General features: G+C 41.3%; 1 protein-coding gene and 2 long non-coding RNA genes across 6 annotated transcripts; 2 read left to right on the top strand and 1 right to left on the bottom strand.

Moving 5' to 3' along the window:
- Positions 1-20481: 20481 nt before the first annotated feature.
- LOC138756080 (uncharacterized) lies at positions 20482-54622 on the top strand. Its single transcript, XR_011352726.1, has 3 exons — positions 20482-20715; positions 24562-24626; positions 54436-54622. It is a non-coding gene; the product is annotated as an uncharacterized lncRNA (long non-coding RNA).
- A 204883-nt stretch (positions 54623-259505) lies between these two features.
- Positions 259506-576128, bottom strand: LOC138757044 (fibroblast growth factor receptor-like 1). 4 transcript variants are annotated; one of them, XM_069923676.1, is made up of 7 exons: positions 575847-576128; positions 574062-574185; positions 430995-431267; positions 293787-293876; positions 282874-283158; positions 273318-273671; positions 259506-263403 (listed from the first exon to the last, which is right to left on the bottom strand). In XM_069923676.1, exons 2-7 carry the CDS (start codon positions 574123-574125, stop codon positions 262988-262990), a joined length of 1482 nt encoding a protein of 493 aa, XP_069779777.1. In that variant the 5' UTR covers positions 574126-574185; positions 575847-576128; the 3' UTR covers positions 259506-262987. The 4 variants fall into 4 exon arrangements, with proteins under 4 accessions (XP_069779777.1, XP_069779776.1, XP_069779775.1 ...); XM_069923675.1 differs by lacking the exon at positions 575847-576128 and adding an exon at positions 575404-575836; XM_069923674.1 differs by lacking the exon at positions 575847-576128 and adding an exon at positions 574879-575069.
- LOC138756079 (uncharacterized) lies at positions 529520-536193 on the top strand. Its single transcript, XR_011352725.1, has 3 exons — positions 529520-529797; positions 535765-535908; positions 535999-536193. It is a non-coding gene; the product is annotated as an uncharacterized lncRNA (long non-coding RNA).
- Positions 576129-576716: the final 588 nt, after the last annotated feature.

The following is a 576716-nucleotide window of genomic DNA, read 5'->3' as shown; positions in this document are numbered from 1 at the left end:
TGTTCACTTAACCTACCAAGTCTTATGTCTTTGGGATGTGGGAAGAGATGGGGGTATTAGAGGAAACTCAGAGACATAGTGAAAATGTAAAACTTCAAATCAAATATCACCAAAGGTGACAATGAATCTGGGTTGTCCAAGCTGTGATGACCACAACCCCAGAGCACTTTTCTCCAGTGCAATGCAAGCTCAGCAACCATTTTCAATGAGGGCCCTATGCACCCCCACTCCCCTACTCGGGGACCACAGCACCCTTAAGTAAAAGCCGCACGTAACATAAATATTTTTGATGATTTTTAAAAAATGTAATTGGTAAGAGGGGTGTATGGAAAAAAACAAAACTTGACTGCTTCACAGGGAAGGGAGCCCATAAACTTTGAGCAGCCCCTTTGGCTGCTGGCCAAAGAATAACGAGATAAAGAATAAAGATGCCAGCCGTCACCATAAAGGATTCCCATCACCCTGGTCACGACCTCTTCTCCCTGCCTCCTTAGGGCAGAAGATAGAGAAAGCCTGAAAACCAGCACCTCTAGGTCAAGAAAAGTTTATTTCCAACAGGTTCTTGAACCTCCCCTTGTCACACTAATTAGGGACTGCTTCAACGCCACAAAAGGACTCTCTTCACTATTGACGAGTGAGTCCCTTTTGTGGACAAGGATAACTTGAATATTTATTATCTACAATACCTACTCTTTGTGTATTTACTGTCTTTTTTAATTCAATTACTTGGTATGCAGTTGCTTTGAGTTGATTTGTAGCCGTTTTATTATTCAAAGTACCTGTTCAGCTGTGGGAAATAAGAATTCTGGAGCATTTATAATTGCACCATGTACTTCCAATAAATTTGTCATCTTCATTAACATTCCTCTCATAATTCTATTCAGTAACAAGCACACAATGATGCAAATGCCATGTTGAAAGAATTAAATTATTGTTTGCATGCTCACTTTCTGGTAACAAACACCTTGACATGCTGAATTCAGACCCAATGACACCGAATTAACCGACAACACTCGGTACATTTTGAAGGGTGAGAGGAAACCAAAGCCCCCGGAGGAAACCCTCGCAGACCCGGGAAGAACCTACAAACTCCTCACAGATAGCGCAGGATCAAACCATCTCCATCGATCCACTGACAAATAACATTAAGCAGAAACCAAATCATTTTCAAAAAACCTTCCAAACCCCTGGCATAATAATGATCATGTTGCCGTTCATTCGGATGGGTGGAGATGTTTTGATGAGTAGCCCTAGAATCTCAGCAGTGAATGGTACTAGAATGGCATGAGCACAATGGACTGAGTGGCCTCTGTGCTGTAAAATGCCGACGACAGGAGCTGCTGAAAGGGACAACGTTGGGTTGAAAGTTTAAGATGGAAAATAAAGTAAATTGCATTCCTTTGGATAATTCCAGGTTTCTCCCTTTGGCTACTCGAAGATGTGTGGCAGTAACCTGAAGCCCAGAAATTAGTGCTGGCAAAATTAGCAGAGAAGATTTAACACATTTACATGGCAGGCAATTACTCATTTAATTGAAATGGGTCACATCCTCCAGTAAAACATTCCTCTTGAAAAGAGTAGTCCCACATTGACAGAACCATTTATTTTTGTTTGGCTCAATTCCGGGAACACCCAGGTATGTGCTGGGTGATGTGGCTGCTGTTGAGTTAACAGCACCAGGGAAAACCAGGATGTTTAGAGAATGTGCAGGGAAATGTTTCTTGACCGTCTCTATGAATTGTTGTGAAATCAACAGTTCTTAGTCTTCTCTTCATGAACTTACACCATGTTTACAGCTCCACTACACTGGACTGCCTTGCAGTTAGAACCATAGAGCATGGAACATTACAGCACAAAAGACAGACCCTTCAGCCCATCTAGATGGTGGTGAACAATTTATTCCACCCTTAACGCAAACCATATCCCTCCCATCCAAGTACCTATCTGAATTTCGCTTAAATGTTGAAATCAAATCTGCATCCACAACCTGGCAGCTTCTTTCACACTCTCACCACCCTCGGAAAGAAGTTTCCCCTAATGTTCCCCTTAAATATTTCACCCTTCACCTTTAATCCATTTACTCCAGTTCTTGATTCACTCAACCACAGTGGAAAAAACTTTTACCCAGTCTGTACTCCTCATTTAGTTTACCTCTATCAACTCTCCTCTCATTGCTCCTATTCGACCTTTCCCAATAACTCAGCTTCTCAATTCCAGCAATATCCTTGTAAAAATAAGCTCTTCATAATATTCAGACCATTCATCATATGAAACTGGCAGAGAACAACAAAGGGCCAGGCATGACAGCTGAGTACCATCATTTTGACAAGTCATAAGAACCTTGCAGCTGGAGAGAAATAACACATGGAAATTCGACCATTTTCCCATAAATGTGGTTCAGACAGTAGCACTCGCACTTCTAGATTCAAGCTCCTTTCCAGATGCTTCAACACAGTAAAGTCCCCGTTACCCAGAATTCAGGCAACTGGCAACCCCAAGAAAGCAGCAAAAAAATTCTAACTAAATTAAAATTAAAAGAAATAAAAAATTAAATAATAAAAGTTTTAAATTGTAAAAGTAAACATTCTCCGAAGCAACACACAACCCCTTGGTGAAGATAGGAGTAAACATTCAGCTAGAAGAGTGCCCCAGTCATGCCTCACCTACAGCAGCTGTTTGAATAAAGTTGTGTTTGAATAAAATGGTGCTGCCCAGGATGAAGAGTTGGCCGATGCTGTTCGCCTTTGGGATGAGTCTCAAAGTGTCTCCCTATCCCTGCCTAGTTAAGTGCCTTTATGAGTATATTAAGTACCTTAGTAAGGCTCTACCTGTAAACTTGGGGGAGGGGAGATAAATTATGATGGCGACACTATTAGTATAGCAGTTAGTGCATCACCAACGACCGGGGTTCGAATTTAAATTTTAAAAGTTACATGAATTACCTGATTAAAGTGAACTTCACACAATTAAGTACCACAATACTGATTTTTTTCAAGTTACTTTACATTATGCACTGACATTTGATTTTTAAACTGTTCTTAATGCAGGTGGCATTGTAGGACTGTGCCTCAGGCAACCTGCATCCCCATAGGTGTCAGATACCAGGGATCTTACAGTACATAAATCAGGGCTGATATTGCACTGCAATACTGAGGATGAGTTTCACTGTCAGAGACATTATCCTCAAGGCAAGATATCAAAGGCATGAAAAAAATCCAATGGCCTAGTTTCAAAGATGAAGTCCCTTATCCCACATTGGCTCTGTCCGCTGCAATAGCGTGGATCTCTCATCGCCCACCCCTTTCAATTCTCAATACCATTTCCTTGCTGACACGTCTGTCCATGGCCCGACTGAGTCCACCTGCAAATTGGAGGAACAACACCTGATCTTCTGCCTGGGATCTCTCCAACGGATGACATTAACATCGACTTCTCTGATTTCCATTAGACACGCCCACCCCCCATCTTCGTTCCCCTGCCTCCTTTCCTCTAGTTTCCTCTCTCTCTCTCCTTTCACAGAGCCGAAATCAACTCTCACCTTTCCTTTTATATACAATTAATACCTTTTGTTTCTTGGTCTGCATTCCAATCTTTCACCTCTCTCCATCAGTCTTTATTAAGATGCCTGTCTGCTTTTGGCGTATACCATGAAGAAGGGCTCAAGCCCAAAACATCGAGAATATATCTTTATCTCCTATGGATGCTGCAAGAACGGCTGAGTTCCTCCAGCATTTTCTGTGTGTTTTTACAGTCATTATCCCTACACCCAAACAAACATTGATCACTCGACTAACATTATTAAAGCAGTTTAATTAATCGATCAATCTATTATTGAATGAATTGATTGGTCATCAGCGCATTGACAATTGTGAGAGAATGCTGCTTGTGAACGCTGCCATACTTCCTACTCTATGGTAGTGCTACAGACGTATGCTTTCATCTATGTAAAAGTGCTATAATAAACTTCAGGTTTTTCTTTCCAAAGCAGACGACAACTGAGCAGTCCCTCTTTAAAACTTGTGGTTTTATTAGTTATCTTTGTTGCAGTGAGGTTCACAAAAGTGTGTGCAATCTCTTTAAACTGTTGGTCTTTATTACACACGATGGATGACCAGTGGCTGTCAGCCCAGACAGTACTGAATACCCAGGGATGTGCCAGAGCAGCACAGAGCCAGATGATTTTTCATTGCCCCACATGATAATTTCTCTCACTAAAAACCATACTCTGTTTGGTCCAGTATTGACCTGTGATGACTCAGTCGGGTACCTGTACAAACCTGAAGCCATTTGGCAAGAGAACAAAGATCTCGGCTACTTTTGAAAGCATTCAGGTGTGTTTTCAACAGTTGTGTGCAACCTAGTCTGTGGAACTGCACACTGAAGAAATGGAACATGATTGATTTGAAAAGCCTGGTTGTGCTGAATGCCACATATGTCTGTGTAACAATCTCTAATTTAGACACCATACAATTAAGCCCAAGTAGGTTTAAAGGCCTGAAGCTATTTTGAGTGGGAGTAGTTTGCTTCACCATTTATTGTGTGGTCTGTGTGCAGTGATGATGAAAAGGTCCTACAGAATGAACTTAGATCAAAGCTTTTGACCAATATAGAGGATAAATAGTCTTACTTTACTCATTTCCCAGCTCAGACACTAGAGGGAGTGCCACACGCATTTGGGATAGTTTGCACTTTGATAGTTTGCACCGAGCTACTGATGGACATAAAAGTCAAGACACATGTGGTGCGCTGAAGGACTGTAGCAATGCTACTGTATTACTCCATGTTCAGTCCGCTACTGTTCACACAGCTGACTCACGTCTGCACTGCCACATTCATTTCTAACAGAATCATCAAGATTGCAGATGATACAACAGTACTTGGCCTCTTTGGCAACAATGATGAGTCGGCTTGCAGAGAGGAGGTTCTATATAACAATTACAGTACGGAAACAGGCCATATTGGCCCTCTAGTCCACACCGATTTAAGTGAAACTCCACTAATTCGACCTACCTGCTCCCTGCCCATAACCATCAAACCCCCTCAAATCCACGTATTCATCCAATATCCTCTTAAATGACAGAATTGACCCTGCTGCAACTACCTCTTCCGGAAGGTCATTCCAATCAGCCACCACTCTCTGAATGATGAAGCTTCCTCTTGTGTCACTTCTAAAGTTTTGCCCACTAACCCTTAACTTATGACCCCTTGTTCCAATCTCCCCTACCCTCAAGGGAAAGAGCTTATTCACATTTACTCTATCTTTTCACCCCCATAATTTTATATATCTCTATTAAATCCCCTCTCAACCTTCTACACTCCAATGAATAAAGACCCAGTCAACTCAATCTTTCTCCGTATTCTAGATACTGCAATCCTGGCAACATTTTAGTAAATCTTCTCTGTTTGAAGGCTCGTAAACTAGTGTGAGAACAGCAACCTGTGGGCAAAATGAAGGAGAGGATTCTGGACCAGGAGGACAAAGGTCAACCACTCTCCATTACACATGAGACCATAAATTTAAATTTAGACATACATACCCATGGCTCTTACAACCCATGAGCCCATGCCGCCCAATTGCACCCAGTTGACCTATAATTTTGAAAGGTGGGAGGAAAATGGAGCACCCAGAGGACACTCATGCAGAGACAGGGAGAATATACAAAGTCCTTACAGACAATACAGGATTTGAACCCAAGTCCCGATGAATAGCACTGTAACAGTGTTGCGCTAATCGCTATGTAAACCATGCAGCCATAAAACATAATATATAGAAGCAGATGTGGGCCATTTGGCCCATCAAGTCCACTCTGCCATTCCATGATGAGCTGCTTCATTCAGCCCCACTCCGCTGCCTTCTCCCTATAACTGTTGATACCCCGCCTATTCAGATACCCATCAATCACCCAACATCATGGCCTCCACAGCTGCCGATGGTAGTAAAGTCCAAGAGTTGGATACTCTCTGGCTAAAGAAATTCCTTTTCCAATGGGCACCCTTCAATCTTAAAGTTTTGACCTGTTGTTCTAAACTTCCCTATCATGGGAAACAGCTTTACCACAACTTCTCTCTCAATATTCAAAATGCTTCTATGAGGTCCCTCCACGATCTTTTGAACTCCAAGGAGTATAGTCTAAGAGCTGTCAAATATTCATCTGTACTAATCCCTTCATTCCAGGAATCATTCCTGTGAATCTTCTCTGAACCCTCTCCAAAGCCAGCATCCTTTCTTAAATAAGGAGCCCAGGACTGTACTAGGTACTCCAAGTGAGGACTCACCAGTGCCTTATGAAGCCTCAGCATCACATCCCTGCTCTAATATTCTATTTCTCTTGATAAGAATGCCAACATTGCATTTTCTTTCTTCACCACTGACTCAAACTGGAGCTTAACATTTAGGAATCACTGCACGAGGATCTCCAAGTCTCTTTATATCTCCGAATTTTGACTTTTGTCCCCATCCAAATAATAGTCTGCTCTTTCATTCCTTCTACCTAAGTGCATGTGGTAATACTGTTACAGGTTATATTAGTATGGTTATGGATAAATATGTTTTTAAAAGAGATAGATTGTGGAGGTATAGTGTCGGTCACTTCACAGAGTAACTCTACAGAAAAGACATATCATTTAAAATTCAAGAGCTTTGCTGAAGCTAGATGTTAAGGCTTTGAAAAAGCAATGAAGAATGCTGATCTATTGTGTTTGGGGAATAAAGTCCAGGCTCAGAAGTACTGATAAGATTTTTCAGAGATTGGGTTTGGAGCCTTGGGAAAGGTTTTTGGTTTTTACAAGCAGAGAGAGGAAAAAATAAACAGGATTCTTCTTTCTCTCAGAAAGAGAGAGAGAGAGAGAGAGAGAGAGAGAGAGAGAGAGAGAGAGAGAAGTCAGTTCTACAGTTGCAGTTAAGACTGCAAAATGGCAAGCTGGCAGGCTTGTTGAAAGACCCCATTTTGAAGATGGGTTGCGAGTTCTGAGTTCAGCCTGTTAAAACCCCTTGTAGATTTTACAAGAGGAAATGAGTGGCTAGAGTGTTTCTCCTGAAATAAGGGAAACAAGAGGAACTCTGTGGTGACTTGGAAGAAGGGGTTATCATTTGGAAAACCCATGATGGGGCGAGATTTTTTTGCAAGACACTGAAGTGACTGACTGAAGGAAATCAGTTTGTGTGTGTCCAATGAGCAACAAATCTCTCTCTGAAACCATCAAGAACTTTCCTGAGTGGTAATCATTTAACTTGAAGCACCAGAGCCTGGTGAAACTTCATAAATGTAAAATTCTGTGCACAGAATAAGAATTGCCTGATACCTGTGAACTTGGAGGAATGAGAAGTGAGATTGGACTGTGAATCAAAGAACTTGCCTGAACATATACACATTGCATACGAAGGTGCTTAGAATTAGAAGGGGGTTAAGTTAGGTTAAGTTAAGTTAATAGTAATAAGTTAAAGTTTGTTCCTGATTTTTTAAAAACGTTTAAAGAAAATTAAAAGCAATTTTTGTTTAGGTAACCATTGTCTTGGTGAATTTCTGTTGCTGCTGGGTTTTGGAGTCCTCTGGGCTTGTAACAATACAAATATGTGTACATATGACTATCAATGGGTAGCTGGGCCGTCCCCCACTGGTGACTCGCTCCCTGGTAACTCCTCCCCTTGTGACCTGGAATAAAGGTCGACCTCCCTCTCCCTATCCTCAGTTGAGCACTTGGAATCAGGCCAGCTACAAATCTAAAGTGTAATAAAGCCTAACATTCCTCACTCCACAGCTTTGGAGTCATTGATAGAGCCGATCAGTGCCTCACCATACACTCTCCAACATTCTATTTCATTTGCCACTTTTTTGACCATTCTCCTAATCTATTTATGGCTCTCCTTTTCTTTGCCTCTTCATTTCCTCCTCACTACCTGCTCCCCCACCTATCTTCGTACCATGTGCAAACTTAGCCTCAAAGCCATTTATTTTGCAATCCAAATCATTAACGTACGTTTCCTGCCGATCAACCAATGCTCTGCCCATGCTTATATTTTTCATGTAATTTGATGACCTCTCATCTTGTTAAGCAGCCTCATATGTGACACCTTGTCAAAGGCCTTTCAAAAGTCCAAATATACGACATCCACTGCATGTCCTTTGTCTAGTCTGCTTATGGTTTCCTCAAACAATTTCAGTAGGTTTGTGAGGCAAAATTTTCCCTTAAGAAACCATGTTGACTTTGGTCTATCTTGACATGTATCTCCAGGTACTCCACATCCTCATCCTCGACAATCAACATCAATGGTTCAGTTGTAGAGAGAGTGGAAAGCACAAAGTTCCTTGGATAAAAAAGACTCGTTGGTCAGGAAGGGGCAGCAGCACCTACATTTCCTATGGAGGTTGAGGAGGGTAAGGCTGGCAAGGCTACTGGGCCTCCCTCTTGACAATGTTTTAAAGGAGTACAATTGAGAGTGTTCTGTCTGGCTACATCATTAGGTGGTACAGTAGCTGCCAAACATCGGTCAGCAGAGAATTATCCAAAAGGCTGAGAAGGTCACTTTGTTCTCCCTTTCCTCTTCTGAGGTCATTTACAGGGAGCATTGCTTAAATAGTGCTCAAAGAATTATGGAGGACCTTTTCCACCCAGTACAGTTTCTTTGACCTGCTACTATTAAAAAGGGGTGTAAAAGCTTCAAAAATCAGAACCGCTAGGCTGGGAAATAATTTATTCCTGCAGGCTGTGAGGTTGATGTATAACCATGTATTCCCAAAAAATGTTTACATACTCTATATTTATTTTAAATGATATCTTTCTGTATATACACAATTATGATATGCTGCGTATTATGTGTGCACTATATGGTCCAATGAAATGCTACTTCATCTGGTTGTATATAACAGTCAGATGACAATAAACCTGAACATGAAGATGTTACAATACCTGACCCGCTTCCCCATTCCAAGCATAATGTATAGTTTGATCTACTAGCAAAATCTGCGCAGATCTGTGCAGCTGCCCCCTCCACTGGGGCTTGGCCTGGCTGGACAGACTGGGGCTGTGGTGATATGTAATTACACCACTAGCTCACCAGGGGTCATCCAGGTTGACCTTGTATATAAAGCAGTCCAGAGCTACAGTCTAGCCTTCCAGGTTTGTCTTGCAGAGAGACAAGTCCTCTTAGTGTACATATTAGTTTATTAAATTGTACTGACAATAACTACACCAGCAGTGTGAGTATAAGACAGCTTTAATAAATTAATATGTACACTAAGAGGTCTTGTCTCTCTGCAAGATGAATCTGGAAGGCTAGACTGTAGCTCTGGACTGGTTTATATACAAGGTCAACCGGGATGACCCCTGGTGACCTAGTGGTGTAATTACATATCACCACAGGGCCTAGTGGTGTGGTGAGCCATGTCTGGCCTGGCTAGGCTTAGCCTGGCTCGGATTGCCCTGGAGAAGCCTGACCTGGAGGGGCTGGTGGCTGGGACCTGGCCTGGTGGTGGGCTGGGCTGTGCTTGGGCTAGCTGAGGTCTGGTCTGGCAGGCTTAGCCTAGCTTGGCCTCACCTGGAGGGGTCTGGCCTGGTGGCTAGGCCAGGCTTGGCTAGCTGGGGCCTGTCCTGGGCCAGGCTGGGCTGGCCCACCCTGGCCTAGCCTAGCAGGTCTCAACCATTCTCCCCAGTCATGTTGTGCAGGGTCTCAGAGGTTGAACCATTACCTTTGTGCATCTCTCCCCAAATATGCAACCTGACCTGCTTTGTGTTTGCACCATTCTTGTTCCCAGCCTATGAATCAGCAGCAAAATGGCAGGAAGTGTTCATGCTATGAGGAAGTGCAGAAAGGAATTTCCCCAGGCGACACTGCTGACGACTCGAGGCGAGGACCCCTCGGAGCCTGTGGACTGCTGGACCCTGTTGTCGGGAGACTTGCACTGGCTGCGGACTGCTAGAGACTGGCGCAAAACTGGCTGAAGGGGTCCAGGTATCAGAACCGGGATATGAGGGAGAGCCAAAGGTGCTGAAGGTTTCCTGACCGTGTTGGAGGTTAGGATCTGGATCTTGAGTTGCCAACAGTTTGGACTGGTCTTTGTGTGGCTGCGGAGGCTTCGGAAGCACTAGAGGCAAATCTGTGGACATTCTGTGCCTCTAGGGGGGACTCACGTTTGCTTCTTTCTGTTACTGTAAGAGGCACTTCAGGCAATTTCTGCCGATGGTGAATCTGTCTGCCTTACAGCAGACAAAAGCAATTTCATGTAATATGACATTCTTTTATTACAGTGACAATAAATTGAATCTTGAATCTGGAAAATCATTCATGTCAATTAGTTTGAGATCCCTAAAGACATTCTCAAGCCAGGGTGAGAATCTAAACTGTTGTCAATTTCACCAGGCAATAATTCTCTACAAATCTAGCTGACCACAAGAACTGTCACAAACAAGGATTTGGAGAAAACTAAAAGAGATACAGCTGAGAGATTGTACAAAGATCCAAAGATGATCAAAGCAGGTATTTAATATCAAATGACAGTCATTGGGGAACGTGAACATCCAAAATATAATCCGTTAAATCAATAGAAAGTTACAGGCATGCTAAATGAATATCTTGTATTGATTTTCACAGTGGGAGATTTTTAAAAAAAGGCAAATAAAGCTAAAAAATAAGACAATGGGGGATTTGATGGAAATACGTAAATGGCAATTGAAGAAAAAAAATGACAAACTAATCCCCATCATCTTACTACTTCCACCCCAGAGTATTAAAGGAAACAGGTGGGGAACTGCAAATGCATTAGTCATAATTTTCCAAAGCTCACTACATTCAGGAATTTCAGGTCTTTATTTGTGAAATTTCTCTCCCTTATTTCTCAAGGGAGAGAGATAGCAAGCGGGAGAGAGAGAGAGAGAGAAAAACCAGACAACCAGAAGGCTGTCAATTTAACATCAGTTAACGTTACCAGAATGTATCATCAGGAACAGAATGGTTGAGTACTAAAAACATGTGTGACCTCATCAAAAAGAATTAGCATGGATTTGCGCAAGGTACTCATTTCTCAACTTTCATCAGATTTAATAAGATTTATTGACTTTTCTTTAAGGAGGCCACCAGCCTTGCAGATAGGGGACCATGTGTGGATATTGCCCCTATAAACATCAAGAACACATGGAATAAGACTGTGCACAATATTATCCAAAATATGAGCACATGGACAGATAGAATATGATATGGGTTGTAATCTGTCTGTAGAGTAGGAGACAGGGTGCAGACAATAAGGGAATGTATCTTGTTGCTGGGAAAATACATTGGACCTCATATTTTCACCATGAAGGTATACAAAATCAAGAGAGGAATAGATCAGTGTTTTCCTCAGAGTAGGGAAATTGGTAAAAGTTTAAGTGAGGGGGGGGAGAGATTTAATAGGAATGTGAGAGGTAACATTTTCACACAGAGGGTGATGGGTGTATGGAATGGGCTACGGAGGAGGAGGTTGAGGTAGGTACTATTGCAATGTTGATGTAAAAATTGGGCAGATACATGGATGGGATGGGTTTAGAGGGATATGGGTCAAACACAGGAAGATGGGATTAGTGTGGTGGACATTTTGATTGGTGTTGGTAAGTTGGGCTGAAGGACCTGTTTCCACGCTGTATGACTCTATGCTACCATATTCCGCATGAATGAAAGACTGAGAGCTGTACTTTGTAGATGTCATTTAAGTTCAAAAGTTAGACATGTGGAGGAAAGAAGAAAATAAGGGAAGTGGACAGATGGATTGCACCCTCAGGTTCAAATAGAAGTAGCAGTAGAGATTATGGAGGCACTAGTAATGATCTCTCAGTAATCATTAGATTCTGGGGTGCTGCTGGAGGACTGGAAAACTGCAAAAGTCACCCCACTATTCAAGAAGGGAGCGAGGCAGCAGAAAGGAAATGATAGACCCACTAGCCCGACGTCAGTGATTCGAAAGATGTTGGAGTGGATTGTCAAGGATGAGGTTATGGAGTATTTGGAGCACAGGACAGGATAGTCCAAAGCCAGCATGGTTTCCTTTAGGGACTTGACAAACTTATTGGAATTACTTGAAGAAGTGACAACCAGATTAGATAAAGGAAATGGAGTGGATGCTGTGTATTTGAATTTTCAGAAGCCTTTTGGAAGGTATCCCACATAAGGTGTCTTAACAAGATAAGACCCCATGTTATTATAGGAAGCCTCCTAGCATGTGAAGAGTAGTGGTTGATTGGCTGGAAGCAGAGTCAGGGATCATATTCTGATTGGCTTTCAGTTGCTAGCGGTGTTCCATAGGGGTCGGCGTTGGGGCCACTTCTTTTTATGCTGTATGTTAATGATTTAGATGATGGGATGCATGGCTTTGTGGCCAACTTTATAGTTGATACAAAGGTAGGGGGAGTAGCAGGTAATGTTGAGGAAAGAGGGTGGCTGCAGAAATACAGAGAAGTGGCAAATGCAATACAATGTCAGAAAGTGTAAGGTCGTGCACTTTGGGAGAACAAATAAACAGGCAGGTTATTTTCTAAATGGGGAGAAAATGAAAAGACACAAATGGAAGAAGACCTGTGAGTTCTCATGTCGGCTGGCCTGAAAGTAAATTTGCAGGTTGAGTCAGTGGTGAAGAAGGCAAATGCAATGCTGGCCTTCATTTCAAGAGGAATAGAATATAAGAGCAAGGATGTGATGTTGAGCCTTTATAAGGCAGTGGTGAGACCTCATGGAGTATTTTGAGCAGTTTTGGGCTCTTCATTTAAGAAAGAATGTGCTGATGTTGGAGAGTGTTCAGAGGAGTTTCACAAATATAATTCTAGGAATGATAGGGTTATCATTGTGAGGAGCTCTTGGTCTGTACTCATGGGAATTTAAGAGAATGAGGGGGGAGCTCATCGAAACATTTTGAATGTTGAAAGGCTTAGGCAGTGTAACTGTAGTAAGTTTGTTTCCCAAGGTGGGAAAGTCTAGGACCAGAGATGCTTAGAAATTTTTTTAGGAGATGGTGGAATTTGTTGCCACAGGTTATTGTGGAGGTTATTGCGGAGGTGAGATCACTGGGTGTATTTAAGGCAGCGCATCAAAGGTTATGGGGAGAGGGTCAGGCCATAGGGCTGAGTGGGAAAATGGATCAGCTCACGATTGAAAGGTGGGGCAGACTTGATAGGCTGAATAGCCTATTTCTGCTCCTATGTCGCAGGGTCTTTTGTTCTTAGGTGGAGACGAAATCTGTGGGTAACATAATAAAAGGTTGCAAAATCCACTTTAAGCTGGAAAATACAAGGGAGTATATTTTGCAAATGTTGAAGAGCTAGGAACAAAAGCAGCATAGAAATTTTGTGTTGCGATTGAATGTGCTTGAAGCAATGGTAGTTGGCGGCTTTCCTGAATTCCAGAGGATAAAGTGTTCCACAATGCTTCAGAATTTATGTTTTAACAGACTGTTTAAAGCCTGCACTGTGCCATCTGATTTGAGACTGGGCAGTAGGACCCTGTGGAGCAGCGCTGCGTCTCCGCTCCCCCTCTCCCAGCCCTGCACTTGCAGTAATGCTGCTACTTTTTAGTTTCAGAGGGAATAAATATAGTTGTGACTTGGGAAAATTTCAATCCCACTCAATCCCACTACCTGACTTCTCCCCATATTTGATACCCTGCCTATATGTTCAGAGGTACATTTCTTTAACTGCCTTCAGCTAATCTCAACTGGATAGTGGTGGGAAGTGTTATTTGGCCTCACTACTTTGAGGCGGATGTTGTGACACATTGTATAGAAAAGGGTTGGATTTTCACTGTTCAGGGATCATCACCAGAAATCATTCATTTATATTCCTGTTTTCAGAAGAAATGTGTGTGGTGGCCTCTATGGTTAACATTAACAGACAGGACTGACGTCTGAAGTTTGGTGATCTAATGGAGGACAGCCAGTGTAGAGCGCGTCGAAAGAACCAAAGACTTGTTGATCCAAACCAAGGCTTTTATTAACTAAAAGACTGGAGCATATCACATGTAGGTCGACCAGTCCAGAATGACCTGGTCTGGCTAGGAGCTATCCTTTAAGACCTGCCAGTAGGTGTGGCTATGCTCTCAGCCAATCACAGTCATCCTACACTACAATCTGTACATAGACACATTGGTGATTGAATCTGTTCTATCACAGCCAGCTTTCACGGAACTATTGTCAGCACATGTCATTGTCCATGGGAAACTGGGAAAGAAAAAGAAAGCAAATTAAAATGGGAAGAGAGGGGGAAGAAATATATGAGAGTGACAGGACCATCAGGGAAGACTGAGGTCAGGGTGAAAGAAGAGAGGGTGTTGTGTTATTATTTAAGGAGCATGGCCACAACAATGGTCAGAGGTGACATTACCAGCATAAGGCTGAGGAAGAGGAAATGCATGATCACCTTAGCAGAGTGTACCACAATTATTACAAGAGCAAATATGCCAGGAGATTGCTGCCAGCTGTAGGCCAAATAAAGTTGTTACCAGAGGTGATTTGAACTTTCCAAATATTGATTGGGAAAGACATAGTATGAAAGGCTTAGACAGGTTGGAATTGATCAAAAGTGTTCAGGAAAGTTTGCTCCAGTAATAGGTAGAGGGTCCCACAAGGGAGAGTGCAGCACTTAATCTAGTCTTGTGAAATTAGGAAGGACAATTGGATAAAGTGCTTGTGAATGTGCCTTTGGGGGCCAGTGACCATTGCTCTATTTGGTTTAAGATAGTTATGGATAGAGGGAGACAGGGTAGCACCATGAGTTAACATGTGGAGCCTGCACAAGGTTAACTGAAGTTATGAGACAAGATCGAGTTCAAATTAATTGGAACAGATTGTTTGAAGGAAGCTGGACATGAAGAAAATAGGATGTTTGTAAAAGTGTGTTGACAAGAGTCCAAGTTCCTGTTAGAGCAAAATATCAGACATGCAAGTGTAGGGAAGCTGGAATGAGAAGGCAAATTCAGGCTCTGGTCAAGAGCAAGGAAGAGACATCTGGAATTATGCTGGGACCTGGGAGAAGCTTCAGGAACTGAGGAACCAACTAAAAAAAGGAAATTAGGAGGGCAAACAGGGAACAGGAGACAGCTCTGGAAGATAACATTAAGAATAATGCTGAGATTCTTTTAGGTCCATGAAGGGAAAAAAGAGTAACCGCAGATCAAGAAGAGGAGTTACTCAGGAAGCAATATAGTCAACTCTGTGTGGACCTGGGCAAGGTTATCAATGGGCATTTCTCCTCTGTTTTTACTGTGAATAAAGAAACTAGGAAGGGGGAACTTGGGGCAGTCAATGGGAGTGTCTTGAGAACAGACATTTATTACACTTGAGCAGGTTCTGAAGGTCCTGATGCATATGAAGGGAGAAAGGTGTCCTGGGCCTGATCAGGTATGTCTGGGAAGCTAGAAAAGAAACTACATGTGCCCGGGCTGAGAAATTTGAGTCATCATTAAGTATAGGCAAGGGGCCGGAGGACCTGCAGGGTGGAAAATGTTCTATCCCTCCTGCAAGAAAGGATGCGGGGAAAAGCCTAGAGACTTGGCCAAGAGAGCCCAAAGTCTGTGGTTAGTAAGTTATCAGAGTATTCGAAGGCAGAAGATATAGATGCACTCAGATGGACAAAAACTGAGCAACAAAAATAAGCACAGTTTGTCAGTGGGTGGTGATGTTTTACAAACAGATTGTGTTTTTGAAGACGTTGACGAGGGCAGAGCTGTTTACTTTGCACACATATGGATTTCCACAAGGTTCTGCACAGTGGGTTACTCTGGAAAGTCAGGTTGCATGGAATCCATCCAAGATGAGATAGCAGATTGGATAGAAAATTCTCTTCATGGAACAAACTAGAGAGTGATAGTGGAAGGTTGTTTTTCAGGCTGTAAAAAAAAAACAATGCTGGAGAAACTCAGCAAGTCAAGCAGTGAACCTTTATATAGCAAGGATAAAAATACAGAACCAATGTTTCAGGCTTGAGTCCTTCATCAAGGAATGAAAACATTTCGGCAGGCATCTGAATAAAAGGGTAAAGGGGGAGGGGGAGGCATGATCATAAAGTCTGGAGGTAATAAGTGCAGAAGGGAAGGAAGGCACAACCAGTAAGTAAGGGGAGGAGAGATGGCTAGGTAAATAGAGAGGGAAGAGGGTGGAGAGGTGACGGGGAGGGGGGAAAGAGGAGAGCACGAGAGCAGAAAACAGAAAAGTGGATGCGTGCTGGGCCGGTTGCTATTTGTCATCCTTATCAATGATTTAGATGAAAACTTACAAGGCACGGTTGGCAAGTTTAAACATAGCACTAAAGTGTCTGGTATTGTAAATACTGAAGGTGGTTGCCAAATATTGCAGCAGGATCTTGATTGGTTGGGCAAGTGGGAAGTGGAATGGTTGATAGAACTTAATGCAGGGAAATGTGAAGAGTTTCATTTTGGGAGATCTAACGTGGATAGAACCTACACAGTGAATGAAAGGAATCTGGGGAGTGTTGTGGAGCAGAAGGACCTAGTAGTACAGGAACATAATACAATGGTTCCCTCTTATCCATGGTCTCAGTTGCATGTGGTTGACCATGGTCCGACTGCCCTGCCCTCTCCACACAGCCCTGTATCAAGTCCCCATGCTTGCGCCATATCCCCATGTCGAACTCCACAGTGATCCCAATGTCCCGCTCTCTCCCCGCAGCCCGTGTCGGTCCCCACACTGCTCCCATTGCCCCACTCTCTCCCCACAGCCCCATGTCAGTCTCCACATTGATCTCACTGCCCAGCTGTCTCCCCACTGCCCCATGTTGGTCCCCACACTGATCCCTACTTACAAATAAAATGTTTACAGGTACATGACAGAGTCCCATATAGCTTTGCTATGTATATAATATGGTGTTCACACAATGTCCACATCGCATAATGCCCAATTTCACAGAACATATCGTGGATGTTAAGTGGTGCATGCCTTGAAAAAGGATTTGGTACAATCCGCAGTTTCAGGCATCCACTGTGGGTCTTGGAACATATCCCCCTTGTATAATGGGGGAACTACTCCACTTTGAAAGTGTCATCACAGGTAAATAGGGTGATTAAAAAGGCATTCAGCATATTGACCTTCATCAGACTATTGAATATAGAGGTTGGGAGGTCATGATGCAATTGAATGCACAGTACAGGCTCTGCATCCCACAATGTTGTACCGACCAACCTATACATACCTACAAACCTCATGACCCTCTATTTTTCTTTCATCCATGTACCCATCTAAGAGTCTCTGAACTGCCTCTATTGTTTCAGCCTCCTCCACCACCCCTTGGCAATGCATTTCAGTCACCCACCAGTCTCTGTGTAAAACACTTATTTCTCCCCTAAACTTTCCTCTCCTCACTTTGAACAGATGCCCTCTGGTGTTTGCCACTCCTACCCTAGGTAAAAGGGGCTGACTGTCTACTTTATCTATCTTCTAGTGAGGCCCCATTTGGAGTATTGTGTTCAGCTTTGGTCATTGTGCTGCACGAAGGATGTTGTCAAGCTGGAGAGGGTGCAGAGAAGATTTATGAGGATATTTCCAGGACACTGGGAGCTTAAGCTACAGGAAGAAACTTTGCAGGCCGGGGTTTATTCCTTGAGGTGCAGGAGGATGAGGAGTGATCTCAAAATCATGAGAGAATAGAACGCACAAAGTCTTTTGCCCAGAGTTGAGGAATCAGTAACTAGCTGACATAGGTGTAAGGTGAGGGGGGAGAGATTTAACAGTATCCTGAGGGGTAATCTTTTTACACAAAGGGTGTTTAACCTGCCAGAGGAGCAGGTTAAAGGAGGTACTACTGCAATGTTTAAGATAAAATTGATGGATACATGGATAGAATAGAGACAGAGGCATATGGGCCAAGTGTAGGCAGGTGGGACTAGTGTGAGTGGGTCATTTTCTTCGGCATTGGAAAGGTTGGGCCAAAAGGGCAGTTTCCACTCTACGATGAGCCAACTGAGACCAAGTATTACAAACTTCAGAAATAGGTTTCTGTCAGGAAGAAAGTGCAATTCTAGATTCAATGTATGGTATCTAAACTGATTGAAATTAGAAAAATGATGGGAAATGTCCAACAAACCTGTGTAAATGCAGCCATGGCACGGTTGGAAAAAAACAACTGTGGTTCTAAGAAGCTTGCACCACTTACATGTCAGTTTTATTTATCTTGGAAATGATTTATCTCACTCTCTCTAAATCATTTTCTTCCTCATTTATTCAAAAAGAAACTTTTTTAGGGCATAAATCTGAAAAGTTTCATCTGAGCAGAGTTATAGAATTACTCGATGAAAATAATGATGGATGAATAAGATTGAATCACACATACCATTGCTAAAATGTTTCTTTGTCTGGGCTAAATGCCATCAGCTGTTCCCTCTTGATAGGGCAATATAAACATTCTTGCTGTGATCTCTCAGTTCACAGGAGTCTTTCCTACCTTCTGCCGATCATGTAAAACAATTTATTGCCTTCTAAATCACACATTGGTGACTGAAAAGCAAATAACCTAGGGCCAGAAAAATGTTTGCTGTTCAGTCAAAGCATAGTTATTAGGGTTTGGCATTATAAACTTCCTCTCGATATGTTTTATTTGTGTGTGACTAGAGTGTATTCAAGTGGTTGTCTCTTTCTACATATTATTAAATAACCACCACAATTTAGGTGAAATTTTGTGTCATGTCAAAGGATCCCATGTTATGCATAACTCACTCCATTCCATCTCAGATTTGTATATCACATATAACAATTACAGCACAGAAACAGGCCACTTAGGCCCTTCAAGTCCATGCTGAACACCTTCTCCCACTTAGTCCCATTGACCCGCACTGGGACCATAACCCTCCACTCCTCTCTTGTCCATTTACCTATCCAACTTTTCCTTAAATATTGAAATCGAACCCACATTTACCACTTCGACCAGAAGCACATTCCACACTCTCACCATCCCCTGAGTGAAGAAATTCCCCCTCATGTTTCGCCTAAACTTTTCCCCCTTTAATTTCAATCCATGTCCTCTTGTTTGAATCTCCCCCCACTCTCAATGGAAAAAGCCTATCCACATTGACTCTATCTGTCCCCCTCATAATTTTAAATACCTCAATCCAATCACCCCTCAATCTTCTACGCTCCAGGGAATAAAGTCCCAGCCTGCTCAACCTTTCCCTATCACTCAAACCCTGAAACCCAGGTAATATTCTCATAAATCTCCTCTGCATTCTCTCTATACTGTTTATAACCTTCCTATAATTCGGTGACCAAAACTGCACACAATATTCCAATGCCTTATCCACCTTCAACATGACATCCCAACTCCTGTATTCAATAATCTGGTTTATTAAGGCCAACATAGCAAATGCTTCCTTCACCACCCTATCTACGTGTGACTCAACTTTCAGGGAATTATGTACCAGAATTCCTAAATGTCTATCATTTATTGTCATATATTGTACATATTCAAGAAATTTTCACTCCACAGATGTAAAATAGCTGCTGTGTGCTAATATCTACAAAATTCACCCAAGATCCCCTTTCATTTTTCTTAATTTCAATGAAAAACTCCCCACCCAACCTGAGGGTTGGAGAGAATTTACCACATGGAATTCCCGAGGATAACGCACCATTGCAGAATTCATAATGACAAGTTTTTAATGAATGCACTAGAAGCATAACTCACAGTGATATGATGTATATACCATATTATATACTATACACACCAGCATTTGTAGATGTGTTCACAAACTATGCATGTAAACTATTGGATAGGATAAATAAAGTAAAGGAGGAAGTGTCAAAAGGTTTATTGTCTTGAGAGTTTATAAATCAAAAGACTGGGATGAAATATCTCTAAGGCTGTCTGAGAGAAGTAAGAGTGAAAATTGCAGAAGCTCTGATTATCTGCTTATCGAGGTAGCATCAGGGGATTGGAAAACTGCTAATGCTGTACCATTGTTTTAAAAAAGAACTTGGGATTAATTGAGTTATTGCAGCTCAGTTGGTTTAACTTCAGTGGTGGAAAAATTGTTGCAATTAATTTGGATAGACCATACAAAACTTCATTTCAAGAGGTACAAATTAATTCGTAAAGGAAATGACATGCTTAAGTTATTTTGAGAAAGGGACAGGAAGGTTTATGAGTCCAGAGTCTATACATGACAGCCTGGTCAAAATAATAAAAGTTCATGGGGTCCAAAATTAGCTGAATGGTGTGAAGCAAAGGGCAATGGATGATGGGTGTATTTATGAAGAGAATTTCTGTTCGTAGTGGTGTTCTACAGAGCTCATTAAATGGTTCATAATGGTTTGTAATATATATGAACGACTTAGACGTGAAAGAGTGGTGAAGTATCAGTTGATGAAGTAGATGAAGAAGATGTGGTCAAACAATAATCATGGCTTTTATTAGCAGAAACTCATGATGCAATAATGAAAGACAATAGGTGCATATACAGTTATACCCAAGGGGGGGTCTCCTTAACAGTAGAGATAATGCACAGCCATGTTAGTACAGCAAGGCTTGCCAGACAGCTTGGCAGACATTCACCACAGTCTCCCCAGGCAAAAGAAGGGTTAAAATCAAAAGGACAGCTGCAAGGAAAGACTGAAGCAAGCGATACATGGATACCATGTTTGACATTGAGAATACTCTAACAGCCAAAATACGCCAGTATCAAGCAAGCAATTGAAATATAATGAGATGTTTTATGAATATGTCAGCCTATCAAGTTGGTGCTTCTTCTCAAAACAGGTGGCTCCTTTGCAACCTTTGGAACTGGTACAGGTCCTGGGTCTGTAGTGTGGGAAAGACTGGCTTCTGGACCCGCTCCAGAATCACCAGCGTGAGGCAGTGGAGCTTCAGCATGGCTATCTGAAAGCTAACTAGGGGTCTCAGGCTGGGGAGGGGGGAGGGGGTGAGTCTAACCTCTCAGGCTCACTCTTAAGTATGGGTGCGAGGAAGGGGCTAACCAGGTGGGTACAGTGTCAGTACTCCCATCTGGGAATTTAACATGAGCGTAGTTGGGGTTAGTATGCAGTAGCTGAACTGGTTGGACAAGGGGGTTTGTTTTACGCGACTGAACAAGGCTCTTCAGCAGCACGGTTCCAGGCTCAGATAAACAGGCTGGCCAGTCCATCACAGTTCCTGATTTCCTAGGAAAGGCAAACATACGTTCATGAGGTGTTTGATTTGTTGCAGTACACAATAAAGACCGAATAGAATGTAATCCCTCAGGCAGCATCTCCTGCCACCGGGTTACAGGATAACCAAGTGTTTTTAAAGCAAGATTAACAGTCTTCAAGATTGTAGCATTAGCCCTTTCAACCTGCCCATTGCCCTGAGGGATGTAGCTCATGGTATGGCTGGTGGCAACCCCCTTTCGTAGCAGGGCTCGCCGCAGTTCAGCGCTCATGAATGCTGAGCCTCTATTGGTATGAATGTAATTGGGAAAACCAAAAATGCTGAAAATTCTGTCAAGTGACTTAATGATAGATGCTGACGAGATGTCAGGGTAGGGTATCGCAAAGGGAAACCTGGAATATTCGTCAATTACAGTAAGGAAATATACATTATTGTTGTTGGAAGGTAACGGCCCTTTAAAATCTAAGCCAATGCACCTGCCGGGGGGAGACTGAAAAGGGAATGAGCTTTGATTTTTAATGCGGACAGACCGCAGTAACTAGCACGGGGGATGGTAAGTGTGGGTAGTGGCCCATCGAAATTTAACACTACACTGTTCATCTGAGACTGAATATCTAACCACAGTAACACAGGGGTGCAGAGCTCCATAAAGAACCACACATCAGCAAGCCAATGTCCCTGCAAATTTAAAGTAACTTTACACTTGTCCTGTACAGTTTTTGTAAGTTCACTACAAGCCATCAATATCTTTCGGTTCGCTGGATATCTCCGCAAATTTAAGGCTCTGGCAACTTTCTTGTGGATGTAGCTGTCAGTACTCCCTGAGTCTATTAGGCAATCAAAGTCTCACCATTCACCTCCCCCTTCATAGTCGACCGTTCCAGTCCGTAACATCCCCCAAGCTTTGGAGTCAATTGAGCTATCACAGGGGATCTCACCTCACTGTCACTTGAAGTCGATTCAGCCTGCTCTGAAGATTCCCCCTTTTCACAGTTGTCTTCCATTCCTGCAGCTCCAGGGTGCATTTTCTTGGTGCTTTTCTTCTTCTTCTTATCAGTGGGAGTACTTTTCGCCTTGCACGCTTAGCGAAGTGATTGAGTTTCCCACAGTAGCTGCAGGTAGCAAATCGAGCCGGGAACTTCTGTCTGGGGTGCCAGCTCTTATCATAGAAGTAGCATTTTTCAGGGGTTCGCCCTTTTCTTTATTTCGGGGTTCCAGCATTCCTGGATGTGCTTTTCGGTTTCTAGCATTTCACTGGACCGCATGGCACTTCTCAGTGTTTTGGCTAGAGTGACCGCCTGGTCGTAGGTTAAGGGCACTGTCTCCGTCAGTCTCTGTTGGATGTAACATCCGACTAAAGCATCCAGCTTCAAGGCTTCAAGGCATTGCGGTGTTGTTGCATATTGACTGCCTTGACATCACATTCATTTGCCAGTGAGTTGAGAGCCAGTGCATAGGCAGCATCATTTACCCCGGGTCTCTGGCGTCTAGTCAGCAACTGGTGTTGAGCAAGCACCACATTCCGTGGCGCTGCATAGTAAACAGTCAGACGTTCCCGGGCTATAGCCAGAGTGGTAGCTCCTTGCATTACGATGAAAGGGACCTCACCCAGCAGAGAGTTCAGGTGGCCCCATTGTATCGCCTTATCGACCATGATGTTTCGAGCCATGTAGTAATCGAAACAAGCAATCCAGTGGTTGAAAATTTCTCTGGCCCTCGGGGCAGACTGGTCGATTGTCAGCCGCTCTGGCTTGAGTGCTGCATCCATTTCTGCTACTAAAATTGAAGTGCCAGTTGATGAAGTAGACAAAGATGATGTGGTCAAACAATAACCATGGCTTTTATTAGCAGAAACTCATGGTACAATAATGAAAGACAATAGATGCATATACAGTTATACCCAAGGGGAGTGTCCTTAACAGTAGAGATAATGCACAGCCAATGTTAGTACAGCAAGGCTCGCCAGAGAGGAGACAGGCAACTTGGCAAACATTGGCAGACAAATGGTCTATCATATAGAATATTATGAAGAAAATAGCAAAATCCTTTAGGCTACAGAAAGGCACGGTTGGCGTAACAGTTAGTGCAATGACTTTACAGCGCCTGCGATTGGGAACGGTGTTCAAATCCCGAGCTGTCTGTAAGGAGTTTTACGTTATCCCCGTGTCTGTGTGAGTTTTCACCAGGGGCTTTGGTTTCCTCCTACAGTAGGTAAATTGGATGTAAATTGAGTGGCAAGGATTTGTGGGCTGAAATGGTCTGTTACCATACTGTATGTTTAAATTTATGAAATTTAAAATTTAAAAGTGGAGGTGGCCGAGTTATTTGGGTAGAACAGTGGAAAACGGAACATAATCTGGAGGAGGATGAGGTTATACAGTAAAGAGATGACAACTAGATAACGGAATCTACAATAGTTGAGAGGATATTGACTGGAGTGGAGATACAAACTGGCTTAGCATGTACATTCACAGATTGAATAGGTAGCAGCATGGTTTAATAAGGTAGTTAAAAGGCTGTCATAATAATTTCCTTCATGAATCAAGGTGTAGATTTATTCAAAGAACAAAGAACATCACCATTTTGAGATCATGCTGTAATTGAGGACACTATTGCCTGCCATTATCAACAGAAATCCTACAGCCTCCTGGGGGCCCCAGAACATTTAAATAAAAGCCCTGTTTTCTTTTCACCTCATGTGTAGCATTAATATTTTTTCTGCTTTTTATGTAGTCAGTTGGAGATAAATATAGGAGAATCCTAAACTTGACTGCTTCAAGGGGAAGGGGGCTCATAAACTTTGAGCAGATCCTTAGGGGGGGACCATAGCTGAATAAAGGTTGAGAATGGCTGGGTTAGGCCACAGCAAAGGGGTCTGGAATCGTTCTGGTCAGCACATTATTGGTAAGGATACATACAGAACGATATTTCTTGGATTGAAAAGGTTTAGTTGTGAGGGTGGGTTTTAGCCACTAGGAAAGCTTGCATAGGCTGAGGGATTGTTCTATTCGGAGATGCAACCTTCACCAATGAGATCAAAAGCAGGAACAAATTAAGTGATTAATAGGGATATTAGAAAGGAAAATAGAAAACATTATTTTGTTCAAAGGGGATGACTATCTGGAATCCAATACCAAAGAGCCGATGGAGGATGAAACCCCAATCACATTTTAAAAAAACACTTGACGGTGACTTGAAGAGCTATGAGCCATAGGGCTTAGGATCAATGCTGGAGGGTGGTTTTGGGCTGCTTCATTCATTTTGGATCAGCTCTGACATGATAGGCCTTTTTTTTGTTGCAGCAAATACATTTAGCAATTTTAAGGTTGCAGAAGTCCAAGATGGCCACTACTTGTCAATGTAATTAGGAATGGGCAATAAATAATAGCAGTACCAGTGATACATACATACTGCATGAATACTGGCAGAGCCATGAATGCCATTGTGTTTTGATAGGGACTGAAAGAGTTCACCATGATGCTCCTATGAAGATTACAGATGGAAAGGATGCTTCAAAAAAGGTTTGAAATACCAATCTTTACCTCATTTGTACATCATTTGCACTCAGAATAGGATTGTCCTAAAGAGATAAATTCAATGTGCAGTTTGTTTAATGTAAGATTGAATCCCTTCTAACACAGGTACGGTATGACAGTGGGACTAATTGTTGGGTCAAATCAAGGCATCAGATTTGCTGCAGATACAGAATCATAAAATTATCATCTGCAACACAACTGCTTAACATGTTTGCAGCTAATAATTTTCTTAATACGTTCTGTCGTCCATTCACTTGCAAGAGACTGCACTTTGAGCATTGGATATTGATGGTATTGTGGATATGGATAATGTCAATCAGGGAAGAACTAGGAACTCACAGGAAACCAATTGAAGGTTGATTTTTTAATGGTCTAAGGTTTCATGATTTCTGTGTTCCAAACTGTGGACAAAAGAATGACTGAAAATAATGGAAATCATTCATGGCACTTATGGACTTCCAGTCAATGCTACACATTGCTGGGATGGGGTAGAATGGGGCTTGAATTATAAGGTGTGACCAGGTAGGCTGGGACTAATTTTCTTTGGAGCAAAGGAGGATGTGTGATGAACGGATAGATGTTTAGTAAATTGTGATGGGCATAGATAAGCTAGAAGTTCACATTTTTTTCCCCATGGTAGGAAAGGGATTAAGGTGAGAGGGAAATATTTAAAGGAACCCTATGGAAAGTTTTTCACACAAATGCTGATGGGTATATGGGATGAGCTGCCAGAACAAGGTTAGAGGCAGGTTCAACCTCAATGTTTAAGATACATTTGTGCAGGTACATGGATAGGAAGTGTTTGGATATTAACAAAATAGCACATTTGATGGTCTTAACAGAAAAAAAAACAATGACTTAGAATTGAGATTAGTGGGAATGTAATAAACAATACTGTAAAGAATTAACAGGTACATTTAGAAGCATGGAACCATAGAATATTACAGCACAGAAAACAGGCTCTTCGGCCCTTATAGTATGTGCTGAACTTTTAATTTGCCAAGTGTCTCTGACATGCACCCAATTTTGTTTGGCCTGCCAAATCCCTCCTCTCCATGTCCTTGTCCAAATTTTTCAAAAATGTTAAATTTGATTCCACATTCACCACTTAAGCTGGCAGCTCATTCCACATTCCCACCACTCTCTGCGTGAAGAAGTTCCCCACAATGTTCCCCTTAAACTTTTCTTCTTTCACTCTTAACCATCTCCTCTGGTTTGTATCTCACCTACCCTCGGTGGAAAAAGCCTACCTACATTAACTCTGTCTCTAACCTTCATAATTTTGCATACCAAAATCAAATCTCCCATAATTCTTCTAACCTCTACCTGTAACTCAGTTTCTGAAATCCCCGCAACATACTGGTAAATTTAGGTAACATATTTCCATGTAGACTTACGGAACCACAGTACCATTGGATTATCATAATTTATGGCCCATCCATCCATGCTCTTTGCAGGGTAATACAGTTACTGTTCCATTGCTCTGCAAATTATTTTCTCCTAAGTTTCTCTTTAGAAAGCTCTGGTTTACTCCCTCACAAGATCACAAGATAAAGGGACAGAAGTAGGCCATTTGGCCCATTGAGTCTGCTCCACAAATCCACCATGAGCTAAACTGTTCTCACATCTAGTTCCATTTTCCAGCCTTTTCCCCATATCTCTTGATACCCTGACTAATCAGATACCTATCAATCTCCCCCTTAAACTCCCACAATGATCGCGTCTCCTCGACTGTATGTGGCAGCGAAACCACAACCCTCTGGCTAGAGAAATTTCTCCTCATCTCTGTTTTACCTTCTAATTTTAAGACTTTGCCCCTCTTGTCCTGGATTCACCCACCAAAAGAAACCTCTTATTCACATCTACTCTGTCCATTCGTTTCAAGATTCAAAATGTCTCTACAAGATCCCCTCTCTTCTAAATTCTTCTAAATTCCAATGAATACAGTCCAAGAGCTGCTAAACATGCCCTTGCATCCCAGGAATCATCCTGGTAAATCTTCTCTGTACTCTCTCCAACATCCCTTCTAAGATAAGGGGCCCAAAACTGCACTGTTTCCATCACCCCTCCAGGCAATGAGCTCCAGATTATTACAATACCTGCACAACTAAAATGTTTGCCTCTATTTCTAGTTCTGCTAATTTGAGTCCCCTTGGTCATTGAAGCCATATGCTCCCAACAGCAGCTTCCTTCTAAAGACTCTTTCCATGCCTATCAAGACTTTATATACCTCTGTAAAATCTCCTCTTCATCTTCATTGCTCTACAGAGAACAATTCTATTTTCCCCTTGAACATTGTGGCTGGAACAACTGATTGAGTCTTAAATTATTTGATACATTTATGAGAGATCACTTATATGGCAAGTAATGAATTTGGCATTATCCTTAGAACTCCAAGGTCACCAGAAGTGTGGTACTTGCATGCCTGACTAAAATGAGAAGGAAAAATTCATGGGAAAAACAAATAAAGAAATTAGTGAGAACAGGAAGAAAAGCAGTTGTAGGAAGGATTCCATGAAGAGAGGAGAAAACATCTGTTATATGAAGCATTATATCCAGTAACGGCTGATTAGCCAAATAATCTGTTTCTATGCTGGAGAGCTATTGCCAGCATGTGATTTATATAAATCTTCTACTGACGTTTCATCGGGTAATTTTAAAGCAAAGTAACTGTTGAAAAAGTGGGTCAAATGTTGTCAGACATTTTTAATATGGTCGTGGGGTAATTAAACTCAGAAAAACTAGTGAGTTATAAAGCTAGTTCCTACAAAACTTCCCACCTTCATTTAAGACTGCATACAACATTCGGGGAAGATTAAAATCAAAGAATCCTGATGGGTCTCAACAGATTCAATAGTGTATGTGAAGAGAAGCAATGTTGCAGGTCAAGACCTTTCTTGCTCCCGATCTGTTACTTTGTCCAGTTGTGTGAATGTTCGTGCTGACTTGTATAAAAGCTAGCAGAAGGGCTCATCTCACTGTTGCAGGAACAATGACAATATGCTTAAACTTTCATCAGAATGAAGAAAGGATTTTCCAGTTCTGGCAGGAAGTAAGTGACCTGGTGTGTTAACTTAATTGTCCCACTACAGATGCCACCTGTCCTTCTGAGCATCTCCAGTGTTTTTACTTCCAGTTTGCAGCTTCAGAAGTAATTTTGTTTCTTGACCTCCTTATAGAAATGTTAATGTTGCAATTCGGGAGATTTTTGACTGATTTTAAGATTACCATGAAAATGGAAACAAGCTTAGAAACCCTACACATGAAAGTGGAAGTTGATCTCAGTCCTTTCTCCACACCCGCAGCAGCTGTTTTACTGTCTCGTGTTTAACTGTATTCAGGGTACTCATGCAGCGGGTGCCTCATGGATTTCTTACGCACATCAGATGAATGATTCCCAGGAATTTTTCAGCAAGTCCGGCTGTGAAATTGAACAGGCCTACAACGTGCTCAGGATGCCTTTCATTTGCTTTAACACATTTGAAGGTTCCTTTAGTGTGCACGAGACTGAACAGAGTTACCTGCGGGTAGAGCACGTCGAAAGAACCAAAGACTTGTTGATCCAAACCAAGGCTTTTATTAACTAAAAGACTAGAGCATATCACAAGTAGGTCGACCAGTCCAGGATGACCTTGTCCGGCTAGGACCAATCCTTTAAGATCTGCCAGTAGGTCTACGCTCTCAGCCAATCACAGTCATCCTACACTACAATCTGTACATATAGACATTGGTGATAGAATCTGTACTATCACACTGCGCTTGGCAAAATCTTCAGTCACAGTGAAATTTGGACCTTTGCTGAGGCGCAGAGCCTGTGTCAAGCAAACTGAGATGAGGCCTGAGGCGACCAATGTGAGCCATCTACTAGTGGAGTGGCCAGCTCCTACTGCTCTTGCTCTGATGACTTCTGAGCCCTCCTGGCGATAGCTGGAGTTCCTTTGAAGTTGTGATATATTCAGCATGGTGTGCATGACATCGCAGAAATGTGCAGGAAGAAGTGTGTTGTCATGGTATCCTTGAGCTGTGTTGTCGTGCATTACTAGAATTATTGAATTCTTCCATGACTTTCATCAATGCCTTCACACGGCTTTGTGGCAGATAAAATAAATGAATGAATAATGGCAAGAAAAGACTAGTTTAAGCTAATAATTCACATTCATGAAATCATTGAAGCAGCTGTTGTCTTTCGGCAGCAGATATTGAATGAGATCAACAAGTGACTGGAAGCTCACCAACACCCAGCGATGGGAGATGAAGACTAAAGATGTAGGGCTGAGCAACTAGTGTGTCCCTGGTTCTGACAGAATGAATCTCAGGGTACTGAATGAAAGGGCAGAAGTTAACTTATCCTCAAAGTAAATTTGGATGATACTTCAAAGTATTTCAGAGACAGCTTGATCTTGCTGATCAAAGCCCATCTGACTGAAAAAGAATGTGAAATGTTAAAAATTCTCCCCACAAATCTAATCCACGGGCCCAGCTTCTTTTTTTTAAAGATAATATGAGCATTTAACATGGATTTAATTTATATTCTGAGTGAAAAATTAAAGGATCCAAAATTAAAAGGCTCAGAAAGATTCAACATAGGGTGGAATTCGCATCCTGTTTGACTTTGGTGCATCCAAAGTTCCTGTGGGTACACATACATTTAAAATTTCCATGGGTACATACACATCTAAAGTCCTGTGGGTACATATATATCTGAAGTTTCTATGGCTACATACACATCTAAAGTTTCTAAGGGTACAAATACATTTAAAGTTTCTATGGGTTCATATACAACTAGAGCTCCTGTGGGTACACATGCATTTAAGGCCTCTGTGGGTACGTACACATCTAAAGTTTCTATAGGTGCATGTACATGCAAAGCTCCTGTGGGTACACATACATTTAAAATTTCCATGGGTACATACACATCTAAAGTCCTGTGGGTATATATATATCTGAAGTTTCTATGGCTACATACACATCTAAAGTTTCTAAGGGTACAAATACATTTAAAGTTTCTATGGGTTCATATACAACTAGAGCTCCTGTGGGTACACATGCATTTAAGGCTTCTGTGGGTACATACACATCTAAAGTTTTTATGGGTACATACACATTTAAAGCATCTATGAGTCTCGACCCTCTACTAATATTGAACAACAATAAATGGCTTTGGGTGTTAGGGTTAATTCCTTTGTGGGTAAAGAGAAATACAGGAATATCCTGGAAGAGTAGAATTTGGGAAATAAGGTAAAAGAAATCTTGGGCCGAAGGGCTTTTTACTGTGCTGTACAGATGGTGACTGTGCTAGGCAGTATACTATAATTGGCAAGCAGCAGATCAGTGTAGAGCGCCAGAAATGGGGAGAACACCACCCTCACTCCCCACCCCCGTTGAGAAGAAGCATGGGAGACAACCCTATTGAGAAGGTGACCAGTGAAGGGCTCAAGGGCTGAAGGACCCATTCAGGCTGTGGGATATTTGTGTCACAGTCAAAGGACCCACACAGGATTTGGGATGCTGGAGACAATAGACAATAGACAATAGACAATAGACAATAGGAGCTGGAGTAGGCCATTTGGCCTGTCGGGCCAGCACCGCCATTTTAGATCATGGCTTATCATTACCATCAGTACCCCTTTCCAACCTTATCCCCATAACCCTTAACTCCGTTACCCACAAGAGTCTTATCTAACTCTCTTTTGAACATAGTCAGCGAATCCGCCTCTACCACCCTCTGTGGCAGAGCATTCCACAGATTCACACTTCTCTGGGTAAAAAAATGCTTTCTCATCTCTGTCCTAAAGGGCCTACCCTGTATTCTTAAACTATGCCCTCTAGTCCTCGTCTCCCCCATCATTGGGAACAAGTAATCAGACTTCACCTTGTCTATCCCCCTGATGATTTTGTATACCTCAATCATGTCCCCCCTCATCCTTCTAAACTCCAATGGATACAAGTCCAGTTTTTCTAGCCTTGCTGCATATGATAACCCTGCCATCCCTGGAACTAACCTTGTAAATCTGCGCTGCACATCCTCTATAGCTATTATGTCCTTCCTCAAGTTTGGAGACCAGAACTGGACGCAATACTCCAGGTGGGGTCTCACCAGGGCCCTGTATAACTGCAGAAGGGCGTCTCTGTTCCTATACTCCAATCCCCTCTTTATGAAAGCCAACATTCCATTTGCCTTCTTCACAGCTTTCTGAACCTGCAGTGACCGGTGAACAAGTACACCCAGATCCATTTGCACTTCCCCACTCCCTAGCTTGTCTCCATATAAATAATACTCAGCTTTCCTATTACTTCCCCCAAAATGAATAACCTCACGTTTGTTCACATTGAAATTCATCTTCCATTTAGCCGCCCACTCCTCCAGCCTGTCCAAGTCCCTCTGCATTTTCCTTACATCCTCCTCACACCCCACACCGCCACCCAGTTTAGTGTCATCTGCAAATTTGCTCATGTTATTTATAATCCCCTCATCCAAATCATTAACATAAATTACAAACAACTGAGGACCCAACACCGATCCCTGAGGCTCATAGGAGCCAGGTATCGTAACTGGTATTCAAGAGGGTGCTAAGGGTAAGAGGATTCTTGAAGGGCCTCAGGCAATGAAGGCTTCCTGATCACATTGAAGGCTTGGACCTGGAGCTCAGGTTGGCAATGGATAGATCCGGAGTCTGTCCAACTACAAAGGTTGCGGGAGCACAGGAAACAAATCCACGGACCCTCAGCGTCTCTGAAGGGACTCTCTTTAGATTCTCTTTCTCATTGTTAGGGGAGCCAGACAATGCTCATGGTGACTCTTTGCCTCACAGCAGGCAAAAATCGAAGTATACATTTTTATATATTATTATGTGACAATAAAAGGAACCCTGAATCTTGATTGATGATTCTACGCGACTGAAAAAAAAACGCAAACTGCTGGAGGATCTCAGTTGATCAGGCAACATCCATGGATGGAAACAAACAGCAAATGCTTCAGGTCGAAACCCTGTTCAGTCCTGTTGTTTTATGATTACAATTACTGTACAAAGTTCTTCATTCAAAAGATATTTACTTGTGCTTAAATTCTTCATGGTAAGCTTTAAATTCGTATTTCCTGAAGATTTGAGTGTATACCAGAAATCAAGAACTCAGCCTTAGTTCAATACTAACCAGTGAGGCTACACACCTCACTACCAACTATTCTTTTTACTTCCTCTAGATGTACGGATCTGAGGGAAGACTAACATTAAACCCTCATGGGTAAGATTGTTAATAAAAGATATCTTGATGTTCTCAGTCTCAGTTTTCTTTAAGTGAGAGAGTTAATGGCCTCATGAAGTTAGTAATAAGTGAAAGAGGGGTTGGTTTCTCAAAGAAAGGATATTCAGGCCTCCAAAATCTCCGATGACTGCAGTACATAATGTTCACTATATTTTTTCTGCTTTTACTCATTAAACAAGGACTTTTCCTGTTGCTGTGTTTTATTTACATTGCTTACCATGACTGTTGAGCATTTCCACTGGAGTTACTCAACCCGAGCCTTGGATGACACAGTTAATTCAGATAAGTGGAGGCGTGCCTGGACTATTATCCATATTACAAAAGCGTTGTGGTGATACACCACTAGCTTACTGCAGGGGGCGATCTCTGTACCTGCAGGAAGATCACCGGAGGACAGACCACACCTGGCCCATTGTCAATCAGCTGACCTGAATAGACCTAACTCCACCCAGCCAACTATCAATCAACCTCCCAGGATATAATCCTGAGCCGGCCCCTCCTGAGCCAGTCACTCAGGAGTCACCAGTACAGCTACCACTCTAGCTTGTGGTACAGTCTTTCTCGAGTTTTGTGTCTGCTTACTGCTGCAGCCGTGCATCACAAGCATCTTAAAGCATATTAAATGTGGTGGTACACCATCGGACTACTGCAGGGGGCAACCTCTGTACGTGCAGGAGTGTAGGGGGACAGGACAACACCTGGCCGGCTGTCAATCAGTCAGCCTGAATGGATCAAGCCCCACCCGGCCGGGTGTCAATCACCCTCCGGGATATAAGCCTGCGCCGACCTCCCGAGGCCTCACTCAGAGTTGCTGCAGCCACAGCCAGCCTCGCTCTGTGGAAGTCTTTGTAGATTAAAGCCTGTTGTACAGTCTTTATCTTTGTGTGTGTCTGATTCTGGCTAATAGTACACTACATTTTTTTTTAAATTTTTAAATTTTTCACACCATAAACCACATTGACCAAGATACATACATTTTCCTTTTCAAATATATACAGTGTCATTTTCTCCCCCCCCCTCCCATCCAACCCTCCCTACCTTCCCCCCCATTCATTTAAAGTACAGAATCTAAGATACATTAAACCAGTCAAACAATGTTGTCATTCAATAAAAATAAACAAGAAATTCCACTGAGTCAATTCTTTTCATTTCCTTCTCCTTTCGTTATTTTAGGTAGTAGATGTCCCCGGTAGGTTTTCTCTATTGTGTTTCATGTATGGCTCCCATATTTGTTCAAATATTTCAATATTATTTCTTAAATTATATGTTTTTATTTATTCATTTCTATATACCATCGTTGTATTCTCAAGTTATCTTCTAATTTCCAAGTTGACATAATACATTTTTTTGCTACGGCTAGAGCTATCATAACAAATCTTTTTTGTGCACCATCCAAATCAAGTCCAAATTCTTTGTTTTTTATGTTACTTTCATCATTTCATCAGATGCAAGGATCGACAATGAGATAGACAACAGACTCGCCAAGGCAAATAGCGCCTTTGGAAGACTACACAAAAGAGTCTGGAAAAACAACCAACTGAAAAACCTCACAAAAATAAGCGTATACAGAGCCGTTGTCATACCCACACTCCTGTTCGTCTCCGAATCATGGGTCCTCTACCGGCATCACCTACGGCTCCTAGAACGCTTCCACCAGCGTTGTCTCCGCTCCATCCTCAACATCCATTGGAGCGGTTTCATCCCTAACGTCGAAGTACTCGAGATGGCAGAGGTCGACAGCATCGAGTCCACGCTGCTGAAGATCCAGCTGCGCTGGGTGGGTCACATCTCCAGAATGGAGGACCATCGCCTTCCCAAGGTCGTTTTATATGGCGAGCTCTCCACTGGCCACCGTGACAGAGGTGCACCAAAAAAAGGTACAAGGACTGCCTAAAGAAATCTCTTGGTGCCTGCCACATTGACCACCGCCAGTGGGCTGATATCTCTTCAAACCGTGCATCTTGGCACCTCACAGTTTGGCAGGCAGCAACCTCCTTTGAAGAAGACCGCAGAGCCCACCTCACTGACAAAAGGCAAAGGAGGAAAAACCCAACACCCAACCCCAACCAACCAATTTTCCCCTGCAGCCACTGCAACCGTGTCTGCCTGTCCCGCATCGGACTTGTCAGCCATAAACGAGCCTGCAGCTGACGTGAACTTTTACCCCCTCCATAAATCTTCGTCCGCGAAGCCAAGCCAAAGAAAAATGTTACTTAGGAGGAAGATCTCTGGGTTTTTTGGTATATTGTTTTCTGTAATTTTATTTAATATCTGGTTTAGATCTTCCCAAAATATTTCCACTTTCTCACATGTCCAGATTGCATGAATTGTTGTCCCCACTTCTTTTTTACAACAAAAACATCTGTCAGATACTGTTGGGTCCCATTTATTTAACTTTTGAGGTGTAATGTATAGCCTGTGTATCCAGTTATATTGTATCATACGTAACCTCGTGTTTATTATATTTCTCATAGTTCCAGAGCATAACTTCTCCCATGTTTCCTTCTTTATATTTATGTTTAAATCTTGTTCGCATTTTTGTTTAGTTTTACCATTTGTTTCCTCATTCTCCTTTTTTGCAGTTTAATATACATATTTGTTATAATTTTTTTGATTATCATTGTATCTGTAATCACATATTCAAAATTACTTCCCTCTGGTAAACTCAGGCTGCTTCCCAATTTGTCCTTCAAGTAGGATCTCAGTTGGTAGTAGGCCAACACTGTATCTTCAGTTATATTATATTTATCCTTCATTTGTTCAAAGGCTAGTAATCTATTAACTGAAAAACAATTTTCTATTCTTTTGATCCCTTTTTTCTCCCATTCTCTAAAGGAAAGGTTATCTATTGTAAAAGGGATTAACTGATTTTGCGTCAGTATTAGTTTTGGTCATTGGTAATTTGTTTTATTCCTTTCTACATGAATCTTCTTCCAAATATTGAGCAGAAGATGTAATACTGGAGAACTCCTATGTTGTACCAATTTTTCATCCCATTTACATAATATATGTTCAGGTATCTACTCCCCTATTTTATCTAGTTCTAATCTAATCCAATCTGGCTTTTCCCTTGTTTGATAAAAATCTGATAGGTATCTTAATTGTGCGGCTCTATAATAATTTTTAAAGTTTGGCAGTTGTAAGCCTCCTTGTTTATACCATTCTGTTAATTTATCTAGTGCATCCTCGGTTTCCCCCCTTTCCATAAAAATTTCCTTATTTTTTTTTAACTCCTTGAAGAATTTCTCTGTCAAGTGTATTAGCAATGCCTGAAATAGGTATTGTATCCTTGGGAAAATGTTCATTTTAATACAGTTTATCCTTCCTATTAGTGTTAGTGGTAAATCTTTCCAATGCTCTAAATCGTCCTGTAATTTTTTCATTAGTGGATAATAATTGAGTTTATATAGATGGCCGAGGTTTTTATTTATTTGTATACCTAGGTATCTTATTGCTTGCATTTGCCATCTGAATGGTGATTCCTTCTTAAATTTTGAGAAATCTGCATTATTCATTGGCATTGCTTCACTTTTATTTGCGTTAATCTTGTAACCTGAAACTTCTCCATATTCCTTCAATTTCTTATGTAATTCTTTTATTGATAATTCTGGTTCTGTTAAGTATACTATAACATCATCTGCAAATAAACTGATTTTATATTCCTTGTCTTTTATTTTTATCCATTTTATTTTATTTTCTGTTCTTATCAATTCTGCTAGTGGTTCTATAGCTAACGCGAACAATAAGGGTGATAGTGGGCATCCCTGCCTTGCTGATCTGCTTAAATTAAATTTCTTTGATATATATCCATTTACTGTCACTTTCGCCAATGGCCCCTTATATAATGCTTTAATCCAATTAATATACTTCTCTGGTAAATTGAATTTTTGCAATACTTTGAATAAATAATTCCATTCTACTCTGTCAAAGGCCTTCTCTGTGTCTAAAGCAACTGGTACTGTTGGCGCTTTACTCCCTTCTACTGCATGAATTAAGTTAATAAATTTACAAATATTGTCTGTTGTGCGTCTTTTTTTAATAAATCCAATTTGGTCTAGATTTACCATTTTAGGTACATAATCTGCTAATCTGTTTGCTAATAGTTTCGCTATTATCTTATAATCTGTGTTAAGTAATGATATTGGTCTATATGACGCTGGTGCGAGTGGATCTTTCCCTGTCTTTGGTATTACTGTAATTATTGCTGTTTTGCATGAATCTGGTAAGCTTTGTGCTTTGTCAATCTGGTTGATTACTTCCAGGAGGGGAGGAATTAATAAATCTTTAAATGTTTTATAGAATTCTATTGGGAATCCATCCTCTCCTGGTGTTTTATTATTTGGTAGTTTTTTTTATTATCTCTTGTATTTCTACTATTTCAAATGGTTCTGTTAATTTATTTTGTTCCTCTATTTGTAATTTTGGTAGTTCAATTTTAGTTAAAAATTCATCTATTTTGTCTTCTTTCCCTTCGTTTTCAGTTTGGTATAATTGTTCATAGAATTCTCTGAAGTTTTCATTAATCTCCGTTGGATTATATGTGATTTGTTTGTCTTTTTTCCTTGATGCCAATACCATTCTCTTAGCTTGTTCTGTCTTAAGCTGCCATGTTAGAATTTTGTGCGTTTTTTCCCCTAGTTCCTAATATTTCTGTTCTGTCTTCATTATGTTCTTCTCCACCTTATATGTTTGTAGTGTTTCATATTTTATTTTTTTATCTGCCAATTCTCTTCTTTTAGTTGTGTCTTCCTTCATTGCTAATTCTTTTTCTATATTTACTATTTCCCTTTCCAACTGCTCTGTTTCCTGATTGTAGTCCCTCTTCATCTTGGTTACATAACTTATTATTTGCCCTCTGATGAACACTTTCATTGCGTCCCATAGTATAAACTTATCTTTCACTGATTCCATATTTATTTCAAAGTACATTTTAATTTGTCTTTCAATGAATTCTCTAAAATCCTGCCTTTTAAGTAGCATGGAGTTTAATCTCAATCTATACATTCTTGGAGGGATGTCCTCTAACTTTATTGTCAATATCAGGGGTGAATGGTCCGATAATATTCTAGCTTTATATTCTGTTTTTCTTACTCTGTCTTGCATACGAGCTGATAACAAAAATAGGTCTATTCTTGAGTATGTTTTATGTCTAGACGAGTAATATGAATATTCCTTTTCCTTTGGGTGTTGTTTCCTCCATATATCCAAAAGTTGCATTTCTTGCATCGATTTAATTATAAATTTGGTTACTTTGTTCTTTCTGTTAATTTTTTTCCCAGTTTTATCCATATTTGAATCCAAATTAAGGTTGAAATCCCCTCCTATTAATATGTTCCCTTGCGTGTCTGCTATCTTCAAAAAAATATCTTGCATAAACTTTTGATCTTCTTCGTTAGGTGAATATACATTGAGTAGATTCCAAAACTCCAAATATATCTGACATTTTATCATTACATATCTCCCTGCTGGATCTATTATTTCCTCCTCTATTTTAATTGGTACATTTTTACTGATTAATATAGCTACTCCTCTAGCTTTTGAATTATATGACGCTGCTGTTACATGTCCTACCCAATCTCTCTTTAATTTCTTATGCTCCATTTCAGTTAAATGTGTTTCTTGCACGAATGCTATATCAATTTTTTCTTTTTTCAGTAAATTTAGCAGTTTCTTCCTTTTGATTTGGTTATGTATTCCATTAATATTTAAAGTCATATAGTTCAACGTAGCCATTTCATACTTTGTTTATCTTCCCTTTCCGTTTCCTCATCATGGCCTTTCCATCTTATCCATTTCTGATTTCTTGTTTTGAACACTTTATAAGACAACATTTCTAAAACATCAAACATTTCCCTTATTCTCCTATCTAAAACTTCTTTAACCCCATTCTCCCCTCCCCCTCCTGAGTTGCCCTTTATCCCTTGTCGAGCAACCACATCTCCCCTCTCCATTTGGATTTGCGAATTCACTCGCAAGCGTCAACTGATTTTGCAGTGACCGTAACTCCTCCCCACCCAGCCCCCCCCCCCCGGAAAAGATTTCAATTTTCATATATAACAAAGGTCACTCTTTTAATTCCCTCCTTATTTCCTCTGTTCCCTTTCATTCCCTTATTAATTCTTATCTATACTCTATATATTTTCCTCTAAATACGGATACACTCATGTACACACATACATACATACACATCTATATATATATATATATACATATATGTATATTCTTTGGCTTGGCTTCGCGGACGAAGATTTATGGAGGGGGTAAAAAGTCCACGTCAGCTGCAGGCTCGTTTGTGGCTGACCAGTCCGATGCGGGACAGGCAGACACGATTGCAGCGGTTGCAAGGGAAAATTGGTTGGTTGGGGTTGGGTGTTGGGTTTTTCCTCCTTTGCCTTTTGTCAGTGAGGTGGGCTCTGCGGTCTTCTTCAAAGGAGGCTGCTGCCCGCCAAACTGTGAGGCGCCAAGATGCACGGTTTGAGGCGTTATCAGCCCACTGGCGGTGGTCAATGTGGCAGGCACCAAGAGATTTCTTTAGGCAGTCCTTGTACCTTTTCTTTGGTGCACCTCTGTCACGGTGGCCAGTGGAGAGCTCGCCATATAATACGATCTTGGGAAGGCGATGGTCCTCCATTCTGGAGACGTGACCCATCCAGCGCAGCTGGATCTTCAGCAGCGTGGACTCGATGCTGTCGACCTCTGCCATCTCGAGTACCTCGACGTTAGGGGTGTGAGCGCTCCAATGGATGTTGAGGATGGAGCGGAGACAACGCTGGTGGAAGCGTTCTAGGAGCCGTAGGTGGTGCCGGTAGAGGACCCATGATTCGGAGCCGAACAGGAGTGTGGGTATGACAACGGCTCTGTATACGCTTATCTTTGTGAGGTTTTTCAGTTGGTTGTTTTTCCAGACTCTTTTGTGTAGTCTTCCAAAGGCGCTATTTGCCTTGGCGAGTCTGTTGTCTATCTCATTGTCGATCCTTGCATCTGATGAAATGGTGCAGCCGAGATAGGTAAACTGGTTGACCGTTTTGAGTTTTGTGTGCCCGATGGAGATGTGGGGGGGCTGGTAGTCATGGTGGGGAGCTGGCTGATGGAGGACCTCAGTTTTCTTCAGGCTGACTTCCAGGCCAAACATTTTGGCAGTTTCCGCAAAGCAGGACGTCAAGCGCTGAAGAGCTGGCTCTGAATGGGCAACTAAAGCGGCATCATCTGCAAAGAGTAGTTCATGGACAAGTTTCTCTTGTGTCTTGGTGTGAGCTTGCAGGCGCCTCAGATTGAAGAGACTGCCATCCGTGCGGTACCGGATGTAAACAGCGTCTTCATTGTTGGGGTCTTTCATGGCTTGGTTCAGCATCATGCTGAAGAAGATTGAAAAGAGGGTTGGTGCGAGAACACAGCCTTGCTTCACGCCATTGTTAATGGAGAAGGGTTCAGAGAGCTCATTGCTGTATCTGACCCGACCTTGTTGGTTTTCGTGCAGTTGGATAATCATCTTTACAGTACCAACCGCTCAGTCCAAGATTCCGCCCTGCTCCAGCTCCCTCAACAGCCCCTAAGGCTAGAGCTGGATGAGGTTCCCACCCTGGATGAGACATATAAGGCAATCGAACAACTGAAAAGTGGCAAAGCAGCAGGTATGGATGGAATCCCCCCAGAAGTCTGGAAGGCTGGCGGCAAAACTCTGCATGCCAAACTGCATGAGTTTTTCAAGCTTTGTTGGGACCAAGGTAAACTGCCTCAGGATCTTCGTGATGCCACCATCATCACCCTGTACAAAAACAAAGGCGAGAAATCAGACTGCTCAAACTACAGGGGAATCACGTTGCTCTCCATTGCAGGCAAAATCTTCGCTAGGATTCTACTAAATAGAATAATACCTAGTGTCGCTGAGAATATTCTCCCAGAATCACAGTGCGGCTTTCGCGCTAACAGAGGAACCACTGACATGGTCTTTGCCCTCAGACAGCTCCAAGAAAAGTGTAGAGAACAAAACAAAGGACTCTACATCACCTTTGTTGACCTCACCAAAGCCTTCGACACCGTGAGCAGGAAAGGGCTTTGGCAAATACTAGAGCGCATCGGATGTCCCCCAAAGTTCCTCAACATGATTATATGTATATATATATACCAATATACACACATACATATAGTTCGTGGTCATTTTTACTCTCATTACATGTCTTCACCTCTCTGCTTGTTTTGTAGTTGTTCTGCAAATTTTCGTGCTTCCTCCGGATCCGAGAATAGTCTGTTTTGTTGTTTTGTTGCCCTGGAATAACTATTTTTAGTACAGCTGGGTACTTTAACATAAATTTATATCCTTTTTTCCATAGGATCGTTTTTGCTGTATTGAACTCCTTCCTCTTCTTCAGGAGTTCAAAACTTATGTCTGGATAGAAAAAATTTTTTTGACCTTTGTATTCCAGTGGCTTTTTGTCTTCTCTTATTTTCTTCATTGCTTTCTCCAATATATTTTCTCTTGTTGTATATCTTAAGAATTTTACTAAAATGGATCTTGGTTTTTGCTGCGGTTGTGGTTTCGGGGCTAGTGTTCTATGTGCCCTCTCTATTTCCATTTCTTCCTGTAATTCTGGTCTTCCTAGGACCCTGGGGATCCAATCTTTTATAAATTCTCTCATATTCTTGCCTTCTTCATCTTCCTTAAGGCCCACTATCTTTATATTATTTCTTCTATTATAGTTTTCCATTATATCTATCTTCTGAGCTCACAGCTCCTGTGCCTCTTTAACTTTTTTATTAGATTCTTCTAATTTCTCTTTTAAGTCCTCTACTTCCATTTCTATGATTATTTCTCGTTCTTCCACATTATCCACTCTTTTTCCTATCTCTGATATGACCATCTCTATTTTATTCATTTTTTCTTCTGCACTCTTAATTCTTCTTTTTATTTCATTAAATTCTTGTAATTGCCATTCTTTTACTGATTCCATATATTCTTTAAAAAAATATATATCATTCTCCTGCCTTTCCCTTCTTCTTCCATTTCTCTATGTTCTTCTTCTTCTTCTTCCTCTGAGTTGGCCATCTGTTGTTTCCTTGTTTTCTTTTTGCTCTCTTCTTTCTTGTTCTCGTTATTTTCTGTGTTCACTTCCTGTTGCTGTGTTGCAGCTGTCACTCTCAGCTGTGGAGATCGACTCCTCAGCAGTTCCCCCCTCCCGTCAGGAGTCGCGCATGCGCGGTTGTGCACTTTTACTCGGCTCCGCGAGCCATTTTTGTAGTCCCGAGCTCGGGACTTCCACCGACCTTAGGGAGCGGGCTTCTCTCTCCGCGGCGGGCCTCCTCGGACAGGTAAGGCCTTCACCTTCTTCTTCCGACGTTCTTTCTTCTTCTCTTCTTCCCGTTGCTTTTGACTTTTCTCTCTTCGCTGCCATTTTCTTCTCACCTTTACCTTTACTTTGTTTTAATTTTTATTCTTGTACCTTTGTGTTATGTGTATTTTTTTCAACTTTTCCGGAGAGGGCTGGAATTCCCTGACCGGCCACTACTCCATCACGTGACTCCTCTAGTACACTACATTAAGGTAAATAAATACCTAGGGCCAGACCAAGTTTATCTGAGGACATAGGGGGAAGCTTGGGAAGAAAGTACAGAGATCCTGCTTGAGATATTTGCATCAACTTCAGCCATGGGTGAGGTACAACAAACTAGGAAAGTGGCTAATGTCATGCCTTTATTTTAGAAGGGCCACAAGGATAAGCCAGGGAACTACAGGCCAATAAGCATATCAGTCATGAGAAAGTTACAGGAGGGGTTTCTGAGGGGCAGGACCAATTTGTATTTGGAAGGACAAGGGGTGATTTGGGAGAGTCAGCATACCCTTGTTCATGGGATATTGTGTCTCACAAATTTATTTGAGTTTGTTAAAGGGGTGACAAAGAGGATTGAGAAGAGCAGTGTGGTGGGCATTGTTGACATGCCTTTGACAAAATTCTGCATGCCAGGTTTGCCTAGAAAATGAAATCACATGAGGGCTAGGGCAAGCTTGCCAATTAAATCTTTGGAGATGTTCATCTCATTGTCCAAGGTGGGGGAAAGGAGACAGAGGGATAGGGAAAAAGAGAGAGAGACTCAGGGGAATCCCTACCCCTCTTCCTTCCCTCTCTTATCAGAGACCATGTCACGGCTGCCCGCCCATGTGGGCTTGGCCTAAGGTTGCTCGCCTCTGGTGACGCCACGGAGGCGATGTTCAAGAGTGCAAACGTGCATGCACAGGCTGACAATGGGATTAAGGGCAGCGTCACAGTCATCTGTGGGGAAGGAACAAAATTGGCAGTGCAGGGCCGTAGTAGACAGGAGCATGCTGAGAGGTTTTGGTTTGTGGTTGAAAACAGGAGCAAACTTTAACTTATTACTATTAACTTAACTTAACCTAACTTACACCCCTTCTAATTCTAAGTACACATGTATGTAATGTGTGTATAAATTCATAAAAGTTCTTTGATTCACAGTTCAATCTCACTTCTCATTCCTCCAAATTCACCGGTATAAGGCAATTCTTATACTGTGCACAGATTTAACATTTATGAATCTTCACCAGGCTTTGGTGTTTGAAAGGTAAATGGTTACTGCTGAGGAAGGTTCTTGTCAGTTTTCAGAGAAAGACTTGTTGCTCTTTGCACACCCACAACTGATTCCTTCTGATCAGCAACTTCATTGTCTTGCTGAAGAAACTTGCCCCATCAGGGTTTTTGTGATGATAATCTCTTTCTTTCAGGTCACCAGAGGGTTCCTTTTCTGTTTCCCTTATCAGGTGAAATATTATACAGCCAGCCATCTCCTCTTGCATGGACCACAAGGGCTTTGAACAGGCTGAACTAAGAACTCACAACCCATCTTCAAAATGGAGTTTCAAACAAGCTTCTAAAAGCCACCACAGAAAACCAGCATCTCTCTCTATCTCCCTCTCTCTCTCAGAGAAAAAAAACTTGTTTTCTCTCTCTGCTTGCAAAACCACACGACCTTCTTAGAAGAGCAAACTGCATTCAGACAGATTGCGGAACCGGACCCAATCTTCTGAGTCCATTCATCTGTTGTTTTCAAAAACAATAATCCATTACTCCACAAAATGTCCAATTAACACCTACTTGTGAAGTCCTTCAGCAAAGCGATTTCCATTGTCTCTACAAAGGCACTGGGAGCCTGGACTGACTGGCTTGAGCAGAGCTCTGGCATTTTAAATGAGATCTGTGTTGTGAAGTGTTTGTATCTTTTTGTGACCTACACTAAAAAGCCCCCCACAATGTATCTCCTTTAAAACATATCTATATACAATATAAAATATAACATATCACAGCACAGAAAATAAGAGGTGAATAAAAGACCAGGAGATTTTTATTTACACAGCGAGATGTTTTTATGTAAAATGCATAAAGGAATGGTAGAAGCTGATACATTGGTGGCTATCAAATTGTGCTCAGAGCATATCACTATTTATTTTAAATGAAATAAAAAGGAAATTGGATATAAAGTTGAAAAAGATGGAAACTAGTGCATATGCGGGGGAAAAGGTGAAGGGAATGGAACCAATTAGATACCTTGTTCAACATGTTGATGGAGCTTTAAAGGAGGAATGGTTTCTGCCATGACGTTCAGTCTTTCTTCAAGGTCACTGTTTGGCAATAATAGCAGCAGTGCTTGCTATATTAAACTTAATTTGAATGTGTTCTTGTGAACTCACTCTCATTTGTTCATCTGTAGTTGTGCATTCACCATTGCTGAAATGATCACAATCGCAATAGAACAGAAAAACTGCAACATTCCCCCTCCCCCTCCACTTGCTCAACAATTATGAAGGTATCAGTAGGTTCCCATTCAAGCTGCAAGCCATCCTAACATGGAAACACACTGCTGATCCTTCATTATTACTGGATCTAAATCCTAGAATTCTTTCCTACAGTGTCTTCACCCGAAGGACTGCAACAATCTAATACAACAGCTCACCACCGCCTTCTCAAGGGCAATAAGGAATGGGTAATAGATGTTAGTCTTGCGCCTACAGCCGGATCCCAGAAAGTGAATACAAAAAATGATGCAAAAATTATCTACAATTCAGATTTCAGATTTATTGTCAGAGTACATACATGACATCACATACAACCCTGAGATTCTTTTTTCTGCGAACCAGGCAGAATTACCACATATTGGTAGTGCAAAAAAAAAACTTTACACAGTGTGCACATGTAAACAAATAAACAGATGTGCAATAGAGAAAGGGGGGGAAAAAATCAATAAAGTGCAAAAGTAAGAGTTCTTAAATGAGTCCCTGACTGAGTTTGTTGTTGATGAGTCTGATGTTTCCTGAACCTGGTGATGTGAGTCTTGTGGCACCTCTACTTCTATCTTAATGGTAGCAGTGAGAATGGAGTGTGTCCTTGATGTTTGCTGCTGCTCTCTGATGTCAGTGTTCCCTGTAGATGTTCTTGATGGTGGGAAGGGGCTTGCCTGTGATGTCGTGGGCTATGTCCACTACCTTTGTCAGGGCTTTCCACTCAGGAGTATTGGTGAGCCACACCATACTGTGATGCAGAAGGATCACATTCCACCACATATCTCCAAAGTCATACCAAACCTCCGCAAACTCCTGAGGAAGTAGAGGTGCTGACGTACCTTTTCATGATACTATTGGCGAGTTGGGTCCAGGAAAGATCCTCTGAGATAGTGACACCCAAGAACTTAAATTTGCTCATCCTCTCCACCTCTGATTTCCCAATGCTCACTGGATCATACATATCTGGTTTTCCCTTCCTGAAGTCAACAATCAGCTGTTTGGTTTTGCTGGCATTGTGTGTAAGGTTATTGTTGGTGCACCATTCGGCCAAGTATTCAATCTCCCTCCAGTATTGTGATTCAAACCTTGTCCAGCTTCTTTCATGGGTTCCCTGGATAAAAATAAGGCACCTAAAGATGTCTGGAATACCACTCAGTGTTCCTTTTTGTTGCCAAGGGAACAGATGCTCAAGCATCAACGCCAATGGGACAAGGCCAGGCTTCTGAAGAGAAGAAATTGACTCCAAAGAGATTCACGTCAATTGAAGTAGCCTCGGCTTCTGAGACAGCAAAGATTTTATAAGGACGCTTCTGCCGCTCCAAAAATGTTAGAGGCTGAAGAGAAGAAAATCACTGGGCAAACTTTCCATGAAGAGCTGAGGAAGAAATCACATTGGTGACACAAGGGTGAATCACACTGGCACTTTCAGTTTTTTCTATTTTTATTTTAGGTTATTTTATAGCCAGTAATATTCAACAAGAAAGGCTCATTGATATCTGGTTGGCTTTAGGAACAGCAATCTCAATATGATAGAATCTGATTTTTTTTTAAAATCTGCATCATTTAATTGATTTCGAGCCTGGGAACTTGAACCTGACCAAAGAAAATAACAAAGGCACCAGATTGTGAGTTGGTTGTGGTAGAGAGGTAAACAATATTACATTGCATTGAATTTTTTTTAATTGTACGATGAGACCATGCTGTTGTATTAGATTGTTGCAGTCCTTCGGGTGAAGACACTGTAGGAAAGAATTCTAGGATTTAGATCCAGTAATAATGAAGGATCAGCAGTGTGTTTCCATGTTAGGAATGGTCTTAGGAGCTGAATTGAGCCATTTGGGCCAGCAAGTCTGTACCAGTATTTAAATTATAGCTGATGTATTTCCCTATTGACCACACTCTTCTGCCTTCTCCCCATAATCTTTTAAGAGTTTTTAAACTGTAGGTATGTGACAGCACAATCAAGGAACTTTGCCACTACACGGGCAGTCTAAAAAGGAATGCGCAGGAATTTTGAGTCAATTCCTGCACCGCGATTTATCCTGCAGGACCCCTACAACCTTTTGGAGGAAGCCTGCAGTGTAAATCGTACCTGAAAAATTTGTTGATGGTCATTCACTCTACAACATGTCCAACCACTGGGGCTGTTGCACTCAGGTATTTACAGTCTAAAAAGGCGCCCAGTGTGAATGACCACATGGGCAGTAATTACGTTTATTTTTTTCAGCGATTTTCCCGACATTACAGTCTAAAAAACATTTTTGCCGACCTTTTTGATCAGAGTTCTTCAACTTTTGTTTTAAATCTACCTGATGATTTGGCCTCCACAGCTGTCAATACCAAGGAATCCCATAGATTCACCACATTTCACAGTAGTGAAATTTCTCGTCATCTCTGTTCTAAAAAGATGCCCTTTTATTTCACTACTGGAAGCATCTTTTCCAAGTCCACTCTATCCAGTCATTTCAATATTAAGTAGACTTCAAAAGAAGTGCCCCTTCATCCTTCTGAACTCAAGTGAGTATAGGCCCAGAGCTATCAAAGACTCCTCATGTGTTAATTCTCTCATCCCCAAGGTCACATGTACTAAGATACAGTGACAAGCCTTTTTTGTGTGTGTGCTATCCTTCCTAATTAACCCATACAGCAGATATAGAATAATTGTCATGCATGAAAGGAGAAGATCTGCTTGAAGTAGGTCATTTGTTCCAGTACCAGTATTTTTTTAAAGTGAGGAGCAGGATGCAAACACAGACTAAATCCTAATGAATTAATGTCATTGATAGTTAATGTTATCCCCCTCATAAACGCTCAAACAAAAAAAGTTGAATTTTGAATTGAATTGTTCGTAGTTGCATATATTATGAAAAGCTTTGTTTTGCATGCTATCCAGGCAACTTAAACCACAAAGAAGACAGAATAATAATAAAAATTGATGAATACAACAGCAGAGGGAGTAATGTTACAATAAGTCCGATAATGAAGGGAATAGAGAAAAGTACAAAAACATAGTGCAGTGGATAGATAAAAATAAAGTAAAAACAGCGCAAGGCACTATCTCTTGCCAATGAGGGATACATTTAATCCTTTCATTTCCAGGGCAGCACAGTTAGCTTATCAGATAGAGCACCAGCAACTGGAACCAGGGTTTGAATTCCATGCTATCTGTAAGGAGTTTGTACATTCTCTTCATGTCTGCATATTTTTCCCCATGGGCTCTGGTTTACTCCCACCCTTCAAAACCCACCAGGGGCATGTTTTAATTGGGTGTAATTGGGTGGTACATGCTCATGAGCCAAAAGGGCCTGTTACCATGCTCTATGGTTAAATTTGAAATTTAATTTTTTTAAAATTAAAACAAAATTAATAATTTAAGAGAATTAAAGCAAGAAAGATGCTGTCCTTTAATCTGGAGGTTTGAGTTTTCAAGCCCATATATCTCCTGCCTGATGGATGAGGGAGAAGAGAGTACGACCAGATGGGGTGGGTCCTAGGGTATGTCAGCAGCTTTCCGAGACAGCAGGGAGATGTCCAGCTCAAGTTTTCCCATGTAGTTAAAGGTGGCAATAGATCAAATGAAAAGGCTTATAAATTTGCCAAAAAAAAAGCAGTATGCTTTTGTGGAAATATTACAGACTTCAGCAAAGGAAGTGATTCAGTGAGAATTATAAAAACAGTCTATAAACATTCTACAAATTGGTAAAAGAAAAATGGCCTGCTAAACTTAATGTGGGTCTCAGACTGGAGAAATTATTTTGATGAACAAGAAGATGGCAGTCAAATTAAACAATTAATTTTGTTTGTTCTCATAGAATACACAAAGTCCCTTTTGCAAATGTAGGTCTAGAGCGAATGAGGAGCTGAAAGTATTTAGCAATAGTAAAATGTTAGTATTTGAGAAATTAATTGACCCAAAAGGTCAAGACTCGCTGACCTTCAAACTTGGATTTTTGAATGAGGTAGTGAAAGTCTGCAGATGCTGTGATTTGTAGTAAATAAACACAGAAATGCTGGAGGAACTCAGCAGCATCCATGGGAAGTAAAGATATATTACTGACGCTTTGGGCTTGAGTCCTTCTTCAAGGAATAGGCAAGGAACAGTAAGATATCAGAATAAAGACAAGGCTGGCTGGAGCAGGAATTCTGGCCGACAAAAAGTGTTAAATGGATATGATAAGAGGAGAGGTGAGAATTGATTTCAGCTCAGTGAAAGGAGATGGAGGGAAAGGGAAGAGAGACAGACACAGACAGAACTTGGGGAAAGGTGACCAGGGATGAAGAAGGGGAGGTTTTACAGAAGCCAAACAAGTTGAGGTTAATGTCATCCGGTTGTCCAGATGGAAGATGAAGTGATGTTCCTCCAATATGCGGGTGGTCTCAGTCTGGTAGCAAACGTGACCATGGACAGACACGTCAGAAAGGGAATGGGACAGAATTGAAATGGGTGGAAACTGGGACAGAGCCAAGGTACTCAAACATTTTGAAAGGGATTGTTGTGAAGGCAATGAAGGCAACTTCCTTTTCTTTAAAAATATTTTATTGAGTGTAATTTATAAGCATAAATGCAGAATTGAAAATTAAATAATAATTCATTTATATACAGTAAGCAAGCACAAAAAAGCCAAGTAGATAAAACTACATCAATAATTGCTTATAATGCCTCTATCCCCTCCCTCTAATCGCGGTTACCTTCTAAATTCATTTCAAAAATCAATAATGTGGAACCCTCTGGTGACCCCTGGAGAGCAGGCCGGAACATACAGTCATTGTTAATTCTTCCAGTTTTTTAAAAAATTCTAAGAATGGGCCACAGAATTTCATAAATTGAAACTTTCCATCTTTAATATTGTATCAAATTTTCTCTAAAATAGGACATTATATCATATAACCATTGTGTATGAGTAGGGAATAAATCATCTTTCCATTTCAATAAAATTTGAGATGCCAATATGTTTATTTGAATCACGAGAAAAAACAATCAAAGCAATTAACGGGCAAGGTTCCAAATTAATCTTAAGAATCGTTGATAAAGTTTGGAAATTTCTTTCAAGAATCTCTCTAAATGTGGGCACTCCCAAAACAAATGGATCAGGGAAGCTTCAAAAATTTTACATTTCTCACATAGTGGCTCAATATCTGCATAAAAATTAGATAATTTAAGTTTGGACATATGAGTTCTATGTACCATCTTAAATTGTAATAAGCAGTGTCTTGGACAAAATGAGGAATCATTAATCAAGATGAGAGTAGAAAATCAATCTTCATCTGAAAACGTAATTTTGTCTCTTTCTAATAATTATCAGCTAAATTTAATCTTTCCAATAGACACTTTTTTTTTAGATATTTACAAATTTGACATTTTGTTCAGTCTAAACTTTCAGATTTTTCACAAATTTCCAACTCTAATATTCTTGATCTGTTTTTTTTAAATTTACTGTTTTATTTTCATGGTGGATTAACATCAAGTATTTATACTAATTTATTGGGTTTAACTTCAGTTTCCATGGCTGGGATCAAGAGCAATTGGGAATGAGATCTGAACTTAACATGAAGGCAACATCCAAAATTCAAAAAATTCGAGAATGATTGCTGTAGATTGGGAGGCATCTATGTAATCTGACTATTTAAAGAGAAGAATACAGAAAAGGCAGGGAACCTTATACAATTATAAGTTGGTCATTGGAAATTCAGGGCCGATAGAAAATAATAACAGGATTGGGCATGATTTATGAAATCATGGTTTTCCTTGGGGATCAAAGAGATTCACGGAAGGGTTGTCTCAAAGAAAGCTGATGGTAGGTTATAGAAGGAGATAAATGGAGCAGCTGACTATAACCTTGGTCAAAGAGGTACATTTTCCAGAGCATCCTAAAAGAAGATGGAGAATCAGAAAGGTTTAAAAAGGGAATCCCAGTGTTATGTTCTTGAGACTAAGGGTGTTGTTATCAGTGGTGGAGATTGGTGGATTCTAGGGGTGGAAATGAGCTTAATGACTATTATCAGGTTTTTAACATCCTCAAGAAATGTTTCAGAATATATTTAAATCATCCAATGTTCCTCCGTTATAAATAGTTCCAGTGGTAGCAACAAGTTTCCAGTCTAATCAGCAGAATCTGAACAACTGCATACAGTATGAGGCTGATTCAATGTCTTCCATTAATGTCCAGCAATATCCAGGAACACCCATACGCTATTCCTCACTGAGGTTAGAGTTCAACTTAAATCATTAACAAAATGTAGTTAGCCTTTGTCAGGTTGATGCTTTACTTAGGATGCCTGAGAGTTTCCAAAGGTATTGGAGGGGACAGGAAAAAAAAATGGATAATTTCTGGTGATCTAAGATTTATCATGATCCACAACCTTGTTCCTTGTCCATCCTCCAGAACTACAAACACAAAAGAGTAAATAATCAAAATGCTGTTTCCATATTTGGTCTTTGGGAGGAGGGGTGGATATCTGATCATGACGCTGATAATGTGTGATATTGTTATACACATTGTGCAATATACATTGCCACAGAAATCCTTACTTGCTGCAGTTGAACAAGTTCTTTCTTTAAAAAAATAACTACTGTACAATAATATACAGTACATTTCCAATTTACTGAAAAATTATCAACCAAAATTCTCGAATATTCAAAACTTTTTACGGGTGAAACATGACGTTGCAATTTGAAAAAATGTCGAACCTCTTTTTATTCACCGTGCTCAAGTGGGGGTCTGATGAATGGAGCCCTCATGCACTAGTTCAGCTGCAACGTCACAATTTCACCCAACAGCTCAAGCAGGTCTCTGATGCCATTGGAATCAATGGAGCTCTCATGTACTGTTGGAAGATACAGCTGCAAGGGCAAGATTTCACCCAACTGTTCAAGAGGGTCTCTGCATTGGAATCAACAGAGTTCTTGTGTATTGTTGGAAGATACAGCTCTGGTAGGGATCAGTTGTGTTGTTAGAGCCTTTGGAATCAATGGGGCTCTTGTGTACAGTAATTTTGGAAGATACAGTTCTGTTGGGGGTCTGCCGCACTGTTAGCGCCATTTTGAATCACTGGAGCTCTTGTGTACGGTACTTTTGGAAGATACAGTTCTGTTGGGGGTCTGCCGCACTCTTAGCGCCATTTTGAATCACTGGAGCTCTCATGTTCCAACTACTGTTGGAAGATGTACAGTAGCTGCAATGGCAAAAAGGTCTGCAAGTAGCACTGTCGATGTCAGTGAGAAGAAAAGGAGGAAGCATTTATGTCTGACTAGAGAACAGAAAGTCAAGCTGGCTGGCAAAACTGGACAGTGGTGTAAGTGTGAGACGTCTAACAGAGGAGTATGGCGTTGGAACGCCCACAATCTATGACCTGAGGAAACAGAAGGATAAACTGTTGAAGTTCTATTCTGAAACTGAAGAACAGAAGTTAATGAAAGATACTGCGTAAAGGTAAAAATAAAGAACTGAAGCGTGTATTGATGGTGTGGATCAGACAGCGTCACAGTGAACTCATGCCACTTAATGGCAAGCAAAGCTCTTTCATGTTGAACTGAAAATTGAAGAGAAGTGTACATATTCATCAGGATGCTTGAGCAGATTTCAAAAAAGGGCTTTAAAATGTTAAAGATGCGTAGCGCAAAAGCATCTGCTGATCATGAAGCAGCAGGTGACCTGGTGAAAATGTGTGATGGACTTATTGATGGAATAGAGCAGTTCTCATTCATAACAGAGCAAGAAGTCATGTCAAAGGGAGACTGCTAAGTCAATCACCATTGTTAACGAGGCAGATGACACAGGAGGAAACATTCGGGAAAAAAAAACTGGCGCGCAGAAATCCTAATGTTTGTTGCTGCATTTTCTAAGCAGATATCACTTTTTTTGGTAAGAATTCAACATTATTTTGTTATTTGATGCTTGAAAAACCTTCTGTAGCTATTTGTGGTTGTTTACCAGTGGATGCACGTGGTCTGCTGATGCTACTGGTCTGCTTTAGAGAAAATTCTTGATTATCAGAAAAATCCACTCAGCTCCCAAGCATTTTGGATAATTGGAAACGTATTGTACTTAATTGAATTAAAGGGAGACAATACATTTTTAAAATTATAATTATTCATACAGTTAACGTGGCAGTTAGCACAATGCTGTAGCAGTGCCACAGCCGGGGTTCGAATCCCATGCTGTCTGTAAAGAGTTTGCGTCCTCTCCCCGCGTCTGCGTGGGTTTCCTCTGGGTGCTCCGGTTTCCTCCCACCCTTCAAAAATGTTGGGGTTGTATGACAGTTGGGTGTAATTGGGTGACATGGGCTGGAAAGGCCTGTTACTGTCTCTATGTCTAAATTTAAATTTAAAGCTATAGGTGCAAAAAAAATTGACTTAGCAATAAACAGACAGTCCCTTTGTGGTGTCATGATGTACATAACAAAGAGGGGGGGTTTAAGAGTCTGATAGCTGTTAAACCTCCTAAAATCTTGAGGTACTGATTCTTCTGTGTCCCTGGACAGTTGAATTCCCAAAACCTGAATGTGATGCAGCTTTTCAGTATACTTTCCACAGTGCACCTGTCAAAGTTTGCTGAGGTATTTGATGTCATGCCAAACCTCCTCAGACTCCTAAGAAAGTAAAGGCATTGTTGTGTTTTCTCCACGGTTGCATCAATGTGCTGGCTTCAGTAGATGTCTTCTGAATTATGGACTCCCAGAAACTTCAAAGTTCTCTACCTCCTTCCCATTAATGCGGACAAGCGCATGATCCCTGGAGAGTGCGTCGAAAGAACCAAAGACTTGTTGATCCAAACCAAGGCTTTTATTAACTGGAAGACTGGAGCGTATCACATGTTGGTCGACCAGTCCAGAATGACCTGGTCTGGCTAGGAGCAACCCTTTAAGACCTGCCAGTAGGTGTGACTACACTCTCAGCCAATCACAGTCATCCTACACTACTATCTGCACATATATACATTGGTGATAGAATCTGTACTATCACAATCCTTTAGCTTGTCCTTCAAAAAAATCAGCAATAAGTTCCTTCTCATTGGTGATGTTGAGAGCAAGATTATTGTCCTTGCTCTACCCAGCTAGGTTCTTGAGCTCCATCTTGTATTCTGAATCATCATTTCCAGTTATTAATCCAACAATGGTGGTGTCATCAACAAATCTGTAGATTCAGTTGGAGACAAACTTGGCTATGCTGTCATGAGTGTACACAGAGTATAGTGGGGACTAAGGGTGCTACCTTGTTGATGGTCAGCATGGAGGAGGTGATGGGTCTTTCAATGACGAAACTGAGAATGCAATTTAAGAAGGATGAATAGAGTGCGTCATTAAGTTTTGTCATTGGTTTTGCTAGCAGACTGGTAGCAAACACATTCCTGTAGTTAACGGATAATTGGGGATGTAGTAGACTATGGAGGCTTTCAAATCTTGCAGCAAGATCTGGACCAGCTGGAAAAATTGGCTAAAACGTGGCAGATGAAATTTAATGCAGACTAGTGTAAGGTATACTTTGGGAGGACAAACCGGGGTAAGCAGTAAGGCACTTTGGAGCGTTGTCAAACAGAGAGATCTGGGAATACAGACAAATAATTCCTTGCAAGTAGAAAAACATGTAGATAGGGCCATAAAGAGAGATTTTGGCACATTGGTCTTCAGAAACCAAAGTATAGGAGTTGGGGCACTATGTTGAAGTGTATAAGATATTGGTGAGGCTGAATTTGGAGTGTTGTATGCAGTTTTGATCACCTACCTTCAGGAAAGATATCAATACAATTGAAAGAGTGCAGAGAAAATTGGCAAATAAGTTAGGACTTTCTGGAGCATCAGAGGATGGGGAGAGATTTGATAGAGGTACAGAAATAATGACATAAATGGAGTAAATTCAAACACTTATTTCCCTTGAGGTTGGGTAAGACAAGAATTTGACGACATAGGTTAAGGGTCAATGGTGACATATTTAAAGGGAACATTCAGGGGAACTTCTTCACTCAAAGGGTGGAGAGAATGCAGAATGAGCTGCTTGCGGAAGTGGTGGTTGGGGGTTTGATTTCAACATTTAATGGTACATGGATGGGAGGTGTAGGGAGGGTTATGGTCCGGGTGCAGTTCAATGAGAATAATTGTTTGGCATGGATAGGTCAAAGGCCCTGTTGCTGTTCTATGATTCTAATAACCTTATATAGGTCTTCCAGTGGCCCAGGTTATCTAACGGAGTGGAGGGCCATGGAGGTGGCATCTGCCATTGACCTTTGCAATGATAACCAAATTGAATTGAGCTCAGGTCCTCCTTGAGATTGGAGTTGAAGCGCTTCACAAACAAACTCCCAAGGCCCTTCATCACAGTTGAAGTCGGTGCCATCGGCAGATATCTTGATGCACTAAGTATTATGATATGGAAAAATAATGGTCAACTTTATAACAAGGACATAACTTCATGGATAGAGTAATCTATGACAGCTTTTCCTTCCAGACCTTTGCTGAGGGGGAAACATAATGTTGGGTTATTTAATCAGTACAATAGATTGGACATTTTTCCAAGAAGGTGCAGGACAAGCATTTTTTTGTGCCGCGTTCCAGAATTCCTTCCATAAACTTTTCCAGCTCATTTTCTTTTCTTAACACCAACATCTAAGCAGATGTGTTAGGTTAAATTTGTAATAATAGGCAATGGGATACAAAGATCTCTCATCTAAAGATATGCAATATTTCACAGAATATTATGTGCAAACAAAGTGTCTTTGAACTGAAACATCAACTCTATTTTTCTTTCCACAGATGCTGCCTGACCCACTGAGAGTTTCCAGGATTTTTTTGTTTTAATATCAGACTTCCAACATTTGCAGTGTTTTGATTTACTTTTGGCAGAGTATTTGCGATGTCGATTCCTGGAGTCGCGATCATTGTTAGCTACTCAAGCTGAGAACTGCAAGCCAGGATTCAGTTCAGATGTCTCTCACTTGGAGGTCCCAGTTTTCCTTTGATCGCAACATCCAGTAATGAAAATAAAGTAATACTTCTCTTGCACAAAACTACACTCATGCAGTGGTTGCTAGGTAACCTGCTCAATTACCCTTCCCAGCTACAGAGGTGCCCCATTACAGATCAGCAAATGTGGATTAAATCAAAACCCAAGCTTGAGTTAGAGTTTAGTTCAGCGTCACATGTACCGTGATCCAGTGAAAATCGTTGTTTTGTGTGCTATGTGTCCTATCCAGGCATCACAAAAGAAATTGTCACACTGTCTCCATTTAGAAAACACTGTGAAAGCAGTGATAAGATTAATCATAATGATGGTCAAATTGGGTTTCCCACATTTTAACATTAATCAGATTCATTCACAGCAGCTTCCAGCTATTTCTGGAGCTTCTCAGTCATGGAGTGTGGACAGGAATGAAGACAGACAGTCTCTCCATGCCTTCAGTCTCAGTCGTAGCCTCTATGGCTCCAGTAACTGTAATGGCTTTTATTGTCTTGCCCATGGCTCTGTAGACCAAGGCCAGAGAGGAGGTATCAAGGGATGATGACTGGTGAATAGCTTCCCAGTTCCATTCTGATGTTTTCTATTTCAATGAACAAGCAAGATCTCACAACCCATCAACTGTATTAGTTATGTCAGTGAACATCACCACACTTTGTGCCTTGCTCCCCAGCAGAGTGATTGGGTCAGTGAGCATGGGTGCCAGGGTCAAGGATGTCACTGAACAGTTGGAGAACATTCCCAAGTAGGAGGATAAGGGATGAGTAAACTCCTACACAATAAATATATGCAGTGAGGTAAGAGGTTGAGAAGCAGGAACTCTCTGGTTTATCACTGGTGACGTGCTCGTGAGCTCAGAAATAGGAAGATAGGGCAGATGAATATATGGCTGTAGAGTTAGTGCAGGGGCAGGTATTTTTGGATATTTGGAATCACTTCTGGGGGGAGCAGCGACCACTTCAAGAGAGGCAGGTTGCACTTGAACCAGAATCGGACCAACATCCTGGCAGACAGGTTCACTAGTGCTACACAGATTGGCAGGGGGTGGGATTCTATGCAGGACAGGGGCAGGTAAGAGGTTAAAAGTTGGTATGGAGGGTGATAAGAGGACGTTTAGTGGGAACAGAAAGGTGGGGAGCAAGGAAGGACTGTTTGTTTAAATTACACCTATTTTAATTTGAGTGGCTTCTCAGGTAAGGCGGATGAACTTAGGACATGGGAAAACACGTCACTGGGACATGGCAGCCATTATGAAACTAGATTTAGAGATGGCAGATCTGGCAGCTTAATATTCCAACGTATAGGTGTTTTAGGAAATACAGAGGCAGGGGTAAAATATGAAGGGATGTTGCATTATTAGTTAAGAAGAATGTCATGGCAATGGTTGGAGATGACATTACAGATGAGTTGGCTAATGAGGTTTTATGGGTGGAGCTGAGCTGAGGAATAGAAAGGCATGCTCACCTGTTGGGAGTGTACTACAGACCCCCAAATAGTCAATAGGAGTTAGAAGAGAAAACATGCCAAGAGATTACCGTCAGCTGCAGGTCATATAAGGTTGACACAGGAGGAAATTTTAACTTTCCAAATATTAATTGGGCCAAGAAAACTAGAGGAACAAATTTGTAGGGAGATAACGTATATGTGTGAAAGTCATAAGGTAGTGATCATGGGAGATTTTAACTTCCCACACATTGATTGGGATACCCATACGGTTAGAGGGCTGGATGGCTGGAGTTTGTTAAATGTGCTCAGGATTGTTTTCTAAATCAGTTAGTAGAAGAACCGACTCGGGACGGTGTAATACTAGATCTCCTGTTAGGGAATGAGCTAGGTCAGGTATCGGACATTAATGTTGGAGAACCAATTGGGTCTAGTGATCATAATTCTGTTAGTTTTAGGGTAGTTTTAGGGAAGAGCAAGGAGAGGCTTAAAGTTGAGGTTCTGGATTGGAAAAGAGCAAATTTCGAAGGAATAAGAAGGGATTTGGGGAGTATTGAGTGGGACAGGATATTTTCAGGTAAGGATGTTAATGAAAAATGGAGGATATTCAAAAAAGAAATTTTGAGAGTACAGAGTAGTTATGTCCCAGTATGGATCAAAGGAAAGGCTGGAAGTCATAGGGAGGCTTGGTTTTCGAGGAATATTGGAAATTTGGTTAGGAGAAAAAGGGAGGTGTACAAGAGGTATAAAGAGCAGGGAGCTGAGAAGTAGAAGGTGGACTACAGGGAGTGTAGAAGGAATCTTAAGAAATAAATTAGAAAGGCCAAAAAAAGGCATGAAGAGGCTTTGGCTGACAGAGTAAAAATAAATCCAAAGGGTTTCTATAAGTACATTAAAAGTAAAAGATTCTTTGGCTTGGCTTCGCGGACGAAGATTTATGGAGGGGGTAAAAAGTCCACGTCAGCTGCAGGCTCGTTTGTGGCTGACAAGTCCGATGCGGGACAGGCAGACACGATTGCAGCGGTTGCAGGGGAAAATTAGTTGGTTGGGGTTGGGTGTTGGGTTTTTCCTCCTTTGCCTTTTGTCAGTGAGGTGGGCTCTGCGGTCTTCTTCAAAGGAGGTTGCTGCCCGCCAAACTGTGAGGCGCCAAGATGCACGGTTTGAGGCGATATCAGCCCACTGGCGGTGGTCAATGTGGCAGGCACCAAGAGATTTCTTTAGGCAGTCCTTGTACCTTTTCTTTGGTGCACCTCTGTCACGGTGGCCAGTGGAGAGCTCGCCATATAACACGATCTTGGGAAGGCGATGGTCCTCCATTCTGGAGACGTGACCCATCCAGCGCAGCTGGATCTTCAGCAGCGTGGACTCGATGCTGTCGACCTCTGCCATCTCGAGTATTTCGACGTTAGGGATGTAAGCGCTCCAATGGATGTTGAGGATGGAGCGGAGACAACGCTGGTGGAAGCGTTCTAGGAGCCGTAGGTGGTGCCGGTAGAGGACCCATGATTCGGAGCCGAACAGGAGTGTGGGTATGACAACGGCTCTGTATACGCTTATCTTTGTGAGGTTTTTCAGTTGGTTGTTTTTCCAGACTCTTTTGTGTAGTCTTCCAAAGGCGCTATTTGCCTTGGCGAGTCTGTTGTCTATCTTGTTGTCGATCCTTGCATCTGATGAAATGGTGCAGCCGAGATAGGTAAACTGGTTGACCGTTTTGAGTTTTGTGTGCCCGATGGAGATGTGGGGGGGCTGGTAATCATGGTGGGGAGCTGGCTGATGGAGGACCTCAGTTTTCTTCAGGCTGACTTCCAGGCCAAACATTTTGGCAGTTTCCGCAAAGCAGGACGTCAAGCGCTGAAGAGCTGGCTCTGAATGGGCAACTAAAGCGGCATCGTCTGCAAAGAGTAGTTCACGGACAAGTTTCTCTTGTGTCTTGGTGTGAGCTTGCAGGCGCCTCAGATTGAAGAGACTGCCATCCGTGCGGTACCGGATGTAAACAGCGTCTTCATTGTTGGGGTCTTTCATGGCTTGGTTCAGCATCATGCTGAAGAAGATTGAAAAGAGGGTTGGTGCCAGAACACAGCCTTGCTTCACGCCATTGTTAATGGAGAAGGGTTCAGAGAGCTCATTGCTGTATCTGACCCGACCTTGTTGGTTTTCGTGCAGTTGGATAATCATGTTGAGGAACTTTGGGGGACATCCGATGCGCTCTAGTATTTGCCAAAGCCCTTTCCTGCTCACGGTGTCGAAGGCTTTGGTGAGGTCAACAAAGGTGATGTAGAGTCCTTTGTTTTGTTCTCTGCATTTTTCTTGGAGCTGTCTGAGGGCAAAGACCATGTCAGTAGTTCCTCTGTTTGCGCGAAAGCCGCACTGTGATTCTGGGAGAATATTCTCGGCGACACTAGGTATTATTCTATTTAGTAGAATCCTAGCGAAGATTTTGAAATTAAAAGTAAAAGATTAGTGAGAGATAAAATGTCCCTTGTAGATAGCGAGGGTAGGCTGAGTGAGAAGTCTGAGGAAATGGGGGAAATTTTGAATGATTTCTTTGCCTCGGTATTCACTAGGGAAAAAAATGTTGAACCAAATGAAGTAAAGAAAAATAGTGGGGAGGTCATGAAGCATATAAGGATAACCGAGTAGGTAGTGATGGCTGTGTTAAAAAAGATAAAGGTGGATAAATCTCCCGGACTGGACAAAATATTCCCTAGGACATTCAGGGAGGCTAGTGGACAGTTAGTGGGGCCATTAACAGAGATATTTAGGATGTCACTGACCACGGGGGTGGTCCCAAAGGATTGGAGGGTGGCACATGTGGTTCCTCTGTTTAAGAAAGGGTCCAAATGCAAACCTGGGAATTATAGGCCTGTAAGTCTGACGTCTGTGGTGGGCAAGTTGATGGAAAGTGTTCTGAGGGATGCTATTTACAAATTTTTGGAGGTACAGGGATTGATAGGGAGTAATCAGCATGGTTTTGTCAGGGGTAGATCATGCTTGACAAACCTGATTGAGTTCTTCGAGGGGGTTACAAAAAAGGTTGATGAAGGAAAAGCTGTGGATGTTGTCTATTTAGACTTTAGTAAAGCTTTTGACAAAGTTCCCCACAGGAGGTTAGGAAAAAAGGTGCAGGCATTAGGTATAAATAAAGAGGTAGTGAAATGGATTCAGCAGTGGTTGGATGGGAGGTGTCAGAGAGTAGTGGTAGAAAATTGTTTGTCCAATTGGAGGCCGGTGACTAGTGGAGTTCCTCAGGGTTCAATTAAGAAAGGGGGAGATTCAAACTAGAGGACATGGTTTAAGATTGAAAGGGGAAAATTATAAGGGGAACATGAGGGGAAATTTCTTTACGCAGAGGGTGGTGGGGATGTGGAATGAGCTTCCGGCAGACGTGGTCGAGGCGGGATCATTGGTTACATTTAAGGAAAGACTGGATCATTACATGGATAGGAGGGGACTAGAGGGGTATGGACCGGGTGCTGGTCAGTGGGACTAGGAGGGTGGGGATTTGCTACGGCATGGACTAGTAGGGTCAAACTGGTCTGGTCTGTGCTGTAAGTGGTTATATGGTTATATGGTAATTGGGAAAATCATAGTGCAAAAGATTTAGATGGGGTGGAATCTGTCAAATGTGTTCAGGAAAGTTTTCCCCCATAATATGCAGAGGGGCTAACAAGGGCGAGGGCAATGCATGAACCAGTCTTGAGAAACTAGGAACGACGTGGATGAAATATTTGTGGATGACCCTTTGGTGACCAGGGACCATTGTTCTATTAAGTTTAAGACACTTATGAAGAGACAGGATAGAATAGCAGATTAAAAATTGATATTGGGGAAAGGTACAAGACAAGATCAAGCTCAAGTTCATTGGAACAGGTGGTTTAAAGGAAGAAGAAAATTGGATGTTTGTAAAAGTGTGTTGGCGAGTGTCCAAGGCATGCATGTTGCGGTCAGAGCGAAGGATCAGTTATGTAAGTAATGCATTGGGATGCTTGGATAATGAGAGAAATTCAGTCTTTAATCCAGAACAAGAAGGAGGTTGGAGCAGGTATAAACAGCTGGGACCAAGTGTATATAGTACCTGGAAGAGTTTTGGAAACTGAGGAACAAACTAAAAAAGAAGGGCTAAAAAGAGACAGAAGTTAGTTGTGCCAGATACATGAAGAATAACCTTAAAAGATTTTATGGATATATAAAGGAAATAAAGATAACCAGAGGAAGAAATGGGACCCCCTCAGGAATCAATGTGGTCAACTCTTATGTGGAGCTACAGTGTGTACTTCATTGTTTTTACTTAAGATTTGGTTTGGTGCTGGGTTTGGCAATGATTAAGATGAAAACATAAGACAGCATGATCTGCAAGTTTGCAGATGACATTAAAGTGTTTAGTATTGTAGATAGTGAAGACAGTTACTAAAGATTGCAGCAGGATCTTGATCGGTTGGGCAGGTGGGCAGTGGAGTGGTTGATGGGATTCAATATGGAGAAATGTGAGGTGTTGCATGTTGGAAAGTCTAACATGGATAGAGTGAAAGATTGGGTTCTGGAAGAGTTGTAAAGCAGAGAGATTGAGAAATACACGTGCATATTATATTGAAAGTAGAGTCATAGGTAGAAAGGGTGGTCAAAAAGGCTTTTGGCTCATTGGCCTTCTTCAGAGATTGCTTCACTATTCCAACTTACCTTTTATTGATTCCTGTGCTTGATGGGTTGTGATGTAAAAGAGAAGGAAACCAGCATGGTAAATTATCACGTCAATCTGTTAGATCAGTGGTTCCCAACCTTTTTCTTTCCACTCACATACCACTTTAAGTATTCTCTATGCCATTAGTGCTCTGTGGATGAGTAAGGGATTGCTTAAGTCGATATGTAGGTGGAAAGAAAATGTTTGAAATCCAGTTTTAATCATACCTAATTGACTCGTTATGTGCATGGTTTCATAACTCCAAAGGAAATGGGCTAATGACAATTTTTCTCAAGCAAAATACTTCAGTAAAAATTGGGTCGAGAGCAGTGATTCTCACCCTTCCCTTCCCACTCACATCCCACCTTAAGCAATCCCTTGCTAATCACAGAGCACCGCTGGCATAGGGATTACTTAAAGTGGGATGTGAGTGGAAAGAAAAAGGTTGAGAACCACTGTGTAGATGGTGTCAATCTGCTTCTCAGTCTGGTCACTTCCTAGCATGCATATGCCTCTATCAGTAGAGTTCTCATAGCTGGGGCATATTAAAGTTTCATTGCAGGTAGTTGAGTGCAGATGTTTGACCTGACAGTCCAGCAAACTCTGAAGAATGAAATCAAAAGTAAAAGAAGCAACAGTGGAGATACTCAACAGGTCAAGGACCCATGATGGAGAAAGAAACAGAACTAATATTTCAGATCAATCAGCATTCAGCAGAATTGGAAAAAAGAGGAGAGAGGTGGAGAGAACAGACGGAATGTATGTAGCAGGGTGGAAACTAAGATCTCCAGTTGAGACACATATTCTTGGTCTTACCTCGAAGAAGTTTGTTAATCATTGTTAACCTGTCTGGGAGAGGATAAGCAGAGGAATATGAATGGTGGCTACAGAGAAGGGACAGTGCAATAGTGGAATTGTGAGATGAAGAGCAAAGAAGTTGTTGAAAATCTGAAGAGAAGAGAATGCTGAAAATATTCAGCCAATTGGGAAGCATCTATCAGAGAAAAAAACAGTTTGTGTTAAGAGGCCTGGCATAACCAGGAAATACTGGTGATCTGAAATTAAATTTTGAATGAATAAAGAAAAGCTGGAGTGATTCAGGCAGCATCCATGGAGAGAAAGAGTCAAGGTTTCAGACCAGGATCATTTGTTACGATGTTGAGGTGACTTTGCCCTGACCTATTGAGTCCCACCTGCTTCTCTTTGTTCACTCACATTTCCAGCATCTGCAGTTCTTGAGTTTCTTCTGAAATTAAACAGTTTCTGGACAGTAAAAACACAAGCTGGAGAAACTCAGCTGGTAATAGTGCCCTTTACATAGCAGAGATGAAGAAACTGTGCATAGCCAATGTTTCAGGCATGAGCCCTTCATCAAGGCATGGAAAAATGACGGCAGATGCCCAAACAAAATGATAGGATGGGGAGGGAGATGTGGAGGAAAACAGTCTCACAGGCAGGGGGTAATAGGTGGATAAGGGAAGGAGGGCACACCAGCAAGAAAGGGGAGGAGGGATGGCTCTGTGAATGGAGAGGAAAGGGGGTAGAGAGCTGGAGGAAAGAGGACAAAGTAAAAGATAAGGAAGGGAGAATGGAGAGTAGGCTAGCAGAAACAAGGGAAGTCGATGTTAATACAAATCTGGTTGGAGAGTGCCCAGATGGAAAATCAAATGTAATTCCTCCAATGTAGAGCTGGTCTTGGTGGGATAGTACATGAAGCCATGGACAGTCATGTGAGAATGGGAATGGGGAATGGAATTGAAGCGGTTAGCCTCTGGGAAATACCTGTCACTGATGTGGACAGAACTAAATTATCTCCCGGTCTTCGCCCAGTCTCTCCAATGTAGAGAAGGCCCAGTCTCTCCGATGTAGAGAAGCCCAGTATCTCTGAGGTAGAGTTGCCCAGTCTCTCTGATGTAGAGAAGGGCCAGTCTCTCTTATTTTAAATTCTTTATTTTTCACACCATGAACCATATTAACCAAAATACACACAAACATTTCCCTTTTGAATATACACAGTGTCATTTTCTCCCCTTTTTCACCCTCCCTTCCCTCCCTCCTTCCCAACCCCTTCCAAACCCATTAAACATTCAACATATACAATACAATAAACCCATTAAACAATGTCGTCACACAATGAAAATAAACAAGAAAATTGTGTCGTCTACTTTTACACACTGGGTCAATTCATTTCGTCTTTTTTTTCATTCTATCATTTTAGGGGTTGGAGGTCCATGATAAGCCCTCTCTGTTGTGTTCCATGTACGGTTCACAAATTTGTTCAAATAATGTGACTTTATTTTTTTAATTATATGTTATTTTTTCCAATGGAATACATTTATTCATTTCTATGTACCATTGCTGTACTCTTAGGCTCTCTTCTGATTTCCAAATTGACATTAAAATACGTTTCTTTGCTACAGCTAAGATTATCATAAAAAATCTTTTTTGCGCTTCATCCAATTTGAGGCCTAATTCTTTACTTCTTATATTACTTAGAAGAAAGATCTTTGGATTTTTTGGTATGTTGCTTTTTGTGATTTTATTTAATATCTAATTTAGATCTTCCCAAAACTTTTTCACTTTCTCACATGCCCAAATTGAATGTTCCCGTTTCCTTCTTACAGCGAAAACATCTGTCTGATAATGTTGGATCCCATTTATTTAACTTTTGGGGTGCGATATATAGCCTGTGTAACCAATTATATTGTATCATGCATAACCTCATGTTTATTATATTTCTCATAGTTCCGGAGCATAGCTTTTCCCATATTTCATTTTTTATCTTGATATTTAGATCTTGTTCCCATTTTTGTTTGGGTTTACAGCTTGTTTCCTCGTTCTCTTTCTCTTGCAGTTTGATGTACATGTTTGTTACAAATCTTTTAATTATCATTGTGTCTGTAATCACATTTTCAAAGCTGCTTCCTTCTGGTAATCTCAGTCTGTTTCCCAATTTATCCTTTAAGTAGGCTTTCAGTTGGTGGTATGCAAACATTGTACCATGAGTTATTTCATATTTGCACTTCATTTGTTCAAATGATAATAAATTATTTCCCAAAAAGCAATTTTCTATTCTTTTAATCCCTTTTATCTCCCATTCTCTAAAGGAAAGGTTATCTATTGTGAAAGGGGTTAGTTGATTCAATGTAGAGAAGGGCCAATCTCTCTGATGTAGAGAAGGGCCAGTCTCTCTGATTTAGAGAAGCCCAGTCTCACCGATGTAGAGGCCAATAGATGAGATGCTTTTCCCTGAGTTTACTTCAGACTTGGTTAGAACAGCATAGGATGCTAGAGGCAGACAGACCAGAGTGGGACTGGGACTGATGATTAATACTCTACATCAGAGAGGATGGGTGCAGACTGTGAGATCACTTTGTAGAGCACCTCGGCTCTGTCCACCACAATAGTGTGGACCTCCCAATGACCACCCATTTCAATTTTCCCTCCCATTTCTTTGCTGATCTGATTGTCCATGATCTCATGCACTTCCAGACTGAGACCACCAGCAATTTGGAAGAACAACACCTGATCTTCCAACTGGGCAACCTCCAACCGGATAGTATTAATATCGACCTCACTGGCTTTCATTAAAATCCCCCATTCCCCCTCCTAATTTCTTCCCTGTCACCTTCCCCTGGCTGTGTCTCTCCCTTTCTTGTCTCCTTTCGCCCTGACATGATAAATTCTCACTTCTCCCTTATCCTATCCAATTAACTCCTTTTGTTGGTCTGGATTCCTCCCCCAGCCAGCATCGTCTAAATTCTGAGATTTTTTTTGAGATTTCCTCCTTTGTGCTCATTCCTGCTTATTCCTTTCAGAAGGGCTCAGGCCCGAAAGGTCGGCAATATATCTTTTTTTTTATGGATGCTGAAGGACCAGCTGAGTTCCTCCAGCAGTTCGGTGTATTTTTCCTGATGATTAATCTGACAGGTAAATGAAAGGTCAGGATCAAGAATTAATGAAAATTTAATACATAATGTTAAGCAAAAGATCCATCAACATTCTTGGGTAGATATGAAATGTTCTTACTATCCTCTTGAGGGGAAGTTATCATTGCAGTCTTGGCCAATATTTATCCCTTGTGTAAAATTATCAGAACAAATGATCTTGTCTTAATTATGTTGTCTAGATGGTATCCTGCAATACCAAAGCCATTCTACAATGCAAGAGTGATTACATAATAAAAGTGCTTCACTGGTTTTGGAGTATAGATGAAGGGATTTTTAAAGATGCTAGAATTTTACCTGATAGATAAATATCAACACTAGATATTACATTCAAAAGTTATCGTGAGAGGTCCCAGCTCACTGTGATCAAAGAGCTGGAACACCTCATTATATATTGAAGCCAGCCTTTTGGAAACATGATTCTGTTTTCTAATGGAAAAGCTGAATGGAAAAAGGATCAGTTGAATGCATAAGGCAAATGGGGTTTTATAAAACTGCTTGAAAACACAGAGGAATATGAGTGCTCCCTCTGGGCTCTCAAGTAAGCTATTACTGTGAAGAGACCTGGGGAGTATTATGGTACAGAGAAACCAAGGGTCACAGCCACATAGCTTCATTAAAATAGCAATGCAGGTAGTCAGAGTGATGTCGAAGGTTTCCGGCATGACTGCCTTCCCTCTTTCAGGGCATTGAGTACATCTGTACAAGATGTTGGTGAGACCACACTGGAGAAGAGTGTGCTGTTCTGGTTGCTTTAACTGGAATAAGTACAATTTTTTAAAAAATCACAAGGATGTGGTCAGGACTGGAGGGTTTGGTATAAGGAGAAACTGGATAGGCTAGGACCCTTTTCCCTGAAGTGTTGGAAGCTGAGGGGAGCGCTTATAGAGGTATAAATTCATGACGGATATAAATAAAAAGAATAGTCATGATCTTTCTCTCAGGGGGGTGGACTGTAAAACTAAAGGGTTTGGGTTTAAGGTGAGGGGAAAAGACTTAATGGAGACATGAAGGACAACTGTTTTACACGAAGGGTGGTAGGTACATGGACCAAGCTGCCCGAGAATATGGCATAAGGATATGGTTGACTATTGAGTTGAGTATGGATATCTCAATCAGAAACTTTAGAATTTTTCAATTTTAAATTTAGACATGCAGCATGGTGACAGCCCATATCAGCCCATGAGTCTAAGCTGTCCAATTTACACCCAATCAACCTATATCCCCAATATGTTTTCAAACTGCCTGTTTCCATTTTATATACTATGTGAGTTGAGGACTAGACAGCCTAAATATAGATAAGATGCTCCAATGGCTGGAAAGCCTAGATGCAGGGTCACAGCCTCAGAATATAAATATAAGAAATAGGAGCAGGAGTCGGCCATTTGGCTCATCAAGCCTGCTCTGCCATTCATAGGTGATCTGATAATAGGTTTATCTCCACCTTGCTGCCTTTTCGCGATATCCCTTAAATTCCCCTACTATGTCAAAATCTATCCAGCCTTGTCTAAAATATATTTACTGAGGTAGCCTCCACTGCTTCAATGGGCAGCGAATTCCATAGATTCACCATGCTCCGGAAAAAGCAGATCCTCCTCGTCTCTGTCCAAAATCTTCAGGCTATGTTCCTTAGTTCTAGTCTCCCCCACCAATGGAAACATCATACCTGCTTCTATCTTATCTATGTCTTTCATAATTTTATGTTTCTATAAGATCCCCTCTCATTCTTCTAAACTCCAGCAAGTACATGGTGAGGGCAGCACAGTTGGCGTAGCAGGTAGTGTAATTTGTTGCAGAGCCAGTTATCAGAACTGGGGCTCAAATCCTGCGCTGTCTGTAAGGAGTTGGTACATTCTCTCCATATCTGCATGGGTTTCCTCTGGGTGCTCAGGTTTCTTCCCAGCATTCAAATGGATGTAATTGGGCAGCAAGGGCTCATGGACCAAAGATGTCTGTTACTGTGCTGTATGTCTAAATTTTTAAAAATTTTAAAAAATATAATTACAGACCTAGACAATTCAATCTTTCCTCATAGGCTAACCCTCTCATCTCTGGAATCAACCTGGCGAAGCTCTGTTTCCAAAGCCTCAACTAAGGAGACCAGAACTGCACGCAGCATTCCAAATGCGGCCTCATCAGTACCTTGTACTATTTCAGCATGACCTTACTGGTCCTAAATGTAATCCCTCATTTGGAATTGAGATCAAAGGGTGGGAAACAGGGCCATTCTCTGCCACAGAAAACCTCTGTCGACCTCTAGCTTCCTAATTCCTCCAACAGGGCATTAAAGCTGAGCAGAAAATTCTAGTCCATGGTCTGTTCTGACTTTAAACAGCTACCTAAAGCTTGAGGAGACTTGTTCTAAGCAGTGATTGCAATGCTTCCCTTTACATGGTGCAGCCAAGGGCTCAATTCGCATGCGTTAGCTTCAATTGAAGTTAAATGTTCACAGATTTATAATCATAAGTATGCATAAAAACACTGAATGGAACACTTATTTGCAGCTTGAAATGGAAGGATACATTTTTTTCTCAGATTCATAGAATCCAGTGCCAGCAATCAGACCCCCTAACAATCTATCAAATCCCATTTTCCTGCACGAAGCCCCTTGCATTCAATGCATTGAAATTTGTTTACTGTCATATGGTAAAGAGATTTGTTTTGTGTGCGCTTCAGGACAATAAACTCATACAGCAGGAAGGGCAACTGTAACAAGTAACCAACAGTGCAGGGAGGAGTATTGTCAAATAGTGGAAGTTATACAGAACGGTAGAAAACCAGTGCAGGGTGCAAAGAAAAATACAGTTAAAAACCGGGCAAGGGCATCATCTTTTGCCAGTGAGAGATCCATTTAAGAGACGGCTGACAGCTAGAAAGAAACTGTTCTTGAAATTGGAGGTTCATGTTTTCAAGCAAATGTATCTTCAGACCAATGAAAGGGAGGAGCAGAGAGGGTGACTTTTCAAGTTCAAGTGCTCATCTCAGTACTTCTTAAATCTTGCATCACTACGTCCCTCAAGTGCTCCACATTTCAACCAGTCTGCAAGTAAAAAATCTCCTATCCCTTACACCAGCCCCATGCGTTTTGGTTATCGACACCTCTGCTGAGGGGGAAACATTCCTTATCATCCACTCCACGTAAGACCATCATTTTGATAACTTCAGTCAGGTCCTTCCTCGGCCTTCTCAGTTCAAGGAAAACTAATCCAGCCCATCACCTGGCTGTGGGTCAATCACACATTGTGACCACTGTGTATATTTTCCAAGGTATTCCAAATCCACCCCTGCCCACCGCCCCAACCTAATATAAAGTTTTATTAAGTGGTCATGGGGCTTTAGAGAACATGAGGATTTAAAAGTTTAAAAGAACAAAGTTGTGAATGGTGTGTAAATACAACCCTTACATTAGCCTTCAAATGTTGGAGTGTAAATTATCTTGCCAAACCCTGTTTAATTCAAAAGACATCTGGAATTTTCTGAATGAAAAACACAATGTATAGCATTCCTGTGTCAACAGTAATCTCCAAAAATGAAAATTCAACTCTGTTATTTTGAATTTTGTCCTGTTATTTTTTTGAATTCCAGAAAGTTATAGAAATATAGTATATAAGATTCCAGCAGTGATTTAAAAAAAGCAATTTCTCTCTTATTACATGCTACATGTTGGCATTCATCATGCCCAATCTCACCAGATGTTTGATCCAATTGAAAAACAAGTCAAAGAATTCAGATCAGCGGTAGGTAAACCTGAGGAACGCTTCACTGCCAACCCAAAGGACAACCAGCAAGTTCCTTGTTCAGACTTTACACCTTCTCTACTTTTTCCGTTGTGCTGAGTTGCAAAGCCTCTGACTTTGGGTAACCCAGCTCAGTTGATCGGATTAGTGTTGAGCTTCAGATAAACCGCAAAGTATATTTATTGCCGCTTGGTGTAGCTGGAGTCTGAGCATCTGTCAGAGCCCAAAGGCTACATGTGGAAGAAGGAGCCTGTTTAAGAGCCTGCATTCATTTTGTTCCTATTTTATCCTTCATGATGTTGGCTGTCTTCTTGAGCCAGTATGAGGTTTATCATGGACAGAACATCATTTTGTCACAGGAAAATGAATGGGCTTCTATTTTATGTCCCACTGAAGTTATATTAAGCTTATCTGTTTATTTTGTCATTGGCAAACATCCTCTTTGCTAACCTCAATATCTAGTCCAGAATTATTGTTAAATGGTCACCTCTGGAACATAATGGCCCTGAAAGGTGTAATGACGACAACCTTGCGTTCAACGACAACAAAACCAAGGAGATGATTGTGGGCTTTCAAAGGAAGTCTGGGAAACATGGTCCAGTCTTCATCAAAACTCAGTAATGGAGAGGATCAAGAACTTCAAATTCCTGGGCGTTAATATCGCTGAGGATCTGTCTTGGAGCTTCCACGTTGCAATCACAAAGAAGGCTTGCCGACAGCTATACTTTGAAAGGTGTCTGAGGAGATTCAGTATGTCAGTGAAGATTCTCATAAATTTTACAGGTGTACTGTGGAGAGCAATCTGTCTGGTTGCATCGCTGCATGGTCTGGAGGCGCCAACTCTCAGGATAAGAATAAACTCCAGAGGTTTGTTAACTCAGCCTATGACATCATAGGCCCCAGAATTCACTCCATCGAGGATATCTACATGAGGCAGTATCTTAAAAAAAGCAGCCTTTATCATTAAAGACTCCCACCACCCAGGCCACGTCCTCTTCACTCTGCTACATTGGAGCCTAAAGATGAGCACTCAATGGCACAAGGACAGCTTCTTCCCCGCTGCCACCAGATTCCTGAATTATCAATGAACCAAAGACACTGCCTTACTTTTCGCGCACTATTATTTTTATAGTAATGTCATAAGATGGTTATAATATGAAAGTTTGGATAATGATGCTGCACAAAACACCAAATTGTTCATGGCAATAAATTCTGATGCTGAGATTCTGAGTATTAAATATTAAAGTCAGCTGGCTACAAATGAGTTCGATGGTACCTGATTTAGCAGTCATTGCCATAACTGGAAGTGCTTGGGCAATTAACAAGAAAATAGTGCAATTTCTTTTTCTCATTAACAAAGCAAATTGATGTGCCCGTTCAATGGACAGCACTGCACTGTGACCTCTTGATAACTGACAGACAATGCTTTTATGGTACAGGAATGCTACTGAAGAGGGCGGAGCATTGGTAACCAATTGAACTCGTAAAGCTGCCAAGAGAAATGAACAGGAATTAGTGGGTTGCTTAGCCCAACTTCACCAAGCGCCAAAGTTGCTGAACTGAGCTAGTCCCATTTGCTTACATTTGGCTCGTCTGTCTTAACTGTTCCTATTCATGTACCTATCCAAATTTGAAAGTAATGTTCAGAAGGAATTTGCAGTAAAACCCCAAGAATCTGGCACATTTGGGGATTGGTAGATGATAGATAAGTGAATTTTCTGGTTCTTGAAATTGTGTGATTGATTGGCAAACTAATGGCAAGGAGCGACACTTTTACACTTCCATATTTTAACCTATTTATTTTCCCCAATATTTTTCCAGATTCTGGAGGCTGCAAGTTGCTTGAATTCTGTATAACAGATTTAACTGTATTTGGAAGGATTGCGTTTTCAATTTATTTGGATTTCAGATTTCAAATTTATTGTCAGAGCACATACATGACATCACATACAAACCTGAAGTAAATCACAAAATTCTGTACACCCTGTTGTTGAGAAACTCAACAGGTCAAACAGGATCCTTTTATCGCAAAGGTAAAAATACATAACCGACAATTCATATTATAACCATCTTACAACATGACTATAAAATGTAAAAATAATAATGCACAAAAAGTAAGGCAGTGACTTTAGTTCTTTGATTATTCAGGAATCTGATGCCAGAGGGGAAGAAGCTGTCCTTGTGTTATTGAGTGCTCATCTTCTGGGTCCTTATGGTAAACCATTATTATGTATAATTGTCTGGTCAGGCACATTGGCCGGTTGTACCTGTGGTCCCAACCTGCAGGCTCCTGTATAAAGGTGACTGTTCCACAGGCCCCTGCAGCTCAATGCAGGAAAACAGAACAGTAGGGATGTGCTTGTGTTCTTAAGTGAATAAAAACCTATTGGTTTCTCAACAACAATCTTTCAAGTAATTGATGGTGCATCACTCCTGCACCTTTTTCCTGATGGTACCAGAGTGAAGAGGGCATGGCCTGTACGGTGTGGGGCTTTGGGGATAGAGGTTGCTTTTTTAAGACACTCTCTCAAGTAGCTGTCCTCAATGGAGTGAAATTTGGGGCCTGTAATGTCGCACGCCGAATTAACAACCTTCTGGAAAATTATTCTTGTCCTGAGAGTTGGTACCTCTGTACCAGGCAGTGATGCAACCAAACAGAATGCTCTCCACAGTACACCTGTGGAAGTTTTCGAGAGTTTTCAGAGACATACAGAATCTCCTCAGACACCTCACGAAGTACAGCCACTGGTGAGCCTTCTTTCTGATTGCATCAACATGGAGGGTCCAAGACAGATCCTTGGAGATGTTGACACCCACGAATTTGAAGTTCTTGACCCCCTCCACTACTCATTGAGGATTGGGTCATGTCCCCCTGACCTCCTTCAGGTCCTCAATCATCTCCTTGGCTTTGCAGATATTGGGCGCAAGATTGTTGTTGTTAATGAGTTGATTTATCTCTCTCCTGTACACTTCTTCATTGCTGTTTGTGATTCTGCCGACAACTGTGGTGTCATCGGCAAACATGTAAATGGCATTGGAACTGTGCCTGGCCACACAGTCGTGGGTGTATAACAAGTAGAGCTGTGGGCTAAGCTCACATCCTTGGGGTGTGTCTGTGTTGATAATCAAGGAGGAGGGGACATTGTTGCCAATTTCTATTGACTGTGGTCTTTCAATGAGAAAGTCAAGAATCCAGTTGCAGAGTGGGGTACAGAGACCCAGTGTTTGTAGCTTCTTGACCAGCACTGAGGGAATAATGACATTGAAGGCCAGGCTGTAATCATTGAAGAGCAGCTGTATGTATGAATTGTTGTTTTCAAGGTGATCCAGAGCTGAGTGTGGAGCCAGCAATACTGCACCTGCTGTGGAGTGATTGAGATGATAGGCAAATTGTAGTGGGTCCAGACCTTTGCATGTTAATTTTGCCAGGACCAGCATCTCAAAGCATTTCATCGCCAATGAAGTTACTGGGCAGTAGTCATTGAGACAGCTCACACTACTCTTCTTGGCTACCAGGATGATTGATGTGCTTTTGGAGCAGGTGGGAGATTGAAGATGTCCATGAACACTCCTGCTAGTTGGTTGGCACAGATTTTCTGTACCCTGCCATTTATGCCATCAGGGCCTGACACCTTGCGAGGGTTCAGCCTCTTGAATGATGTCCTGATGTTGCCCTCAGAGTCAGATATCATAGGGTCCTCAGGCTTTTTAGGGACTCTAGTAGGTACTGTTTGGTTCTTATTCTCAAAGCGGGCATGGAAGGTATTCAGCTCATCGGGTAGTAAGGCATCACAGCCATTTATAATCTTCACCCTCTCCTTTGAAGGCAGTAATTGCCTGCCATAGCTGGCATGTATCTGTCTCTGTCTCTATCTTCCCCCAGAATTGTAATTTTGCTTCAGATATGACTTTCCACAGGTCATACCTGGACTTCTTGTAAAGATCCCACTCTCTGGCCTTCTTGGTGGGAGAGCAATGAAGAGGGTTATGACTTTCAAGTTCCAGGTTATCCACATGCCAGAAGACTTTCTTGGTTCCAGCACATCAAGGCAACTGTGAAGAAGACACACTAATTCCTTTACTTTTTTGTAGGTCTGAGTAAATTTGATATGCTGTTGAATACACTAATGAACTTCTACAGATATACTGTGTAAAGTATACGGACTAGCTGCTTCAAAGCCAGGTTTGAAAACTTGAGTGTTCAAGTGGAAACTCTATCCAAATCTATCATGGATACCAACTTCCTGTCCCTTGAAGACATTTATGTGAGCTACTGCCTCAAAAAGATAGTTAACATCATGAAGAATTCTGATCACACTGGTTAAAAAAAAACACACACACAAATGCTGGAAGAAGGAGTGGTGAATTGGATAAGTAAGTTTGCAGATGATACGAAGATTGGTGGTATTGTGGACGTGAGGAAGATTACCGTAGCTTAAAAAGAGATATAGGAAAGCGAGAGGAGTGGGCTGAGAAATGGCTGATGGAATTTAATACGGATAAGTGTGAAGTGTTGCATTTTGGAAAGGCAAATCTAAATAGGTCATATACATTGAATGGTAGACAATTGAGGAGTGCAGAGCAACAAAGGGATTTAGGAGTTATGGTAAATAGTACCCTCAAAGTTGATACTCAGGTAGATGGTGTGGTGAAGAAGGCATTTGGAATGTTGGCCTTCATAAATCGGAGTATTGAATTCAAGAGTAGGGAGGTTATGATGAAATTGTACAAGGCATTGGTGAGGCCAAGTTTGGAATATTGTGTGCAGTTTTGGTCACAAAATTATAGGAAGGATATAAACAAAATAGAGAGAGTGCAGGATGTCAGGGTTTGAGTTACAGAGAAAGGTTGAGCAGCCTGGGGCTTTTTTCTCTGGAACGTAGAAGATTGAGAGGGGATTTGATGGAGGTGTTCAAGATTTTAAAAGGGACAGAGAGAGTCAAAGTAGATAGGCTTTTTCAATTAAGAGTGGGGGATATTCAAACCAGAGGCCATGGTTTGAGATGGCAGGGGGAAATTTATAAGGGGAACATGAGGGGAAATTTCTTCACGCAAAGGGTGATTGGGATGTGGAATAAGCTTCCGGCAGAGGAGGTTGAAGCAAGGACGTTATTTACATTTAAGGAAAGACTGGATAATTACATGGAGAGGAGAGGATTGGAGGGGTATGGACCAGGTGCTGGTCAGTGGGACTAGGAGGGTGGGGATTTGTTCCGGCATGGACTAGTAGGGCCAAACTGGCCTGTTCTGTGCTGTATATGGTTATATGGTTATATGGTTAAACTCAGCAAGTCAAACAATGAGACAATGTTGCAAAGGTAAAGATATATCACCAATGTTTCGGGCTTGAGCCCTTCATCAAGGTGTGGGGGAACACATGTGATGTCCGAACTAAAGGGGGAAGGACATCTCTCATCTCCGACATCTCTCATATTCCCCCACACCTTGATGAAGGGCTCAAGCCTGAAATATTGTTGATGTGTATCTTCACCTTTGGTACATAAAGGCACTGTTTGACCTGTTGAGTTTCTCCAGCATTTGTGTGTTTTTTTCACTTAACCAACTTGCCAACAGAATCCTGTGTTTTACATTGGTCATGACCTCTTCCTACTGTTACCTTCAGCAATAAAGCATAAGGTAACACCTCTAAGTTCAAGAACACTTTCTTCCCTAAAGTTGTTGGGCTGTTGAACACCAAAATATCCTAACCAGAAAGTACTACTGGACTATTAAAAGATCTGCCTGCAATAGTGAAACATCACATTGTTTCCACCGACTGCAATTGTGATTTTTTTTATCTATCTTTTCTATTTATCATCTCTTTTTAATTTATTCCAAAGTTATTGATGTATCATACTAATGCTGCAGCACAGAAAAAATTCAATGCATCTGTACATTGTTCTTATGTATATGACAATAAACTCTCAAGTCACATCTCAAATCATATCAAGTTATTGTTGTTAAATCTGGCACTAGCTTGCCACTATTAGAAAACTCTGCGCACTTGACTCCCTGAGCACCAAGCACCTGCAACCATGAGAGAAAGTTCAAAACGATTTCCAAGATGGAAAGAATATGGCTCATGGTGAGAATTGATAATGATCCTATTTATTTGCACTTTCAGGAAAATGTTGACTAGCTTGTTTATAAACCTGAATAAGAAACATGGGATGGGGGAGCAAATTCAGGTTTGTGCTGCTGCAGGTAGAGTCTATTGTGCCACAGGTCATTTGAACTTGGCGAACCTGATTTCTGACTATCTGTGATGAGGCTGGTGTGTGGGACTCCTGCTATTCACGATCCCCAACCAATGCTCCAAAACAAATTGGATCAATAATGGCCTTGAAGTTCATAGACTTCGAGGGTTGCAGGTGGAAAGGAAGAAGCGGATCAGTGCCAGGATACCAAAGTATTAGAATACCTCCCATCCCATCTCCTAAACTCATGCCTTTTTTTTGAAAACTTTATTTATAATTTTAGAATACATATGAAAACAAATAAACAAGACAAACTACAATAAACAAAACCACCCTCCCCCCACCACCCACCCACAACAGACCCCTCAAGGGGAGCAAAAGAAAACATATATCAGTTAATTATTTACATACACTGTGTGATGTATCAAACTTTCAATAATTAAAAAAAAGATATTTCCAAACCTATAAATTCCAAATAAGGTGACCATATTTGAACAAAAAAAGAATAATTATCATGCAAATTATATGTTACTTTCTCCATATAGTTACAAGATCTCAACTCATTGTGCCTGCGGGCTAGATTTAATTCCACATTATCTTTCCATGTAATCACAATACATTTCCGAGCTATCGCTAATGCTAAACGAACAAATGCCATCTGAAAATTGTCCAAATATAAACCACTTAAAGATACAATATAACCCAACAAAAAAATTAATTGATCCAATGGTAATTTAATCTTTAATAATTTTTTCAAAGACTTTAATGTTTTTCCCAAAATGGTTGAATCTTATCACAAAACCAAACTATATGTACAGTATGAAGTCTACACCTAAAGCATAAATCTGAACTACTAAAACCATATCTTTTTAACTTCTCAGGAATCAAGTATAGCTGATGTAAAAAATTATAATTATCTAAACTATATCTTACATTAAGTAATTTAGTCAGACTACTTGACACATAACTTCCCATTCTTCCTGAGATATATCAAAAGATAAATCTTCTTTGGGGGTCGTGGCAAGATGGCGTAGGAAGTAGACGTGTAATTCTACCTGTCCCCAGTTGATTAATTAATACCCAAAATTTAGATTTAAATTTTTTTTTTAGGTAAGTTTTTAAGTGTAGAAAGCTATAATGAAAGGCAGTAAAGGTCAAGCTTCAAAAAAAGTATTGTTTAAAAGAGCAGAAAGTGCTGAAGAACTGAGGCCTACCTCGTCAAAGGATCCACAGAAGTCGATTTTGGAACAGCCGAAGATCCAGAGGATGACCCAGGTGAAGATAATGATGACTCCGGCACCTAGTTCATGCCCAACAACACAAAATGGTGCCTCCACTTCCGGTGACCCGACGGAGTCGGTGAGTTGCGCGTCCGATGTAGATCACACGCTTGGGAAAGGCCCTGCTTTGGAAATCGCTTGCGTGCTCATTGGGCAAGCTACTGATGTGCCGAGCCCAATGGCTGAGGCAAAGGGCCTTCACTACGGAGCCCTTGCCAAACTGGGCCCAGGCTGTCGGGTCAACTCTCTCCCAGCGTGGAGGGCCTGTGTGGGAAGGAATGTTGACATGGAGTCATGGGGCTTGGAAAGCTCTGGTCCGGGAGCTGGAAGAAGAGGAAGAGGAGGAATTGGAAGAACCTGATGAAGAAACTGAAACAATTCTAAGACCAGCTAAAATTCTTCAAGGTAGGCCTCAAAAGTTAAAGAAAGCTTCTAGAGTGAAATCTCCTACTTTGCAGACATTTCAAACAGTGCAAGTGAAAGAAGAAACTACTTTTTCTGTCTCTGAAGAATTTATGTTGCGTATGAATAATATGGCAGCTCAAGTTACTCAGGGTTTTAAAGAAAGTAAGATTCAATGTTTGAGAGCAGTAGATGTAGTTCAGGATGAATTTAAAGATATTAAATGGGCGTTTCATGATTGTACAGATATTGTTGATCGGTATACTAAACGAATAGATTATTTGGAGTATTGTCTTACTGATTGGAATGTTCCAAAGCATGAATTTTTGAAGAAGATTTTCACTGGAAAATTTATTGTTAAAATAGTAGGTTTGCCTGAAAACTTTGAATGTACTGATCTGGTGAAGTTTTTTCAAAAATGGATACCAGAGGTGTTGGGGAAAGATGCTTTTCCAGAGGGATTGGAGTTGGATAGAGCGCATAGAGCAATACGAAGAAAACCTTTCCCTGATCAGCCTCCGCGAGCGGTCCTCATTCTTTGTTTAAGGTATCAAGATCGTGAGGTAATTTTGCGACTTGCTGTTCAGAAGGCTCGGCAAAATCAAGGCCCTATGGTGATACAGGGTAATAGGATTTTTTTGATGCAGATTTAAGTCAAGATGTGATTCAGTGTTGGAAAGAGTTTAACCCAGCTAAGGCTGTGTTATGGAGGAAAGTTACCAATTTGCATTTAGGAGGTATCCTGCTGTATTGAAGGTGTTTTATGGAAATTTTCAGGCTCAGGTTTTTGATGATGAAACCTAGGCTAATTCTTTGCCGAATAATCCACATAGTTCTGAGTTGCAGAAACAACCAAAATCACAGGGTTCTCTGGAGAGGAATGGGAATGGGAGTGGAAATGGCAGGAAGAATGTCAAAGAGCAACATTCGACTTGGAGGGGAGAGGATGACCGGTCTGCTGAATTTGTTGGTGCTATTGGTGTTCAGGATCAATCAGTTGGAGTTTTGGAGTGTAGTTGATTGAATCATCTATATTATTTTGGGGATTTTTAAGATATGTGAATATCAGTTGGGGGGTGAGTGGATGACGCTGAATCTTCTGAAGTCATCTGCCACTCGTAGTTTAGACCACACCCGGTCTATAGAGGGGGGTACCACTTAGGTGTTTTTTTTTTCTTTTTTTCTCTTTTTTTTACATACAGTGTTTAAAGGGAAGGGGGGGTTTCTTTTGTGTTTTTTTAATAGTTTTGTGTTAGAAAAGGGGGGGTTCTCTTTTTGGAGCTTAAATTTGTGTATGGGTTGTTTGTGTTGGGATTTGTTTGTTAAGACACAATGGGTAAATTGAATTTTGTAACATTTAGTGTTAAAGGGATGAATCATTCGATAAAGAGGAAACGTGTGTTGGACTACATTAAGAAGATGAAGGTGGACATTACTTTTTTGCAGGAGACACATTTGATGGAAAAGGAACATTTGAAATTGAAACGAGATTGGGTTGGACATGTTTTGGCATCTTCTTTTAATTCTAAAGCCAGAGGTGTGGCAATTTTGATACATAAAAAGTGCCTTTTATTTTAGAATCTTTTTCTGAGAATGCTGGAAGGGTTTTAAAAGTTAATTGTAAACTGTTTTCAGAAGCTTGGAGTTTATTGAATTTGTATGCACCAAATGAAGATGATGTACAATTTGTTACAGATGCTTTTTTATATTTGAATCAATCAAATGAGAATGTAATAGTGGGAGGAGATTTTAACTGTTGTTTGGATCCACTGTTGGATAAATCTCCAAAAATTGTTAAGAAAACTAAGATGGCAAAAAGGGTAATTGAATTGATGGAAGATTTGAATTTAGTTGAAATATGGTGATGAATTCATCCAACTGAGAAAGATTATTCATTTTATTCTGCTCGCCATGAGTCTTTTTCTAGAATAGATTTTTTTTCTGGTGTTGGCTCAGTTACAGGATAGAGTTGACAGTGTGGAGTATAAGAGTAGAATTTTGTCAGATCATCCCTTGCTGTTGATTTCTTGTGAGGTTGCTGAGAAGGTGGAAACATCTTATCGTTGGAGGTTTAATGAGATGTTGTTAAAAAGACCTGAATTTGTTTCATATTTTAGAAATCAGATTAATTTATTTTTAGAGACGAATGAGGGGTCGGTAGATAGTAAATTTACACTGTGGGATGTTTTGAAAGCATGTTTGAGAGGTCAAATGATTAGTTGAACAGTTAAAGTGGAAAAGCAATATTAAGGCAGAGCTTTCGGAGTTAGAAAAAGAAATTGCAACTCTGGAGAAAAAGTTTCAGGAAAATGCAATGGAAGAGAATAAGATATAGTTATCTAATTTGAAGCTTTGTTATAATACAATTCAAACCTATAATTATGAGAGATTGATTTTGAGATCAAAACAGCATTATAATCAGTTAGAGGAAAGGGTAAATAAGGTATTGGCATGGCAATTGAAGACCGAACAAGTTTCTAGAACAATCAATGGAATACGAGGAAATTCAGGAATCACTTATAAACCACAAGAAATTAATGAAGAATTTTGAGCTTTTTATCAGGACTTGTATCTATCTGAAGGGAATGTAGATGCTGAACGGATTGATTTATTTTTATCTTAAGTTAAATTTTCCTTTATTGGATGAGAATGATATAAATTTATTGGATAATCCATTTACGGATTTTGAACTATGTCAAGTGGAAAGTCACCTGGGGAAGATGGGTTTATGACAGAGTTCTATAAAGAATTTCATGATTTGTTGTTCCAGGTGTATATGGATGTACTTAAGCAGGCTACAGATACAGGTTTATTTCCTGAGTCGTTTTCAAGAGCATTGATAACAGTCATACCAAAAAAAGACAGAGATCCATTGAAAGTGGCATCATATAGACCTATATCTTTATTGAATATAGATTATAAAATTGTAGTAAAAGTTTTAGCCAACAGATTAGCTAATATTTTACCAAAATTGGTACATATAGATCAAACAGGGTTTATTAAGAATAGATATTTGGCAGATAATATTACTAAATTGATTACAATAATTGATGCGTCAAGGCAACAACCCAACCAACCAATGGTACTTGCGCTAGACTCTGAAAAGGCCTTCAATCATGTGGAATGGAAATTTTTATTTAAAGTGCTGGAGAGATTTAAATTTGGTCCACTCTTTATTGGTTGGGTTAAGGCATTATATATTAATCCTTCTGCACAGGTGGTGACGAATGGTCAGGTTTTACAGGTATTTAATTTGTTTAGATCAACTAGACAGAGCTGTCCATTGTCACCAGCCTTATTTGCATTGGTTATAGAACCATTAGCTCAGGCAATATGACAAAATCTAAATATTATGGGAATTAAGGTAGGACAACGGGAGTATAAAATTAATTTATTTGGTGATGGTGTGTTGATATATTTGTCTCAAACTAAAAACTTTTTATTACAAGATTTATTTAAAATTTTATGGATTGATGTCGGGTTATAAGGTGAGTTGGGAAAAGAGTGAGATATTACCTATATCTTGTAGGCAACTTACTAAATTTAAGTGGTCAGATAAGATTAAGTATTTGAGTGTAATTGTGGTTAAGGAATATTAAAATTTATATGATTTAAACTAATTGCCATTGTTAAATAAAATTGTCTAATTTAAATAGATCGAAAGATATACCATTAACATTGATGGGTCGAGTAAATTGCATTAAAATGAAGGTATATCCTCGTATTCAGAATTTGTTTCAATCAATTCCAAGTTCTATACTGGGGAGATTTTTTAAGGAATTAAATAAAGTGATATGTTCTTTTTTGTGGTGGGATAAATTAGCTTGGGTATCGATGGAGAAACTGACGTGGAAGTATGATTTGGGAGGCCTTCAATTGCCACATTTTCAGAATTATTATCAGGCAGCACAGTTGAAATTTATTGGTAGGTTGTTTGATATTGATCAACCACCGATGTGGGCTTATGTGGAAATGGATCAGATACAGGAGAGATCAATACATCATTTTGTATATAAATGGAATTCTTTGTTTTTACAAACATATACCTGTATTGAATCATTTGTTGAAAGTTTGGAGTAAATGGAATCAATCTATAGGTTTGAAAGATATATGTTCAATTAAAACACCGTTATATCAGAATCAATTAATTCTTTTTTCTATGTATAACCCTTATCTGAAAGATTGGGACTCTAAGGGTTTGGTATTGGTAGAAGAATGTTTTGAAGCAGGTTTATTTTTTTCGTTTGACAGACTCGAGGAGAAGTTTGGTATATCACAGAATACTATATTTGTTTATTATCAAGTACTTGATTTTTTAAGGGAGTCATATGGTAGGGAAATAATATTGCTGAGTCAATCAAAGTTTGAGTTGTTATTTATGGATAGGGGAAAGAAGGGGTTTGTTTTGGAAATGTATTTATTATTGCAGGCAAAAATGAAGAAGACAGGCATATTGAAAATGAGAGATAAATGGGAGCAGGAGTTATCTACTTCTTTTTCTGAGGAAGAATGGTCAGGTTTTTGTTTGGAGAGTTTTACAAAAATTAGCTAATGTACGCTATAGTTTAGTTAATTATAATTTTTTACATCAGTCATATTTAACTCCAGAAAAATTAAAGAGATATGGTTCTAGGGATTCAGATATGTGTTTTCGATGTGGTGATCTTTTGTTCATTCAGTGTGGGATTGTGTCAAAGTTAAACCTTTTTGGGAAAAAATAATTAAATTTTTGTGAGATTTATTTCAAATAGAAATATATGTGGATCCATGGTTGTGTTTATTGGGTCATATAAATCTCGAATTGCATTTATTCAATTAAATGTGGCAGTGGCTAGAAAATGTATAGCAGTAACTTGGAAAAATGATGTGGAGTTAAATATGCAAAGATAGCATAATGATATTCAATTAAGTTTGTGCTTAGAGAAAATTACATATAATTTATGAAATAACTGCCCTTTTTTTGAGAAAATGTCGACTCTGTATTTGGAATGTATGAATTTAGATGTTAGGTAATTTTGTCTGTTAGCTTTCGGGGAAGTGATTACTGTAATTCAACCCCCAATGATTTTGTATTTTATATGAATCTTTTTTATATGTAATTTGAGCTCCAAAGATAGGGGAGGGTTGTTAGGGGAGGGATGGGGGTGGGGGTTTATAGGAGGGCTGGTAAATTTTGTTTACTTTCTGTTTGATATTTGTATTTTGTAAAATTTTAAATAAAGTTTACAAAAAAAATATAAACCTAATTCCCATTTAATTCTGGATTTACTTAAATCTGGTTTATTCATCTTATCTTGTAGCAAGGCACACATGTCTGAAATAACTCCCTTTTTTAATGTATCTAAAATCAAATGCTCAAACTTAGTTAATTTAGGTAGTGTCATTTCTCTTCCAAAATTATCTATCACCAAAGCTTGCACTTGATAATATACCACTAGGTATCCCAAATTTTTCTCTAAGTCTAGTCAAAGAAAGAAACTGTCCATCTTCAAAACAATCATCGATCACCCTTACACCTTTAGAGTCCCAACACTACCCTCATGCCTGGAAGGAAGAGCTTTGAAGACAATTGTGAAGTCAAGGAAAACCAGAAAAGTGAACCAGGTCAGCAAAGGGTGAGCAATAGCAACGCTACAATTGGAGGCTTCTGTTGGTCCCACCAAGCTGTTGTGTGAATGTTTTGCTGCTATGGTGGGCTCAGTAGGTGAAGGCCTCATAGCAGGCTGGAGTTGTCAAATGGCTTCTGGGAACTGAGTCCAGGATTCGTGTATGTGTGATGGTGATCCGGCCTCCTGAAAGGCCTTTGGCGCCACCTGCTTCCGAAAGCTTTGGGGATCCAGAAACAGGAGTGGAGGAGATGAGATCTGGATATGGGACCTTGAATTTGGCTTCACCACTGAACAACACCTTATTTAGCTAAAGAGGTTATGGGGCACAGGAAGCAGCGACATCGGCATAGGTGGTAAAACTGCATGAAGATTCTTTTGCTTCTCTTGTGCATTTTAATTATGCTGTTAGATCACTTGGCAACACTTTGTTTACCATTGCAGTGCAAACAAAAAAAAATCTTTGTGTTTCTTGTGTTCATGATTAAATTGAATATTAATCTAAATCAGGAAATGGGCTCATATTTAATCTCACACATTTTAGATAAATGCCATGCATAGAAAAATGGATCGAGAAAGCAGAAAATGTGTTCGCAGAACATGGAAACTGCTCGTCAGATTCCTTCAATGGCCCAGTGACATACAGTAAATAACTCGAGAGGCTGAGACTGAGTCACTGATCTACAGGATTTAATTCACAATGGACAAGGACCTCATCTTGTGGCGTGACCTGGGCTTTTTGGGGAAGGGTCAAAAGAGAGAGGGGCCACAGGTACAGACACAAGACGGGGTACCTTCACCCAGGTAAAGATAGGCTAAATATTTTAAAGATGAAAGAGAAATCTTCTTCTGTAGTGGGAGGGAGGAGGAGTTGAGAACACACCCTGACTCTCCAGTTGTTGGCATCATCTTCTTCAACCTCTTCCAAGCCACTTCTAAAACCTATTCTGGGAATTACTCTACAGTGGGACTCCAGTGAACTGGAATTCACTGTCTGTGTGTTGTTCAGATGGCTGGCTCCTCCCCTGGATCCACCCTCACCTACCCTAATATAAACTCTGGGTTTCCTGCCTTACCTCAGATTCACCTGAGGACTATTATGTCTACTGGCCATTGATTGTAAGCTATTAAAAGCGTGTTTGTAAACTCCTCACTTGTCTCTGAGTACAATCAATCACATTATAGGGACAAGCTAACTAGAGGGTTTAAGATTAAATCAGGACTTAACAGCGAATGACGATTCACAGAATTATGGTGGATGGTGGGAGGAGTTTGTTCTCTGGGCGTCATCCTTTGGGTGTGGGAAGAGGGCGTGAGATGAGAAACATGGCTTTTTTAGTCTTTCATTTAGATTTTAGACATTTCCAGCTACCTATTTAGAGAACAAACTGATTAGATTTAGATTTATTTATGTACTGAGGTAAAGTGGAAAGCTTTCTTTTACAAAGGTCAACAAACAGTTGCTATGCTCTGGAACCATCTTAAAAAAAAAACGAGGGCAGCACGGTTAGCGTGGCATTTAGCCCAATGCTGTTACAGTGCTAGGGACTGAGACCTGCGCTGCCAATAAGGAACGTGTGTGTCCTCCTCCTGTCTACGTGAGTTTCCTCCAGATGCTCTGGTTTCCTCCCACCTTTCAAAATGTACTGGGCTTGTAGATCAATTGGGTGTAATTGGGCAACTCAACTTCTGGGCCGAAAGAGCCTGCTACCATGCTGAATGTCCAAATCTTTTAAAAGAAATTAAAAAAGGAAGATAGAAAGAACCTTCAGAGACAGCGAGTGGCGATGAGTCATACTGCTCTGCTGAACCTGACACGGGTGTGAAGTTTCTCAATGTGCAGTGGGGCCAGATGAACAAACTGCCATGTGCATGCATCAGGGTTCCAGGCGCCCCAGCCACCCGCTCAACCGCCAGAAAGCAGCATCACAGCAGACAGTAAAAATGAACAAGCCTGTACTGTATTATAAACCTCTCCTGTTGTCACTTTTAATGAGCTGAAATTATTTTCTTCATCTTGGGCACATCACAGTCAAGTGGCATCTAAAGGTTGTCCGCTTAAGCGTAATTGGTGGGGAATTGTCTGCAAGGCACAAGGCTTGCTATGTAACCTGTAGAGATCTAAGTTCACAACAGTTGCATTGTTCAGCCTGTGACAGAAAGCAAAAGTGGAGCCTGAAGTTTTCTTCAGTAACTCAAGTTTGATCCAGCTGTTCATGAGAATCATGCTCCATATCCCATCATTTAGCAGAACGTCAATCAAGAGGCTGAAAGGTGAACACACCCTCGAGCTATTATGTTGAACACTGAATTGAGTCCAGAAAGAGAATCAGATCTGGGTTGCGCTAATAGAAAAAGTAAACTTGAAACCACACAAGTGAAAGAAGAACTGAGTCAGAAGCCACAGCACATAATCTGAGAATGGCATCTGGCAGAGTGGCAGTAATGAGGATTATTCTCCATTGCTGAGGCAGGAGGTTCCCAGAACACAGATTTATACCAACACAGGTGCAGCAGGATTAATGGGTTCCGAGAGCAGCCTGTGCTGTGGTACCACTCCCATTCACAATGTTGGCTTTCACTCAGAACATTATCCCCAAAGAGTGTTACTCCTCTTGCTAACAATTGCAAGCAGTAGAACAATCTTGCTCAGAAAAGATATATTGTAGTCAGATAAAATGGTGCATGTTTTCTTAAGGTCACCATTGAAACTAAGAAACTTAATCTGGCAAGATGAATATTTATAATCTCATGGCAGATTGCTGGGTCTGGATTCAGAATTAGTTGATCCATAGAAGATAGAAGATAATAGTGGAAGGGTGAGATCCATAACCAGTGGTGTTGAGACCCCTGATGTTTGTGATATATGACTTATAAAAGATGGATAAAGTAGCCTGTGGGTGGAGTTGGGTGGATCAGTAAATTTGCAGATGACACTAAGATTGGTGGTTTGTGCGGAGGACTATCAAAAATATATAACAGGACATAGATCAGCTATAGACATGGGCAGAAAAAATGGAAGGCAGAGTTTTTAATCCAGACAAGGGTGAGTTTTGCACTTCAGGAGATCAAATGTAAGGGGGAGGTATACAGTAAATGGTAGGGTTCTTAAAAGTATTGGTGTACAGAGGGATACTGGGATCTAGGTCCATAGCCTTTTGAAAGTCGTCGCACAAATAGATAGGGTGGTATACGAGGTATATGGATTGCTTGCCTTCATTGGGCGGGACATCGAGCATAAAAGTCAGAAAGTCAAGTTGCAACAAAGTAAAATTTTGGTGAGACCATGCTTGGAGTTTTGTGTGCAATTCTGGTTACCCCATTATGGAAGAACATGAAGCCTTCGGAAAGACTGCCGAAGTGGACCACCAGGATGCTGCCTGGATTAGAGGGTATAAATTATAGGGAAAGGTTGGAGAAAATGTGGTTGTTTTTCTTTGGATTGTTGGATACTGACAGGCAATGTTCCCTCTAATTTTTAGTAGTCAGTGGACGCAAAAGAACTTACGTTTCGCAATTTTTTTTCTCCCCTGTGGCAAAAGTATGTGTGCGCTGAATGCCTGTGCAAATGTAAACTAAACCATTTCAACATAATTTTGGCTAATAAAACTATATTGGCATGTTTTAACATAATACAAACTTGATTTCATTCTACAAAGTAATGCATTTAATAAAAGAAGAAGAATTATTATTTGCTGCTTTAGTTTTGGTAGCTGGCCTTTTGTGCGCACATTCATTTCCTTGGTGCGCTGATGGCAGCACCTGTCTGCGCGCGCACATACGCCCAGCCTGGAGGGAACAGCACTGATGGGAGACCTAATGGAAATTTATAAAATTATGAGGATAGACAGTCAGAAACTTTTTTTTCCCCCTCGGGCAAAAATGTTGCATGCTAGAGGATATGCATTTAAAGTGAGAGGGGTATGTTTTCAGAGGATGATTGGAGCAGGTTCATTTCATCAGGAATATTAGGCGCTTGAAACATTCCACCAGCGGTAGTGGTGGAAGCAGATATGATGGGAGAGTTTCAGAGGTTTCTAGATAGATACTTGAATAGGGAGGGAATAAAGGGAATGCATCATGTAGGTATCATGTGCAAGCAGCCGAATTTTAGCATCATGTTTGGCACAGAAACATAATCATGAGATTGGAGCAGGATTAGGCCATTCAGCCCATCGATCCTATTCCACCATTCGAATCATGAACCAAATGTAATGCAAAGCCGCTGCACAGGCTAAGACATTTTGCATATGCTTATCTCATGTACTCTTAGATACAAGACAAATGATGTGTAGAATTAGAAATCTGTGCCCACTGCGAACTTCAAAGAACTCATCCACAGTTCTTCAGAACATACCGTATTTATCTCTTGCCCTTGATCTGGATCCAAACTCAGGTTTTAGGATACAAAGTGATTTGAAACATTGAGTATACTTGGCTGTTATATTATAAACATGGTTGCAGATTAGAGAATTCTTTGCCAATAATAGAAATATCTTCATTCAAGCTTACCTTATTTAGGCAATAATGACTGGGAAGCTGTGTGCTTTCATTGATTGTGTGCCAACTGGTTTCTAGTATGTTTTGGTGAAGTGTTTTGATCTATATTTTCCCATATCCTTTGTGTCTTCAGCCTATCCATCAGGTAAAGCTAGGATCGTAAACAAATGCAATACACATTCATAGGAAATAAAGAGTAGCCAATGCTCCTTAATGAATTTGCCCTATACTGATACCAATCTCTCATCTTCTCTCCCCCTTAAATCAGCTGCTGGGAACTAATCCCTATTGTGGAGTTTAATGTCCGATTCACAATATACCTGATGAAGACCCCAGCTGTGAAATGATGGTTGCCCTTTACTTCCCTCTGGATGCTGTGTGACCTGCTTAGTTTCTCCAGCATGTTGATGTATTGCACTTGACCCCAGTGTCTGCAGGCTTTCTTGTTTAACATCATAGGCAAATGACCTGCTCCCAGGTTTCCTCCCAGGTGGTGACGTCTTCCATTTATTCCTTTCCACTTTTCCACTTCGATATAGATAAATCCGAGCTCAGCTGTCTCCACCACTCCTACAGCAGCGAGTCAGAGATTAGATAGTGAGGGGAAAAAGAGAAACATTCCTCGGTCACAATGAACATAAGAAATAGGGGCAGAGATACTCACAGTAACATGGGAAGTGGGGCAGTGTGAGAGAGCTGGATTAGTTTTAGTTGCGGTACAGCCAATAACATGGGGCACTTCAGCGAAAACAGGAAAGCTAGAGGAACTCAGCAGATCTCACAGCATCCACAGGATGCAAAGATATATTAACCACATTTCAAGCCTGAGCCCTTCCCGAGTGTATGAGTGAAAAGAGACAGGCGTCTGAATTAAGGGCTGGGAAAGGAAGGAGGAAAGATGGAAGTGGGGAGTACAGACCAACAGACAAGAGGTGTTAATTGGATATGATGACAGGAAAGGTGAGAATTGATTTTGGCTCTGAGAAAGGAAACAGAGGGAAAATGGAAGAGAGGGAGGGAGGGAGGGAGAGAGAGAGGGAGAGAGAGAGAGAGAGAGAGAGAGAGAGGAGACAGGAGAAACAAATTAGAGCCCTAATAGGGGACTGTGGGGATATATTGATAATAATTAACATAGCTTGCTGTGGAGAGTAGTTATTTGTATTAAGAATGTAGTAGTGATAGTGCCCAGCTTATACTCTGTCAAAAAAATGTTCAGATTTATGTTTATGAAAGGCAAAGAGTGAGGCAGTAGGGAACTGAGGATCAGCTCACCTATTACTGTTCAAATTTTACTGAAAGATTGGGGTGAAGTCACAAGGGAAATGGGAAAACATGGATGATAGTCATCACCAAAGTGGATACAAAATAAATGGCTCTTCTGCTGTGCCAGTGATACTCTTGATTCCCTTAGTTTGAAAAAGCTTACCCATTTTAAAATACTTGATAACTGAAAAGTTGAAACCTACTTAAACAGTAATCTCTCCTCTTTCCAAGTAACATAAGGGAGTCACAGTTAGTGTAGCGGTTAGTGTAACCCTGCTACAGTGCCAGCAACTGGGCTTCAAAACCGCCGCTGTCTGCAAGGAGTTTGTACATTCTCCCCGTATCTATGTGGGCTTCCTCTGGGTGCTCTAGTTTCCTCCCACCGTTAACAATGTACCATGGGTTGCAGGTCAGTTGGGTGTAATTGGGTGGCGCGGGTTCGTGCGCCGAAAGGACCTGTTAACATGCTGTCTGTATAAATTAAATTTCAATTTAAAATGATCCTGGGACTGTGTCGTTTGAGTCAGTCTAGCCTGAGGAAATAGCCCCATCAAATCTTTTCAAAATTGCTAATGTTTCAAGAGCAAATTTTAAATTCCAGTAAACTTTGGCCCATCTGACTTAATCCCTCTTTGGAGGACGACACCTTCATCCAGGGAATAAATCTGGATCTTCATGGACAGTTAGTTCCTACTTCCAAGCCAAGTTTATCTGCTGCCAACAGTACACCCAAGGAGAGTCTCACCTAGGCCCAGTACAATTGGAACAAGCCTTCCTTATCCCTTGGAACAGAGGCCAGCATTCATTTCTTGGAGGCATAGGAGACTGCAGATGTTGAGATCTGAGACAAAAACACAACTCACTCTAGGAATTTGATGGGTTGGAGGAAAGGGAATTTGTTGATGTTTCAGGTCAAAAACCCTTCATCAAGATTCAGTCAAAATGACCTTTCCCCTCCCCCATTGATACTGTCTAATCTCTTGAGTTCTGCCAGAAGCTTGCTTTTTACTCTCAGTTCCTGATGTATATACATGCATGCTATTGAGCCACGTTTCATCCACAGTTACTTCCAAATCCTCTTACCGACCAAAGCATTTCCTCTTTTTCCCAAATAAATAACCTCACTACTTCCAACATTGTGCTCCATCTGCCATCTTCTTACCCACTCACCGGACGCTCTGAAAAGCTGTGTCCGTGTAATTTGCATTAATTGTTATATGTTTATTTATGACTGAATGATCCTACATATTTGGAGATGCCAAGCGAATGTAGCAGTTAAAGATTATGGAAGAGAGTCGTCTGACTTTCTTGGGTTTATCATTGTCTTAGCTTGTTGTGTCTTTTCTAATTACAATGAGAGCGAAGGGAATAAAATCCCATTAAAGTGAAAACCACATGAGTGAAGGCACAAAAGTGCGGGAGAAACTCAGCAGGTTGGTGGCGCTGCCAAAGCTCCTGAAACAGCAGCGCCAGGAGGGCATGGAGCAGAGACACAGCGCTGATCCGCAGGGTCCAACTGTTTGTTTCTGATTCTGATGGCATTAATTGTCCTATTAATGGAGCCAATGGTGTTTTTTACTAAATCCTTCAACTACTACTGTGCCAGTGATGCGCTATCAAGTAGAAAGCAGACACAAAACAGAAAGTCTGTTCACCAGGCTTTATTCTACATAACCTTCCACAGAGCTGGCTGTGAGAGTGCTGTGCAAATCTCTGAGACTGACCTCGAGGGGCCGGATCTAGCTTATATCCCGGAGGGTGATTGGCAGCCAACCGGGTGGGGCTTGGTCCATTCAGGTCAGATGATTGACAGCCGGCCAGGTGTTGCCTTGTCCTCTTGTGCTCTTCTGCAGGTGCACAGATTTCCCCCTGCAGTCTTTGGCTTGGCTTCACGGACGAAGATTTATGGAGGGGGTAAATGTCCACGTCAGCTGCAGGCTCGTTTGTGGCTGACAAGTCCGATGCGGGACAGGCAGACATGGTTGCAGCGGTTGCAGGGGAAAATTGATTGGTTGGGGTTGGGTGTTGGGTTTTTCCTCCTTTGCCTTTTGTCAGTGAGGTGGGCTCTGCGGTCTTCTTCAAAGGAGGTTGCTGCCCGCCGAACTGTGAGGTGCCAAGATGCACAGTTTGAGGCGATATCAGCCCACTGGCAGTGGTCAATATGGCAGGCACCAAGAGATTTCTTTAGGCAGTCCTTGTACCTTTTCTTTGGTGCACCTCTGTCACGGTGGCCAGTGGAGAGCTCGCCATATAACACGATCTTGGGAAGGCGATGGTCCTCCATTCTGGAGACGTGATCCACCCAGCGCAGCTGGATCTTCAGCAGCGTGGACTCGATGCTGTCGACCTCTGCCATCTCGAGTACTTCGACGTTAGGGATGAAAGCGCTCCAATGAATGTTGAGGATGGAGCAGAGACAACGCTGGTGGAAGCGTTCTAGGAGCCGTAGGTGATGCCGGTAGAGGACCCATGATTCGGAGCCGAACAGGAGTGTGGGTATGACAACGGCTCTGTATACGCAGTAGGCTAGTGGTAATACACCACAGTGCCTTAGATGGTACCGCCTGTGCTGGGCAGCCAAAATAAAGTGAAAACTTCCCCTCATTCCCCCCAGCCCCTTCCCCTGCCAAGAAGCAGAAACATAGGAAATGACTCTACAGGACAGTGATCAGGTGACCATTGCAGCGGACCAGCTAGGGGATCAACAGCTGAAGGACCCACGCAGGCTTGTGGGCTGTTGGCAACTAGCAGTCGAAGGACTGACACGGGCTGCTGGCGACTTGTCGTTGTTGGACCCACACAGACTGCAGACTGATGAGGACTGGTTCATGGGAACCAGGTACAAGAAGAGGATGCTCAGATCAAGAAGGGTTCCCGAAGGGACTTGGGCACTGAAGGTTTCCTGATGGTATTAGAGTTTTGGACCTGGAGCTTGGGATGCCAGTGTTTTGAGGTTGAGTCTGTGCCACAGCAGAAGCTGCAAGACACTCGGTGTCTTTGAAGGGACTCTTATTTGCTTCTTTCTCCTATAATTATGGCACTGGGCAATGCTCTTGGTGACTCTGCCTCATGGCAGATAAAAATTGAAATATATCATGTATATTACATTTTTAATGTATTATAATGTAACCATAAAAGAATCCTTTGCAGCTTTGAACCATCCTCCTCTGCCTGGCAGAATTTGTTCTCATCCTCATTAACTTGACCTTTGGTTCATCCCACTTTCTAAAAGTTAAAGGGGAAGCCACAGGTACCCTCAAGCATCCCAGCCATGTCTCCTTTCTGTTGGCTGTGTGGAGCAATCCATGCAACAAGCCTATACTGGCAAGCCTCATCAACGTTTCCTGCACTGCATTGACGGCTACATTAGTGCTTCTTATGCATCCATAATGAGCTCATTAACTTTATCCATTTTGCTGATAACCTTCACCCTAGCCTCAAATTCACTTGGTCCATCTCTGGCAAAATTCTTGCCTTTATCGATCTCTCTCCCTCCATCACGGGAGAGAAACTCTCTACAAAAATTTCCTACAAACATACCAACTCCTAGTTACCTTCATTTTTTCCTCCCTGTCCCCTGAAAGAATTCTATTCCTTTCTCTCAATTCAACTGCCTCCATTTCATCTGCTCCCAGGATGAAGTCTTCCATTTCAGAACATCCTCAAAAATGTGGCTTCTCCTCTACCACCCTTACCCTCAGCCCTTACTGACATCTCTTCTACTTCGTGCACATCTGCCCTGGCCCCCTCTGCCTTGAGAGGCAACAAGGACAGGATTCCCCTTGTCCTCTCCTACCATCCCACCAGCCTTCACATTCAACATGTAACCCTCTGCAATTTCAGTGACCTACAATGAGATCCCCCATTAGACACATCTTTCACTCTCATCCTCTCTATGGTTCCGTCTGGGACTCCCTCATCCACTCACCACTTCCCACTCAACCTTTCCCACTTGTGAATCAGCAGGAGTCATCTACTGTATCCAATACTCCCACTGTGGCCTCCTCTACATCAGAGAGACTGGAAGTTGGGGACATCATTTCGTTGAGCACCTTCACACTGCCCACTGCAATAATAAAGACCTCCCAGTGGCCAATGTGACAGCTTATGTTATATTTTATATTGTATATAGATAATATTTTATAGGAGATAAATTGTGGCAGGTGTTTTTAGTTTAGGTCACGTACAGATACAAACACTTCTAAACAGATTTCATTTAAAATGCTGCAGCTCTGCTGGGGCTCGTCTTTTCGGATTGAAAATTGGAGTTTGGGGATCTTAAACTTTTGGAGTTTTTGTGATTTATTGGTTAATTGGTTTTTCCAAGCTATTTTAAAGCTTGTGTGTGTGGAAAAACATCAGCAATGGATGTGGATACATTTTAGTTACAACCATCACCTGCAGAGCTGCAGAGCAAGAGAAAAGAGAAACTGATGGTTATTTCTAAAGAATTAAAGCTGACTGAAGTCAAGGATTGGATGAGGAAAGTACCAATACAGAGGATTATAGTGAAATATTATATAGGTGAGGGAAAATTTGTTGATAAAGACTTAGAAAATTTTCTTCAGGATAGATCTGTTGAACTGCAATTGGAAATGGAGAAATTGAGGGTGGAAGAAGAAAGAGAGAAACGGAGGATGAAAGAAGAAACATGCCCCATCAAGGTTTTCCAGATGATAACCTCTTTCTTTCAGGTCACCACAGAGTTCCTTTATGCTTTCCTTATTTCAAATGAAACATTATGCAGCCAGTCCTCTCCTCTTGTACGACCACAAGGGCTTTGACCAGATTGAACTAAGAACTCAATACCCAGCTTTAAAATGGGGTTTTTTTCCACAAGTTTGCCAGCTTGTCTTGTTCCAGTCCCAGCTCCTGCTGCTGAACTGTAGAACTGTGGAACTGAAATCTCTCTCTCTCTGTGACTCTCTCTCTCTCACACACACACACACACACACACACACACACACACATACACACACACACACACACACACACACACACACACACACACACACACACACACACACACACTTGGAGAAAACCACATGACCCTCTGAGAACAGCCAACTGCACTCAGTCTGCAACTCCGGAATTAATCTGAGTTTGTTCATCTGTTGCTTTCCAAAACAATAATCGATTAATCCACAGATGTCCAATTAACACCTACTTGTGAAGTCCTTATGGGTGCTCTTCAAAGCTTGTGCAAAGGCACTCGGAGCATGGACTGTCTGGCTTCAGTAGAGCTCCAGCATTTTAAATGAGATCTGTTTTAAAGTGTTTGTATCTGTATGTGACCTAAACTAAAAAAAACCTGCCACAATTTATCTTTTCTATCTATCTGCTGGAAGACATCTCAAAAGACACACACAATGAGTTAAGATCAATGGTCCCACCTAAAATGCTAACTGACCATTTCTATCCATGAATGCAGCCTGACCCATTGAGCCCATCCAGCTCCTCATTGTTTGACACAGCCGCTAAAGCTTCTCTGTGCTACCCTACCTCATATTTCATGAGAATACCTGTCTTGTATATTTGAACCAGTGTTTATGAATTCCATTCCATTCCCTCTCTGGATAAATATATTTCTTTTTAATTCATTACTTGATTTCTTTGTGATTGAATCTTGCATTAATGACCTATTATTTGTCAATGTCCTAGTTGGATATACTTTATCTCTCTCTCTCTCTCTCTCTCTCTCTCTCTCTCTTTCTCTTCATTCAATAAAAAAATTTTATAATTTTAATGATTCCTATCAGACAGAGGAGATTCAGCTTGTTCATCATTTCCTAATCATTCTGGTATCATCTGTTTTTATCAATTTTTGCACATGTTCCAATAACAGCACACATTCCCAGAGTTCTGCAACCTTTAATCCAGGAATGTGAATCCAAATCCCAACTTGAAAATTCAAGCAGCTAATTAAAACTGGAATGTTACTTTTTTTAATTTGTAAATTTTTAAAATTTAGACAGACAGACATACAACTTCCAGACCATTCCCAATTACACTCAATTGTCCTGCAAGCCTAGTACATTTCGAAGGGTGGCAGGAAACTAGAGCACCCAGAGGAAACCCATGCAGACACATACAAACTCCTTATAGATAGCACCAGATTCAAACCTGGGTCATTGGTGTTGTAACAGTATTGCACTAACTGCTGCACTAATCGGGCCATACCTAGAGGGAATCTGGAGAGAAAAAGTCAATAATGGCAACTTTGGAACTATTAGTGAAGAAATTGTGCTGTCCTTAATTGGTTTAAATGTGTCTCTAGAACCGCATGTTTTACCCTTAACCCAGTATGGGAACAATGAGGGGGTGGAGAGTAAATGCTGACCTGGACAGTGGTGTCCACATGCTCTAAGTGAGCTTAATTCAGAATTTTTCAGATAAAATTTAATTCAGTTAAATGCAAGGTATTGCATTTCGGTAAGTCAAACCAAAGCAGGACATTGGTTGGGCCTGAAGAGTGTTATAGGACGGAGAGACTGAGGGGCACAGATATATAATTCCCTGAAAGTGGCAATGATAAAACAAGGCGCACTTGCTTTGTGTCAGGTCAATGATTGTGTCACATCAGTCAGGGCAATGAGTATAGGAGTTGAGACGTCATGTTACAACTCTACAAGCCATTAGTAAGGTGATATTTGGAATACAGAGTGCAGTTCTGATCACTCTTCAATAGGAAAGATGCCAATAAGCACAAGATCCTGATCAAGATTAAATTTCTTGTCACTGTAATAAAACAGTGTCATATTACATGAAATTGCTTTTGCCTGCTGTAAGGCAGACAGATTTGCCATTGGCAGAAATTGCCTGAAGTGCCTCTTACAGTCAGAGAAAAAGAAATAAAAGAGGGTCCTCCCAGAGTCACCGAGTGTCCGTAGATCCACCTCCAGTGCTTCCTTAGCCTTTGCACCCACACAGAGTCCAGTCCAAACCATTGGTAACACGACCTCCACGTGCGAATCTCCGACATGGTCAGGAAACCTTTAGCACCCTCAGCACTCCCTTGCAACTGTTCAGCCAATTTCTAGCCGGTGTCCAGCAATCTGCAGCTTGGCGCGAGTCTCCCGACAGCAGTCTCCAACAGCCCACAGCTTCCATGGGATCTTCACCTCAAGTCGCCAGCAGGTCTGCCACATGCAGAGACCTTTCACTGGTCCGCCGACTTGGTCTCCGTCCTGTGAGTCATCTCCTTTGCTTCTCTTTCTCAGGCGGGGGAAGGTCTCCCCGTTTTCTGGTGCTCAGCGCCAGTCCTCCACTCCCCTGGAGCCTACAATCCCTCTTGACTGCTGCCAATATTAGGCACTGCCATCTTGGGCACAGACCCTGCAGTTGCAGGATTTTAAATAAAACTACCGTCAGCTCCTTTAATGGGCCATTCAAAGCCAGTGCGGAACTGACGGCAGTTGACCGGGCAGTTGGACTACGCGGCAGAGCTGTATCTCTGCTCCTCACTCCCTGTGGGTCCGCATCAGAGGCAATGCTGCCATTTTGGGAGAGGTGTCTGCATCCAGGTGGGGAGATGTCTTTCTCCTAAATAGGGTGCAACACAGGGCGTAGCAAATAGGGTGGAACACAGGTTTACAAGGAGGTTACCACGATAGGGGGGATTGAGTATAGGGATGGACAGGATAGGGAAGGAGTTTTTCACTGGAACAGGAAGGGCATAAATAAGCTAAATAGTCTTTATCCCCAGGGTGGGGGTGGGGTTTCTAAAATGAGAAAGAATTGTTTTAAGGTGAAATGGGAAAAGACCTGAGAGGCAACCTTTTCACATGTAGGAGTTTGAATACATGAAGCAAATTTCCAGAGGAAGTTGTCAAGGTGAGTTCAACTGTTACATTGCAAAAATATATGGATTGGGAAGTTTTGGAAGGATGTGGCGGCATGTTTAGTGTAGCTGTTAGCACAATGCTGTTGCAGCGTCAGTGACCAATGTTCAAATTCGGCACTGTCTGTAAGGAGTTTCTACATTCTCCCCATGTCTACGTGGGCTTCTGCTGGGTGTTCCGGTTTCCTCCAAATCCTTCAAGACGTACTGGGGGTTGCAGGTCAATTGGGTGTAATTGGACGGCATGGGCTCGAGGGCTGGAAAGGCCTGTTACTGCGCTGTATGTATAATTTTTTTTTAAACTAATCTTGGGCAAACACAAGCAAATGGGACCAAGTTCAAATTCAAATTAATTACCAAGTTCAATTTTACTACCATCCAATTCTACAAGTCAGCCCCATGAAACAGCGTTCTCTGGTCCTTGGTGCAAAAGCTTGCAAACACATATGCAGACATACACACATATCAACAAATGATACATGTGCAATAATATCTACAGATATAAAAATAAAATATTGTTTAATAAATAGTAGACTCTTGGAGGGTTTGTATGAGCAGTTCATTCAGACTTTCAACAGTCTCACTGCCCATTGGAAGAAGCTGTTTCTCAGCCTGGTGGTTCACAAACTCAGAAAGGTAATGGTCAGTAAGGACAAGTTGAGCTGAAGAGCCTTTTCCATGCTATAATATTTAAAGTGTGTGATTAAGTATGTGTAACATTCCTCATGCTATCTTTTCCTTCCATTGATTTAAAAAATATCAGCGTAAATGTTTCAAATAAGAATACATTCTTTTGGAGATTGTTTAACTTCATAATTCTCTTCTCTATTTTAAATGGATATATCATTGTTTCTTAGCTCACCTTTTGAAACTATGTCCTCCTGATCATACTAATCACTCAATGAAGAGTCAAATAAGGGCAATAAACTTTGGTGCTCATTTGAAGGGAGAACTGGCTGCAACAACCAGATCCGTGCAGACGTGCACATGCTCACAGTTCCTTTGTTTGAAGAGAAAGTGAAGTAGGTTCATTGATACAAATTTGGTTTTCCCAAAATTAATCTCGGCAAAAAATTTTTTGGATCAACTTGGATTATTCTTCAGCATTTTGTTGAGCTCCAGAATATATTTAATTCATCTAAAAAAATGCCTTTTGGAGCAAAACCAAACCTTCAAAGCACTGTGCTTTTCTCACATGGGTGAAAGATGTCATTGGAGAGATACCAACCACGCCCATCACGTTAGCACTTACCCTGTACTCTTCTGGTTAACTTTTTAACAAAATGACCAAATTGTTAGTCACTTCCTTGTTGAGAAAGACCAAGTCATTCTAGTTCTGTGTTCTGTGAGTGATCTTAATTCAAAATTAAGGTTAACACAAAAATAAATCTTGTCTCTATTTATTTTTGTTCAGGAAGAGCTGGGAGTGTCAAGGATACTGTACAGATGGAGCTTTCATTGGATCTGTGCATTGAAGAATATACCAAGTCACTTAAAGCGTATTAGAACAATTATCTTTACATTGGCTTGTGTACTCCAAACCACAATTTATGCATTCCACAAGCAAAGAATTATTTCATTTCGATCACAAGTCAGCTTCATTTATCACTTAAACTTCTATTTAATTCCCCAAGTATTTCTGCTGACAGCAGGCTCTTGGAGAAGTATAAGCTAACTGAAAATATCCTTCAACCACATTTCTTTAGCAGAAAATTACATAATATTTTAATATTTACCTTCTATAATCACCCACTTAAGTTACAGAATAGGCGATTAATCAAAAAGATCAACTAATGGAAAGTTGACTAAATTTCAAACAGAAGGATTAATCTTGGATATTAAAAAAAATGCTCAAAATCTGAAATAAGAACAAAAATGCTGGAAGTTCAGACAGCATCGGTGGAAACAGGATGACATCTCACATCAAAGACCTTTCTGATCCTTTATTTTGGTGTCAACATTCAGAATCAGGATTTATTCTCATGAACATGTCACAAAATTTGTTGTTTTACTGTTACATTACTGTTCATAAATATTGCAAGAGGCTAGCATAAAGTAGTGTCTGTGGTTTATTGTCCATTCAGAAATCTGATGGCAGAGGGGAAGATGCTGTCCTTGGGCTTTAGGTGCTCGTCTTCCTTTTTCCTGATGGTAGCAATCTGGAGAGGGCATGGCCTGGGTGGTGGGTTGAGGATAGAGGCTGCTTTCTTAAGATACCACCTCTTGTAGATGTCCTCGATGGAGTGAAGAATGGAGCCTGTGATATCGCTGGCCACGTTAACAACTCACTGAAGTATTTTCCTGTCCTCTAAATTGGTATCTCCATACCAGTCAGTGATGCAACCGCTTTTCCCTCTAAGCTGTGCATATGTGCACAGGCACAGCATTTTGCAACCGACCCACAATGTGTGCACAAACTGAACAAAGTAATTCAAAGTATAGAATTAAATCTTAACAAAATGCATTACTTCGTAGAATGCCATCGTACTTGTATTATATTAAAACATGCCAAAACAGTTTTATTAGCCATGAGAGCTAGGCTGTGACAAAATGACCTTGAAACAATTCCAAGTTTACAGTTGCATAAGCATTCAGTGCGCAGACACTTTGGTCACAGTAAAAAGATTTGCACAACATCAGATTTTTGCGCACACTGACTACTGAATATTAGATGGGAACATTGGTTGCAACCAGACAGAATGCTTTCCATGGAACACCTGTAGAAATTTTTGAGAGTCTTTGGTGACGTACCAAATGTCCTCAAACTCCTCATGAAGTATAGCTGCTGGCAAGCCTTCTTCATGATTACATCAACATGGTGGTCCCAGGACAGATGCTCAGAGATTTTGACACCCAGGACCAGGAATTGGAATTTCTTAACCCTTTCCACCACTGACCACTCAATGAAGACTGGATCATGCTCTCCTGATTTCCTTCTGAAGTCCACAATCAGCTCCTTGGTTTTTCTAACTTTAAGTGCAAGCTTGTTGTCACGGCACCACTCAATTAGCTGAACTATCTCCCTCCTTTATGCTTTCTCATTGCCATCTGTTATTCTACAATGACAGTAGTCATTGGAAAATTGTCCCCCCCCCATTGGAATTGTGCCCAGCCACACAATCATGGGTGTAAATTGAGTAGAGCAGTGGCTAAGCACACATCCTTGAGGTGTTCCTATGTTGATCGTCAGTGAGGAGATGCTGTTTCCGATTCGTACTAATTGTGGTCTTCCAAGTGGAAGACTATCTAATTACAGAGCACCAAGATTTTAGAGCTAGTTGACCAGCACGGAGGGAATGACGGTGTTGAAGGCTGAGATGTAGTTAATGAAGAGTAGCCATATGTATGAGTCGCTATTGTCGCAGGCTAGGTTATCCAGAGCAGAGTGGAGAGCCAATGATATTACATCTGCTATGCAGCGATCCATTATGTTTCAGGATTGTTCAAAAGAATGCCAGAAGGTCTTGGTTTGAAACGTTTACTCTATTTCTCTTTCCCCAAATGCTGCTTGACTTGCTAATTGGACCCTCTTTTACTTTCAAAGAGAGAATAATATTGAGAGCACAACATTTTCCTGCTCATTCACAGAACTAAATTTACAAGTTTACTGATGACATAAAGATAGGAGGTGGAGTGGTCAGTGAGGAAGATTTTCAAAGCTGACAGAGGGATCTGGACCAAATGGGAGAATGAGCCAGTAAATGGATGATGGAGTTTAATGCAGACAAGTGTGAGGTATTACATTTTGGAAGAGTAAATGAAGGAAGGACATTCACTGCAAATGATAGGGCACTGAGGAGTGTGGAGGAGTAAAGAGACCTGGGGATACAGGTACATTGTTCCGTGAAGGTGGCATCGTAGGTGGACAAGTTTGTAATGAAAGCATTTTATAAATCAAAGTATTGAATATAGGAGTTAGGATGTTATGTGGAAGTTATATATGACATTGGTGAGGCCAAATTTGGAATAACTGTGTGCACTTTTGGTTGCCTAGCTACAGGAAGGATATCAATAAGATTGAAAGAGTGCAGAGAAGATTTACCAGACTGTTGTCAGGTGTTCAGGAGTTGAGTTACAGAGAAAGATTAAACAGGTTAGAACTTTATTCCTTGGAATGAAGAAGAATAAGGGGAGATTTGATAGAAGATTACAAAATTATGAGGAGTATAGACAGAATAAATGCTAGTAGGCTCTTTCCACTAAGATTAGGAGAGATAAATAGGAGAGGATATAGCTTTAGGGTGAAAGGGGAAAGGTTTAGGGGGAACATTATGGAGAGGTTCTTCACCCAGAAAGTGGTGGGATTGTGGAATGAGCTGCCATCTGATGTGATGTGTGCAGACATAATCTTGAGTTTTAAGAATAAATTGGATCGATACATGGATGGGAGAGATCTGGAGGGTTATGGAATGGGAGCAGGTTTTTGGGACTAGCTGAACAATGGTTGACACAGACTAGAAGGGCTGAATGGCCTGTTTTCTGTACTGTAATGTTCTATGGCTCTAGAATATATGGCTATAACAAGGGATTGCATCTGGCCAGGTGATCAGATTTCCAGTGGGAAAGCATTTCAGGAAAAATAAACATAACTGTAAATTTTCAGAGAGTTGTGGAAAAGGATAAGACTGCATCTCAGAGGAGAGTCCTAAAGTGGGGAAAGACTGATTATAAAAGAGGAGCAGAGGAGAAAAAATCGGCAGCAGTGTTATTGGATATGCCCACATCTGACATGTGGGAGTTGTTTCAAATCCAGTTGGTCAGAATTCAGGATAAACATAAAGAAGAAAGATGAGGATGGCAAAATTTGGCAACCTTGGATCAGAAAAAATGCTGCAAATTTAGTCTTAATGTAAAAGGAAGCATGTGCATGTTTTTAAGAAGCTGAAATCTGATAGTGCCCTCAAGGAATACTTAGGAAGCAGGACATTACTTAAACAGGGAATCAGGTGGGCTAAAAGAGGCCATGAAATGTCCTTGGTGAGTGGGATTAAAGAGAATCCCAAGGCATTTCATACATTAAAAACAAGAGGATAAATAAGGAGAATGTAGGACCACTCAGGACAAAGAAAAGAATTTATGCCTGGAGCTAGGGAAAATGGGCAAAGTACCAAATGAGTATTTTCCATTGGTATTCACTAAGGAGCGGGATAGGGAGGTTAGTGAGATTAGGGAGATGTGTTGATATTTTAGGGCATGTTGCAATCAAGAGGAAGCAATGGCTCATTAAGAATATTAAGGCAGATAAACTTCCAGGAACTAATGGGATCTATCCCATTTTAATGCTGGTGCTTTGCTAGATATTATGTATCCTTTGTTAGCTACAGGGGAAGTCCTGGAGGACTAGAGAGGACTTCCATTGTTCAAGAAGGGCAATAGTGTCTGTCACGGGCCCCAAGGACCCCAAAACCCAGCAGGAATAGAAGTTCACCAAGACAAATGGTTACTTAAACAAAAGTTATTTTTAATTTTCTTTAAACATAAAATAACAGGATCAAACTTTAACTTATTACTATTAACTTAACCTAACTTAATCCCCTTCTTATTCTAAATGCATGTGTATAGGTTCAGGAAAGTTATTTGATTCACTATCCAATCTCACTTCTCCAAGTTCACCAGTATCAGGCAATTCTTATACTGTGCACAGATTTTAACATTTATGAATTTTCACCAAGCACTGGTGCTTAAAATTAAATGGTTACTGCTCAGGAAGATTCTTGTTAATTTCAGTAAGAGATTCATTGCTCGTTGGACACACACAAACTGATTTCCTTCCATCAACCACTTCAGTATCTTGCTGAAGAAACTTGCCCCATTAGGGTTTTACAAATGATAACCTCTTTTTCCAGGTCACCACAGAGTTCCTCTTGTTTCCCTTACTTCAGGTGAAACACACTAGCCAGTCATTTTCTCTTGTAAGGACCACAAGGGTTTTCAACAGGCTGAATCAGAACTCACAACCCATCTTCAAAATGGTGTCTTCAACAAGCTGCCAGCTTGTAAAAAGCCACTGCATAACTGAGTTCTCCCTCTCTCTCTTAGATAAAGCCTGTTTGGTCTTTTCCTCACTCTCTGCTTGCAAAACCACATGAACCCTCTTAAGGCTCTAGACTCAGTCTTTGAAAGATCTTATCAGCTCTTGAGCCTGGACTTTTCCATTTGCACCTGCTTCTGAAAATTCTTTAGCAAAGCATTTCCAAAATAGTTTTATTGTCTTTGCAAAGGGCACTTGGTGCCTCAGTGTCTCATTTCCAGCAAAGCTCTTGCATTTTAAATGAGATCTCTTTTGTGAAGTGTTACCATCTGTTTGGGAAATGATCTGCACTCTAAACCCCTACAATCTATTTCTTTTAAAAACATATTTACATATAATATAAAATATAATGTAACCCGTCATTGGACAAATCAGGAAATTATAACCTGGTGAGTAAGAAATTATTGGAGAAGATTTTAGTGGTCTGAATCTACTGGCATTTATTAGGGAAAGTCAGCATGGTTATGTGTTGGGGAGGTCACGTCCTACAAATGTGATTTTTTTTGAGCAAGTAACAAAGATGATTGATAGGAGTAGGGCAATGGATGTTGTATACATGGACTTAAGTAAACATTTCTTATAAGGTTCCACCTGGTAAACTGATCCAATAGATTAAGGCACAGGGAGACTTGGTAGGTTGGACTTGACATTGGCTTGACCATCATAGACAGAGGGGAGTGGTGGAAGGATGTAATTTGGACTGGAGGTTTATGACCAGTGGTGTTCCGTAGAGATCAATGATGGAACCTCAGTTCTTTATTTGGACAAAGATAGGTCAATTCGTAACTTTGCAGACATCCAAATTCCAATTGAAAAACCCTCCAATGGACTGCTCTGAGCAAGGAAATCCTTTGGTTGCTCCATGGAAGAACAAAAAAAAAATGTTTTACTCAGACTTAAAACATCTGGCAATACTTTATGAACATGAGGACTTGCCGATTCAAGTAGCTGGAAGGAAATTAGTGCAGTAAGGAGATCCTGGAAATTGCGATGTTAGAAGATGAGGTTCAGTGGCAAAAACAATCTACTTCTTCCACAATCTACTTCTTCCACATCTTCCAAATCACTTCACAGCTAATGAAGTACCTTGCAATGTACTGCTATGCTACAAATGTCAAATTCTTATGTTCCCTCAGCCCTTCACAACAACATTAGGCTAGACTTATACATGAGCTTCTGGAATGAAACTTGAGCCTGTAATCCTGCAACACAAGAGACCCGAAGGTCATCTGTTGAACTACAACGGAGACCTTAAACCTCTTTGAATATCCTCCATGGAAAGTCTTCTTTATGCAAATACTGCACTCATATATTTTACAAACAATGTTCACATGTTAGAAGACATGAGCAGAATATTTATCCAAATAAATCATCACTGTCGAACTAGTAACAAAATGGAATTAGAATGGCGCTGATGATGGTAAAGCATCCTGAGTTTAATATGCAGCCTTGAACATAGATGTCCCTTCTGCTTCACAGTATATCATAACATTTGATCAATTGCCTCGTTGTGCCTGAGCTGAGGGAGCTGGATCAATGTGTAATAGATCTTAATGCAAAATCAATAAATTATTGGTTGAGTATGGGAATGAACAGTCAATTTGAAAAAGTCATTAAATGTTAATAGTCACTGAACATAGGTACATGTTGGTCATCCTTCTGTCACTTTCTCATTCTCCTGTAACATTGCACAGGACTTTACTATCAGTTGGACTATTTCCTGGACTATTTTATCACAGCAATAAAATGCTTCTGGGGAAGAGAAGGACATGCAGTTAGAGTTGCAAATCTGAGTGGCATGAATGTTGAATTCACATTTCAAGCAATCTGCAATTCCCTTTCTCTCCTTCTTATCCACTTAGGTCCTCCCACATACACCCTCCTTTGCACCTTGCCCTCAACTCCATTGCACATTTCTTTTCTCTTCGGCAACTTCTCTACTTACCTCCCACAGTAACCTCTCTCCTTCTATTCCCATCAGGCCACCATTTTTCCCTTGTACAGTTCCACCAGTCTCCTTCCTACAACTGCTGCCTCCAGTTTCATCCTCCCGTCTTCCCTCCTGGGGCTATTCAACTCCTTTTTATCCCTTTTTCTGCTTCCACCAATCACTGTCTTCCAGCCCCACTGAGCTCTATCTGCCCATCATCCTTCACCTCTCCTTAGTATGCCTAGCACACAGAGATCCTTCCCCTGTCTTTATTTACTTCCCTCTCCCTTCTCAGTCTTGAAGCAAGGTTTCAATCCAAAACATCAACCGTCCATTTCCACCTGAGACGTTGCCTGACTTGTTGAGTTTCTCCGGCAGTTTGTATTTAGCAAAAGTACTTACTCTGCCTGAGCTATCCTATGTACTTCCTGTCCATCCTGTTGGTATGGTTGAGTATAATATGAAACATCCAACCACTGGGGTGCTTACTTCAATGAACATCCTTGAATCAGGTATCAATGCTGTGCCTCGTAACTTGCAGGTACCCCCTCGTTCCAGTATTCAATTGTTTCCATGTTTGATATGATCTTTGCATCCCTGATTCCCATAAGACTCCTAGGCTATTTTTTCATTGTCTTGTTTAAAGCATAAGAGAGGCGTTCTTCAATTTCAATTCAACTCCTCAATGCACTGAAAGTAGCAAGGAATATTTGAACAATTTTACAATGTATATTAAATAAATAATTCTTTTTGGCTAAGAACATTGAACATACTGTACAGTATAGGCTGTTCAGCCCTGATGCTGTGCTAACCTATATAAACCTACTTCACAATCTATCTTCCAAACTCCCAGCCCATAACCCTCTATTTGAGAACAAAGTTTTTATTGTCTTCAAATCATATGCTCTGCACTACTTCCAGCTCATTGGCTGAATTGTGTTTGAAAACGATACCTTTTTACGTAGTAATATTTTAATCAGAGACAATGCTGCCTTGATTCTTTCCTCCCTTGTTTAACTACTGTGTAGTAGCTTTCCCCTTTTCCCTTTCCCCAATTACAAAATATTATTTTCTAATCTTTTTAAAGTATTTATCTTTAGTTTTTAAATGTTCCATTCCTTTGTTCCATGCAATACTTCCTCCTCAAAGCTCCAAACCCATGCACATCTGGTTTGTTATTTCACAACATAACTTTAATTATAATATCAAATTGAATTGTACAATAACCACTAGGGCCCAAGTGAACATTCGTTTCCAGGTTGCTAATCAACTCCAGTGGATTTCTGAAAATTGAATCCAATTCAATATCTGCTCTAATTTTTTACATATCAAGAACAAATTACTGAGCCCCACAGATGCTGTGAATCCATAATAAACGTAAACTGAGGCCACATGGCCAGAACATCAGTGAATCAGCCATATCTTTGACAAGAAAGCTTTATTTACACTGGTGTGTCCAATATTTATATTGAAAAGCAAAGACCTACCATCTCAATGGATAGTGAAATCATTCATCTCTCATGAACAGCCCATCCTCCTCTCTGAAATATGGTATCCACTTCCCATGACAAGCACCGTTGGATGTTCTTTATTTTTATACACTGACCAGGGAAATGATCCTTCCATGCTATCTTTTGCTGTCTTTGTGAACTCAGATTTGACAACAATGCACAATTTTGTCAATAATTCAGCAGGCCAAAGCTTATAAATTTATAAGGCCCCACATTGGATTTGTACAGACAAGAAGAGCTTGTGCATTGGTCAGTCATTTCAGTTGTAAGGCACATGCGGGAAAGTTCATTCATGAGGGGAGTCTGAATGTTGTCCAGAACCAAGACAATCGTTTTATTAGACTTCCAATTTTAGTTTATGAATGGAGCACAGCAGATAACTATTAACAGACCGAATGATGGAGACTTATTCAGGTCCCAACAGAATTAAGGAAACAGATGTTAAGACTAGTTTAATAAAGAAGACATTACCCCCAGCTGTTTGAAGCAAGCATTCAGTCTAAATTGGTATGGAGGCACGTAACAACTAATAATGTTGCTGAGAAATTCTATTGCATGATAATGTATCTTCTGGGATTTTGCTACTTAAATAGTTTTATTTTCAGTGTAAGATTCAGTAACGAACATTTCAGGGCCATTGTTTGTTACTCCACGAATTCGTGCAGAAAATTAAAGGAACCCGTTACTCTTATCCCTGGCTATAATTTTCATGTCAGGGTCATACAGAATGATGTTGCCCTGTGCAATACTCTTTATTGGAGCATTCCAGCAGGATGTTGACTATGTTGTCCAGGAAGCAACTAATCATTAGGCACTCCTGAGACAATCTAGTCTTACAAATCCAGCACAAGGCTGGAACCTCTGTCATGGATCATTAATGCATCCTTGAGCCCCCCTGCACTGCACTGACCTTTTATCATAGCATGGAATATCACAGGTCTTTCGGCCCATGATGTTGTGGCCACCTGTATATACCTACCCAAAGAAAACTAACCCCTCCCTATATCATAACCCACTCTTTTTGCTTCATCCATGTCCCTTTGTAAGAGTCTCTTAAATGTCCTTATTGTTCTAGCCTCCACCACTACCTTGGCAATGCATTTAAAGCACCACCACTCTTGTGTAAAAAATATTACCCCTTATCTCTCCCCTAAACTTTCCTCCCTTCACTTTCTATCAATATCCTCTGAGATTATGAAGTGTGGTCTCTACCCAGAGATATATAGAGCTGCAACATGACCTCATGCCTCCTGAACTCAATCCCTTGACTAATGAAGCCCAGCATACGATAAGCCTTCTAACTATCCTATTAACCTGCGCAGCAACTTTGAGAGATGTATGGATTTAAACCCCAAGGTTCTCTGTTTTTCCACACTGTTAACTATGTACCATCCAAAACGCATCACTTCATACTTATCTGGATTGAATTCCATCAGTAAAAGCCCAATGCTTGAGAAACATAGCAGGTCACACAGGATACATTATATAGCAATGTTCTCTTTGCTATATAAAGTGCATTGTTTTACCTGCTGAGTTTCTCAAGCATTGGGTTCTTACTTCAACCATGGTGTCTGCAGACTTTCGTGTTTTACTCTTAAATTCCATCAGCCAGTGCATCCTGTCTATATCCTGTAACCTATGACAACCTTCAATATTATCCACAACATCTACAACCTTCGCATCATCTGTAAACTTACCGACCCATCCCTCTACTTCTTCGTCCAGGTCATTTATAAAAATCACAAAGAGCAGGGGTACCAGAACAGAACTCCGCTAGTCACTAGCCTCCAGGCAAAATAAATACTTTCCATCCACTTCTACCTTCAGCTTTCTACAGGCAAGCCAATTCTGAATCCATACAGCCAAGGTTCCATCGAACAAATCTCCCATGCCTTACTGAAATCCATGTACATCACATCTACTGCCCTACCTTCATCAACTTCTTTGGTTACCTCCTCAAAAAACTCATTTAGGCTCGTAAGGCACCATCTTCCCCTCACAAACCCATGAGAAGACTGTACTTCTCTAAATGGTCTTATATCCTGTCCTTAAGAATCCTCTCTCATATTAAGGCCACCACTTATTAAGACTCACTTCCCGGGTTTCTCCTTATTACATTTTTTAGACAAGGGGACTAAATTTGCCGTTTTCAAATCCTTTGGCACCTCCCCTGTAGCTATGGAGGACACAAGATCATTGCCAATGCCCTAGCAAGCTCTTCCCTCCCTTCTCATATCAACCTGGGGCATATCTCACCTGGTCCTGAGGACTTATCAATGCTAAAGCTTTTTAAGATCACAAGATAAAGGAACAGATGATCTAGCAGTTTCTTTTTCTTAATCTCAACCAAAGTCTTTTACTCTGGTGAATACTGAAGCAAAGTATTAATTTATGACTTCCTCAACCTCCTCTGTCTCCAGATTCATGTTGTCTCCTTTATTCTTAAGGCCCCGTACCTTCACTCTTGTCATCTTTCTGTTCTATATGTACACAAAGAATGCTTTAGCATTTTCCTTAATTGTACATCTTGGCGCCTCACAGTTTGGCGGGCAGCAGCCTCCTTTGAAGAAGACCGCAGAGCCCACCTCACTGACAAAAGGCAAAGGAGGAAAAACCCAACACCCAACCCCAACCAACCAATTTTCCCTTGCAACCGCTGCAATCGTGTCTGCCTGTCCCGCATCGGACTTGTCAGCCACAAACGAGCCTGCAGCTGACGTGGACTTTTTACCCCCTCCATAAATCTTCGTCCGCGAAGCAAAGCCAAAGAGAAAAGAACTTATCAAGATCTCTCATGCCCCCTTGTTGCTTGCCTAAATCTTTTCTGAAGTTCCTTCCTGGCTACCATATAATTCTCATGAGCCATTCCTATTTTTTCTTCTTAAATCTAATTTATTCTTCCTTCTTCGTCTTAACCAGCTGCCTCACCTGCTTTGTCAACCATATTTTTTCCTGTTTCAGTGGGGAAATCCTATCCTATACCCAGAACAAGTGGTCTCTAAACATCCTCCACGTTACTTTAATGCTTTCTCTCAAGAATTTCTGTTCCCATTTTACTCTCCCCATTTCCTTCCTCATCCCATCATTATTAGCCCTCCCCAATTAAAATACTTCCCCATTTTATCTGCTGTTATCCTTGTCCATGGCTATGCTGAAGTATGGGGAGTTGTGGTTGTTAACACTGAAATGCACCCCCACCAAGAGGTCTGTTACCTGGCCAGGTTAATTATCCAGTACTAGATACAGTAAGGCCTCTCCTCTAGTCAGCTGTTCAACATATTGTGTCAGGAATCCTTCTTGGACTCACCTGACAAATTCCACCCTCACCCCCCCCCCCCCCACCCCCGCTGCCATCTATCCCTCACAGTAAAGAGGTACCAGTCAATATTTGGGAAGTTGAAGTCTCCCATAACAACAACCCTGTTATTTCTACACCATTCCAAAATCTGCCTACTTATCTGTTCCTCCCTGTCCTGAGGGTTATTTGGGGACCTATAGGCCACAATGATTACTCCCTTCCTATGACTGACTCAGGAGACATTCCCTACACTGTGCCCTCCCTTTCTACAGCTGTGATAACTGTCCCTCTCTAGTAATTCTAGCAACCCCTATTTTACCTCCCATTCTATCTCTTTTAAAACATCTAAACCCCAATACCTGCATCAGCCAATCCTGCCCTTAAGTCAGGCATGTCTTTGTAATGGCCATAACATGGTTGTTCCAGATACTGATCCATGCTCTAAGTTCATCTCCTTTATTCCTAATGCTCCTTGCATTGAAATAGACACATTTCAGACCCTCCATCTGACTACATTTCTGCTTCATTCCCTGCCCGTCCTTCCTCAGAAATTCACAACACATTGCATCATTCTTTTCACCTTCTGCCCTAATCTCTGCCCTCACATTCTGGTTCCCACCCCCCTGCCAAACTAATTTAAACTCTCGCTAACAGATCTAGCGTAAGTCCCTCATTTACAGCATTCCAGTCAGCATGAGTATCTTTGCATTGAAAACCCTTCTTGTTAAATTTCCTTATACAATTTCCCCATTTTCATCTCAATCCCTCATCTCCTCTCCCCTTTAAACAACTGATCCCTAAGGTATAGCTCAGTGGTTTGCAAACTATCCCCCTAAACTCACATACCACCTTAAGCAATCTCTAAGCAATAGATGCTCTGTGATTAGTAAGGGATTGCTAAAGGTGGTGTGTGAGTGGGAAGGGAAGGTTGAGAATCACTGCTCTAGACCCAATTGTTACTGAAATATTTTGCTTGAGAAAAATTGTCATTGGTCCATTTTCTTTGGAGTTATGAAACGATGCACATAACAAGTCAATTAGGTATGATTAAAACAGTGGTTTTCAAACTTTTTCTTTCCACCCACATACCACCTTAACAATCCCTTACAAATCACAGAGCATTTATGGCATAGGGATTGCTTAAGGTGGAATGTGAGTTTGCTGGAGGGGGGTGGGGGTAGTTTGAAAATCACTGATATTGCTTAATGCACAATATACCTGATAAAGGGTTCAGGCCCAAAATGTTGGTATCCATTATTTCCTATGGATGCTGTGTGACCTGTTGAATTTCTCCAGCATGCATGTGTACTGCACTCATCCCCAGCATCTGCAGACTTTCTTGTTTAGCGTCCTAATGTACGGGTTTAAGATATTTCTCTAATGCATTCATGAATGTTGCCAGCACAGAACAAATTTTTCTTTGTTTGACCATCCAGCCTCATTCCATTCAAAATTCTTCTCAATGATAACTGGAACAGATTGCAAAAAAGTCAATCCAAAAGAATTCATTTTGTTACAACCTTCCCCAATCCCTATATTTATATTTCTCTCCCCAGTGCATTTCGATGGGTGGTTCACCTGTTTTTTATTTTTAAAAATTCCTTCACATTATTTAAATGGCTCTTAATCTTTGGCTCTTTTCAGTCCTTTGAGGTCTGGGAAGCTTTCTACATCTTTCTACAGAGAAACTTTCTTTTATGCAGTATGACGAAGCTAATAAAAGGATTCCTGCCTTAGCCCTGAGGCAGGGAGAATGAGGAAAATGGCAGAAAATATGTTCAAAAGTGCATTCCTTTTGACTTCAGAGATTTGGTTTTGACAGAAAGATATAGAAGGCAACCTGCAGAAGTGTTTTTTTTTTGGTCAGTTAAACAAGATTACTGGAGGGAGATGAAAATAAAGTTAAACTGCCGATGCTATAAATCTGAAATAAAAAATGGAAATTCTGAAAACACAACAACTCAGGCAGCAAATGTGGAAAGCTCACTTCTGTAACAGGATATAGGCAGGATACAGATGGGGAACTGGCAGATGGTGTTTAATCTCGAAAAGTGTGAAGTGGTGTACTTTAGAAGGTCAAGCACGGAAGGCCAAGAATGCAGTTAATCGCAGGTTTCTTAAGCTGTGTGGCAGAGCAAAGGGATCTTGGGATCCAAGACCACAAATCCCTGAACATTGCTGCACACATTGATAGGAGGTTAAGAAGGCATATAGTGTGCTGACCTTCATTAGTTGGGGGATTGAATTCAAAGTCATCAGATAATGTTGCAACTCTATAAAACTCTGGTCAGACCAGAGTATTGTGCTCAGTTCTGGTTACCTCATTATAGCTTGCCCAGGACAAACACCTCCCTCTGGGTCCCACGCCACTGAGCCTGGTGGAGTGCAAGGTATGACAGCCAGACTGACGTGGGATTTCCCCGCAGTGGTCTGTTTCATGATCCTGCTCGCTGGCCGTTGTCCTTACGGATCCTTCGCCCACCTAGTTTGCTGCTGTAGACTGTTATGGAAACTGTTTCCCGTGCTCTGTTACAGCTGCCAGCCCCTGCTACCAGACTGACATGGAGGACCAGAGGCAACTTAATTGAGATGTATAAGATTATGAGTGGCATAAGCCAACACCCTTTCCCCAGTGCAGCAATGGCCAATACCAGATGATATCTGTTTAAGATGACTGGAGGAACATTTAGGGAAATTGTCAGAGGTAAATCTTTTACACTAACAGTGGTGGGTGCCTGGAATGCATTGCCCAGAAATGCTGGGAGGAACTCTATAGATCTCACAGCATCTATAGAAGGAAAAGATATTATTACTGACCTTTCATGCCTGAACCCTTCTTCAAGGTATGAGTAAAAAAAGACTGCTCTGAATTTAAAAGGTTGGGGAAATGTGAGATGCCTCTCACCATCTTGAACATCTCCATCATGCTCCATTGTTCCAAGGAGAAAAGACCACATTTACTCAACGTACCCTCATAAAGCATGCTTTTCAATCCAGGCACCATCCTTGTGAATCTCGTTTGCATTCTCTCTATATCTTTCCTGTAGTAAGGTGATGAGAAAAGAACACAATATTCCAAGTAGGGTCTCATTAAGGTCTTATATTGCTGCAACCTTACCTTGTGGCTTTTAAACTTAATCCCATGGATAATGAAGGCCAACATACCATACATCTTCTTGACAACATTATCAACCAGTGCAGCAGTTTTGAGTATCCTATGGACATGAATCCTAAGATCCCTCACTTCACCAACACTGCTCAGAGTCCTCCCATTAACATTATATTCCTCCTTCAAATTTAACTTTCCGAAATGAACCACTTCACACTTTTCTGGGTTAAACTCCATCTGCCACTTCTCAGCCCAGCTCTGCTTCCTTTCCATATCCCTCTGTAACCTCTGGCAACCCTCCACACTATCCACAACACTACCAACCTTCATGTCATCTGCAAAGTTACAAGCCCACCCTTCCATTTCCTCATCCAGGATATTTATAAAAATCACAAAGAGGAAAGATCCCTCCGGTACACCACTGGTCACAGACCTCCATGCAGAGCACAAATCTTCTATAAACACCCTCTGCTTTCTGTGGACAAGCCAATTCTGTATCCACAAAGCTAGGTCTCTTTGGAGTCCATGCCTCCTAACTTTCTGAATGAGCCTTGCATGGGAACCTTCAAATCAATATACACAGCATTCTACCATTTTACCTTTATCAATGTGCTTTGTAACATAGTCAAAGAATTCAGTCAGGCTCATGAGACACAACCTTCCCCTGATGAAGCCATGCTGACTATTCCTGATCAGATTATGCTTCTGTAAATGCTTGTAAACCCTGTCTCTCAGGATCTTCTCCAACAGCTTGCCCGTCACCAAAGTAAGACCCACTGGACTATAATTTTCTGTGTAATCTCTACCTCCCTTTCTCGAACAGGGAAACAACTATTACAACCCTTCAATCTGCAAAGTAGGTTCTGTTTTGCCAGTGCTTCTCAATTTATCATTGACATGGGAGATCAGACTCTGTGGCCAGTGGTGAGGTGGGGGGGGGGGGGGGGGTGGAGGGGGGGGGTGGCGGTGGGATGGAGGAGCACCAGAATGGGAACAACCAACATCAATGTCTCACCGATTGCATCTATGTTCCTACATGTCAAGATGGTGCATTATGCCTGCAATGAGCAGGGCACCAGAGCTTCTGGTGCCCTCCTGTAATCTCATCCCTCATGCCGTGGCACAAGGGGCAGATAGCTGACACATAAGACACATTGAATGCAGATCTTTAGAGGTAAGAAATGGGCAAGAAAGTCATGGTCTCCAGTCTTGGAGAAAGCCTTTTAAATATTGGGGCAGAAGCCTATCAAATCAGACTTTAATTTTATAGGAAGTCTGGAAACAAAAGGTACTGTCCCACATAGAAAAGTTTGAGTAGACCTTTAAGCCTTGAGAACAGGCTAGACTCTGAAAATGGTGGAAACTCTCAAGTCCTCTGTCACCTCTTGAGAAATCAATCGTATTTACTTTTCACGAGCTGCTGAATTATTCCAGATTCTCAGTGGCTCATTTCAGATTTCTAACATCCACAACTCTCTGTTATTTACAAAATCATTGCATTTTTATCACTGATTTATCATAATATTATCTTAACTCATTCTGCCAGACAGCATAAACAGTTAAAACCATCTTTTCCCCATAGAAAAACATCCCTCTACATTTTATAATGATACTAATGCAAGAAATTAGTCATTCTGTACCAGCTGAGAAGCAGCCAAGCGATTCAACTTAAATAGATATCTCGTGTGTTTGGGTGACAGTTTGATTCATGCTGGTAATTTTCTGGGAAATATTTTTCAGCCTCACTGGTTTAAATCATGAAATCTCTCTGAAGCTTTGAGAAAGAGATCATCAAATGAGATAGCATATGGCAACAGTGAGAAGAAAATGGATTGATTGCTGGATTCATGAGCTGGATAAGGCTAAGTGTTATTTTAAACTTAAGGAGACAGCTCAGCTTATAAAGTGGTATAAATCTGGAACCACTAACTCAGTTCACTTACTCTTTTCACATTAGAAGTTGAAGTTAAAGACTCGATCTTCTGGCATGGTAGATGTTAGGGGGAAGTTGAAGCCCGGAGTAAGTGTCCCTCAAACTGCATTATGCTAATGCAGCAGGAAACAGCTTGAGTGGATTGAGTAGGGAAATAAAAACATATTAAAATGTGGCGTTCAACAGGCATTGAGGTCGAGTGCGATGCGCAGAAGTGCTGAGGATACTCAGCAGGGCAGGGGGCGTCTATGGGAAGATCATTTCAGATCTGAGCCCTTCATCAAGGTATGAGCAAAAAAAAGCAGCAGGTGCTTGAAAGACGATGGATAAAGAATTCTTCACTTCTTCCTCAACCCATTAGGACATTCACTATGATCAGAGAGTTCTTACTCCTCTCTTTTATTGTAAAATATTATTTTATTGTTAAATAGTGATCATTTATCAGGTTCCTGGGAGTCCATCAGAGAAGATTGTTCCTGGCGCCAGTACATCGAGGCAACATTGAAGAAGGCACACCAACGCTTCTACTGTCTCCGGACTCTGAGGAGAATTGGAGTGTTGTGAGCTACTCTCAAACTTCCACAGGTGTGCTGTGAGTAGGATTCTGGTTAGTTGCATCACAATTTGGTTTGGCAACTCAATGCAGAAGGCTGCAGAAGGAAGTAACCATCTCCGAACTCCTATCCATCATAGATATCCACATGAGATGCTGCCTCAGGAAGGCAGTCAACATCATAAAAGCCCCCCATATCTCTGGTTGCAACCTCTTCTCTCTGTTACCTTCGGGCAGTTGATGTTTTCGAGATAAGGCTTTCCTTTCCAGGATATCTGAAATGTTCTCCTTTTCCAGGAAATGTGCTTCCCCCACCCACCTCACCACAGTGATTGGTGAAGCTCTTACCTGCATCTCCTCCATTCCCACATTTCTCCTTTCTCCCAGACAGAGCAAAAATAGAATCTCCTCATCCTTTTCACCCCACCAACCTTCACATCCAGCGCATAGTACTTTGACATTTCCACTAGGTTCCACAGTTGCACCTTTCCCTCCCCAACCGTCTCAGCATTTCCAGGTGATTACACTCTCCATGACTCGTTGGTTCACTCAGTCCTCCCCACCCATCTTCCCCTCTCGTAACTGTCACTACATCTCCATCACCTCCATCAAGAGACCTAAATAGCCCTTTGAGAAGATACAAAGATACCCATCCAAACTCATCCACTGAATGTAATGGTCTTGATGTGGCCTTCGCTACTTTCATGACACTGAGCGTAGACTGAGCAACCACTTTTGTCAAGCATCTTTGCTCTATCTGCAGTGCTCATCTGGGGCTATTTGTTGCATAATTTTTCAATCCCTCTTGTCCTTATTCTCCTGCACTGCTAGGATGAGGTCTAATGCAAACCAAAAGAAAAGCACTATGTATATTTTTACTGGGCAGTCTACAACCCATTGGCATGAATATTGAATTCTCCAGTTTTGGAGACCCTTTCCTTCTGTTCGTTTCTCTTTCTCCTCCTGTTCCTCCCAGACCTTCTCACCCATCTACAACTCCCAGCCTCCTGATTTCCATTTTTTTCCCCTCTGCCACCTCCTGTCCTCTATTCACATATTCCTCCCACTAGGCCACCAGTCCCTCCGCCCCCCCTCCCAACCCTGCACCTATCTGCCCACCATCTCTTCCTTATTTGATTAAACTCTTCACATCCATTTTAATAATCCACAGCCCTTTGTTGTCTCTAATTATCATTTCCTCCTTTCCTCCTACACCTGACAATGTGCCAATCGATCCCTCCTCCCCTGGATCCACCCATTACATCAGTACCAGTCTCACTCCTCCCCATCATCTCTTTACACTGAGCTTTCTCCCCTCTACTTCTTCAGTCCAGATAAAGGATCTCAACTCATTTTTTTATAGGAATATATAGGTTGGCATAACCTCAAGGGCTGAAGGGCCTGTACTGTACTGTAGTATACTATGTTATTCTATGTTCAACTTAAAACATTGACTGTCCATTTCCCACTACAGATACTGTCTCACTCTGTGAGATCCTCTAGCAGCTTGATGTTTTGCTCCCGATTCCAGCATCTGTAGCCCCTCGTGTCTCCTTATCCATTCTGTGTTACACAAACCTCCAAGCATTTTCTGACACACTCTGTTCCAAGAACATCCTTACTCACTTTGTAGTTCTTGGAAAACCTGTGCATTGTATAGGAGATTATAAAAGAAGGCTCCAGGTTTTAGTGGAAAGGATTTCCAATTGAAAATGTAAAATGCACAAGTCGTGAATAATTCACAAGCAAAATAATTACTATATTTCCAGCACTGACAACCATTCAAAATATGTAACTAGATCCAAAATGAAGTTTATTCAGTCCTGCTACAACATTATTAGACTTGATCTGTCCTCTGTAATAAATTTGTTTGTTACCTATTTGTATCAAACTGTGTTTATTAAGGAGGCTTTGTGCTTTAGTCAAATTGATGAGATGTGCAACCAGCTCTCGGTCTAAATCAATGGTTATCAAACTTTTTATTTCCATTCACATAGTACCTTAAGTAATCCCTATGCCATAAGTGCTCTGTGATTAGTAAGGGATTGCTTAAGGTGTTATGTGAATGGGAGGGGAAGGTGGAGAATCACTGCTCTAGACTCAATTTTTACTGAAATATTTTGCTTGAGAAAAATTGTCATCGGCCCATTTCCTTTGGAGTTATGAAACTGTGCACATAATGAGTCAATTAGGTCTGATTAAAACAGTGGTTTTCAAACTTTATCTTTCCTCTCACATACCACCTTAAGCAATCCCTTACTAATCACAGAGCACCGATGACATAGGGATTACTTAAGGTGGTATGTGAGTGGAAAGAAAAAATTTGAAAACCACTGGTCTAAATGGTTAACTGTAGAATCGAATTCTCTGGTGACTCACCAGCCAGCTCTTAAAATGTTGGTGATGCTTAAAAATTTACCATTCCAATCTTTGAAATGATCTACTGCTTGTCCACTCCTAAAATCCCCGCTCCTCTTCTATGCTGCTGCTCCATTTAAAAGATTCTACTATATTGTGACATTTCCTTTTGTCAGATGTATTTTGAGAAAGCTTTCGCATCTAGATTTGATTTTGTATCCATTTCATTTATTATCCATTTAGACCCTGCTAAATGAATTTTTAAATCCTATTTTTTAACCTTTGATCAACATTCTCTTCTGCTTTTGAACACATTTTATTCTTCATGTAAAACATTCCTTTGAATCCTTACGTTCTGTATTATTTCTCTTTTTTCCTACTTTGATTTCTTACTTCCTCCGTTGGAGTTCTCAACACAGTGGAATGTGTTTTGCAGTTTCCATTTGGTCCAATTGGCCCGTCTGTTGCATTCTTTCCACAGACCATGTCCAAGCCAATGTGCCACAAAGTCTGCCCAATTCTTTCATTTCCTGAGGAAGCATTTTTCTAATGTTCTCCTTGTTCCTACAAAGGGGCGTGAAGCAAGGCTCTGAAATGGTAATCTAATCTGGTAATATAATCTTGCCTCTTGTGCCACTTTACCTCGTGAGTAATGTTCGCTAGTTCGCCTACTTGGCAAGGTGTGAGCCTTGAAATCAGAAGGGTGGTACAACTCAGGTCCAAAGCCATCAGCCAACCCTGATGTCCATCAATGAGCCTACAAAAGTTTATGGGGTCAGGAGGAAGCTCCACACTTCCATGGTATTCACGGATTTGCTGCACACTCGTGCTCCCCATCCCTCGCACCATTTAAGTGCATTTGAAAATGTTCCAGGCCAGAGAAATAAGGTCCCATCTGAAGAAGCACTGAAACTAAGGTGGCCCAATGAATTTCCCAACCTTTGAAAGAAATCTGACTGAGGAAATAATTGGCAACTCAACAAGACTCATCAATGGATCCCAAATTAAATATACAATCCTCCCTGGCACAGCTGGTACATCTATTCTCACATGAACCTGCGCCTGGGTGGGGCAAAGGCAAAAGTTCTTCTCCCACATGGGAAATACTCAGGTGCCGGTAGGTTCCAGCAAACTGAGTTCCCAATTTAACTTTAGTTATTCTAGCAGGCTCAACAATATCACAAATTGAAATGATATGGCAAATTTATGTGGCAATATTTTGCATGGTCCTTCACAGGGCTATCTTCAAAGCAAAGATAGGTGCTGAACAACATCAAAGACAGAGAACCCAGAATCAGAATTTATTGTCATGAACAAGTCATGAAATTCGGTGTTTTGTGGCAGCGTCACAGTGCAAACGTTCATATTATAGCCATCTTACAACATTACTATATATTTAAAAAATAGTGCCTGAAAAGTAAGACAGTGCTTTTGGTTCATTGATTATTCAGGAATCTGAAGAAGCTGTCCTTTTGCCATTGAGTGCTCGTCTTTAGGCTCCTGTACCTTTTTCCCGATGGTAGCAAAGTGAAGAGGACGTGGCCTGGGTGGTGAGGGTCCTTGAGGATAGAGGCTGCTTTGTTAAGACACCGTCTCACGTAGATGACCTCGATGGAGTGAAGTCTGGTGCCTGTGATGTCACAGGCTGAGCTAACAACCCTCTGGAATTTATTCTTGTCTGGAAAGTTAGTGCCTCCATACCAGGCATTGATGCAACCAGCCAGAATGCTCTCCACGGTACTCCTGCAGAAGTTTTCAAGAGTCTTCGTAGACACACTGAATCTCCTCAGACACCTCACAAAGTATAGCTGCTGGCGAGCCTTCTTTGTGATCAACCAAGCATCTGATTGAGACAGTGTGAAGAAGCATACTGAAAGAAGAGGGAGTGTAAGAAATGTTTTGGGATTGTATTCGAGAGCTCAGGACGTTGATTGCTGAAGACAGATTTGCTAAGAGTGGAGTGATTAAATTAGAGGCTAAGCAAGTTGACAAAGTGTTGTGCTCTTATCAGTAACCACCAAGACTTGGCTGAGGGAATGATAGGCTTTAATGTACAGAAGAACCTTGCTGGCCTGGATCCAGGTATAGGAATGGAGAGAAGGGTGAGGTGACTTGACCTTTATGACCTTTATGGGGGAGGAGTCATAGGGTATGAGTCATCAGTGGGTGTGCCAACTCCATCTATACAGTAACCAACAATAACTATTTACAATGGAGGAAACATATCACCACACAAAGTTAAGGGAGAAAGGTACTAGTTCAAGTAGTTTTATTGTCATATGTATCAAGGTACTGTGAGCAAGTTTATTTTGTAAGTTATCTGGCTACTTTTTAAGTTTTTGAAATCATTTAAACAATGCAGCAACATTAGAGATACTCCAGCCCATGAAACTTGTGCCACACAATTGACCTATCCACCCTGCATGTTCTTTTGGACCAGAGCACCTGGAGAAAACCCACGCAAGTCTTGGGGAGAATGTACAAATCCCTTTGCGAGAGCGTCGGATTCAAACCTGGGTTGCTAATACTATAAGAACATTGTGCCCAATTCTTGGCCCATAAGCAATTAAAAAAAAAAGTAGTGATTTATAGAAAGAGATTAGCTAGATCGGAGCAAAAGCAACTTAATTTTACTACTGTGAGGCTCAAACAAGAGTCTGAAACTGGCAGAAAACTGTCCCACAGATTTCACACTTGTGAAACTTCTTCCCAACAAGGTGAGGTGATATGACCACTAGCCTACTGCAGGGGGCGATCTCTGTACCTGCTGGAAGACCACCTAAGGAGCTGACTCCAGCTGGCCGGCTGTCAATCAGCCTACCCAAATATAGTCCTGAGCTGGCCCCTCCTGAGCCAGTCACACAGGGAGCCAGCAAGGCATGAACTGGTGTTCCGACTTTCACTGGAATAAAGCCTGTTGTACAGTCTTTCGAGTTTTGCTGCTACATCAGTGCACCACACAAGGGGAGGGAGAAGAGTGTGTGGCTGCGTGGTGGGATGTGTCCTTTAGTGTGTGACCTGCTTTTTTAAACCAGTGGGAAGTGTAAATGGAGTCATTGGTGGGGGGGATTGTGTGATGATCTGAACTGTGCTCTCACTTCCCTGCAGTTTCTTGTGGTCTTGGGTGGAGCAGTTCTCTGTACCACACAGTGATGCACCCCGACAGGAAACTTTCAAAGGTGCATCTGTTGAGGTTGTTAAGGGATGCAGGTGACAGGTTTGAGTTTCCTCCAACTTCTGAGGGATGGTGGCATAATGGCAATTACATCAATGAACCTCCAGGCACGTCCTTACTCACTCTGTAATACTTGGAAAATCAATGCATTTTGTTAGGAATTATACAGGTTTTAGTGGAAATGATTCCCAACTGGAAATGTAAACTGCACAAGTGGTGAATAATCCACAGCAAAATAATCACTTAGACAGATTGTTTGAAATGTTTACCCAAAAGAACAGAGCTCTCTACTAGTTACAGAGCCATAGATGAGGACAGGGGAGTGAAACTCCAAATTTTTACTGCAAGTCTGTGACCACATCTTTAGTCTTTCTGACACTGAGGGATTTTTTTTTGATCTGCCACTGAGCCACCAGACCCTCTGTCTCCTTTCTAAATTCTGACTCATCATTGTTTGTGGTTGTGCCCCATGACTGTGGTGACACCTGCAAATTTATAGCTGGAGGTGGAGTGACATTTAGTCACAGAGAGTATCGTGAGGGTCTGAGAACACATCCTTGGGGGGCACTGGTGTTCAGGGTGATAGTGAAGAGGTGCTGTTGCCAATCCTCACTAATTGTAATGTTCAGAACAGGAAGTCATGAATTCAGTTGCAGAGAGGATGTTGAGGCCAAGGTCTTGGAATTGGAAATGAGTACATCTGACACATTAGCGTTCAATGCAGAACTGTAGTCAATGAACAGTAGCTGAGACTAAACAGTAACACCAAAAACCCAAAGAAAATTAGGAAGACAGAGTCATCTGAAAACAAGTGCAAGAATTTTAAAGTTAAATGCCTTCACATCAAATCTAGTTCGAGGAACACTGGTTTGTGGGATAAATATGCCTTTGTCTTTGTTAGCAACTAAATTTCAAATGACCACAACTTTATGGAGCTATACAATCTTAGGAAATCCTAGTGCTGTTGTGGATGGAACTCAACTCGTGGTGAAACACCAAGATGCCAAACAGCCTAATTCAAATGAGATGACTGATTCAGAAGGAAGAGTAAATAGCAGCGAGAGAAATAGAGCTTGCGCCGTGGAGACGAGCAAGAGAATGGAGATGCTGAAATTTGGAACAAAACTCAATCTGCTGGAGGAACACTTGATCTGATTCAAGTCGTTAACAATAATTTTTGTCCCATTAATGCAGTTCAACATGCTGAATTCCTCCAGGAGATCGTATATTACTCCAGAGCTTGTGATCTGATTGCAGACTTTGTCTTCAGTCTTCCCACTATTTAGACTTCATAGACCATTACAGCACTGAAACAGGCCACTTCGGTCCTTCTAGTCTGTGCTGAACTATTTTTCTGCCTAGTCCCACTGACCTACACCCAGTCCATAGCCTTCTCCCATCCATGCACCTCTCCAAATTCTTTTTAAATGCTAAAATTGAGCCCACATTCGTCACTTCAGCTGGCAACTTGTTTCACACCCCCACCTCTCTCTCTGTGAAGGAGATCCCCCTAATGTTCCTCCTAAACTTTTCTCCTTTCACCCTTAACTTGTGTCCTCTGGTTTGTATCTCACCTACCTTCAGTGGAAAAAGCCTACCTACATTTACTCTGTCTGTCTCCCTCATAATTTTAAATACCTCTATCAAAGGCCGGCACAGTTGGCGTAGCAGTTAGCGCAACGCCTTTAAAGCGCCAGCGATCATGACTGGGGTTTTAATCCCATGCTGTCTGTAAGTTCTCCCCATGTCTGTGTGTGTTTACCTCGGGGCCTCCGGTTTCCTCCCACTATTCAAAACATACCAGGGTTGTAGGTTAATTTGATATAAATTGGGTGGGACAGACTTGTGGGCCGAAGTGGCCTGTTACCATATTATATGTCTAAATTTAAATATAAATTTAAGAATTTAAAATTTAAATTTAAAAAAATGTAATTTAAATCTGCTCTCATTCTTCTCCACTCCAGGGAATAAAGTCCTAACCTGCTTACCCTTTCCCTGTAACTCAATTCCTGAAGTCTGGGCAACATCCTAGGAAATCTTCTCCACATTCTTTCTATCTTATTGATATCTTTCCTGTAGTTAGGTGACAAAAACTGCACATAATACTCCAAATTTGGCCTCACAAATGTCTTATGCAACTTTACCATAACATACTGTACTGAATACTTTGATTTATGAAGGCCAATATACCAAAAGCTCTCTTTACAACCCTATCCATCTGGGATGCTACTTTCAGGTAATTATGTATCTGCATTCCCAGTTCCCTCTGTTCTATTACACTCCTCAGTGCCCTACTATTTACCATGTATGCCCTTTCTTGGTTTGTCCTTCCAAAATGCAACACCTCACACTTATCTGCATTAAATTCCATCTGCCATTTTTCAGCCCATTTTTCCAGCTGGTCCAGATCCCTCTGCAAACTTTGAGGAACCTGATGATGTATTTTTAATGAGGAACCTGATGTTGTATTTTTTTGTTAAAAGGCAAAGCATGGTTGAGAAGAGGAAAAGGCAAGGGTAGATGAGTATTTTAAACTTTTGTGTCAGAAGCCAGGGGTTCTTCATGTTTCACAACACTGGATTATCTTCACCTGACATTAACTTTATAATTGTCTTTATGTTTCATATGTAAATATTTATGTTGCTCTTCTATGAATAAATTCACACAATTACTTTGAATTGCTGGAGCTGAATTGACACGAGAAGTTCTACTCAGGAACTTTACTAGCTGATATTTACTTCCTCCACACCTATTAGAATTTAAGATCCTGAATCATAGCTCCCTTCTTTTTGTGAATTAAATGTGAGAGGGCCAGATACCAGTGCAACACTAACTGAATCACAAAAATACCACAAATAGTAAAGAAGAAAATTCACATTTTGAACCTTTCATAGCCTCAGAACACTGCAAATCTCTTTACAGCCAGCAGGGTCAGTTTTGAAATATATGCCCTATATTTATGCAGGAAATACATCAGTTAATTTCTATGCAGAAACTGTATTGTGTCAAATTCAGTTAAATTACCTTTTTAGTAATATTGAGTGAGAGATAAACATTAGCCAGAGCACTCGAGATAACTTTCCTTCTCCATATAATTGCCACAGGATCTTTTGCCTACACTTGTCGATGGTGACCTCTTCAACATATATCAATGTACTTCCCCACCAGCACAGGAAACTGCTGACCATAGGATTTCAGCCTTCAACCTTCATATCTAGAAGTGGAAGTTTCATCCACAGAGCAAGAGGTTCCACAGTGGACTGATAATGTTTAAATGCAGAACTGTGGAGTCCACTGAGATGACTTGAAAGATTAGCATGTGGACAATCTGCCAGGTGTACCTCTAATAGGATACCATGATAGAGGTTTGCTGGCTCAAAATCCTGACGCAAATGTCATCTTCTCCAGGGTAATTGGAAAGGGGCAATAAAAACCAGCTTTGCCAGTTGTACCAATATCATGAGAATGAAGTTTATGAATGTGGTCAACCACAAAAAATCCCTGTCCCAATTGGAATTTGTTAGTGGTCTGAGTTAGGGGAAGAGGCAGATAGGAAAAGTTTCATCCAAAGATTCCTATTTCTTTATCCCCATTATGATCAAGATCAGTGATTCTCAATCTTTATTTGGCTATGCCCCCATCTCCACCCTCCCCTCCCCACCCCCACCACCACCACCCCACAGGACTCTGGCTTCTTCCATACTTCTCTCCTACCAACTACATAAGAAATATTTATGTTACATGAGGTGAGGGGGGAGAGGGGAGGGAGAGGGGGATGGGGGGTTGGTATAGGTCCCCGTTAAGAATGGCTCAACAAGAGAAACAAGAGAACACTTTGCAGAGTTCCCAGGCTATGTATTTATTAATTAACTCATACCTTATATACTCATGTAATAGTTGGTACCATGTATAAGTCAACCCCACCATTTTTGACCCAAAAATCTTGTATTTTTCATAAGCTGGGTGTTAAAGCCGACCCCCCTACTTATGGCTCTGGCACCCCACCGGAGTTCCCGACAACCTGACCACGGACTCTCTCCTCGGCCCCGGCCGCCCACCCATACGAGTTCCCAAGGCCTCAAACGACACTGATGTCAAATGTAGAATGTAGAATAGGTGTAATAGTCCACCCCCTAAATTTTACCCTAAAAATTGGTTCACAAAATTCAACTAGCACACATGGTGCTTGTGTTATTGCAAACAATGGTGAATATTAACAGTAAATTTTAAAAACCCGTCCAAATACATTTTGATTATGATAATGAGTTTATAGTCACACAATGTGCATGATAATCGACTCTTCCAGCATTTCCTATGAAAGCAGAAAGAGAAGATGGAAGATTGTGTGTGTACTGACATGTACCTTTTTCACTGCAGCTCACCCCAAAATGCTTTTTTCATAGTGAGGTCATTTTTGTAATTTAGGGAAATATAACAGCACATTTTCACACAGTCAGGTTCTACAAAGAGTGACATTTTCAAGTATTTTTTTAGGAACTGTTTGAGATGTGAACTAGATTTGTTTTGAAATTATATCAGCAAAATGAGCTGTGGAATTCGAGTTACCTTGGGTTTACAACAATTGTTCTGGAGAGTAAAATCTATAAAATTGTATTCTCCATCATGTAAAGTCAAAGAATCTGATTAAAAAACAATGATGTCCCAGATGCCTCTGTCACCAGCCAATCCCTTAAACACAATGTCAGGACCTGACGCAGATATTGGAGGTTACGATGCCAGAAATTCATTCTATGCTATAAATCCGGTCCTATGACAAATTTTGGAAAGAAGGCAAACATGATTTAAAGGAGCAGAAGCTGCAATGTGACCCTTAAAATTGAGATGGCCATATATTGTGTGGCAGTTGAAAGGTCTTCTTTATATCTCACTCAAGGGCTTAAACAATCCTGTAGTTACACAGATGTTATAATTTTAGCTTCCAATTTCCTGTACATATGTATGACAGCATACTCATGGGAACTTAATTCTTTTTAATGGCCAATTGTCGATTTTCTCTTTTTTTAAACTCTTGGATCAGCCCCAGGCTCATAAAATAACACTTGCAGTATTTATTAAAAAAAAAGCAAAGGAACAGGAATTGCAAAAAAAAAGAAACTTCCCATTTTTTTTCCAATGGAAATCAGAAAGTTTATGACCTGAAAATAAAAGTGACATGTTCCAGCAATGTGGTGTTCAACAGCCCTGAAGGGATAATAAAGTCAGGTTAATGCTACATGTGAGAGGAAAAATGCCATATCTGTCTCGTGGCAGCTGGGCCAAGTGACAGTTGGCCTCCAAGTTAAACAAATCATTGCTGTTCCTTTCGCTGTGGAATGCCATCCACATAATAATGGCTCTGTGGAACCAAAGAGGAATTTGGCCCACAGCTGCTGACCAAGGCAAACTGGCTTTTCCCGATACTGGCCCTGCATCCTGCAACCAGTTTCTGGGTTTGATTTAAAGCTTGTTTGGAGACAAGAATTACAACTCCTGCACAGCTGTATGGCCGCGTTTCCTCACTAGGGGCTTAATTATATTTGTACTGTGATCCCTGTTTCTGTAATGTGGAAAGAGGAATGAGTCTTCTTCCCTCCCAGTAGCTTGGTTGGGTTGTCACGGTACAGATCTCCAAATCCTCAGGGTCTCAAGATGGGAGATTCTAGGGCTACTTCAAATTACCGGCAGCAGGTTGCTTCGTCGAAACCAGCACTAGATTCTTGACAGATGATCTTTGGGAGTTTAGAAAGCAACAGGTTGGATCAAAGCTGAGAATTCGGCCCATTGTGCTGGTGCCAGCACTTTTAAAGGGCTGTTTAATTAGTCCTCCTCCCTATACATCTCTCATATCTCTACCAATGTTTTTCCATTCCATGCATGTACAGAATTCCCTTCTGTAACAGTTGAGTCTGCTTTTAGCACTATTTCCCAATCATTGCAAATTGTCACGAGCTCCCAGTATAGGAATTTATTTTAGTTTCACAATCATGTAGTTTTATTTGATTCCCTCTTGAATGAGTAAGCTCTCTTGAAAAAACAAATTATTTGCATAAATGTAAAATGTCCGATGATTTCAATATGTGAAATAACATAATGATTGCATTGTGGATGTGCAACCAAAGACCAAATATCCATGCCTATAGATCTGGAAATATGCTTTGACATATTTAAATAAATGTCATTAAAATAACTTGGAACTGTGAAACTGCTACGTTATTAAAACGCATATAGCTCACATTATTTTTCAAGGGGAGGAAATCTACCATCCCAACCATGACTCAGCTATAGATAATTCATGCTCAACAATATGATGACATGAAAATTGCATGCACCGTTAGAAGTTAACAGATTGAATGTGGTGGAACTGTCCTCAGGTGCATCTATTTCAATGGAAGGAGTATTATAGGAAAGGCAGGCGAGCTTCAAGCTCGGATTGGCAAGTGGAATTATGATAGGGTGGCCATTAGTCAAACTTGGTTGCAGGAGACGCTCAATGTTTCGGGCTTCCATTGTTTTAGATGCTATAGAATGGGGGGATGAAAGGGGGAGGAGTGACATTGCTCACCAGGGAAAATATCACAGCTGCTCAGGCAGGACAGACCAGAGGACTTGTCTATATGGGTGGAGCTGAGGAACGGGAAAGGTATGACACACTTATGGCTTTGTATTAAAGACTGCCAGTAGTCGGTGAGAATTGGAGTAGCAAATCTGTAGAGAGATAGCAGGCAGTTGAAGGAATCATTAGGGTGTGATAGTAGGAGATTTTAACTTTCCACATATTGACTGGGACTTGCATACTGTAAAAGGGCTGGATGGCTTGGAGTTGGGCAAATATGTTCAGGAAAGTTTTCTAAATCAATATATGTAGGTACCATCGAGAGAGAGTGCAATTCTGGATCTCCTATGAAGGAACGAGACAGGACAGTTGACAGAAGTATGTGCAGGGGAACATTTTGGGTCAAGTGATCATAACGTCATTAGTTTCAAGTTAATTATAGAGAGGTATAGTCTAGGCATCAGCTTGAGATTCTAATTGGAGAAAGGCCAATTCTGAGGAAATGAGAAAGGATCTAGAATGTGTGGATTGGGATAAATTGTTTTCAGCCAAGGATGTGGGAGGTAAATAGAGGACCTTCAAAGGTAAAATTTCGAGCATACAGAGTTTGTAGTTTCCTGTCAGGATCAAAGGCAAGGTTAGCAGGGATAGGGAACCTTGGCTTTCAAGGGATATTGGGGATCCAGCTCAGAAGAAGAGAGAGGTGTATAATAGGTATAGGCAACATGGACCAAATGAGATACTTGAGGAGTATAAAAAAATGAAAGAAAGACTTCAAGAAATAAATTAGGAAGGCTAAAAGAAGACATGAGGTTGTTTTGGCAGATAATATGAAGGAAAATCCTAAGAGTTTCCAAAGACAATAGACTTTAGGTACAGAAGTAGGCCATTTGGCCCTTCAAGCCAGCACTGCCATTCATGGCTAATCATCCACAATCAGTACCCTGTTCCTGCCTTCTCCCTATATCCCTCAACTCTGCTATCTTTAAGAGCTCTATCTAACTCTTTCTTGAAAACACCCAGAGAATTGGCCTCCACTGCTTTCTGACGCAGAGCATTTCACAGATCCACCACTCTCTGGGTGAAAAAGTTTTTCCTCAACACCATTCTAAATGGCCTACCCTTTTTTTCTTAAACTATAGCCTCCAGTTTTGGACTATATTGTCGTGAAATATAAAGTGTTCACAATCACTACTCTGGAGACAAAGTCTTGGAGAACAGGTTCAGCTTTATTTCGGGTCTGCAGAACCGGGTGTCTCTCAGTCCTGAGACACACCAGAGGTCCAGAATCATCACTCTTTTGTACAGTCCCATGCTCAACATCATCACACCATCATTTAGTCTCTTCCAATCGGAATTTAAATACCTTACAACCTTCCCCTTTTCCCTTCCATCACTGCAGATACCTTACACAGTTCCTCCCTCATCATACATCTCATGTTATGCTAATTAGTCCATCCCCTCCTTAGGGGTGTCTAAGTTAATATTCATGTCTTTATTAAGCAAGCGTAGTAGTGGCCATAGGTAACTTAGGTCACCGTGCCAGTCCGAACCAGATTCCTGCATCCTTGAGGCTTCTGATAAGAAGGGGCCCACTAGCTAGTACTGTCTACTCTCAAGCTCTAATCTATATTTTGCATTCCATCACTTTTCACAGAATGGAGTGAGTTTAATCATTTTCAGCCATTTTTCACAATTCCTCCCTTTTTTCTTTACCATGTATTTCTGATTAAACTGCATAATTGTCATTCTTATTGTTGGCTTTTTGTTTCCTCAAATTGTTGGAGCATAAGTTGAATTTGTTGTTACTCATCTGCCACGGGTTTTTAATATCATTTGTCGCGCACCTGTGGCAGAGTAAATTAATCTAGTAATAATACATCATAGAATAGCCAATCCGACAAATAAACCAACCAGAATTATTAAACCATACATGGCAAAGTGAATGAACCATTCCCCCCAAGCTCTGAGACTCCAGTCTCCCCATGTCCAATCACCCCATACATTTTCCTCCCGATATTTGTTTCCAGTCTTTCGGATTCTCTCTCTATATTTATTAATAGGGACAGCCACATCCGAGATATTAGTTGATACATCCGGGATGTATGTGCAATATTCGGAGCCAATTAAAGCACGTCCCCCCTTTTTCTGCCAAAATAAAATTGAGGACCATGCGATTTTGGAGGGCTGTAAGTCGAATGGCTGTCATTTCTGTAGTTACGGCCTGGACGTGGGACTGGTCTTCCCCAAGTGTCAGGTCTGTATCATTTACTAGTTCTTCTAGAGTGGCTGCTAATTCTTGAATCTCCACCCCACCCCGTGCAGTTCCATAGGCCGAGAAAAACGTCCACATGAGGCGGTCACCCTCAGTCACTCTCCTTTTGCTCTGCCCATGTGAAGAAACTGGTACAGTCAGTTGGTCAAGAACACGGACATGGGGAATTAGGTAGGCAAGGTAGCAGCATCCACTCCAACCCTTTAGCTGGTGGGTTAATTTAAAGCCCTTTGACCGATTCCAACATTCCCTTTCCCCGGGTAACCATGAGTAAATCTTACGTCCATATACCCAATATGTGCCATTAACTGGCTGTGGAATTCGCAAGCGGGTGACTGTCCAATTCCGCATGTAATTGGAAATTCCTAATTGGTGTGGGGCAGATTGATTTATATTACAGAGACAGGTCGTGTTTTTAAGTCCCTCCTCAAAAGGAATCCCAGTCTGAGTAGGTGCCGACTTTGCTGGTTTTCGCTGTAAGGACCACCCTTTGAACTTATCCTCAGTGGTTTGATCACAGTTTTTCAGCAGGTTTATATATATCAAATAATTCTTGTAGGGAGAGAGGGACCTCTACTAAGGGGACTCCCGACTTTCCATGGTGTGGTATTTATGCGCATGCCCAACAATCTGTTTGATTTTGGTGTTTAGCATAGCTAGTACACAGAGAGAAAAAAATAATTTTTGAGTTCAACATGCAAAGCTATGATATGTAAAAGTACAAATTGAAATGGAAAACGTAAAATTTTCATTGTTGCGGTTTTTTTTACTCCTCTTTCTTTCCCTCTGCTGGTGGTGGGACCACTGGTCCCTTTACTCTTGAAGCGTATGTCCACCTCTTTTCCTCCGTTCGGACCACTGCTTCTGTGGTTAATAGTACCAAATATGGTCCAGTCCACCGGGGCCGAAGCTTTTCCTCTTTCCACAATTTGATCAGGACCCAGTCACCAGCAATCACAGGGTGGATAGGGAAATCCAAAGGAGGGCTTTCTTCCACTAGTACCGCCATGGCCGCAACCACTTGAATGCATTCTGGCCACCCTCGTGACACTGGGTCCAACATCTTTGAGAGGAATGCCACATGTTGTCTCTGGCCTCCTCCTTTCTGAGCTAGCACTCCCAAAGCTATCCCTTTTTCCACATTTACAAACAAGTGGAAAGGCTGATTAATATCAGGCAAACCCGGGATCGGAGCATTAATCAAGTCTTTCTTCGAGTGATTAAATTCCTGTTGTTCCTCTAGGTTCCACTCCACATTTTCTTTTTCAGTTTCCAGTTTATCATATAAAAATCGAACTTTCTGTGCATATTTATCGATCCACAATCGGCAATACCCGATTAATCCGAGGAACTTCCTTATCTCCTTCTGATTTTTAGGTATAGGCAGACCAGTGATGCCAGCAATTCGTTCTGGTCCGATTCTCTTTTTTCCTTGACTAATCAAATGTCCCAAATACTTTACTTCTTGTTCCACAAATTGTAATTTGTTCCTGGAAACTCTTAATCCTTTCTCTCCCAAGAAGTTTAGTAACTTAATGGTGAACTCACAAACTTCACCTTTTTGAGTCTCCTAAATCAACAGGTCATCTAAATATTGTATTAACTGTGTCTCTGGAGTGCCTGGGTGCTTTTCCAAACTTGCTTTCAAACTTCTCCGAATAGATTGGGAGATTCTGTAAACCCTTGGGGAGGGACTATCCATTGATACTGCTGTTTTCTTCCTGAGTGAGGGTCTTCCCACTCAAATGCAAACAAGTCCCGACTATTCTCATCCAAGGGGCAACTCCAAAAGGCATCTTTCAAATCTACAACACAGAGAAGGGAACCCCTAACACCCCTATTCCTCATTTTCCATCAGTGCATAGGATCAAGTCTCTCTCTTCCATTTTGGGCAGTCTCATCTCAGATGTCCTTCTTCATCACAATAGTAACATCTCAGGGGTCCTGTCCTCCAGACTCCCCCTTTTTCTTGCCCTTTTCTGCCTCCTCTTGTTGTACCTCCCCCCAACCACCCCCCCCCCTCCACTTCTCAGGGTTGTCTGCCTCTCACATTCCCACTTTTTCTCCACAACTTGCTCCACTGCTTTCATCTTCATTCTCGCCTTTCCCTTCTGTTTCTCATCATCTCTCTGGACATACACCTTCTGGGCCTCCTTCAACAATTGATCCAGAGATTTCTCATTCCAATCCTCCATCTTTTCAACTTTCTTTTTAATATCTGGCCAGGATTTTGTAACAAAGTTTGCTCGAAGAAGTTGCTGTCCTGCCTCCGAGTCTGGATTCACATCAGAATATTGCTGCATGTTTTTCTGTAACCTCTGCAGGAAGACTGCAGGTGCTTCCTCTTTTACTTGATGATTTTCAAAGGCTCGTTCGAAATTTTGGCTTTTTGGCACCACTTCTCTAATCCCTTTTATTATCAGATCTCTCAAATCCCGCATGTTCCTCCTCCCCTCTTCCTGCTGCTTGTCCCAGTCTGGCTGAATGATGGGAAATTTAGCATCTGCTGCAGCTCCCTGTTGGTCTCCAGGGAGATGCTCTCTTTCCCAAATCCTCATTTCTGCCTGCCATACTATTTGCCTTTCTTCTGCAGTGAATAAAGTCCCTAATATCAACTGCATTTCACCCCAGATGTAAATGTTAGGTCCCAGGAATTGATCGAACTGTTCAGTAGTACTGTTGCCTTATCAAATCCGATTCATTACACAACACTAAATCAAAAATTGCCTTCTCCCTGATAGGCTCTAGTCCAAGCTGCTCTAAGAATTCATCTCAGAGGCACTCCACAAACTTCCTTTCATGGGGTTCAGAATCAACCTGATTTTCTCAGTCTACCTGAATGTTGAAATCCCCCATAACAACTGTAGCGTTACCTTTGTGACATGCCAATTTTAACTCTTGATTCAATTTGCACCCTATATCCAGGCTACTATTTGGGGGCCTGTAGATAACTCCCTTTAGGGTCTTTTTGCCCTTACGATTTCTCAGTTCTATCCATACTGACTCTACATCTCCTGATTCTATGTTACCCCTCAGAAGGGACTGAATTTCATTCTTCACCAACAGAGCCACCCCACCACCTCTGCCCACCTGTCTTTACATTTCAAAGCCCTGGTGCTCTTGCAGCCATGTCTCTGTTATTTCTACAACAGTTCATGCCAATTTCCAAATGAGCCTCAAGCTCATCAACTTTATTTCTTAAACATTGTGCAAACCTATATAATACTTTCAATCTATTGCTCCCCTCCCCTTTCACGTCGATTCCTATTATACTTGGCCATACTCTCCGATCCCTTCCTGAGCTTTCTGCACCATTAATTCTGTTGGCTTTCTTAACTTTTCTTATTCGCTCTTTCCCTTTGACTACATCCGTATATTTCCAGTTCATCTCCTTCCCCCACTACTTAGTTTAAACACACCCTTGTAGCAGTGGCAGACTTGCCTGCCAGAATGCTGGTTGCGTGTTAAGGTGCAACCCATCCCCCAAGCACAATTCATCCTTACCCCATAACAGATCTCAGAATCAAATCCCTCCTTCACGCACTAGCTCCCCTATCTCCCTGCTCCTGCCCTCACCAGCACGAGGAACTGGAAGCAAACCAGAGATAACCACCCTGGAGGTCATGCCTTTCAGCCGACTTCCGAGTTCTCGGAAGTCACGCTGTAGAATTTCTTTCTTCTTCATCCCGACATCATTTGAGCCAACATGCACAACCACTTCCGGCTGTTCACCTTCACCCTTGAGGATGCCCTTCTATTAGTCCATGAAGTCCTGAATCCTGGCACCAGGTAGACAACACCCTATCGTTAAGTCCCACTTGTTGCCACAGAAACCCTTACCTTTTACTATGGAGTCCCCTACTACCATGGCTCTGCCTGACTTCTGTCTCCTCGCCTTTCCTTCAATGTCAATTTTTAACTTGTAGATCTGTCCATCTCTCAGACTGGCAGTGTCGTCTGTCTTGACAGCTTCCAAGAGGGTGAAACTGTTTTAAGAGGTATATCCCCCCAGGGTCTCCTGTACTCCACCCTGTTGCAAGCCCAGAGGACCCCAAAACCCAGCAGCAAAAGATATTCACCAAGACAAATGGTTACTTAAACAAAAGTTGCTTTTTATTACCTTTAAACATGAAAATAGAATCAAACTTTAACTTATCTCTATTGACTTACTTAACCTAACTTAACCCCCTTCTAATTCTAAGCGCACGTGTGTGTAAGTTCAGAAAAGTTCTTTGGTTCAGAGTTCAATCTCACTTCTCATTTCTTCAAGTTCACTGGTTGCAAACAATTCTTATACTGTGCACAGAATTTAACATTTATAAAGTTCACCAGGCTTTAGTGCTCGAAAGGTAAATGGTTATCACTCAGGAAAGTTCTTGCTGGTTTGCAGAGAGAGATTTTTTGTTCCTTTTTAATCAGTCACTTCAGTGCTTTGCTGACAAAAATTGCCCATTCATGGTTCCCCAAGTGATAACCTCTTTCTTTCAGGTCATCACAGAGTTCCTTTCTCTTCTACTTATTCCAAGTGAAACATTAGACAGCCAGTCCTCTCCTCTTGCTTAATCCACAAGAGCTTTGACCAGGCCATCTTCCAAAATGGGGCTTTCCAAAAGTTTGCCAGCTTGTCCTGTTCAAGTCCCAGCTACTTCTGCTGGATGTAACACTGTACAAATGATCTCTGTCTCTCTCTCTGTCTCTCTGTCTCTCTGTCTCTCTGTCTCTCTCTCTCTCTCTCTCTCTCTCTGAGAGACAGCCTGTTTGACTCTATCTGCTTGCAAAACCACATGACCCTCTTACAACAGCAAGCTCTCTTCCAGACAGCAGCGGCTCTGGCATGTTCTTTCATTTGTTGCCTTTGGTAAACAACAATCCATTAGTGAAGTCACTTGAGTACTCTTCAAAGCACTTGTAAAAGCTGTGGAGCCATTATGTCTAACATGGGACAGAGCTCCAGTATTTCAAATAAGATCTGTTTTGTATGTGACCTACTCAAACAAAGCTTTCCCAATTTATCTCTCAAAAACTATATCTATATACTCTATATACTCTGTCACAACCCACTTTCTCTCTTCTGGTATCTTTGGTGTAACGATCTCGCTAAAGGTAGTTAGTGCAAACAAATGTGATGTTGTAGCGAGGTGCTACTACAGAGCAAGACAAGAATGATACACACACAGGTGTAAGTGAAGTCAAGACTGATTTATTGATCTCCCCAGCCCAGATTCCTGCCACTGAGCCTGGTATTCCCACCGCTGCGGGCAGATATGATGTCACTGATAAGCTGGCCTTTGATTGGCTGTGGTTCCTCCCATGCAGGTTCCTGGCCAGTGAAGCCCATTAATGTGGGCAGGCTTTCCGTGCTCGCTGTGTTAGTCCACCATTTTGAGTGTCGGTTTGCTTGCTCGTTAGCAGGCTGCTACATAAACCTCCCCCACCCCCAGAACCAGTGATGCAGACGCTGTCATCCTTTGCTGTGGCCCACATTTGCTTGGGTGGCCTGCCCCTGCGATGTGGTGGCTGTGTGTTGACCAGTTGGTTTGCATCCAGGTCTATTGGTTTGAGAAGGTCAACAGTGAATGTCTCTTCTTTCCTGCCTATGTCCATCATGCATATTGACCCATTGTACCTGATCACCTTGTATACTCCTTCAAATAGCTGTTGTAATGGTGCCCGGTGTGGTGTTGGACTTTTTTTATCCTCCAGAGCACGTCCACCCACGTCCACCCAGGGGTTGCTGAAGTCCTTATCAGCCAAACAGCAATCAGACATCCTCAGTTGCTCCAGAAAAATCTTCTCAAAGACCAGGCAAGGATTATGCTCCTCGGCCCAAGCCAGCATATGGCTCCTGAGGACGGATGGGGCCCTGTCCCCCAGGCCTTCCAAAATTTTTATCCTCGTTTTTTTTTTTCACCTCTGATAAGTTTCCTGCCGGCTTCCCTTTCTACACCTCTCATAATTTTGTAACCCTCGATCATGTTCCCTTTTAGCCTCTCTAGGGAAAACAGGCAAAATCTCTCCAGTCTCTCCTCATAACTGAAATACTTCATCCCTGGCAATATCCTGCTGTATCCCCTCTGCACTCTCCCTTCACTATCACATCTTTCCTTGACTGTGGTGACTAGAACTGCACGTAGTACACAACATGAAGTCTGACCAATGTTTTATAACACAGAAGCACAACCGCCTGGCTCTCATATTCAAAGCCCTGACTGATGAAGGTTGGTATCTCACCTGCCTTCTTAACCACATTATCTACTCAAGCTGCCATGGATCTTTGGAATGGCATGTCAAGGACCCTCTTTCCCTCAATATTCCCTTGGCCCGAAACCATTTATGATGTATGCCGCAGCCTTATTTGCCCTCCCAAAATGCATCACCTTATTTCTATCAGCTATTTCTCAGTCCATTTCATCAACTCATCAATATCACCCTCAACACATCCACCAATTATGTGTCTTCTGTGAACTCCTACATCCACCTCCAGATTATTAATATGTTTTACAAACAGAAAGGGTCCCAGCACCAATCACTCTGGAATAACACGAGTCACATCCATCTAATCACAAAAACAATCTTCTATAGGATCCTGTTTCCCAATTTGCCATGGATCCCATGGGGCCTAATGTTGAACCAATGTCCCATGCAGGACATTATTGGACTATGACAGAATGGTTAGATAAGTGTAGGCAGTAAATGAGTGTAAACGGGCTTCAGGGAGACAAGTTCTTTCCTGACAAAATTTCTGCATTCCCAATCCACTCTCACCCCAGACTCTTCATCAATATGGGTCATCAATTCTGCCTCTATAACATTTTGTCCTCCAAATCTCTCTTCAGTATCCTTCTAATCATATATTTATCAATGTTACCACTCTGCTTCCTTCCTTACCTCCTATTTTTCTTCTAAAGATATTTTATCTGGATGTTTATTTTCCATTCTTGTCCATTTAACAGTCAGTTGCATCTGTTAATGCCTTGAGGATTAGATCGTCCTGCACAATAATTGTTTCCAGTTCCACCAGTGTATTTCACACACTGTGCAAATTTTCATCATTGTTTGTTTTCCTTTTTCGTATTATTCCTTTCCCATGACTTCTTTGCCCAAGTTACCAACCTCCTTTAGATTTGCCTTTGCTTTATTTTTAATTAATACATTCTCTTTTATTCCTCCATCCCACAGCCCTTTTGCTGAATTGGATGGTCATTACACCTTACCCTCTCTATTTACTAGTCCTGGTTCATTTTCTTTTTCTAATCTTCATTTCGGTCTTATTTAACTACCTTGCCATTTCCCTGTTCATCTTTATGCCTGTGCATCAGCACTCCCTCTGCTTCATTTGCCCTCATTGCCTGAACGGTAATCCACTGTATCAGTCTGTCATCTATTATAAATCCCCCTCAAATCAACATTTAGATTTCAGATTTATTGTCGAAGTACATTCACGATATCACATACAACCCTGAGATTCCTTTTCCTGTGGACGAGGCAGAATGGCCACTTATTGGTGGTGCAAAAACAACTGTACTCAACTTACACATGTGAACTAATAAAAAAATGTGAACAAATTGACTGCAACATAGAAATAATAAAGTGCAAAATTAAGAGTCCTTGGAGATTGAGTGTGTTGAGGAGTCTGATAGTGGAGGGGTAGCAGCTATTGCTGAACCTGGTGGGGTCTGAGTCTTGTGACACCTGTACCTCTTTCCTGATGGTAGCAGTAAGAACAGAGTGTGTGCTGGGTGAAATAGATCCTTGATGATTGCTGCTGCTCTCTGACAGTGGTGTACCCTCTAGATGTCCTCAATGGTGGAGTGGGATTCCTGTGATGTCCTGGGCTGTGACCACTATATTTTTCAGGGCTTTACACTCAGGGGTACCAGACTGTGATGCAGCCAGTCAACACACTTACCACCACATATCTGTAGAAATTTGCCAGGGTTTCCGATGTCGTACCAAACCTCCGCAAACTCTTGAGGAAGTAGAGGCGCTGACATGCTTTCTTCATGATACCATTAGTGTGTTGGGTCTAGGAAAGATCCTCCAATATAGTAACTCCCAAGATCTTAATATTGCTTACCCTTTCAGGATAACCTATTGATTGACTGCCCCAGATTCCAGTGAAAACCCATGCAGTGATTTCCCATTTATCTTGTCTTTCCCCATCCTAGAGATTTGAAAGGGACATAAATGTAGTCCACTTAATGGGAAAACATTGATCACCCTAAACATTCGTTCCCACTGCCACCAAGCAGAGTGTTAGTTAGCAATGATATTGTACTTTTTCAAGAAGGCTTTGAGAATCCTCTCTGAACTGAATGCCACCCACCAAGGAAACATTCAAAAAGAGCACTTTGTCATTAGTTTATTAGTATCCTATAAAGCAATTAGTAGGTTTTAGATACAAGTCTAGACAAGGTTAGGACTATCATTATGACTGATACTGTTTGTTTAGACATGGTGTATTGGTTTTACCTTCTCCAACCCCCAATATACAATAAATCGGTAAATGAAACCTGCAGCTGTTTAGAACAAAAAAAATAATCCAAAGATACAGAAACAAGATGTTTTAATGCAGCCACTTTAAGGTGGTGACTTTTAATACTTAAATTCAGGATTTCTTTTTTGTTAAAAGTTAGTTATCTTTTGATTGGATTTTTTTTAGTGGATGGTGAAGTTGCTGTATCCTCATTTCTAAAGCTGTGTGTCAACAATCCTGAGTTTCTTACTTGGTATGTAAGTCCTACTGAAATATTTGTTAGCTTCATTTCTGGCCCATTCATTCTAGTCAGCCATTTACTGATATACCAAGAATATTAGCATTCTTGCCAATCAAAACATTATTTTTGATATGTCTTGAAATTGTATGCAAAGAAAATCCCACAAAATATTATTTTCCTTATTTTCTACCTTTTCTGCTATGACCTGTTTATTCCTATTAATTTTAGCTGTGTTTATCTGCACTTCCTCTGGTTTCCAAGTTCTTCTCAGTGTTGTTTGATCTGAATTGGGGTACTTCCACAGATGCAGCAACTAAATAACCTTTCATTAACTCAGCTGCCTTTGGGTAAGGTGAACTATCTTTAAAAACCATCTAGTCTTTTTGGTCTATCTTTCTCTCCTTCTGTCAGGCAAAGCAGTGAAATATGTTTTAAATCTTTGCTTTCTTGCTAACTGCATTCTGACTGAAAACTAATTTTACCCAATGGGATTTTTTTTTTGCTGTGAATGAGTCTGGAACTTTGATGAAGACATACACTTCTGCCAAGCTCAATTTCTTGAAAAATGATCATTATATTCTTCCATAAGAGTTTTATTTGGTTAGCAACTCTCCGTAAAAACTGTCTCTTTTTTGCAAAGGGAACAGTGACACTTTGCTTCAGATGCCTTCAAATCAATACACTCAACAAATGAAGATCCCATTTTAGCAAAAAAAGAAAAATATACTGAAAATAAAACTAGTTTGAAGTCCTCTGTTGACCCACTTAATATCGTCAGTGCAGCTGGTTAGACCACCCAAGCTGCAAATGTTTCAGCTTATGGTGGATTATTTTTCATATTCTTTCATTGCTTTTGCTGTTCTACAATTGTGCAGCATTTCTACTTGATTGTTGTGTTAATGCAACATTAAAATATTTGTTCAATGTGGGAGATATTAACCCCATTAACTAATATAAAAGAAAACAATGTTTTGGTAGCTGAAACCTATTGCTAATATATCCCACCTGTAATTTTTATTACTTACCGAACACAACAAGAAGCAAGAAAAGCTGCCTCAAATATTAAAATCCAGTACGAAGGCAGAAAATGCAAAGAAGGTGCTTCATGAGGAAGATTCAGCTGTGGAGATCAGATGAACAGTCAGATGAACAGCACAGTCTTCAAGGATCTGAAGTAACAGCTACACATTGAGCATTTATTGTCTCCCCATTCATTATCTTTTCCCCCTCTCGCTGGTCTTACTGTTTAAGCCCAATGTGTTGGCATGCAACTGTGGAACTCCCACAACTCTGGCCATGAGCCTACCCATCTGCAGAGAAACTCACCAGTTCCAGCATTTGAGGTTTTTGCATTGTCCCTTTATTTCACAGACCTTGTGACATCATTGTGTCCTGAGGTGGTTCAGTAATAACCATATAACCATATAGCAATTATAGTATGGAAACAGGCCATATCAGCCCTTCTAGTCCCCACCGATTTACGAGAAACTCCAACTAGTTTCACCTACTATTCCCTGCCCATAAACACTCCAACCCCCTCACATCCATCTAACCTAAAATGACAGAATTGACCCTGCCGCAACTACCTCTTCCAGAAGGTCATTCCACTCAACCACCACTCTCTGAGTGAAGAAGCATTCTCTTATATTACTAGTAAACTTTTGCCCCCTAACCCTTAACTTGTTCCAATCTCCCCTATCCTCAGGGGAAAGAGCCTATTTGCATCTACTATATCTATTCCCTTCATAATTTTAAATACCTCTATCAAAGCCCCTGTCAAACCTTCTACTCTCCAATGGATAAAGTCCCAGTCTACTCAATTTTTCTCTGTAAACCTGCAAACTCTGTAGATCCTGCAATCCAGGCAACATTTTTGTAAACCTTCTTTGCACCCTCTCTACCTTATTTATATCCTACCTATAATTTGAAGACCAGAACTACACACAATACTCCAAACTTGGTCTCCCCATTGCCTTAAACAGTCTCAACATCACCTCCCAGCTCCTATATTTTATGCTATGATTTATAAAGGCCAGCATAGCAAAAGCCTTCTTCATCAGTAATGATCAGTGGCTCAAAGAGAGATCGTTAAATGTTAGATGGAATTAAGGTTTCCTGTTATTAAAAATTATCAAAATCCCTTCCATTTGCTTGAACAGAATGGATGCAGAGAGGATGTTACCCCTAATGGGAGACAATAGAACCAAGGATCATGAATTAAAATTATGGACCAGTCATTTAAGTCAGAGATAAGTGAGTTTTTGGAACACTCTCAGGTGCATCAAAGACTGCAGAAGTAGCAAACCTAACCAGATCCATCACAGGCTTCAAACTCCCATTCATTGCAGACCTCAAGAAGGCAGCTAACATCATAAAGGACCCTGCTGTCACACTGGCCACAACCCCTTCTCCCTGCTACCTTCAGGCAGAAAGTACAAAAGGCTGAAAATCAGTTTCTTTCAAACAGCCATTGTAGATAGCCACTGCCATCAGCTGCTCTGCACCCACTGCAATCGCATGGCAGCCACCGTACTCACAACAGTGCACTGTGCATGCACGACCACCGCGAGGGCGTGTTAGTTGAATTGAGTACTAGCAGGGAGCAGATGTCATGCTGTGGGCTCTCTCTCTCTCTCCCTACCCTGTTTATCATGTTTGGTTGTGTTCGATAAAGTCTCTGATTTGGTTTACCTCACCCGCCGTCTCGACCCGTTATTAAGCACACAATAACGAACATGGTGTCAGAAGTGGGATCAAGACTGCCGCCAAACCTGAATCTTCCAATAGCATATCAGTTCCAGTGAGTAGCCACAACCATGTTTTACATGGTTGGCATAATGGCAGATGGATTCAGGTGGCCTGACCTACTCATGTTTGATGGAAATGTGGCAAAACATTGGTGTATCTTTGAACAGGAATATGACATATTCATAGTGGCAGCACAAAGTGAAAAGCCTGCCCCAGACCAGGGTGTACCTTCTGTTAAATTTGGCGGGCCCAGATGGGAACCTCGTTACCAGCCATGCTGAGTCGAGGGAGGACCCCAAATGTTTGAAGTGTAAATTCAGAGAAATGTGCAACCCTCAGAGGACACTAGCAAAGGCCAATGCAATGTGCTTACATATGAAACTACTGAGGAAAACAGTAAAAGGCTGGCCTCTCCACAACAAAAGACCACAAGCATCAATGGGATACAGGTGGGACCGGTGAGCTAGCAGTGACTGGATGTTAGAAGGAAGAGCCAGTCAAGCCAGCCAGGCCGTCCCATACCCAGGACAGGATGCAGCAATTGCGGAGGAGACCATATGCCAAGAAGGAAGATGTGTCCAGCGTTTGGTCAGCAGTGCATGAACTGTGCCAAATGGAACCACTTCAGCAGATGCTGCAGATCCAGGCTGCAGACCACCATATGGATCAGACCCAGGGGGACCATCGACCATTTGAAACCAGAGCAGAGAGGGAGTGACCCCAGTGATGTGTATTATGATGACAGGCTCACCACGAGGACGGAAAGTAACCCAGAGGTAACAACGTGGCCTTCATGTCCATGGAAGTCAATGGCAAGATAATCGAGATGAAAGTTGATACTGAGGTCAAATGCAATGTCATGTCACTGAGGACATTCAGCTGACTGAGAAAGATGGAATAAGTCAAACCATACATCAAGGCTATGAGCCTAGTGGCTTATGGAGGCAACAGAATCTCGGCCAGCGGCCCGGCGAGGCTGCGGTGTTTCGTACAAGGACTGCAGCATGTGCTAACCTTCTTGGAGGTCCAAGAGGTCGTCTGTTCCTGCTGGGCCTCAGTACGTGCATGGATATGGGGCTCATTCAGCACAGATAATCCCATCTCAGGACGATTTCTCACAAAATATCTTTTCAGAGAACGGTGAACTTTTCAAAGATGAACTGGGGAGGCTGCCGGTGACGTATTCCATGAGGCTTGACCCGGAGGTAAGGCCCGTAGTCCAGCTGGCGCACAGCATTCCAGTAGCAATGGTTCCTGGGCATGCTGAACTACTTCAAGTTCATCCCTGACAGCCCTGCTCAGACAGTTGATCCATAGAGATGTCGAATGGACATGGCACAAACAAAAGAAAAATGTCTTTGATGCCCTAAAGAAACACATCTTCTCCAGTCCTCATCTACTATGACGTATGTAGACTGGTGATGCTGCCCTGTGATGCCTCACAGTAAAGCTGAGGGGCAGCATGCCTGCAGGATGGTAGAGCAGTGGCGTACACTTCCAGGTCACTTCCAGACATGAAAATGAGGTATGCTCAAATTAAAAAAGAGCTACTGGAGGTGGTTTTTGCCTGCTCAAAATTCAATGATTATGTCTATGGCAGGTTGGTCACCATAGAAACTGACCACTTAACTCCGGTGACCATAATAGACAAGCCAATTCATGCAGCGGCAGTAAGACTGCAGCATACGATGCTCAGGCTCCACATTCCTCTTGTACACAAATGCAACAAGGAAATGCATTTAGCTGATGCCTTATCACAGGCTCCCGGAAAATTCACAGTCCAGCAAGTCGAAGAAGAGGACATTTTCGATGTGATGAGGGTAACCCTTTTATCCTCGGCCCAGCTGGACGAAGTAAGAAAGCACACAGCAGGTGACACAACTCTAAATACCATGGGCACCTGGCACATTAAGGGCAGCTGGCTGGCAGAGCAGCACAGTTTACCACTAACAGCTCTTCTTTCCATACCATGACCGACTGCTTATTAATGAAGGGATGATCATGAAGGGCCTAAGAGCAGTTATCCCTAACACAATACAGTATACTTATGTGGAGATCCTGCACAGAAGGCACCCTGGCGCAGGAGCAATGAAACGCAGAGCGAGGGGCATTGTCTTCTGGCCCGGTATGACAGAGAACATAGATGAAGAGGTACAGTCCTGCTCAGTATGCAACAGGTCCAAGCCACACCAGCAAAAAGAGCCACTGCAGCTACACCCAGTACCTGACCTACCCTGGTCGACCGTGGCTACTGACATCTTTGAATAGTAGAGCCAACAATACATAGTACTAATAGACTCATATTCAAGCTGGTTCGAGATAGACCTGCTCCGAGATGCAACTTCTGCAGCTGTCATCACCAAACTAAAACGGCACACATTACCAGCAGTCCAGAGTACCCACAATCAAATGGGATGGTTGAAAGAGCGGTGAGTCGAGCTAAGCAGCTAATGGAGAAGTCCCACAGAGAGAAAACAGACATCTTCCTCAGTCTACTCAACTAAAGAAACGTCCCTCGCGATACCACCCTGAGCATCCGCTGGCGCAAGAGTTAATGTCAAGGCAGACCAGGGCTACCCTACCAGGGGCAAGGTGACTTCTGGAGCCCCAACCAAAGGACCCGCAAGATGTCAAGGCCCAGCTGCTAAAAAGAAGAAAAGTTATGACAAAACCAGCTGACCACTCGTCCCATTGACCGAAGGACAAGTGGTAAGGATGCAGACTCCACAAAACGGCCCAGGTATAATGGAAATGAGCTGCCAGGAATCCAGATCATACCTGATTCGTTCAAGGGGGAAAATATACAGGAGAAACAGACACCCTCATCTCAAACCAAACCAGTCAAATCGCCATTTTTGGATTGGGAGCATGAGCCTGGGATCGACGTGAGCCCCCTCCCCGGTAACCACAGGAGAAGAGATTGACGATGCCCTTGAGACTATGGATAGTATAAAAATGAGGACAAGGTGGCATCAGTAGAGGACTAGTACAAAACACAAGCTGGGTGTCTCTGTAAGTCAAACTCAAAGTACGGGGCCTGAACTGTATTGAATATTGTTGTATTAGTGAAAGTTTTATATGTTCACTGTATCATGCGGGGGGTAGCTCAAGAAAGGGGATGTAGACAGCCACTGCCATCGGCTGCTCTGTACCCACTACAGTTGCATTGCAGCCACTGTACCCACAACAGCGCACTGCACAAGCGTGAGCATCGTGAGGACGTGTTAGTTGAAATGAGTATTAGCAGGGAGCAGATGCCATACTGTGGCCACTCTCTCTCCTGACCCTGTTTATCATGTTTGGTTGTGTCCAGTAAAATCTTTTATGTGCTGACTCGACTCACTATTAAGTACACAATAATCAACAGCTATCAGACTCTTAACCTACCCCTTTTTTACATAAAATGTCCATTGGGGCTAATTTTTATATGAGGATTACTGTGAATATTTATTTTCTAACTATTTTGTCTGCTTATTGTCTATCATAATTCAGTTACATTTACTGTGATAGTTTTGTTTTATAAATATATGTTCAGAAGTAGCACGTCAATTTTTAGTGCATTTGTATATTGTACAATGTGTATGACAATAAACTCATTATCATCATCGTCTAAGAACAGTGGAAGTTTTGATTATTTTTAAGGCAGAGATAAGCATGAGCTTGAAAGATTATTGCAGATAAACCAGATTGCAGAGTTGAAGTTACAATCAGATCAGCCTTAAGGAGCACATTAGGCATGATGGCCAAGTGACTTAATCGTGTTCCTAACAAATATGTTGGTCTGGGTATTCATAAATATTTCTTCAGGAAATGTCAAAAAGCCATTGTCCAGTGGGTATAGAGTGGCCTTCCTGACCATTGTCAATATCACCTCTTACTCCTCGAATTGCAGAAGTTCAAAGTCTTTAGCATCTTTCATCCTTCCAATTGAATTCCCAGGATCTTCAAAGACTCACCTTCCAGTTGTCCTAATCTTTAATCTGATCCTTTCAGAAATTGTGTGCAAGTTATCTCTTCCCATAGAATCACAAAAAGAGGCAGCTCCACCTATCACATACAAGATGATGAGAAGATAAGGATCATGGCTGATTAGGAAATTGACTCAAGTCCTTCTTCTTTCTTTGTCTTGGCTTCGCGGACGAAGATTTATGGAGGGATAGGTCCATGTCTGCTGTAGGCTCGTTGGTGACTGACAAGTCCGATGCGGGACAGGCAGGCACGGTTGCAGTGGTTGCAAGGGAAAATTGGTTGGTTGGGGTTGGGTGTTGGGTTTTTCCTCCTTTGTCTTTTGTCAGTGGTCTTCTTCAAAGGAGGTTGCTGCCCGCCGAACTGTGAGGCGCCAAGATGCACGGTTGGAGGCGATATCAGCCCACTGGCAGTTGTCAATGTGGCAGGTACCAAGAGATTTCTTTAAGCAGTCCTTGTACCTTTTCTTTGGTGCACCTCTGTCTCGGTGGCCAGTGGAGAGCTCGCCATAGAACACGATCTTGGGAAGGCGATGGTCCTCCATTCTGGAGACGTGACCCACCCAGCGCAGTTGGGTCTTCAGCAGCATGGATTCGATGCTTGCGGACTCTGCCAGCTCGAGTACTTCGATGTTAGTGATGAAGTCATTCCAATGAATGTTGAGGATGGAGCGGAGACAGCGCTGATGGAAGCGTTTTAGGAGCCATAGGTGATGCCAGTAGAGGACCCATGATTCAGAGCGGAACAGGAGCGTGGGTATGACAACGGCTCTGTACACGCTGATCTTTGTGTGTTTCTTCAGGTGGTTATTTTTCCAGACTCTTTTGTGTAGTCTTCCAAAGGCACTATTTGCCTTGGCCTCACCAAAGCCTTTGACACCATGAGCAGGAAAGGGCTTTGGCAAATACTAGAGCGCCTCGGATGCCCCTACAAGTTCCTCAACATGGTTATCCAACTGCACGAAAACCAACAAGGTCGGGTCAGATACAGTAATGAGCTCTCCGAACCCTTCTCCATTGACAACGGCGTGAAGCAAGGCTGCATCCTCGCACCAACCCTCTTTACCATCTTCTTCAGCATGATGCTGAACAGTCCTATTGCTGCCACCGCTGGAGGCCCGAGGTCCTGTTGCTGCCGCCGCCGGAGACCTGAGGTCCTGTTGCTGCTGCCGCCAGAGGCCCGAGGTCCTGTTGCTGCCGCCGTCCAGGGGGCCCGAGGTCCTATTGCTGCCGCCGCCGGAGGCCCGAGGACCCGCTGCCACCCAGGGGGGCCCGAGGTCCTGCCTGAGTCCACCTGAGGTAATGACCGCATCGCGGGGAGAGACAGCCAGCCAAGACCGGGCCTGCCCGCACCACTGCCCGATCACCAAACACAGGCCACCGTCACCAGGCAAACCCCGGCAGCCCGCACAGCCCGACCGTTGGCAGCCGAGCCCTGGGCCGGGAGCGGTCAATGAGAACAGTTTAGTGTATTTCAGAGTTTAATACACACCTCAAAAACCAATAGTCTAAACACTAACAACTGTGAACTCCATTGCAGAGTTCTCTCCAGTCCTAAAAAATTTTCTACTAGAACTTTTCTTTCAGATCCTCAACCAACGCTGCATCCCCTTTACTTGGCCGCGGCAGGAGTAAACGCACGCAGGCCGATTCCAGGGCGCACCACTCCATAACTGTGGACAGCGGTCGTAAATGTCCAGAAATGGTTCGACCTAAAAGTGGGGCAGGCCTCTTCAGCCCAGTTAGGCAATCTGCATAGGAGAAGGTCACTCCGATATAAAACCTACGACCCAAGGACCTCGCTGCCACGTCCCAGCTTGCTTGGCCACGGCACTCAAGTTCACCTACTTGCCCATTCAACATAACCCTTAATTCCCTTTCTAATCAAAAATGGATTTGTACCTTAAATACTGTGTATTTAAAAAGGCAGCCTCTATAGCAGAGAATGCCATAGGTTCACTACTCTTTGGGAGAAGAGTTGCTCCTCATTTCTGCCCAACCACATTCTAAATACTTAGCCCAAAGTTTGAAACATGTCAAATGCTTTCCCAAGTTTTAAAACAGGAAAGAAAATTGGGAATACAAGGCAGACAGGATCTCTAAAAGGAGAAATAAAATTAACATTTTCAGTCTTTCAGCTTTATTCAGAGTTCCTCCACCCTCTAAAACAAAGAGGGTTGGTAGGTTAATTAGGTATAATTGGGCGGCTTCTGCTTCATTATCCATGTCCGTGTTGTAAATAAATGCATTTTAAAATGAATGTAAAAGATAGGGAAGGACAAGAAAGGGGAGAGATGAGGACGGATGTGGGAGGAGAGGGTGGTGGTAGCGATAAAGACTGGAAGAGTGTAGAATCTGATAAGTGGAGCCAGACAAAAGAGGGAGGATGGGTAGATGAAACTAGGTGGGTGAAGGAGAGAGAAAGGAGTGTTGCCAAAGGTCATTGTTTATTTGGGTTGTAGACTATCCAGGCAGAATATGAGGTGCTATCACCCATTAGCAGCAGAAAAGGACAAGGATTGACAGCTCACTGTGAGAATTGGAATGGGAGAAATGCCACGCAACTAGAAGGTCAGGATGGTCATTGAGGTGGCCCACAAAATAGTCGTCTGCTTTACACCTGGTCTCGCCAATACCCCGTCCAAGACGAATTTAATTGAATCATAAAAAATAGGAAGGGGAGAAGGCCATTCAGCCCTTCAAGTTCGCATCACCATTCAGAGAACATAGATCATTAATGTGCAGGTCCTTTGGCCCACGATGTTGTGCCAACTTGTATAGTCCCACAAAACCTTCTCGACCTCATTCATATAACCCTTGATTTTTCTTGCATCCATGTGCCTAAGAATCTTTTAAATATCCTTATTGTAACAGCCTCCACCACCACCCCTGGCAATGCATTCCAGGCACACACTATTCCTTGTGTTAAAAATTTACTTCTGACACCTCCCCTAAACGTTCCTCCCCTCACCTTATACAGATACCCTCTGGTATTTGCTACTGTTGCACTGGGAAAAAGGTGCTTGCTGTCAACCATATCTGTACCTCTCAATTTTGTCAACCTCTATTAAGCCATCTTTCATCCAAAGAGAAAAGCCTTCTCCGTTAACCTTGCCTCATAAGGCATGCTCTTCAATCCAGTCAACATCCTACTAATTTTCTCTGTGCTTTCTCCAAAGTTTCCGTATCTTTCCTGTAATGAGGTGTCCATAATTGAACACAATATTCCAAGTGTGGTTAAACCAGAGTTTGACAGAGCTGCAACATGGCCTCAAGGCTCTTAAACTCAATCCCCTGATCAATGAAGGCCAGGACACCATTAGCCTTCTTAACTACTTTATCAAACTGTGCGGAAACCTTGAGAGATTTAGACCCCAAGATCCCTATGTTTGTTCCACACTGTTAAGAATCCTGCCATTAAACATAAGACCATAAAACAATTAGACATAGGAACTGAAATAGGCTATTCAGTCCATAGAGTCTGCCCCACCATTTGATCATTAGTTGATCCATTCTCCCATTCATCCCCACTGCCTGTCCTTCTCCATATAACATTTATGCCCTAGCTAATCAAGAACCTTTCAATCTCACCAATGACCTGCCCTCCATAACTTCCTATAGCAACAAATTCCACAGATTTATCATGTACTCCACCTTCAACTTTAACCTTCCAAAATGCTTCACTTCACATTTGTTCACATTAAGCTCCATCTGCCACTTCACCCAGCTCTGCATTCAATGCAATCAAGGATGATCATGTGACCTCAGTAACCTGTTCCTGCTTTTCCTTCATACCCCTTTATTCCATGAGCCATAAGGGCTACATTCAAGTCCCTGTTGAATATATCTGATGAACTGGCCTTTACAAGTTTCTGTGGCAGGAAGTTCCACAAGTTTACAACTCTCTGAGTGAAGAAGTTTCTCATCTTCATTATGGCGATGAACATAAAATTGCAAGGGCCTGCATAGACAAAATTCTTTCTTGGCCAACAATAAAATCACACGACACAAAGGCTTTACAAGCATATGCACTCTTTATGAGAGGATGTTGTGATGCAATGGGAAGTAGTGTACATTTGCAAGAGCTGAATTTGCTTACTAGTTTGTCAATTAATGTCAATAAATTACCTTATAAGCTGAGGGATTTATGGAGAACCACGGTTGCGGAGGTTAAGATTCTTCCTGAAAAGGATGCCACTTTTTAGGATGTTGTACAATTTTTGGAATAGGATGTGCATGTTAACACTGTACCAGTATTTGGAAATATTAAGGATACTTCAATATTTCCTGAAGATGTAATGAAGTCTAAATCATCGTTTCGACAGAAACCAAAGAGAAGTACCTTTGTTACTGCTGTGTCAGATACAAGTACAGGAAAGAACAAGGAAACAAAGGAAAAATAAGTTCAGACTATTCAAAAAAGCTGCTTGTATTGCAAAGATAAACATACTCTAGAAAAATATTCACAATTGGAGAAAATGTCGGATGATGAGAAATTAAACTTTTTAAAGAAGAATGGAATTTGTTTCGTTTGCAAGTGTAGAGGACACATTAGTAAAACTTGTAATAAGCAACTCAGTTGTGATATATGCAGATTAAAGCATCCCAAGTTATTGCATACTCAATGAAGTAAAGTTGAGAAAGAAGTCAAACAATCTGAATCCAAGAATAAAGACACAGTCAAAGAGAATGCCTCAACTTCGGTTCAGGCAAACAGTTTTACTGGGACTGGTGACAAAGCTCTCTCAATAGTTCCTGTGCAGGTTAAAGCTAAAAAAGGAAGCTTCATACTGAAGACCTACGCATTTCTTGATCCAAGAATTAGCACATCACTTTGTACTGTTGAATTAATGAATAAATTGATCTTCATGGCAAAAGATCACAAATCTTCTTGAAGACAATAAATGAAGAAAGGAACATTGAAACTAATATAGTTTCATGTTTACAGATTGCTGGATTTTGCAATCTTCCAAGTGTATATACTCAGACGACTATGCCTGTGAATAATGAGAATATTCCCGATCAGGATGGTATTAAATAGTGGGATCATCTAAAAGACATTTGTTTACCCAAGATTGATGCTAAAATTGAGATGTTAATTGGATTAGATGTTCCAAAAGCTCTCAAACCTCTAGAAGTAATAAGGAGTCAAAATGACCTTATGTCATGAGAACATTGCTTGGATTGACAATTAACGGACAATTAGGAAGTAAAATGAATAATGATCAGGAGTCGTCAAAGGTAAATGTTAATAGAATGTCAGTTGTGAAACTTAATGATCTATGGGAACAACAGTTTAAAATTTATTTCCCTGAATGTCTCAAAGATATTCAAGAACCTTCGAAGGAGGATAAACAGTTTCTAGTTTAAGCTTCAAATTCCGTTAAATATGTTGATGGTCATTACCTTTGAAGAAAAGGGAAATTTGTATGCCAGATAACAAAATAATTACAGAATAGTGTATGCTGAATTTCAAGAGAAATTCTTCTTTTCATTTGGAATATACCAATATGATGTTGGACATGATAGCCAAGGGTTATGTGGAAAATATATCTGAAGATATCTTAGAATGCAAAGATGGTAGAAAATGGTATTAACCTCATCATGGAGTTATATATCCACAAAAGGATAAACTATGTGTAGTATTTGATTGTGGAGCATCATTTCAAGGAGTTTCACTGAATTCTCAACTTTTACAAGGTCCAGACTTAACCAGTACTTAACCAGGTGTTCTGATAAGCTTTTGTAAAGAGTCTCTTGTAATTGCTGCAGATACTGAAGTGACACTTCATCTCGTGAAAGTACCATGAGAATATTGTGATTTTGTGTGATTGTTATGGTAGCCTTTCTTTTTTTTCTTTGGCTTGACTTCACGGACGAAGATTTATGGAGGGGGTAAAAAGTCCACGTCAGCTGCAGGCTCGTTTGTGGCTGACAAGTCCGATGCGGGACAGGCAGACACGATTGCAGCGGTTGCAGGGGAAAATTGGTGGGTTGGGGTTGGGTGTTGGGTTTTTCCTCCTTTGCCTTTTGTCAGTGAGGTGGGCTCTGCGGTCTTTTTCAAAGGAGGTTGCTGCCCACCATACTGTGAGGCGCCAAGATGCACGGTTTGAGGCGTTATCAGCCCACTGGCGGTGGTCAATGTGGCAGGCACCAAGAGATTTCTTTAGGCAGTCCTTGTACCTTTTCTTTGGTGCACCTCTGTCACGGTGGCCAGTGGAGAGCTCGCCATATAACACGATCTTGGGAAGGCGATGGTAGCCTAATGGTGATTAAATGACAGTTCATCTGTTTGGAGCAACTTCATCACTGAGTTATGCAAATTTTGCTCTCAGGGAATGTGCTGAAGATGACAAAGAGCAATTTCATTCTCCAGCTACAAACATCATCAGAAATAATTTCTATGTTGATGATTGTCTTACTTTAGTAGTTTCAGAAAAAGAAGCAATAGATCTTTATCATGAGTTAAAAGAGATCTGTAATAAAGGGGGTTTCTTCCTTATGAAATGGATTAGCAACAGTCGAGATGTGTTGGCTGTTATTCCTGAGGCAGAAAGAACAAAGGAAATAAAGCATCTTGACTTGAATTGTGACGTTCTACCTGTCAAAAAAATCCTAGGGGTGCAATTGTGTTTTCAATCTGATGTTTTCAATTTCAAAATTGTTTTGAAAGAATGACCTTTAACAAGAAGAGGTATTCTTTCGATGGTAAGCTCATTATATGATCCCTTGGGAACATTGGCACCAATAGTGTTAAGAGCCAAGAAAATTCTGCAAGAATTGTGCAGAAGAACATTTGGATGGGATGAAACTTTATCAGGTTCCACTGCATAAGATTGGATGAATTGGACTGTAATGGGCACTGTGATAAAAAGAGAATTACAAATGGAGTTAGCAGATTCTATGTTTTAGATTATAGTACATCTGTGCTTAAATACATTAATAACAAAATGTTAGAAAGTTTTGAAGGCAACAGATGTTTTAAACCAACATACTTTTAAATTGCCACATTTGCTCTGTGTCACCACTTTGCTGATGCAAGTGAAGGTTGTTTTGCTACTGTCAGTTATTTAGTACAGGTACACAATCTTTATCAGGAACCCCTGGGGGACAGTATGTTCTGAATTTCAGATTTTTCTGGATTTTGAAAAGCCAGATTTAAGCCCACTCGAATTGTGCTGCTGTATCCACCCCACCCCCTTCCAGTCACGCTGCCATCTCCCCACCACCCAGCCTGCCTGAGTCACGTTGCCGGTCTCCTCCCCTCTCCCGCCCGATTCACGCTGCTGGTCTCGCCCCCACCCCACCATCACCCACCCGACTTGCACTGCTGTTCTCCCCACCCCCAGCCTGCCCGAATCACATTGTTGGTCTCTTGCTCGCCTAACTCGCACTGTCGGTCTCCTCCCCCCCCCACCCACTTGACTCATCCCGCCGGTCTCCTCCGCTCGCCCACCCGACTCGCACTGCTGGTTACACCCCCTTGCCTGCCTGACTCACACTGCCAGTCTCCCCCCTCGCCCACCCGACTCGTGCTGCCATCTCTCTCCCCACTTGCCGGATTTTGGAGCTTTCTAGATTTTAGATGTCCAGATAACAGATTGTGTACCTGTACTGCGAAATAACCAAGAGTGAGTACATTGTGGATTTATAATGGGAAAAGCCAGAATGGCTCCATTAAAGCCAGTCACCGTACCTCATATGGAATTGACTGCTGCTACTATGGCGAGCAAAATGGGCACTGTGGTAAAAAGAGAATTACAGATGGAGTTGGAAAATTCTATGTTTCAGATTGATGGTACATCTGTGCTTAAATACATTAATAACAAAACCATGAGATTTCATTGCTTTGTGACTAACAGAATGAATGAGATTGTGAAGGCTTTGACAAGACAGAGTTTCGACTGAGGAGTCCCCATTTACATACGTGGGAGTTGATTATTTTGTCGTTTGCAAGTAAAAAAAGGAAGGTGTTGAAAAACAGTATGAAGCTATTTTTACTTGTTTGACTATGAGAGCAATTCATATTGAAGTGGCGTAATCGCTTGATACAAATTCCTTTATCAATGTTCTTCGACGTTTTATCGCCAGTCGTGGTCAAGTGAAGGAATTACATTCTGATAATGGATCTAACATTACAGGAACTTAACTAGAGTTACGAAAAGCAATTCAAAATTGTAAACAACATTAAATTCATGAGGAGTCACGTGATGGAGTAGTGGCCGATAGGGGAATACCAGCCCTATCCAGAAAAGAAGAATTGAAGAAAATACAAAGTTCAAGAAATACAAAATATAAGAAATAAAAGATAAAGTTGTAGAGAAAAGAAAGAAAATGGCACCCGAGAAGGAAAAAGTAAAATCAATGGGAAAAAAAGGAAAAAAGATGCTGGAAGAGAAAGGAGAAAGCCTTAACTGCACGAAGAAATAGGGAGCTGTCGTGGAGAAGAGAGCCCATTTTCCAAGGATGGTGATGACCCCGCAGAGTTACAACCCCCTGACCGCTGGACAGCAAAAATGGCTTTCTGAGCCAAACAAAAGTGCGCAGTGCGCTTACTAAAGAGAAGGAGAACACCGACAGGAGGAAGGCTCAGCCGAGGGGCAGGCAAACACAATGCGACCAGCTGAGGGATGCCCAACACCAGGGCTCTCAGCTGGAAGAAAAGGAAAGCTACAGGAAAGGGAGTGAAAGGAAAGAAGAGCAGCAGCAGGAGGCCCAACAGATGAGTAGCCCAGAAGAAGAAGATCAACAGCAAGAAGCCAAGCAAGAAGAAGCCCAGCAAAGTGAGACAAGCAACTCATTGGAAAGTCAGAAGAGACACAGATACAAGGAAGAGAAGAAAACACAAACACAGGTGCAGACACAGAAGAAGAGGAAGAAGATCTGCACAGAGAAATAGAAGGTAAAACAGGTGGCCAGAATATAGATAAAGGTTTTTTTGAAGAACAAATGAGAGCATTAAAATAATGGTTGACATTAGAATTTAGTGAAATGAAAAGAAAAATGAAAAGTACAGAAGATAAAGTGAATAGAATAGAGCTGGTCATGACAGAAATAGGGAAAATATTAGAAAATGTGGAAGAACGAGAAACGACTGTAGAAATGGAAGTGAATGACTTGAGAAGAAAATTGGAAGAAACTGATAAAAAGTTAGAGTCACAAGAATTGTTAGCTCAGAAGATTGAAATAATGGAAAACTATAGTAGGCGAAACAACATAAAGATAGTGGGCTTAAGGAAGATGAAGAAGGCACAAATATGAAGGAATTTATTAAAAAAATGGATCCCAAAGGACCTGGGAATGACAGAAATGCAGGAAGGAATGGAAATAGAAAGGGCACACAGAACACTAGCCCCGAAACCACAGGCACATCAAAAACCAAGATCCATCTTAGTAAAATTTTTTGAGATACACGACAAGAGCATATATACTGGAGCGGGCAAGGAATAAAATTAGAGAAGACAATAAACCATTGGAACACAAAGGTCAAAAAAGATTTTTTTACCCAGACATAAGTTTTGAACTCTTAAAGAAGAGGAAGAAGTTTAATACAGCAAAATCAATCCTATGGAAGAAAGGTTATAAATTTATGTTAACACATCCAGCTATGCTTAAAATATTTATCCCTTTGGAGCAAAACAGACTGTTCTCAGATCCGGAGGAAGCACGAGAATTTGCAGGACAGAAGGAGAGATGAAGAGATGTAACAAGAATGAAGAACGGCGATAAAATATATATAAAGATGTAAAAATAATGTATATGTAAGAACTAAAGAAGGGAAAGAGAAGGGAAGAAAGCAAGTGAGGGGAAAAAAAGAGGGTGAACTTTGTTATATGCGTAAAAAAAGTCTTTTCTGTGGGGGGTTGGGTGGGAGAGAATAACCGTCACTGCGAAATCAGTTGACGCCTGCGAGCGCGTTCACAATCCAAATGGAGAGGGGAGTTGTGGTTGCCCGTCAAGGGACCAGGAGCAAATCAGAGGGGGGGAGGACATTTGGGGCTAAAGGAATATTGGATGTGGGAATTGTTGAAGTATTTTATGTTTTAAATGTGTTGTCATGCATTGAGTTTAAAAAGGGAAAACTGAGAGATGAAAATGGGGAAAAGGGGAATGGTGGTGGTGAGGAAGCGGAAATGAAGTGTAAACAGGATATGAGATGGCCATGTTGAATTATATGACTATAAATATTAATGGAATACATAACCAAATTAAACAGAAGAGGCTATTAAAATAGAGGAGGAAATAATAGATCCAGCAGGGAGGTATGTAATGATAAAGTGTCAGATATATTCAGAATTTTGGAATTTGTTCAATATATATGCACCTAATGAAGAGGATCAAAAGTTTATGCAAGATATTTTTTTGAAGATTGTAGATATACAGGGGAATATATTGATAGATGGGGATTTTAACCTTAATTTGGATCCAACGTTGGATAAAACTGGACAAAAAACTAGCAAAAAGAATAAAGTGGCCAGATTTATGGTTAAATCAATGCAGGAAATGAAACTTATGGATATATGGGGGAGGCAGGACCCAAGGGAGAAGGAATACTCATATTATTCAAGTAGATAAAACATACTCAAGGATTGATATATTTTTGTTGTTGTCCCATATTCAAGGGAGAGTTAGGAAAACTGAATATAAAGCTAGATTGCTATCTGATCATTCACCCCTGTTATTAGCAATAGAACTGGAGGACATCCCACCAAAAACATATAGATGGAGGTTAAACTCCATGCTACTTAAAAGACAGGAATTTAGAGAGTTTATTGAACACCAAATTAAAACGTACTTTGAAATAAATATGGAATCAGTGAAAGACAAATTTATATCATGGGATGCAATGAAAGCCTTCATTAGAGGGCAGATAATAAGTTATGTAACTAAGATTAAAAAGGACTATAATCGGGAAATAGGACAGTTGGGAATGGAGATAGTAAGTACAGAAAAAGAACAAGCAAAAAGGGATAATATAACAAAAAGAAGAGAATTAGTGGACAAAAAAATAAAATACTAAATATTACAAGGTGGAGAAGAAGATAAAGCAAAAGTATTATGAGCTAGGAGAAAAAGCACACAAAACATTAGCCTGGCAACTGAAAACAGAACAAGCTAAAAGAACTGTATTGGCATCAAGGAAAAAGGACAAACAAATTACATATAATCTAATGGAGATTAATGACAACTTTAAGGAATTTTATGAACAATTATACCAAACTGAGAATGAGGGGAAAGATGATAAAAATTTTTTAGCTAAAATTAAACTGCCGAAGTTGCAAGAAGAGGAGCAAAACAAACTGATAAAACCATTTGAAATAGAGAAAGTACAGGATATATTAAAAAAGCTGCCAAACAATAAAACGCCTGGAGAGGATGGACTCCCAATAGAATTCTATAAAACATTTAAAGAATTATTAATTCCTCCTCTCCTGGAAGTAATGAACAAGATAGAAGAAACATAAAACTTGCCAGATTCATGTAAGACAGCAATAATTGCAGAAATAACAAAGACGGGGAAGGATCCACTAACACTAGCATCATATAGACCAATATCTCTACTTAATTCAGATTATAAGACAATAGCAAAATTACTAGTAAACAGATTGGCTGATTTTGTACCAAAAATAGTAAAACAAGATCAAACTGGATTTATTAAGAAAAGACGAACAGTGGATAATGTCTGTAAATTAATTAATTTAATTCATGCAGTTCAAGGAAATAAGATGCCAACAGAGGCTGTTGCTTTAGATGCAGAAAAAGCCTTTGACAGGGTAGAATAGGATTAATTATTCAAAGTATTACAGAGGTTCAATCTACCAGAAAAATATATTAATTGGATTAAAGCACTATATAATGGACCATTGGCAAAGGAAACAGTAAATGGATATGTATTGAACCAATTTAAATGAAGTAGGTCAACTAGGCAGGGATGTCCATTATCTCCCTCACTGTTCGCTTTAGCCATAGAACCATTGGCAGAACTGATAAGAACAGAAAATAAAATAAAATGGATAAAAATAAAGGAGAAGGAGTATAAAATCAGTTTATTTACAGATGACATCATTAGTATACTTAACAGAACCAGAATTATCAATAAAAGAACCACATAAGAAATTGAAGGAGTATGGAGAAATATCGAGGTACAAGATCAATGCAAATAAAAGTGAAGTGATGGCAATGAGTAATGCGGATTATACAGAATTTTAAAAATAATCACCATTTAAATGGCAAACTCAAGCAATCTAGGTATTAGATTAGATAATAATTTAAGCCACTTGTACAAATTAAATTATCAGCCACTAACAAAGAAATTGCAGGAAGACAAAGAATTACCGCTAACATTGATAAGGAGGGTAAATTGCATTAAAATGAATGTCTTCCCAAGGATACAATACTAATTTCAATTGTTACTAATTCTCTTAACAGAGAAATTCTTTAATGAACTAAAGAGAATAATAAGGAAATTTTTGTGGAAATGGGGGAAACCTTGCAGTTACCAAACTTTAAAAATTATTATACAGCAGCACAATTAAGGTATTTATCAGATTTTTATCAGACAAAGGAAAAACCAGATTAGACTAAGATAGAGCTAGATAAAATAGGGGAGAAGGTACCGGAACATATACTTTATAAGTGGAATGAAAAGCTTTTACGATATAAAAGCTCACCAGTATTGCATCATTTACTCAATATATGGAAGATTCACTTAGAAAGAAAAATAACAAATTACCAAATACCAAAATTATTATTGACGCAAAATCAGCTAATCCCTTTCACAATCGATAACCTTTCCTTTAGAGAAGGGGAGAGAAAAGGAATTAAAAGAATAGAAAATTGTTTTTTGGCAAATAATGTATTAACATTTGAACAATTGAAGTACAAATATGGAATAACTCATGGTACAATGTTTGCATACCACCAACTGAAAGCTTACTTAACGGATCAATTGGGAAACAGACTGAGATTACCAGAAGGAAGCAGCTTTGAATATGTGATTACAGACACAATGAAATTAAAAGATTTATAATGAACATGTACATTAAGATGCAAGATAAGGAAAATTATGAAATAAGCTGTAAACCCAAAAAAAAGTGGGAAAAGGATTTAAACATAAAGATAAAAATGAAACATGGGAAAAGTTATGTTCTGGAACTATGAAGAATATAATAAACACAAGGTTATGCATGATACAGTATAATTGGTTACACTGGTTATATATCACACTTCAAAAGTTAAATAAATGGGATCCAACATTATCAGATAGATGTTTTCTCTGTAAGAAGGAAACGGGAACAACAGTACATGCCATTTGGGAATGTGAGAAAGTGAAACAGTTTTGGGAAGATCTAAATCAGATATTAAATAAAATCACAAAAAAACAACATATCAAGAAATCCAGAGATCTTTCTTCTAAGTAATATAAGAAGTAAAGAATTAGGCCTCAAACTGGATGAAGCACAAAAAAGATTCATTATGATAGCCTTAGCTGTAGCAAAAAAATGTATAACGTCAACTTGGAAATCGGAAGAGAGCCTGAGAGTACAGCAATGGTACATAGAAATGAATAATGTATTCTACTGGAAAAAAATAACATATAATTTTAAAAATAAAGTCACATTATTTGAACAAATTTGGGAACCGTACATAAAACATAGGAACTCATGGAACAGAGAGGGCTTGCCTCGGACCTCCTCCCCCTAAAGTGATAAGAAGACAAAATGATTTGATCCAGTATGTAAAAGTAGATGACACAAGTTTCTTGTTTATTGTTTAATGAGTTTATTGTATTGTATATGTTGAATGTTTATTGGTTTTGGAGGGGGTGGGAGGGAAGGTAGAGGGGAAAAAAGAGGAGAAAATGCCACTGTGTATATTTAAGAGGGAAATGTTTGTATGTATTTTGGTTGATATGGTTCACAGTGTGAAAAATCAAAAAATATTAAAAAAACATTAAATTCATGATGCATTACTTCAAAAAGAAATTAATTGGATATTTAATCCACCCACAGGATCACATCATGGAGGTATTTGGGAAAGAAAATTCTTAATTCCATATCCAAATCATGGGTCCTCTACCGGCATCACCTATGGCTCCTAGAACGCTTCCACCAGCGTTGTCTCCGCTCCATCCTCAACATTCATTGGAGCAACTTCATCTTCAACATTGAAGAACTCGAGATGGCAGAGGCCGACAGCATTGAATCCACGCTGCTGAAGATCAAACTGCGCTGGGTAGGTCACGTCTCCAGAATGGAGGACCATCGCCTTCCCAAGATCGTGTTATATGGTGAGCTCTCCACTGGCCACCGTGACAGAGGTGCACCAAAGAAGAGGTACAAGGACTGCCTAAAGAAATCTCTTGGTGCCTGCCACATTGACCACCACTAGTGGGCTGATATCGCCTCAAACTGTGCATCTTGGCGCTTCACAGTTCGGCAGGCAGCAACCTCCTTTGAAGAAGACCGCAGAGCCCACCTCACTGACAAAAGACAAAGGAGGAAAAACCCAATACCCAACCCCAATCAACCAATTTTCCATTGCAACCGCTGCAACTGTGTCTGCCTGTCCCACATCAGACTTGTCAGCCACAAATGAGCCTGCAGCTGACATGGACATTACCCCTCCATAAATCTTCGTCCGCGAAGCCAAGCCAAAGAATCAAATACTAAATGATGATAATCTTCAGACAGTATTGTGTGAAATCAAAGCTATTTTAAATAGTTGTCCAATAACAAAAATTTCTGATGATTCAAGTGACATTGAGGCACTTACATCGAATCATCTCTTACTTCTTAAATCTAAACCTTTATTGTCTCCAGATCAATTTCAGAAAGAAGATGCAGATGGAAACAAGTACAGTTTATTGCAGATTTATTTTGGAAAAGATGGATTAAAGAATACATTCATTATTACAAGAAAGACAAAAATGGTCTAAAGCTAAACGCAATTTTGTATACAGAGACTTTGCAATTATCATGGCCAATTCTACACCAAGAACTTCTAGGTTGCTGGGAAAAATCATGGATACAGTTCCAGACAAAAAAGTTTCATTTGGCAAGGGTCAAGAATGTTTCCGAGTGGCTGGAGGACATTCTGGAAGGGGAGGGTGAACAGCCAGCTGTTGTGGTCCATATTGGTACCAACAATATTGGAAAATAAGGGATGAGGTCCTTCATGATTAATTTAGGGAGTTAGGAAATAAATTAAGGAGTAGGACCTCAAAGGTAATAATAATCTTTGGATTGTTACCGGTGCCACGAGCTCGTCAGAGTAAGAATAACAGGATAGCTAGAATGAATATGTGGCTTGAATGGTGATCTAGGAGGGAAGACTTTAGATTCTTGGAACATTGGAACCGGTTCTGGGGCAGATGGGAGTGGTACAAACAGGACGGTCTGCATCTGAGCAGGGCCGGGACCAATGTCCTTGGGTGTTTGTTTGCTAGCACTGTTGGGGAAGGTTTAAACTAATGTGGCAGGGGGATGGGAACCAGTCCAGAGAGTTAGAGGGGTGTAAAATGAGGATAGAAGCAAAAGATAGCAAGGTGAAAAGCTATAGTGACAGGCAGGTAAGACCGGGGTGAAAATCAAGAAGAGATACTTATTTACATAATGGTAAAAGGGATAAGAGTGTGGCTAAAGTAAGTCTGAAGACCTTGTGTCTCAATGCAAGGAACATTTGTAATAAAGTGAACAAATTGAATGTGGAGATAGCTGTTAATGACTATGATATAGTCAGGATGACAGAGACATGGCTTCAGGGGGAACGTGACTGGGAGCTCAACATTCAGGGTTACTCGACATTCAGGAGGGATAGATAGAATGGAAATGGAGGGTCGTAGCATTGTTGGTTAGGGAAAAGGTGAATGTAATAGAAAGGAAGGACATTAGCTTGGAGGATGTGGAATCGATGTGGGTCAAGCTGCGAAACACAAAGGGGTAGAAGATGCTAGTGGGAGTTGTATAGAAGCCACTTAAAAGTAGCAGTGAGGTTAGGGATGGTATTAGGAAGGAAATTGATATTGCGTGCAACAAAGGGACAGCAGTTATAATGCGTGACTTTAATCTACATGTAGATTGGGTGAACCAAATTGGTAAGGGTAAGGAGGAAGAGGATTTCTTAGAATTTATGCGGGATTGTTTTCTAAATCAGCAAGTCGAGGAACCGATGAGGGAACAAGCCATTCAAGACTGGGAACTGAGTAATGGAGAAGGGTTAATTAACAATCTTGTTGTGAGGAACCCCTTGGGCAAGAGTGACCACAATATGGTGAAATTCTTCATTTGAATGGAAGTTGATTCAGATACAAAGGTTCTGAACTTGAAGAGGGGTAACTTTGATGATATGAGATGTGAAATGGCTAAAATAGATTGCCAAATGGTACTTAGAGAACTAACAGTAGAAATGCAATGGCAATCTTTTAAGGATAGCTTGGAGCATGTACAACAAATATACATCCCAGTTTGTAAAAAGAATAAATCAAGGAGGGTAGCCCATCCGTGGCTAACAAGGGAACTCAGAGAGAGTATCAAATCCAAAGAAGCAGCATATGAATTAGCCAAAAAAAGTAATATTCCTGATGATTGGGAGAAATTCAGAGTTCTGCAGAGGAGGACAAAAGGATTAATTAGGAAAGGTAAAAGGGATTATGAGAGGAAGCTGGCAGGAAACATAAAAAAATAACTGTAAAAGCTTTTATAGATATGTAAAGAGAAATAGGTTAGTTAAGACAAATGAGGGTCCATTGCAGACAGAAATGGGTGAGTTAATCATGGGGAACAAGGGTATGGCAGACTGTTGGAATGATTACTTTAGTTCTGTCTTCACCAAGGAAGACATAACTAATCTTCGTGAAATTGTTGAGGATCAGGGATCTAATGTGAGGGAGGGAATAAAGGAAATAATTGTAAATCGAGAGCTTGTATTAGTTAAATTGTAGGGATTAAAGGCACATAAATCCCCAGGGCCAGATTGTCTTCATCCAAGAGTGCTAAAGGAAGTAGCCCAGGAAATAGTGGATGCATTAGTGATAATTTTTCAAACCTCCTTAGATATGGATTAGTTCCTGAGGATTGGAGGGTGGACAACATCACCCCACTCTTTAAGAAGGGAGGGAGAGAGAAGCAGGGAAACTACAGGCCAGTTAGCCTGACATTGGAAGTAGGGAAGGTGCTAGAATCAGTTATTAAAGATGCAATCACATTACATTTAGAAAGTAGTGAAATCATCGGACAGAGTCAGCATGGTTTTGTGATGGGAAAATCATGTCTGACGTATCTAATAGAATTTTTAGGATGTAACCAGTAGAGTGAATGGGGGGGAATGAGTGGATGTGGTATCTCTGGACTTTAATAAGGCATTTGATAAGGTTCCATACAGACTAGCAGACAAACTTAAAAAGCATGGTATAAGAGGTATGGTACTAAGCTATATAGAGAATTAGTTGATGGACAGGAAGCAAAGAGCAGGAATAAAAGGGTTCTTTTCAGAATGGCAGCCAGTGACTAGTGGGGTACTGCAGGGCTCCATGCTGGGGCCACAATTGTTTACAATATATATCAATGACACAGATGTGGGAAAAGATAGCAATATCTCAAAATTTGCAGATGACACAAGGTTGGGTAGCGTGATTAGCTGTGCAGAGGATGCTAGGAGGATGCAGAGTGATTTAGACAAGTTAGGCGAGTGGACCAAGACATGGCAGATGCAATATAATGTGGATAAATGTGAGGTTATCCACTTTGGAGGTAAGAACAGGAAAGAGGACTATGATCTAAATGGTATCTGTTTAGGGAAAGGGGAGATGCAGAAAGACTTGGGTGTTGCTGTGCATCAGTTATTGAAAATGGGTGTGCAGGTCCAGCAGGCGGTGAAGAAGTGTGATGGAATATTTGGGAATGTTTTTGGGAGATAAATTGGTAAAATTAGAGTTGGTTACATATATACAGTTTAAAACAGATCTTATTTGAAAAACTGGAGAATTCATATTCAGAGACTTTACAGAAATAATGGAGAATGCTATGCACATTTTGCAAGTAGGTGTTAATTGAAATGATGTCATGAAATGAATTGACTATTGTCTTGGGGGAACAACCATTTTGCAAGGCTTTTGACCTCTCTGCAAAGTGTTCACTCAGAGGTCATTGAGAGGTCTGTTTACATAAAACAACAGATGGGAGCAGAAGACCAACTCTTATTGTTTGCTGGAGAAGGTTGGGGGTTTTGGAAGTGTGAGAGAGAGGGACATGCTGCTGGCAGTTTGAATCTCAGACAGAGAGAGAGACAGATGGAAGACTTTGACTGTGTGTGACACAGAAAGCTATAACAAACCAGAATAAGCTTGTTGGAACTGGAACAGAAGTTCCAGAGTGGCAGATCTATCTGTCTGATGTTTCTCTTGGAATAGGTGGAACAGAAAGGAACTCTGTGGTGACCTGAAAGAAAGAGGTTATCATCTGGAGAACCTTGATGGGGCAAGTTTCATCAGCGAGACATTGAGATGACTAATGGTGGTACCTCAGTTGTGGAAATCCTGGAACAACAAATCTCTCTCTGCAAACCTACAAGAATCTTCCTGACCAGTAAATGTTTACCTTTCGAGCACCAAAACCTGGTGAACTTTATACATGTTAAATTCTGTGCACAATATAAGAATTGCCTGCAACCAGTGAACAAGGAAGAATGAGAAGTGAGACTGAACTGTGAAACAAAGAACTTTCTTAAATTTACACACACATTACAAAAACATGCACTTAGAATTAGAAGGGGGTTAAGTTAGGTTAGTTAAATTAATAGTGATAAGTTAAAGTTTGATTCTGTTTTCATGTTTAAAGATAATTAAAAACAACTTTTGTTTAAGTAATTACTTGTTGTGGTGAATATCTATTGCTGCTGAGTTTTGAGGTCCTTTGGGCTCGCAACAGAAGGTAAATGGTAAATAGTGAGAGGATTTGAGTCCAGGAGTAGGGAGATCCTGTTGCAGCTGTACAGGGCCTTGGTGAGACCACACCTGGAGTACTGCATGCAGTTTTGGTTGCCTTATCTGAGGAAGGACATCCTTGCCATGGAGGGGATGCAGAGAAAGTTCACTAGACTGATACCAGGGATCGAAGGACTTGCATATGAAGAAAGGTTGGATAGACTAGGCTTGTATTCTCTGCAATTTAGAAGATTGAGGGGGGATCTTATAAAAACAAATAAAATTCTTAAAGGTTTAGACAGACTATACGCAGGTAGGTTGTTTCCAATGCTGGGAGAAACTAGAACTGGGGACACAGTTTAAAGATAAGGGAGAAGATTTTTAGGGCTGAGATGAGGAAAATTTCTTCTCTCAGAGGGTAGTAGATCTGTGGAATTCTTTGCCACAGGAAGTAGTTGAGGCCAGTTTCTTGTCAATACTTAAGAGTAGGTTAGATTTGGCCCTTCTGGCTAAGGGGATCAGGGGGTATGGGGAGAAGGCAGGAACAGGGTACTGATCAGCCATGATCATATTGAATGGTGGTGTAGATTTAAGGGTCAAATGGCCTACTCCTGCACCTATTTTCTATGTTTCTATGTTTAAAACCAAGACTGGTTACCTAAATTGACCTATTACTAAAATCTATCTCTTACAAGATACAGAAAGTTTTGATTTCTAATCTTACGCTTACCATATTTACTTTTGTATCTGTAATGCTAATTATTATATATTAGTCATTGGCGTGAAGCAAGGCTGTGTTCTCGCACCAATCCTCTTTTCAATCTTCTTCAGCATGATGCTGAACCAAGCCATGAAAGACCTCAACAATGAAGTCGCTGTTTACATCCGGTACCGCACGGATGGCAGTCTCTTCAATCTGAGGCGCCTGCAAGCTCACACCAAGACACAAGAGAAACTTGTCCGTGAACTACTCTTTGCAGACGATGCCGCTTTAGTTGCCCATTCAGAGCCAGCTCTTCAGTGCTTGACGTCCTGTTTTGCGGAAACTGCCAAAATGTTTGGCCTGGAAGTCAGCCTGAAGGAAACTGAGGTCCTCCATCACCCAGCTCCCCACCATGACTACCAGCCCCCCCATATCTCTATCGGGCACACAAAACTCAAAATGGTCAACCAGTTTTCCTATCTCGGCTGCACCATTTCATCAGATGCAAGGATCGACAACGAGATAGACAACAGACTCGCCAAGGCAAATAGCGCCTTTGGAAGACTACACAAAAGAGTCTGGAAAAACAACCAACTGAAAAACCTTACAAAGATAAGCGTATACAGAGCCGTTGTCATACCCACACTCCTGTTCGGCTCCGAATCATGGATCCTCTACCGGCATCACCTACGGCTCCTAGAACGCTTCCACCAGCGTTGTCTCCGCTCCATCCTCAACATTCATTGGAGCGCCTTCATCCCTAATGTCGAAGTACTCGAGATGGCAGAGGCCGACAGCATCGAGTCCACGCTGCTGAAGATCCAGCTGCGCTGGGTGGGTCACGTCTCCAGAATGGAGGACCATCACTTTCCCAAGATTGTGTTATATGGCGAGCTCTCCACTGGCCACCGTGACAGAGGTGCACCAAAGAAGAGGTACAAGGACTGCCTAAAGAAATCTCTTGGTGCCTGCCACATTGACCACCGCCAGTGGGCTGATATCGCCTCAAACCGTGCATCTTGGGGCCTCACAGTTCGGCGGGCAGCAACCTCCTTTGAAGAATATCGCAGAGCCCACCTCACTGACAAAAGACAAAGGAGGAAAAATCCAACACCCAACCCCAACCAACCAATTTTCCCCTGCAACCGCTGCAAACATGTCTGCCTGTCCCGCATCGGACTTGTCAGCCACAAATGAGTCTGCAGCTGACGTGGACATTTACCCCCTCCATAAATCTTCGTCTGCAAAGCCAAGCCAAAGAAAAAAAGAATAACTAGGGGCCAGAATGTTAAGGTTAAAACCTTGTTGTTTTATTCATAGTTAATTTTGTCCTTATCCCTTTAAGAAAATATTTTTTGTAGTGTTACCATGGTGTCTATGATGTCATATATCGTAATATCCGAGCAGACCAAGAGCTTGCATCTCATTCTTCGAAGAATTATGAACTGGACATAAGATCGAGATACTTGTCCAATTTGCTAATTATACAATATACTTTGTTTATTCATCATTATGAAAATCTCAATGCGAAGTTATGGAAAATGTTTATCTGTTTTATCAACAAATTAAAGCTACATAAAGCTGCATCTACAAAGATTGGTTTATTGGATTAATAAGATAGTAATTCAGAATATCATCACTCACGTTCCCTTGAAGATGACACATTTTGAAATTGGGAAATACTAGAACTTGGAAAGTGTCATCTATAGTTGGACCTGCTGAGTTGAGATAGCAATACTTTGCTCAAAATTCTAGCATTTGCAGCTTTTGTGTTTTTCCTGATTGAACTGTTCCTGTTTTTCTTTACAGGGCATACAAGAGTAATGTTCTGCAGTGTGGGTTAGGGGCCTGCATTGTGACTACAATGCAACAACTTGGCCAGAGGCACAGCTAGTTTGGGACCACAAGTAATCATTCCTGCAGCCAGGATGCTATCAGGTCTTTTTAATGCAGACAGTGCTCTCAGTCTTGCTGTCATGAACAGAATTAGGAGAAGACTGATGTATGAGATCCTGGGGCTCTTAGGAGGAAGGTAGAATGGATTATCCACCTCACCTTTCTGCCTGAAGATGGTTACAAGTGCTGCACCATTCCCATAAACACTTATAGGCTGGTCCCTGTCATTGGTGCGGAGATGTTCTTGAACTCTCCCTCTTCCCATTAACTTTTTCATTGTTTACCATCATTCACAACCCGATCTGATGGGGCTGCAGAACTTTAATTGGTTACTTGTGGGATTTTGAGCTCTTGCTGATTAGCATTGCATGTGTTCCTGCATTTCAATTTCGCCAGGTTGCACCGGAGAGATTTAAATTCAACTCTCACTACAACAGGTGGGAAATTCAAATTCATAATTAAGTAAATCTGGAATTAACAAATAGCGTATGTAATGATGACTAAGAAACTTGGAGACTGTGGTAAAATCTTAGCTGGTTCATGGTTGCCATTCATGAAGAGGGGTATCCCAGCTTTATGTGGTCTGCCTTGTATATTTCTCCAGGTTCTCTGAACATATTGATTCATTACTGTCTATGAAATAGCCTATATGCCATTCAGTTCAAGGGGTGGAAAATGAGTGCTTGTCGAATCAACAATCTCCACACCAAATTTGTGAATGAATACATTTTTTAAAGTTATGACCATTCCTAAGACCTCTCAAAAGAGCCATTTAAAAGCCAACTTTATATAACTTTAACGGGATCCTGATGGCAATTGTCCATTTGTCTAACTTTTTTTGGTGGTTGAGTTTTGAAAACTGCTCTGAGAGAGCTGTTTGAGCACCTTCACTCAGTTCACTGCAACAGTTCGGATTTCTCAGTGACCAGACACTTAAATTCCACTTCCATATTGACATGGCTGACTGTATTGTTTGACTGAGGCCACTTGTAAATTGGAGGAACAGCTTAAATTCTATTTTGGGAGTCACTAACCAGGTAATATCACTATGAACTCCAACTTCCAGTAACCTCCCCTCCATTTATCCAAGCCCAACCCCTCCCTGCTTTCCCCATTCCTTCCCCTTTCTTTTCCCCCTTGTTTTCCTCTCTACCTGCCCATAAACCACATCTTCCTTCTTTCACCTCCCTGCCCCCTTGCCTTTCTTCCTCTTCGCAGAGTGCATCATCTTCAGTCCTCTTAGCCTCTTACGTCCTTTTCATTTCTTCCCCTCCCAGCTGTATCCACTGACCCACCCGCCAGCCCATGTTTCACTCATCCCGCCCACCCATTTATTTGAGTTTCTGCTCATGTCTCGCTATTCCCCATGAAGGATTTTGGCCGGAAACGCTGACGTTCTTTTGCCTTCCATGGATGCTGCTGACCTGCTGAGTTCTTCCAGCTCTTTGTGTGTTTTCTGTTGAGAGAATATCTTTGATAACTGCACAAAACAAATAAATAATTCTGTCTTTGTTCTTATGTACATTTGGATGATTAGGACAAAGTTACCCTTCAGCAACATAATTTATGATTCCTTTATTTGAAGGTACACAAAATAAAAATAAAAAAAGTTTTCCTTTGTTTGTATTGTAATGGTACACAAAGCAATGCCAAAAATCCACCACCAATATCCAGCTAGGGGTGGTGGTGGAAGCTGGTTCTCAAGGGACATATAAAAGACTCTTCAAAGAGTACATGGATGTAAGACAAATGGGGTGTTAATGGATTGTGAGGGAGGAAAGACTTAGATTGATGGAATAGGTTTATCTATTCAGCACTCAGTAATGCACTGAAGGGCCTTTACTGAGCTTTTCTGTTTATTAAGGTAAGACAGAGGCAAAAAGGAAAGTCTCCAGAGAGACATCTATGTCTGCAGATCCCACCACCTTCCCTGAAGCCAACGTCCATAACCTTCCTAACTGGGAGACTTCCAATCCATTTCAGTGATGAACCCAAGCCTGAGAGATCCAATCACCCTCCTCAACCCCTTGTTCTGAAGCCCCAGTGGGATAGCTGTCAGTACCCAAGATGCTTGGGAGCCCTGCTCGCTGACAGCACTCTCACAAGGGTGGCGTGATAAGTGGTGGTCAGCATAATGCTGTTATAGCGCCAGCAACCGGGATTCGAATCTGGTGCTGTCTGTAAGGAGTTTGTACATTCTCCTCATGTCTGCATGTTTTTCTTTGGGTGCTCTGGCTTCTCCCTCCCTTCAGAAAACGTACCGCTGGTGTAAATCAATTAGGAGTAATTAGGGCGGCACAGGCTCGTGAGCCGAAAGGGGCTGTTTCATGTCTAAACTCTATTTCATCCATTTGCATCTCTGGGTTTGTAAATGATGCTTTTTACCTTGGCTGCACCGCCGTTGCACTTTATCCAACTTTAATGGTCCAATGTGGGCTGATCCCTTGAGTAGAATTGTTAACAAACATGAAATAATTCAGCCTGTTGAGCTGTGCTCACTGTCAGGCAAGAAACTAATTATGTTATATTTCCATGCTCTCTCTCCACACCCTTGGCTGTCTTTCCTTGCTTATTCATTGGATATCAAATGGTGCTGAGACTTGAACATCCCTGTTAAAAGAATAGTTGTTGAGATTTGTACTTAAGAACAGAAAATTATTCCAAGGAACATTTCCCATGCAATGCAGGTTGTTTAGTCCATTGTGTCTGAGTCAGCTCTTTGTGGGAACTGTTCGGTTTAATAACATCGTTTCCACAGCCTAACAATGTTCCCCTTCAAATATCTATCTACATTCTTTTTGATTGTCTATTTGTGGACTTCTTGAGATTCAAAGTTACATCACATCACAATAAACAGTGTTCCTCCTCCCATTCTTTAAGGACCCCTATCTGCTCCATAAAACACTTACTCATCAGTGTACTCTATCATCTGTGTCAGTTCCTTACCCTTGTTGCTAAAACATTTCATACTTTGGCTACCTGCTATCAGTTCCATTTATTGACATTTAATCAAAAACCTTCATTAAATTCCACAAATGCAGAATCAACCGCATTGTCCTCTTCCATCAAAGAGTTCAGTCAAATATTAAAAATATAATTTTGCATTAATGGACCCATGCTGGTTATCAGTTTATTTTCCAAGAAAATAAGGCGATTGCACCTGATGCTTTCTACACATTGACATTTGTCAGCCTACCTTCATAACACATGGTTTATGCGCCCCCACCCCACCCCCAGTTTGTGAAGAATGGTGCAACATTTGCAGCGTTCCAGTTCTTTGGTGCCACTCCCTCTTTGCAGGGTGGGTCGGAAGGTTGTAGCCGGAGTCCCTGCTCTGTATTTCCATTCCTTTCCTTTGCAAACTAGGACATTTCCCATCCTGGCATTTGCACTTTGCAAACATTGCCAACTCTTGATTTTTTTTTTGATTTCTGTCCTCTTTATCAAAAAAGAAAAATGTGCACACAGACATCCTCAGACAAAGAGAAAGAAGTTTCACTAACATAGTCTGTAGAAAAGTGTTTCGTTTCTCTGTTTCTGATTGGCATATGCTGTGCAGCAGTGATTGTTATTCATTACTTGATTCTAATGTTCATTTTAATTTGCTTTTGACATATGAAGCTCAAAGTCAAGGCTGCATTATTCTTAACCCCAGATGGCGCGAATTGTTGTTGAACTTCATAAGCGTGTTGTCAGTGTACCGCTACTTACCCTTCTCAGCGGTGGAGGCTTCAGGGCAGGAAGCTGCTACTTAAATGATAACAGAGAATGCTGGAAACATTTTGAAGAAGGGTCACAGACCTCAAGCATTAACCTAACCTTTCTCCCATTTGACTTGTTGAGTATTCCCAGCACTTTTTGTTTTCATTTCTAACTTCCAGCTTGGAGTATTTTGTTTCACATTGCTTGCTGCTAAAACCAGCTTGCTGTTCTGGTGTCATACAGATCGCAAATGCATGAATCAGAAATTAAACCATGTGCATCAGGCCCTGTGTTTATTGGGTGAACTGTTTGTCCTTGAGAGTGTTGAACTTACTGCAGCTGTACACAAACACGCAATTTCTATTTATTATTACCACGCTTATAACTGCTTTTTAAAAATTCCAAGTAATGTAAAAAAAATTGTCCATGCTGAAATCTAAAGCAAAAAAATAAATTTTATGTGCTGTTTATTGTGTACACCATGGTCTATAGTTCGTTGATAATAAACTTGAACATGAACTTAAAATGCTGGAAGAACTTGACCGTTCAAACAGCATCAGCGGATGGACAAACCAGTGAATGAATCAGGTTGACAGCCCCTCATTAGATCTTAAATTTCTGGCTATGTCTGTCACTGCCGCTTCAAAATCGACACCTTCACCCTCAGGGATTGGTTACGAAGGAAGCTATCAGCTTCACTGCATCTAATGCAGCCAGGTTGCAGTTTGACATGCTAAGTTGACTGCATGCTAACATTTGTGAGGAGAAAACTGACTGAGATCAGTCATTTGTACATTCAGCAAAATGTGTTTCCAAACCATTCAAGTTCCTTGATTGCTGGTAGGTATTACATGATGAAGTTCTGAAAGAACCCCAGTCTTCTTCTTGGGGATCTGTCCCATGCTTTAGTTACAGTGAAGAACATTTGGGTCTCTGTAAATTTAATTGTTACAATGTCAGGAAATGCTCCACTTGTATCAAAGTTATGCTTGGACATAATCTCCAAACTGCACTGCACAGTTCAGTTACTCATCCACCAATTTAGCCCAGCCAAAAATAACAGTGGCTTTGAAGCTTGGTTATTGGTGAAAAGAATGTGGTAGCCAATTTCTGCATAGCCAGGTTATACGAACAGCAGTAGAAGAATGTTTTGTGGTATTAATTATGGGGTAGATAATAGCCAAAACACCTGGAGCAATTCTCTTGCCCATCTTCAAAGTAGTGGCGTGGAAATTTTAATGTACACTGGAATTAACGTGTCCATCAACTCCCCCTCTTGTCTGCTTTTGTATAATCAAAGTGGCAGCTGTCAGGATCTAGAGCGGAGAAACAGGCCCTTTAGCCCATCACGTACATGTTCACCATTTGTCCCTGGATAAGGACAGCATCCTTTTATGCCCTGTGTATGCCTTTGTAATTGGTTTCCAACTGGTGCAGTTTTCAAGCAATTACTGTGGCTGATGACCAAGTAGAGAAAGCAAACCTAAACTCTTCACCTTTCAATCTAGTGTTTCATGGGAAAAATCGATCAGTTCAATCAACATGGAGATCTCTGCCAGGAAATTACTGTGTAATAGAATGAAACACAAAAGTTTGCAGACACAGTGATTGAAGTAAAAACACACTCAGCAGATCACACAATGTACTTTATATAGCAGAGATAAAAGCCCTTTTCACACAGTGCTTGAAAGTCGGGTTTTATCCCCCTTTCGAGCTTGAAAGTTGGGTTTTATCCTCCTTTCAAGCGCTGTATGAAAGAAATAGATTGGGGGGGGTCTACTCTAGACTTACTGGGCTTCAATCTGCCAAGGCAGGTAGTAACATAGAAGATAGGAGCAGGAATAGGTCATTTGGCCCTTCAAGCCTGCTCTGCCATTCAATGAGATCATGGCTAATCTTAAAAGTTCAGTACCCCGTCCCCGCCTTCTCTCCGTTACCCCTAATTCCCTTATACTGAAGAAATATATCTAATTCACTCTTAAATATATTCAATGAACGTGCCTCTACTGCTCTCTGTGGCAATGAATTCCACAGATTCACCACCCTCTGGGTAAAGAAATTCCTCCTCATCTTGGTTCTAAAATGGTTTGCCTATTATCCTCGAACCATGGCCCCGGATTCTGGACTCCCCCACCATTGGAAACATCCCTTCCGCATCCATTCTGTCCAGTCCTGCCAGAATTTTATATGTCTCTATGAGATCCCCTCTCAATCTTCTAAACTCCAGCGAGTACAATCCCAATTTGCGCAATCTTTCCTCATGAGTCATTCCTGCCATTCCAGGTATCAGCCTGGTGAATCGCCTCTGCACTCCCTCCATTGCAAGAACACCTTCCTCAGATAAGGCAACCAAAACTGCACACAATACTCCAGGTGTGGTCTCACCAAGGCTCTGTACAGCTGCAGTAAGGTATCCTTGTTCCTATACTCAAACACTCTTGATATGAAGGCCAACATACCATTTGCCTTTTTAACCGCCTGCTGTACCTGCATGCTCGCCTTCAGTGACTGGTGCACAAGAACCCCTAGGTCTCTCTGCACTTCCCCATCTCCCAATCTATTGCCATTCAAATAGTAATCTGCCCTCCAGTTTGTATTACCAAAGTGGATAACCTCACATTAATCCACATTGTAGAACATTTGCCATGTATCTGCCCAGTCCCCCAATTTATCCAAATCACACTGGAGCTTCCTGACCCCCTCTTCAGAGCACATAACCCCTCCTAGCTTAGTGTCATCTGCAAATTTGGAAATATTACATCCAATCCCCTCATCTAGATCATTAATGTAAATTATGAACAGCTGGGGTCCCAGTACAGATCCCTGTGGCACCCCACTGGTCACCGCCTGCCACTCAGAAAATGAGCCGTTTATCCCAACTCTGTTTTCTCTCTGCCAACCAGTTCTCAATCCACATCAATACTTTGCCCCTAATCCCATGAGCCTTGATTTTGCATGCCAGTCATCTATGTGGGACCTTATCGAAGGCCTTTTGGAAATCCAGGTACACCACATCCACGGGCTCTCCCCTATCTATTTTACCTGTCACCATCTCAAAGAATTCCAATAGATTTGTCAAGCATGATTTACCTTTTGTAAATCCATGTTGACTCTGTCTGATCCCTTCTCTGCTAGTTATATGCTCTGCTATTACATCCTTAATAATGGATTCCATCATTTTGCCCACTACTGATGTAAGGCTCACCGGCCTATAATTCCCCGCTTTTTCTCTACCCCTATTTTTAAATAGTGGGGTAACATTAGCTACCCTCCAATCCATGGGTACTGATCCTGAGTCTATTGAGTTCTGGAAAATAATTCTTAAAGCATCTGCTATCTGAATGTCCACTTCTTTAAGTACCCTAGGATGTAGATTATCAGGCCCCTAGGATTTATCGGCCTTCAATCCCTTCAATTTCTCCAAGACCATGTCCTTAGAGATACTGATTTCTTTCAGCTCCTCCCTTGCATGATTCCCAACATCCTTGGGAGGTTATTTGTATCCTCTCAGTGGTGGAGCGTATTGGACTCACAGATCTGACTTTTTTTGGTTCTGTGTGAACAAGCAAGCTGGCTTCCAGAGACAGGTCACCCATACAGTAATAATGTGGCTTTTCAGTGTAAAAAGAGCTAAAGATACATAACCAATGTTTCAGGCTTGAGCCCTTCATGAGGGTATGACAAAATGTAAAGAGGTGCTTGAGTGAAATGGTGGGGGCAAGGGCAGAGGAGAAGCCCAGTCCCACAGGCAAGAGGTAATATGTGAATAAGGGAGGGAGGGCACAAGAGAAAAAGGGAAGGGAGATAGCTCTGTGAATAGAGACTGAAGAGGGTGGAGAACTGGAAGAAAGGAGACAGAGGAATAGGGGAGAGGGGGAGAATGGAGAGTGGTCCAGCAGAAACCGGAGTAGTCGAATGTTAATGCCATCCAATTTGAGAGTGAACAGACAAAATATTAGGAATTTGCTCCTCCAATTTAGGGAGGCCTTGGTTTGACAGTGCATGATGCCATGGACAGAAATGTCAGTGCAGGAGTGGGGCACAGAATTGAAATGGTTAGCCACTGGAAGATCCCTGTCATTGATGTGGACAGAGTGAAAGTGCTCAGGGAAGTAATCTCCCTTTCTGCATCCAGTCTCTCCAATGGCCGTCAATGGGAGCTCCGGATGCAGTAGATGATTCTCGCAGATTTACAAGTGAAGTGTTGCTTCACTTGGAAGGACTGTCTTGGGCCCCGGGGTGAGGGAAGAGGTGTAGGTGTCACTTCCTGCAGTCAAGGGGAGGGTGCCAAGGGGGTGATTAGTGGGAAGGGATGAATGGACGAGAGAGTCTTGGAGGGAGCGGTCCTTATGTAAGGTGGAGAGGGGAGGAGAGGGTAAGATGTGTCTGGTGGTGGGATCATGTTGTTGGTGATGGAAATTGTTGAGGAAAATATATTGAATGTGGAGGCTGTTGGGGTGAGGACAAGGGGAATCCTGATCTAGTTGCATCTAGGGGCAGAAGGGCCAGGGCAGTTGTGCAAGAGATGGATGAGATAAAGGTTAAGGGCTGAGATGATGATCACAGAGAACAAGCCATGTTTTTTGAAGACATCTCAGATGATCTGGAATAGAAGACTTCATCATGGCACAGCTGGCATAGCGGTTAGTGCAATGCTGTTACAGCGCCAGTGATCAGGACCGGGGTTTGAATCTCGCACTGTGTGTAAAGAGTTTGCATGTTCTCCCCATTTATACATGGGATTTCCCTGGGGTCTTCACCATTCAAAACATACCAGGGTTGTAGATCATTTGGGTGTAATTGGGCAGCACAGACTCTTGGGCCAAAAGGCCCTGTTACCATGCTGTTTGCATGTTGAAATCTTGGGAGCATATGTGACAGAGATGAAGGAATTGAGAGAAACAGATAGAATCCTTACAGGGACTGGGTGTGAAGAGGTGTAGTCAAGGTAATTGAGGGAGTTGGTAGGTTGGAAAGTTTGTCTCCTGAGATGGAGAAAAAGAGATCAAGAAAGGGGAGAGTGTGGCCTGAGATTGAGCAAGTGAATTTGAGGTAGGGATGAAAGTTAGGAGTAAAATGAATAGGTTAACAAGGCCTTCATGAGTGGATGAGGCAGCACCAATGTAGTTGTCAATGTAACGGAGGAAAATTTGAGGACCCTTGCCTGTGTAGGCTTGTAGCATGGATAGCTCCACATAACCATCAAAAAGGCAGGCATCGTGGTACCTATACAGTTCACCATGGCTATTCCTTTGAGAAAGTGGGATGAGTCAAAGGATAAGTTATTGATGGTGAGAACAAGTTCTGCCAGGCAGAGGAGGATGGTGGTAAAGGGGGACTGATTTGGTCTGTTGTTAAGAAAGAAATAAATGGCTTTGAGACCTTCTGTAATGGCAGATGAAGAGGTAGAGAGAATGGCACCCATAGTGAAAGTGAGGCGGTCAAGTTCAGGCAATTGGAAATTATTAAGAAATGGAGCTATTGTGGATGTAGGTGAGAGGGTTTGGACTGGGTAGACATAATGGAGTCAAGGTAAGATTATACTAGTTTGGTGGGGCAGGAGCATGTGGAAACAGTGTGTCTACTGGGAAAATTGGGTTTGTGTTTCTTGGATAGGAGGTAGAATCGAGTGATATAGGGATGTGAAGCAATGAGGTTAGAAGCCAGGGGAAGGATATGACCAGGTGTTGAGGTTAGAGATGGGACATGAGACGATAGATTGATGTTCTTTGCTGGGATCCTGTTGAAGGGGTAAGAGGAGATGCCTGAGAGCTGTTGTCTAGCCTCGCCCATGTAATGTCATTTATGAAATAAATTGAACTAGCTTTTAACAGCCAACAAGATGAGGTGATGGTGATGGAACAACACCAGCTCCGACAAACTGTCCAGTCACCATGGCTTTACCAGTGTACAGAATGCATCCTTGGGCATCCTTCAGAACCTTATCAGAATTTGATGATGTCACTTACTTCCTTATAAAATCTTAAGTCCATCGAACTATGCTGATGGAAAAAGGCCCTTCAGCCCAAATTCTCCATGCTGACCATCTAAGCTCATTCCAATGACCTTTGCTTGGCTTATAATCCTCTAAACCTTTCTTATCCATGCACCTGTCTAAATGTACATTATATGTCATCATTACCCCCCCCCCATCTCTAATGCTTCCTCTAGCCGCTTGTTCCTTATATGCATCACCTTTTTTGTGAAAAAGTTGCCCCACAGATTCACTTTAATTCTTTTCCCTTTCACTTTAAACTTCTGCCCTTTATTTTTTGTCTCATTGATCCAGGGGAAAAAGCAAGGGTTTTATCTATGCCCTTTATAAAGATTTTAGAAATCACTATAAACTGACCCCTCTGTCTCTTTCACTTCAGGGAATAAAATTCCCAGCCAGTCTAACCACTCCTTAGAGTGAAACATGAAAGTCCACAGATCGTGTGATTGTAGTTAAAACACACCAAAATGCTGAAGGAACTCAGCAGGTCTTTTCAGCGTCATAGGAGACAAAGATATATTGCTGATGTTTCAGGCCTGAGCCCTTCATCAAAGAATAAGCAGAATGAGCCAGAAGCAGGAAGTCTCAGAAAGTCTCAGAATTCAGACAATGCCGTCCAGGGGAGGAATCCAGACCAACAAAAGGAGTTAATTGGCTATGATAAGGGACAAAGTAAGAACTTATCATGTTTGTGTGAAAGGAGAAGGAAAGGAGAAACAGAGCAGGGTGAAGACAATGGAGGAAGAAGTGAGGGCCAGTGTTTAACGAAAGCCAGAGAAGTCAATATTAATGTCATTCGGTTGGAGAGTGCCCAGTCAGAAGATGAGATGTTTTTCCTCTACTTTGCAGTGGTCTCAGTCTGGCAGTGCATGAGACCATGAACAGACATGTCAACAAGGAAACAGGTTGGGGAATTGAAAGGGGTGGCCCCTCGGAGATAAACGCTATTGCCGAGGACAAAGCTGTGTTCAACAAAGCGATTTTCCGGTCTACATCCAGGGCCTCCGATCTAGAGGAGACCACAGCAAGAGCACCAGGTGCAGTAGATGACCCCTGCATATTTACAAGTAAAAATTTCTTTCACTTGGAATCACTGTTTGTGGCCCCAAATGTTGGTGAGGGAGGAAGTGTGGGTGCAACTGGAGCTTCTCCTGCAATCACAGGGGTAGGTAATCTCTCCTTAGAACTCAAAATAAATCTGGTTCAATAGGATCAGCAAAAGCTTGATTCCCTGATGTGTTCATGCTTTCAATGCCAGATTTGATCACCAGAACAAGGAAGAATCACTACGAACTCCCACGTCCCCTGATGATCCTCTATTGTCAGTATCCAAAAGTGATGGTCAGGCTGCCGGCAGGAGATTGAATCCTGTCTGGACTGGGTACCTGGATAAGTAATAAAAATCTGTGCTAACCAACTAGCCAATGTATCCACAGATATCTCCAACATCTCACTCCAACATGGCACAATACCACCCGTTTTAAACAGGCATCAATCGTACCAAGAAGAGGGTGCTAACTTCCTAAATGACAGCCAACCAATGGCACCACATCCAGAGTAATGAAAAGTTTTTAGAGGCTAGTGTTGAAGCATATCAGCTCTTGTCTGAGCAGCAATATGAATCCATTCCAATTTGCCAATTGCAACAATTGGTCTATGACGGATGCCATCTCACTGGCTCTACACAAAACACTGGAACGCATGGACAGTAAAGATACATACATCAAGATGCTACAGTTCAGCATTTAACACCATCATCCCCTCAAAATTAATCAGCAAACTCCAAGACCTGGGACTCAACATCCCATTGTGTAATTCAATCATGGATTTCTTCACCACCTGATCAGTGCGGATTGGCAAGAGCATCTCCTCCACAATCTCCTTAAGCACCGGAGCACTACAGGGCTACGTTCTTAGCCCCCTGTTCTACTTGCTTTACCCCGATGGCTCAGTACAATAACATCATTTACAAATTTGCTGACAATACCACTTTAGTGATGAATCAACATTCAGGAGGGAGATTGAAAACTTGGCTGAATGGTTCAATTATGACAACCTCTAACTCAATTTCACCAAGTCCAAGAAGCTGAGTGTAGACTTTAGGAGGGAAAACTAGAGATGTATGATCCAGTGATCATTGGGGAATCAGAGAGGGTGAGCAAATTAAAATTCCTGGGAATCATTATCTCGGAGAACCTTTCCTGGAACAAACACACTAATGTTATTTTTCAAAAAGTGCCTCTACTTCCTCACAAGTTTGAAGAGGTTTGCTGTGACATCAAAAACCTTGACAAAGTTCTTCAGGTGTGTAATTGAAAGTGTGCTAATTGGCTGCATCATGATTTTGTACGGGGGCACCAGTTCCTCTGAGAGAAAAGCCCTGCAAAAGGTAGTGTACACAGCCCAGGACATCAATGAAAAGCTCTCCAGGATTTAGAAAACCTATATGCAATGTTGCTGTTGGAGAGCAGCAGCAATCATCAAGGATCCACACCATCCAGAACATGCTCTGTTCTTGCTGCTGCCATCAGAAGAGAGATATCGATGCCACAAGATTAACACCACCAGGTACAGGAAAAGTAGCTACCCCTCCACCATCAGACTCCTCAACAACAGACTCAATCAGAGACTTATTTCAGGTTCTGCACATTATTTATTGCTGAATATTTATTGTTCCTGAATTTTACTGTTAATTTATTTGCATTTCTCTCTTTTGAATGCATATCTTTTAAATGAATACAATTTACAGTCACTGATAAGTAGAAATTCTGCCTGGCCCACAGGAAAAAGAATCTCAGAGTATTATGTGAAACTTTTCTAGTCTTGGTAACATCCGCGTGAATCCTTTTTTGGACCTTTTTCAGTTTACAGTTCCTTATGTAATCCTTTGTGACCACACAAACCAGAACAAAAAGAGTCATGATTTCAAGATTGCTACTTCAGGCCTTGCAAGGAGATCCAACCTTTGGGCTTCCCCTTCCATATTCATAGGTCATAAAGATCCTCCCACCCCCTTTTGATTCTGGTGCCTATCTGCATTTTGCTTGATGAAAGGCTCAGGCCCGAAATGTTGGTTTACCCTTTTCTTCTGATAGATGTTGCACAACCTGCTGAGTTTCTCTAGCACCTTTTTGTATTGCAGTACAATCACAGCATCTGCAGAATTTCCTGTTTAAATCCAGCTTGTCTGATGAAGGATTTCCAACCTTATTTGTTAATTCTGTTTCTTTTTTTCTTCAGATGTAAACTGATGAGTGATGCCAACATTTTCTGACCTAAGAACATAAGAAGTAGCTGCAGGAGTAGGCCACCTGACCCTCTGAGCCTTCTCCACCATTCCATAAAATCGTGGCTGATCAGAGAACTTCAGTACCCTCTTCCTGTTTTTGATCCATATTATTGTTCAGTCGTAAGAGCAACATTCAGCTCCTTTTGTGAATATCTTGAAGGAACTAGCCTCAGAATAATTCTGTGACAGTTCTGCAGGTTCACAGCTCACTAAGTGAAGAGGTTTCTCCACAACTCAGTCAAAAATAGCTCATCCTTTATCCTTAGTTAAAGCTCAATGCTGGAGAAACTCAGCAGGTCAAACAACGTACAGTGCAGGTACTCCCCGGCTTACGGCCATCTCCACATATGGCCAAATTAAGAAAAAATATAAAATTTACACAGTTTATGTTGTATTTGATAAATTATAACAGGGATGTAAGAGCCAAAATTTGCGTACTTATCTGGTTATTCGGCATCCTGGGGTCCATTGGCTGGGGGCGGCCATCTTGATTCCTGTGCGCATGCACACATCCCTGGTTAGCACATGTGCAGGAGTTTGGTTGGCGCATGCATGGTGTGTTTGCGTATTGGAGCTCGGTTAGCGCATGCACAAGAGTTAAGGGCGCAAGTTCAATATTGTTTATTTTAATGCAAGGAGTATTGCTAGACGAGCTTAAGGTATAGATTGGGATTATGATATTGTTCCTATTACTGACACTTAGTTGCAGGTTGAGCAGGACTGGCATCTTAATGTTGCGGGGTTCCGTTGTTTCAGATGTGATAGAGGGGAGGAATGGCATTGCTAATCAGGGAAAATATCTCAGTTGCGCGAAGTCAGGTCAGCCAGGAGGACTTGACTACTGAGGCTATATGGATGGAGTTGAGGAACGGGAAAGGTGTGACTACACTGATGGGGTTGTATTATAGACAACCCAATAGTCAGAGAGAATTGGAGGAGCAAACCTGTAGAGAGATAGCAGACCAATGTAAGAAATAGAAAATTGTGATAGTGGGAGATTTTAACTTGCCAAGTATTGATTGGGACTCCCATACTGTAAAAGGGCTGGATGGCTTGGAGTTTATGAAATGTGTTTAAGAAAGTTTTTAAATCAATGCATAGAGATACCAATGAGAGAAGATGCAGTACTTGATCTACTATTAGGGAACAAGATAGATCAGGTGACAGATGTATATGTAGGTGAACATTTTGGGTCTAGTGACCATAATGTCATTAGCTTCAAGTTATTTATGGAAAAGGGTAAGTCTGGACCTCATGTTGGAATTCTAAATTGGAGGAAGGCAAATTTTGTGGAAATTAGAAAGGATCGAGGAAGAGTGGGTTGGGACATGTTGTTTTATGGCAGGGGTGGCCAAACTTGCTTAATGTAAGAGCCACAAACAATAAAGCTCAGATGCTTGAGAGCCGCAGGACAAGGACAAAATTCACACATACGTTTTTATTGTTACATTCACATTTTGTAACAAAAAAATTATATAAATTTTAAGAAATGCATATTAAATGCAATAATATTTATTCATGCCTGCAGTTTTTAAACTGTTAATTTGTATTAGTTTCATTAATCACAGACACAAATATATAAAAAAGTAAACCAAAAAAATGAGGAATATTTTAATCAGATTTCCGCCTTACAAAATTAGTCTTATTATAATCATTTTTTTATGACTAAAGTACAATGTTACAAATATCAGGCTATTAAAGACACGAGTTGGGCAGGTGAGAGGGAGAGACTGGCAGTGCGAGTTGGGCGGGTGAGGGGGAGAGACCGGCAGCGCGAGTCAGGCAGGAGAGGGGGGGAGACCGTGGTGCAGCACGGGCGGGTGATGTGGGGTGACTGGCAGCGAGCCGCATATTAAAGGTCAAAGAGCCGCATGTGGCTCGCCAGCCGCAGTTTGGCCACCCCTGTTTTATGGCAAGGGTGTGATAGGCAAGTGGATGGCCTTCAAGGGAAAAATCTTGAGAGTGCAGAGTTTGCATGTTCCTGTTAGGATTAAAGGCAAAGTTAGCAGGCATAGGGAACCCTGGTTTTCAAAGGATATTGGTAATCTGGTTAAGAGAAAGAGGGAGATGTATAGCAAATATAGGCAACAAGTAACTAATGAGGTACTTGAAAAATATGAAAAATAAACCAAGAAAATACTCAAGAAAGAAATCAGGAAGGAAAAACAATGACATGAAGTTCCTCTGGCAGATAATATGAAGGTTTCTATAAGTATATTAAGATAAAAGGATAGTAAGGGAGAAAATTGGTCCCTGAGAGGATCAGAGTGGTCAACTATATGTGGAGTCTCATGCAAGGGGGGGAGATCATAATTATTTTGCATTAGTAATTACTCAGGAAACTGGCTTAGTTCATAAGGAAGGAAGGGAAACAAACAGAAGAGTCATGGAACAGATGGATATTAAGGAGGAAGAGGTGCTCGCTGCCTTACAGTGGATAAACGTCGATAAACCACCTGGGCCAGATATGTTATTCCCTTGGACCTTGAGTAAGACTTGTGTCAAAATTTCAGGGGCCCTGGATGTTATATTCAAAATCTCCTTGGCCATAGGTGAAGTGTCAGAGGATTAGAGGATTGCTTATTTTGTCTCATTATTTTAAAAAAGGCTCCAAAAATAAACCATGTAATTATAGGCTGGTGAGCCTGATGTCAGTGGTGGGTAAATTGTTGGAGGGAGTTCTGAGAGGCAGGATATATAGGTGCTTGGACAGTCATGGGCTGATTAAGGACAGTCAACATGGCTTTGTACATGATAGATCATGTTTAATTAAACTTATAGAGTTTTTCGAGGAGGTTACCGGAAGGTAGACGAGGGAAGGGCTGTGGATGTTGTCTACATGGACTTTAGTAAATCCTTAGACAAGTTCCCACATGGGAAGCTAGTTCAGAAGGTTCAGACACTGGGTATTCAAGGAGAGGTTATAAACTGGATTTGAAATTAGCTGCATGGGAGAAGACAGAAGGTGGTAATGGATGGTTGCTTCTAAGATTGGAGGCTTGTGTCTTAGAGATCTGTGTTGGGACCATTGTTGTTTGTTGTATATATCAATGATCTGGATGATAATGTGGTGAATTGAATCACCAGGTTTGATGATGGCACAAAGATAGGAGGTAGCAAGGAAGATTTCAAAGCTTGCAAAGGGATCTGGACCAGCTGAGAGAATGGACCAAAAAATGGCAGATGGAGTTTAATGCGGACAAGTGTAAGGTGATGCATTTTGGAAGGGCAAACAAAGGTAGGAGATATACAGTTAATGATAGGGCACTGAGGAGTGCGGAGGGGCAGAGAGAGCTGGGAATGTAAATACATTAGTTCTTGAAGGTCGCATCACATGTGGACAGGATTGTAAAGAAATCTTTTGGTATCTTAGCCTTTATAAATCAAAGTAATGATTATAGTAGTTAGGATGTTGTGTTGAAGTTGTTTAAGACATTGATGAGACCAAATTTGGAAAATTGTGTGCAATTCTGGACACCTAACTACAGGAAGGATATACATAAGATTGAAAGAGTGCAGAGAAGATTTACTAGGATGTTGCTGGGTCTTCAGGAGTTGAGTTACAGGAAAATATTAAACAGGTTAGGACTTGTCTTGGGTAAACTTATACCTCTCATTTTGTTCGTTTTATATTGGTCACAGTGTTTGAGCTACCGAAAGAAAATAGACACACACACACCGAGAGCAGTTCGGTTTATACAAATGTTTATTACAAATTCAAAAGCTGATTTCAATCTATAATATGCAAGCCCTTCCCAACTATACTTATCAACACCTGGACTGGTCCCAACTGCCGAAGCGAGGCAACGACTGCACACTTGTAGTAGGTTGTCAGGGCGCCGGTAGCAGCTTCTCCACCTCCCCCGACCGGGACGTTGGCTGGACTCTAGAAGTTCTTCTTCTTGCTGAGAGATGTTGCCACCTCTCAGAGAGTCTCAAACTTCAGCAGTGGAACCATGGCTTATATTACCCAAAAACTGCTTATCCAAGCACCTATTCCCAACACAGCAAGAAAGATAAGCGAGCAAGCCAGCATGCTAGGCTTCTATCGAATAACATAATTTTCAGCTTATCACTTTGAATACAATGGTTTATTTTGCATCAAGGCTAGGCCTCTGACAGTCTGAGACCAAAACAAGCAGGAAGATTAAATGTTCTTGGTACACAGATGTCCTTTCTTCAGATAACTGCATCTCTGGCCCCTTGGTGGAATTTAGCTTATGTTTGCTGATTCTAAAATACAAGCAGGTTCTCAGCCCTGCAGAAGCAAAGGCTGCAAAAGTAAAAAACACAGTTTAAACCTTCCATAACAGGACTTTATTCCTTGGGGTGAAGAAGAATGAGGGGAGATTTGATAGAGGTTTACAAGATTTTGAGAGTTATAGAAAGAGTGGATGTGAATAGGCTTTTTCCACTTAGAATGGGGGAGATAAATACAAAAGGTCATAGTTTTAAAATGAAGGGCAAAAGGCTTAGTGGAAGATAAGGGGAAGTTCTTCACAGAGAGTTGTGGGAATGTGGAATGACCTACCATCTGATGTGGTGAATGTGGTCTCAATCATGTGTTTTAAGAATAAACTGGATAGTTACATGGGTTGGAAAGGCCGGGAGACTGAATGGCCTGTTTTCTGTGCTTTAGCATTCTATGGTTCTACGATCAGAGCACTTAACTCTCCCGCATGCACCAACCAAACTCCAATACACGAACACACCATGCATGTGCCAACTGAACGGACCCACTGTGCATGTGCCAAGCAAACTAAAATAGGCTAACCCACCGCACATGTGGCAATCAAAGACTAACGTGTACGCACAGGAATTAAAGTGGTCATGCCAGCCTATGGACCCTGGGGTGCTGAATAACAAGGTGAGTACAGTACGCACCTTTTGGCTCTTACATGGCCTGTAGCCCTGTTATAGTTTGTCAAATGCAACATTTGATTAAAAAATTTGCTTTAAGATTGGTACTCCACGCAGGCAAAATTCCAACTTGTGTCCATTCCGAGATACGACCAATCCTTCGGTCCTAATTAAGGTCATAAGTCAGGGATTACCTGTACTTTATATAGCAAGGCTAAAGATACATAACCAATGTTTTGGGCTTGAGCCCTTGATCATACCTCAGGCCTATGGTTATTTATCTTGATCTTTGTTCAACCTGCTGAGTTTTTCAGCATTGTGTTTTTACTTCAATCACGATGTCTGCAGACTTTCGTGTCATACTTCAACCTTTATCCCTATCCTTAGAATGTGACCCTTTGTCCTGGATTTCCCAAATATCAGGAAATTACTTCCTGCATTTAACCTGTATTATCCTGTCAGAATCTTACATGTGTCAATGGGATCCCCTCTCATTCTTCTAAATTCCAATGAGTATAACACTATTCCATCCAGTGTTTTTTCAGATGCAAGTCAGGCCACTCAAGAATCAGTCTGGTGAAACTTAAGTACTCTTTCAGTGATGTGTCCATCCTCAGACTAGGAGACCAAAACTGCACACGATATTCAAGGTATGGCCTCACCAAGGCTCTGTACAACTGCAGTAAGACCTCCCTGCTTCTCTATTCAATACCACTCATAATAATGCCCAAAATGCAATTTGGTTTCTTTATCACTTGAGGTACCAATGACTGATTCACCATGACAAAAAGTCTTGCTGCATCTCTCCTTTTTCTATTTTCTCACTGTTAAGAAATTGCATTCAACATTAGCAAAACCAAGGAGATGATTCTGGACTAGGAAGAAATCAGGAGAACACAAACCAGTCCTCATCGAGGGATGAGCAGTGGAGAGGGTCAAGAACTTCAAATTCCTGGGTGGGTGTCAACATCTTGGATCTGTCCTGGGGTCTCCATGTCCATGCAATCATGAAACACTAGACTTTGTGAGGAGTTTGATGAGATTTGGAATGTCACCAAAGACGCTTGAAAATTTCTACATTTACCGTGGAGAGCATTCTGTCACTGTCTGGTTTCGAGATGCCTATGCACAGGAAAGGAAAATACTCCAGAGAGATGTTAACACTGCCAGCACCATGATGGGAATCAGTCGTCATTCCACAGAGGCAGTGTCTTAAGAAAGCAGCCTCTATCCTCAAGGACCCTCACTACCCAGGCCATGCCCTCTTCACACTTCTACCATTGAGAGAACAGGAAGTACAGGAGCCTAAAGAAGAGTATCTAGCGGCACTAGGACAGTTTCTTTCCCTCTGCCATCAAATTTCTGAATGAACCATGAACCACAGACACTACCTCATTTTCTCCTATTTTCTTGCACTATCTCTTTATTTTCAAAATCTAATTTATAACAATATTTGCACTGTAGTGCAGCAACAAAATGAAAGATTTCATGCTGTGTTCATGACAATAGATTCTAATTCTGATCCTTGAGATAATTATCTTCCCTCCTGTTATTGCAACCAAAGTGGATAACCTCACATTTGCCTCCATTATACATCATCTGCCCATTCTCCTCATCTATCCCAAATCACCCTTTACCCTCCTGGAATCTTCTTCACAGCTTACACTACCATTCAGCTTGGGTAAAAATGGTTAGTCAATATTATAGGTCAAGACTCTTTATGGAGTCTGGGTAATGTCAAGAATATCAAGGTGGAAAGAAGCTGGGGAGCGACTAAGAGGGGATAGGGTACTGGAAATAAGATGGGAGAGATGGAGAGACAAGTAGAGGGAGGGACCATGGGGAGAGAGAAAAGTAAAAACAGGAGTAGGTAAAGAAGAGATAGAAATGGTGGAACATGATAGAGGAGGGGTTCACCTACAGTAACCCTACCATGCTCATGCCATTGGGTTCATGGCTGTCCAGAAAGAGTGTGAAGTGTTATTCCTCAAGTTAATGTTTGACTTCCCCCGACAATGGATGAGGTGAGAACAGATATACCTGTGTGGGAATTTTGCAGGGAATTTGAATACTAAGCTTAAAGGCACAGCATGTAATTGATCTGCAAAATGCCACCCAATCTGTGTTCAGTCTCATCAATGTAAAGGAGTAAACTTAAATTTGAACTTTAGACACAACACATCATATTGCTCTTGGACAATATGGTGCACTGTTAGCCAGAATCAGACACACACAAAGATAAAGACTGTACAACAGGCTTTAATCCACAAAGACTTCCACAGAGCCAGGCTGGCTGTGGCTGCAGCAACTCTGAGTGAGGCCTTGGGAGGCCAGCGCAAGCTTATATCCCAGAGGGTGATTGACACCCGACCGGGTGGGGCTTGATCCATTCAAGCTGACTGATTGACAGCCAGCCAGGTGTTGTCCCATCCCCTTACACTCCTGCAGGTACAGGTGTTGCCCCCTGCAGTAGGCCGGTGGTGTACTACCACAGACAATGGCAAAAACATTTCAAATTTTAGATAACTCCCACCTTGATCTGCTTTCACTGTTTGCCATTACTTCTGTAGCTAGTCCTGTTGTTATTTTCTCTCTAAATTCCCCTCCCTGCCAGTGGTCTCTCTCATTGCCTATCTCTCCACTTTGCCTGCCTTCAGTCCAATACTCTTCACCTTTTAGACCTCCCTGGATTCGGTCTACCATGATATACTTGCAATCACTCCTTCCTACTTCAGTCCCAATAAAGGTTTCTGACCATAAATAACTTAGCACTTCTGCTGGGTAATCCATAGAGATCTTGTTTGTTCAAGATTCCAACATAGTTTTTCTGTTAGTGTACCCTTATTCCTAATTTGTATGTTCACACGATCCTATGCAACAACTTGACCTCTTTCCCTGCATCGTTGTACCTTTAAAGATGCTCTTTAACTGCTTGCCCTCTCGCCTTCAATCAGTTTTCACTTGATTACACTTTGGTAGGTTTCATGAAGGCAAGTTATTGTTGCTCTGGAGCCCAGAGGAGTTGGTCCACAGCCAGCATGGGGAACAGCAAAATAAAATAAACGATTTCCCCAGTTTCTTTTATTTTTCCATTCCCTGATATTCCATGAGTTGAAGACCATGGATCCACTTTCCTGACTTTCACTCATTAATGTTTCTGATGAATTGTAAAAAAGAAAATAAATTTGTGCAAATGTGCCCATTTGGATTGAGAACAAGGGAAACTTCATGTGAGCTGGAGCTCGTAAACAGTATGTAGTCTGGATTTTTGTTATGTTAACAGTACTTATTGAGGAAGTATTTTTTTTTGTTCAAGTGTTTTTCCACTGTTCCTAAACTTGTAGTAAACTATCTTTGGCAAACTTTTTTCTCAATCCTAGAGACAAGTAAAATGCCTCAATTTTCATAATAGGGTTGATCCAAGATGCATTCCAAAGAGATAATCATGGGCTAGCTACTCTGTAGGCCTTGGCATACTCACATGCTCACGAGTCAATTGCTTCAATTCAGTTCCTGTCACCAGATCAAAGCCTTATCATTTTGAGCACCAAGACATGAGCTTCTTATTTTAAATATAGCCAGTCATTGGTTGCATTAACACTGTTCTCATTTGTTATGCCTGATGCTTTAATCTGACCTATGAGAATAGAAGAGCACAAAGATTCAAGATTCCTTTATTGTCATTTAATCATGTAATATTACACAAAATTGCATTCTTCATGCCATAGGCAAAGATAGAGTCATCATTAGTGTTGCCTGGAGCCCCTTACAGTAACAGAGAAAGAGAAGCAAAAGAATGTCTCTTCAGAGTCACTAAATGTCCATGGGTTCATTTCCAGGGCTCCTGCAGCCTCTGCAGCCACATAGATTCATATTCAGTTCATCAGCAAATTGAGATCTACATCCAAACCTCCAACATGATCAGAATGCATTCAAAGCCCAAAGCCGTTTGGGAGCACTTCTTGCCCTCAGCACCATCTTGAATTCAGGCTCCGTCACCTGGTGCCCAGTCTCCAGCAGCCCGCAGCCCATGGGGGTCCCCCAACCCAAAGTCACCCACAGCCTGTGCAGGTCCCTCAGCCACTGAGCCCCTTCGCTCGTCATTGCCATGGTCCCCATCCTGTAGGATGCTCTCCTCTGCTTCTCCTTTACAACAGGGTGTGTTCTTCCCATTTCTGGTGCCCTCTGCTGGTCTGCTTCTCCGTCAGAGTCTGAAATCCCTCAAGGCCGTTGCTGAGCACAGGCACCTCCATCTTAGGCACAGGCCTCCATAGTTGCAGGAATGTAAATAAAACACCATTAGATCCTTTAACAAGCCATTTAAAGCCTATACGGACCACATGAGGACCGGTAGTTGAATCATTCAAAGTAGTGCTGTGTCTCCATTCTACATTCTCCCAGGTCTGCACCAGTGGTAGGACTGCCATTACAGCAGCTCTGGCAGTGAATTGAAACTGCAGCAGGTCACAAGTTCCCCCCAAGCCTGCCCTCCATACAAGACCATCATAATTGTTCTCTGCTGCCCTCAACTCTTCTATGTACCAGTTGTCTGTAATCTTCAATTCTTCAATCTTTCAAATACTTATCTTGATCTGGACTCCACTATTCTTAGGGCAGAGAATTCCTGAGATTCACTACCCTCTGAGAGAGAAATATCTATACATCTCAGCTTTAAATGAGTGAAAGCACCTCAATATCTCTCCTTTCAAGCCCACTTCGAATCTTTTATGTTTGAAGAAGATTACCCCTTGTTTTTCCAAACTCCAAAGCAGTCATCCTAAATTATCTATCCTCTATAGATCAACCAAGTTCAAGTTCAAATTTATTGTCACACCTGCTAAGATCCAGTGATAGAGGTTGCTTTATGAGGAGACCTAGTAGCTGTGGAAGCAAGGTCATTATGTGTACTTAAGACAAAGATTGACAGGTATTTAATTAGTCATGGCATCAAGGCTTATGGGGAGAATGCCAGGGTGTGGAGCTGAGTGGGAGGATGGATCAACTTATAGTAAAATGGCAGAGTCTTCACAAGGGGCCAATTGGCCAACTTCTGTTCTTATACCTTGTGATATTGTGTCATCTGCACCCCATCCACATTAATGGTGCCAAAGTCAAAAGAGCAAATGGCTTTGTGTTGTTGGGAATAAATATCTCTAATGACCTGAGCTGGGATAGATATGTTGATGTTCAAGAAAGCACACTTCTTTGAAGACCAAGGAAGTCTCCCTTGTCAGATATACCATTGAAAGCATACATGCTAGATGCATCACAGTGTAGTATGGAAGCTCCTCTGTTCAAATCAAGTTGATTGTCAACTGATTGCACAAGTACAACCTGATGAAACAGCGTTCTCCAGACCTCGGAGTAAAACATGCAGACACACAACCAGACATAACACACATTCAGATAAACAATACATATGCAGCTGTACAAATAAATAAATATTGTTCTCTACATATGAGAGACTTGGATGATTAATGCGAGAAGTTCTTTTGGTTGTTCAGTTTTCTCATTGCCTGTGGGAAGAAGCTGTTCCTCAGCTTGATGGTTCAAAGTCAGAAGAATCTTCAGAAGATAGTGAATGCAGCTCAGAACAAAATCTTGAGGGACATGGATGAAGTGAATGTGAACAGTTATTTTTTCAATGAGGTAGATGATTTTAGAACTAGAGGACATAGGATGAAGGTGTGAGAGGAAAGATTTAGGAGGAAGCTGAGAAGAATTTTTTTCATTCAAAGAGCCAACTATAGAAGAGAAAACTATAGAAGCAGGCACAATAACAATATTCAAAAGACATTTGGGCAGGTTTATGGATATGAGGGGTTTAGAGGGATATAGACCAAATACAGGTAAGTGCGTCCAATGTGAACCCCAAGGTATTTAATTCTTACATTGAAAACAAGAGGATAATAAGGGAGAGGGTAGGCTCACTCAAGGACAAAGGAGGGAATCTATGCTTGGAGCCAGTGGAAGTGGCAAGGTACTGTATGAGTATTTTGCATCTTTATTTACCAAGGAGAAGGACATGGAGGACAGAGATGATTAACATGATGACAAGAATGCTCAATTGTTAGAACATTTTGAGATCAAGAAACAGTTGGGTCTTTAAAGGAACATTAAAATGGTAAAGTCTACAGAGGCTGATAGGATATATCCCAGGTTATTGAAATAGACAAGTGGAGAGATTGCTGGAGCCTTATCAAAGATCTTTGCATCCTCAGCAGCAACATGGTGAGGTCCCAGAGGACTGGAGAGTAGCAAATGTTCTACTTGTGTTCAAGAAAGGAATAAGAATATACCAGGAAAGTATAGGCCAGTAACCATCACCATCATTGATAGGGAAACTGATGTAAAAGATACTAAGAGATAAGATTAGTGCATATTTTTTGGAAAGTCAAAATGACTTTGTTAGGGACAAGTCATTTCTTATGAATTTCATTGAGTTTTTTGAGGAGTTGACAAAGGTGGTTGAAGAGGGTAGGGCAATGGATGTTGTTTACGTGGACTTTAGTAAAGCATTGGACAACCCCTCGTGGTAGTCTGATTCAGAAGGTGACCATGCATGGAATCCATGGTGAGCTGACAGCTTGGATTTGGAATTGGGTTACCTATAGAAGACAGAGGGTAGTTGTAGAAGGGTATCATTCTAGCTTGATTTCCATGATCAGTGATGTTTTATGGGGATCCGTGCTGAGGCTTCTCTTATTTATGATATATATATAGAAGTGTCTATGTAGGTTGGTAAGTTTGCAGGTGACACTAAGATTGGTGGTGTTGTGAGCAGTGTAGATGCTTATCAAAGAATACTCAAAGCAATGAGGGCAGCATGGTTAGTGTAGTAGTTGGCACCAGCGATCGGGATCAAGGTTCAAATCCTGCGCTGTCTCCCCTTGTCTGTGTGGGTTTCCTCCCACTATTCAAAATGTACTGGGGGATGTAGGTCAATTGGTTTGTAATTGGGCAGAACGGGCTCATGGGTTGAAGAGGACTGTTATCATGCTGTACGTCTAAAAGAAATGACCAGAGATCAATTGCAGGTATGATCTGAGGAATGCCAAATAGTGTTTAATCTGAACAAGTGTGAGATATTGCGCTTTGGGAGGTCAAATGTAAGGGTAATGAAAATACTTACTGTCAAGACTCTTAGAAGTATTGATGTGCAGAGGGATCTTGGGGTCCAGCTCCACAGATCATTGAAAGGGGCCAACAACAAGCTAATAGGGAGGTAAAGAAAGTGTATGTGGTATGCTCTCCTTCTTTGGGTAAGCCAGTGAGTAGAAAAGTCAAGACATCATGTGCAGCTATAAAATCTTGGTTAGACTACACTTGGAATACTGTGTGAAATTCTGGCTGCTCCATTACAAGAAATGATGTGGAGACTTTGGGAAAAGTGTAGAAGAGATTTACCTGCATGTTGTCTGGTTTGAGTTAAGGAGACAGATCAGAATTTTTTTTTTTTTTTCTGGAGCATAGGAAGCTGAGGGCAACCTGATAGAAGTTTAGAAAATCACAAGAAGCACCAATCGTTGGGGCAGTCCAAATCTTTTTCCTGAGATACAAATGTCCCACACTCAGTGTCATGTGTTTAAGGTGAAGGGAAGGAAGCATAAGGGGAAATTTATGACAGGGGTTGTATTGGGTGCCTGGATCAGGCTGCCAGGAGTAGTGGTGGAAGCAAATACATTAGTAATGATTGAGAGGCTTCTAAATACAGTTCTGCGTCGCTTAACGTTCACAATATGTTCTGTGAAATAAGACATTATGTGATTAGAACGTTGTGTAAACACCATATTATATACTTAGCAAAGCTATATGGGATACTGCAGTGCACCTGTATTGACTGAATAGCCAAAATACTGTACACATATAGTACTGTACTTCAGCTAATGTATCCGACGAGGTAATATATGGGTTAAGTAGGTTATTACTGTACAATAGAACTATAGAACCATAGAAAACTACAGCACAGAAAGCAGGCCATTCAGCCCTTCTAGTCTAGCTGAAATACCATTCTGCTAGTCCCACTTTCCTGCACCCATTCCATAACCCTCCAGACGTCTCCCATCCATGTATCTATCCAATTTATTCTTAAAACTGAAGAGTAAGGCCACATTTACCACATCAGATGGCAACTTGTTCCAAACTCCCACCATCCCCCTAATGTTCCTCCAAACATTTCACCTTTCACCCTTCACCCTAAAGCCTTGTCCTCTTGTATTTACCTCTCCTAATCTAAGTGGAAAGAGGCTACACGCATTTATTCTACTGTAAATTTTTATTTTTAAGTAGGGAAAGTTCATATTAAAATAATAGAAAGTCCAGTACATACATAAGCCAGTAACAAAGGCATTTATTATGACTATCAAGACATATGTATTATAGGTTATATATGTACTGAACCATTATACGCCTGGCAACACAATTGCTTTGTATACAAGAGACATGAGATGCATGTGTTGCATACGAAAAGCTGTTGCATTCACTACATTCAGTTTCATCCACTACTTCCCATTCTTCGATCGGGATTTCTGAACTCTATTATAACCTGATGGGACCACGGACATATATGCGGTCAGACTTTGCACGAATGGACATTTGCAGCACAAGATTATACATTAATATGAAGGGGACAGAGGGATATCTATCAATTGCAAACAGCCAAGTTTTAGTTTGACTGACATAATGTTTGGGCTGTAAAAATCTAGGCCTGTACCTGTGGTGTATGCTCACTCTTCGATGTACCCTCTCATCCCAGGAATCAGCCTGATGAATCTCCTTTAGACTGCCTATAACATTGCTCTTTCTTTCGAGATAAGAAACAACAGAAAATCCATGATAAACTTCATATAAACTTCAAAATAGTTGCCAAAGCTTTAGTGAAACTGTCCATCTCATTTTCCTCAATAGAGTGAAAAATATTTCCATTAGTTGCTGGAAGGATGTTTTCCTTGGTTGCAGGACATAAACTTACAAACTTGTTATTTCAAAGGTTGTTCCAGACAAACTACAGGGAATGTTAGAATGTGGAATTTAGGAGAATGAGGGGGGATCTCATTGAAACATTTTGAATGTTGAAAGACATGGGCAGAGTAGATGTGGAAAGGTTGTTTACCATGATGGTAGAGTCTATGACAAGAGGCATAACTTCAGGATTGAAGGGCATCAGCTTAGAATGGAGATGTGGAGGAATTTCTTTAGTCAGAGGGTGGTAAACCTATGGAATGTGTTGCCACAGGCTGTTGTGGAGGCCTGGTCATATGGTGTATTTAAGACAGAGATTGACAGGTTATTGATTAGCCAGGATATCAAAAGTTATGGAGAGAAGGATGGGCAATGAGTCTGAGTGGGAAAATGGATCAGCTCATGATTGAATACTGGAGCAGACTCGATGGGCTAAATAGCCAATTTCTGCTCCTATGTCTTATGGTTAACATAAAACAGTACAACACAGGATCAGGCCATTCAGCCCAGGATGTCTATGCTGAACATGAAGCCAAATTAAATTAAATCTCTTCTGATAGACAGTTATCAAGTCCTACTGCAATGAAATAGACCCAGTGGTCCACCTCCTCCATGCCAATCTCAAATAAATCTGTTTATTATATGCCTCCATTCCCATTCACACTGTAGATTCTAGTTCTCACACATAGATTAATGATCCTTTGGGATATGAGAGAAAACTGGAGCAACTGGAGGGAACTTATGTGTTCATAACAACAATGTGCAAACTCCACCCAGCAGCACTGGAGATCAGAAATGAACCCAGGTCATTTGGAGCACTGGGTCCAGTTCTAGTCACTCAGCCACGGGGAGGAGTCATTAAGTTGGAAGTGGTGCAGAAGAGATTCATCAGGATGTTACTGGCTCTGTGACCCTGAGTTATAAAGAGAAACCATATAGAATGGGACGGTTTTCCTTGAAGAGAAGGGAACTGAGCAGTGATGTTATGGAGTTTATAAATAATCAAAATTGATGGTCAGTCTTTTTTCCCAGGGTAGGGATGGCTAAAACTAGAGGGAACAGATTTAATGCAAAAGGAGAAAGATTTAAAGGGCACATGAGTGGCAAGTGTTAGGCGTAGGAATATAGCTGCCATATAAAACGATAGAATGGTGGTTCTCAACCTTTTTCTTTCCACTCGCATATGCCATAGGTGCCTGTGATTAGTAAGGGATTGCTTAAGGTGGTATTTGGGTGGAAGGAAAAAGTTTGAAAACCACTATTTTAATCGTACCTAATTGACTCGTTATGTGCATGGTTTCATAACTCCAAAGGAAATGGGCCGATGACAATTTTTCTCAAACAAAATATTTCAGTAACAATTGGGTTTAGAGCAGTGATTCTCAACCTTCCCTTCCCACTCACATACCACCTTAAGCAATCACTTACTAATCACAGAGCTCCGATAGCTTAGGGATTACTTAAAGTGGTATGTGAGTGGACCTCTTCAGTGGATTGCAGTACTAGCCCCCCCACATCTCCATCGGGCACACAAAACTCAAAACGGTCAAGCAGTTTACCTATCTCGGCTGCACCATTTTATCGGATGCAAGGATCGACAACGAGATAGACAACAGACTCACCAAGGCAAATAGCACCTTTGGAAGACTACACAAAAGAGTCTGGAAAAACAACCAACTGAAAAACCTCACAAAGATTAGCGTATACAGAGCCATTGTCATACCACACTCCTGTTCGGGTCCGAATCATGGGTCCTCTACCGGCATCACCTACGGCTCCTAGAACGCTTCCACCAGTGTTGTCTCCGCTCCATCTTCAACATTCATTGGAGCGACTTCATCCCTAACATCGAAGTACTCGAGATGGCAGAGGCCGACAGCATCGAATCCATGCTGCTGAAGATCCAACTGCGCTGGGCAGGTCACGTCTCCAGAATGGAGGTCCATCGCCTTCCCAAGATCGTGTTATATGGCAAACTCTCCACTGGCCACCGAGACAGAGGTGCACCAAAGAAGAGGTACAAGGACTGCCTAAAGAAATCTCTTGGTGCCTGCCACATTGACCACCGCCAGTGGGCTGATATCGCCTCAAACCGTGCATCTTGGTGCCTCACAGTTCGGCGGGCAGCAACCTCCTTTGAAGAAGACCGCAGAGCCCACCTCACTGACAAAAGACAAATGAGGAAAATCCCAACACCCAACCCCAACCAACCAATTTTCCCTTGCAACCGTGTATGCCTGTCCTGCATCGGACTTGTCAGCCCCAAACGAGCCTGCAGTTGACGTGGACATTGCCCTTCCATAAATTTTCGTCCACGAAGCCAAGCCAAAGAAGAAGATGTGAGTGGAAAGAAAAAGGTTGAGAACCATTGCGATAGAGTCAGGTACAATTACAGCATTTGGACACATACATGTGGATAATTGAATCCTTGTGAATCTTTTTGGTACTGTCTCAAGCTTAATCACATCCTTCCAACAGTAATGTGACTGGGAGTACACAGACTATTCCAGGTGTAGTCTCATCAACATTTTGGAGATGGGTACTCTCATAACATTAATGAAGTATTTGGATAAGCACTTAAATTTCCAACACATAAAAGATGACATAGATCATGGTTCTCAACCTTTTTCTTTCCGTTCACATACCACCTTAAGTAACCACTTACCAACCACAGAGCACCTATCCCACATTATGTACGGGATTACTTAAGGAGATCTTATACAAACATATCAAATTATGAAAGGGATAGATAAGATAGAGGCAAGAAAATTGTTTTCACTGATAGGTGAAACCAGAACTAGGGGACACAGCCTCAAGATTCAGGGGATCTAACACAGAGATGAGGAAAAACTGTTTTTCCCAGAGAGTAGTGAATTTGTGGAATTCTCTACTCAGGGAAGCAATTGAGGGAACTTCATTAAACATATTTAAGGTTCAGTTGGATAGATTTTTACATTAAAAATGGAATTAAGGGATATGGGGAAAAGGCAGGTAGGTGGAGTTGAGTCAATGATCAGATCAGCCATGATCTCATTGAATGGTGGAACAGGCTTGATGGGCCAGATGGCCTACTCCTGCTCCTATTTCTTATGCTCTTATGTAAGTGAAAAAAAAAGGTATAGATGAAGTACTGGCAGGGGCGCAGAGCTCCTGGAGCTCACTAGAGTACCACTCTGGCACCTCAGGGGGCCACTCAGGGACCTCATGGGGCGTCTCTGGCACCTCCTTGTCACTGTTTTTGGTGAGCTCCAGCACCTAAAAAATGATTACTGCATCCCTGAGTACTGGTGAATAGACTAGTTTGGAATTATAGAGCCACTAAGAGTTTTTCGAACTAAAATAGTAACACAGTTTCTGTCCCCATGCATGAACCCAATTTGTTTCTGTTTTATTGAAGTGACCTTGCTATGCACTAAATATCAATGCCTCTTTTCCAAAACTATGTCAGAATTTGTTCTGCAGAGGATTCTGAAAGCCCATTAGTTTCCTGTGGTCTCTGGTTTTGTTAAATCTTAGTTCAGGTTGGTGCAGATGTGTTCAAACATCTTCAGACATGTTTTGCAATCCATTTTGTACTCTTTTCCTCAAACTGAAAATTCAAGTTGTGTCTGTGTTGGTGGTCACTACAGAGGGGGTGTTAGACACTACATGGCAGGCACTGAGTGTTTTAGGAGTCCCTCAGTTTATGGGTGTCAGTTGTATTTAAGATGTATGTGAAAGGGTAAAGTTAATTGAAAGCTGGAATAACATATGAGGGAGAAAAGTCTCCACTTGGCAACTGTTATCATTGTACATGAGTGTGCAGCCACTTAAAATGCAGTGGTGGCTGATGAATGTGAAATAATGACACACACAGTTGCAGGTAAATCAGAACTTGTTTACTCGAGTCATGTGCGTATTCATTTAAAACACCACCACGCGCAGCATGTCATGACGTTATGATGTCCTGTGCCGGTTCGCTAGACTTCTGGGAGTTGTAGTCTATCTATAGCGCTGTGACATGGCCCCCCTCTCCAGAACCGGCATTATCACCTGGTAGTTTTTTTGGGAGGTCAACCCCTGTTTCGGACTGCTAGCTGTTGAATAGGGGCAGTTTTCTCAACATGGGTAGGTTTGAACCAGTCAATTGTAAATGGCAGAGACTGCCTGGCAATGCCAACATCCATATTGACCTCATTTGTCTTATCACCCTGAATGGTCCCTCGGATGGTGACTGTAAGGGCTGTCCATGTGTTCCTCTACGTATGAACACGTATTCACAGTCCTCCAGTTCATGTGGTACAAAAGAAACATGTTTGCCATGTGATGATGGTGATACAGGGGATAATTTGCCTACTGTATCCCTTAGTCTGCTCAGCAGCTCTTTGGGATCTTCACCTTTACTGGATCTGTGTGGAATGTATTCCCCTGGGACCAAAAAAGGTGCACCGTATACAAGCTCCACAGATGAAGTGTGAAGATCCTCTTTTGGAGTTGTCCTAATGTTGACCAACACCCATGGCAATTTACCTGCCCAGTTGGGACCATCCAAACAGGCCATTAAGGCTGATTTAAGGTGATTATGGAATCGTCCAACCATCCTGTTGGACTTTCGGTGATAGGCACTTGAATGATGAAGCCTAGAGCCATGTGGCTGAGTTAAGACCATCCATAATGAAGATATAAATTGAGGTCCTCTGTCAGAAGTGATGTGCACCAGTAGACTGAAGCGAGCCACCCAGAAGTTAAGGAATGCTCGTGCGCAAGAGTCCATAGAAGCATCCGCCATGGGAAATGCCTCAGGCCATCTCGTAAACCTATCAATCACTGTGATGAGATATCAGTAGCCTTGTGAAACTGGAATGGGTCCCACAATGTCCACATTGACACGGTCAAAGCGGTGAGTTACCGTTGAGAAGGGATGTAGCGGTGCTTTTTTGACTTTTTGACAAGCTACACAAGATCTGGCCATTTGTCTTTTTTCAGACCTTGCCTAACAAATCTGTCTGAAATCAGACAAAGGGTTGATCTGATGGATGGAGGAGAAAGACCATGGACAGAATCAAAAATGTGATGTCTCCACGAAGCTGTAACCACTGGCCTTGGATGTCCTGTTGACACATCGCAAAAGAGCGGCTTGCCATTGGCATCGATTGGCACATCCTTCCATTGTAGGTTGGTTACTGAGGTGCAATATGATTCCATCTCACCTTCATGTGCTTAAGCAGTGGTGAGAGCCATGTGGTCTATAGCTGATAACTCGAGTGCGACTGAGCAGGTAAGTGCATCAGTCACTACATTGACTTTTCCAGAAATGTGCATTATTCTGGTAGAGAATTCCGAAACGAAGGAGAACTGCCACTGCTGTTGAGCTGACCAGGGCTCCAACACCTTCGAAAACCTGAAGGTCAAGGTTTTATGGGTCTGTGAATATGGTGAAGTGTCTGCCTTCCAAAAAGTAATGGTCACCAATTGCAGCCACTGAAAACGCAGTGGTGGCTGATGAATGCAAATTAACGACACACACGGTTACAGGTTAACCAGAACTCGTTTACTCAAGTCATGTGCGTATTCTTTTAAAACACTGAACTACGCACACAACGTCATGATGTCATGACATTTGACATCCTGTGTCAGTTCGTTAGACTTCTGGGAGTTGTAGTCTATCCAGAGCGCCACTCAAGTGGATGCTTCTGGCAAGGCCAGCATGCACTCCCCATTACTAATTGCCTGCGAGCTGAGGAGGTTAGATGGTTGGATCATTTCAAAGGGCAATGAAGAGCCACTTATACCCCTGAAAAGTCACAGAAGGAAGTTGCCCTTCATTTTCTATTTGAGTTTTGACATTATTTTGCACCATCTCTACCTCTGCCTTTTGACTGCTGCAAAAGTTTCCTGTGAACAATGGACCAAGCTGTGGCATTGTTTTTTGATGGGCCACGTTAACAACTCCATCACTGAACTGAATCCTTCTCACCTTCAGCATCATCTATTTTGCCGACCTGATTGCATAAAGAACAATGAGAGTACTACAAGGCCACTATCTCCCACCTCATTGCTGTTGATGCTCCAGCTGCCAGAGAGTTGAACACCTCCTTCAGCCAATGCCGTCAGCCTCCTCTGGAGCTGTCTGGGTTTCCAGGGAGTCCCCACTGCAGTAGGTTCCTGTTGGCAGCCTTAGCCAGCATGCGATCTGGCTCCAAACATCAATTCTGGATGGTCTGGCAGGTATTGCCAACTTGTGGAAGTACAAAAATGCTTGAGACAAAATGGGTGCCACAGACATGGCTCTGAACCTAGTGAAATTTATCCCACTGTTTCCTGCCCACACTCGCTGAAATTAATTTAATTCACAAACCAAATCAGAGCTGTCTCTTTACTGATTGCCACCATGTGTTTACCTTGGCCCCAGATTCTGTTCTGCACTCAGGAGAGGTTAGTAAAAACCACGTTTTACTGCTGTAGGATTCAAAACTATAAAAGCTTAACTTCCATTGCTGCATTCCAATTTTTCTGAATGAACTGCAGGAAGCATGTTTCCTATTTGCTTGGTTTGGCTGTGTCTGACTTGTTTGATTGGAAATGACACTACACAGATTCCTTCATTTGACATTATGAAAGTTTTAAACAGTAATAAATCTTCAGATGTGATATTCACTTCTAACTGATCTGAGTGTGACAGGAACTGCTGTGTGCTCCTTTTGAATCCTGCTTCACTTGGGTATGCAGAAATAATACCTATTGAACAAAGCAGAAGCCATTAAGATCATTAAGTTCTATCTTCAGTAGAAAATATTGACCCATACAGGTGGATGTCTATTCCCACTGAACATCTTTTTGCTTTGAAGAATGAAAGATTTTCATATCTGAAGAAGTTTCAAAGTTTTTTTTCAATTGAGTGCTTTTGAGGAAGGCACATCAGTGCCTCAGGGGTTTGCAAGGGTTTGATATGACATTGAAAACCTTGGCAAATTTCTACGGATGTGTAGTGGAAAGTGTGCTTACCTTCTGCCTCATGTTCTGATAAAACCCTGCAAAAGGTAGTGGACACAGTCCACTACATCACAGGTAACTAAATCTCCCCATCATCATGAACATCTACAGTCAACACTGCTGTCGGAGAGCAGCAGCAATCATCAAGGATTCACACTACCCAGCACATGCTCCGTTTGCACTGCTGCCATCAGGCAAGAGGTATCAGTGCTGTGGGACTTGTACCACCAGGTTCAGGAACAATAGGTTCTCCTCCACCTTCATTAAACAATAGACTCAATCAGAGACTTATGTAAGAACTCTTATTTGCACTCAATTTATAAATGTTGAATATTTATTTTTTCTGTATTTCCAGTCAGTTTGTTTACATTTCTTTCCTTTTAAAATATTTGTATTGAATTTAACATATAAATCATGCATACAAAGTCCTCTAATAAAAGAACAGGTCATGTTATATACATATCACAAATTAAAATAAATGTGAATCATAAAACCTATCTATATTTGTTTATTTAACATTTCTTAAAAATAATTCTCAGTAGAAACCAAGTAAACCACATTAGACAGTCCCTTTGTCTCAACAAAGGGTATGTTCTGTCTAATTTAATGATATAATTTATGACCCATATTAACATGCTAATCTATTAAAAGAAAAAAAAAGAAATAAAAAAGAAAAAAAAATTCTAAAACAAAATCTAATCTCTCCCCCTCCCTCTAATCAAGGTTACTTGGTAGAAAAGGATGTAAAGATATGGATCAAATAGTGACCTTCAGAAATTAGACAGAGAATCACTGGAACATCCAAACATCTTAATTCTTCCAATCTTGATAGTATTCTATGAATAAGCCCCACATCTTTTCAAATTGAAACTTTCTATTTTTAATATTGTATCTAATTTTCTTCAAGCTTAGAAAGGACATTACATCATGTAATCATTGTTTAAGAGTAGATGAAGAGTCATCTTTCCATTTCAATAAAATTGCTTATCTGGATATCAACATGATAAAACTCGAAACATTCTCCTCGGATGTGAACAAAGGCAGATCCGGTTCACGAGAAAAATCAATCAAGGCAATTAAAGGGCATAGTTCTATTTTGATCTTAAAAATCGTTGATGAAGTTGGGAAAGTGTTTTCACAAAAATCTTCCTAATTTGGGGAATTCCCAAAACATATGAATCAAAAATTTTACACTTCTCATAATAATAAGATAATCTGAGCTTGGTATTATATGTACCAACTTAAATTGTAATAAACATTCCCTTGCACGAAATGAGGAATCACTAATCAGCCTAAGAGTAGAGGAGCAATCTTCATCTGAAAATATTATACTCAAATCATGTTCCCAATCATTTTTAATCCTAGCCTTTAAGGTTGATCTAAAATCCAATAAATTGTTTTTTTATCGTTTTTCTCTTGCTAGCCCCATTATAGATAATCATCTTTATCAGCCATTTGCGTTAGACGCAGGCTTTAAGGAATGGTATAGATTAGGTATCAAAAGTTATTAAGATCTTTCTGCTTGAGATAACTTTGTCTCTTTTGAACAATTGTCAGCTAAATTTAATCTTTCTAATAGACATTATTTTAGATATTTACAAGTTAGGCATTTTGTTCAGTCCAAACTTTCTGATTTTCCTCAAATCTTAAATTCTAATATTCTTGATTTATTCTTTAACTTACAGTTCATTCCCAGTGGATTAATATTTCAAAAAAAGGTATCTCTCTCTTAACTGAACATATTTCATCAGCTTTCTATCACTGAGGATTCCACAGATTCACCACTTTGTGGAAGAAGAATCTTCTCCTTATTTTTAATTTTTTTTAAATTTTTGAGACACAGGATGGTCACAGGCCCTTTTAGGCCACAAGCTCATGCTGCCCAAATGCACCAATTAACCTACAAACCCCATATTTTTGTTTTGGAGGGTGGGAAGAAACTGGGACACCCAGAGGTACAAATTCCTTACAGACAACGCCAAGTTTCGAACCTGGGACACTGGTGCTGTAATGGCATTGTGCCGACTGCTATGCTATGCTAACCGTGCCCCCTTACATACTGCAGATCTTAAATTGCTTACCCCTTACGTCTGACCCTTCTCATAAATTCTGCATCATCATATGGGTTGGCACAACATCGAGGGCTGAAGGGTATGTTCTGTGCTGTATTTTTCTATGTTCTATGTTTATCTTCTGACTAAAATTCTGCATGATTCCTCCTCATCCTTCTGCACTCCAGCAAATTAGAACCTACTTTGCTCTCTCTTCATTCATCAGGCCTGCCATCACAGGAATTTGTCAGGCAAACCTTCACTAAACTCCCACCAGAGCAACAACTTCCTTCTCTGGATGAAGCAGAAATGCCACAAAATACTCGAGATGCAGTCTTGCCGAAGTCTTTGACAATTGCTGTGAGACTCCTCGTTCTTGAAATCTTTCTTGATGTGGATTAGCATATCATTTGCACGCTTAATCATCTACAGCACCGACTTGCTTATGTTCAAGAAACTGGTACCCAGGTCTCATTGAATCTTGCCCTTTCCAAGGCTATTGCAACTGAGATAATAATCTAGCTTACCGTAATGCCCACAAAGTGAACAATCTCACATTTACCTACATTCTTTTCAATCTGCCCACTCCTGCAAGATGTCCAAATGTACATGGAGCTTCTCCATGTTCCCCTCAAAGGAAAAGTAAGCCGAGTGCTTTATGTCTTCCACAGAGATATTGCATTTAGTTCCCTCTTCAAAACCACTCATACACCATGAATAGCTGGGTCACAACAATGATTCATTAAGCTTTGATTTCTCTGGATGAAGGGTTTTATGAGCTCAGGGATGCACTTGTGGCCAGCAGATCTAGCTTGTCCAGAGGGTGGGGCTTCCTGGCAGTGACCCTTCCAAAAGCATTTTTCCAGGGTCGCCTACAACACACATCTGGTCTAGACTCTCTCTGGAATCAAATGGCTGGATCTGTGCGAATGCCCAAAAGCTAAGCAAGCTGAGAAAATCCTTTCATAGCTTTAATGATATTGTGCCATGCAATCTGCTTCTGAATGCTGCAAATGGTTTTAAGAAATTATTAACCCCAAGGCTCATTTTAATATTGGTTTACAGGAAATGGCAGTCCTAACTGGTAATTCTTCATGTAGATTAATCTTAGTTTGAATGCAACACTTGGACAAGAGTTTTTTGATGGAGTGCTGGAGGGGCCCCACTGAAATAATATGCTTTGGCAAGAGGGATACACTTCAATATAATCTGCCAAATGGAGAAGCCTTTCTTTACAAAACTGGAATTCAATGGGTTTAATATGAAGCCAGTAAACCCCTTAGACTGACACGTTGCATTTGACTGGTTCTTCTTCCCTATGACCATGGCTAAGCAATGTGAACCCCTCCTCCATTGCCAATGAAGAGGCTAAATAAAGCACTAAGTTTTGTGAACAGTTCAAGGGCTTATTGCAAAAAGAAAGGAGTATGTTTAAAACATCTCAGCCATTTAACAATGTTATCCTCCCTGAGGGTCAGCCCTGACCAGGTCTTCCTGAGCCAGACCATAATTTATAACTTCTCCTCACTACTTCCCTCATTCCTTCCCTTTCTTGACTAAAGCCCCTCTCTGCCTCAGCCAACTTTAAGACAAGAGTGGGGGGGGGGGGGGGGGAGGGACTAAAACCTGTCCAAATCTGTTAAGACTGCTTCCCCTCCTCACGATGCCTCTCATTGAGGGGGATAGAGAGAGTAAATACCACTAGGTTTTTTCCACTGAGGGTAGGTGAGATACACACCAGAGGATATGGGTGAAAGGGGAAATTTTAGGGGGAACTTCTTCACACAGAGAGTAGTGGGAGTGTGGAATGAACTTCCGGCTAAAGAGGTGAATACAGGCTCAATTTGAACATTTGAGAAAAATTTGGACAGGTATGTGGATGGGATGGGCAAGGAGGGATATCAGCTGTGGACAGGTCAGTGGAACAAGGCAAGATAGTTCAGGACAAACTAGAAGGGATGAAAGGCCTGTTTCTGTCCTGCGGTTCTATAGTTCTAATCCTCGGGGTCCAAGCAGGTGAAAAATGACTCCAATGTGATGGTTTATTAACCAATCATCTTCAGTCAATCTGGAGGAAGGCTAAATTTGTGTCCTCAACACATGGAATAGTTCAATGCTACGAGAATGAATAGGATAAATTTCTTTTAGTAACACAGACACTGCATTTGGTTCAGGGAATCTGAATCTTGTGCCGACAAAGTAGGTGCCATTAATGGATGCCGAAATTGAAGAAGTCTCTCATAATCGGTTTTGGGAACAATTCTGTGAGAAACAGAAGTACCTTCACAGATTTCGCTCGAGACAAAAATTGAGAACAAAGAACATTTATTGTACAACAATGCAAAGTTGGGTGCTTCCCCTTACCCTGGGAATACACACACATACTGGGGCTCACCCAACTTTTATACAGTTCATTTCAGTGTAGAGGTACCTTCCCCCCATTAACATTCTTCTGCCTCCTGGATTGGTTTGGCATTTGGTAATTCTGTCTGCCTACGTGCAGTTTCTGTAAACTTGAAAGACCATGGGGTATCCTATCTGGGTCCCATCATGTCATTGTCCTTATTCATGAATCTGCCTTTGTCCTTATTCACATATCTCAACCCTAGGACTTACTAATGCAGAACTTGCTAATTCTTTCTATCACTATAAGATCCTTGCCGTGGCCAAGCGAGCTGGGACGTGGCAGCGAGGTCCTTGGGTCGTAGGTTTTATATTGAGTGGCCTTCTCCTATGCAGGTTTCTTACCCGGGTTGGAGGGGCCTGCCTCCCCTCCTAGGTCGGACTATACCTGGTCGCAATCCAACCTGTCAATGGTGGTTGGGGCCTCCGAACGCCATAAATAGAATCGTACCTAGTGTCGCTGAAAATGTTCTCCCAGAATCACAGTGCGGCTTTCGCGCAAAAAGAGGAACTACTGACATGGTCTTTGCCCTCAGACAGCTCCAAGAAAAGTGCAGAGAACAAAACAAAGGACTCTACATCACCTTTGTTGACCTCACCAAAGCCTTCGACACCGTGAGTAGGAAAGGGCTTTGGCAAATACTAGAGTGCCTTGGATGCCCCCCAAAGTTCCTCAACATGGTTATCCAACTGCACGAAAAGCAACAAGGTCGGTCAGATACAGCAATGAGCTCTCTGAACCCTTCTCCATTAACAATGGTGTGAAGCAAGGCTGCGTCCTCGTCAACCCTATGTCAATATATTATTAGCATGAATTCGTCTGACACTAAAGACACTTTTACTTCCGTTCGACTGATGACAGTAGTCAATAGTTTATCTAAAGGACTGTTAACTTGATGAGCACTGAATGACAACTCTGTATCGAGCACGATGACTAGTGCCCATGGCTGAGGCATGCAGTCATCAGATCAGACTTGACTTACTCTTTACTGGAAGCCGATATGTTTGGGCCCTAGTAGATGCACTCTTCAGATGCGTCTCGTTCAGAGGCGACAATGTGCCTGCATTCTGATGGATGTCCCCGATAAAGTCCTTAGCGCCGTCAACCATGATGACCTACCATCATCGTCGTCATTATGGACAACAATAACGGAACGGTTCAACCAGTTTACCTATCTCGGCGCACCATTTCATCGGGGTGCAAGGTCGACAAAGAGATAGACAACAGACTCTAGGAAATAGCGCTCTTGGAAAAACTACACAAAAGAGTAGGATTATACAGATCTCATTGTTATACAGGGTTTACAAGATTAGTGTATACAGATCATTGTGGTCCTCTCCTGAATCACGGATGGTCACCTACGGAACGGCTCCTAGAACGCTTCCACCAATGTTGACTCCGCTCTCAACATTCATTGGAGCGACTTCATCACCAAAATCGAAGTACTTGAGATGGCAGAGGCCGACAGCATCGAATCCACGCTGTAGCTGCGATCGATCGCTGACTGCGTGGGCTAGGTCAGTTCTCCAGAATGAGGAGGACCATCGCCTTCCAAGATCGTGTTATAGCTGAGCTCTTCCACTGGGCCTCCGTGTGACAGAGAGGTGCACCAAGAAGAGAGTACAAGGTGGCTTAAAGAAATCTCTTGGTGCCTGCCACATTGACCACCGCCAGTGGGCTGATATCGCCTCAAACCGTGCATCTTGGCACCCCACAGTTCGGCGGGCAGCAACCTCCTTTGAAGAAGACCGCAGAGCCCACCTCACTGACAAAAGGCAAATGAGGAAAAACCCAACACCCAACCCCAACCAACAAATTTTCCCCTGCAACCGCTGCAACCGTGTCTGCCTGTCCCGCATCGGACTTGTCAGCCACAAACGAGCCTGCAGCTGACGTGGACATTACCCCTCCATAAATCTTCGTCTGCGAAGCCAAGCCAAAGAAGAAAAAAGATAAGACCCTTATTCTATTATACTTGCGTAACCCTTCCTCACACTCTTATCAGAATTCATCCTTATCGGAATTCATCCCTACTCAGAACTTACTTAACTTCCTCTAATCTAGTCTAATATTCCTTATTTCATTCATACTAACTTTACTTCCTATATTCCGTTATCTCTCACAATTCCAAATTCATATAATATGTGGAATCAACTTCAACCTGTTGCATTATTCAGGGGGAGGTTTCTCAACGATGAAGAGTCCATGCAGGAATAACATTCACTTAGTTTACGCCTGAAAGCCAGAAACTGAAGTTAAAATTCCATAGCATGTTTATCGTTTTAAAAGTACTTCACCTGGCCTATTTTGGTTTGGATGCTTTGGTGGAGCACACACAATGAGCTCTTTAAGTGTAACAGGCCAAGTACACCAGAGGAAAACATCAAGCATTCACAGGTTCTAAAAATATCGTGCTGCAGCAGTTCATTTACATTTTTTGGGGGCATGTTTATCTTCAGTCAAGAGACAGGACAGCAACTGCTCCTGGTCATATTTCCATAGATACATAATTTAACTCATGTCATTGGTGAGGTCTGCCAAAACTGAGAGTAAATCTGTGGTCCATTGGGCTAAACAGTCTGTTGATGTAAAATGTTTCTGGCTTTCCTTTGCAGTTCAGCCCAACACTTGGCTCATGTTTGGATAAGTATTTTCAGACTACAACCTCAGGGCTGTCTGTATTCACCACCACATCATTTGTAATATGGCCACAGTCAGTGATGGACAGCATCCAATTTGCCTGTCAGCCTTCAAACTGCATCTTTTTCTACAGCATTACTTGTCCCCTATCACTTCCTTAATAATGGTCATCAATTAGACAGCACTCAGAGTACAGTAAGCTCTTGGAGAATCCACTGTGAAAAGGATGCAGAAGCGTCAAAAAGAGTGCTGAAAGGAGTTCAAAATATTTGAAAGAACTGAGAGGGAAAATCTGATTTTCTGGAAAATTAGGGCATGAATTGCAACACAGCCCAGGACATCACAGACAAAACCCTCCCCACCATGGAGAAAATCTACAGGGAACATTGCCATTGGAGAGGAGCAGCAATCATCCACACCACCCAACATGCACTCTGTTCTCGCTGCTTCCATCAGGAAAGAGGTACAGGTGCCACAAGACTCGCACCAACAGGTTCAGGAACTGCTGCTACCCCTCCACCATCAGATTCCTCAACAACTGTTACGAGCCCAGATGACTCCAAAAACCAGCTGTAATAAAAATTCACCAAGGCAATGGCTACATAAATAAAAACGATTTTTAATTTTATTTATACATAACAATAACATCAATATTTAACTTATTATTATTAACATAACCCCCCCCCTTCTAATTATAAGCGTGTGTGTATGTAATGTGTATGTGTTCAGGAAAGTTCTTTGTTTCACTGTCTAATCATTCACTTTTCATTTCTCCAAGTTCACTGGTATCAGGCAATCTTCCATACTGTTCACAGAATTTAACATTTATTATCTTCACCAGGCTCTGGTACTACTTCTCTGGAAGGTTCTTATTGGTTTCAGAGAGAGAGATTCATTGTTTGTTGGACACACACATCTTATCTCCTTCAATCAGCCACTTCAGTGTCTTGCTGAAGAAACTTTCCCCCTTGTGAGTTTTTCCAAAAGATAGCATCTTCGTCCAGGTTATGACAAAGAGTTCTTCTATTTCCCTTGTTTCTGGAGAAACACAATATCCAGCTGCATCCTCTTGTAATTGACTATAAAGGTTTAGAATAGACTGAACTCAGAACTCAAAACCCATCTTCAAATGGAGTCTTTACCAAGTCTCCCAATTTTGCAGACTTCACCTTGAACCTGCTTCAGTAAACTGACTCTCTCTCTCTCTATACAAAACCACATGATTCCACTTAGAATAGCAACCTTCAACCAGCAATTTAAACTTCTGGCACCAGTCTTAATAGCAAGAGATTTTCATTTCTTGAGGATGGACACCCATTCAAACATGTTATTCCTTTAAAGACTATAGTCCACTTCAATTCTACAACATCAGTCCAATTAACACCTACTTGTGAAGTCTTCACAGGCACTTTTAATGGTTTCTGTAAAATCACTGTAGACTTGGAGTCGCCAATTAGGCATAGCTCTTGCATTTTTAATGAGATGTCTTTTGTGAAATGTTAATGCCTCTTGTGGAATGTAAACTGAAATGTCTGTGAAGTGTGTGAAGATATATCTCATATCTTTTTAAGATATATTTTATCATAATAATATTAACTTATTCCATATCACAACAAACTCAATCAGAGACTCATTTAGGGACTCTTACTTTTGCAGTTTACTGATTTTTTTTCTCTCAGTATTGCAGTCAGTTTGTTACATTTCTTTATTTGTTTACACATGTATGTATCTTCTTGAACACAGTTTTTTGTACTGCCAATAAGTGGCAATTTCAGCCTCGCCTGCGGGAAAAAGAATCTCGGTGTTGTCTTCTTTGGCTTGGCTTCACGGACGAAGATTTATGGAGGGGGTAAAAAGTCCACGTCAGCTGCAGGCTCGTTTGTGGCTGACAAGTCCGATGCGGGACAGGCAGACACGATTGCAGCGGTTGCAAGGGAAAATTGGTTGGTTGGGGTTGGGTGTTGGGTTTTTCCTCCTTTGCCTTTTGTCAGTGAGGTGGGCTCTGCGGTCTTCTTCAAAGGAGGTTGCTGCCCGCCAAACTGTGAGGCGCCAAGATGCACGGTTTGAGGCGTTATCAGCCCACTGGCGGTGGTCAATGTGGCAGGCACCAAGAGATTTCTTTAGGCAGTCCTTGTACCTTTTCTTTGGTGCACCTCTGTCACGGTGGCCAGTGGAGAGCTCGCCATATAATACGATCTTGGGAAGGCGATGGTCCTCCATTCTGGAGACGTGACCCATCCAGCGCAGCTGGATCTTCATAAGCGTGGACTCGATGCTGTCGACCTCTGCCATCTCGAGTACTTCGACGTTAGGGGTGTAAGCGCTCCAATGGATGTTGAGGATGGAGCGGAGACAACGCTGGTGGAAGCGTTCTAGGAGCCGTAGGTGGTGCCGGTAGAGGACCCATGATTCGGAGCCGAACAGGAGTGTGGGTATGACAACGGCTCTGTATACGCTTATCTTTGTGAGGTTTTTCAGTTGGTTGTTTTTCCATACTCTTTTGTGTAGTCTTCCAAAGGCGCTATTTGCCTTGGCGAGTCTGTTGTCTATCTCATTGTCGATCCTTGCATCTGATGAAATGGTGCAGCCGAGATAGGTAAACTGGTTGACCGTTTTGAGTTTTGTGTGCCCGATGGAGATGTGGGGGGGCTGGTAGTCATGGTGGGGAGCTGGCTGATGGAGGACCCCCGTTTTCTTCAGGCTGACTTCCAGGCCAAACATTTTGGCAGTTTCCGCAAAGCAGGACGTCAAGCGCTGAAGAGCTGGCTCTGAATGGGCAACTAAAGCGGCATCATCTGCAAAGAGTAGTTCACGGACAAGTTTCTCTTGTGTCTTGGTGTGAGCTTGCAGGCGCCTCAGATTGAAGAGACTGCCATCCGTGCGGTACCGGATGTAAACAGCGTCTTCATTGTTGGGGTCTTTCATGGCTTGGTTCAGCATCATGCTGAAGAAGATTGAAAAGAGGGTTGGTGCCAGAACACAGCCTTGCTTCACGCCATTGTTAATGGAGAAGGGTTCAGAGAGCTCATTGCTGTATCTGACCCGACCTTGTTGGTTTTCGTGCAGTTGGATAATCATGTTGAGGAACTTTGGGGGACATCCGATGCGCTCTAGTATTTGCCAAAGCCCTTTCCTGCTCACGGTGTCGAAGGCTTTGGTGAGGTCAACAAAGGTGATGTAGAGTCCTTTGTTTTGTTCTCTGCACTTTTCTTGGAGCTGTCTGAGGGCAAAGACCATGTCAGTGGTTCCTCTGTTTGCGCGAAAGCCGCACTGTGATTCTGGGAGAATATTCTCGGCGATTCTCGGTGTTGTATGTGATGTTATGTATGCAATCTGACAATAAATCTGAGTTTTGAACTTTGATCTAATGTATGACCTGGAGGTTTGAGGGGGGAGAAAATGTATCCACTTCTGTGGGTTTGAGTGGGAGAAAATGTTTCTATTTGTGTGGTGACTTAAGCTCTTAAATAAGAGGGTCACCAATAGAACCAATTTGTAACTCAGGAAGAACTTTAAACAAGGAGAATGATAAGTAATGGAACTCACAACTAGAGGTATCCACCGTTATTGAACAAAAACCCAACTCAGTCAAGACCATTCTGAATTCAGACTCCGTGTGAGTTCTATTGTGCATCGGAAGCAGCATTCCTCAGACATATAAGCAAGTCCAGGCAAATTATAGTGACTTAAAAACAAAACTGAGTGAGGCTAGCTCTCCTCGTGATTATAAGGACCAGTTAAAGTGAATTGCAGAAATCTACAAGAGATGCAGGGGAAAGGAGAGAAAGATACTGATGGAGTGAGATGATGAAGATTAGGGATCAGATGCAAACACTTCCTTATTGCAAGAGAATTCCTTTATTAAATGGGAACTTGACTCTCCCAATCAATATTATTACAGGACAGTCATTGCCCCATATAATTTCCCAACCTGCCACTTTTAAATTTAAATTTAGACATATAGCATGGTAACAGGCCATTTTGGCCCACGAGCTCGTCCCACCAAATTAATCTACAATTGGGATTGTGAATAAACAGTGGGACTTTGGGGTACAAATCCATACATCTCTCAAGGTTGTCGTACAGGTTGATAGGATAGTTAGGAAGTCCTATGAGATGTTGGGATTCATTAATAAGGGGATTGAATTCAGGAATAGATGTGTCATGTTACAACTCTACATATCTTTGGTTGAGATCACACTTCACGTATTGTGTTCAGTTCTGGTTACCTCATTATAGGAAGGATGTGGAAGCTATGTAGATGGTGCAGAGGAGATTTACCAGGATGTTCCCTGAATTGGGAAACAAGTCTTATGTGTAGGCACTTTCAGGTGGTCAAAACCCCCGATTGTAAACTCACATATTATGCCAATATGCAGCTGTCGGGAGGCCACTTGAAAGTGCAGGAGGTGCCTGCGAGGTGAACTTTGTAACCCTTCTCCAGGAGGGATAATTGTCAGAGCACTATGGTCCGCCCAACACATGAAAGCAGCTGCCTGAAAGCAGTTGCTAAGGGGATAACAATCAGCTGGCGAGCACCTGACACCCCCCTCCCCGCTGCCCCTGGCCCTTGGCGCGGGACATCAGGGCAGGGGCAGCCGGCATTGGCTGTCAGTGCGGGGATGACCCGTGCAGGATGTCCCTACACTGAAAGCCCACGCTGGCCGCCCCACAGTGTGGGGACTCATGTCGGGTTGTTGGGAGAGCTGGGCAGCACTGCCCGGCTCTCCTAGCGGCCCGACATGGGTCCCCGTGCCCACTCTCCCGATGGCCCAGCATGGGTCCCCACACCCGCTCTCCTAATGACCTGGCATGGGTCCCTGTGCCCGCTCTCCCAGTGGCCCAGCATGGGTCCCCACACCCGCTCTCCCAGCAGCCCGATGTTAGTCCCCGCATTGTGGGGCATCCGGTGCGGGTGGTCAGTGTGGGGATGTCCCGGCGGCCTGACATGGGTCATCATACTGTCGGGCAGTTGGTGCAGGCTGTCGGTGTGGCGATGTCCCACGCCGACCCCTCTGCGATGTGGGGGCTTGTGTCAGGCTGTTGGGGGGGGCGGGTGTGGGGACTCATGTCGAGCTGTTGGGGGAGTGGGTGTGGGGGCTTGTGTCAGGCTGTTGGGGGGGTGAATGTGGGGACTCATGTCGAGCTGTTGGGGGAGTGGGTGTGGGGGCTTGTGTCGGGATGTTGGGAGAGCTGGGCGGCGGTGTCAGTGTAGGGACATCCCCGTGCTGATAGCCCGCACTGGCTGTCCCAGCTCTGACAGCCAGCCAACCAAACTTGACAGCCCGAAGGGACATGAGCTGGAGTGCGCTCAGAGGCGCATCCAGTGCAGCTGTCCCTCAGGTGGCCAGCTCCGTGCTTTTAGTGCTGGCCACCTGAACGGCAATTCAAAGAGCTGCTTCTGCTTCTGCAGGCCTATTCTTGGCAGAGAATGCACCTGAAGAAGCCTAAGGTTAGCAGAGCTGGGACCTTTCTCTTGGAGCATAGAAGGGTGAGAGGAGACTTGATAGAGGTCTACAAGATTGTGAGAGGCATAGATAAGGTGGACAGTTTCCCAGGGCAGGAGCAACCAACATGAGAGGACATATGTACAAAGTTAAGGGAGTGAAGTTTAGGGGAGACATCAGGTTAAGTTTTTTTTTACACAAAGTGTTGTGGGTGCGTGGAATGCCTTGCTGGGGATGTTGGTGGAAGATGAAACATTGGGGGCATTTAAGACACACTTAGACAGACACATGGATGAAAGAAAAATAGCGGGTTACAGGATTGGGTGGTGTAGTACTTTTTTTTGGCAGGAAATATATGGGGTCAGCACAATATCGAAGGCCAAAAGGCCTCTGCACTGTGAGATATTGTCCTATGATTTATGTTATAACCCCCAGTATGTTTCAAACAGTGGGAGAAAACCAGCCCCAGAGGAAACCCACACAGACATGGGGAGAAGATACAAACACCTTTACAGATAATGCAGGATTTGAACCCCAGTCCCGATCGCTGGTGCTGTAACAGTGTGGCACTAACTGCTGAGATATCCATGCCACCTCTCAACTGCTCCTGACCTGAATGACAGGAATAGAAGCCCAGAATGCGAAGGTCAGTGGCTTGTTCCCTACATTTAAATTAATTAATTAATTAAATTTATTGAACCAACCTTGGAGCACAATCCTACTGGATTAGCCAATCCAAGCTCTGCCCATGACAAGTCTCACCCACAGTCTATCCCTGGTTCTCAACCTTTTTCTTTCCACTCACATCCCATTTTAATACTTAAATGCAGGATTAAGTCAAGCCCATTGTTTCTTCTACAGGCAGTACACCAGCCCTGTACACCAGCTTTAACTTAAATAGACCAGGTAGCTAACTCAGTGGTTCTCAATCTTTTTCTTTCCACTCACATACCACTTTAAGTAATCCCTATGCTCTGTGATTAGTAAGGGGTTGCTTAAGGTGGTATGTGTGAGTGGGAAGGTAAGGTTTAGAATCACTGTTCTAGACACATTGTTTCTGAAATATTTTACTGGACAAAAATTGTCATTGGCCCATTTCCTTTGGAGTTATAAAACCGTGTACATAACAAGTCAATTAGGTCGATTAAAACAGTGGTTTTCAACCTTTTCCTTTCCGCCCACATGCCACCCGAAGCAATCCCTTATTACTCCCAGAGCACCTATGCCATAGGGAATACTTAAATTGGTATGTGAGTGGAAAGAAAAAAGTTTGAGAACGTCTGGTCCATTCTTTTTTTTTTAAAGCTAATATTGCCAGTGGGAGGTTGAGAGGAGTCTTGAATAGAGCACGACATGGATCTGTTGGGCTGAATGGCAATTCAGCCTTATTGTATCATTATACTGTAACATTATTCCCTGCACTTTTGCTTTTATTTTTGCGCTACCTGCTGTATTATGTCTGAGCTGACTTCCCTGGAAAGCACACAAAACAAAGTTTATCCCTGTATCTCAGTACATGTGACAATAAACAGTTCAATTCAAGATTAATTCATGCTTCAAACTTAGCATCACGGAAGATCAACAGAATAGTTCAATCCAGTGGCACACATTTTGAATAGGTATGGCCCTCATACCAGTAGTAGCTGATTGCCTTCGTTACTTTGCAGAGAAGTTGTGAAAAGCAAAGTGGAATTGTATCAACCGACACAAATAGGAGTCTTGAGTAGACTGAACATGTCAAGACAGTCACTGTTAGTCTCCAAGGTGATAGATTGGCAAACAAAGTTTCAATACCTGGACAGGTCTTGGCAAAGTATGTATTACCTCAACAGTAACGCATGCCACCCCGAGACTAAACAAGACTGTAATGCTCAAAATGTGATATAATAACTCCTGTCATTGTGTCAGCAGAACGAATAAAGTGTTAAAGTGCCAAACCTATTTTAATAAATCAGTCTTTCGCGTGTTTTCATTATAAAGGTTCTAAAGTGTCATTAATTATTTCAAATTACAACCAGATAGTTTTCAAAATGTCAAAAGCAATTTCCTCCCATGCAGCCCAGGTAATTTTTTTTTACCTGCTCCAAAATAAAATGGCTTATTTGTATTTGGAAACAAAGCTCCAAAATCACTAAAATATGACTTCCATTTATATTTACAAATGACAGGCAGTAAAACATCCTGAACCAGTTGGGGTATCCCTTGTCATTGAAGAAAATTATTATTTCAAGGCATCAGTCTGGCTGAAGGGTTCTGCTCTGAAATGTTGACCGCTCCTTTGTCATACTTGAAGCTACTTGACTCACTGAGCGCCTCCAGCATGTTATGTGCTGAGGTTAAGAAAGTTGTTGAAGCAGAAGGTATCTGGATGTGCAGAGTTCAAGGACATGGAAGAGATGATGCGCATAGCATCTGGACTACTTAGGAAGCATGCGAAGGGCCATGAAGAGAATGGAAAAGATTTACTCCAAAGCTTCAGGGATGTGGGATCTCAGGGGCAAGGCTATAGAGATGCTGTTAGCTGGTTTGCGTCAGCAAAAAGAAAAGACATGGAATGAAGCGTGCCGTTCAGCTTACAGAGTATGATAGTTCATTACAATTTAACATATCTTCAATATTACTTAGAACATCACAGCATAGAACAGTCCCTTTTGCCCACAATGTTATCCTGACCTACTATATATAAACTGCCCAGCAATCTAAATCTTCCCTACCTCACATCCATAGCCTTCTATTTTTCTTGCATCCATGTGTATTGGTAAGGGTTGTGGCTGTACAGCATTGCCCCCCACCCCACCTAGTCAGAGGACACACCAGCTGCCAATCAAGGTTTGGTTCCACCCCACCCATTAGTGCATACCTTGCTGTTGGCTCCATGTAAATTACTGGACTCTCCAGCCTATCTTTACTTGGTCTTGAGCCACTGGCTGTTGTAATTGAATTAACCATCTTGGCACTGAGTCATTGGTCTCTGATAACAATCTCAGCTGGAACTTCCAGCACTACAAAGGTGCCATGTGCTGTTTGTTCTCTCTCTTTGCGAGCTTGGAACCACCCTACTTCACTCCAGGCTGAGAAATCATTGGGAAGATATGCAGTGTTAAAAGGGTTGGGAGCATCTAATTAGTGTCCCTTGTAGCATAGCACCATAATTTCACTGAGTGGTGGGGCATCGTAGTAATTTTTCCTTGATCACTGTGTACCAGTTCATTGTGTGTGTGTGTGTGTGTGTGTGTGTGTGTGTGTGTGTGTGTGTTTTGTTCCCATGCTATTTTCCCTACATTTATTACTAATTGTCCACTTTTTCTTTCCCATGGCTGCTGTAGTGTGTGTGTTGCATTAGTTACCATTTCCCACATTTGCCTTTGTAAATAAAATCCTTCCCTACCAAAACTGTGTTCAGAGTCCTTGTCTTTGAGACCTACCAAACCTGTTTCCTCACTCACAACAATGTGCCTGTCTTAACAGTCTTTTCAATGGCCCTATTGTACCACACGTGGCAATGCACTCTCTGTATAAAATCTTATTCCTGATGTCTCCACCTCACCTTATACTCTGCTACAGTGCTTATAAATCTACAGCATAGTTACAAGCTCAGCCTCTTTGGCCACAGTAATGTGTCAACCAAGCCAAAATGGTCTTCTTCCATGATCAAGTTCATCAATCATTATTATATCAATGCCATTTTCCACTGATCGAAAGCCTATGGTTACATTCCTTGCAAGCCGCAGCTATCTAGGAAATACTTTGATCCTCTGCTTCAAAGAATTTTCCTATTCATTGCTTTCTTGATCTCCTTTAAAGTCCTTTCCCATCCAGATGGACAGAATAGTTATGGTTCATATCTGAGATTTTGCCACAATCCCTTACCTCTCTCCAATTCAAGCTGCTTGGATTGAAGTGGAGTTAGAGATTTCAATGGGTGCTTAAAATAATCAAGCAAATAGTATTTAATACAAGCAAATAAGAATTTTTTTTCCCCACTGTAGGATCTCAATTTAGCTGATAATCCTTTACTTCTCCCAATTTAATTACATGCTGGGAATTATTATTAAGGCATAAAGACCAAATAGCTTAGTATTTTAAAATAAAAACAAGCATGCTTAATTATAAATATTGTCCCTGTGGGTTTTTTTGTTCTAATTTCTAGTCATATTTTCAAATGGAAACTCATTTACTAGGTTGCAACAATAGAGGTAAAATATTTTGGATAATGCTGTCCTCTTGTCAGCAAACAATTGGAGCTGATCCTGAAGAATAATTCTGCACCAGTACCCGAACCCACTTTGGGATGAAGCCAAAATCTGTTATTCAAGTCGAAATTAAGTTATGACTACAGATCTTGAGGGTCTGGCATGACTCATCCTATGAACCTAACACCTTTTTCTGTCCATTAATAACTTGAGAATTGTACTTTTCTTTAAATATGCAGCGTAGATGGATTTGAGGATGGATTGCAAACTAAAACAGGATAAAAAGCAGTGGTAAGTGTGAGTCTAATGAAGTGACAGCTAACAATGAAATTCAGGAGAAAGGAATACAAGGGCAAATCTTAATCCTAATCTCGGATGATCTCACACTGTGCAGTTTCCACTGTGTTATCAAAGGATCTCGGTTGTTAATTTGTAGGATCAGATTTTGGTTTAAAGATAAAGGTTCCATTATTGTCATGTAATACAAAATTTAGAAAGTAACAGACATGACATTCTTTAACTTTTGTCTACTGTACGGCAGACAGAGTCGCTACTTTGTCTAGCACCCCTCACAGAAACCTACAGCACCTGATGTCCTTAGGTGGCCTCCCCTGCAAGTGCTGACCAGGCCTGAGCCTGCTTAGCTTCTGAGATCCTGCAATGCCAGGCGTATTCAAAACAGTTGTAGGGCCAATAAACCTATACTTTGAGTTCAAAAGTACAGTGTAAATGGTCCATTCTAGATTGATGGCTTTGCTTGCGATCTCTCCTAAATGAAGTAAATGAAGCATAATCCATTGCAGAGAAGGGATCGGACGGAGTCAACATGGATTTACAAAAGGTAAATCGTGCTTGACAAATCTATTGGAATTCTTTGAGATGGTGACAGATAAAATAGATGGGGGAGAGCCAGTGGATGTGGTGTACCTGGACTTCCAAAAGGCCTTCGATAAGGTCCCGCATAAACGACTGGCTTCCAAAATCAAGGCTCATGGGATTGGGGCAAAGTATTGATGTGGATTGAGAACTGGCTGGCAGGTAGAAGACAGAGAGTTGGGATAAATGGCTCATTTTCTGAGTGGCAGGCGGTGACCAGTGGGGTACCACAGGGATCTGTACTGGGACCCCAGCTGTTCACAATTTACATTAATGATCAGGATGAGGGGATTGGATGTAATATCTCCAAATTTGCAGATGACACTAAGCTAGGAGGGGTTGTGTGCACGGAAGCTCCAGTGTGATTTGGATAAATTGAGGGACTGGGCAGATACATGGCAAATGCACTACAATGTGGATAAATGTGAGGTTATCCACTTTGGTAATACAAACCGGAGGGCAGATTACTATTTGAATGGCAATAGATTAAGAGATGGGGAAGTGCATAGAGACCTAGGGGTACTTGTACATCAGTCTCTGAAGGCGAACATGCAGGTACAGCAGGCGGTTAAAAAGGCAAATGGTATGTTGGCCTTCATATCAAGAGGGTTTGAGTTTAGGAACAAGGATACCTTACTGCAGCTGTACAGGGCCTTGGTGAGACCCCACCTGGAGTATTGTGTGCAGTTTTGGTCACCTTATCTAAGGAAGGATGTTCTTGCAATGGAGGAAGTGCAGAGGCGATTCACCAGGCTGATACCTGGAATGGCAGGAATGACTTATGAGGAAAGATTGCGCAAATTGGGATTGTACTCGCTGGAGTTTAGAAGATTGAGAGGGGATCTCATAGAGACATATAAAATTATGGCAGGACTGGACAGAATGCATGCAGATGGGACGTTTCCAATGATGGGAAAATCCAGAACCCGGGGCCATGGTTTGAGGATAATAGGCAAACCATTCAGGACCGAGATGAGGAGGAATTTCTTGACCCAGAGGGTGGTGAATCTGTGGAATTCATTCCCACAGAGGGCAGTAGAGGCAGGTTCATTAAATATTTTTAAGAGGGAATTAGATCTATTTCTTCAGTATAAGGGTATTAAAGGTTACGGAGAGAAGGCGGGGACGGGGTACTGAACTTTAAGATCAGCCATGATCTCGTTGAATGGCGGAGCAGGCTCGAAGGGCCGAATGACCTACTCCTGCTCCTATCTCCTATGTTTCTATGTTAAAGGTTATGGAGAGAAGGCGGGGACGGGGTACTGAACTTTAAGATCAGCCATGATCTCGTTGAATGGCGGAGCAGGCTCGAAGGGTCGAATGACCTACTCCTGCTCCTATCTTCTATGTTTCTATGTTAAAGGTTATGGAGAGAAGGCGGGGACGGGGTACTGAACTTTAAGATCAGCCATGATCTCGTTGAATGGCGGAGCAGGCTCGAAGGGTCGAATGACCTACTCCTGCTCCTATCTTCTATGTTTCTATATTTCTATGAAATAAAAATCACAAGCTGCAAAATTAAAGGCATGAACTCACTATTGCCCTCTCTACATAGTCAAAATCTACCCTAAATGCACTCACAATTCAAGCTAACTATCAGGTGAAAAATAATCTGTACAAATGGTATTTATAAGAAAACAGTTTTAGCATTTCAGAGTGGGCATTTTACCAATCTACATTAACTTTCAGTCAGGTCACTATCTCACAGAGCAATGGAAGCTTTTAATTTGACAAATGACTTTGCTTATGGCAATTGGATTCTAAATACAAGAATTCATGTGATATATCCTTTAAAAGATCAGTTGTGTAACTTATTACCATGTCTCCTGTGTCACTTTAGAGTCATGGCCAAGATGTGTTTGTGCAGTAACATTATTATTGTGACACAATGTCCCCATTTAAACTGGACTTGGACTTGCACACAATAAACTGCAATGAATGAGTTCACAAGCCATCTCACACAATGAGCGTCTGTCGAAATAGAGCCAAAAATATTTTGAAGCATTATTCATCATAGAGCAGCAGAATAAACTCACTGCTACAATTATAATGCATTTCCTATGAATTGACCTCATAATCCATTGCAGCCATAATTATGACCCCACTGATAGAATTTATTGCATGAATTTTCAATCGTACTGAAAGCCATTGTGTGGCTACCCTGCAGTTTTGGATATAGTAGATATTTATAAAGTAGCAGTGTCTGTCATGCTTCATCTACTCACTTTTTATATTCTCAAATGAATATTTTGAGGACCAAAAGCCTGATCTATGTTAAAAATCTTCAACCAGGCATTGACTAAACGTTCAATCCTCTCCCCACCCCCACCCCCCCCCCCATTCCTAGTGGCTTTTCAATATATTTTTCAATGATAATAATACATATTAAATATCCACTTACAACCACAGTCCAAGAAGAACATCATACAGTGAATCTTAAATGTCCCCTTTAGCTACTGAGGACACAGTCCAATGAACATTCTAGGATTTGTGAATACATTTCCACATTAAGGGATGAGGACGAGGCCGACATTTGTTTCATTAGACCTACTGAGAAAAGTCATTTTTGATCATTACAAAACGTAAAAGAAGAGGATGCATAATTTACAAAAGGTGAATATGCAGATACAATATGTAATAAGTGGAGTTAACAGAAAGCTTTCATTTGATTTTAGGAGGATGAATATAGAGAAACTGTGCTTTGAATATAGAGAGCATGGGTGAGACCACATTTGGAAAACAGAATATAGTATTAGGGCTCCTTATGTGGTGAGTGATGTCAATGCATTGGAATTTGGTTTAGAGGGGTTTTACTGGATTAAATATAGACAAACAGCACGGTTACAGGCCCTTTTGGCTCACGAGCCCATGCCACCCAATTACACCCAATTGACCTACAACCCCAGTTGAAGGGCGGGAGAAACCAGAGTCCCCAAGGAAAACCCATGCAGACACGGGGAGAATGAACAGAATCTTTACAGTCAGCGTGCGATTCAAATCCTGGTCCCGCACTGGCACCATAACTGCGCTGGACTAACCGCTACGCCATCCATGCTCCCACATGTGGATTTTCTCCAATATTCCAGTTTCCTCCCACATCCCAAACGTTTTCATGCTGTAAGCCTTCTGTGACACTATAACAATAAATGTTTTCTCCATGATTGGCAAGAGAAATTCCATAGCATTATGTCTTTTATATATTTTATTTAATGTTTTTCCATACACATATTACTATATTAAATCTTGATTTCTACATGTTCCAGAAAGAAAGCAAATTAAAAATTACATAAATTATGGTATTTACCTCCCCCTACCAATCCCCCCTCAAAATAACCAACATAAAAAGTATAATATAGTTAAATAAATTAAAAAAGAAAAAGAAAACGATAATTTTCAAGATTGCACATCGGGATGTCGCCTAACACACGTTTAAAAAAAATTAATTGACATTGTTCACAGGAGATTCTCACAGTTCCAGAGACAAAGGAAGGACAACTTTACAAATTTAAACCTAATATTTGGGTGTAAGGGCACCAAATTTGCAAAAACATAGAATATTTATTCCTCAAACTACATGTAATTTTTACCAAGGCAATACAACTTTGAATTTCTGCGTTCCATCTTACCACAACAAAACATTTATCTGATTTCCAAGTAACTGCAATATATTTCCTCACCACCATTAATGTGACTTTAACAACTTCCAATAGATATATTGATAATTTTAGTTTACGTCTTGTTCCTTCAATATTTCCTAATAAAAATAAATCTGGATTTTGTGGAAATACAACACCTGTAACTTGTTCCAAATAATTCCCTAAATTCACCCAAAAAAGGTCTTACCTTGGGACAAGACCAAGTTGAATGCACCTCAGTTTCTATATGATTCAAGATTCTTTTATTGTCATATAACAAAATAGAAAATGTAATATTACACAAAATTTCCTTTTGTCGACTGTAAGGTTGATAAAGATTTGCCATCAGCAGAAATTGCCTGGCACCCCTTATCTGTGAATTAGACAAGATAAGAATCCCACATAACGCTGAACAGCCCTTTAGAAGTAGAACCACTTGGGCAAAATTCATGAAGCACCTGTGGAATTTATTTAATAAATTGCCATCTTCAAGAGAGTATAAAATCAGAGACGAGAGAAGAAAATCAATGCTTTAGTCATTCAAATTGTTAATTCTTTAATTGAGTTATTGTTGAAAAAAATTTATAATGTGACAATTACCATAATTGTGCAGAAATTAATAGTGCAGTATTACTTCATTAATCACGATACAATAGCGACTTTCAACGGTTTAAGATAGCTGTAAATGTGAAAGTCATGTGAACAGGGTCTGAGGAGTTATAATATTTTTAAGGCCCTAATCTCAGCCAGTTCAGAAGAGAACTATGCTCCATTTCCCTCTCATATACCATGGGAAAGAAAGTACAGAATTTAAAATTTGAAAGTTCTCTCTGTCATTGATCAGAATCTCCTGAAATCACAGGAAGTAATGATACCATAGTAGCCTCATAATCTCTCTGCTGGCTCTCTGAAAGAAATGTCTATTTGCATCTCTCCATATAACCTGATTTTAAATTAAATTTAAATTTATTTACAACCCAGTGGAAGCTGATTCCAGCTATTGAAATGTCTGCTGCCCAATTACACCCAATTAATCACCAACACTTTACCTTTTGAAGGGTGGGTGAAAACTGAATTACCCAGAGAAAACCCATGCAGGTCATTGGGGGAAAGTACAAACTCCTTCCAGACAGCGCTGGGTTCAAACCCAGGCTGCAGGCACAGTATTATCATCGAGCTAACCGTTTTGCTAACTGTGTCATCACTTATGCATGTTTTCTTTTCAGTTATTGATCCAATTGCTTTTTGCCAGTTAGTATTGTTTCAATTATATTCTAAAAATCTCTTCTTTGGCTTGGCTTCGCGGACAAAGATTTATGGAGGGAGTAAAAGTCCACGTCAGCTGCAGGCTCGATTGTGGGACAGGCAGACACCGTTTCAGCGGTTGCAGGGGAAAATTGGTTGGTTGGGGTTGGGTGTTGGGTTTTTCCTCCTTTGTCTTTTGTCAGTGAGGTGGGCTCTGCGGTCTTCTTCAAAGGAGGTTGCTGCCCGCCGAACTGTGAGGTGCCAAGATGCACGGTTTGAGGCAATATCAGCCCATTGGCGGTGGTCAATGTGGCAGGCACCAAGAGATTTCTTTAGGCAGTCCTTGTACCTCTTCTTTGGTGCACCTCTGTCACGGTGGCCAGTGGAGAGCTCGCCATATAACACGATCTTGGGAAGGTGATGGTCCTCCATTCTGGAGACGTGACCCACCCAGCGCAGCTGGTCCTTCAGCAGTGTGGACTCGATGCTGTCGGCCTCTGCCGATGTTAGGGATGAAGTCGCTCCAATGAATTTTGAGGATGGAGCGGAGACAACGCTGGTGGAAGCGTTCTAGGAGCCGTAGGTGATGCCGGTAGAGGACCCATGATTCGGAGCCGAACAGGAGTGTAGGTATGACAACGGCTCTGTATACGCTAATCTTTGTGAGGCTTTTCAGTTGGTTGTTTTTCCAGAATCTTTTGTGTAGTCTTCCAAAGGCACTATTTGCCTTGGAGAGTCTGTTGTCTATCTTGTTGTCGATCCTTGCATCTGATGAAATGGTGCAGCCGAGATAGGTAAACTGGTTGACCGTTTTGAGTTTTGTGTGCCCGATGGAGATGTGGGGGGGCTGGTAGTCATGGTGGGGAGCTGGCTGATGGAGGACCTCCGTTTTCTTCAGGCTGACTTCCAGGCCAAACATTTTGGCAGTTTCCGCAAAACAGGACGTCAGGCGCTGAAGAGCTGGCTCTGAATGGGCAACTAAAGTGGCATCGTCTGCAAAGAGTAGTTCATGGACAAGTTTTTCTTGTGTCTTGGTGTGAGCTTGCAGGCGCCTCAGATTGAAGAGACTGCCATCCGTGCAGTACCGGATGTAAAGAGCGTCTTCACTGTTGAGGTCTTTCATGGCTTGGTTCAGCATCATGCTGAAGAAGATTGAAAAGAGGGTTGGTGCGAGAACACAGCCTTGCTTCACACCATTGTTAATGGAGAAGGGTTCAGAGAGCTCACTGCTGTATCTGACCCGACCTTGTTGGTTTTCGTGCAGTTGGATAACCATGTTGAGGAACTTTGGGGGGCATCCGATGCGCTCTAGTATTTGCCAAAGCAAAGCAGCAGGTATGGATGGAATCCCTCCAGAGGTCTGGAAGGCTGGCGGCAAAACTCTGCATGTCAAACTGCATGGGTTTTTCAAGCTTTGTTGGGACCAAGGAAAACTGCCTCAGGACCTTCGTGATGCCATCATCATCACCCTGTACAAAAACAAAGGCGAGAAATCAGACTGCTCAAACTACAGGGGAATCACGCTGCTCTCCATTGCAGGTAAAATCTTCGCTAGGATTCTCCTAAATAGAATAATACCTAGTGTCGCTGAGAATATTCTCCCAGAATCACAGTGCGGCTTTCGCGCAAACAGAGGAACTACTGACATGGTCTTTGCCCTCAGACAGCTCCAAGAAAAGTGCAGAAAACAAAACAAAGGACTCTACATCACCTTTGTTGACCTCATCAAAGCCTTCGACACCGTGAGCAGGAAAGGGCTTTGGCAAATTCTAAAAATAGCAGTGCAGAAAGCAAACAATGGTTTTCTCTTCACCCATCTTTTCCATTTTAACTCAAACCTGTGACTTCTGATTACCACTCTTCTGCCACTGGAAGTAAGTACTTTTTATTTATCTATTATGTAAAATTGCATGTTGACGAAGCCAAATGCAAAGCTGGCATTCATTTCAAGAAGAATAGCATGTAAGAGAAGGGATGTGATGTTGAGGCTTTATAGGGCACTGGTGAAACCTCTCTTGGAGCAGTGTGAGCAGTTTTTGGCTCCTCATTTAAGAAAAGATGTGCTGATATTTGAGAGGGTTCAGAGGAAGTTCGCCAAGATGATTCCGGGAATGAAAAGATTATCATATGAGGAGGTTTGACAGCCCTTGGCCTGTACTCTTTGGAATTTAGGAGCATGAGGGGGGGATCTCAATGAAACATTTTGAATGTTGATAGGAATGGAGAGAATAGACGTAAAAAGGGTTACTTCCCATGGTGGGAGAGTTGAGGACAAAAGGGCACAACTTCGGATTAAATGGCGTCCGCTTAAAACAGAGATGCGGAGGAATTTCTTTAACCAGAGTGTGGTAAATCTGTGGAATTTGTTGCCACAGGTGGTTGTGGAGGGCAAATTATTGGGTATATTAAAAACAGAGATTGATAGGTTCTTGATTAGTCAGGGCATCAAAGGTTATAGGGAGAAGCCAGGGCAGTGGGGCAGAGTAGGAAAATGGATACGTTCAGGGAATATTCGATGGGCTGAATAGCCTATTCCTGCTCCTATGTCTTATAGTCTCATGGTCTTTTTGGATAGAAGAATGACAAATGAGCCCATAGCCTTGCAAAAGGAGCCATAAGAAAGAGATTACATGCTTTGAGAAGGATTTTGTCTTCATTTTTACATCCACTTTCGTCACGATTGTATCGAATCTATTTTTTTCACTTGTTCAAGTAAAGAGAACAAAGACATTCCATTCAAATTCATTCTTTTCTGTTTTGCAGAAACCCCATTACTTTTAAACCAATCAAGTGCGAAAAAAATCTCAGGCCTTCATTCACCTGCCCTTTAATCAGAATGCTCCAAGCCCTAATTTATGTGATTGGTCTATTGTGAGCTAATGAAGGGGATAAAAGGGTTGCTTGGAATGCAGACATGATGAAGAAATACCAGGTCAGCATCTGGAGACCATCCAAAACTAAACCCATAATCCCACAAGTTGAAGTGTAATGTTGGATACAGCAAACAGAAAGCTTTAAAAGGAAACAAATGACCTCATACTCCTTGCTCTGCGAGAAGGTGTTGAAATAGCAATCACTGAAAGGCGTTATTTTATGAAGAAAGGGTTGTCTGATTGATTGGTTACAGGGATGTGACTCTGAGTTTACTGTCAGAGATTGGCAACAAATGAGCTTCCATGTTTTTAAATGGGTGGTGCAGTAATATATTAGGGCTGTGCATCAGATTTAATGATCCAACTGAATTTCCACTGTAAAGCAGACAAGTTCTGTGAGAGTGCGTAGAAACACGAGCAAGACAAAATGCTTTCAACACGATTAATTTGCTCTGTTCCTGCAAACTTCAGTTGATATCCTATGGCAATTACTTTAAACTGATTTATTGATCAAGCACTGCCTCCTTTCATCAAAGCTCCTGTTGCTTTGATCCCAGAAAAGGTAGAAAAGCAAGATTTCAGATTGGAAAAATATCATAAATCTTTCCCCCTGCCTGCATTATTTTTCCACCCTGTCGAGCACGTGCCATCGATGTCACAGGGTGCAGAGGACAGACAGCTGGGCAGAACATCATCATGGGGCTCACGTTTGGGAAGCATGGTTAGCATAGCGGTTAGCACATCGCTATTACAGTGCCAGTGGTCCAGGCTCGAATCCAGCGCTATCTGTAAGGAGCTTGTACATTCTTCCTGTGTTTGGGTGGGTTTCCTCTGGGTGCTCTGGTTTCCTTCTATCCTTCAAGTGTGTTCGGGGATTGTTGGTAAATTAATGTATTTGTTGAGACATGGGCCAGAAGGGACTATCACCACACTGCATGACTACATTTAAAAAAATGTAATACTGATTCCAGAATTGATGCAAAAAAAAACAAATAACATAGCAATAGAAACACTAAAAGGCACAGAAATTTGTTACAATCACAAATACGTACATGTGAAACCAGCAAGTAGTAAATAATATTTCACTTACCTTGATAAGAGGTATACTGATTAGGGTGAAATGGGAAATTAGGGTGTAAGTTCTTGGGAGTCGCTAACTCAGAAGATCATTTTTGGACCTAACATACTGATGGCATCATGAAGAAAGCATATCAGTGCCTTTACTTCCTCAGGAGTTTGCAGAAGTTTGGTATGACACCAGAATCCCTGACAAATTTCTACAGATCTATGGTGGAATATGTACAGACCGGGTGCATCACAGTCTGGTATAGGGACACCGATACTCCTGATTGTAAAGCCCTCCAAAGGGCTTTACAGCCCAGGACATCACAGGCAAAACACTCCCCACTATCGAGAACATCTATAAGGGACACTGCCGTCAGAGAGCAGCAGCAATCATCAAGGATCCACATCACTCAGTATGCGCTCTGTTCTCGCTGCTGCCATCATATTCCACGAAACTCACACGACCAGATTCACGCCCTCCACCATCAGATTCCTCGACAACAAACTCAATCAGGGACTCATTTAAGGACTCTTACTTGTGCACTTTATTGATTTTTTTAAAAATTCTCTCTGTGTGGCACAGTTTGTTATCTGTTTACAGTTCTTTAATTGTTTATACGTATACGCTGTGTAGCTTTTTATTTGCACTACCAATTAGTGGTAATTTTGCTGCTCCCAGAGGGAAAAGAATCTCAGGGTTGTATGTGATGTCATATATGTAGTCTGACAATAAATCTGAAATGGTTTATTTTGACCCATTCATATATTACATTATTTGAAAGATGTTGAGCTAGTCCAGATGTCTGCTACCAATAAGCCAGGCTTGGCTTTCCGAGGAATGTTAATGAGAGTCTTATTTGCGGCTGGGTCATATACAGTGATTTACATCAAGTTGCATAAAGGTCACACCATAAAATCATCTATTTGGACCAACCAGCCAGTGTCACCATTCACCATATACTTGGGAGAGCAGTTCTAATCAAGTTTACTTACCCAGTCCTCGTATTCCTTCAGCCTCCTTATTCACCTTAGTCAATTTCATCTGGAAACTGAACATCACTCCAGCCTCATCCACTGACCTGGGAAGAGAATTTAACCCCAGCTTTCTGTCAAAAGAGAACTATTGCTCATTGCATTACTGGTGACCATTGTCTCTGGGATTTTCTTTTCTAACCATATGATAAAATCCTCTTGATATTCTGCTGACGCATTTCTCGCTAGGAGTAGATTTTATCGTAACGTCATTGATTATATCAATGATATCCACCTAGAAGTCAGAAAATTTTAAGTTCCTCCCTGTATGAAGTGTTGGTGTCCTTACTATTCAGATTGGGCATTAAACTGAGGCAATGTCTGCCTGTTTAATGCAACAGATTGTGGAGTTAATACTTAAAGAACCATGAATATTTTGGTGTCCTGAACAACATTCTCCCCATCAAAACAAATTACAGTGATCTTAAAACGATCGGAGGATCAAGGGCAAAGCCTGCCTGTATTTCCGATCTGTGCTTTCCATTGACAGATGAGAATCGTTTGACCAGTAAAATTCTTTTAATTGTGATTCATCTTCTTTCCTGTGTATGGACCTTGATTTTTGCATGCAGTTAAGTTTTTAGGATAATTGATATTAAAAAGGAGATATAATCAAAAGTGACGGAATTCTTTGATTCATCTCTCTGATGTTACAAAACGCTGCCCACTTACATTTTAACACATATTGTTACCCTAAATACTTTGTGCTCACATGAACATTTTTCTGCATGTTGTCAACAGTCAGGATTCTGCCTTGCAACTTTTCAGAATATGGGCAGTGCAGTTAGTGCAACGCTATTGCACTAAATCTCTTGGTGCCTGCCACATTGACCACCGCCAGTGGGCTGATATCGCCTCAAACCGTGCATCTTGGCGCCTCACAGTTTGGCGGGCAGCAACCTCCTTTGAAGAAGACCGCAGAGCCCACCTCACTGACAAAAGGCAAAGGAGGAAAAACCCAACACCCAACCCCAACCAACCAATTTTCCCCTGCAGCCGCTGCAACCGTGTCTGCCTGTCCCGCATCGGACTTGTCAGCCACAAACGAGCCTGCAGCTGACGTGGACTTTTACCCCCTCCATAAATCTTCGTCCGCGAAGCCAAGCCAAAGAAGAAGATTGCAGCACCGGAGACTGGGGTTTGAATCTGGCGCTGGCTGTAAGGAGTTTGTGTGTTTTCCCTGTGACCTGCGTGTGCTTCCTCTCACTGCTTTGGTTTCCTCCTAGCCTCCAAATTGGTTGATTGGATGTAATTGGGCAGCACGAGTTTCATTGCCCAAAAGGGCTTTCTACCATGCTGTATCACTAAAATTAGACTTTTAAAATTTGGAAGAATTCTTCCTGTTATCCTGCACAATGGAGCAATACTGGAGCAGGGTGAGAAAAAAAGAGTTGGTGAAACAACTGTACATAATGAATATTACAGGTTAAGTCTATCAGGGGTCTCATCTGCTGTAGTGAGCGACATGGCAATAGTTGGAGCTCTGCCGTTGCCCTGTTAACAATTTGTTGAGGGGTGGGGACAGGTGGGTGATAAAGGAGAGTGATGCTGGTACATCATTGATGACAACAATGACCAGGGGTAGGGAGTGGTCAGCTTCAGGTTCTGGGACCCCTAAGATTGAAGTGGGTGGGTTTGTGGAGAGTCGGTGGTGGTCAGGGAGGCCACTGATAGTGCCAGGTCCTGGATCGAGACACTGTCTTTGCACTGTCAGGGAAGGCAACGTAGGCCTACTTGGAGTTAGTGTGGAGAAGGTGGACCATCTCTACCAGTGGGTCAGTCTAAGATTGCCTGACCTGCTTCCAGAGCAGGTCTGATCCTGGGGAGTTCAGCCAGGTGGGCAGCATAGTCCCTGACGCAGGCTTCTTAGGGATAGAAAACATTCATTCATGAGGCTTATTGTTGGTGGCTGTGCATAAGTGACCAGGTGGAGTGCATTTGGGAGGACTTGCCATTGGGAGATGGTGAGACCCTGTGACCTCAGTGCCAGGAGGATGGTCTTCCAGATTGTGGCATTCTCTCTTTCCACTTGCCAATTGGCCCTAGAATTGGAGCTGGTGGTCCTGCTTGTGGCAATGCCCCTGGCCAGCAGGTACTACTGCAGCTCATTACTCATGAATGATGTGTTTCACCCCACCCCACCCCAAAGAGTGTAAAGATGTTACGGAGGGTCTTGATAATTGTGGCTGTGGTCATGTCCGGATATGGGATGGAAAAGAGGAAAAAGGAGCACTCGTCGATGACAGTAAGTAAATAAACATTCTGATTGGAGGAGGGGAGGGGTCCCTTGAAATCAATGCTGAGGCACTCGAAGGGGCAGGGAGCCTTGATCAAATGCACCTTGTCTTTCCGGTAGAATAGACGTTTGCATTTGGTGCAGACCTGGCAGCTTTTGGTCATTGTCCGGACTTCCGCAATGGAGTATGCTAGATTCCAAGATTTGATAAAGTGGAAAAAATTGGTTACTCCAGGGTGGCAAAGGTTATTGTGGAGACCCTGCAGTTCTGTCCATTTGAATATTAGCACAGGTTCCTCAGGAAAGGGCATCTGAGGGTTCGTTAAGTTTGCTGGGCTGGTAGAGGATGTCATAGTTGTAAGTGGACAGTTCGATTCTCCACCTGAGGATCTTATCATTTTTGATTCTGCCCCTTTGCTTATTAAATGTGATTGCTCGTTGATCTGTGAGAAGGGTGAACCATTTCCTAGTGAGATAGTCCCTCAGTAGCGTACAGCCTCCACGATGGCCTGGGCCTCCTCAATGGAGATGTGGCAAATTTCAGGGCCTTGGAGGGTGCAAATCTTGTCCACATAGTTGGGGATCCATTGATTGTAGTATGAGAAAAAACCGAGTCATCTCTTCAGTGTTTTGAGGGTATGTGGGAGGGGTAGCTCCATCAGCGATGCATGCAGTGTGGGTCAGGGAGATGACACCGTTCTCAACCACACCATGCTGTTGGGAACACACATTTATCCTTTTTATAAGCAAGGTTCATGCATTTTGCTGCCCGGAGGAACTTGCCGAGGTTCACATTGTGATCCTGCAGGTCATGGCCACAGATGGTCACATTATCTTGGTATGAAAAGGTGGCCTGTAGATCATAGTGGTCCACCAAGCAGTCCATCTCCCACTGGAAAAGAGACCCCATCTGTGATGCCAAAGGGGACCCGGAGGAAATGGAAGAGGCAGCCATCTCCATTGAATGCCATATACTGGTGGTCTTCTTGGCAGATTGGGAGCTGGAGATATGCTGACCAGGTCAATCATGGAGAATACTTTACATTGTGCAATCTGGTTGACCATATCAGATATGCGGGGAAAGGCGTAAGCATCAAGCTGTATAAACCGGTTGATGGTCTCACTGTAGACTATGACCATCTGATTCTTATCTCAGTTCTTTACCACGATCACCTGGTCCCCCCCAAGGGTTTATTGCTAGCCTTGATGATGTCCTCACGCAATAACTGCTGAACCTTTGAATTAATGAACGCCCTATCTGCCTCACAGTACTGTCTACTCCTGGTGGCCACTGGCTTGCAATTGAGGGTAAGATTAGCGAACAGTCGGTGGGGGGGGGGGGGGGGGGGGTTGACCTTGAGGGTCGAGGGGCCACACATCACCTGCAGGGGACAGTCTGTGAACGGTTTGTTGCAAACAGTGAGGGGAGGAGGGGTCCATCAAAACGCACAGTGACTTTCTGAAGATAGCACTGGAAATCCAGCCCCAGGAGCAGAGTTGTGGCATGACGAGCAGTCTAAAGTCTTTGTACACTATGCCTCTAACAGTCAGGTTCACTGTGCAGGACCCATGGATGGCTGCCATGTATGATTTGGATGCAAGTGATATCCTCTACTTGGCAGGCCGTACTGAAAGGGACAGTCGTTCAGTGGTATTGGTGTGGATAAAGCTTTCTGTACTCCCACTTTTGGATAAACAGTTGACAAAACATACCCGTTTACCTGGATGTCCATCATGGACCTGGTGCGTGTGAATGGTGCCTCATGGTTCAGGGTGTTGGAGGCCAGTATGGATTCATTTTCTGAGTCTTATGGATGCTTACATTCCTGAGATGGCTGCCCTCAACCCCTTGTGACACTGTATGCCTAGGAAGATAGCATTTGGTGTGCAGTCAAAATTAGCACCCCCACCCCATGACTCGCAAATGGCATCGTTAATGTGCAGGGAATGGCAATTATCTGCACATGGCACTGCTAGATTTTGTTGATGGTTTGGACTGGCAAACTTTGTAGTAATGCCCCTTTTCCTGGCACCTGCAGAACACTGTATCCTAGGCAGGGCAGCCTTTCCTAGGGTGTTTACCCTGTCTGCAGAAATAGCAATTGGGGAGATCACCCGCAATGGCAGCCGAGGTCAGATCATTAGAATAGTGGGATGATGTAGGGGATCAGTCACTCAAGGAGTGGGATGATGCCCAAGATAACAGCAACCAAGTTGCCGAGTAATCATCTGAGTTCTGAAGGGCCACTTCCAGTGTATCTGTAAGTTCAATCTCCCTTTGCAGATCAAGTACCTTTGTTCCAGTAGTTATTGGCGTAGGTACCCGGAGCAGATACCTGCCATGTGCACATCTATGATGAGGTCCTCTGCATTCTGGGTGGCTCACACTCTACACAGGATACAGAGGGTCCTCTGGTACTTGGACCTTGACTCACCAGGTTTCTGTTTTCTGGTGTCCTGGAGGTGCTTGGCGTAGACCTCATTAAACTTCCTGTGTTATTGGATCGTGAAGATCTTCATAGCTGTTTGGTATGAGCTGGCATCGACGGTCATTGCGAACACTTGGGGCCTGACCCACGAGAGGAGTAATCTCAGTCAGTTACTGTCTGTGGTGATGGCATCCGTGGCGGCCACCAGGATGTTTTCAAAGTAGAGTAACCAAAGCTTGAACGTGTTCAAGGCATCTGCCAACCTAAGGTCGATATCATGCTTCTCAGGTTTCTGGTGTTCCAAGCTGTTTTGAAAATCTCTTTTAATAAAATTGATGTAAAATTAATAATCACAAAAGGCTGGGTTGTGAATCTATCAGGCATTTATTAACTAAAGACTGGAACAACCCATCAATCTCATTGACTGATCGAAGCAAAGAGAAAGGGGAACATGCAACGAGCTATTGGTAGCATTGGTCTGAGGAGGCGTGTCCACAGCAGCAGCCAATCATGGCACAATGGGTTTAGGCAACAAGGAGCAAATGAGGTACTTGCAGAATATAGAAAATGTAAGAGAATGCAAAAGTAGGAAATCAGGAAGGCAAAAGGACTTGAGGGTGCTTTGGCAGTTAATGTGAAGGTAAATCTGAAGGGTTTCTACAAGTATGTTAAGAATAAGAGGATAACGAAGGACAAAATTTGTCCCCTAGAGGATCAGAGTGGTCAACTATGTGAAGAGCCTTACAAATTGGAGGGGGGGGAGTTTTAAACCTTTTTTTGCATCAGTATTTATTCAGGAAATTGGCACAGGGCATATGGAAGGAAAGGAAGCAAATAGAAGTGTCATGAAATGTGGAGATTGAGGAGGAGGTGATTGCTGCTTTACAGCGAATAAAGGTAGACAAATCCCCTGGGCTGATTAAGGACAGTCAGCAGGACTTTGTGCATGGTAGGTCATGTTTAACAAATCGTTCAGAGTTTTTCAAGAAAGTTACCAAGAAGGTTGAAAAAGGAAAGGCTGTGGATGTTGTTTACATGGACTTTAGTGAGGCCTTCAATAAGGTCCTACATGGGAGGTTAGTTCAGAAGGTAAAGACACTAGGTATACATAGAGGGGTTGTAAACTAGATTTGAAATTGGCTGTATGTGATTGGTACCAGATGTTTGTTTCTCAGACTGAAGGCCTGTGACAAGTGATGGGCCTCAGGGATCTGTGTTGGGACCATTATTGTTTGTTGTCCATTTCATTGATCTGGATGATAACATAGTTAATTAGATCAGCAAGTTTGCTGATGGCATAAAGATAGGAGGTGGAGTGGACAGTGAGGAAGATGTTCAAAGCTTGCAGAGGGATCTGGACCAACTGAGAGAATGAGCCAGTAAATGGATGATGGGATTTAATGCATTTTAGAAGAGCAAGTCAAGGAAGGACATACACTGTGGTAGGGCATTAAGGTGTGCGGAGGAGCAAAGAGACATGGGAATACAGGTACATTGTTCCCTGAAGCTGGTGTCACAGGTGGACAGGGTTGTAAAGAAAGCTTTTGGCATCTTGGCCTTCATAAATCAAAGTACTGAGTATAAGAGTTGGGATGTTATTAAGTTATATAAGAGATTGGTGAGGCCAAATTTGGAGTATTTTGTGGAGTTCTGGTCGCCTAGCTACAGGAAGGACGTCAATAAGATTGAAAGAGTGCAGAGAAGATTTATTCGGATGTTGCTGGTTCTTCAGGAGTTGAATTGCAGAGAAAGATTAAACTTTATTCCTTAGGGCAAAGAATAACATAAACATAACATAACATAACAATTACAGCACGGAAACAGGCCATTAGGCCCTTCTAGTCCACACCGAACCAAACACCCCTTTCTAATCCCACCTCCCTGCACAATGCCCATAACCCTCCATCTTCTTCTCATCCATATACCTGTCCAACCTTTTCTTAAATAATACAATTGACTCCGCCGCCACTATTTCTCCCGGAAGATCATTCCACACAGCTACCACTCTCTGAGTAAAGAAGTTCCCCCTCATGTTACCTCTAAACCTCTGCCCCTTAATTCTTAACTCATGTCCTCTTGTTTTAAACTTTCCTCCTCTTAACGGAAATAGTCTATCCACATCCATTCTGTCTATCCCTTTCATAATCTTAAATACTTCTATCAAATCCCCTCTCAACCTTCTACGCTCCAAAGAATAAAGACCCAATCTGTCCAATCTCTCCCCATACTCCAGATGCTTAAACCCAGGCAACATTCTGGTAAACCTTCCCTGCACTCTCTCCACTCTGTTTATATCCTTCCTATAATTAGGCGACCAGAACTGCACACAGAACTCCAAATTAGGCCGCACCAACGTCTTATACAATCTCAACATCACCTCCCAACTCCTATATTCCATGCAATGATTGATAAAGGCCAGCATACTAAAAGCCTTCTTCACCACCCTATTCACGTGAGTTTCTACCTTCAGGGAACGATGTACCGTCACTCCTAAATCTTTCTGCTCTTCTGAATTCCTCAATGCTCTCCCATTTACCACATATGTCCTATTCTGATTCTTCTTACCAAAATGAAGCACCTCACACTTATCAGCATTAAATTCCATCTGCCATTTTTCAGCCCACTTTTCTAAACAGCCCAAATCCCTCTGCAATCCTTGAAAACCTTCTTCATTATCCACTATTCCACCTATCTTAGTATCGTCTGCATATTTACTAATCCAATTCACCACCCCATCATCTAGATCATTAATGTATATAACGAACAACAATGGGCCCAATACAGATCCTTGAGGCACACCACTGGTCACCGGCGTCCAACCTGACAGACAATTATCCACTTCCACTCTCTGGCCTCTCCCTTTCAGCCAATGTTCAATCCATTTGACTATCTCAAAATTTATACCTAAAGACTGCACCTTCCTAACTAACCTTCCATGTGGTACCTTATCGAATGCCTTACTGAAGTCCATATAGACAACATCCACTGCGTTACCCTCATCCACATTCCTAGTCACCTCTTCAAAAAATTCAATCAGATTGGTCAAACATGACCTTCCTCCCACAAATCCATGTTGAGTGCTCCTGATCAGACCCTGTCTATCCAGATGTTTATAAGTACTATCTCTAAGAATTTTCTTCATTAATTTACCTACCACAGACGTCAAACTTACAGGCCGATAGTTGCCAGGCTTCCTCCTTGAACCCTTTTTAAATAACGGAACCACATGCGCAATGCGCCAATCCTCCGGCACTATCCCCATATCTAATGACATTTGAAAAATTACCACCAGAGCCTCTGCTATTTCCACCTTCACTTCTCTCAATGTCCTGGGGAAGATCCCGTCTGGTCCCGGAGACTTATCCACCTTTATATTCTTCAAAAGCCTTAAAACTACACCTTTTGTAATCTCTATATTCCCCATATTTACCCAATTTGCTTTTTTTATCCCACATCTCCCAATATCCTTCTCCTTAGTGAATACTGAAGAAAAGAAACTGTTCAATATCTCCCCCATTTCTCTAGGTTCCACACACAGTTTTCCACTCTGATTTTCTAAGGGACCAATTTTGTCTCTAGCTTTCCTCTTACCATTAACATATTTGTAGAACTCTTTTGGATTAGTTTTCACCCTGCTTGCCATAGTTTTCTCGTACCTTCTTTTAGCTTTCCTAATTCCTCTCTTAAGATTCCTCTTACATTCAATGTATCTTTCAAACATCTCCTTAACTCCATGCTTCTTATATCTAATGTACGCCTCCCTTTTTCTTCGAACCAAGTTTCCAATATTCCTTGAAAACCACGGCTCTCTCAAACCTTTTGCCCCTCCTTTTAACCTAACAGGAACATAAAGCTTTTGCACTCTCAAAATCTGATCTTTAAAAGACTTCCATCTCTCTACTACATCCTGCCCATAAAACAAATTGTCCCAATGCACACCCTGCAAGTCCTTTCGCATCTCCTCAAATCTAGCTTTTCCCCAGTCAAAAACCTCAATCCTTGGCCCTGATTTCTCTCTTTCCATAATGACATTGAAGCTGATGGCATTATGATCACTGGACCCGAAGTGCTCGCCAACACTAACCTCCGTCACTTGACCCATCCCATTTGCCAACAGTAGATCTAACACTGCTCCTTCTCTGGTCGGCACCTCTACATATTGTTGTAAAAAACTATCTTGCACACATTTCACAAACTCTAACCCATCCATTCCTTTCACAGAATGTGTTTCCCAATCTATATGTGGAAAATTAAAATCTCCCATAATTACAACCCTGTGCTTATCACAAATATCTACTATCTCCCTACAGATTTGCTCCTCTAGGTCTCGGTCCCCTCCGGGTGGTCTATAATACACCCCTACAAGTGTAACCTCTCCTTTCCTACTCCTCAGTTCCACCCAAATAGCCTCCGTGGATGTGCCCTCTAATCTATCCTTCCTAGGCACCGCTGTAATATTTTCCCTGACAAGCAATGCAACCCCACCTCCTCTTGCCCCTCCGACTCTATCACACCTAAAACAACGAAACCCAGGGATATTCAGTTGCCAATCACATCCCTCCTGTAACCATGTCTCACTAATCGCTACCACATCATACTTCCAAGTATCAATCAATCAGCTCATCCACCTTTTTTACAATACTCCTGGCATTAAAATATATGAATTTCAGGGATTTCCCATTTTTTAATCCCTGTTTTCCCTCATCTTTAAGAACAACATTATTTACTTTTCCTGCCAATTGCCCTTCATCTTCTTCCAGAGCATTTCCCTTCTCTATCACCTGCCCATCCATATTCAAATACTTACTACAATAAGGCGAGATTTGATAGAAGTTTACAAAATTATGACGGGTACAGAGAGTAAATGTGAGTAGGCTCTTTCCACTGAGATTAGGAGAGATAAATACGAGAGGACATGGCTTTAGGGTGAAAGGGGAAAGGTTTAGGGGAAACATTAGTTGGAAGTTCTTCACTCAGAGAGGTGAGAGTGTGGAATTAGCTGCCATCTGATGTGGACTTAATCTTGCGTTTTAAGAATAAATTGGATTGATACATGGATGGGAGCAGTCTGGAGGGTTATGGACGAGCTGAATAATGGTTGCCACAGACTAGAGGTGCTGAATGGCCTGTTTTCTGTGCTGTAGCATATTATGGTTTCATTATGCCTGTATTTCTTAAAGTGAGATGTGCATTGAAACCAACCACAGCTGGAAATTTTCAACCAGCTTAAGAGTGATGGTAGCCTAGCCCAGGAACACTTAATTAATTTCACTGATTCTAATTTTGAGATTCCAGCAAAAACACTAATATTTCAGTAAAAACTCCTTGATATTCAGGAACTAGGAAGATAGTGGTGGTGGATAAAGGGTATATAACAGAAATTGAATGGAGTCACAGCTCACCACCCTTGGGGAGCGGAGTCACAGCTCACCACCGCGCCCCTCCACCCTCCCACATGTTCCAACCACCCAAGTCTGACTGTTGTTTAAGGTTCATTTTACAATCCTACATCTGTGAACTCCGGTCCTAAGATGGTATTGTCTGTGTCCAGCAGCGACCACAGACTCCGGGGAAGCAGAGAACTGGCGCAGGGCACTAGAAAACTTGAAGACCATGCTCCATTTGAGAAGTAGAGATGATGACCCATACGTCAGTGATCATAGTGGCAGACCAGCGAGGGGCTCTGAGACTGAAGAACATGCAGGAGGCTAGCTTCTCGTGACTTGAGGTGAGGAACCTAGCACCCTAGGCTGAGGACTACTGGACACTGGCTTGAGACTACCTGAAGGGGTACCAGTTATTGGAACTGAGATGTGAGAGGGTACCAAGAGCACTGAGAGCTTCCTGATCATGTGAGAGGTTCTGATCTGGAGCTTGGATAGCCAACTGGTTTGGGCTAGAGACTGTGTGGCTATGTAGGCTGCAGGAGGGCTGGAGGTGAATCCAAGGGACACTCAGTAAGGAGGACTCTCTTTTCTCTTTCTCTGACTGAAAGGAGCGCCAGGCAATTTCTGCTGATGGCAAATCTTTAACTGCCTTATGGTCGACTAAGGGAAACTTTGTGTAATATCACATTTTCTGTTATTGCATGGTAATAAAAGAATTTTGAATCTATAGAGAGATCAATGGCAGAATCAATGTCCTGAGACCTTGGCTTAAAATGTTTCATGACTTCACAGATCTAGTTAAAGTCAGTACAATATTTACTAGTCCCAGATGTCAAGAACTGCACTACTGAACTCTCAAACTTGAGTTCAGGTTTCAGATTTATTGTCAGAGTACATACATACATGACATCACATACAATCCTGAGATCCTGTGGGACAGGCAGAATTACCGTTTATTAGTAGTACAGAAAAACTATGCATCGTATACATGTAAACAAATAAAGAATTGTAAACGGATAACGAATGTAAACAAACTGGCTGGGCAATACAGAGAGAATAAAAACAATCAATAAAGTACACAAGTAAGAGTCTTTAAATGAGCCTCTTGCTGAGTTTATCGTTGAAGAGTCGGATGGTGGAGAGGTAGCAGCTGTTCCTAAACCTGGTGGTGTGAATCTTGTGGCACCTATACCTATTTCTTTTATGGCAGCAGTGAGAATAGAGCATGTGCTGTGTGGTGTGGATCCTTGATAATTGCTGCCACTTTCTGAAGGCAGGGTTCCCTGTAGATGTTCTCGATAGTGGGGAGGGTTTTGCCTGTGCTGTTCTGGCTGTGTCTGCTGCCTTTTGGAGAGCTTCACACTCAAGGGTATTGGTGTCCCCATACCAGACTGTGATGCAGCCTGCCAGCACAGTTTCCACCACAGATTGTAGAAACCTTCCAGGGTTTCCAGTGCCTTACCAAATCTCCACAAACTCCTGAAGAAGTAGAGGTGCTGATATGCTTTCTTCACGATGCCATTGGTGTGTTGGTTCCAGAAAAGATCCTCCAAGGTAGTGACTCCCAAGAACTTAAATTTGCTCACCCTCTCTACTTATGATCCCCCAAAGATCACTGGATTGTAGACCTCTGACTTTCCCTTCCTGAAGTCAGCAATCAGCTCCTTAGTTTTGGTGTCATTGAGTGCACCATTCAACCACGTTTTAAATCTCCTGTATGCTGACTCATCACCTTCCTTATACAACCCACTATTGTTGGCAAATTTGTAGATGGTGTTATTATTGTACTGAGCCACACTGTCGTACGTGTACAATAAGTAGAGCAGGAGGCTGAGAATGCAGCCCCGTGGTGCTCCAGGACCGATGGAGATTGTGAAGGAGATATTCTTACCAATCTTCTCTGATTGTGAGGAAATCCATGATTCATTTACGCAGTGGGGTGTTGAGTCCCAGGTCTTGGAGTTTGCTGATCAGTTTTGACGGGATGATGGTGTTAAATGTCGAACTGTAGTTGATGGGGAGCTTCCTGATAAATGCAAACTTACTGTTTAAGTTTCCAGAACTTTGTGTAGAGCCAGTGAGATGGAATCTGCCGTAGACCTGTTGCGATGATAGGCGAACTGAAATGTATCCATATCACTGCTCAGACAGGAGCTGATATGCATCGACACCAGCCTATCAAAGCACTTCATCAGAGTTGATATAAGTGCTCCTGGTGGATTGCACTCTTCTCGAGCACAAGTATGATTTACACCTGTTTGAAACAGGAGGATACCACGCCCTGCTGGAGTGAGATATTGAAGATGGATGTGAATACATTTGTTAATTTGGTCAACACAGATTTTTAAAACTCACCCAGGTACTCCATTCAGGCCAGCTGCTTTCCTCTGATTCACTCTCCTGAAGGCAAGATGCATGTTAACCAGGGCTTCTGGTTGGGGGAAAACCCTGAATGATTTGGTGGGGACACGCTCATCCACAGCTGTTTCAATTAAGTCTGTGACAGCCCTGTTGCAATCGCTCAGATTCTCGGCTGGGTTCTTAAACACTGCCCAATTTGCTGACTCAAGGAAGACCTGTAATCATTCTTCAGCCAACTGTGACTACTTCCTAGCTTTCCTGATCTCTGAAGGGTCTCATTTTAGGCTCTGTCTGTAAAATTTGAGATATAGAGTTTATGTGTTCCTGTCAGGATTAAAGGTTACCAGGCATAGGGAACCTTGATTTCCAAGGGATATTGGAGATTTGAAGAAAAGAGAGGTGCACAGCAAGGAAAGGCAACATGAAGCAAATGAGGTATTTGAGTCATATAAAAAAATGCAATAAAAACCTCAAGAAATAAATCAGGAAGGGTAAAAGAAGACATGAAGTTGCTTGAAATATGACATTGTGACCATTAGTGAAACTTGGTTGCAGGAGGGGCAGGCCTGGCAGCTCACCTTGAGGTGATCCAAAAAGAGCAATTAAAGGGCAAGGTTCCAATTTTAATTAAGAATTACCAATCGCATTTGAAAAATCATCTTTCCAAACTTCTTCTGAGCCAGGGCAGGTCCAGGACATATGAACTAAGGAAGCATTGCCTGTTTTACATTTGTCACAGAGAGGATTTGTGTCTGAATAGAAATGAGACATTTTAACTTTAGACATATGTGCTCCATGGACCACTTTACCTTGCAGTAAATAATGCAGTGCACAAAGGGAAGTAGTGTTAATCAAATTAAAAATGGAGTCCCAAACCTCATTGGACAATGACAGATCCAAATCCTGCTCCCAGGCCTTCTTGATTTTTAACTAGCAGAGCTAGTCTTAGATCAGCCAAATGATCACAAATAAGAGATATTAAGCCCTTATGGGAAGATTGTAGATCAAACAAAGTGTCCAGAACGATCACCTCGGGGATTCTAGGACAATCAGGGATCTGAGATTAAACAAAGTGTCTTATTTGAAAATATTTTTAAAAATGAGTTTGGGGTAAATTAAATTTTACCACCAATTGTTCAAAAGATGCAAAATTTTTGCCAATAAAAAGGTCCTTAAAATATTTAATACCCAATCTGTGCCAGTCATTGAAGGGCAAAGTCTTGTAAAGAAGGTAGAAAAATGTGATTGGATATAATAAGACTAGCAAGAGAAAAACTCTGAAAAGCAAAAAAATATTCTAAATTGTGCCCATGTTCTCAAACAATGTTTAATTATTGGGTTAGCAGTTCATTTTTATAAAAGAAGATAAAGATGACCCTAGAATTGCCAACGGGGAAGTATTTTTAACATTAAGTTCCATTTCTACTTGCATAAGGTGGCCAAGATGAATATCAAATTGTAGCAAAAGAACCATCCAGTAATAAAATCTAAAATTAGGAAATGCCAAACCTCCTTTGTTTTAGTTTTTGAAGATGAACTTTACTTAAGTGGGGGCGTTTTCCTTGCCACATACAAGAAGTTATGTGAATTGCAAAGAAAGCTTTATGAATGGAAATTGGTATAGATTGGAAAAGATACAAAAATGTAGGTAAATTATTCATGTTAAGAGATTTGATAAAGGTAAATAGACAAAGGTGACCATCTCAGTAGGAGTAATTTAACATGATTAAGTAAAATAGAAGATTTTTCTTTAACGATGTTTATAACTCCTAGTAATTGTAATACTAAGGTAAGTAAATTTATCCTTCACAATCTTAAAAGAAAAATTAAAATTCCTTGGTAAAAGATCATTTAAAGGTAAAAGTTAAATTGTATCCTGAAAATTAACTAAATTGAGATAACCAAGAGAATATGCTTGGTAAAGAAACATCAGGATTAAAATCAAAAAGCAAAAGATCATCTGCATATAAGGAAACCTTATCTCCTTTCTGTAAATCCCTGTAAAGTCTCTACATTCCCAAAAGGCAATAAATAATGATTCTAATTCCTAGTCCAAAAGTAATGGACTTTAAGTACAGTTTTGATGAGTATGCTAATGAAGATTAAAATGTTTTGATTCTTGTAGATTAGAAAGAATTGAAGCAGTAGGACAGAAATATAAAAATTCAATCCATTTAATAGAACATGGACCAAAATTAAATTTTTACAGGGTCACAAATAAATAACCCATTCCACCTGATCAAAAGCTTTCCTTGCATCTAAATAAAGAATACATTCAGAGACTGAAATGTGGGATAAATATAAAATTATCAATAAATGGTGTATATTAAAATAAGAATGATTCTTAATAAAGCCAGTTTGATCTTCAGATATGATTGGTAAAATATTCTCTGATCTATCGGCTAATTCTTTAGCTAAAATCATATCAACATTAAATAAAGAAATAGGCCTATAAGAAGAAATTCATGTGGATCTTTTCCCATTTTTCAGAATATGAGAAATACAAGCTTTATTAAAGATTCCTTTGTTTAAATTAGTCATTTAAAATTGCATGAGCAAGTTAGAATGGTTTTTTTTTAATTAAACAGAGTACCTATCAGGTCCTGGAGATTTATCTGATTGTAAAGAAAAAAAAATCACAAAATATTTCCTCTTGGAAATGGGTGCCTCCAGGCTCATGCATTTATTCTGAAAAAGCAGAGGAAAATTTAGGTGATCTTAAAAGTCCATGATTAAGCTATTATCATTACTAGATTCAGAAGTATACAATCTAGAGCAGGGATGTCAAACTCAAATTCACGGAGGGCCAAAATTAAAAACTTGGACTAAGTCGAGGGCCGAACTAAATATTTATTGAAAATTTTCAACAACATCTGCATTTTTACTTTTCTTTCAACATATGTAATGTGAAACTTTAGGATATAACTTTAGGAGGATAATGTTACAGGTCAGGAGTAGGTAGCTCAAGTTCACCCTTTGCTTGACCTGAGGGAAACCTATTTGGTCCCTGTGGAGATGTAGTCAGCATTCACAGGCTGTGTCCATTTTGGCCTGCATCAGGACTCAGCATTTCCTGCTCACTCCTCAGGCTCTAGGCCTCTATTCACCCTCGACCCACCATCCCTCTACCTGACCAGTCCTTTACCCAACCTCTACTCACCCCTCACTCCACTCGCTCTGCCTCTACCCACCCCATCCTATACACGCCCCTCTACTGCCTCTCCCCTCAACCTGTTCCTCCCTCTATCGGTCTCTCACCCTCTAATAACCCCTCCCCTACTCGCCCTGCCCCTCCCCTTTTACCTCTTCCATATCCACCCCTCCTTCTACTCATCCCTCCCTCTAACTGGACCTCGCACTACCATAACTTCCCCTGCCCATTACTCCTAACCTACACCCTCTGCCCACCACTGCTTACCCACCCACTCAGGCCCAGCGCGCTGCCAATCAGCTTTTGCGGACAGCCACCATCTCTCTCTTCACGTGCAGGGCCGAACCAGCCGTCCCTGGGGTCCACGCGGGTGCAAACGCTGAAGACCGTGGCGACCGGGAGAAGTGCGCTCGCGCTGTGGAAGGGCCATCCGGTGCCAGTCGCGCGGGGCTCGCGCTGCCTGGGGGACGTGCGCAGCCTGCCATGTCCGTCGCGCCGACAGGAAATCACAGGCGCTCGCCAATCCGCTCGACAGGTGGGGGAAGTGACTGGTTGTGCGGGGAGCCTTCCAAATGGCTTGCCGGCTGATGACATCGACAGACTTCTCGTGTTACAATTTCTCGTGTTACAATGGGGAAGGATGTGCAATGAAGGGGGAGGATGGTGGGGGTGACATTACCAAAAAACAGCATCGGCTCTCGCTGCAGGGCGGGCCGTCTCTAATACATTTTTGAAATGATCTTGCGGGCCAAATATAATTATATCGCGGGCCAAATTTGGCCCGCGGGCCAGAGTTTGACATGTGTGGTCTAGAGTAAAATTCTCTAAAGGTATCATTTTTTGAATGATCATCCATCTGAATCTTAGTAATTTGTCTCTTAGCAACTATTCCTTTCAATTGGTTGGCCAAAAGCTTACTGGATTTTTCACCATGAATGTAAAATTGACTTTTACCAATCTCCTTAGCCACGGGTGTAGGGCCAAAGGATTGGAAGGTTGCTCACATTGATCTGTTATTTTAAAAAAGGTTCCAAAAATAACCCTGTATATTATACTGATGTCAGTAGGAGGTAAATTATTGGAAGGTGTTCTAAGAGGTTGAATATAAAATTATTTGAATAGCCAGAAACTGATTAGGGATAGTTGGCATGGCTTTGGGCGTGGTAGGTCATGTTTAACCAATCTTATTGAGTTTTTCAAGGAGGTTACCAGGAGAGTTGATGAAGGAAATGCTATGAATGCTGTTCTCATGGACTTTAGAAAGGCCTTTGACAAGGTCTCACATGGGAGTTTAGTCAGGAAAGTGGGGATGCTAGGTATTCATGGTGAAGTAATGAAATGGATTCGACAATGGTGGGAAACGAGAAACTAGAGAGTAGTAGTGGATGATTGCTTCTCAGACTGGAGGCTTGTGACTAGTGTGACCCAGGGATTTGTGCTGGGACCATTGTTGTTTGTCATTTATATCAATGATCTGGATTATAATGTGGTTAATTGGATCAGCAAGTTTGCAGCTGGAAAAATGGGCTGAAAAATGGCAGATGGAATTTAATGCAGACAAGTGTGAGGTGTTGCATTTTGGAAGGACAAACCAGGACAAAACATACACGGTAAGTGGTAGGACACTGTGGAGAGTGATAGAACAGAGGGATCTGCAAATACAGATATATAATTCCCAGAAAGTAAGTGGTCTCAGAGGTAAATAGGATTATAAATAGAGTTTTTGTCATATCAGCCTTCATAAATAAAAGTATTGAGATAGGAGTTGGGATGTTATGTTAAAGTTGTATAAGACAATGGTGAGGCCAAATTTGGAATATTGCATGCAGTTTTGGCCACCTAACTACAGGAAATATATCAGAGAAGCAGAGAAGATTTACTAGGATGTTGCCTAGACTTCAAGAACTGAGTTACAGGGAAATGTTAAACAGGACTTTATTCCCTGGAGTGTAGAAGAATGAGGGGAGATTAGATAGAGGTATGTAAAATGATGAGACTATCAGAGTAAATGTTGATAGTCTTTTCCCACTGAGGATAGATGAGAAACAAACCAGAGGTCATGGATTAAGAGTGAAAGATAAAAAGTTTAGGGAGAACATGAAGGAGAGAGAGATGCAAATCAGAGGTCATGGAATCAGAGTGAAGGGGAAAAAGTTTAGGGAGAACATAAGAGAAGTGGTATGACATCTGAAACCCTGGTAAATTTCTACAGAGGTGTGGTGGAAAGTGTGCTGACCAGCCACATAATGGTCTAGTGTGGGAACACTGATACCCCTGAGCACAAAGCCCTCCAAAAGGTAGTGGATACAGCCAAGGACATAGCAGGCAAAACGCTCCCCCCCCCCCCCCCCTATTGAGTACATCTACAAGGAATGCTGCCATTGAAGAGTAGAAACAATCATCAAAGATTCACACCACCAAGTTCAGGAACAGCTGCTACCCCTCCACCATCAGACTCCTTCATGACAAACTCAATCAGAGACTCATTTAAGGACCATTACTTGTGCATTTTATTGATTTTCTCTGTATTGCACAGTCAGTTTGTTTACATTTGTTATCTGTTTACAGTTCTTTTATTTGTTTACATGTTTATGCTGTGTGTAGTTTATTTTTTGCACTACCATTTGGGGGTAATTTTGCCACACATGCAGGAAAAAGGAATCTCAGGGTTGTATGTAATGTCAGGTATGTACTCTGACAATAAATCTGAAATATAAGCTTTACAGAGTGTGGTGTGGTGGGAGTGTGGAACAAGTTGATAGCTGAAGTGGTGAGTGCAGACTCAATTTTAACATTTAAGAAGAATTTGGACAGGTACATGGATGGGAAAGGCATGGAGTACTTGCAGGTCAGTGGGACTAGGCAAAAAAAAGGGTTGGCACAGACTAGAAGGGCCAAAGGGGCCTGTTTCTATGTTGTAGTGTTTTTGTTTTTAAATTTAGACATTCAGCACTTTAGCAAGCCATTTTGGTCCATGAGTCCTTACACCCCCTGGTATATTTAGAATAGTGGGAGGAAACTGGAGCCCCCGGGGAAACCCCACACAGACATGGGGAGAACGTACAAACTCATTAGAGATGGTGTGGGATTCTAACTGGCGCTCTAAAGGCATTGCGCAAACCATTACACCAACTGTGCCCCCCATGTTCTGTTTCTATGGTTCTACTGAGCTGTAAAGTTCTCTATTCATTAGTGGAACTTTTTCACTGGTTAAAACATTCAGCCCTCATCCCCTATAATCTCAATGAATAGCAAATAACCAATATTCTCATGGAGGCACACACAATTCTGTGAGGGATTTACAGCTTCAACGTTTCCTGTGGTTAGTGTCAGAAATGAAGGACACAGCCTCTCAGGGTAAAGAAGTGGCCATTTTGGAGTGCAGTTGATTTTTTTGGAATTTTCTTCCTCACTGAATTCTCATCTCCTGAACAAATCAGAGTGAGAAGATCTGAATGTTGGATATGAAGAATGGACAGGAAAGGTAACCCCTGATTTTGTTGCCTAGAACAGGATCAAGAGATCAAATGGCCTCTTCTCACTCCCATTTCTTATGATCATACAAGAAAATGTTTAAGGCTCATTTGGCCTGCTTTTGTCTTTTCTGCTCCTCGTGTAATGCTCCTGTTGCATTGCAGTCTAGGGCACTGCAGAATATGGTAGAACAGAGAGATCTGGGAATACAGATGCATAATTCCATGAACGTGGCATCACAGGTAGATAGGGACAGAAAGAGAGGCTTTGGCATATTGGCCTTCATAAATAAAAATATTGAGTACCTTGCAGAAGGGCATAGGCCCAAACATCAGTTATATGTCTTTACCTCACATGGACACTATGAGACCTGCTGAGTTTTTCCAGCATTTTTGTGTTTTTACCACACAATGATAAGTCTGCAGACATTTGTGTTTCATTCTTTGGAGTATTGTGTGCAGTTTTGGTTGCTTACCTGCAGGGAAGCTATCAGTAAGATTTCAACATTTAAGAGAGCTGACAAAATTTACAAGGATGCCATTGGGATTTGAGGAGCTGAGTTATTGGGAAAGGTTGAAAAGGACAGGACTATATTCCCTGGAGTCTTGAAGTATGAGAGTAGATTTGATAGAGGTAAACAAAATTGTGAGGGGGTATAGAGAGGGTAAATGCAAAGAGGCTTTTTCCAGTGAGGTTGGATGAGACATGAGTGAGAGGACATGGGTCAAGGGTAAAAGGTGAAATGTTTAACGGGAATATTCAGGGGAACTTCTTTGCTCATAGGGTGGTGAGAATGTCAGTTAAAGGTCCTTGAAGTGCCAGTGAATGAAGAAACCGAAGGTTATGCAGTTAACCAGAAATCATGGCTTTTATTAGTAGAAACTTAGTAATATAATAATGAATGATAATGGGTGCATACACAGTTATACCCAAGGGGAGTGTCTTTAGTGGGAGAGATAATACACGTCCAATGTCAGGAGAGCAGACTAAGCACAGCAAAAGACTGACAGCATGACACAGATTTATCACAGTCCTGGATGCAGATTCAATTTCAAAATTTAATAGAAATTTGAATAAATACATGGATGGGAAATGTATGGATGGTTATGGTCTGGGTGCAGATTGATGGAACCAGACAGAAAAATAGTTTGGCAAGGACTTGATGAACTGAAGAGCCTGTTTCTGCACTGTTGCATTCTATGGTTCTATATCACTGGACCAGATAGAATTAGGCCAAAATATGAATATTGGACAAGCGCAAAGAATATCTATTAAAAATTCAAGATTAAAATTTATATTGTATTTATTGATTTAGGATCTGGGTATCAGTGTTCGTGCCACCATTTGCCGTTCATTTCTAATTACCATTTTTGATGGTATATAGGACCCATGGGCATATAAGACACTCCAATTGAGCAGGGAATATTAATAATTTTTTTTAGTGTATTTACAAGTGTTATGTCCTAACAAAGGGAATGGGAAATACACCACACAATGGTAAATTCAAATAATGGTTTTTATTAAACTTTTAATATCATCACATTTCTTTCTTATCTCTGAGTTTAAATCTATCTTAAACCCTACTGTGCATGTTCCCGCGTGTGCGAGCATGATTAAATTCAAACCATTACAGTTTAAGCTTGATTCTGAAAAAGTCAATTGTAAACATCTTGTTGAACTTGAGGATCATTTAAATCCCAGTTCAGAAGTAATTATGAAACACTTTTAAACATTGTCTTCAGATCTCTTTAACTCACAAGTCTTTTGATGAGTTGTCTTTCAAAAAGGTATTTCTTCCTCTGAGTGATTTCACAAACTCCCTCTTGCCTAAGAGTTATGGAGTCTGTTTTCCACTGATTTCAAACTTCTTAATGAAATGTGATCATTCCTCTGGACACAAATGAGGCTGCCTCTCTTAAATGAGCAGACAGATTGGCTATTTTCTTTTTAATATACCACTGGGTGTTCCTTTTGTGAATAAGAAGATCACAGTTCTGCTGTGATGTCTTCTAGTGTCGGTGTTGGGTAGTGACCCCTTCTTATTGCTTAGTTTAAGTCTTTAGGATCCAGACATATTCTCATGGCCATTTGGCTTTCCTTTGACCACTGTGGAATTTGCCCAATCACATTGGCTCTGAATTGCAGCCTTTCCATGTCCTTTATTTCTTGCTCCAGCTTCTTCTTAACCTCTAGTGGACCTTTCCTTGGAGCAGGGATGACTGGTTTGCAGTTTGGATCTATGGTGATGTGATATGCAAAGACACCAAAGCATCCAACTGAATCATCAAAGCATTCCGGGTACATGCTCATGAGTTCAGTCTGGTTTGTAACAGTTCTCCAATGGAGTGTCTCTGTTGATCCTTTTGGATATCTTCTTCATCTGGATCTCATAATTGACAGAGATCAATTGCAACTACCAGCAGCTATCTAGACCTAAAATTGCTGGTTCATCTGCATCTACCACGTAGAACGTGCAGAGGATGATCTTTCCCTTATGGCAGCCATTGATCTTTGCTCTCCCTAGCTGCCTGATCATGGGTCCACCATAGGTCATTAATGTGATGTTTGCTGTTTCCAATGCACCATCTTTTGGATACCCTTTTATTATGTTCTCAGGGAACATCTGGTGGTAGAGTCTGAGTGGAAAGAAATTGCTTTGTGATCCAGTATCCAGCCTCACCTTTAGGTTAAATTTCATAGGCTTGTTCTGGATGGTCCTCTGTATTTGGATCCTTGTGTGCAATTTGCTTCCTTCCTTCATCTCACCCGACATCTCGTGAAGGTGTATGGATTCTATGTCCAGTATCTGGGTGTCGGAATCCTCATTGTTGTTTCCTTTTATGTGGTGGATCTTCTTCTTGTCTTCATTCTTCACTGGTATTACTGTTTTCTTTATACCAGACTTGCCCAGTGGTTTTCTTTACTACAGGCTCTACATTCAGAACCATATGCGGGGCATTTATTTCGGTCATCAAAAGGATGTTGTCTTCCACACTTCCTGCAGGTCTTTGGGGTGTGCACTTTTCTGATTGTTTATAGCATCAACCCTTCCTTTCCTGTGGGGGGAGGATCTGAATAGATAGGGATTTCATTTGCATCCTCGTGGCTTTGAAGACTCTGGCTTCAAGCTATTCTTCCCAATAAGAGACTTTTGCACTTCGGGATGGGCACTCACTCCCCCATATTAATTGATCAACTAATCTTTAAATCTGCATTTTGCAGCAACCATTTTTAGTCTAGTGAGGAAGTTATCAACAGTTTCATCAATCTCTTGCATTAAGCCTTGAAATTCATAGCATTTAATTCTATGATTAGACCTGGTTTCAAGGTGAGAAGCAAACTTTGCAAATATCAGCTCTGGATCATTTTTCTCCGCCTCTGTAAGCTCCCAGCTATAAAATAAGTCAAGGCCTCGCTCCCCTGTTCAGAGAAGGATATAACTGACCTCTTACTCTGCTCTTGCAGTTTTAAAATACCTTTTGAATGTTAAATTGCATTTCTGCTGAAACATTTTAAATGATTCAATGTCTTCAGCCTCCCCACCCATCACTGGGTGAACTGTTGTAGTTCCAGCCATTTTTTTTCCGTAATGTTTTTTCTCTTTCCCTTCGTATTTCAGTGACTTACAATCAATTGTATGGCTTTATTCTTGTTCTCTTATACCGTTGCCACCATGTTCTGTCTCTGGAGTTACCTGGGAAGCTTCTTAAATAACTTAGGGTTGCAAGATTTAAATAACAGGAGATGTTTTACATACTGATGCCTTCCACCATCTCAGGAAACTGTTCAAACACACTCATACATAAGCATACGCCCCACAATGGTGCACTACAGCTACTCCAGTGAGAAGGGTGTATTCTTACATAGTTACAGAATAGTTCACATTATCCTGACTATATACCACTGCTGTAATTTACCTTTTTTAACAGTCTATAGCTGTTGTTTTTGCTTTCTCCGTTCTCCTATCAATTTTTCTGTAGGCAGTGCCCAAAAACTCTCACTGCTGTTCTATTATCAGGCTCCTTCGCATAGTTTATCACTTTTAGTTTGTATCCAATAGTATAGCTTAAGCGCTTACCTCGTGTAGCCATCTTGAGGGTAAAATCTTCCACTGCTATCACTGTTCATTTGTATTTCCATTGTTGTTGTTAGGCTAATACTCATTGTACTAAGATGCTTTTATTGTGATAAGTACACAAAATGGCAATGGCTTGTGAGGATGACTAGGGGTTTTTGGTGTGCAAGGATGGATGGCAGTGATGCCAAATGAATCTCAGAACATCCAGCTTTGATTTTATGATAATCTCTTTTTTAAGTTAAGTACCCATAATAATATATTTTTTTTGAGTAAATAATATTACAGTATTATGCTGTTAGGCTATGTACAAGTACAGGTAGTCTATGGCATCCTGGTAAACATTAGCCTACCAGATACCTAAACTTTACATACAAGACCCAGGGGATATTTTGGGGAAAAAAGTGGGTCTTGTATGCCATCTTGTATGCCTGAACTGTGGAAGCAGTTAACAGTCAAACATACTGATGGGTTTTGATTTCTATCATGGTCAAGCAGGTACGAATTACAAATTTGCTTTCCTGAAGGGCATGGTTGATGTGGATGGGGTTTTTATAATCGTCCAGTGATCTCATGGTACCATTATTGAATCTTGTCTTTCTTAACATAAATTTAATGTTCAATTACATGAATTTAAATTCCCAGTTCCTTTGTGGGTTTCCAAATTAATCGTCCAGGATTCTGGGTGACCCTCCGGGAATGTAGCTGTTGCACTAAAAGTTGTTCTAAATGCATTGGTTTTGAGAACTGTTGGGTGTGGAGGCAAAGGTAATATGGAAGTATTGCATTCGAAGAAGGAAAGAAATGAATTGCAAAACACCAGCAACCTGAATGAAGCATTGTTTCATTAAACAATGTGTCATTAAAACTTCCTTACATAATGAATGCCATAATCCATATTTTCTCAGAACCATTAATGATTTATCAAGATCCTGAGAAACAAAGCTTGGGTTAGAAGAGTGAATACAAGAAGACAGCTTTGCGAGTGGGTTTGTGTTGTGTCGTACGTTGTCTCCGCTTCATCCTCAACATTCACTGGAGCGCTTTCATCCCTAACGTCAAAGTACTCGAGATGGCAGAGGTCGACAAAATCGAGTCCACGCTGCTGAAGATCCAGCTGCGCTGGGTGGGTCACGTCTCCAGAATGGAGGACCATCGCCTTCCCAAGATCGTGTTATATGGCGAGCTCTCCACTGGCCACCGTCACAGAGGTGCACCAAAGAAAAGGTACAAGGACTGCCTAAAGAAAGCTCTTGGTGCCTGCCCCATTGACCCCCACCAGTGGGCTGATCTCGCCTCAAACCGTGCATCTTGGCGCCTCACAGTTCGGCGGGCAGCAACCTCCTTTGAAGAAGACCGCAGAGCCCACCTCACTGACAAAAGGCAAAGGAGGAAAAACGCAACACCCAACCCCAACCAACCAATTTTCCCCTGCAACCGCTGCAACCGTGTCTGCCTGTCCCGCATCAGACTTGTCAGCCACAAACAAGCCTGCAGCTGACGTGGACATTTACCCCCTCCATAAATCTTCGTCCGCGAAGCCAAGCCAAAGAAGAGAAAGACATACAGGGATGTCATTGTTGACAGAAAGGTGATGTAATTGTCGATGTTACTAATTAGTACTTCACTCTGAAGATGTGGAGCCAAACTGAGCTGACATATGGAACACAAGAGCTGTATCGATTACTTTCTGTTGTCAGGAAGGATAGACCATCTGCAAACTACATGTAGATAAATGAATATATTAATACTGTATATTGGTTGTACAGAAAATGGTCAACCTCCAAAATTGTATTTGCTCATGGATTGGGAATCTGTAGAAGAAAGGTATTGTGTTCAACCATTTTCAATGGGGGTCCTATGCACCCCCCGCCCGCCTCCATCCCCAGGGGCTAAAGCTTATTTCAGTCCAAGCCTTGTTTTCTTTTCACTTCGCGTAACATAAATCTTTTTTTAAAATGTAGTTGGTAGGAGAAAAGTGCAGAAGAAACCAAAACTTTACTCCTTCACAGGAAAAGGGACCCATAAATTTTGAGCAGAGCCTGGGTTTTTTGGGGGTAGCTGAAGAAAGGATGAGAATGGCTGGACTACATGTTTACAAATGGGTTCTGTAGTTATATAGAAGCTCCATAACCTGATTAAATATGAAGGTAACAATAGTGGATTTATAAACTGAAATGAATTAGTGACAGCTCATGGGCTGTCTTTGGTTAATTAAAATACAAAACTAAGTCTAAACTTCAATATTTTGTTTTTGGACTGCATTCAGTTGTAGTTTGGGCTTCCGCCTGAGTATGTTAATATGCATTATGTAATTTTTTTTAAATTTTAGAGATACAGGAGAGTAACAGGCCCTTCTCAACCACAAGTCCACTCAAATATACTTGTGTGACCAATTAACCTACTAACCCCATGCGTCTTTGGAATATGGGAGGATGCCAGAGCACCAAGAGGAACACTCGCAGACATGTGGAGAATATATAAACTCCTTACAGACAACGCCAGATTCGAACCTGGGTTGCTGGCGCTGTAATAGCCGTGCCGCTATACTAAATGTACCAAAGCATTCCTTTGAAAATCTCATTGCTTCAAATGTTTGTTTTGTTTAATGTGGTTGAAGGATGATATTTTGAGACACTGCCACTAATTCTCCTGTTTCTAGGTCAGCTCTACTTAACTCTTTGATCCAAGGACTTATTTATTTCTCCTTTGCCTTTGTACATGGACTCGGGAGAATTGTGAGCTCTATCCTTGCCTGAATAAATAAAAGCTTATGGTTCATCAATGTGTCAAGGGGTCAATTCAGATCTCTCAGAATACCAAATCTGTATACTTTTTTTATTAATCCTTCTTCAAAGTTCAGGGTGACAGGCTTATTTTTATTTTAGAAATTCAGATAATTTAAAATATTTACATTTCATTAGCTATTCATTTCTTTCTGCGTCATCTGTGGATTTCACTCTCTCCCAGATGTCATCATTAAAATTGAAATTAAAACCAGAGGTAAGCTATATCAATCGATAATCGTTGTTTCCACAGATCAGTAGCAGAGCCTGCAGATTGTACCAGGAAAAGAATGAAGGAGGCCAAATGAAATTGCATGATTTTGATATATTGGGAAAGTCAATGGAAAATGTGTGAGGTGACTTAGTAATGTGATCCTTAACCCATACATCAGTTAGAGGCATTTTCATATGGGAGAGCTGCCTGACATTTGGAGAAACAGCATGCTGTAATTGGGAGTCCATTGATTCAACTCTCTGAGGGTGCAAAAAAGGTAGAAGGAATGATAAATCTTATTTGACGATCGTATGAAGAGGGGCATGAACATCTGTTCATGAACAGGGATCATTTTCTGAGAGTCAAAAGAGAAGAAGAGATCAGATGACACTGGTTTCTACCTGTTCAGAGTTTAAGAAGTCAGGTGGACAGCAGCTTTGGATTGATTTTTATATCATGGAATATCAAAGGTAACAGAGATTTTTTTTAAAGTTTGGTGTTTTTTAAAAAAAGAAAGATCCTACTGAAGCAACATAGTTACTCCCCAACTTGCAACCTATGTATTTTGATCCTACTGAAGCAACACAGGTACTCCCCAACTTGCAACCTATGTATTCGATCCTACTGAAGCAACACAGGTACTCCCCGACTTGCAACCTATGTATTTACATCCATCTGCACATATGACCAAAATTTAAAAACATAAAACTTGTGCGATTATGGTGAAAGTTGAGGCCATCCATGGTGGCTGCCAGGTTTTCTGGTGCCCATCCTCTCACAAGAGCTAGGCTTGGTGGCTGCCATATTGAGATATTTCACTGCATTTAACTCTGTGCCATTTTTCTGATACTGTTGCTCAATGTTCTGACAGTCAGACAGATTTTAGAGGCCACTGGAGTCCGCAGCAAAAGAGAGAATGAGAAAGATTCAGAGATAGAGGGTGGAAGGAAGTCAATGGTTTAACTCTTCAGTATCACAGGTTGGGTAATTCCAACATGCGTCCGTTCCAAGATATGACCAGTCATCCAGAACCGAACATGGATGCATGTCGGGGAGTATGAGCGATGAAAGTACGAGTGAAATGAAGAAAACATATGTTTGGCTGATACTCTAATGTTGTGAATATCAAATCAATGTGATCTTCCAAATCATTCATAATCACAAGCTGAAGACTGTAGGATTGGTAATTTCCTTAACTAAATATATGGAAAACTAGAGGGATCGTAATTGATCTAATGTTCAAATGCTGTTCCTAGATACAATCTCTATCTTCTTCTTTCTTAAATATTTTATTTAAAATTTTGAATGTACCTTATATAACCCCCTCCCCCTCCCCCCACACCCACCCACATCCCACCCCTAAAGACCCCAAAGAAAGAAAAGGGAAAGAAAATTAGGATTTAACATCAAAAATACAATACCACCATGGATCAAATCAATACAACCACAACGAGCTTCAGGGAATTCAAAATTTTAAACCCATATAGTCCAAATAGGGGCTCCATACTTCAGAAAAAAATAATTATCACGTAAATTATACATTATTTTTTCCAAAGGAATACATGACCTCAATTCCATATGTCACCTCTGCAAACCCAAAGCAATCTCATTTTTCCAAGTAATAGCTATACATTTCCTTGCTACTGCCATGGCCAACCTTAAAAACACAATTTGATACTTAGTAAACCTCAAAATCAAACTCAAACTTTTAACAATGTTGGGTCTATTGATAACTGAATCTTTAAAACTTTCTCTAAAAATTCCTTAAGACGTCTCCAAAAAGTTTAACCTTATCACATAACCAAGTCGAATGTAAAAAAGAGCCTACTTCTTTAAAACATCTAAAACATAAACATTAAATTATGTTTCTTTAATTCTGAGGAGTTAAGTACAATTGATGCAAAAATTATAATGAACTAACCTATATTGAACATCAATAATCTTAGACATACTATCCTTACAAATAGATCTCCAATCATCATGGTCGATTGTAATTCCCAAATCCTCTTCCCATTTCAATCTTGATTTATAAATATCTAATTTTGGCATTTTACTTTGTAGCAGTTTATACATTTCAGAAATAAATTTATTTTCACCACTTTCCCTAAGTAAAGTTTCAAAACTTGATTGTCTTGGTAATCTCAAAGTATGCCCAAAATTATCCAATAGCAATGCTTTAACTTGATAACAAAAAAGAGTGTTATTTGGAATATCAAATTTTTATTTCATTCTCTGAAAAGAAATAAAATAACCAGCCTCATAACAATCTTGTACTGTTTTAATTTCTTTCTGATTCCATATTTTCAAAAATTGATTATTAAGAGTAAAAAAGGTTTATTCTGATTCAGAAGCGTTTTTGTTGAAATGTTCTCATCATTTATTTTATTCCATAATTCAATTAAATGTCTCAAATATTTTCCAATTTCAAACTGAATAAGGCCATGTGTATCGTCAGTGTTATATTCAGTCTTGCAATGCATTTGGACAACAGTGTTGGAACCATCTTTAAAACTGCATGATTCCATCTCTTTAACCTTTACATTTTATATGCATTAACGTATGGCATTTGTAGGTTAATTGATGTATTTTGTGCAGATGAGACTATGGGCCGGAATAGCATGTTACTGGGTTGCATCTCTACATGAAACTAAATTAAGAATTAAAATCACTACATTCTATTATTCCTCAAACTCATTGCTACTGGGAATTTCATCCACGTCTTTTAAATCCCTGTCATTAATTATTGCAATTTACTGAAAAGCGATTCATTGTTCACTGTTACCTGTAAAGTTAAAGTTGTCTCAAACTCTCTGCAGGTGTTCTCTCTGGCACTGATTTTCTGACCTACTTTGGCTCCTTATCAAGAAACACCTGTTTTTTATTATAGATTTTAAAAATATATAGACATCTAGCACAGTAGCAGGGCCTCCTGGCCCACGAGCCCATGATGCCCAATTAACCTACAATCCCTGTACATTTAGAAGTGGGGGAGGAAACCGGAGTACCTGAAGGAAGCCCACATGGAACAGAGAGAACGTACAAACTCTTTACAGACAGTGATGGATTTGAACCTTTCGCTGGCACTGAAACATCTTTGCAATCACCACTCCGTTAACCATGCCACCTTAAAGATTCTCATCTTTGTCCTCTGTAAATATTCTTCAACCTTAAGCCTACTGAATATTTGCCCTCCTCTGATTCTTTAGAATCTTTGACTTTAATCATTCTGCCATTTTTAGTTATTGGTCCAGAAATTAAGACCAAGTTCTCAAATTCTTTCTCTGGTCTCTTTTCTCCTGTTCATAAGAATTAAAAACGATCTACATTGAAAATGCCTTTGTTAATCTTCATTTGTGACTCAGTGTCAAATTGTGCCCAAATGAATTTCCAGAAACTTCTTGAAATGTTTTCAGTGCCAGTACATTGAAAGGACTGTTCAATTGCACTTTGTTGCAGTTCAAATTTGAAGGGTTGGAGAAATCAGTGTTCTTAGCAGGGCAGTGAAACTTTGAAGGGCATGACAATTTTATTGAGGAACTAGGATACAAAATGACTATTGTTATGAGGAAGATTAAGAAGTTGTTGTACAAAGAAAGAATACAAGGGATTGGGAGATATTAAAATCCAGTGTAAATTATAATAACCCAAAAACTGGAAAACATTAGTCTTGATGCAGGGTCAATCCAAAACTTCAACCATCTCAGCCGCTCCACAAATACTGCCTCACCCTCTGACTTCCTTGATTTGTTAATTTTTTTGCTCCAGATTACAACACTTGCAGTCTCTTGTCCCTCGAATAGGAAAATGTCTATGTACAATGCTTTTGAAATTGGAGAGGTGAAAGAAAGTAAGCCTTGTTTTGTCCTAATCACGGTCTGTGCTACTGAGATTGAAGAAAAATGGAGTAATAAAATTAAGACTGTTTTAGAGGTTTAAAGAAAGCAAAGATAAACTAACTCTGCAGAAAGAAGGTAGTTTTCAAGTAAGTTTCCTAAATCCTAATGCTTTAGGCTGATTAAATTGCCAGTGTAATAACAGGAAGATACATGAACTAAAGTCTTTGATAAGCAAAGGTGAAGACATCTGCTGCGTACTTAGTCCACTGCTGTTCAATGTGCTGACCCACGACTGTGCAGCCAAACACAGCTCGAACCACATCATCAAGTTCGCTGACGACGTGACAGTGGTTGGTCATCAATAAGAATGAGGAGGCAGCTTACAGAGATGAAGTGCAGACACTAACAAGCTGATGCAAAGCAAGCAACCTGTATCTGAATTGTTTTTTTAAACAACAAAAGAGATGGTTGTCAACTTCAGGAGGGCCTGGGGAGACCATTCTCCCCTGACCATTGTTGGCTCCACCGTTGAGGTCATCAAGAGTATCAGGTTCCTTGGTGTGCACCTGGTAGAGAACCTCACCTCAGCTCCATACCCAAGAAAGCCCAGCAGCGCCTCTACTCTCACCCTCCATCCTCGCTATATTCTACAGAGGATGTATTGAGAGCATCCTATGTAACTGTATCACTGTCTTGATTGGAAGCGGCACCACCTCGGACTGCAAGACCCTGCAGAAGATAGTGAAGTCAGTGGAAAAGATCATTGGGGAACCTCTTCCTAGCATGAAGGGCATCTACTTTGCTCGCTGCAGGTGGAAAGCAATAAACATTGTGAAAGACTACACACATCCCACATGTAAACTGTTCTCCCTTCTGCGATCTGCCAGGAGGTACCAAAGCACTCAGGCCCTTATGTCCAGAGGGGGAAACAGCTTTTTTCCCCCAAGCCATTAGGCTCCTGAACTCCCAGTACAGATGTGCATAATGTGCTGTGAACTTACAGTGTACACATCTTAATATCTTGATATTTTAATGTGTTAACTGCTTTGCTAACTTGTATCTATGCAAATATGCTCCATGGTCCTGGAGAAATGCTATCTTGTCTTTCTGTGCAAGCATAGTATGAACGATAAATAAAGTTGACTCTACTTGAAAAATATCACTAGTTTGCTGGTACGGACAGAAGAGTAAGGGAAGTGAAGTGAACAGCTGGTTCAAGGAAAGGGAACACTAACAGCCCAGTTCATCAATGTGCTGCATCAAACGTTTCTGTTTGACCTCCCTTGAAGGTGCTGGGTTACATTGGACGGTCACCGACATCCCTCTTTCACTTTCTCAGTGTCAGTTCTTTATATTGGTGCCTGGACTTTCACAAGGATCTAAACTGGATAGTTTTATGAAAGATTATTATTTCTGCTCTTCATGAAGTAGAGCAATTCAACAGGATTTTTCCCTTTGAAGATCACATTGGGGTATCTTGAAATAGATGAAAGGAGTTCACACTTGTATTTCTTTTGATTATAGCATTGGTACATTGGCAGTAAAATATTTCACAGTGCAAAGTCATTGAAAATTGCAGACACATTGAAGATGGCCCGAAATAAAAGGTAGAATTAATCCTGCAAAGAAACATGGTCCTATGAAAAACAGGGCTTCGTTATCCAATACAAAACATTGAATTTCATGGAATACCACATAAAAAGCTATTACATTTCTTTTTACCAATCCTCCATGACCTTGCACCTTCCTAGCTCTTTAATTCTCTTCAGCCGAGCTCCTCTGAGATAACCACGTTCCTCCAAATTCCATTTCTTAACTATCCTGAAGTTTAATTAGCGCCACCAAACGGAAGCTGGTCTTCAGTTGCCACCATGTGGAATTTCACTCTTCAACCCCTTTGCCTCCCCGCCCAGCTTTTCCTCTTCAAGACATTCTTTGAAACTTGCCTTTGAGACTGCGATTTCAGTTATTTGCCCTTAACATCAACATCATGTTTGATCACACTTCTGTAAAATACATTTTAATGCATGCATTAGGTAGCCAAATCTGTTTTGTGTGAATTTGTTCTGTTTTTTATTCATTTTCAACATGTGTGCATAGGCCTGCTATTTCCATGACCTTATTTATGGGAAATATGTTTCAGACCTTAGTCCAATACATTATAGAGAAAACTCAGCATTAAAATGTGAGCCATTTTCATCAATTCTCACTACTGATTTTGTTTATACTGTATTAACTGATTTTAGGCGTAAGCAAAATAATTTCTTTCTTTCTATTTGCCACAGATATCATTGCCAGTGAAAGTTAAATTCAAGAGTTGGTTAAGTACCATATGCAGTATTTAATGCCACTACTTACACAGATGAATGCACATACCTTCTTTGAGATTGTAGCAAACATAAAGTGATTTTCACTTCAAATACCTTTTACACTGCCAAAGAGTGGTTTTTCAAGATAAGAAGGGAAGGGTGCTGAAAATGGTGAAGTGACAGACAAGAGATATATCGATGATTGGGAGATTTTGCTTGTTCCCATGTTGTATTGCATTGTGCACACAAGCCTGGCCTACTGATGTGTGATGAAATGCTGAGAAAAATGCTTATACTCAATGCTGCATTTCTAACTATCTGAGCTAACTAGTCCCTCAGATTACACCATTGACAAAAACCAATATAAAGTACTTTATAGTCAACAAATTTAAAACTTCCTCTTATAAAGTTAATTTTTCACTTTAGACACATAGCACGGTAACAGGCCCTTCTGGCCCACGCTACCCAGTTGCACCCAACCCCCATATGCTTTAAAGGGTGGGAGGAAACTGGAGCACCTGGAGGAAACCCACGGAGACACAGGGAGAATGTACAAACTCCTTGCAGACGTTACCTGAGGTGAACCTGGATCTCTGGTGCTGTAATAGTGATGTGTTAACCATTACACGAACCGTGCCACAAAGTAATTGTTTTAATTAAACATGATCAATTTTAAGTTAAAATATACCACAACATGTGACCAGTCATAAGTAGATAACCTACATATTAACATTCGATGGCTTGATCAAAAAATAATGATCATAGCCCTAACTTTCAGAATAAAAGGCAATGGGCATTCGAACACGTACATTGTTTTATTCTACAGATTCGGAAATATTCCACAATTTTAACTGCTGACATGACAAATTATCAAAGGTTTCCTATTAGTGTAAAATATTTTTACCAACAGATTACTGAAACCAGTTTCACCTGGAGACTGCATGATCTTTGATGGAAACACTGATAAATAAAGTGGCCCAGCAGAGAGAAAATGTGGTCTATTTACTGCCTCTGTCTTCATATTATTCTGTTTAGAAATGTTTAATTGATGTTATGAAAGAATGTTTTATTTTTATCTGTTCTGTTATTTGATCAAAGGGAGATTTTCAATTGACAAAGTGGACAAATCTGTTCAATCAAGAAAATCATCAATTCTGTGTTGACATATTGAATGGTACACGGGATTTCTGATATGCTCTCTCTTGTTATGTACATTCTGCATTTGTTTTTAATATTCAATAGGTTTCCAGATTTGTATCAGTTTGAATTTGTCTCACTATCTTGTTCATTTGCCTTGCTCTCCATAGGAACGAATGAAAATAAGCCAGTGAGTGCGAGCCTCATAATGGAAACAGCTCACAGACACATGCATATCTTGAAACAGTGGTCAACAGGCAAATGTCCCCAAGTCCATATGTCTCCACCCTTGCATTTAGCACTGACTTGCTACTTATAAAAACAGTCAAGCATTCTTTGCAACAAGATGATTGATGAGGGCAGGCAGCAAACCTGGAATGGTGTTCACGTTTTCTTGCTACTTTTTACGGTGTCAATGTCGTATCCAGAAAGTAAAGATGCATGGGACCCACTATGAATTGACAGTCTGGATTTGGAATTGGTGGTGCAAGGGTGTTGTTCTGTTTGAAAGTCTATGACCAGTGTTGTTCTGAAGGGATCAATGTGGGGACCTCTGTTATTTGTGGGTGGGTCGATTGGTAATTTAGCCAATGACACACATATTTGTGGAATTATAAACAGTGCAGAGGACTTGCAAAGAATACAACAGGATTCAGATCAGAGAAATGTGTAGAAAAATGGTAGATGGTGTATAATCTGGACAAGTGTAGAGTGTTGCACTTTGTGAAGTCAAATGTAAGGGGTAAGTATACAGTTGATGGCAGTATTCTCAAAAACATTGATATGCAGAGGGATCCGGGGATCTAAGATCTTAGCTCCCTGAAAGTGGCCACTCAAGTAGATAATGTGATAAAGCATACATGCTTTCATTGGTCTCCTAATAGAGTACAGGAGTAAGGAAATCATGTTGAAGCTATATAAAACTTTGATTAGACCAGATTTAGAATACTGTGAGCAATTCTAGTCACCCTTATAGGAAGAACATGGAGGCTTGGGAAAGAAGAAATTTACCAGGATGTTACCTGGATTAGACAGTATGAGCTATGTGGAAAGGAGGGACTAACTTCAGTCACTTTCCCTGGAACATGGGTGGCTGATAAGAGACCTGACGGAAATTTATAAAATTATCAGACGTATAGATAAGATTAGACAGTCCCAGCATAAAAATGTCACATACTTGAAGACGTGGGCATGTATTTAAAGTGGAGTTGTGGAGCTTAAAGGAAATGTGCAAGGCAAATTGTTTCTTTACACAGAGAGTGGTAGGTGCCAGGAGTAGAAGCATTTAAAGAGTGGGTGGAACCAAATATAATAGTTACATTTAAAGAGGTTCTAGATAGACACATGAATATGCAAGGAGTAGAATCAGTAGCGAGATACAAATTATATGCAGGCAACAAAGATTTATTTCCATTTGGCCATCGTATTTGACACAGACCTTGTTGGCTGAAGGGTCTGTTCCTGTGCTGCTCTTCTCTTATGTTCTAAATTCACTTTAGATGGCTTGTAATTTTCTATTGCAATTTAAATTGGATTACTTATGCATTTAAATATTGTTGGTGTAGTGATATTAATCCTTCTATGCCATAGCATCATCTTCCTGACAAAATACTTTTTTTTCTGGAAGTGTTAGAAAAATACAAATGTGTTTAAAAACATGACAAATACAATAAGCTGGTGGTATCAACAGAGCAGACTATACAAGTTTGTCGATATAAAGGTTACTATAATGTTGTCATTTCTGGATTAAAAAGGCTTTGCATAAAAATCCTACACACTCTCTCTCCCTGCACTTACCGAATGATGCCATAAGCCAATTCATGCCGTGTAGGGACTCTTTAAAATCCTACATGGTTGTGTGTAAGAACTCTGCAACGATTCATTTTCGCCTTTGATCAAATATATTTATAGAAACAAGTTTCAGAGGGAAAATATGATACATTTTTTTCTTGCTTAACAAAATAAATTAAATATACATGACTTTCTGTTTAAAATCTATATAGTTTTACAACAAAAAAAAAGGCTGCTTTCTGTGGCTAGTGTCTCTAATCCATATGTGTACTAATGAGATTGCATTTACTCCAATATCATTGTGTGGAACAGATCTCAGGTAAGAGAGGAAACGGATCTCAGTTCACCTGGAAGCCCTTTTGGGAGAGCTGCTGGACTACGATGATTTTATCTTTCCTTACCGAGCTGGCAGATTGCTCAGAGTCCCTTATCTCTTCGGTGAAAGCGAGTAGCACATCATCTGCTTTTCTGTCTCATGGATGAATAAATATTTCATCCTTACCATCTCTGCCAATTTGCACTTGAAGTATTGTTCTGCTGTTCCATTCTCTACAAAGGCAGTGGCCAGATATAATTCAGTTTGCAGGGTTTGTATCAAAGTTCCCACAGTACCCAGTAGCATCCATATTGTAGCGCTATTTAAATCTTAATCAAGTGAGCCAGGAACTTAATGTAGACAGCATCTTTCCTTAAAACACAAAGAATTTAATTTTAAGCTTCTATTGGGCACAGGTTAATTTTGTCTGTGTAATAGCAAATATGATCTTTTTCATTCCTGTTCATATTTCAGATATTTGTAATTATTTTTGAAATATATATAATATATAAATATTATTTGGTTTTGTTGAGGATAAGGTATTTTTGTGTTGGGAATCTAATCGCATAAGCCAACTAGTCTCACAGTATTCAAATATACCTCAAGTAGTTTACAATGTTTTTTTTATATATATCTATAATTTCTCAATACAAAGTTCAGTACTTGCTGCAAAGTTTCAATTAGTTGGACTGTGCGCCAAAGTTAGTTGCATTTCCTAAGATTTTTAAATTGGGATTAATGTGAGATGATGATTGAATTATTGCAGTTTTATTTAAAGCAAGTTACTCATTAAGTCGATCTTTTGCTATGAACCTCTTCTAAAATATCACCTCGAATCGCTCACTGCAAACTGGGTTTCTCTGCATTCAAGTACACTCTCATATCATGGGAATTTAAGAGCAGCTCCATTTTCCGCTTTGTCTCCAAAGTTCTTTGGGAGGCCTTTGCCAGCCAGCCTTCAGTATACTGGCAGTGTGGGCTGACGAGAGAGGTCTGGTAGGAAGATGGAATTAGCTTTGGTCCACCAAGGGCCATGAGCTAGCACTGGTAGTGGATATGTTGATGCTGGTGGACCTTGCCTTCGACGTGAGAGTGTGTGTGAGTGTGGATGTCTGTATAAATCTTCGGGTACATTTTGGGGGCTGGTGATGCACCCAGTGGCTGTCCTTGAGCCAGCAGGTGCTGTTGCTGAGCCACATACTCCTCATAGTTTATCGGTGTGATACATTCCTTGTCCGGGACTTGCGGCACGCAGGTTCGGTCCCTCTGATGTTGCCTGTGGATTGCGGCCACTGTTGCTGCGGGGGTGGAGCATGGCTTCTTCTTGGTTTGGCAGAGCCAGAGCAGGATTGTTCCAAAGATGAAGATGGCACCAGCAGGTATCCCAATGATTACTGGCCAGGGCAGACTGCCAGTTGATGAGGTGGCCACAGGGGCTTTCGGCGGTTTTGGGTCTAGTGCATTTAAAGACATTGGAGAAGATAAAAGGGGAGTGGGGAGGGGTGAAGAGGACAAAGATAAATGAAATTAAGCCCACATGAAGAAATAATCACAAATGACTGCAAAGCCCATCCACTTTCTTTCAATGTTTTCCATTTTTGTCAGGAGCTAATAACATTGCTGACAAAGTGTACACCAGCTATCCAAATGTTTAAAGGTTTCACACTGACCAGAGAACAGGAAACCAATCAGAGACCAGAAACAAATTATGGGATACTTTCCTTATATGCATGAAATCAGATTAAAACACAGGGCTGGAAAGCTGAATAAATTTCACACTTGGCCATCATTTTGTCCACTTTGTGAATATTTAGGGAAGATGTTAGTAAGAGTTTTTTTTTAAACGCCCTGAGAGCGGTGGGTGCCTGAAATGCATTGCTGGGCTTGGTGGTGGGGGTTGGTACAATAGGGACATTCAAAAGATACATGAATGTATGAAAAATGGAGGTGGGGAAAAATTAGAATGTCGTGGAGTAGGTTTACTTAGGTCAGCATAGCATTGTGGTCCTGTACTGCACTGTAATGTTTAATCCTTTTTATGTGAATTGGTCTCAAGATGGACATTATCCAACTATGTAATAGAACATTATTATTAACATTACAGTGGAATTGATGCATTGAATGTTGCCATCCTTATTTGAAGTGGCTCAATGTGTTTCAAATTATTACTAAATTCAGCTGCTTTCTCATTAGAATGGCATCAAGAAACAGCCAAGCTTCTCACTCACTAATCATTGAATCTAATTTGGTTTAATGATGGTAAAGGCACAGCAAAAATAGAAAAAAAATAAGAGACAAGCTTTGATTCTTCATTAGAAGCACTTTAATCTTCAGTATGATATTTATCATCCTGCTCCAAATAAATACCTTTGTGCGTCAGGCAGGTATTTATTTATATTGAGGTACACGTAAAGTGATTCATGTCACTGAAAGACAGGGCATGAGCTCTCTGATATGCACTTTATACAGCTAACTGATAGGAATGGCATATTTTGATGGCAAATAACCTCATTCTCCTCTCCCACAACTCCTACCGAGCAATATCTTATTGAGTCATGTAAAGGGTGAACACTTTGGAAGGAAGAAAGATAAGAGGTGACTAGAGGTAGACAAAATTATGAGAGGCATAGATAGGGTGGACAGCTAGCACCTTTTTTTTCTGGGGCAAGAGGAGCAAATACCAGAGGATATCTGTACAAGGTGAGGGTAGGAAAGCTTACGGGGAGAAGTCAGGGGTAAGTCCATTGCACAGAGAGCAGTGGGTGTCTGGGATGCATTGCCTGGGATGGTGGCTAAGAAACTCTTAGACAGGGACACGGATGCAAGAAAAATAGAGAGGTTTGGATGTGAGGTATGAAAGGTTTAGTTTGTTGGTAGTCCGAATCCTGGACTTAGACTGCCAATGTCACCTGCAAAGCATCACCCTCACCTTCGGGGAGTCCCTACCCCAACTCACGCTCCATAGCGCACTGTCCAACCGGCCCCGGCCAACCTGAGGCCTCTCCATGCTGCGCATTGCCCCTCCTGCCCTGTTCTCACACCTCACACCAAACTGCAAGGTGAAAGCCACCATAAGTAGCCGCTATTGCTCCACGGACAGAGACTTCATCAGGGCAGAGGTGCAGCGAGTTCTGGCAGAAGGTGTCATAGAGCTCAGCAACAGCCCATGGAGAGCCCAATTCCTGACGGTCAAGCTGAGGATGGTCATGGATTGCAGCCAGACCATTAACCAGTAAACCCATCTGGATGCCTACCCCTTACTGAGGATAGCCATCTCCCCATCCACCTGCAGGACAAGACTTACACTGCCTTCGAGGTGGACTGGAGTCTATACCAGTTCCACCGAGTTCCATTTGGGGTCACAAACGGGGTCTCTGTCTTCCAGCGGGAGATAGATCATATAATAGACCGGCACAAACTAAAGGCAACTTTCCCGTACCTGGATAATGTCACCATCTGCGGCCATGACCAGCAGGACCACAATGCAAACCTGGAGAAATTTCTCTGGACGGCCAAGGAGCTGAACCTCACTTACAATAAAGAGAAGTGTGTGTTCAGCTCCACCCGCCTCACCATCCCGAGGTTCATCATGGCACATGGTGTCATTGGCCCAGATCCAGAACAGATGCACCCATTAAAGGAGCTGCCCCATCCCCACACGCTCGAGGCCCTCCGCAGGTGCCTTGGCCTTTTCTCATATTACTCACAGTGGGTTCCTCGCTTCTTGGACAAGGTCTGCCCACTGGTCCAGGCCACAACTTTTCCTCTCCCACCCAAGGCGCAGGTAGCCTTCACACACATCAGGTAGGATATCGCAGACACCAGGATGCATGCCATGGACAAGGAGTCCCCCTTCCAGGTGGAGAGCGATGCCTCCAATGTGGCCCTGTTGCCTTCTTCTCCAGAACCCTCCACGGTTCCGAGCTAAGGCACTCCACCATTGAAAAGGAGGCCCGGGCAATCGTGTAAGCGGTCCACCACTGGCTGCCAATCACCCTCCAGGATATAAGCTACATCTGGTCCATCAAGGTCAGTCTCAGAGTCAGCACAGCTACTCTCACAGCCAGCTCTGTGGATGTTTATGTGGAATAAAGCCTGTTGAACAGAATTTATGTTTTGTGTCTGCTTTTCTGCTCAATAGCGCATCACAAGGACACAACTGCAAACAGAAGAAGGGGGATGGCTCAGTGCATGGAGAGGGATTTTGAAGGCTGCTTTTTTAATCCACTTTCAGGAGTTTGAAAAAAATTCTTGTCTCACTGTTGTCTTATATCACACAGTGGACCTGATTGAGCTGATCCCAACCCAACTTCATGCTAAACTCTTATGTTAGTTCCGTGATTGGATCCAGGTTTTGTGATTTTATGGTTTTCCATACACTGCCGTCAACCCTGCTATGGCCCTTCCATGAGATGCTGCAGATTATGAGCAGCAGTTGTTTTCAAACTGCCCCCCCTCCCCCAAACTCACATATATCACTTTAAGTAATCCCTATGCCATCAGTGCTCTGTGATTAATAAGGGATTGCTTAAGGTGGTACATCGGTGGGAAGGGAAGGTTGAGTATCACAGCTCTAGACCCAATTGTTTCTGAAATATTGTGCTTGAGAACAATTTTCATTGGCCTTTTTCCTTTGGAGTTACGAACCCCCTGCACATAAAGAGTCAATTAGGTGCGATTAAAACAGTGGTTTTCAAACTTTTTCTTTCCACTTACTAATCACAGAGCACTGATGGCATAGGGATCGCTTAAGGTGGAATGTGAGTTTGGGGGGCAGTTTTGAAAACCACTGAACTAGACCAAAGCAGTCAAGCTGCCAAGTTGAGGCCATGCACAAATTGAAGGAACAATACCTTATATTCTGTTTCTGCAGGCAGCATCAATATCAACCTCGAATTTCCAGTAAATACCTCCCCTTATCCCTCTGTTTTGGTCCCTCCTGTTCTCCACCCCTTTCCCTTCATCAGAGAGCTACAGTTCTTAGACCATTGCCCTCTCCCTGTCACTCCTCCCACGAATCCACCTATTATCTCTGACCTGTTTACTTGTGTTCCTCCCCTTCTCCTCTTCCTTTCCCTCCCTCCCTGCCTTTTTATTCAGTCATCTGCCAGATTTTGAGCACTCCACACCAACGGCCTTTTACTTTCTATGAATGCTGCGAGGCCTGCTGAGCTTCTCCAGCACTTTCACAGTGCATTCTGCATTTATAATTATTTTTATTTAGACGTACAGCACGATTACAGGCCCTTTTGTCCCACGAGCCTATGCCGCCCAACTACACCTAAATAACCTATACCCCTGGTACGTTTTGAACCTGAGCAGCCAGAGAAAACACATTCAGGTACAGGGAGCCTGTACAAACTCCTGACAGACAGTGCGAAATTTGAACCCCAGTCCAGGGCACTGGCGCTATAAACAGTGTTGCACTAACTGTGCCATCCAAGATGTGTGTTTCCCAGATGAAGAAATATTCAATGTCTATTCCTACTGAAAAATTTTAATTCAGATTGTAATTAAATGAACTATCAGCTGTATCCAAGGCAGAACCAGTTTGTACTGGCCATGTTTTGCCACAGCTAGGGACCTGTCACTTAGTAATGTGTGGTGATATATGAGCTGGACTCACATTTAGAAATGTGATGAGGAGAAAAGCAGTGAGATTTCACAGCAGGAAGTGAGTCAAGAAAATTAAGTTTATGCCAATACTCTCAAATCTTTCCATGGCTCATTTGTCTTCCAGTGAGAAATTTCATAGGATGGAACACCACTAAGGCCAGAAAAGGTTGACGTGAACTGAAATAAATTAAGATATTTAACTTTGGGAAAAGAAGTTATTTTTCTCAGAAATTCAACCAATGTCGCAGCCCGAGTACAATTCCTTGCTTCTTCTCCCGCCTCTCTCTGACTTTCATGTCGATGGATGGCTATCGCCGTGTCCCTGGCTTTGTTTGAATGTCGAGAACTTTATCCCCAGTCAGCAACACTAAACACACTGCACAATGTCACCAGATGTCTCACCTCTCTCACATAGTCCTCTTTATTTTTACCATAGTTCCTCAATCTTGATGGAGTTTCAGCTCAAAATGTTAACCATTCTTTTTCTCCCACTGGACGGCATGGTGAGCGTAGCAGTTAGCGTAATGCCATTACAGTGCCAGTGGCCCAATTTAAATCTAGAACGGCTTGTAAGGAGTTTGTGCACTCTCCCCAGAACCTGCATGGGTTTTCCTCAGGTGTTCCGGTCTCCTCCCATCCTCCAGAAACATATGGGGTTGGTAGGTTGATTGGGTGTAATTCGGTGGCACGGGATTCAATGGCCAGAATCGGCATTAATATACTGTAAATAAATTTCATTGATGCTGCTTGACCAGCTGAGTTCCTCCAGCAGAGTATTTTGCGCTTCGTTATCCTCTGCAACTGGCAGCTCCCAAAACTTCATTAAATTCATCCCACTGAATCAATGCAATGAATCCAAGGCAGTGTATACTGAGGCAACTGCAGCACAGTTCCAATGGTTTCACCCCGACGTTCTCTGCAACAGCAATTTTTTTTTAAGGAGAAACCATTATCCAATATCCAATCTCTATGAAAGTTTGGCTTGAACGTGTCCATTGCTTGTCTTTAGCAAACTTTGCCTCTGAGGCATGGTAGGGTATGCTGCAATGCTGGCTGCTGCTACAGCAGTGTACCTTATCACTGCACAATCAGTACATCAGTTTCCCCAAATGAAAATAGCATACTGATTTGCATAGATATAAGGTGCAGTGATAGTTTCTTGGGAATTGTTTCTAACAAAGCTACATCAAATTATAGGTTAATGACAAAATCCTAACATATTTCCATTCTGACACAATAATGCCTTTTCTATTTCCTAAGTGGGTTCTGATACTGAATGTGAAGCTGTAGTTTCTCCTGGTGTGACTTCAATCAATCTGCACAAATGCTACTCTGATGCCCAGATATCCCTACTGACCCAACCCATGGGACTGACTGCTGTCTGGCATCCTAACGCAGAGGAACCAACAAAAAATAAATTTGTCATGTCTTGAAGGACACTGTCATTGTCCTGAATCTACACTCCAGGTGACCTCTCAAAGAAAATGGCAAACTGTATCCCCTGCCTTTCCCATTTCTCAGGATTGAAGTATGCTTCTATGGAAACTCTGTGGAAGAAAATTGCATTTGAAAAATGTGCCCAAATACACATATGGTGATACAACTGCAAGAATGATAATGATAATTATCAAAGAGGATGCAGTATTGTGTCTTCTTCCCCTTCTACTTTTTTGCCTACACTGACTCTAGTTGAGGGTGACCTGCTTCCACTTCTGGTTCAGAGGTGGCTAATGAATCCAAGGCGAGAACTGTAGACTCTTCCACAGGTAAGGCAGGTGGCATCTGACGAAGCTGTCTGCTAGGTGAATGCTTTGTGCCCCTACTGTCGTAATAGGTAGTATAAATCACCTGGAAACATTATCATTCAGCACACCTGGAAGGTTTCTCAGAGCCTTTGCTCGAGCTGGTTTGGGCCCAGATGATTCCTCTATCCATCAGAGGGAAGATAGTCTCATTAAGGGTGGTGAGGAGCTGCTCTCTCAAGAGCCCTGCTTCAGTCCCTCCTATTTCTTGCTGTCTTAACCATAGAGCTGAACGACTTTGAGTGATATTCTCATTATCCTACTTTTGAAGTCTTGGGAAATATGCGTGGCTTGGGTAGAATGTCATCGGTCAAGCAGAGAAAATAAAGGGTGTGTGCTAAGTAGGCAACTTTCAACCTGTTGAAAATATGAGCTTTCTTTCAAAATTGCTCCATGGTGGAGGGATTCTTACATCTTAAGGAAAGATCTGGGGGAATCTCCTATCAGTCTTTTCTAGAGGACCTGGATATCTAATTTTTCGGACTTTCTCAGTCTCTTTGAAAGAAACTAGAATTCTTATCTTCTGCACCTTCCCAAATGTGTGTTGTTACTTTCTACTTGCCACGACAAGTGTGCTTCTAAGAACTTTGGTTGCTGTGCACCGGTGTCACCGATGCATTTGTACAGAGTGTGATTCCAATGAGAAGAGCTCAGTCCTGTTTTAGTGTTTGCTTCTGGGTGTAAAACACCTAAAGCTTCATCAGACTTGTCATTAGAACTCAGGAAAAGAATGATTTAACACTCAAATAAATAGATGTAGTCCAATTTCCAGACATAGCTTCAAGGTTCAAGTCCCACATCACAGTCTTAATCACAAAAATGCGGGATAACTTACCAGTAGGTTGTTGGAATCATACAACAGACTCTTTGTCCAGCTAGTCCATGCTAACCAAGTTGGAACTCAGGGATAATGCCATTTTCCTGTATTTGGTCCATAAGCCCATCCTATCCATAAATCTTTTGTACTTTCTTTTGAATGTTGTTATTGTGTCTGTCTCTACAGATTCCTCTGACAGCACATTCCAGAAACATACCACCAAGTGAATTTTTAAAAATCCTTTCCTTCCTAAAGCTTTCCCAATCTCACATTAAACCTCTGCCCCCAAGTTCTTGAATCCGTTACTCTTAGATAATGACTGCGCACATTCACTTTATCCATGCCCCTCATGATTTTATAGATGGTTAAGATCGCCCCCTCAGCCTTCTTTGCTTTCAGGAATAAAGTCCCAGAATATCCAACCTTTCCCTATAACTCAACCCTTACAGTCCCAACAACATCCTGGTGAATCTCCACTGCACCCCTTCTAATTCATTAATATTCTTCCAAAAGGTGGGCAGCCAGAACTGCACTCTGTACTCAAAGTAATTTTAAGTACTCACTAATGTCTTGTTCAGCTGAATCACAAGGTCCCAACTTTTGTAGTCTACACCCTACTCCATCTTCAGCATGAAAAATGCCACTTTCTCCACCTGCATTATCATTTTCAGAGAACTATTGCACCTGTAACCCCAGGCCTCCCATTTCTACAAAACTCTTCAAAGCCCTACTATTCAGTGTGCAAGTCCTTCCCTGGTTTGACTTACCAAAGTGGAACACCACAGATGTGTCAGAATTAAATTTCATTTGCCTCTCACTGGACCAGCTATGAGTGTTGCATTACTGGACTGAGGGACTACAGTTCAATCTCACTTTCCACAACAGAAAGTGAGTGCAATAATCATGATCTTCTTGACTCCTAAACATGCAATTAGGAATGTTCTATTCTCACAGGGCTATTTTCTATTCTCTCACTTCAAAAATCCCTGCCCTATTACCTAGAACTGCTCTTTCCTGCTAGAGAGAAGAAAGGGATACAATCTAACCAATTTTAAAATGTCTCCACCAAGATGTATATTTGTTCCGCAATCTTAGTGTCCCAGTCAAAAGGTTATTGCTATTCTGTCAAGATTTTTGCTGATAACCAGCACTGACCGCATACAGTTTGATGTTTAAAACAGCATAGCAATTACAAGATTTTGTCTCAGTATTATCACAGTAATCAGATAATCTAACTGCAGTTTTTGTCCTTTTATTTCCCCGACTTTAAACATTCATCTCTGATTAGTTCTGTTGAATATGGCATCCCAACGTGCAGATATGAATAAGGCCCCAGATTGTCAAATCTTATATTTAATTACCATCATTAATCTTACTTCAACTCTGCATTGAAATGTACAAATTCAATGCCTTTTATATAAAATTCTTGTTGAAAGTCAGTATAGTTCAGCTCCAGCATATTTAATCATTTCATTCTGATTAATTTAATTTACTTCAACATTATGCATTCATGGAAGGAATATTATGCACCGGTAGTTCTGCGCATCAGAGTAAACTGAATAGTTTAAATGAAGTGCACTGACAAATTACTTTTTACAGAGCACTAAATCTTTGTTAACAAATGACTACAGATCTATTTATTCAACTGATCTTTTGTCACTCTGAGTGAAGCTTCCTGTTCCTTGAGGTGAGTGGAAAATCTGATCCTTTTTCCATCTATGTTGCCTGTAGTCAGATGTAAGCATTCTCAAGCCAGGTAAAACTTGGTCAGTACCAGCATTAAGATTTCTTTAGCCTGCCCCATGAATGAAGTCACTGGAAATGAAAACCAACAAAGATATGTGAATGGGTGCCTGCTTCACCCTTCCATTCTAAGTTAAAATTAGCTATATGTGTCCTCATGGTAAATGATATGAGAAAATATCTTTCCCTTCTTCCCACATTGATTCAAGTTGCCTCTTGGGTGCTAGTTGATACATTCTGCAAAGGGTGCTGTTCGTTTCACCAGAAGGCTGCATAGTTGGAGCAAGCCGCATCGAGTCTGGCAGAAGTTCATGCCAAACCCTCTGGAGGGAGTAGAACAGCCACCACTTGTTCCCTTTCCTCCATGCAGTGAAGAGGCTGAGTGCTCTCTCATCACTCTGTTCAGAGAGTACGCGCTACCCCTCAGGTTGGTGGAGAATAGGAGCAGCCTGAACAAAGTGAGAAGCTGACAGAGAAAGTTCTAGTGAGAACCTTGGACATCCATGAGCGCCTGTAAGGCGGTTCCAAGCATGCACCCACACAGAGCAGACAGAAGACTCTTGAAATATATAAAACTAAAAGTTCCAGAAAGTCCAACACTAATTTACAAAGTGATGCAGATCAAACACATTGGCACTGAATGATCTGGTGCCCTTCCTCTTTGCCTTGGATGGCCTGAAGTACAACTCTGAAGGTAGCCAGTTCTGATCTCTCCTTTTTTCTGTGATGGAGCTTTTTGTCGTGATATAAGCACTTGTTTTATTAAAATCCAAGTAAAGTCAGGCTGATATTGATCTTCTCTGTAAACCCCCTTGGTGTGCATGGGAGAACCCAAGACAATTAACTAGGAGCAGGCGTAATTCACAAAAGTGCTGGGGAAACTCAGTGGGTCAGGCAGCATTCATTGGAAGCAGAGATATAGAGCCAATGTTTCGGGCCTTAGCTCTTCAGCAAGGTACTTGAGAGCATCAAGGATTGTAGAGAGGGAGAAAACTTTCTTGTTTGACCAGGAGCAGGAGTAGGCCATAAAGGATCTTAAATAAAGGGCTTAAGCTCGAAACGTTGGTTTTTGTATCTCCATCTTTGCAATGTACAGTGCATTGTTTGACCTGATGAGTTTCTCCAGCGTTGTGTTTTTACTTCAATCATGGTCTCTGCAGACTTTTGTGTTTTACTCAGGTCATAGGTTGATATGGGTGGGAGGGCAGAAGGGAAAACAAAGCTAGGAAGTGATTGGGGAGGGGGTGGGGAAAGGGAGGAAAGGAGACAGAGGGATAGGGAAAGAGAGAGGCAGGAAAAGGACCTAATGGAAAGCAGAGAAGTTGGCATCAATGCCATAAGAGGAGCATTTGATTCCAGAGATGAGAATGTAGTAATGAAGCTGGCCTACCTGGTAGCACAGTGAGGAAGGCACTCCTGAAGCTGTATCCCATGGTGTTAGCACCTAGGCAGATATACATCCCAGCATCCTCCTCCTTTGCTCTGGAGATCATCAGCTTGTTTAAGTAAGAGCCATCAGGCCGGGACCACACCTCACCAGTTGGCAACACGACAAACTTCTGCCCACCGACATCAATGGTAGAGTTGTACTTGCTCTCACTCCCATATTCCACTCTCTTCAGCCACTGAATTACAGGCTTAACGTCACTGCGGACCTTGCACTGGAAGGAGGTCGTGCCACCATAATCAACTGTGGTATTGACAGGGTGGGTTCCAGTCAGGATGGGCTTGGACCTGGTGGTCTCTGCAGAAAACAAGGAGAAGCGATGTATTATTAGTACGCATTGCCAGTTTGCATTGCCATACATGGCCCTAATGCATTGTCAGGGGTGGTGGATGGAGGCTGGAACAATAGGGGTATTTAAGAATCTCTTAGACAGGCACACAGATGTAAGAAAAATAGAGGGTATGAGGTAGGGAGGGTTTAGTTTTTTTTGGTAGGTATGTGCGGATTGGCACACCATCACAAGTTGAAAGGCCTGTACTGTGCGATAATGTTCTATGTTCAACTGGCAGACCAGACTCCAGTTTGTAAATTCATATTAGAGCTCATTACGTCCATGAGCAGAATGTGATCCAGGAAAATGACTGTACATTGAGGCCACTCACCCTGATCCTGACAGAACCTGACTATGTCAGCTTCAGGTCAGTGTATATTTTTCTGAAGCTTTTGTGTTCGTGTCAGCTGCCTCTGTTAGTCAGTTACCAGCCAAGCCAGAGAGTGGATAGAATGGAGGATCTGGGATAGGAGAGTCATCCTCAGTATTGATTTCATGTTTAACTGGATGCCAGCAGCAGGAGGGGATTCCCAGTAAAAGGGGTAGGCAGGGAAACATGATTATTCTTGTATATCAGTTTTCAGTGTGCCTCAGATGGGCAGCGGCCCATAGGAAAAGTACAAGGGGCTTGGACATGGGATGTCCGTGTCCAAGGAGGGGGAAGAGCAACAAGTGCCATCGGGTGGGATATAGAAAATGTTCTACACACCTGCACACAGGCCAGGCTCAGCCTGGCCATGTTCAGGCCAGGCCTTTAATTGAAGAATACGAAATACCACAGATGATGAAAATTCAAAATATAAACAGGAAATGCTGGAAACACTCACGCAGCATCCACGCAAAGAGAAACAGAGTTAATGTTTCAGATTAAAGGCCTTTCATCAGGTCTCTGTTTCATTCTTCACAGATGCTGACTGATACGCATCACCAGGATTTTCAATTTTATTTTAAATTTTTACCAGAGAAGCCCTCTGCTTTATTTTCTAAATTTCTTGTCATTACACGCCCCTGTTTTGAGATGATTTCAATTGTGATAACTCAGCCATAATTGGGCGTTGTTAGTTTAGTCGTTGGAAAGTTTACTGAAGCAAATCCATAATTAGTTTTAAAGTTAATTCTTGTTTTTCACTCTATTTGTTCAACTGGAATGATTATCATCAGATTATAGTGACAAATGCACTCAGAACTCATTTCTGAAAGTTCAATCTATTGACAATAAATTGGAATGATTTCTTACCCATAATTATCTCCACTATTGCATTCTAACTGATGAATACCTTAAGGGAAATCATTATTAAAACTGAAGGAATTTCAGCTTTTCCTCTCATTCTAAGGTCTAGAAACTTTATGAACGGCATTAACTCAATGGGCCGCTGTGTTTGGCGGGGGGAGGGGGGGTGGGGGGTACATAAGAGTCCCTTTAAAAATCTCAAAAAGCTTGAAAACATTCATCACCAACACTTCTCTCAATCTTCAGAAATCTTTCAGAGATTTTATCAACAAAATATTTTCTTTATTATATGTTAAAAGTATATGTTAAGAGACCAGAGCAAATTGTGAATAAATTAGACAAAATCATGAATCATCCACTTTAATAAACTCTGAGATTCATCATGTGGTGATCAACTTATTGGATTCGTATCCAAAATCAGATGTGAACTTGAAGACATTCAATTCAAGCTACTCAACCGGGAATAAATAATTTTAGTCAGTTATCAAGATCATGAAGCTATCAATTCTTATAAATCTTTATCCAGTCCATTAGCATCCTTGAAAGGAAGTTTACCAACCTAACCCAGCCTGGCATGTACGTAACTTCGGATGCAAAACAACATGCCTGCCTCTTAAACGCCACTGCAATGGCCTAGCAATGGTGAATAAATGCTGGTCCAACCAGAAATACACACATCCTGTGAATGTATAATAAACTAAAAGCATCTTGATTGGTTTAGCCACTAATAATGCAGTAGGAGGGTCAAGGAATTAGTGCAATTAAATTTTCTTTAGCTTACTTTTTACATTTAATTGATCATTAATCAATTACCTGCTTAACTAGGGATAATATGATCTCATATTAGATATTTGGTCAAATCTCCTCAATTTTATTGCCTGTAAATGATCATCAAATATTTTAAGTAAAGTTATATGGTTTCAAAGTCAATTGTTGCCAATTGTTGACTGGAACTTGTGAGGCAGGACGGGTTGCATTGTCAGCATTTGGTATTTAATCTCTTTAATGTACATTCCCATGTATTCCATTTGAATGTACAAATGTGGAAAGGCTGTCAAAAAGCTTCATTGATTAACTAATTCGACACAACAGAAAGCTTCATTTCCTGAAGACTTCCACTCAGAAAGATGGCTAAAGCTTCACTAGTGTTGGTCACATTAAATATTTTTGTGGGATCTGTTTGACTTTGGGCCAAAATGTAGCCCAAGTCATGAACATCAGGTTGATCCTTATGGTTATTTTACATAAGGTTCTCTTGGACTTTCTCCTCAGTGAATCTGATTACCACGAACTGGTATTTCCAGCTGTAAAGGTTATAATAGCCTAATCAACCTTTAATGTCCTAAATTGCATTTGTTGTATTTTATTAATAATGAACTACTCAGAGTACACATAAGGTGTTATTGCAAAGTAATAATTATGCCCGAATATACTACTTCACTAAAGGAACAATATCCTGTGTGGGGGAATGTCAGGAGCCGATGTAATCATGGAAAACATTTTAGAGTGACCTTGTCTAATAACTGTGCCAGGGCAATGTATGGCCACCCTCCCCCCCCCCCCCCCCCCCGTCTACTCCATCCACACACACACACACACACACACACACACACACACACACACACACACACACACACACACACACACACACACACACACACACACACACTTAGTTTTCTTTTGAAACATGCTCCTATTGTTTTGTCGCTGTGCGAAAATTCAGGCCCTCCCTATGACAGGGCACAGTAGTTGCCCTGAGTTCAAACCACCTTCTTCAGGGGAATCAGCAAGAAGAATAAAAGATGAAATACAACAATCTGAAAAACCAATTCTGCTCCTCTCTCCATACATGCTGCCTGACCTGCTGAGTATTTTCAGATTTTCAGCATTCTGCTGTTTTCTTGCTCTAAGTGGGAATTAACCAAGAATTGAAACCAATAACCAGGAAATAGTGATAACTTTTGGGACCCTCGGTCCAGGTGTTTGCTTTGGCCTCATTAGTAAAGGTTGACTGAAGCACATTTAGTAAGTCAAATTTAAATTATATTCACAAATCAAATATACTAATTAGCAGCTCTCTCATATCCGGAGAGAGTGGCACGGTTAGCATAGTGGGTAGCGTGACGCTGTTACGGAGCCATCAACCAGGGTTTGGATCTGCCGCTGTTTGTAAGGAGATTGTACGTTTTTCCCATATTTGCATCAGTTTCTCCTGTTTCCTCCCATATCCCAGGGGTTGTAGGTCAATGGGTGAAATTGGGTGGCACTGGCTCAAGGGCCGAAAGGGCCTGTTACCATGCTATATGTCTAAAGCTATAGGTTAAAGTTCCCCTCCAGTGATATCCCATCACTTACAGAGTCCCCTGCTTTCACTCCTTCCGAGGCACCTGATGTGGTTAATGCAGGACTGACAGGTTCAGCAAAAGGCAGGGAAGAAGGGGGTGTTTGATGGAGCAGATGGGGAGAGGATGAACTCCTTCCTCACACTAAGACTGCAGATTCTCAGTACATTCCTGAATGCTCCTTTCCACTTTGAACTGGGAATTCGCAGGAGATGGTGGGGACCCCACATTTTTCAAAGAACATCCTTGAATCTTTTCTTCTCTCTGAATGGTAATTCCTTTTTGTGACAGAGCTTGGTGCGGTGTCTGTTTTCAAGGTCTGGTATTGGGGATGTTAAAAGCATGGCCTGCCCATAAGAGCTGACGGTATCAATTGTTCTGCTGATGTTGGTCTTGCTAAGGATGTTGATGTTGGTTGGCTCATCATACCAGTGAATTTGGATCACACGAATTGAGGTTGATGCCAGATAGTCAAAGGAACCATGAGAAACTGAATTTGGAGTAGCCTATTCTACCTATCAAGTTTCTCTCTCATTCTATAAGATCATTTTGATCCAATCTTAGCTTAAATTCATTTAAATATCTGTCAATCTCCATATTAACCTCATCAGCCATTTTGGGATAGAGATTTTCAAACATACATGGCCCTCTGAGAGAATAAAATTCTCCTCATCCCTATCTGAAGTGGGTATCTGTTTACAAAATTTTATTTTAAAATGCATCACATCAGATTTCCGATTTATTGTCAGAGTACACATATGACAATACATACATCCCCGAGGTTCTTCATTCCTACAGGTGCGACAGAATTACAACTAATTGGTCATGCAAAAAAAAAAAATTCCCCTTAAAATGTTTCAAAATAATCACCCCTGGATTTTTTAGTTTCCAATGTGATCAATCTGTCTTTAAACATCAACAACTTCCTCCCAGAAACCAATGAAGTGAAACCTCTCATCACTGGCACCAATGCAGTCAACAATCTGGATGATGATGTGGTAAACTGGATCAGCAAATTTGCAGGCAACACTGATATTAACAGTGAGGAAGTCTCTCAAAGGTTGCAATAGTTCTGGACCAGTGGGAAAAATGGAGTGCAAAATGGCAGATGTAAAAACCAAGTTAGGATTACATGGTAAATGGTATGGCAATAAAGAATGCAGAAAAACAGAAGGATCTGGGAGTACAGATACATACTTGCTTGAGAGTGACATCATAGATAGGTTCATAAAGTGAGCTATTGGCCATAAATCAAAATAATGAGTACAAGAGTTGGGATTTTACATTGAAGTTAGTAGGGGAAAATTTGGAGTATTGCATGCAGATTTGGTCACCTACATATAGGAATATCAATAAGATTGAAAGTGTACAAAAAAGAATTACCAGGATGTTGTCAGGAACTTGAGGAGTTGAATTATAAGGGTAGGTTTGAAGAGGTTAGGATTTTAGTCCCTGGAGCATCAGAGAATGAGGGAGGAATTATAGATAGGATAAATGCAAGCAGGCATTTTCCATTGAGGTTGGGTGAAAGAAGAACTAGAGGACATGGAGATGGATTTAGAGTGAAACATGAAATGTTTTAGGGGAACATGAGGGGAAACTTCTTCAGTCAGAGGATGATGAGAGTGTGGAACAAATAACCAGCAGTGGTGGTGGATTTGGGTTCAATTTTAACATTTAAGACAAATTTAGATAGATAAATGGTTTGGAGGGGTATGGAGATGCAGGTCAAAGAGATAAGGTGGAAAAATAGTTTGGTATAGATCAGATGGGCCAAATGGCTTGGTTCTGTGCTCGTGTTCAATGTTTCTTTAAATATGGAAAGCAAAACTGCCCACATTATTAATTCAGGTTCATCTAACCAGAGCATTTCAAAGCTGCAAAGAAAGCCTTTCATCTGCTGCACATGCATTTCAATAAAGACCAAAATTCCATTCATCTTCTTAATTCCTTGCTGGCTCTACGAACTTTGTGGTGAAAGATATTTAGATCCCTATGTGTCACAGCATTTTGTATCCTCGCTCCCTTTAAATTATAATTTGCTTCTTTGGTACTTCCAAAGTGGATAACCTCACATTTTTCCACATTCCATCTGCCAACGTCTTTCCCACTCATATAACCCATCTATATCCTTTTGCAGGCTTTTTTTCCCCCGACTCATAACCTATCTCATCCATCTATGCTTCAATAAAGCATCTGTTTTGCACTGTATCTTTATCAAAGTCAGTAAAATAGAAATTAAACAATTGAGATCCCAATACTGATTCCTGCAGCACATCATAGTTGGCGTAGCAGTTCGTGCAACACCTTTACAACGCCAGCGATCGAGACCAGGGTCTCGACCTATGAATTGTCTGTAAGGAGCTTGTACATTCTCCTCGAGTCTGCATGTGTTTTCTTTGGGGGCCTCCAGTTTCCTCCCTCTGTTCGAAATGTAGGTTAATTGGGTGTAATTAAGTAGCACAGGCTCGTGGGCCCAAATGGCCTGTTACCATGCTGTTTATCTAAATTTAAATTTAAATTTTTTATTCACTAATTACTCACTGCTAATCCAAAAATAACCCATTTAACAATGGTTTTCTGTTAATCAGCTACACCCTTATCCACCTTAATCCCAAATTTGTGCACACTCTTGTGTGGAAACCTTTCATGTGGTACTTCATCACATGTCTTCTCAAATTACAACTGCACTTTATGTACTGGATCCTCATTATCGATCTTGTTTATTACAGAAGAACTCGAGAAAATTTGTTAAACCTGATTTCTCTTTTGTAAAAGCATGCCAACTCTGCTTGTATGCTTTATGATATTCTAAATAATCTTTTTAACTATGGTTTCTACCATCGTTCCCACAGCAAATGATAGGCTGACTCTTACCAGTATCAGTGTGCTGACTGTGAAAGCTGGGTGCACATCAACTGGTTGCTATGTTTCCACAGCAGTTGATGAATTGCTGGAGGAACTCAACAGGTCAGACAGCATCCATGGGTAGAAATGGTCAGTCAATGTTTTGAGTCAAAACATTTCATCAAGGCCGAGAAGGAAAGAAGCTAGGGGAGAGGCCTAGAGGTGAAAGGACAAGTTATAAGGATGAAGTGGAGGAAGAAATCAGTAGGAAGGGTGGGACAAAGAAAAGTCACAGAAAGAGAAGAAAAGATAAGTACAGGAGTGGGAAAATAAGGGATGGAAACAGGGGAAGTGGAAAGTGGGGGTGGGGGGACAGTTAGATAATATCATAAAAATCAATGCTCATGCCATTGGGTTTAAGTCCGTCCAGGAACAATTTGATCCTCCCGTTTATGATTACATTTGGCCTTCGGTAACCCTGATATGTTTCCTTTATTGCCTCAGGCAGGAATCTTTACATTTATTGCAACGTTGTTTGACTTGCTCTAAGAGTTTGGAAGATTTCCATATCAATGCAAGGTCTTCCCTGACACAGACGTGAAACCAGGAACTTAACATGGATGCGCAAGTGTATGTTCTTGATCTATATGTGATCTATAAGCAATTAGATATGCATGGCCAAACTTCCCATTTTTATTTAAACAGAATTCATAGTGTATTTTCAAATTAATTATGTAAATTATAATATTTGAATATTTTTGGCTCTTCTGACGGGTCTGAAGGGTAAAAAGCACAGCGGGAGTTGTGCAAATTTGTAGCGGGAGATGTGCCTCCCTGATCCTGCTTCACTATTTGACAAGATATTTGGCAAGTCTCTGCAGAAATCACACAATTTTCTTTCCTCTGGAGATGAAGGCTTGCATTTACATGTAACCTTCCACATCCTTCCATGATTTCAAAAGGCAATGTAATAGTTTTGAGGTGTATTCAGTGTTGTGGTGTGGGGCACAGGGGCCAGAAGACAAATAATTTTTAAAAAACCTTTATTCTGTTCCAGTTGCTGGACCTCATGGGTTATAGCAATGAAAGGTTGAGAGAAAGAGGAAACACTAAGCATTCTTTGTTCGCTTTCTGAGGTCAAGGATGAAGAGGCTGGGTTGTTAGCAATGAGTCATGTGGCGCAGTGGACTGAAGATCCCTCTTACCTGCTGTCTGATGGGAAGAATGGGTAATTGAGTGAGGAGAGAGGAACACCCATTCTATGTGTATTCACATTTCCATACTGGCCTAAAAAGGTGAACCAGCACAAGAAATAAAAATGAGTTTGTCAATTTGGAAAGACCATATCAGTCTTGAATGCTGCCATTTTAATCGGCACATAACTTCTCTTTTCATCTGTTTATGGGATCAGAGTGTTGCTGCCCCCATTGAAGCAGTGGAGGCTACTTCAGTAAATATATTTAAAGACATGGTTGGATAAATTTTTACATAGAAGGGGAAGTAAGGCAGGTCGGGGGAGATGAGCCTATCATCAGATCAGCCATGATCTCATTAAATGGTGAAGCAGAGCTGGATGGACTACTCCTGTTCTTATAAGTGTCACTGGTCAGGCCAGCATTTATTCTTTATTCTCCTCTTTCCTTTAGGTGACGGTCAGCTTCTTTCTGGACTGTTGATACTCATCCCATTGTGCTGAATGGTAGGGACTTCCAAAATTTAGAGCTGTCAAAAGTGAAAGCAGAATGACTTGTTTCCAACTTTAACTAATGCATGACCTTTCCACAGTAAAGTACTGGTTAAGGTGCTCGATCAGAAAAATGGTTCAGGCAGTGCAGAGCTGGCGATTTAATCTAGAAATTCCACCATGACTGCAGGCAAAATCATATTCAAGAAATTCATTTGATCTAAACTATAAATACACAGTCGGCAATGGTGTCTATTGAAAATGGGCTTTGTTTACCAAAGCTGCTTGATTCATTCATAACCTTCAACACAAGGAACCTGCCACCCTTATCTAGTCTAACCTATGTATGACTACAGACCCTGAAAAATTAGAGACTCTTCATCGTTTTCTGAAAAGCCATTCAGCTCAAGAGGCAAGAAATGATGGCCTAGTCCGCAGCATTCATATTTTGAAAACAGATATTATATTTTTATAAACATTCTGAAGAATTGCTTTGCAAGGGTAAATGTCTTTTCTGAACATTCTGCTCAAATCTGGTATTATCCTGGTTGGAAATGTCTGGCCTCAAGGAAAGAAGAAACAATTTGAATTAACCTTTAATCAGTCTGAAGATCAGCTGCTTTGTAGTTAAATGCCAAACAAGAATTATTTTTAGAAAAATCAAAGAATGTGAGTCATGTATATGGGGAAACATAAAATTGTAAAGAATAAGTATTAATTTTTAATGTTGAACGATAATCAAAAATAAATGCTTTTTTGTGTTGTCCTTGCTTTGGCCTGATTCAGATTTTAGAATGAAAGCCACTGCATGTGACAATGAGATGAGGCCACATTCAAATTTTGCATCTCTGCTCCTATGCTTCGAATGAAAACACATTTCACATCTGCACACAGCTGCCTGGCCTCATCACTGCCAGATGTGAAATGGGCTGCAGGTTTGACTCTTTCAGAGCGGAGCACACATTTGGACCATGTGTTTCTTATTGTAAACAGAAGGCCTGCTTGCAACTGTCTTCAATCCGACCATTATTTTAATCCCTTCTTAAAGGCAGTGCAGTACTTACGGATTACTTCAACCTTATATGTCGCATTTATCTCGCCTGCTCTGCTATAGACTCGGCACGTGTACTTCCCACTGTCTCCCGGCCGGAGGCTTTTCAGGGTTAAAGTCCATTTCTTTTTCTTGGCATCTCCCAGGTCCTGAGGTGCGAGAGGCCTGTTGTCCTTCAGCCAGGTGATATCGGGCTGGGGATAGCCGCTCGCAGCACACTTGAGTCGGATTGAGCTGCCCACGGGACGGGCTATCACCCTGCGACGCATTTTGGTGGGCTGGGTAAACCGGGGCCTGACTACAAATTACCAAAGAAAAGCTGTTACAACCCTGTTCAGTAAACATATTCTCGCCTAAAGAAAAACAAACACTGCACACTGCTAACTTGCAATGTCGGTCGAATAAGCCACCCATCTGAAGGGAAGATCCTTCAAAGGTTCTTGGCCCACAGGTTTTGAAAAGCTGCCCCATGAGGTAATTAATTAATTCAGATAAAAATACTTCAATATTATATTGAAGTTTATAGCACAGTAATAAGCCAATGTGATAGTACAGATCTATCACCAATGTACATAGTGTATATAGTTACTGTATCTAGACTGTGCTTACAGCGATTGGCTGAGAGCTAAGCCGCGCCTATTGTCTGGGCCTTAAAGGGTTGTGTCCCTAGCCAGGTCGGATCATTCCGGACTGGTCGGCCACCTGTGAAGAGCTCCTGTCTTTTCCTAATAAAATTGTAGAGCTCGTCGAAAGAACCAAAGACTTGTTGATCCAAACTAAGGCTTTTATTAGCAAAAGACAGGAGCTCTTCACAGGTGGCCGACCAGTCCAGAATGATCCGACCTGGCTAGGGACACAACCCTTTAAGGCCCAGACAATAGGCGCAGCTTAGCTCTCAGCCAATCGCTGTAAGCACAGTCTATATACAGTAACTATATACACTATGTACATTGGTGATAGATCTGTACTACCACACCCAATGCTGGTGCAATGATCTGTACAATTTCATACCAGCCCACCAATAAATCCTATGAACTTTTGCCAATATATAATCAGATTTCTCTTGATAATGATAATGAGTTTGTTGTCATGCACATTGTACGACGTACATCTGCACTGGAATTCTTACTTGCTGCAATCGAACAGGTAGTTTATGAAGATTTTAAAAAACAAGTCAATTTTAAATTGATAAATACAAAAAATAAAATTTTCTTTTTAGCTATAAGTAACTTCTGCTTTTTAAGTGAATTGATGACTCCAAGCAAATTTAACTGAAGACTTTTAACCAACCATCTGCTGAAAGAAATTCATGACTGGATGTTTCTAAAGGTTCAGGACAACACATCCGATTTCTGCATTACTTTACTGAATTTCATTTTACAAAAAGCGTTTTCAAACAAATCTTGTTCACTATTACCTCTGAAAGCTCGAGCAATACTAATCCTTGATAGTTTTTACAATTTTATAGGTTTTTTTAAAAGAAATATCTGGAGTAATAAGTAACCTGTCATGGATAATGTACAATTCTCATATTGTTCGTTGAATTGAGTTGATGTGGTCCTTTTCTGAGAATCAGAATTTAGAAAATAAAGTAAAATGCAAATCTGAGATGCTATCAAAATTTTTTAGAAATCTAAACATCCAAAAAAGAGAAGGGTTTATATATTTCTGGTGATTATCCATCACCTGAATCCTGATTCTGATCGACCAGTGAACGACTACTGTTTCTCAGAGCTTGGTGATGTTACTAAAAGCAAAGAATGGGAGCATCAAATTAACATTAAAAAATGTGAACAGAAATAATTTCTGGTGACATCTCATTGAGTAATCTCCTTGCAATGTGCTCTTCTATCTAGTTCTAACAGATAAATGCTTTTACCAGTATTCACCATTTAAAGACATACATTTAAGCTAAGGAACACAAAACTATTGTTATCACAATAGGATCATAAATCCTAATGAAAAACTTTTCACAGATGTTGATTTAGGAGCTGTTTTTACTTACTATGAGAGTTTTCATGAAATACGCATAACTGCAGTTGGCAATTGATTTGGGAGTTTCTCTGGCCACCAGAGGTCTCAAATGTTAGCGAGGCAGTCACATTGCTGGAAATCAACAAAGCTCTCTGCCTCTCACACTGACATAGAGTCCAGTGAGTGGACAGTCTACAAGTAGTTTGTGTATGCACTTCATGATATTGCACTACAGGTATCAACAAAACTTTATAATGAAGTAGTAAATGTGAAACAAAGTAATTGAGAACCAAAGGTAGACAAAATTAGTAGTCAGGGCAAGTTTGTGAGTAGTCTTGCTTGGAGCTCAACTTATCCATATCATTATCAATAATAATTTGCAGATGGATGAGATGTTCTGATATACAGGAGAGTGATTTTTTTTTAAAATATGGAACCAGAATGAAAAATGTTTCAATTAGGCCGTGGAAGGTGAAGGAGATCAGAGTCCATACAGGGTAAGATGACAGATTTCCTTCCAAAGGGACAGTCAAAGAAAGTAATGTTGCAATGCAGATACAGTAAAATCCCTGGTACCCAGAATTAAAGTGACACGGTAAATGTAGACAGGTGGCACGGCTAGCGCAGCAGTTAGGCCAACGCCTTTACAGCACCAGCGATCAGGACCGGGGTTTGAATCCCAAGGTGTCTGGAAGGAGTTTGTACATTCTCCCTGTGTCTGCATGGGTTTTCCCCGGGGGGTCTGCTTTCCTCCCACTGTTCAAAATATACCAGAGGTGTAGGTTAATTGAGTGTAATTAGATGGCATGGCCTTGTGGGCCAAAAGGGCCCGTTACCATGCTGTATATCTAAATATAAATTTATAAATTTAAGTAACCAGCTGCCTCAAGCAACTGGCAAAAAACTGAGGAAAATAAATTTAAAAAAATTTTAATATATCCTGTATATTTTGGCATATAGGTCAACCAGAGTATAAGTCGATCCCCCCTTAACTTCATTTTAAGGGTTTTGTATTATATCCAACATATAAGTTGACCCCTATTTTCTAGCTGTCTGAGGTGACCCATTGACCAGTTTATAAGTTGACCCCCAAAGCTCATGATGCCTGAGATGGGCCGTTGACTGGAGAATATGTTAACCCCCCCATGGAAGGTTCATCGACACCACACAGCACCCAACAAAAATATAAAGCGAGCTTTAAGTTGAATGTGTTAGAAATGACCAAGAAAACCAACAACTGCACTGATGCAAGAAAATCTGATATATATATATATATATATATATATATATATATAAGTTGGTAAGAGATTGGAGGAAGAAAGAAGTGACTTTAAGAAAAATACCAAAAAGTCAATGTTCTTTGAGAAAAGAAATCACTCGTTGGCCAGAGTTGGAAAATCACGTTGCAGAATGGGTACGTGAACAGAGGCAAGATTGCTGCAGTCGCCTGAAATAAATTGCACTGCAGGGGACCAAGTTACATCCAGACCTCATTAAAGATTTTGAGGCTACAGTAGGCTGGTGCAATCGTTTCATGAACAGGAAAAATCTGGTATTATGCCAAAAAACAAAAATTGCACAGCAACTACCAAAAGATCTTGATTGTAAAGTTGTAGTTCACCAGTTTATTATAGGGAACGGACAGAAAAACCAGTTTGCATTGGCAAATATCGGAAACATGAACAAAACCCCCATGAAGTTTGACATGATAGGTAACAGAATGGTGGAATGGAAGGTGTTAAAACTGCAAAGCAGAAGTACCAGCTATGAAAGGACTAGGTTATCGTGCATGGACAATGGGACAAAGTTAAGACCCATGGTCATCTTAAATGCAAAATTAAACAGCAAATGAAATTCTCTGCAGGTATGTTTGTCTGTTTTCATGAAAAAAAATGGATGGATGAAAATGGTGTAAAACTGTGTATAGACAATATGGGGGTTAACGCAAAGAACGGAGTTTGTTGGTCTGGGATATTTTTCTTAACTGGGAAGACTAAAAGTAGATTAGCACTGCATAATATTTACATGGTGATTATCCCGGGTGGTTTGACATCTATATTCCAACCTCTCAATGTCTGCTTGAACAAGCCATTCAAAGACCATGTGTGCGAGGAATGAAATACATGTACGTCTAGTGCAGGAAAGTCATTTACAAAAGGCGGGGCAATGCAGGTTACATCACTTGATATGTTGTTTAACTTTGTGTTCAAGATATGGGACAAAGTTAAGTAGAGCGTGATAAAATTGTTTAAAAAGTGCAGTTTCTCATGCAATTGATGGCATGGAAGATGATTTTTGTGGGACACTGACAACACAGACTGGTACCCATATGATGACTGTTTAAACAGTGAGAGTGTGGATATGCTTGTCACCATCTTTGCTTCAGATGATGAAAATGAGAGTGATTTTGAGGGGTTCCAAATGTGTTGTTGTTTTCAGATGATGGCAGTGATTTTGAAGGGTGCTAATTGTGTTGTAGTTGTTTTCAATATAAATCTCAATGAAAACCTGTCACAGCTGGGTTCTTTTTGGTTTTTCAAGGGTTGACTTATATGCCGATCAGCGCGTATTGGATTTTGAGCTGAATTTAAGGTCTCAAAAGTATATCCAGCATATAAGTCAACTCCATTTTTGGGAGATTTTTGGGGGTTTCACGCCTTGACATATATGCCAAAATATACAGTAAGAATAAAATAATAGATTAAAAAATACACAAGTTTAAAATGATAAAAGTAAATATTCTGTGAATGAACACATAAACCCTTGGTGAAGATGGGAGCAAATATTCAGCCTTGATCGTGCTTTGCTCATAGCATCTGTTTGAATAAGGTTACGTGGCATCACTCAGGATGAAGAGCTGGCTGATGCTGCTCGCTGTTGTGGGAGTGACTCTCTTAAAGTGTTCTTTTATCCCTGCTTAATAAGTGCTACCATGGTCAGAGGCTTTATCTATAAACTTGGTAGGGTTAGAAGTGTTCATTGTCTATAATGTTATTGTTCGTCTGAAGGACGGCTCTGTGGAGGGTGAGGAACCTGCTAATGCAGTGACGGTTAAAGGTTGTCAAAGAATGTGACTGAAAATAAAGTAAAATGCTTTAAGGTTTATATATTCATTCAAGTGAAGTTTGTTCAATGTAAATTCAGTATAGTATTTTTGACTTTTGTCTTTTAAACCATTTATTCTTAATGCAGGTCTATTAGTTAAGGCATTTTAAGAGTAAGTCTCAAGCAACCAGAAAATATACTTATCCGGCATCTACCAATCCCCAAGGGTGCCAGATATCAGGGGTTTTATTGCACTTCCAATAACCTCTTAAGTAGCATCTTATCTCTTGACTATATTTTTAATCATTCTTGTACATCTGTAGTGATTTTTTTCAAGGAAAAACTGCCTTGCATGCTGTATATTTCCATAGCATTATAAATATGTTTATGGTCTCATTGTCCATGCCAACCAGAGTTATCTTCATTCAATGAAATGATTGTTTAGGTGAGAATATCAAGCAGAATTATTGCCATTAGTCCCCAGCTTGCCTTCCAAATGATGCCCATTCTCTATGAAATGTGTTCCTTTCTGTTCTTCTCCAAAAGTATTGAACTCCCACACACATTCTCATTGCAAGACTGCGTGAGTGGTGGAAGGTAAGAGTAGGGGGGGAGGGGGGGGAGATTTAACAGGGATCCTGAGGGGGAAACTTTTTCACTCAGAGTGGGGGTCTGTAACTGGCACGAGCTGTGAGAACTAAAGGGAACAGGTTTAAATTCAGTGGAGAGAAATTTAAAAGTGTTCTGAGGATCAATTTTTCACACAGAGGGTGATGAATATTTAGAATGAGCTGCCAGAGAAAAGAGTGGAGGCAGATATTATTACATTTTTGAAAGGCTCTGGATAGAAGGTATATTTTAGAAGAGACAAGCAAAGATAATATATTGAGAAATAAATTGTACAAAATTAGGCAGGAATAAATCAATATCAGCAAAGATAAATTGCCAAGCAAGACAATTGTTGAAATACATGGGTTAATTTAACAATCTAGGCCATCCAGAGGAGAGCCTTGCTTGTTGGCGGCAATGATCCAACGCAGATACAATATGTCCCAGCCTTGTTCTCTGTCTCACAAACCATAAGAGGGAGAATTTTTTTAAAAGTAAGATATATATCAAGTAAACATATTGTTGAAGACCAGTTATGTTGTTTAAAGTTCAACTTGGACAGAAATATTGCAGAAGACCAGGAAATGGCAGACGTTTCTTTTCAAACAAAGACTGGACTAATTCCCGATCCAGACATTTTTTTTTAATGAAAGAATCTATTACATATGCAGAGGTCAATAAAATATGTGTGTCATGCAGAAACCCATGGGACAGGTCCAATAGCCATGCAAGCCAAACAAAATAACCCTAGGAATCTGCTTAGAGATAAAAGAGGAAATAGGGAATACTTCTGGTTAACATATTAAGGAGATAGAGAAATCCAGGAGTGCAAACAGGACAGCAAAATGATCCTGATATGAGAAATCAACTGCCATTCCAAGATTCACATCACAGTCAATTGTGAAAGAAAAATACTTCACTCATCTTTCTGAGCAGTTATTTTATTACCAAACTGAACCTTTTGCTAAAATGTGATATGAGATAGGCCACAGAGTGCAATATTTCAACAGAGAAAATGTATTCAACCATCTTACAGAATTACACCATTTTTTGTTTTATAGTGTATGGTGGATAAAAGGAGCAATCAGTGTGAAATTAGAGAAAATAAATCATTAGTGAGGGTTTGACAGATCTTTGAAGTGATATTAAAGAACTAGATGAAATCCTCAGGTGTTTCATAATAAATGCTTTTTTTAAGAAACGTTAAAGATAATTTTGATATATCTGGATTGAAATGTTAGCTGGTAGCGGAAATGTTTAGCAGTTGCTGAACAAAGGAAGTTCCAGCCTGGGGTCCAATTCAACAGAGCAAATATATGTACTCTGCCTTTCACACTCCTACTAAATTATATTACTCAGTCTCTAGGGATAGGAAATTATTTGCTTTCACTGCATTTCTGAGGTGATTAATGGAGCCAATATGGAAACGAGCAAATTAGAACATTAGAAGAGTAGGCTGGTTAGAGCAGTGCAGTGGCGCAATGGGTACAGACGATTTCTGGTAGCACAAAAGACCTGGGTTCAGGTGCTGTCTGTGCAGAGTTTTCTCTGGGTGTTCCAGTTTCCTTCAATTTCCCAAAGATGGGTGGGTTGGTAGGTTAATTATCCATCTGAGCGAGACACTGCAATTGTGGGAAGTATAAAATATGGAATGACTATAGGAGTGGTTTAAAATGGTGGTTAATATTTGGCTGAAGGGCCTCTTTCTGTGCTGCATTCCTCTTTGATTCTATGAAAGGAGAAGAGGGACATTCTAAAATCGGATTTGATGTTCTTCATTGTTGGGCAGTGCTGTTGGTGTTGCAGATAACACAACAGTATTATACAGCACCAGCGACCTGGACTCGAATTCAGCACAGTGTTCAAGGTGCTTGTACATTCCTCCAGTTTCCTCCCATCCTTCAAAAAACAACATATGGCGGTTGTAAGTTCATTGAGATGTTTGGGCAGTATGGGCCATGGGCCAGAAGAGCCTGTTTCAGTGCTGTATGTCCAATTTTTAAAAATAATAATTGAAATTATGCTTTTATTCCAATAGAACTCCTCAACCATAGTTCATTCAGGTATGTTAACAGCCACACTGATTTTTGGAATTCCTTGGCTCTGTGTGGGGATGTGTGATCTGCTGGGATCCAAGGAAAGCCAATCAAACCTGACATCAATTTCAAATCCATGTTTTTATTTATTTTAGGCACATAGCATGGTAACAGGGCCTTTCCTGTACACAAGCCCATGCCACCCAATTGAAGGGTGGAATGAAACTGGACATCTGGGGAAAACCCATGGGGAGAACATCAAAACTCCTTGCAGATAGCGCAGGAATTGAACCCTGGACTCAATTGCTGGCACTGTAACAGTGTTGTGCTAACCATGCCACCCATTTATTTGCCTATCTTCCATAACCTAGCTAACAAAAGAATACGGATCCAAATCTTTCAGGCGTCTCAACATCTCCTTGAAGAGAGGGTTTACAAATTTCCTGTCCCCTACTGATTTCAGTGTTAAATGTCACAAATTTCTTTGAATCTCCTCCGGCACTCTGTATTCCTCTGTAACAGGTTTCTCCACTTCTACCAAAAACTCAGACGTGAACTATCTTGAACCCAAGAGAATAAATGTAAATTTATCAACCTGCCCTTGTTACTTAAATATTTGGGGCTGAAGTAGATCTGATGAGACATGTCAGGATGAAACATTAGGCCCTTTCAAACTGCCATGTAAAATGGGGTTAACGGGGAATTTGCCCAGTTTGCACCCCGGTTATGCAGCAGTTAGAAAGGGTCTGACCTGGTCAACCCCATTGGAATCTAACCGGGTCCCTGACCTACCTCGGAGGTAGTCAGAGAACCCAGCTAAACTTACCTAGGTAATGTCCACAGGCAATTTGAATAGGAAAATGGCCACCCCACTTATTCCGGTAACGTTAGCGCTTGCGTGCGTGCGTCACCAGGCATCTGAATATCCGGCAGCTCTTCTGGTGAGTATGTGATGCCTCATTGCGGGGACAGGATTCCCCTGCAATTTAAAAGATGTTTCCAACACCTTTGCCCGACTAATTGCACCAGTGCCCCAGGAGGGCTACCCAGGTGCTGCAGTTTAAAAGAGGCTATTAACTCCTTTTCTTTTTTTATTGATGCTACCTGCCCTGCAAAGTGTTTATCGACTATTTATTTTAGTTCGGATTTCTAACTACTGCAGATTTTTAAATTTTCATAATTCTGATGAGTTTATGTAATACTACTTTCAAAACCAAAATAAAGTTTCCTGACCATTTTCTGAAACAAAAAGAAATACACAAAATAGATTCTGAGTAAAATATTCTCTAACTGAATTATTGGGGCAGCAATCCTTTTCAAATAAAGGTCAGATTTTTCATGGATTTATTTATAAATAATCATCGACTTCACATGATCCGTGCAGATAAACATCAAAATCCTTCTGCTTTACGTGGCCACAGTGATCACTCCAAAGAATAAGTGTGGCCTTTGTCCAAAGGAAAGAAAGAGAGATAGAGAGAGACAGAGAAAAGACACAGATACAGAGGCAGAGAGAGGGGGAGAGGGAGAGAAAGAGAGAGAGGAGGGAGTAGAAAACAATTTAATGAGGTGAAGGAACTCAATGGGTCGAGCAGCATCAGTGAGAGAGAAAGAATTATTGGTTTCAGCCCAGAACTCTTCATTAGGATGAAGAAATTTCATTTGAAGTTTTCCTCCTCTCTGACAGGAGTTCTGTGAGTCCTTCTCTCACTGCACCCCTTTGTAGTTTTAACCGACAGCAAAGAGCTCTGCTACTGCTCAACCAATTGAGTTTTCTGGCAGATTGTTCATTGCTTCTGATTCCAGCAACTGTATTCTATCATATGTCCCCAATTTTATGGGGTATTTGGAGCTAAATGATTCATTTCAGCATGGCATGTACCTCATTGTGTATAATTATGTTGCGGGCTTGATAAAGTGCAAACAGGGGTCTATGGTAAAACCCACTGTCTACTTTACTGGGAAAGGATTGCTACCAACCTGAAACAATCTGGCTCACCTATCTTTGCCTCCAATCCCTTGCTACAAGGTTGACTCAAAATTGTTTCTGGGAACTTAAGGCTTGGCATTAAATCCTAGTATAGCCATTTTACTCATGGCATGGAAATAAATTAAGGGAAAAAACGTTTTTGATTTGAAAAATAAGTACAGACCAGTCATATGACCAAGAAACATAGAGCAAAATGCATTTAGCTGCATGTATAAATACCCTCAGAAGGTGGTTTCTTATTTATTTATAGATGCAATATTATCGGAGAGTTAGTTAGGGACCAAAGCATGTGGTCTTTTTTTAAAACAAAGTCCAGAGGCATGTAGATATTCTAGTGAAGGAATTACACAGTGTTAACAGGCAACAGGCTGTTAAGTAGTTAAGAAGACGTGTGATGTGCTGAACTTTATTGCAAAGTGGTTGGACTTTAGAAACCAGGAGGTTTTGATAGGGTTCTACACGGTGTTGTGCGACTACACTTGGAATATCATGCACATGTTTGGTCCCCTTGCTTATAAAAGGATTTATTAAATATTATGGCCTTTTTACCTGTCCTTTTATCCAGCAATGGAGGCAGTCCAAAACAAATTCATCAGGTTGTTTCCTAGGATGAGAGGTTTGTCCTACAAAGGGAGGTTGGACACTTTGGATCTGTATTCCTTGATTTAAAGGACTAAGGGGTGACCTTATTCAAATCTAGAAGATCTGAAGGGAGACTGACAGAGTAGATGTTTTTCACTCTCAGGAGAATCAACAAGGGAGCATAGCTACAAAATAAGGAGCCAGTCATTTAAAACTGAAGTGCATGGAAATATCTTCATTGGACTATAAATCTCTACATTTCTTTGAGGAGGGTGGAGACGAGATCATGAGAAATTCTTAAGGTGGAGAGAGTTAAGGACGGAGATTGAGAAATTGGGGGTTGTGGGGAGTTGGTCCAAAAGAGTTGAGGACAGTGTAAATCAGCCATGGACACAGTGAATGGTGGGGGGAGGTTTGCCTTTTCCTGCAGCTACTGAACCCATCCTCCAGATAACTGTATCTCCTGTTCCATTCCATCCACTGGTCTATTTTCCACTGAACCAAAAGTACATTTAAATAGCAGGACACATTGTGCAGTTGTTACTAAATGGGTCTTTTGTAATCTTTTCTACACAACAAACTGAATCTCACCTAATTACCTGGATCATTTCATTTCAATTTACTCTCTAGAGTAAGGGAGAAAGGCTGTGTCAGTGCTGCATTGTCTTGAGTATTCAAGCTTGAACATACCCCATTGTTTTCCTGTTGGATCTTCATTTGTATATTCCCCATTGGATCTTTGAGGATGCTTCTGTCCATCCCTTCCTGTACTTGAATCATCTGTGAATACATTAAGCAAGAGAGCATTTAGGAACTGTGGCATGTGATAAGGTAGAAATAAAATAACTCAAAGTCTCATACAACTTCTAGGTAATAAAAACATTTATTTGTAACTTTCTGGATTTTGTTTTTAAAATATAATCTTCAAAGGCAAACTCTGCAACTTCTATTGCGGAGCAGAGCAGTGGGGCTTCAACGGGCAGAGAAGACAGTTAAGCATGACAATATGGTTGAATGTAACCAAACCTGACTGTGCTAAGGTTTTCATGTCTGAGAACAAGGCAAAGCATTGATAGGAAAATAGAACAGAGTAAATAATCGGAAACTAAACAAAGAAGTTAGAGGCGAAAGATTTCGGAATTGTTCAGGTGTTGATGGAAAAGGAGAATGACAGAATCCACTGCAATTCTTTGTCAGGTTTTGACATCACATTTTACAACCTGTACCACCGTGAAGGACAAAAGCTTCAGGCTCCTGGGAACGCCACCACCTCCTGGTTCCTCTCCAACTCACGCACTATTCTAGCCTATTGCTGGTCATTCATCGTAGTTAGGTCAATATCCAACCAAACAAACAAATGTTAGCTGCTACAGCAAGTATTACCTTAACATTGGTGGGTTGCTACTAGCTAAAAAGATTCTGTCAAGTGATTTTTCATTCTAACGTTGTTGTATTGTGCTTCCAGTTCAGTTGAAGACCTACTGCCAGAAATTTGCTTACTTGAAACTGTGGGTGAATGTTTAGAGTTTAAAAGTAGCACTAGTCCAATGTGCAAAACCCCAAAAACCCCTCCAAGGACCTTCAGCAGTTCAGAAAAGTCTCTTGCCCCACTTTTTCAATGGCCTAACAATCAATGCCCAGATCTTGCCGAAATAATTGAAAAATCTAGAATTGACTCTGATTAGAAGTAACATTAGCAAAGGTGGAACAGGGTATTTTGGATTGATTCTTAAAATGTTCCTGTTAAAAAAATAAAATCTTGAATCTCTTCTTTGATTTTCATTTTGAAACTTAACTTTCTCCTACTGCCCCTAATGAACCATTTCATTAATGATGTTAACACATTCAGTCCATAAAATGTACGTAATAATTTGTCAGGCAACAATCTATGGTTTCTGAAAGATAATTCTAAAAGTTTAAACAGGACAGTAGTTATGGTAGAGAGAAAGGTTTGATTTTACACTCTGCCCTTATGTCATTGTTCATTGTTGGGGTGGCAGAACTTTGCTTCCACCAATCTCAACCAAGATGAGCCTATGTGAACCTTATGTTCTTCCAGTAGCTCCCTCTCTCAGTCTATGGGAGAAATGCCTGACGTAAGATTTTCTTTCTTTCTTCTTTCTTTTTTCTTTGGCTTTGGCTTCGCGGACGAAGATTTATGGAGGGGTAAATGTCCACATCAGCTGCAGGCTCGTTTGTGGCTGACAAGTCCAATGCGGGACAGGCAGACACGGTTGCAGCGGTTGCAGGGGAAAATTGGTTGGTTGGGGTTGGGTGTTGGGTTTTTCCTCCTTTGTCTTTTGTCAGTGAGGTGGGCTCTGCGGTCTTCTTCAAAGGAGGTTGCTGCCCGCCGAACTGTGAGGCGCCAAGATGCACGGTTTGAGGCGAGATCAGCCCACTGGCGGTGGTCAATGTGGCAGGCACCAAGAGATTTCTTTAGGCAGTCCATGTACCTCTTCTTTGGTGCACCTCTGACACGATGGCCAGTGGAGAGCTCGCCATATAACACGATCTTGGGGAGGCGATGGTCCTCCATTCTCGAGACGTGACCTACCCAGCGCAGTTGGATCTTCAGCAGCGTGGATTCGATGCTGTCGGCCTCAGCCATCTCGAGTACTTCGATGTTAGGGATGAAGTCGCTCCACTGAATGTTGAGGATGGAGCAGAGACAACGCTGGTGGAAGCGTTCTAGATTTTAAAGTATGCTTATTTGGCATAATTGGACCTGTTATATAAAAGCACCAATTGTAATGATCTTGTTCATTAACGTCCACATTTTTGGAATAACATTCATTACTGAAAACTAATATTATAATTTTCCCATTTTATAATTACAGAATTTTATTTTTGGAATTAAACATACAGCAGTATCAAGTTTTATTAAACTAAATTTGCCATCAGCTAAAGTTCAATGAAACTCTCAAACCCTCCTTTTCCATAAATAAATCATCAATTTATTTTGAAACTAACATTAAATTTACATTTAGACAAAGAGCACAGTAAGAGACTCTTCTAGCCTAACTGGCTCCCAATTACACGCAATTAATCTACAATCCCAATACATTTTGAAGTGTGGGCAGAAACCAGATCACCCAAAGGAAACTCAGGAGAACATGCAAACTCCTTAAAGGCCACGATGGATTCAAACACAGATCGCTGAGGTTGTAACAACATTGTGCTAACTGCTAGGCCAACTGCAAATTAGAAAGAAACATGCTTTCATAATAATTTCCTTGTCCAGAATAATTTTAATTGCACTTCACTAAATGTCCTTACCAAGAATTATGCTTTTAAATGGAGTCATCTCATTGTGGTTAAGTACAGACTTTTTCTCACATTCTTATATGTATCACCCTCTACCAAAGGCATGCATTTGCCTAGATGTCCATGGTCTTTACATCATCTCTCTCCACTGCAAACAGACAATAAAAAACCCATCTACTGAAGAAGTGGTACTCCCATTACTAAGAAAATAGAGTTGAGAATTTTGTATCCTGTTTCAACAGACAATGAGTAACTAAATCTGCTTCATGTCTCGAAATTATTATTGTACTGTTGCACCAAAGACATTGCAAACTTTATCATAAGTGAAGCTTAGTATTGAATGGCTTATTTCCCCCATAGGATAAAATTGTTTTGGCACATTTGGCGGTTATTTGGTCCATTGAGTCCAGGCCTGTTCTCCGTAGTGCATTTTAAACAGTGCCATTCCCTCAGTCTCCCCAGAGTCCAACAAATTATCTTCCTTCAAGAGTCTGTCAAATTCTCTTTCAAAAGCCAACACCGAAGTACAACAGATCCTGGAAATCTGATACAAAAGGAAAGGTGTTCCACGTCGTTGGTAGAATTAACCCAGAATCCAATGGCAGAAATGTTGACATTCCTTAAGCCTGTGAATTCACCTCTCTCACTAGCAACAACCTCACTGACTTGAATGGGAGTGAAAACACAATGCTGGAAAAACTCAGCAGATCAAACAGTGTACTTTATGGAGCAAAGATAAAGACACATAACCAATGTTTCAGGCTTGAGCCCTTCATCAAGGTATGGACAAAATGTCGACAGGCACCCAAACAAAACGGTGATAGAGGTAAGGACAGGAGGACCACAGACCTACAGGCAGGATGTGGATATGGGAGGGAGGGCACATCTGCAAACAGGGGGAGGAGGGGGTGACTCTATGAATGGAGAGGAAAGAGGGTGGAGAGCTTAAGAAAGATCTACTTGAATGGGAACTGACCAGAGAGATAGAAGAAGAAAGATAAATTGAAGAGGTTCTGTTAATTTTGACTTCATGACCCCGTTTACAGGGTCTACCAACAAGCACATATACTCCCATTTTATACCGAACCAACAGCTGGCTCGTACTGGTGTACATATTGTAGTTTATCCATGGAGTCAGTCCAAGGTATATATTATGAAAGGTTAAAAATGGCCAGAGTCTAAAGTATTAGTTTTTACCTCTTTCTTTCCTATTGACTTCAAAATTTTGATTATTTCTCAGTGTTCAAATGTACTTGTAATTTGTTTTGAGAAAAATCAGTAACTTTATATTAATTATTTTAAGGCTATATATGTTTCCAATCATCTTTTAAGAGCAGTTGAAACTGTGTCAAAGCTTTGAGAGGAGTCAATGGTATGCACGCAGCATGAGTCCTGCCAAAGGCTCTCAGAGTTTTCTTGGGGGAAGGTGGGGGGATGGCGGTTAATTTTTACAGGACGATGTACCCACCCGGCGCTGAAACCTCACTGCAACCTAGGAATGCTTCCCTTAAACATGTCCGGCCCTCCACATCTGGCTCAGACAAGTGCAGGTAGCCCGTGGAAGACAGGACATTGAGTTAAATCATGCTCGATTTGCCCCATGCTTTCTTACTCTCAGATCCCACCTGACCCATTGGGTATTTCAGCATGTTCTGCTTTAATTCCCCATCAAAAGACTCGATCTGCACCTCCTTGCAGCGAGTTCCAGATCATGACGACCAAAGAGACTGAGGATGCTGGACAAGAACAGAGTGCTAGAAGAGATCAGCAGGTCAAGGAGCATCATGGAGGCAAAAGGTGCAAGTTGATGCTTCAGGCTGAAATGCTGCATCAGGACTGAGCGGGAACAGGGATTTCCAGAATATAGTAGGTAAAAAGTAGGATGCATAGAGACTGAATGGAACCAGAGAGGAAAGGGGTGATTGACAAATCAAGTTGGGAGAGGCATGGAGTTAAACAACAAAATCTGCAGATGCTGTGACTGCAGTTTAATACACATAAGGACTGGAGAAACTCAGCAGGTCTTTATGGTTAAGGGAGGGGATGAAACCTGATGTTGAGGGAATGACAGGCAGATTGAACCAATCATAGGGGAGGGTATGGGAAGGATAAAGGGAGAAGAAAACTAGCTTGACAGGTAAGTGTGTGTGGGAGAGCACTGGGGTTGGGGTGGGGTGGGGGGGAGGAGTGGCCTGTAATTGGAAAATTCAATATTAACACCTTTGGAATGCAAGCTACTCAAGAAGAAATGGAGATGTGATTCTTCAAATTTGTGTTGTGTCTCTCCATAGCAATGGAGAAGGACAAGGACAGACAGGTTTGAGTGGAACCGGGAAGGAGAGTATGAATGGCGTGCAATTAGAATCTCAAGATGGCCAATATGCACAGAGCATGAATACTCTGCAAAATGGTCACCCAGTCCACAATTATGGACTGGGTGACCATTTTGCAGAGTATTCATGTTCTGTGCATATTGGCCATCTTGAGATTCTAATTATGATCCTTTTCTTCTTATTCCCACTTACTTTGATTGATGATGCTCGATCCTACTCATGAAGACACCATTCCACCAATTAGCCCCATTGAACTCCTCACAATCCATTCATTTTTGCTATAGAGAGACCCACAGCTTTTCTGGTCAGGATTGCCACAAGCTCCTTCTTCTCTGCCCATCTGCTGAATTCATGGTTTATTAGTGAAGCTCTCATCTCTGAGCCTGGAAGGTTTGGATGAAACCCAACTCTGGACATCTAGGCTGGCTGACCCAGGATATTCTGAACTAATTTCAAATAAATGATTCAATTGGGTCCTGATTACCTTTAAGGTGGATACAACAAGCCTGAAGGGAGTATTTTTAAAAAAGATCAAGAGTTTCTTTGGTGATTATTCATTTTAAACCCCTTGTACTCTATTGAAACAAGAACAGACTATCTGGTCATCATACTGTGAGAGCTTCTGTGCAGACTATCGATAGTCCTGGAATACAATAGTCAGCACACAAGTACTTAATTAGCTTAAAAGTATTTTGGGATGTTTGATGCTGTATAAAACATGCCTTTCTATGGCTAAAGTCAGTCTTATAAATCGAGATTTTTAGAGTTGAACCATTGTCTCATGGCTCTTGAACTACCCTATTAACCTGCGCGAAAACCTTGAGAGATCTATGGATTTGAACCCCAAGGTCCCTCTGTTCTTCCACCCTGTTAAGAATTCCGCCATTAACCATGTGTTCCACCTTCACGTTCGACCTTAAAAAAAAGCATCGCTTCACACTTCTTCAGATTGAACTGCATCTGCCACTTCTCCGCCCAACTCTGCATCCTGTCTATGTCCTGTTATAACATTTGACAATATTCAATACTTGTCTACAACACCGTCAAGATTTGTTTGGCTAAAGAGGAAAACCTGTGAAAAAACAAACTGCTGGAGGACCTCACACACGGAGCAGCATCTGTGGGGGAAGAGTAATTGTTGACGCCTCCGGTCAAAATGATTAATAGAGATGTTTCTATCTGCAGCTCACCTTTGCTCCAAATTCGAGCATCTGCAGCCTTGTGTTTCTCCATAAAACTCTGCAATTTGTACTTCATATTGCAACCCAGACACTAATCTCTCCCAGCACACACTGCAAGAGACTCAAGGCTCACAACTTCAAACTTAAATGCAGTTACTTCATGTTTTGCTGCCTTCAGGTATATCGTTCCTGTCTCGCTCTTTCTTCACAGCAATAAGTTTGGCAAAAAAAAACAGACAGTAAAAGAGCTGACTTGTTTACAGAGAGTGAAGAAAACAAACTGCTCCTGTTGTGTTTCATTCTTCATTATTGCTCTCAGCACAGGCCAAGCAGCTAGATTTTAAAAGGCAACTTGATTTGCAGCCAAAGCTTTGAAGTGCGCTGAATTGCTGTAGTTGCTTTGATCTTCTAAAGATCCAACTCATTGCGTAGCTCGCCTGCAGGTCCCTCACCCTTCTGAAAGAAACCTGTCCGGATTTTTCATGGTGCGGACACCCGGACGGAAAGAGATTCAAAGTGGACAAAGAGGGGTGAGCTCATTTTCATTTTTTGGCAATTTATATGGAGCTCTTGGGAGAAAAAAAAACAAGAGCACGATATTGTGGTCATTACTGCTTAATTCAAGCAGATCCACATAATTTCGGCACAAATTAAAAGTGTTATTTAATAACCAAGATGGCCCAGATCAGGATAGAGGGCCACAAACATTTTTCATATTTTAAAAGCAAGATGAGTCTGATTTTGACTATGCTAGGCCAGATTTGAACCCTTTGAAGTCAGGGGACCTTTTAAGCCCCATTTCACAGATGATCCAGCTTTGCATAAATAAACACGCCAACCTTTGAACTCTAACTGGAGACCTGAGCACACTTCAAAGGAATGGATGAAATGATCAACATGCATCATTAAGGCAACCCTTGCTGAAAAGAACTGACAAGAGAAGGGAGCAATGTTGGGGGGGGGGAAGGATGAAGGGGGGAGGGAAGGTGAGGGAAAAGAGCTTTAGATGAGGAAGGTGCTGGGGGGAAAAAAAAAATCAAAGAAACTAAAAATAAGAGAAATCAAGTTAGACCTTTGCAGTGAGAATGTGGCATCCCGGAAAATATCAGATTTGATGCAATAATTACGCTTGATAGGTAAAGACAGTTACTTTGATTAAATACTTCATATCCCTGAGCACAATGTATGTTCCCAATGATCACCCCAGTCTCTTGATAATCCATCTGCTTAAACAAGTCAATGATTAAAACAAAATACACACACCAAGTCAGAAAGTTTTTAGGTGAGAATGTATCCAAGCTTCGATGGCTTTGACAATAATTGTATCTCTCCCTGGAATACATGCACAGTTGGAACACCACCATAATCTCATGCATACTTTGTACGGAATGTTGTGTTCTTTGGGCAACCAAAAGGCAGTAAACTAACACTAAACTGCATCTGTAAGAATCAGACATCACAATTAGGGAGGTAAAATTAAAATCAGAGAAGAGAGATTGTAATTGATACAGAGGATGATGTGATGTTGGGGGTTGCAAGAGAGACAGGTTTCTGCTCTGTAACCTTAACAGAACAAAGATTTTGCAGTTTGTAAAAAGGCGGGTACGTGATCTGCTCCCACTCATCACAAACCGAATCCCAAATTTTGAATTTGTCTCAAAGGGTTTTGTCCAGTTTACCAATGGGTGAGATAAGCCAATTGTCTTCAAGGCTGGTGTTATAAATGAACACATAGCTCCATTTTATAGTGATTGTTTTATACCTGATTCTCCAGGGTTTTTAATCTAGATTTGCTTACCTATCTTTGTAATTTCTTCCAGCCCTACCACCCTTCTAGAATTCTGTATTCCCCCAAGTCTGTCCCTTCCTTCACCCAGTCCTTCCAACCCCTGTTTTCAGCTGCTGCAGCTCCAAGAACTTGTTGGTTAAGTGATGAAGCACCAGCTCCAATTGCCTTTGAGCAATGTGCTCCAATCTTGGCCTGCTGGTGAAGGGATGTAAATTGCTTGACCTCGTCCTGAAGATGCGATACAGTCAAACGATAAACATAAAAGAAAATATGAACAGAAACATAGTCACTGGAGATCATGTCAGTGTTGATGTGCGGGACTGAAAGAAATTCAGAACAGAAGGTTTAAGTGAACCTGGTGTCTGGAAACCTTCAAGCCATCTGAGCTTTTTAGGGATACAGTGATCAATCCGCCCCTTAATAGTAGAAAGATCTCCTTTACCTCCTTAGACATGAAAGAAAACGTAGTCTGGGAGCTCATCTAGTGTTGATGATACACCCCAATCAGTTAAGATAAATACCCAAACAGGTATTGCAGATCCCGACGTCCCAACAAAAAAGAAAGAGCTGAACACTGGACACTACATCCATATCTGGTCTCATGACCAAAGTCTAGGCAAATACCGGATGAAACTTTACCGATGCCTTTGTGAATTGACAGAGTTAACAATTGGGTTTCTGGCCATTTTTAACCTTACATAATATATACTCCAGACTGGTTCCATGGTGGGTAAACCAGAGTTTGTTGATCTGTTCAGTCACTGATACCACAGTATATTTGGCCAGTCACTGTACTGTTCATATTGTACATAGTCCTAGATACTCAAACAACAATTTTGAATCTTCTTTCCTTTACTTCTAGTACATTTCCTTGTTGTGGAACTTGGAAAAGCAAGTGTTTTTACCCTAATCTTTGCAAAGATACACTTTACAGTATGAACACCAGTACAAACCATCTGGTGGATGGGTATAAAACCAGTTCGAGAGAACCATGACACGGAGTATATGCACTTGTTGATAGTCCCAGAAAACCGGGACATGGAGTATATGTGCTTGCTTGGTAGTCCCACAATACTGGGACACGGAGCAGTCAAAAAATTCCTGGAGAAACTCAATGGGTTAGACAGCATTCATGGTAGAAAAATCATTCCTCTTTCAGAAGACCAATTCTACAAACAATAACAAACCATGCCTCAATCCTCAAATGAAACCCTTTGTAGCCTTTCCACTGGGACACAGAGGACCATTCCCACATTGCTCCTTCCTCCCATTTTTCAAGACAATTTTCCATTCACAGAAGACCATCCCATCTCAATGTAGAACCATCCCCCCTTCACATAAAGTTATCTGCTAGACCATAAAAGAGATATCCATCATACATGATATAATATTTCAGTCCCTGTTCAGTGATCTCTTTGGTTGCTCCAGTAAAAGATCTGTGTGACAGTTATGCTTCCTTACAGCACCATTACCGCCAGGACAATTGCTGGATTTAAATTGCACATTTCTGAAACCCAGTGAGGCACCGAACAATCTTGTAAAAACTTCACAATATTGTCATTGAAATTCAACTTGTACTTCAGATTGATTATGTCCCTCTCTTAATATACTATCACACAGGAGGCTGTTCAACCCTTATATGTCCATTCCAGCTCTTAGCAGAGCTATCCCATACCTTCTCTCACTTCCCTATAGACCTGCATCTCATTCCTCTCACAACCTCCCCTTGGAGTTTTTTGTAATTTATCTCCACAGGGTAATGTACATTGCACTTATGTGTATGACAATAAAATAATCATCATTAATGGAAATTAGCTAATTTCCCTTTGCGTCTTGGGTCATTTATCTACACAAGGGTAATGTACATTGTGTTAATTGTGGTTGACAATAAACTCATCATTGTTAATTTAAATTAGCCAATTAACTTACCAAGACACCTTTGGGATAAGAAAACTAGACCACATTTAGCATTAGAAGCAAACTAGCTTGCTGGAGCGGGGAGGCATTATTTTTTAATGTGTGGTAAATCTGGTAGAACTGCATTCTTGCCTGCAAGCAAATTCCCCAAGTGAATGGAAACATCAAAACAGAAAAAAATGCAGTTGCTGGAAACCTGAAATAAAATATAAAAAACACCCAACAGAGGAAATGAGGAAGATTTAAACCCTCAGCTCGACGATGTTTTGTCAAAATAGTGAGACCTTCACCTTTGTTCCAAATTCCAAATATGTCGTCTACCGCAAACATTTAAATGTGTCTCTCACTCCACAGATGTTGCCTGGTCTCTTGAGTATCCAGTATTTGCTGTTTTAAACTCAAAATAAACATTGTAAACTAGTGTTTTTACATATTTAAACAACTCAACCCCTATCAAAACTTAGCCCTGGTGGTAAATCAGAACATAACCAAAATCCCCTTAAGACATTGCCTTGGGTTCAATAATGATGTACTTCCACCCAGTTTTGTGAATTGCAAGGTTGTTTATGAGATGAGGCAGAAGATACCTGACAGGCCAGGTGCATGTGGTTGCCTCTCAGCCTTCTATATTCAAGGATATAGAAGCCATTCTCACAATTTAACAATGTCCCAGTGTAATTTACGTTACTCCTCATTCAATGGTTCACCCTGAGATGCAGTGCCCAGAGCTGTATGTTCAACACTGGACATGGTTTGTATAACTGAAGCGTAACTTCCTCAAGTTGTAATCCAATCTGTCCTGAGTTAATAAGAAACTGACAGACATAACTATCATCAAATAGAGATATGGGGAAGCTCAGTAGAACTCCTTCAAGCTTCAATACAAATGACCTCATGGTCAAGCATTGATTACAGCGTGATTGATGACACCAGTCGAGGCCACGGATTTAGAAAGCAACATGTTAATCCTGTGGTGTTTGAAAATAACATGACGATACTCGTGAATGAAATCATTAACTAGCAAATCTGCTTTAAAACCTCATGGGGCTATTCACAAAATATGTTGGTCCCTCAGAGCTCATTGTGTTTGAGGTTAGATTATCATTTGCACCTTGATAGCAAGAATAGAGCGGCGCCATCAGAGGTTTGGTTACACACCGGTGAATACAATAAAAGTACACCTGAATTATATCAAATTAGCATCACAGATAAACACATCAAACAAAAGGAAATGTCACTTTAGACCAACTTTGTTCTGTCAGGCAAACATTTAGCAAAAAAGCCTTCTAGTGTTAAAGCTGCTTTCATCTGTCTATAATTTTGAGTGTTTGTCTGCATATTAATGACAAGCACACTGAAGGAAAATATTAGAAGGATTGCACCATGCTAAATATCAAAGCAGTGGCGTCTTTTACTTTTAGAATCAACTGCTCCTTCAATTGCACATTGTGCTCATCGATCACCTTTTCACTTTCCTTCTGCTATGTTGCAGAATCAACGTTCGGAAAGACCACTCTGTAGAGCTCAGGCTGCACCAACTTACAGTATAGGACTCCAGAACTCATTCCTCCATATAAACACATTGACACCCCTTTGTGTTATTGAACCGCCTCAGAAATGACGGGATTTTTACTTTCCCTTGGGGCAGCAAGGGCTGTATATCTAAATTTAAATTTAAAATCAACTAAATCGTGACCTCCAACCTCCGCCTCAACCAGCCCTGCTGTGCCATGCTGTCCAACATCATGAAGGCCAAAAAGAAGAGGATCGACAGACTCTTCCTGCAGGATGTGTGTGTGGAGACCGTCGCGAAGCTGCTAAGACCATTTTAAAAGCGATCATTTCAGTGGGATTCAACCAACTCTGAGCAAAAGAAGGACAAAACTCCCTTCTAGAACATAGAATGGGACAGCACATGATGTCCAGATCAAACAAACTCTGCTGTGTGAACCTGATCGATATCCCTCCTTCCCCTTCATATTCATGTGTCCATCTAGAAGCCTTTTAAAAGCTACTATTGAATCTGCTTCCATTACTATTCCTGGCAGACCATTCCAGGCACCTAACACTCTCTTGAGTAAATTATTTACCCCACACATCTCCCTTAAACTTCCTTCCCCTGACCTTAAATCCCATGTCCTCTGGGGGAAAAAAATTGACTGTCCACCTTATCTTTGCCTCAATCAGGTCTCTCCACAACCTCATCCATTCTGGAGAAAACAATCTCTCTACATAACTCATACCCTCTAAACCAAGCAACATCTGGTAAACCTCTTCTGTACTCTTTCTCACACCTCCACATTCTTCCAGTAATGGAGCAACCAGAAATGCACACAAGATTCCAACCTTTTTGCTCAATGCGCCTCCCAATGAAGCCAAGCACATCATACACCTTCTTTCTTTTTCAATCGTTTTATTAATCAAATTATAGGTAAATAATATATGAGGAGAAGAGGAGTGCATCATCATAAAGGAATTTTTTTTTACTATATGACAACATTTTGTATTACACCACAATTAATTAATATCTTCTTATCTCCTCAAATTGAAATCTTCCAAAAAAATAGGTTTTATATTATATAAAACCCCACCCAATCTTAAAAAAAAGAAAACAACTGGGCAGGCTATCCTGAGAATTTATTAATAAAATTTAATCATCTGGTCTTCACCAACAAAGAGAAAAGAAATTAAATATAGTCTGGAAGGGAAAATAATTCTACTAAGTCATGTGGAAGTAATTTACAAAAGGTCACCAAGTCTCTTCAAATTTAACAGAAGAACAGGTATAAAATATTCGACTCCTAACTTTCTCTAAACTTAAACATGACATCATTTGAGAGAGCCACTGAGTTAAGGTAGATGGATTAGAATTTTTCCATTTAAATAAAAATAGCTCTTCTAGCCTATAATGTAGAAAAGGTTACAACCCGATATGTGGAAGTGGGAATTCATTCCACTTCTGGAAGTGTAATCCCAAAAAGGGCAGTCAATGGGTCAGGTATATGCCTTCAAGAGCCTAACCACTCCCCTTACATTTGACCTCCTGAAGTGCAAAATCCAGATTAAACTTGATCTTCCATTTATCTCCCTATATCTTGTAACTTATCTTGTTGTATTTTTTGAATACCAAACTCATTCCACTGAAAATATTGTGTCATCTGCAAATTTACTAACCCATCTACCTACTTTTTCATCCAAATTATTTATGTATGTCACAAATAACCGGGATCTCAAGACCAATCCCGCTGAACACCACTGGTCACAGACCTCCAGCATGAATAACAGCCTTCAACCACTACCCTCAGGTTTCTCTGGGCCAGCCAATTTCATATGCAGACTTTCAACTCATAATGGATGTAAATTGTGTAGAGAAGTGGCAGATGGAAATTCAATCTGGAAAAGGCACTTTGAAAGGTTGAACTTGAAGGCAGTGCATGGTTAATAATAGGATTGTTAACAGTCTGGAGGGACAGAGGGATCTTGGGGTTCATAGATCGCTCAAAGTTTCCATACAAGTTGATAGGATGGTTAAAAAGATCTGTGGTGCCTTGGCTTTCATTAGTTGGAGGATTGAGTTCAAGGGTCACGAGGTAATGTTGTAGCTCTGTAGAACTCAGGTTAGTCCATGCTTAGGACTATTGTTTTCTAATTTAGTTGCCTCATTAAGGGTAGGATGTGGAAGTTTTAAAGTGCATGCAGAGGAGATTTACCAAGATGTTACCCAGATTCGAGAATGCGCCTATTGAAGCAAGCTAACCAATGGAGGATAAGAGATGATTTAATAGAGGTATCTAAGATTATGAGAGGCACAGATAGGGTAGAGAGCCAGCCCCCCTCTTTCCAGGGCAACAATAGCTAATACTAGAGGACATTTATTTAATGTATGTGGAGGAAAGTTTAGGGGAGACATCAGAGGTATGTTTTTTTTTACAGAGTGGTAGCTGCCTGGAATGCATTGCCAAGGGTGGTACTGTAGGGAAGGCTGGTACAATAGGAACATTTAAAAAACTTAGATAGACAAATGGATGTAAGGAAAAATAGAGTTATAGACTGTGAGTGAGCGAACGATTCAATTACTCTGGAGTAGGTCATTGTGGGCCAAAGGGCCTAAACTGTGCTGTACTGATCTAAGTTCTATTATAAATATGATGCATTGTAAACATCTATGAAGCATTTACCACATCCATGAGAACAATTATTATTCTGCCCAGTCACATTGACCTGCACCCAGACCATTGCCCTCCATACCCCTCCCAGCCATGTACCTATCCAAAATTTTCTTAAATGTCAAAATCGAGCCCACTTTCACCACACTCTCACCATTCTCAGTCTCTGCATGAAAAAGTCCCGCCTAATACTCCCCCGGAACAATGCTGAAATATAAGACAACGGCAAGCTCTGATGACTGTCTTCAGAGAGATGGTCGTATCCATGAAAGTTGATGTCTCCTTGGAAAACAGAATAAAGCAGATAAATCAGTACCTAGGCCGTTGCAACTGGTCTTGAGAGTGTTGTCCTAATATATCCATCACCCTGAGATTCCTTTTCCATCTGCAACATTTTTTTGTGGCCTTAGCTTAAGCTCATCTCTCAATACCCTGCTTAAGGTTTCAACAGAATTTTAAAAATGTGGACCAAACATAGCCTGACATAACCCTCAAAATTATTTCATGCTTTTAAAAACAAATGTATAATTTTTCCATTGATTTATTTCAAGGAGAAAAGCAGATTCAAAGTTCATATGATTTGGCTCATGGAGTCTATCCAGGGATGGGGAAGGATGTCACCAGACAAACAGTCACTGCAGTTGGAGAGCAATGCAGTTAACTTTTTCTCATGAAGATCGAAGTTCATTTTATTTTAGTTAATTTTCTCATATCTCCCAATTAACAGGTCCCAGAAGATGTTTTGCTCCACAGGGAGTCAGCAGCTTAAAGGTCCAGACCTGAATCAGCGATGGTTATGCCATTTTGAATTGGTCAGTCAGAGACCTCATATCTTCCCAATCTCATTCAACATGTCAACAAGCTGTTCCACAGTCTCCACTTTCACTCAAGCTGTGTGCGGCGGGGGATCCTCGACGCTGAGAGTCTGCAGCTTCGCGACGGTCTCCACACACACATCCTGCAGGAAGAGTCTGTCGATCCTCTTCTTTTTGGCCTTCATAATGTTGGACAGCATGGCACAGCAGGGCTGGTTGAGGCGGAGGTTGGAGGTCACGATTTAGTTGATTTTAAATTTAAATTTAGATATACAGCCCTTGCTGCCCCAAATACCTCAATCAACCTACAACCCCAGTACGTTTTGAAGGGTAGAAGGAAACTGGAGAACACAGACACAGAGAAAACATACAAACTCCTTATAGACAGTGCCAGATTCAAACCTGGGTTGCACTAGCATTGAGCTAACTGCTACACTAACAGCAGCGGTTACCTACAGTTAACCTAAAATCCCAGGCAAGCAAGTCATATGACTGAGAGCTTTTTAGTGATTAAATCTTGTAGCAACCGTTAGTGCAGCTATTGCTTAGAAATTAAAGAATTTGCAGAGACTGGTGTTTTAAAAAATTCAATTGAAGAATTGAGGCATTAAGATGAATGTTGAATGTATGTATCCATATGTCTGACAAACGTCCTTGCTGGGGGTCATGTTAATCATCTCTGTGATGTTCTAATGTTAGCCTCCACCGGGGACTGACCCAGGGAGGTTTGACACGTTAAAATAGCTGACAGAGGCATGCTGGACAAATGAGGTGAAAGTGTATCTGCTAATATTGCTGACCCAAACTTTGCCCCAATGCAGAAGATTGGAATGAGATGGTTCTGCTTCCCAAGTTCACCCCAACCAACCTGCACGACACTTGAAGCTGTCAGTCATCCAGAAAAGAACTAAAATTATTGCCAGACAGTGCCATTGCTTGCGCCATAATTTTTAAAGTTACTGACATTTGTTGGTGAAGATGGATGTTCAACGCTGGGAGTGTCCTGATGCCGCTGAACAGGAATGGAATTCCAGTGCTGTGATTGGCAGGGGCAGCCGGACAGCATCAACGGCATGAATGCACAAAACAGGACAGCACTGAGTCTTAGCTGTGCTGCGACAGCATAAATAACCCAAGGATGGACAGCAAGTCACGGCAAACTGGCGAGGCCCCATCAGGAGCTGCGTCTTTAACACGTAAGCATCTGGCTCTGTTTTGAAGTCTTCGCTTTCACTGAAATCAAACTCCTTCATCCCAGCATCTCCTGATTAGGTATGACTTTGGGACATTGACACCTTTGAGATCAAATGGTTCAGGGCCTTGTGCAGGCGAGAATCTGCTTTTGACAGTCTTCCATTTGTTACATAAGACTGCACTATGATCTGATGTAACCTTTTAAGTAACATGTTTCTTTTTTTATAAAAAAACAGGCCTCCAATAAAAAAAATCGCCACTGCAACAAAAATTTGGAAAAAGTAATCTTACTTTCTTAGGTTTTTAAATCTGTTAGATTCTCCGTAAAACAAAATCTAGTCAATGAATTTGTAAACAGGATCAACCAATCAAACACAAGTCCTCAGAGAATACTCTGTGTGTGTGTGTGTGTGTGTGTGTGTGTGTGTGTGTGTGTGTGTGTGTGTGTGTGTGTGTGTGTGTGTGTGTGTGTGTGTGTGTGTGTGTGTGTGTGTGTGTGCGTGCGTGCACGTGTGTTCGACTCAAGAGATTCCCATATTTATTGAATTTCACTGGTTCAAGGTTAAGGCAAAAGCTATAGCCCTTTGGTGCCTCAGTAAAAAGTTACTCTAGATCTCCAGTGAGAATAAGATGGTAGGTGAATGGTCTTAGCTTGTTATCTTCTCACAAATTGGAGTTAAAATAATTTGTTAAAGATGGGAAGCCAGTATGACACTTCAAGCAGAAAGCATTTGACATCTGTCCTTGTGCATGAGAAACATTACTGGATCTGAAAGCATTAAATGCCATAATGCCATGGGCCTCTTTGGTCTCTTCTCCCATGTTCTTCTCTGCAGCTGCTCAATGTAACTTTAGCAAACATCAAGGAGTGAATTAGGACTTACTGAATTAAAATATCTTGCATACTTTCTGCTTCCAGTTCTCTTTGAAATGAATGTCGGCCTGCAGTGCTGTTTTTTTTTGTCCTTTGCGTAGAGAATGACAAAAAAAACCTCAATGTATTCAATGCTCCAGGAAATAATGGTTTATGGTACCAATAAAGAGAAAGTGTTGGAAACAGGAAACAACTAGACATTGCTGTGAGGCAGCGCCTGTTTTCAGAGCTGGCTAGCTGAAGGTGGGGTAAAGCCCAATATTTTCACCTCAGCTTTTTTCTCTTCTACCCTCCCAGCCATATCTAACTAAGACCTCTTACTGTTAGCCTGTGCTCCTCCCAACAGCCCCTTCCCCCTCTTCTCCTCCCCTCCCCCTCCTACCTTTTTATTCAGGAGCCTGTCTGTTCTTGACCAAACCTTGGTGAAGTGCTCAGGCCCAAAATGTTGGTCGCCTTTTACTTCACACTCCATCCTCACTACATTCTACAGAGAATGTATTAAGAGCATCCTGTGCAACTGCATCACTGCCTGGTTTCAAAGCTGTACCACCTCAGATCCCAAGACCCTGCAGAGGATAGTGAAGTTAGCGGAAAAGGCCATTGGGGAACCTCTTCCTAGCATGAAGAACATCTACTACACTCGATGCAGGTGGAAAGCAATAAACCTTGTAAAGGACTCCATAAATTCTGCATGTAAACTGTTCTCCCTTCTGCCATCTGGCAGGAGGTACCGTAGCACTCGGACCCTTATGTCCAGAGTGGGAAACACCTTTTTCTCCCAAGCCATCAAGCTCCAGAACTCCCAGGACTGATGTCCATAGGGCGCCGTGGACTCACAATCTTAATACCTTAATATTTTAATGTGCTAACTGTTTTCCTAACTTATATCTATGTAAATATACTCCATGGTCCTGGAGAAATGCTATCCCGCCCTATGTTGTGAGCATGGTATGAACAATAAATAAAGTTGACTTGACTTCCAATAGATGCTTTCGTGCATTTCATTTTTACCTGAACATTTGGCAAATAGAGACTGAAACCATAAGCTCAAATGAAAATGGGAAGATTCTCATTGGAAACCACAGCATTTCTTTGCAGCCTAAAGGTTGATATTGTGTGCATTGTGTATGCATCAGGTTTAGTTTGGAAATGGTTGGACAGGAGAATCTTTTGATTGAATTTGATCTAAGATGGCTTTGCTCATCTGATGATTAACTTTCATCCGTTTTCTGGTCACTGTGAACTAGTAGTAAAATGCTAAACTCTTGCCACACAAATAAAGAGAATTCACAATTTGTTTCAACTTTTTTTCCTGAGTTTTTCACCAGAACCTGCCTTTCCCAGCCTGCCCTTCCCTTCTCTTGGTAAACCCCTGCACTGCCCGATTTGCTTCTTTACCGCAGGTGACCGTGACATTGCCCTTGCTCCCATTATCACCCCACACGTTTTTGCACTCGAGCATTGCCTCCATTGCGTCTCCGGCAGCAGCTAACTCTACACAAAGTCCATGTGGGCATCCAGCTGCAGCAAGCTATCCTCATTTTTGAGAGGAACACAGTATTACCTATTTTTCCATCACTCCATCTAATAGAGCTTCACTAGCACTGCCGGCAAGTGGACTTCTGCACAGTTGCTTGCAAGGGTAATTGGTATTACCACGTCTGAAATAGACCACTGTCATCACTTGATTTGCAGAAACCTTCCCAGCATTCCTCAAAGCTGAACAAAATAGCTCACTTTAGTTGCTTCTTGCTTTTAAGTTAGAAGATTTCTGGCTCAAGTTCCGCTCCAGAAATTTGAGACCTAAAAGACAAGCCTAACATTTTGGCTCAGTACTAAGGAATGTTGTATTTCTGATGGCTTCCTCATTTGAAAGATATGATAGGGTGAAAGATCCCATGTTAAGGAAGTACAGTGGAATTATCCCAAGTGATTGAGCTATTTGTTTAATTTTTACTTCTTTTCGCAAATTCAGGGGCAGTATGTTTAACGTAACGGTTAGCACGACGCTATGGCAGCACCAGTGATCCCGGTTTGAATCTGTATGTTCTTCTCATGAACTGTATAGATTTTCCCAGGAGCTCTGGTTTCCTCCCACCTTTGAAAATATATGGGGTTGGAGGTCAATTGGAATATTTGGGCGCCACAGGCTCATGGGCCAGAAAGGCCGATAACCATGGTGAATGTCTAAATTTTAAAAAAATCTCCCATAATCAACATGACTAAAGCCCATTCTCCTGCAACTTGTGGAAGTTTGCAGTGTGCAACTTAATAACTTTGTTTCCATCATTTATTACAGTTACAGTGATTCAGAAGTTCATCGACTCTGGGGCACTACAGGATGCCCAGAAAGAAACATTAAAGGCATCATATTGTGCAATATTTTTCTTTTCAATAAATAGGAACTGTTGGCTGATGACATTTTTATTCTCTTTATCATTATAATTTTTTTTCCACTCAGTCCGGGTTTGTCTGAGGAAGCCTGAAGAAGCAGCAGCAAGTTCAAAGTTTGAAAGAAATTTAGAGATATATGTGGACAGGAAGGCATGGGATATCAGCCAAACACAGGCAAATAGGTCTGATCAAGAATGCCAACTTGGTCAGCACGGGCAAGTTAGGGCAGAAGAGCCTCTGCTGTACAGTAGGGCTTTCTGACCAATAAAAACTACCCTAAATATCTTACAGAGTGAATGGTCAGTTATTTTAGAAATTGGAAATTACCATCTTCTTCTTCTTTTCCAAATAATAATGGACCTGCTGTGTCTTCCCACCAATGTCTCTTTTTATTGCAGATTTTCACAATAGTTGTGGCTTTTAAAGTTTATGTTTACTTATCACAAAATATCCAGGCTTTCGATTCTAAAGTCCTTCTGATAAATATCCATAGCTCTCCCTTTGACTCTCTTAAACGATGCATAAGAGTATCTTTTGCTTCAACTATTGCAGCTGATTAATGCAGTTAATTAGAGAGGGGCTGTAAACCACTGTTAGTATATTTAACCGTCTGGGCATCCCCATTGGCTGACTGTTCCATGGCCCCTCCCATAGACTCCTGAATAAAGGTGACTGTTCCACAGCCCCCTCCCCAGTTCAGGACAGTCGACCAGCCTGAACGTGACTCCATTCTATTGCGAATAAAAGCCTATCAGTTTTACATAAATTCCAGTCTTTTAGAGTTAATGATGTGCGTCAGGGACTTTCGGTCATCGTTGGACCAGTAGAGATTTTAAAAAATAAGTCTTCTCTGAGACATTATGAAGCATTGACATTATAGATGCTGAGAATGATGGGCATTGTGGATGCTGCTTGGCGCTCTAAGAGAACTCAAAGGGTCAGGCAGCATCATGGGAGAAGAATCCCCATTTTTGACCTATGAGAGAACCTCAGGCTGGAGAATCAAGAACAAGGAGAAATAGGCCAGGGGTAAAACAGACCATAGACCATATAACTGTAGATGCCCAAACAGAGAGAATAGAATTGCTTATTGTCACATGTACCCAGATACAATTAAAAGCTTGGTTTGTATGCAATCCAAGTAAGTCGTCCCGTACTTACGTATAGAGGGAAGTATAATTATGAGACAAAAGTGCAGGGTGTAGTCAAAGAGGGCAATGCAGAGTGCTGCAGACAAAGTGCAGGGTGTTGAGAAAGGTACAGTTCAAATTGTGCAGAGCTATCATCTTTGACCTATGAGAGGTCCACATAAGAGTCTTATAACAGCAGGGGAAAAAACTGTCCTTGAATCTGGGGGGGTTCATATTTTACAGCTCGTGTGTCTTCTGCCCAAAAGGAGGAGAGGGAAGAGAGTACAACCGAAATGATGTCAGACCTTGAGCATATTGGCAGCTTCCCCGAAATAGCAGGAGGTGGAGCTAATAGAGGAGAGATTTGTTTGCATGATGCGGACATAACTCAGCCATCAGTATGCTCTGTGATTGACATGACAGGCTCTCTGGGCCCGATGGGCTAAACCTGAGCCTGTTCCTGTGTCCTTGTGCCCCTTTATACCATGTTGTGCTCCAAGAAAATGGATGCCAATCTGCTGATCAGCATTTTCTCAGAAACCCAAGTCCCTTTGACCTTTAATAACTGTGCAGCCATTTGACACCCACTTAATGGTGAGAATTTTTATAATCTTGGCAGCCTGTGATATATAAAACTGACATATTCTCAGCCTATCTCAAGCTATAAGTAATCTCAGCAATGCCAGTTTAGGGCCAAGATCAGAACCTCTGTGGCCTCTACAGTAAGTGTCACAGAAACAAATGGCAGATTTATGGTGCAAGTATTTCACTGTCAAGGGAGGAAGATGACATCAGGTTGGAGGTGAGCCTACTAATTATCATTTCAAACACTGTCACTTTATTGGCCTGATGACACAATGAAACAAGGGGCGGATTTTTCACCTTAGAAAAAAGCGAGGAGAAGTATGCTTGCAGGAACTCAGAGGGTCAAGTAGCATCGTGGGAGAAGATTCCCCAGAAGCTTGTGTTTGGCTTCATATTCCAGCACCTGTGTGTCACCAGGATGGTGCCGGGATTTGAGTACATTAGAAGAAGGTGGACAAATTCGGATTGTTTTCTCTGGATCGTTGGAAACAGAGGGAGGGACCCAACAGTAGCTAGCCACTGCTACTTTTCCTAGAAATCAAGGGATGAACAGTAAATGTGATCTTCCTAATGTTGCAAGGACAAATTTTGAGAAGCCATGCATCATACATGCTGATTAGTCTAACTTCACTGTTCTGGTCTCATCTGTTTTCAGGCATGCAGAAAAGAAACTTGTCAGAAGTTTCAGAAGTATGGTGCAAAACATATTACAAAATCCTGGGTGTCACCCTTGATGAAACCAAACGAACCAAATACTTGGCATCAAAATCCAGAACAACCAGACATATCATACAAGGGTGAAGGCCACAGGAGTCCTAAATTTTCTGAGTGGCAACTTCCATCATTGTTCAACTTCTGTCAAGGAGAAGTTGTACCTCACCCTCGTCAGACCACATTTGGAATATGCAGTAGCTGCATGGGACCCATACATAAACATAAACACTACTACCATCGAACGAGTCCAGAGACAGACAGCCCGATTTGTCACAAACACATATGGAAGAGAAGCGAGTGTTTCAAAGCTCTTGGATTCATTAAAGTGGAGCTCTCTCCAAGATGGATGTGAAGCATACCACCTGACCATGAGTTTACAGAATGCTAAACTGCCAGCTCAATATAGACTCTCAATTCTACACCGAACCAAAGCCTGTTAGGAGCAAACAAGGGCACGCATCCCAATTTGTAGTGACAACTTCCAAGACAGATGTGTACAGTAACTCCTTCTTCCCCCGTACAATTAAAGTATGGAATAATCTTCACCTACCACACTCACACGATCAGACCCAATTATAGTTAAGACAGTTCTTCTTCAAAAACTCCTCCTAAAGCCCACCCTCCCCCACCTCCAGTTTAAATTCCAGATGGAATATTTTGGAGAATCAAGGACCAAGAACCAAGTTCAAAAACCAAACAAATGTCTGACATATGTGTTGTCTCCTGTGGTTGCCTCAGCATTCCCCGAGTCATAAGGGTGACCTTCACAGCTACTGGTAATGCACGGCAGATGGTTGCACCCCAGATAGGCCACCCTAGTTATAGCCTGTGCAACACGGCTGGGCACCTCGTGTACTTTACGCCCAAGTGTTGATTACACTGGGAGAGTGCCAGCTGTGAGCCAGACACTCCATACAGTGCAGGCTTTATACTCTTGGCTTTCTGCTCCATGAAGAGGGCCTTCGCCTCTCTTGAAAGCATCCAGCTTTTCTCAGCTGATCATTTCTTCCAGCACTCCTAACACTTAAAATGCATCCTGGCATTTGAAGAATGAATTACCGTGCAAGACACAGTCCGCTGGAGGAAATCTGTGGGTCGAGCAGTATCAATGGGAGAAAAAGAATGGTCAACATTGCTGTTTTGCTGCAATTTAGATCATCCTCCATTAATTGCTGAGAGTTTGTCATAGTCTTGGTGTCCCAGAGTGCTTTTCACTTTGGAGAGTAGTCACTCCTGTTATGGAGGTGAAAATGAAGCCAACTCTGGAGAATTCCCCAAACCTCACTGTGATAAAACACCAGGGTATTTGTTTAGTTGGTGCTGGTTGAGCGATAGAAGTTGCCTGTTACATATTTTTTCTCTCTCTGTATTGCACAATGAGTTAGTTTAAGTTTCTTTATTTGTTTCCATGTGTACGTTGAGTACAATTTGTTTTTGGACTACCAATAAGTGGCAGTTCTGCCTCGCCCGCAGGAAATGGTATCTCAGGGTTTTGTATGATGTCATGTATGTGCACATGACAATAAATCTGAAATCTGAAACTGTTTTTCTGGGATTGTTTATATGTGGTGAAAACTCTAATCACAGACTCAACTCCCATTGAAGGCGTCTCACAAGATGGATCCCTTCGCAGGTAGCTGGCTGGCGCAGCGGTTAGTGCAATGCTATTACCGCACAGGCGACCCCCAGGTTCGAATCCGGCGCTGGCTGCAAGGAGTTTGTTCATTCTCCTCATGTCTGCGTGGGTTTACTCCCACCCTTCAAAATGTACAGAATCGTTGGGTATTTGATTGGCACGGGCTCGTGAGCCAGAAAGGCCTGTCACGGTTCTGGACATCTAAATTTAAATTTTATACTATATCACTCTGTCCCAAGCCTTCTGAATCACCGATCCACTCTGTCTTTTGATCTAAACTGCAGCAAAACAGCAATGAGACCAGCAGCACCAGGAAAAATATGAAGAGTTTTCCTTACGGCCAAAAGCTACCCGTGAATTTGCACCACACTTACAACATGCTGCAAGAATGTTCTTTCGTCGTTTTTTTCCAACAATGTCCAGATTAATCAGATTTTTTGATAACTCTAAATATCATAAACTAATGGCAATTTTCCACACAGTAGCTTGCATTACATCCCTTGAAAACATGTAAGAAACCAGTTATTGTTGATGTCAAAATAAACTAACTCAAACAAAGGGCTGGATAATGAAAGAAAGGAGCACAGCTGTTCCCTCTCAAAGGCAAATCCCTACGCAGTGAAGCAGAAGACAGTGACGCCACCAATCAGCTTGCAAATGTCTGTTAAAACAAAGGTCACAGTCCAGTACCTCTCAGACCTGGCGAGAAGCTGGGATTGAGCCATACAGAAAATCACATACCATAACATGACGGGCAAACACAAGGAACCTCACCCTTCAAATTCCTCTGAATCACTCTCTCTTTCCCCTGCTTTAAGTGGACCTTATCAACAAAGCTGTTCCAAGAGTTTTGTCAGCTATCACTGCATGGGCCTCAACATTATCACTGTGCATTAGATGTCTTTGTTCCTGAGGCATTGGTCATGGTGACGAAACATGACAAGCAGAGGCATGCACCAATCCACCCATATCAGACAAAGGACACAAAGGGCCGGAGATTACAGTGAGACATCCACGGTGTCAGCTGAAAAACATGGCTTCAATCACAAGGAATCGGGAAAGTCGCACGAAGAATTGAAAAACTAGGAATTTCATAGTTTCACTTGAAAGGTGATGGCAAGAAAGAGGAATAAGATTTTTTTTTCATTTGTTTATTGGATGGTCCTATCAGTGCTGGTACTTGTTGTTCAGATCAAATTGCTGCTGAATGATTAAGGGTTAACCATGTATTGGCCAGACAATAATGACACAGTAACTTCCGTTGACATTAGCAAATGGATGGATTTTCAGAACAAGAGAGTTTACTCACAATAGCTTCTTATTTTAAAATCCAGGTTTATTTAATTTCTTAAATTTAAACTCGTGAACAGCACTGGTGAGATTTAAAATTTATGATCAAGGTCTAGTAACTTTTAGCAACTATGTGATTATCTCTATGAAAATATTAGAAAGTTCTAGATTCTTTAGGTTCAAAAATGCACTTATCATCCTTCTCTTCATGCAATCGTATCGAGTTTCAGAGTTATTGAGCAACTTTAAAACTGGATGGTCATAAAGTTACCTTACCTTGATGTGACAAGCTCTCATTTTTAGCTGAAAAAGAATAACACACAATAGATTGGCTGGGCATTAAGAGGCCGATGTGAATCTGGCAGCCCCTAATCAATCCATCAGGATACAGGGCAGAGCACAGGTTAAATGGGCCAAATTGTTCCTTCGCTGTAAATTTCAATGATTTTAAACTGAAATTAGCCTATTTGCATTTATCAGATCTTAATTAACAACAGCTTGATTTATTTTGTAACTTTAGACTTGTAACATTCATTATGGGCCCAGAGGACCCCAAACCCCAGCATCAATAGAAATTCTCCAAGACAAATGGTTACTTAAACAAAAGTTGCTTTTAATTATCTTTAAACATGAAAGCAGGATCAAACTTTAACTCATTAATATTAACTTAACCCCCTTCTAATTCTAAGTGAACGTGTATGTAATGTGTGTGTAAGTTCAGAAAAGTTCTTTAATTCACAGTCCAATCCCATTTCTCAGTCCTCCAAGTTCACTGGTTGCAGGCAATTCTTCTACTGTGCACAGAATTTAACATTTATGAATTTCACCAGGTTTTGGAGCTTGAAAGGTGAATGGTTACTGTTCAGGAAGGTTCTTGTTGGTTTTCAGAGAGAGATTTGTTGCTCGTTGGTCACCTACAACTGATTCCTTCTGATCAGCCACTTCAGTGACTTTCCGAAGAAACTTGCCCCATTCGGGTTTTCCAGAACCTCTTTCTTTCAGGTCATCACAGAGTTCCTTTTTGTCTCACTTTTTTCAAGTGAAACATTATAGAGCAAACCATCTCCTCTTGTATGGACCACAAGGGCTTTGACCAGGCTGAACTAAGAACTCACAACCCATCTTCAAAATGGGGTTTTTCCACAAACTTGCCAGCTTGTCCTGTTCCAGTTCCAGCTGTTGCTGCTGAACTGTAGAAATGAATAAATGAATTCTCTCTCTCTCTCTCTCTCTCTCTCTCTCTCTCTCTCTCTCTCTCTCACTCACTCAGAGAAAACCACATGACCTGCTTAGAACAGCCAACTGCACTCAGACAGACTGCGGCACCAGACCCAGTCTTCTCAGTTTGTTCATTTGTTCCTTTCCAAAACAATAATCCATTTACTCCACAGCATGTCCAATTAACACCTACTTGTGAAGTCTCTATAGGCATCCTTCAAAGTTTTTGCAAAGGCACCTGGAGCCTGAACTGTCTGGCTTGAACAGAGCTCTGGCATTTTAAATAAGATCTGTTTTGAAGTGTTTGTATGTGACCTACACTAAAAAAACTGCCACAATTTATCTCCTTTAAAACAATATAAAATATAACATAATCTGTCACACATTTCTGAAGTACTACACGAGAGATTATGGGAAAGATGACAACACTGAGCTCTGAGTTAATTTTTTATTGCTCACTCATGCACCTCAGTGTCAGGTAATGGTGCAGAAGTTCAAAGGTTCCTTTTATTCTCACATAATAATACATGAAAAATGTAAGAAGACGTGATATATTTTAATTTTTGTCTGCCATGAGGCAAAGAGTTGCCATAAGCATTGTCTAGCACCTTCAACAGTGAGGAGAGAGAATGAAGAAAGAGTCCCTTCAGAGAGTGCATGTCTGTGGATTTGTCTTCCTCTGAAGCCACACAGTCCCCAGTTCAAACCATCAGCAACCCGAGCTTCAGATCCAAACATCGTAGTTCCGATGCCTGGTTCCCATGAGCAAGCCTTCAGCAGCCTTCAGCCTGAGTCTCTCACTAATCCACCACTGCCGTGGTCACCTGTAGGGTCAACTGTTATGCTTCTGCTTCTCAATGGGGTGGGGGGGGGGTATTCTCCCCAATTCCAATGCCCTGCTGCTGTTTGCCGCTCTCCTGGAGTCTGAATGCCCTCGTGGTTGCTGCCTTGCACAGGTGCCACCATCTTGGTTTCAGGCCTCCATGGTGACAGAATTTTTAAAAATACATCATCAGCTCCTTTAACAGGTCATTTAAATCTCATGCTTCCAATGGGATTTAACTCCACCCAATGTACAAGAAGTTTACTTAGCCTCCGATCTGCGAATGCCCAATTTTAACGCCATTGATTTGTAGTGGATGATTTATCTGCCTGATCCAGACAGCAGCCTCATGCATGTGGATTAGCCAGGAACTGGCTTCCACAATAGAATCTGATCACATCTTACCTGGAGCCTTAGAGGAACCCTGCTAACCCATGAAATGTACAAAGTTTCCAGACAAAAGATACCATGTCTAAATATCCTTATTCAGTAAAACCCCTGGTATCCGGCACCTACGGCAATTTTCCGGTTGCTTGTGAATGGGTGTTGCGAACTAACGCAAGGTGTGTTAATTTTGAACGAGAGTAATTTTTACCTATTTATTTTTTACCTACTTGTTTGAGGCTGCCAGATGGTTGAATTCTGGATAAAAATGAGGAAACTGCTGTCTAAGCTCTTCAGTCCCAATAAATTTTTAAAAATAAGATTTCAACATGGAAAATTCAAATTCAAAAGAGTTTTTTTGAGTTAAGTGTTTTTGGTTAATTAAATTCAGTGGTTTGCAGTTAAACCACTGCCATTGTTTCTCTATTGAACAAAAAAAAATAACTGAACACTATTGCTGCTAAGTGATTGAATGTGAAAGTGCAGGTCAGTTCTTTTTAACAATGGGTTACACAAGTGGGCTTGAAGGGTCGACCAAATGAAAAGTTATTCCACGGGCGGGCTTTTTAGCAAATGATTTGGAAAAGCATCAAAAGTAATTTTCTGATAATCTAGCCTTATGTTGCACCAAACCCTTTTTATTCCCTCAAAGTCTACACTGTTCAACCTCTGTATTTTCAAAGTAAATTCAAAGATTTGAGAACTCTGCATTCTTGTGACTTAACTTTACTAATTTAATTGGCAAGTCTGTTTTGTGTTGTTTGTTTCTCTCTCCCCTACCCTCACCCATCTACTTGCTTTCATTCTTTCCCCAGGTTGGGCCTGAATTAGTGAGGTTTACAGGAAAATCACTATTCAATCATCAGAATGAACTAGCTGAGCGACAAAGGCTGACCCAAGTAAGTAGCTAATGAGAAAGGATTCCACCTTTTACAAGGCAACCCACCACAGGCAAGATAATTAGAGATTCAGAACAGAGGATGAATGGGAAGGAGCAAAATCCTTGCAGCATAAACTCCACCCTTCTAGGCACAGTGCTAATACATTTCCAGGGCACAATGCACAACATAGCAAATCCCTTAAAACTTAATGAGCTACAAGCTTTCCTTTCACTGGAATCAAAGCTTGGCCCCTTTCTTAAAACTAATCATGAACAAATGGTATCTCCATGGTGTCAGTTAATAGTCGATTCTTCTAATTCTGAGAACTGGATGAAACTTGAGTGGGTGAATTGCGAGTGGCTGACAAGCACAGAATGCAGGTACACTTCAGCCCAATTCCTTTTACATGCAAGTACTACGCAACATGGGAGAATGGGGGAAAATCCCATCCGTAGGGTGCACTTGTCGTCTCAGAGCCATGCCGCACAGCTATCAAGCCATTTCTTTTTGTGTGTCACTTTTACTCCCTGGTCTGCAATCATTGCATTTATTTGTTCAGGGGCTTTTTTTTGTAGCAGTGAGAATGGTCCCCCCAAAAATTGCAAACTGATATTTGACCTCGTTAACTGCAAAAAGAAGTTAAGAAAATAAAATAACAAATCGGCTTAAAATTTGATTTCTACAGATTCATGTTTAACTCCTCCACATCCTAAGCAATTATGATCCATGTCTTCATTCATTGCTGGAATGGAGTGGATGGTAAACCAAACCACCTTACTGCTCATGGTTTTACGATGGGGGACATCTCAATCTACCAATGAAACCCATTTCTCCTTGATACCACCACTGTCACTGGTATCAACTTACTTTACCGCAAAGGATTAATTTTAGAAGTCTTTCTGAGGTCAGGCCAGGCTAGTTCCTTTCAATTAACCTCAAAGCAGGCTTCATATGTGTTATGGCAAATATCTTTTCTTCATCCACCACTGTAGAAAGAAATACCATTCCAATTCCAACTTCAGTTTTCTGACAGCACCATACTAGTGGGCCAGATATCGAATAACGATGAATACAGCTAAGAAACTAGTGGCATGTTTCCAAGATAGCAAGCTCTCTATCAACGTCAATAAGATGAAAGAGGTGATGATTGACTGCAAGTGAGGGGGGGGGGGCGCAGAGACCCCAACCCTGTGCGCATTAACCATGCTGAAGTCAAAAGAGTAGATAGCTTCAATTCCTTAGGAATGAATAAATATCTCCTGTGACCGAACTTAGGGAAAGCATATTGACATGATGGTCAAGAAAGTGCCTCTACTTACTTAGAAGACCAAGGAAGCTCAACATGACACCCCTGTCCCTCAACAACTTCAACAGGTGCACCATCAAAAGCATACTCACTGCCTGAATGCCAGTGTGGGATGGGAGGATAGAAAAAGCCCCAGAGGTGGTGATTGTGGTCCAAGACATAACAAAAACATCCCTCCCTTCCGTGGACTCCATCTAATCTCCCATTGCTGCTGAAAGGCAACCAATATTTTGAAGGGCCCATCAAACCCAGACACACTCTCCACTCTCCTCCCAGAAGGCTTAAGAAAGTGAAAGTACACGCCAGTGGGTTGAAGGACAGTTTCTTTCCTGCAGCTATTAGGCTCCTGAATAACTCCCATGCTCTTGTGCTGCCCTTGCTTGGTGCTAATTGATCTTTCTTTTCATTGTTCCATCTCTCATTGCTCTGCCATCTCTCATCAATACATTCCTGTTACCCAAACACTACTCTTCTCACAATCCATAACGCCACACTGTGTCACCTGTAAATTTATTAATCATGTCTTACAAACACATCCTGAATGTTAATGTCTAGAATAAACAGTACGAACCATCACATTGATATCAGGCTTCCAATCACAAATGAACCACCTATTACCACTCTGGTCCTAATACCAAGCCAATTTTGGACCCATTTTGCCTGGATCCTGTAGGTTCTATCCTTTTGGACCATCCTACCATAAGACCTTGTTGAAGTCTTCCTGAAGTCTGGACTAACCACATCAGCGCAATGGCCTCATCAATGCTCAACATCAGGGAACCAGCATTAGAGGGATATTGCAGCCCCATCATTATTCAAGGATTTTACACAATTAACCTTTGAACTTCCTGCTGTGCTGACTGATTGCTTGATCATTCCTTACCTCTTTGTGGTGTGGGTCAATCAGGTGGACTATTGCATGGCAGATGCCAAAACACACAGATTAACGTGTCCCACTCGCTCACGTTTTCTGCAGCTGTCTTGAGGGAGTTCTGCTCCCCAGCAAGCCACATCATTTGTCCTAACCTACTACATTTGTTTCAGAGGAGCTCATTCCATCCCCTACCTTTGTTATTGGTACTAATGTCTACAGTGACCTTTGGCTGCTCATCCTCCTTTATTGTCATGTAATTGTACTGAATATGGAATATTACATGAAATTGCTTCTGTAAGGCAGACAAAAAGTCACCATTAGTTGCCAAATTCTGCCCAGCATCCCTTACAGTATGAGAGAAAGAGAAGCAAAAGCAAGTCCCTTCAGAGTCAATGAGAGTCCATGGATTCACCTCAAGCTCTTCTGAAGTCACTGCAGCAACATAGACCCTTTTCTATTCATCGGCAACCCGTGCTCCAGTTCCAAAGTTACAACACGATCAGGAAGATTTCCACGCCCAAAGCCCTTTGGGAGCCCTTCTTGCCCTCAGCACCCTCTCGAATCCAAGTTCAAATTCCTGGTTTCTATGAGCCTGTCTCCAGCAGCCTGCAGCCTGAGGGAGTCCCATGTTGGTGTAGGTCCCTCATCTGTTGAGCCTCTCGCTGGTCCGCTGCCATGGTTACCTTCCCCATCTCTTCTGCTTCTCCTTCTTATTAGGCAGAGGTGGGGGAGTGCTCTCATTGTTTCTGATGCCCTGCGCTGGTCTTCTTCTGCCCGGAGTCTGCAACTCCTTGTGGCCACTGTCGAGCACAGGCACCGCCATCTTGGGCACAGACCTATATGGTTGAAGGATTTTACTTACAAACATTGACGCCTCTTTAACAGGCCATTTAAAGCATGTAAGGACCTGCCATTATGTACTCTATATGAGACGTCCATGAGGTAGGCAACTGGGAGGCACATATCATCCAGGAGTTTCTAACTTTGTCAAAGAATCTCCTGTCATTCCCTCTAACAATTAGATCCCCTATCACTATCTTGCTGAATTTCTCTTTGGCCTTTGGTGGGGGTGGGGGGGGGGGCAAAGAATTCTTCAACTTAGAAATCTACCATTCAAACCAGCATTATCAGGATCAAGAAAATATACAGATACTAGGATTTGGCCAATACACAAACATGTTGGAGAAGGTCACACAACATCCACAGGAAACAAATGGTTCTATCTGGCAAAGGGCCGAGGCCCGAAACATTGGTTATCCTTTACTTCCTGGGGATGCTCTGCAATCTGCTGAGTTTCTCCAACACCTTTGAGTATGGATCCTCATGAAGAAGGCAGATTGTGTTAATTTAGGAGTTTTCAAGATTTGTATCTTTTTATAATCCCTCTCAAGAAAGATGACTTTCCTGATTTGTATTAAGCAAGTATAACTTTAGCTTTTCATTGAAAATAGATTAACAGTCAATGAAAATTGTGATAATTTCTTAGAAAATCCATAAGAACATAAGACAGAGGAGGAGAATTAGGAGGAGAATCCATCTGTGTCTGCACTGCCAGTTAATCATCAGCTGGCCTATTTCGCCACTCAGCCCCACTGCTCGGCCTTATCCCCATAACCTTTGATGCCCTGGCTCATCATGAACCTGCCTTAAATACACCCTATGTTCTGGCCTCCACAACTGCCTGTAGCAAGAAATTCCACAGATTTACCACCCTCTAGCTGAAGAAATTCCTTGGCATCTCTGTTCCTAATGGATGCCCTTCAATCCTGAAGTTGTGCCCTCTTGTCCTAGACTCTCCCACCATGGGAAGCAACTTTTCTGCATCTACTTTGTCCACATGGATTCGAGGGGATTAGAGAGATGCAAACCTAATGTGAGCAAGTGAGTCTAACGTAAGAGGACACATTGTTTGGTGCAGACTAGCTGGGCCTGTTTCCCTGCTGTGAAACTCTAACCCTACAAATATAGATGCACTTTGCAGATATTAAAAACAGAATGTGTGTATTAATGTATCTATGTATATCTTATTTATTAAGGCTATTAATGCCTTAAATTTAGATTTTAACATCCTGAGGGAATAGCAATGGCGCATGTAGAACTCACGCTGTCAGAATAATTCTTAATCAGTTTAAAGGACGTTCCACTGCTGAATAACATTGAAAGGACTCTTTTAAAACACAAACCACAAGTTGAAGCTAAGCCCTCAGTGGGAGACACTCTAGCTGCTGTGAAACACAATACCAATGCAACACTGAGGATGATAGAACAATTAACGGACACAAATTAACAAGCTAGGTCACCCCAGGGTTGTGTATTTTTTTTGAGTTGGCAGCTTAGGAGAAGACTTCAACACATTCTTCTATTCAAGGACTCAGGAGTTACATCACTGGGCAGGATTTAATGGGCAATGTGTACCTTTTGGTACACTTTAACTAGAATGCATTATAAAAGCATAAAAAGACACAAAGCTAAACAATGCCAAGATACAAAGGTACATTCATAAAGTGCTTAATAAGGAATTTCATCATTCGTGAAGAAATTGTTGGGGGAAAATTACATGAGACCTGGATTGTTCTACCAGAAATCAATAGTAAACAGGATGTTATTAACCTAGGAAAGTATAAATATTTTTAAAAGAACAGAATTAAATGGCAAGTAGAATGGGATTAAATTATTGGGTGGTAAAAAAGAGTATTGGCCTCATTTGTCTCCATGCTTCTGTTCTAAGCAGTCATAAAAAAATCTTAGGAGGTTGAAATTTTTAAAAAATAGTTTGAAGAAATATCATGTTTATCAGGAAAAATAAAATTTCCCCCTATCAGCAAATGTTATAAACATTTAAGATTTCACAACTGCTGCAAAGAAGCAACACACTACCTTTCACAAGGCAAAATATTCTGATATATCATAGTTTTTGGAAGAACAGGGAGCAGAAGATTAAGGAAGTACCGTAAGTACCAGAAATTTAGATTGAGAGGAGAACAATTCAGTTTGCAGGGACTCAGGTGACAGATTTAGAATCGTTGACAGAGTATAAGGAGTGATTTTTAACACAGTATAGTCTGATCAACAATATCTTTAGAAAGCGAATTGGATAGATATTTGTAAAAGACCTACATGGAAAGATTTTAATACGTTATAAGAAAACAATTGAAAAAGAATGTATTTCTAGTTAAAATTCATTTTAAATTGGTTCATATTCAGAATCCTTTGGGTAATTCGCACTCACTACATGCTTTCAAAGTTACATAGGTGGCTACCATACATATTAATGGTCTGTCTAATAACATTAAGTTACCAGTATTGCTTTTTTCATTGAAGATTGTTTAACATGCAAAACAAATGTACCACATTTGGATGCAGTTACTTACAAATTGATGCATGGTATTGTGATGGGCCACATGATGGAGAAAGCAAGGCCTTAAAGTTATGTCATGGATTCTAGGTAGACATTGTTTTGATCAAAACATGAAATACACATAGCAGTACAACAAGCATATTAAAGTCTTAATAGCTGCTTCATAATGTTATTAAATGAATAACAGTCACATGGAAAATATTCATGCTGATTCCAAAGGAAAATGTGAAGCAAAATATTTAACGGACACAGAAAACAAGATGGATTTTTTTGATGATGGGGTTTTTATCAGAAAAGAATTATGCAAGTTCTAGGGCTTAAAATTCTAATCATGGCAGATGAACAAAATCCTCTTTTGCGTATTCCAAGAGTGTGAAGTAAACAACAAAATGAGTTTCATTCCAACGTGGTTTTAATCACTGGTCCTGCAAGCTAATAAGCAAAATATTTTGATGTCTTTTGTTTTTAAATAGTGCCATATTCTCCACTAACCTCAATTTATATAATCAGTTAAAGATTCTCTCAAGTATATTTTCCTTTGAATCTCAAGAGTACCTAGCCTAGAGCAAAGATGCTTTATTCTTTTCTTATGAAACTCTTTTGGATGAAGAATCACACAAGAAAGAGTAAAAACTTTTTAAAAGTTTGACAATTTGGCTGAAAATATTAATTGTTTACAGTTGTTTAAATTTCTGTCAATACTGGTCAACAAATTGAGCATACATGCAGAATTTTAATATCAACTCAAGGTCTCCATATTTCTTTAGAAGTTATTGATCTTTTGACATATTGGGAAATCCACAGAAAAGCTCAAAGTATGAAGGCCAGATACCTGAATTAAGATAAAAGAAGCATTGCGTAGACAGAAGGTTGGTGCCCTAATGGATTTTTCAGCTGCCTCTTTATCTGGGCAAGTTATGTTAAGCAGCGAGGAGCTGTCACAGTTCTTACGCCTTGTTTAAAGAAATGTTATTTTCATAATTCATCATTTTAATTACCAGTGTTCCATAAATGGTGGCAAAGCTCACTGCTCATAATGGAGATGCTTAATATAATCCTCGAGGCCATGTGTTTCTGGCTGGCTTCCAGTAGTCCCTTACCCCCAAACTTATTTAGAACCTAGACAACTAGCCAACCCCACCCCAACTCCCTGTCAACCATGGGTCTCCCTTAAAGCTGTAGATTACAGAAATGGTCATAAACATTTCTAGAAGAGTGACAATCCAATATGTACAGAGGCATGCTGCAATCGCTTGTCATTTTAATGATATTCTGATCACCTCACATTTACCAGCATTGTATTCCATCCAAAGAATTGGGGGTCAGCGGGCCCATCAGAAGTTTCCCGTTGACAGCCACAGATGAGCTCTTCCAAGCAGAAGTGAGACCTCAGCTCGTTTATCTGCTCTTTCGCTCGGCAGAATTTCAGAATTTCACAGACATCATTTACTGCCAAAGCTGAGATCAGGCAATAGGCATTGGGCCGTGCGGAATCTGAGGCCTTCTGATCGCCAGGACTTGGGAGCACGTTGATCATTTTTCTTACTTCCACAGCAAATGGAAACCTCAGATTTGCAAATGTAAACCAGTACCAACCTGATCACAGGCACCTATTTGGGTGAATTAAATTTTGCTTAATTCATTCTTATTAGCAAAAACATCAGCATGAACTTCATTGAGTTTCACTATGTCACCCACTTTTTTCATTAACGTTCTGAAAATACATCATTATTGAGAGCAATAAAATTATGCCGACAGATATATGATATACTAAGCAGTAGAAAATGAAGTAAAGACTGACATATAAAGAGGTGGAATTAGTTTAGAACAGGCATCTAATGAATTAGCATTAAGTTACTGTTCGTTCTGCTACCAATCAATTTACATGAAAGATGTACCAACCAGTACCTTAATGGCCATCTGATTGACTTCTGGTGAATTAACTGAGCAACAAAATGCAGAACCTCTCTCTATACAACTTCAAATGATGCCACGTGTATTTATTTTTACTAAAAATAGAAGATTGTGCCTCAGGTTAACATCCCAACCAAACAAGCACTCTTTCATTGTTGTACTGCATTATCAAGCTTCATTTCATGTTCAAACCCTTTAGCAGGATTTGAGCCTACAATTGTCTGAATTAGATGTAAAGCTCTTACTATATAAACCTGGAAATCACACAAATCGGCACGCTGAGTTAGATTTACTCAAGTATGCCAAAGACTTATGATTGAATGATCTCTTTCAATGTTTTTTTCTTATACCTGACAAAGGGCTCAGGCCTGAAACGTTTGTTACCCTTTACTTCCCATGGATGCTGCGTCACCTGCTGGGTTTTTCCAGCACATTTACAGTACATTATTGCACTCGACCCCCAGCGTCTGCAGATATTCCTGCTTAACGGAATCTAAAAAGAAAACAGGTGGGAAGAGAGTTGAGAGGATGGAAATTCCGCTTGCTGCTCCTGCACTTCCAGAGTGAAGATCATCTTGGCAACAATGGGAGGGTTAGCAGCTATGAAGCATTATCTCCTCTTCAAGTTCTTAAATCACAAATATTTAGCCACAGTAATGGTTACTCAGCACCCAGGAACTGATGTTAAACTGAGAAGATAAGAAAATAGAACAGGACAAAGATTTAAGTTAATTACATTTGAACATTCTGGAGAGGAAAATGGATTCTACTTGCTCCCTGCCTATAATTAATGACTCAGATGCCTAAAAATGTTCTAGCTAGGAAGGGAATGGTGGCACACTTCAAGGTTAATGCCATATAACACTTTAGCTCATTTCAAGACTGCATCTCAATTCTGCCATGAAAAATGATTGACCCAATTTGTAATAATCATTCTACATTTGTAAGTCAAGTCAAGTTTATTGTCATCAGATTGCACAAGTACAACCTGATGAAACAGCGTTCTCTGGTCCTTGGTGCAAAATATGCAGACACACATCCAGACATAACACACATAGAGACAAACAATACAGATGCCAGATTAAAATTCATATATACAAATAAAAAAATAAATAAATGTCATTTTAGAAATATGAGAATCTCAGGTAGTTAATATGAGCAGCTCCTTTGGTCGTTCAGCATTCCCACTGCCCATGGGAAGAAACTGTTCCTCAGCCTGGTGGTATTGGCTATATCTCTTTGCCGACAGGAGCAGCTGAAAGATGCCGTGTGTAGGTCGAAAGGGGTCCTCGATGATTTTGCACTCCCTCTTCAGACAATGATACCAGTAGATGGCATTAATGTGGAGAAGGGAGACTCCCATGATTCTCTCTGCTGCTCTTATGGGCCATAGGTCATTGGGATCTGAGAGTAGTATCGTGCCATAGTCCTCCTGCCTGCCCAGAACCTGAGAAACTTCAGGGCAATATAACAGCTGGGCCTAAAGCAGAGCTTTCTAATATTTTCCTCAGCATGAAAATATTCCAACATGGGAATGTTTCTGAAATGTTGAAATGATGCTAGTGGTAAATCAGTTATGCTGCCAAGTGTAAAAAGTAAAGCAAACTAAAATTACACTGTAAAGTTTCTTTGGGACTTCATTATTTTATTTTTGTATCCCAAATGGTGTGACAAATCCAAGACTGGTCTAAGCAGACTGACTACTAATATTTCTCTTGCCTTCTCCTTTCCTTCTTTCTGAAGACAGCAATGATGTCACTAAGGCACAGCTCCATAAACTCCAGAAATTCCACCAGACAGTGACGAGTGATGTGTTGCAAGCATTTTGCAGAGTAGATCTACCTCTTTCCATGATTTCCTCATTGAGGATAGGGATGTGCCCATGTGGTGATCAGGAGCAGGAGGCCCTGTCTTATTCACACCTCTGGACTGAGATCAACTAATTCATCATAGACCTTGGAAATTTAACCTCCAGCTCCCCAAGGCCTAGAGAGAAGTTATTCATTCAAGGATTAAGACGCTCTGGCAACAACATTCTTTTCCTTTTCTCCTTGTTCTTTTGTTCTTATTGAAAAAAAATCTGCCCAGGAAATGTTAATTGCATGTTTGTTCTCTGTCGTTGACAGAATGGAGAGAGGCGGCTCTCACCTGCCCCATCAATCCTTGTTCTGTAACTCAACACTGCCCATCTAAATAGCATTGGTTACTCTGCAATTAGATTAGCCCTGTGCACTTTGCTTCTAAAAGGACCAGCCCACCTCCTGCAAAGGATTTGATCATAAATCTTTCTCTCCTTTCATTTCTCCACACACTTTACAGGACTAGGACACTCTTAATCATCCAAGCCACAAATGGCCCTGATTATTAAAGTTATTTATTATTTAGATGTGCATACAGCATGGTAACAGGTTCTTCTGGCCTATGACCCTGTGCTGACATATTACACCCAATTAACCTACAACCCCATACATTTTAAAGGGTAGGAGGAAACCCACACAGACATGGGGAGAACATACAACCTCCTTGCAGACAGCACCGGATTGGAAGCCAAGTTGTTGACACTGTAATAGCTAACTGCTACACTAACCACCCTGCCTTGAGCCTAAAGATAGTTTTCCATTAAATTGAAGTCCCAACTAGAAATGTTTATATTTCTTTTATATATCAGAATGAGAGAAATCAAAATGGTTGTTTTGAGCCAGTCTCCATATATAACTCTATAGAATATAGCAATATAGAACCAGCAGTGAAAACTGCACAGAGGTCATCTGGAAAGGCCTACCATGTCACTGGCTCTACATAAAACCCTGGAACACCTGGACTGCAAAGATGCATACATCAAGTTCCTCTTTATTGAATACAATTTAGCATTTAACACCATCATCTCCTCAAAACTGATCAGCAAACTCCAAGACCCATGACTCAACACACCACTGTGTAATAAGATCCTTGATTTCCTCACCTACAGACCACAATCAGTGAGGACCGGTAAAAACATCTCCTCCACAATCTCCATCAGTACTGGAGCACCTGAGGGCTGCATTCTTAGACACCTCCCCCCCCCCCCACTGTTCTGCTAGCTTAACATCTATGACTGTGTGGCTCGATATGACAACAAAAGCATCTATAAATTCCCTGATGATACCATGGTAGAGTGTTGTATAGAAAGAGGTGATGAGTCTGCAGACAGGAGGGAGATTTAAAAGTTGGCTGAATGGTGCATTAACAATAACATTGTGCTCAACATCACCTTGACTTCAGGAAGGGAAAACCAGATGTGTAGAATCCAGTGATCATTGGGAGAATCAGAGGTTGAGCAAATTTACGTTCTTGAGAGACACTATCTCAGAGGAACTTTCCTGGATTGAGCAAATTTACGTTCTTGGGAGTCACTATCTCAGAGGAACTTTCCTGGACCCAACAGATGAATGGCATCGTGAAGAAAGCTCGTCAGCGTCTCTACCTCCTCAGGAGTTTGTGCAGGTTTTGTCTGACATCGGAAACCCTGGCAAATTTCTTCAGAGGTGTGATGGAAAGTGTATTGACCAGCTGCATCATGGTCTCGTATGGGGACACTAAAACCCCCAAACGTAAAGCCCTGAAAAGGTAAAGGTAGTGGACACAGCCCAGGACATCACAGGCAAACTCTTTTCCACCATTGAGAACATCTACGGAGAAACACTGCCATTGGAAAGCAGAACCAATCATCAAGGGTCCACACTACCCGCCAGACACTCAGTTCTCACTGCTGCCATCAGGGAAGAGGTGTAGGTGCCACAAGACTCGCACCACCAGGTTCAGGAACAGCTGCTACCCCTCCACCATCAGACTCCTCAACAACAAACTCAATCAGGGCCTCATTTAAGGAATCTTGCACTTTATTTTTTGTTTCTTTTTCCCTCTCTGTATTGCACAGTCAATTGTTTACATTTGTTTATTTGTTTACATGTACATTTGTACAGTTTTTTTCTTTGCACTACTAATAAGTGGTCATTCTCTCTGGCCTGCATCAAAAAATTATCTCAGTTGTATGTGATGTCATTTATGTACTCTGACAATAAATCTGAAATCACAAAAGGTCAATGGAATTCCGATCTCGATGGCCCTCCACCTGGACCACAGGAACATCTACATTAAGCTGTTGTTCATTGACTGCAGCTTAGTATCATACCAGCTAAAACTCATGACCAAGCCAAAGGATCTGGGATTCTGACTATCCCTTTGCAACTAGATTCTTGACTTCCTCTTCGGCAGTCCCAGTCAGTACACATCCTCCTTGCTAACCGCCAACACAGGGCATCCCAAGGCTATCTACTTAGTTTCTTGAACACCCATGACTGCAGAGCCAAGTTCAGCTGCAACTCAATCTCCAAATGGTTGTCAGGATAACTGAAAATGATGTGTTATAATACAAGATGGAGATCATGAACCTGGAAGGGGGGTGGGGGTGGGGGGTGGTATCAGATCAATTTTGCACTCAATATCACCAAGACCAAAGAGCTGATGGTTGATTTTAGGAAGGAAAAGCCAAGGGACCATGCACCCACTTGCAGTGATGGGAAGGAGGTGGAGAGTGTCAAAACCTTCAAGGTTTTAGGAGTCCACATCTGAGAAAACCTTTCCTGGAGCCAGCACATTGAGGCAACTGTGAAAAAGGCCTTTACTTTCTAAGGAGTCCAAAGAGATTTGCCATGTTATCAAATACTTTATTGAAATTGTGCAGATGGACTGTGGAAAGTATACTGATAGGTTGCGTCACAGCCTGGTTTGGAAATTCAAATATCCAGGAATGCAGAAAACTGCAGAAGATAGCAAAGCATAGCCAGTCCATCACAGTCTCAGTATTTGTGCCACTGCAGATTTTTATGAGAGACGCTGCTTCAGGAAGGCACCCAACATCACAATGGTCCCACACCACCCTGATCACCTCTTCTCACATCTACCTGCTGGCAGAAGCTGTAGAAGCCTGAAAAACAGCATCTCCTGGTTCAAGAACAGTGCATTTCCAACAGCTCTCAGACTTTTGAATCTCCATACACTAATCAGAGACGGTCTACACAATTGCAAGTCACTTTCTTGCATTTGGATTACTGTGAATATTTATAATCTATCTGTTGTATTATAAAGTATCTATTGTCTCTTATAATTTAATTCAATTAGTTTACTGCTATAGTTATTCTTCACAAGTACCTGTTTGGCTACGTAAGTAAGAATTTCAGGCAAAATGTGTATGACAATAAACTCTTAGAATTATCATATCATACATCAAGACAAGCAAGATGGCATATATCTTGATTGTCTTAATCACCTACCTGGGGAAACTATTCAAGCTCCTAATTGCTAAAGTAGCAGGGAAACCTGCCTCATTGCCCCTTTAGTGCAACTAGAAGGTCTTCCTAGAACACTAGGCAGACTGAAGATACTAGCAGCACAAAATACCCACAGATGCCCAGAGGGGGTAAGCAACCCAGCCTTTAACAACAATGGTGACTTTCAGAAATCCAACAGAATCCTATCACAATCCCAATAACATTGTAATTCACTGCTCATCTTTTGCCCTGGATAGACTCCATGTCATTGGCATAGGTAAGTTTTATGGACTGCATAAATGCAGTAATGCTTTGCTTTGCATATTAGAGACACAGGTTAAAACCCCACAAGGCAAGGAGCAATTGCAACCGAGAATAGAATTGAAATAAATAATTGCGGAAAGTATCGGCTCAACCCAAATGTAGGTTTTAAAAGCTAGAGGAGTACAGGAGCAAACAAAAGTGTGAGAAACAAATGTACCCTCCTGTGGATTGTATTTATAATTAAAACCTGACTACTCTTGCTAATTTTCCCTTCCATAAAAATTCTCAAACTGTTTTATTTAATTCTTGAAAAAAAAAATTGTCACGGGACAAGGAATCGATTGAAAAAGATATTGAATTCGTGGAAAAATATTCATCTTTATTCAATTTACTCAACCTATTAAAGCCAAAGGTAAATTCTTCCATTTAATCAAATCAGCTTGAATCTTTCTCAATAACGGTACGTAATTTAAGTTATACAGTGATTGAATCTTAACCTCAATCCATTATCCCTAAATACTTAATTTTGACAGTCCATCGAAGTTTAATAATTTGTCTACACTGGTCATAATTTCCTTTAGAGATTGGTAGTATTTCACTTTTATCCCAATTCACTTTATAACCTGATAGTTTACCATATCGTTCCAAACATTCTTGCAAGTAAGCTAAAGATCATTCTGGATTAGTTAAGCATATCAAAACATCATCTGCAAATAAATTTAATCTTATATTCCTCATCTGCTAAGTTTATACCTCTAATATTTTCATTCTGTCTAATAGCTTGAGCTAAAGGTTTGATGACCAATGCAAATAGAACTGGTGACAATAGAGCGTGATAATTTAAAGAAAGAAGAGGTTTGACCATTTGTCATCACCCTAGCTAAAGGATTTTTATATAATGCTTTCACCCAACCAATAAAAAAGGGTCCAAATTTATATTTCTCTAACACTTTAAATAAAAAATTCCATTCGACCCTATCAAAACCTTACTCAGCATCTAATGCAACTACCATTGTTAGGTCAGGTGGCTGTCGTGATGCATTGATCAATGAGATCGCTCTAAGTATATTATATGAAGCATACCTATTTTTAATAACACCAGCCTGATCAGCATGTACCAATTGTGGTAGATACTTTGCAAGTCTATTAGCTAATAATTTCACTATTATTTTATAATCAACATTCAATAAAGAAATTAGTTGATATGAAACTACTTTCAAAGGATATCTGACTTTTTTTGGTAAACACGAATCTGGTAGGCTTTCTTCTTGAGTTACCTGATGAAGAATGTCCATAAATAAAGAAGACAAATCCTCATAAAAAGCTTTATAAAATTCAACAGTGAACCCATCATTTCCTGGAGATTTCCCATTGGGCATTTGTTGAATAACATCCTTAATTTCTAAATCTGTAAAATGAGAATCTAATTTCCTCACATCATCTTCCCCTAATATTGGCAAATTTAATTCTGACAAAAAAGATTCAATCAATCCATCATCTCAAACTCCCTCAGAGGTATATAATTTCTGATAAAATTATAAAAATTGGTCTTTCATTTCCTGAGCTTTAAAAGTTTTTTCCTCACAGCATTAATAGTTCTTGTTATCTGTTCTGTTTTCAATTTCCAGGCCAACACTTTATGGGCTCCATCCCCTAACTCATAATAGCGCTGTTTAGATCTTTGAATCAGATGTTAAAACTGATATGTTTGTAATGTATTGTATTGTAACTTCAGTTTAGTCAATACTGCCTTAGAATTCCTCTGAAATTCTTTGTTTCAAATCAGCGATCTGTTTCACCAAAGACCAAGTCTCTGCCAAAAACTTCTTCTTTTCCTTTGTTGCATAACTAATAATTTGACCACATAAAAATGCCTTCAAAGCATCCCATAAAGTAAAATTACTTTGAACTGTATTCCTATTCAGATCTAAAAAAGAGGCAATTTGATCTTTAATAAATGTTACAAATTGCATTTTTTTCAGTAACATTGGATTAAACCTCCAACGAAAAGTTGATTGACTAACTTTTAGTCCAACACAAGAAATAAATAACAATGAATGGTCAGAAAATATTCTACTCTTATATTCAGCTTGAATAAAATGTGGGTGTAAATGTGCGGATACTAAAAAAGAGTAAATCCTTGAAAAGAAGTTATGGTGTGGAGAATAAAATGAAAAATCTTTCTCTGTAGGGTTTAATCTTCTCCAAACTTCTATCAAATTCAAATCTTTCATCAGCGACATCAATTGAATTTGCTGCTTTTGGTTTATTCACAATTTTTGGGGATTTATCTAATAACGGATCTAACACAATTAAAATCTCCTCCAATCAAAATATTTTCTTTAGCTTGACTTAAAGTTAGAAAAGCTTCAGAGATGAATTGTTCCTCATATACATTCAACAAGGACTGTGGTTCAGCAAAAAGTTTACAATTAGTCATTAAAATTCGACCAGCAGATTCCACCAAGGATTCAAGTTCAAATGGTATCTTCTTATGAATCAGAATCACCACTCCTTTCGCTTTCGAATTAAAAGATGAAAGTACATGACCGACCCAATCCCTCTTCCATTTCAAATGTTCTCTTTCAGTTAAATGAGTTTCCTGTAGAAAAGCAATATCACTTTTCATCTTTTTTATATAAGCTAGAACTCTTTTTCATTTAATCGGGTTATTTAAACCCTGTACATTAAACATCACAAAATTCAGGTTAGACATTGTTATCAAAATAAAGTAAAAACAAATTAGAATCCCATTTTTCTATTCCTTCTAATCACAGCAAAAACAAAAAAAGAAAGAAAAACCCTAGCCTTCATTGATAATAAAATTCAAAGCTCCCCTTGTAATATAACCTAAACTAAAACATCAATCAAACCCTCTTTAACAAAGTAGAATTAGCACTAAAAATGTTAATTGTTATATAATACTACAAAGGTAGTAACTCCCCACTTAACTGGATGTGGAAAGAAATAAAATTCCTCCCACTAGTGGCGGACGACTTCCGAAGCTTCAGTGAGCTCTATCCCCCCCCAACCGGACTTACAAAATTATAAGTCTTAATAAGCTCACAATCCTAATGATTTTAATCCCAAAACCTGTTCCAGATCATCAATATCAATCGAACTTTTTGACATATTAGTCGGAGATGTCTTCCCATTCCCATTTCCATTCTTCTTATCAGATGTCTTCCTCTTAGCTGAAGAATGCCTTTCAGTAGCCCTGTCTGACAAAGAATTGGCAAAAATTAAAGCATCATGATCACTGTCAAAGAACTGTGATTGGAAGTTCCCATAAAAGATCTTCAAAACTGCTGGGTATCTAAAAGAAAATTTATAGCCCTTCTTCCAAAGCACTTCCTTAGCCAAATTAAATTCTTTACGCCTTTTAATAATTTCTTGACTTAAATCTGGGTAGAAGAAAACCTTGTTTCCTTGAACCATCAACGGGGATTGAAATCTTCGTGCATTTTGAACTGCAACTCTCAATATGGTTTCCCTATCTTGGTAACATAGACAAGGAATCAAAACAGCTCTTGGAGGTTGACCCGGATATGGTTTCCTTAGTGGATCCCTATGTGCTCTATCCAGTTCCAAACCTTCTGGAAAAAATTCCAAACCCAATGCTTCAGCAATCCTTTTTTTAAAAAATTGGATCCAAACCAATTCCTTCAGGAATTCCGACAACTTTGATTTTCCAAAGAGTCTATTTTCTTCAATAAATCCTTCTTCTGAATTTCCCATCCAACAAAAGAATCTTCAATTTTTTCTGTTTTTTCTTTATTTCAATCCACTTGTTCTTTATAAACTTGAAAGGCACCTTCCATCTTTTTAAAGTTATCTTGAACTATGTCCACTATATTCAGGTACCTATTAACATCAGCTTTAACAACAGAAATGTCTTTCTTAACAGAAGAAACCTCTTCACAAATACTATTCATTTTTTCAGTCATTTTTATAAATCCGTGACTAATCTGAGTAGACATTTGTGTTGACATATTTGATGAGCTATAGATTCCAAAATTGTAAAGACAGCATCAAAAGTAGTATCACTAGATTCACCATGAGGCCTACCTTCTTTCCCTTCAGCAGTGGTCAATATTTCTTCTTCTGTTTTTGCAGTTTGAGCCAAGGCTTTAGTCTGTTGTTCTTTTAATTCAATTGTTCTTGTAACTTTACTTCTGGTCTGCACACCAGCAGAACCAGACCCGGTATACTCAGAGCGCTGCTGACTAACTTCCCCACCGGCCCATACCTTATCTAGTAATTCGCGTACTCTTGATGCACCGCGCATGCCCGGCAGCGCTGAGGTCCGCGCATGCGTGTCTTCCGACACACTACCTCGAGCCTCTGTGTCACCAGGACCCGTAGCGGTGTCACGCTTCAGGGCCGACTCAGATGATTCCAGCACTTCTCCAGTGCGCCCAACATCACGGATGCGCTGATCGTAATAAGGGGGAAAAAATTGGAAGCCCGGTGCCATCTTGCGAGGGCTCCAGGGTAGTTCTTAGCTAGTTCTTAGCTGAGCTGATACACATGCTTGATTAACAATCCAGTCGATTCCATGGATTCCACTTGTAAGTAGACCTCATTTCTTCTGTACTTCTGTACTTTTGACTTCTTTATGTTGGCAGCCATTGTAGCCTTTTAATATTCAGACAACTTCTGAGCAGACTTTCTAGACTTTTTAGGTACTTTAATTCAGGTATTTATCAGTCCAGCTGGGGGAGAACAGAATTACACCTCTTCTTCCTTTGCCATCAGACCACGCCCCCTCCATTAAAACCTGACTGTAAAATTGCAGGAGAAGCCAGGGATCACTGTATGCTGATCAACACATCAATCAATACAGTTAACATTACTTTCCAAAGTCCTTGTGCAATGGCATGCTGCCTCATCTACCCATGGCCAGTAGTGTATTGATGTACCTGCCACATTCGCTGGTGCCACAGCTTCACATATATTTTGACCTGAAGATTTAGATGTAATTCCAGGAAATTATTAACCCAAGAATAAATATTAAGTGCTTCATGCAGAACATAGGTGGCAACAACAAAATGTTCAAGACAACAATGTTTATCTGGGTCACCAAAAAGACAATTGATGAAAGTGAACACTAGATTAAAAGGTTAACTGGCTGGCCAGCTGGAGTGCTGGAATCTCTCATGAAGGTCCATGTCACAGGATTTTTCACCTTTCTCTACCAAATGGTGACCTAAATGTCAGAATGGATGTTGTTTCCATTGAAAAGTGAAAGCTTTATCATCATCTAAAAAAAATTATGAAGGGTTTTAATGAGGTAGAGCAGAATTAGAGGCCATCAGCATAAGAATGTCCAACGGGGAAGTTCCGTAGGTGAGAACGTGGAAGCTGCTTGCAAAGGAAATGGTTTAGCAAATAGTATAGCTACATTCAAAAGTAGGCTGGACAAGCATGTGTAGGACAAATGGAATCGGCAATTACATTGATAGATTTAAACATAGCACAGTTCAGACCCCTGGTTGTACCAACTGATATAAATCTACTCAACAATCTAACCTTCCCTACCTCACACCCATAACCTTTCATTTTTCTTGCCAAGAATCTTTTAAATGCCTCTATTGTTCCAGCCTCAACCACCATACAACACAATGCATTCAAGGCTCTAACTACTCTCTGTGTAAAAACATACCCTTGACATCTCCCTTAAACTTTCCTCCCTTCACATTATACAGATGTCCTCTGGTGTTTGCTAGTGTCGCTCTGGGAAAAAGGTGCTGGCTGTATATATTATCTATGCCTCTCATAAACCTATTGAGTTCTATTAAGACACCTCTCATCTTTTGTTGCTCCAAAGAGAAAAGCCCTAGCTCTATTCACCTTGCTTCATAAGACTCATTCTCCATTCCAGGCAACATCCTGGCATATCTCCTCTGCACCCTCTCTATAGCTTCCACATCCTTCCTGTAATGAGGCAACCAGAACTGAACACAATATTCCAAGTGTGGTCTCACCAGAGCTTTATAGAGCTGCAACATCACCTCCCTACCTTTAAACTCAATCCCCCTACTAATGAAGGCCATCACACCCATAAGCCTGGTTAACTACCCTATGAACCTGCACTTTGGCTGAGTAAAGAAAGCAGAAGCAAACATTCAACATTTTGAGCTGAATGCTCTGTTGGAAGCAGTATATTTTACAAATCTGTCCACAGGTGGAGAATGGGAGGATCCTTTCGACATAATATTTACAATGGACCTGCCATCCTATGCAGGGAATTGTAAATGTTTTATTCAAAACCTTACATAACCAAGTATTGCAAGAAAAACATCTTCATCTCCACTGTGCATTGGATGCATTCTCACCCAATGCATTCTTATCTCAGACGCTGTTTCAAGCTCTGACTAACACACTGTCTAATCACAGTATTTCTGTTTAGATTTTAGATTTCCTGTGGCTGGGGGTTCTCTTTCTTACTTCGACAATTTCCTTAACCTATTAGATTCCACTGGTACTTTGGCTTTGGTGGTGTCATCAGTGTTTATGTTTGCTTTTAGTTTCACAACATTTGAAATGGTGGATCAATATCGGCTTTAATGTAAAACTAACCAGGAACGAAGGCTTGAATATTAACATTTCCACAGGTTCCAGCAGTTAATGATGAGGCTGACGCTCATGACAGCTCTGAATTTCACCATTTATGCATTGCTATTTGCAGGAGATTGTGATTCAATTTTTCTGACGTTGGCAGCATGACTTGACTTCAAAAGTCTTTCAATTAGCATCTAGAGATCAAGGAATGCCTTACTTCAGAGGACTTAATTTATCTTTGTTTATTAATGGACATTCAAGAAGCATTTTCTGATGCAAATATTGTTTTTAATTAAAGGTGTAAACTCTTTGGAACAGTGACTGCTGGCCATCTTTCAAGTTCATGGCTGTCTGATGTTGCATTGGTTTTTCAGTCTTTATCATCAAATGAAATTCATTTTCTACTTTGTATTTATCCCAATACAACAAGGATGTCTTGCTAAGCAGAGCAAAGGCACTCTATTGCAATTTAAAGAACAAGGCTCATGTAGAACAGTACAGTTTATTATATCTGCGTAGAACAGAATGCCAAATTAAACTAGAACTCTGCTGCTTTCTTATAATGTATATCTGTTGCCTGATATCATGAGATATTGCTCATGGTAGGCAATATCTATTGCCTCCATGTCCATGTGTCCATCAGGAAGCCTCTTAAAGCTACTGTTGTATCTCCTTCTATCATTACCCCTGGCAGTCTATTCCAGGCACTTACTCCTCTACCCATCTTTTAAAAAAAAGCTTCACACATGTCATTTAAACAGCCCCCCCCCACCCCCATTTTAAAGGTGTCCGCTAGTAAACAACATTTTTACCCTGGGAAAATTATTCTGATTGTCTATCCTATGTCCCTTATAATTTTATAAACCTATCAGGTCTCCCATTCGCCTCCAATGCTGCAGAAAAAAAAAACAACCCGTTTGTCCAACATCTCCCCATAGCTCCTACCCTCTGATCCAGGTAGCATCTTTGCAAATCTATGCCCTTTCCAAAGCCTCCATATTCTCTCTGTAATGGAGAAACCAGAATTACACACATGCATCCTGGCTGTAACATACTTTGTATTCAATGCCCTTCCCAGTGAAGGCAAATATTGTGATCCTTTCTGCTTGCAGGACCACCTTCAGGACTCTCCAATGCTGTTAAGAGTCCTGCCTTTAACTGTATACTTTCCCCTACAATAATATAGGAGGCAGCATAGACTTGATGGATGGAATGGCCTCTTTTGTGCTGTAACAGGTCCACGATTGCGTGACTCAGGTTTTGAACCTCTGTGGCAACATTACAGATTTTTTGCAGGTAAACAAAGAGTTCAGATTTCATGAGTAGAGTCATTTGAAAAGTCTGCATTTAAATCTTCTAAGTCTCAATCTGCATTTGAACAGTTCTGTTTTACACCTATTAGAACCTGTCCTTGGTCAGAGACTTCTTTGTTATTGAGTTTGATATCACATTGTACCAGATTCAAGAGTTAAATGATGAATCAACCATTCCATTCACAATTTAATCCTAATCCAGGATAATAGGAAAGAACACAGAGCCTAGGACAAGAGGGCACAACTTCAGCATAAAAGGGCATCAATTTAAAACAGAGATGCAGAAAAAAATTCTTTAGCCAGAGGGTTGTGAGTCTGTTGCCACAGGTGGTTGATGGGTATATTGAAGGCAGAAAATGACAGGTATTTGATTAATCAGGGCATCATAGCTTACGGAGAGAAGGTCAAGGAGTTGTGCTGAGTGGGAGGTTGGATCAGCTCATGATAGAATGGTGGAGCAGACTCAACAGGCCAACCGACCTGTTTCTGCTCTGTTATCTTGTGATCTTGCAATCTTATGATTAAAGGGGGAAAAAAACAGCGTGATTTTTCAGCACAGATTGACTGACAGTAGTTCACGTAAGTAATCCAGGGACCCGTTGACTATGTCCCCTTATAAAAAAAACCTGTTACACCTTTGTGAGTCCACCTTACTGTAAACAACCGAAACTTGGAACTGAAATGCTGAAACCAGATGGATCGCCTTGCTCTGGGCTAAAGCACAGCTGGGAAATGGGATCTGCACTGGGAAACGATGAAGAGATTTGCATTTCTATATCCACAGGATGCTTCAAACCTTTTTAAAAAGCCCATTAAATACTACCGAGATCCAATTACTGCTAAAATTTTTTGGAAAGAGTAATAAAATCTAGATTAACACCCCAGCCTAGTGCTGAGGGTTGGCATTCAGATGTCATGCTAAAACCAAGATGCCATGTCAGGAAGACTTCCTGGCCCATATTTATCAAAATTATTATCCATTCCTAATTACATCTGTTAGCAGGAACTAGGCACTTTCAAATTAACCATTGGATTAACACAGTAAGAGTCAAGGACTCTGAGGAAATGCTTCTGTTTCTCTTGTAGTAACATCCTTTGTTGAGCAGCCGTTCTCTTCTGGAACAACTGTCTCGCTGCTGAAGTGTAAAGAGAGAAATTTGATCTTATCTCAGTGGGTTTGTTGATAAAGGTACTAGGTAACATGGTGGTGAGTACTGTAGACAAAACATTCCAGCTACAATCCACAGCCAGTGCTCATTTAATGCATTATTTTCATCCCCCTCATTTAATACATGGCACCTGATATCAATGACTGCAAAGAAGGGTAGATCATGCTATCAGAACATGATAACAGGAACCTGCATCAGACACCGAGCCCCTGGAGCTTCCACCATTCAATGTTCATGGCTGATCTTGCATCTGATATGTACAATACAACTCAGATTATCCATAATTGGATTCTCCGAAATCCTCATTTATCCAAATTCTTTCAGAGCCGAGCTGTGATTCCCAAATCATAGTCATTTCAACCTTTATTCGAACACAAGGGTAAATTATTTTATTTATCTCTTATTATTATCATTACTTGCTGGGTCGTTTCTCATTATTGTAATAACGAGGGAGCACTCGACTTGCACAAACTGCACATGAAGATTAGGATTCCGCCATTACCAAGTACTCCCTAAAAGGGTTCTGTGGGCTATAAAGTTTGTTCAACACTGATACCATTTGCCTGTATCCCTCTTTACCAAGTACTGTCAAGGATGCCTCTTCAAATGTTGTTACTGATTCTGCCTCATGCTCCCCCCCTGACAGCTAATTCCAGATACTACCTTTGTGAAAAATTAATCTCTCCATTTCCCTTCAACCTTCTCCATCTCACCTTATACCTATGGCCTTTTATTTTAGATACCCCTAGCATGGGAAACAGACTGCCATCTATCCTATCTATACCTCACATCACTTTATACACACCTAAAGAAAATACTCACACTAACTATCTAAGACTCTCATATATATGAAATAATATTTATTTATTTAAATGCATATATGAATACTTGTCCTGCGTAAGCATTGTTTGTCTGTATGTATTTTATGTCTAATTGTGTGTCTGTGTGTTTTACCCCAAGGACCGGAGAACGCTGTTTTATCGGGTTGTACTTTATTGACAATAAATTTGACTTGATGACTCGTATCACTTCTCAGCCTCCTTCACTCTAGAAAAACAAACCCAACCTATCCTTCTTTTAGTTTAAGCTTTCCAATCCACACAACATCTGTATGAACAGTTTCTGCAGCCCTCCCTAGCTTAAGTAGATCTTTTCTGATATAGTCCTCCAAGTGCACCCAAACAAACACTCTGTAACTGTCACACAACGTCCCAACTCTTGTACTCAATGATTCTCTCAACCAACTATTATTTGAAGTATGGATTCCCTTTGACAATCAGTTTGTTGTTGGAAACAATGTGCTGAAGATGAGGTGAGAGCCTTTGTAGCTCCATCTCAGATTCTCACAGTTGGTCATGACCACAAAACTGCCTGTCGAAATGCACGTGAATTGACACCTGAACAAGATGCCAGAGGACTTTGGATCCCACTGTCATCGCAGTCCATTCCTACCTTTATTGGAATGTAAAAAAATAACCAAAGTGATCAGGGAGAAGAGGTAAAGATTGGATGTGGAAACATAACAGTATGAAAATGGCTGACACAATCAGTGCAAATGGGTGAAATTGGCAGTGTGAGATGTGTTACTTTCATTCTGAGCAACTGGAGATCAAACATAAACAGAGTGTTTGCATTGTAGAAGGGCGTAAATGGACTGGAAAAAAAATTAAATCAGTTGAGATAACATTTAAGAGGCATTAAGACACGCACTTTTATCATCAAGGTTAAGAAGTCTACAGGCCAAATGTAAGTAAATGGGACTAGTATATTCCAGTGCAATGTTCAGCATGAACATGATGAGCCGAAGGGCCCATTCCTGTGCTGTATGACTCTATGATAAATTGTAATGAGGACATGGAATGTGCTAAACCAAGGTAAAGCAGGAAATTCAATATACATCACAGAGACACATTTGAAGGCAATAAACCAGCATCCTGGGAATTCTGAAACTTCAACAAATGCATCTGCTTCAGCTTTTGCTATTAACACTCAACTTGCTAGAGTGAATGTTCCCTGGTGGTTTTCTCTCTGAAATGAAATGGTGCGGAAAGCTGATCAAGTCCAAAGTCAAGCAGTCTCTATGTAACCGAGAAGTCTGCCACATTACTAGAAACCAAAGCATGAAATTTAATCCCACATCTGCACCATGAAAAAGCCCATCTTAATTCTCACTGCATTTTAAATGTTGTTTTTGATTGTTGGCATATTGAAGGAAAATGACAAGAAGGCTGGTGGTGGCAAGGGTGAATGGAGGGGGACTGGGGCTTATGCTGCTTTTTAAAACCTTAAACTCTACAAACAGAAAACACTCAGTATTTAACTATTGGTTTCCTGATTTTAATTGTCAAGAGTTTGTCTGGTAGAAATACCATTCTGGTTTGTGATAATTAGATGAAAATTCTCATGCACCAATCAGGCTACACCAAGGGGGGAACGGAGTCTTGCTTGGTCCTTGATCTCCCTCAGACCGAGGCTTAGTGCCAAGTCGACAAATGGTTGCATTTGTGATTTACTCAAACTAAGAACAATTTTCAGTCATGTCATGTAGATGGTGATTATTTACCTTCTTTAAATATCCCAGATTATGGTAGGAATAAAAGGATTTGAAGTTGAATTTCTAGGCTGCTGGCTGTACATGATATAGATCAGTGGTTCCCAACCTTTTTCTCTCCACTCACATACCATATAACCATATAACCATATAACCACTTACAGCACAGAACAGGCCAATTCGGCCCTACTAGTCCATGCCGTAGCAAATCCCTACCCTCCTAGTCCCACTGACCAGCACCCGGTCCATACCCCTCTAGTCCCCTCCTATCCATGTAATGATCCAGTCTTTCCTTAAATGTAACCAATGATCCCGCCTCGACCACGTCTGCCGGAAGCTCATTCCACATCCCCACCACCCTCTGCGTAAAGAAATTTCCCCTCATGTTCCCCTTATAATTTTCCCCCTTCAATCTTAAACCATGTCCTCTAGTTTGAATCTCCCCCTTTCTTAATTGAAAAAGCCTATCCACATTTACTCTGTCTGTCCCTTTTAAAATCTTAAACACCTCTATCAAGTCCCCTCTCAATCTTCTATGCTCCAGAGAAAAAAGTCCCAGTCTGCACAATCTTTCCCTGTAACTCAGACCCTGAAATCCTGTCAACATTCTCGTGAACCTTCTCTGCACTCTCTCTATTTTGTTTATATCTTTCCTATAATTTGGTGACCAAAACTGTACACAGTACTCCAAATTTGGCCTCAATAATGCCTTGTACAATTTCATCATAACCTCCCTACTCTTGAATTCAATACTCCGATTTATGAAGGCCAACATTCCAAATGCCTTCTTCACCACACCATCTACCTGAGTATCAGCCTTGAGGGTACTATTTACCATCACTCCTAAATCCCTTTGTTGCTCTGCACTCCTCAATTGTCTACCATTCAATGTATATGACCTATTTAAATTTGCCTTTCCTAAATGTAGCACCTCACATTTATCTGTATTAAATTCCATCAGCCATTTCTCAGCCCACACCTCCAGCCTTCCTAAATCACCTTTTAATCTACGGTAATCTACCTCACTGTCCACAACACCACCAATCTTTGTGTCATCCGCAAACTTGCTTATCCAATTCTCCACCCCTACATCCAGATCGTTAATATATATAACAAATAATAGTGGACCCAGGACCGAACCCTGAGGAACTCCACTAGTCACCGGCCTCCAATTGGACAAACAATTTTCTACCACTACTCTCTGACACCTCCCATCCAACCACTGCTGAATCCATTTCACTACCTCTTTATTTATACCTAATGCCTCCACCTTTTTTCCTAACCTCAAAAGCTTTACTAAAGTCCAAATAGACAACATCCACAGCTTTCCCTTCATCGACCTTTTTTGTAACCCCCTCGAAGAACTCAATCAGGTTTGTCAACCACTTTAAGTATTCCCTATTCCACAGGTGCTCTGTGATTAGTAAGGGATTGCTGAAGGTGGTATGTTGGTGGAAAGAAAAAGTTTGAAAACCACTGTTTTAATTGTACCTAATTGACTCATTATGTGCACAGTTTCATAACTCCAAAGAAAATGGGCCAAAGACATTTTTTCTCAAGCAAAATATTTCGGTAACAATTGTCTAGAGCAGTGGTTCTCAACCTTCCCTTCCCACTCACATTCCACCTTTAGCAATCCCTTACTAATCACAGAGCACCGATGGCATAGGGATTACTTGAAGTGGTATGTAAGTAGAAAGAAAAAGGTTGAGAACCACTGAGATAGGTGGATCTACACACACACACACACACACACACACACACACACACACACACACATACACACACACACACACACACACACACACACACACACACACACACACACACACACACACACACACACACACACACAACATATATATACAGACACACTCGTAGGCATAAAATATATATTATATTTTTTCTTCCCCTCCTGAGCACAGTGTTGTAAATGCCAAAGACTCTTTGGTGTTCAGAATTCAAGCCATAAGCTGGACAGGGAAGCTATGAAGTATCCTTTCTTGCCATTTAGTTTGGGAGCAAGTATATTGCGTGTGTCCCAATATTTGGATTTTGTTTTAATTTGTTTGATCAGATGATATGGATTTCTCAAGTAATGCCAGCATTTATCATCCATCCCTAATTGCCTCTAAAACATAAGGCAGCTTAGAGTCCACCTCATCAGTGGATCCGGAGTCTCATACAGACCAGTCTATCTGAGTAAGGACAGCGGACTTCCTTCCCTGAAGGATACAGATGAGTCAACCAGGTTTTTATGACAATCTGTAATTTCACAGGAACAAATTTTTTTGTGGAACATCAATGTTAATTTGATGACTTGAAATTCACTTTCCAATGTGTCATGGTATGGTTGAAATCATTCATTTTAATTATAAACTTGCTTTCATTTGGCAGTGAAATAGTGGATGGGGATGATCTTCACCTCTATTTCACAGTAATGTTCCAGGGAGATAATAGCACTAAAATAAATAAATTCTTGCAACATGAATAATTTACTTAACTGTTTTTTTTTTTAATTGAGCTATTTCTCAGGATGTAGCCATTTTTGTCTTCAATCCTAGTATTTATTACCCCACCATAATTGTCCTGAAACAAGTAGCCCATGAAACCATTTCAGAGAATATCTGAGAGCCAAGCATAATGCTATTAGTGTGGATTCATATACAAAGCAGACTAGGCAAAGATCCTCTACGGTCTCCAAAGAGGGCAGAGCTGCAAGATGGGAATCAGATTTCTAGAAGAAATGGAAGAAACGGTGGTCGCAATGGCAAAGTTGATTTTTTTTTTTGTTGAGAAGATTTCAAATAGTGATGGGAGTTGGGAGAGGGAACTGGGTGGGCACTAATTCCCAAAAGTCATCAGCTGCGTGTAAGTTATCTCACACCCAATATTTTGGGGGAGTTACCGCATTAGGCAGTTTAAACAGGAGGAGGTAATTGTGACTTCCAACCTGTTTTTTTTTCTAATTTTTGGGTTAGGGAGTGAAGCCTTTTTTTATTATCTTTTTTAAATAATTAATTTTTTTATATATAATTTTTTTGTGTCTCTGGTTGTAATTTCAAAGGGGAATTAAGGGGTTTCTTTTCTTCTTTTCTTTTTTATTCCTTTTTTTGGGGTTTTTTTTCTTCCTTTTTTTCTGTCTTTTTACCTTTTTTTGTTTGTTTTTTGTTGTTGTATTTTATTGAGTGTAAGAAATGTCTCAATTGAAGTTTGCTTCTCTTAATGTTCAGGGTTTAAATAATCATATTAAGCGTAAGAAGGTACTTGCTTATTTAAAAAAATTAAAAGTTGATGTTGCTTTTTTACAGGAAACTCATTTAACAGATAAGGAACATTTGAAAAAAAAAGACTAGGCAAAGATTTCAGATCTCCTCCCTTAAACATTAGTGAACTGATAGATTTCTACAAGTAGTTTAATTATCATTATTATTAAGACAAGTCGATTTTTCATAACGTCAAGATTAGAATCAGAATTCATTGTCATGAACATTACACAAAGTTCATTATTTTGTGGTAGCAAATATTGCTGAAAGAAGCTACTTTCCTAAGACACCACCTCTTGAGGGAGTGAAGAGTGGTGCCTGTGGTGTTGCTGGCTGAGTTAACAACTCTTTGGAGTTTTTTTTTTTCCCTATCCTGTTCATTGGCACCTCCATACCAGACAGTGATGTAACCAGACAGAATAGTCTCCATGGTACACTGGTAGAAATTTTCAAGAGACTTTGGTGACATACCAAATCTCCTCAAACGCCTCATGAAGTCTCACCTCTGGCAAGCCTTCTTCATGATTGCATCGACATGGAGGTTCCAGGATTATTAATCAAATGTAAATTTGTTAGTTTGCTGTGGTAAGATTTAAGCTCAGGTCTTTCAGTTGTTAAGCCTCTGAGTTGTTCATCTATACCACTTGGCCACTGACACACATCTAGCAAGTCATTTGGCTATTCATGATTGCCCCTGGATTGAGGAGCAGTGACACTCTTGTCCACAACTAGTATGTTTGTCCAGTTTTATTTTAAACGACATTTTAAGAATCGAATTAGAGGAAATGTAGAAGTGACTTTCTTGACTAGTTCTAAGGATATAGAAATTTAATTATGTGAACAAACTGGTGAAGTTGAAGTTGTTTTCAATGGAACAAACTAAGTTGAACAGGAAGCGAATGAAGGTGTTTAAAATCATGAAAGATGCAGATAATAAATGAGAACCTCTTTCCATAAATAGAAGAATCAATAACCCAAAGGAACTAGAATGAAAATGGTAGGCAAATGAACCATGACGACATGAAGGAAATGGTTAGTATCTAGAATGAACTCCTTGTGAGGTAGGGCAGTGCAGACAGACTTGAGTGGTGTTCAACTAGTTACCGCCTTATTACTAGAGGGAAAAAAATATGGAAAGAGGATGAAGAAGAGGCACTGGCTGGAGTCACATTACATAAATGGCCTCCTTATACACTGCATTGATTTTTTGTGACAATCGAACATCTTCTCTCTCAAGTGAAGATTCTCCACTTCCCAAATGAAGCCAACACCAACATTATTTCTGAGAGAGACACTTGCACTTTCCAGTTTGATTGAATTGGTTGGAGATTGAAACCAGACCCAGTAAAACCCCTGTTATCTGGAATTCAAGCATCTGGTTGCCTCAAATAACTGGCAAAAAAATGGTAGAAATAAATAGGTTAAAAAATACAAAAATTTAAAATTGGAACAGCTCACCATTAATTCGCCACTCACACAACATGCAATCTCCAGCAATCAGAAAATTCACTTATCCAGCATCTACCAATTTCCTTAGTTGCTGGATACCAGGGGTTTTTACTGTAAAACTGTTTAAGATGTCCTGAACATCTCTTATCTGAAGCTTGTAGTAACTGTAGAAACTTCCTTCCATTTGTCCACATTGAAGCTGTACATGCATCTCAGTGAGACAACCAACAAAGACCATCAGTCTTCAAATACATTCTCATTCTATACAAAAGATTGAATTTCAAGCATATGGATCCACGGGAGGAAAGTGGATACTATTTGATTGATCTAACACTGAAGAAATGGAATTGGCAGAGCCAAGGTAAAAGACCAGGGTGAGCGGGCCTGATCAGACAATTCCTTTGAAGAGTTGAGAGAGATTCACTGTGCTGAGCAGCTCCCAGAAGCTGTAATTTCCTGAGATCCTCTGAGGATTATAATTTACCTCCCAGATTACAAAGGATGTCCAATGTGTGAAGCAGAAGTTTGGTGGAAGTTTTGCTTTTCCACACAAGGGCACCATGCTTGCTTCAACCTTTCTTATTCTGGTGCTTGCTTACCTTTCAATTCAAGTGGGCCCTCTAGCATTTTAGTATAGATACGTAGGCTAAATAATTAATCCATTTGGAATTAGAATGCCACACAATTCACAGACCGGAACCATAATGAATGATCCACTCCTCCCCATTTGTCTGGAACCCCTACATGTGAGAAAAAATCCTCATGTCACCAGCAGGGAGCAGCAACCCTGTGTATCACAGCTGCAAAACATTCCGTTGACACGGACGATTTATCTTCATTTCACTCAGCCATTAGAAACAGCTCTGTCAAAGGCATGCTGACTGGGGGCAAGGGGGTAATGATTCAACCTTTCCTTCTAATCAATGTATTACAGCTGTGACATGATTAATTTCCAATTAATCAATTTACTTATGTATTGCCTGCCACTGGGGAGATTTTATGAATCGGAGGTGCACAGACCTTTTGGTGAGTTGGGATAGATTGAAGTACTTCTGGCATTTTGATATTGGATCTTCATGCAGTCCAGGACTGGAGCACCAACACCTTACTCTTTCAGCAAGTGATCTACTCATGCAAACTGGGGCTACGTTCATGTCAGTAGAGTGAAAAGTCTCAGGTAGGGTGACTGGTGACCTTGAGATCAATTTTTTTAGTTGAGTTAAATTAACTTCAATGTCTTAAGAGCTTTCTAGTACTTGAAGGTTTTTTAATCCTTTAAGTCCCAATCATTTGCCTCTTTTATCCTGGCTTTGGCTGTCTACATTGTTCACCATTTGTTAACTAATTCTTAATCCATGCTTATATGTCACTTCCATTGCTATAAGACATAGGAAGGTAAAGGACCTGACTGACTATGGAGAAATATGACATGTAGGAATGGCAGATGGAGTTTAATTTGTATAAGTGTGATATGTTTCACTTTAGTAAGTCAAACCAGTAAATGGTTTGACGCTGGGGTGTGCTAAACAATGGAGGAGCCTCGAGGTACCAGTACATGATTCTCTGAAAGTAGCAACACAGGGTGATGAGGAAAATACAAGAAAGATACTGGAATAGATAGATGATTGGTTGACTGGCAGAAAGCATAGAGGGGGAATAAAGGATGGTGTCAGTGAGTAGTGGTGTCTGTAGGGGTTGTTGTTGGGTCTGCTTTTTTTTTCATTATATATGAATGATTTGTGCAATAGAATAGATGGTTTTGTGGCTACTTTTTCAGGTGATACAAAGATAGGTGAAGCAGCTGCTGGTGTTGAGGAAGCAAGCAGTCTACTTGGACAAGTTGGAAGAATGGACAAAGATGGAATACAGTGCAGGAAAGTGCATAGTCATGCACTTTGGTAATAGGAAGAAAGGCACATACTATATTGTAAACTGATAGGTTTCCAAAAGCAGAGGGACTTGGAAGTCCTCGTTCACGATTCCATGAAGGTTAACTTCCAGGTTGAGTCAGTAGTAAAGAAGGCAAATGCAATGTTAGTGTTCATTCTGAGAGGACTAGATTATAAAAACAAAGGCTTTATAAAGCATTGGTTGGAACACATTTGAAGTATTGTGAACAGTATCCAAGTTTGTGCTGAGGTTAGAGAGACTCCAGAGGAGTTTTAAGAGAATGGTCCTAGGGATGAGAGGGTTAACATACGAGAAGTGTTTGATGGCTCTGGGCCTGTACTCACTGGAGTTTAGAATGATAAGGGTGGCATGGTTAGCATAGCGGTTAGTGCAATGCCGTTGCAGTGCCAGTGATCTGGGTTCGAATCCGGCGCTGTCTGTAAGGAGTTTTTGCATTCTCACTGTGACTGCATGGGTCTCCTCCAGATGCTCTGATATCCTCCCACCATTCAAAACATTCCTGGGGTGTAGGTTAATTCGATGTAATTGGGTGGCATGGGCTGAAAGGGCCTGTTACCATGCTGTATGTCTACATTAAATCTCATTGAAACCTCCTGAATATTGAAAGGTTTGGATAGAGTGGATGTGGAGAGGTTTCCAGCAGTGGGAGAATCCAGGAGCAGAGGACCCTGTCTCAGAACAAAAGGACATGCCTTTAGAACAGGTATGAAGAGAACGAGAGAAGGCAGCAGAATGAGTTTGAGAGGAAAAGTGCATCAGCATTGATTTGAATGACAGAACAGGCTCAATGGGCCGAAGAGCCCAATTCTATTCCTACATCTTTTGGCCAGTACAAAACATTGGTAAGACCCCGCTTGGAATACCTTGTGCAGTTCTGGTCACCTTGTTATAGGAAGGAGGTCGTTAAAGTGGAGAGAGTATATCTGAAAAATCTCAAAAATGGCACTGGGACTGGAGAGGCTGATGACTTGAAATTTTTACCCCGGTGAGTAGGAAGCTGAGGGGTGACCTGGTGATGCTATACAACATCATGGGAGCATTTGGGTGTCGTGGTTAGTGCAATGCTAATACATTGCCAGCAACCAGGCATGCACACTGCAGCGAGAGTTGGAAAATTAGAAGACCACACAAGTGAATAAGTAAACCTTCCTCCAAAACAATTTTTTTGTGGCATTTTGAAACCTGGAGGTTCTACTCTAAACAGAGAGTGGGTAAATATCTCATTAATGCACAGTGTTTTGAGAGTAATTAGTTCTGACAAAAGTCACGAGGCGTTAGTGAAAAACCTGCCCCAGAGATCTCCTGTAGTATGTTTATTGAGTGGAGTTAAGTTTGACCTATCACCTCATCATTTTTTTCCCCCACACAGCTTGTGTTAATGATTTGGAAGAGCTGTTCTGCCTTGTGCTGCAGGAATAACTTTATTTTTACAAGTTTACCCAATGGAACCAAATTTCAAGCAGAGTTCAAAACTGGTACTATAATACTCTTGGGTGGAATTCTACCCTTGTGCTTTTAATACAGCAGGAAAATACAGGTTTCAATACACACGAGTGCTGCAGAAACGTGGCAGAATCTGCAGGCATTGTGATTACTCTGGATAACAACTGTTTTCAAAAGGGCTGCTTCCTGAAATAAATTTGGGGATTGTGATTGACAACTTCAAGCTAAACCCAAAGATAATTTCAGATTTGCTGTATCATGTATGAAGTTGGAGATACATTAAAATAACTTTTATTGAACTTAGCATGTTTAATCACATAATGATGTTGATACTTTGGGTTAGTTCAACTGACCTAAGAATATTTTCCTGCTGCTCTTCATCTGTACTCAGCATCTGATGCCTCTTGTGTCAGTGCCCAACAATAGTCGGACAGCATTGATGGATTCCAGTTGCCCTGATACCACTTTTCCATGGTCACAATGTCCTGGTGAAACATTTCACCCTGTTCATCACTGACTGCACCAAGTTCAGCAGGGAAGAATGCAGAAAATGAATTTTCAATGACATGCTGCCCTTTGTGGTTTTGTATCCTTGAAATAGACTTAAAAATATGACCAGGAAATCATTAAAATAGGTTATATGTGATAGAATTTTTTTTTGTGATCAGCAGTCCAAAATCCATAAAATACACCCAACAATGTTCAGAAATCAAAATCTTTGTTGTCCAGTGTTGACATGAATTGTAATGGTAACTCCTGTGTTTTGAATACAGCAGCAAAAGGCACAGGTTGCAAATTTTCAGGGCTCATCGACAGTGTCGCTCTCAGCAATGTCTTGCTTTGCACCACCTATTTATCTCTTTGGTGCTAATTACTTTCTTTCAGGCTAATTTAAGATTTGTGGCTTGTTTTATGTTTAATTTTTAACCCTGCACATTTCCTGGGTTGATATCCTCAAAAAGAGTCCTAACTACAATTTCCAATATCCTAACCATTTTCTTTCCTACTGCTGAAACCAGGTGGGTGGATAACTGGGCCGAGGATTTTTTTTAAAGTCAGTTGCAGATGATTTGTGAGCCCAGCTTGATGAATAGAAGCTTGTAGAAGGTACGTGAAGCAGTTGACCTTGCGGAGCTTGGGGAAGTGACAGCAGTCGGCACAAACATCCACTGAGAATGGTCAGCTTTTCTCTCGCACTCTCTCATTCAGAAACTGGTTCAATTCAATAATATTCGATTGAGAGTCTGCACATGCTGCGTTGACAAGAGTGTTGTTTTCCTCAATGTTACGGTTTGCTTTTCCACAGTTTAAGAGATTCTTGAGTACAGTTGAAGTCTCGATTCTCTGCAGGGATGCATTTTGTAACAATGGAAATGTTGTCTCCATGGCTCTTCATTGGAGTGTTGTGCAACAAGATTGATGGTGAGCCAGTGAGTTGTTTGCACAGCAAAAATTGATTAAGGAGGTCGATTGAGTAAGGGATAAACTTAGTCAGAATAATGTACTCAAATACTTCTCCATGAGCCTGGCAATGATATCACCAGGTTGCATGTTTGGGAGAGAGGCAGGTAGCATGTTAAATACAAAAGGTTTGGTAGGAGATCATTTAAAAGCGTTGACATTAGATAAGTGGAGATACTTTTGAAAATAATGGAACAACTTCATCTTCCCTCCTGAGTGCACATAATGGAATGGAAGCAAGGAGGTAGTGATGGCAGTGTTAAAAAAGACAAATCTTCTGGTCCGGACAAAATATTCCCAAGGACACTCAGGGAGGCTAGTGTACAGATAGTGGGGCCATTAACTGAGATATTTAGGATGTCACTGGTCACGGGGGTAGTGCCAGAGGATTGGAGGGTGGTTCATATTGTTCCGCTGTTTCAGAAAGGGTCCAAATGTAAGCCTGAAAATTATAGACCTGTGAGTCTGACGTCTGTGGTGGGTAAGTTGATGGAAAGTGTTCTGAGGGATGGCATTTACAAATATTTGGAAGAACAGGGATTGATAGGTAGTAGTCAGCATGGTTTTGTCAGGGGTAGATCATGCTTAACAAACCTTATAGAGTTTTTCGAGGGGGTTACAAAAAAGATTGATGAAGGGAAGGCTGTGGATGTTGTCTATTTAGACTTTAGTAAAGCTTTTGTCAAAGTTCCCCACAGGAGGTTAGGAAAAAAAGTGGAGGCATTAGGTATAAATAAGGAGGTAGTGAAATGGATTCAGCAATGGTTGGATGGGAGGTGTCAGAAAGTAGTGGTAGAAAATTGTTTGTCAAATTGGAGGTCGGTGACTAGTGGAGTTTTTCAGAGATCGGTTCTGGGTCCACTATTGTTTGTTATATATATTAACAATCTGGAAGAAGGGGTGGTGAATTGGATAAGTAAGTTTGCAGATGTTACAAAGATTGGTGGTATTGTGGACAGTGAGGAAGATTACCATAGCTTAAAAAGAGATATAGAAAAGCTAGAGGAGCGGGCTGAGAAATGGCTGATGGAATGTAATACGGATAAGTGTGAAGTGTTTCATTTTGGAAAGGCAAATCTAAATAGGTCATATACATTGAATGGTAGACAACTGAGGAGTGCAGAGCAACAAGGGATTTAGGAGTTATGGTAAATAGTACCCTCACAGTTGATACTCAGGTAGATAGAGTGGTGAAGAAGGCATTTGGAATCTTGGCCTTCATAAATTGAAGTATTGAATTCAAAAGTTGGGATGTTATGATGAAATTGTACAAATTTGGAATACTGTGTGCAGTTCAGTTTTGGTCACCAAATTATAGGAAGGATATAAACAAAATAGAGAGAGTGCAGTGAATGTTGACAGGATGTCAGGGTTTGAGTTACAGATAAAGGTTGAGCAGCCTGGGGCTTTTTTCTCTGGAGTGTAGAAGATGGACGGGGGATTTGATGGAGGTGTTCAAGATTTTAAAAGGGACAGAGAGAGTCAACGTGGATAGGCTTTTTCAATCAAGAGTGGGGGATATTCAAACCAGAGGCCATGGTTTGAGATTGAAGGGGGAAAATTATAAGGGGAACATGAGGGGAAATTTCTTCACGCAAAGGGTGGTTGGGATGTGGTTGAAGCAGGGACGTTATTTACATTTAAGGAAAGACTGGATAATTACATGGAGGGGAGAGGATTGGAGGGATATGGACCAGATAGTGGGACTAGGAGGTCAGTGGGACTAGGAGGGTGGGGATTTGTTCCAGCATGGACTAGTAGGGCCAAACTGGCCTGTTCTGTGCTGTAAATGGTTATATGGAAAATAAAGCACTTTGATAAATGTGAATCCTTGTTCCTGGAGTTTTTTTTCAAACTTGTACCATTCCACCCATTCACATCTCCTCCACCATACATTAAGAAATGCAGAAGTATTGCTATCCCCTGGCACTGGGCAATGAGTGGCCATTGACTCAAAGGTTCCCATGAGTCTTATTCTTGTACTTGCTAGAGTGGTGTTTATCATTTTAACCACCCCAATCGAACCCTCCAAAGCTGAGATAGCCCTGAGATTAGTTTAAACCTGGCAGAATAATGGCAACTTCGGGACAAATCTGACGAGATCCATATCTAGCAGATGTGCTAAATTACAGTGCTGGGATCATTTGTTTTTTTGAAATGGGGGCTCATGGAATTTAGCACTGACTGTCACAAAAATGGTTTCATAAATAAAGAAAGATACAGATTTTCTAGCATTTAATACTTTGACAATACAACTGACTTGCAAGTAAATTACTTAATTGGCTAAGACTTGCTTTTTTCTTTCAGGACACGTTGAGATTAGACACAGTGAAATATACCATATTCTGTTGATGTGGGTACATTTTACCTCAAAGCTGAGGTCTTCACCTTCAGTCAGAAACCCCAGGTCCTTCACCCACTGAAATCTCTCTGCTGTTATAGTATTAATAATACTACTCCTTTGTAAAATGAAGGCAGGAAACAATTTGGAGGTTGGAACAAGAGGCCATGAGTTAAGGGTAAGGGGGCAACACTTTAGGAGAAATATTAGAGGTTGCTTTTTCACTCAGCGAGTGGTGGCAGAATGGAATGAACTTCCGAATGAGATAGTGTGTCAGGGTCCCTTCTGTCATTTAAGAGAAGGTTGGATGTATACATGGAGGTGAGGGGGTTGGAGGGTTATTGGCAGTGAGTGGGAGGGTTGAGCTAGTGGAGTTGTTCTAGTGAACCGGTGCGGACTCGAAAGGCCAAAATGGCCTGTTTCCGCTCTGTAAATGGTTATATGGTTATGTAACACAGCCCTCTACCACGTATCACTGTTTGTAAACAGTTTGGGCTGTTTCTAAGGTTGTGCACAAGCAGTCACTCTGCTGAAGCTAATCGGCAATGATTTACTTTATCAAAGTTATCATTGCAGTTAGCTCCTGGTGCATTCCTTGCCAGCTGGCTTCTAGCCAATGCACACTGAGTCAGATAGTAAAGCAACTCCTTCTGCACAGGCTCCTACTCGCTTGCAATGGTGATGCCAGAGGGTGGGATAAATATATCCCTGTCCAGTCACAATTACTTTTATTGCCTTGGCTACTGCTGCAAATTTTCCATTTTCTCTCTCTTTCTCCCCCCACCCCCAACTTTCCCTCCTCCAGTAATCTCCCCTGTCAGCAAATCCTTCACTGTTCTGGTGAATGCAGCTTTACACCCAGATATCAGGCATCAGGGCCAAGTTTTCAATCTTCTAGTTCTAGCCATGAAGATGATGGCTTCACTGGTGAAATTAGAGTTATATAGCAAAGATTGTCACAAATAAATTCAATTGGGAATTCAAAGGAAAATGCTGTCCTCTGATCTTCAAGCCTAATGCATGGATGGCTTTACACCCAAAGTGCCAGTGAGATAAGAAACAGGGTTTGGGTCCATCACAATCAACAAATATTAATGTTTCTAATGGGGATGATCTGCAGCTCTCTAAGCAGAGTTGGTTTTTTTAAACTTTAAAGAGTGAGGAGCTAATAAAGGAGAAAGGAATAAAATGTTCTGTTCACGGAGTTAAATGTTAAGGAATAGGAGAAAGCGAGTATGGACCACAAACAACAGCATGGACTTGCTGGGCAGAATGGCCTGTTTCTATAGTACAAACTGTAATGACCTGCTCAGTCTGATTTTTTTTTGCCCTCTTTCCCACATTAAGATGAGACTGAGAATTGGTGTTGATCCCCTCCCACATTACTGTGAGGAAATTACAAGAGGGACAAGGCAAGACTTCAGCCCAACTTCCAACTATTTCTTTTCCACCACCGTTTGCCAAGGTTGTGCATCACTAATGGACAATTATTTTGTACCTGCTGAGAAGCTCTGGGACTGTGTTGAATATTTAAATTGAAAGCAGCTGTTTTTCCATCATCCATCACAACAGGAAGGCATGCACTAAACAGGAAACAAACTCTGTTGGTGTTCACACTGCTGCCGGTTTTTTTCAAGGGGTCTTGAACTGAACAGTAAATGCATGGATGTAGAAATGCATCATCTACCATGCAAACCTAACACGTGTCCAGATTTTGGACTCGTATGCATAGCCTTTTTAAAATACATGATTTGCAAATAAAAGCCACTTTTGTGCATGACAGATTGTACTAATGATCATTTCTGGGTCAATTAGGACTTTCAGGAAATAAGCCTGAATGCAATTCAACTTGGCACACATGATGTTCGGCTGGAGTCAGATGTGCAGCTAATGACATCATCTAATGTGCAATGACTATTTCCACTTTCACTACAGAAATGAGTTATTCAAGGGAAGACCTATGATCTAAATTTGTCACCTGGTAAAGTGAGGAGCAGCCGTGAGTTAAGTGTCCTTGGTGTATCAGTGACAATGAGCTTTACACCCAGATATTTGTCATCAGGGCCATGCTTTCAATCTTGCAGTTCTAGCCATGAAGATGATGCTTCCACTTGTGAAACTAGGGTTATAAAGCAGGCATTGTCACAAACAAATTCAATTGGGAATTCAAAGGAAAATGCTGTCTTCTGATCTCTAAGCTTAATGCATGGTTGGCTTTACTCCTGCAATGCTGATGAGATGAGAACCAGGATTTGGGTCCATCACAATCTGCAAACATTAATGTTTCTAATGGGGATGATCTGCAGCTCTCCGAGCAGGGTTTTTTTTTCTCCAAAAGTTTAAAGAGTAGGAGATAGTTTACAGTGAGGATGATAAAGGAGAAAGGAATAATATGTTCTATTGACTGAGTTAAATGTTAAGGAATAGGAGGAAGCGAGTATGGACCACAAACTACAGCATGAATTCATGCTCTTCACCACAACCAGTTGCAGTTGTTGGTCTCTTTGACTTTGTCTCCCAGAAACACAGGACCACTTGTGTGGTCAGAGGTCTGCTGGCCTAGACCACTTCATGGAGTATGCACAGACACAAGAACACTGTGAACCTTCTGTTTTCCGTCACCGACATGGGATCCTTTTTGCACTGTTGTACAGTACTAAAGTTAAGAGCTGACTCCTTTCCCAGCTGTCAGTGTGGCAATTAAACAACAGCTGTGGTACAGTACCTGTGCATGGAAATCTTTTCAATGGTTTTCTAATTGGGCTTTTCACCAGTTGCCAAAGATGTTGTAGATCATTAAAATGGGCAGCAGGACTGTGATGCCCAGCAGTGGGATATCAGTTAAAAAATGAATTTCAATATCCAGACAAAAAAAATCCCCAGAAATAGATTTCATAAATGCTTTTGGAAGAAGCTACAGAAGGTAGTAAATGTAGCCAAGAACATAATCTGCTAAATGGACTTCATTTATATCTCCTGTCTAGGGATGGCAGCTGTCATACTTAAGGACTGACCTGCCACAGTCTCTTCTCTCTCCTGCCATTGTGTTGAAGGTTCAAAAGTGTGAAATTGTACAACAGCTTTCAAGACAGATTCTTTCCTGTAGCCATCAACTCCTGAATGAACCCCACAGCAGTGTGCTCATGCTGCCCTTGTTTGGTGCTAATTCTTATTAGAATATTACAATATACTACATGCCCTTCAGCCCACAATATTGTGTTGATCTGTAATATACCTACCAAAAAAAAAGCCTTCACGACCTCACAACTGGTCTGTAATGCCCAGGATTCTCCCTATTACCTTTTTAAACAAGGGAACCACATTTGCTATTCTGCAATACTCTGGCACCTCCCCTGTGGCCAAGGAGGACTCAAATAAATCATCAACACCCCCGCAATCTCTTCCCTCCCTTTCCATAGCAACCCAAAGTACAGCTTATCCAGTCCTGAGGATTTATCAATCCTAATGTTAAGAAAATCCTGCACATCCACATTTTTAATCTCAACCTAGTCTAGCACATAAGCTTGTTCTATTCAGAGACCTCACCTTTAGAAGGCCCTTTTTGCAGGTGAATAATGAAGCAAGGTATTCATTCAAGACCTCCAGGCACATGTTGCCTCCTTTATCCTTAAGTGGCCCCACCTTCACTCTCATTCATAGAGCTATTCCTCAAGATGAATCTTTAGTAAAATGATGCTGCCCTTACTCAAACACCAACAGTAAAATGTTGGCTTTTGTTTGCCATTACTCCTGTGAAATGCCTTTGGGCACTATATCAAACCAAGTTATTTTTTGTCACCTTCTCTTCTAACATTTATCTAAGTTATTCAAATTTACTTTGTTGAGGAGGTGGTGTGGGGTGGGAAGGAATGATTCCATTATGCGATATAAGACAGACATGATACTCTGGGCAGGGTTGTTGTTTTAATTGGTAGAGCTGCTGCCAGATCACTGGAAGGGAAAGTGAGGAAGGGGGAGAACAAGAAAGGTCTCTAATAGCTGCAGCTGATCATTGCCCGGGAATAGCATTTGAAGCTATGATACTGGCGATGAGATGGCAAAATTGGAAATGCCTTTCTCTCCATCTACCCTCCTCTTGTAGGTTTTCAAACCATGCTTGGCATCGCTTAATCTCTCCCTCCTATTTTTTTTTCCTTCACTTGCTCTGGCTTTTTGTTTTATGATTTTTAAATAGTATTATAGACCCTCATCAAGCCTCTATGCTAGCAACTTTTGCTCTACGCCTCCACCTCCAATCTTCTATCCTCATAAGTCTGTCTTTCCCTCAGTCCTTACTGGGATGACCTGGATGAATCCTTGATCTTTGAGATGGGAAGAAGTTAAAAATCCTGTTACATTCCTCTTAACATGTCACAAGCCAAGTCAGAATGTATTGACTGACAATGTTTTAGGAATGAAATTGGACAGTCCTCTTCCACATAAAGGTTACCCGCTCTTCTCCCCAACCACTTCCTGTTGGACAGAAGATGCACGAAAACGTACCACCAGGTTCATGAACAGTTTCTTCCCCAGTTTTCAGATTTTTGAATGGATCCCTAGAGTGAAAGGCTCGTGCATTGTTTTAACTGAGTTTTTCTCTCTAACACTACACTCTGCACTTCTGTTTTATTTTGCCTGATCTCATTGTTTGAATTGCCTGGGTAGGATGCAAAACAAAATGTTTCCATTATAGCTCAGTACATGTGACACCAATTTGATTGTAAAACAGGCAAAGTCAAAGAAGTGCTTCTCTCCAACAGGACTTGAGACAATGAAATATTTAAAACTGAGATGGACAGTATATCTTTGGATGAAGTTACTAATCCACTTGAAGTAAAGGCAAGAGTCAAACCTTTGATCGGACCCGATCTAATTTATTAGAACAACATACCGAAAGAGCTAAATGGCCCATTTGTTTTCCTATTAGACTAGCTTGTTAACATCTTTCTGACATCTTGAAATGGCCCATTTGTTTTCCTATTAGACTAGCTTGTTAACATCTTTCTGACATCTTGATGGGTTATTGAGCCTTGCCACAAATTTGTTGAACAGGATCTCTCAGCTTGGAATATGAGGTTGTACAATAAAAATATCATTTTCTTCCCACTACTGTAGAATCACAGGATACTGTAAGAGGGAAGTTGTTTGATCCATCATGTGCATACTGGCTCTCTGAATGAGCTACCCAATTGGCCCTCCTCTGTAGCTTTTCAGACTTTTCCTCTTCTACACCCATCAATGTGTGTGAAAAGATGTTCTGTCCTAATATTCCCTCAACTAAAATATGCTCAGATTTCCCACTTAGTTCCTTCGATTTTAATAAATTTACACCCTGCAGCTGTTGCTCATCAACTAGTGTAAATTATTCCTTCTCTATAAATTCTATCATGTGTTCACCATCTTTGTAGTTTTCTTCATGGGATTTCCCTGTGTCTTTGCAACATTTAGACACTGCATGTTGTAGCCACATAAACATCACACACCAGTCATAATTCAGCCTTCACTTACTGAAGTATATTTCAGAGAGTTGACCCTGCAGATTTATTCCAAGTCATGGATTTTTTTTAAAACCTTGCCTGATGTACATGTCCTGGTATCAGGACCAGAAATCTCCAGTTACTGCACAATTGTTTCATGCAAAGGTGGGAACAAACCTTAAGCACTCAAGTGAGATTACCCACTGAATTGAAAGCTGGTAAAGCATCAGTGCTGCTTTATGCAGAGGTGTTAACTTGGAGCGGCATTTTGAAACAGCCCCAGATGGGGGATTGGACCTGCCACAATGACGGACATCAATGGTCCTTGATGCACTCAGAGGAGAGCACTGGAGGCACACAAGTGATGGCTATACACAAATGTGCTGGAGAAACAAAGCAGGCTACACAGCATCCAGAGGAAATGAAGGGTAATCAACATTTTGGGCCTGGGCCCTTTGTCAGGTGTCAGCAAAGTACAGGCAGGTGTCTTGAATTAAAAAAAAGAGGAAGAGGGGTTGGAGGAAAGGGTAGGGGGAGGAGTACAGGCTAAGTAAGAGGTCATAGCTGAGAGAGTCGAGAAAAAAGCTGAGAATTGACGGGTAGGGGATAGCTCTCTGATGATCGAAGGAAGGGAGTGTGGATCTGGAAGAAAGGAGACAGAGGGATGGGGAAAAAGAGAGAGGAAAGGGTTATTGGAAAAGAGAGAAGTGAGAGACCGCGTATGCTGGAATCTAGAGGGTGGGCTTGATGAAGGATTCCAATCTGAAACGTTGACCATTGTTGCTGCTCGATCTTCTGTTCCAGAGGAGAGCACCAATGGCATAAAACTGGAGCCCACTGTTCCCAGTATAACCAACACTCCTTATGCCAAGGAAACTAGTGGGCTTGTCTTTTGAGATAGAAGACATCCAGTGCATTGCTGTGCATTCTGGGACTCACCTAACTGATGGACTCTGTGTAGATTGATCCTGTGACCCAATTAACTAATGAGCAGGCTGCAATGCCCCATGTTGGTGTCTCAAACAGTTTGGTTTGTGCATAAGCCTGAATGTATTGCCAGACCAAACTTGCCCTGTGCAGCTGGCACAAAATTAAAAGGGTGATCCTCTATGGCTGTTGTCATTCAGAACAGGCCTAAATGAATATCGACCAGTGGCCTTGACATCCAACAAAAAAGTGCTTTGAGAGATTGATCATAGCTCACATTAGCTCTGGCCTCCCAGCCATCCTTGACCCATTTCAATTTCCCTACCAGCCAAATAAATCCAGGGCAGACAATTTCTCACTTCTACTTGGCCATGGGACACCTGCATAATAAGAACACCAATGTCAGACCACTGTTCATAGATTACAGCTTGGCCTTCTGTACCATAGTCCCCAGCCACCTCCTGTCAAACTTTGAGATCTAATCAGTACCCACCTCTGGTGTATTTGCTCCAAATTCATTTAAAGGGTGTGAGCTGGATTGTGTGGCTGTTTACCCTTGTACATGTTCCTAACTTGCATGGAGCAATCTTAAACTAACTACAATGCCCCTGCTGTTCTAATCAGTTCCAATTAATATTTGAAGGCAATTGTATTCAGAGGGAGGTGTAACAGGTTAATGTAGTCCTGATTGAAACAAATAGTGGCCATAACCCAGCTACCAAAAGCCTTAGTAGGAGCTGCTGTAAAAGTCCCTGAAGCAAATGACTCTCCTGTCCCTGGAAAATGGGCAGTAATGTAATTGCAACCAGCAGGCACATGCATTCTGCAGAAAGTAACCTTGAGATTAATGTTTAACAGGAAAGACTGCAGACACTGGAGTTGTAGTGCAATACACTAACGTACTGGGGAAACTCAGCAGGTCACGCAGTATCTATAGGAAGTAAAAGGTGACTCGTGTTTTGAGCTGGAGGCCTTCAAGGTATGAGCAAAAGGCAGGTTGAATAAAAAGGTTGGGGGAGGAGCCCGCTCCGATCTGGAGAAGGGGCGAAGGGAGGAGCCCGCTCCGATCTGGAGAAGGGGCGAAAGGAGGAGCCCGCTCCGATCTGGAGAAGGGGTGAAGGGAGGAGCCCGCTCCGATCTGGAGAAGGGGTGAAGGGAGGAGCCCGCTCCGATCTGGAGAAGGGGTGAAGGGAGGAGCCCGCTCCGATCTGGAGAAGGGGTGAAGGGAGGAGCCCGCTCTGATCTGGAGAAGGGGTGAAGGGAGGAGCCCGCTCCGATCTGGAGAAGGGGTGAAGGGAGGAGCCCGCTCCGATCTGGAGAAGGGGTGAAGGGAGGAGCCCGCTCCGATCTGGAGAAGGGGTGAAGGGAGGAGCCTGCTCCGATCAGATGGCATTAACATCACCCTCCCCCCTGACTTTTTATTCAGATGCCTGCCTTTTTTTTGTCATACCTTGAAGAAGGGCTCAGATCTGAAATGTCCGTTGCCCTTTACCAAAAGTTTCTGCGTGACCTGCTAAGTACCTTGATCACTTTTGTACATTATGTTTAATGTTCAACCATTTGAGAACTTTCAAGTGAAAGATTTTTATTTTAAAAACTGACTGTTTCCAATTAAGAAAATAAGGAATTGATTGCACCTGAAACTTGTGAACAGCTGAATTTGGAAAGGTCACCTCCTTTTAAATCTTGGTGGGCTCCATGTAATGTGTTACTTTGTTATTACAGATTTGAGGTGTTGTGAATTGAGCTTTATCCCCGAACCCTGTCTATGGGTTGCCAAGTCAAATGTGACATGCTGGAGGTATAGAAAGCTAGAGAAGGATGAGGAAGGAATACAGTCACTCTCATCTATTCTAAATTAATCTCATTCTTTTGTATTGAGAAAAGACCCCTTGGCCCATGGGATTGAATTGTTTATTGTTGCATGTATCAAGAGAATGTAACAAACCTTGTTTTGCATGCTATCCAGATGTCAAGTCATACTTAACTACATCAGAAAATGCCTTTATAAAACAAACATGCAGGGTACAGTGTTACAAGGCAAGTGCAGGGCATAGAGAAAAGTAGAGTTAAAACAATGCCAATGTGAGGTCCATTTAAGAATCCAGTTAACAACAGGAAAGAAACTATTCTTGAATCTTGTAGTTCATGTTTTCAAGCATGCAAGAATATGATTAGGATAGGATTGGTCCTTCAACATGTTGGCTGATTTCCCAAGACAGTGAAAAGCATAGACAGAGTCAATGGCGGGGAGGGGGAGGGGGAGGGTCGATTTGCATGATGGCCCGACCTGCATTCACAACTCTGCAGTTTCTTGCGCCCTCAGGCAGATCAGTTCCTATACCAGGCTGCAATGCATTCGGTCTGGCCACTTCTTCTCTTTACCAGGTGATCTCACTGGAAGATGTACGTGAAACCTTGCCCATGTCCTATTTTCCTGGGGGTCATTGTTGCTGGTACCTCATGCTTGACAAGCCAAGGTAGTGGGATGACATGATCTCAGCCAACGCTCCCTGTTGCTTTCATCAAACATCATCAGATACAGGCGGATTAGAGGCCTCTGGGCCACTGTGTCTCTCTTAGGAAATATGAAGTTGGATGCATTCTACAGGAGAGAGTTAGATTCATCATGGATGCTGAAGATGGTGCAGTATCTGGCTCCTGAAAGAAGTGGTTCGCCTGAATGTACCCAGGCTGTAATTACAGGCCAGAAAATGACAAAATGACCCTACAGGTCAATGCTGAACATAATGCTTCACTTAAGCCTCCTCTTGTCCTCCTTAACTTCAAATGATTAACTTCCCTTCTACTTTCTCTCACACGTGACTGTGCTGGACTGCAGCTATACTGGTCATCTTGTGACAACTACACCAAAGTCCATCCTACTGAGTGAAGCATGTACACGAAATAGCTGGAGAAGCTCAGCAAGTCCCACAGTGTCAAAAGGAGGAAAATATATATTACCAATCGTTTGGGCCTGAGCCCTTCGTCAAGGGCTCCATTCCAATATTCTACTGTGAAATCTCTTCACAGGATGCTTATCCTGAAGTAGTTCTCCTCTCTTCGAAGGGGGTTCTGTGAGAGTCTTTCTCACTGCTCCCCATCTGCACTCCCTGGTGCTCGAGCTCTATGACCATGTGCTCGCCATACTCTCTATGGGCAGATTAATTGCAGGCCTTGACAATGGGTGGGACTAAGTAGCGATCTGTGGAAGCTAAGGAGAAGTGGACCACTTGGTAGATTCTAAACCATATCCCATCTGGGTAGCTACTCATTGAAGATATGATGAGGATATCTGAGGTTGTAAAGTGAACTTTTTCTCCCTATCCCATCTCTCTCCCACCCACCCCCCAAAGTTGGAAAGAAATATACAATTAAAATAATAGTGATTGGAATGTTAATAAAAAACACTGGACAATTTTTTTCAAAAAGTTTGCCTCCAGAAAAAAAATAGGGATTATGATCGACAACTTCAAGCTGAACACAGATAATTTCAGATTTCCTGTATCATGTTGGAAATTGGAAAAACATTAACTTTTATTGAATTTAGCATGTATAATTGCTTTACGATGCTGATACATTGGGTTAGTTCAACTGACCTAAAAATGTTTTGCCACTAATTTTTTGTTTGTACACGGCATCTGATGCCTCTCATGTCAGTGTCCAACAGTAGTCGGCCATCACTGATAGATTCCAATTGCCCTGATACAGCTTTTCCATGATGGCAATGTCCTGATGAAACCTTTCACCATGTTCGCCATTGACTGCACCAAGATCAGCAGGGAATAAGTCCAAGTGCGAATGGAGAAAATGGATGTTCAATGACATGTTGCACTGCATGGTTTTGTATGCTTGTAGTAGACTTAAAATATGACAGGAAATCACAAACACAAGTTAAATCCAAAAAAAGCCATGTGATAGCAAAATGTTCAGGTGATTTTAGTGAAGAGCAGTCCAAAATCCATAAAATACACCCAAGTGTGTTCAGGAAGCAAAATCTTAATTATCCACTATAATTGTCATTCAGATCTTCACTCCAATCTGCTGTGGCTTCTTTCAATAATTTTACTTCATTCCTTTTTTTAAAAAAAAACTTTCTCAGATGTTTCTGGAGTTTCTTTTACATAAAGTGCTGCTAATTTCCTGTGCCGGCAAAAGTCAACATATTTCTCATTATTATGTTTCCACTTATGGTTGTTAAGCCCTGAAGGAGGAGGAGAAAGTAAGTAATAGAAATATCACCCTCAGGCAGAACCTGCTGACACAGAACATGGAAAGGAATATTTTGGCATTACTTCTTCCGTATGGTCCCATTCATCCATCCCCTTGTGTCATTATTTCACATGGAGGTCACGTCTTTTAATGTGCCTAAGTCATTCAAAATTTGCTAACTTTTGTCACCCAAGTTAGATATTTCAATTCTTAATTAACTCATAAACTGTAACACTTGAATCCTGCACAATCTTTATTTTAAAATACAAACTATAGGCAAACTTCGAATATCCTTGGCAGATTTAATTGGTTGATCAAAGAATGATCTTTCCTCTCAACTAGGTGCTACCCATAAATATTTTTTCCCTCTGTGTTACCTTCCCTTCTCCCTCCCACCCCTGCTGTTCTCTTTAACCTTGGTCTGACCACCTATGAACGGAACAAATTATTCAGTCAAGCATACATCCCCAAGAACTCGCCATTAAATGGCTGAGTGAAAAAAGAAAAATGTCTGGAAGACATCTTGCATCCTTGGGACAAATTAACCATTTGTTCCCTTGGTTCAGCTTGGGGATCACACAATATCAAATTCCCTTGGCCTGAAGGTGGGGCCACATTGAGAGATCTGGGTGGCTAAACAAGATGCATTCCATTCTACAAACATTCTTCTTTGTTAACAACCAAGACCACTTCCTTTTGAAATGTTTTTTTTTGTATGTGACTAAAGGTGCATTTGCCTTGTTTGAGAGACTGGCTGTTTCCACTGCTGACTCTTGACTGACTGGAACTTGAACAGTACACCCAATGACCTCTGGATTAATCTGAGTGGTTCTGAAAAGTTCCATGTTTTAAGACACCTGAGAACAGGATATTTAGATGAAGGAGCTGCTGAGGCTGCATTCTATTTGCAACCCATTTGAGATCGCATGTAAACTCTGAGAATAATAATACTGATAATGGTAAAAATTGATTCTGGCCATTTCAACCTGTGCTACGCAATTATGTCCAATTAACCTACAACCCCATAAGTTTTGGAGGATGAAAGAAACATATGGGAGAAACCTATGCAGACATGGGAAGAAAGTACAAACAGTACTGGATTGGAGCCTGCGTCACTGGAGCTGTGTAAGCATCACACTAACCATGCCACCTTTTTTTATTGTCATACACAAGAGTACAATGTACATGGCACTGAAATTCTAACTTGCTGCAGCCAAGCAGATGCGCCGGTCAAGTTCTTATATATAACAATATAACCATATACCAATTACAGTATGGAAACAGGCCATTACTGACCCTCTAGTCCCACCTACCTGCTCCCTCTCCATAACCCACCAGTCCCCTCACATCCATGCACTTTTCCAACCTTCTCTTAAATGACAAAATTGACACTACTGCAACCACCTCTTCCAGAATGTCATTCCACTCAGCCACCACTCTTGTGTTACTTCAAAAGTTCTGCCCCAAATCCTTAACTTATGACCCCTCGTTCCAATCTCACCTTCCCTCAAGGGGAAGAGCCTATTCACATCAACTCTATCTATCCCCCTCATAATTTTAAATACATCTATCAAAACCACCCCTCAACCTTCTACTCTCCAATGCATAAAGACCCAGTCTACTCAATCTTTCTTTGTATTCTAAATACTGCAATCCAGGCCACATTTTAGTAAATCTTTTATGGAAGGACATAATAAATATAAAAGGTAGATAAATAGTTACAATTTTGCAAGAAAAAAAAGTGTTTCAATAGTGCCAACAGGACTTTTTGTGGTGGAGGTGGTATTCAAGACCTTAAAGGCTATTGGAAAACAAAACTATTCTTGAACCTAGAGGTGCTGGTCTTCAAGTTTCTCTACCTTCTTCCTGAAGGCAGCAGCAAGAAGAAGTTGTGATCATGGTGCTGAGAATCCTTTGTTGTTGGCTCTGCTCTCGAGGAAGTGCCTCAATGGGATGTATTCAATGGATGGGAGCTGGGAGCCTTGACTATGCACTCAGATTACCAGGAAATGAGGCAATTTTACCGAAAGCCTCAACCCAGAGGATGTTTGGACCCTGACTCCAAATGATCAGTTTTTGACTTTTCACAGATGGTAAACTTGTATTTTACTTCAAGAACTATCAATTAACTTTATATATATATATATATATATATATAGTCTCTTCAATTTGAGGCGCCTGCAAGCTCACACCAAGACACAAGAGAAACTTGTCCGTGAACTACTCTTTGCAGACGATGCCGCTTTAGTTGCCCATTCAGAGCCAGCTCTTCAGCGCTTGACGTCCTGTTTTGCAGAAACTGCCAAAATGTTTGGCCTGGAAGTCAGCCTGAAGAAAACTGAGGTCCTCCATCAACCAGCTCCCCACCATGACTACCAGCCCCCCCACATCTCCATCGGGCACACAAAACTCAAAACAGTCAACCAGTTTACCTATCTCGGCTGCACCATTTCATCGGATGCAAGGATCGACAACGAGATAGACAACAGACTCGCCAAGGCAAATAGTGCCTTTGGGAAACTACACAAAAGAGTCTGGAAAAACAACCAACTGAAAAACCTCACAAATATTTGCGTATACAGAGCCGTTGTCATACCCACACTCCTGTTCGGCTCCGAATCATGGGTCCTTTACCGGCATCACCTACAGCTCCTAGAACGCTTCCACCAGCGTTGTCTCCACTCCATCCTCAACATTCATTGGAGCAACTTCATCTCCAACATCGAAGTGCTCGAGATGGCAGAGGCCAACAGCATTGAATCCACGCTGCTGAAGATCAAACTACACTGGGTAGGTCACATCTCCAGAATGGAGGACCATCGGCTTCCCAAGATCATGTTATATGGTGAGCTCTCCACTGGCCACCGAGACAGAGGTGCACCAAAGAAGAGGTACAAGGACTGTCTAAAGAAATCTCTTGGTGCCTGCTACATTGACCATCGCCAGTGGGCTGATATCACCTCAAACTGTGCATCTTGGCGCCTCACAGTTCGGCGGGCAGCAACCTCCTTTAAAGAAGACCGCAGAGCCCACCTCACTGACAAAAGACAAAGGAGTAAAAACCCAACATCCAACCCCAACCAACCAATTTTCCCTTGCAACCACTGCAACCATGTCTCCCTGTCCCACATCGGACTTGTCAGCCACAAACGAAATGATCTATCCCCAACCAATTATTCAAAACCAGTGCCCTGCAAATGAAGGAGCTGGTTATTAACCTTAAGAAATGTAAGGGAGCCACTTCCCTGTATATATCAGTGGAACTGAGGTGGGGATTTCAGACCTTCAAGTTCTCAGAGTAAATATCACCAACAACCTGACTAGGAAGGTTGATGAGGGTAGAGCAGTAGATGTGGTCTATATGGATTTCAGAAAGGCCTTCAATAAGGTTCCACATGGAAGGTTGGTAAGGAAGGTTCAGGAGCTAGGTATTAATGTTGAGATAGTCAGATGGGTTCAAAAGTGGCTAGAATATAGATGCCAGAGAGACATGGTGATTAACTGTCTGTCAGGATGGAGACTAGTGACGAGTGGTGTGCCTCAGGGATCGGTGTTGGGTCCCTTGTTGTTTGTCATTTACATTAATAATTTGGATGATGGAGTGGTAAATTGGTTTAGTAAATATGTGGATGATGCAAAAATAGGGGGAGTTGTGGATAGTGAGGATGGTTTTTGGGATTACAGAAGGATTTGGGCTGCTTAGAAGAGTGGGCTGAAAGATGGCAGATGGAATTTGATATCGATAAGAGTGAAATGCTTCATTTTGGGAAAAATAATCAAAACAGGACGCATGCAGTGAAGGGGAGGGCTTTGAGGATTGCAGAGGAACAGATGTGATGGAATATTTGGGAATATTTTTGGAAGATAAATTGGTAAATTTGAAGTGGGTTACATACACACACTTTAAAACAGATCTTATTTGAAATAGTCATTTTCAGTGACTTTACAGAAACTATGGAGAATGTTATGCACATTTCACAAGTAGGTGCTAATTGAAATGATGTCATGAAATGAATGGACTATTGCCTTGAAAGAAACCAGAGCCAGGTTGTCTGTTTTGGACCTTTTTGCAAGGCTTTTGACCTTTCTGCAAAGTGCTCATTCAGAGGTCATTGAGAGGTTATTGTTTACCTAAAACAACAGATGAAGCAGAAGACCATCTCCTATTGTTTACTGCAGAAGGAGGGTTTTTTCAAGTGAAAGAGAGGGACGTGCGCTGGCAGTTTGAATCTCAGATAGAGAGAGAGACAGAAGGGAATCTTTGACTGTGGGTGACACAGGAAAGTGGTAACAAGCCAGGAGATGCTTGTTGGAACTGATATAGAAGCTCCAGAGTGACAGGTGGCAGGAAGTGCTATCTGTGAGGTTTCTCTTGGAATAAGGGGAACAGAAAGGAACTCTGTGTTGCCTGAAAGAAAGAGGTTATCATCTGGAGAACCCTGATGGGGCAAGTTTCATCAGCTAGACATTGAGGTGACTAATGGTGGTACCTCAGTTGTGGAAATCCTGGAACAACAAATCTCTCTGCAAACCTACAAGAACCTTTCTGAGCAGTAAACATTTACCTTTAGAGCACCAAAGCCTGGTGAACTTTATACATGTTAAATTCTGTGCACAGTATAAGAATTACCTGCAACCAGTGATCTTGGAAGAATGAGAAGTGAGATTGAACTGTGAACCAAGGAACTTACCTTACGTTTACACACACATGACATAAACATGTGCTTAGAATTAGAAGGGGGTTGTTAGGTTAGTTAATTTAACAGTGATAAGTTAAAGTTTGATTCTGTTTTCATGTTTAAAGATGATTAAAAACAACTTTTGTTCAAGTAACTACTAGTCGTGGTGAATATCTATTGCTGCTGGGTTTTGAGGTCCTTTGGGCTCCTAACACATATAACACATGGAATAATGGTCCATTGTTCTTTGAAAGTGGATTCTCATGTAGATAGAGTGATTAAAAAAAGGCTTTTGAAATACTGGCCTTTATAAATCAAAGCATAGAATATAGGAGCTGGGCGGTGATGCTGGGAGGTGATGTTGTGACTGATCAAGGCGTTGGTGAGGCCAAATTTGGAATACTGTGTGCGGTCCCCAAATTATAGGAAGGATATCAATAAGGTAGAGAGGGTGCAGAGAAGATTTACTGAAATGTTGCCTGGATTGCAGTATATAAAATACAAAGAAAGATTGATAAGACTGGGTCTTTATTCATTGGAGCGCAGAAGGTTGAGGGGGGATTTGATAGAGGTGTTTAAAATTATGAAGGGGAAAGATAGATTAGATGTGAATAGGCTCATCCCCTTGAGGGTAGGTGAGATTAGAATGAGAGGTCATAAGTTAAAGATTAGGGGACAAAAGTTTAGATGTAACATAAGAAGTTTCTTCACTCAGAATGGTGGTTGAGTGGAATGACCTTCTGGAAGAGGTGGTTGGAGCAGCATCAATTTTGTCATTTAAGAGAAGGTTGGAGAAGTGTATGGATGTGAGGGGATTGGTGGTTACGGGGAGAGACCAGAGGAGATCACGTAAATCGGTGCGGACTAGAGGTGCCGAGATGGCCTGCTTCTATACAGTAATTGTTATATGGTTTATATGATTCTACTTTCAAACAAATCAAAGGAAATTCAGCATGTTCCCAAGATCCTGACCAATGTTTACAGATGCACCATGGAAAATATCTTGTCAGACTCATCATAGATTGGACAGGAGCTATTCTACCCAAGACTGCAAGAAACAGCACTTGTGATAGCAACACTGGCCATTATGCAAACCAACCTCCCCTCCATCCACTTCCTGTCTTGGAAAAGCTGCCAGAATATAAAGGATCTATCCATGCCCTTCATTCTCTCTTCTTCCCCCACCCTCCAGCCTCTCTCCCTCCCCCTTTCCCTCTCCCCCCCCCACCCCCCACTGCTGTCAGGCAAAAGGTAAATGAGCTGGTAAACACACAAACCTCCATATTCGATGACAATTTTTCTTTCCTACTGTTATCAGACTCTTAAATGGACATCTAATCTGCCCTTGCACTGTATGTCCTCCACTTTGTTTTTAATATTGCAGTACTTGTAGATATAAACGGTTGTGACATGAAATGTTGACTGACCATTTCGACACATGGATGCACCTGGACCAGCTGAATTCCTCCAGCAACTCGTGGTTTGCTCAAGATTCCATGAGCTGCAGCTTTGTGCTTTTCCATGAATTGGCCAGCCTGGATAGCACACTAAACAAAGCTCTTCACTGTATTCCAGTTCTTGCACTCCCTGCCTAACAACTTCAGGTGTCTTCTACCAGAGGCATTGCAGAAATTCAAGGCTGTGTCTCATCACAACTTCACCCGGACAACTGGTAAAGAGCAATAAATACTGATCTTGCCAGTAACCGTCACAACATGAAAGATGAGCAAAGAAAATATCTTGAGGACAGGAAGATTTCCTACTATTTCAGCATCCAGAGGTTTTGAACTCTTTGGAAAGAGTGCTTCCTTCATAAAGTAAAATGTTCTGTTTAAATAGTGCAATGTTAGATAGCTGTCAGCTTTTTCATGCTTGACCGCAGCATTGGACTTGCATAGTTCAGCAATGTAACCATGGGATATTGGGGCATTTATTCATGTATCACCAATGATATTAATGTAATTATTCATGTTGTTAAATAGAGGAATGCTTGCATTTATGTGGCACCTTTTATAACATCAAAAGTTCCCAAAGTTTAGTCATTCATTCAGTGCAGGAAATATAGGCAGCCAAAACACAAAAGCAGTCTCTCACAAACAGCACTGATGCTTACCAAGCAACAAGTACTGGCCAGAAGATCTGGGATGCCTTCCATGCACTTCAACTAGTGACCAAATGATTCTTTATCTTCACTGAGAGGACAGACAGGGACTCAGTTTAAAAGTTATAGTGTGAATAAAAGTTCTCATGACTGGAAGGAGAGCATGTGCTTTTTATTAGCTTATAACTGAGGGTAGGATCTTACAGTGGTCTTCGGAGGTTTAGGTGGGAAACCAGGGTTACATATGGGTAGATGGGGTGGAGCAGGGAGGAGGAGCCAGCCCTCAGCACAACACACCACCAGTGAAACTCAGTTCACTGCAACATTCCCTGTGAAAAAATTGTGCCCCTGACAGCACAATGCTTTGACAGAGTTGCATCAATATATCAACCTTGGCCTTGGGAGAGAGTCCACCAACTGCTGGTCCAAGGAGCAAGAATGTGAGCGCCATGTCACAGGTGGCACATGTCTGCAAATCAACGTGTTTGATTCTACCCTCCAGTGTAATTTCAATGATAAAATCGTGTCAAACCCTCATTAGGTTATTTCTCTCTCTGACATTTGGGGTATTAAAATGCTGCCAGTAGAATTTGAATGAATAGATCCAGTTAGGCAGATCAAGGCACAGCATACTAGAAGATGTATATCCTTCACTTGAAAAGTGATCTGTTTCACTTCTCCTTCCAACCACTTCCCATTTGTGGTTTTGGACGGAAGCAGAATGAGTCACAATAACTTTCCCATTGGCAGCAAATGTTCAAGATTATGACTGATGCCTTCATTACTTGCGACATAGGAGATGTGAAATCTAGATGGCTCAAAACCTATCAATAGCATGTAGAGGCAAAATTGATAAGGAGCAGGGTTGGTGGAGAGAAGGAGCAGAACATATTTCAGTTGAGGGAAGAAAATCAATAGCATTGACTAAATCTAAGCCACTGTGTGTCCACATGACCAATGGTTGCAATTAGTCAACCCAAAGGGGAGCAGTGCCTGTGTACTGGTAGCACTTCCACTCACAATTCACAAAAATGTTGGCCATTTCTTACACAGGCAACATTTATCCTTTTATTTTATTCTATAACTAGTGTTGACCAGGAAGTAAAACACTCAGGGTTGGTGGTGTTCCTTACTTTCCTGCTGCCTCCTCCTTGCATTTCTGGAGGCCTGAGCACTGAGGCGGGCCTGGTGTTGTTGGTCTGTTTCTTGATTCCTGCCCCTTGCCTGTCTGGAGCACTGAGACGGGCATATCGCTCCTGCTGCCTGCTTCTTGCACATCTGGAAGTCTCAACAGTGAGGCGAGGCTGATGTTCCTTCTCCTTTGTCTAACTCTACGGGCTTGTGAAGAGCTTCTGCAAATGTTGCTTTGCTTTTTTGGGGCCCCATATTTAACTAGGTTTGGCCACTTGTTTTTATTCTGAATGTTCATTGATGCACAGCCCTGGAACTAATTAAAGTGTCCCTGGCACAAGTTCAAAATTTTTTTTGGAACTTCATATGACCTTAAAGGTTAAATTCAATGTGGTCATGATATTCACCATCAAACGTCACCCGTACTGAACCTCATTTGACATTTCTAGAGTGCTCCATATTGATTTGCATGGAGAACCAACAAACAAGCAGACATGCGTGCACAAATATGTATTAGATGTGAGTACAAGAAAATGAATAAATTAATTTGGGTTCTGTTCACTGATGCATTCTGCCTTGTGCTAGTAATCAGAATGAAACAAAAAAAAAATCACAGTGATTTTTACTGATAGAGCACTTCATTTCAGGATCCTTCAAACGTCACAATCTGAACTAATGAGCAATTATTGAATAAACCAAAATAGTGTTTAATTTTTAAATGTTTTTTCCTGCTTTTCTATCCGGGGGTTGTTATTGTTTCATTCTCCTTGTGCAGAAATTGCACACAGAAGAAGGGATTCAATGTACCGCTTCTGATGTATGTTTCACAGGGCTCAATGAGCTATTCATGTGCAGGCTGTTGTTGAACAGCGACAAGTGCCAGTAGTTAAAAGGGACAGAGACAAACTGCAAGCAATCAGAAGCAAACAAAAGGCCTGAGCAACAATGGGGCAGACGGCTTTGACCTGAAGAAAAACTGACAGATTTAGACAAAGTCAAGTTTATCAACAGACACCAGAGAGCATGAGATCTGAAAATCAGTGACTTCACGTGGACAAGGAAATGGGCAAAGGGCATCATTCACAGTCTTGCACTCAGCAAAGTTAATACCATCTGGAGCAATATTCAATCAGTGTTTATGTTATGGTTAGGAACCGGTTGCAGCAAAAGCTTGTCATGGAGAAACAGAGTTGTTTCCTTTGGCCTCCGGTGTAATTGTGAGATGGGAGAGGAGTTGGTTGAGGAAAGCAAATCTAGTGCTGATCACCATGGTTAAACTAGATGCTGATCATGCAACAAAATAGTACAAATTTGAGCTCACGGAACCATTATTGTCATTCATTGAGTGTCGTCAAGGCAAAGACCTACATCATATTCTTTCTTTGGCTTGGCTTCGCGGACGAAGATTTATGGAGGGGGTAAAAAGTCCACGTCAGCTGCAGGCTCGTTTGTGGCTGACAAGTCCGATGCGGGACAGGCAGACACGGTTGCAGCGGCTGCAGGGGAAAATTGGTGGGTTGGGGTTGGGTGTTGGGTTTTTCCTCCTTTGCCTTTTGTCAGTGAGGTGGGCTCTGCGGTCTTCTTCAAAGGAGGTTGCTGCCCGCCAAACTGTGAGGCGCCAAGATGCACGGTTTGAGGCATATTAGACACCAAGGAAATTGGAAAGCACTTAAAAGGCAAAATCTTGAAGGAAAGCAGGACATGCTATGAATAATCAAGACAGGCAGAAGCTGTGACGAGAGAAAGAATGTTAATATTTTGATTGATGGCCATACTTCTGAAGTAAAGAAGGGTCTTTGAATGAAATGTTAACTCTGTTTTTCTCCCACAGATGCTGCTTGGTTTGTTGAGTGCTTAAAACATGTTTTCTCTATATTTAAAGGAACAAGATCTTTCATCTGATCCTTCATGACTAGCCAGAGTCTCAATGCCAATACAGGTAGGCAACGCTTAACGTCCACGATGCATTCTGTGAGATTGGGCATTATGCAATATGGATGTTGTGTGAACATTATATTATATACTTAGCAAAGTTATATGGGATACTGTAGTATATCTGTAAACATTTTATTTGTAAGTACAGATCAGTGTGGGGACCAACACGGGATTGGGAGCCGAGAGCAGAGCAGTGAATTCAGTGTGGGGACTGAAATGGGGCTGTGGGCAGAGAACGGGGCAGTGAAATCAGTATGGGGACCGACGCGGGGCTGTGGGCCGAGAGCGGGGCAGTGGGATCAGTGTGGGGACTGGCATGTGGCTGTGGGCAGAGAACGGGGCAGTGAAATCAGTGTGGGGACTGACATGGGGCTGTGGGCAGAGAATGGGGCAGTGAAATCAGTATGGGGACCGACGCGGGGCTGTGGGCCGAGAGCGGGGCAGGGGGATCAGTGTGGGGACTGGCGTGGGGCTGTGGGCAGAGAGAGGGGCAGTGGGATCAGTGTGGGGACAGACGTGGGGCTGTGGGCAGAGAGCGGGGCAGTGGGATCAGTGTGGGGACTGACGTGGGGCTGTGGGCAGAGAGCGGGGCAGTGGGCCGAGAGCAGGGCAGTGGGATCAGTGTGGGGACTGATGTGGGGCTGTGGGCAGAGAGCGGGGCAGTGGGATCAGTGTGGGGACTGACGTGGGGCTGTGAGAAGGCAGTGGGTTCAATGTGGGGACTGATACAGGGCTGTGGGGGGAGAGAGAGGGGCAGTCGGATCAGCTTGGGTATGAAGTATACAATTTCCTATAGTCAGCAATCGCTTTTTCTAAATTGCCGCAGACTTGCTCAACGTACCACGGACGTATATGCAGTTGGACATTGCACGAAGGGACGTTGAGTGGTGCATACCTGTACATGCTGCCCTCAAGATGCCAATGGTACTGTCTTCTGTGAGACATGGAGACTGAGCAATGAAATGAATTTGAAGTACAGGATCAACCACTTAGGAGGCTCGGTCACTTGCAGCTATTCATATTTTTATTCTGCGACAGCTGCAATGTAGTGTTTAAAAAAAAAAAGGGAAAAGGTTCTGCCACTGTAACATTTTGAAGTAAGTTTAATTTCATAGCTTCTGGGTGTCATTTAAGAGTCACCCTTTAAGAGACACCGTCAAGATCAGTACAATCACCACGAAGGGACTGTGGTGAAAGGACACAGAATAAGGTCTTCCCACTATTGGACATTGAAGAGTTGGGTCCTTTCTAATAATATCTAAAGTTATCACTGAGTGAAAGTTTGAGAATGAAATATTTCTGTTAATTGATTTATGGTGAAACCTATGAATGAATGTGACGACCTACTTCCTCCAGTACGTGAAGATAATGCAAAGCCCCATTGGTATGACTTTATATTTTTTAAAATAAATACTATTTGGAGGAGGTAAAAAAAATCATTTTTTTCTAAATATTTTTCCTGACCCAAGCCATAAGGCTTCAGTAAACACAGAAATAGTGGAGGAATTCAGCTGGTCTCACAAGCGTCAAACTATCGTGTTCCTTTCTTTACTGTTTTGAGTCCTGGGTTAATCTTAACAAATGACTTCATGGCAATATCATTCATATGACACAAAGGCATAGTATTTATTCAGGGTAGAAGATTTGCCATCAGCAGAAATTGCCTCAGTCAGAGAAAGAGGAGTAGAAGAGAATCCCCTCCCAGAGTCACTGAGTGTCCATGGATTTTCCGCCAGCCTTGGCAAGTCACCAGCAACCCACAGCCTGCCTGGGTTCCTTGCCTTGAGTCACCAACAACCCACCACCTGTGTGTTCTTCAGCCTCAGAGCTCCTTAATGGTCTGCTGCCATAGTCACCATCTCATGGATGGTCTCCTCTGCTTCACCTTCTCAAACAGGGGGTACTCCCCACCCCCCCCCCCCCCCATTTTCTGGTGCCCTATGCCAGTCTTCTGCACCCCTGGAGTCTGCAACCCTTCGTGGCTGCTGCCAAACCTAGGCACTATGGCCCAGATCTCACAGTTGGAGGATTTTAAAATTGTCCCAGTTAACCCCATTTTACACAGCAGTTTGAAAGGGCTCACTTTATCACTGCCAAACCTGTCAAATAAAACGGTATCACCAATCTAAGAAAAGCTGCCCCTTTTGAAATCGAATGTTGGAAATCTTACTCCAGCCCCACACCAATGGGGGAGGCACATCAATAAACCACTTTGTTCAGCGTTCAGCTGTTTATATTTGAGTTCTCTGCATCCCGAGAATGAATAATTACAGGTTAAACTTGATTCAATGGACTTCTAGATTGGGAGGGCTGACTCCCTGTTACCCATTTTACCCAAATGCATGTGAAAATCAATCAATTCAACTTCCCTGGATTTGTAATCAGAAAAAGGCAAACTATTTTTCATGCACAAGCAAAATCCACCAAGTTGCCAAAGAACCTCTGAAGCATTTGAAATATAGGAATCAAACATGTGGATTTCTTTATACACAATGGGTGTGGGGAGGAACCGTTCCCATGAGTTTCCCCCCATTGTTCTTCCATTCATTTTGCAACAAAAAGCAATAAAATGACTGGATGTGAACCAATTGGGTCAAATCTCCTTCATTTGGATGATATCTTAACTGCCTCAGACAATGGGCTCATGATACAATCAAGCAGATCCAAACTACAGTTTTAAAACTCATTCTATGTATACAATGATCCAACAAAGAACCAGTATTTTTTCCCCTGTGATATATTGTCTGCTTGTACAAAAGGAAACACTGCAATGCCTAGCAGAGCCAAATGAAAGGGGAAAAGAGTTCCCATTAATTTTCAGTGAAAGTAGGGAGTCAACTTTGATCCTTCGTCGAGACAGTGTGGAGTTCTGGCCAACGAGCAGATTGTGAGGAAATGATTATAACTTAAAAACAGTGAGCAAAAGAACATGTATATTGAAGGTTCCAGACAAGAGTTGGGATTAGTGTTGTGTTGGTGTGCTTGCTTACTGCTGTGCTCCAGAATCGGAACAAGCTAAGCAACAGAGAACATCAACCGGTGGAAAAAGCTATCAAGCTTGTTGCATTTTCCCCCCCCCCCCCCCTTGCCGGAGTGTTTTGTCTGGCTCTTCGTTGTAACCCACTGGGCCTTTCTAAGCACAATGCAGAATTCGTCTGTTCTGGTCGACCTGCCCTTTTCCTTTCCTCCCTCCCCTTTTCTACGCAGCCCCTTGCTCTACCCTCCAGTCAATGTTTTTATATTTTCATTCCACACAAGCAGAACATGATATCATCCCTATTTTTGGAAGAATGAGCCAATGGTAATGACCATTACTGACAAAGAACATTATCACAGATGGGGAATATTTTAGGAACTGGATTCTGAATTCCTATGAGCCCCCAGTTTCCTATTCCAAACATATCTTGGATGAAGCATTCCTTAGAATTTTTTTTAAAACCATTTGGATAAACGCTGCAATCCTCCCTGCACCAGGGAATATATCCTAATTGCATCAACTGCAGTTTGGAATTTGCATTTGAGATAACGTTGGAAACACAAAGATGGCCTTGAGGTGCTCTCCTCTGATGCATTGGTCCCAGAACACTATTTTAGTCAGACTGTGATCTTGAATGGCTAAGCACCCCATACTGTGTGACTGCAAGCGGTGAGCATTCACAATTCAAAAATCTGCTAAACCACTATAATGCCTGAAGTAATGCCTGAAGAATGGGATTATGGGTTGCTGGTGGTTAGTCTGTTAAATCTCCCTTAATAGCAGATCACCCTGTTGTAACACTTAATATCCACAATATTCCTTTTGTTGCTTTGAGCACTGCAGTTTTTTAAAGCACTGAAGTGTGTTATCCGAAACCTCCAATGAGTGCAACTCAGCTCTCCTTTATCAGTCAAAGCGGTTTCTCTAAACTATCCCGATGACAGCAATTCTAGAATTATTGTTATGTCTGGAAGTCACATGCCTCCCATTGAGCAGATTTTTTTTCATTAAAAGCCTTCACTTTATGTAATATTTTCCTGAGTCTTCATCCATGCGTGGGCAGTTCAAGCACGCCTTGTGTAGTCACCTACTGAGAAAGATATCAAAAGTGACATTTCAGCTTATCTTGGAGGGCCCACTGGGCCATTTTTCAGCTGCAATGGATGTTGCTTTCCCAGCTCCAGTCATCAGCACTTGCTGCTTGTGGGAGCTTTTTAGTTGGATTTCCTGTTCCATAACCGCTACTATACTTCGACAATGGTGCAGGAGATGTTAAGTGATTTGAGGTGAACATTTGCCCTGAAGGAGGCCACATAAATACAAGCCCTTTTATCACTCCAAATGTTTACACTCACCTGGAAGGGTTGTGGAGAATGGGAAGAAGTGACAACACATCACCAATAACTCACTCCAATAATCGTCCGTGTTTGCAAAGTGAGAGGCAAGATATTTTGGGACGTAGAAAGACAAAGCAGAACATGATCCTGCCATTTATCTGTATTCTACACGGTTACAGCACCAGAGACCTGAGTTCAAATCTGTGAGGAGTTTGTATGTTCTCCCAGGTCTGTGTGGGTTTCTTCCAGCTGCTGTATTTTCAACACACAAGCCCAATACCATGCAGGACATAGCAGTCCCATTCACCCACTGCACTGCACCTCTGATGCACAATGGAAGCAGTTTGTACCATCTGCAGGCTGCAACTCATAAGACTCCTCAGACTCCAAACCAAAGCCTCCACCAGCGAGAAGGACAAGGGCACCAAATGCATGGGAACACCACCTCTCCAAGCCACATTTGTAAGAATACATTCTTACAAAATGCTTTAGAATGTTTTCTACGACCTCAAAAACACAAGTCGTTGTGGCTCTCAAATGTCATAATATTGTGAAGAACTGGCATTTTACAGATTCCTTGTGCAGGCTTGAGGGCCATAATATCATCTGAGTTCTGATCAACTCAACTGATGCACACTGATGGTCAGCTCAGTGCAGTGTTTAACCACTAAACAATTGGGTACAGCCAAACGTGCGTGTACTGGGAAAAAATTCTAAATTACTTCTTGTGGCTGGTGTAACTGTCACAACCACCATAATTTTATTTCCAGGAAATCATGACCTTTCTATTCAGTTTGGATGAAGGGAGGAAAGAGATTGTTTGGGCATGAGGATGATCGTTGTGTCCCCCTTGGCTATTGGGGAGGTGCCGGAGGATTGGAGGATGGCAAATGTGGTCCCCTTGTTTATAAAAGGTAATGGGGAGAGTCCAGGGAATTTTAAACCTGTGAGTCAGTGGTGGGCAAACTAGTGGAGAGGATTCGTAAGGATAGGATTCTCATCATGGTTTTGTGAAGGGAAGGTAGTGCCTCGCGACCCTAATTTATTTTTTTGAGGAAGCTAAAAAAAAAGAAATTGAAGAAGATAGGGCAGTAGGTGAGGTGTAAGGCATTTGACAAGGTCCCCCACGGGAGACCCGTTCAGAAGGTCGTGAGGCATGAGATCCATGGAACCTTGGATGTGTGCATGTTGAGTTAGTTTGCCGATTGAAAAAGGAGCGTAATAGAGGATAGTAGGATAATAGTATTCTGCCTGGACGTCAGTGACTAGTGGAGTTCTGCAGTGATCTGTTCTGGGACCCCTACACTTTGTGATTTTTTTTTATAAATGACCTGGACAAAGAAGCAGAAGGATGAGTCAGTAACTTTTCAGATTATTCAAAGGTGTTGAAGGCTCTCATAAGTTGCAACAGGATATAGATAGGTTGCAGAGCTGGGGCAGAAAAGTGCCAGATGGAGTTCAATCCAGTATGAGGAGCTGCATTTGAAGGCAGAGTATATGGTTAATGGTAGGATACTTAACAGTGTGGATGATCAGAGGGACCATGGGTACCAAATCCATAGATATCTTAAGGTCACTGCGCAGGTTGATAGGACAGTTAAGAGGCCTATAATATGCTGGCTTCATTAAATGGGGGGTGGAGTTCAGGAGTTATGAGTTAATATTACAGGTCTATAAATCACTGGTGAGACCAGACTTAGAATATTATGTTCAGTTCTGGTCACTTCATTTTACGAAAGATGTAGAAGCTATGCAGAGGGTGCAGAGGAGATTTACCAGGATGTCGCCTAGATTGGAACATATGTCTGCCTTATGATGCAAGATTAGAAGAGCTGGGCTTTTCTCCATGGAACGAAGAAGAATGAGAGGTGACTTAATAAAGGTCAACAAAATGATGAAAGGCATAGATAAGGTAGACGGTCAGCACCTTTTTTCCCAGGGAGGAACTAGCAAACTTCAGAGGATATCTGTATAAAGTGAAGGGAGGAAAGTTTAGGGGAGACATCAAGGGTAGATTTTTTTTTTAAACACAGAGTAGTGGGTGCCTGGAATATAATGCCAGAGGTGATGGTGGACATTGTAACAATAGAGGCATACAAGAAACTCTTAGACAGACACATGAATGAAAGGAAATTGGAGGGTTATGAGTTAGGGATATATTGGAAGGTATATATTGGGTCAGCACAACACTATGGGCCAAAGGGCCTGTACTGTGCTATAATGTTCTATGTTCTCTGTTCTGTGAATGTAAAAATCAGTCTGAGTAGAACTAAAACCTCCAAAGAATCTTGAAAAATATAGATGGCACCGTTAATGTAGCAGTTAGCACAAAGCTGTTACAGCACCAGGGACCAGGAAAGGGGTTTGAATCCTGCACTGAATGTAAGGAATTTGTACATTCTCCCTGTGTCTGCATGGGTTCTTCTGGGTACTCCGGTTACCACCCACCGTTCAAAAAATGTACCAATTGTTGGTCAATTGGGTTAATTTGGTCGGCACAGAGTCATGGGCTGAAACAGCCTGTCACCGTGCTGTATGTCTCAATTTAATGAAAACAAGACATTCTCTTCGGAGATTAGTAAGGTGAAGATCATTGCTCTGAATTCCTGGAAAACCATTATAGAACATAAAACAATACCGGCCCTTCAGCCCTCAATGCTGTGCTGACCCATATCGATATGAAAATAATTTTCAGTGTTGACTGGTTTGCTGGTGCTCTTGTCTCTGACCCTGGGTGTTCTAAGCCCAAGCCCCTTGCCAGTGATTCTAGGTCAGCACTCTGGAGTGGCTCGGAGGGAATGCTGAACTTTCAGGGGTGCCCTCTTTTGGATAAAGCTCTGTGGTGGGTATAAACCTTCCCAAGTCACTGTTTCAAGGAAGAACTGGGGAATTAATTCTGATTTCATGGCCAGTATTGATCCCTCATCTATCATTGCAGCGACATGATCATAATTACATTATGGGAGCTCACCAAGTAATTTCATTACCACATGCCTACGTCTTAAAAGTACGTCGATTACTCTGGATTGGCACGAAATGTTCTGAAATAAATACCACTTTTTCTTGCCCAAACCATCCTATTTTGCCAGTCAGATGTCAGCATATTGAGGGAAAACTATATTCGTGTGTACATTAATACATGGTAGGACTTGCCAAATGTTGCAGTACATTTAATCAGCCAATTGTTTGGTATCTTTGGATTTTACTTCTCTAACACCAACTCTTGGAATTATCCATATTTCTATATCCAGTTACAGTACAGCTTTTCCTGGCTATGAAATCCATGAAGACCAACAAAGCACCTTTTGTGAGGGGTTCACTTTAATGAGATTTTTTTCATTGTGTTTGAATCCGTTTCCAGGGAAAATATTATTGTAATTTGAGGTTTTGCTAATATAAGGCTTGCTGTAATAAAGTTAACAGAAATAAAGCTCCTTCAGAAAAGATTTAAGCATTGTAAGGGTTTGAAACACTTTGGTAGAGTCGCCAAAAGCCATTATTATTTTTGTTTTATTGATACAAGATTCTGCGCACATACCATTCATTTTTGAAAACTTGTATTTCATCAGTCATAAACAGCCTGGAAAGGTCTTGGTGACTCCAATTCGACTCCACTATCCATTATGAACATAAAAATGCATTGGTTCTAGTGTAATTTTGTATTTGCCCATGATGGTTTGATGCTCATGTAACTAAGGGACAATCATATACTGGGTTGAAACAAAGAACATCACATCATAGGAATGTAGCAGATCATTGCCCTGAATCGACAGCACAGTTCAGGCCCTTCGCTCACAGCGGTTTGCTAACCTAATAGCCTAACCTAACAACTGCCTAGAATTTCCGTACTGCATAACCCTCTTTTTGACTCAGCTCCATGTACCTATCTAATGGTCTCTTACCTGCTCCACCACTGTTGCTGGTAGCACATGTCATACATCCAATACTCTCTGGGTGAAAAACTTACCTCCTACATCCCCATGGAGTTACTTCCAAGCCTGCTTGTGTTAGCCATTTCAACCCTGCCATCCACATGATCAACACCTCTCATCAACTTGTACACTTCTATCAGGTCACCCCTCATCCTCTATCACTCAACCTATCCCCATAAGGCATGGTCTCCAATCCAGGCAGCATCTTTGTAAATTTCTTCTGCACCCTCTTCATAGCATCCGCATCTTTCCTGTAGTGAGTTGACCATAACTCAACACAATATTCAAAAGTGGTGTCTAAGGTCTGAAATAGCTGTAACATTATCTCACAGCTCTTGAACTCGATCCTACAGCTCCTTCTTAACAACCTGAGAAACAGCTTTGAGTATCCCATATATCCCACATCCTCTCTGATCCTCCACACTGCTCAGACTCATCCCATTAACATTATATTCTGCTCTCAAATTTGACCAAAGGTATTGGGCAGAGCCCAGTACATAACAGGCAAAACTTTCCCCACCAATGAAAGATCTACATGGATCGCTGCTGTCAGAGAACAGCAGCAATCATCAAGGATCTACATCATCCAGGACATGCTTTGTTCTCACTGCTGCCATCATGAAAAAGATATAGGTGCCACAAGACTCATACCACCAGGTTTAGGAACCCTCCACCATTAGACTCCTCAATGACAAACTCAATCAGAGACTCATTTAAGGATTCTTAATCTGTACATGATTTATTACTGAATATTTTTTTCCATATTGCACAGTCAGTTTGTTTATATTTCTTTATTTATTTTCACTTCCCTCTTTTCTACGTATCTTTTTTCTTGAGTATAATGTTACCGATAAATAGAAATTCTGCCTGTTCCACAGGAAGAGAATCTCAGGGTTGTATGGACTCTGACAATAAATCTGAACTTTTATCTTTGAACTTTGATATGAACCATTTCATTCTTTCCTGGGTTAAACTCCATCTGCCACTTCTTGGTGCATCCTATCAATGTCCCACTCTAAACTCTGGCAACTCCTCCAGGCTGTACAAAACACCACCAACTTTCATGTCATCTTCTACTTCCACATCCAGGTCCTTTATAAAAATCACAAAGAGGAGAGGTCCCAGAATGATCCCTGCAGAACGCTACTGCTCACTGACCTCCATGCAGAATATGAATCCTCTACAACCACCCTTTACCTTCACTTGGCAAGCCAATTCTGTATCCACAAAGCAACACCTCCTTCAACTGCCTAACCTTGACTTTTCCTTTAAGTATTTTTATTTATTTTGTGGTTTATAAACATGTTTTCACTGCAAAGCAATGAATTTTGTGACATTTTCATGACAATAAATTCTGATTCTGAATTCCATGCATTCAAAAGATTGTAGATGCTGGAAATCTAAAATAATAGCAGAAAATGCTGGATGCACTCAGCAGGTGAGTGAAACATATGTGGAAAGACAAATAAATCAGGTTGGAAAGAAAGCAAGGCATTAGTTTTTGGTTGCCATGGGGATAAGGGTTAATCCATGGCTTTCCAGGCCTTACCTTGTCAGACATATTCCCTTTATCCTATCCATCCTTCCTCACCTCATCTATAATTTAATACCTGCTTAATTTCTCTTTTTTCCCAGTTCTGAGAAAGCCATTCAACCTGATTTCCTATCTTTGTTTCTCTTTCCACGCTTGCTGACTGTTTCCAACAATTTCTGCTTTTCAAATTTGATCAAAGTATTGAAGCCAACTGCAATAACAAAAGGCCAATATTAGGCAAAGATTAAAAGAAAATTGGATTACAACACAACAGTGAAAAGGAACTTCACTTTACTCCAGGTTCCTCTCCTTCCCTTCCTTCTCCTGTCAGCTACCCTTCTTGGCCTTCTGCTCTCCCCATTGCTTCTCAGATTCTTTCTCCTCCGCTCTCTTACTTGTACCCCCCATTACGTCTTACCTGTTAGCCTGTACTCCTCGCCCTTCCCCTTCCTCCCTCCTTTCCTCTTCCCTCCCCTATCTTTTTATTCAGGCGTCTGCCCGCTTTTCCAAATTCCCAATGAAGGGTTCAGGCCAGAAATCTTCAGTCTTTATTCTGTTATTTGGTTATTCCTTGAGGAAGGGCTCAGGCCTGAAACTTCAGTAATATATCTTTACCTCCTATGCACGCCGCGAGACCGGCTGAGTTGCTTCAGAATTTCTTTGTTTTTACTGCATTCACATCATCTACAGACTTTTGTGTTCCACTCCGAAATGTTAAAGCAGCATGACCTGCTGAGTTTCTCCAGCAATTTTGTTTATTGCACTTGACCCCGAATCTGCAGACTGTCTCATTTACTTTCACTTTCTCAACTAAGATCTTAATGGAGGGTCCATTGCTCATAGCAGTTTATTTCAAGATTGAATGGCCACAGTATTTGTTTCATGTGAAAGGAAGAATCAATTAAAACTTGGTGATGATGAGCACAGATCATATGAGGAGCGCCTTCTCTGACAGATATTGCATGCCGTCTCAGTTTTCTGTTTTTTGTTTACATAATCCACCTAAGCTAACCCTCTATCTTTACACAGTACCATTTCATGAAGGAAAGCTGCTAGTTCAGGTGAGTTAGTACTCCAATGGCTTTGGCTTTCTTTGCCAAAGTTATTTTGTGTAATTTGTCATGATGAGAGATCCAATAGCTTATTACAGTTTCTCAGGGTCTCTCCCACAGAGCAGACATCCATCATTCCCTGGTCTGGGTCTCACATCTTGGGACACCAGGGCACAGAGAAATACAGTTAAGTGTACTTAATAGACTGTCTTCAAATCCGTCTGGGGAAGCAGTCAATCTTTGCCTGGCATTCCGACTACAGCCTTGCTTCTGTCACTGTGGTTGCCACCTTGCCTGTTCTAAGTGTTTTACAAGGCTGTCATCTGGGAGACAGAATGCATGCTTTTGATGAAACAGGAAGGATATTGTCACTGTGGGCCAAAAACATCCTCGCTGTTTTCCTAACCTGGCAAGTAGCCACTAATGACATTCGCAGGCAAGAAAATCTACACGTCCTGTGTCCATTCTAGTTATCAACTTCTCAAGTGGACTATAAATCATAAGGAAATCAAACTGTGACTAAAATAAGCCATCAGCATTTAACAAGCCATAAGTCTAACTCAAAAAATAATAGCATCAGTATGTGTGTTAGAGAGGGGAGAGTTCGTGCGTGTTTTACGAGAGAGTGGAAGTGTATGTTGTATGAAAATGTATATGTGTGTGTGAGTGTGTGTGTACGCGCATGCACACTCACACACACATATACATTTTCATACAACATACACTTCCATGAGTTAAAATTGAGAATGTGTGCATGTGTAGGTATGTGAGAGAAAGTACTTGAGTATACATGTGTATTTTTCTGTTTGTGTTTCTCTGTGTGTTTCTGTGTCTGTGTGTATGCATGTGTGGTGTGTGTGAACATTGCATACAGCTTTGCACTTCTACATGTCAAGCCACTCAAGAGTTACAGGCAGTAAGACCACTTTTGGATCTATTCAGTCTTTCTGGCTAAATATTTTCTGAAAAGCCCTTAGGCAATGTTATGGAGTGAAGGTGAGTAATTGGGGTTGTTACAGATCAGTCTTGCTCAGCTGAATAACAAAATGGGTTCAAGCCGCAGAATTTTCCTGTTTATATATTGTGTTTATTATAAATCTATGACTTCCACCTCACTTTGTACCTTAATATGGAGCACATATTGGGTCTCCTTTTGTTGTCATGTACAATTCTGTGAAACTTCAAGTTTAAGAGGAGACAATATTAATGAGATTTTGCCACCATCTCCAATGATACACCAAGTAATGCCTTTCCTCCAGGTGCCCAGAAGTGGCATGGTTGCTGGTATTTCTCACTGGTGAGAATAGACACATCGATTTCTACGTTCCAGATCTCAAAGGCAGATAGATGATCGGGGTACAAAAGGTCATACATCAAGTATATCAAAGAGATGGACTCTTGTAGACATCTGCAGACACTACCCGAGGGAAGCTGCCTCAGTTCTGGCAAACACCTGGTTCTTTGAGAATGGTTGAACCTGTTGTTTTTGGATACAAATGGTCAGGATGCTTTGGCCAATTAAATAGCTGCAGGAACCATGTGGGAGTGATGTGATATTGACTTCTCCCCTAAGTTTTATCCATCATCCCTAATGCGACTCAGCTTTGTATCCACTGGCAGAAGTGATAAGAATAACAGAAATGTTCATCCAGTCCTCTGTGGTAATACCTCCAGCAGTCTCGCTGAATGCGTCCAACAAATAATTTCCAGATGTTGGGTTAAGCACAGTGCTTGGCTGACATTCCCTCAAAGGGCTCCAGTCACTAAGTTCAGCTTTATAGTTTGGTGCAGACAAAAAGTCATGAACTAATGTGGGTCAAGCGCAGCACAGTAGCCTAATGAAGCACCAAGCGTAGAAATGCAGCAGAGAGCAAGTGACCCAGTCCAATCCTGACCTCTGTGATGAGCGGCCCTCAAGTGTTCTGGCTTCACATAAAAACATTAAAAATAGAAGTAGTCAAGTCTGCTACGCCTTTTAACAAGATCATGGTTGATCTGGCCACTTACCTGCCCAGGTCCCATGTCACACAGAAGCATTCAATGGATGGGAGACACTAGAGGACACTTGTACAGAGTGAAGGGAGGAAAGTTTAGGGGAGACTGTAAAGGTTAAAACCATGTGTTTTCACTTCTTAGTGATTTTGTGCCTCTCCCTTTAAGGATGAGGATTATTTGCAGTGTTACCATAGTTACTATGACATCATATGTCATCATACCTATGCAGACACGGAGCTTGCTTTCTCATCCATTGGAGAACCATGAGAGGGACGTGAGCTCAAGATACTTTTCTTTGAATCCGTCTTAAACATTTCTTATCATCTTATTGTCTTGTATCGTGTCTTTAAATGTAACTGAATGCTTTTTTTTTAAATTCATCGTTATGAAAATCTTGATGCAAAGTTATGCAAAATGTTTATCCATTTATATCAACCAATCTGCATCTACAGAGCTTGGTTTTTTTGGATGGATAAGAGAGTCATTCAGAATATCGTCCTTGCGTTTCTTTGAAGATGACATGTTTTGAAATTGGAAAATACTAGAAAATGGCAAATGTTGTCTATAGAGACATCAGGGACTAGTTTTTTTTTTATGCAGAGTTGTGAGTGCCTGGAATGCATTGCCAGGGGTGGTGCCAGAGGCTGAAACAATAGGGGAAGTTAAGGGACTTGGAGAGGCACATCTATGGAAGAAACATAGAGGGTTACAGGATAGGGAGGGTTTAATACTTTTTTAAAGGAATATAGAGGTCAGCACAGCATTGAGGGCTGAAGGGGCTGTACTGTGCTATGTTGTTCTATGTTAACCCTTAATTCCTCCATTCTTAAAAAATCTTCCTTGGGTAGAGAATTCCACATTCACTCCTGTTTGGGAGAAGCAATTCCGCCTCATCTCTGTCATACATCAAGAATATCCAAGAGATGGACTTATGCAGACACTACCAAAGGGAAGCTGCCTCCGTTCTGGCAAGTACCTAGTTCTTTGAGAATGGTTGAATCTGTTGTTTACTCCCCTACTCCCTTGAATCTTTAGCTGATGCCCCTTAGTGCTTCTCTAACAAGCCAGTGGAAGCAACCTCCCTGCTTCTCTCATGTCTATTCTTTTCATGATTTTGTATGTCATTATAAGATTCCCCTTGTTCCAGGCGACTCAACTCTCCTCCCAAGATTACCCCTTCATTTTCAGAATCAACTTGGCGATCCTCCTCTGCACCAGCTATAAACCAAGTATATCCTTTCTCAAGTCAGGAGACCAGAACTGCACAAAATAGTCCAAGTGTGGACTCACTATACTCTGCAGCACAACCACTGGACTCTTAGAGAAACACAAAGCTGCAATGCTGGAATCTTGAGCAAAGAATTGGTGAAGGAACTCAGTGGGTCAGACAGCATCCATGAGTAGAAATGGTCAGGCACGCTTTGGATTTGAACCCTTCCTCAAGACAATTGCCCTTGATTCCCTGTAGTTCCTCCAGCAGTTTCTTGTGGCCAACATTCTATTTGCTTTCATGATTCCTGCAAATTAACTTCTTGCAATTCATGCACAAGCACTCCTAAGTCTCTCTACACAACAAGGCGCTGAAATTTTTTACCATTAGATTTCACCATTGGGACAATCTATTATTTTTCTTTCAAAATTGGATGACCTCACATTTATCAACATCTGTCAGATCTTTACTAACTCATTTAACCTAACTATATTTCTCTGCAAACATTCTGTTGTCTTTACAATTTGCTTTCCCACGCAATTCATTGTCATCAGCAAATTTAGATCTGCTACACTTAGCCCCATCCTCTAAATAATTTGTGTCTATTGTGAGCAGGTGTGGGCCAAGTACCAATCCCAGTGGCACCCCGCAAACCACTGATTACGCACATTTATACCAATTTACTGCTTCCTATTGGTTATCCAATCTTCTATTCATCCCAATACAATAACCCAAAACTCTCTGCATTCTTAACTAATTGAGAAGTCTTTTCTGTGGTACCTTATCCAGTGTGACATCCATTTGCTCTCCTCTAACCACAGGACAATGTTGTCACATAGAACTCCATTCAGTTAGTTCAACATGATCTGTTTCATCTGAATCTATGTTGCATCTGAAATTATGTAAGGAATATGAATTGTAAGAAAAAGAAAAGAAAAAAAAAATCATTCAAAACCCCACCTCCTATACAAGGTTGAGGAAAAAAAAACCTATGTGTGGGTATCAAGTAACAACAACCTGGAAACAGACAGCACAGCATCGAAGGGTCTGACTACCCTAAAACGTTAGATTATGGTCATGGTCCATAAAAGGACCCCATTTTTTTATGAAATTAGTATTTGAATCTTTAATGGAATATCTAATTTTTTCTAAACTCAAACAAGACATCATTTAACCATTGTGTGTGTAGGTGGAGTATTAGCTTTCCATTTAATAAAAATTGCAGCAAAGTAAAAGATAAAATTCAGTTTTGAGTTGAAATCACTAAATCATCGTCATCTAGAAATGATCCATGAAAAGCAATTAAAGGACAAGGTTCCAATTTAACCTTAAGAATCACCGATAATGTTGGAAAAATATCTTTCCAAATTTTTTATCTGTAAATTGCCCCTAGTAGGGGTGATGGGGTGAGAAGAGAATGGGGGGAGTTGATCGGCATGTGAGGGAGAATATATTGATATATTTACTCTCACATACCAATCAACTCCCCTAGTGGTTTCTATGTGAGGGAGAATATATCAATGTGAGATTGGTATATTCTCTCTCACCTATCAATCCCCACTTGTTGATTGGTATGTGAGAGAGAATATATCACTCTTTGATATATTCAAAGATTAGATCTTTGAAATATTTTTGAATATAATCAAAGATACTATACATCTTTCCAGAAAATAAGTAGGAAATGGGGTTGAAGGTATTGCTCTTACTGCCAGCATAAACTTTGTGGGCAGAATGGTTTCCCATGTCATGTGAAAATAGATAGAGATAATTAGGGTGGGGTATGGTGGTACAGTTGATAGACTTGCTACTTAATAGCTCCAGCAACTTAGCCGCTGTCTGGTTGCAGCACTCACATCCACCCTGTGACTACATGGGTTTCCTCCTGGTGCACTGGATTGGTCCTACATCCCAAAGGCACACAGGTCTCTCCATAGTTAATAGCAGAATCTGGGGAGAGTTTTGATAAGAATACAGTAGAAGTCCGAAAATCCAATCTGCTCAGAGATCGGGTAAGTCCAGATTTTCTGTTTTTCTGGATTCTCCAGTAGTACTTTTAAAATTCAAATTTAAAGAGGAATATAGAATAGCTGAACAAGCACTTTTTGACAGTTTATTCATTAGCAAATACAGCATGCTTCATTTATCAAAACAAGCAGTTGTAAAGAAAAATAAAGTCAACAGTCTTGGTTACTTGTTACCTCTGCACATCTGTGACACTTATGCATGCATGCCTGCACACAAAAGCCCACTAAATCTTAAAAGTTTGAGTTTTTGAAAAGTTAGGATTCTTGGATGGTCCAGATTTCTGGCATCAGGACCTTTGGACTTCTACTGTAAAAGGGTTTAGTTCTGTGATCGCGTGAATGGGTAGCGGGTGGTTGGCTAACACTGGGAGGGCCAAGGGATCTGTTTCCGTGCTGCATGACACTATGACAGTCAATTCCTGTATCTGGAGCAAAGATTTCCCCAAAAGCTATATATTAATGAAGATACACCCCGCCCAAAGGATAAAGTGGAATCATTAATTTAGGAACCCTTCAGAACATGTTTACTTTAAAATATAGGAGATAGTTTATGTCACTCGTCTCTTGAAGAACAATGGAAGCATAGGGCAACATCCTGCCCAGGACCACTGTATGGTTGCACTGTATACACTAAACTTCCTACTCTCAAGGCCAGCTAGCTGACTAACTGTCAATATACTAATTTGAAGGTCATTGCTATTCCCAAATTTATGTCCAACATCTCTGCCCCAAGAGTTCTGCTTGTAATGTTGGTTTTAATATGTTATACTATATCCCTTTAAAACTAATCATTTTTTCACAGTACAGCTTCTGTTGAGTCCATTAGTATTTGGCAATAACACATCCCAGTACAAATCCACAGCTCCTCAGTCAAATTATAGAAATGAACTTTTAATGAGGCAAGGTAACCTTTCAATATGTAGGAAAAAAAAGTATCTCACTTCCTCATCTACTAATTGAGTCTTGTAAAACAAACAGAGTTTAAAACAGCATGCACCAAGAAAATGGCCATTAAACTAAAATTCAAAGAGGGTTGCAGAGGTGAACCAAACTCTGAGAAATAAATCAGATTATGTCCTATCAGAAATTAAGCTGAAAAAAATCCAAAACTGAACCCTCCTCAGATCCGAACTGGAATTAAATCATTAATGATCCTTGCGGCAAGCAAGTAAAACAGTGGCCAAAGATCCATTTCAATGACTACACTGGAAGAACATGTCAATTTCAACCAACCTCAAACCCACATAATACAGTAGAAGTCCAAAAATCTGAGCTGCTCAGGGATTGGGTAGGTCTAGATTTTCAGATCTTCCAGATTCTCAGGCAGTAGTTTTAAAATTCAAATTTAAGGAGGAATAAAGAAGAGATGAACGGGCACATTTTGATAATTTATTCATAAGCAAATGGAGCATGCTTTATTTATCAAAATGAGCAGTTTTAACGAAAAATAATGTTGACAAGCCTGATCGCTTGTTGGCATTTTCTCTCTCTCTCTCTCTCACACTCTCTCTCTCTCACACACTCTCTCTCTCTCTCTCTCTCTCTCTCTCTCACACACACACACACACACACACACACACACACACACACACACACACACACACACACACACACACACACACACACACACACACACACACGCGCGCTAATTTTTTAAAAATTTGGCATCTGGATTTTTGGGCTTCTCCTGTAGAGACAGGACTTAAATTGAGTGGAGGGTCAAGGTCATTTAAGTATTACAATAAATTTCCTTGGTTTAATTTTAATAAACTTTCTGTTTTAAATCACAATCCTTCCAACCACTATCACCCATCCAACCATCACCTATCTGACCACCTTTGCTCATCAACCACCCTCACCCATCAGCCACCATCACCAATTCAACCATCACCCATTAGATTAACATCATCCATCTAACCACCAAGGAGATGGCAAATGCCACCACCTACACCAGCAGAAGCATCAGACAACCATCACTCATCACACCACCTGGAAACTTCGACCACCATCATGCACCTGAACACCTTGAACCCCATGACCCCTATATGCTCTCCTGCAGCCACCTTTAGCAGTTCCCTGCAATAGGACTATTTCTATCTCCAGGATCAGACTCCTACAACCAGCTTTCAGCTCACCACTCTGATATATACCTCCATCATACCTTCTTCTCACCAAGAAATATAGTCCCACCTTTCCTATGATCTCTCTCTCGCTTCCATCCACCTATCCATTATTTTTGGCCACCCCTTCTTGTTCTCCCAAATTTCCCATTATGCCAGCACTGCCCTGCCCAAATCTTCCCGCCCCTTCATGCAGAACTTACCCACATGCTAAAATTCAGATTCCAGACCTACCATTGAACAAGGCCTTAGCTCATGCTCCCTTTCACCTCACAACTCCAATTCTTTATACTCCCATTGTCTTTCTCTTATCCCCGAATTGATCATCTCTTGTTCCCCTGCCCTCACCCATTGATTCCCTTGCAGCTACCTCGCTGTTTGCCAACCCCTCTTTTTCCCTGTTACTTGCACTCATTGCTGCTTTTATCCATCTTTCTCTCAAGGCCCTGTCCGCACACAGAATAAACCTGAATGCATCTCAAAGTCTGGATGTGTGTTTTCCCCTTTGTGTGTTGATTTAAAACATTCTCTATCAACCCTATTGAAAAGTAAAACAGATGATGTTGATGTTTTTTCAGGAATAAATCAGTTAGCAGACACAGGAAGGAAATTGCCGTACAGTAAAATTTTTTGATTAATGCTTGCAAGGAGCCAGCATGAGCTCCAACTGTGCTGCAACACAGCTTCTCTTCCTGTCTGCTCTCCCCATTGCCTCATCTTCCTTCAAACAAATGCTACTCTCATTTCTCCCTCCCTGTCCATTGTTTCCTCAATTGCTTCTACCCGTGCCCCCCCCCATTCTGAAGCTCGTTCCTCACTGCCCTCCATCTCATCCCATCGCTGACTCCAGATCCACAATCATATCTGCACTGACAATCTGCTTTCAGGAGTACCATGGGAGTTGCACACCAGTCAAGAGAGTTGTTTTATGACTTTCAAGGAGTCCAACGCACCGGCAGTGCAGTCAGAGCAAGTAAGACTTTGAAGCAGTAAATCACTGCAACCTTTGCTGTTTGGCAGGCTTGCTACTCCTCCAAGCATCCGTCAAACCGTTGACTACTGAGAGATGTTACTATCATCTTGGGGTGTGGGGAGATGGGGCTCGTGGTTCTCATTTTTATTGCCTGGAAGTATTTTAAATGGATTTATAAGAGAAAGTGAAGATGCATATCCAAGGCAAGAATGAATCGCAGTTAAGTCTTTTTTATTACATTGGAAGCAGAAGGAAAAATTGATTCATGAGAATGTGGATATTTTATTTCTCAGCATTATTTTTGTTACACAGCTATAGTTATACAATATGGAAACTGGTCATCTAGCCCCATCTGCACTAATTCCATTTGCCAATATCGGGACCATAGACTTGTTCCTGTATTCTTGCTTCTGTTTCCAAACAGGCTTTGAGGCCCCCAAACGCAATCACCAAAAGATAGGTCACGATATAAAACCATATCAGTTACCTGAAAGATGTGGATGCTTTTGAAAGGGTATAATAGGGGTGTCAGAGGATCAAGGGTGTGAGCCATCAAGGGAGGTGGCACAAATTTGGGTTGTTTCTCTGGAGTGTTGAAGGCTGAGAGGACACCTGATTGAAGTTTATAACATCATGAGATACCCTGAAAGGGCAGATAGTCAGAAGGGTAAGAATGTCACTTAAGAAAGACAATGCATTTCAGTTTGTGGGAGGGCATGGGGCGTAGGGCAGGAGGTTTATTGGAGATATGCGGGCAAGATTTTTGCATAAGGGAAGGATAAGTGCTTGGAGCAGGTGGCCTGGAGTCTTGGTCGAACCAGATAAAATAGTACATTCAAGAGACTCCTTGATAGATACATGAATATGCAAGGAAGAGTGGGATCTGGTTCATGTCCAATCAACACACAGACTCCAGATGTTTATTTGACTTTATATTGGAAATTATTCCAAAACAATGCTTTAGTTTAAATTGGACACCATATTTAGTACTGTAGGCTGAAGTGTCTGTTCGTGTGCTGTATTGTTCTATATTCTATGTTCACTACAGCCATAAATTCACCCTCATTGCCATAAGGCAATACTCTGCTTTGTTCTCTGTGAAATAAGTTCTTTTGAAATGAGTAAGGAAAGCGCAACACTCTGATTCTGCTCTCGCCCTTCTCGGAAAGGAAATCATGTTCTTAACTGGAAGACCAACACACCAGTTTTCTCTGAACTGAACTGAGGTTACGCTTGAAAAGCATATCAAAAACTTGCAGATTAATAATAATAGACAGGTGAAAAACGCATGTCCAACATTTGTTAGACTGCCCACTTTTGGACCTTTTTTTGTAGGAAATTGTAAAAGTTTGAAACCCAAACAGTACCACACCCTTGGCAGGTGCGATGTTAACTTGTGGGAACGATACAGTGTCTCCTAAACCAATCAGATTAAAGAATTGTTAGCATAGAATGCATCTGGATATAGTTAGAAAAGTGAATTCAAAGTAAAATGGGCTATCGAAAATAAAATATATGTAAGGGAAATCAGGGTGGATTTGGAACGAACAGAGAAAAATTATAAAAAGTCACTGACGCTTTTGTCCTCAGGCAACAACTGGAGAATTGAAGTGAGACACAAATTCTGTTGATGCCGTGGTTAGAGTAAAAACACAAGGAGCTGGAGAATTGAAGAAATTAGTCTCGAGATGGTGAAGATTTCCACGGTGAAGAATGGTATTATCCCATCGCTAACATGGGCAGTCACCTAAAATGGATGTGCCCTACTGCTCCATGCTCTATTTTCCATATCTATGATACAATTTTGAGAGTCGCAATACAGGGATCATATTCATGTTGGCTGCCAGTGGCTAGTGGTGTTTCACAGGGGTCGGTATCAGGCCACTTTTATGTTGCATTAATGATTTAGATTATGGAGACTGGGACTTTATTCATTGGAACGTAGATGGCTGAGAGGGGATTTGATGGAGGTATTTAAAATTATGAAGGGAATAGATAGACTAGACGTAAATAGATTCTTTCCCCCGAGGGCAGGGGAGGTTGGAACAAGAGGGGGAAAAGGGTTAGGGGGCAAAACTTTAGGAGAAATATTAGAGGATGCTTTTTCACTCAAAGAGTGGTGGCAGAATGGAATGATCTTCCAAAAGAGATAGTTGCGGCAGTGTCCCTTCTGTCATTTTATAGAAGGTTGGATGTGTACATGGAGGTGAGGGGATTGGAGGGTTATGGGCGGAGAGCAGGAGAGGGGGAGCTAGTGGAGTTGTTCTAGTGAACCGGTGCAGACTTGAAGGGATGACATGGCCTGTTTCCATGCTGTAAATTGTTATATATGATTATAAAACACAAGATTCTATTGACATCATGATTCAGTGAAAAAAAACACATAAATGCTGGAGAAACTCAGCAGGTCAAAGGTAAAGATGTATGTAGCAAAGGTGAAGATACAGGGGCTTCAGCCCTTCATCAGGGTGTGGGGGAATTAGATTATGGAATGAATGGCTTTGTGGCCAAGTGTATCTGACATTGAAAAGAGAGGGTTCAGAGGAGGTTCACAAGGATGATTCCGGGAATGCAAGAGTAATTATATGTGAAGTGCTTGACAGCTCTTGGCCTGTACTCATTGGAATTTAGGAAAATGAGGGGGGGGGGGAATCTCATGGAAGCACTTTGAATATTAAATGTAGAAAGGTTGTTTCCCATGGTGTGAAAGCGCACAATTTCACACCTAAAGGGCACTTACAACAGAGATGTGGAGGAATTTCGTTAGCCAGAGGGTGGTAAATCTGTGGAATTTGTTGCCACTGGTGGTTGTAGAGGCCAAATCATTGGGTTTATTTAAGGGAGAGATTGATTAGCCAGGGCATCAAAGGCTTTGGGGAGAAGACTAAGCAGTGGAGCTGAATGGGAAAATGGATCAGCTCATGGTAGAATGGCGGGGCAGAGTTGATGGGCTGAATAGCATACTTCTGCTCCTATGTTTTATGGTCTTATTACAAGAACTTTTATAGTAATCAGTACAGTTGAATAAAAAGTCACATGGTGACGTGCTGTTTTCACATATTTTAGGTAGAAGTGAATATACAGAATATATATTTCCCTCTCTTTCTCATTTAAAGAATTTTCACATTTATAAAGCCATTTCCTGTTTAATTTGCACATTAAAACAATTAAGCTATTGTGTCCTGTTTGGCTCAATGATATTGTCAAAGAACACTCTGCATATTATGACATTTTAATATTAAACATTCAATCTGTAATTTTCTGGCTAAAGGAGATAACTATAATGCCATGAGATCTGTGACTTTGGAGCCAGTCACAACGAGAGTAAATTTGTGTTTTTATAGCTGTTTTGTTTAAGTCAGACACACTCAGTTTAGAAATGTGATTGGACAGACTTGTCTTACATATGAGAAATGACATCAAAATCATGTGTCAAAAAACAACACTGCTTCTTATATTATTCAAAACTGATTTTAGTAAAAGGGCATTTCAAAATTTATCAAAAGGCTGACTTGTTCAAAAGTGCAGTGCGTACACAATATTTAATTGTTCAGGGAGTCGAGGGGGTAGGCCAGCGCATGTGTATAGAATGAAGAGAAATATAAAGGAACTTTATAAATCAAAATATGTTAGCAGGTTCAGTCAGCAGTTTAAGTGAAAAATGAACGTCTGCAGAGACTGTGATTGTAGTTAAAAACACGCTGAAATGCTGGGGGATCTCAGCCAGTCTTTCAGCATCCATAGTAGACAGTATATCGGAATTCCTCCAGCATTTTGGTGTAGTTAGCAGTTTAAGAAGGGAGTTAAAAATCTGCAGGGTCCATATCAGAAAGCCCCCAGTTGTGAGATCAACTTCTTTAATTGAACACTACGTAATTTAAAAATTTTAATGATATAGCACAGTAGAAGGCCCTTCCAGCCCATGAAACCTTTGCCACCCAATTACACCCAGTTAACCTATCAAGCTTGAAAACGTTTGGAGGGTGGGAAGAAACCGAAGCACCCGAAGAAAGCCCACGTAAGTCACGGGGAGGACGGATGAACTCCCTGCCAACAGTGCTTTGTACTTTCCACAGTATTAACCATGCCCACCCAAGGTCTAAATATCTAAAGAGATCTTCTTTCTTTGATTAAAGTTATATATTTGAAGGATTCCATCATAACATCAAACTGGTTATTCCATCTCAATTGCTAACTGAATTGTTGTGTCAATTTAGAGTATTTATTCTGTCAACCAACTGAAAAACCTCACAAAGATAAGCATATACAGAGCCGTTGTCATACCCACACTCCTGTTCGGCTCCGAATCATGGGTCCTCTACCGGCATCACCTACGGCTCCTAGAACGCTTCCACCAGCGTTGTCTCCGCTCCATCCTCAACATCCATTGGAGCGCTTTCATCCCTAACGTCGAAGTACTCGAGATGGCAGAGGTCGACAGCATCGAGTCCACGCTGCTGAAGATCCAGCTGCGCTGGGTGGGTCACGTCTCCAGAATGGAGGACCATCGCCTTCCCAAGATCGTGTTATATGGCGAGCTCTCCACTGGCCACCGTGACAGAGGTGCACCAAAGAAAAGGTACAAGGACTGCCTAAAGAAATCTCTTGGTGCCTGCCACATTGACCACCGCCAGTGGGCTGATATCGCCTCAAACCGTGCATCTTGGCGCCTCACAATTTGGCGGGCAGCAACCTCCTTTGAAGAAGACCGCAGAGCCCACCTCACTGACAAAAGGCAAAGGAGGAAAGACCCAACACCTAACCCCAACCAACCAATTTTCCCCTGCAGCCGCTGCGGCCGTGTCTGCCTGTCCCGCATCGGACTGGTCAGCCACAAACAAGCCTGCGGCTGACGTGGACTTTTTACCCCCTCCATAAATATTCGTCCGCGAAGCCAAGCCAAAGATTCTGTCCTTTATTCAATTTCATTACATGAATCAAGTGATGCCAGAATTTGCTAATGTCAATTTCACTGGGCAACAATTTTTTTCAAAAGTTTTCTTTCCTGAAAGAAAATTGGGGTTTACGATAATACAGCTGAACACAAAGGTAATTTCAGATTTGCTGTATCACATAGGAAGTTGGAGAAACATTAAATTACATTTTATTGAATTTAGCATATTTAATCACAAAGCAAAGCTTTAGACCAGTTCAACTGATCTAAAAATGTTTTGCCACTGATTTTCATCTATACTCAGCATCTGGGTGCCTCTTGTGTCAGTGTCCAACAATATTCGGCCAACCTTGATAGATTCCTTTGGACCTGATACCACTCTTCCATGGTGGCAATGTCCTGGTGAATCCTTTCACCATGTTCATCACTGATGGCACCAAGAACAGCAGGGAAGAAACCCAAGTGTGAATGCAGACAATAAACTTTCACAAACATGTTGGAGCTCACGGTTTTGTAGACTTAAAATATGACCGGAAGTCATAAAAATAGGCTATATCTAAAAAACACGGTACGTGATAGGAAAAATTTCAGGTGATTTTTGTGATCAGAGCCAAAACTCCATAAAATACACCCAAACTTGTTCGGAAAGCAAACTTTTTGCTGTCCAATGTTATTTTGGTGATCCGAACACCATTAAAAACACCAAAAATAATTTTCACATAACACAGCTGAATCCCTGGCTTAAAGTTAATAACTTACTTTGCAATCAACAATGAAGCAGAAAAACTTATCAAGACATTTAACAGATAAGAAGAGATAATTCCAAGTCTCTGAGGGAAAATCAAAGGAAGGGACAATGTAGAGGTAAAGCGTGGGCAGTTAAAGCACCACCTGTGTTTTAGGTTCAAGTCCCATTTTGGATATAAAGTATAACACTAAGACGACAGTGCTGAAGGAGGACTGTGCCTTTAGATTTTAGCTTCTGGATGAGAAATTAGTATCCAGATCTCTGGGCTAATGAGTCCGAGTTCAAATCCCGCCAGAACAGCAGGGGAACTTAATTTTAAGTAATCAAATAATTCTGGAATTAAAATGCATATCAATATAATAATTAAGTCTTTGAACAGTTTTTTTTTAAAACATGCTAGCTTACCAATGCATTTTATGGAAGGAAATTGGGTGTTTTCACTTGTTCAGGTGCTGCTTGTGAACTTCAGAATAACAGCCATGAGGTTTACTTTGAACTACCCTTCGAACTGGCCTAGCACACCGCAGTTTGGAAACGAACAATGAATGAGGACACAAGAGAAGTTAGAGATGCGGGAATCTGGAGGCAAAAATACTAATGGAAGAACACCATGGATCATGCAGAAGCAGAGGGACTGTCCCTTTGCCTCCACAGAGGCTGCCTGACCCACAGAGTAACTTCAGCAGTCTTCTTCTTGCTGAAGGGCAATGAATGATGCAATAAATAAACAAATAAAAATAATCAAGACCCCTTTTATTTGTCATAACCGAAGAAGAGAAATGTATGCAACCCTGTTGCCCAGATGAACCAACAGACATTTCCAAACCATATCATTCTGTTCTTAATGCATTGTTATTTGGTGAGAGCTCACTGCATGTAAACTGCCTGCTCTGCTTCTTTTTGAGCTTACAACAGTGATTACATGTCATAATTCTCATTTACAGGGAAGTGTCTCCAGATCTCCTGAAATGGATGTGAAAAGTACCATTTAAATGAAAGTCCTTTCTGTCGTCCAAATTTCTGAGGAAGAGGTTTTAGGATGATTTTCATTGGAGAGAATTGAAGAGGGGGAGGAGGGGGGCAGAATTAAGGTCGGAGTCAAAGGACATTCACTGAAAGATGAAGAAACCGATGGAGTGAAAAAGTGGGATGAGGAGAGTGGAGGGATCAGGAATCCACTCAGCCACACTTTAACAGTTTCAATTTTAAAAAATACCCATGACTCTAGTGTGAAAAATCCAAGACTGCAGACGCTATGATTGCAGTAAAAACAGAAAAAAACCTCAGCAGGTCTTGCAGTACCAAAAGAAGGTTGAAGGAGGGTTCAGGCCCAAAAGGTTGGTCCTACCCTGAAGTAGGTCAAAGGCCTGAAAACGTATCTTTACCTCGTATGGATGCTGTGAGACCTGCTGAGTTCGTCTAGCATTTTTCAGCTTTTACTTGTGGCTCCAGTGCACACATTGAATGGTGTCACTTGTTAAAACTGCAGCTCTTGATTTGTCATGTGTCAACAAGAGTGAATGTGAGGAAGTCAGACCAGCACCATGTCTCATTTTATCAATAATAATGATGAGTTCATTGTTATATTTCTTTCTTTGGCTTGGCTTCGCGGACGAAGATTTATGGAGGGGTATGTCCACGTCTGCTGCAGGCTCGTTGGTGACTGACAAGCCCGATGCGAGACAGGCAGGCACGGTTGCAGCGGTTGCAGGGGAAAATTGGTGGGTTGGGGTTGGGTGTTGTCTTTTGTCTTTTGTCAGTGAGGTGGGCTCTGCGGTCTTCTTCAAACTGTGAGGCGCCAAGATGCACGGTTGGAGGCGAGATCAGCTCACTGGTGGTGGTCAATGTGGCAGGCACCAAGAGATTTCTTTTAGCAGTCCTTGTACATCTTCTTTGGTGCACCTCTGTCTCGGTGGCCAGTGGAGAGCTCGCCATAGAACACGATCTTGGGAAGGCGATGGTCCTCCATTCTGGAGACGTGACCCACCCAGCGCAGTTGGGTCTTCAGCAGCGTGGATTCGATGCTTGCGGACTCTGCCAGCTCGAGTACTTCGATGTTGGTGATGAAGTCATTCCAATGAATGTTGAGGATGGAGCGGAGACAGCGCTGATGGAAGCGTTCTAGGAGCCGTAGGTGATGCCGGTAAGGACCCATGGTTTGGAGCCAAACAGGAGCGTGGGTATGACAACGGCTCTGTACACACTGATTTTTGTGTGTTTCTTCATGTTGTTGTTTTTCCAGACTCTTTTGTGTAGTCTTCCAAAGGCGCTATTTGCCTTTGCGAGTCTGTTGTCTATCTCATTGTCGATCCTTGCATCTGATGAAATGGTGCAGCCGAGATAGGTAAACTGGTTGATCGTTTTGAGTTTTGTGTGCCTGATGGAGATGTGGGGGGGCTGGTAGTCATGGTGGGGAGCTGGCTGATGGAGGACCTCAGTTTTCTTCAGGCTGACTTCCAGGCCAAACATTTTGGCAGTTTCCGCAAAGCAGGACGTCAAGCGCTAAAGAGCTGGCTCTGAATGGGCAACTAAAGCGGCATCATCTGCAAAGAGTAGTTCATGGACAAGTTGCTCTTGTGTCTTGGTGTGAGCTTGCAGGCGCCTCAGATTGAAGAGACTGCCATCCGTGCGGTACCGGATGTCTTTCATGACTTGTTTCAGCATCATGCCAAAGAAGATAGTAAAGAGGGTTGGTGCGAAGATGCAGCCTTGCTTCACGCCGTTATCAATGGAGAAGAGTTCGGAGATCTCATTGCTGTATCTGACCCGACCTTGTTGGAAAGCTGGAAAGCAATAGATGCTGATGGAAGAGGCAGCTGTAAGAGGAGGCCAGAGAAGGCCAGTGAACTGTAGCTCACTATTTCATTCCTCTGTAAGATCCATTGACCTTTGTTACTGTAACAGAAATGCCCAGCTGTTCGAGTTGCAGCTCGGACAAAATGTGGAATTCAACAGAGTCTTATATTGACTGTGTAAATAAGTCAGTTTCATGTAATGGGAGTAAAATTGCAGCTGTGTACTTGAGTTGCAAAGCTAAACAATTTGCAGTGATTTTGTGAGAAACGTGAAAAGGAAAATATTTGTGGTTAATATTAAAGGAAAGAAGGGACCGTGGTGGTTCATAAAAGTACAGCCAGTTGCCACATTCAGTCTGCCACCTATTAAGTCTGCCGAGGTGAACTGACAACATAACTATGTCACTGCATGTAGCCCGATCAATGACCACACAGAGACACGAAGCACGTGGCCAAAAGGTTTAATGTCCTGAAACCTCCATCATACAACTACATGCTTCTGGCCCGGATCCAAGGCTGGAACTGAGGGAGGAGATTAGGTGTTCTCAGCCTTTATTGGAAACTATGGGGAGGAGTTACCAGGTCAGAGGCGGGCCAGCCTGAGCAGTCCAGTGAGGTGCCCACCTGCATTACCACGTTTCACCACACAGCAATAAACGATGTCGAGAAATTATGATTATTACCAATCACATGGCTGTTAGAAAACAGAAAATTACAACTTAAAAAGAAACCGTCAAAAAAAATCATTTGAAGGTTATTGTATGTGCATAAGCATGTGTGTGTGTGTGTGTGTGTGTGTGTGTGTGTGTGTGTGTGTGTGTGTGTGTGTGTGTGTGTGTGCTAAAATCCATAATGCCATGATCCTTCCTTCATGATATTGGTGCACAATCCATTGATTTAATGGAGAGTTCCCCCTTCCATCCTTAGCAACTTGAGGGCAGATCAACCCAATCATCTCTGCAATTGAAATAGAGCCAATCCACACTGTAAAGTGACCATGGAGCAAGTTCGCAACAGCAATGGTAGAATAGATGTGGTGAAAGAACCTAGAAAACCATTCTACTACTGCCTCTCCTCTATGCCTTGCACTCAGGCAGTATCTCAGGATCATGGGTGACTTCCATTTCAGTGGGTTCTGAGGTGGTTGATGTGATCAATGTGGGAACAGGAGAGTTTTGCAAATGTGCAATGCCCTCCATCCACTTCTGGTTTCTCCCAATAAATGGATTGAAGGTCTTCAATGCTTATTCCTCACTTGGATCAGTCATGGGCCATGGATTCCCATGTGTCAGTGAAGAAGCTGCATTTTCTCAGGACAGCTTTGCGCCCACTCCATCCCACTACTAATATTATCTCCTCTACTCCCAATTTCTATTGACTAATGACACTGCTACTACTCATTTTGTTATGTCATACAATAACTAATATTTATTTTATGATGTACCTAACATAGCAACTTGAAAAATCCATGAAAATGAAATAGGATGCAAACCTGGGTAGGGAGATACCAAGAGGAGTAAATCGAATTTCTGACTAGAAGTGCTAAACTCGTACAGATTTTTAATGCAACTCACAAATGTTGAATGGAAGAGATATTAAAGGCCTCTCCCGCAGGGCAGAAAGGGCAGAAACAAAAAAAAACATCCTGTTTCATGCCATTAGGTACCTCTAAACATACAGGAGAAAACTGAAAATTGTACTCAGGTCTGGTATATTATGAAAGATTTCTTCAGAAAATGTACAAAATAATTAAAGCAATTATTTGTTTAAACTGTAGTTGGAATGTCATGCTCCATCCTGAATGCAATTTGACAACATGAAGCTATGTTTCACCTCCTCCATTGTCATATTGGGGTGGTTTGAGCTCAAATGAGTTCATATATTGTTTTTGCTCCACCCTCAACCCTGCCGCCAAACTGTGGTGGAAACCTTGGTGCCATAGCTGACCCTCAGAAGGGAGCAGTCTGCAAGCACTGCCCAGATCTCTGGAGGTGGAATCTCATGACATTTCAGAACCATTCTGTCAGCCTTTGGACAGCTCTCTGCTGTCAAGTACTCAAAAAATTCAAAACTTTTGGAAAAAAAAATTTTTTAACGGCTGAATTTATTTCAAATTGCCTGTATTTGATATGTGAACACAAGTGCAGCAGAAAGTCATTGCTAATCAATTATTATCAGCTATACTCACTGTTGTTCTGCAGGAAAAATGCACAGAGCAATGTCTTACAAGGCAATTTACAAGCCTTTAGAGGATCGAGTTTTCTCCGCAATAGTTTGCATGTCTTTGTGAGGGGTAGGTCGTGCCTCGTGGGTCTAATTGAGTTTTTTGAGGAAATAACAAAAGGTAGGGAAGTTGATGTGATTTTAGTAAAGCATTTTACATGGTCCCCCATGGTAGACTCACTCAGAAAGTCATGATCCATGGGACTTTGGTGATATGAATTGAGAATTGGTTTGCCTGCAGAAAGCAGAAGGTAGTAGTAGATGGAAAGTCTTCTGCCTGGAGGTCAGTCACTAATGGAGTTCCGCAGAGATCTGTACTGGGACCCCTGCTCTTTGTGATTTTTTAAAATATAAATGACCTAGATTAAGACATAGAGGGATGGGTCAATAAATTTGGAGATGTCATGAGGGTTGGAGATGTTGTGGATCATGTAGAAGTTTGCCGTAGGTTACAGTAGGACATAACTGCTGAGTTGGGCAGAAAACTGGCAGATGGATTCAATCCAGATTTTAGAAGGTCAAACTTCAAGTCATTCATATGCTTACGCAGTAAAGATGAGATAGTGTTTCTCCAGGACCACAGAGCATATTTACATAACTATAAGTTAGAAGTTAAACACATAAAATTATTAAAACATATTCAGTAAAAGTCCACGATGCACTATCCACATGTTCTGGGAATTCAGGAGCCTGATGACATGGGGGAAATAAACTGTTGCCCAATCTGGATGTAAGGGCCCAAGTGCTATGGTACCTCCTATCAGATGGCAGAAGGGAGAACATTTGAGTTCAAGTGTGACTTGAAGTGAGCCAGAGCATTCAATGCACAGAAGCCCAAGCAACACTGCAGACAGGTTTTATTAAAATCCAGTAAGTCAGGTTGCTTCTGCTGCGGAGATCAAAAACAGGGAAGGGGAGTTGAGTGGGGGGGTGGGGTAAAGGTTGGTCACAGGGGACAGGATTCCTGTCGCTTTGTGCAGCTTGGGTCTTAAATCAATCAGAAAAATGGATAGGCTCACACTTTGATATTCACACGGATGTACAAGCTGCCTTCTGCTCCCTTGCATCTGCAAAGGATTGTGGAATAAACAGATCCATATGCTCCACATGCCTCAAATTGACACGAGCCATATGTCAGTTTGTCAGGCATCGTGTGGGTACAGGGCATGAGGAAAGAAAAGGCAATTCTCATTTTATGCTTGCATCAATAGAATACGCGCCATTTTCCTGGAAATCATAAACAAGTGTAAAGTTGAACTCCGCTACTGTCGGGGTCCCGTGCACTCGAGGTATGGCAAGTCATCAATCGCCTCATGGGCCGCCAAAGCAAATGGATCTCTCACCACTGTCTGGGCTTGAAATGAAATTGGTCACTTGAAATCACTCTCGTGTTTGTTATTCTTCCAAAATACTGTGCAAATAATGCTTTGCAGGTTAGATTCTTGAGAATCAGATGTCGATATGTAGACCCTCTATGTAATCAGGACACACATTTTGAATGGCTCTTGCCTGCCAAACAGCGACTGCAAAATAATCAGCAGGTAAATCTACGATTGATTATCAGTAAATCAGTCTATATATAGAAAGCAGTGGAGACCTGGCAGTGATTATCGGGCACTAATCTAACAGCAGGGTTCAGACCACCTCATAAACCAAAAGAGCAAAGCTCAAGTGCTTTATAAACATCATTTGAACCCCATGGGATTAAATTACTGCTTTCAAAATATCACGCTTTGGTTATATAATACACACGACTGAATTTTATTGAAATAATTTTGTTTCTTTTCTTGCCACTAGAAACAGCTGTCCATCCATGTGCGTCCTAACACAACTAATTGTAAATATATTTTGAAGGGGGGGGGACATCACGTGATGCCGTAGTGAATAAGCACTGTTTCAGTCTTAAAAATATTTTTATGGTTATATGGTGATATGGTTAGGGTTAAAAGTGTATTTAAATCTTCTTACCTTACTTCCATGATGCCTCCAAGAAAAAAAAAAGTAACAGTAATGACCTCTGTAACCCGACGGGAAGACAAGAAGAAAAAAGAATTGAGGCCTACCTCGACGATGAAACATGGATTTGGAGTCCATTCTTCCTCCCGACCTGGTGAGTCCTTGGAGGGGACCCCTGCCAGCACCTCTCAGCTGCTACTGCGGAGAGATGGCGTTGGTGAGGAACCTGGAAGTGAACCATGCATGCACGACTTCTCACTCATGTGCAGCACGACAAAGCCCAAGGCACTACTGGGAGTGCAGCAACTCTATGGAAAAGTCTGGGAGCTTGACTTTGGCACCAGAGGAGGAAGAATTGGGCTCAAGGGGAGGTTGATCAGCTGAAGATGAGGAAGAAGAGGAAGAAGGAATACAAGGAAACCATGGAAAAAATTAAATTTAATCCTCAAACTAAGACAGAAGAGTTATTTTTAATGATAAAGCAGCAGATTAAAGCAATGAAAGGGGAAATGAGATAAGGATTAAAGGATATCAAGGCTGAAATTAAACAAATGAAAGAAGTAACTGATAAGGTATTAGATGTTGGAAATTGAAGATATTAGAGAAAATGGAAGAAACAATTACTAGAGTACAGGATGATGTTGAAGACAGGGGTTCTAGTGTGGAAAATGCAACTACTGGTTTAATTACAGTAAATGAAAAACTTTCCGATAAAGTGGATATTCTGGAGAATGTTCGTAGAAGAAATAACATTAAAATAGTGGGCATTTCAGTAGGAAAAGAAGGTCCAGATGTGATTCACTTCTCTCAAGATTGGATTCCTAAAGTTTTAGGTGAAGACAACTTTGAAAATATGACAGAAATTAAAAGAGTCCATAGGGTGAACCGGTGTGGACTCGAAAGGCCATCATGGCCTGTTTCTGCTCCGTCAATGGTTATATGGCTCTGAGAACCAACCCTCTCCCGAATCAAAAACCACGCTCTATATTAATAAAGTTTCTATGTTATCAAGAGAGAGGGAAAGTTCTAAGTCTTGCGGTGAAAGGCAATTCTGTGTTATGGGAAGGAGATAGGATCATATACTACCCCAATTTGAGTTAAGATTTGTTGAGAAAAAAGGAAAAGAATTAAATTCAGCTAAGAAAATTCTATATGATAAAGGTTACAAATTTGTCCTTCAATAACCTATGACTTTAAAGATATTTCTTCCAGGACAACAGATTTTTTACAAATTTTGCTCCAATGGAAAATTATGCTCAGAGTCTTCCTGAAGCTCAGCCTTTAGCAACTACCACAGACTTGTAACAATGAACTATCCTTTGTCCCTTTACTTTAATTTCATAATTAGGATGGAAGAATTTGACAATATATTCTTTCTTTTATGCCCTTTTCTTTTGATTTCTAAGTTAATTAATTAATTCATTAATTGACTTTATTTTAACTAAGCGATTACAGCTAATATATTAAATAATCAGAGGAGTTGGGAGGAGTGGGAAGTGTTATTATATGTGTATTTGTGATCTTGGACATAACCCGTAAAATGGAGGGAATTAGCGTTCTTTTAGACAACACTTATTGGGAGGGATTTTTTTTATATTGTTATAGGGTTGAATTTGCAAACATTGTACTTTTGTCTTTTTCTTTCTTCTTTTGGATTGCTAGAGGAGGTGCAAGTGGATACATATATTTTTGTTGGATTTGGAGGAGACGTAGGACGACGTGAGGGAGAGGGATTGATAAATATTTGATCTAGATGAGTAAGGTGATTACATTTGTAAAATGTTTATGTTAATGGGCTAAACAGAACAACTAAAAGAAAAAATATATATCAAGAAATTGGGAGTTGATGTAGCTTTTCTTCAGGAAACACATTTAACTGAAAAAGAACATTTGAAGTTAAAACGGGATTGGGTGGGATATGTAATATCATCTTCAAGATGGGTGCAAATTTTGATTAAAAAGAATCTTCCGATTAAAGTTCAAAATATTGTGACAGACCCTGCAGGTAGATATGTAATGATACATTGTCAAATATTTTTGGAACTATGGACATTATTGAATTTGCATGCTCTAAATATTGACAATGAGAAATTTAATCAAGATACTATTTTTAAATCTAGCAGAGGCACATGAAAATATTTTAATAGGAGGGGATTTTAATTTTTGCTTAGACCCATTGTTGGATAGGTCCACTCAAATAATGACGAGAATGTAAGATGATAAAATTACATTGGGTTTGACGAGAGATTCAATTCAAATTGATGTATGGAGAAGAATCCACCCTAGAGAGAAAGCCTATTCATTTGATTTTGGTAGGTTTATTCTTATTCTAGAATTTTGGCTCAAATACAAACTAGGATTTTTGAAACAGTCTCTAAACCAAGGATTCTATCCGACCTCTATTAATAACTATGGAAATGCCTGACCAGGAGAACTTAGTATATAGATGGAGATTAAATTACTTATTGTTGAACAGGAAAGATTGTTGTGATTTTGCTTAAAACCCCATTCGGACAATTTGAACTCTGTAAATGATAAATTTATTATATGGGATGCTTTAAGGACATATCTACAACGTCAAATTTTATCATCTAAAATTAAAAAGGATCATATGAGAGATCAATTATAAAAAGAAATTACAGTTTTGGTAAAGGACCTTGAAAAATGTGTTTCTGAAGATGAGTAGAAAAATAATTAATAAAAGTTTCATTATAGTACTTTTTAAACTTATAGGACTGAGAAAGCTATTATTAGAACAAGGCAAAGAATATGAATTAGATCATATAATGTATTAAAAGTGGAATAGACTTCAAGAATAATTAATGCAATTAAAAAAGATACTAATGCAATTACATATAAGCCTCAAGAAATAAATGAATCCTTGAGAAATTTCTATGTGGAGTCTTTAGGAGACAAAGCTAAAATAAAGAATTATTTATCACAGATAATATTGCCTCGGCTAAATTTAGAAATAAACTGAACTTAATGCTCTGTTTACCGAGGCAGAAGATAAGCAATGAGTTCTTTACAAACTAATACATCTCCAGGAGAATACTGTTTTCCATCTGAATTTTGTAAAGAATTTAAGGATTTACTAATTCCTATATTTATGCAACCACTTGACCAGGTTTCACAAATTTTTACTCTTCCAGAATCATTCTCAATGGCAATGATTACTGTGATTCCTAAAAAAAAGACAGGGTCCCTCTAAAACAGTGGTTCTCAATCTTTTTCTTTCCACCCACATGCCATCTTAAGCAATCCCTTACTAATCACAGAGCATCAATGGCACAGGGAATACTTAAAGTGTGTGGAAAGAAAAAGATTGAAAACCACTGTTTTAATCGTACCTAATTGACTCATTATGTGCACAGTTTCATAACTCCAAAGGAAATGGGCCAATGACAATTTTCCTCAAGTAAATTATTTCAGTAACAATTGATTCTAGAGCAGTGATTCTCAACTTTCCATTCCCACTCACATACCACCTTAAGCAATCCCTTACTAATTACAGAACACTGATGGCATAGGGATTACTTCAAATGGTATGTGAATGGAAAGAAAAAAGTTGAGAATAACTGCTCTAAATCTTTCATCTTATAGACCTATATCACTATTAAATGTAGATTATAAAATAGTAGCAAAAAATTTGCCAAGTAGAATGAATAACTTGTTATCTAAATTAATTAATATGGATCAGACTGGGTTTATTAATAAAAAAACAATCTTGGGAAAATATAACTGCTGAGTATAATTTATTTAGTGCAAAAATGAGGTGATTTGAGTTTTGCTGTGGCTTTAGATGCAGAAAAGGCATTTGATAGATTAGAGTGGGATTTTTTTGTTTAAGGTTTTAAAAGGGTTTAGATTTGGATCAAATTTTTTAAAATAGAGTAGAGCATTATATAATAGCCCTAAAGCTAAAGTAGTAACAAATGCCATTTAAATTAATGAGATCAAGTAGACAAGGTTGTCCTTTGTCACCAGCCTTATTTATTTTGGCCATAGAACCATTTGCCCAGGTCATTTGCTCTGAATTAAGGGCTTTAGGGTGGCCAGGAGGATCATAAAATTAGTTTATATGCAGATGTTAATTTAATATATTTCACTGACCCTGAGTTATCTTTACAAAAACTGTATGCCCAATTGAAAGAATATGGAAAAGTTTCAGGTTATAAAATAAATTGGGATAGAAGCGAAATTATGTCATTGACAGTACATAATTATCCTAAATGTCAAAGGGTTATGCAGTTTAAATATTTAGGAATATGTATGGATAGTAATTTGAAGAATTTATACAAATTGAATTATTTGTATTTACTTAAAAAGATTGAGGAAGATTTTAAAAGCAAAACTCAAATCACCTCATTTTTGCACTAAATAAATTATACTAAGCAGTCTAGTTATATTTTCCCAAGATTGTTTTTAACTTTAGTTGGAAGGGTGAATTGTATAAAGGTGAATGTATTATACCAAGGATACAATATATTTTTCAGATGCTACCAATATTAATACATCAATTCTTTTTCAAGAATTAAATAAACAAGCAAGGAAATTTCTTTGGAAAGTTAAAATGACTAAAGAAGCTAATGTGTACATCCAAATTGAGAGGTTTACAGCTTCCTGATTTTAGAAATTATTATCAAATCGCACTGTTCTCTCTCTCTCTCTCTCTCTCTCTCTCTCTCTCTCTCTCTCTCTCTCTCTCTCTCTTTCTTTCTCTCTCCACTGTACCAGCACCAGGAAAAAAATACCAGTTTTTGGAGCTTTCCAGATTTTAGATGTCCGGATAAAGGATTATCCGTATACCTGTATATTCATTGTTACAAGCAGGAACTCTTAATCTAAAATTACATGAATCTAGTCAAAGATGGGAAACAGATTTGAATATTATAATAGAGCAACAAATGTTGGGAAAATTGTATGACTAATATTATCAATGTAAGTGATAGATTAATTCAATACATTTTTTTTACAATTTAGGAAATAAATACTCTATGATTTTACAAATTTGGAGCTTGTACACTCAAATAATGGAATTGAATTTGTAATGATATTTTTCTTATCCCTCGGAGAGAGAGAGACAGGTGGGTGGGGGAGAAACAGTAACGCGACTCAGGTGGGCGGGGGAGAGAGACAGCAGCCCTGTGAGATTGTCCCCTGAATGTTTAGGTTAGGATAGATGAGTTGTACTGGATGCTATCTCTCTCTGCAATCCAAAGATTTATTTTTATTCTTCTTCTCTTTTTATATACCTATAAAGTTTTTTGTCAATTTGCATATTGTTTCTTTAAGGGCGGTGGTTGGGTGGGAGGAAATGGTTTTTGGGGTGGGGTGAAAACCATCATGTATGTAATCAATTTGTTCTTTTTTGCTATCTGTAGTATTATAATAATTATAGTTACGGTATGTATGGAATATTAAATAAAATATACCAAAAAATTGTAAAATTTGATAAAAATCCATCACTCCTGACCAATCTGTACATAACAACAACCATGTAGATTCAATATAATTCTGGTAAACTAGCGCATTGGGCAAAGTGGTAACATGATCAGAAGATGGCATGTTGAAACCCAGAAAACCCAAGTTACCGTAAGTAATTACTGGACATTCAAGTGATAGGCCTAGACTGACCATAATAATGTCAAGATGCTGTTGCTCCCAGTTTACATTGGATGCATTGGATTACATCGACAGCATCGAGTCCACGCTGCTGAAGATCCAGCTGCGCTGGGTGGGTCACGTCTCCAGAATGGAGGACCATCGCCTTCCCAAGATCGTGTTATATGGCGAGCTCTCCACTGGCCACCGTGACAGAGGTGCACCAAAGAAAAGGTACAAGGACTGCCTAAAGAAATCTCTTGGTGCCTGCCACATTGACCACCGCCAGTGGGCTGATATCGCCTCAAACCGTGCATCTTTGCACCTCACAGTTGGGCGGGCAGCAACCTCCTTTGAAGAAGACCGCAGAGCCCACCTCACTGACAAAAGGCAAAGGAGGAAAAACCCAACACCCAACCCCAACCAACCATTTTTCCCCTGCAGCCGCTGCAACCGTGTCTGCCTGTCCCGCATCGGACTTGTCAGCCACAAACGAGCCTGCAGCTGACGTGGACTTTTACCCCCTCCATAAATCTTCGTCCGCGAAGCCAAGCCAAAGAAGAACATTGGATGCAAGAACCATACAATTGCTAGCTAAATGGTAACTTTAGGTGAGAAAGTACATACTAAGCGACAAGTAAAGAGCAGTTATCTCATTCTAAATAGTAACTAGAAACCTGTGGCCCCACTCTTAACTACAACGAGGTCAAACCTCTCAGTGTAGACTAACTAAAGACCAAAAATCCAAATAAAAACTTCATTTCCAGAAATCTCAGCCTAATTTGTGACTGTATAACAACGGGGACCAATAATGTCAGTCTAAACTGTGAAAATAAAAAAAAATGTTGGAAATATGAAAGAAAAACAGAAGATATTGAAAAGGTGTGGATGAAGAAATAGTTAACTCTTTAAATCTGAGACCCTTTCTCAGAAATGGGGATGAGCAGAAAATAATTTTCAGTCTCAGAGAATGTGGCGAGGGGATGGGTAGAACAAAGGGAATATCTCTGAGTTACTGCCATACTTAAAATAGTTGGAATCAGATCCGCTTCCTTCTTTGTCTGTGTTATGTGGTGCTAACAGCAAGGCTACGAGTTGAAGGTAAAACAGACCCAAAATTATAATCAACAGAAATGGATATTAATAGAAAAAAGAGATCAAGTTTGCTAAAGTTCGAGAGTTCAATGTTATGTCCAACATGCTACATATGTGCTCAAATGGAAGATTAATTTGTCCCTCAAGCTTTCATTGGCCTTCACTAAAACAGTGCAGGAAGTCACAGACAAATACGTCAGACTGGGAATGAAATGGGGAATTAAGACAGCAGGAATCTGGAAGTCAGGGTCATTCCTGCACACAACAGATTCTCCACAAAATAATCAACCTACAGACAGTATCCTGCACAGATGCATCACAGTGTGGTACAAGAACTGCCCCAGACCACAAGGAACTGCAAAGAGTTGAAAATATGTTTCAGGCCATCATGCCAATCAATATCCCCTCCATCAGGTCCTTTTTCACTTCTCACTGCTTTGAGAAAGCAGCCGACATTCTAAAGGAGACCTCCCAGTCACATCCTCTTCTTTTCCCTCTTTCTCCCCTCACTCTTTTTCCACTTTCTTGACTGTGCCTTTTTTCTCAGCCGGAGACACATCACTGATTTCCGAAGAACATTGCTGGATGCAGATATCCAGCCAGAAATACACCCTTCCACCATTAACCCACTCCGTCTTCTCGGATTACTGAGAAAGTCCACGTTACAGAAGTGGGGATGCTAGATGTATCAAAATGCAAAAAGGAAGAAAAAAAAATCCGAAGGGCTGATCAAGTGTATCTTCAGACAATATGGGAAGAAATGGCAGGAACTCTGGCAGATATATTTGCATCATGGAAAGGCAAAGACTAATTAGGGATATAGTTCCATGAGGATAGGATGGGAGACATTGTGTACATGAATATCAGCACTACCTTTGACAAGCTCACACATGATAGGGTGGTCTGCAAGGTCAGTTCACATGAGATCCAGGGTGAGCTAGCTAATTGGATACAGAATTGACTTGCTGCGAGGAGACACAGGGAGGGAGTGGAGAGTTTCTACTCAGATTGGAAGTCTGTGACCAGAGAGTGCTGCAGGGTTCGGTGCTGGGACCACTGTTGTTTGTCACCCAAGTTGTAAATATAGATGACAATGTATTTAGCATGGTTAGTAAGTTTTCAGATGACACTAACATTGGTGGTATGTGGACAGTGAAGAGGGTTGTCGAAGATTACTGTAGCATCTAGATGAACTGGGAAAATTGGGAAAAAAGGAATGGCAGATGGAATTTAACTTGGACAGTGCAAAGTCAGGTCAGGGCTTACTCAATGAATGGTATGGCCTTGGAGAGTGATATAGAAGGAAGAGATTTGTGACTACAGTTCCCTAGTTCGATGAAAGAGATGAGGCAGGTGGTCAGAGTGGTGAAGAAGTTTAGCATACTTGCCTTCAGTCAGGGCACTGAGTGCAGGAGCAAGGTCATCATGTTATTACTGTACAGGACATTTTATGAGACCATATGACCTATTGCACACAGTTTTGATCATTCAGCTACAGAAAATACATCATTAGGTTGCAAAGATAGAGGAATAGACTCAGGAGAATGTCACCAGAACTGGTAGGTTTGAACTACAAGGAAAAGCTAAATAGGATAGAACCTTTCTCCCTGGACCATAGGAGGGGACCTTATAGAGGTTTACAAAATCGTGAGGGGCATAGAGAAGGAAAACGGTCATAGCCTTTTCACACTCACAGAGTAGGGAAATCTCTTGCTAGAGGGCATGACTTAATGGTGACAGATTTAAAAGGGGGTTTGAGGAGTACCTTCTTCACAAAAAAGGCTGGTGAGCATGTGAAATGAGCTGCCGGAGAAGTGGTGATAGCAAAAAAATGGTGACATTTCTAAATCATTTAGACAGAACATGATTAGGAAAGATTTCAAGGGATAGGGGTCAAACTCAGTCAAATGGTCTGCATGAATAAGTTGGGCTGAGTCACCAAAGACTCTTGAAAATTTCTACAGGTGTGACATGTATTCTGTCTGGTTACATCACTCTCTGGTATGGGGGTGCCAATGCACAGGACAGGGGAAACAAACTCCAGAGAATTGGTAACTCTGCCTGTGACAACACGAGCACCAGTCTTCACTCTATCAAGGACATCTGCAAGAGGCAGTGTCTTAAGAAAGCAGCCTCTATCCTCAAGAACCCCCGCCACCCAGGCCACGCCTTCGACACCCTGCTACCATCAGGAAAAAGGTACAGGAGCCTGAAAATGGGCACTCATCAGTACAAGGTCAGCTTCTTCCCTGCTGCCATCAGATTCCTGAATGGTCAATGAACCACAGGCACCACCTCAGTTTCTTTTCTTTTGCATTAATTTATTTATAATTTGTAGCAATATTCGCCCTGAAATGGTGCTGAAAAGCAACAAATTTCCTGACAATAAATTCTGATTCTGAAGTGCTAGAGAACTCCATGAGTCCAATACCTTCATAAAAGGTACAAAACCAGAAAGAATGGAAATCTAAAAATATAGTTTAGGCAACCATTCAAATCACATGGACAGTTACAGTAAATAATCGCAATAGGTTAATGGAGTGATGATCCTTTTATTTGAAGGACTAGACCACAACAAGGGAGAGATATTGAATTTTTTTAAAAAAACAGCTCTGGCTTGACCACACCAGGAGTAGGACGAGTGATTTTCTTTTTACACTTGGATTACTGTGAATATTTATGATATGTTCTCACTCACATATTTACTGCCTGTTTTAATTCAATTCAATTCTCTACTATGATTTTCTTTTCCAAGTACCTGTTCGGCTGCAGCAAGTAAGAATTCCAGTGAATATTTAAAATGTACAATGTAAATAGCAATAAATTCATTACATTATAATGATCAATTCTCAACACCACATCTTAAGAATATTTTGTCCCTGGAATTAGTGCAGGGTGTATTTACTAGGATACAGCAAAAAACAAAAAGCACAGGAATAAGAATTGCACTCCTTAAAGTTGGTCAGTGTTTGAGGCTTTAAAGGGAAATAATACAAGGGCATTATTTACTGCTTTACTATTCTTGGAGTCAGGGGTGAAAATGATAATCAATCTTCGTGGAACATAGAACATACAGAGCATTACAGCACAGAACGCCTTTCACATGTAAACCGACTCCACATCAACCTAATTACACCCATAACCCTCTAATTTTTGACATCCATGTGCTTATCGAAGTGGCTTTTGAACCATCCTCCTCCCTAGTAAGGCAATTCAGGCACCCACCGATCTCTATGCAACAAAAAACTTCCTTCAAACATCTCCCCTAAACTTTGTACCACTCACCTTAAACAGATGTACTCTGGTATTTGCTATTGTTGACCCAGGAAAAGGATCCGAGCTGACTGTCCACCCTATCTAAACCCTCTTTTATACCTCAGGAGTGAAGTTAAGAAAGAGTTCTATATACAGAAAGCAAACGCAACGTTCGTATAGATGTCATGCTCTAAGACAAATATTACTCAAATAGAAGGAAAGCATGAAAATCTGTAGATATTGTGGCTGAAATAAAAACACAAAATGCTAGAGAAACTCAGCTGGTCAAACAGTGTCCTTCATGTAGCAAAGGTAAAAATACATAATCAATGTTTCGGCAGGCATCTGAGCAAAAGGATGGAGAGAGAGGGGAGGCAAATGCAGGAGGTGATAGGTGGAGAAGGGAGGGAGAGAGAGCAGCAATCAGGGGAGGAGGAGTGGCTGGGTGAGTAGAGGGAGAAGGGAGGGAGGAGAACTGGAAAAACTGGAAAAGGGGAGGGGAAAAAAGGTGAGCAGGTTAGCAGAAAGCAGAGAAGTCGATATTAATGCCATCTGACTGGAGAGTGCCCAGGTGGAAAATAAGGTGTTGTTCCTCCAAATTACAGGTGGTCAGGGTGGGACAGTACATAAGGCCATGGATAGACATGGAAGTATGGGAGTGTGACTCAGAATGGAAATGGTTGGCTGCTGGGAGATCTTTGTTGTAGCGGAGGGAGCAGAGGCGCTCAGCGAAGTGACCTTCCAATTTGCTACTGATCTCTCTGATGTAGAAAAGGCCAGGATGAGCGAGTTTATATCTGTAGTCTTTAAATTGCGACTTGGCTTTTGCGTGTGTTTGTTTGTTCCAGTTGTAGGATTTTCAGACTCTGTGAACTGGCACTCAGCGTAGCAATGAGATTATTTGTTTGGTTTTCAAATATTGCGGAAAACTCTTCCCACCACTTTGTGGCTCCACCTGGACAGAAAGGTAGTGTTACTTACTGCTGCAAAGTGTCACTCAATAGTCCCAGACGTTGCCAAAATTAGGCAATTGCATGATGAGATGGTTTTCCATTTTGTGCTAAGATGTCAAATAAAAAGCATTGTCAATCTTAACAAATTATCATTTTTTTAATGTGCTGGATACATGTTTCTAAATGGTTCCCATTTTCTCCTTCTAACCCCCCCCCCCCCCCCCCCCCACCATCTACTGCTTACACTGTAGGGTTAACCAGCATTGGTGACCCTCTAGTTTCTGTTTCAAAGATTCATTGAAACATAGAGCACAGAAGTGGATCCTGACAGCCTACATTTATGAAGCCTTTCTACACCAATCTATATGCCTGCATTAGGCTCACCTTAACCCTCCATGCCTTTCCCAGCAAGTAACTGTCTAAATGCCTTTTGATCACTAATTTTATCTGCCTCCGCAATCTCATTCCAATATTCACTGCCCTTCTGATCTCCTTTAAAATCCTCCCTTCTTATCCTAAATTTGTACTGCCTTGTTCCAGACTCTGCTGCTGTGGCAAAAGATTGGTCATACCTCAGCCTCCTATATTCTGATGAGACTAAGCTGGGCCCTCCGTTCCCGAATGCATACCGGAAGGTCTCTTCTGCTCTCTCTATTACTACCACACCCTTCTCATAGTGTGGCAACCAGAACCAATACAGTGTAGCCTAAAGAATGCTTTGTTCAACTGACATCCCAATTCATCAATGTTGCTTTTCATTCTATCCATGTTTCAATGCAGGTTCCTCCTCCTCTCTTCCTCGGATTATTCTCTTCCCTATTTGATTCCCTTTTACAAGCCCTAATTGACTCTCATTTCTTCTGGTTGATTGGGGGAGGCTGTTTGGCAGTCATCTGGCAAGAGAGATAGGGAAAGGGAAATTTCCGAGACAATATGTTTCCATTGGGGTGAAGTGCAAGGCTGGCATATTGAGGCTCAGGTCAAGAAAGAGGAGGCATATATCATGTAGGAGCAGTTGAAATCAACCCAATCCTTAAAGACAATGTAGGGATTCCTACAATGAGAGAAAAATGGGGCCATGATGAGTAGCTCCAGTAGATAAGATTAAAGAGAATCCTAAGAAAATCTACATATATGAAGTGTAAAAGGATGACTATGGAAAGAATATGGCCCTTTAAAGTTCAACAAAATCATCTATGTGTAGAGACACAGGAGTTGTGGGAGATCCTAAAGAAGTATTGCTTATCTGTATTTACCATGGAGAAAAAAATGAAGGCTGGTGAACTAGGGGTAGTGATGAATGCTGTGTGGAAGAGAGTCCACATTAGAGAAGGGCAGATGCTGGATATGTTAAAATCCATAAAGGTAGAAAAATCCCAAGGAACTGATCAAGTGTATCCTAGGAATTTATGGGAAATGAGGGAAGAAACTGCAGGAGCCCTGGTAGAGATACTTGGATAATCGAATGGCAAAGAGTAATTAGGGACAGTCAGGATGGGCTTAAGCATGGGAAATTGTGTTTCACAAACTTGATTGAGTTTTTGAAAGCAAGGTGGGAAAAATTGTCTGCATGGTCTCTATCAAGGCCTTTGACAAGGTTCCACATGGTAGGATGGTCTGCAAGGTCAGCTCACAGGTTAAGATGGCTAACTGAATACAGAAATGACTTGATGTAAAGAGACAGAGGGTCAGAGTAGAGAGGTGTTGCTCAGTTTGGAGGCCTGTACCAGCCTTGTGCTACAGGGATCTGTGCTTGATCCACTGTATGTCATCTATATTAGCAACTTGGATGACAATGTAGTTAGCATGGTTAGTAAGTATGTAGATGTCACCATAATTGGTGGTATGCGGACCGTGAAAAGGGTTATTTAAGATGACTGCATGATCGAGATCAACAGGGAAATGTCAGATGGAATCTAACATCGATAACTCAGAGGTGTTGTACATTGGTATCTCAAACAAGGGCAGAATGTACAAGTTACATGGTAGGGCCCTGGAGAGACTTTGAGTTCCATGAAAGTGGTAGACAGGGTGGTGAGTGTAGGCAGTTGCCTACAGACCGGCTCGCACTACTTGCACAGCGTTTGCGGGATACCGTACAAGACAAACCTTGTGAGCATGCGCAATGGGGCAACAGACAAATCCCAGTCAAGAGTGGAGTTTGGGAGGAGCGGGTGTTTCCCCTCCCCAGGACTCACAGTTTACTGCGTTTACTTTTATTTAATAAAGTGTTTGGTTATCCAGCAGCTCTGATCTCCGGTGTTCTCACTGAGCACCAAACTCATACAGTGAGGAAGGAGTCTGGTGCACTTGCCTTCATCGATCAGAGTTTGAGTGCAGGGGTGGGATCATCATGTTTTAACTGTTCAAGGCACCACTGAGACAACAGCCCTCCAAGTGTGCAATTCTGGTCACACAGCCATTGGAAAGATAGCATTAAGCTGGAATGGGGGCAGAAAACATTCACAGGCAGGTTACCAGGACCAGTCTGCTTGAATTATAAGGAGAGGTTGAAGAGGATGGGACTTTTCTCCCTTAAGTGTAGGAGGCCGAGGGGATCCTAATGGAAGTTTATAAAATCATGAGGGACACAGATAAAGTATGTAATTAAAGCCTTTCCCCCCCCCCAGGGTTTGGGAATCTAAATTTGAAGGACATAGATTTAAGATGAGATGAGAAAAATTTCAAAGGGCCCAAGGGGCACTTTTCTCAAATGGCAGGTGCAAGTATTTGTAATGAGCTGCCAGAGGAAATGATAGTTCAAAATACATTCCAATAAGTAATGGATAAGAAAGGTTTAGAGATATTTTCTGAACACAGGCAAATGGGACAAGCTCCTTTGGAGTGAAGGAGTAGAACCATCAGGTCTCTTTCTGTGCTCTCGAATTCTATGAATCAACTACCTTAGACATGCAAACATACAACACGGTAACAGCCTCTTTCGGCCCACGAGGCCATCCCGCCCATTTACAGCAGATTGACCTACAACCCCCAGTATATTTTTGGACTGTGTAAGGAAACTAGAGCACCTGGAGGAAACCCATGCAGATGTGGGAGAATATACAAGCTCCTTACAGACAGCACTGTCCAAACCCCGGACCCGATCACTGGTCCTGTAACAGCATTGTACTAACCATGCAGTTCCAGATAATAACCACGCTTGGTAAAAATGCTTTTTTTCGCATTTCAAAATACATATTCACTTTCTGTTTCTATTTGTTTGGTAACTTTTCCAATTTTAAATTCAATAATAAGTTCTTGCTTTGGATGGCACCTAATGGATACTAGGAAAGAAGCTTTCAACCATCTGACTTTCCCTGCTTTTGATTACAAGCACAAATGTAAGTAACTCTTTCCAAATTCCTAGATCACCACACATTGATGTCATCTGAAGCATTGGACCTCCTTTTCATGTCATTGCACAATAAATGACCATTATCAGGTGGCACAGAAACTCTAAAGGTCATAATTGTGAAGCCAAAGGGAAGGAAGAGTCATCTAAAATTAATCAGAAATAAGAACGTGTACCACCATCTCCCTTGATGGTCTATTCCATCGGAAACATTCAACCCATTTGAATTCTGGTGCCTCTTCCAGCCGTCAGAAATTGCCTGGCTGTTTTGATTTGGGGCAGGAAGCTGTGTTTAAGATTAGAAACCATTTACAATTTTGAATGTTCAATTAATATTATATACTTATGACTCTATCTTTACCCTCTATCAGACCTTGGGCACTGGCAGCTTCTTAATGACTCAGAACCAAGGGTGGAGATATGATCTGACCATGGATCTTGGAGCTTGGTGAACAATATGCAGGGCTATTACGGTGATTCTGAGGAGTGTTCAGAGGCAGTAAGTTCCACAGCCACTCGATGTCTCTGAAAGGACTCTATTTTGCTTTTTGTTCTTGTTTTAACTTGTTGGAACTTGGCAGGTCAAGCAATTAAAATATTTTCACTGCATCTTGTGTACATGGCAATAAATGAAATATTGAATATTGTAAAGATATTCAATACCTACATATTGCAGTTGTAATATTTCAACCACCCAGAAAATATAATAATTTCTCATCAACTTTCCAGTGCAGAGTACAGACTGACACATTCTTAATGGGCAACATATTCATTTTCTCCACTGTGGTTTGTACTGTGTTGTAACATTCCATGAGGTGGAAAAAAGGACAGCATTACTCCAGTTTTCCATCAAAATCGGCCAACCTCAGGCCTTTCATATATGAAAAATAACTGATGTAATATCGAGACACCATTTGGATATTGCCTTTGGAACCTCATTCCCCAACTTTGGTTTTCTATGTTTTTTTAATTGGATAATAATCCAATGAGTCCACTTAAGAAGTGTGTTTATAAGTGTGTGCGGTGACAGGCCCTGAAGGCAAATAGATTGGTTCTCCCTCGGTTGGCATGCCAACTACTAGATCAACTTACAATTAGCCCATGATCAGTTATCTTTACAAAAAGAGGAGAAAAATCAAGGAATAAAAAAGGTATCATGCACATTAAAAATACCAGATAATTACAAAAAGACGGGCTAGCAACTTGTTTATTTCATACATGACCTTCAGACAATTTCTATAAAACATGGAGCAAGTTTAATTTGACAAGTCCAAAACTGCATCAAAAATGTCAACATGGTGAATTTTCTCAACAAACCATGAGTATTGGAGGATTATTTTATATACACACACAATATGCATAGATGTGTATATAAAATGAGGTGGATTACAGATCTGCAAGAAGCATTTTGGTTCAATATACATTAGTAATCCATTCTTGTTTCCATGACATGCTCATCCAATATGATGAAATGGTCCTCAGTCAGTTTCAAAACCATCATATCTTATATACTTCTACAAATAAGTAGTATAAGTAATGTTTGCTGGAAGTATAAGAACACCATGTTTTAAAATTCAGTGGCCATCCCTTCTATGGTTTCCCAGATTCTGGGAAATAAACTATATTTTGAAATTATAAATATTCCCCAAGAACAGCATTGACCTGAAATAATTTGTTCTTAATTTCCAAGCAGTAAATAAAATTCAGTCATCTAGATAGAAAATACCACCTATCCCAGGGCAGCCTGGTCTGCTCAATTGCAGAAGATCAGACAAGTTAACAAGCCACTTAGCAGAAACAAATACCAAGAACTCAAAAGGTTACAGGTAGCACAGCCTCGAGGAATAGTTAAACACAGCACTGGTATATCACGGTTACTCTCAGCAGAAATTTATTACAATGCATGGTTCGTGGAACTTATTAAAGCTGGCTTTGTTAGTGATGGAAATTGACTGTAATCTCTGCAAACAGAATTAACTGGAGGAGTTAGACAATAAATCTTGTGGATGGAATTTGAGATTGACCTAGATATTAGCAATCTCAGAATGTTTAAAACTGTTCATAAATAAAATTTGACTAAATAATCTCTAAAAAAATCCTACTCGTTGAAACAAAGTTTAATTTTTTTTGCAGAACATGAGGTATTATCTTAATTGAGAGGTTAGGGCATAAATTCATCCATTACAAATCATTCCATGGCTCCTCCTATGTTAAGTACAATATTGAAGTCAAGCTTCATATTTCAGCGCAAGTGTTGAACATCACACAGCTTATCAACGAGTTCTATCCATACTTACATCAAGGTTGCTTCGGCTGTTCTTTTCTTTGGCTTGGCTTCGCGGACGAAGATTTATGGAGGGGGTAAAAGACCACGTCAGCTGCAGGCTCGTTTGTGGCTGACAAGTCCGATGCGGGACAGGCAGACACGGTTGCAGCGGCTGCAGGGGAAAATTGGTTGGTTGGGGTTGGGTGTTGGGTTTTTCCTCCTTTGCCTTTTGTCAGTGAGGTGGGCTCTGCGGTCTTCTTCAAAGGAGGTTGCTGCCCGCCCAACTGTGAGGTGCAAAGATGCACGGTTTGAGGCGATATCAGCCCACTGGCGGTGGTCAATGTGGCAGGCACCAAGAGATTTCTTTAGGCAGTCCTTGTACCTTTTCTTTGGTGCACCTCTGTCACGGTGGCCAGTGGAGAGCTCGCCATATAACACGATCTTGGGAAGGCGATGGTCCTACATTCTGGAGACGTGACCCATCCAGCGCAGCTGGATCTTCAGCAGCGTGGACTCGATGCTGTCGACCTCTGCCATCTCGAGTACTTCGACGTTAGGGATGAAAGTGCTCCAATGGATGTTGAGGATGGAGCGGAGACAACGCTGGTGGAAGCGTTTTAGGAGCCGTAGGTGATGCCGGTAGAGGACCCATGATTCGGAGCCGAACAGGAGTGTGGGTATGACAACGGCTCTGTATACGCTTATCTTTGTGAGGTTTTTCAGTTGGTTGTTTTTCCAGACTCTTTTGTGTAGTCTTCCAAAGGCGCTATTTGCCTTGGCGAGTCTGTTGTCTATCTCATTGTCGATCCTTGCATCTGATGAAATGGTGCAGCCGAGATAGGTAAACTGGTTGACCGTTTTGAGTTTTGTGTGCCCGATGGAGATGTGGGGGGGCTGGTAGCCATGGTGGGGAGCTGGCTGATGGAGGACCTCAGTTTTCTTCAGGCTGACTTCCAGGCCAAACATTTTGGCAGTTTCCGCAAAGCAGGACGTCAAGCGCTGAAGAGCTGGCTCTGAATGGGCAACTAAAGCAGCATCGTCTGCAAAGAGTAGTTCACGGACAAGTTTCTCTTGTGTCTTGGTGTGAGCTTGCAGGCGCCTCAGATTGAAGAGACTGTAATACCACAAGATTTCCTTTCCTGATCGTGATGTGGCTAGCTTTCCAGAATCCAAAGACTAAAGTAGTTCTCATGATCATTTTAGCAAAGTGATATCCTGAACAGTCTAACTTAATTTTTAAATTAGTACCTTGCTGCAAGCCATAAATCCAGTATCCTGACAATACTTACTGTAGCACGGAGAGATATTTCTTGTAACACAGATAAAAATGGCGCCACACTGTTTATTTGGAACTGCAATAGGAATGAGGTCCCATATAATTTTCCATGAGGTAATTAAATCTCAAATATCAACCAAAAAAAAATCCCTTTAGTTTCAGCCTTTCCTTCCCAAATCCTGTGCATATTATGCAGATTTGTGAAAGAAATTATTCCTATCCCATTGATACTCCTAAGCCTCCATAGAAAAAGGGCAATTTCAGGAAGACCCCAAAACTGGATTTCATGGATCACCATCTGATCTGGTTCTGAGATCTGTTCTGGGCAAGTCTATGTACAGTGTGTTCAGGAGGAACCACAGTTACTTTTCCACCTCCCAGGATCAGATGCCAAGAAACAGGGAATAAAATGAGGTGTTTTTGGACCCAATTCTTGACTTGTAAGCTTAAAAATAAACTTTCCCTTCTGTGGCACTCCCTATCTTAAGACTCAGTGATTTGGTTGAAGCCGTTAATGTGGGAGATGCAGATCCAGAACTAAAGGAGATGGAAGCACAACAGTAACCATCTCCTCCCCCCATTCATCCCAGCATGGAGACATACAAATATCGTGGAACACTGATCATAGATTCATGGTAATAGCATGGAACAGAGCCAACATCCCTACTAACCAAGTTACAGGCTTGTTTCACGCATCCAATTGGTCCATATCCTTCTCAAGCTTTCTGATCCAGAGACCTGTCCAAGAGTCTTTTGAACATTATACTTGTTCCTACCTATATTTCTATAGTTTCCTGTCACAGATCATTTCTGATATGCACTAAATTCTGTGAAAAAATATGCCCCTGAGGTGCCTCTTAATTCTCTTCCCTCTCACATTAAACCTATGGCCTACAGATCTAAAATTGTCCTCGTTGAGTAAAAGGCAATGAGCATTCAATTTATCCACACCCCTCATGATTTTAGTATCCTCTATCAGTTTACCCCTCAGCAGAGCCTCCGCCAAGGAATAAAGACCTAACCTATCTGACCTGTCCCTGTCACTCAACCCCTCCAATCCCAGCAAATCCTGATTAATCTGTACATTCCTTCCAATTTATCGATATCCTTGCCATAGCTAGACAACCTGTACTGCACACACAAATCTGACTCACCAATGCCTTGTAAAAGGAATCCAAAAGCCTCAACTAATGAACCAAAGTACATTAATTTACATCTCTCTCATGGAAGATGGAAATGTGAATTTAGTTAATTCAATAAAAATAAATCTCAAATTTGAAAATTAAAATCCTGTTCATGGTTTAGTGCAAAAGTTTCAAATGATCACTGACTTTACCATTACTCACTCAGGTCTGTTTAAACATTAACTCTGGTGAGGTATCTACCAAGCCCAGAGATAAGTTGGTCTCTTTCTCATTCTTCAAGCATTTCAAGATTTCACAGTCCTATTCTGGACCTTGTAAGCTATCCCTGGCCATCTGCTTTGCCCCGTCCCATTATCATTTTTGAACGTATCTAGCAATATCATTTTAATCGCAAAAGCTGCAAATGAAAAATGCCCAGTAGTATATCAAGTGAGGTATTTATGCATACATTTGTAGGTGGCTCCCACATTTTAGATATAACCCATGGAAATTATAATCTGCCGTATCAAGACCAGATAGGGAGAGGTCAGATAACCCAGAGTATGACCCCACACTCAAAATAATCGAGCAACAAACACTACAGCATAGTACAGACCCTTTGCCCATCAATGATGTGCCAACATGTATATTCCTAACAAAAAAGAAAAACCTTTTCTTCCTCGTAACCCTCTATTTTTCTTTCATATGAATTTAGACAAAGAGCAGTTGGAGGAAATCAGCTGGGGAGGCAGCATTCATGGTAGAAATCCCTCCCCCCTCCCAATGGTCTCTCCCTCTCTCTGACTCTCCCACCTTATCTCCCATACCTTGCCACATTTTGGCATCTCCTCATTTTCTTTCCCTCCCCCCCACCACCTCACGTACGTAACATGTACATACCCCTTTGGACTTCAGTCTCGGTAAAGAATCCTGACCTAAGATACTGACTGACCATTTCTGCCCAGGAAGAAGTTCCTCCACCAGCTCATTGTTAAAGGGCCTTGCAGGTGAGATGATCCCACCATTAAGGGCACCGTACTTCACCCTCTGTCCTGGAAGCAAGGGTTAAATCCCAGGAGAATAAGGTTTGGCTGACGCAAATGAGTGTAAACCAAGAAGGAGACTGTACACAAGAAAAGCTAATATTACCAATGCAAAATGAGTGAAAGTAACTTGGCTTAAAACTGCATTCTCACGATAAAAAAATCTGAGTGAAGGAAAAGTAAAATAAAAATATTGCAGTATATAAATTGAGGACATGGCTTCTTTCGGAACTGAGCCCTTTTGCAACCATACCCTCCCTCTCATTCTTAAAGACGCTGTAACTCATTGGTGCAGAGCAGTACATGTCGTCGTTACTTTCACTCTACATTTTTTGAGCTCTTAATGAAGAATATCCATATTAAGTCATGTGCCAAAACCTTACTCTAAGGTTTGACAGCTCTCCCAACCTTCAGTGATAAATAGATTTCATGCTGACTTTGGCTAACATCTGTGAAGCACTCAGCAACAAAGTCCAGACTAATACAGCTGAGTCTAACTCAGCGAGATGGAGCATGCAATGGAAAATTAATGTCTCCGTTCTCCTTAATAGAGGACAAGTGAACTAGATTTTGCAGAAAAGAAAACAAAGCAGCTTCCTGTTTTACTTTGTACTTACTAATCACAATGAGTGTGTAGTTCAGATTGATGCTGCCAAAACCATTGGTAGCCTTGCAGATGTATGTCCCAGCATCCTCAGCTTCCACCTCTTTGACTTTCAGGCCCTGGCGAAGGACTCTGAACCGCGTCCAGCCACTGTGAATGGTACGACCATCTTTCGTCCACATAGTCAGTGGTGGAGGATCTCCCTCCACTGGACACGGCAGTTTGACCGTCCGACCTAACCTCACAGTTTGTCGGTTAATGACTCTCTCCGAAATCTGAGGTGGACCTGAGGAACAAGGAAAGAGAAGTTCATATATTTGCATATATCAAGCAAATGAGTGTGTGCCAAAGTATACTGTAAAATATACTCCTTTCGACATTTCTTTGGTAATGGAGAAGCCTATGAGACTGCATCACTCAATTACACCCATGTGACCAATTCACCTACTAACCCCATAAGTCTTCGGAACATGGGAGGAAACCTGAGCACCCAGAGGAAACCCATGTGGACACAGGGAGAATGTACAAACTCCTTACAGACAGCAAGGGATTCGTACCCAGGACGCTGGTGCTGAAACAGCATTGGGCTAACTGCTATGATACCCGAGCAAACTTTTTCTTATAACATTATATATACTGCACTCTCTGCTTTATTTTGCACTCCCTTTTGTATTGAAGGAGAGGTTGACTTGCCTGAGGAGCACACAAAACCATAGAACCACTGAAAGAAGGAATCCATGAACATTAACAATTCAATTCCATTAAAATTGTTATGAATAGGATGAATTGTTGGTTTTTATGAATTTCTGATTGCCATATGCTTATGAATATTTAACTACAAATGAGCATAAACCAAATTGAAAAACTTTTTTATTTTAATATCCTTAATACAGTTCTGCAGTTTACACTGGACAACGAAGATTTTTCTTCCTGAACACTTATGGGTGTACTGTATGTATTTTGGGCTACTGATAATGAAAATCACCATAAAATTTTCCTATCATGTACCAGTTTTTAGATATAACATATTTTTGTGATTTCTGGTCATATTTTAAGTCTACTTCGAGCATACAAAAGCATGAAGGGCAACATGCCACTGAAAATTCATTTTCTGCATTTTCACTTGCTCTATTTCCCCGCTGATCTTGGTGCAGTCAGTAATGAGCACGGTGAAAGGTTTCACCAGGACATTGCGACCATGGAAAAGCAGTATCGGGGCATCTAGAATCCATCAATGCTGGCTAACTATTGCACACTGACGCGAGAGGCATCAGATGCTGAGTACAAACAAAAATCAGTGCAAAACACTTTTAGGTCAGTTGAACACAATGGGTCAGCATCATTATGCAATTAAACATGCTAAATTCAATAAAAGTTCATTTAATGTTTTTCCTACTTCCTATATGATATAGCAAATCTTTGTGTTCAGCTTGAAGTTGTCTATCGTAATCCCAATTTTATTTCAGCAAGCAAGCCTTTTGAAAAAATTGTTGCCCCATTTTATAATTTCAGTGGGTTATATCTGAAACGCGAGAGCCACCTGCAAAATTTATGCAAGCACTTGGCATGGTGTAGGCCATTTTTCATTCACAGCTTTTGGGATTAAAAGGAGATTTGACAGATAAATTCAACGCTTTGACCGAATGGGGCAAAGTAGATGGGCAGGGCTAGCTTTCAAAGTCCAGAGTAAGACTGCAAAGTCATAAAATGCTTGAAGAATGAGAAAGAGACCACCTTATCTGGGGGTTTGGTACGGACCTTACCAGCATTAATGTTTAAGATGAACTCCATATTAACTACTGAAAATAGGTTGGATGATGGTTGAAGAAAAATAACAGGGACTAAAACATGGGAAACAAGGAAGTAGAGTTTCTGCAGCTCTGGAGGATAAACAGCAGCCTATTTCCATGCAGTAATTTACATGTAATTTGACCAAATCCAATTCCTTCTTCAGCCAACTAACACTCACGCACGCACACACACATTTGCCAGCACAGATATTGGATTGCACTCAGGATTAGCTGACTTTTAATCCCCTCAGGGTAACAAGTGATAGGCAATAATATGCTGCCAAGCCATTGTGTAGTTTTTAAGAACAAATTTAAAAACACCTTCAGCAGTTTTTTTTTTAACCCATGCCACTTAAAGAAGCAGAAGGCCCCCTAATTCAACTAATTCTACTCAGACAGCAGGTCAAACCTGCATTGTCTGGATAACTCAGTCCCAAACTATAGTGATTTTATTGAAAAATTGCCAGTTATCATAAGAAAAGTTTTTTTTTAAATATTGTCCCAAAACAATATCGCTCTGTCAGCTACAAACATGATTCTTAAGGTGACACAGCTTGCGGTACTCTGTCTTCAATCCTTTAAATTTAACATCTCTCACGGTTCTAGATTACATAAGATGATTGCAATAATGGACCACACAGGGTAAATTAAATCAAAATCTAGAAATGACTGTTGATAATGAAATAAATGAACAATGCATTTTATAAAATGTTCTTGTTAAATTTGATCCTGTTTATTTGAAAGCGAAGGATCAAGACTCCATTGCAACGATGAGCAGAAAATAAACACATTAGATCGAAACCACCCCCCCCCCCCCTCCACCCACCACCACCCTCTTTCTCCAATCTAATTGGTTCTTTAATCTTTATCTTGACCACATCTGGAAGAACAATCCAAATGTGCAAACAGTTTGCATGAAGAGGTTTTTCATCACATTATCTTAAATGCCTTTTCACCGGCTTTAGCCCCATGGTCCATTTGTTCTTAGATTAAGACATTCCTTGGAGTTACGTTGTTGATTAACTTTACCGAGGTTTAGATTAGGCTGTGGGGTCAGCTTCAGGGCTTTTGTCTGCAATTAATACCTTGAACATACATTTCCCTTACATTAACATACCTTGAACATTAACATACCTTGAAAATACATTTCCCTTACATTTTGATTTAGAATCGGAATGCACAGTTAAGGGTCTAATTTATATATTTTTTTCAGTCTAATTTATATATTTTTTTCAGATCTGTCCATTCAATTTCCAAACAATTGTTCGATGGTAATCTGATACAATATCTGTTGAATCTACCAAGAAGCTTATACTTCTTTCAATCAGAATAATTTACTTGTAACATCCAGTTTCCCTACTTAAGTGCAGTATGATATATTTGCATTTAGTTTCATCTTCAAAAAATACACTCAATTACAGGTACTAATTAACTTTATTAATCCAAATTGGGGCAACAACTAAAAATATTAGATTACTCAGCCAACCTTAAACATTGGGAATCTTATAGATAAAAAATGCACATACACACACTCGCATGTGTTGTGTGTGTGTAGATATATGTTTGGAGATATAGATATATATATCTTTATATGTTGCAAACACTTCATGAGCATTACTCTCTACCAATGAAAAGCCTTCAGTGTTTGGGTCCATCTCTTCAGCAAACTGTTAAGGTCTGCAAAGAATATAGCCAACCCCTTAACAGTGAACCTCTTCTGCACCTGTTCTTCTTCTCCTTCTGCGGCTTCCTTTTCCCTCACCTCCTCTTCTGTTCTGGTTACGTCCAGTTTTCCAATTAGGATTTGTGACTGAACTCCATGATAATTCTATCAGACTACACACTAGATAGATAGATAGATAGATAGATAGATAGATAGATAGATAGATAGATAGATATTAACTCGATCATATTGAGATGACTGCTTCTTTATTGCTACAGTTGGAATCCTATGTGACATTGTGATGGAGTATAAATTTGTCATGTTTGACATCTCATCTCAGATAATGCCAGCTACCAACAATACATCGATCTCAATATATAATTTCATTTCTATCCAATATTTGATTCAAGAATAATGGATGATCATTTCCATAATGATCTGGGTGAATGGATCAATTTTCTTCTCAGGATTTAGCATGTAATTTGACCAAATGCAATTCCTGCTTCAGCCATCTAACACACATAAGCGCATGTACACTCACAAATATTTGCCTGTAAGGATATTGGATTGCACTGGAGATTAGTTGCCTTTAATCCCCTGAGGGCAACAACTGATTGGCAGTTATGAACAGAGTCAAGCTGAGCTATACTTTACCACAAGTGATGAGCTCCACCTCAGCATTGACAACATGGCCACAGTAGATTTATCACATATGACATATGAATAACACAACTTCCAGATGGTTCTGTTGAATGCATTGCTTGAAAAGATGGACAGGTTTAACACCAACTTTCAAGTGGGAAACCGAAAAGGAACACCTCTGGGAAAATTGCAGGGCAATGGAATAAAAGCAAAAGTTTGTGAAACCTATGATAATCTAAACAGCCTTTTCTCATCCATATTTATTTTATAAATTTTAATTTTTTTTTAAATTTATAACAGGCCCCAAGCATGTGCCGTCAAAACACACCAATTAATCTACAATCCCCATATATTTTGAAAGGTGGAAGGAAACTCACGCAGACATGATGAGAACGTACAAACTCCTTACAGACAACACCGGATTCGAACCTGGCTCGCTGGTGCTGTAATAGTGTTGCGCTAACTGCTACACTAACCATACCATCCTCAGAGGAATTGATATCTGATGATTTTTTTTTTGTTTTTAAAACCAGAATGTTGTTGTGAGTGAGGAAACAGGTTTGGTGGATCTCAAAGGCAAGGACTCTGGACACATAGATTTGGTAATAAAGAATTTTATTTACAGAAGGCAAATGCAGGAAAATGGCAACAGAGGCCACACAGAGACAATTTACAGCAGCCGAGGGAAAAATAATAGCGGGAATGAAACATGCATACAATTAATAATGAACGTGGGAAAATAGCCTGGGAACAAAGTACACATACACATATAACAAAATGGGAAAAATCAATACGATGCCTACCATCTCTTGACTCAGTGCAGGCACAGCTCCATGCTACCAGGGACACTAATTAAATGCACCCAACCCTTTTAAACAGTGCATATCTTACCAAGAATTTCTCCAGTGCCCTTCCACAGTTCTAGGCCTGGAGTGAGCAGGGTGGCCCCAAGCTGGGAAATAGAGAGAACAAAGCACACATAGGACCTTGAAAGTGCTGGCAGGCTGGGGGGTCCAGCCCAGGACGTTAGCAGGATTTCAATGGCTTGCTGCCAGGAAGGTTAATCCAATTATAACAGCCAAGGGCCCAAGGCCAAGTACAAAATAATTAAATTGGCCAACGGCAAAGTGTGCACTATTGGGTGGGGGGGAGGGGGGATGGGCAAACCTTAACTGGCAGGTGGTGTGTCCTCCAATTAGGTAGGGGGCAGTGCTGTTATGTGACAGCCACGACCCTTCCCAATACAAACTTGCATATTTGGGAGTCCATTGCACAGGAAAAATACAAATAGAAAGGTTAAGTACCCAAGTGATCTCACAAACTGCATTATACAGAAAGTCATGCCAAAATCGAGACTCCAAGCAGAGTATCTGAGAACATTTGGCACTCAATCATTCCATTTGCCTTAAGATGGTCAATGGACTTGTTCTAAATTTCACTGGAACTCCACGTTATGTGACTGAACTTAAAAATGTCAAGAGCAAAGATGAATAGCTTTGGAATGATCCATATTATGAGCATGCTACTGAGTGTAAACTAAATAAAGTTGTAAATGTGAATGGGGCATTTGCCAGATGGGACAGATAGACCAGCTGCAATGCTCTGCAGTGCAGTGAGGAAAGCACCAGAGGAATTAATCGAATGAATGGAGTCCAGAAACATAGAATTCGAGAGTCACCAGCCGTTACTTCAAAAGAATACATGTTCTGCGTTGTGTTTGTTAATACACCCACATCCAGGAATGATTACATTGGACTTGTTTGACAATCCTTTAAGAAATACTGAGCAAGATGAAAAAGTGAGGACCTCCAGGCAGTGCAATTATCCCTCTTCAGTTTCATTGATACAAGCCATCTGGATGGCTTGTACCCTCTGCACATCTACGGTGCTTGTAATAAACTCCATCTCGCTAAACTCTATCCCTTCACCACACCGCACTCCGCTCCTTCCGGTCCTTAATTTCTGATTATTGGCTCCTCCTGACTGAAACAACAACTCCACCATCTTTATCCTTGAGAACTAATCTGTCAGCTCTTCGCATGAAGAAGCATAGTTATTCGGATTTATAAGAGTAAAAGAGAATGTTGTTACTAGTATCAAAGGTCCCTCAGCATTGCTTTGAATATTGGCGCATCCTTTTAAAAGTATCAAACCATATTGTGAGCCAGAAATTCATATAAAACCAGAAAGACAGTTTGCCTTTTATCAAAAACAGAAGCAGGCTTTGGATTTGCAGTGTGTAATGAGGTAGCAGTGGCTGGTCGCATTGTTCTTTCACCACAGGGACACAGGTTTGAAGCCAGCTCAGACTAATACAATGTTAGTCACAAGCATGTACGGATTGCAGCCTCCTCTTCATCAATGTTGTCCCATTGGTAAACAATGCCATTTTATTTACTTTGGCTGCTTACTGTTGGATCATTCAACAATCCTTGTGCAGGCTGTTACCAACAAGTGAACAGCACATGGGTTCTCTGGGATGCGTATCTGGCGGAATTAGCCTGCCTCCCAGTAAATACAATTCCGTGGTGCTAAATAAAACCTGACTGGGCACTAACAAAACCAAAGGGCTCCCCATCAATGGTTGAAGGATAACCTGAGGTTTGCTATTGTAGCAATATTTATACATTACCTTCATAGAACGTCAGGTGTTTCACAAAAATATAAGCATCCACATTTATTTTTTTTAAATTTAGACATACAGCATGGTAACAGGCCCTTGTGGCTCACAGGCCATGCCCCCCCCCCCCCAAATACATTGTTATGGGTTATATTATATATAAATATGTTTTTAAAGAGATAGATTGTGGGATGGGGGGAAATTTAGTGTAGGTCACCACAGAGTAACACTTCACATCTCATTTAAAATGCAAGAGCTTGACTGAAGCCAGCCATGCAGGCACCAAAGGCCTTGCTGAAGAAACTTGCCCCATCATGGGTTTTCCAAATGATAACCTCTTCTTCCAGGTCAGCACAAAGTTCCTCTCATTTCCCTTATTTCAGATGAAACACTCTAGCCAGCCATTTCCTCTTGTGTGGACTACAAGGGTCCTCAACAGGCTGAACTCAGAACTTACAATCCATCTTCAGAATGGGGTTTTCAACAAGCTGCCAGCTTACCATGTTGCAGCCTCAAAAGTCACTGCAGAGCTGACTTCTGTCCTCTCTCAGGGAAGAATCCTGTTCCTTCTTTCCTCTCTCTCTGCTTTTAAAAACCAGAATCCCTCCTCAAGCTTCTAACCCAATCCTTGAAAGATCTTTATCAGCACTTGAGCCCGGACTTCTCCATTTGCACCTGCTTTGGAAATTCTTTCCAAAGTAGTTCCATTCTCTCTGCAAAGTGTCAAAGCCTGAATGTCCAGCTTCAGCAAAGCTCTTCCCTTTTAAATGAGATGTGAAGTGTAAGTTTCTGTTTGTGAACTGACCTACACCAAACCCCCACAATCGATCTCTTTGAAAAACATATTTATATATGATATAATATATAATATAACCCATAACAGTGTAATTCTATTAACTTTGTTCTGCACATTGTTCAGTATCTCTGAACATTTCTGGAGAATGGAAACCACAGGTATATGCAGTTTTTCAGGTAGTCTCACCAAGGTTTCATGTAAGCTTGACTTAAATTCTCTCTGTACTATCCTCTCCCCAATTTAGGATCATCTACAGATCACAAGGGTCTTGTTCTCTGTTGCCTCAGTAGAAAATCTTTTAAACAGCACTGACTCAGCCTGTTCCACTTTGGAATGGAACCATAGAACATTACATCAGAATACACTGGCCCTTCTAGTGAGTGACACACTCTTGTTCTGCCAAATCCAACTGACCTGCACCCAGTCCATATCCCTCCATCGTTGTCATCAAATGTCAATAAATGATTTCACAACCACCGTTCATAATCCCTGCTTTAGCCAGTTTTCATTCTAATCAAGTTGTTTGACTCATGCACAAGTTAAGTTAAATGATACAGTTGTAAAACTGTGAATCCCATCCATAAACCTCTGAGGGCTGTCATTTCATTGAATAGCTCCACTAAATTTACAAGACAGGACCTCCCACCATAACCACTCTGTTCTTTTCTTATCAAATCTCTCCCCAGCTAACCAAGTCTGTCATTAGGCCTTGCTTGGAGTGCCTCTAATACTCTACCCACAACAGATGTGGTGCTCCTAATGTCTAGTCCCTAGCACTTTCTCTGTGCTATTTTTGAACATCTAAAGAAAAGAGAGGATGAGGAGTAGCTGACTCAGGCCCACAAGCCTCCCCCATCATTCAATATGAGCATGGAAGATCTGTTTCTCGTCTCCTCTTCCATTCCAGCTTCCCAAGACCCTCAGGGTCTTAAATTTAAACATAACATACAGCACTGTAACAGGCCATTTCGGGCCACAAGTCCATGTCACCCAATTTGCACCCAATTAACCAACACCCCTGATACATTTCAAACGGTGGAAAGAAACTAGAGCCGCTGAAGAAAAACCATGCAGACACGAGGAGAACACCTTACAGCAGACAGGGTGGGATTTGAGCCCCAGTCCCGATCGCTGGCGCTGTAAAAGCATTGTAACTGCTACACCAACCATGCCACCCCTCAACTTTCAGAGGTGGAACATTCCTCAGATTCTCCACACTCTGCAAAGACTAGTATTATGGTGCTCAGTGGTAAATCTGTGTTATTTACAGTACACATAATTATTTTCTGCTGAGTATCAGTTTACTGGATTGATTCCTGGGCTGGGAGTGGTGGTGTGAGGAGAGATAATTGCTTAATCTTTTGCAATGTGGGCAAAACCAGCAAGATCAGCATTTATTATCCACCCCCTCCCTCCATGCATTTGATTCTGTGGAAATCACTGATGAAGGTGTTGCCACAATTTTGTTGGTCAGGGGGTTTCAGGGATGAGACCCAGCTTTGATAAAGGAAAAACAATGCATTTCTAAATCAGAATGGTAAGACTTAGAGGAGAACTTACAATACATGTGCCTGACAACACAAACTTTCTGATTCAAGGACATTTTTTTTCTCCTTCTGTTCTCAGACTCATTCGTGGATCTCACTGTTTTCTTCTCTTTCTGTTCTCAGACTCATTCGTGGATCTCACTGCTTTTTTCACTCTAATTTTCTCCATGCCCTGCACTGTTTTTGTACCTTCTCCATACTCTGCATTGACTATTGTCACACTACTCTCTACTACTCTGTACATTTGTTTGTCCGCCTATTTATTTATTGATTTGTTATTATTGCTCCAGAACAACTATTCTCAGCACATTTAAGTAAAGGCCTTGTTTTCTTTTCACCTCACGTAATATAAATATGTTTTCCTGTTTCATGTAGAAAAGAAGTATGGAAGAAACAAAAGCTTGATTGTTTTACAGGGAAACAGGCCCATAAACTTTGAGCTGAGTCTGAGGGACACCATAGCCATAAAGAGGTTGAAAAATGCTGCACTAGAACATAGAGCATAAAACAGTACAGACAATACAGGCCATTTGGCCCACAATGTTGTGCCAAACAAAATGTTGTGCCAGAAAAATTGTTTCAAAATCTTATTCATGGTTTTCTTTATACCAAGATAACCACCCAAAGCTGTACTGTGGGCCAAATTTAAAATTTCATTCCGATAAATTCTAGGAATGATCACCTGATGAATCACCGTCCATTCTTCATTTGCAGGAACAGCACGAGGTCTCCATTTCCTCATTAACAATTCACCCTTCAAGTAATATCCACAGGGCATTTCCTTAATTGCATCTTCATTCACAGCTTTCTCGCTTAAGTCAACAAGATCAGAATCTGTCTTTTGCTGCTCAATTAATTATGACCCTCACATTCAACCTGCTCCTTCTTGACTATTTCAGAAGTACTGGGCAAGTCTCCATCAGTGGTGGCAGAATGGAATGAGCTTCCGAATGAGATAGTTGTGGCAGGGTCCCTTCTGTCATTTAAGAAAAGGTTGGATGTGTACATGGAGGTGAGGGGGTTGAAGGGTTATTGGCAGAGAGCGGGAGGTTTGAGCTAGTGGAGCTGTTCTAGTGAACCGGTGCGGACTCGAAAGGCCAACATGGCCTGTTTCCGCTCCGTAAATGGTTATATGGTTAACAATCTAATCCTCACATCTAATCCTGACACTACCTGCGGTGTGAGTTGGATTGCCGAGATAGTGCACAAAAACAGCTTCTGATTGTATTTCAGGATGTGAGAAATAAATAATTCCATTCATTTCAGGTTTTGGCATTCCTGTGGGCCTGTTGCCCTTGCTTTTTTTGGCGTTGGAGCTCGCAGGTTTGCAAGGTGCTGCAGATGAAGCAAGCCACAGCTGCTGTAGGGTAATGTGAATGGGATGCCTGTCGAAGAGTTGTTTTATCTTGCATGCTGTAGATCTTCCTCAATGCTGTTGGAACTACACACAGCCAAGTGGTGTAAAGCATTCCACTGCATTCCACCTGCACCCAGGATAAAAGATTCAAAATTCTGAGAGAAGTGACAGGTGCAGAACTACCCAGAACTAATATATAAGGCAGCATCTAGAGGAGAAATTTCTTGCATTATGAATCTTTGGAATTTTCTACCTGAGCGATCTTCGATGCTCAGTCATTGAGTATATTCCTGACCAGAACAAGGAAGCACAACTGCACACAGGAAAGCATCTGGTCCGAACAAAGTTACAAGTCAAGTATTGAATAGCTGGGTTGAACAACTAGCCAGTGTTTTCATGGATATCTTCAACATATCACTCTGTTTCAAACAGGCCTCTTTCGTAGCCGTGCCCAAGAAGAGTGTGGCAACCTGTTTAAACAACTACTGATCAGTGGCACTCACATCCACAATGATAAAGTGTTTTGAGAAGCTGGTGTTGAAGCATATCAGCTCCTGACTGAGCAGCAACATGGAGTCATTCCAAATTACCTATTGCACCAACAGGCCATCTCAATGGCTCTACACAAAATCTTGGAACACCTGGACAGCAAAGATACATACATCAGGAAACTCTTTATTGATTACAGTTTGGCATTCAACACCATAATCCCCTCAAAACTGAAATGTGTAATTGGATTCTAGATTTCCACACCTCCAGATGCCAATAAGTGCAGATTGGCAAGAACATCTCCCTCACAATCTCTATTACCACTGGAGCACCGCAGGGCTGTGTTCTTAGACCCCCCCCTACTCTACTCACTTTACACCTATGACTGCGTGGCATAGTACAACAACACCATTTGCAAATTTGCGGACAACACCACAGTAATGGATGCCTCAAAAGGGGCGATGAGTCAGCGAGATTGAAAACTTGGCTGAATGGTGTACCGACAACAACCTCGCACTCAATGTCACCAAAATCAAGGAGCTGATCATTGATTTCAGGAAGGGAAATCTGGAGTTGTATGATCAAGTGATCACTGGGGGATCAGAGGTGGAGAGAGGGAGCAAATTTAAATTCCTGGGAGCCATGATCTGAGAGGAATTTTCCTGGAATCAACATACAAATGTCAGCGTGAAGAAAGCACTTTAGCTCCTCTACTTCTTCAGGAGTTTTCAGGTCTTTGGCATGACATCGGAAACCTTGGTAAACTTCTACAGTTTGGAAAGTGTGCAGTCCAGCTGCATCACAGCCTGGTATGAGTGGGAAGCCCTGGAAAAGTTAGTGGACACAGCCCAGTACATCACAGGCAAAACTCTCCTCATGACCGAGAAAATCTACATGAGACATTGCCATTAGAGACCAGCAGCAATCATCAAGGATCCACACCACCTAGAAAATGCTTCGTCCTCACTATTGCCATCAGGAAAGATGTGTAGGTGCTAAATGACTCATTTGGGAACCATCAGACTCAATCAGAGTCGCATTTCAGGACTCTTATTTTGCAAATTGTTTATTACTGAGTATTTTTTTCGGTATATTTACAGTCAATTTGTTCACGTTTCTCTCTTTCGTGTATGTATATTTTTCTTTGGTATAGTTTATACTATCAATAAGTAGAAATTCTCCCTGAACCACAGGAAAAAGAATCTGAGGATTGTACGTGATATCATGCATGCATGTATTCTGACAATAAATCTGAACTTAAACTTGACCAAGAATGCTAGGTTTTTTGTTATCGAGCAAATCAAAAGTCATGGGGGGTAAAGCAGAAAAATGTCTTGATTCTATTGAAAAGAAGCACATATTTAAGAAGCTCTGTAGTTCACTCCTGTTTGTACTACTTTTTTTTGCTTTGTTAGTTTTCAGCACTCAGACTCTCCTTCCTTCTCAGTAGCAAGGATCTGGTCAGAAGATACACGTGCAAAAAGACACAAACCTCCAAATTCAAGATCAGTTTCTTTCCTACTGCTATCAGACTCTTCAGTTTATCTCACACTGGCAAAATCTGCAGATTCTGGGGTCGAGTGCAACACACTAAAGTGCTGGAGAAACTCAGCAGGTCATGCGACATCCACAGGTAGTGCACTGTGTGTTTTACATAGAACATGCGTGAGTTTTCCACTCTGAAGTGTCTCCCCGTCTTCCCGGAGTAGCCGTTCACTCAGGAACAGCCAAAATTCCAACGATCCATATCACACCGCGTGGTTAGACAGTGTTTTCATAGGCTGGACGTCCCATTCATTAGCCTGTTGTTCACGGATCGTCTGCTGTTCAGTTTAGACCGCAGGCAATCCGGGAAATTAACTAGGGGTCGGGAAGGTAAAATGCCAGAATGGAAATAAGTCCATATTCCTGAACTGATCTTTTTACACAGACTGTGATCTGGGAAATTGGGATTAATTTCCTGGAAAGCAGCAGCTGTGTAAAAAACATATATGTTTCCTTGAAATGCTTTTTTTATTACATTGTACTTTTCTCTATACCCTGCACTACTTGACTACTGTAATACAGAGCTCTCTGCTGTTGTCTTATTTAATTGCTTATTTATTGTGATTGTACTACCTGCTGCATGGATAGCATGCAAAATGAAACCTTTTAATTTATCACAGCACATGACAGCAAAAACAATTCAATTCAATTCAGTCTTAAATGGGGGCTTCTATATTTGACCTCACATCCTTACTTTACTAACGATTTCAAAATTTCTTACATTATCTCAACTATCTCTCCCAAAGAAGAGTGGCACGAGCTTTGGTCCATTGCATTCCCTCGACATAAAGAAACATACTTCCAACATTCAGACTGTTCTTCATTCAGCCTATGATATCATTCAATGGGCCTGATGTTTTATTGTTTTACCTGTGTGGAGGTGCTTTGTACCTCTCCCAGTAAAATGACAAGATTATACCTTTGGCTCCTCCCTCCTCCCTCCCCACCCCCAACTTGTTCTGAAAACTTCCCTTTCCTGCCTCCAATTTTAATTGCCGGTAAGGAGAAGCCAGCTTTCACTGCTAACATACTGCAAATAACCACATGCACATGGCTAACAGACCATTACTGGATCCTGTCCTTGGAGACCAATTGGATTGACATGGTTTAAGCTACATTTTATTATCACATTGAATGCAATGGGCTTGGAGGAAATGCCAAGGAAGGTCAAACTAAGTGGACAGTTTGTGTGGGTATTGGGAGCATAGTGAGAGTAAGAGAAAGGTTCCATTATTGCCACAAAAAACAACATTTCAAATGTAATATACATGGAATTCTTTGAGTTATGTCTACCGTAAGGCAGACAAGAGAATTGTCACTTTGTCCAGCGCCCCTCACAGAAACCTACAGCTCCTACATTCAAAGGCGGTTTCCCCTCCAAGTACTGACAAGGCCTGAGCCTGCTTAGTTTCCAAAATCAGGCAATCTCATGCGTATTCAGGCTATTAGGCTTCTGTATACATCATCATCATCGTGGCCCATCCCTTCGCGAGCGAAGATGAACACGGTGCCTGCATACAGCAGGCTATTTATTAAGTGTGCTACCCCCACTCCAGCTTTTCAGTTACTGAAAATTTACTTTTCTGTATTGTTCAAAATTTTGTGACAACAAATGAACTTTGCCCAACAAGCAGAGGATGCCAAGTTATTTAGTTAGTTACACGCTGAACAAAGTTTGTCTGAATTAAATGGTTTCTTTGAAGAGATCCTGTCATTGCCAAAATAATTTACACCATTTTCTTTAAAATGAACAAGGGTCAGAGATCAAAGCAAGAGGCAACATTTAGCCTGTGTCTAGGGGCCATAGTTTAAAATGGCAGTTTAAAAAAACTCCATGAAACAAGGGAATGAAGGAACAGCATTTCAGCTGTACTATTCAATCAAATAATGATTGATCAATATATTTAATCCATTTTGCTGCCCAACAAATGATCATTTGATTGGGCAGGTTGACCAAGTTGTTCCACAATCAGGAATGTTGACAATGTTTAACAGCAAGAATTCAGAGGAAAGGATTTTGCAACACCTGGTAGATTCCATTGTCGATAACCTTATAGACATCAAAGTCAGAAAGTCAGGCAATCAGGCCCTTCATTTAACTTGTTCCATGCTAACAGAGATGTCTTCCTGAGCTGACCCATTTCCCCTAGATCCTTCTAAACATCTCCTATTCGTATACCCATCCAGGACACGGAAGTGCTGGAGAAACTCACCAGGTCATGCAGCAACTTTAGGATGCAAAAGAGTGTTGACGTTTTGAGCCTGAATCATTGAAAATAAGCCAGATGCCAGAATAAAACAGATGAGGGGAGGGGGTGAAGGGGAAGAGGGAGGAGCACAGACTGAGAGGTAGGAGATAATAGATGGATTCCTGATGAAGGGCTCAGGCCCAAAATGTCGACTGCCTTTTATTCTTTGTGAATATTTTGTGACCCATTGAGTTTCTCCAGCATTTTTGTTTCCTGCTTTAGACCTCATCATCTGTAGATTTTCCTGCCTACCTCTATGTCCCTTCCTAAATGTCTTTTACACATTGTAATTGTGGCCACCTCCACCATATCCCTGGTTCCTGATTCCATATACCCACCATCCTCCATATAAGAAACTTGCATCTCCAATCCCCTTTAAATCACTCCACTCTCAGCTTAAAACTATATTATTTCATTTTACTCTCCTATGCTGGTAAAACGACTCTGACCACCCATTTTAACTGTACCTCCTTCACTCCATGGAAAATCTTCCCAGCCTCTCCTTATAATTCAATCCCTCCAATCCTGGCAATATCCTTGTAAACCTTTCTGGACTCTCTCCAGCTTAATCACATCTTTGTTGTGGTCAGAACTGCACATAACATTGCAGGTACTGTCTCACCAATGCTTTGTACAGCTGTAACCTGCTGCCCCAGCTGTTGTACTCAATGCCCTTGTCCAGTGAAGGCAAACGTGCCAAATGCCTTCACCACCACCTTGTCCATCAATAGACTTAGTAAGCCATCCTCTTTATCAACGGTTGCCTTTGTACTCCTTGTACAATACTCAAGGATCAATTCTTCAACTGCGTGTGATAGTACAGATCTATCACCAATGTACATAGTGTATATAGTTACTGTATCTAGACTGTGCTTACAGCGATTGGCTGAGAGCTAAGCCACACCTATTGTTTGGGCCTTAAAGGGTTGTGTCCCTAGCCAGGTCGGATCATTCCGGACTGGTCGGCCACCTGTGAAGAGCTCCGGTCTTTTGCTAATAAAAGCCTTGGTTTGGATCAACAAGTCTTTGGTTCTTTCGACGAGCTCTACACTGCGTTAATTAAGTCTAAACGGTTTATTAAGTATTTGCTCATTCCCTCAAATTAGAGCAGCAAATGAAATTTGTCAACCATTTTATTTCAGATTCCTGGTGTCTGCAGTTTTTTTTAAAATTCCATCCACAAGTGCTGCTGGACCTCCGAATTTTTCCAGTTCTTCCTGTTTTTATTTCTTTTCACTGACTTTGCATTTCAACAGCTGCATCCCTACAATATCGGCCTTCACACTCCATTTGAAATGATGCTTTAACCAAAGATGAAATCTATCTGAGTAATTCTTTCCAAATTTAATATAAAACCATAGAACACTGCAGCACAGAAAACAGGCCATTTGGCCTTCTAGCATGTTCCAAAACATCATTCCACTAGTCCCACTGACCTGCACCCAGTCCATAATCCTCTAGATCTCTCCCATCAAAGTATTTATCTTTGACACCGCATTATACCATATCAGATGGCAGCTCGTTCCACACTCCCACCACTCTCTGAGTAAAGAAGTTCCCCCTAAACCTTCTTCAGAAATATCTTCAGAAAGATCAATGTGGTAAATGTGCCAGGTCATGAAAGTCCAATGGATCCAACCATCTGAACTAAAATTGTATCGATTTCAATTTGGAAAAGAAAGCCAAAGTTTAATGGGTTGAACGGCCTTCATTTAACTTTAATTTTAATCTAGAGACACAGTGCAGTAACAGGTCCTTCCGGCCCATGTGTCCGTGCTGCCAAATTTCACCCATGCAACCAATCAATCTACCAACCCCAGATGACTCTAGAACATGGGAGGAAACCAAAGCAACTGGAGGATTCCCATGCAGCCCCAGCAAGACGTACAAGCTCTTAACTAACAGCGCCAGATTCGAATAGGGGTCATAGGGTTGTAATAGCATTGTGTTATCCACTAAGCTAAGCTAACTCTTTGCTCTCAGGCAATCCACTGAATCCTCAGTTTCATTTTAATCCAGTGGTTAAAAGATGGGAAGGAAGGAGTGGATGTCGTGGGCCAAATGGTCTCCAGTAATTCTATGAAAGTAAGACATCCATTTACAACATCTTTCACAGCCAGATGGATTTACTATTTCATTTTTTTGCAGTGTTGTCATGTATCAGAAGAAACATGGCTTCCAATTTGTACACAGCAAGCTCACACAAATAAGCTCTGTGACAAAACTGCTTCTGAAAATTTTTAAAAAGTCGGGTGCTGCAAGTGTGAAAAGATCTGGACATTTGTTTTTGATGTTGAGGTATAACCAGCGGGAAAGGCAGCAGGATAATAATTTTTTTTTAAATTTTGAGTTACACCACAGTAAAAAGGCCCTTCCGGCTCATGACCCTGCGCTGTCCAAATACACCCATGTGATCAATTAACCTAATAACCCTCATATGCTTTTGGAGGGTGGGAGGAAACTGGAGGACCCCAAGGAAACCCATGCGGACATGATGACGACATACAAACTCATTACAGACAGTCTTGGATTCAAACCTGGATAGCTGGCACCGTAATAGCCTTGCTCTAACTGTTACACTAACCGAGCATGCTCATCTTTCCTCATCTATAGCCTTTGTTGACCATTTCTTCTAAAAGACTGCACCTCCAAGAAGGAAAGATGCCCTCTCTTTCTGCCCTCAAGTATCAGCCTAAGCACTTGCACTGAAGTCTTCATGTGAGACTTGACCTCATCACCTACTGATCAAAAGCGAAAGTCTACCCATTCAACCACAAGTGAAGTACGAACCCAGAAGCAATGAGCCATCAAGCTCTCAACACTATTTCTGATTACAAGACTGCAGAATAATTTATTGCTACTGAACCATGATCTCAACAGGCTGATTTAGCAAAGGATTATGGGTTAAATCTGTTAAGGTCCAGGCCATGACATCTGATTTCCTCTCTATAAATCTAGATTAACAGTAAACCTTGTAAACATGCCTGTTTCCAGAGGCTTGATTGAAGTGGACGACCACAAAAAGGGCCATCCCTAAATTTCTCGGTGCATCTCTTTCATGGGCTACTTACTATACATGGGACAAAGCCCGATAAACAATGCCACATGTTTCAGCTTTTTTTCCAACATGCTGCAGTTTGGAAAGCAGTTCTCAAAATAATGGTGCAGTGCTTTAAGTATTAATGTGTTGTTGGCTGCTATTCGGTGTTCAAGACAGTGAAAAGATGTCTCCCTAACAAGAACCAGCTGAGTTACACACTACAGGGCATCAGCCACATATTACTGTGCTGTCTGGGTGTGTTGGCTCTGCATTTTTAACCAATATCAATAAGCTACTGTGCAGATGTTTCCTTGCTGTTATTTTCAACACTTCTATGAGTCTCATTGTGTGGGGTTTTGGCACCCACCCCCCCCCCCCCCACCAGGTTTCCCCATACAATGGGTTTTCTACTATTTCCAGGCATTTGCCACCACGGGGATATATTGGAGGGAAGCCTGCATTTGGTCCAAGTCAGATTTCAAATTTCAGATTTATTTTCAGAATACATACATGACATCACATACAACCCTAAGATTCTCTTTCCTACAGGTGTGGTAAAATACTACTTCCTCAGGAGTTTGTGGTGGTTTGGTATGACATCAAAAAACCTGCCAAATTTTGACAGATGTGTGGTGGAAAATGTACTGACTGGCTGCATCACGGTCTGGTATGGGGATGCCAATATCCCCAAGTAGATATCCCTGCAAAAGGCAGCAGACACAGCCCAGGACATCACAGGCAAAACTTTCCCACCATCAAGTACATCGACAGCTGCCATTGGAGAGCAGCAGCGATCATCAAGAATCCACAACACTCAGCATACGCTCTGTTCTCACTACTACCATCAGGAAAGAAGTATAGGAGCCCCAAGACTTGTACCACCAGGTCCAGGAACAGCTGCTATCCCTCCACTATCAGACTCCTCAACAACAAACTCAATCAGACTTATTTAAGGACTTTTACTTTTGCACTTTATTGATTTCTTTTCTATCTCTATATTGCACAGTCAGTTTGTTTACATTTCTTTATTTCTTTACATGTGTACATTGAGTCAGTTTTTTTTGTTTGCACTGCAATAAGTGGGAATTCTGCCTCACCCAAAGGAATGAAAATCTCAGGGTTATATGTGATGTCATGTATGTACTTTGACAATAAATCTGAAAATCTGAATAATGTCAAAAGAAAAAATAATAAATGGGCAGATTATTTTCTAAATGGGGAAAAAATGAAAATACCCACATACAAAGGGACTGGGAATTCTCTTGCTGGATAGCCTGAAGTTAAACTTGCATGTAAAGTCAGAGGTGAAGAAGGCAAATGTTACGTTGGCATTCATTTCAAGAGGAAAAAAATATTAGAGCAGGGAATGTGATGTTGAAGCTTTATAAGGAAATGGTAAGACCTGACTTGAAGTATTTTGGGCAGTTTGTGGCTCCCTATTTAAGAAAGCATGTGGTGACATTGAAGAGGGTTCAAAGGAGGTTCACAAGGATGATTCAAGGAATGAAAGGGATATCATATGAGGAGTGTTTGACAGCTATTGTCTGTACTCATTGGAATTTAGGAGAATGATGGGGGAATCCTCATTTAGACATTTTAAATGTTGAAAGGGATGGACAAAGTAGATATAGAAAGGTTGTTTCTCATGGTGGGAGAGTCTAAAACAGTGGTTCTCAACCTTTTTTATTCCACTCACATCCCTTACTAACCACAGAGCATCTAAGGCTAAGGGATTACATAAGGTAGCATGTGAGTATAAGAAAAAAGATTGAGAACCACTGGTCTAGGATAGGAGGGCACAACTTCAAGATTGAAGAGAGTTTGATGGTTCTGGGCCTGTTTAGAAAGATGAAGGAAAATCTTACTGAAACCCATCGAGTAATGAAAGGCTTTGACAGAGTAGACGTGGAGAACATGTTTCCACTAGATGCAGACTCTTAGACCAGAAGGCACAGCCGGAGAATAAAAGGATGTGCCTTTAAAACAGAGATGATGAGAAATTTCTTATGCCAGAGAGTGCTGTCTATGGACAAGATATTGGGTATATTTAAAGTGGAGGTTGATAAGTTGTAAATTAGTAAGGATGTTAAAGGTTTTGGGGAGAAAACAGGAAAAACATGTTGAAAGGAAGAATACTTCATGATTAGAATTGTGAAGCAGATTCGATCAACTGAGCGCCTAATGCCTCTATCCCTTAGTTCTTGACAATATTCATGTTGAGTTTGAGAGAGATGAGCGGCACTTAGTGATTAAAGACAAATAAGGATGGGGCTGAAAAAAAGAGTAATTGAGGTTCAACTGGAACATTTTAAACTGAAGGCTGTGACGGATTGGACTACATGGACTATTCCAGTCCCTAATACTTGGCCTTATTGGATTGATAATAAGAAATCTTTCACTTATAACATAACAGTATGCTACATAATATTTTACAGTCCATGAAACAGCATCAAAAAATGAACCAATTTATACAAACCAAGATCCCAGAAAGAGTTGAAATTTGTATGATCAGCCATGATTGTATTGAAAGGTAGTACATCTTTGAAGGGATGTATGGTCTTCTCCTGCACCTATTATTCTATTGTTTACTGCTTTTGATTGCGGGATAAATAACATTCAATTCCTAGATATAATGTCTCCACTCTTTCTCAAATGAGTGCAACAGGATTTCTCACACAAACATGGAAAGGACAGATGGGGTTACTGGTTAATTTTCAACTGAAAGAATGCCCCTCCAAAAACCCATTGACTTCCTCAGATCTGCACTGGTGCGTCAAGCCCTGGATTAAGTGATCAAGTCTTTGAAATGGGGCTTGAGTCCATAGCCTTCTGAGCCACATGTGTGAAAGTTTCCACCTGAGCTGCAGTGAACATCAATTGAAGGGGTTAAGGTGATGAACGTTAACAGAAAGAAATTGTTTTCTATGCCGGGGAAGTCCAGCAGAGAAGGTTACTGGTTTAAAACTGGATCTCGTCTATTCAGGGAGGCACTTCCACAGACAAAGGGCCACAACAACCTGGTTTAAACAACCCCTCCCCCTCCTTACTAATGGATACTGAGGGAAAAGAAATCCAAACTTTGCAAGGTAAAGCACGTACAATAGGATATTTTAAGAGCCTATCAGTTTGGTACATGGAGCTGAGGCAAAAGGAGGGTTATGCAATAGAGTAATTCTAGGCATCTACTCGAGATGGCAGAGGTCGACAGCGTCGAGTCCACGCTGCTGAAGATCCAGCTGCGCTGGGTGGGTCACGTCTCCAGAATGGAGGACCATCGCCTTCCCAAGATCGTGTTATATGGCGAGCTCTCCACTGGCCACCGTGACAGAGGTGCACCAAAGAAAAGGTACAAGGACTGCCTAAAGAAATCTCTTGGTGCCTGCCACATTGACCACCGCCAGTGGGCTGATATCGCCTCAAACCGTGCATCTTGGCGCCTCACAGTTTGGCGGGCAGCAACCTCCTTTGAAGAAGACCGCAGAGCCCACCTCACTGACAAAAGGCAAAGGAGGAAAAACCCAACACCCAACCCCAACCAACCAATTTTCCCTTGCAACCGCTGCAACCGTGTCTGCCTGTCCCGCATCGGACTTGTCAGCCACAAACGAGCCTGCAGCTGACGTGGACTTTTACCCCCTCCATAAATCTTCGTCCGCGAAGCCAAGCCAAAGAAAGAATTCTAGGCAGTTGTTGGTGTAGGTTATTAGGTTGGCACAACACCCTTGGACAAATGGCCTGTACTGTAGATTTCTACTTTTTATGAAACAATAGTAGATAAATGGAGTCAAAATGAAGGTTACATATGATGTAACTGAGACATTTTTAAATTTTGAATTTAGACATACAACAATGCAACAGACCAATTCGGCCCTATGAGTTCTCGTCTACTGACTACATAAAAAACATTTTAAAATATTTATATCATTTCAGTCCATACCCCCCCCCCCCACCGCCACCCCCCAAATGTGCTATGGCCCCCAGGAGGGTCGTTTGGCCTCTGTTGAGAATGGCTGTTCTCACTGAAAAAGGAAATAGGCTCAAAGGATTCCGTGGCCTGCTTTAATTGCTATCTCTAATTAAATTCAATGCCTTGGTTACACACATGGAACTGAGATCTTTCTCATTGAATAATCAAGGGAATAACCACAACATCTGCATTTTGGATCAGCGGAATTGGCCATTTTTAATGTAAAAACAATTTTGGCAGATGAAATCAATGTTTATTTTAGCATTTATTTATTAGATTTTCAAGATTGCACAAATATATAATGATGGGAACAGAGAATTTATCCACAGGCATATGCCATTAATACCTTAAATATAATTTACATTTTACATTTTAAATTTGGACAGACAGAAAACGAACTGGGCATTTTGGCTCTTGAGCCTGTAATGCCCAATTACACTTAATTGACCAATAACCCAGTATGTTTTGAAGGGTGGGAAGAAACCATAGCATACAGAGGAAACCCATGTAGAAGTGTGAAGAATGTACAAACTCCTTACAGACAGCACCGGATTTAAACTAGAGTCAATGGCACTGCAATAGCATTGCGCTAACCGCTCTCCTAACTGTGCCGCCCTAGTTTAATCGGGTTCCAAAAAAAAAATCAAAATTACATCTGGAAAAAAACTGTAACATGAACAACAGGAGTTGGATTTGGAGTAGGCCATTGATCAGAATTATGGCTGACCTGCTACCTTAACCCCATTTTAATGCGACATCCCTTATTCTTTAATATCCAGAAATCCAGAAAGACGAGCACTCAACGGCACAAGCACAGCTTCTTCCCCGCTGCCATCAGATTCCTGAATAATCAAGTAAGGGACTGCCTTGCTTTTCAGGCACTACTATTTTAAATTTTTTAGTAATGTTGAAGATGATTATGATATGAATGTTTACACTGTGACGCTGCCACAAAATACTGATTTTCATGACTTGTTCGTGACAATAAATTCTGATTCTGATCTGCTGTCGTTTCCTTTGAATGAACATAATACTGGAGCCTCCACAACTTTCTTGGGTATAGGATTCCAAAGATTCACCATCTTCTCTACAAAAAAAAATCTCTCCTTGTTCTGAGACCGGACCCCAGTTACTGAACAACCAGGCGATCCCGGCCTCCATCTGTCTAGCTCCGTAAGAATTTTGTAACTTGATGTGCCTCTCTCCTGAAAACTAAAGCCTTGTCTACTCAATCTGAACTCATAGCGCAAAGCTGTCTCTAAGAATCCAGTCTGGTGAATCTTCATTATATCTCCATTTGTGGCAAGAGCATCCTTTTTTAACATAAGGAGACCAAAACTATACACAATGCAGCCTTCGAACATTAACACTACCCAGTCTCTCACACTTGGCTTTCCTGCTTTACACACTCCTTTTCACATTTTTAATAATACATTTCGAACCTGCATTAAATTATTGTGTGCCCTTTTTTGAAGCGCATTAATCTAAAGCAAGGCGCCTTCTCTAGACTTACCTATGCCTTCACCAACCTCTTTCACTGAGTTATAACACCCCTTTTGTCACTTAATTTCTCTTGACCTCCATCCTTCTCACCTTTTGTCCCTCCAAGCAGTCTAGAACTTGTTTTACATTTTTTTTTCCTGTTTTTCTGGAAGGTCAATCATCTGAAATGTTTCTCTTTCCACAGATAGGATACCTCCAGCTCCTAAAAAGGTTATAATATCTTTATCACCTACGGATGCTGCAAGACCTGCTGAGTTCCTCCACCATTTACCTAGTCCCTTATCATATCCTGTTAACACCTTTTGTTGGTCTGGATTCCTCCCCCACTGTTTGGATTCTGAGACTTTCTGATAGATCCAGCTTCTGCCTTTTCCGATTTTTCCTTGAAGAAGGGCTCAGGCCCGAAACGTCGGCAATAGATCTTTGTCCTCTAGCTTTTTCCTACAATCACAGCATCTGCCGCCGATCGTATTTCACTGCTCCAGCATTTCTGTTTTCCAGATACAAACTGCCTGCTAAGTGTTATGAGCATTTTTTGTTTCATTATGAAAATTCCATTACATTCAAAAGCAAGTCAAAATAACCTTCATGAGTTGTTGCTCCATTGTGAAGCTTTTGCTGATAGTTTGATTATTAAGAGTGGGACAATGGCACAGCTAGTGCTGCAGCTGTATCACTGATCCAGGAACCCAGCTTTGATCCTGACTTTCCATGTTGTATCTGGGTTCTCAGCTTTCCTCCCAAAATCCAGAACCACTTTAAAAGGTGAATTAGCTATATAGAACAGTACAACACAGTATAAGTCCTTCAGCCCACGATGTGCCGGCCTATGCAAACATACTCAACAATTCAAACCTTCCCTACCTCACACCCATAACCTTCTGTTTTTCTTGCATCCCTGTGCCTTTCCAAGAGTCTTTTAAATGTCCTTATTGTACCAGCCTCCAGCATCACCCTGGCATTGCATCCCAGGCACCCACTACTCTCTGTGCAATAAACATCCCTGGCATCGCCCCTAAACATTTCTCACTTCACCTTATTCAGATGTGATCTTGTATTTGCTATTGTTGTCCTAGGAAACAGGTGCTGGCCGTCCACCCTATCTATTGGACTTCTATTAAGTCACCTCTCATCCCTCTTCGCTCTAAAGAGAAAAGCCTTAGCTCTGTTAACCTTGCCTCATAAGACACATTCTCTAATCCACACAACATCCTAGTAAATCTCCTCTGCATGGTTAGCATAGCGCTTACTGCAACGCTGTTGCAGCGCCAGCGATCAGGACTGGAGCCCAAATTCCACACTGTCTGTAAGGAGTTGGTACATTCTCCCCATGTCTGCATGGGTTCTCCCCAGAGGCTCTGGTTTCCTCCTACCATTCGAAACGTACTGGAGGTAATTGGGCAGCATGGGCTCATGGGCCATAAGGGCCTGTAACTATCCCATCAACCTGTGTAGCAACCTTGAGAGATCTATGGATTTGAACCCTAAGGTTTCTCCGTTCTTCCACACTCCTTACAGTAAATTATTGCTTAGAGTAGATTAATGTAAACAAAACAGCAAAAGGGAGTCGAGGGAAACGTGAGATAGAGAACAATTTTTTGCCGGGATACAGGGAAGAGGGGGAAGAGTACCAAATGGACCAGTCCTCTGGGGGGCTGGCATTGACTCAATGGGCAGAATGTGTTGCCTCCAATGATTATTGTCAATGGGAATATGTTATCGATCTATTCATGGACAGAAACGTCATCCTGCTGTGTCAATAGGCATTGTACATATAGCATTTCCTACTCTGCCAACCATTGATTATCATCGAATGCCATAAAGTTGCCTGGCAGATATTTTGGACTGCTAACTTATCGTAAATAAAAAATGCTGGTCTAACAAAGTAATAAGAATAATCACGGGCTCTGAAATCTTGTTCCTTTACAAATTAATTATATATTTAATATATCAATTTTTATTTTTAAAAAGCTCTATATTTTGTTATTTTTTTCTGACTTTATCTTCTCTCTTTGCTCTTAATTTTCTGCTTTTTATGCCTCATTGATTTTAAATGTAGCCACTTAATTTACACTTCCTTCTTATTCACTTAATCATTTAATTCACAATTTTCAGGGGTTTGCAGCATAATGGCAATGTAAATTAAGAGATAATCCAGAGACCCGAACTAATGATCTGAAGGCATAAGTTCGAACCTCACTGGGGCAGCTGTGGAATTTAAATTCAGTCAGTTAATTAAATAAATCTGGAATTATAAAAAGCTGGGATCAGTAACATTGACAATGAATCTACTGAATAGTTGTAAAAGCCCATGTGGTTCAGCGTGAAAAGGATTTGGCATCCTGAGCTGGCCTGGCCCCAGAGCAATGTGATTGCCTTTTAGCTTCATGATGGCTTCACAAGCCACTGAGTTATATCATAACCACTCTAAAAGTGACTGCACAATTTCAAGAATATAACCCACCATCATCTTTCTGACAGATGCATAGGTGATAGGCATTGAGGTAACATCTGCGACTCCTTCACGAATAAAGAGATCAAAAAGTCATTGATATTAAACATTAACTGTTTCCTCTCCACATGTACTGCCTGGCCTAGGTGAATATTATCAGCTTTTTCTGTTTTTATTTCAGATTTGCAGTATCTGCAGTTTTATTTTTCAATCTCATTGGTTATTACTTGTTGTAATAACTGTTAATAATTCCATTTCCTATTCCACTTATTCTTTGCATTGGAATTACTGGATGAAAAACCTTCATTGCTCAAGTTCTTGGAAAAACTCGTAGAATAATATTGACTTACACAAATAAATATGGTTAGCAAGCAAAAGAATCTTTAGTTTAGCTTCCTGACAAATATTTAGGCAGTTCAGGCAGCTTGTCATGGGATTCTGAACAATTTTCTCGACAATAATTGACTAGGACTTAGCAATTTATTACCAACTGTAAACTGTAAATTTCACAACATTAACATCTCACCATCTGAAAGCAAGTCAAAGAATATGAATTAAGTACCAAAAAAATTTGCAGTTTTGTTTTAAAATCACATTTCTTCAAACTTTGGACTTTAAAGTTTTTTTTTCCTCAGATGTCATCTTAATTTCAACCTTTAACTATACTGTGATTCAAGAAGGAATTTAGATTGCCTTGTTGCTTGACAACCTGCATTGGTATTATTACGATATCACTGGGTGTTGCTAAATGCAGTGTCTGTCTGGAATACTGAAATCACCACATTTTATAGATCTATCAATGAGACAGACATCTCAGGTTGAAGTCTGGAAAAGCAAGCTAAATTTTAAGACAATGTCATTGAATGGCCATGTATATCAGTGCATTTAACAACACATACCCCACTTCATGTAAAATCCCTGTTTACCTTCCAATAAAGACTCAAGGTATCTGCAGAACTGTACCTACTGACACATTTCAACTGGGCACCAAAATGGCAACTCCAAAACTCTGACTGACTTTAAAAGACTTGTATTTAAAGAGCATCTTACACAGCCTCACAATTTCTAAAATGATTTTCACCCTGTGAAAAATTCCTCCCTAGCAATGAGGAACCAATGAGGACACTGCATGATCCTACGATCCATGTTGATCAAGGTCAATCCATCAGTTTTAGGGTGTGTTGTTCAAAGGATAAATATTGGCCAGGACTCCAGGCTGAGTCCCCTTGCTCTTTATGGAAATAGTGCCATGAGATGTTTTTCATTCACCTGAGAGAAGAGTTGGGGCTTTGGAGTTAATTCCAGTTTTACGTTATCAGATCCCATGATGTATTCAAGTCTCCAGAGTGGGAGTTGAAACTGGATTCTCTGACATAGAAAGCTACTACTGAGCAAAATCTGACACTTGTAAGGTTATTAGAAGGTATGGGATGTGTCCACCTATCCCAATACTGGTCCTTGAAGGATTGGTTCCTGTTTAGTTACTTCCTCAGGGTGGTCAAATTAAACATTTCCTAAAAGATGCCTTTCTATTTCAGATTTGAAAAATAAATTAGCAATGGGCTGCATGGTTTGCGTATCAATTAGCATGGCACGATTACAGTCCCACTACCCAGGTTCAAATCAGGCACTGACTATAAAGAGTTTGTGTATTCTTGCCATGTCTGGTTATGCACTTCTAACTGGATTGTTGACACTTTTTGTCTGACATTGACAGCTCTGGGAGTCCAAATCCAGCTCCACAGAGAAAGTCATGTGTTGGGTGTAAGAAACTGCCAGGTTCTCTCCAAGCTACTGGTTCCACAGAGTACCCTGCCAGCAAAAGGAATATTGGCATTAAAAATGTCAAGGAAGAGTAGTCAAATCAAGTTTATGGTCATCTGTTTATGCAAGTACACCCTGATGGAATAGCGTTCGACAGTGCTCGGTGCAAAACACGCAGGCACACAACAGACATAACACACATACAGACAAACAATACATATGCAGGATAAGTATTTATCTATACAAATAAATAAATATAGTTTCATGAATATGCAATCAGTTAGTTGTCTTGGATAAATCTGGAATGATAGACCAGGACAAGATCAAGTTACCATGATTAATGTAAAGTGATATGATTGCATTAAACCTAGAGTTTACACAATGTTACCAGTTTCTTTATCACTAATATGCAATGTTGGGAAACTGAATTTTTGACAATTTGACAGTTTAATTAATTCACAAAGTGGGAGGGCCACCCTTTCTAACCTCAATTATTATTACTTAACCATCATAAAATTTCAAAACACTGAATTATTTCCTGTTCATCCTTCTAAAATTCCACAGCTCCATCATAAACAGGAGATTTCAAAGCCATAAATATTCAATTTATTACATCAATACTAACTATACCATCTCATCTTCAAGGAACAAGAAGAAAGCTGAAAGTTCATCTCTATGACGATTTAAAAGGTGTTAGTGGTTCAAGCCTCAGAGGGCACAAAACTGTTGGCACAATTCTGATAGAACCAGTGAATCCATCTCTCAGCATGTAGCAAATGCTTTAAACTAACATCCCTGTAACTTGCTCTGTTTAGTGGCATTGCTTTTTAAATGTTGTCTTGTGAGAAAACCCAAGGAAGTGTGAACATCTTCACAATTCATTATCAAAGACAATGGCCAGTAGCCTGGATGCTTGCATTAAATGTTCTTGTAATTGGTACTGTAAGCAGTTGCATGTCAGCATCTAACATTTACAAGAACTCAAGGAGCACTGATAGAAATTCAGGCCTCACTCGTGAACTCTAGTGTTTGATCAGTTTCAGGCCATAACTCAGAGACTCCCAAGGGCTGGACATTTTTGCCTAGAGTGAGCTGAAAATCCCTAGGCACGAATGGCTTTAATTAATTACTTAAGGCAAAAGATCAGAGCCAGTGATTTCCCAGCTGTGCAAAGCCCTTACATTCCACCCACAACCCTGGACTCCTCCTCACAACCACAAATCCTTTCTAAGTAACCACACAACCTCTCACTATCTCCATTCCACAGAAGCAACATTTCTAAAGCCTTTTGTTCCAGTGCCTATTACCTCTGTGGCAAACAGGACTACTTGGTCCCTTCCCAGTCCATGTTAAATTTTCCCCATGTCCTACAACCCGCCTTTACCTACTGTTGATGAAGCTCAAGTGACCATTGGTGAATTCTCAGACTTGTCATATTCACTCTAGGCTTTGGCAAACTGCCAGCATTCTGACTGTGTCTATAGCGCAGACACAGGTCCGATCAATTGGTCGACGGGTATACCCTGCTTTATGAATACCTAAATTAAGAAAATTTGCTTTTACAAAGAAAGCCATGTTCGTGTTTACAAAAGGATTTGAATGGATTTTCGCTTTTATGAAAATAGCCTCCAATAGTAGAGAATGGGTCTTCACTTTATGCCATTTCAGCTTACCAAAGGTTTCATAGGAAAGCAGGATATACCCTATTCAACCTCTATATGTGTCATTCCTCTCCTTCGCTCAAAATGTGATTATCCCTGACCCATTAAAATGGGGGTTCAAAATGACTCAAATCTATAACCTATCAATTTTTTTTAATTTGGACAAACAGCACAATAACATGCCCTTTTAGCCCATGAGCCTGTGCTGCTCCAATACACCTAACTGACCTACAACCCCCAGTATGTTTTTGAACAGTGGGAGGAAACTGGAGCACCTGGAGGAAACCCACGCAGGCACAGGGAGAACGTAAAAACTCCTTACAGACACCGTGGGACTCAAATCTCAGTCCCGGTCACTGGTGCTGTAACAGCGTTGAGTTAACTACTATGCTGACCGTGGCGCCATACAAGCAAGGGGTCACAATGCAGGATCAAGTCAAGCCCATTGTTTCCTCTCCAGGCAGTACACCAGTCCTGTACACCAGCCCTGAACACCAGCCCTGTACACCAGCCTTAACTTAAATAGGCCATGTAGCTAACCCAGTGGTTCTCAATTTTTTTTTTCCATTCACATACCACTTGAAGTAATCCCTATGCTCTGTTATTAGTAAGGGATTGCTTAAGTTGGTATGTGAATGGGAAGGAAAGGATGAAAATCACTGCTCTAGACCCAATTGTTACTGAAATATTTTGCTTGAGAAAAATTGTCATTGCCCCATTCCCTTTGGAGAGTCATGAAACCGTGCACATAACGAGTCAATTAGGTACAATTAAAACAGTGGTTTTCAAACTTTTTCTTTCCACCCGCATACCACCTTAAACAATCTCTTATTAATCACAGAGCACCTATGGCATAGGGAATACTTAAAGTGGTATGTGAGTTGGAAGAAAAAGGTTGAGGAACCACTAAGCTAGCCTGTAATGAATATATTGCTCAGTGTCCACAAGCCTCCATTGTGATTCCACAACGGAGAGGTTAGCAAGAGCTAACCATAGAATCATGGAAGGAACAATCTTGCTCTCAACGTTACCAAGGCAAAGGAGCTTACTGTTGAATTCAGAAAGGAGAGATTAAGGGACCATACACCTGTTTGCATTAATGGAACAGAGATGGAGAGCATTGGAACATTACGAGTTCCTAGTAGTCCATACTTCAGAAGTATAGAGCCAGCAAACTGAAGCAGCAATGGAGAAGGCACACCAATGCCTTTACTTTATAAGGAGTCTGAGGAGATTTGGCATGTTGTTGAATACTCTATCAAATGTGGCACAGACGACGCACCTGCCCTTTTCTTTTCAGGCCCTTAGTTTTCTTTTTCTTTTGAGTTTCTTTTCTTTCTAATCTTTTTTTTGAATGCCATTGCCCTTGCGATTTCTTTTTATTACAGGTCTTAATAGGGGTCGTGTGCCCCACAATGAGTGGGATCAAGATAGGTTTTTGGAATGTATTCACTGTGATGGGTGGGGGTGGGGGTGGGGGGTTGGGGCAAATACAGACTTTGGGCATGCATAGTACGTGAAAGGCTCTGCTTGTTGCATTTTGTAAGTCTGTGAAAACTAAAATAAAATATTTTTAAATCTTCTGCAGGTGCACTGTGGAAAGTATACTAATAGATTGCATCACAGCCTAGTTGGAAATTTGACTGCCCAGGAATGCAGAAGGTACCAGAGGATTTCAAACATAGCCAGGTCTTTATCAGGCTCCAGCCTCTCATACATGAATGCATTTATGTGACGCAGTGTCTCAAGAAGGCAGCCAACGTCATAAAGTACCCCATCATGGTGGCCACAACCTATTCTAACTTTGGGCAGAAGGTATAGGAACCTGAAGGTCAGTGCCTCTAAGTTCAAGAATAGTTTCTTTCCAATACTTATCAGGTTCTTGAATAATCAATACCACAAAATCTCTATTGATAAGTCCAATTTTTTTATTGTTGTTTTATTTTACAAAGTACTTGTTGGGTTGCAGCGAGTAAGAATTTTGACACACATGTGCATTGTACCCTGTACATGAAAATAAGCATAATTACCTGTTGTAGCACAGAAACAGGACCACCCACTCCACATCAACTTCCACTCATTTAACATGAATCCCATTTTTTTTTAAATTCTCCCACCTTCTCATCAACTGGTCCTGGATTCCACTGCTCATCTACAGGGGACAATTTACAGCGGCTGGTTAACCACCCAACCCACAGGAATTTGGGATGTGGAAGGAAACTGGAGCATCAGAGGAAACCTGTGCAGTCATGGAGAATGTGCAGACACAATACAGGTAAGAATTAAACCCCATTCTCTGGCACTGTGAGGCAATAGGTCTTCTAGCTGTCCCATTCATTGGCTATCTTGCTTGCACTGTCCAAGCATGTCTTTTGGTCATAACTACAGGGCAGTTATCCTTGTCCACACACACACACACACACACACACACACACACACACACACACACACACACACACACACACACACACACACACACACACACACACACACACACACACACACACACACACACACACACACACTCTCTCTCTCTCTTATTCTGTGATGTCCTAGTACATGCCTGTACATCCTGTATGAATATTACATCCTTCTTATAACCTTTCTCCTTCTCATCCATTTTGCCATTCCAGTAGTCCATAGTCCATCCTGCTCTGTGTGTTCTCTGCTCATTCTCCCAGGCAAAGAAATAATTGGTATAACTCAGATAAAAAAAAATTCCTTCTACACTTGCACATCACTTCCTCTAGAAGATCAAACACATATACAACAGCAGGCAAGAAAAATCATTTCACAACATCAGAAAAATGATGGTGCGCTCTGTAAAATGTACTGGTGAGGGAAGGGGTCCTTCCTGATGCTGAACATGAACTCAGCTCTGTGAGGTCAGAGACAATATTGTGTGTGTGTGTGTGTGTGTGTGTGTGTGTGTGTGTGTGTGTGTGTGTGTGTGTGTGTGTGTGTGTGTGTGTGTGTGTGTGTGTGTGTTGAAGCCCAAGATGGCAACACAAGCATTATCATCCTCTTGGTAACCTCTTCCTACAGGTGGAAATTCTCATCCTCCCTCACCTCTCAGCCCTTTTTCTCTCAAAAGCTTTGTTCTTTGTTCAGATGCATGTGTGGATGTTATTGATGAAGACAGCATTTATCACCTGATTGTAAATCTCCCCCACCCCCAAGAGCTAATCAGCTTGCTGCATTATTTCTGATTATTTACACAGCCGCTGCGCTCCTGGAAATTATTCCCAATTTTACAAAAAGCGGTTTGTGTAAAAGATCGCATTGGGAATTCCCATTGCAAAATTTTACTTCTTTGACCCCCTAGATATTTTTACAGATCACCTGTAGTCTAAACTGAACTGCAGGCGATCCGCGAACAACGAGCTAATGAATAGGACATAAATACCGCACTTCAGGTATTCTGTCTATATGGATATTTGGAATTTTGGTCATTCCTGTGTGAACAGCCACTCCCAGAAGGGAGGGAGACACTTCAGAATGGGGAAAAAATAAGTTCTATATGAAAAAACATAAGTTACTTTCTCAACTTCAAAAAAATTGCAGCTAGGCAACACCAGTTAAAGATGGAAGAGAACCTTCCATTTAAGATAGAAACATAGAAACATAGAAACATAGAAGATAGGAGCAGGAGTAGGTCATTCGACCCTTCGAGCCTGCTCCGCCATTCAACGAGATCATGGCTGATCTTAAAGTTCAGTACCCCGTCCCCGCCTTCTCTCCATAACCTTTAATACCCTTATACTGAAGAAATAGATCTAATTCCCTCTTAAAAATATTTAATGAACCTGCCTCTACTGCCCTCTGTGGGAATGAATTCCACAGATTCACCACCCTCTGGGTAAAGAAATTCCTCCTCATCTCGGACCTAAATGGTTTGCCTATTATCCTCAAACCATGGCCCCGGGTTCTGGATTTTCCCATCATTGGAAACGTCCCATCTGCATCCATTCTGTCCAGTCCTGCCAGAATTTTATATGTCTCTATGAGATCCCCTCTCAATCTTCTAAACTCCAGCGAGTACAATCCCAATTTGCGCAATCTTTCCTCATAAGTCATTCCTGCCATTCCAGGTATCAGCCTGGTGAATCGCCTCTGCACTCCCTCCATTGCAAGAACATCCTTCCTTAGATAAGGTGACCAAAACTGCACACAATATGAAGCAGATGGTTTTTTAATACTATTCCAGTGTCTTGGTTTAAATGTGCAGATTTATTTAATTACTTAAATTCAAATTCTCAAGCAAAAAATTACAATGCTTGGATGGAACTGCATCAGGATTCTACTTCACAGTTTAATATTTCACTGTTCACATATGTAAATTCACAAACTGTTGTGAATGTAGGATTCAGCTTGTATCCCCTGATCGATAGTCTAGACTCCAGAATTTTGGTCCAGTAGCTGAGTCATTATGCTAACCCTGTAGCTCTATTACATTTTTTTTATATTACATTTTTTTATATTACATTTTTTTAAAGTTTTGGCACTATAATCTGGGAATTCTTTCACTGTCTGCTGAACCTTTAGACAATAAGTATTTCTGACATGCTTTCTTTATGAACCGTCAACTTTATTAATTGGAACGTATGATTTGTTTCTCTTTCCACTCACTTATTGTTTGTACAAGAAGGCCTAGGCACAAATGTCTGGGTTATAAACTTAAACTCTTCACACACATGTTCATTTTTACCATTCCGTGAAACTATATTCCAAATCATCCTCACCATCAGGTGGTTGAACTTATTGACCCCCGTTTGCATTTATATAGGAGTTGACATGATCTCAGGTTATCAGCTTTACAGCTCATAGAATCACAGAGGAATACAGTATGGAAATAGGCCCTTCTGCCCATTAAGTTTGTGCTAACCACCCATTATCTCTGATCCTACACGAGTCCCACATTCACGAGTCCATTCGCAGCTTCTACCAAAAACCTAAAAATAATTACAGCAAAAGTCCAAAAATCCAGATGCCAGAAATCCGGACCCCCAAATATCCAGACTTTTCAAACACTCTCAGACTTTTAAAAATTTTGCAGGCTTTGGTGTGCATGCGTAAACGCCACAGATGCATAATGGCAACCATATATAGCATACTAATTTACAATCCCAGAATAATGGATCCTAAAGTAGATAAACTTTGTGGTGTGAAGAGAAAGAGGAACACGTTGAAATTGAGTGACAAACTTCAGTCTTCAAGATGTCATGCATGCGCACATGGTGCAGAATAATCTTATGACAAAGACATTACAAAGTGGTAAACAAGGCAATATATGAAAATATTTAAAGAAACAAGAAGGGTGAAGCAGTGCTGCAGATGCAGTCGAAGCTGCAAGTGTTTCATCCACAAACATCGCAGCTTTATTCCTCCTTAAATTTTAATTTTAAAAGTACAGCCTGAGAATCCAAAAAATCCAAACACCCTGACCAACCCAATCCCCGAGCAGTCTGGATTTTCGGACTTCACCTGTAACAGTGGCCAATTGACCAGCATGCACATCTTTGGGAGGAAACCAGCTTGCTCAGAGGAAATCCCCGTGGTCACTGGGAGGACATGCAAACTCCAAGGTCATGAGTGAACCCAGGACTCAGGCACTACTGCAGCACCTCTACCAGCTGCATCACTGTGCTGCCCCTATGAAATGCAGGGAATATAATATTCCAGATGCTAATGTAGTATGCTTTTCAAGCCCACAAACTGCACTTTGATAAAGACCAGAACATTTTTATGTTAAAGACGATAATTATTAGATCACCTCGGTGGTCTTCCAAAACAAAGGATTGTTTTATGTCTGTGTGGGAAGGCAGATGGTGTTGAAGAGTTTAGGAATATTGATTTGCAACAAGTGATATTATCACTCTCTGAGGCCAGAGAACAATTGTGAAAATGGAAATGCTGCACTGGTTCAGTAAATGGTAGAAACAGAAATAAATAGGAGCAGAAGCCATTTGGCCCTTCATTCTGTTTTTCCATTATATATACCCTTCAAAACGTACTGGGGGGTGGAGGTTAATTGGGTATAAATTGGGCGGCACAGACTCGTGGGCCAAAATGATCTGTTGCCGTTCATCCAAGTTCATAGTCTTCCTGCTTTTCCCCAATATCTCATGAACTCTTTAGCCATTAGCGATATATCTATCTCTCCAACTCCTTCTTAAATGTATTTAATAATGTGGCCTCTACTGCCTTCAGCAATGGCAAATTTTGAAAGTTAACATAGAACATAGAACATTAGAGCACAGACCAAGCCCTTCAATTGTCTTGTAACCCTACACAACAATCTAAACCTGACCTACCTCAGACCCATTACCCTCTTTATTTGCATTCATGTGCCTGTCCCTGTGCCTAAGAGTCTTTTAAAAGTCCCTATTGTACCAGCCTCCACCAGCAATTTATTCCAGGTACCCATTACTCTCTATCACCCCTGAACTTTTCTCCACTCACCTTAAACCAATGTCCTCTACTATTTGCTACAGTTATCCCTGGAAAATTTTGCTTGCTCTCCACCCTATCTATGCCTCTCATAATCTTGTCACCTCTCATCCTTCCTTGGTCCAAAGAATGAAGCCCTAGCTCTGTTAACCTTGCTTCATAAGACGCATTCTATCCAGACAAGATCCTGGTTAATCTCCTCTGCATTCTCTCCAAAGCTTTAGCTGAAAAAAAATGTTTCATCTCAGTCCAAAATGGTCTGACCCATAACAGTATATAAACAGATTAAATATAGACACTTAGATAGGGATATGGTTGTAAGAAAAATAAAGTGTTATGAGGTAGGGAGGATTAGATTGTTGTCGAGTAGGTTTATATAGTGCAGCACAACATTGTAAGCTGAAGAGGCTACAACGCTGTGTTCCTGCTCCTGGTCTCCATGTCATTGCAAACCACTTTTCTGCATCTGGTTTATTCCTCCTATTCCATATTTTAGATTTCAATGAGGACCTCTCTCATTGGCTTCAGACCAGTGAACTTGCAAGATATTCCATCCACAGCAAAAACATTCTTCCACAGATAAGGGGATTATAAACTGCACACAAAACTTAAGGTGTGATCTTAACAAGGATCTATACAACTGTAAGACATCCCTGCTCCCTATTTCAAATCATCTCACTCAGCTTGTCTTCTTAGCCACCTGATCATTCAAATAATAATCTGTCTTCTTGTTTTTGTTTTGTAACCGGAGTTGTGGCCTCATATCTGCATTCATTTGACATTCCCTGCACCTGAGCTAATCCTTCTGGAGCCTCTCTGCATCTCCTTTGGGTCATCTACAAACCTGGTCACCATGGACAAGTCGGGCCCAGGAGCCTTTTTCCATTCTGTAAAATTCTATGACAAACACATTTCTTAGAATGGACTCTTAACGTTACCATGTACTCTCCCAGACATCCATTTCATTGGGAGATAGCGTAGAAATGGCTTGTTTTAAACTCTGGATCTAACTTTGACTGTAGTAAGGATAACGTTGGAATATCCCAATGCATATCATGTCATGCTGCTCTTGATAATACACATTCTTTTATTTCTTTAAATTTCCCGTTAAACATAAAATAGTGTTGATTTATTCCAATTATTTTCATGGCACCTAAATAAAAAGTATGCGCAACTGCAAATTAAAAGAACATTAATTCCCTGAAGCTAACCAGCAAAACCTGTGGAAAGGGGAGGGAGGGAGGAATGCGATCTATAAACCTGGTCACTTGACATAAAGACAACACAGAAAAAGCCTCCAGTGCGAAGTGTTGTGGCTTCTGACATCTATTACATTTGACTGGACCTCAGTGCTTCATAAGTGAAGTGGAGCCAGTGGCCTATTTGCTTTGCAAATTTCAGTTTGGAGGTCAGGACCCATTGATGGGAAGATCAAAGCCAAGACACTGTTCAGGACTTCCCAACACATAACTGGGAAATCAACTAATTTTCATCTGAGAGCAAGCTACTTGCAGTCTGTCAACACACTCTTGTATTTTATTTAAAGGGAACATGATCCTTTTTCTCAACTTATCTGAGCTCTCATGTAACAGGTCAAAATTCAAAGCTGCAATGCACAGTATATTCCGTTGCCATGGTTTTACAATCCGGTTGCCTCAAAAGTGTTCACTGAAACAGTGTGTGCTGCCATTTGTGTTCCATATTTTCTTTAGGAAGGAATGAATTTCTGCCGCCTTTCTGTCATCAGATTTGATTATCTGCATTCATATAAATGTGTCTGAAATTTCTTGCAGGTGTGGGAAATTGAAACTGGAATGTTGTGGAGGTTTTAATGCTCCTACATTTTATTTAAATAGCACTTAAACGCGGTGTGCTTGAAATTGTCAAAGGCTCTGCTGGGAGTGGGGGACAGTTTGCTGAAAGGAAAGGGTTTTACTTCAACCGCGGTGTCTACAGATTGCCGTGTTTCACTAGGGTCCCAAAGGACCCATTTTTCTCAAAAATTCACTGAATTTAGGGATAAGCTCCAGTTTCACTGATTGATTCCAGGGAGATTTCTCTCCATGTTTCATGCTAGGGTCACAGTTTCTACCTAGGAACCCTCACATTTGAGCCAAGATGGGAGGCACACCGTATGTTGGCTTTGACCTGGTTATGTATTGTCTCACCTGGTTGAGGTCACACAAACTTCAGCCTCCTCCCAGAGTTATTATGGTACATGCAGTGTCAGCTCTGGTTTAACATACAACATTACAGCACAGTACAGGACCTTTGGCTCACGATGTTGTCCCAACCCATATATTCCTACCAAAATAAAATACTGAACTCTCCCAATCTCATAACCCTCTATTTTTTACTTTATCCATGAGTCTGTCGAAGAGCCTCTTAAATGTCCCTAATGTTTCAGCCTCCACCACTACCCCTGACAAAGTATTCCCAAGCACCCACAACTCTCTGTGCAATAAAACTTAACCCTTGATGTCTCCCCTAAACTTTCCACCCTTCATTTTGTACGGATGTCCTCTGGTGTTTGCTACTCCTGCCCTGGGAAAAAGGCATTGGCTGTCGACCTTATATATGCCTCAGAATCTTGTAGAGTCACCTCTCCTCTTTCTTCGCTCCAAAGAGAAAAGTCCTAGATCTGCTAGCTTTGCCTCAGAAGACTTCCGTAAATATTCATGTATAATGTGTTTCATATAAAATGCAACCCCCCCCCCCATTTTTGAGGGGAAAAAGGGAGAAAAATTTTACCCCCATGTATAATATGACCCCATTCCCCTCGCCCGCCCGATTTGCGCTGGCATCTCTTTTCCCCCTCGCCAGCCCGAGTTGCGCTGCATTTCTCCCCCCTCACCTGCCCGAGTCGCGCTGGCATCACTTTCTCCCCCCGCCCACCCACCTGAGTTGCACTGGTGTCTCTCTCCCCCCTCGCCCACCTCAGTTGCGCTGGCATCTCTCTCCCTCTCGCCCGCCCGGGTCGCGCTGCCATCTCTCCCCCCTAAACATAGTCGCGCTGCCGTCAATATAGCCGGATGCTGATAATCTTACCTATCATTAAACCTGGTAGAAAAAAATTGTTAAAATAATAACCTCGTGCATAACGTGACCCCCCTACTTTGAGCTCAAATTTCGGTACAAAACTTTTCACATTATACACGAATATCTACGATATTTTCTAGCCCAAGCAACATCCTGGCTTACTTGGGCCTCAGACTTGACTCTGAATGCAAATATTCAAGGGATAGTTTCAAGTCCTATTCTAGAATCGTCAGAAATCTAAAATTATTATTTTTATTTGAAAAAAAAAATTCATTCACACGCACACACAAAAGAAACAGTGCAAAATCTCTTTACATTCTTGGGGTCATTCACCCTAGACATTTAGGCCTGTACATGGCTTTTTGGTACATAGCACAACCCCTACTCATGTGGCTCCCTGGGGTGATACAACCTTTGTTGTTTGCGGGGCTTCCCCATCAATCTCACCCTCTCGTATCCAGTAGTGATAGAACTCTTGTCCGTGGCCCTTTTCCACAGAACCTGCATTGGTTGCCCTGAGCTTTAGTGCATCCCTCAGCACATACTCCTACAATCTGGAATGTGCCAGCCAGCAGCATTCCTTACAGACATGTCACTGTGCTGGAAAGCCAGCAAGCTCAGGCTGACCAAAGAACATCCTTCATCAAGTTGAAAGCAGTACTTGATGTCTGTGTCTGAGTGTGACCCTGGGAACAGTTATCTGACTTCCATGGTGCAGCTGCTTGGCATGAACAGTGACAAGGACCCTGATGTCCTTCTTCAAACCCTCTTGGCAAATCCACAAAGGCATAAGACTATCTCCTCCCCATCTTAGTCACATCAAAGGCATTGGTAGCAGTAATTTCATTGTATAGGAAGGGTCTGACCAGGAGGGCTCCTCTCACCACCAACAAGCAAGATCTAAACCACTACTACTGCAAATGTGCTGAACTTTGAAAATCCTTGTCTTTCAGAGGAGATGATTATACAGAGGCCACAGTCTCGGATTGGGGGAAGGAGGTGGAGTATAGTGACCAATACAAAGACTGAATGACCTTCTAATTGTTTCAGGATTTAATTGTTGTACATTTTTGTGTTAATTCCCTTTGCATGCCTCAGTGTGCAATGTTTATTAGCCATTGGCCAAAATCAATGATATTCAGGGACATAACCTCCACTTCAGAAAATAATCCGAATTATATTCAACTGTAAACTCAACTTCACGCTGCTGAGATCAGTTAACAATATAGATCATGTGGCTTAGCTTCCTGTGTTTTCCAATGACAAGCTTTCACACAAATCATTTTTCTGAAGATCAGTTTAAACCAGAGAATTTCTTGCACTATCAGGCTTAAATAAGGCAATAGAGAATTCAATACTGCAGTTGTTGGAAATCTCAAAACAAAACTGTTTGTGCAGAGAGAAACAAAAGGTTACAAATCGACTCAATAAGCTTTCATCAGAAGTAGGTCAGAGATTATAAGAGCTTAAAAGCAAGTAGAGAAGTTGGGAAATGGGGAAAGGATAAAAGGGAATGTTTCTGCTGGAATGGAACACAAAAGAGATGAAAAAAACGGTGCTCTGCAACAGAGGGAGAGGTTAGCCGGCTAGAAATGGCTGAAATAAAAGGATGAGTTACTTCCCTTGAGCTTCATTAGAATGGAGGAGACTGAAATGAGAGAATCCAGGAAAGACTGGAAAATAAAACTGGCAATTCCCAAGCCTCTTGGATTTGTTCACAGGCTGAACTGAGTTTTTCTCACCCAAAGCGCATTTTTTTTCCCACCAGTGGAGAGACCTTCCTGTCCAAATGCTAAGTTCTATTTCATATAGCCATCAAGAGGATATTTTGGTCATTTACCCAGCTGAAGCTAATTTTGAAACACTAAACCGCTCTCAAATATTATTTCACAAAGGATGTGGTTGTACTGCAGTAAACGCCAATCGATGTTGATTTGGGAAGTCAGTGTATAACATAAAATGGTATGTCACTGAACGGAACTAAAAATTCAACTTTCTTGGCAGTTTGTCATTTCTAGTTTGTCACTGAGTTCTTGTCCTATTCTTTGGTTGGTCCTTTTGTTTCATATTTTTAAATGTTGTTGAACCACATTTCCATGCCAAACACCACACAAAACTAAACCCTCAGTGTCCAGTGCAATTTGAATTTTCATTCATCCATTTGAATATGTAGATTGTGTACTTAACAAACATCATTTTAATGAGATTCATGTACCTATGCAAGTCCCATGATAAAATTCTTATGAAGTCCAGTTGAGATCGTTATGAACCAGGATATTGTAGCACATTGATAAACCTTTATACAGTTATGCAAGTAGAAATGAGTGCAAGTGATGACAGATACTGAACATGCTGGCACCAAATTCCCCCCTCTCTCTCGGCAGAAGGCCGATTCACTGAGATTCTGGCGGGAATGGGTTCTTTTAAGGATCTGAGGTTGGCTGGAAGAGGACTTTGAGGTTAAGCCAGGGGCGGGCTGAAGCTGAGTATGGATGAATTAATTGTTAACCGATCTGTGTGATTTGAATTAAAGGAACAGCTAAGGATTGAGTGAAGTGTGCTCTTGATATAAAGCATTCCTAAATGTGAATAAATGGCTATCAAAGTGAGTTTTGTTTAATTTTGATTTTACCCGCAAACTCTAGTAACATTTTATCTGTAGTGCTGGGGTTTTGAAAGTTATCCAACAACTCCCAGTACTGTTCTCTTTCTAGCCCTGCAGTGCATTTCCTTCCATGTTTTACAATCAATTAATTTTTAACACCTTTTACTGAATATCAAGTTTATTGTCATCTGATTATACAAGTACAATCTGATGAAACAGCATTCTCCGGTTCTCGGTGCAAAACACACAGACGTACCATCAGATATAGCACACATACAGACAGACAAGACAAACAAAACATATGCTGGACAAGTATTCATCTATACAAATAAATAAGTAACTATTATTTCACGAATATGATGGTTAGTGTGAGCAGTTCCTTTGGTCGTTCAGCAATCTCACTGCCCATGGGAAGAAGATGTTCCTCAGGCTGGTGGTACTGGCTCTGATATTCCTGTAATTCTTTCCCGATTAGGAACAGCTAAAAGATGCTGTGTGCAGGGTGGAAGGGATCCTCTTCAGACAACCATCGTAGAACACTACAGCACAGAAACAGCCCCTTCAGCCCACCTGGTCCATGCCTCACTATTATTTTGCCCAGTGCCATTGATCTGTACCCAGACCATAGCCCTCCATACCCCTCCCATCCAGCTATCTATCCATATTTTTCTTAGATGTCAAAATCAAGTGCATACCCAACACCTCAGCTGGCAGCTCGTTCCAACTTTCACCATTCTCTGAGTGTTCCCCATTGTTCCCCTATATATCTCACCTTAATCATCTAACCCATGTCCTCTAGTTATGGTCCTCTAATTCCTCTCAACTTTTTGGGTCTTATATATGAGGTCATACTTCATCACTGGATAGGTAAATTTCACCACATCTCCTTTCCAATTCTGTTATTAATCATGTTTTTTTAAATCCTTTGGCTACTTATCTTGCCTTTAGTTTATGCTATTTAACTAATCTAAACCCTTATTGGTCACTAGTTTTCTAAGTGGTAAGCTCGGGGATGTAAAGGAGGGGCGACAACATTTCCAAAAAGATAGGGTATATCACCGAGAAGTGTTGGCTCATTAAGAGCTCACAGTTAATGGCAGCCTTAGAGATGGTTAGGCAATGCAAACAGCTTGAGTATTGTGAGCAAATAATAGTCAGGATTGAAGCAAAATCCTTTGCATCTCCTAAGGGAACAACAAGCAAGAATTTGTAAAAGCAATGAACATAGATTATTCCAATACAATGCTATTTTATTGTTCTAACCACAGGGGAGATCATCCCATAATCCCATAGCATTGATGGAGATTGCCTCAACATCTAGAATCAGATGTAAACTGAGAAGCAGGAACCACAGAGTCTGTTTGCTTTATCACTTTCCTCCTTAGAGTTTCTGAAGTTTCCATATGTAATAAAGAAAATTCCTCAGGCATGCAACCCATTGGATTTCATTCTTTCATAAAAAGCCTCATCAATTGACACAACAGCCTCTGGTAGCACAGTTAGCATCGCGTTTCGCGTGGTGGATAAAGAAACACTGTTACAGCACCAGAGACCCTGGTTGTAACCCCGCCGCTGTCTGTGTTTTCCCCGTGTCTGTGTGGGTTTCCTCCAGGTGCTCTGGCTTCCTCCCAGCCTTCAAAATGTATGGAGGGGGTTGCAGGTTAATTGGGTGGCACAGGCTCATGGGCTGGAGTGGCCCATTACCGAGCTGTATGCCTAAAATCTTTTTTTAACTATGTGCAAAGCAAACATTCCACAGTAGAATAGACAAAGACCAATCCGGGAGATAAGACTCAAGTAGTACCTGGTTGGGATCTGGTGAATGAACTTCAATTTCTTCCTTCACTTTTCCAAAGTGCAACTTCTTTTAACTTGTTAATTAATGATTGTCTAAGGAATTTGATCTGAGAACTTTGAGTTTTCATGAGGTGATCTTCTGAAAGGTTCATTTACTATCCAGCATTGTTGCAACCAAGCAACCGGCTCGAAGGACCGACATGGCCTGTTTCCGTGCCGTAAACAGTTATATAGTGATTTGTTTTTCCTCTCCCCAATGACAAGGTGAAGATGAAATGTAGAGCAGCCATTTACATTCATTAGTGGCATTTTTAATGAAATGACTAATCTGATAGTATCTAGTCTTGCTGTTAATACTAAAAGAAGGGCAAAAAATTCTAGCCTGTTCCAACCCATGTTCTCTGCCAAATTCATGCCCCAATGGTGCCAACAATGTAAATGGTACAACTCAACAGTGTGCTTCAGGTCCACTGGACAGGTAATTTAACTCCAATGGAGCACAATGTAATACAGCATGAAGAGAGAGAGCTGGAAATGTGCAATGTTTTCTCAACACTACATATTATTTCTGGAATGGAATGCAATTGCAATGATTTCCAGGTCAAATTGCACTTCTCTGGATGTTACAGAGCACGTTGCCATCGAGTGAATTTGTACTCATGATTGCAACTTTGTCTGGCAGACTTTGAGCTTATTTCAAGATGCGTCTGTTATTGAGCAAAGTCAGAAAAACTATACTTCAATTGAGTTGTTTGTTTAAGGAGATCCCAACTTGGAGCCCAAGCCACAATCACGCGGGTTTTATTATTTTAATTGGGGCCTTCTCGCAAAGTCCCACTGAGTCCACATTCCAGTGATATCATTGCCCTCTTTCATTCAGATATACCTGATCACTATCCAAGCATCGGACCGCGACGCCTCTGCCCAGTAACACCTGATGGCATGGGCTTTGGTTTGGATCTTTAAGGGTTGCTCACTATCCAAGCATCGGACCGCGATGGCTCTGCCCAGTAACACCTGATGGCATGGGCTTTGGTTTGGATCTTTAAGGGTTGCTCGACAAATATGTGGGTAGCCCATGTTTCCAAGCCCAAAGTTTGTGGGAAGAGATTTAAAGATTACAGGCCGAAGTAAAACACTTGGTTGAAGTGAAAGCACAACGCTGGAGAAACTCAGCAGGTCAAAACGTTGGTTTTGTATCTTTATCTTTGCTATATAACGTACACTTTTTGACCTGCTGAGTTTCTCCAGCATTGTGTTTTTACTGAAATTGCAGACCACTGTATTCAGATTTCAGATTTATTGTCAGGATGCATACATGACTTCACATGCAACCTTGAGATTCCTTTATTCTGTGAGCACATCAGAATTACCACTAATTTGTAGTGCAAAAAAAACTGTACACAGAGTATACATGTACTCAAATAAAGAATGGTAAACAATTAATGAATGTAAACAAACTGACTGTGCAATACAGAGAGAATAAAAGAAAATGATTGAAGTGCACAAGAGTCCTTGAATGAGTCTCTGATTGAGCTTGTCGTTGAGGAGTCTGATGGTGGAGGGGGAGCTGCTGTTCCCGAACCAGGTGGTGTGAGTCTTGTGGCAATGATACCACTTTCCTGATGGCAGCAGTGGGAACAGAGATGGGTGCTGTGATGATCATTGCTGTAGATGTACCCAATAGTGGGGAAAGTTTTGCCTGTGATGTCCTGCTCTGTGTCCGCTACTTTGTGCAGGACTTTATGCTCAGGGGTATTTAGTGTTCTCCTACCAGACCATGATGCAACCAGTCAGCACACTTTCCACCACACCTCTGAAGAAATTTAACAGGGTTTCTGGTGTCGTACCTGAAGTGCTTTTTTCATAATACCATTGGTGTGTTGGTACCAGGAAAGATTCTCTGAGATAGTGACTCCAAAGACCCTAAATTTGCTCACCCTCTCCACTTCTGGCCCCCAGTGATTGTATACCTCTCCTCAAGTCAACAATCAGCTCCTTAGTTTGGTGACCTTGAGTGCAAGATTATTGTTGGTGCACCACTCAGCCAAGTTTTCAATCTCCATCCTATATGCTGAATTATCCCTTTCCTTTCTTCAACTCACGATGGTGGCATCATTTGGCAAATTTGTAGATGATGTTATTGTCGTACTGAACCACACAGTCGTACTTGTCAAGCAAGTCAAGCTGGGGTTCTCCAGTATTCATAGATATTGTGGAGGAGGGGTTCTCACCAATCGTCACTGATTGTGGACTGAGGCTTAGGAAATCAATGATCCAATTACAGAGTGGGGTGTTAAATCCCAGGTATTGGAGTTTGCTGATCAGTTTTGAGGGGATGCTGGTGTTAAATGCCGAACTGTAGTCGATAAAGAGCATCTTTGCTATCCAGGTGTTCCTTACGTAGAGCCAGTGAGGTGGCATCCGCCGCAGACCTGTTTCTGCAATAGGCAAAATGGAATGGATCTATGTCACCACTCAGACAGGAGTTGATCTGCTTCATCACCGGCCTTTCAAAACACTACTGGTCGATAGCTGTTAAGGCAGGTTAGTTACTATACTCTTCTTGGGTACCGGTATGACTGACGCCTACTGGAATGAAATATTGAAGATATCAGTGAATATCTTGGTAAGTTGGTCAGCACAGATCTTTAATACTCAGCCAGGTACTCCACCTAGGCCAGATTCTTTCCTCAGATTCACTTTCCTGAAGGCAGTACGCACATCATCCCCCAATCCTGACAGGATGGGATCATCAGGGGACATGAGGGTGCAGAGAGATGGTTCTTTACTGATACTGTTGTCAAATCCTCTGGGAGAGAAGCTTTTCCATCTGCTACTTTACTGAATTTGGTTTTGTGACACATTTAGGCCCTGCCACAGCTGTCAGGTGTCCCTTATTGTTTTTTCCATTTTCATTCCATTCCCCACTAGACTTCCTGTGAGCCTTTTACACTCCATTTTACTCAAACTAGATTTAAGTCTTTGACCAGGGAGAATGTTTCAATCAATTGCAGAAAAATTCCTTTGCAAACCAATGCATCAGCAAACCCAATCATCTCTGCGGCTGCGTTATATTGACACTGGACTGAAATCCCAGGATCAAGTTTATCATCAGTTCCTCCCCTGCTTCCTGGAATGTTTTAATGAATAGATGACATTACCGTCCTAGATGAAGAATTTTAGATTTCCTCCCTGCATCAAAGCAAAAACTTTTTGAACTTTCTCCAGTTTCACAGTTCACGAAGGAGTTGCAATCAAACAAGACAAGTGAAGGTCGCGTTACTGTCAGTGGCTCAGTCAAGGCTGAGGGACTCTGGCAGCAACCCTGGCATGAAAGCACAGGAGGAGCTGAGGTTGAGTGAGGGAATTTGTGATCAGCTCACCCTTAATTTTCTTTACTTGATTTGAGTGGCACCTCTTGTTTGCAATCGCTATCAGGAGAAGTGCCAGAATTCTGCTCCGACAGTCAACATCAGAAGTAAATTAGAAATATTTTTGGAGCTTATAATTGGGATTCAGCTTCAGTTTATTTTGTGGCTCTTGCTGTTTTCCATCAATCTATATAATAATGCACATTCAATTAAGACCTGACAAATATTTTGCATTTTCATGTTCTCACGCAAAGGAATTGTCAAGCTGTATACAATAATATGGTAAAAACTCAAGATCAGGTCATTCATCTGAGTGCTACTGGTACCATGTAACCAGTACTACCTGTCACATGGTTGGGTGGTGGGCAACTAAACTGGCTCCCTCACCAGGCTTACCTGGTGCTGTGGGTGGCTAGACAACCTGCAGGATGAAAAACCTGTCAAAGGGCAGACGAACCCTCTCATAGGGTCAACGTTCATCCAACATACACGTGCTGAGAAGCACAGGAAGGGCATCCCTTGATTCGAAGCCTTGGGCTATCCATTCACTTCAACAGAACTTCCTCCAGCCATTTTGGACCTCACCATGCCACTGGATCTGGGAGGGGATGTTGAGAGGGTGGGTCTAGGCCTGTGCAAACCCCTGCTCACCTAAATCCATTCACACACACGCTGTTCCCTTCTGAGGAGTGGGGTATCCTCATATCAAACCCCACAAGCTGACTGAAAGGAACCATCATCATCCTGTGGGATGGGAGAGCCAGAAAAAGTCAACGCTGGAGAAACTCAGTTGGTCAAACAGTGTACTTTATATAGCAAAGATAAAGATATATAACCAATGCTTCAGGCTGGAGCCTTTTTCCATGATATCATCAACAATGTAGCAGAGTTTTAAAATGAATAATTGGTGCCTTTAGTTTTTTATAAAATATAATTCCTCCAGACACCACAAAGCCTTAAGTCAGTATTATTGGAGTATTGACAGGGGCCATGTCAAGAGCCCTAAATTCTTGTGTTAAGAACACCAATTCCAACAAATAGATGCTGAAGAGTCTAACCTCATCACACAATTCAGTTAAATTCATCCCATCCAGGGCGTACCTTTCCAATGGGGCCCCTTAACTGTGCCTGGACTGACAATATATCTAGTTCTTGATGAGCTACTGATCAGAATGATTTGAGAGCTTATCTGTGAGATTTTTAATAGAAAAAGAGGCGTGTTTATAAAGCCCCTTTCACACTTCGGGGATTGTAACATCTAGTCCTATAAATCAACCTGTTACCAATAGAGGATGTGGGAAATGCAGTGACAGGTCAGGAGTTAATGGGATGACTGATGTGCCATCATGGAGCAGATGCTAGACTGCCCAATGACATACCCATTTACAAATAAACTGCATGCCTACATTTATGTTTGTAAGTTGGTGCCAACATTATATAGGAGCCTATAGTATATAATTGTAACGAGATAAGAAACCAGCTCCTTGAAAACCCATTCTAACCCTTTCCTCTGCCCTTTCCATGTTTCCCTGCAAATTATTTTGTTGCAAATAGAAGAATATACACAAGAAATAGGAGCAGGACTAGGTCATTCAGCCGGTCGTTCCTGCTCCACCATTCAATGCGATCATGGCTAATCTGATGATATAGGCTCATCTCCATCTACCTGCCTTTTCCTCTTATCCCTTAATTCCCCTACTAAGTAAAAATCTATCCAACTTTGCCTTAAATATTTTTACTGAGGTAGCCTCCACTACTTGGATTCCATAGATTCACCACCCTTTTGGAAAAGCAGTTCCTCCTCACTTCCATCCTAAATCTGGCTCCTGAGGCTATGTTCCCTAGTTCTCATCTCCCCCATCAATGGAAACAACTTCACTACAGGCAATCCCTGGGTTACGAACGTCTGGATTACGAACAACTCAAACTTACGAATGGGCTATTCCCCAATTTGCGCGTGCGCCTAATGCGGATAATGTTACTTCATGAACGCTAAATAAGAACCATAAGTACCTGTTCCACTTATTTACATACAAATTTGGCTTATTGTCAGACTCAGGTTATGGAACTCATTCATTTAGCAGGTCTTTGTGTGCATGTGTGAAAGCATGTATAAGTGCCATAGATGCACAGCGGCAACAATAACCACGTTTCTTGTCAAGTGTTGACTTTATTTTTCTTTAAAAGTCATGCTTTTAAAAAATTAAGCTTGATGCATTTGCTATTGAATAAACAATCAAAAATTTACCTGTTCATTTCTTCTTTATTCCTCCTTAAATTTGAAGTATTGCCCAAGAATCCGGAAAATCCAAAAATCCGGAACGGCCCAATCCTCAAGCAGTCTGGATTTTTGGAATTCTACTGTATTCTACTTGATATCTTAAAAGCTTCCAGCCTAATTAATTTCCTTATATTTGAAACAATTGTTAGATTTCCAAATCCGTTGTATTTTTTCTTTTAGTTATTATTAATAATATGAATGTTATAAAATTGTAAGGTGCTAAAAGAACATTAGAAGAGGAAAAGGCCTCAAGCCTGCTCCGTCATTCAGTTAAACTGTATCTCATCCCTCTTTCCAGATGATCCTTACATTCCTTGGCTTCTTTAGTCCCCAAAGGTCTAGCAATGTCAGTCTTCATCCCTCTGGATACTCATCTCTCTGGATGGTCAATTCTAATGACATACCACCATCAAAATAAAAACCTTTCTTATATAATTCTCTCACTAGAGAGAATTATCTAGGCTTTCTTGGCTTTCCAGTCTGATAATTCCACGCAGAATTTTTTATTCCATCTCTTTTTCTTCTAAGCATTCAATATAGGTCCTGTGAACTCAGCATCTCCTTACAGCACAGTCCTCCTAGATCATGAATCAATATAGCGAGTCCAAGTTTTATTGGCTCAAAGGCAGATAAGTCCTTATTTAGACATGGATCATAACACTGTAGACAGTATTGCAAATGATTTCTCAATCCAATATCTGCACAGTATCAATTAGTCTGTCCTCCTTTTGTACAACCATTTTGCAATTAGGGCCGACATATTATTTGCCTTCACAATTACTGGCTGTCTTTGCAGATTTAATTCCCCCATATCAAAAACCAATGAATTCAAGCCTCATTGTATGCCAATGTTTCAACCTTCTCTCAGAAGGTTGGGCTACATCAACAGGAAACAGAGTTTATTGTTTCATTTTAATTCAATGTCCATTTATAATTGTAGTCTTTTTTTAATGAAGTACTACTTTGGCTGCAGTATGTTGAAGACCCTTCATCAAACTGACATTGCGACAAAGGATCTTCAATCTGACACATTAGCTGTTTCTTTTCCCACAGATGTGGCCTGACTTGCTGCTTTTATTTTGGATTTCTAGCTTCTGCAGCTTTTTTGATTTCTCATGTTGTTCTATTCTTGCCAAGATTGTGAATAACCTTTCACCCATATTTTTCTGCATTGACTATAACAAATTCACTTGTTTTTCTTCCACTTTGATAAATTTTAATATTATCTACCTATCTTTTGCAGTGATCGTCTTTGTAATTCAATTTCCATTTATAATTGTAATCTTTTTTATGAAGTACCTGCTTGGCTGCAGCAAGAATTTTGGTCCATATGTACATTGTACAATATGTATGAAAATAAACATATTATAGTTATCATTATAGACTCCTTTCTTCATATTTGTTAATTTTAAGATTTGTTACATTCTCTCCACAACTAATGCTTTAGAGAGACATAAAGACCATCTGTAAATGCTGGGAATGCTCAGCAGGTCAGGCACCACCCCTGGATTCAGCATTCAAGCCAGCGACTTGTCACCAGAAGTCAAGTTAACGTGAAATACAAAATATTAGTCCTTTTCTATTTTCATCACAGGTGCTGTTTGACCTGCTGAGCATTTTGACATTTCCATTTTTCCTAGATTAAAAAGACACTTCAGTCCTTCAGAAACCTATTGCCTAAATAGCTATTTTCTCTGTGCTTGGAGATGTTACCCATCTTAGTATTGTTAAATTATGGGTGCATATTGCTCAGGCAAAGTGACAATTTACAAAGTTTCTTAATATCATTTTAATGACAATAACTACCTTTTTTGACATTATCACTGTGGTCACAGGTAACAATGATTGTTTGCGTGCCAAGTCAGTTATTGATACCAGTTTAGTGTCTTAATTTGAGACGAGACATTGAAAAGAAAATCTGTTTTTAATTATTTTGTTTTATCTCAGTACTTAAACCAGCTAATCCTGCCTTACCAATTTTGGGCAAACCTGAGTTTGTGAGCCAAATGCATCTACAGGTAACTCCACTGTGCTGGGTGAGAAAACTCCGCCTGGACTTAAAAAGGTTTACAAAACCCAAGCATGCTTGACATCAGGTCAAGAATTTCAACTTTGGCAATAAAATGGCAAACAGACTTCCCAAGTCAATGATATTTAAATGAATTTAAGTCCTCAGAATGTTAAAATAAAACCATATTAAAATAAAAAATTGATGCTGCATTTCAACATCAGAGAGTATTCTCTAGAGAAAATACCACACTGAATCAAGCCCTTTAGCCCATAAAGTCCATGTTGACCATAGAACATAGAGCATTACAAGCCCTTCGACCTTCAATGAGGTGCTGACCCATGTAAACCTACACCCCAACAATCTAATACTTCCCTAACTTTCATCCATAATCCTCTATTTTTCTTACATAGATGTGTATATCTAATAGTCTTTTGAATGCCCCCGTTGTACCAGCCCCCACCACCATCTCTGGCAATTCATTCCAGGCACCTATTGCTTTGTGAGAAAAATACTTACCTCTGTCATCTCCCGTAAACTTTCCTCCAATCACCTTAAACCGATGTCCTCTGGTATTTGCTATTGTCGACCAGGAAAAAGAGACTCACTGTCCACCCTATCTAAGCCCCTCATAATTTTATGTACATCTGTTCAATCATGTAACCACTTACAGAGCGGAAACTGGCCATGTCGGCCTTTGGAGTCCGCACCGGATCACTAGAACAACTCCACTAGCTCAAACCTCCCGCTCACCGCCAATAACCCTCCAACCCCACCCCCCCCCACCCCCCCACCTCCATGTTCACATCCAACCTTCTCTTAAATGACAGAAGGGACCCTGACGCAACTATCTCATTCGGAAGTTCATTCTATTCTGCCACCACTCGCTGTGAAAAACCCACCTCTAATATTTCTCTTAAAGTGTTGTCCCCTTACCCTTAACTCATGGCCTCTTGTTCCAACCTCCCCTGCCCTCAGGGGAAAGAGTCTGTTTATGTCTAGTCTATCTAATTTTAAATACCTCTATCAAATCCCCTTTCAGTCATCTATGTTCCAATGAATAAAGTCCTAGTCTCCTTAATCTCTCCCTATAATCCAGATGCTGTAAGCCAGGCAACATCCTTGTAAACCTTCTCTGCACCCTCTCCACCTTATCTATATCCTTTCTATAATTTGGAGACCAGAACTGAGCTAAGTACTCCAATCCTGGCTCACCAATGCCTTAAACAGCTGCAGCATCACCTCCCAGCTCCTATACTCTATACTATGATTTATGAAAGCCAGCATACCATATGCCTTCTTAACCACCCTGTCTACATGGGAATCCACCTTCAGTGAACTCTGTACCATAACCCCCAGGGCCCTTTGCTCCTCTGTGTGCCTCAATGCCCTCCCCTTAACTGTATATGTTCTATTCTGGTTATTTTTGCCAAAATGCAACACCTCACACTTTTTTACATTGAATTCCATCTGGCATCTTTCAGCCCACTCTTCCAAACAAACCAAATTTTTCTGTAATCCAAGAAAATCTATCTCACTATCCACCACTCCCCCTATTTTCGTATCATCCGCATATTTGCTTACCCAGTTAACCACACCCTTCTCTAAATCATTAATATAAATGATAAACAACAAGGGACCCAGCACCGATCCCTGAGGCACCCCGCTTGTCCACCATGACTCTCTGCTGTCTATCTCCCAGCCACCTTTGAACCCATGTCACAATCTCTCAACTAATTCCTAATGACTGAACCTTCCTTATTAACCTTCCATGCGGAACCTTAACAAAAGCCTTACTGAAATCCAAATAGATCACATCCACAGCTCTACCTTCATCCACTTTTTTTTGTCACTTCCTCAAAAAATTCAACAAGGTTCGTCAAACATGACTTTCCTTTTACAAACCCATGCTGGGTGCCCCTAATCAATCCCTGCCTATCCAGATATGCCTATATACTATCTCGAAGAATACCCTCCATAACCTTCCCCACCACCGAAGTCAAACTTACTGGCCGATAATTACTTGGCCAACACCAACTGCCTTTTTTGAACAATGGAATAACATTTGCAACCCTCCAATCTTGTGGTACCACCTCCTCCTCCTCCAGTGATCTTTGAAAAATCACTGTCAGTGTCCCCGCTATTTGTTCCCTGACCTTCCTTAAAGTCCTGGGAAAAATCCCATCAGGACCAGGAGACTTATCCACCTTAATTGACCCTAGAAGATCCAAAACTCTCATTTTACTAATCCCTATCCTTTCCATAACTAAGCCCTTTGCCTCTCTTATCCCATATAGCCCAATGTCCCTTTCCCTCGTGAATAAGGACGAGAAAAAATTGTTCAATATTTCTCCCATCTTATATGATTCCTGACATAGTTCACCGGTCCCATCATCCAGTGGACCTATTCTATCCTTAACCTTCCTTTTACTGTATACATATCTGTCAAAACCATTGGGATTCACCTTCGCCTTATTAGCTATGGACTCCTCATACCTTCTTTTTGCCTTTCTAATTTCCCTCTTAAGGTTCTTCCTGCAATCTAATTAACGATGACACATCTCCTCAATCCGTTGTTTTTTATATTTGGTATAGGCCTTCCTCTTGTCCTGAACCAACTTCTTAATTTCACCAGAAAACCACGGCTCCCTCAAACCTTTAGTCTTCCCCTTCAGCCTGACTGGAACGTAAAGATCCTGTACTCTCAAAATCTCACCCTTAAATGCCCCCCAAATTTCCTCTACATCCTTTCTGGCAAAAAGATCAGCCCACACAACTCTCTGCAAATCCCTTCTCATTTCTCCAAATCTGGCCTTCCCCCACTCGAAGACCTTCAACCTCAGACCCGACCTATCCTTTTCCATCATTAAGCTAAAGCTAATGGACCCATGATCACTGAATCTCAACTTCTCTCCAACGCATACCTCCGTCACCTGCCCCATTGCATTCCCAAACAACAGATCTAAAACCACTCCCCCTCTGGTTCACGTCTCAACATATTGCTGCAAAAAGCAATCCTGAACACAATGCATCCTGCCCTTTTACTGACTGCGTTTCCCAATCTATGTTTGGAAAATTGAAATTCCCAACCAACACCACCCTATTTCTCCTGTACATCTCACCTATTTCCTTGCACATTTGCTGTTCTAGTTCCCTTTCCCCATTTGAAGGCCTATAATATACCCCCATAATAGAAACCTCACCCTTCTTATTTTTCAGCTCTACCCACACTGCCTGCCTCGATGAGCCCTCCAGTCTACCTAGCCTCAGCACTGTTGTAATATCCTCCCTGACAAGTAATGCCACACCTCCCCCTCTTAATCCACTAACTCTGTCACATCTAAAGCAGCGAAATCCTGGAACATTCAACTGCCAGTCACAACCTCCCTTCAACCACGTCTCGCTAATGGCCACAACATCATAATGCCACATGTCAATCCATACCTTTAGCTCATCCAGCTTCCTTACTACGCTCCTCGCATTAAAATAAATACATCTCAGGGATCTCCTACAAATTACCTTCTGCCTATCCTCCTCTCTACCATTCTCACAATTGTCACTACAACATATTTTTACTAATTCCCGCTTTTCCTCCCTCAAAGTATTCAAACTTGTCTCTTTCCTAAGCCTACAAACCCTCTCCCTGCTGTCCTGCCTAACTTGAAACCATGTCCCCAACCATACTAGTTTAAACCACCACCACCCCCTGACAGCCCTAGCAAATGCCCCTGCCAGGAAATTGGTCCTTCTGGGATTAAGATGTAACCAATCATTACGATATAGGTCCCATCTTCCCCAAAAAAGGTCCCAGTGATCCAAGAACTTGAAACCCTGTCTCTTACTCCACCCCTGTAGCCACGCATTTAACCTCCACCTAATTCTATTTCTGCCCTCACTGTCACGTGGCACAGGAAGCAATCCAGAGATTACCCCCTTAGTGGTCCTCCTTTTAAGCTTCCTACCCACTCCCTATATTCATTCCGCAGGTCCACTTCCTCCTTCCTTCCAACATCATTGGTACCAACATGTACCACAACCTCAGGCTCCTCACCCTCCCCTTTTAGGATGTTCTGAATGCACATAGTCACATCCCGGACCCTGGCACCAGGGAGGCAAACCACCATCTGGTTTTCCTTATCGCGTCCACATAAACCTCTGTCTGTCCTCCTAACCATTGAATCCCCTATAACTATCGTCCTTTTCCCGTCATATCCCGTCCTTGTCGCTCCGAAGAGAAAAACCTTCTCTCTGTCAGCCTTGCTTCAAATGACATGTCTCCAATATAGGCAACATCTGGTAAATCTCCTCTGCAGTCTCTCCAATGCATCTACATGCTTCATGCAATGAGATGACCAGATCCAGACGATGAAATGCTCACTTTTGCACTTATCTTGCCGTAACTTATCTTACTTTCTCCCTGATGTGAAGTAAAGGGAGCAAAGTATAGGGGAGACATCAGGGGTCAATATTTTTTTACACATTGCCTGCAATGCTTTGCCAGGGGTGGCGGCAGAGGCTGGAAAAATAAGGGCAATTAAGAGACTCTTAGGCAAGCACACGAATGAAAGAAATATAGAGGGCTATGAGGTAGGGAGGGTTTTTTTTTTGGTAGCTAAATATAAGTTGGCACAACATTGTGGGGCGAAGAGCCTGTACTGCACTGTTCAAGTTTCTATGTTCCCTCAACTTCTCTCCAGATGCTTCCACATTTTTTAAGATTTGGGAGAAAAATAGAGTACCCTGAGCAAACCCATGCAGTCATCAGGAGAACATACAAACTCCACACAGGCAGCATTCAAGGTCAGGATCAATGGACCTGTGTGGCAGATTCACCCCACCCCCCCACCCCCCAACTGCACCAGAACCTAGCCATTGGGAGATTTGCTGAGTAGAAGATTAAAACCCAACTCCATCTGACCAATCTAAACCTCATCCAAGCCCAAGTACGCAGAAACTTTCCAGGTCGAACTCAATCGTCGGTGTAATATGCCATTGATCTGACTCATGATGAAATGCTAATTGTTGATCAAGTACTAAGGAAGTAGTTGGAAACTCTAAAGAAGTTAATGTATTGAGCCTGTTTGCCACTAAATGACTAAACTGGAACATAGATTCTTCAGCAGAACATAGACAACTCAACCCAAAGCCAATAGAGGCAGTCAGGTCCCTCTGGGCACAGGTCGGAGGTCAAGTTTTACTTCACTCTGTATAAAGCACAATGGAATGTCTTGAGTTTGTTAAAAACATGACAATAATCCAAGTCTTTTGTCTTCTTTGCACAATACAGAAAGTTAAACCATCTTCCTTTGAACTATTTGAAAATAGATGTAAAAAAAAATTCCAGAAGGCATTATAAGGTAGATGTGGACATTAAGGTTACTGAATCATTGGGGCCTACTGCCTGGTGCTTTGAAAGCGTCTCTCTGTTTAAGACCTACCGAGCCATTCACTACTACTTTATTTTATGGCCATGTGGATCAAAACCAGCCCTTATTTCAGGCTAGTCTGAAGGAAACGATCCGTAAATGCCTGAGGTGACAATTCATATCACCAATGAATGTGAGGGAATGAAGTGAGCCCCTCCTTTCTCCTCCAGCCCCAACCCCCACCTAATGACTAGTTGTCACAGGTCAATTACAAGCACACGATAAAACTCCAGCACTTTCAATTATCCTTCAGGGCAGAACCAACCTGGGAAGAAAAACACACTGTGGAATATTAGCAGTGCCATTAGATTTCTTGTAGTATAATGTTAAAAGAACCTTAAAACGGTGAAAAAGAGGTCCCAGGAAGTCTTCTCTCTCAATGCCTTAGCTGTTGAAGACACAAAAGAATCAGAGAATCATGGAATCATTAAGAGCACAGGAGAAGCTTGTTTGGCCCATCGCTTCCACAAAGGTTTCTCATTGAGTTACTCAATCAGCACCATTTCCCCCTCTTTCCCCACAGCCTGCAAATAACATTTTCCCTTAATTGCATATCTAATTCCTTTTTGCAAGACCTATTTGACTTCATGCATCCCTGAAGATTGCTTGCACAAGTTAACAAACAGGGTTGTTAAGAAGGCATAGGGTATGCGACCTTACACGAGTTGGATTGAGTTCAAGAGCCATGAAATAATGTTGCACCTCTATCCATTTTCCTCCCACATCCAAAAACATCTAGTTTGACGCATGTTGTCCTTGAGATGAGTGTGGTGGAGAGGATAGAGCCACCCACCTCTTTGCTGAATGCACATTCACTAAGAGTGTGTGGAGTATGATGCAAGGGTGCTTGTTATAGTTCATTCCCAGCAGCAGTGTGACAGAGGACTCTCTGATCTACAGGCTTTTCACAGAGTCAGGCATTGAGAACTGCTGATAGCCCATCAACTCAGTGAAAGACGCACTTTGATTTGCCCAAAGCATGCTGCACTTTTGGCACCTGGGGAATGTCAGTGATGGAATGGCACATTTCAGGCTCCCAGCATACGTGCTAAGGGACGCACAGAGGCTTGGGTGTCACCAACGCAAGACCACTGTGAGCAAAGACCACAGCCTACAGTCCCCCCATTAACAGACATTGAGGAGCTGAGACCGAGGGCAAATCCCTCAAATAACAGAGGGAGGAGAAGTGACATGATGTCCCAGGGTGGTAATGGTGTATTTAGAGAATAAATGTAACAATGTACATTGAGGGGAATGCACACATATGATTGAAACTATGGGCGTGAAAAGATTTTGAATGGTTTTCTTTTTTGTAAATAATTTTTTGTGAATAAAGCCTATTTTTGGAAAAATATTAGACTCTGGTTTGACCTCACAAAGAATGTTGTGTACATTGTCTCATTATTGGAAGCAGGTGGAAGCTTTAGAGAAAGTGCAGAGGAGATTTACCAGGATATTGTCTACATTAAAAACATTTATTACGAAGAAAGGATTACCAAGCTCAGACTTTTCTCTTTGGTGGATTGCTGGTTTTCAAATGGCTGGGTCATTTGCAGGGTCTTTATGACTATTTAGAATTCTCTGCACTTGAGATCAATGAAAGCAGATATGTCGAAGACTGGGAATGGCAGATTTTTGGATTGCACATCTTTCAAATCCATGTAAATGTCTTTTGAACATTATAATTGTCTCTTCTTCTACCATTTCCTCCATCATTTACCCACCACCTGCTATGTGAAAAAGGTTCCCCTTGTTCCTTTTAAATCTTCCCCCCCCTCACTGTAAATGTATACCTACCCTGGGAAAAAGGTTATGACTATTTCCTTTATCTTTCCCATCATGATTTTATAAACCTCTATAATGCCTCCCTCTTAGCCTGTCACAATCCATGGAGAAAAGTCCCAGCCAATCCAGTCTCTCCTTATAATCAAGCCTACCACTCCCTGTAACAGCCCCCTGAATCTTTTCTGCACCCTTTCCAGCTAAATTACACCTTTCCTACAGCTGGGAGACCAAAATTGCACACAATACTCTAAGTGTGGTCTCACCAATGTCTTGTGCAATTGTAACATGACATCCCTACTTAATGCTCTGCCAAGTGCTTGACTTATTCACCATCCTGTCTCCCTCCATCAATACATTTATACAGTAGATGGATTGGAAAGATTTGGAGGGATATGGACCAAAAGCAAGAAAATAGTACAAGCTTGATAGGCAGGAACAAGTTGGGCGAAGGACCTGTTTCCCTGCTGTAGAAATCTATGACTCTACAATCCTAAATTCAATACCAATTTATCCTAAAAACTCATCACTACCTCATGGCAACTGGAAACAAGCAACTAATACAGTACCATCACATATCAAAAGCAAACAAACGACAATCTATAAAGAAAAAGCCTGATTTTTGAAATGTCCATCCTGAATATTTCTATAGTTGATAAAAAAAAGGTGTATGTATTTTCATACAAAACAGTGCAGTCTAGCGATTATTCCAACAACAAGAAAGTATAAATGGATAACACCAATAGGAAATGACAAGGACTGTTAAAATAAGATAAAAGACTAAATTAATAAATCTAAGTTTATTTAAAACTGTTCACAATGTGATTCATTGGCTGAGGAATAAAGAACAAGTGGAGGGGAGGGAGAGAGAAGTTTGGTGCAAGTGTTTATTTAAATAATCGAAAGTGAAGACATTTATTCAGTAATTTTAATGTTCTGGGAAGGAAAACAGGTCCCACACAAGTGAGTTTAAGCAGAATAAGGGGTCCTTGGTTCAAATGACGCACAGATTAGTTAACAAATTCTTTATGAGCATTGTTCCCACTATTGCTGGGTGGACAATGAGAAACAATTCAAGACAGGTTTTTTACTTCCTCCTCACTGGTATTTTACAGGAGTCCTATAAAATTTGAAACTCCAAGTTATTGTAAAGTGTGACTTGTTAGGTTTTGAATGACTAGCAGTGAACAGACTGCTCTGTGAGAAAATAATCATTATTTAGCTAAAGTGTAATGCCAAACAACACACTATTGTTTCATAATTGTACCCCTTGCATTTTGTGAGGGTACATGCACTGTTCCAAGTATACGGTTGCGGGAACCATTGGTTTAAAGTTCTCCAGATGCTGGAAAAGATAGTACAATTCTACAATGAGAGAAAGCATTGTGTACAAGGGAAAAAACATGCTTTTAGTTATAAGACCGAAACTCTGCAGTAATCAATACCAAATCGGATCAATAGGAAAACAACCATCAAGACGTGAGACAAAGATTCTTTGTTCCATTTGACCCAATGGAAGTACACGATGAAGCTTGATTTGGGGGAAAGAGAGAGAGTAGAAGGAAAAGGACTGTCCGCTATCAAGTAACCTAGAAGCAAAAGTATTACACTGATGCTGTGTTTTAACAAAATAGAAAGTCCATGAACAAACTTCAGAATTTAATCTGCAACTGAAACAATAAGTGGAATAGAAACGGTTTTTAGTTTGTCGTGGAGAGGTACTGTTAAAGTGTCTTGGATCTCTTATCGAAGTTCTCGAAATGAACAACATAGTGATGGACTGGAATTTTAAATAAAATCACTTTGCAAGAAGGTTGAATGGTATCACTCGTCCCTTTGTGACAAGAGAGCTACTTGCTCAGATTTCCTTTAGTTGTGTATTTCAGCTGTTGTGCTCTCAGCTTTGATCTGTGGTAAACTCAAACCTGTACGGGGGGGAATAAAAGGTTTTTGTTCAATGTGTGCAAAATGTTGGTGTTATTTTAGCCCTCCGAAAAAATATAGCACCAATTATCTTTCACTTTTTTTTAATTGGCCAGTGAAGTATTTGATTACAGTTTACAGCCTTTGGTGTTTGCAGCAGTAATTTTGTCCATATCGATTTCAGATAAACTTCTTAATTTCTAATTCTGAAAAGGAATTATTTATCACTTGAGGTCATTTGGGAAAGAAGAGAGCAGCAAGAGTTGAACGATAAACTTTAGTTGGTCAAGGTGTCCTGCCTTGGGAATATGTTTTCTATAATTTGCAGATAAAAAAAATCTTTGTTCCACGGTCCTTCTGAACATACTCTCAAGGCAGCTGAGTGAAAAAAAGTGGAAAAAAAACTGGACAGACAATAAAGCAAGAAATAAAAACATCTAATTTTTATAACTTTTTAATCATCTTAATGGGATGAACAAATTGATTGAAGCAGAAGATAAAATATCATATGTGAACTAGGAATAAAATTATTTTATGACTGCAAAAGCTATGAAAATTTAAAATGATTATTCTGAGGGAATTAGACTCTACACAAATAAGATTGGGGTTTCAAGGACTCAGCATTCCTTGTTGTCACTTATGCATTGAGGACAAGTTTTGAGCTGGCATGTTATAATTGAATAGAATATTAGTTAGGCCACAAATAGTGTATTGTGTGTAGTTCTGGTCACCGTACTACAGGAAAAAATTGGATTAAGCTAGGGAGGTATTGACTAGATTGGAAGGCTTGAATTATAAAAAAGATTGGATCGCCTGGGTCTATTGACTCTGGAATAAAGGAGGTAGAGGGGTGACGTGATGGAGGTATAGATATGGTAGGTAGAGCCTGTTTCCAGTGGTGGGGATTTCTAAACTGGGGGCATGGATTTATGGTTAGTGAGAGAAGATTAAAGAAGATTTGAGGGATTTTTTTTCACACAAAAGGTAGTTGGCAGGGATGCAGTGCTCATTTTTTAGGTGGCGGAGCTCACCAAAAATGATCAAATGTCCTAATGTTATTAGTGATATTTTTTGCCCCCACCAGCCTCTACCCACTTCTGTAAAAGCCCTGGTATTCAGAGTTGGCGTCAGAACAAATCTATTAGAGGGGCTTTAGGATAACTGTAAAGGGGGAGAGGCACTGGCGTATCTACACAAAAAGGCACCTAAAGCAGGGGTGGGCAATGCATCTGAATAAATGGCAACAAGAAGGCCGTGGTATGTATTTGGCATTATATAATTGAGAGCGAACGGTAGAATGAGGAAGGAGGATGAGCATTCTGGTCGTGGAAGAAATAGGTTCGTTGTACGCCCAGAATAGCGCACAGCAGGGTGGGGTGGGACCATGATGACAACCCTGCCTGTATTTAATATGTGGCCACTGTTAAATTCCCCACTAGTTAAAATTCCCCGCTTGCTCATTTTGCATTTTTTTACAGAGGTGCCGGAGCAGAGCTCCAACAACACTGCACCCTGATAGTTGGCATCAGAATGAGGTAGTGGAAGTCGTAGAGCTAGGCACAATATCAATATCTAAGAGCATCTAGGCAGATATTTGTATGAGCAAGGCATAGAAAATGTGGAATTAATATGGCCACATGGGATTAGTATTGATAGACATAGACAGGGTGGGATGAATGATTTCTTTCTATGATGAAAGCAATCACTTGCAATAACTCCATGACTTTGTGGTTCACTCTCAACTGCTCTTTGACTGGACTTGCGGATGACTCATTGTTATATAGCAGGGGTCCCCAATCCTTTTAGACCATCGACACCTTCATGGAATACTTGATCCTTCATCGACCCCCAGGCATGGAATCCTGGTGTTTGATTGGGGGAAGGGCAGCGGGGCTACATTCATCTATCTTTTACATTCTGCCTGTCCTCCCGTTCACTCTCAACTTATTCAAAGGCTGGTCAAATACAACATGGCAGCCACCAAGGCCTTCTCTTGTGAAAGGTTGGCTGCCACTGCCATAGGTGCTATTTTCCATTGATCAGCCCCTGCTTTCCACCGCAAAGGTTCAATCAACCTCACCACCCCACCTCCTGTGTTATTGACCCCATTTTGACCCCCATACATTTATTGACCCCTTGGGCCTCTGTTATATAGTCAGAATCATGTGAACTATTTTGTAAACACACGTAAGAATACACCCATCTCACTGTAGTAACTGTAGTGCACCACTGTGTGTGTGTGTGTGTGTGTGTGTGTGTGTGTGTGTGTGTATGTGTGTGTGTGTGTGTGTGTGTGTGTGTGTGTGTGTGTGTGTGTGTGTGTGTGTGTGTGTGTGTGTGAGCAGTTTCCTGAGATGGTGAAAGGCATCAGTAAGTTAAATCTCTTTTGTTATTTGACTCTTGCATCTCTAAGTTATTTAAGAAGCCTCCCAAGTAACTTCAGAGACATAACATGGTGGCAACGGTATAAGAGAACAAGAATAAAGCCATACAATTGATTGTAAGTCACTGAAATATGAAGGGAAAGAAGAGAAAAAACATTACCGAAAAAAATGGCTGGAGCAACAGTGATGGACGGGGAGGCTGAAAACATTGTAGAATGATTTTAAAAGTTTCAGCAGGAGTGCAATTTAACTTTCAAAAGCTATTTTAAAAATGCAACAGCAGAGCAGAAGGTCAGTTATATCCTTCTCTGGACAGGGGAGCGAGGCCTTGACTTATTTAATATCTGGGAGCTTACAGAGGGGGAGAAAAATGATCCAGAGCAGGTATTTGCAAAGTTTGTTTCTCACCTTGAACCCAGGTCTAATCGTAGAATTAAATGCTACGAATTTCAAGGCTTAATGCAAGAGCCTGATGAAACTGTTGATAACTTCCTCACTAGACTAAAAATTGTTGCTGCAAAATGCAGATTTAAGGATACAAAGGAAAGATTAGTTGATCATCTAATATGGGGGAGTGCCCATCCCGAAGTGCTAAAGTCTCTTATAGGGAAGCTTAGCTTGAAGCTGGCCAAAGCTATAGAAACAGCCAGAGCCTTCAAAGTCACAAGGATGCAAATGAAATCCCTATCTATGCAGACCTACCCACAAAAAGAAGGAAGGGTTGATGCTATAAAGAACACAATCAGAAAAGTGCAAACCCCCAAGACCTGCAGGAAGTGCGGCAGACAACACCCTTTCACTGACCAAAACAAATGCCCCGCGTACGGTTCTGAATGTAGAGCCTGTGGTAAAGCAAACCATGGGTGAAGATGTGCAAGTCTGGAATGAAGAAACATAGAAACAAAGAAAAATAGGTGCAGGAGTAGGCCATTTGGCCCTTCAAGTCTACACCGCCATTCAATATGATCATGGCTGATCAGTACCCGGTTCCTGCCTTCTCCCCATACCCCTTGATCCCTTAGCCACAAGCTCCAAATCTTAAATATTGACAAGGAACCAGCCTCAACTACTTCCTGTGGCAAAGAATTCCACAGATCTACCTCTTCTGTTATTTGAACCTAAGTTATTTAATAAGCTTCCTAGGTAACTCCAGAGACATAACACTCATTGATATCCCACAGGCATTCCCAGTTCAGAGAGTAGAACAAAGCCCCTGTGTGGAACGGAGAGAGTCCTAACCTGTTGGAGATGTTGCCATCCAATAGGCCCCTCTGCTTTCTCAAGTCCCACATGTCACCATTTTGAAGGAGATTAGGAGTGCATTCTCAATGAGTGGCATGCAGGCCTTCCCTTCCCCCTCCCCCCTCCCCCAGGAGTCAAAGCACATTTAAGGAGGGCCATGGACAGAAATCATTTTTAAAAATGTATGTTTCCTATGTATTCAGTAGGAGAGAAGTACAGATGAAACCAACTAAACTTGACTGCTTCACAGAGTCCTAAGGAAGCAATAGCCAAAAAAAAAGTGGCTGCTCTATTTATTAGATTATTGATTAGAATGATATTAGATAAACGCGAGTTTCATTGTAAATTGTAAACATTGATTGTACGACAGAAGATAAAGTTAATATCTAAGAAGTATAAATTCCCTTTTTTATAAGGGAATTTTATTTATAACTAATTTTAAAAGAAAGTATTTTACTGTCTCAGGTTTTATTGCTTATTCATCTTTTTTATTCCCCACCCCCTTTACTGGAGAATTGTTTCTTCTTTAGCTTTTCAATATTATTTTTGATATATTATGGAGAAAGTGTCCATTGTTAATTCAGTTCAACCTTAGATTTAATGTTTTGGTTAAGATTAAGTTAACTAACAATTTATGGCTATGCTTTTGATTTAAAATTTATATACATTATGTATATGATATGGCCAAGACCATTCAATGGATTATTATGTACATTGGTTAGTTTATTAAACTCAATAAGAATATTTTAAAAGGAAAAGAGAATGGCTGCTCGATTATTCTCTGGCCATAATTAATCTCTCAACTAACATCATTAAAACAGCTTGGTTATTGCACGACAGCCCGTGAGACCTTGCTGGGATGGTTGTGCTTCCTTTAGGACAACAGTAACCACATTTCAGAAGTCCATATAACCATATAACCACTTACAGCACAGAACAGGCCAGTTTGGTCCTACTAGTCCATGTCATAACAAATCCCCTCCTAGTCCCACTGACCAGCACCCGGTCCATACCCCTCCAGTCCTCTCCTCTCCATGTAACTATCCAGTCTTTCCTTAAATGTAACCAATGATCCTGTCTCGACCACGTCTGTCGGAAGCTCATTCTACATTCCTACCACCCTTTGCGTAAAGAAATTTCCCCTCATGTTCCCCTTATAATTTTCCCCCTTCAATCTTAAACCATGCCCTCTAGTTTGAATCTCCCCCACTCTTAATTGAAAAAGCCTATCCACGTTTACTCTGTCTGTCCCTTTTAAAATCTTAAACACCTCTTTCAAGTCCCCTCTCAATCTTCTACGCTCCAGAGAAAAAAGCCCCAGTCTGCACAACCTTTCCCTGTAACTCAAACCTTGAAATCCTGTCAACATTCTCGTGAACCTTCTCTGCACTCTCTCTATTTTGTTTATATCTTTCCTATAATTTGGTGACCAAAACTGTGCACAGTACTCCAAATTTGGCTTCACCAATGCCTTGTACAATTTCATCATAACCTCCCTACTCTTGAATTCAATACTCCGATTTATGAAGGCCAACATTCCAAATGCCTTCTTCACCATACCATCTACCTGAGTATCAGCCTTGAGGGTACTATTTACCACAACTCCTAAATCCCTTTGTTGCTCTGCACATCTCAATAGCCTACCATTTAATGCATATGACCTATTTAGATTTGTTGGCTGTGAAGAACCTTGGGATGGCCTGAGGGTGCAAAAGTTATTTTTAGGGGAACTCGGGATGACAACAATATCCATACTTGTGAATAACTTTAAAAGTCTACAAATCCCTATTTTTCTTTTTTTTTTCTTTTTTATTTTTCACACTATAAACCACATTGATCAAGATACATACATTTTCCCTCTTGAACATATACAGTGTCGTTTTCTCCCCCCCTCCCCTCCCTCCCTCCCTACCTCCCCTCCCATTCATTTAAAGTTCAGAAAATAAGATACATTAAACCCATCAAACAATATTGTCACTCAATAAAAACAAACAAGAAATTCCACTGAGTCAGTTCTTTTCATTCTCTTCTCCTTCTGTCATTTTAGGTGGTAGATGTCCCCGGTAGGTTTTCTCTATTATGTTTCATGTATGGCTCCCATATTTGTTCAAATATTGTAATGTTATTTCTTAAATTATATGTTATTTTTTCTAATGGAATACATTTATGCATTTCTATATAGCATTGTTGTATTCTCAAGTTATCTTCTAATTTCCAGGTTGACATAATACATTTTTTTGCTACAGCTAGGGCTATCCTAACAAATTTTTTTTGTGCACCATCCAAATCAAGTCCAAATTCTTTGTTTTTTATGTTACTTAGGAGGAAGATCTCTGGGTTTTTTGGTATATTGCTTTTTGTGATTTTATTTAATATCTGGTTTAGATCTTCCCAAAATTTTTTCACTTTCTCACATGTCCATATTGCATGAATTGTTGTTCCCATTTCCTTTTTACAGCAAAAACATCTGTCAGATACTGTTGGGTCCCATTTATTTAACTTTTGAGGTGCAATATATAGCCTGTGTATCCAGTTATATTGTATCATACGTAACCTCGTATTTATTTTATTTCTCATAGTTCCTGAGCATAACTTCTCCCATGTTTCCTTCTTTATCTTTATGTTTAGATCTTGTTCCCATTTTTTAGCTTTACCATTTGTCTCCTCATTCTCCTTTTCTTGTAGTTTAATATACATGTTTGTTACAAATTTTTTGATTATCATTGTGTCTGTAATCACATATTCAAAATTACTTCCTTCTGGTCACCTCAGACTGCTTCCCAATTTGTCCTTCAAGTAGGTTTTCAGTTGGTAGTATGCCAACACTGTATCATGGGTGATATTATATTTATCCTTCATTTGTTCAAAGGATAATAATTTATTTCCCGAAAAGCAATTTTCTATTCTTTTGATCCCTTTTTTCTCCCATTCTCTAAAGGAAAGGTTATCTATTGTAAAAGGGATTAGCTGATTTTGCGTCAGTATTAGTTTTGGTAGTTGGTAATTTATTTTATTCCTTTCTACATGAATCTTCTTCCAAATATTGAGCAGATGATGTAATACTGGAGAATTCCTACGTTTACCAATTTTTCATCCCATTTATACAATATATGTTCAGGTATCTTCACCCCTATTTTATCTAGTTCTAATCTAGTCCAATCTGGCTTTTCCCTTGTTTGATAAAAATCTGATAGGCATCTTAATTGTGCGGCTCTATAATAATTTTTAAAGTTTGGCAGTTGTAAGCCTCCTTGTTTATACCATTAAATCCCTATTTTTCAAAACAGATTTTTATAAAGGCAAAATGCTACTGAGCATATGAAAGAGTTAGCTTCTCTCCACAATTTTTTCTTCAACCATTATGTTAAAGCTCACTGAGAGCCAAGAGCAAAGGCACACTTAAGGAGGGCAGAAAAATAACCAGTTCGCCTGGAAGGAATGCTTTAAAGAACATCTTGACTTGCATCTTGTCCTTGACAAGAGTGCCTTTCACTAGACCTTGCAAAGTCCAACATAGTCTTTGACTTCCCATCTATTGAAAACACTGGCATGAGACGCTGCCTTAGAAGGAAACCAACATCATAAAGGATCCTCTCATCATGACCTCTACCTTCAAGTAAAAGGCACAGAAGCCTGACGTCCATCACCTCTAGGTTCAAGGACTGTTTTTATCCAACAGGTATCAGGACCTTGAACCTCTCCTTTCTATCCTAACTATAAACCACCAAAAGGTCTTTCTGCACTATTGAAACACCACCTTTTTTCTTGCACTAACTAACTAAAACTGAGCATCTGTTAGAAAGATAGCTTAAAAAATGGTGGCGCTGCCAGACCTGCTGTAACAACAGGGCAGGCCCACGGAGAGCAACAAGAGGAGACAGAGTGTTCCAGCAAAGTTCAACTGCCCAGTCCAACTGCCATCAGCTCCGTATAGGCTTTAATGGAGCCGACGGAGATTTGGACACAAATATAATGTTGCTGCTTATGAGGCATTTAGATAGAGCAAGCACATGCAGGAAACAGAGGGATATGTATCATGTGCACACAGATGGGAGGGATTAGATTAATTTGGCATCATGGTTGCTGCAGATTTTGTGGGCGAAATGGCCAGTTCCTTTACTGTTCCATGTTTTATGCTCTCTGTACAGTCTATTGTAAAGTGATGCATCTGCAATTTCTACGAAACCTTGTCCTGCCGAAAGCTATATAATAAAAGCCATTATTTTAATGGACGAAAGGTGGTTATAGGGGCCAGACAATTTCAGACTTGCAATCAGTTTTCCTACAGGTGACACGCAGGATTCTTGATAAAGAGTTTCAGATCGAAATATTGACCACTCTTTTCTCCCGCTGTTGTTTCTTGATCTGCTGAGGCCCTCCAACAGAATGTGGTTTAGCTCATTTTCCTGTAGGATTTTCAATGACCCAAACATGTCTTTACACAGTAGCTCTGTGTAATACATGTGCATTTTGTTAACTGCAAGTTCATTTTGTGACTGCACATTAAAAATACCAAAATGTTCAAGACATGATGAAAACAAACATTGACATCACCGAAAAAAATATTCCGAAAATATTATTTTAGAAGCGCCCACACTTCTGGCAATTCAAAGAGATTTGGACAATTATGTGGATAGGACGGGCTTAGAAGGAGATTGTCCAAATGCAGGCAATGGCACAGAATGCGAACTTGGTCAGCATGAACAAATTGGGCCGAACAGTCTGCTCTATTCTGAATTAGTCTGTGACACATAAGAGCAGACCAAAATCAATGAGTGAAATTAATTTTCTACATTACGTCAAGACATAATGCATTTTTTTTTAAATTGAATATATTAGTATTTTTGTCACCCATTGTTATGGTGAAAAAAGCACAAATTTTAAATAAGATGTTATGACCAAGGGCAACTAATGTCTTTTCCACAATTAAGGAATAAATATGGAATAACAGAAATACATTTTTTTTGCTTTTTTTCAAATAAAAGAGATCTAAGAGATAAATTAGGATTGGAGACATTATTACCCCCTTGAGTGAAGTGGAAACCCTTGTTAGATGAGGGACTGTACAAAAATTTAGTTCTGCAGCGTATCTTTTTTTACAAAGGCAATTTCTAAATCTGGGCTTCATTAAACAAAAAGGGGAACAGGATTTAAACATGACGATACATGAGCAAACATGGGCAGATTTGTGCAGAGATTGCTTGACCAATACAATTAATGTAAGAATCAGACTAGTTCAATATAATTTTATGCATCAACTATACAATTGTCATGTAAACTGTATTAAACAAATGGATTTATCAAAGATGTGTTTTAGATGTGGTGAGGAAGAAGGTACTTTTTTGCATTCTGCATGGTTGTGCCCAAAAGCGAGACCTTTTTGGGTAAAAGTAGGAGCATTATTAGAACAATTATTGGCATTAACTATCCGCAAAATGCTGATCTATTTTTATTAGGGAATATAGAAGGAACAAGATTGAAATCGAAACTGTTACCAACTCAAAAGAAATTTGTTAAAATAGTACTGGTGGTGGCAAGAAAGGGTATTGCAGTTACTTGGAAGTAAGACTCTCATTTAGGAATAGACAGATTGAATGCAGAAGTTCAAAAGTTCTAAACCATTAGAAAATATCACATAATTTAAGGAAAAATATATAATACATTTTTATAACTTTGGGGCCCATATATGCAAAAAGTAGGTATTTGTTGTTTAATTTTATCTTCTCAATCGCTGGACCCTACAATAACCTTCTGTAGGATGAGTAGAGGAATCGATAAAATCTTTGGAGTGCTGCACCCAATCCCAGTACAATCCATTAGTTCTTTCTTAGATCTTTCCTGCTTTTTCTTTTATTATGTTACTATTGTTACAGGTTTATTATACAATATATTGCGTGTGTCCAACGAGCAACAACTAACACTCCGAAACCAACTAGAAACTTGCTGAGCTGTAACCATTTAACTTTAAGCACCAGACCCGGTGAAAATTCCTAAATTTTCATTTCTGTGCACAGTATAAAAATTGCCTGATATCGGTGAACTTGGAGGAGTGAGAAGTGAGATTAGGCTATGAATCAAAGAACTTTCCTGAACATATACACATTACATATACGTGCACTTAGAACTAGAAGTGGGGTTAAGTTAAGTTAATAGTAATAAGTTGAAGTTTGATCATGTTTTTATGTTTAAAGAAAATTAAAAGCAACTTTTGTTTAAGTCACAATTTGTCTTGATGAATTTCTATTGCCACTAGGTTTTGGGGCCCTCTGGACTCATAACAAAGCGGGGGATCATCCTTTTCGGATTGAAATATTTGGAGTTTTTGGATCTTAAACTTTTGGAGTTCAGTGATTTATTAGTTAATTGGTTTCTCGAAGCTAATTTAAAGCGTGTGTGTGTGTGTGTGTGTGTGTGTGTGTGTGTGTGTGTGTGTGTGTGTGTGTGTGTGTGTGTGTGTGTGTGTGTGTGTGTGTGTGTGTGTGTGTGTGTGTGGGTGAGAAAGACTTAGACAATTTTCCGGTGGACAGATTTTTTGCAATTGGAATTAGAGAAATTGAGGGTGGAAGAAGAAAGAGGGAAACAGAGGGTGGAAGGAGAAACAAAGAAATGGGAGTTTGAATTGAGGAGACAACAATATGAGGCAGGGGAAGCTGAAAAATGGAGGGAGGATGATGAAAGAGAAGGAAATATGACTTGGAAAAAAATTGACGATAGATGGTTTCAATTAGAGAAGTTAAAATTGAGATGGAGAGAGGTAAGAGAATTGAGGCTATAACTCCTGGGGAGAGGTTTTTGGCTAATAGATAAATCTAATTCCTCCTTTTGTTGAAGGACATATAGATACATATTTTCAGCTTTTTGAAAAGGTTGCGGGGAGCTCAAGATGGCCAAAAGAAAAATGGCCTCTTATGCTCCAAAGTGTATTGAAAGGAAAGCACAAATTGCATCCTTTGACTACAGAGCAAGTTGCAAATTATGATACTGTTAAACAAGCAGTATTGAAAGCTTATGAGTTGGTTTCAGAAGCCTATAGACAAAAATTTAGGAGTTTGGTGAAAACATGGAACCAATCTTATGTGGATTTTGCTCTGGGAAAATCTATGTTTTGACCATTGGTGCACCTCAAAAGGAATAAATAATGATTTTGACAGATTGAGAGAATTGATATTAATTGAGGAAATGCCCTGATTCACAAAAACAAATATCAGTATAGTAAACCTTTTCAGAGGGTTAATGTGGAACAGATTAATAAGCCTGTTCAGAAGGTTAATGTGGAGTAGGATAGTAAGCCTGAAATTAAGTCTCGGGAGAATGTTAAGAAAAAAGATGAAGGTAAATTGGTAAAGGAGAGAGCTTCTCGATTTGTATATCATTTTTGTAAGAAACCTGGGCACATTCTTGCAAATTGTATAGTGTTGAAAAAGAGAAAAGAAAAGAAGGTTTTACCAGAAGCATGTATTCAGACAGTTGAATTTAATGAGAACAGATGTTCCATACCTGGTAAGGATGTTATGGATGTATTCAAACCTTTTGTATCAGAGGGCTTGGTTTCAGTAAAAGATGGCAATTCCCAGGTACCAGTTAAAATTCTTAGAGATACTGTGGCTGCCCAATCACTGTTGTTGAAGAATGTTTTAACTCTTGATCAAAAGATGGACACAGGAAAGACGACTTTCATTAGGAGGCATTTGTGGAGATGTAGAGTAAATATCTTTGCACAAAATAGTGTTGAATTCAAAATTAGTTAAATGACCAGTTGAGGCAGGAGTTATTTCAAAGTTGCCCATGCAAGGAGTCTCATTTTTATTAGAGAATGATTTGGCGAAGGATAAAGTTGGGTCATTTTTGAGATTATCATATAAACCTCGTAAGGGTGAGGTTGACGAAGATTGTGAGATACATGTTGCATGTGCTGTAACAGGGTCTTAGTCTGTGAAAATGGTGAGAACAGTTTCCAATTGATGGAAACTTGCCCAGTACTTCTGAAATAGTCAAGAAAGAGCAGGTTAAATGTGAGGGTCATCATTTGTTAATTGAGCAGCAAAAGACAGATTCTGATCTTGTTGACTTAAGGGAGAAAGCTGTGAATGAAGATGCAATTAAGGAAATGCCCTATGGATATTACTTGAAGGGTGAATTGTTCATGAGGAAATGGAGACCTCGTGCTGTTCCTGCAAATGAAGAATGGACGGTGATTCATCAGGTGATCATTCCTAGAATTTATCGGAATGAAATTTTAAATTTGGCCCACAGTACACCTTTGGGTGGTTATCTTGGTATAAAGAAAACCATGAATAAGATTTTGAAACAATTTTTCTAGCCTGGTTTGAGGAATGATGTTGTGAATTGGTGCAGGACATGTCAGGTTGTGGGGAAACCTAACCAGGGTCCTCCAGTAGCTCCCTTGAAAACTATTCCTGTTGTTGGGGAACCTTTCACTAGGGCTATTGTGGATTTGTTGAAGGGTTACTGGTGTATGCCTCTAACTGAGAAAGGGAGGATTACTTCTGCATTTGAAACACCATCTGGTTTATACGAATATAATGTGCTACCTTTTAACATGTAAAATGCCCTTGCAGCATTCCAAAAGATGATTAATTTGGTAAGCTAAAGTTTGACACATACAGATGCTTATATTGATGACTTGGTCACAAAAGGTGACACATGGGAAGAAGATCTAAAGGAATTGGACCAATTGTTTGCAAGATTATTCAAAGCAAATTTAACTGTCAATTTAGCTAAAAGTGAATTTGGACATGCTATTATGACATCATGCCAAGGTGCATGCAATTTCTGAATTTCCTATTCCCAATGGCAAGAAAGCAGTGAGAAAGTTTTTAGGAATAACAGGATATTATAGGAAATTTGGCAGATATTTTGCTGAAGTTGCTCTTCCTTTAACCAGTCTTTTGAAGAAAGGGGAGAAATTTGTGTGGACAAAAGTTTGCAAGAGCTTTAGAAAATTTATAGGAGATGCTTTGTCATTACCCCGTTTTAAAATCTCCTGATTTTGACAGACCATTTTATTTAGCAATAGATGTCAGTGAGGGGTCAGAAGGTGCAGTTTTGTTATAAAGACATGATGAAATTGACCATCCAGTTACCTACTTTTTGAAAGAAATTCAATGTTCATCAAAGTAATTATTCCACTATTGAGAAGGAACTGTTGTTTATGATCATTGCTTTGCAGAATTTTGATGTATATATGGGTACCACTCATGAACTAGTTGTGATATTTACTGACCACAATCCTCTGATGTTTGAAGAATAAAAACAGAAGACTGTTAAACTGGAGTTTAATATTACAAGAATATAATGTGCAAATTAATCATATCAAAGGTACAAATAATGTAATGGCAGATGGTTTGTCACAATGTTAAAATTGAACATGTAAAGAAATATAAACTCTCGAGATTGGGAGACATTGTTATAACATGTTATATATTGTTATAACTGTAGTGAGTGTAAAGTCGTTTTAGTTAATACTGAATTTTAACTTGAGAGTTTAAATTCCTTTGTAGGGGAGAGTGTTATGGGTTATATTATATATTATATGTAAATATGTATTTAAAAGAGTTAGATTGTGGTGGTCAGTGTAAGTCACTTCACAAACAGAGTAACAAAATACTTATCATTTAAAAATGCAAGAGCTTTAGCTGAAGCCAGATATGCGGGCAACAGTGGCTTTGCAAAAGACAATGAAACTGCTTTGGAAGGATTTTCAAAAGCAGGTGCAAATAGACAGTCCAGTCTCAAAATGCTGTTAAGATCTTTCAAGGATTTGGTTTTGGAGTCTTGGGGAGGTGTTCTGGATTTTACAAGCAGTGAGAGAAAAGAAAAACAAACAGGATTTCTCTTTGAGTGAGAGAGAGAGAGAGAGAGAGAGAGAGAGAGAGAGAGAGAGAGAGAGAGAGAGGGAGAGAGAGAGAGAGAGAGGGAGAGAGAGAGAGAGAGAGAGAGAGAGAGAGAGAGAGAGAGAGAGAGAGAGAGAGAGAGAGAGAAGTCCGTTCTGCAGTCCTGCAGTGGCTTTTGGAGGCTGCAACAAGCTAGCAGCTTGTTGAAAACCCCATTTTGAAGATGGGTTGTGAGTTCTGAGTTCACTCTGTTGAAAAACCCTAAAAGAGGAAATGGCTGGCTCGAGTGTTTCTTCTGAAATAAGGAAAACAAGAGGAACTCTGTGGTGACATGGAAGAAAGGGTTATCGTTTGGAAAATCAATGATGGAGCAAGTTTCTTCGGCAAGACACTGAAGTGACTGATTGGAGGGAATCAGTTTGTGTGTGTCAAACGAGCAACAAATATCTCTCTGAAACCAACGAGAACCTTCCTGAGAGCTAACCATTTACCTTTAAGCACCAGACCCTGGTGAAAATTCCTAAATGTTCATTTCTGTGCATGGTATTAGAATTGCCTGATATTGGTGAACTTGGAGGAGTGAGAAGTGAGATTAGGCTGTGAATCAAAGAACTTTCCTGAACATATACACATTACATACACGTGTGCTTAGAATTAGAAGGGGTTAAGTTACGTTAATAGTAATAAGTTGTTTTTGTTTTTGATCTTGTTTTTATGTTTAAAGAAAATTAAAAGCAACTTTTGTTTAAGTAACCATTTGTCTTGGTAAATTTCTATTGCTACTGGGTTTTGGGACCCTTGGACCCTTAACACTATATAATCTGAAAATATACGACCATTATTATTATTGTTGCTATAGGGGGTTGGGGATAGGGAAGGATTGTTAAAGGAGAGGGGTATTTTTTTATAGTTAGAACTAATTTGTTTCAATATGACAAATGTATAAAGACATATATACTGAATGTCTAGAAATTTCAAAATAAAAGATCGTTTTAAAAAAGCATAATATCTGAGCAGCAAGCCGCCAAACCCAACGGTTGTGTGTTCCTATACCACATTTTACAACAGCGTTTCTCCTACCTGCTTGCTGCTCATACTCATTCATGTTATTGCCAATGAGAAACACAAAATCTGCAGATGCTGGGGCCTTGAGTGGACAAAGGGAGGGTGGAGGGACTCAGAGGGCCAGGCAGCGTTCATGCAAAGATATATTCAGTCAATCTTTCGGGTCAGGATGTTGAGTCACTCCACCCTCTCTTGCCCATGTGTTGTGATCCATAGCAGCCAGCAAATCGCAAATTGTGTTCCCTCATCAATTGATCACCTGATACACAATTCATGCTTTAAAAACATGTGCTGCAGCAGAAATGCCAGTACTCTGAGAGATTTTGTGACAATCAGACCGTGTAAACAATTCAAGAATCCCCTCGGGATTCTGTGAGGAAGGTAATGTCCTCAATGATTTTGGGAATCCTTAGCCCATACCTACTTAGGATTACACTGAGACCTCATTCATTTGTTGAGAATACACAGAATCCTCAGGCAAATGGTAAAAGGAAGACACCACTTCCCCAGCTACCCAGCCATTGGCACTGCCAACTGCCTCCAAATCTCTCTGTAGCAGAATCTGAGGGTTTATCAATGAACTCTTGCCCCCTGAACCAGATATCCTCCATCCTGAGAGACTACCTAAGAAGGATATTACATTTCAACTGCATTACCCCCACACAAACCAGGAAAGAACATTTACTCTGAATACCTTTGAGTGATTCTGGCCTAGGTGTGCTGGTCAGCTCAAATGGATTATTAAGTGGTTTGAAGATAAACAAATAAGCCAAAGTGATGGTACAAGTATTTTACCTCAAGGCACCATTTGGGCATGCTCTGTGCAAACCAAGATCGAGATTAATGGAAGCCCAAACAGAACACACATCTAACTTGTCACTTTAATCCATCACCATTTACAGCAATGGAGGGGAATAATATGCAGAGACAATCACTGTGAGGTTAGGTCATTGATGACTTTGTAAAGCTACATGAGATTTCAGGCTGTTTAAACTGATGGGTGTAAAAATAACTGCAGTGAAGGCTATGTTTTTAATCTTTCTTCATCTTCAAGGACAAGATGAATGTCTCCTGCATTACATGCCATTTGTGCAGCTGGGCTCTTTTCATGTGGCCTAATAATCAAAACACTTGTTGCCCAAGTTGCCATTTCCAAGATGGTGTAAAACCACTTAATGGTGACAGAACTTGTTCAAAGCCTTTGAGTAATGTTCTTGGCGGTAATACCAATTGATATATTTCAGCCACTGGAAAACATTAAAAGAGTTTTACCTTCTAATTATTGCAAGAAGACTTTTAACGTAATAACATTACAATTTTCCAGGTGACAATTTTTTTTAATCCCCCTCAAATTCTTAGCCATAGGGTCTCACAACTGGGAAGCAGGCCTTTTGGCCCATTGTCCACACCTGCCATTCTTAACCTTTATTGGCTATGTCCCTCTTAAGACTCTGTGAAAGTTTATGGGCCTCCTTCCTTGTGAAGGAGTCAAGATTTGTTGGTTTCTTCTGTACTGACGACAAAAAAAAACATTAAAAATATTTATGATTTCAGTCCATGGACTCCCTTAGCATATAGCATATAACCATTACAGTACGCAAACAGGCTATATCGGCCCTTCTAGTCTGCACCGATTTAAGAGAACTCCATTAGTTCCACCTACCTGCTTCCTCTCTGATAATCCACCAATCCCCTCACATCCATGTACTCATCCAATCTCCTCTTCAATGACAGGATTGACCCTGCTGCAACGACCTCTTCCGGAAGGTCATTCCACTCAGCCACCCCTCTGAGTGAAAAAGCTTCCTCTCAGGTTATTTCTAAACTTTTGCCTCCCCCCCCCTTAAACATGTTGTGGACCCTGCTGGTCTACACCAGCCATCAAGAGCCCATTTACATTAATCCTACACATCTCATTTTATTCTCCCAATGATCCCATCAACTCCCTCATATTCCATGAACCACCAGCATTAGGGACAATATACTCAATTGACCTATCAACCCACATCTTTGGGATATGGAATGAAACTGGGGCAACCAGAGGAACACCCAGGCAGTCACAGGGAGGGCTTGCAAACTCCTCGCAGACAGCACCTGAGGTCAGGATTGAACCCAGGTCACTGGAGCTGTGAGGAAGCAGCACTAGCCTCTGAGCTGCTGTGCTGCCCACATGCCTAAGGGGTAGTTATGATTCCATTGTCCCATAATAGACATTAAAATCAGATAACCTAACTACACGAAAGACATCAATAGGACTGAAAGAATGCAGAGAAGATTTACAAGGCCAGGGCTTGAGGAACTGAGGTTTCTTTTAATCTAGACATACCACATGGTAACAGGGCCTTCTGGCCCACAAACCCTCACCATCCAAATACACTCAATTAATCTTCTCATCTTATACTTCTTTGGAACTTGGTAGGAAACCAGAGGACCAAGGGAAAATCCTACCCAGACTTAGGAAGATTACAGTCAGAGCCGGATTCAACCCAGGTGGCTGGCTCTGTAACAGGATCGCGCTAACGGGTACATTAACGGTTATGTTAAGAGAAAGGTTAAACAGATTAAGACTTTATTCCTTGGAGGGTAGAAGAATGAGATAAAGATATACAAAATTATGTAGGGTGAAGATAGAGAAAATGCAGACACGCTTTTTTCCCCACAGAGAATGGTTGAGACAAGAACTAGAGGACAGGAGTTAAGAGTGGAAGGTGAAGTGTTTAAAGGGAACATTAGAAGGATATTCTTCATTCAGAGGGTGGTAAAATTATGGAGTGAGCTGCCAGCTGAAGTGGTGGATGTGGGCTCAATTTTGACATTCAAGAAAAATTTGGATAGATACATGGATGGGAGGGGTATGGAGGTCTATGGACTGGTTTGCAGTTCATTGGGACTAGGCAGAAAAATATTTCCAGATTCAACTTATTATCATTTTAATAAAACAGTGTCATATTAGATGAAAATGCCTGCTGTAAGGTAGACAGATACGCCATCGGCAGAAATTGCTTGAAGCTCCTCTTACAGTCAGAGAAAGAGAAAGAGAAGCAAAAGAGAGTCAATTAAAGACCAGATGGAACATATGTCCTATTTCTGTGCTGTGGTTCTATATTCTTCTTCAGGTCAAATGCAGTATAATTACTTACTCACACAATATTAAATAAACCATATCAAAACCTCGCTTGAATCCTGCTGACCAGTTTCCCCATGTTTTGGGGGAATTCATTGTTATTAACCATTTAGAGATAGGCTCAGGTCAGGTGTGTATCTGCACATGTGTTAACCACAACATTCTTTGGCTTGGCTTCGCGGACGAAGATTTATGGAGGGGGTAAAAGTCCACGTCAGCTGCAGGCTCGTTTGTGGCTGACAAGTCCGATGCGGGTCAGGCAGACACAGTTGCAGCGGTTGCAGGGGAAAATTGGTTGGTTGGGGTTGGGTGTTGGGTTTTTCTTCCTTTGCCTTTTGTCAGTGAGGTGGGCTCTGCGGTCTTCTTCAAAGGAGGTTGCTGCCCGCCAAACTGTGAGGTGCCAAGATGCACGGTTTGAGGCGATATCAGCCCACTGGCGGTGGTCAATGTGGCAGGCACCAAGAGATTTCTTTAGGCAGTCCTTGTACCTTTTCTTTGGTGCACCTCTGTCACGGTGGCCAGTGGAGAGCTCACCATATAACACGATCTTGGGAAGGCGATGGTCCTCCATTCTGAAGACGTGACCCACCCAGCGCAGCATTATAGGAAGTGTTAAGCACAAGAAAGTGAGTTTTTAGTTTTAATAATTAATTGTTTGTATCCAAATGTGTTTTTAATTGAATGGATTTAATTTTAGGTTTAATTTTTAAAGTGCATTTTAATTATTTGATTTTTTTTCAAATATCTTTGACCTTCAGATGTGGACCGGACCATCAGTGTATTGTATACACCATCTGAGGCCTATTCACCACTTTTACCTGATTTTTCAGAATATTTGCAGGGTTCAGAGAGGAATTGTTTGTTGGGCACTCAGTGTCTGGCAAAAGTGGATCTTGGCGGACAGAAGCTGCAAATGCAAGCAACAGGTCAGATCCAGAACAATCCATCCTGGTAAGACAGATTCCTATCCTTTTGGGAAGGGCTAAATAGGTTTGGAAATTATAGGACATTTCCTGGTGGATTTTTATAGTCTTGTGTAATAAAACATTTTGTAGGTTTGGAGACACAAAACCTGCCTTATAATCTTTATACAGTGAGCCCTATTTTATGTATGGGTTTGACCTTGCAATTTAACAGGCAAGTACTGATTATTGAGGAAATTAGTGCAGTTGGAATACTAGAGTTTCACCACTGATAAACAACCACTATAATATCCAGACCTAATGCTAATGTTCAATGGACTGTCCAACAAAAGAGATTCTGAATGAGAGATTTTGATCATTTGCTGATCCAGTTTCATTCTCTCTCTGAGACTTTCTGTAAGTGAGAAGAAGAGGAAGAACAAAGGGCGCCAGCAGTAGATTCCAGGTTGAGTGCATTTTTAATTAGTAGAAGCTTTCAAAATCTCTACAGCCAACAAAATCGAACCACGCTCTCATTTCACTTCATGTTTTGAGTACTAAACATGGAATCCTCATATTTAAACCATTTTCACTCCAATCCTATCACAGGTCACTGTTCCTTTACTTTTACAGCATGGAAGTGGGCCCATCTGGCTCACAAACCCGCCATAGACACCCATGTAACCAATTAACCTTCTAACCCTGTGCCACTTTGGAATGTTGGAGGAAACCAGAGCACCCAGAGGAAACACAAGCAGAGACAGGGAGAAATTATAGACTCCTTACATATTTGAACCCGGGAGGGCCACTATAATACCGTTGCGCTGACCGCGACGTTACATGCTGACCAAATCTTCTTCTTCGATAATATGCCAGTAAGATTCAAAGAAATTAAATGTTCAACTAATATCCTGAAATAAATTTTATTGTCATCAATGTTGTAAATTGTTTTAATGCCTGTCTGAAAGTATACCAAATCTAATCATAAAACCCCCATCACGTGTAAGATTCCAGCAGTGAAAGAAGGCCTCTCTGACACCTCCAGACGGGACAGGAAATCAATGCTGGCCTTTTGTGCAAAACCCAGTATCCACAAATAAAATTTTTTAAATATTAATTAGCCAAATGAAATATTTTGTATTAAAATACAAACATCAAAAACAAAACCATTCCACTTCCTGTTGCTTCTTTAACCTCCTATTTGTTTTAGCTCCTCTATTTCCTGTTGCTTTTACGTTCAATTTAACTTTTATACCAAAGTCTAAAATAGTAAGCACTTATGCAGGGTCTTGTTTCTACAGAAATTAGTACCCGTAACAGAATTCCAAAGCATATGACAGCCAATTAGTTATTCTTGAAATTTAGTCTCCATTTTAAAATAGGGAACACAGCAACCAATCTGATACATGCAGTATAGTTGATCAAATGCATCTGCTTAATCAATGTTGGACCAGAGTCAAATTCCTCCTGGACACATGCGATAACTTGCCTGATGAGTGGTCCTTTAAAGGCCAATCACACTGAAAATTATCAGAGTTATTTCTGAGATGTAGCTTGGAAAATCATTTTATATGGAAGGTCTTGTCAACAGTAGGAAGTGCACTTGCACATCCAGTTCAACAGATCCACAGCCCTCGGACAAGTGATGGAAACCATGCTCTTGCCATGGTGACTACAAGTTATTCCCGTGTAAGATCCCACCTCAATCTCAGTATCTGTTCAGTTGGTCCGTCCCTGTTATAATGGCAGTAAACACACTGCAATTCATTTGGCAAAATGAATATTCTGACATTTTTTGTAGCAATTACCTCTGGGGCCTAGAGAGAATGCTCATGCAGAATTTTTTTTCAGATCAAATGCATGCAGAACATTTAAAAAGGCTACTAAAAGGAAAGATTTAATCCCACTCAATGATTTGCCCAATTCATCCTCCTCCCCATGACTTCCAATTCATCCCAAGCTTGGCTTCCCTCCCTGCACAATGTCAGAAGGGCCCAGCACTACATGTATCAGCAGCTTCTTCTTCCCCCACCCCCCCCCCGCCCACCCTCTCCACAATCCCCTTCCCCTGGGTACTTTACATGAATGCGCTGGAGGAACTCAGCAGGTCACACAGCATCCAGAAACCGAACAGCCAAGCATGAACAGAGTCGAACAGGACAAGCGGACTGTGTCATTGCAAACAAATGGAACAAGTTTTTAAAGTGAACCGGTGTGGACTTGAAGGGCCCATATGGCCTGTTTCCGCACTGTACACTGTTATATGGTTATATGGTTATAATGTTTCGAGCCTGGACCCTCCATCCCAAAACATTGGTTACTCTTTACCTCCTATGGACGCCACATAACCTGCTGAATTTCTCCAGCATGCGACCCCAGCATCCGCAGACTTTCTTGCTTAATCCTATCCCCTGTGCTATGGATTCCAAAATTACGGATTCCCAAACTAGCCATGGCTTTCACCAGATTCTACAACTACCAATAACAAATGAGAGATAGATAGGTGGCTAAACAGCCCCGCCACATCATGACCACCTTGGTGGCAGGAATTTCAGTAAACACCAGCCTTCTAGGATTTGAGCAATTTGCTCTGCTGCATCCCAAATCTAAAATCTTCAGGGAAATCACATCACATAAGGCACTTCGTCCCAGCTTCCATCTGTAGTGCCTAGGAATGATCCACTGAGCAGCATTCTCTGAACGTGAGTTAGTCCTGAATGATCTTTTCTCTTCCCTATGCTCTAACCTCAATAAACTAAATGGTGAAGATTGTAAACAAATGTGAACTAATGATTACAGCACAAGATCAATTTGCAAAGTGCCATTTTTTAACTGACATCAGCCAAACTTCTCTGGTTCATTAGTTCAAAGTCCTTGAAACGTTATTGCTCTTATATTTACTTAGCGAACAAAACAGACAATCAACTGTGTGAGTGTTATTGGTGGAGGAGGAGTGTTTGATCACCAGTGCCTTTGAAAAGCTGTTTTGAAATTAACTGCAAATGCCTCTCATCAACCGAAAGGGACTGTGTGGTCGTAAAATGTAATGAGCTTACTGAAAAATCCTTTTCAATCTCATCATGAAGTGTCTAGTCCAAAGGAGTATGGCGTTGAAATGAAGGGGAAGAAAATTCCAGCTGTTCTGCAGAATCGATCTGCAGGATTGTCACAGCATCGCATATTTCCCATCATTTCAAACCTCAAAGGGCCCATACTGTACAACTGCAGGAAAGAAAACAGCCTTGGTTGACGCACAGGCAGCTTTTGACAAATTGTCTGTCACGCTAATGTCCAAGTGATTTCTTCCAAGGTTCAAAACAACATTTACAGTTGGCACACACATTCACTTTGCTATCCAAGACAGTCAGATCCTCCAGAGTTACAGCTTTACCAAGAGCATAGAACAGCGGAAGGAAATAGTCTTTAAGGGAAGAGGAATAAAATACGAAAGTCTGCAGACACGGTGGGTGAAGTAAAAGCACAATGCTGGAGAGACTCAGCTGGTCAAACACTGTCTGTTATGTAGCAAAGATAAAGTAAAACCACAATGCTGGAACCTCAAGCCCAAAACATTGGTTCTGTATCTTTATCCTTGCTATATAAAGTACACTGCTTGACCTGCTGAGTTTCTCCAGCTTTGTACTTTTACCAGAACAGCAAAATCCCTGGTATCTGAAATTCAAGCAACTGGCCAAAAAAAATCTATGAAAATTAATTTTAAAAAGTAAAATAAAAAAGGTTAAAATAATAGGCAAAAATACAAAAGTTTGAAATTGTAAAAGTAAATGTTCTCTAAAGTAACAATTAAACCTTTGGTAAATGTGGGAACGCACAGCAGAGTGCCTTGCTCATGCTTTGCTCGTAGCAGCTGTTTGAATAAAGTTGTGTTTGAATAAGATGGTGTCGCCCAGGATGAAAAGCTAGTTGATGCCTCTCACCTTTGGGGTAAATCCCTTAAAGTGTCTCCTTATCCCTGCTTAGTAGCAGATGCCCCAGTCAGAGGTTTTATCTGTAAACTTGAGGGATGGGGAGGGTTCATTATCTATAATGTTATTGTTCGTCTTTCGGACATCTCCGTGGAGGGGGATGAACCTGCAGATGCAGCAACAATTAAGAGTTTTCAAAGAATGTGACTGAAATAAAATAAAGTGCTTTTTGGTTTCTATATTCATGCAAGTGATATTTGTTCTCAGTATTAGAGAAGAATAGTATTTTTGTCTTTTTTTCTATTCAACTGTTTATTCCTAATGAAGATGCATTAGTTAGGCATTGTAGTAACCGGAAAATACACTTACCCAGCATCTATCAATCCCCCACAGGTGCTGGATACTAGGGGTCTGTATTGAAGAGAGGATAAAGTTGCCATTATTAACACTAACATTTATTGTGTTTGCCCCTTTAAATCTGAACGGTTTGCTGGCCTGTTTCAGACAGCAGCCAGGAATCCAGCATGTTCCGCTGGCCTAGAGTTATATAAAGGCCATTTTGGTGAAAGAGAGCAAATTTCCTTCCCTCAGAGAAAACTCCAAGGTCAGTATTCAAGATATCAAATTTTATTACTCTTTTTTAATTGCATTAATTATTAAGTCCACGTGGTGACTAGTTTGGCAATTTAAGTGCCCAAGAATGCAGAAGGCTCCAGAAGGTAACAAACATAGCCAGATCCATCCAATCCAGACATCTATGAGAGGCACTGCCTCAAGAAGGCAGCCAAAATCATAAAGGATTCACACCACCCTGGTCCCTCTTCTCACTGCTACCTTTGGAAAGAAGGTATTGAAGCTTGAAAACCAGCACCCCTGAGTTCAAGAACAGTTTATTTCCACAGCTTTCCAGTCTTTGAACCTGTCCTTGGTACACTCACGAAAGACTGCCCGAACAGCACGAAAGGACAGTCTGCACAATGCAAGTTCCTTTGTTAAACTACGATTACTGTGAATATTTATTTATATCTATCATGTATTTATTGTCTTTTTAATCTAATTCCATCAATTTACAATTACAGCTTTTTTTTAACAAATACCTGTTTGTGTACGAATTTCAAGGCACATATATAGTCCTTAACATCATTGATGAGTTTGTACATCAGTGGTTCCTAACCAATGAGCTATGTGGTCCACTGGTGGGCCACAGAGACTTCTCAACCTACTGAGATCAAGATGGGTCAGAGGTCATGTCTCTGTCCTCCTAGGTGACCTTGGATGGGTGGGATGGTGAGCTACAGCCACTAAGGTCAATGGCCCAACATTGCGAAAGAAGATCTTTCCCTTCATGACCAGTTATCTTTGTGAATTAGGCTTCGTGATGTTGCTGCAGTTGAAGACAATGGCACGAAACTGCATCGAAGTGGAGGCAGATCTCAAGTGTGCCTTATCTACAGCAGAAACAAAGACGTGGAAAATGGTTTAGAAACTTCAGGAACAGGGGTCTCATGATAGTGTCTTGAGCTTTGATTTTCATTAGGAGTTTTTATGTTCAGTGCATGCTTGCAGTGTTTTTTGTTCTTTAAAAATGTTAAATAAGATACTTTAAATTAGATAAAGATGTGTTTCTTAAAGAGCTGAATATGGCTTGAAAATATTGCTCAGTCATTGCCACTAGTGGGCCACAGCATATTAGGCTGGAAGCCAGGTGGGCCTTCAACTGGAAAAGGTTGAGAACTACTAGTGTAGATCATCATCTTCACCAGGTTGTAAAGCACGTCTCTGTTGACCATCAAATGCCTATCTAGAAAGGATGACTGAGGAAATCATGGACAGTCTTCCACTAATAAAGCGGGGAACCTCCACGACAATCACTACAAAAACAAAGTGTAGTGGTTTAGTACAATGCTTTTACAGCGCTAGCGACCCAGGTTCAAATCTGGGGCTGCCTGCAAGGAGTTTGCATGTTCTCACCATGTTTGCATGGGTTTCCTCTGGGTTTCCCCACTCTCCAAAGATGATTGGGGCTTATATGTTAATTGGTGTATTTGGGTGGCATGGGTTCATGGGCTGGAAGGGCTTTATTTTTTAAATTAATAATTAAAATTCCACATTTGGAACCATTTACCTAGCTGATAGTGCCAGGTCACAATATTCCCTGGAGTCAGATCGAATAACATTGAGCAGGGAATTTGGTCCACCTTGTCTACATGAGAATTAGTGCCACACCATTTTAGACAATGAATTACAAATCATAACTCAAGGCACAAGATACTAGAATCTGGAGCATAATATAATCTGCTGGAGGAACTCAGGGGGGTCGAGCTGCATCAGCGGAAGAAAAGGAATTGTTGACATTTCAGTTCAGAATCCTTCATCGAGACAAATCATTCCTTATGAAAAAATGTTGCTCATTTATTACTGGGTTTTTTTTGCCATTGTTAGATTGAATACTGTCCTCTGCTATCATTTCGACCAGGAACTGGTCAAAATGATAACATCTGGAAACCATTGCAACAATTCCAAGTCAATTACTTTATTTTAAGAAAACAAATTTACATTAAAAGCTCGCTAATTTTTGTATTGGTATGAGAAATCACACTTTTCCGTCCTCACCACAATGACATCATTGTTGAGTGATGATCTCAACTGAATTTCAGAATGTTATGGTTAAATCCAACATGACACAACTAAAGGATAGTGTTAAATTACTAGAGTTGGTTTAAAATTGAACCAAAACAGATTGCTAACTTTGGATAATAGCTCAGAGTGCAAGCACATCCTCTCAGTTCCTGACTAAAACATTCAAAGTATATTTTCTCATCCCGATGGTGTGTCGCAGTTTATGTATTAATTTACAAAGTACATTTGTAGTCTGCATTTTCATATTAGGAAATCTGAAAAAAACGATGAGAGGTTGTACATTTGGCTGAGGGATGAAGATTAACAGTACAAAATATTTTATGCGGTAATTTTAAAAATTGTCCAGTACAACTTCATTTTAATTTAATGTATAGGTGGTGTCATAATAGAAAGAACTTCAGAATGTCAAATAGAGAACCCAGGCGCCAGAACCAAAAATCGCACCTGGGGATTTTCTCAGCAAAAAGAAGAAAGAGGAAATGAACCTGAATGGTCAAAAACATTCTTCAGCCAGTGAAGCACCTCTGAAATGTAGGAATTGTGCTTCCCAGGCCGCAACACAGGAAGCTCCCACTGTCACCAATTAGCCAGATAATTTGCCACAGCAACTTTAATTAGCTCACGTTGACAGAAAGGCCTCAACAAAAAAAAACTACGACAACAGGTGTTAGGAGTGTGGACAGAAAATCCATGTCCTACACCAGGTACAGTTAAATAGTCTGGGAAATATAAAAGCTGTCATCAAACTAATTTGGTCATGAGACAATTTGATTTTTGCCATTTCTGGAAGTCTACAATTATAGATAAATATTGTATTTGTAAGATTGAAGTTTAATTTTTTTTACATTTAATACCTTATGCTTGTTGTTAAGTCACTAAATTTTCAGCTTTCTAGTGTCTATATAGTAGCCCCATCATTTTGGTCAACCCTACTTATTCTCCCTTTCAAGTTTTGGATCTGACAAATGCAAACAACTCCCCACCATGCCAATTGCAATAGGATAAAATAGCAAGCATTTATTACAATGACACAACATATTTTCCCAACAAAATACAAGCTGTGCACACCTGAGAGTGTTAGTCTACTTCAGTCCAGTACTATACCTGTTCTGCTCCCAGGACAAGGTGTTCCATGCTAGATCATCTGAGATGTCTTCTTTCTTCAAATAATATGGCTTTCCCTCTACCACATCAACTCGGCCCTCACCCGCATATTCTCCATTGCCTGCAAACCTGCCCTGGCTTTCTCCATCCCCATGTGCAGCACGAACAGTATTCCCCCTTGTTCTCGCCTACAACCCCACCAGCCTTCGCATCAATCACCCTCCGCCATTTCTGCCACCAGTACGTGATCCCACCACAAGACACATCTTCTCTGCTCCTCCCCTTTTCGTCTTCTGCAGGGACCACTCCCTCTATGATATCCTCACCCACTCCTCCTTTCCCACCAATCGTCCCCCTTGACACCTCCCCGTGTAACTGCAGGAGATGCTCCATTTGCAGCCACATCTCCTCCCTCACCATTATTCGGGGCTGCAAAGAGTCCTTCTAAGTGAAGCAACACCCCACTTGTGAATCTGCAACAACTATTAAGATAAAAACACAAGACTTTGAACACCCTGACTTCAAGTGAGCTACTTAAAGAGCATTTATTCCTCAGGGGTCATCTATTGCATCTGGTGCTCCCATTGTGGTCTCCTCTACATTGGAAACACTGGGCACAGACCATATAACCATATAACTGTTTGCAGCGCAGTAACAGGCAATATCAGCCCTTCGAGTCTGCGCCAGTTCACTTGGGAAGCACCTTGACTCCATCAGCCTCCCAGTAGCCACCCATTTTAATTCCCTGCCCCCATTTACTTGCCGACACATCTATCCATGGACACATGCACTGCCAGACTGAGACACCTGCAATTTGTAGGAACCACACTTCATACTCCCTCTGGGTACCCTCCAACCGGATGGCATTACATTTCTATTATCACCCCCCCCCCCCTTTACCCTAGCTCTGTCCCCCTCCTCTAGCTCTGTTTCCCTCTCACTCTCTCTCTCTTTTCCCTTTTGTCTCCTTTCCCCCATTTCTGCTTCCACAAAGCCCCAAACAAACCTCCTCCCACAGTCAATTCTCACCTTTCCTCTCTCCTTTGTCCATTCATATACAATTAGCTCCTTTTGTCTGTTGGTCTGTACTCCTCCACCTCCCATTCTTCCCTCCTCACATTTTATTTAGGCACCTGCCTGCGTTTTACTTATATAGGTAGACCATGACACAATAGGGTTCCATTCTGGGACTCACATCATAAATTGAAATTATTGTAAGGTGAAACAATACCACACTCCACTGTTTTTTTTAATTTAAATTTAATTTAAATGCTGCAAATCTTTATTACAACATAATTTAAAATGAAAAAATACATTACTGCAATGCACACTGCCATTTAAAATTTGATATAAACATTGAAAACTTTTATTATAACATAATTTGACACAAATTTGAAGCAATGTGACACGACATAACTATGAATTGACACAACGTGAATTTGACCTGATGCAAATTTTACGCAACGCGAATTCGATGCGACGCAAAATGAATTTTTATGCAACGCGAGTCTGATGTGACTCGACACTGACACGAGGTGACTTTGACACGATGCAAATTTTACATGATGGCTGGTTTGCTGTGCATTACTGTACAATGCACTCGTGACTGCTCGCGTATGATGAACGCTACTCTCGCGCCTTGCTGCAATTGCCCAGCATCGTGAGAGAGGAGCATCATTGCGTCACTGCGCGTGTATCGCAAATGCAGGGAAACATTGTAACTTGAAACCAAAAGAAGCAGATTGTGACTATTTCAACTTCGAAATATCACAAGTCAGGATGTCGGGCTCAGGCCCGAAATGTCAGTTATCTATCTTTACCTTCTACGGATCCTACGAGACCCGCTGAGTTCCTCCAACATTTCTGTGTTTTTACTATACAGATGCAGCATTTAATGCTGATTGGCCTTTGCACAAGAGCGTTTAAAAGGGACTAAATTAGGGTTAGTGTAAATGAATGCTTGATGGTCGTTGCCACATAGTCGGATGAAGTGCCATTAGCCATGCTGTGTGATTCTATGGATCACTTTACAATAGTGTTCTTAAAAGAAAAACTTTATATCTGAAAGTATATTGTCTCCACACGTGGATTTGTTTTATTCTGGGACTTCTTTGTGATATGGTTCTTAAAGGAGAAAGTGTCAAAGATATTAGTCCTGCACATGGCTCATATGTAAAAAATTTCGGTCAAACACATCTTTCAATCTATTTTGAGAATGCATCTGAATTTCCTATAAGTATTCTCTCTTCGTAATCCCTGGGAATGATTCTGGTGACAATCGTTGTCGGGATCCCGGAGCCAGAGACTGAAATTCCAGAGATAGCACAGAGAGAGAGCCGGGAAGCTCAATGACACCACAAATACTTCTGTACTGATTGATATCCTGGAAGGCATTACATTCAGGATAGGGAAACAATGAATAAGAAATGGTGGTGCTGCAGGGACTATTGTAATGCCAGGGCTGCCTCTGGTGCAGACCCAGGAGAGCTGAGAGTGGAGAAACAGTGCTGCTCCCACCTGATGGTGTTTGTAAATAAAATCTTGCAACCTCGGAGGTCAGTGGCTAAGATAGTGGTACCTGTGCTCAGCAGCGGCCGCGAGATGTTGCAGATTCCGGGAAGCAGCGGATCAGCGCAGGGCACCAGAAATAGAAAGAACACCCACAATGAGAAGGAAAGTAGAGGAGACTATCCTACACGACAGTGACCACAGTGGCAAACCAGCGAGGAGCTCATGCAGTCTGCGGGCGACTTGCAGTCAGGGATCCGTACAGGCTGGCGGACTGCTGGTGACTGGCTCAGGAGCACCAGGAATCAGACCTGGAATTTGAGAGGGAGCTGAGGGCAAGACAGGCTCCCAAAGGGCCTCAGGTGCTGAAGGCTTCCTGATCGCGTTGGAGGTTTTAATCTGGCACTCGGGTTGCTGACAAATCAAACAGGAGTCTGTGAGACTGCAAAGGCTGCAGGAGAGCAGGGGCCGAATCCACAGACACTCAGTACCTCTGAAGGGGCTTGCTTTTGCTTCTCTTTCCTTTGTAAAGGGAGTTGGGTGACACCAATGGAAACCCTTTGTCGGCCTTACAGCAGGCAGAAGGAAATTTCATGTAATATTACATGTTGCATATGACAATAAATGAATCTTGAACACAACCGAGGCCGATTCTGCAAGTGCTGGGTGCATTGGTCCCTGCAGGTGATCACTACCTTATGCATTTTTTATGCTGAAAAAGATACAACTGCAAGGGATAAAGGGTTTTTAAACATTAGTTATTGAATACATATCAGCTGTCGAAGCTTGCACCAATCCAGCAATAGGTTTTGAGGAATAAATACTCTTTAAGTAGCTCACTTGAAGTCAGGATGTTCAAAGTCTGCAACTTGCTTGTGTTCTTATCTTAATAGCTGTTGGTTCAATCAAGCAATTGAGTACATAAATTGAATAGAATTATAGAATAATTGAAAAACAGAAGGGAGCCATTGAGCCCAGAGTCCATGCTAGCTCCTGGTCGAGCAATTTCATCTCAATCCCTGGCTCTTTTCCCAATTCAATAGATATTATTTCATTTCAACTACCACGCTGCAACCTTTCAAAGCCCTGATTGACTCTGGTTCCAAAGCTGCCAACAGTGAAGCAATGCAGCATTGTGCGAGGTGTTGACCACTGCTGAGACTTTGAATGCAAGCCCTGTCCATCTCTTCAGGTGGATGTGAAAGATCACATGTACTGTTCAAAAACAACATAGAGATGTTTAGCCCAACATTCATCCCGATACTGCAGATAATTTATTATTCTCAGGGATTATATAAGATAAATAGTTTACTATTCCAATCCCCTGCTATTTGCAAATAGCTTTATCCATATAACAATAGTCTTTGAAACAGCAATTAATCGTATTGTGTCCAGATGATGTGTTAAAGGTGGTAAAAAAGAAAATTCCCCATTTTTCAACAGACGCTGAATCTTCCATCTGTGCTAACTAATTCAAGAACTATATTTTCACATTTGCTTCTAAAAGAATGTTTCCATGAAATTAGCGTGACCAAGGGTAAAGATATTAATGTTGTGATCATGCAACAAAAAAAATTAGAGTCTAATGTTGAGCCTGAGTTATGCTGGTGATGGTACACTACTGCAATCTGAGGCAATGAATTCTAGGTTCTCTCTGCAGATGGCACAGTGGCCTGACCTCAGGGACCATCTGTGTGAGGAGTGCACGATTCCTGGTGACCATTTGTGCTTCCTTCCAGGCATTCTGGTTTTCTGATAGATCCCAAAAACATGCCGGTTGGTTGGTTAGTTGATTGCTGTATATTACCCCTGGTGTGGTTGGGGGGAACCAAGGTGGAGTTCATGGGATTATGAGGAAGAATAGAATATGGGGAAATGAGTGGGGAATGGGATTGAGAGCTGGAATTAATTAGATGGGATGAATGGCCTTTAAACAACAAATGCTCCAGATTGACTTTAGTATTCATCTTAATTAGGTTATAAATGCCACATTTAATGGTGAATGCAAATTGGTGTAAAAGGCAGCGCAATCGTATCATCCATTCATTTGCAAGTCATAGTACAGGGTTAAAATAATTTGTTTCAAAAATAAGAGTCTACTGTTGCTTTAAGATGCTGATAAAAATCATTTGTATGAATAAAGAAGCCATAGAATATGGAGACAAAAAAAATCTCTCCAGTTTACTCCAGGATTTAATCTATTACCTGCTTTCTTTCCCAGAAGCTAAGCTTTGTGGATCAAACTGATCTAAAAGATATCACCAGAAAGCAAGGATGTCTCTCAGATTCCAGGCTCCAGTTCCCATCCCCCACTCTTCTGTCCTGCATTAATCTTTGCTGGCAGATCGCTGAAGCTGAAGAGACAGATGCAGAGATGTTCGGCACTAACTCAAAACAGCCTGACCTCTGAGAACCCAGCCAGATACCCAGACTGGGGATAAAACAAGAAGTTCTCAAATCCTCTGCATTCTGGCACTGGCTCCACTACTACCAAGAATTTCTCTGAAAAATGAGTTTCAAAAGCTGCACATACTTTCCCCACTTCTCCTTCTACCCCACATCCGCTAACCCACCCTTCCCCTGAATTAAATGGAACAGGTGCTGCAGATGGCTGCCGGAGTCTCTGAGAGTTGAGACCACAGATACCCCTCTGATTCGTGGGAATAACTGTGCAACAGCTGTGAAAACATGGAGAAATGGAAAGAAGAGGAGGCGGAAAGGACTGAGGCAGCCCTCAAGCATCACCAAACCCCAGTCAAGCGTGAAATCCTGATAGTTATTTTTAAAGAGACACTATCCCTTCTAATGAACAAAGGCAAGTCGCTGACTTGACCAAAAGCAATTAAAAACCTCATAAAATTTGGTTTAAGTTCCAAAGTTATTTTTAAACCACAGCTCACTTAATTTTATATCTTTAAAATTTAACTTAGACACATAGCACAGTAACAGGCTCTTCTGGACCCCAAGCCCATGTCGTGCAATTACACACAATTGACGTGCAAGCCCCCAGTTTGTTTTGAAGGGTCGGAGGAAACCGAAGCACCCGTAAGAAACTCACGCAGACACGGGGAGAACATCCTTACACGCAGCGCCGGATTCGAACCCCGGACGCTGGCTCTGTAACAGCGTTGTGCTAACTGCTACGTTAACTCTGCTGCCCCAACTTGAAAACTTAACTCAAATAATTACATCCCAAAATAAGCAATACATTTTTTAAAAAGCAGACATTTTTAGATATTTAATAACAGCAGGATTCACTTCAGACCATACCATTTTTTTTATAATTAAAATAAAGTGAAATCACCAGCTAGTTGTGCTCTCTGTACTCACCAAATGACTTAGCTACAGTCCTACTGTACTTCAAATCAAAATGCATGGTAGGAGGCAATTCAATTCAAAGCCTGGGTCAGCTCTTTGAAAGAACTCTCCAAATAATCCTACTCCCCTGTTCCGATAACCATAAGGATGAGAGATTTCCTTCCTTGACAAGACAGGACCCCTTTTGTAAGTTAGTATTGATTTTTCTTTCGCCATCCTAATCCTGGCCAATCTGATCTCCTACTTCTTTATAGCCTTCTCCTTATGGCTTTATTGCTCACCTTGTGTCTGGAAACTCCAGAAAAATCCATACTGTACCAGTAACCCATTCATAGTTTTAGCTGATGACATTCAAATTTCCTATGGCTGCAGTATACTCAGCTGCCTTGATTAAGAAGCCTCAGTGAAAAAAAAATCACTTTGCAGCAAATTGCTTCTTAAACAAACCAAAATGCATTTGAATTCCAGAAGATTTATCATGGTATTGACAATATAGTTACGACAGACAGGGTTTCTCCTTGCTTTTTATTAACAGTCACTCAATTTCTGAAGCTCCACTCTACTTTCTGCAAGAAAATATGGTTGCACATTATTCAACAACAGAATGAGTTCTAACTCCTTTCAATACACCAGCAAGCTAAATGCAGGGAAACGCTGTCACAACAAGAGGAGAAAAATGGACTTGTTCAGGAAAAAAAACGAAAACAAACAGCAGAACATTTAATCATTAATCAAACATGTCTCCACTAAATCCTGTGGAACTGATAAACAACGGGCATATATGTGCTTTGGCTCCCAACGCATTACCCTCCACTATCAGGCAAGTACATGGAGCCTTCTGGCTGTTTGTATTGGACATAGACTTCTGGTCACTGCTATCTAAACCATTCCCACACTGTGTTTGTGTTTCACAATTGGCCCTGTAGCCTTAACCTTTGTTAAAGGGTAAATTCAGGCTCTGATAATGTTGTCTGCCAAAGGCATGGGGTCATGGCTGAATATTGCAGATAATCAATAATAACACCACTATCACTTAAATTGTGTGCTATCATGCTGAAGGTCTCTGAAACGACACGTTACCTTTGTCAAATATTGAGTTGAGAGGTGTAGCTGCATAATTCATTTGATATTCTTTTGGAAACGAAATGCTGACCAGATAAAATTCAAGGGGAAATTTCTTGCATTTATTTTCCAGTGAAATATTGGGTGTTATAGGTTCTTTTCACACTTCTCAACTACAACTTCTGGGTATCAGGAGATGGCAATGATAATCCATTCCTACTCGTGTGCTAAGCCAGTTCAGAAGAGAGATCATTTGTGAGTCTGGAGTCACATCAAGGCCAGATGAGTGGTCATTAATATCTCTTCCCACAGATGCCACCTGACCTGCTGAATAATGACCAAATTTATTTTCTGATTTCATCTTCATTCAATCTACTGATTTTTGATCCATCCACCCATGACAACAAGTTCCCTCGATCTGCTCTGTATATACCCTTCATGAGTTTAAATACATCTATTAGAACCCTTTGCAATGCACTCTGTTCCAAAAACAACCCCAGATTCTCCTGCCTATCCAAATAGCAAAAGTTACTTGTCAATGGAATAATTTTAATAAATCTCTTTTGCACGCTCTCTATTATCATTCCTAAAGTGAGGCTCCAAGAACTAGACATTTGACTCCAGCTGTGGCCGTTGTAATGTTTTGTAAAGTATAAAAGAGTTGCTTTATGCTTATTACTTACAAAGCTTGGGATCTCATGTGCTTTTTTTTAATACTTCCTCAAGTTTCCCTCTCACTTTGAAATAACCATGTGCCTATATTTGCTAATTTTTTTTCTGCTGTATTGCTTTTGGAAGTGTGGTTTCTAGTTTATATTGTTTCCTGCCATTCTTTCTACCTGCAGGTAACTCTGCATTGCTCAGTATTAAATTTCATCTCCATTACACCTGCCCGTTCCTTATGCCATCTGCAGATTTGAGAGTGCTGCCTTATATTTCCAAATCTAAGTCATAATATAAGAAATTGAGTGATCCTGGAACAAATCCATGGAAAACCTTATTCCACACCTCCCTCCAGTCTGAAAAACAATTACTCTCTGTTTCACTATTGCTCATTGTTTCTAGTTCTCAGCCAACTTTCTATCCATGCTTCTATAGTTCCTTTTATTGTATGTGCTTCAGTTTAGATGACAGGATTTCTGTGTTGCCCTTTGGAAGACCATATGTATTAGAGCAAACATATTTCTCTCATCAACCTTCCTGTTATTACACCCAAAATCTCAATTAAATTGGTTAAACACAATTTGCCTTTAACATGCCGTATATTTCTCACTTATTGCAATCAGCCTAATTCTCACTTGCATACTTGTCTGGCATCAGTTGCATGTTCATTACTCTCTCTTTCTCTCTCTCTCTCTCTCTCTCTCTCTCTCCATCTCTTGCTCTCTGTCCATCTTTGTCTTTATCTCTCTCTCTCTCTCTCTCTCTCCCTCCCTCTCTGTCTCTCTCTCTCCATCTATCTCTTGCTCGATCTCTGTCTATATCTCTCTTTCTCCCTGTTTCTCTCTCCCTCTCTCTATCTCTCCCTCTCTGTCTCTCTCTCCCCCCAGCCCCCACCTCTCATCATGGAGATAGCCTTGCCTTTAACTTTGTTACCCTTCTCCCTCAGGAGAACATACCTAGCTTGTAACTGAATCACCTCCACTGATCATTTACCGTTTTGTCTGGGCCACATCTGTTCTCACCCCATTGAAATGTGACTTAGTCAAATTAACAACTGTTCCCTTCGACGTGGTTTATATTGTTTCCCAGAACAATTTGAAATCTTATAATAATGTGATTGCTGTATCCTGAATGTTCCCCACCGGTACTTGCCCCACTTGGTCTGGCTCATTTCCCAGAACCAAATCCACCAACATTTTTTTCCTCAATGGACCAGAAGCATACAGATGGAGAAAGGGTTCCTTCTTCATACTTGCATGGCTACAACCCCAGTCTACATCTGGACAAATGAAGTTCCCATTACCATTGTGTGTTGACAATACTGTGTAGGACGAATTCTGTATTACCTTAATTCTTAATCTCTAAAATTATTTGGGGTTTTTTTCATGCACATGCCTGCTTTTGTCCAGTTAAGGTCAACCAACAAGGTTAAATAAATTACCTTAACTGCAAATGAGAGGATCAGTTGTTTTGAGAATTAATTGAAACAGCATGCTCTAATTTACCTATCAAAATTAACTTGGTTCCAGTTGATCCAGATTCAGTGTTCCAGATTTGCCTGTTTCATCTGAGCAAGAACAGTGCAGTTCATCTTCTGGACTTTAATAAGGTCATTTTTTATCCCTTCTCATTTTATTAGCCTCTAATCTTATTTGCATCAGCAAAGCCTCCTTATTCGAATAGTGTATGTCATTGTGATGTGGCTACCATCCTGAGTAAAATCGCCTAAAAATTTATTTCTATTCCAGGAAGTATTGCAAGTTTCTGGTTTTTAGTGAGTGTTACTTTGGAGGTTGGTTCAGGGTACAAGACACTCACAGATTTCATAACAACATTTTTACAGACTCAGAGGCACCAGTAATTTTGGGACATCGAAACAGATTTCAGTATCATTAGCTGGTCCTCTAAAGACTCTGAAGTGAAGTCTTTGTGTGTAATGGACACTTCTGCTGTTTCTCCTTGTCAGGGAAACAGTGATCCATTGTGACCATTGTAATGGCCATTATGACTAAAACTTGTGGTATAGAGCAGCCATTCTCAGCCTTTTGTTATGCCCCCCCATCCCATCCCAGGACTCTACACAAAGTTTATGGGACCCTTTATCTGTGAAGCAGTCAAGTTTCCACTACGTGGAAGACAATTCATAGCCAAAGCTAGTTCCATGTCAGTCAAACACAATCGTGTCGAAGCAAGGAATACTGTAAACATTGTTAATATTCCATATTTATCAAGGTCATTCTAGGCTGTCTCCAAATGCCTTCAACCTTCAAAAATTCTCACCTTGCTTGGCAACTATTTATAAAGCCTAGCAGCCAAGTCATTTCCTTCCCCCTAAAATGTTTAATCCATTCAGTTTGCATGCCCCCTATACACCTTGCCCCCCCATTAAAGATTTCAGTCTATGGCCCCCCCTTAAATGTGCCATGGCCCCCAGGGGAAGGGGGGGGCTGTATGGACCCCATTAAGTATGGCTGGTATAGAGGAAAGTTATCTCACATTACATTTGAACTTTAACCAACAGAGACAGTAAACTGAAGGATCTGGGGGAAGTTCACATTTCCGTAGCACAGAAACTTGTTAAAGCCAGGTCATTAGGTAATTTTAAAAGGGAATTGGATGTGGCTCTATTGTTTAAAAAGGAAGATTGTGGTATGGAGAGATTGAGTATAGTTGAGATGCTGGCATGAAGTTACATACAGCATCGATGAGGAAAAATTTGGAGTACTGTGTCCAGTTTTGATCACCTAACTATAAGAAAGATATCAGTAAGAGTGAAAGAGATTTACTATGATGGCACTGGGACTTGTGGGACTGTGTAAGAGAAAAAGTCAAACAGGTTAGGGCTTTAGTCCCTGGAGCGAAGAGGAATGAAGGAAGATTTGATAGAGGTACATAACATTATGAGAGGTATTGATGGAGAAAATGCAAGCAGGCTTTTTCCACCAAAATCAGGTGAGTCAAGAACTGGAGGAGATGGGTTAAAGGTGAAAGGTGAGATGTTTAGGGGGAATATTGGGGGAACATCTTCACACAGAGATAAAGAGTAGTGAGTGTGTGGAACAAGCTGCCAACTGAAATGATGGGACTTAGCCCGATTTTGACATTTAAGAAAAATTTGGATACATTAATGGAGAAATACAGAGGACTATGGTCCTGATGCAGGTCAATGGGATTAGGCAGATTAATAGTTCAGCATGGACTAGATGGGCTGAAGGGACTAGTTCCATTCTGTACTGTGCTATGGTTCTATGGAAAGCAGGAATAGGGTATTGAAGACCTGGGGACGGGTTTGGAATCAGAAGCTGAGGAACGTGGCTTGGATCCCAGGAGTTTTCGTTCACCACTGGAAGAGACAGGAAGCCGTGCGGCTACAAAGGTTAAAGGAGCACAGGAGACAGCAGCGTCAGGCAAGGTGCTGGATTCATGGAAATGATGTTTCTGAAGAGACTCTTTTTTTCTTCTCTTTCACTATTTGCTGGGGGGGGGGGGCTTTACGGGCAAAGGAAAATAAATTATATAGAATAAAGAAAATTACAACACAGTACCGGCCCTTTGGCCCACGATGTTGTGCCGACCAGTGTAAGCTTACCCAAAAAACTATTCCTTTCCTACTTCATAACTATCTATGCTTCTTTCATCCATGTGCCTGTCTTTAAGAGTCCTCCACCACCACCACCACTGCCAATGCATTTCAGGCACCCACTACTCTCTGTGTAAAAAAACTTACCCCGGACGTCTCCCCTAAACTTTACTCCCCTCACTCGGTTCAGATATGCTCTGGTGTTTGCTACTCTTACTCCAGGAAAAAGATGCTGGCTGTCCACCATATTCTATGGCTCTTGTAGACCTCCATTGAGTCACCCCGCATCCTTCTTTGCTCCAAAGAGAAAAGCCCTAACTCTGCTAACCTTGCCTCATAAGACATGTTCTCTAATTCAGGCAACATCCTGGTAAATCTCCTCAGCACTCACTCGATAGCTTCCACATCCTTTCTGTGTTTTTGAAGATAACAATGGGAAACTATGACCCTAATACCATCGAATGGTGGAGCAGACTCAAAGGGCTGAGTGGCCTACTCCTGCTCCAACTTTCCATATTTCTTCGTCTCTGTGCCTGCAACATCTACAGCAAATTATTAGCTGGAGAGCATTATGTTGACTGAATGCTGGCCCGGAACTGAACTGAAATGGGTCACAGTCAGGAGAGTTTAATTAACCTCACATTAAATCAGCTCAGGATGTTGGAAATCAGACAGTGTTCTCACTCATCATTGCTGGGAAGTGCCCATGTGGTGGCAATGACTGAGGATTCATCAGAACCAATTGCTCCAATAGCCCAATCCCTTCAATGTGCTGTTGCCTCAAGGTCCAACAACCTGGCTCTGATCCCAACCTCTGGTATTGTTTGAATAGTTTGGATGTTCTCCTTGTGCTTGTGACTTTCCCCCAAGCATTCTGCTTCCCTCCCACATCTCAAAGTCAAGCAAATGAGTTCATTGGCTTTTTTAAATCACCCTGGATCAACCAGGTGGCAGAAGAATTGGGGGGGGGGGGGGTTGGAGGGGGGAGAAAATATCATTCATGTGCTTAGGTTACTGGGACGTAAACTGGCGAATGGAACTGCAGGGAATGCTTTGAGAGGTAGCATTGCCATGACAGGCCAATTGGCTTCTTTCTGAGCTGAAAGAAAATATGAGAGCTAACTAAGTGTTAAATTTGTGTGGAGAGGTGGAACACCAGAGATGTTGTAGAGCCGTACCCCAGGTTGAGACAAAAGCATCGAAGAAGGAGGGAATGTTCAAAAAAAGGTGGCTTTGTTCTCGTCCAGCCAACTGGAGCAAGCATCTTGCTGCATCTTGCTAACTGAGGGGGAGTGGAGGGGAAGATAGACTCAGAAAGTTATCTTGGCAGCTGTAAGAGCTGCTCCTACCGATGATCTAACATTGATAGTGTCACCCCACTGCACAGGGCAGTTTGCTCTCCAGCTTGAAGCACGGAAGGCGCATTTAGACGTATGGCGGGAGCTCATTTAGAAGAGATCCAGCGTGGAATCTCACTCTTAATGCTGCTTGAAAAAGCAAATTACTCTTAATTATAATTTGTGGCTAACATCAAGATCTTTTGTTTAGTTTTGATATTGTTTTTCCGCTGCTTCAGATAAGGATTATGGGACAGTTGTTATCAGCAGAACGTCCTGGAGGAGTTGCTGTGCCTGCCAGGGCAAGGGAACTGAATCAACAAATACAGTTGAAATGGTAAGATTGCTGAGGGTTACAATGAATGATTTACTGAGGTCATTTTAGTTCCTTCGTACCATTAATACTCAGCAAATCCTCTCAGCCAGCTCCCCTGATGATGACATCAGAATTCTGAATATTTTTTTTAACTCCCTAAGAAGCCCAGGTGAATCATAATTCTTTTTAACTGGATGTTCCTTGAAAATGGCAGTGACAGCGTTAGCTCCCCTTTTCACCTTCCAGAAACCACACTGATGAAAGCTTCTGTGCATCCCATAGTTCCAAGTTGAAGGATCTCAAGAGCTTGAGTTCCTGAGCAGGGATTGAATCCTGATATTTCAACTTTCTCACTCATAAGCAGTGGCTAAAACGAAGGCAAACATCTGCACTAATTCAGTGTAAACAATGGCGGCTAGATCTGACTCTATGTGAACAATATCCAGCTCAATAGCATGGATCTCCCAGTAGCCACCCATTTCAATTTCCCATCCCATTCCCTTGCTGACTTGTCTATCACTTCCAGACTAATTGGAGAAACAACACCCCATCTTCCGACTGGGCACCCTCCAACCATATGGCATTAATATCGACTTCTCTGGCTTTTGTTAAACACCCTCCCTCACTTCTTCCCCCATCACCTTTCTCCAGCTCTGATTCTCTCTCCCTTTCCCCTGGCTCCTTACACACCAACATGATGTTCTTAACTCATCCCTTATCATATCCAGTGAACATGTTTTGTTGGGCTGGATTCCTGCCCCTGGCAGCATTGTCTGAATTCTGAGATTATATGAGATTTCCTGCTTCTGGCTCATTCTCCTTATTCCTTGAAGAAAGGCCCAAGCCTGAAACCTTGGCAATATATCTGCTTTTTTGGACACTGAAAAGACCAGCTGAGTTCCTCCAACATTTGTGTTTTTTTAACAATGCCTGCTAGATCTAACTCTACATGAACAATGACTGCTAGATCTAACTCAGAGCAATTGATGGCCACCAGATCTGGGGAGCCGAATATTCAGACATTATCAACGATGTTCCTCTGAAGAAAGGCATGGGATATTCCAAAATTCTAAAGCCAAATGAAGGCTGATGACAGACAGAAGATCAAAGACTGGGCAAGAATATTGTCTAAAATTATTCTGTCAGTGAGGCTCAGTTGTAGCTATCATTATGACCCATATCTACCTCAGAGAAGGACAAGAGAAGAGTGACAAAATCATTCAACCTAACAAAGCCACCTAATTTACATCAAGTACTAGATCAGGCACCAGTTCCATTCTTTCCACTAAGCAAAGTCCCCACTCATTCTCTATAGTTACCCTCTTGCTTGGAGAGCTGCACTGACCCATTCTGAGATGTTTACTGACTATCCATCAAAGTTCAGCAATCTGAGACACGCCATCTCACACAATCTTTCCATATGTCTCTTTCTGTCTCTCGTGGGATTCCACTGCAGTCAGGTTTGGTGCAGATCTCTCCCAACTGTCAGGGTCAGTTGTATCTTATCTTCAACTGCGTGAAGCTATCTCCTGTCCCAATGGCAACAAGTAATCTGCTTTCTATTACAAGGCTTAAATCACTGAATATATGCTTCTGGTTTCCTTGCAGTCTGTTATGTGATGTGGAATTCCAACTCACTTGGGAAAAGTATTCTCCTCCCATCATTGTATTTCAAATAGAGACAGCAAGCCATGGAGTGGTGCAGCATAGAACTGGCCCTATGACCCACTCTGTACCTTTCTGCCCTTCACTATCCCATTTATGGGTTTGAATTTATAATATGTACAAAATTATGATGCACAAATGTACTGAAATTCTTACTTGCTGCAGCTAAATACAGTAGGTTAGATACACCAACCACAACAATAACTTATCACTACGTGCCATGAGCCAGAAAAAGAGAGAATAAATGTAAAAAGATTCGATAAATATTAACAATTGCAGCTAGAGCAAAAAAAAATGATGTTTTAGTAGTGCAGACAGATTTTCTGGTGGTCCCAGAGTAGCTTAGGATAGTTCAGAGAGGTTCAAGAGCTTAATTAATAGCTGTTGGGAAAAAAATGTTCTTGAATCTGGAGATTAGGTTTCTGAACCTTCTACCTGAAGCCAGTAGTGAGAGGACATCCTGACCAGAATTGGGGGTATTTTATAATGTTGGCTGCCTTCTTGAGGCAGCATCCTTCACATTGATGCATTCAATGGCCAGGAGGAATCAATGCCCATGATGGATTGGACTCGGTCATTTTCTGTGTTCCTGGGCACTTGAGGCTGCAAACCAGGCCATGATACAACCAGTCAGTATGCTTTCCACTGTACTTTAGTAGGAATTTGATAGAGTAGTTGGCGTGCCAAATCTCCTCAGACTTTTAAGTTGGTGTGTCCTCTTCATAATTGCCTCAATGTGCTGGTACCCGGAGGGGCCCTCTGAAATGTCAACTTGAAGGTACTAACCATCTTCCTCGCCGTCCCACCAATGAAGACATGTATGTGGCCCCTTGGCGACTTTACATCTGCATCTTTCTGTACCCTGCCAATCTAAATGTTCACAAACGAGCCTGCAGCTGACGTGGACATTTTACCCCCTCCATAAATCTTCGTCCGTGAAGCCAAGCCAAAGAAATGTACTGATTGTATTTGATTTAACAACCTCCTCTTGCAGCACGTTCCAGTTACCACTCTCTGTATAAAAAATTCTCCTCAAATCCCCTTTAAAACTCCTTCCTCTCATCTGAAACCTATGCCTTTTTTTATACCCCAACCATGGGAAAAATAATTTATCTCCCCGATTAGATCATTCCTCATTCTCCATTGCAGGGAAAACAAGCTAACCCTGAAGGAGTAATGCACTGTCACCCTTTGGATGAAATTCCAAACTGAGCATTCTCATGGCACTATCTCAAAGGAGAGTGCTGGGTTATACATGGCATTGAAACTGTGTGGATCAGTAAAACAAATTATCAGGTCATTTTCCATATTCCTCTTTATTGGAGGTTGCTTGGAGTAAAATCGCCACTTGCACTTATCATATTACACAACAGCAACAACTGAAGTATTTTGTTACCTATAAAGTGCTTGTGAATGTCGTGAAAAGGATGTCTAAACAGTACCAGATTAACTACCACCTAGGCCCCGAGACTGAGCTTTAGTAGTGGCCCCCAGGGTTGGCGTCAAGGGGGGAGGCATTTGCAGGCCATGCCCACCCACTACAGAAAAGAGTGCCTATGGCAAGCACTGAAATTGCACCCCTGTATAAACATCTAACAAAAAAAACATCTTTTAGATGATTTTATCAACTGAAACATGCAAGTCAAGCACGCAATGCTACAGGGATCTCCCAATGCACCAATTCCCTCTCCACCCTAGCCCAGCCACCGACTCCCTCTCCCCACACCCACCCCCACTTTGTCCCTGCCGACCCCCTTCCCCAAGCTGTACCTGTAGTTGCCTCTCTAGTACCACTGCTTCCGGACCAATCAATGCTAAATGGTGCAACTCCGCAGCCACCTCAAGGGCCCGGCAGCGCCCTTTACCCCACAGCCCTCCCACATCTTCGCTGCTTCCGATCTGCGCCCGGCGCTTCGCTCCTTCTCTTCTCAGTGGCGCAAACACATTTTAAAGCTGAGCTGCCATTTTGCGGGGCCAAGCGGTGGCCTCACTCTGAACTTTGATGGTACCAGAGGTGTCGCAATGGTGCATGCTGCTGCTTCTTCTCCCCACCCCTCGTCCACCTGCTGCCCAGGTCGCATGCAGCATAGTCTGACAGCGAATGTGCGTCACCAGCCACCTGACAATTTGACTAGACAGCGAGCCAATGGAAAGTGAGCTCGGCGCCAGCCTGGCTAATGGGAAGTGGGGAGGGAAGGGGCAACAGTCATTCGGAGGCCCCTAAGTCCTTGGCCCGTGTATTAAGAGTGGATTTTATCTTAAATTTAATTCAAAGAAACATGATACATGACTACCAAATCAGATCAAACAATTTCATTAATATTACTTTTCCAGTACTCCCACGACCCATCCCAATGCAACTGTATTTGAATAGAAAATATAATTTTCTGAAGTGTATGGGTTATTTATACTTAACCGTGTTATGTTTACAATTGTTGGAATTAATGCTATATCGATAATTGGGCACATATTACAGATAGAAGGCAGGCAACGACAGACATGTGTGTTGGCACAGCGGAGCGGTTCCAGCCGTGTGGAAGATTATGGGTAATGAAGGCGGCCATTGATCCCGCATTGAGCTGCCGCCACCCTGATCTGACCCATTGTTTTTTGATTTCAGTGAATAGGTGAAAGTCAATCAACAGGAGCGTTGAAAGCTACAAGTCGTTGCAATTTTAAAATACTTTTAAACTTGTGGCTTAATTTCCTTTGGCATCGTTAAAGTAACATTCCTATTGTTGAATCTCCTATTGTTGTTTGACGTCGGGCCCCCTTAATTTCCAGGCCCCTCGGCTTCAGCCTACTCAGCCCAGTGGTTAATCCACCGCTGTGTCTAAAGCACTAAATAAATGCAAATGTTTTATTGCAATTTTCTTTGTTCATTGTTGACTCTCAAATAACTGTGAGTTCCTTGTTTCTCCATTAACAGTAAAACAGATCAGAATTCTGTTCAAAATGTATGGGGGTTATAGGTCAATTGGGTCCAATTGGGGCAGCACAAGCTCGAGGGCCAAAATGGCCAGTCACCATGCTATATGTCTAAAGTTTGCCTTCTAAAGCCATGTTTCTACCTTCCTCAACATAATCCAAATTCAACTTGCCTAATTATGTCTTTGTTGTATTGGTTCCTCAATGTCCTTCCTTACTTTATAAAGTGTACAAAGATGCCTTCTTGCAGAAACAGTGCCACAAAAGGGTAAGCTGTTGAACGAACTGCTCCAAAATCTCTCAAGCTCAGCAGGAAAAGGGATTGAAAGTGCATGTGTGCACAGACTCGCAAATGAGACTGTAAATGTAGCAAATGGTCTAACATATACTGATTTTACTGATCAAAGTGAATCAACAACCTCTTCATACAATAAATAATCACACACTCACACTGGTATGGATTGTCATAAATCCTACAGGTAAAAATGCTTAGCTCAGAATAAAAACTTCCCTTCTAAATTTCCCTCGATATGATCAGAGAAATCTGGAGGCTTTAATCAGGTAAACTGCTGTTCATGACACCCAGTGAGGTTATTGTCATCCAACCATTCTCAAAATGTAGAGAGCTAAAGAAGACCGGCTATGAAAACTACTGTTGGGATTGATGGTCTCTTGTTAGATATTACAAGTGTTGCAATCAACGCATGAAAATGAAATAAAAAGATGAGACGACCTAACTAGTGGGTTGAGGAGTTGAATTCGTGTCCATTTTCCACATTGTCAATTCAGGCACTGTCTTCCTCGGCACTTCCCCAATATCCTTTCAAGTTTTCTTTGCACCCGCATTTAAAAGCTCAGCTTCAGCAATTAATTAATTATCTTACATGCTGTATCCAACAACTCACATTGTCTGATGTGAGAGTATCTACCAAAGGGGTAATATAACAATGATTTGTTATGTCTAAAATGAATACGTTGGATGAAGTGCAAATCCAATCGTGTTCATTCCAGTGAGGGGTTGTAGGGACAATGGAAACTGTTTCTCAAACTATTTATAAAGAGTTCACAGCTTTCCATGGTTGCAAAGCTTCAATGAGGGGCAACAAATGCCCTACTTGTGTGGTGTTATGTGCTTACATTTTTTTATATAGAATTCAGTTCACTCTAACACCAGATTTATAGCAAAGTTATGGCTTCAGAATATCAATGGTCGAATCATACGTTAAACTGTTTCTTGCTGAAGTTCAAGGAGCATTAGCCAACTGCATGTAACATTTAGAGTGGAAAGCCTCCTTCCTAAGTGCATCTAGTGTTGAAAGGAAAAATGCCTCAACTTGTTTTATAAAACAGGTCAGCCGTTACTCCATTTGCTAATCATGCGCTGTTTTAAATCAGTTTTTTTGCAGAGTGTGTTAACGTAAAACACACTGCATGAGTTGCTTTCTTGGGCATCGTGCAGATGGCTTGGTTCCGCTGGATTATGTGCAAGACTCCAAATGGCCAAAAGTGGATTAGACGTCTCGACGAGTGCGTTCCCAGGTGCAAAATCTTAGCAGCACAGCAAACAATTCTTTTGGAGTGTAACCAGCAAGAAAATGTGAATAATTCTAATTCTTTACACTTCCACAGACTGTTGCAACAGCAGCGAGGATGAACAGAACAGGCTAGCACTCTCAAGGCCTAACAAAAAACAGATTGAAAGAAAACAGAATTTCTAAACTGCAAGACCAAGCAGTTCATTATTTTGAACCCAACTGAGTGTGTGTGTGTGCGCGAAATGTTTCAATACAATTCTGTTGACCAATAAACATTTACAAGCATTCACTCATGCCTCAATAATCAAAATATCTACTAAACCAGTGGAAATGGCACAAAGTTTGAGGGTCAGCTATGCTTTGAGTAGAGGCAGGTGACAGAAGGTGGCACAAAAAGTAACAAACTTTGTGCATTATAAAATAGCCAACGTGATTTTTAAAAATGATTATGACCATTTTTGTAGAGAAAAAAGCAATCTGATAATATGATCAATTGTACAAAATTTTTAAATGGTAAATATATTGGTTTTATTTTTATGGATGGTGCAATAATGAACACATCAGTATTAAAGATTCATACTCTTTTAGACTTATCACATCTTCCACTGCTGTACACATCATGATGACCTTACCAGGATCCTACAAGGTCCTGCAGAGAGAATATTTATTTTTCAAAGAGCATGGCCACTTCCCTGAAAAAAAAGTAATAATTTTCTCAGAACTTGTCAAGCTTGCTCTTGGCTAAAGCAGACTGGAGCCTCGAAATCCTCCCCTCATTAAAGGCTTGCGTTCCCAGCCTATAACACGGCTTCTCATGTTACCTTCTAAAACAGAGAGAAATACGCTTCCAGGTGCTCATAACTTCAGATTTTGACAAAAAACCATTGATCAACCATATTATTTTTTCTACATTCAAAGTTCACACTGTGAGCTTAATGAAGAATAGTCCTTTAACATTTTATACTAGAATTCTGACCGACCTTTCAGGACAAAAATACAGTGAAGCAATCTGAGGTCTGACAATGACGTAATAGGCTAAGTTTAAAGAACTCTGAAAGAATTTTTAATTCTCCAAGAGTAAGGATTGCCAGTTTCCTAAAAATACTTTTTTTTCTTGCGCTTTACTCAAAAAGGAAAGGATTTTTTGATTGTTGCTTCTCCCTAGCCTATTACCCTGACACTGCCTTCCACTAACGCCTTATCACACAAGAATGAAGGGAGGGGGAAATATGTGGACAGAGGTGACCTGCTCAATCCTGCATGGTCGACCCATGAAGTCATCCAGTAAAAGCTATCTTTAAACAATATGATTAACAAATGAAATACTTGTACGACTTCGTCCATTGCAAGTTTACAAAGAAAGAAGAGATTATGAACTGCATGGTGTCCATTATTAAAAGCTAATATGAAATATTGAATAACAGGATATGGATTTTGTGCTGCATTTCATATCAGATAGAGAAAAGGATCAAATAACAATACAATTTTTAACATATTTGTTTACATCTCATTTTTTCTATTGCCACAAAGTCCATTTTTTTCTGGTTTTAACAAAGACAGGATGCATTTGTACAAAATAAATGGAGGGTGTGCATTTGTTCTGTAATACCCAGTGAATTGAAAGTTTGCACCCGCTGATTCATAAGTATCATGTGATTCATTTTAATCTTGACACCTTTTGCTGAAACAATCAAGTGTTGGGAAAAGATGCAATATCTTCCACTAATGCCACCTGTACAATTACTCAGACTCATTTCCATTTCTGGCTTTGTTCCAAGACAACATTTTTGCATGAACCATCCAAGTCAGCCAGTACAGGTCCATTCATTTCAATTCTCAATACTCACTCATCGATCCTTCACATTGTTATTTTCAATGCACTTTGTAGCTTCAAAACTACCCCCATCCCGCGCTTTGTGTTTGTACATTCTCCCCGTGTCTGCATGAGTTTTCCTCGGGAACTCTGGTTGCTTCCCATCCTCCAAAACCTACAGAGGGGTTGTTGGTTAATTGGGTGTAATTGGCTGCATGGGCTCGTGGGCCAAAAGGGCCTGCTACATTGCTGTGTGTCTAAATTCAATATCTTCCTCCAAACTGTAGTGATAGAGTGCGAGTGATCCTCCTGACCACTAGAGGGAGTCAGAGACTAGTTTGTTGCAGCTCAGGGATTTAAGATGGATGCCTTCACAAGGTCCTCAGCGAGTTCTTTAGCTAATAAAGTATAGGTTTTTAAAAGAACCCAAGTTTCTTTATTACAATAAAAAAGAAACATCAAACAAACTGACTTAACTGTCTCAAGACAGAAGAGACTATCATAATAAATCTTTTTTGTGCTCCATCCAAATCGAGTCCAAGTTCTTTACTTCTTATATTACTTAGAAGAAAGATCTCTGGATTTTTTTGTATGTTGCTTTTTGTAATTTTATTTAATACCTGGTTTAGATCTTCCCAAAATTTTTCCACTTTCTCACATGCCCAAATTGCATGTACTGTTGTTCCCATTTCCTTCTTACAGAGAAAATATCTGTCTGATACTGTTGGGTCCCATTTATTTAACTTTTGGGGCGTGTAACCAATTATATTGTATCATGCATAACCTCATGTTTATTGTATTTCTCATAGTTCCGAACCATAGCTTTTCCCATGTTTCATTCTTTATCTTTATGTTTAGATCATGTTTCCATTTTTGTTTAGGTTTACAGTTTGTTTCATTGTTCTCCTTTTCTTGCAGTTTGATGTACATGTTTGTTATAAATCTTTTAATTATCATTGTGTCTGTAATCACATATTCAAAGCTGCTTCCTTCTGGTAACCTCAGCCTGCTTCCCAATTTGTCCTTTAAGTAGGTTTTCAGTTGGTGGTATGCAAATATTGTACCATGAGTTATACCATATTTGTCCTTCATTTGTTCAAAAGATAATAATTTATTTCCCAAAAAACAATTTTCTATTCTTTTGATCCCTTTTCTCTCCCATTCTCTAAAGGAAAGGTTATCTATTGTGAAAGGGATTAGTTGATTTTCCATCAATATTAATTTTGGTAGTTGATAATTTATTTTATTCCTTTCTACATGAATCTTCTTCCAAATATTGAGCAGATGGTGCAGTACTGGTGAATTCCTATGTTGCACCAGCTTTTCATCCCACTTATATAGTATATGGTCAGGTACCTTCTCCCCTATTTTATCTCGCTCTAATCTGGTCCAATCTGGTTTTTCCCTTGTTTGATAAAAATCTGATAGGTATCTTAATTGTGCTGCTCTATAATAATTCTTAAAGTTTGGTAGCTGTAAGCCCCCTTGTTTGTACCATTCTGTTAATTTATCTAGCGCTATTCTCAGTTTCCCCCCCCCCCCTTTCCATAAGAATTTCCTTGTTATTTTATTTAGGTCCTTGAAGAATTTCTCTGTTAGATATAGGTTGAACGTTGAGTGAGTGGGGATGGGGGCGGGGAGTGAGGGAGGGGGGAAAAGGGAGAAAATGACACTGTGTATATTCAAGAGGGAAATGTCTGTGTGTATTTTGGTCAGTATGGTTCATAGTGTGAAAAACAAAAAAATTTTTTAAAAAGACAGAAGAGGCTGCAGTTGCTATAGCCTAGAGAAAAAAATAATCTGTGAGAGGATCTAAATGAGTTGAGCAACAACCATGTAGACAAAGGGATAGCCTTGTTTCAGTCAAAGGCTGACCAATTCAGGGATTCCAACTGAAACATTGACCATCCTTTTTCCTCCATTGGTGTTTGTTTTATTCTGCTAATTAACCTCCTTCTCAGCTCTGCCTTTTGTCTCTCTGAAACATGCTGGAGATTTGACATAACCAAAGAAGAAGTAGATTTGGTATGACCCTCTCTCACATAAAGTAAAGGCAACAGGAAGCCAATGGGATACTAGAAAAGTATAAAATGATGTAAGAAAAATCTTAAGATCTCCCCATCACTTTTGACTCCATATATAGCCAACCACTCTGATCTTCAAGAAGACCAATTTTGTCCAATACTATGCTTTTGCTCTTAATATACCTGTGGAAGCCCTTAGAATTTTCCCTTACCTTGTCTGCCAAAGCAACCTCATCCCTTCTTTTAGCCCTCCTTAACTTTTTACTCTTAACTAATTTTGTTTTGCATCTGCATTTGTTCAAGAAAGTGGCACAGAGTCTATGGAAGTAAAAGGGGGACATTTCAGGGAACATTAGAGAAACTTCTTCATGCAGAGAATGGTGGGAGTGTGGAACAAGCTGCCAGCTGAATTGGTAAATGCAGGATCAATTTTAACATACAAGAAAAATTTGTACAGGTACATGGATGGGAGGCGTATGGAAAGATATGGCCCAGGCGCAGGTCATGGGACAAGGCAGAATAATAGTTCGGCACAGACTAGAAAGGCCAAAGGATCTGTTGGTTTTTATGGTTCTAAGTCCAGATAACAATAATGGAGATGGTGTTGATAAATCACCCTGGCTTTCTCTTTGTGAATTCTGAAATCATCTCCTTGCAATCCAATACTTCAATTGCTGAAGTGAAGAAATGTTAGGTCACCAGATGCTCTGAGGGGACAGAGCACTCAACAGCTCCCAATCCTCTTATTGAAATGGGTGCCCACATATGATCAGGAGTACAGAGTGTATGTTGATTCAGGTGCCATTCATTTCTCAGCCACTGATAGAGTTCCAACCATTGGAGACCGGATGAAGACATTTGACTGCCTGTGCTACTGGGAACAAGAGTGATGTTTCCAAACAAAATTGCTTTAATTCCAAAAATAGATAAACAAAGCCCCTTAGCTGCAAGACATGTTAATGCCTGGCTTATGTCTGTCAACATTGTTTATGCTTGCCGATGAATAATGGTTGAAAATTGTCTGTTGGAGGCACTCAGGTATTTGACCTAAACTGCCCTACCCTGCCCCATTGCTACTCCATGAACCGCTTACGCTGTTTCATCTTTCAGAGTTAGAACTTTTGGAGGCTTATTCTATTTCAAGGGCGCAGCTTGAATCTGCCAAAAGATGAACTCCTGCGTATGGGAAACGCCATCTGTATTCCATTGTTCCTCATTTACATCAGCTACTTCAAAACGGTTGGATGTACATTCCAAACTAGGAGGAAATCAAGGGGAAAAAAGCCAGAAATCATAGGATGTCTGATCAGGCTCTGAGTCAATGAGTTGGCTCCATTATGACAAATGGAGTTTTTTTCAGATAAAGGTAAGGATAGACAAACCGAGAACATATGCTCCATGAAGGCGTTTGGAATGGACAAGGATTAAGATGAAAGAGTTCCAATTGCTATATCCTGAGCATGTCCTAATGATGTTTAGGCAGCAATTTAAAAAGTCAACAGAACATGTATCAGCATACATAAAACAGTACATTACTATACAACAGACAGGGCTAAAGCACGTTTCTATAACTGGGTTGGGTCCTGGTGAATTAGAGACAAAAATAACATCCAAGCAATGGAGATTCTGCCAAAAACTACTCATAGGTGATTGATAGGGACCAGAAAGAGGGCTTCCGCTTGTGAGATTGAGAACGCGGGGTGTTTGGGAAACATTTCTATAGACCTTTGTGCATGCATAAATTAATAAATAAAATTAATGACTGCATTAAAATGGGTGCAATTTGTGTGCTCCAATGAAGCATGGAAATGGATTAGAGGATATGGGGTCAGGGATAAAAATGGTCAATTTATGACAGATATAGGGAAATTGAATCCACACAGAGCCTGTCCCACACTCGGAATTTATTTATGGATAATCAGTATGAAGACTCGAACTATTTAAAACAACAAGATGTACACTTCTGCCTCATTTAGTCCTCAGAATGTGTTTCCAGCACCAGGATTACTAATCGAATCAGCCCTAACATTACAAAGAGAGAGTTTAAAAATTTAGACCTGCAGCACCATAACAGGTCATTTCAGCCCTCGAGCCCAATTAACCTACACTCCAGTACATTTCAAACAGTGGGGAGAAACCGGAGCCCCTGGGGGAAACCCACGCAGGCACAGTGAGAAAGTACAAACTCCTTATAGTCAGCACAAGCAGGATTCAAACACCGGTCCCGATCGCTGGCGCTGTAAAGATGTTGCGCTAACCGCTATGCTCTGTGTTACTGGTTCCCTACCCTGGTCATTGTTATTGTGCCCTCCCAACTACTGCGCCAGGAACCTGGTCAGTGCGAACTTCCAGCATGCCCATTGCTGCTCTCAATAATGCTCTCAGTGTTTGGAACCTGGTACTCCCCCATGAACTCCACCTATGGCTCAATGTGGAGAGGCTGCTACTGGGGGCTAAGATTGGGCAGGCCAGAGCAAGTGGCACACCTGCTTGATGCTGAATATGGAGCTCAGGACAACACGGTGAGTGTGAGGTGTTGATGGGGATTGGCATCAGCTGCCCCATGTTCACAGATCCTATAGTCTCCCTCAGTGCTCTACTGCTGGATATTACGGAAGCTTCTGTTTCACCATCCCTCTGGGACTTTGTTATCTTTGAAATCTCCAGGCTCAGGAGAGTGGCCAAAGTGAGAGGTTTACAGTGGCATCCATTGCATTCCACTAGGGGAGGGGGAGCAGTAGGCATGCGAGATGAGGGAGGAAGTGCGAAGAAAGACAGCAGGGTTCGGGTTGTCCCATGGCATGAGGAACAGATCCTGCCAGTGCCCACATTCAATCTCCCCATACCAGGCTGTGAGTGAGCCAATGGAAGGCAGGTGTTCACATATATGGACCCCAATGCACGTGGATCAGGGAGGGCATGGGATCCGGTTCAGCAGACAATCACGTCAGCGTTTGCACTGCCAGACTGAGACGACCCACAGAGTGGAACAACACCTCATCTTCTGACTGGGCACCCTCCAAATGCATGGGCATTAATATTGACTTATCTAGCTTTCGTGAAAACCCCCTCCCTCCCCCTGTCGCCTTCCTGCAGCTCTGTCTCTCTCCCTTTTTCCTGTCTCCTTTCTACCTTAGTCCCTTATCATTTAAACACCTTTTGTTGGTCTGGATTTCTCCCCCAAGCTCCATTGTCTGAGACTTTATGAGATTTGCTGTTTCTCACTTTATTCTTCTTATTCTTTGAAGAAAGGCTCAGGCTCGAAATGTCGACGATATGTCTTTACTTTTTTGAGCGCTGAAAAGACCGGCTGAGTTCCTCCAACATTTCTGTTTTTGTACGACAATCACAGCGTCAGCAGACCTCCGTGTTTCATTCACATCAGCTTGCCGGAACGGCAGAAGGGAGGACAGATGTTGGAATCTGAAGCAAAAAGCATACCGCTGGAGGAACTCATTGGGTCAGTCAGCAACCATGGACTGGGTGTAGGTCAGTGAGACTAGGCAGAATAATGGTTTGGCACAGACTAGAAGGGCCAAAGGCCTGTTTCAGTGCCGTCATTTTCTATGGTGCTATGGTTCCAAGAAGGAATTATTGGTTTATCAGGTTGAGACCTTGCATCAAAAATGAGAGTGGAGAGGGAATATAGAGGAGAGAGAGAGTAATCAGGGACCAGTAGATGATCCACTCCTCCCCCTGTCCTCCTGGAAGGGTGGGCAACTTCCCCCTTCCCTCCCAATCCAGTGCAGGGACAGGGAATTGCACCAGGTATCTGGTAGGACAGTGTTTCCTTGGAAAGCATCCCAGCACAGTAACACACAGCCCAGGCAAATGTGTGCATGCCACCATGAGAGTTCGAACTGGAAGAAAAAGAGCACCTCAAGGAATTGGTGCCTCGTGGGCCCATACCGAAGGAAGTGGTCAGTGCCGAGGATGGACTGCCAGCGAAGAGATAGAAGCTGGTGGGAGAGCAATGCTTAGGAATCATCCAGACCGAAACATGAACAAGCAGGAAATGGAGGGAATGTAAGCTGTCTGGGCATCACAGTCAGCAGAGACCTTGTGGGCCGAAAGGCCAGGTGCTGCACTGCACTGTTCTGTGTTTTGTGATCTATTGACAGTTTCTCTATGTCACTGAGATTGGGTCATTATTTTTTTCCTCAGCTGCCTGCTTAAATTGAGAGATATGGCAACATCTCCGCCTGCTCACCAATGACAAAATACAAGTCCACAGACTCCAACACAACCAGAGATCAACACACCTGGATACAACATCACACACTTTGCGCATGGGAGGGAGGATGTATTTTACCCCAGGGCCTTGTAATGTCCTTGCCCAGCAACTGACTGAGACGGATCATTGCAAAGTGTTTATGTCCCTCTAATCACTACTTCAGTTCACACACATGTCTCAGGTTTCTCAGGATATCAAAAAACATTGCTCTGGTTAGAAGCCAACTCCAACCCCACGAAATAACCTTTGCAAGTACACTTCCACAAAATTGGGATTATGCAGAGATGTGGAAAGCCATTGAGTTCAACTGTCTTTAACTAGGATAGTACAATAAAATTAACAGTCGTGAAACAGCCACCTGTTATGCTTCTATGAAAGTCAATAGAAATCAGGGGAGATGCTCAGTGAACAGGCACAGACATATCAAGATTTTATTACTCATCCTGAATTGCATTTGAGCTATGTTCCTGACTACAGCAGTCTGTAGTTCCATACAGGTAAAGATTGCAAATTTCATTGGTGAACTAGATCATCTTTACAACAGTTAGTAGTTATACGGTCACCCAAATCGATACTAGGCTTTAAATTCAAGATTGATTTCACTACTTGCAAGTAACTTCTTGAACAACTATGGTAAAATTTATATTCAAATCTGCAGGTCAAAAGCTGCGCTGGTAACAATCACGATGCTGTCATACCTCATTGACTGTGTTACAGAATTGCCCAGAGTCAGAATTATTCACCATTGTTTCACTTTCACAATTTACCAAATCTTTCATGTCACAAGAAAATCTGAGCCCCACATTTAGCACAACACTATTACCACGCCAATGACCCAGGTTTGAACCCGGAATTATCTGTGAGGAGTTTGTACTCCTCGTGGGTTTCCTCTGGGGATTGGCATCAGCTGCCCCAAGTTCACAGATCCTATGGTTTCCCTCAGTGCCCTACTGCTGGATATTATGGAAGCTCCAGTTTTTTCCCACATTTAAAAAAAAATGTGTACAAGGTTTGTAGGTTAATTGGCGACATGGGTGTATTTGGGTGGCACGGGTTCATGGGCTGGAAGAGCCTGTTACCATAGAGAATCTCAAAATTAAATTTTAAAAATTAAATCAGAAATTCAAGAGGAATTCAGCCTGTCCACCAGCGTTTGTGGAAAGGGCAACCTGACAAAATGTTAGATCGCCAACTTTTCATCGGACTGAGAACGGAGTTGGTCTGACTTAGTTATGTTAATTTTGAGCTTTTGCCCTTTCAATCATATCATCCAATCCAAGTTTGAATCACAGTTTGTGAAAAGAGCTTCAATATTAAATATCATTATTAATAGTTTGTCTGGAGACATCCAACAGGTTCCATGGCATAAATGGCAACAGCATATATTCTAAAACAACACTTTTTCTCTTAAATATTTTAACTGCTGTATAAAGAATTAAGGTCCAACCATAAGGTCACATCACAGATGCTGGAAATGGTTCACAAGCACGTGCACATTCCCTGCTGGAAAAACTCCTCTCCTATTCATCAGGACTCGATAGAGAGATAAGCAGGACAAAATAACAGAACATTAACTCCAACAGAAGGCAAGCCAAGGCCATGTTTTCAAAAGCTTTCTTGGGGAGAAGGCCAACAGCGTGGGACCACAGGTGAGGGAGATGGGCTGAGGCAGAAGCAAGGCTGCCGCACACTGGGTCCTTATCTCTGTGCTTTCCCACCCAGCGGAGATGACTGGCAAGCAGCAGCCTGACACATCCTCACAGTGGCCAGGCGCATTCACATGAGGACAGCACAGGATAAACAACAGCTGGCCAGGAATGCAGCCAAAAAGAGGCAAACGTGATTTATGAATGTATTTGCAAGTTTAAAGAGATTTCAATGCAGAATTCATTCATTTGAAAACAAAAGCAAAGTCAGAACAATGCTTCTGCTCAATTAGCCAATATGCCTGACTTTGAGCTGTTTAGGAATAAAATTTTTAAAGTGTTTGTTTGCCACCAAGTCGATAGCACAAACGTAGAATCCTGAGTGATTTTGGTCATGGAGGCTTTGCCATCTGGGGCTTATGAAGCATCAAGCAAATCTGACTTCCATGTGAACTACATTAAGTGCAGGATATTTAAAATCCCTTATTGTTACTCCTGGTTTTCCACTTTATTGAAACACTTAACTGACAGGCCAAAGCATATTGCCAGAATGTGTCAGGGCTGAGAAAATAATTGATTGTGCCTGTCTGAAAGACAGCTGCCTCTACCCACCATGGCCTTCTTGGCCCACACCACCCTCCTCATCCTCTCCTCATCAAGTGTCTCGCTGGAAATCAGCAACAAATAGCTTTGCATCCAAAATTCATCACCACAAATGCTCAAAAGGTGGCCAAGAGCAAAGGTAGTGATGTGGAGAAGCAAAGTAAAATGGGCGTACATTGGTGAGATACGAAGCTTAACAGGAACCTTAATAAAAACATTCAAAAATATATGGCTTCAACATGGCAAAATGGCAGGAGTATTTCACACAAATGTGAAGGAAATAAATGTCTCAAAAAGAGATATTAACACAGACAGTGATAAGTTTCACAAAGAGGTGAGTTTTCAGAAGCATCTTAGAGAGTGAGGTAGAGAAATTCATGAAGGTTATTCTGGAGTTTGGCCTCAGGCTGTCGAAGACACGTCCATCAGTGGTGACGGCATTAAATTCACGGATTATAAGTGGCCAGAATTGAAGAGGTTAAGATAATGCAAACAATTACAAAAGTGAAGAGAGCTGCAGAGGTAAGGAGGGCACGCTACCCTGAACTTCTGCACATGGAAGTGATGGGACAAATTCCATCCTGTGGAGCAGAAAAGAAAACCACGTGATGTAACTCTCCCTGAAACCCCTTCTCCAGCAGTTGGCTTTGAATATTATTTTTCAAAACTGTGCATGGTCTGTGACACAAGGACTGACGCAGCTTATGACACAAAGTTTGGCAGAGTGTGACATGTGAAGTGATCAGTGCAGTGGTCCCCAGACAGGCCTTAACACTTGAAATCCTATTTTCAGACTGTTAGCTGATCGGGAAAAGACTGGATGGCAAAGAGGTGCCTGAGTTCATGCATTCAAGAAACAAGACAGAAATTTATTTGGAGGGGGTAAAAACTTACTAATGAAATGGACAGGAATAAATATAAAAATACAAAAGAAACAAATAATTGAAATAATGGGGAGATACATTTGGAGAAAAGAAAAACAAAGGAAATATGAAAGAAAAATACAGTTTGTCCCAGAAAGTAGATGAGATTTAATGAAAGTAATTACAGAGAGTTGGCTCATGGAGATTAAGCAGAACTCCTTCTTCAAGCAAAGGAGGATCACTGATGAAGTCAGGAATGCAAGGAATTCAAGGACATGATGTGGGTTAGAGAGGAAGCAGAGATACTCAGCAATGAGATGTGTGATACAGAAGGCCCATTGATTCCTAAACCTAAATTCTCTGCAACCTTTCGGAGAGGAATCAACAGGGACATTGTTGTCCCATGATTTTGCCCATTGCTTGCTTACCACATTTTTGTCACGATAGACTTGTGAAACGTGAAAAAAAAATTGATGAATCATCCCAACAACTTGGGACAATTATTCTGTCATGAGAAATGGCACAATAGGGCCCTGAAGGGTCAAATAGCCCATATCTGTGTCTATTTTCTGCGTTTCTATTATTGCCTAAGATCTCCTGCACGTTATTTGGTGAGATAATACAACAAAACCCTGTGTTGTTGGCATCTGCTGTTTATGGTCCACATATTTTCAGCTCATTCACTGGATAATGGGACTTTTCTCTTCGGAGCGAAGAAGGATGAGAGGAGGCTTAATCAAGGTCTACAAGATTATGAGAAACATAGATAGGGTGGTCACCCAGCACCAGTTTCCCAGGGCAGGAATAGCAAATAGCAGAGGACATGTGTACAAACTGAAGGGAGGGAAGTTTAGGGGAGACATCAGGGTAAGTTTTTTTTTATGCAGAGAGTTGTGGGTGCCTGGAATGCTTTGCCAGGAATGGTGGTGGAGCTTGAAACATTAGGGGCATTTAAGAGACTCTCAGGCACATGGATGGAAGAAAAATAGAGGGTTACAGGGTGGGGAGGGCTTAGTACTTTTTTTAGGAATATATGGGTCAGCACAACATCGAGGGCCAAAGGGCCTGTATTGTGCTATGTTCTGTTCTATAATCAGGACCATGCTCATGTTATAGAATCTGTGCCCGCAGTAACACTCCCTGACATCTCAAGCTGCACGCGTTAGGCTTCATTATGTTGCCACTTCAATATGCAACATAGTTTAAAGTGTTGAACTCTTACTGAAGGAGCTGAATAATTAATCGCTGGAGCAGAAATAACTGGGTAAAAATCTTTGTGGGAATATTAAGTATACACTTCATAAGTCTCTCATGATTCGTAACTCATTCTGCTCAACTCGTGAACATACACATCTCTGTGTGGATAGCTTTTAGTGTAAAAAAATTCCAAGATTTCCCAATTACAATTTCACAATGTAATTTCATCAGTTACTTTTGCCCTCTTTCTGGATGTTACAAACTAATTGGACAGAGAAATCACTGAGGAACATGTGGAGCGGGATGACGTTGGGGGGGTTTGTCTCAGTACTGTTTAGAGTGTGGTCAATGAACCAATCAGCTTTTCCTGTCTTTACAACATCAGGAAATGAACTTAAAAGGTTTTAAAAGTTTCAACGTTTGCAATAAATATCAAAAAATAAAGAATGATAAAATGTGCAATAACATACATCAGGTAATAATACTGATCTGGTTATTTGATGGAATCATCTCAATATGAGAATGGTAAACATAGGCACAGACAATAATAAAAGTGGGCAAGAGAGATTATTGCGAAAACTGCAAGTTTTCACTGAAAGAGTCACATCTGCTCAAATAATTTCCTGTCTATTTCAGATACAGAACTAAAGAGTCAAAATGAGAACGACACAACAAAGAGCAGTTAGTTGTCAGCTGGTAGAACCTGGATGCTCAAAACCAAAGGAGAAAATACAGTATGTCTTCCTTCCTTAAAGAGTTAAAACATCTGTTTCAGTGCTCTGACTTATTAACAGTTCAGACCACCAAAAGCTTGGGGCACCATTCTGTTTTCCTCTTGAGGACCCAGCAGTTTTGTTGGTTTCCTTATAGTCTAGATAAATACTGATGACTTTGGCTTCAATCTTCTGCCCCAGACTCTGAAAAAATTCACTCATATGACTCTTTTTGTGAATGTACGTGCACAGAATAATGTAACAAAACAGACAAGCAAGATGCACAGTTCTTTTAATTATTCTAACCATTTAACCACGTGGAAATGTTAAAGGAAGAGAGTTTTATTTAAAATAAGGAAAATAAAACAAAGTTTACAGTTAGTGATAAGAAGAAATCTGCAGATGTGGGGTCAAGTGCAGTGCCCAAAAGTGCTGGAGAAACTCAACAGGTCACGCAGCATCCACAGAAAGCAAAAGATGGTCAACGGTTCAGGCCTGAGCCCTTCTTCAGGTGTGTCGAGAATCGGGTAGCAGCCAAATAAGAATCTAGGGGTTGAGAGGAGGGGAAGGGGGAGGAGAACAGGCTGACAGTTACTAGGTAGTCACAGGTGGGAGGGAGAAGGCGCTGAGAGATGATAGGGGAGAGGGCAGTCTTAGAGCCATACAGTGGGAAATAGGTCTTTCGATCCAACTTGTCCATGCCGACCCAAATGTCCCACCACACTAATCTTACCTGCCTGCACTGCATTTGGCCCATTTCCATCTCAACTCATCATGTCCATCTATCTCTCTAAATTTTTTTCTTAAACATTGCAATAGTATCTGGCAGCCCATTCCTCACACCCACCATCTTCTGATTGTAGAAGGTAGGGAGTCAGAGGGATAAAGGAGGGGTTCATTGGAAATTGGAGGTAAATATTGACACTACCTGATGAAGTTTAGTTACCTCTCTCCCTTCACCCTGCCCTGGAATTATATTGCCATCTCTTGAGTCTAACACTGAAGGACCCAAACATGATGTGGGCAACTTGCGGTCAGGGGATCCACACGCGCTGCAGGCTGCTGGAGACTGGCTCATGACAACCAGGTAGAGAGGGATTTGAGAAGAGTGCTTGAGGACAAGAAAGAAACCCAAAGGGCCTCGGGTACCGAAGGCCTCCTGATCATGTCAGAGGTTTGGATTTGGAGCTCGGGTTGTCAATGGATCGAATAGGAATCTGTGCGACTGCAGAGGCTGCAGGAGCACTGGAGGTAAATCCACAGACACTCAGTGACTCTGAAGGGGCTCCCTTTTCCTTCTCTTTCTCGCTTACTATAAGGAGACCCAGTCGACACTAATGATAACTCTTTGCCTTGCACTAGGCAGAAGCAATTCGTGTAACATTACAATAAACAAATCTTGAATCTTGAATCCCAGCACCACCATGGGATACCTTTCACGTGAAGCTCCTTCTCAAGGGAAGGTAGGAGTGGGCAATAAAAGCTCTGCTTTGCCAGCAAAGACCTCATCTCAAAGACGGAATAAACCATTGACCAGATGTCTCCAGCCAGGTTGGACCAAACCAAAGATCTACTCCCAAAGCATGAGCTACAGAGCTTGGGCCAGTTTCTTTTTCTGAGCAATTCTGCAGCTTGAAAATTAGACCCTCTTTGTATCCTGCATCTTTCAATTATTATGTGTACCTATCAGACTGCATCTTGCAGAGGTCAAACCTGTGAAGGCTTATGCACTCCATTGCAGTACACAAGGTTGTCACAGGGGCCCCAAAAATATTACTGCACGTCTTAAAGAATGGGTTGGCTCCAAATATCTTTTACTGAAGGGAAGTCATAATTTATAGTCACTGCTTGGTCAGCCTCATCAGCAACAATGATGAGTCGCATTACAGAGAAGAGGTGGAAAATCTCGTGAAATGGCGCGAGAGTAATAACCTGAGTCTCAGCGTGGACAAGACGAAAGAGATGATCATGGACTTCAGGAAACCAGGAATGACCACCCTCCACTACACATCAACAACTCTGTAGTACAGAGAGTGGAGAGCACCAATTTCCTTGGAGTTCACTTAATTCGTGACCTATTGTGGACACTCAACATCTCCTCATTTGTAAGGAAGGCGCAACAGTGACTCCACTTCCTGAGATGACTGAAGCGGGCAAGGCTACCAGCTACCATTTTGTCAGTCTTCTATAGAGTGTTCTGACCAGCAACATCACAGTGTGGTACAGTTGCTTCAGAGAAATGGATTGGAGGACAATTCACAGGAACGTAAGAGTGGCAGAGAGGATCACTGGAGTCTCTCTGCCCTCCATTGACGTGATCTACTGGGATTCTTGTCTGAAGAGGGCACGCAAAATCATTGAGGAACTCTTCCCTGAGCACAGCATCCATCAGCTGCTCCTATCAGGAAAGAGATACAGAAGGATCAGAGCCAGCACCACCAGGTTGAGGAACAGTTTCTTCCCATGGGGAGTGAGGATGCTGAATGACCAAAGGAACTGCTCACACTAACCATCTGAGACTCTCACATGTACAAAACAATATTTGTTTTTTTTTGTAGGGATTAAATACTTGTCCTGCATATGTATTGTTTGTCTGTATGTATGTTATGTTTGGTTGTATGTCTGCATGTTTTGCACCAAGGACCGGGGAAGGCTGGTTCGTCAGGATGTACTTGTACAATCAGATGACCATAAACTTGACTTTATTTGGAAACTTCAGCTCTCGATCAGTAAATGTTGGACACATTAGGTTTATTGAGTTTCTCACTCTAAGTAATTTCCTCTTCAATTCATCCCACTTCCTCCAATTCAAAAGAGTAACTATGGGTACCCACATAGGTCCCAGCTACGCCTGCCCTTTTGAGGGCTTTGTGGAGCAATCCATGCTGTAAGCCTACTCAGGCAAGATTCCTCCAACTCCAATATATTGACGACTACATTGGGGCTGCTTCAAGCACCTGTGATGAGTTTATCAGTTTCATTTACTTTGCGTCCAACTTCCACCCTGATCTCAAACTCATCTGGTCCATCTCCGATTGCACTCTCCACTTCATGGATCTCTTTGTCTCCATCTCGGGAGACAAGCTTTCCACTGACAACTATAAACCTTCCAACTCCTACAACTACCTGGACTACACTTCCTCATTTCCTGTCTCCTACAAGGATTTCAGCCCCTTATCTCGATTTCTCCGTCTCCACCACATTGTTCCCAAGTTGAGGTCTTCCAAAATGCCTGCTTCTTCCATGAGCATGGCTTCCCCTCAACCACTATTAACTCAGCCCTCACCTGCATCTCCCCCATCTCCTGCTCATCTGCCCTGACCCCCTCTGACCCCTGACACAACCAACAGAGAATTCACCTTATCCTTACCTACCACCCCACCAGCTTCCACATCTAAAACATTATCTGCCAGAATTTCCAGCACTTACTGGAGGATCTCACCACCAGACATATTTTTCCCTCTCCTCCCTCTCAGCCTTCCGCAGGGTCTGCTCCCTCCACAATTCCCTCATGCACTCATCCCTCCCTACCCATCACACCCCCAGCACTTCCCTTTGCCCTCAGGAGGTGCAACACTTGTGCCCATACCTCCTCCCTCACCATGGTCCAGGGCTCCAAACAGGCCTTTCACTTGCAGCCACACTTCACTTGTACATCCAGAGGACTTATTTACTGCATCCAGTCCTCCCTTTGTAGCATTCTCTACATCAGAGAGACCGTTCGCAGACTGGGAGATCGCTTCGCTTAGCACCTTCACTCTGTTTGTAACAAAAGTGATCTCCCAGGAGCCACCCAGGTCACACGCCTGTGCTCACATATCTGTCCATGGCCTTTCTACTGACCCACTCTGACCACCCACAGATTGGAGAAATACACCTTATTTTCAGTCTGGGCACTCTCCAGCCATATGGCATGAACATTGACTTTACTTCCTTCCACTAAACCTGCTTGCCTTTTCTTTCCCCTCCCCCTTTACCTGTCCTTCCAGTTTTTTTCACCCACACAGGCCTACCATCTCCCCTCCCCCTCATTGCTGATGTCCCCTCCCTCTTTTCTCCACCTATCATCTCCTGCCTTGCCACCCCAGCCCCCCTTCTCCACTCCTACTCTTTTGTTCGGATGCTTGCCAGCATTTTCTTATACTTTGATGAAGGGCTGAAGCCAAAAACGTTAGTTATGTATCTTTACCTTTGCTGCAGCATTTTGTGTTTTTACATGAGTTTCTCAAGTAACTTTAATCCAGACTGCATTTTAGAAAGGGTTGGTATAATTTGGGAAGGGGGATGGGGGTAGAGTGGCTGTGGGGGAGGGAAAAGGATGGTTGCTATGGATCTATTAGTGTACCACCATTTGAACTGCCCAACAAGGTTTCAGGAGTTGTGCAACATCTCATCAGGGAAGGAGAATGGAACAGGCTGCCACAGAAACATTTTGTTTTATTATTTAGTATTTTCTCCCCACTCTGCCAAATTGCTTGTCTATAGGCCAAGCAGTCCTCGCCAGCAAATAGCCCTGGCGTCTGGCCTGCTCCCAGCTTCCTGCCACTGCAGGCAGTTCACAGAGGGGCACAAATGCAAGCCAAAAGCTGGGTGTCCCCATAGAGTAACCCATGGCCTTGGCTGGTACTCCAAGGACCCCAGTTCATTCGTTAGTGAAATTAGAGCTTTGAATCACATCCAAATACTCAGACAATGACTGGTTCAAAGACGAAGTAGTGCGTGCACACACAGACACAGGCAAGTGCACAAACACACAAACGAGAACACAAATGCATATACACACACATGCAGAACATACACATGCAAGTACGTGCATGTGCGCACGCAAAAACGCACACATATGAAAGCTGAGGTTTCAGTTCAATGCACATGGTGTTAAGAGTGAGGTCGTGTTTTTGTGGTTTAAAGAGAATGGAACACCAAAGATAAACTGCTGCATTTAACATTTCTATTGCAAAACTTGTTGCTGCCACAAGAGACTGATTGTATCCAATGTCCCATAACAAACATCCCCCATAATGAGTACAGTATTTATCACAAAACTAAACCTCTTTCTGGTAAAGTATAAATGGATGGAGTAGAGATTATAGGTATACAACCCAGTGGGGGGCGGGGGGGGGGGGGGCGGGGGTGGGGGGAGACCCTCCCAAATTCAGACAAAACAGTGAGAAACATTTGGGCAAAGTGAGAAGAAAAAACACATTGGGCAGAGAAAGGAAAAAACATAAACAAATTAATGATAATGGCGGCCCCTGGTCCACCAATTCACAGCCCTGGGCATCTTCACACCCGAGACACTACGCATCTCATCTCCAACCCAGGTTGGACACGGGCCATAGCCTCATCTGCAAACCTGATGCAAACGCCGGGACTGGCCGTCATGTGACAGGGCAGTCGCAGCCCGGGCACAGGTCTGTGGCTGATGGATGGAATCACTTCCCGCCTCTCTACATGATGACATCAGAGAGTCTGTGTAGCGTCATCCAGCATCATTCCCACAGCAACAGACCTTCCCTTGGATGATAAAGTATCCCAGGCCTGGGGATAGATGTGAGTCTTGGCATCGGATGGAATGGGATCGGAGTGGTCAGGGAGGGACCTCCTTCACAAATGGGGAAGCAGCCTGCGACTTAGCACAGAGGTGAGATGTGAGGTGGCCTGGCTGCAGTGCAGGCCCCCTTGTAAAATTTTGGGCAAATCAACCCCTCTGCCCCCCTGAACTAAAGAGTCTCCACATGCCCATGGTCGAGATGAATTTATCCTAATGCTTTCTTTGTGCCAACCTGATACATTCTCACCAACAGTCTCTGAAAGTTGGCAATCACAATGCCACAGATCTCGAATTTCTGAGGCAAATGATAGAGAACTCTGAGCTTAATCAGTGCAGACACAAATCAAGCTCATTCTGTGGCAGGTTATGTGCTGGAACCACATGGAGGCAGTTCCTTTAAGATTGTGACAGAAAGAGCTGACACCCACTAACTGCAATGTTAAAGGGTCATTCTTTTTCTCCAGGATACTGCTTGGATTTGAGCACTAGCTCTAAGCAGGGATTGGATAGGCCAGGGTTGTCAAGTTGACTGAAGGGTGACTCGGTGAGATTATGGGTGACATAAGTAGGGTAGATCGTCAAATTTTTCTTCCAATCCAGGGATATTGAAAAAAAAAGCTCAGTGGTAGAGAACATTTTGGAGAGGATTGAATTGCTTATTGTCACATGTACCAGATACAGTGAAAAGCTTTGTTTTAGGGTTAGGTAGTCTGGCTTTGTTTAGGGTAGATCATGCTCCACAAAGTTGAGCTTCTTTGAGGTGATGATCCAAATGATTCATGAGGGTCGTGCGCTGGATGTGGTTTCCATGGATTTTAGTAAAACTTTGACAAAGGCTGTAATGTTTGACTGATCCAGAAGATTAAGGCACATGATTTGGTAGATAGAATTCAAAATTGGGTAGGCTATATAAGGCAGGAGTAAAGGGGAGGGGGTGGCTATTCAGACTGTAGATTTGTGACCAATGGTGTTCTGCAATAAACTCTGTGGTTTGTGATACAAAGGTAAGTTTTCAGATAGCACAGAAAATGGCAGGGTTGTGGGTAGTGAGGAAGGTTGTCAAAGGATACAGTCGATATAGATCAGTTTGGTCCATGGATAGAGAAATCGCAGTTGGAATTTCATCCGGACAAGTATGAGGTGTTAAATTATAAGATGGTGTGTGCATTTTGGGCAATTTTAGCAGATTTTTGTCACCTAACTACAGGAACAATATCAATAAGTTTAAAAGAATGTAGGTAAGATTTATTTAAAAATTGCTGGACATCCTTGTTTAAAAAAAACCTGATTTACACAGAAAGGTTAAACAGGTTAAAACTTTATTTCCTGCAATGTAGAAGAATGAGGGGAAGTTTTAAAACCAAGAGGGATATAGATAGAGTAAATGCAAGCAGGCTTTTTCTCACTGAGGTGAGGCAAAACAAAACTAGAGGACACATGTTAAGGATGAAAGGGGAAATGTTTAAAGGGAACATTAGGGGGAACTTCTCAAGAAGAGTAATGATGAGAGTGTGGAGCACGCCACCAGCTGAAGTGGTGAATGTGGGCTCCATTTTTACACTTAAGAAAAATTTGGATAGGTACATGGATGGGAAGGGCATGGAGAACTATGGCCCAGGTTCAGGTCAATGAGACTAGACAGAATAATAGTTTGGCACAGACTAGATAGACCGAAATGCCTGTTTCTGTGCTGTAGAGATCTATGGTTCAAATGCCATTGGAAAATACACAGTAATTGGTGGGACCCTTGAGCCCCTGCTTTTTGGAGTCTGTCTATTATATGTAGGACCTGTATTCATTTCTGTGCCCCCTGTTGCTGAGAGCACCTCAGCTATTTGTAGTGGTCTGTATCGTTCACAAATCCCTGCAGATTGGAGTCATTGGTTACTTGAAAGAATGGGGTACTATTTATCCATGAGTCCTTACAAATTGGAGTCATACAGCTCATACACCTATCCTGGCTGCAAGGCAATGAAACCCATTTGGAGCAGCCAATCTGAGGGACTCAGACCTCTCTACAAGTATGGCAATGTGAAGGAAACCATCCAAAATTATGCCAGGTTGCGGGTTTCAAAAAGTGCAATCAGAACAGGTTAATCCTGCCCTGAGCCTTAAGCATGATAACTTTACTATAAAGGAAGAAGATTGGATCTACTGGCCGAAGCCGATCCCACAACAGAAGCATGAGCAAATGTTAAGCCAGCCTTAAAATTCACGGAAGAGTGAACTCAAAATAAAAGTTTGGATGCCGTGTCATCTAATATTATTACATGAATACTTTTTAGTCTGTTTTATTTAAGCATTCAGATTAAGTTGGTTGGCAAATGACAATGAAACTTCCCCATTATGGTAGCAATGTGCCATGAAGCAATTTCCAGGCAATTGCTTAGAATGTAAACTTGGATTATTCTACATCAGTCATGCCCAGTAAAATGAAGAAGTTACCAATAAAAATGAAGTGTGGCATGCACGCAGATATGTAAGCCATTCCCATGCACCACACAGCAAAGTGGGTGGTTGTAATTATATGTGGGAATGAGTAGTTTATTTCAATATAGTTCAATATTTATGTATAGAAATTAATTCATTCTACCATCGTTTGCTCTGTTTAAATTTAGCAACCAATTATCTTAGATGTATTCAAATCATACTTCAGAATCAGGTTAGATTTTGATGCAAACTGCATATATTCTCGGCAATATCAGGCAGCCTTGGACTATTAACTATATCCAAAACATTGCTAAATTTCAAATGGTTCCCTATTCTCTTGTTGCCTCCAGGATTGATTCCTGGAATGAAAGTGTTGACTGATGAAAAATGATTCAATAGAATAAGCTTGTACTCAGTAGAGTTTGGTAGGACAAGCAGAGAGTTTTACAACACAGAAAAAGACCCTTCAACCCATCTTGTTCATGCCAACCCAAATTATCAATCCAGGCTAGCCCCATTTGTCTTCATTTACCCCATATCCTTCTATCTAAACCTTTCATTTCCAAATATCTTTTGTATGTTACAATAGGGTATGGGAAGAAGGTCAGGAACCAGGAACTGATAAACCATGATCATAATGAATGGTGATGTAGGCTTGAAGGGCCAAATGGCCTATTCCTATACCTATTTTTCCATGTTTCTACTTTCCTCTCCAATGTCCTCTGACAGCTTATTTCATATACCCACCATCCTCTGTATAAAAGATTCTTTTGAATCTTTCCCCCTCACCTTAAATCTATGGCCTCTAGTTTTCAATTCCCCTGCCCTGATATGTATCCAGTAACTTCACTGAACAAATAAAGGATTCCAATGGAGATTGACTAATACTGATAATTCATTTCAAGAAAGCTACAGTAGGAGGTGCTCACCTCCGAATAAAAAGGCAGCTAAGATCAAGAAGATGTTCTTTTATTCAGGAGTCAGTGAATAATGGAGTCTTCTTCTCCAGGGGATATGGACGCATCCTCATCAATTTCAAGAAAGAAATCAAAAGATATTTTTAGATTAGAGGAATCCAAAGAAGCAGCTTGGAGAGAAAGGTAGGTTTGATATAAAGAATCAGCTATGAAAACTGCAAGAAACAGATTGGAGGATTTGAATTACCAGCTTCTGCCCCTATTTTGTACATTTGTTTAAATGTGCATGCAGATGGATCAGGAAAACTAGAGGTATCCAAGAAATGTAGGCTTAATTTGGACGCTGAAGAAAAATGTGGATATTTTGGAGGGGTATGGAGAGCTAGGGTGCCAGGTGCAGTTTAATGGGCTTGGCAGAATAATAGTTTGGCACAGACTAGATGGGATGAAGGGCCAGTTTCTGTGATGCAATGCTCTATGGTTCTAAGGAATATGTATCTCAGGGATTCATGTAGGTTGGCACAGGTACAGGCATAGTGGGCCAAATGAACTGTTTCTGCTCTGTATAACCACTGTCTAATACAAGCATGAAAATCAACACTAAATTAGGCACAAAAGAGTTCATAGTTCATGGGGTCAAGAATTTAGACATACAGCACGGCAACAGGCCCTTTCGGCCCATGAGCCCATGCCGTCCAATTACACCCCATTAACCTACAACCCCAGGTACATTTCAAACAGTGGCAGGAAACCAGAGTCCTTGGAGAAACCCACGCACACAAGGAGGGAGCATATAACCTCCTACAGACAGTCGGATCACTGGCGCTGCAACAGCATTGTGCCAATCGTTACGCTGACCGTTCTGCCCTAAAAGATTTCTCAGCAGGATGGGGAATCTGTGACAAATGATGGCAGAGTGGAGACTGAAGCTGAGAGGCAAATTCAAAAAAGAACTGAACATTCTTATGAAAAATAAAATCTGAAGGATACATGCAAGGAAACCGCCAAATGTTCCATGCCTCTATTGTCTTGCTGCACTACGTCAGGCCAGTCAACCTCTCCAGTTTTGCCCATCCACAGTTGTTGAGAGTGTTCCAGTTAATGTTCACTAATCTACATTGCAATGTAAACAGGCCAAATTCCAGACCATCAGGAGCTAACTCATACGCAACCACTCCTATTTGAAGTGGTTTTGTATAATATAAATTTGACAAAAAAATCTATGCAAGGAAAATGCCACTTACAGTTTGTAGATTAAATTATACAATATGACTGGAGTGCAGATCTGTGTTATATTCACCAGCCTTTGCTGCTCTCGATCCACCAAAAGAAAACCTTTTTAATTCAAATTTATCAAAGAAAGATTCTAATTTCCCATTGGCCATTCTAAACTGAATAGTCTTCTTGTCATTTATCTTTATCTGCTCTGTATTTTTACAGACAATTTTAAAATAATAATAATTTCAAAGTCTTTTTTTCTTACTGACTGACCTTATTTAGGAAGTGCGGAAAGAATCACTTGGAAAGGCAGGAGGAGATCATTAGGGGCTGGAAAGAGGGAAGGATTCAAGTCTGTTAGAAAGTCTCCTGTTGTTTAGGGCACCCAGAGTGCCACAGCCTCTAGGTACCAGAAACTCGCGTTCAATCCTGTGAGGTCTGCACGTTTTTCCTGTGACTGTATGGGTTTCCTCCAGGTTTTCCTGTTTCCTCCAATGTGCCAAAGGCATGGGGTGTATGGTAGGTTAATTGGCCAAATCTCACCCCACCACTAAGAAAATCTAAAAGGAACTCTGCTATCCGAGAGCAGCAGTAATCAAGTATCCACTCTATTCTTGCTGTTGCCATGAGAAAAGAGGTACAGGTCCCACAAGACTCATAGCACCAGGTTCAGGATTAGTTGCTGCCCCTCTACCATTAGACTCCTATACAACAGGCTCATTCAATTACTCATTTAAGGATTCTTACTTTGTACATTATTTATTACTGAATATTTATCTTTTTCTGTACATGCACAGCCAGTATGTTTACATTTCTTTTTTTGTTTACATTTGTCTCTTTTTCTTGAGTACAGTTTATACTACTGCTAAGTAGATATTCTACCTGGCCTGCAGGAAAATGAATCTCAAGGTTGTATATACTCTGACAATAAATTTGAACTTGACCTAATGAAAATTTGGATAGGTACATGGATGGGAGGGGCTATGATCCCAGTGCATGTGAATGAGACTAAGCAAAATAATAGTTTGATATGAACTGGATGGGCCGAAGGGTCTGTTTTAGAGTGCTACTGTTCTACGGCTTTGTGCTTAGCATAGACTCAATGGGCCTATTTTCATTCATTACGACTCAAAGGCTCCAACTTCAGAGCAAGAGGCAAATGGAGGTGGTTATGCCTTTTAACATTGGTTGAAATTAGTGCTGTGACTGTATCATGAAATGTTGCAAGCTGGCAAACTTAATCTTCAAGGGTGGTGCCACATTATTGAGGAGGCCTTACTTTCAAATCAGTTTTATGGGTTCTGAGGTGACTGATAGGACAAAGTGGGCTCCACAGACTCCGTCATGAATGGGGCAGGAGATGCTTGACAGAATGGACAAGAGGGAAGACTGGGAGATGATGTGGTCTTGGCGCAGTTTCCTCTGGGTTTCCAAACATTTTCATAAATGTAATTATTGAATGACTCCCACAGTAACTACACTTCATTGCAGCTAATGAAGTCTTATGAAGACTATAGTATAGGAAATATTCTACCCACTTTCCACATAGTATGCTGTTGCAAACAACAATGCAATAATGACCAAATCATCATATTCTTGGTTTTACTGCTGGATTAAACACTCCCCAACTCTTCCTCAGAAGAGGATCCTTTACCAACATCAGAGAGAGGAGTTCCGAAAAGCCAGTGCCGCATTTCCTCAACATTGCACTGCAGCATCAGCTGAGATGTCTGTGATCAAGATTCAGAAGTGATTTCGTGCACCGAACCATAGCGTCGACTGTACCTGTGGAGTCATTAATTGTGAGGTCAACAAATCGTGACTTTACAGTGAAGAACCAGTCCCTAACATGTACTCCATGTGTAATCCACTAAACAGAGGGATTAACAATAATACTATTTTGTGATGTCTGTCAGTCAATATTGAAACAGCTGTAGGGATAAAATTCTCCATCTGTCCTCCAATTTGTGAAACCACCAAGAGGACTGGCTGCAGAGTGAGAAGAATTTATCAGCCCAGATTCCAGTCTGTTTTTTAGACTGCAATGTCGGGTAAATCACTGAAAAAATTAACATAATTACTGCTCATGTGATCATACACACTGGGCACCTTTTTTGACTGCAAGAACCTGAGTGCAACAATCCCATTGGTTGAACGTGCTGTAGAATGGATGACCATCATTGAATTTTTCCAGTATGATTTACACTGCAGGATAAATCACAATGCAGGAATTGACTCAAAATTCCTGCACATTTCTTTTTAGACTGCCTGTGTAGCAGCAAAGTGTCTTGTTTGTGCCATTACATGCCTGCAGTCTAAAAACTATAAGTGTCTGAAATCAGACTTTTTTTTGTCCACTAACTTCCAATGGTTTACAATCAGTTCAGTAAATACACTTTCCTAAAGGGGTATCTCCCTAGCATCAGACAAGGCCTGCTGAATATAAACTGTCACTTTAGCAACACGTTCCTCATTATAAAATGCACATGTTTGACATTAATTGACAGGTAGAACGAATGGAAAATAGAAAACCAGTCCAAAAGTCTGAGGTTGCATTTCAACATCTCATTTGTAAAGTGACAGAAATAACAGCTGGCAATGGTCAGCATATTATTTATTCAAAGTGGAACGGCTGTTGATCCTTGCCAGGGGTTCTGACCTGTTATTTCAGGAGGCTCTTGATGAAGGGCTGGACAGACCTATACTTCTGACCTGACCTCTCCCCTCAAGGTCTCACAGTGAAGCAGCATGGATTGCATGCCATTAATATCACAAAAACTTTCCCAGCACTGAGCTCTCAGTTGGGACATTAAACCCTGGCTGTTAAAGGTGGATATTAAAGACGCTAGCATTCTCATTATAATTGCAGCAGGTAAGTTCTGCCTAAATCTCCATGTGAATATTTCTTACTCAACTTATTTCAAGAATAGATTGTCATACTTTTATTTGTGAGAGCTTATTATCATCGTATCTGTTCCCAGTTTTCACACCCTCTGTGCTTGACAGGGAAGGGACAGTGGTTGATTGGGATATGGAGAAGATTGACTGAATTGTGCTTTTTCTGCCCTGCTGTCCTTCTGATCATTCCTCATTTCTGCACATCTGTTCAAAAAGTGGGTAACCTGATCAAACACGAATTTGATTTAGAGAACATAGAGCACAGTACAGGCTCTTTGTGCCAACATAATAATCTAGTCTAGCAACTGCCTTGAATTTCCCCACTCCATAACCCTCCATTTTCACAGTTCCACGTATCTGTCTAATAGTCTCTTAAAACATTCTGTCTTACCTGCCTCCACCACCTTTGCTGCAGTGCATTCCATGTACCCACCACCCTCCATGAGAATCTTACCTCTTACTTACTCCCAAGCATCATAAAACTATGTCCCCTCATGTTAGTGATTTCAGTCCTGGGAAAAAGCCTCTGGCCATGCACACAATCCATGTCTCATGATTAATTGCCAATTATTATCAGAAGGCATTTTTTTTTGCTGTGTGAAATGCATCTAATTTCAGCAATACGAAACCATGAACCATTGAGGATCACTGGGAATGAAAGCCATCACAACTCCTGGATTCCAGACTGCAGTGTCGCTTCCAAGTACCCTGCTTCAGAAATTGGAAATGGTGGGAAATGCAACCATGCTGAGAATAAGTTCATTGTCATACACATTTTACAAAGTACATATGCAGCAAAATTCTTACTTGCTCGGCCAAATGGGCACTTTGTTAAGAAAAAAACATACATAATTGAATTAAAGAGACAATAAATAAATGGATAAAAAATGTTCAGTTATCCCAGGTCAAAAGACGATGGTACAATTACATTGTCCTTTGGTCCTCTGGCATTGAATATTTCAGCAAATATTGGATCTAATGTGAAACTACCTCCCTCCCTCCTGACGCACCAGCAATAGTATGGGATAGATGAGTACTGTGTCCGTATAAGAGCCTTTGTCTATGGCTGGCTCTCCTACATCAGCTCCGCTCTTATCGCCTGTGAGATTCTCCAAATGGCACCAAAGTAGCAGGAGTATTGTGTTACGAACTGGGGAACTGGATTGAAATTGTGCCCTCATCATATTACACTTAACAGCTGTGAGGGGGGAGAAATATGGGAGGATCGAACAGAGAGGGAGAGACTCACACTTGCAGAGATGAAAGGCACAGTGTTCTAATTATCCACACCACCCACTTTTCCCGTGAAGTGATCAGAATATCTGCCGCATTAACAACATCCAGCTGTAGGCCCCTGTTAACACACAGAGCCTTTCTCTCATCACATGCCTTTGATCCGCGCCATTTTTCGCCCTTGCAGATGAAGACAAAACTTTTGTTGAGCTGCACGGAAAGCCAAGCTTCAAAGCAGGAGGAACATTGAAAACATAGATTATATCTGGTGCAAGCTTTCAAACAATTTACTGGAATCACAGCGCCTCCCACAGAAATCTGTATAAACGCCAAATCTTCTCGAGATTTGTGGAACCGTGGGCAGTTGGTTGCAACCCATGGAACCTTTTTTTTTTGAAAGTTCCAAGAATTTCCTCGGTTAATTCCTTCAAACTGGTATCAGGTTTCTGGGCAGACTGTTCACTCGCCGCTGCTTCTGGTGAACCATGACTTTTTCACAGGTTGCAGGAAATCAACTGTCCACGTGCTGTCACTCCCAATAAAATGTAGCAAGCTTTCTACTCACCCTCTGCTCTGGTATGGCTGCCATGTTAATTTAGCCAGTCGAAGCTTTTTTTTGCACTAAATTAATGTTGTTCTACTATCAAAGGCAGTTACAGATGAGGTGTCGCTATGTGTCTAAAGGTTACTTCAGAATTTCTTTCTACTCACTATAAATGTCCTTTGCATACAAGATTGCAATTTAAAAATAAATCCTATGCTCACCAAGAACAGAATAACAATAACACAAATTTGTAAGGATTTAGATGATCAAATAATCTTTGCGGAATGCTGAGGAGAGAGCATTAAACCCTGAAACAGCAAACACCAAACATTCCAGCAACATCTGTAATGGAGGCCAATCATCTCAATCCACCACAGAGGTTTGAAACATCCTCTATGTAATTTGTTCTCATTACCTTGTTGTTTATTTTATTGAAAACCAAACTCCAGTTGGTGACATTGCAAATAGAGTTTGTTTCAGGTCCTGCAAATGTCGAACAAATTTACCCTTTCTGATGTACAAACTCCACCTCCTCATTTATTCACCTCATTCATCACTCAAACTGGGCAGCAGGTCCTTTTTGATAGCAGCAAGGCGAACAGTTTTAGATAAGTATCAGACATTAATATGTATTTGTGTAAGGATGTTTGTCTGATGCCCATGTGTCACTGTGGGTCGCTCTTCTCTATGCATGAACCCACCAAGTGGCATCAGGAGTCAGCCACTTCAATTCCCTTAAGACCATCAGGGTTGATGTAATTATAATCACAACTCCACCTGCTCATCTACCCTTGGTCACTTTTATTCCTTGTTTATCAAATACTTGTCCATTTCTACCTTCAAATATAGTCAAAGTCTGCTTCCTCTACCTGTTAAAGAAGGCTCTAAAGACACAGCAAAGGGAGAAAAGAATTGCCTCATCTTGGTTTAAACTCCTTATTTTGGAACTCCAATGACCAAAGTTCTAGATTCTTTTAGAAGAGGTGCCATCCCCTATACATTAGGGGACAAGGTGGGTGAGTGTGCGAGTGTATGTAGGAGAATACAAGTGAATGCTCAGGTTTATGTTTATTATCCCCAGTAGCAAAATACGGTGAGAAACTATGTTTTGTGTGCCATCCAGACAGGTCAACCTCTGCAAAGCACAGGAAATAGTGCAAGAATTTTAAAAATGCATAGTGTTACAATAAAAGTGTAGGGTAGACTGTTATAGAGAAAATGCAGTTTAAAGGTGAAGGTTCCATTATTGTCATGTAATATTGTCATGTTAGAATGTAACATAGCAGTGCAAGGCATCATTCTACTCTAACAGGAAGACCATTCAAGAATCTGATCAGTGCAGGGAAGAAACTGTCATTGAATCTGGAGAAGCATGCTCGCAAACTCATACATCTACTGCCCAAAGAGAAGGAAGAAGAGAGCATGACAGGCTCTGTCCTGTCATATCCTGGATGCTTTCCGGAAGGCAGAGAGAAATAAAGTCAATGGAGGGGAAGATAATTTGTATGTCTGTGTGGGGAAGAGCCTTACAAGTGTATGATTGAGAAACTGAGTGTGTGTGTGTGTGTGTGTGTGTGTGTGTGGGTGGGTGAATAGTATCTGATTAAAGGCTGAAAAAATGTGTAACAGTGAATATGTGTGTGTGTGTGTGAAGTGACCAGTAGAGTGTCACAGGGATCAGTGCTGGGCGCAATCTAGAGGGCCAGGCTTACACAGTAAATGGTAGGACCTGGAAGTATACAAAAGCATAAGGGACATATGATAAGGTGATCGGTTAGGTTTTCCCCCAGGGTAGAGTCCAGAAGAGGTGGGAAGGGTAAGATTTTAAAGAGACCTGGGGGTGGGGGGGTGACACATTTTTTCCACCCAGAGGTAAATCGAAAGAGTTTCTCCAAGAAACTGTAGGGGCGGGTGCAATTTCGATCCTTAAAAGACATTAAGACTGGATAGGATATTTTTATAGGAAAATAGGCCAAACGCAGGCAAACAGGCAGCCAAACTGCGCGGAATGGAGGCTTGGGCAGAAGGGCTTGTTTTCGTTGGTATGACTGTGTGTTGTGTGTGTGTGTGTGTGTCATTCTCTCCCTGTCTGTGTTTCTCTCTCTATGAGAGATAAAAAGGCGTCGCGCTCCTGTGACTAAGTCATTGAGCGTGTGTGGTCCTAACCCCCCTCCCCTTCAGATTGGCCCTTCACAGACAGGATCGAAGCCTCGGAAATGAATGAAACGGATGGTCAATTTCACCCTCGTGGCGTCCAACCACATCACGCCCATCCACATCTGGAAACAGAGCAGCGCGCAGCGACGGGAACCTCTGATAGGGAAATCCTGGAATCAGACCCAGTTAATTAAACCTTATCTGCTTCCTCGAGAAATTATTGGAATAAAGCTGGAATAATAATTTCCTCCAGCTACATCCGTCGGTGAGGAACAAGGTTGTAGAGAGAGAGAGAGAGAGAGGAAAAAATGCTTGAAAACTGATGCCTTTTGTCCCTCTTTGAATGGACGGGCTGTATTGTTCTGGATAAACGGAGTCAAACTCTGCAAACACCGTCTGTTGTCTCAAGGGGTGCTAAAAAAAAGTGTCTTCCTCCCCCCTCTCTCTCTCCCTCGGGAGAGTAAATTATGTAAATCCCCGCAGGCAGAGCTGGTAATAAACTTGAGTGTAAACACGACGATTAAAAAGACTTGCCAACTGAAGGGGTGGGGGGGGGGGGGGGAGAGAGAAAAGTTTTTGGTGACGGCAATGCTGAGAGAGAGAGAGAGTAAAAAATGGAAAGGATGTTTAAAAACCCGGAGCACAACCTCCTGATTCTCAGCCAGGGTTATAGCAGCACCTGGAACCCAGTGGAACAACCCCAGCCCAGGCGTTTCACGTTCCCAAACAGAGTTTGACCAGGAGCTACAAATGGGACATTACAGTTAATGGCCAAAAGTTAGGTCACAGAGGAAGTTTAAAGGAGTGGGGGTTTTTTGGACAGCAATGTTGGAAAAATCTGTGAAAAGAAATTTAACATAAATTAACATCACTTGTGGTCGTTTACACTGTACCCGTTAAGTTCCTGTCCGGCTTAGTGCCGGTGCTTTTTTTTTTACGTGGCCGGAGTCACCAGCTGGACATAGAGTTCATGAGGTGAGTTCTGCGGTGTGATTTCAGACTGAAGACTTCCCCCGAAAAGTAGGGGCGGTCCCGCAGGATCCATCGCGGTCCAGGAATTGACTCAAGATTTTGACTGCCCGTGGCACGGCAATTTTTTTGTCGATTGTGCCTTTACAATGACCTGCAGTCGAAAAACCCCTAAGGGAGGTTAAAAAAAAGACAGAGAGGAAAGTGCGGTTGGAAGGCAAAGGCCTGAGGGAGGACTTCGCTAGATGAAGACAATAGGACAGTTTGATACTGTTGAAGCAAAAGGTCAACAACCTGGTTTTCTTTCCTGCGCCCTCAGGAAAAAGGAATCTCAGGTTTGTAGGTGATGACAATAAATCTGAAGTCTCCGTGATGATGTTGGATCGGGTGATATTACATCTAGATATTGAGAACAAGGTTGGAATCTAAAGGTTGACTTTTTTTCCCCACCATATGTGCTACTGGTTGACTTGCTGGGGTCCCTCCCACCTTAATTTGTTCAACATTCCAACCCCAACAGTCCCTTCTCTTTTCCTCTGTCAATTGTGTCTGGCCTGCTGACCCAGCACAAAAGTGCTGGGAAGACCCTGACAAAGGGCTCAGGCCCGTAATGTTGGTTCTATATCTTTGCTTTCTCTGGGCACTGTGGGACCTGCTGAGTTTCTCCAGCACTTGTGTGTATTAACTGCAAGCACAGCGTCTGCAGACTTTCTTGCTTCACTCAGTTTCTCCAGCTGTTTTTTTTTAGCTCTGGAATTTCAATGCATGTATTTCCCAATGTGGAAATTACTTTTGCCAGTGGCGGATCACAACTCCACCTGCCCATCTACCCTTGGTCACTTTTATTCCTTGTTTATCAAATACTTGTCCATTTCTACCTTCAAATATAGTCAAAGTCTGCTTCCTCTACCTGTTAAAGAAGGCTCTAAAGACACAGCAAAGGGAGAAAAGAATTGCCTCATCCTGGTTTAAACTCCTTATTTTGGAACTCCAATGACCAAAGTTCTAGATTCTTTTAGAAGAGGCCCCGAAGGAAGGGGGCCCTGGCAGGAGAAGGGGTGTCAGACTCCCAGCAGGAGCGTTTACATTGGGCTCTAAAATTCTTTCAACCCCAAAAGTTCAATCAACCACCCCGGCATTTTTCGACCAGGGGTGGGGGGGTCAATATTGGCCACTTTTGGAGACCCCTGATATAGGTTATTTAATGTAACAAGGTCACTTTATTCTTTGCACTAAAGCTCAGCCTAGGGACTCGCATGGTAGTTAATCTGCCACTGACTTTATTTCTCATTCCTCATACAACCAATGAAGGAACATGAATAGACTTTAACATACTCTCCAGAAACTTAGCTCCACTCTCCTTGAATATCTTAGACTTTGTGTAAGGTCTAATGACAGTTTCACAAACTGTATAATCACAGATTAAATTTTTAATTATGAGATTGTTTCAAATTCATAATAATATTTACATTTTTATTTATTCTTATTAATGTCATACATTAACTTGAATCTCTGCAGGGGACTGTCCAATGGTTATTCCAAATCAAGATCACAAGATATAGGAGCAGAAGTAGGCCAATCGGCCCATCGAGTTTTCTCCACCATTTTATCATGAGCTGATCCATCCACTCACTCAGCCTTATTTCCTAGCCTTCTCCCAGTAAACCCTTGATTAATCAAATACCTGTCAATCTCTGCCTTACATACACCTATGATTTTGTTTCCTCTGTCATGGGAAACAACCTTGCCAGGTTGCCTCTGTCGAAGTCTTTCAGCATTCAAAATGTTTCCATGAGACTTCCCCTCATCCTTCTGTATGCCAACGTGATGCTGCTTTACAGCATGCCATTGAAAAATGGGAAGTGGTGCGACTTGGCTTGGCAACAGAGATTGCATGACCAGGGTATTAGGCAGGGAGGCTGATCAGTGAGTGTAAGAGTGAAATCAAGACCAGAAGCTGTTCAAGTGTGGCAGCAGCATCTGAGCTGAGGCAAGCATGAAGTTATAAAGTGGGAATAGACCATCCAATTAATGGAGCTGGTTTGTGGTGGGAAGCTTATCTCAGAGTTGAATATGTCAGGGGAAGGGGTGGAATCAGTGGAGAGCCAACAGAATTCATTACTGAAAACAAAACAGTCTTCTGATTATTCTGATTTATTATCGGAGTACATCACATATAATCTTGAGATTCTTTTTCCCTGCAAGCCAGGCAGAATTACCATTTATTGGCAGTGCAAACAAAAGCTGATTCAATGAACACATGTAAACAAAGAAAGAAATGTAAACAAACTGTGCAATACGGAGAGAGAAAAAAATCAATAAAATGCAAGAGGCCTTAAATAAATCCCCCTTGAGTTTGTGTTTTTGAGGTGTCTGATGTAAATCTCTGCCCATTCAGTGAAGTTTGACTGTTAAAAGAGAAAGGAAGGGGCCAGGATTCTGGCAGTGAGATGTGGTGGTGTACCATCAACCAGCACATCTCTTCTTGCTGAAACCTGGGAATCTCTAAATTCAAGAACTTTTTTTTTCAACTGTTATCAGACACTTGCCCATGCCACCCTAACCATAAAATAATTTAGGACCACCAAAATATCTGTCTACTGTGTTGAAGCAGTGAAGCATTAAAACAATTTTTAACCTGCTGCAATTGTGAATATTTATTTATAGTTTTGCACGTTGTCTTTTTTCTGCCACATCACGATATTTAATTATTGTTACTGATGTCTCTTACCTGTGTGGCTGCAACAATGTTGGCACTTCTGTGTGTGTGACATATGGCATCATATCTATGGGAACATGTGGATAAGAAACAGAAAGGGGGCAGAAGTCATGCATATAGGGCAGTCATTATTCCAATAATATTCAGTGTCAGAATGTGGAACTGGGCATCTGGGTTTATTTGGAAGGATACCAAGAGTTATCGAAATAGAGCGGGGTGGAGAGACGCTGGACGACAAGGTGAGTTGGCCTGTGAACACAGAATGCTGCAAATACACCCTATGCCCAAAGCATCTCATTTGCTCAGTAAATTCAGTCTATTCTTTCCGGGCATCGGTAACTTTACTCCACTCGAAGGGACTGGGACTTGTCACCAAAGAGTGTGGTACCGCCGCCAGAAGATGGCCAGAAGAATTAAAACCACAGGCATACTCAGCCTGAAGTTGGCATTGGTTTCTGAAAGAGTGATATAGTTGTATTCATTTACAAGAGGAGTGCTGCCTAGAATATGTTTCAAAGACTTTTTTTTTCCCAAACAAAAGTGTTATATCTGGAACTGCAACACGAGTCAAATGAAACTCGATTGATGTCGAAGGAATCGTTGCGCGTAGGAAGTTTGAGGGCCGTGTGTGCGAGTGTCAGTCTATGAATGTGTAAACAGGTAAAGTGCCTGTGTGTCCCGCCCCTCCTCTAAAGACGCGGCTCTCCATCCATCAAAATTTGTCACGAAAAACAAACACGTTTCTTCGCCTGCTAGGTCATAAATAGCTTCATCTCAATTCGTGTGCAATTCCGCGGACCCCGTGATCTTCCGCTTGCACCCAGTGCTCTTCATTGCCAGGTATCCTCCTGGCAAGGTCCCGGACGCGGCCGGCACATGTCACGCTCCGAACGCCACATCGAGGACCATTCGTTTTCTCGTGGGATAAAAGCAGCCGCACTTACTCTCACTAAAAACAGTGAAGCAGTTACAAGGTTAATGTTCCGCATCGCAAAGGAACTCGATCTGACGCCAAACACCTTTGGCATCTGACTTACACAAAATGGGTTATTCCCAAGCGTTAGCGCCGCCTTTACGAGAAGGTAGGGCCGGCCCAAAATGCCATTCGGCCTATAACTCCGTCCTATCTTTTGGTTCCACGTCCCGAAACTCCCTCGGGATCGTGTTGCTCAAGTCCCAGTTCCAACTACGCTCTATCTTACATCCACTTCTACTTCCCCAGTGTAATATTTTTTGGATTTCCTCATATATCATATGAATCACAAATTATACTGAGGGAGGCCAATCTGCCCGTCGAGCTCATCCTATCTGCAGGGAGCAACTGTCCTATCCACTCACATGTTCTTTCTCCCCCAGACTACAGTGAAACACGTTATTTTAGGCACATAACTAATCCCTTCAATCAAAGTTTACTCGTGAACTCCTTTCAGTTTCTCTCTCTCCGATTCCCAGTTGCTTTTAATGTGGTGATGGGCATTGATTCGATTTCCTTCTTATCGATTTGAGAAAATCGTCAACAACTGAGCTCCGCCAGCTGACCTTAACATAAGAGTCGTACAATTTCAGAGAATGATGTTCCTTTCTTGACAAAACAATTCTATCCACCTATTTTCATTTTACGCGTCGAATGGATCGCGCTGGAAATTTCCACCAGATAAGACTCGTATCCAGGTATGTGCAAATCTCGACAGAAGACGCGGCAGAATTCCCCCTCACCCCATCCCAATAAACACAACGCGTCAAAAGCCCTTCCTCTTGTTATGTAACAAGCACGAGCAAAATAAAATCCTGTCAATGTTCCGTAAAATTACTCATTATCACAAAGCAAATCAAAAAAATCCCGAGCTTCACTTCATGACAACGCGTAAACATTCTCCACCGTTAACCACGATAACTTTACAGCCCTGAATGCAATCGTCCTCATAATGTAACAACAGTCAAGTCCATTAGTTAAAACGAATTATAAAAATGATCACATTGAATGCCTTGATTCTATACATTTAAAAAAATCTCCGTGGAATCAACCTCCGGATATTGGCTGGAATTCTTTCTGCAAATTGAAATCGTTGTTAGATAATTACGCAGATATCTGTCCTTTTTGTTTACAGTGGTTAAAATGAGCAGACTTGTGAAATGAAGAAGACACAATTCATGCGCGATCTTTTCGGAAACGTTAAATACATCCGTTCAACCAACAGTAATTCGGAGATAATAGAGATAATGCGAGGTCGATGGGTAGATAGGTTAGGTAAGTAGGTGGGTAGATAGGTTAGGTAAGTAGGTGGGTGTATAGGTTAGTAAGTAGGTGGGTGGATAGGTTAGGTAAGTAGGTGGGTAGATAGGTTAGGTAAATAGGTAGGTACATAGGTTAGGAAAGTAGGTGGGTAGATAGGTTAGGTTAGGTCGGTGGGTAAATAGCTAGGTTAGGTCGGTGGAGTAGGATAGATAGGTTAGGAAGGTAGGATAGATAGGTTAGGTAGGTAAGATAGATAAGTTAGGTAGGTAGGATAGATAGGGTAGAAAGGTTAGGTAAATAGGTGGGTACATAGGTCGGTGGGGTAGGTTAGGTAGGTAGGATAGGTAGCTAGGGTAGATAGGTTAGGTAAGTAGGTGGGTAGATAGGTTAGGTAAATAGGTAGGTACATAGGTTAGGTAAGTAGGTGGGTAGATAGGTTAGGTAAATAGGTAGGTACATAGGTTAGGAAAGTAGGTGGGTAGATAGGTTAGGTTAGGTCGGTGGGTAAATAGCTAGGTTAGGTCGGTGGAGTAGGGTAGATAGGTTAGGAAGGTAGGATAGATAGTGTGGATAGGTTAGGTAGGTAGGGTAGATAAGTTAGGAAGGTAGGATAGATAGGGTAGAAAGGTTAGGTAAATAGGTGGGTACATAGGTCGGTGGGGTAGGGTAGGTAGGATAGATAGGTTAGGTAGCTAGGGTAGATAGGTTAGGTAAGTAGAATAGGTAAATAGATAGACACATGAGAGACAGCAGATGCTGGAATCTGGAACTAAAACAATAATGGTAGAGGAACTCAACGGTTCGAGCGGAAACAGTGGCAGAAAAGATGGTTAATTTTCCGACCCGAAATGTTGACCATTCCCCTTTCTCCCACAGATGGTGCTCACCCTGCTCGGTTCCTCCAGCGGAGTGTTTCTTTTTGGTTTGAGATAAATAGATGATATTTATACACAGACGTTTGGTCCTTTGATGAGGATCTTTCAAGGAAAAGTTGCTTTTCCCCTGACAAAGCGTGGTCGCTTTATTCACTTTTAACCAATACTATAAATCACGAGGGAAGATAATGGAGTTCCACACAGTCTTCACGGCTCCGTGGCCAACTATGTGTGTGGAAGATCTGTGCAATGAGCCCGGCAAGGAATTTGGATACACGGATCAACCTTTGCACCCTAAATTCAACCTGACTTCAGACCTCCGTCGCTCTTGTTCCTAGAGTTAAACACCGAGCAGAGTTTGTGAAACGTGAAACGCTGTTGTCGGTCACTGGGCCGAAGGGTCTGGACTCAGCTATAATGTTCTATATTTTGATTAGTGATTTCCGGCTTTGATCGCTCTACCAATGTACCAATAACTCCGCGTATTAAGAAGCGCCTTGTGCGACAAAGTAGTGGAGACGGATCGGGGATCTCAGTTAGATATTAAATCCTGGTCCGCTGGAATGAGATCCCTCACTGTTAAATAAATGATTCCGCGAATTCCCACAAGAGAAAACAACCGGGTAATCCCGGTGTGAAAATCGCCTCTTAAATCTCTCAATTTAATGAAGCAAGACGGATCATTGGGAAACGCGTGCATTTCACTGTGAGGCGAAAATACAACGTGCCCGTCCACGGACTCCCAGATCAAAAGGCGAATAGACCTACTTGGTCACGAATGCCCCAGAACTGCACAAGTCAGAGGGGGATGACACAAGAGGGCAGACACTCGCCGACCAGGAATGCAATCGTTTTCTTTGCTTGATGGCTTGAGAACTGGAGACAACCTGACGATTTTAACACGCAAACAAGACTGTCTCCGGCCTCAGAAAGATTCTGGATCCTGCTTTGGAGGCATGCAAAGAAACTCCTAACCGAGGGTAGAAATTAAGACTCTTTTAAAATAGTCCCTTAGCCAGGGTGTGGCCACGTCTTTAAAAACCGCCGCGTTAACATTGGAATGATAAACAGACAGATGTCAAAATTGTTCTGAGAAAAAGTTATTGCTTGAAATGTTAACCCTGGGTTTTGTTTTACTCTCTCGCGATAGTCGCTGTTCGATCTGCTGGGTATCGCTACCAAATTATTCTTTGGGGGGGGAAAAAAGGTCATATTTGCCTCGAGAAGAACCCTCATCAGAACCACCAATACACACAAAATCTTTTCAACACCAGATACGAAGCCCAATTTTTGAATGAAAACGCTCAGACTACTCACCCCTTGCACCTTCTGTGAGCGCTGTGAATCCCCAAATCAACCAAGCCAGCCGGAGAAATGCCATCGTTCTCTTCCCTCCGAAACAAAGCGAAGCTGCTTCTTTATATTCGTTACTTTTTCCAGGCTGAAAGTAAATAAGTGGGTTTTTTTTTTGTGCGTGGGTATGTGTGTGTATGCTTTTACTTGTGGGCGAGGCTATCAGTCTGACAGGATTCACGCTCACACTCTCCAGATTAGGGACCTGCTACCCATTCGAGTAACTCGGAAGCCTTTTGCCCACATAATTTCGCTTCCCTCGTTGTTTATTAATTCCTCAAAAGGAGTGGTGTTTAATTAAAAAAACTGGGATCAAGAATCGCCTCTTATTCCCAATGGCAAAGCAAAAAAAATTTAAGACTTTATCCGTATTGTTGAGGAGTGTGACATTAACTGCAACTTAAGCTAACATTCTCAATTTTAGCACTTCTGGAGAAGATGCAAACTAAAGTGAGTACTTTCACCTATGTGTGATATCATCTCCACTTTCCATTAAACTTTGCCTCAGACCCCGTCTAAGGTTGCGTGCCCCGAGGATACAAAACAAGGTATCGACCGCCTCCAACATGTCATGCAATTACACATTGTCATTAGTTCCCAATTTGCACCAAAACATGTTACAAAGTGAGCTGAAGGATGGGAGATGACCAGCGGCACTGAGCATTGCCCACGTGCTGGGGGAGTTCTCCTCGGCTTCAGGGCGCAGCGGAGCACGGAGCAAACGTGCCAAAGTTTTTCCCTGAAAGCCCCTAACGCGCACAAATAGCTGGCACCCACGTACTTGAAGTTTGAAGACCGTAACCGGATGCTGCCCCTCCGGCCTCTATTTCTGCGTTTCAGGGTCGGTCAGTCCTGATGACCCTCCCCCCACCACCACTTTCTTTACGGCGGACCTTTGATAACGCAGCCACCTTTATCAACTCTTTGCCTGTGCTCATCACAGACACACAGCGGCCGCTCGTACCCTCGGTGGGCAGTGAGTGGAGCTTGCAGAGGGGGAGGGGCTGCATCGGCGCCCAATGCAAACAACTCCGCACTGATTGGCGTATGTTTCGAAATTCAGTCGCGCAAGTGCGCACTTCACACAGGATTGGAACCTAATTGTAAATCGGCTCGCTGGCGAAATTGTATGAGCTCGTTGTTGGTAGTTCATTAGCGCTCTGGGAACTCGCAGAGGCCTTGAAAGTAATGCAAAAAAAAATATCTAATGATTAAGAAACAAACTTGCCCCAGGGGACAGAAAATAAACTGACCGCGAGGAACAAGTTAATTCGCTTCTGGTCGTATTTGTTTGTCTCTTGCATACCTGCACCCTTCGGCTTGTGAACTGGAACTAATCCGCGCTGTTTAAGGCAAGGATTTCCCATTTTGTCCCGTGTAGGAAAAGAATATCAAACACGTAGGTTTTAAATCCAGGAGCCAGTCCATGCTGGGTCAATCGATGCCAACTTCCGCGGTGGAGACGATCCAACTACTGAGAAAGGACAGGAGATCCTTCAACACAGCGCCCGAGGAGTCCGACACGCTCCACTCCCGATCTCCTTTTATTATTTTACATATTCTGAAAGATCAGGATTTGCTTCGCCCTCGCTGCGACCATTTCTTCGCAGCGTGACCGGCAAACTCTCTGTCTCTCTCTCTCTGGTCTTTCTCTCTGTCGGTCTGGTGGAGAATGTTAGTCAGCTGAGGCGGAAAGAACCGGGAAAGGGCCCTGAAGGTCGTTCCCAGTCAGTCAGGCAAAATAAATACCTGCGCTCTTCGATTGGCAGTTCCTTCCCTTCTTCGGCTTTCAAGTCTCTCTCTCTCTCTGTCTCTCTACAGCACGGCTGTGGAGAAGGGAGAGGGATTGCAATCTGAGCCTAGGTTGACTCCAAAATAAATCTGACCCACAAGTAATCGTTGCCCAGCATTACTAACTGCTGGAGTTTCCGCCTCTGCGCTCTTTTTTTCCCTCTTTCTTTCTCTCTCGCCACAGTTTGTTGGTTTTAAAAAACCACGTCAAGGTTGTGAGCGAGAGGTCGCTCTTTGTGCTTCTCAAAGACTACGAGCAAGTCAGTTTCAGCAGGCAAACTTCTGGCCAATCAGGGGCGCCAGAAAAAGACAGACAGGCTAACTCCATAGACGGGGCTCCTCTGACTCAAGACTAAAAGCAGCGCACGTAACACTGTGAGCAAGAAAAAATGTTTGTAAAATTCGTCGTTTTCAGGATGGAGGCAATGCCCGCGTCTCCGTCTGTGTCCCCCCCCCCCCCTCCTTGATACCCCCGCATTCACATATCTTATGTCCCTTTCTCTCCCGTGTTTAGGGGGCTTCCCGTAAAATGTACCCCGTGAGGTAGCATTCACACCACTCCCCCGAGGAAAGGAATTTCTATTGAATTGGTGGCTGCAGAATCAACACACAATTAGGAGCATGTTGGTTTTCTTTGGAAAAGCGATAGAGAACGAGAGTCAATTTGTCGGTAAAGAGAGATGTTTTTCCCTTTTTTTCTTTTGGCGAACGATCTAGAAACTGTTTTTCTTCCTATAGTCCCTCTTGAGTGTTTTCCCAACATAATAACGAAGTCTTACTGCTTTTATGCAAGGTCCTGTTGAAATATTAATCTAGTGGACAGTTAGC

Source organism: Narcine bancroftii, chromosome 3, assembly GCF_036971445.1.
Source record: "Narcine bancroftii isolate sNarBan1 chromosome 3, sNarBan1.hap1, whole genome shotgun sequence".
In the NCBI taxonomy this organism is placed as follows: domain Eukaryota; kingdom Metazoa; phylum Chordata; class Chondrichthyes; order Torpediniformes; family Narcinidae; genus Narcine; species Narcine bancroftii.
This window is presented reverse-complemented; position numbering and strand designations above follow the sequence as displayed.

Excerpts from the sequence above, each read along its gene's own strand:
- LOC138757044 (XM_069923676.1), bottom strand. The coding sequence starts at position 574,125 with ATGGCATTTCTCCGGCTGGCTTGGTTGATTTGGGGATTCACAGCGCTC. Across the intron at positions 431,268-574,061 it reads GCTCACAGAAGGTGCAAGGG|GTCCACCTCAGATTTCGGAG; the intron begins GTGAGTAGTCTG and ends CTTGTTCCTCAG. Across the intron at positions 263,404-273,317 it reads CTTCCTCACTGTGCTACCAG|ACCCAAAACCGCCGAAAGCC; the intron begins GTAGGCCAGCTT and ends TAAATGCACTAG.